Source organism: Coloeus monedula (genome assembly GCF_965178545.1).
Source record: "Coloeus monedula genome assembly, chromosome: 2".
Classification (NCBI taxonomy): domain Eukaryota; kingdom Metazoa; phylum Chordata; class Aves; order Passeriformes; family Corvidae; genus Coloeus; species Coloeus monedula.
Genome location: NC_138782.1, coordinates 28500758 through 29077473, shown reverse-complemented (window position 1 = coordinate 29077473; position 576716 = coordinate 28500758). Strand labels below are relative to the sequence as shown.

The following is a 576716-nucleotide window of genomic DNA, read 5'->3' as shown; positions in this document are numbered from 1 at the left end:
TCTCCATCTTCCTAAGACACCCATTAATCAGGGAACCTTCCTCTCCAGTCTGAGTGAAGGGTGGGTTTGCATTGTTCCAAAGCCGTGAGCCACAGGGTAGCCACTAAAAGAGAGTGAACCCTGAGGAGCTCAGGGTGAGCCACTTTTCTTAAGAGAATCACTCTGTCAGCAGTAATCGGCAGCAGCAAGAAAATGCAGGGGATACTTTGACCTAGGGGTTTCTCAGAGGAAATGAGATTTCCTTTTAAATCAGAGAATCATTTCCTCACATCAGAATCAGACAACCCTGGAGATGATCCTGTGCTTCAAGTACCTCTTTCCCTTTGATACAAAGCTAGCCCATGCCATTTCCTAACACTGTTAGAGGCTGCCTCATTCCTTAACAGAGGCTTTCCACAGGGAAACCGGCATCTGCCATAGAACCATGTTCTCATGGTGCTCAAATACGGTCAGGAGAGGCAGAGATGAGCTGTTCCCTTTTGGGACAGAGTATGCATGACAACCAAAAGCCACTTCTGCCTGCTGCCAGGCAGCCTCCCCTTTGTGCAGATCCCTTCTTCTGAGCTTGGGCACACTCATGACAGCCATGGCTTGGACAGAATCAGAACCATGACTTCCTTTAAATCACAGCCAGGAAATAATGGACTTGGACGTAATGATGAGGGCAATTCCATGGGAGGAAGGAGATGACTCAGGTCCTCTTCCCTCATATGACTGCAGCACACCTCTCCTAACCACTTGCTGTCCTTTCTGCTGAAGCAACGCTGCAGCAAACCATGCAAGACTGATCTGGAGAAGGACAGAAATCAGGATCCATAACTGAAGTCTACCAGTTCAGATACACATCAAGGCCTTGGTTCTGGTCTCTGGCCTGGCCATTTCTACATGCTGTACAGTGGTTTGCCATGAGGAACATGGAAAACCATTTAAGCAGTGAGGAAGACTGGGTTTGGTTAACAAAACAGAAGTTCTTGTATTTTTGAATATTCTGTTACTTGGAACTAAACAACAACAGGACCAGAGTTTACACGTTCTTCGCTTACATTTTCTGACACAATGTTCTCCATGCCTATTTCTTCACCATAGTAAGTTACAGGAGTACCAGGGAGGGTTAAGAGCAGCATGTTCATGACATTGACGTACTCCTTCCCAATCCGAGTTGAAATCCGCGCAGCGTTAGGGCTTCCAACCTGACGAAAACATTCTGTTAAACACGTTACAAGATTTCATGTCTATGTGAAATTAACTAATTTAACAAAGGTAGTAAATATTTTGGGGGTTTTCTTTCCCTTCCAGGGCTGTGAGGTCCATTATGTTTACCTTGGTGCCACTACAAACTTCTGTCACAAAAAATTTAATACACAGAAGTCCTGCCAGCAGCACATGAGGCAGAAGTAAGGAAGAGATGACAAATAACAACTCTCCCTGCTTACAGGTCCCTGCTATTTTTTCTGCTGTGTGAGGACCGCTCTGCTTGCTTTGAAAAAATCCCTTGGACATTCCAAACATGCTTCCTAGGAAAAAGGAGCAATGTTTTATGTTAACTGCCCTCCACTGCCTTCTCTGCCCTGGCCCTGGATCGGTTCAACAATCTATTGCAGTGAGTCAGTTTATGGTCAAAGATAATTATCCCAATTCCATTCTCACTGGTGTTTCAGCCATTGGAGACACTGAGGGAGAGGCATGATCATAAATTCCCTTCTGTCATCCTTGCATGGGGAGTGGTACTATTACTGATGGGCAGGAGAGCCGGACAGTGCCAAGGACTCCAACTACAGCAGCTGGAAGTTTTCACAAGGACAGGGACTGTAGCTCAGCCACAAGCTCAGGATGCTGCTGATCCCACTGAAATCAGCATTTGTATGGTTTCTGTCACCTACAGGAACAAGCTCTTCCTATGAGAGTTGGTCTAGAACTCTTACTGCCCAGTTTGGCCATTTTCCTGCAGGCATGTTTTTCATCCACAAGTCGACAGCTTCAAAAATGCTGTTGCCCGATAGATTTTTCATGTTAATTAGGTTGAAATTGAGGGGAAAATCTGCTTCTTGGATAAAAGTCATTCCATAATACATCATTGTTGCTTCAATGTCTTCCTTTTCATCATCATCAGTACTCATAAATCTACAAAGTAGTACACAAATAGCTTTTTTGGCTTATTTTTCATTACACAGAACAGAATAAAGCTAGAAATGGTTGGACACAGAGCATTAAGAATTACGTTAATTTCCCCCTCCCCATCAGAAAAAGATTAATATAGAGAAACAATATTTTGGAAAGTACACAAGGAATCAAGGAGAAATACTTCTTGGAAATTGGTGGAGAAAAATCTACAAGAGTCAACACAAGGCTAAAGTATCTGACTGAGGTCATATCTTTCTGAATCCACAGCCACACAATCCATTCCAGCAATTTCCATGCTTTCCTTCACAGAAAAGGACCTGGGGGTCCCCCAAGTTGACCATGAGCCATCCATGTGCCCTTGCAGGTGGCTCATGGCATCCTGGGCTGCGTTAGGAGGAGTGCTGCCAGAAGTGAGGGAGGTAATCCTTCCCCTTTTCCCTGCCACTAAGGCCATTAGGGACTGAAACATCTCTCCCAGGAGGAAAGGCTGAGAGGTGGGGATGCTCAGCCGGGGGAAGGGGAGCCTCAGGGGGATCTCATCCATGTATGTAAATACATGAAGGGAGGGTGCAAAGGTGGCAGAGCCAGGCTCTTTTCAGTGGTGCCCAGTGCCAGGGCCAGAGGCAATGGGTACAAACTGAAACACAGGAAATGTGTTTCCCTATGAACATCAGAAAACTTTTCCACTGTGAGGGCGACTGAGCCCTGGCACTGGTTTCCCAGAGAGGTTGTAGAGTCTCCACTACTGGAAATGTTCCAAAGCCATCTGGACAAATTCCTGGGCAATTGGCTTCAGGTGGCCCTAATGAGCAGGGGGTTTGGACCAGAGAACTTCAGGAGGTCCCTTCCAAATTCCACCATTCTGTGATTCTAACACTCTCTGTGTGTCTCACTTGAACTACACTATTTAAACTATACAATAAATCAGGTACGGAGCTGATGAATTGCAACATCTCTGTGTTAGAAAGGTTCCCTTTTCTGCTCAGCTTTGTAGAGTCCATAGATGGAGCAGACCTAACAGGGCCATCTCCTTTCCTTTCTGCACACACTGGGGAAGAGACAATACAGCCTATGCACTGCTATCTGCATTGGAGGATTTGCATTTCTACGGCATATTATGCTATTAAAAAAACATTTATTTTTTTATTGCTAGCAAGAGGGTGAGGAATATTAGAGAAAAACTGGCCAGCTGTGCTGGTTACCTGTATCTGCCAGGCTCTGTACTGAACTGATTCATGGTGTGACGGAAGCCACGGATGATGTCATGCAAACCAACTTGCGTGGTCGTGTAGTCATGGTAGAGCTGGGAATAGGCTGTGATACTCTCCTTAAAGCAGGGTATAGTATTTCACATTAGTTGACCAATATTTTAGGTTCCAGAATTCTCCAAATTCTTCCCATCCTTTCCTGAGAGTGCACCAGCCCACAAATTTTTACGGACATGAGTTCAGCATGCTAACACTAACAGCACAGAGCTGAACTGCACTCAAGGAACTCTAGAGTAGCAGAGGACTGGTAATTTTGGATCCCATCCTTCAGCAGGGAAAGCCCACCCACAGCACTAGCCAACAGAGCCCATCTGGAGCAGTGAGCACAGCAGGTGCTGTGGCCTCACAGAAGGCTGGAAAGATGGACAATACCTTGGTAAGGTAGCCCAACACCACCACCATGTTGGAGCTGACCAGCTGTCTGTGATCACCAGCTCCACAGAACAATGTCTTAGTGCTAGCACTATCTGGGAATGTCACCAAGTTTGTTATCAGAGCAAAAGCAAATAGCATAAACAACGGTGAACATGCCTTGGTCACCTCTCACTGTGACAAGCTACCTATACCAGTGGTTTTTAGTTTTGTTCCAGTTCTTACTGGGGCTTCTTTCTGGTGAGTGCTCTCTCTGCAGAGTGCTCAAGACCCACCTGCCTTCCAAGGGACGTGGCTGACCTGATTTTCCTACAGCCACAATTAAGCCCCAAAAGAGTCAAACCAGACACTCTTTTCTCTGTAGGAAATGCAGGAAAGAAAGCAAAGACAGAACATATACATTACTCCATTCTGAGACTTGTTCACTGGAGGCTCATCTCGGAGATGTGTTGCTTCTAAGAGAAATTTAACAGCGCCCAAACTAAATCCATCAACTCCTTTGCCGAGCCAAAATTTTATAATATCCTAGACAAAGGTAAAAATTGAAAAGTCCGAGTGAGCCCACCCCATTTAAAATAGTATACCCTTAAAAAGAAAACTAAACTTGTAAGGAGGTGTTAATACATAACAATTAATTTTTTAATTTGTACTTCAAATTTTTCTAGAAGCTAAAGTGAATCACATTGATCTAAGGTCAAATTAATAGTTAAATAAAGTATGTCTTATTATTTCACTCAGTACAAAAAAGAAACAGACTGGTCTGTAACTTCTCCCATAATTCAGAAGACCAAAGCCAGGGCATGACTCGCTAAAAGCAGTTTCTAATCTCATTCATCAACACAGTTGGGCTCATGCTAAGTGCTGTTGTTGATAAACACTTGTCATGGCTGCACACAATTAGAACACATTGATTCAAATATACAGGAATATGTTGTTCTGCACAAACCTTGTGCCACCAATTTTCTTTTACACAATAGAGCTCTTGAAACATTTGTTCTCTCTTATTTGACTGGTGTAATTTTTTTAGCTTTATTTTCCGACTTACTTGTTGATTTGCAGGAACACGAAAAATTATTATCCAACAATTACAAATGCTATTTATTTGAAATTTCATTATCAAATTCCAACATTCGTCACTATCAGTAAAATTATCTCCTACCTCAGTAACTATCATATTACTACAGTTTTAATTGCCCTAGTTTTAACAAAAACCTCCAAAGTTCAGTCCCTCGAGTGGTTTCAGCAAATGTCCTTTTAGATGTGATACTCGTCTTCATCTGAGGAAAAAAACATTTTTTATATATTTTTAAAGATGTCTATTGAATTGCCTTTTTTTAAATGTATGAAGAACACTTGTCTGAACAGGCTGGAGTAGAATTAGTCCACACTCAAGCTGTACAGAGTTTTGTTTGGCAAATAAAGACTCAGCCTCACTGAGCTGCACTTTCTGGTAGCACCACTGTGAAAGCATCAGCTCTCAATACAGTGCCTGTCCAATACTGAACCTACCCAAAAATGTTCATGCTTATACCTGTGCTCAGCACAAAGGCAACCCTGGGTATCAGCACTGCAAACATCAAGCACTGACGTGGTTCTCACTGGCACCAACCTACGTCTATGCACATGTGAAAGCCACAACATGCTGGTGGCTGAGTTTGGCTGTTCTTGGGTGCCCAAAGACTTGAGCTTCTCTGCAAAAGTCCATTTGCTTCCTGCTCAGTCCTCCCAACCTTCTGGAACAGGATTTTGAATTAAAATACTAGACAAAGATTATTCTTTAACATGATGTTCATACACATTTACCAAAGGTTGGTGTTACCAAGCCAAACTTCCAGCTTTTATGTATTCTTCTTTTTTTTTTTTTTTTTTTTTTTGCATAGGAAATGTAGGAAATGCAGCATCTCTTTGCTATTGGAGTTTCAATAATCCAAGTACCATTTTGAAAAATTAATTAGGACTAATAAAAAGCATGTGCCATGCTATGAGAAAAAAAAAGTGCAAATGGCAAGATGTGGAATTAAGGGAAGTATCAAGACACAGAGAGGTTTCTGGCGGAGTTCTTCAAGGACCAGTCTCAAAAGCAGTCTCATTTCATATTTGAGTTAAAAAGTATGGCCAGAAGTGTTTTCTTTCTTCGAGCTCATGTAGTACCCACTTGGGGAGGGGAGAGGCCCCACGGAGACCATCCCAGGAGGACTGGGCAGCTGTGAAGACCAGCGCCAAAGAAATGCACCACAATTCAACAGTACAAAGTAGCAAATGCTTAAGGAGTGACTTAAACACTTGAAGTAGCTGTGCTACCTGCTGAGGGATAACTTAAAGGAAGGGGGGAAAAGAAGCAGCAGTTGTCAGGCTCCCCGTGTTCAGGCCCACATCCCTATATCTTAATGAATTCCACATTTTCTGCTGGGACACCACCACCACCACTCTCACTGTGAAAACACTCATTTTTCACCTGGAAAGTCGTCAGACATGCAGACAGATTGAAACTCACTATCTCCCCTTTATCTACAATCCCAGGCATTCCTTGTAATTCGAATCTGCATTGCCTCTGCTTTCCTGGAAATGCAAACACCTCTCTGCTAAAACAAGGTGCCATCCCCCCATTTGCTGGGCTAATTAACAGCGCTCTGTATCAACAGAGATAAAAACTTCTCTGCACTTGGGTAAGTCAGTCTGCACAGGCTTCAGTGCAAGAGCTGCTTTGCTGTTGGCTCAGCAGCAGTGGGTTTCATACTTCATACTCACCTGGATTTCTTGTTGGACAGCAAGGTTGCGAAAATTTAGGTCAGGCTGTTCCTTCCCAAACTGATGGAAATAACATTGCTTTCTCACGTCGTCAAACTGCCAGCTGGAATTCCCAAAGACACTCACCTGCTCATCCAAGGGAGGGAGATAATCAGAACTACTAATTTAACAAACATTTCCTCCTGTGCAGACATTAAAATGTGGGGCACTACAAGCATAAAATAAAGCACAAAGTGCCTAATCAATGGACTACATTTTGAGCAGATTTTGGTACTTATAATTTCTTTTTCCCACTAGTTGCTCTCCCTTTAGTTGTGCTTTGCCACATGTATTTCTTGTTCAGCATTGTAGGTTTTAAAGGTTTTTTATTAAGTTAACTTTCATTGGGAATTATCTGGAATAGAGGGGAAAACATGGGTGGGAGCATTTATTTTGGAATTGCTTCTCCTAAAGCTTATTAAAAATAGCTTTAGTTAACTTAGAGCTTTCTGCAATCCAATATTATCCCTTTGAAATGCAAACAACAGTCAACATCTTAAAAATGTTAAACTTTATCACCATCTCTGTAATAAAAATTTCCAAAAGCTAAGATAGCTCTTAAGACTCTAAAGAGAAATTACACTAACTCATACAAAGTATTAATTCCACCTTGAGTTTTTAGAATATACAAGTTCCTAATCATGCTCCCACCAGTTCAAATCTAAAATAAACCTATTTGAAACAGGCAACACATCTTCTGGCCTGATCACTTTACAGGAAAAAGGAAAAAAGCCAAGATCACATTGCTTTGTTTCCTTCCCCACCGTGATTTCAGAGGAGCTGACACACAGTTTGTAGAGCAAAATACCCATACACAGACGGGGGCACGTGTGAACAACTCGTGCACAGCCTTTTTTTGTGTGTGTTTGTTTCATGAATGAAGAAGGTGAAGGTGAAGAAACAAAATTAATTTTTAAAATTCCACTTGAAGTAGGAACTTTTCCCCTGACCCCCCAACCTCATTTAAATCTTAATCTGCACTAGCTCACGTAGTAACATCAGTTTGTACCTCTCACCAGGCATTTAAAACCCCATGTACACTGGGACAATCATGTTACAGCTGCTTTTGCTCTGTGGCATCCAGCTCGGGATGTGCATGTGTCCCTTCCCATGTTTACCCAGTTGTTGGGAGGAATGACTGAGCCAGCAGCCTGCGTGCAGTCCTGCCAGATGTAGTAGTCTGTGTACTTCCCAGTCCGATTGCGGCTCAGCTGAAACCACCGGTGTTTGTCACTTGTGTGGTTTGGTATTAAATCCATTATCACCTTTAGCCCTTAAAAATAAAATCAAAAACATAAAAAATCCAACCAACCAACAAAACCCCACATTAATAAAACCCCAAACTACAACATTACATTTAGCCTTTTAAAACAACGTTAATAATTTTTCTGAATGCAGTATCAGAGGTATTTGGCCATCTTCCATGCCAGAGGTCTGGTGAAGGAGAGAGGCAAAAAACAAACAAACAAAAAAAAAAACCCAAAAAATACCAGACTACCAAAACAGTTAGACTAACTGGAGTTTGCAAGTAGCTGGAACACAGCTTGGGAGGGAAAGAAGGGTGAAGAGAAAAATCAGAACAGATTTCTGCTGTTATGAGCCACTTCCACTAACTCTGACTTCAACATCTGTCTCACACCTCACAGGTGGGAAAGGTACTTCACCAGTCTAGCATCAGTGAACACACATTCTTCATCACCCTTCCTGAAGACCAGACATTTTACTGGAACCTCAAACATTTCAGGCTGGCAAATCATTTTCCACTCAGCTCAACAGCTGTAAGGAGAAACACCTGAGCAAACATTTGGTCTGAGGCATGAACGCACCAAAGCAAGGGTGCAAGGGCAGGAAGGAAGCGTGTGTTCCCTCGTGTTCAGTCAGACAGAACTGCACCTCTGCTTGATCCCAGCCTTTCAATGCCCGTAAGACATGCCTGAGGGAGCATGGAGAGGTGCCAGCCCACCACCCACAAACATCCTCCTTGCAGAGGACATGCAGCTGCCCTGTGCTGCTGCTGTAGCTCCCTGTGCCCTCTGTCCTGCTCCCAGCATTGCCCCAGAGCTGAAGGGCAGGAAACAGCAACCACGGAGCTCACGGAGCTGTGGAGCTGCCTTGTACCCTTTGCTGCCACCTCCATCTGCTCCTGCTCAATGCCACCATGGGGGGATTGCCAGGTGCACAAACTCAAGTCTCACATTACAACCTTGCACTAGAAGGTCCCTCTTTTGAATAGAGTTACTTTGCTTGGAGATGCAGCTTACCTCTCTCATGTATGGCTGCAATCAGATTCTCAAAATCTCTCATTGATCCAAAAATGGGATCAATGTCATAGAAGTCTTCAGCTCCATATCCAAGATCTTTTAAAGGGGACTTAAAGAAAGAGGTGATCCAGACGGTTTTTATATTCAAATATGTAATATGGTCCAGTTTTTCTTGGATACCTATTTAAAAAGAAAAGGACATCATCTGTTCAGAAAAGACAAAAGATTTTTGTTTAATTGAGTTGGCCATGGGCTCTCAAAGATGGCACACAGGTTCCTTTATCCTCCTGACATGTTACCACTGGTGTGCAACTACAGAAACAGTTTCTGCCCTTCACTTCCCAGTACTGTACAGTGTGGCTATCACTTCTTGTTTAGAAATGCATCGTCCATTTTGGTGTTGTGCCTTCTCTTTCTGCAGGGCAGTCTCAGCTCAGCTACTGGTAAGAGGCATTGCCTCCTTGCTACTGGGTGCCCCATCTCCACACATTCTTATGAGCTGATAACACCTAGACCATGAAGAAAACAAGAAGTAACACATTTTTCTCCCCTCTTTGTCAGTTTTAGTTTTCCTTAGGAAAAGCAGCCAATCAAACATGACCAAGTGCTCCTGACTGACCTCAGTTTCGTGGAGGTATCTGACTCCAATGGCAGCTGTGCTGCTGCTTGCTCTCAGCACCATTTCCAACCTCCCTTCTAACTCCAGGCTCAGACTTAACTTGAGCAAGCAACTCCTGGATTTATTCACGACAATGTGAGTTGCCATTAACGTTGTCAGACAACTTTTCTTACTTCTCTCCATTAGGGTGGCTTTGTCTATTGGACTGTACTCTCTTATTGGCTTTGCTTTTTATATACACTTGTACACAGACAACTGTTACACAGCTCTGCACACAGCAAGAATGAAAACTGACCCACCTTTCAGATCCCCATTCCCATCCATGTTGCTGTCCTTGAAGGAACGAGGATAGATCTGATAAATAGGACTAGCCTGCCACCAGTCAAGGCACCTTGGAGAGAGAGCGATGATCGCAATGGTAGCACACACAAGCGCAATGGAACCAGCAATTATGAGCCAGAAGAGGATCTCCCTGGTGACTCTGTAGCAGGCTTGGCTGGAGAACTGCAGCAAGACTTCCTTTGGCATCCCAGCATAAGGCTTCAATAGTGTCTCCTCCACAGCCACAGGGTCCACATCAACACTGCACGGTTTTGGCATTTCTTCTTCACTACTGGTGTCCGTCTCCTTGTCCTCAAAAGCCTCATTTTGAACAAATCCATTGTTCTCCACACCTCCCTTCTCACTCAGCTCCATAGGTAAACTCCTAGCTTCCACCTCAACTGTTTTACTTGACAGGTCTTGTCCTGGAGACTCTGGCCACAGCACCTCTGTTCAGTGAAATGAGAAGCAGTGCAATTAGCTACCTGGGTTGATAATCAATCCTGACCAACTGCTCAAAGTTCAAAAAATGGACAAAAAGGGCAAAGTGCTCCCGATTTTCCGCACATTCGGCATCTTCAGCAAGATAACAAAATGCTGCAAGAAAGGACAGTCCTCCCAGGAAGTAAAGCCTACTGTTGGTACCAGCTGAGCACAGTTATGTTTACTCTTGCTCTCTCCAGTACACCACCCTTCTCATCCCTTTGACAGCAGGGGGAAATTCAGGTTTTACCACTATCAGATCTAGTAAATATGCAGCTTTCCAGACTGGTCATAGTCTCCCCTGCCTGAAGGAGTCTGAATATGGGTAATTTAAATACGGACAGCAGGAGAATGAAGTGTTGGCAACCACTGGCCCAAACACAACAACACAAAGTAAGGAGAAAAGATTCAAAGGCTGAAGGTGCGTCCTTTTGGCAGTGTAAGTAACCCGCCCCAGCCCACCCCCACCTCCTAAGCACTAACAACTGCTACAGTACATACCGATCCCGCGACTCACACCGGGGTACATGCGGAGGATTGCTACGCCCAGAGCCAGCCCCGGGGCAGGACAGGATAGGTCTGCACAGGCACAAGCAAGACTCAAGAGAAAAACCCACTGCCCACTACTAAAATCCATCCCCCCATTAGAAGAAAAAAAAAAAAGAAAAAAGAAAAAAAATATTTAAAGGAACCTTTCCCTTCTCCCTCTTCCCCTCTTTGTACTACTCTAATCAGGAAGAACATTGCCCAAAGTCTACACAAACATGCACATCTGTGTGCCTCAAGCCCCAAGTGCCTGAAGGCAGTGAGCCCGAATCCACCAAGACATCTCCTCCCAGCATACTGAAGGATAAAGAAAGCAATACAGATTTGCCCTATCACTTGTAAAAGTTAACTCCTACCTGTGACCACAGGGTCAGGGTCCTAGGGAAACTCATGGACAGCTGCAGTGGAGACAAGGTTGGGCTGTAACTCAAAAGAAGTGTTTATTATGTTTGCCTCAAGCTATGAAAGAAGTTGATAAACTATGGATTGTAAAAAGTCCAGCATGCAATATTCAAATTACGCAAAAATGTGTTACTTCTTCAATAGCTGAGCTAAGAACAGGTAATTGATGATGACAGATTTAATCTTTTTCTTCCTCTTCCTAACAGCAGTGCCTGGCATGGACCTCAGCTCTGTGGTGTCAGGCAGCTGCGGGAGCATCTGAGATAACAGCAGTGGTGTCAGTACCTGTAATTCAGTATTACAAGGAAACCCAGAAGGGGGAAATTATTTGACAATTTCACTCCCATTTAATGACTCTACAGTCTTAACATCATCATATCAGTAAGCTGTAAAAGTTTCTAGGCAGGTACTGTACACTCAGGGCGTACACTTGTATTCAGCACAATGCCAGTGACTCCACCCCATTTCAGTTGTTTCATTTCAATGATTTAACTTTCAATTAAAGTAGAAAATGTGTAAATAGAGGATTTTTTTTTAGACTGCATCAAATACACCTCAAGACCTGGTACTCCCCAGCTCGCTTTTTCCCCCCAAACTCAGAGGTTTAAAAGTGCCCTGCACATACAAAAGCTCCCTCAATCACCCAAGCACAGCAAAGCAAGTCAGAAGCAAGAGCAAGCGATGGCCAAAACACGGCCATCTGCCACAGATGCATGGGTCACACAAGCCAGGGAGACTCAGGACAGTCAGGTGCAGGATATTACACCCACCAATACTGCTGGAATCAAAGATGGGAAACTAGTTCCAAGTGAGTATTTCAGCTCCCTCCCATCTCTTTTCTTTAAGCCAGTAAACTTTCTGATGATTATTGCCTGCATGGACAAACTTGCTTGATCTAAGGACATAGGCAGCTTACCCTTGGCACACATACTTGTACAAGTGATAAAGGCCAATTTAGTATCTCACTAGTCAGAAGCTGCTGCTCCTCTCTATGCGTGGTTGGGAAACCATTCCTTTCCCCTTATTGGAGCATCTTGCAGGAGCAGCCTGCTCTGTGAATCCCGCTGTGTGAAAGCTGTGCCTTCAAAAGAGCCCCTCGTGTCCTAATGTAATCCCCAAGTAACATTAAAGGCTTATTTATACCTTAAGTAGGGCAGATCGTGTCTTAATTGCCAAGCATCTGGCTGAAAAGAGGAGGATTATAGTGCTTTGGTAGATAAATGCAGCACGCAGGAGGCGCAGGCCATGGATAGATGAATCCAGATGAATCCATGTGTGCCATCTCCGCTGGCTGCAGGGCATGCAAAGCTCAGCGACACACTCACTGGGAGGTTAAAACAGAACATAAGCCATGCTGGAAACTACCAAGTGGCGGTGCTGGTGAACACACAGAGTTTGTAGGGTCGGACTGAGCGGGCTCACAGCCACACTGCAGTCGTGTTTCACATCAGCTCCGCGTTGCTCCATGAGAAGAGCTGAAGCGCAAGCAGGTACCAGCGGAATACAGGTACACTTAGGGTAGACACCTAAATCCTAAAAATTCCTCTAGAAAGCCTGGAGGAAATACACAAGCCAAGGAGCTTAAAATAGGTCTGGATGATCAACTACCACAGAGCCAGGAGAACAAGCCCAAGAATCTGGTATTGTCTCCTGTATGATTTTCCTCACAGACTAAAAATAAAACCACACAGGTATTTTGTTGTTATTACAGACCTATTTTCTTTCCTCTTCTCATCCTGAGGAGTTGCTTGCCTTAATATTATTTGATAAAGGAATAACGTAAACTTCATCTTAGAGAGGCAGATCACCAACAATTCCCACTGAGCTTTAACTTTTTCCTTTTAAAATATACTTTATGTATGCAGGCATTATGCATCTGGCTTGCTCTCAAGCAATTCTGAAATGGTTCCCTCCTGAGCTATTTTACAGTTTAGCAGGAGTAACTAGCCAGTGCAACTGTGTTAGCAGAATCCACTGAAAGGCATTAAGTAGTAAAGAAAACACTTCATATTCTGTGCCAGTTACTCTGTTTACCTCAGGGTTAGGTAGGGAAACAAAACCAATCTGTATGTGGGCAGTAATAGCTGCTATCTCCACACAGATTGCCATGGTTATTTCTGTAAGATGGAGGGGTTAATTTTCACAAGTATTTCTTATATATAATTATTTAGATGCACTGACTGACTAAGTCATCTACTGTTCGATGCTCTACAAATGCCAAGTAGCTTGCCAGTTCCTCAATACCACACATATTAGGCTGAAAATCATGCAGAGGGGTGATTATGCACCCTAGTGTGCTAAGTGTAGGAAGACGTTTATTGTTAAAAAGTTCTTTTGCTTTATGCTTTTTCACTAAAAGGTTTGCTGCCACTGGGACTGGTCTGACATAATGCACTTTAAATATAACCTCATTATTTACAGAATCAGGGCCAGGTTTACAGGTATGTAACGAAGGCAGACACAACGGTTGTCAGCTTTACCTCAGCGGCTCCCACAAGACTGATGGATAATCTGACCTTTAAAACTACCTTTCACTCAGCACTAAGAAAATCCTCCCTTGACCTGGAGGGCAGCTGTCAAGAGAGAGAAGGTCTAAGGGAACAAGTTTCTGACACAGTATCTTTTACCATGAGCATGTCTGAAGTTTCTGCCATCAGCCTGAAGTCCTGGGGGTGGCAAAATGTAATTGCAGAGGACACTGTGACAGCGTTTGGTGGGGGTGGTGTTACTTTTTTAATGCTCTTAGTCCACTAATGGACTATGTGATTAAAGGTTAATGTCATTATAAATGCTGTAATTAGCTACTGCTTGGCTCACGTGACATTTCAGGGGTAGGTTTCAGGGGAAGGAGGCACCCGGCCCCTGCCCCCCGTTGCTGATCAGCAAGGCTGGCTTCTCCCTCTATTTTTAATAAAACAATTATCCACCAATTCCTGCTGCTATCATAGCTGCAAGAACAAGAGCACGCAGTGCTGACTCCTTCCGGATGCTTCCCCCCCCCGGAGGGTCAAACACTACACACAATCCACAGAAAAACAAACTCCAGGTTTCTTGCCTCTCCAGGAGGAAGCTCACTCACATTTAACTGTGCTCTTTTCAATTTACACTCTTCCCTTTATGGCATTCATCAATCCCATTTCTCTCCTAGAGGATGACAACTTCCAAGGGATTTTCTTTTCCAGCATGCTGCTCAAAACGTTTCCCAGCAAGAGACTCAGACTCTGATCTTACTCTTGTACAAGTTGGAGAGGTTCAGCATAGTAGCAAATCGTAGCAGACTGTTGAAGTTTGGATGGCTATAAACTCAAGAGTGACCTTGTGTTACTGAAACATCCCTGAAGTGGGAGATCTGCAATAGAGACAGCGCAGCCAGGCAGCCCAACAGGAAGCCAAGGAGAAGCTCAAAAAAAGAAAATGGCATGGCACTACATCAGCATCACATCCAACCTTGGGGCTACCCAAAAAGACAGCACCCCACAAGTGACATCTGCCTTTGCCAAGGCTTCTCTCTGACAACAATTTACATTCACTGAATAGGAATCTAAGGAGCAAGCTTTGTTCTGTTGAGCACAAAGCATTTCCTCTTGTGGAAGGATGAAGGATTTATAGGAAGGGGCTGTCAGGCAACAGCTGTCACTGCATGAGCACACCTATTGCCATACTATACAAGTTGTACAGCGTTTCACAGTGCCTCAGCTTCCCCACCTGCAGGAATTACACACACAGTATCACAGATATATATGGTACTCCATATGCATTTACTCCTTTTCCCTGTCTCTCAGTGCATCAAAATAGGCCTTCCTGCAAATAATTTGCTTTTTCGCATGTATCAAATTAGTGGCAGGTGTGCTCCTGTGAAATAGTTTCCTGCTGGAAGAGCTCAGTTCATGTCAAAAATCTCCAGTCTGCACAGAAAGCTTCACTCTCTAGTACTGAATTGCACCCCAAGGCTTTACAGTGGCTGCTTCTGACCAGCAGTTCATGGATTCCACATCAGACTGTACAGTCCAGCAGTAATGTGTGTAAAAATCAGTGGGAGCACTGGAAGCAAAACCAAAGAACTGAAAGCAGACATTTTGTAAAAAAAGCCCCAAATCAACAAAAATCCTATTCTTCAATTCAGGACCTAGCATGCTGTACAGCAACAGCTGGCACATACAAAGGGAAGGGGCTCTCTGACCAGCACAAAGTAGACCTCTGCATCAAGAAAACATTCCACAACTACAAGAAGTATTTTCCAGATATACAAACACCATTCAATGTGGACACACGTAGCAGAACTTCACCTTAATTTCATGTTCACCTGAAGGTACAACAACTGAAACTGAAGACAATCCTTACATCCTGTAAGTTAGAAGAACTGCTAAAACTCTAAATACTACTCTCAACACTGCCTAAACAAGTTTTGTTTTGAAGAGCTGTCTGGCATTCAAGGATCCTGCCATGTGGATGAAAGCACCGCTTGGAGAAAGGTGAAGAAAGCATCACCTGCAGCCAATACCAGCCTTTCCATTTTGAACTTTGTTGAATCCATAGAAGTGTGTGGGCTCTTCAGTGCCAGATCTCACACTGTGTATCTTCATAAAATAGTTCTGGCACCTCGCTTGTTTATACTAGTGAACCAGAGAGAAACCACCCCACATTCTGCAAGGACTCACATAGTGCATTGAAAGGCCCCTCTCCATTCCCTCCACTCAAGTAGAGAAGCACTTCAGTATCCCACATACCCATTCCCTGCTCCAAGGATAATTAAAGCACATTTCTGCTCTTCATGCCATACATATATATAAGGCAGTCTCTCAGAGCTCTCATGCTGCTAGCTCTGCTATGCTCTCTGGGAGCCTGTTGAACCACGTACAGGGGGGGCAGTGCAAACTGGTTTTATTCTGAGTGGGTGTCTGTCCTGTTTGCATTTCAAAGACAGATGTTTCAACTATTTGAATACTAAAGGCTGAGCTGGAAGACAGGTGTACAACATCTTCAAGTCAGTGATAACACAAATACCCATTTGGTAAATTTTTTTCTCTAATGCAGTTCAAAGCATAGGGGCTACTAAGATCATATGACAAGTCACATCTTAAAGATGTAAGTTTGTTGGCTTCTGTTGGTTTTTTAAATTTAGTTCACAGAAACAGCACTTGAAATATGGTAACAGCATGTAAAGAAGTTGCTGCAATTACTCATACGCTTGGACCTCTGGGGTTTTTTAATAAATTGAGTGTGAAGTTAAATGCAACAACTATAATCTCTGAAGCAGCAGCATGGAACTTCCTACATGTTTTTTTAAGTAAGGAAAAGTAGGAATGAAGAAATGAATGTAAAATATATTTCACCATTTTAAAATTTCACAGCCAGCATAATGTAAAAAGTACTAAGAGCAGAGACTGAGAAGTCCTTGTAAAGCACCATACTTCCAAACACCTTGACACTGCTTGTGTTAGCAGAGTTATTTACAAAAACTATCTCCTTCCAAAGTAAATGCAGATTTTTTGGAGCTGGAAAAAGTATTTTGGTTTCATTTCATACATTCTCTGCTCCCAAAGGTGAAATATTTATTTAAAACACACTAGGAAAACACATCTGCTTTACATACCCAGGCCAAAATCCTTATTGTATCATTAAACTCAGATGCATTTATGAAGATAACTATTGGATAAAGGATTTTAAAAAAAACCCTCACATTATCCAGTTTCCCCTAATAACAACAAATTAAATACTGTAAATTTAAGATTAAGCAGACATCCATCATTTTGCATCTGAGTAACGTGCTAAAGAAAATAAAAACAATATTCACAGAATTCATTTAATGGGAATGGTGTCAAGAAGCTTCCTTACAAAAACAATGGGAAATATCTCTTTATTAATGCAATTTAAATACGCATTTTACTTCAAAGTTAAAGCGCAGTTACTTCAAATTTTCCAACTAACTTCTAAATGTAGGATATTTACTAATCTACATGCTCACCCCCCAAAGAAGTAGCTAAAATACATCAGTAGAGAATGGTGCATTTTCACCAGAGCTTCTCTTTTCACACATTTTTAAAAAAGACAATTCTGGGGTTTTTTGAGAAAATATAACAGTCTTGAAAGGAATATAACACACACAAACATTTCTGGGTTCTCTTTTTAAGTCCTGGACACTAGCTTCCAAGAGTAGTGTTTTATCTCACATGACAGAATTTTCCTTCTATGAATTTCTGTCCAGTTTCTCTCACTTAAGCTTTGCAGCTCTTTTAAAATGATAAAGGCAGAACACGTTTGGTCATTTTCTGACAGAACCTTGCATATAAGTTCTCTGAACAATATTTGCTCGAAAATATCCCATCTCTACCCAACGTATTCCAAAAGCCACCTGAAAAAAGCCAGAAAAAATCAGTATTTCGATATTTAAAGATCAGATGAACTTCCAACATCGCCATCAGGGATCTCATAAATTTGATTCCAGCTTTTTAAAGGTCAAGGGCAGGGTCCTTACAACACTAAACACTATTGCACCATAGTCTCAACTTCCCTACAACTCACTTAGATTCCAAAAGTTTGAGAAAGCAGACCAGGGTCACAGTTATTTCTAAAGTAGACTTGACATAACAGGAAAAATTATTTCCAACAAGACTGTTTGAATTAGTTGCCACAAGTCTTTAGAATGTGTATTCATTCCTACTATAGCGTTTTTTATCCTTTACTGGGAAGGACAACTGCTTTCAGAGAAGGATTACCCAACTGATGGAGAACATCCATTTTTTTCTCCTATCAGCCCACCCCACGACCTAAACCCTTATCAGTCTCTGTTAGGTTTAAAAGCAGGTGCTGATGCAATCATTAGTTGATGTTAATTCAGTCACTAATCACAGTATCAGCACAGCAAGGACTTTTTCTCTGAAAAATCCCAGTCAAGCTGCACATAGACAAATAAGGACAGCCAAGGATAGAAGCAGAAGGATCTCAATAATCTCAGTCAGTCTTTAAATCCAGGCATCACAGAAAACGAGAGGTCTAAGATTTCTGAAGGAAATGTAAAGTCTTTGGGCAAATGTGACCTTTCAGATGTACAAAGAGCTAAGCACAGCAGCACTGGTGAAGTGACAGTGTGAATGATAGAAACGAGAGATAAGCACAAACAGGGAGCTGAACACAAACAGGAGGCACAGTCATGCTAAAATGCAAAAGTTGCTCATGTTTTGATCAACAGGGAAGCAGCCAGTACAAGCACGAGACAGTACAAACCAAGCAGAGCTAAGTCAGGTCTGTACAGCAACAGCCTGAATGAACACAAGCAGGACTAGTTCAGATTGGCACACAGAGAAAACAGGTTACAAAGACATTTATGGAGCCTCAGCTGCATAAATTGCATACTTACCTGGATTAGACTGCATAAATTCATGGACTTTGGGTACTTTCTTGTAGTTTTGTCAAATTGCCTTCATTCTGGGAGCATCTCATGCAGCTGCTTACCTGCACCAGCACAGCTACTTCCAACTTCAGTTTAGAGCTAAAAAAGAACTATAAAGAGCCAAAAGCAACAAGCCTTCAGACAACCCTTAAATCCAAAATTTGCTTTTTAGCCAACAAACAGCAAGTTAGCTGATATTAAAAACTGCTTAGCATTCTGGCCTTTTTTTTTTGCCCCAGTATAGACCTGTACCTAATGATAGGCAGCATTGCTTTTTGCTTCATCTTCCAGAGGTAAAAGTTGCCTACTGCTTGGTTCAGTGCTGTAACTAATCTCGAGTTCCTATTGCTTCTGATTTCCACTCAAAGTGCCAAAGAAAAAGGACTGGTTTTCTGGGGCTAATTTTGCTTTTTAAGATTTAAGCCAGTGATTGTGGCTGACAGTGTACAAAAGCTCAGAGATGAAGTGGCTGACTGAACTCCACTTTATACATGATACCAAGAAACTACCTAGCCACTAATAGCTAGCCTCAGATGTGCTAAAAGAATCAACAACTTAACAGTTTGTTTGGCTTTGTGATTTTGGGGCTTTTTTTGTTGTTGCTTTTGTGTTTTGGTTTGGGTTTTTTTTAAACCACTCAAATAGCAACATCAGCATCAGATTCACATTTAAGGCCATGAAAAATATGGATATTTTGGCCAAGTCTTGCAAAGGTTTGCATGCAATAACCATATGAAGATCCAGCCTATTAAGAGGAGACGATCCTAGCACTTAACCCCTAATATGAGACTTCTGAGGTCAGAATGACATCACTTATATTTGCATCTACTTCGTTACTCCCTATTCCATTTAACATGTTAATGAGGAGCAGTTAAAACAGATTTTTACTTTGCTCAGACACCAGACTTGAGAACTTACATGGACTACTTTGCCTCTGTTACAGAAGAAGTCATAAGAATGAAATCAAGCTGAATTTGACACAACAGAAAGACCCAAGGTGGAAGAGATAATGTCCCATTCTTAATGTTCTACATAAGTATCTTTACGTTAGTTACCAGGTGGCAACATAATTAAGACAATGCAATTTTAAAACGTTGGCAAGTTATGGCAAATACAGGAACAAATTTTGTCATTCATTCAGATTTCTCACACTAAGAATACAAAGTCAACAAGCAAAGTTTTTCCCAGGCTGCTGAAATCTATACAGTATTTTGACTAAACTAAAACCATGACTAGAATTCATAACCAAGTGGATGCATGAATGTCAAGTAGTGCTAATTTAGAGGAAAAAAGCTGTCTTGAATTACATTTTGATGTAGCTGTGATCCTTCTCTTTGAAAAACCTCTGTGTAAACTTCACTTCAATACCAAGAAGCATAAACCCTTTTACTTGAGGGAGACTAGCCACTTAATGTAAAAAATCTACCCAAAAAAGTGTTCATAGGACTGGAGCCTATGGAGTACCAGCAGTCTCAACAGTGGAACAAGGCATTAAAATTGTAGCTCATGAGGAAGGCATGCAGGGGTTATGCTGTACAAGCAAATCCAACAAAAAAGTTCAAAGAAGTTACAGATTTTTAAACTCAAAAATCTTCAGGTTGTTTGTGAAGATGTCCATTCTACAGTAACACTAACTATTCAGGCAGGTTATTATCCTGCAGTATCAACATCACGGAGGATTCTGGTCTCCTTTCCCACTCAGCTAAACAACTACAATATTAAGTTGGAGAAAAAGATCTGTAAAAGTTAAAAAAAGAGATTTGCAAAAGTTCTAACATGAAAGCATTAACATCAGAGAAATTTCTATTCAAAACTCTGTGCAACAGTGAAATTTCATAAGGCTAAGCTCAGATCTTTAAGAAACTCCAAGAAATTAGTAGATCAAAAAGTCAAGTTTAATCTGAATTTTTAGTCTATAAATGAATGCCCTCCCATAGCTGGACTAGGACTCCAGCTGCACTTGGGATGGATTTGCCCTAGGAGCACTAAATGTTGTTTGCCCTTTCCTGTCTCTCACAGAGAAGCCCACTTGGAGACTTGTGCCTTTCTGAGATGAAGGGGCACATCTGCTACAGAACAAACAGAAATCCATCAACTAAGAGACCTCATAGATCCTGCTGGGTTATCTTTTTATATGGAACACTTGCATCTTAGTAAGTTCTTCTCAAGAAAATAGAGAGCATGTCACACTGTTTTAGCAATCCTTTATTGAAGATAACAAGTTGGTTATGTTCACTGTATTGTATGAAACATCACAATATCATACTGGGAAGGTACTATCAGTACAGGGTTGGACCAGAGCGGACAGTCTGAACAATAAACCATTTTGCATTCTTCATTCCCTGTCTTTTAACAACCCCAAAAAAACCAGTAAAGGGACAAATACCTGTTAACATCATCATTTAAAACACTTTAACTTACAAGGCTAAAATCTAATGAATAAATAAAATATACTGTGGCAATAATCCTCTCTAGACCAAAAAAAAAAAAAAAAATCAGATACACAGTGAATCAAAATGACTGGAAAAGCTGGCCTTCGGCATCAGTATGAAAGAGCGTGTGGTTTGTACAGACTCACCATGGGGATAAAGTTACAGAAAAATACCATGAATTTAATTTCACACAAAACCAGTTGATGACTGTCATTAGCTTAAAACTACACACAAGGGCAATTACATCCTCGCTGAAACACAGTTTAAACAAATAGGAAAATGTTTACAAGGCATCCACAGCATGTAAATCATGTACAGATGGATACATTCATTGTTTCCCCTCCCCAATAGCTTTTATTTTAGATAAATACTTTACTCTTCCCCATTTTCAGCATTTACTGGACTCATTACATGCACAACTCAAAGAAGTCAGAAAAAAGGTCAAGGTTATTGCAAAAATAGAATTAAACTAAGAATCTTCAAGTACCTTACATGACAGCCACTCTGTACCATGCCCATTGCTTATAAAATGAAAGGTCATTGAACCCATGAAAATATCTCTAATATTTTCTTAATTTAAAATAGATAATTTTAAGTGTATTTATAGTAATCTCAAAGTGATAATTTGAACTTTGAAAATAATGCAAACAATTAAAAATTATACCCATATTACACAAGACTTCTGTCTGTATCTTAAGCTGAAAAAAATCAAAAACCTATAGAAAACCACATATAGAACAAAAAAATAATCACAATTTACATTATAATAAAGGCAAATTTTCAGCATTTTTTAAAAAACCTGCAGCTGTGAGAGATGTCAAAGCAAGTCACTACTAACTATAAATTCACCAGTTTGGTTTTTTAAAAAGATCTTCTCTAGCAAGAGTTGAAGGGTGTGTTGTACACATGCGTAAAATTCTTACTGGTTTTAGATGCCTAGAATCTTCATATATTATTGCCAAATACACTTATCTTCAAGCAAGCAGTAGGCAACGTATCACAATTTGGACACCGCAGGGAAACCTAACGGTCTGGTAATACAGGTAAAACTGGAAAATTAAAAAAGAAAATAAAATACACATCTGATAGCGTACTGCCCAATTGAAATTACTTCCAAGCCACAGAGCTGCAAAGCCTTCCAACTCGGTAAAGTGAAATAAGAAACGTCTCAAACAATTACTTGTACTCTCTCTCATGCTTGTGTGTTGCATGTTTCATTTAGCCACAGTGTATCTTCAGAGTACACCTACAATCCCGTGCACCTCAGGTACATACACCGATCTGCTGAGAGAATATTCCTTCCTTCCTTCCTTCTTTTTTAGGGCCAAGTTCATGACAGATGTAATCAGTATGCCTGAGGCTGGTAAAAATACTGTAGTACAGGCAATGCTAAGAGTGGCAATATCAGAAAACACAAAAATGAACAAATGATGCAAAATTCTAATATCTTTCTGCCCATTTCACAAAATGTTGGAAATCCACCAGAAATTTTCCCTTGTATTGAAGAAATCAGATTTTAAAGTTTTTTTCCCCCTTTCAGAATGAAAAGCATTTTAGTAGATTTGTAAGGCTACCACGGATCTTCTAGATCTCCAGCACCCTACAGGAAAAGAAGAGGAGAAATATTACTACTCACCAATACAAATGAAAACATTTTGTTGTACTTTGGAATTCAGAGGCATAATTAAGAAGAATGCTAGCATAAGACAGAAAACATTTTCCTTGTTTTCCATACCTGCCCACTTCCACACACAAATAGTAGTTGCTGTTTGTCAATGTCATGATGGAATTTACTTTTATAAAACATGAATCCAGTAAAGCTATTATAGCAGAATGACTTAAAACCAAGATTTACCTAAAATTGTACTAAATCACAACTACCAATACATGCTACATCTGTGGACTACAAAACAAAAATAAAAGCTCTACAAAATACTACGGAACTCAGCTTTTCAGGTATTCGGGGTCCACAAGAAATTCCTGCAGGCTCATTTTCATTAAGGCAGTGAAATTCATACCCGTTTTGAACAATTCTATTTTTGTGCAAGTGTTATATGCTATGAATTGACAACTGACACAAGAATTCCAGATTTCCCTTATTAGCAGATGAGCTACCAGGACTGCAAAGTTCCAGTATTATCACCGACCTACCCAAAAAACCCCACATATGTGTATGTGTTGTACCCCAAGAGACATGGAAAAGATGTAGCAGAAGGCAAACTTTAAAAGAATAGTTTATTCATTTATATGGCTGATGTTTAGCTTGAACCTGAGAAATGTTGCCCAAATACAGGATTACGATGAATGCTCCAAACCCCAAATCACTCAAAGCTTTGTAGAAACTAATGATCACCATGAGTTCACATCAGAAGCTATGAAAAGTTTCAAGTCATGTCAAAATGGTAACGCTTCAAAGAAAGTTTATTACTTGCTTAAAAGAGTCAATATGCGTACAGATATTATTCCACAGCATATTCTTTATTTTCATTTGATCACAAATTATTATAACTTGACACTAGGTACTATATTGAAGTACATTTTCATTTCTGGATATATGCTATGCTACAGCCTGGGAAGTAATAATACCATTGTCTAGAAGATCAGTATTTATAATGAACAGTGGATACAATCTAAACTGAAGAAAAGAAAAAAAATCAAACATTTCATAAGTGACAACCTAAAATTAACAGCTTTTGTAATTTAGCTGTAATAGAAACTATACACAAACAAAACACAAGCATGCAGTACACGACGCTGGGGAAAAAAAACCTGAAGAATTTGTATAATTCACAAAAAATACAACTAAGATGTAAATTACTTTACACTGAGTAAACAGTAAACATACACCATCAAAACTATTATTTAATAAATGCTCTAAAAAGAAAAAGTTTTATAATGTCTTTTTGCATAATCATGTTAGATCCTGTTGTTGGTGACACAGGATTTTAAAAAAAGAAAATCAGAATCTCGAATGGAAGTTAAATCTTGCTACACAACATAAGATGCAATTACTGTACTATCCCACAGTAGCTGAACTTCGAAGGAAGTCAGAGCTCTGTAGGAACAATCTGTACAAATAACTGAAGTAAAGCCAAAGAGTCTTCTAGGCTAGCAGTGGCACAGGCTGCGATCTAAGCAAGGAAGGCCCGGCGGGTGAAGCGCAGCGCTAGCTCGCTGTGGAGTGTCAGGCCTGCTGCTCGCCGCTCTGGTCGCTGCCCGCGCCCCGGCGCGCTGCCGCTGCCGCTGCGGGGCCGGCGCGGGGCTGCGGCGCCTCGGCGGCCGCGCTGTCGTCGGGCGGGCCCCGCGCCTGCAGCTGCGCCAGGCGGTACCCGGCCAGCATCTCCTCCAGCAGGTGGCGGTAGTTCCCCCTATGATTAATCCGCATCTGCCTCAGCGCCTCCACCAACCTCCCCTGCGTTCCGCCTTCCTCGGCCGCGCCAGGCTCCTTCGGTTGAGATTCAACACCCCAAAAAAATCAGTAGTTAAACTAAAACATTCTCTAACCACATTAAAAAAAAAAAAAAATCAAACCGAAAAAACATTTTCTTTTTCAAACTGAGAAAACATCAGCTTTGCTCTATTTGAATGTAAAACACCCTATTAGCAACATACAACTTGGAACAATATATTTCATGTTCATCCTTTTAAACAACATAGTTTAAGAAATGGTAATTATTAAACCAGCATTTTTAATAATTTCAATTCATTTTGAGCAAGTCATCAAAGTACCTTCTCCCCATTAATTCCACCTTTCTTTCAAATATCTTTGATAAATAGATTATACCCCCCTCAACTTTGATTATTTGTCAGCGGAAATTTTTGAACATTTAAGCTTCTTTAGCCACAGATCAATATATTTAATTGTGAATTTCTGCACAGTCAGTAGCAGCACAGTTCTGTTAAAAACTCAGAGAACAGATAACTCTACTGATAGCAGTTTAGTCGAAGCATCACATCAAAATAAATGCTCAGTGTTTCAGTAAGCACTCTTGATTTTTGTATGCATGATGCTGCCAGAAAAGAAGCAAGCAGCTACCCATGAGCACAAGGAATGCTGGTATTTGAATGACATAAGACACCTTTGGGCAGACTGTGTATTGCCTAGAAAAATTAGCAGGTAGAACAGTTATTTAATGTCAAACCTAAGAACCTACAGCACAAAATCTAAGTATCAAGTGCTGGTTAAGGAATGGAAGTCTCCTCAGCAAATGAACTGCTTGGTTACAAGCCTTCAGTTGAAAAAAAATGTGTTTTTTGGTGATAGACATGCACATCTGCTACAGTGCTTTGACACTGATACTAGGTATTTTCACTTCCAAGTGCTAAAGCAGTACTGCTGCTTTAAGGGAACAGTACATTGATAAATTGCTATATATTAATAATTTAAAATCTAGACAAATGAAACTGTATCTCTGTAAGCTGGCTGATTTTGCAAGACATTAGAGGCGCAATCCAGACTGCCTTGTTTTCATGATGACCTCATTTTATTGTCATGTAGTCCAAAAGCTGCCTAATTACAAGTACTGCTGCCGCTCATTTTACAAGCTTAACAGCAGTATCGAGAAAATATCTTGGGATCAGTTAAGATTTTGCATGCTCTATGTAATGTTGCTGGAATAAAAGCCCCGAGACTGATTAGCACAGTCCAAGCTAAAATGGGGGACAATTTTACCACAAAAATGAGTATTACTGCATATAATGGCATCCCTCTTAAGTTTAATTTGTTCAGGAAGTAAGAGACATTTTCACAGTGGTTTGCTGGTCTTAGTTTGAGATGTTTTGACTCACATGTACTAGCATTTTCATATTCAAATATGAAAATATTCAAGAGAATATTCAAGAATTCAATACTTTCTTCTCTTCAAGAGCCCAGTGAGAAAAAGCAATATAAAGGAGGTAGTTCTAATGCTTGAAATGGAATTGGTTTAATGCCTTACGAGCACAATGTCAGTGAAAACCCAGGCCATCAAGAAGAGGCTACAGATGCATCCTGTTTCTTGGTTTGACAAAGAAAAACAACTGAGTTATGTATATACCTAGCTAATATTAAACATGGCAGCATAGCTGGAGACTTCCTTCCAGTTTTTTAAAATTCGGAGAACGTTTAAATTCTGTATTTCGTCTACTCCATCAGTTAGGCTGTGAGGTTGACATTAGCACACATACACCCTGAAGTTTCCACATTTCAAAATACTGAGATCTTAAAAAATTCCTTTGGCAGACTGAAGTGAATGATTTTGCTCCATGCAACACTGAAGAGTAAAAGCAATAAGCAATGTAATAGCAGCCCTGAGACTCCTAAGCAATTCAAATGCTGGTAGGAGTTGAATTAGCAGTGCTGTTAGTGTTTGGTATTCAAGCTCACATCCTGCTTTGCGTTGCACCCTATTTTACAGCAGGCTATTTTGTGCTTCCCTTGTGTCCCTCAGTGCTACCAGACAAGAAACCCCACAGACAGTAGGACCGAAACTGCCTCTTTTATATATTATGCATGATACAGACAGAGATTTCTCTCTAATGATGTGTGGTTAGAACAGGTCCCTGAAAACTATGGTTATTGTGCAAGGTAGCATTTGTCTTCCCTCACATTTCAATTCGACTTAAGTGCTACTGACCATAAAAACAAGAATAAATTTGTGCTAGCCATATTGAACATGAGTATTCACAATTTTTACGCAAGTTTTGTGCTATTAAATTACGTGCATGAAAAGGGTTGCTATGTATTAAAGACTGGATTTATGATGTTTTGAGAATGGTGTAAAGAGTTGCGTCCATTTAATTTTTTAAATTATGTGTAGCAGCCCCTAACGACACATGATTTGGTTCAGCCAAATGCCAGAGTGTTTTATTAGTAAAAACAAAGAGAAACATGATTGCTTTCAAATAAGATGCTCAAAGGCAGCTTTAAGCAAATGCCACTGGAACTATTAACACAGCCACTGTCATTTTAACATTGTTCCTTGTGTTTAGGTGTATATATACATATAGTGAAGTAGTTTAATTGGGTAGTAGTCTGCTAGTCTTAGGAACACATCAAAAAACTAAAATGGTCAGAGAAGTAGAGTCACAGAAAAAGAGCAATACTTTAACATAGTAAGTAGAACAACTCTTCAGTGGTACTGTAACATCACAGTGCTAACAATTATTTAGCTATGAATACATTCTTTTAAATTCCCTTTAAAGATCTGAAAACATCAGACCCCAATACATAACAGATTCCTGTACTCTCACTCGTATTTGTAAAGGCACAAGCCACCACATTTACAGCAGAAGTCTCTGCTCAAACACTGGTAAAGTTCTTCGTTGTGACCCCAGTGCAGGGCTCTCTCCAGCCCTGGATTTATAAAATACTCATAAATCTGCTGAGATTCCTAGTGGAAAAAACTTAAGACTGCTATACCTCAAGCCAGACAAGTGATCTCTGAATACTGCTGTAGTAAGGATTCTTTCATTTCTCAGACTCTTGCTCTGCATGACATCTCATATTTAGGCTCTATGTTAATGTTTCTCAGAAAATGCACATGTGAAGGACAAAAATCTACTATCACTAGTTTGGATAACCAAAAAAAAAAAAAAAAAACTAAGTGCAACACTACCTGAAATGTTTACAGTGTTGAGTAAAACAAAGCTAGCCTAGAAAGAGATACAACCAAGTTTTTAATTCATATACTTTCTAAGAACTAACTTGCAAACCTATTATGATCCAGTTCACAGGAACTCAGGGTAACTACTTTAAAACTGTTAGATGCTAAAAAGCATAGTCTTTAGAAGGAAGTCATATTCTCAATTGCAAAAGTTAATCTGATTGTTTGGGTTGTTGTTTTTGTGGTTTAGAGGGTTTTTTTTACTCATTCGTATTAATATTTTAGTAACTAATTATGTTATTATTTTGCCAAGATAAAAACTGCTCTAGCTTTATATACAACCATAAGATGGAAGATGACTGCCACAGGCAGATTTCCAGTCAGTAATGGAAATATTCTGTACAACACCCACTCTCAGCAGACACATATGCACTGTTAATTGCACACAGGGAAGGACGCTTGAGTGCAAGTCAAGTGCACCTTTGTGCTCTGCAGACTCAGCATCCATGTGTCTAGCTCAATTTTTCATATGAACATCTGCTTTTGCCTCATACTAGTTTAAACAGGGGCATCATTAGCTAGATTTCAATCTCACTTGGCAATGTCATCATTGGGATATACTGTATGTTTCTTTCCTACCTTTGCTTCCTGTTTAAATGTGAGATGTGTAGCAACATTATCACTTTGTGTACACATTCTGAAGAGTCTGATGTTGGGAAACTGAACAGCTTCCTTCCCTTTTAACCTCTCTGGACACTTCAGTATCCAGTTCAGAAGGCTACAAGATCACCACATACACACCTGAAACTGAGTAAGACCAGCAAGGAAGTCATGTTTTCATCACCTCAGAGACAAGGCCCACTAGGATTCATCCACTTCAAGGACAGCAAGGTAACTTGCTGGGAAAATGCAAACAGGAATTGTATCCTTCACCAAGGGCGAGCACATCCTCTCAAACTACTCTGGGCCAGTATCACTTAGGGTGAAAAGAATAAAGGTGCTGACTGGCAAATGACATCCTGTCACAAGATCAAACTAGAATTTAGTCCACTCTATTAAAAACACATCATTTTTGAGATTTGCACTTCTATATCAACATAAGAAAAATTTAGTAAGCAGACTGCAGTCTACTGTTCACATCTCTTTTTAATAAACCAAATTAAAAGCCAAACCAACTACTCAAGGATTTTGACGGCAAGAAAGGTCAAAGGTGTTAATGGTATATTATTTTATGAACAAAATGCACATTTAGGTTAGCTACCTCATTTTATTAAATTAAAATGGATAATGCATAAACATTTCCTGAAAGAAGCCAATAGACAAAAGGATGCTTTACTGCGTATTAGGACTTTCAGCAAATGTGCAGGGCTATTGAGAAGTAAATCTAGACTTAGAATATGTGCATCATAAATGCAACTATGGCATACAACATTTCTAAAAATTAGCCATTAGACAAACTTTTAGGTTTTTTTCTTAAAATACCAATTAATTTGTAAAACCGATGCTGTTTTAATTTCTATTTAATTCTTAAATAAGCCACATATACCAGTAACTTTTCCCCAAAAAGTAGGGAAAGTTCTGGCTAAATACAAAAAGTAGTAGCAGGCTGATAGAGGTGCAGATTTTCCTGAAGGACTAAAGAAGCTGGAAAGAGGAAAATTTTATGTATCTTGGTTTGGGGCACTGTTGCACAATTTCTTGAACGTGAAATGGAAAAAGCATATCCTATCACTTTCATCTAGAAAAAGGAACAAATCCTAAAAAATTAAGAAGTTAGATATTTCTTCCCTATTTGTATTCTTAACAGAATAGTGGCCCCTTCCACCCACACCAGCTTTCCAATTGAAGATAAAACATCAAATATAGGCAGTTAAGAGAAGAGGACAATAGAAAAGACACAGTAATAATTGTAGTGAGACTGCATATTTACTATCTCAAGGTGCACAATTGGTACTTTCAAGGTATTTCAAGTGCAACACCATTCACTGTAATAACTACCTGACTGAGGGCCTTGTAGCATCTCGGAAGAAAAATATATTACAAAGGATTTATCGAATAAGAATGGTACTTCCACAAAACAGTTCACATAAACTGTACAGGAAATGATGTGCACAAGCACTGATGGTTTTTATGAGTTCTTCAGTTTTTCACAGTTTTTAAACAAATTTAACCACAATTGAGAGAAGCACCAGTTATTGGTTACACTAATATTAAGAGCCACCTAATAATCAGGCTTAGAGGTACAATAAACCGTATTTCAATGTACTATTTAAAATTCAATTTCATAGGAAATGGGAAGAGGAATGTAAGCTATTTTAGAAACCATAACTGAAGTAATCTAAAATCACTTTACACTTTTCCTTAGACCAGTAGAGATGGGATATGAAAAGACAGTGCAAATGCTATGAAAATAGTCAGTATTAGTCTTGTCTTTTATATCAAGTGTACGAAGGCCTCCTTACAGAAGGCAACAGGAAGTGTGTTTGCCCCCTCTTGTACTACACTTCTGGACAGTAGAATAACAGCTAGTTAAGTAACAAATTTTCTGACTATTAATTTTTTACAATAATAAACTGTAATTTAGAAAAACCCTGCACTGTTGCCTCACAGGTTTGACTGAGAAAGTGGTAGTCATTTGGATGTTTAAAAAGTCTTTCAGAATTGGGTGTCAGTTTCGTGTCTTTCTGAGGATGAACTTCTATATCAAATACATCCAAAGCAAGGTAAAAATTAGCAGTATGTTACAGTATATACAATGTATTTCTAATACTTTATTCCTAGTGATGAACACTTTTGTTTAATGTGTGACACAACTCTGACATTCACATTAGCAAAGAGGTGTAGCAATCAAAATGGGAACTTACCCCCTCATTGTCTCTGTGTGGATTCAGCCTAGTATACACAGCTTCGATAATATTACGCCTAAAAAGAGAAGTTAAAAAAAAAAATCAAGCACAACAAAGGATTTCAAAACATTGAGAAAAGTGTGATCAGAGTAGGCATTTCAAAGTGTTTAAGGTATTTTTCTTTTAATTTGCCTTTTAAAAAGATGAAACCCACCCTGTCTTTAGTCACTTTCAGTAAGATATTTGGGGGTCTAGCAATCTGGTTAAGGATTTGTAAAAACTGAGCAAAGTAAAGCAATTTTCTTACCTTACCGTCTCCATGGTCCACCTCTTTTTAGAGCTGCATAGTCAGATTTTGTCAAAAGTAACATTTAAATCTATATTTTGCTTGTTATAAAGAATTCTTCAAGTTTGCTGGTTTTCTTGCCTTATTTCTGGATGTGGAACTTGAAGACAGTTCCATTTTTCCCTATTTTTATTACATATACACAGGTTACAACTTGCCTACAAAATTTTGAAGTGTGGTGTGCAGAGTATACAACCCCTGAGATGTGTTTTCTATTGTCTATTCACACTGTAGAAATTAAAACACAAAAGCCACTAGGTAGACTTTTTTTATGGCAGTGCCATTTAAGGCCACGCTTCCACAGGCAGGCAAAATAGGCACGAACAAGTTCACAAATTAAAACCCATCATATAAACAGACTTCTGATTCAAAAAAGGTTATGTACTCACATCTTCAAATCAAAGTTAAAACTGGGAAACATTCAGACAGCTATAATAAATATGATCAAAGTTACTGGCAGCTTCAACAGAAAAGAACTCCTACATGGACTAAGACTCCTTAAGTCTGGAAGTGACCAAGATCTCTAAAAATTATGTCAGAATGAGGGACACCAACTGCTGAGTCTTCTAAAGAGCACAAAGGCATCAGCTGAAGACAGCTGCAAATGTCTCCAATAAACAGTCATGGTTCTCAATGCAACAGAACTTTCTGCCCCAGAATACTGAGGATGCTACAAGTTTGATGAGGCTCCTTCTGTTCATATTTAAGAAATCTGGAAAGGCTGTGTATCTGAAGTAGTATAGGATCCACTGGCATTGATGGAATACCTTCCTAGACAAAAGAAACTGAATCTTTTTGCCGATGATACACGAAGGGGTTCTCTCCATTTAGTTCCACACTTAGTGATAGAACAATGGCACAGTTCTGACTAAATGTCTGTACTACATAAAGCAAAGGCACTTGCAATATAACAGAAAATGCCTAAACAGTCCAAGCAAGACAGCCACAGAAGCAAGAGGTAGCCACTACAGTGGGTTTAAATAGACATGAAAGTCAGGTCCTTAGGAATTATCCAGTCTTCCTTTTTCACTTTTCTTTCTTTCTTTCAACAGTGTACTTCTCTGTGGTTTTCTTTGATGGGAAAACTCAGGAGCAAGATCTCGAGTGGAACTACTAAAGGCCCAAGTACCAGGGTAGCTCAGGACTTTTGTTTACTGCAGCAACAAACAACTGATTTTGAGGCAGCAATTGAAATCACAAGGGGATTGGAGTCAAGCCAGAAAAGAGTCTTTGGAGAGTAAGATTTTAAAGGATAAAGCAGCATCATCAACTGCCCACAGCAGAGCTGACACCTGTACATCTCCTGTCTCAAAGAATGGGCCAGCAGGGGCTTCTACACAAGTGAGAAGCTTGAAGGAAGGAAGTATGCAGTGCCAAAGTAAGTGGAGCTACTTCAGGGGCTCCTAAGGTTCACAAACACACTCTAGTCACAGTAACATTGTATTGCATTTCTCCAGCTCAGACATACTAAAAATTTGGAGCAACTTTAACTGGTGCTAAAACCATGGATGTCAGCCACAGACAAGATCTTTCCACAGCCCCTTTGAGGCAGGTCTTGGGAGTTCAAACACAAGGACAAAGTGTAACTTCTTCATGACCTGGTAACATCCCAGGATAATGACCTCAAGAAAAAGAATATTCTCTTGTTAGGACAAAAGTTTCAAGTTACACAGTACATGGGTTTGGGTTGTGCAGTAGTACTTTTTCTAAGACTTCCATTAATTTCCTGCAAGTAAAACAAACTTACTTATGTCACTGCCTTTGTCCCAAGTTTGGAGACCAAGAACAAGTTACTTAATACCGTATAATATTCTCTCGAAAGAAACTGCAGGCACACCCCTGAAGTCAAGGGACTTTAAAAGTCAAGATGAAGAGAAAGGCACCAAAATGCAAATTCTGAAACAAGTCCATGAAAAATGTAACCTGAATCACAACAAATTTAAATAGAATTTATATGTCAAGGGTCCAGAATAGTGCAGCAGTACATGATGCAGTTACTAATGAGCAAAACAACAAAACACAGCAGTTGGGAGGCAACAAGAACAGGCACACCAAAACTTCTCTGAATGCCTGGAATGCACACAAGTGGAAAAGAAGGCCCAGAATATACAGATACTTCCAAGGCTAGAAAGATATAATCATGGCAAACAGTGCTCATTAACAAGTACATGCAATGAAAATAGATGTACAGACACACCCCAATGCTCAGACGACAGGACTTCATATTTTGTAAAATACAAATATTCAGAAACAACATGCTTTATGCCAGGGAACAATAATGAGTACTGCTGTCTGGGGAATTCCAGATTAACAATTGTTTATGCAATTCTAAATTCTTTTCATTAAAATCCTTAAGTTAGGTTGCTAGAACATCACCACTGGGTTCACCAGAAAACCAATGTAATTTCTGAAGGTTTATTCCCGTTAAGTTTTAAGATGCATACTCTAGTTCAATATTCTTGTTTATCTACCATTCAGTTTCAGACTAAACAAATAAAAACAATTTTCTTATGACAATGTTTTCTGAGCAAGTAACTACTGTCCCGAACTTATAACAGACATTAAGTGGTTGGGAAAACATGACATGAGGAAAAGTGATTTCCTGGCATTTTGATATTCATGTTGTTTGACAGCTCTTTGTAAGTGTAAAGCAGTAAAAAGTCAAGAATACATATATTTTAATTTTCTGAAATGGCCATATGGAAATAATAAATTAGTATGTTATGTACCAGAATATAATTAATGTATTTCCTCTTTACCATTCTGGAATGGGGACAGCGACACAAATGTTTATATACTGCAAAAGGTAAACGAGCTTCAAATACAAAAACTTGATTTGATTATAGCTATTACAGTAGAAAACTTTAGAACATTAAAATGAAAGAGTTTCAGTGAATTTAACAGTTCAAGAAATTCCAGTACTGTACTCACTTGCCAGCTAAACCACCTCCTGGTGGTAAATTAGGGATATTCTCTGCAGTTAAAATACGAATAACATGAGCAAGATCAGGCATTCCTTCTTCACCCGATTTTTCCATAATTTCTAATTTAAAAACAGAAGAAGTCCTGAGTTAATACCACCCATTGGCTAAGACACTGAAATATAAGATACTATCACTTTTTAACAGAAGCATTATGAAAAAGTTACATGTAAACAGGACAACATTCTTTACATTTTAGGTTAGCAGCCTTTGCATGGTGGAACAGAGCTTAAATTCATGGTCTGTCTTTCCAGTATGAGTCAAGCCTTACTCTTTAATAGAAAATCAGAAGCAGACTGTGAACTGAGTGAAATACCCCAGAGATAGCAGCCTGTTCTCTCTGAAAAAGACAGCAGCTGGCAGTCTGTTTCAGTCAGCTTCCTGTTGCAGTGCAACACATTACATGCCATAAAGCCAGTGCTTCCCCGGGATTCTGTCACGCTTCGCTGTGAGTAACACCTTGTATCCTCAAAGGCCTGAATCTCCAGTGCATAAACACTCTGACCATCATGCAAGCAGGAGGATATATAATGGATAGATAATATTAGCACTCAAGTGGCCAAAAGAGAATACGGGACTGATGAGAAATAATTAAATATACTTATTTTAATAATAATTAAAAATACGGTATTCCATTTTCAAAGCTGACATATAACACAAGTCAAGCCCAGCACTACTAAGTTCTTCTACCTTGGAAAAGAACTGCCTAAACTCAAGTAAATCTTCACATGCTCTCTTTCACCAGAGTTGCTGTTAAGATGCACATGTAGTATCTGTGTATACACTCACACAGGTGTAATGCTACCAGCTTCCACTCATCAGTCTCTACTCATCAACCACTACCACGGCATAAAAAGGCTTGAGAGGAGTTTTTTTCTGAAAATCAACTAAATTAAGGAGCAGAGTGCCATTTCTGTAGATAATGTTCCAGATAAAAACACCTTTGAGCAACAAACCAGAAGAATTAAGAATAAATCCTCTCAAGTACCATGCTAAAAAACTTCAGTCATTCTGTACCTTGGCTACTATCCAAAGATAGATAAACAAATACTTTAATTTTCCTACAATTGATTATATTCTGGATAAGTGACTTGGAGCCTGCATTTACGAGTTTCTTAAGTTAGTAGAAAGCATACCACCGGTACTTTAAACCCCTCATCCCAAGTTTCCTGGTATTTAAACCTTTCTTGCTGTCTATCACTTACGTAGGAAGCAAGTGATATTCAGGCTTCTCTTAGGACTACCAAGATCAACAAAGTGCTTGGCAAGGTACTCGCTCACTTTGCATGAGGCAGATCAGTAGTAATGCCCCCATGAAGCAATCACTTGTAGAATAATTATAGTACCTTGTAACAAATAAGGCACTGTTATGCTTCTAAGTCTCAATTTTAAGCCAGCAATATACAATCTTTGCAAAGATTAAGATAGGTGCTCTACTACTAGAAGTGATTAAAGACTGTTCCATGAAACTTGATGTGTATGATCATCCATCCATCCATCAAGGATGGATCATGGCTAGCAAAGGAAATGACAGCTGAGTAAGTATGCCTTAATCTTAGGATTTTGATCACTTCTTCCACACATACATAAATTAGCTACAACTCCTCTTATACATTGCATCCTTTTGTACAGTTCTACTTAGTTAGAAGTAATCATACTGCTACAATATAATTTTGCTGATATATTTGACAGGAAATGTATCTTATGAATATACACTTTTTATACCAAGAGCGCATCTGGTTCTATACATAAGAAAAGTAGACAAATAGCAAGAATTAATAAGAAGAAAGACTACAAAAGCAAGCAATTTCCAAATATTAATTGCAAGCATAAGGGTTTTATATCTTCTTAAAAAGGAATGAAAGCAATTACAGCTAAAGATTGCTCTATGTTTCTTGGTACTAGAAATATTTATGTTACACTGTATAATAACTTCCCAGGGAGTGCTGAACTGAACCATAAGCATCTTCTCTTCATTTCTAGAAGGTGGCAAAACAAGAATTCTGGCTGAACTAATCATTATCTTATTCTTTTTCTGGTATTAGAGTGAATAATTTCATCTAGAACCTGTTTCCTCTCTTTAAAAAAAAACAAAGCTTCCTAATAGAAAATCGAGAATAAAGCAAGTGAGCAAGCATGACCTGTTTCCATTACACATCAGTTGGCAGATAGACACTGTGGATGTGCTTGACAAAGGCCACCAGAGAAAGAAACCAAATATTTTCAGGAACAAGATTTATGGGCACTTACAAAGTTCTCACCTTCATCTCTATGATGTTAAGAATAACCGCTACAGTTAACTTTGCATTGCTAACATAACTCAGACACTTAAAGAATAATTCCTGATATTATTATATATGTATATTCATGGCAGTCCACTACAAGGTCTAGTACTTTACTCCTAAAACACTTTTCACTAACAGCCTAACACTTAACTCACCGATAGGCATTTTGAAAATTCAGGTAACATTTTACTTCAGTTTTATATAATGCAAGTCCTCACCCAGACAGCATTACAAGTTCTCCATGTTCCAGCGCCTCCTTTGATGCCCAGCTATCCATTATGACAAATCAGTTTTATATACAGTATATATTCCACATATGTAAAATGTATCATCCAACTCAGTGGATTAACCAGTAAGACTGTTTAAGCCTACACAGATCATGTGCCCCTATTTATGATTTGTAGGGTGTTTTTTGGGTTTTATGGGGTTCTGTGGTTTGTCTGTTATTAACTGCAATTCTGATACACCCTTTCAAATAAACTGAAACATCAGAGAACTGAATTGACTTCTGTGCCTAGTTTTCTCTTTGTGGGACCAAACTTTGGGTCTCTGAAAGGCAGAGAGCAGAAAGTAGTGTTTGCAAGGAGCAGTAAGAAAAGAGTGACCTAGCATAACCTCACTACTGTCCAAAACACCTGTAGAAGGTGCCCATGGCAGTGGTGTTGGAACTAGATGATCTTTAAGGTCCCCTCCAACCCAAACCATTCTGATGGCTCTATGATTGTACTTTGGAGATGGACCAATTAAATGACTCAAACCAGAAGCAGGGCTGTGCTCAGAGTCAGAAATGACTCAAGCACAAGCTTAACTTCATTAAGTATTTCATATACTCTACAAGTGGCAGCTTTGGAATGCAGTTACCCACATTCTGTCAACCTCAAAACCCAAACTAGCTAAAGAGCATCGGTATATAGTTCTTCCACTAGAAATCCCTGTGAACTATGACTTGCTGAGTTTGCTTTTTAATAAATCTGTTAAAAAAAATAATAATAAAATCTCTCTATTAAGACAGTAATTCTCTTTTAAGAACTCTGGAAAGATCTTATGGAACTACTAACTCAACACATTATACAAATACACAAAATCTCAGCATTCCACTTAGGAATGTATGATAGAGTAAAAATGTTACACCTGCAAATGTAAAAACTTCTTTTCTTTTTTTTTTTAATTTTTTTTTTTTTTTACTTTTTTTAAATCAAACAAAATCATGCCTTAAACACTGCATTTCTCCCTGAGCCAGAGCTTAAAATGCCCAAGTATAGCAGTGGAAAAAAACCCTGTTGCCTAAAAGGCTTGATGGGTTAGTACAGTCAGCTTGAAATTTAAGGTCCAGAAGAGAAGAGAAACAGAACAGCATATATTCACTAAGAACAAACACCAGTGATCACACTAAAATTGCTTCAGGAAGTCTCAAAGGATTTCGTACTAAGTTCTAATGTTGCCCTGATTTATATTAGTCACTTAATGAAAGAGGAGAGTATCCAAGAGAACTCATAGTTTACATTCTTGACATGTATCTTTGCAGCTTGGTAGTTCACAGACAAGCTTATTTTTTTCAGAATGTTTTTACGACAGGTATAAATGAAATTGTTACTGGCTATTAGCCAACTGCATATAACTTGTGAGCTGTTAACCCATTAACAATTTTTTTAAAATGTTGTTCTTGTTAACTTAATTGTGTTCAAACACCATTATTTGCTTTTGGAAAGGAACAGTCATCCTCTAGAAAGGTATTTTAAACAAATCCATACTATCAATGTCACAGCATATCTATCAGGCTTTACGTTTTTAGAAATAAAGACAGTCTAAACCTTTCAGGCACAACTCTTTTAGGCACTGTTTTCTATACTAAGTCAAAAGATGAATGCAAAACTGATTAAGACAGCTGTCTTCTTCTAACCAAAAAGAAACTCCCACCTTCCAAAACTTTTCCCAACTCCAACATTTCAGATGATACTTTTGCCCCCATGGGGTTTTTTTGTTTTTAAATCAAAAGTATTCCTGCTTCCTACTTAAACCTTTAAATCAGATACTGTTTTTAAAAATTCCAACATATTTCTAAACAATTTTCCTCATGCTGCTTAGTGGTTTGAAACATTTTGCTAAGGCTTTTACCATTTCTGAACTAATAATAGTCAAGGGACATGTGTAAGGTATATTGCAGTTCCACAACTACTTCTTTCTATTAATTAAGGAGACTGTGTCAAAATTAAAATTTCACAGAATTTATGAATGCAAGGATTTGTTAAAAATCAGATAAATATTTCAAGTTCTTCTGAGGTCTGTTTAATTTTCTTTCTCCATGTCTTGTCAGAATTACCTCAAATATGCTAACTGTCATTTCTTGCTAAATACTTGCCATTTACAGGCCTTGAACTCTGCCTGATTAGCAGAACACAGGGAACTCAGGCAGGGGAAAAAAAAAATCAAGAGCTGAAGAAACAGAAGTTCAAGCTTTGGAGCAATTAATTTCTCTGAAGTACTTAAGCTAAACAATCATTTTAAGTTACATTTGGAATGACTCCACAACAGTTTAGACTCCAAACTCTTAACTTTTTTTTTGGTATGTTTATTATTTAGTTACCTGTGATAACAGAGCTAAAATTAATCAGTTAACAGATTAGTTAATCCAGTCACTCTGATCACAAGTTGACAGCTTTTCTATTAATCCTAACATTCACTTATAAAAGCAATAAAATCTGCTGCAGTTCTACGTATTTTTCACCTATTTGCTAACAGAGAGAAGCCACCAAGAAGCTGGGAATACTAACCTGTAACCACTGTGCACACCTGACTGCTGCCAGTGAAGGCAACTGCTCCTGGCTCTCTCCCAGAGCCTATTAACAGCTCATGTACGCTACTCTGACACAGAAGATAACAGGTATTTATCTTAACTAGTGTCATCTAGGAAGCCTGGGATGTAAGCCAAATTCCAAGAAACAGGCCTAGAGTTAGTATTTGAAGTGACCACTAGCACTCTCTAACCTCACCAGAAATTACAAACATACAACCCATTTCAATTTAGATCCATTTAAACACAAGGAAAAGACACCACACACAACAGCTGCGTGCTCAGAGATAACTCGTACCCGAAAAACCATCATACATACAGATTAAAATTCAGGTGGCTACATCAACTACTTACTGGGACATGGACACAAAAACCCAATACAGCTTTTACTTTCTGTCAAAAACTTGCACAGAAAAAGAGAAGAAATAGTACAGATATCACTTCTAGTATTTCATAAGCAGGACATTAGCAAGATCACAATTTACTGATCTGATATAACACTCTGCAAGGTCAGTAGTTGCATTTTAACCTATGAAGACAGCAGTAAAAATTTAAAGCTCACATGAAGAAAATGTTTGCAGAATACCAGGATAAACTAAGCACATGGCCTAAAACATTCTTCCTGACATACAACAGTTCAGAGTTATAACCAGGCCTGAATTTAACCCAACATAAAGTGGCATAATCTCTTTCATGGCTTTTGTTTTCATGCTCAAGGTAATTATGACACTACTGTGTTCATTATCACAATCCAACTGTGATTTGTTCACTGTCTAGTGAACTACATGGATTTCTTACCTTCAACCCGTGATTCCAAGTACTTATCCAACTCGGCATCTTTTTTCACTGCCTCATCTGAGACCTTAGGAGCATTTGAAAAACAAACTAATACAATACTCATGTTATCACGACTCCCCTATGTGACAAAAAAAGAAGAAAAGTTAGTATCTTTAGTCTTATTCTTCATTTTTCTACTCTAATCACATCTGTACTTTTTCCAAATACAGTACTACAGATAAACCTGGGACAAAAAGAAACCCTGAAAAACCCCTGTATTTATATCAGTAAGAACCCCTAAGTGCCCCAACTACACTGCTCACTGGAGTAATTCCACTAATTTTGACTGTATATACTCTTAGTATTGAAGTTTAAATAATTGATGGACTAATCTACATGCCAACCATTTAAAAACAGTATCAATAAAACAGGTCAGAAATTAGACAGCTGTGTAATGTTACCTTAAGCCAAATTGTAAAACAACTCCTGTTGCAAAATGACATGCAGAACACTCTCCAATACTATTAGAATAACTTAGCTCAAGCAACTAATTTGTTTTAGTTGCAGGGCATTCATGTAAGCCATTACACACATTACAAGTCTGTTTATCAGAATGCACCTGTGTCACAAAGCACCTTGAAGCAAGTATAAAACATAAATGCTTCGTATGGCCAAGCTGACCTTACAGACTATCATGTGCTCAGAAATACCACCCAATGGCTTTTTTAGATACTAATTTTAATGGCAGTTCTTTACTAGCATACTCTGATAACCACTTTCTTGCTCATGTTTCATTTTCAAAATTATAGTTCACAGCCAAATTCAAAAACACAATTCTGAGTCTCTTACAAGGGGATACAGCAGAACCATAATTTAAACTACTGGTTTGAAAATGAAATCAACTTTACTTTTTGTGTAGAGTATTAAGTGCCATTAGTCACTGCATATTGTTGCTGTGTAAACCCAAGCTACTGGACAGTTCTAATCATCTATCACAACAAATCCTTCTCCTAAAGCAATTAAGAATTTGACATTAGAATGAATTCCTTCAGAAATACTACTTAGGAGTTAGCCTACATTCCCTTTTGTACCAAGCATATGATGACATCACTTAGTATTATGTGGTACAATTCACAGCCTGAAGACATAAGACAACATTCCAGTACTGTTACAGGGATCCAGGATCTGACTTTGGAAAACAAACACGCGGTCAGCGCTCAGTTTTCCTGGAAGTATCTCAGAGTGATCATCCTTTAACAAGGCTGGTTGAGCTCTTGGTCAGAAAAGCCATGGCATTTAAACCAATCATATACTGTATGGTACATGGAATGTATTCCATTGTATGGAATACAACCCTGTTTCTGGAAAAACACACAACTTACCCTTTAGAGTTACAATTGTGAATTTTAGTATTTTCCTCAAAATGGCATGTTTAGTCTGTGGCCTAACAAAGGAACTCTGTTTGTACTAGCAGGAGTTGCACTTTTCAGGGAATGTTGGAACTAGAATACCTATTTAACATATGTAGACCAATCAGTAGTTGCTCCAAACAAACTACATTTGAGGAGTGGAAGCAAGCTCAGATGCAACGGTAGTGTTACCCCATCTAAGCTACAATGAGCTGAGGACACCACTTCAGATGACAGACAAACAACACCTTTGTGGTTGATGGAGGAGATGGTGCCAACACTGGTTTTACACAAAGGATACAAACGCTACCCAACTTCAAGGAACAAAAAAATCCACAGAGTCCCTGGCTCAAAATACAATTTTGTAAAAAGTTTAGAGCTGGAACCACATGCAAGCATTACTTGGGGAAAAAAACCCCAGCGTTTATTTTTGCAATTGCTATTACCATTCCAAACATATAGGTTGAGGCTGTATATTCTTCAGCAAGGATATACAGTCAAATGGGTACAGAACTTTAAGGAAAAGAAGCTGAAGATAAGGAACAGTAGGCCAGGAACAACTGTTAACACTGTACCCATCTAACCAGAAGATAATTTTAGAACAGCTGTTTAGAGAAAACAGTTACATACCTTATGTAAACAAGTGTCCACTACCCAATTGCACACTGTTTCCAGGTCATCTGATACTTCAAGTCTAGACTTTACAAATTCACAGAGCTCTTCATTGCTCATTACATCCCAGATTCCATCACAAGCCAGGATGATAAACTCGTCTTCTTCTGCCCTTAAAATTTCACACACCTCAGGCTCTGGAGAAACAAGTTGTTCTGTAGGGCCTTTACCATCCACACATTTGTAGTCATAGTCCCCCAGAGCTCGAGAAACTGCCAATGAACCATTAACACGCTGAATCATTACACTGCCTCCTGCATTCTGGATTCGCTCTTTCTCCCTTGGGTTGCAAGGTTTGTGATCCTGTGTTGAAAAACAGACTTGTCCATTCCTATAGAGAACAGCACGCGAATCACCACAGTTGATAAAGTACACATGCTCAGGTGAAATCATAACTCCCACTGCTGTTGAGCCACTTCTGTCCATGCCATTTCTGAGGTCTGAGAAATTGCGCATATACTCATCAATTTTCAAAAAGCCAGTTCTGATTCCACTCTTGACATTTTCCACCGAAGGTTCAAGAGCAGATCCAGGTTTTTCTGTCGCCCTAAAGTCTTCATTGTTAGTGATGTGTTCTAATAAGTGAGTGGAGCAGTAATTTGCAACACGAGATCCCGCGTGACCATCATAGACTGCAAAAAAGGACCAGTCCTCTAAGCCATGGGGAATACCTACAACAGCTGTGTGAGCATCTTCCATTTCCACTCTCCATCCCTGCATACTGCTGAGGCCGTAACGCAAGCCATTCCCTGCACCATGAGCATTATGTTTTTCAGTTTTTGGTTTATCCAAAAATGCACCCATGTTTATGCAATATTCAATCTGGAAAACAGAGAAAAGAAGTCTTATTTATAAAGCCACCGTTCCATACAAGCTTTGTTGTCCGCTTCCTGTGTTTCTTCTTTATAAAACAAGTGATAAAGCATGCACACATGCAAAAGTCAACAACTATATTGGAGGAAAAAATAATTAATACATAACACAAATGAAGTGTGAATTTACAAATCTCTGTTTGCATTTTTAGTGGTTTTTTGGTGGGGTGCTGTCTTTTTTGAAGAGCTACTTCATAAAAATTAAATGATCTCCATATGAAGGCGGAGTAGATCACATACCTTTGCAGCCCTGCTGATTTTGTCATCCTCTGCAGAGACTAATTTGTGATGGAAAAACAACAACTATATCACTCCTACTCTCTTTCCAGTCTTACTGTGGCATGGAGAAAATCAATTCATGTTCATAAATAAAAATGGACTGGTCTCGCTAGCTTTGCATGTACCATGCTACTTCTGTATTCTTGTAAGGCATGGCAAAATTGTGACCACAGGGGAATACACACCATCTGCCAAAGGAACCAAGGCAGTAATTCCCAATTAAATACAAGAAAACCTCTCACAGGAATCTCTTAACAAATTGTACTTAGTCCTTCATAAACCAACATTTCAATATTTACTGTGGAATCACAGAATGGTTTGGACTGGAAAAAACTTTAAAGATCATCTGCTTCCAACCCCCCTTGCCATGGGCAAGGACACCTTCCACTAGACCAGACTGCACAAAGGCCCATCCAACCTGGCCTGGAACACTTCCAGGGATGGGGCATCCACGGCCTCTCTGGGCAACCTGTTCCAGTGCCTCACCTCACAGTAAAGAATTTCTTTCTTATCTCTAATCCAAACCTACCCTCTTACAGTTTGAAGCCATTACCCTTGTCCTATCACTACACTGGGCCAATAGTCCCTCTCTAGCCCTCTTGTATGCTAACTTGTATGCCTCTATAAGATCTCCCCAGGCTTCTCAACCTCAACTGTCAGCCATCCCTAGAAGACTTTCATGTGCTTACCTGGCATTTTAAGTTCAAAGATCTTGATGTTAAAATTTATTCAATTACAAGAGATATGAGCTAAGGGAAGTAAATAGTCCACAGAAAGCTAGAAGTTCTTCAGTACTTGGAGACCATCTCCAGAGAGCAAGCTCACAGGTAAAATGTGAATAATCTACACTGAAGCTTTAGAGGACTTCTGAATTCCTCTCCTGTACTAGACTCAGGTGTCTTACATAGACCTGAAAAGCTACCTTGCCCTTTACAAAGTCAGCAGAGAACGCATTCTTTAATCCACAAACCTCAGAAACTCAGTCCATGCTAGAAGTCATCACCCTATGAAATCCTTGAATTACAGCAAATTTCATCCAAAAAGAACTGGCAAGAATTTTGCCATGACTGATCCCAAGCAGTCACTAGTCTCTGATACAGTAGTACCTACCAAGTCTACAGAGTCATGATAATCTAGTTCTAGTTTAAGAACTTGTTACCAGGCCAGGAAGAGGTTAATTAATCCTTACTTCTGCCATTTCCCTCATCTAAACACACATGAGGGATACACAGGACTACACACAGATAAACCAAACTTCACACTGCCTTCTCTGCTACAATGATCTCCATGCAGTGTTGAGGATCCCCAGTATTATAGAGGCCCCAACAGCTTGCTCAGCAGGTTTTTGCAACACTGTAAATGGGTGGGAAGGACACACAATGTGTATCCATCACTGAGATACGTAATCAAAACTTTTCCCAACCCTTTCTCTCGAAACATCTGATTTTGCTTTGAAAACAAACAAAATTAATTAATTAATTAATCTGTGTCAGAGGGTATCACAAAAGCCAAGCAAGGCAGTGCAACATACCACCACAAACCGGAGTTCTCAGCGACCAATGTTCTCAGTTAAGAGCTGAACAAGTTCCACATAGTTTAATAGTGCAACTAACATCAGTAAAGGAGACTTGTGAAAGGATTCTAACAGCTTATGATCACTTATTCACAAATTACACACAATATAAAACTATTTAAAAGCACACAAAACAGTAAACAGCTTTCTTACCAGTAAAACTGTTGTACAGGACTGAAATGCTGCCAAAGTAACAGATATCCTCCAATACTTCAGACCTTCTATGAGATTCCTTTAAGTATGTCCCTACATGCTTAAAATCACAGATGTGGAAGAAATCATGTGACTGAGTGAGGAAAGAGATCAAAACCTATGTAACTGCAAAGGCCTGCGAGCTCAGTGTTGTGTTTATGTATGTAACACGTTTATATATGTAAAATAAAACACACTTCAAAAAAAACACACCAAATGCATGTGTCACACCTTAGTTTTACCTACTTCATAAGTAGCTTCACTTTTTTACAACTCGGGACCAGAAAAAAAAGAAAATCACACTATTCGAGATTATATTCTTAATATTCTAAATATCCCATTTAATACTGCAAATAAAGGATGTAGAGATTGACTTGCAGTCAGTAAGTCTAGGAATCAACTTGCATCCTTTGCCTCTTCAGCTTTCATCACACATCTCCAGGAAGAACACAGCTCTACCTTCTCTATCCCTCCCATGACAGTGTTGGAAGACAGCTTGGCCTTTTCTCCTCCACACTGGAGAAACTCGTATCTCACCTCTCCTCACACACCACATGCTCCAGCCCCTCAGTAACAGAATGGTTCTCTGCTCGGCTTGCTCCTCCATGTCTGTGCCTTTCCTGTACTGGGAGGTGAGCCAGTCCACACTGTATTCCAGATGCAGCCTCATGAGTTCCAAACAGAGGAAAACCATCACTTGTCCCTAGATGCTGGACACACCTTTTCCAACATGTGCAAAACTTTCCTCACTACAGACACACTGCTCTCAAATGTTCAACTCATTTGCCCTGGTTCTCCACCAGGACCCGTTCCATGGTTCTTCTTGGCAAAGGTCATTCCTAGACCATCATCACCTGGGCTGTATAGAGGGACAAGGTTACTTTACTCCAGGTACGTGACTTGATTATACCTCCTGAGGTTACCATCAGACCTTGGTAGGTCCAGCCTACCAAGATCTGTCTACGGTTAAGGCCTACCCTCGAGCTAACTGACCATGCCCTCATATCACGTATTTTAAGCATGAACACCCATCCACTGCTCAAGATTTTAATGAACACTTCATCATACTTCCTATTAGTCAAACCATCTCAACATTTCTTGAGGGCGTTAAGGCATTAAGACCCAAACATGCTTTGTAGAGCAAGATTTAATCTCAAGATAAAACACAGTCAGCAGAGGAGCAGATGAAGCACCCACCTGCAAACCAGTAATTCAGTTATGGCTTGTATCAGCATAAACTCAAAAATTCAGTACATCCTTCAGTCTTGAGATTTACTTTCCAAAGATCCCATTTTTGTATGAAATTTAATTGCATAACAGATTGGTTTGAGAAAACATATTAATTTCCTTGTGGTGAAAACATTTACCCCACGTAAAATTATTAGTTGAAACTTTGAAAATCAGGTAGACCATGTCTACTGTAATTCCCAAAATTTTCTTGGAAATGGAGAAGGCTGTAGTTCTTGTCCATGCTCCACAGACTATTCTTTAGGACACTATATATTACTCAGATCAAAAATGAAACCCTAGGATTCTCTTCTCCTGGTAGTCTTTCCAACTCCTGGAAGAATAAAACAATAGTAATCAAATTTTAAAAAAAAAATCTATTGCCTTGCAAGGACCAGTAATCACCAAGGCTCAAAGGCATTTGGAATGCCTTTACAGAGAAGAAATTACTTTATAGGAAAAAATTACTGGTCTTTGTCCCTCTCTGGCAACGGAGAAGCTGAATCTGAGCAGGACACTGCTAAAGCACAGGCTCCAGCCACCTCTCCAGGGCACACTGTTCATCTCTAGCCTTACATAATTACCTGAGTCATTTCCAAGAGAGTTTAGGGCAACAAGTCTCTAACAAAAGCTGACATTCCTTTCCCAGAGCAAAAATCTAACCCAAGCCTTACTTCTCTGAAGTTCCAACCTAAATTTTTCTCTAATGCTTTCTACCTGAGTCAATTCCTACATGAGGTACTTATCTCATATACAGGCAATATAGGCAACAATTCAGGCTCAGGAAACCAAAGACATCTAGCCTTTTGAGGTATAGAGGCATGAAAGCAAAAGTCATGTCCTCTGACATGCAAGAAAAATTCGTGATCAATATCCTTTCTGCCCCAGCTACACAGTGAAGACTCTTTGGTATTAGATCAGCCACACAGTAAAGTGCTTTGAAATCAGGTCCGTGCACAAGCTTGCGTCTGCATTTAAAAGACAAACAACCACACCTGCTGATTTTCTCCAAAGATCTACTTAAAAACTGACACATGGTTCTTGCTCAGGTATAGACATTAATGATTTTCTACTACATCATAAAGGGGAAATAGGCAGCTACTTTAAAGGAAAAGCATGCTCCTTTCTATTTCTATTTCTATTTAACAGGCAGAAATATTTTACTTGATGGCTGTCATAAAGGCCAGAGCTGTCCTGACTTGAGCTGGGATAGAGCTAATTGTCTTCCTAGTAGCTGGTATAGAGCTGTGGTTTTGATACAGTAAGAGAATAATGTTGTTAACACACTGAGGTTTTTAGTTGTTGCTAAGTACTGTTAGCTATACTAAGTCAAGGACTTGACAGCTCTCATACCCTGCCAGCGAGAAGGTAGGAGGGGCACAAGTGAGGGACACAGCCAGGACAGCTGGCCCAGACTGGCCAAAGGGATATTCCATACTATATGACATCATGCTTAATATATAAACAGTGAGGAAAGCCAGCCAGGGCTACTGCTTGGGAACTGGCTGGGCATTGGTCGGTGCGTGATGAGCACCCACATCGTTCCTCACTTGTTTTGTATATTTTAATTCTTTTATTATTACAATTTTCTTTCTCTTCTGTCCCATTAAACTGTCTTTAACACAACACATGAGTTTTCTCACTTTTATTCTTCTGACTGTCTCTTCCATCTGACTGGGTCAGGGTAGTGAGTGAGCAGCAGTGCGGTACATAGTTGCTGGATGGGGCTGAACCATGACAGTCATTTTTGGTGCCCAACACAGGGCATAATGGGTTAAGATAATGACGAATCTGACTAGAACGTATCAGAAGAAATTTGTTATAAGTACTCATATTAGTTTAGTCACTGGTCACCATGGTGATGCATTTGCTCTCAAGGTTGGTGTCACTGTTCCTGAAGCTGCGTTATATAATACTTCACTTGTATATTTTGCCCCCCGTGCTGTTTGTCACCCATAGGACCTGAGCTAAGGTTATGTTGCTGCACTCTGTAACACTGGCTTACAATATGACAGAATTGCCGGTCATGAAACTGATCTAGTATTTGTACTCAGCACTGCTGACATCTCCATACTTTGGGAGCCATCTATAGGAAACTACTAATAATTACAACTTTTACCTCTTCTCCTCAGAGACCTAATCCATGGGGGAGACTGGTACCTCCCTTCATCTTCCCTTTCTCCTCCAGGCTAATTAAAACAGCACTTGGGAATTTTTAATATCCTTGGGATGTTCAAACCAGCATTCCTATTGCTATGTCTTCTGAATGTGTTCGAGGTCTTGTTTAAGGAACTACAACTATTTCAGAATGTTACCCAGGGATTTGCCCTGAGGCTGGACAGTGGCAGGGCATATGGGATACTACGGGCAAGTGCCTAGAACAGTGGGCACCTCCAGTGCTTTGGAACTTCAGCCCTGAGAACAAGTGCAAAATCTGGAAAGACTAGTTAAATATTTGGAAAAACTATGTTACCACCCTGACAATTCCAGAGAGACAAAACCCACATCAACGTGCTGCGGCCTGGCCCAGGCCTACTGAGCCATGTTCAATACTATACAGTGCCCTTGAGGGCAAAAAAGGCCTCTGTATGCAATGGTAAAATGATGGCACAGGGGCTACTACAACCCCAGTGACAAGCACTGTGGTTGAACCAAAGCACCAACCTGTGCTTGTAATCAGCCCGTGCTATACAAAAGGAGAGAGATATACGGAGGTGAGCTCATTTAGTGAGGGACAAAGCAGCAGGGCTATCATGAGAAGAAGTGGGGGGAGAGGCAGAAAGCATAAAAGACATAGTTAACCATCTGATCCCTATCCCTGAGTGAGCTGCAACATATGCAAAAAGATTTCAGCCACCATCCAGGCAAGGGCATCACCTGGCTGCTCCAATGCTGGAGCAACAGGGGCAGTACCCTGGAATTAGAGGGCAGAGAAAGTAAGCAGCTGGGATTCCACTCTACAGAAGAGGGCATTAACAAAACAACTGGAAAAGGGGCACAAGCCCTCAGCCTCTGGAAGTGACTCCTGTCAGGTATAAAGGAAAGATATTCCTTCCAGGAAGATGCTATGCCACCCAGGCAAGTGGACCATCATGGATAGAGGCATCCAGTATCTGAGGTGATTAGCCATGCTGGAGGAGATTTATGATGATTTGGACAACGAGCAGCTATCCAAAGACCCAGACAAAGCCAAGTGTACATGACCCATGTGGTGGAAGACTACGGGATGCACCACTGTTACACACCAACTCATTGGCAGTAATGACCTGGAAAGACGGAGAGGGACAAATGGTGGACAAATTGATCAACTCCAATAATATAAACAAAATGCCTCTTCCTCACTACAGGCCTGTATCTTGGCTGTGGATAAGGAAGGCAGATGCACCCTATTCCCCACCTGTATGGACCAGGGTCCCAACTACTGGGAGAGTAAGCATTAACAGCACAGGTCACCCGGTGGTTTTACCTGTGTGACCACAGAGAGAACATAAGGAAGTGGGATGGAAAAATCTACCTTGACCCTAGAGGCGTAAGTAGGAAAATTGCAAGGAAAAACAATCAAAAGAAGGGATTATTGCAGGACATTGCTGCTCCAGACTATAGTGGGCAGTTCCCCAGACAGAGTAGAGGGGCTGCTCTTACTCCTGATCTTCAAGGGGCTTCTGATTCACGTTTATAAGAAGTGAATCATGAATACTACAGCAAGGACTAGAGGGGCCCTGCCTCCAGGCAGGTGGAGGAAAGAAACAACTGGATTAATGGACTGTGTGGATTGGATGACCTTGCAGAGCAGACCCACAGGAGTCGAAGGCTCTAGCAAACACTGCTGCACGGGGGCAGGCACCATCTGTGTTTCTGGAGTGACAGGGTAATCCCAACAGCTAACTCTGATGGAGGCCAAAGAGCCTGACTGGGACTAAGTGGCAAAAGCACTCCATTGTGACTGGCCCTGAGACTCCAGTGCATCCTTTGACTAGACTGTCTCAGGAGGGTGTACTTCAAGGACCCAAAAGGTACTGCTGGGCTTTTGGTATAGCTGTCTTGGAGACAGTAGAAATTAAACAGCTGTCTACCTTGCCCCATCTCCTGGAAGGCACTTCTGGTGTGGGGCTGCTGAGGATCAAAGAACAACAGGTGCCATCACAACAGTGCACCTACAGCATTACCACACCAACCAAAACATCCACAAGTTGATTTATCAAATGGAGAGCCAAGGAGGGATCAGAAGAATTCACTCACTCTCCTACAGACCCATATGGCCAGTGCAGACTAACAGGAGACTGTCATGGCCTGAATGAAGCCACGCCACCTCCAAGACCAGCTGTGCCAGACCTGCTGGAACTTCAATACAAACTGGAGTCAGAGGCAGCCAAGCAGTATGCCACAACTGATACTGCTAATGGAGTTTTCTCAAGCCACTGGCAATAGAGTGCAGGCCCATCCAGTACACCTGGAACTGACTATTCCAGGGGTGGAAACACAGACCTACTATTAGCCACGGACTGATCTAAACAGTACTGAAACAAGGCAAAGCTCTAGAACACCTAATACATTCATAACAATATTGTCTGAGGCAATACAGCAACAGAAGATTTTGGGAGAGGGAAAAAATAGTTCAAATCCTTCTGAAAACTGGTTTTGCCACAAAATAAAGGAAGGTCAAAGGACCTGAACAGGAGATCCAGAGATCATCCACAGGATTGCATTTGCTCAGGGATCTGGGTGCACTTGGTGGGTAATGCAAAAGAATGGGGGAGTCTGATGCGTACCTCAAGGGGATTTGATTCTGGGTAAGAACAGTGAATGATTTGAACTGTATTATGTTATTTGCTATAAAATATTGTGGGTCATCACTGCTACAGTTGTCAAATACTATATCAAGGGTATTGTAATAGAATTACCCAGATTAATGAAGAATGAATTTTGATGATAGAACCAGACAAGCACAGCAGTGGTGGAACTAGTGCTGGCTTCAGCATAAAACAATCCAACACTACACACATTCTCTCCTGCCCTGAAGGACTACTATGACAGATGAAGCCCAAAGTCACGGACTAAAACTCAACAAACATTTTGGAGGGATGGCCCGTATACTATGGGAATGATATCTCTGTGTACATATCAAAATACAGGAAAGGTCATAGTGATTACTTGGGATGTACCGTAAAGTGCGGGACCTGGGTAGGATGCAAATGGTATAGACTAAGGGGTGGATATAGTCCTGCTTTCAGGTGGGTTAGAATTTATTAGTTTTCTTCCTAAAAGCTGGTATAGAGTTGTGGGCTGCATACAGTATGAGAAAAATGTTGATAGCAACAACTAAAAATGTCAGCGTGCTATGTAGTGTTTATACTAAGTCAAGGACTTTTCTGCTTCTTGTATCCTGCCGATGGAGAAGGCTGGAGTGACACAAGAAGCTGGGAGGAGACACAGCCATAACAGCTGGCCCAAACTGGCCAAAGAGATACTCCAAAATATATGACACCATGTTCAATGTATAAACTGGAGAGAAAGCTGGCCAGGGGCTACTGCTCACACTGGTTGGCAAGTGGTGAGCAATTACATTGTGCATCACTTGTTTTGCATATTTTAATTCTTTTTTTTCCTTCCCTATCCCATTAAAAAGTCTGTGTCTCAACCCATGAATTTTCTCATTTTTATGGTTCTCTTTCCCATCCCTTTGGGGAGGGAGAAGGTGGAATGAGCAAGCAGCTGTGCGGTGCTTAGTTGCTGGCTAGGGTTAAACCATGACAGCAACCAGCACATAATTAGATTACAAAGGTCTAAAAGCCATAATCAAAATTTTTGTAGATACTATAAAATAATTTTCACATCACATGTCAGCTCCATAAAAAACATCAGAACTAAACTAATACCACCTTGATGGCCAATAGTCCCAAAGGCAATAATGTATCTTTTCATAATGTGAGAATGGTCCAACATAAATCTTTTGGGCTTAGGTCATAAAAGCGTACTGTAAAATGTCTCTTCCTCAGAAGGATTCACTCAACAGGCTAGTCATTTCTAATAAGTCAGTGCTGTGGAAAAGAAACAGTGCCAGAGTTTCCTGTTACAAAGCACACGTGCTCCAGCTATAAAAAAAGAATGACATTTCAAAAGAAAAAATGCTGCACTAGATATTAAAGATGTAAATGACAGATAAATAATCAAAGTATCTATGACAAGCAATTTCAAAACTTACGGTAAGTGCAGGAAGAAATAACTTCTCCGGTTTAAGCAAAAAAAAATAGAACTTTAGACATGGTAGAAAGCTCCTCTGTCTCCATCTTGCAGTGTCTCTCTAGTATGTGTTATGTGCACATACAGACTTTATGCAATACATGTGTCTACACACACTGCAGATAGTTTTGATTTTTGATCCCAGAAAACTTGGTCTTACTTCTAACTTACTGACCTTAAAAATACTGGCACTACATGAATTTACATTAAGCCAGTAGCTATTGAAGCTTGGCTGTAACAGCTACTCTAAATATGTAGCCACAAATACTGGCAGAGTCAAACAAATGACTGAACCTAAGAATAAGATCTGAATATTTTACTTTCACTGAAAAATGAACTACATAGAAGAAGAGTTATTACCATTCCTATGGTTTATTTGTTTGGAGGATTTTGGTTTGTTTTAAGGTAATCTGTGGCCGTGGGTGTTGCCTTTAGGAAGGATGTTAGCTGACCAACAATACTGACAGAAAGAAATTAAGTATCAACATAAAACTTCAATGTAGAGCCTCCTACCAAAAACTTTTCCTGCCAGGATGTTGTGAAAGAAGCCAAATAGGCTTCTAAACCAGGAATTTCAAAAAATTTTGCAAGTCATCCCCATTACCAGGTAGCATACATGCCTAGGAGCTACAGCTATAATTTTTAAATTAACTTCAGCATCTCTATTGTTACAACAGTTAGGGGGAAAAAACCCAATAACAAAGATAAGCAAAACACACCTTTCCCCCACTGCACTACTTTTAAACCAGCAAGTTACAAAGGAGATGAAGATTTGAGAACGAACTTCAGCTATTTTGAATTGGTCTAGAGGCACAAAACAATCACAGGCGTAATTTAATGCTGTAGATTCACATCTATTTTCAATGTCAGTAGCCCTACCTGAAAACATTACAGCTTCTGCTCTGCCTCAGCTACTCACCACTACATTGTGCCAGCAATTTCTTTTCTTTCAGAACTGCTGGCTGAGATGTTTTTGCCCTTACTCTTTGAACTGTTTCACTGAAGAAGTGCAAAGTTAGCTTTAGTATTTCGAAACTTTGTGACTTTGACTGCAGTGGGTTTGGAAGCCAGCAGCTTAGACACCAGATCCAAGGGGGCTGTAACCTTCAACAGAAAAGACAAAAAAATACAAAGGAGCACCAGGAGCTAGGTTAAGGGCTATAACCTTTCTAGCTATGTTGTTAACACCAGAAAAACAAGCTTGTGATCCTTTCAGAGATTAATTTTATAGTCTGCTTTCTCGCACCTTACTAAAACATGGATGATGCTACTTAACTACAGATCTTCCAGCTCAGCTTATGTGGCAACCATCTGTCTCCCATGGACAAATTGCATACTTTATGCTGCGGCCTCTTATTTTTCTGGAATGCAGCTCAATAGGTACAAAGTTAGAGACCACACCTCAGACATTCAAGATGAACTTCACAAAAACCTTGAAAGTGGACTCCGAATCTAGCTTTCTAATCACAGCACTCACTACAAAGTCATCAGTGCCCAGGTTGATGTATTTTTTAGCCACAGAACTTTTAGCAGGCAGTTTCCTTCTTATTTAAGTCACAAAAGTCAATTTCACATAATTTCTGCGGCCAAATGAAAACTTAAAAAAAATCCAGTGCTTTTCTTAGCTACACAGAACCCTGTGCTTGCCTGTGTGACTTCTGATTATCAGCAGCCCTTAGCTCGGATTAGCACTGCTGCTAGGGACTTAACTGAAGGAGTATGCAGTGTCATTCTCAGTAAGAAAGAGACTACTGTAGTCAATGTCATCTTTAATGTCACACATTTTAGGTTTTCAGGTAACATATTCAGCTGTTCTTTACCAAGGCTTCCTCCAAACACTACAAAGACTGGGAAATTCAATCCTGTTTGTTACCTGCAAACAGTTTATCAGAGTTACAGAGTAACTACACAAAAAATAATACATAACATAGGCAAATACCCAGGCTGGTTCACCAAATACAACACTGGGCCCAGACAATGCAAAGCACATTATTGCTGCCAGCACCTGCCCAGGCTGAAAAGAATGAAAGCTAAAGTCTTTAAAAGTAAATATAGCTCTGCCTAAGTCACCATTCATGCTCTTGTACCATTTTCTAGGAGTAGAAATTTGGTGCAGTGGCATTTCAGTGAAATGGGCCTAGCTGGTCAATTCAGGTATTACCTGTCCAGGCATATTATCCTTGACGTTACATTTTGTCCTTAACTCAAGCCCTGCAACTCAGCGTGCCTTTATTACATCACCTGGAAGCCTGCACTGTCCTGCTGCCTATCCCTATTGACCATGCTATGACAAAATTTATATCCTATGATATTTTCTGAAATTCCTTGTCCGTATCTGCTCGTGTTTCCTGTAGCCGATAAGCACGTTCTCATTTCTTTACTGGGCTGTTCAAAACAGATGCACATGTGGCACTTGGATACGACAAAGCATTAACTTAGCATAAAAGTGATCCTTCGCAAATAAAGTTTATAATTATTTCTATGTAGAACTGCTGATTTGGTTTTCTAAATTCACTAAAACACCAAGTATTTTGAGTTAAATTTAGTTTGCTCCTTTTCAATCATCAATCTAACAAACAGCAGCCAGGTTTTTACTACAGAAATAGCACCTCAGATTTTGAAGAAAAAGAACCGAAGTTTATCCACTACACTACTGGTATAAAACTGAAGAATTTTACTCATTAGCATGACACATTATGTCACTAGGAGTGAGTTCTCCCTGGCTCTAAATTTAGGCATTTAAGACAACTTTTCTTACCTTTTCCAAAGTCTGTTTACAAAAAGCTTCAGACATGCTTTTGTGAGAATAGGGCAGCAATGAATCACCTATTCATATCATCAATGACTTGTTCTTAAACAGGTCTGAAACACCAGAATAAGTGTTCTGCAGCAGGTCTGCAAAACCACAGTAAACCAATAAACCTTTATTTACATAATTGAGGGGTGATTTCTTGATTCACACAAAAATCTGAGGAAGCCAGACACAAGGGTTGGGCTGGATGAGTGCTAAAGGCCCACTCAAATTAAATGTGACTTGCACAATGTAAGAAGGGTTGTGCCTTTTTACAACATGTTACATCACTGCAAAATAAGCACAGACATTAAATCAACACAACACTAACAAAAAACCTCAAAACAAACCACATTTGAACCCTTCTTTTATTTTAACAGCAGAATAACTAACACCACCTCTTTGGCACAAACCTGTCACTGGCTTACAACCTATGCATTATTAACTTCAGAGTAAGACAGATAGGACTGCTTCAGACCAACACTCCGGACTCCTGCCTGTCACTACAGAAATGTGGCAAGCAACTCTTCCTGTCAAAGACACCAAAATGTGAAATCAAGACTGAAAAAACTTAACTTGATCATAGTTCTGAAAACAGACACATGCAATAAAGCTATTTCAAAGACAGTCTTCAAAACACATAGGCCCGGTTTAAAAACAGAACTAAACCTTTCAGAAACAGACAACCCAAAACATGCAATCTCTATGACAGGTATTTGTGGTGATGTGGGTTTTTTTTCCATTACTGCGGTCTTATAGCATTGTAATTATCCTTTTTTAAAAAAGGATTCAAAGAACGTTGACTCTTAGTTCCCTATACACGAGTTCAGAAGAAGGTGACAGAGTGTGACAAGAGTTCTCCATTGTCATCAGATAAAGTTAATGACAGAAAACCAGCAGCCAAAACATTTTCACTGACCTGGAAAAAAAGACATCAACCTTTATCCTTGAAAAGGTGATTCAAAAGCTGAAGCTACAGGGAACCTTGTACAGGAAATTTAGAGATTTTCTGTAACTGATTAAAACAGGTAATTTAAGTAGTACTGTTGCTGTTAGTGCATTTAAGGAAATACAGACCTTGTAGGGAAAAAAGCCACAGGCAGACAGTAAACTGATCTCAATCACAGTGGGCAAAACACTTAATGACTTTTACTGACACTGTACAATGTGAGAACAAACTTCTCCAAAATTTGGCTCAGCAGACATTTTAGGTGGTGAAAAATTACATTTCCCTGCCCCTCATTTATTAGCAGTGCTTTGTATTGCAACAGAAAGAACCTATACTTGAAATTATATTTCCTCCCTGTTAAAAAAATAACAGTAAGCAAAATTCAAATACATTTAAAGAACAAAAACATCATTTTATCCAACCTGTTCAGAAACTTCCATTAAATCCACAGTCAATTACAAATTAAAGACACAGTCAAAGTAAAAGCAATGACATATTCCCACAAATTTCGAAGTGGCAGAATTCGTTCTTACCTGTAATTTTAACCTTGTCAAGGTTCTTGTTCAGTGCTGAAGAATTAGTTTACATTCCTGCTGCCAAGAAGCACGTAACAGAATGACTTGCAAAATCTTGAGATAACAGTACAGGACACAACATCTGCTTTATTTTGGTATTTCCTAGAAAGAAACAAAGGAAGTAGTTAGCTACTCCAGATGGTATACAACAGATTTGTACATGAATTCTTTCATGAATACAACTTTTTCCTAAATAGAAGCGTTTGAACTAAAGCTGTGCCTGGACGTGCAAAGACCTTTCAGTAAACACTCTAAACATCATGTTCAAGATTTATGATAACAAAGAATCAGATTAATATTTTTCTCTGTTTCCCTCACCAACACTGACAAGCACTTAAAAAGTCATCAGCCTATTACCTGCCACTCAAGTCCCTAAATTAGTAACAGAAGGAATAGCTTTTGCATGCCTGCTAGCATCACTGTGCTGTCTTAATTTTATTCACCTACTCAGATGACAGAGTACACTCCTTGAGTGTTTGACAAGACTTAAACCCACCATGTGCAACATGTGTAATTTGTGAGCTCTTTATTCAGCTTCCTTAGATGTAAGAATGCACAAGAGTTTAAAACAAAAGCAATAAGCTTCAATTGCAAAAGTATTTCAGATCCTCTGAAATAGGAATCATTACATTTCTTTAAAAATAGTTCCTATAAAATTAACCAGAAATTCAGCTTAAAATGTAGAAGTAGCAAATAACTAACAATTCAGATATGTGGATCAACAACAGCATCTACCCATTGTTTTGAACAGCATACAAATGCCCCAAATCCTTCATGGATCAGGGTCTACATATTCAATCTTATAAACCACTGTATCTTACAGAAGTTGTCTTAAGAGTACACTGGTAGAAGGAACTACTGAAGGAAAAACTCTGGATAACAGCCAGCTTTGTCTGGGGCAGGAGAGAAGTACAAGCCTTATTGTGACACTGAAAATTTTAAACTGATAAAAGCACTCTGATGAGCTGAGTGAGAGGAGACCTACCTTGACTTTAAGCCCACTGATGGAAGAATGGAGCTACAACATTTCATTATGGCTTGCCTCTTCCAGACACTCAACAGTGCTTTTCAACTACTAAAAAGTGTCATAAGCACAAAATTGCTCAAAAGGACTACTTTGCCACCTTTTGAAGAATTGCAGGAGTTCAGTAAGTTTTATGCCTGTAGCTCTACACTGCTGCAAGCCCTGTATTTTCCCCAGCATCCTCTCTTCTTATGCACCACAACAGGATGGATTGTTCAAGGAACCAAACTAATCCAGAAAAAGTCAATTATTTCCTGTCACTTGAGGTCTCCAAAACAGCTTAGGAAATGCCAGATCAGCCAAGTGTCAACGACAAAAATGCAGAACTGAGAAATGCTGCCAATTCATATTTGTTTCAAGTATTGTGTAACTACACCTTAAGCAGCATCCACTAAATCATTAATGAACTCTGAAAAAGTATTCTAAAACATTGTATTGGACTACAAGGCAAAGCTCTCCCCAAAAGGTAACAAAGTTTCCGTAGAAAAGTTGTTTCCACGTCAAGGAACTTCAGGCAATAAAATGAAACACACCCAGGGCAGATTCACAGAGTTCTGTGAAACAGCTTAACTGCCTCTTCTAAAACACACGGGGTTTTAGGGCACAGACACAGAACACGTGGCTAGGACACAGCTCCCTCCACGCACTGTCTCCCACCTTCAGACGACCCCGCCCAGCTAGGAGGGGTACAAGGTGTTTGCACCTGGAAGCGCTCAGGAGCCTCAGTGCTTCTGATGTTAATCCAGAGGCCTTTAAAAGCGGCAAACTCACAAAAGCAGCCCTTGGAAGATGAGCATTATGCTTTTCAAGGCAAGAACCTTGAGACCTCCCAGATTCTACAGAGGATGTGAGAACACTCCTTAGACAGGGATGACTTTTAGCCAGAAGGTTGCTTACAGTAGGGCAGATTCAAAAACAGGTATTTTGGGCTAAGAGCATTTACCTCAGAATATCATTGTATTTACACAAATTCTATGTACACTTCTGAGAAGTGAGGAAAGCAGTATTCAGTGTCTCAAAACACAAAAGCACCCTAAGATAGAGACTCCACCACTGAACATGGCATGAAGAAGGGACACTACTTCTACTTAATCTGCACAGTAGCAACCCTTACCTCTCCAAATCAGCCGCATGGGTTTTTTTCCCCTCAGTATGAAAAGACATTTAGATTCATTACAGAGCTTTGGGGTAACAAACCATTATATCTGGCTCCTAATAATTTGAGTGCCAGAAATGCTCACAACACACAAATGTAAACATCTTGTCCAGATTGCTCATCATAAATTACATCACAAGAATAAAGCTGAATGTGTCCTACTAAAGGCTTAACAAAGTTACAAGATGTATTAAGCATTTTATTTGGCCTGCTTAAGTCTTTGTGTTATGTATAATATTTTAGTAGGACTAAGTTAGTTCAGTAAACTGTTTTGCTACTAAGTCACCAGCACCATACAGTAGGATAGTTTTTAACTGAGAAAAACTTAAATATTCCTGGGCTAATAAAACATTTTAATTTAACCCTGTTTACAGTACTTTCTTCAGAAGGTAAGACCAAAAGCCATCATAAGTAATTCACTGCTAAAGAACTAAACTCAATATCCCAAAAGAAGCACATTAAAAAAGACACAGTCCAGAGAGATTTGAAGAACCCCATCTTGTTATATTACGGAGTGCAGGCATCAAATGCTGGTTTTCCTGATGATCAAATACACACTTAATAATGCTAGTAGCAAAGCACTAATGATCCTCAGGCTGAATCCTAATGTTCAAAACAAACAAAACCACTACAACACCCAGTTCTTTGCAAGTTTCCAGACTCTGGTCAGAGAAGTACCAGAAAAACAATGCGTTTATTCTGCCTCACAACCAGCTAGACCTGAACACTGACCTTTCATGGATAACCAAATCATTGCTGCTTTAAAACAAGCAAACAAACAAACCAACTCACTGACTGAACATCAACAGAAAGCACTATAATCTGATGTGCCCTGATCCACCCTATGACAGCACAATACCACCACCGCCAATATTGTCCCCCAGAACTGTAAACTGGGTCACACACACACACACAAAGATTTTGCAGAAGTAAAAGACAGAAGAAGGGAGAAAGAAAAGAGCAGCAGTGTATGCCAAAGGTTAGCTAGTAAACTGCAACCTACCAAGTGCATGTTTCCAACATAGAGTAAACCTAAAATAACATCCCTTTCTTGAAAGAGGCATTCACTGGGCTACCTGACTTTTTGGGGAAGGTGAGAGCACATACCAGGGGAAGGCACATTCATGTAGTACCTATATAAATTATTGTACCAATATGACAAAGCCAAAACTAAACCAGGAGTTATTTTCTGCTTGCTTACTTGATACAACGTACAACTTCCACCCTAAAGAGAGAGTTGTTAATCCATTGTAATAAAAGGATAATGAATTCTCTCTACGTTTGCCAAGTGGTTCTTCATTCCATACAGAACTAAGACTGAACAATGTCTTGATTTGTGATTCTGTTGTGAACCAACCAACACTGAAAAAAGTCTTGATTTGTGGGTTTGTGGGTGTGGGGTTTTTTGACGATTTTTTTCCTCCCTTTTCAAACATGGAAGCTGCACTGAAACATTCACATTAAACAGTTAAAGTAAGGAGAACTAACTAAAGTTCAAAACTAAAAACTCTGTGAAGCAATTTATCCTTTTTGAAGCAGTTAATATAATATTATGGTTTTGAAAAAATCCGCAAAAGTATCCTTCCACTGTGTTTTAGAAGTAAAACCCAGAACTTCTTGAAAAGCTAAATGTCTTGAAATAAATTTACTTGGGGTCCCAAAGTTTAGTTCAGCAAGTTGAAGTTTGCAGTTCAAACTTCTACAGCCAGTTAGTAATATAAACTATTAAATGATGAATTCCCAACAGGAGTACACTGGTAGACCCGTATTTCACACTCACCTGAAAGCTTGATAATATCATGGGCTTAGCATTCTAATTAGGTCCATACTTCTAAACTTCACCTCACAAATAATCAACAGCATCAGAAAGCTGCTTTTTGATACATCTTACAAACGATATTCTAAACCTTCTTCCTGCAGACCTGTCTTTAATACATATTTGCACTTCTGTAATTCTGAAATTCTCTGTGACTCACTTTCAGGTTAGCTTTAGATCAGTAAATTCGCATTACGGCTGTGTGGATATCTTGGCAGCAATGGTAGCTTAAGTGATATTTGCTCTCAGCAGCCTGTTCTCGCTCCATGCCCTGTGGCTGAGTAGACACACAGAGAGCTACGCTGGTACAAGTGAATGCCTGAAGCAGAGACTCTGCATCTGGCTGATGAGGAAATCAAACTTTGTTGAATTATACAAGCAGAAGATGAAGGAACAAAAGCCAGCCTTACTGGAATTCAGAATGCACGTACACAATCTGCATTTCCCTACTGGGAGATCACTGGCAAGCACTTACTCCTCTGTTCCTCTGTAACAGATCACAGTAATGCTTAGCACAACTCAAGCAGAGAAATGTGGAATCATCTCCATCAGTTATGCTGGGCAGCTTTGCAAACAGACAGCTTTAGGAAGAGAGGAGGCTGAAGAGCACAGCCATCTAACACGCTTCAGCAAAAACACCCAAGTACAAAACACTTTCATTTTCAGCTATCTGACCTTTAGCTGAACTAAGGAGAAGGAAGTACCCTCAAGAGTTAAAATGTATTCCACTTATATGTTAGTTTTCTTTAAAAAAACCCCTCAACTGAAACAACAAAGCACTGCAAACAGAGGACTTTTACTCTGAACAAACATGTTTATTGGGGCTGCTAGGACTTTCTAGAGAAAAGCTTGCAACAGTTTCTAACTAGCTTTTATCTTACCTTACATAATTGCAGTAGAGTAAGTAAAGTTCTAGATAGACACTATGCCTTCCACAGCAGTCCAGGAGTCACAGATTGAGAAAGAGATGTGTTTGTATTCTATATGGGCTTGTGTTTTCCCTTGATGCAAAGAGCAGAGTCTACAATCATTCATCTTCCTGATGGGGATTCAAACTTCAGTTCAGACACACCGAAGTGATATGCATGGGAAACCTAAGATCATGTTTACTATTACTGCAGTGCCTATCATTTGAGCACATTGTTACAGTGTTTCCCCATGAGGCAAATTTAATATCACATTACTAGCTAGAATACCTGGGTAGCAATACCTAATGAGTCAGTTTGAAAATATCTGTCCATTTGTCATCTTTGTTAACATCTAGCTTTCAAACTGATGTTTTAAAAAAATACAACCACAATGGGTAGACTACTTAAAATTTGTAAATGCCCATCTGCACAAAACCAGCCTGAGCACCGGTCAGATGTTCAGAGATAGAATCCACCACACCTGTCACCTAATAATATTACAAGACATCTCTTCTGAAGTCCTCTGGGCCAAATCAGCATGTCCCTAAACCACACCTCACTTCACAGTCTCATTCACTCTACCTACTATAGCACTATTAAAGAGCATCTAGAGTCTGTCACTCCTTTCCCTAGAAGAGCAAGGTGTTAGCAAACTAGAGTAGTTTTCGAATTCAGAAGAAATCTTGACAATAAAAACTTTCTCTGTTGATTATGCAATAGAAAAGGCTTAGCCCTTCCTAGTTAAGCCTTTCAAAGATGGCAGCTTAAGCACAAAACCATAGAAAACTCCTACAGAATCACTTGTTAGCAAAATCAGAGTAATCAATATGGTTCAGATCAGTTAATTCAGTAGCAAGTACGTGCTTTTGGATAACAAAGAAACTCCATTGTTACAAACTTCATTACACTGTAGGATAGAGAGGTAAGAAACCTGACATAATTGTATAATTTCATTACTAAGATAGCAAAGGTGACTGAGCTACAAAATTTTAAGATGCTTTAACTGTAAGTTACAGTCAAAGTCTGATAGTTTTCAAAAGATTAATATCCTTCGGAGTGTCTCGTATGAAACAGTCACAAGAGGAAAGAACAGATTATCTGACTACCTTGACTAATTCCTCTCTGAACAGTATTCAGTGATTTTTAAGCCAGAGTCCTCAAAAATTAATATTTATCTGGGTAGAGAACCTCACCCTACCTCCTACTGGCTACCAATGCATTTAGAACAGATCAGCTTTTGCACCAAGTCTTGCTATCATTGAAGCCAATTAGGAATTTTTTATCCTCAACACCACATCTTAAATTTCTGCTGTTTCTGATGCAACAAAAAAGCTTAAACCTGGTTTATACATGTCTTTTTGGACAGATCCTGTATTTAAAACAAATATCCCACAAAGGATTCTCAAAGGCACAACAGCATCACATTTTGTCTATTAGGGGAATTAAGCCATTAAAATATATGCATGCCAACTAATCACATTTTTCCCTCTCTTACAAATGATACACACAACCCTACGTGTGACCATGAGTATATCCAAAATTTAGAAGGAATTTAAACTCCACAAAGTGGGGTGAAAAATAAGAAAAAAATATCAAAATAACAGTACTTCAGTTAGCACCAGGTACAAAAAATACAGCAAGAATTCACTAGTGCTGGTATGCTTGACAGTGACTGAAATCAAGCTGTATCAAATTTAGAAAGAATAGTAAGAATGGGTTTTTATTTCTTTATATATGATACCAGCAATCAGAGAAAGGATCTCCTCTCTCTAAGGTTCCTCCTCATCTTCTAACAGTAAGTCTTCAGGTATAAATGCACTAGAACTGAATCATCACAGCAGATTTAAAAAAAAAAAAAACTTGGCCACTGCTGATGTGCAGACAGTTACAGAAGGCATAAATTCTCTGCCACACTACTTAGACACTTGGATCTATTTGCGGCTTTTTTTAGCCATGTTACCACTTGCTAAATTTATATACATCAGGAGTTAAATTAAATGCAAAAAAGGTCATTCAACACCACAATAAAATCACCAGCATGTTCAAATTGGTAACATAACGAAACCAGCAGTACAAGCTGCCAAATATTAAAAGTTATGATGCTATAGGCATTTTAATGTTTACTGCAAAGCACACAGCTTGGAAAGAGAGAATTCAAGCATCTGTTATGTCAACTCACAGCCTACACACACAATCTTTCAAAAGAAGTAATTTAAGTAATACAGGAACTGAAGGCTCCAAATAGGAATTGTTACAATACATAGTTATTATTATATCTCCATTACAGTTTTAGAATATTTTTTCCCTTTGTCTCTTCCATGTTAAGATGCTGCTTCTAATTACTAGCAAAGTTACTTCAGTAACAGCACTGTATTACTACTAAGACAAACGGTACTTAGAAATGTAAAGGCAATTAAAATTTAACGGGGTCCATTTGTTTAGAAAGTAATTTCCTTATTGCTAACACACATTTATCACCTTCCTAAATCAACCTGATTTGATTAATTTCAAATAAGGCATATCTCCAAGTATTTTTAAGGCAGTTATAAACAAACACTGAAGAGAAGCAGCTGATCATACCCAATACATGACTATGTATTCTAACACTGTAACAGAATCAATATACCTGTAGTCACATGATATTCAATTGATAGTATGGTATGGAAAGTCATGTTTCAGATCAGAGATGACTTGTCAATACTAGTTCAGAAAACACACTACTCCCCCCCCTGCTCTTTTACAGGATGCTCTACTTTTCCATCAGGCTAGAGAAACTTTTTAAGAAGTCTAATTAAAAAAATTACTATCTCTAGGAACTGCAGAGTGAAGCAAATTTCCATTACCTTTTTTTCTGGCAGCAGCCTCCAGTATCATTGCCTGGACACATGGAATCTTTTTCAGGTGTCTGCATTGAGGCTATCTGAACTGCTTCACTTGTCATCTAAACAGAAGAGTACTTGGCAAGAAGCAGCCACGTGGCAATTTACAAGCTTAAAAACTCAAAGTTTTGTCCAATTCAGACTGCAACACATAATAAGTCTCTTGGATTCACTTTTAATAAATAGTTTAAACTCTCAATTTGCAATATATATTGCAATGCTGAAGTTTCAGGTCTCTCTACTGAGTAAACACTGTTTTAATTTTGCCACTATACAAGTATCACAATACATGTTGAACTATACCTGCAAAAATTCAAAGGGCAATTTTATCAGTAAGAATGCTAAAACTAACATACAAGAAAGAAGATCATGCCAGTTTTCAAGAAATCAATATTAGAGAAGGTGCTTAAGGACATTATAGGCAGTCAATGCAGTAATGATAGACTTGACAGCCAAAAGGATTTCGGGAAAGTTAGCATGTTAATAATTCAACATTCGCTTTATGCTACTCATCATATCAGACATCAGCTGCAGGCAAATTTGGATAACACAGATTAAGACAGCATCTCCAGCTCCACCAAAGGTTACTACTGCTCCTGTACACTGCTGGCTCCGAGACACACCCTTGCTGGACTGAATAGTGATGGGAACATCTTAGCACAAAGACACATTAAAAAAACACATTAACTGTAGCAAGGGGCAAACACCCTATTCTGCCAACCCATTTATGAGACAACTTGTCAAGACATTTAAAATTGTTTAAATAAACATTTAATTTTAAAATAAAAATTTAAAATAAAATTAAATTTTTAAATAAAAAATTTAAAATAATTTAAAAATTATTTCTATATTCCAAAGTTCACATTTATCACTTTATTACCACAAAGCTTAACCAGCATGTATTCTATACCAGTGTAACAAACCATCTAGATCAAACTAGGAAACCATAAAATAATCATGGCACACTAAGGAATACTCTTAAGTATTCAGGCATTTGCAGAATGACAACTGAAAGAATCAGATGAATTTAGTGGTTTAAAAGAAAAGCAGACAATTAGCTTGGGGATTACACAAATAATTCAGTAAAACCTACTACATAAAAAATAGACCCCCAGCCACAAAAACTCAGAAACAGGTATGTGAATAGAACACTGCTGATCTGAGCTTTCAAACGGATGCTGAATGCAGCACAATGAACACCGATTTCAGTGGGTTTCCACCCCCCCAAAAACTGAAGAGCTAGCATTAGGCAACCAGCTGCCTAATGCAGGGCTACTTATACATTAATCCCCAAAACATCTCCCACACTCTTCTGAGTGTCTCCAAGATCTCTTCTATGACTGGAGACCATGGCCGTGTACTCTCTTTTCTGTGCAAATACCATCTCTGTAAAGGGATAGCTATGTGCTTCTCCATTCTTCACAGAGTGGTTTGAGTTGGAAATGACCTTAAAGATCACCTAGTTCCAACCCACCTGCTGCAGGCAAGGACACCTCTTACTAGACCAGGTTGCTCAAAGCCCCATCTAACCTGGCCTTGGACACTGCAAGGGATAGGACATGCACAATTTCTCTCGGCAACTGACTCCAATGCCTCACCACCCTCACAGTAAGAATTTCTGCCTAATATCCAATCTAAACCTACCCTCTTGCAGTTTAAAGCCATTACCCTTTGTCCCATCATAGCACACCCTTGTCAAAAGTCCCTCTCCAGTTTTCTTGTAGGCCTCCTTTAGGCACTGGAAGGCTGCTGTAAGGTCTCCCCAGAGCCTTCACTTCCCCAGCCTGAACAACCTCAACTCTATCAGCTTTTCTGCATAGGAGAAGTGCTACAGCCCTCTAATCAGCTTCACGGCCCCACACATATGTGTGTGCGTGTGTGTGCGCATATATCCTCCGCTATTCCCTGGGAGTGGTGTGGGAATGACACAACAAACGTTATTAACATTTTGTTAAACTGTGCATGGAAGCTGAAGGCAACGGCATCTCTGCTGAACGATGCTAATGGCTCTTACCATCTGATCATGCTCTAACTTGCAGAAAGGTGACAACTGTGCAGGTGCTTGAAGCTATGGCTTTATTAAAAGAAATGCATCTACCATTTTCTCCAAAACGCAGCAAACTTGCCCTCTGAATTCCAATTATTTTCTGGTATTTTGAAAGTGACCAAAACATTACTAAAGAGTGTGTTCACTCTCTACATTCACAGAGAATTACAATAAGCTCAGTACAGGGACCACAAAGTAAACAACAAGAGTTACTAAGACACTGCCAATTTAATAAGACATTCCATATCATGCAACTTAGTGTATCAGTTTTATAATTAGCAACACCTATACTACCCAAAAGACAGCTCTGCAGTAAACATTAGCCACAAGTAGCAACCTACTTGACTATTTTAGTTAAGGAACACAGCCACAACTAGCTTATATACCTCTGATCATTAGTGCATTTCAACAGAAATATGCAGAAGGATTTAATATTTAATAAAGAGTCATAACATTCTGCAGGAATAGTATAATACACAAGCCAAGAACTCATAAACAGTACCATTTTGCCAAGTCTCAGTATTCATGCTTTGTGTCATCTGATCACGGACAATTTTGGAAGTCTTACCTTGAACGCAGTACAAAAGTAAAATTTCTTCCAGATCTTTGTCTTTCTGATAAAGATTCACTTTAGAGACTCTTCCTTGCATATTAGGGGTGAATAAAGCAGAAGAGCCTGTGAGTCTGAAAGCAGTAAGATGGAAGAATTGACCAACTTCTCTCCTAGTTCAACACAATACTCAATAAAATCTCTAATTCAACTGTTTAATAGTAACAGCTAAACTGAAATTAATAAACTCCATGAACCACTGGAAGAGGCCAAGTTAGTCAAGAAGTTCCTATTTGTCTATGGCAATGCAGCCAAACATCACATGACTGCTTCTCACTCGTTAAAGATGAAAGTATGAAGTGATCTAAGATACCAACCATTCCATGGCAACTACTTGTCAAAAAACTCCCACTTTCAATACGTACCACCTTTGCAGATGTCATGTAAGCACATCCATTTCCAAACCAGGGATACGTAAACCACATGGCAGAGAGACCCTGCATACATTCATGTGTACGTATTCATGTTTAAGTGCAGAGATAATGAGGAAGTCTGGCATACCAATGCAATTGTTTACAATAATATACCCACATCCTGGATGCAAAGGAAAAGAAAGACGAAAAGCTGAGATTCTAACTTACTTTAAAGCACAGAAACCCTGACAAGGTAGCCTGTTACTGGCTGCTCTAGATTTTTGAAAATATACAACCAGAAACACCCTAAGCTTTCTTGGTTACAAGAAAGAAACAAGGTTGCATCTCCTCAAACCTATGAGAAGGGCTACCACAGTTAAACCCACCACACCTTCATAGACCTTCAGAATATTATTTCTCCACCAAGAATCTGACTAAAGCATTATCTGTTCTGGAGACTGTCTACATGTAGCATCTAAGATGACAGTTCACTTCCCTCTTTGTCCAGGTTTGTGAAAATAAACTAATCTCAGAAAAACTGAGATTTAGTTTCATTATCCAGCATCTTGCTTACCCCTCCCTCCGTAGCAATTTCTAATGCTCTACAAATCACCTTGTTTTACCACAAGGTTCAGAATACCAAAGGCAAATAAGACAAGACATATTGATAACTACAATGTTCTAAAACATAATCTTTGACACTGAAAAAGAGTATTTTTCCGTTCTTAGATTAAATGTTTATTCAATGAACGTACCTTGCTTATTCCAAGCCTACTCAATAGGCAGATTCCAAGTAACTACTGCTTAATATCAAGAACAGTCAACAAGAGTAAGTCACTATATTAAAACTATTTTACTTAGTAGACAGTAGACCTTTGAGGAGCTCTGGTTGTAACTGCTGTCCAGACAGAGTATGAACCATTGGCCACCTACCCTTTAAAATAACTCCTCAACCAGTTTTGATTTGTCTTGTCATCCTCCCAACTGAGACTATAGATAGGAGTATGCTGTGGGACACCAAAACATCTTGCTACGGTCAAAATAAAAAAAAAAAATCACTGCTCTATCCTCAGCTGAAGACCTAGACAGAAGGCAGTCAGGTCAGTCAAGCACGACTGACCCCTGGTAAAGCTAGGCAGACTGAAAACAGTCACCTTTTTCAAAAATGTTTTCCTTGTTTTTCTACAGATTTATATAAACTATTTACTGATAGTGCCATCCAAATAAAGCAGCATTTAGTGTTTTTATTAAGTGAAACAGAAAGCTTTCTTTATTATATAACAGCAAGGATGCCTGAAACAGAGAACAGGAACCATTTCTATGCTTCAACAATTTGCAGAATTCAAATGTTCCAAAGCCTAAACACAAGAACTCTGTGCATAAAAAAAAAGCAGGTCTCAACATGTGAAACACAGCCATCAAACAACTGAGTTTCTGGGTAATTTTCAAGGTATCTGCCTACAAGACAGTCAATAGCAGAGGTTATAAAAGGGAAAACTTGGTCTTTGTTACTGTATCTAAAATTTATTAGAGAAACAGGTGGCTGAGAAAGAGAAGACAAAGAAGTGGAAAAGAACAGCAAATGACAAAGAAAACTCAAACATGTTTCACAATGGACATTATAAAGCATTTCTAGAATTCAGATTGCTTCCATCTTTTCAGACAGCTTGAATTTCTCCCCAACCATATTTCAAGAAACCTCCAAAACTGAGTGAATACGAAAACTCCTGGACACAGAATCAGCCAGTGCCTGACAAACAACTGCAAACTCTATTCTTTACTAGTGATGACATTACTCATGTTTCACCCAAAATAGTTCAGTCCCTTTGCAGTTCATCAAAACTTAGGCCAGAAACAGGCAGTGGGTAGGATACTCTAATGGCACATTAAGTGGTGACCAACACCACGTGGATGAGCTGAGGCAGTCCTCCTATCCCCTAAGGAAATTTGCAGATGTGACAAAATGCACAGAGAAACAGCTTGACTTGCTCAGAAACTTTCTGACAAACTCCTTATCGTGACCTTTGCTATGCAAAGTTTTGGTTTCTGTTGTATTCCCGTGTACCTACAGATATTCTTGTCAGCAAGCGCCGGTATTTAATTAAACTGGAATGACTACTATGAAGGGAGTCATATAAACATCTGTAGCAGGCTGTGCATTTGGAGAAAATCCAAAAGAGGGGATGGACCTTTTTAATTTAGTTATAATAGATGCTTTAATGTCAACACTCAGTTGCATGCTCTTTTACTTTAGGACTGAAACATGGCTGGTGACACTGCGAACACTGTCACAGCTATGTGACTTCTCTATGGTCTTCTCTTCATCAGCAGTAACATTCCAAGTATATACAGAACTTCCATTCACAAGATAGGTCATCAGATATCCAAACCACCAGTGTCAAGAACCAACATTAATAACTACACAAGAACCTCCTTTGAAACACCTCAGCATGCAGTCTTACAGTAAGTTAGGCTAAGCTGAACTGGTAACAGCTGTAAGCCCACCCCCCATCATGGGTAGCTTCTACCCCAACTTTGGCATCAGTAGTTGCTCTCATATCCTCATGCAGCAAGCTGATTCAAGAAGCTAAACTAAGAGAAAATTAAACTCAGCAATATGTACCCAACATACGCACATGACCCAACTCTTACCACAAGATGAGACAAAGCCAAGTTACCAGCATGAGAAGAGGAACCTGCATATGGTCAGAAGCAGAAAACTGCAAAAATACAACAGCACTAATATACTTAAGTAATTATACAAGAACCTCTTCCTTAATGAAAGTCAGGACTATGAGTGGGTTCCAGAAGCAAATGTCTGAGTGCATGCAGAGGCCTAGCAAAACCTCTCTTTTCTATACTGTATCAACACCGAAAGGCGGTGAAAAACCAAACTATTCTACGGACCTTTAACTAAAGAGAGGAATACCAGGTACCAACTAGGCAGCATGCAGCAGAAATCTGTTTGGGTAGAGGGGATGAACTCCTCATAATGAGAGACAAACCAAAGCTATATCATGTATGGTAAATGACTCAGCTTCCAAGAAGATGCTATACCCATTGTTTTTAAACAGCTGCAAAAAGTAACAGCAGTGCCTGGCTGACAAGGAAGCTGATGTAGTGCCCAGCACCCTCACCAAGGTAGCATAAGATTTAATGACTAGAAACCAATGCAGAGAAACTAAGCTTCAACTGAATTATACACTAGCTACATGAACTCTGCCATCTATGGAATTTTGAAGGCACTACCCTTTGACAGTTGAGCATAATAAGCTTTATTGCTATTTTCCCTCTTAATGTAAAAATTAATCTGGGTCACATCAGCTCACTCTTAACTTTCCTTCTCTGAACAAGGCAGTTCAGTCAAAGTACATCCTTTCAGTCATCCAAGGACTTTTCAGGAATCTTCGCTTCTTCAGCAACAGTGATCCAAGTCTATCAGTGCCATGACACCTTAAATCCATAATGCACTAAGTTTTCCACTATCTGCAGGACTTTTTACACAATTCAGGGTGAAAAAACCCAACAACTAGCACAGTTCAGGAAAAAGCACTATAGACTACATCTTCTCTCATTCCCCCCGTCCTTCTCAAGAGTGGATTCAACAGGAGAAAATGAGCCCGAATAAACCAAATACAAACAAAAATAAGGTCAAAAATGACGACTAACAGCAAGAAGCTCTTCCCCACGTCAGCCAGCAATGTCAGTGGTCAATTTTTACTTTTGGGGTTTTATTCATGCCAGTACCAAGAAGAGTCAAGATACCTCAGAAAGGCAAGCAGAGATAGTGGCAGGCGGCAGAACTTGGTAATAAAAGGCAGTGCAGTGTATGTACTGATAAAAATCTTTAACATGATGAACAGACGAATGAACAAAAAACAGATCCCCATGATGAGAGCAAGAAGGAATACTCCTTGATGAATACTGTGCTCTGCCTACTCAAGTATTCTCTGGATTAGCTAAAGTTTTCAGTTAATTTATGTAATAAGTTCTTTAGAAAGCATTGTAGTTTTCCTCCTTACTAAGAGCACCACTTTTCATGTCCTCTCCTGACTTAAACTTCAGCTTCTGTCTTGCAGTAACAGTATCAGACTTTGACTCAAGTAAAGGAGAGGATAAACACTAACTGGAAAAAAACCAACTTCTGACATTGGAACAAAACTAAGAACTTCCTTCTGTGCAGAAGAAAGTTTGCTCACAGGCCTAGTTTACCACTTCTTATTGTACTAGCAGTAGCTTAAGATGCCGACTACTAAAAAGAAGAGAAATAGCAGAAAAGGGTGATGGAGTTTTCAATACAGCATTCTAGGACCGTTACCTGGCTTTAGAAAGGCTTTAAGCACAAATCTGACAACTCATTACAGACCTAAGCTGCCACATGTGCTTTGTATGCAGGAGTTTGTTTTAATCAGTGCTTCAATAAACAAACAAGACCTTTGGAGGAAGGGACAATGGGGAGAGACCTATTAACAAGTTTTCCACATTAGCTTCCTATTCTTTGTGAAACCTGACAATATAATCAGGTTTCGAGTCCGGAGAAATCTTAAGACACTTTTCCAGAAAATCAGTTACTTCAGCTATGGCATTGCTACCCCAAGTTTTTGTTTATACAAAACACATCTGAATCTCCTAAGCCTGAACAAATCAAAACAGTGAAAAAAGATCACTTCCAGCAGTAACTGAACCCTACATTCCCTCAGTACAGATTCAGAAATACAGAAAACTTCAGACTGAAAATAGTCCGGTTGTTAAATACATCTGTGAATATATGGTATTTTTCAAGGAATTTTTTTTCCAAATATGAATTATTAAATACAATTGCAGAGTACCTTCCAGAGTGACATTTTTCTAACCATGTTAAATTCTGTTTCCTGTCATTGGCACTGCACACAAGCTAATTTCAAGAATTCTGAATTATACCAGAATTTTGTTTCTTCTCCTCTAACTCCAGAACTAAAGCACCATTTTCACCTCATGTTAAAAAATCATGAGAAACTGTTTCAACCGTTTGTAATCTTATCCACTTCCCTCCAAAAGTCAGATATGCTAAGTTGACAGCATTCCTTTCTTTCTTTAAATTAAGATAATACTGTAACAATAGTCAAAAGCACAAAATAAGCTGTTTTGGTTAACAACAGCTACTATATTGAGTTTATTAGAAGTTCTCTGGCCTACAATTACTTGTGTTTGGTGCATTCTAGTTAAGAAATTGAGATGTCATCCAATTGGATTTAATGTTACAAACTAGGTATAGATCTTCAACAGCTCTTAACTGCCATTACTTTCACACTCAAATACTATAAGAAGACATAATAGTACAGGCATGGCTTAGCATAAGAAACCAAAGGCCAAACAAAAGGAAAATAAAGTTATTGTTTACTATGATATAAAATTAAGATACAAAACACCATTGTCACTATAGCAGAGTCCTATCTTTTCCTTCCCCACCACACACAAGCCTAATTATTATTTCAATTTTAAAACACAGGAAAATGTCAAACTGTCAACTTCTACCACTTATGGAAAAACAGATGAGCTCTCAAGGCCTGCCTGCAGAGGAGACTGCACAGCTATTTGACTCTAGCAAACACTGTGAAACATCTCTTTCCAATGCAATCATCCACAAAAGTGGTATGCTTGTCTTTTCCTTGATCCCACAAATTACTTGTAAGAGACAGACACATTGAACTGCTTCCAGTTACTTTACACTGCAAGAGATGCACAGAATCTAAAAGAGGACTAGTCGGAAAACTCACACAAAGCAAACAATTCCTATTATTAATGCATTTTTTTAAATGACTGAATGCTTATGAACTAGAGGTTATCTTTTGAACAGCAGTTTGAATTGCGGTGCACTTACAGAGCATTTACAGAACAGGTTTCACACTATCCTCTTCCTCCCAGCTCTAGCTATTGTTTTCACAACATTGTTTTCATCTTGTTTATGTATAAAACCTCTATTATTTGAGGTATTGTGCACAACCTTCTACTTGTTTAGATAAGTACTCCGTAGAGTAACATAATCAGACACAACCTAGACTTACGGAGGAGTCCAATAAATTCATCCACCAGCGTAAGCAATCAGCAAAGAAAAGAGCAGGAAACACATTATCTCAGAGAAAAGGAAAAGTGAAACAAAAAAACCTCTTGCTGTAATGTGTCTCCTGGAAAAGTGATAAAGGCACAGAAAACATGACAGCCTAGTAAATGGATAAACACCCCACCTGAGGAGTCCATTTGATACAAGTATAGGCAGTAGTCCCACAATTACTGAATAACACTCATTGAGTGTAAATCCCACCTGTAATTAGACATTGTTAATAACCTCCTTAGAGGCGCCACTTCAGTTCTTACTGACAACACCCAAAGTGAGGCATTTGTGAGCCTTAACAGCCTGCACTGTGCACTGGGGCTCTCTTGAGCTAGATGGAGCTGCTTTACTTTCCAAGATGAAGGACTGAACACTACCTGAGGGAGTAAGTGGACTACCTCTGCTAAGACTGGATTCGAACTTTACAACAGCTGAAATAAAAAAGAACTTCGTGTTTCCTTTGAACATGCACACTAAAAAACACTTTTTAGTGAAAAGTCAGCTATGAACAATTTTATCAAATGTTCCACAGAGAACCAAGCTTAATCTCAGACACCAGAAGCCAGTGCCTGCAACTAGTACCGTATCTAAAGTGAGGTCCTGTGCACAAGCTGGTATGCAGAGCATCTTCTGACCAGGGTAAGATTTTCCTCTCGGGAACTACAACAAATAGTATGGACATTTTATTATTATACTAGGGAAAGAGAGCAGGAGAAGAAAGGACACAGAAAAAACCCAAAGTATGTGCTATATTCACCTTTCATACCTTACAGAAGCTCTCTGAAGGCAGTGCTTAGAGTTAAGACTCACTTCAAACAGAAGCAAAAGGAACAATTTCTTTAGCTTTATACGCGGAAGACAGAACTCTCAAAACAGCCCACGGTACCACATAGTTTCAGTACAGTACTTCTCATCTGAAAAGTTTCAAAGCACATTACAGTTTCAGCAGTTTTTCAAGGTCACAAGGGCAATCACAAACAGTGAGTTTGTGTCCCTGCCCCCTCCACTTGCTAATCCACCACCCTCTAAATCCAGTCTAGCCATACCCCAGAGATTTACACAATGTCAAAACCCTCATTCGCTTCTCTCCTAGAATCATGGTCCAAAACTACTGTATGTGGCACCATATATACATCTGCAATATACAAAGGCAACTTTACATCTGTCAATATTTAACAAGCATGTTGAATACTCTGAAGAATTTTATCTATCTCATAAAGAAGAGATTTTTAGCATCTCTTAAGAAGCTGCCATGAGGAACACAATTTCCTATTTCTAGACAAGTTGCCTGAAATGTTATGGGGGATATACTTTTAACTCTTCTGGAAGAAACTTTAAACAGTGGTAATTATTTTTTAAAAACAAACAAACACACAAACAGTAAAACAAAAATTATATCAGTGGAAAATAAAATAAAACCCCAGCAAGCCAAGCTATAGCATGTATTCTCTGTGTCCCCACAGTCTCACTGAAACACAACTCAAAAGTTTACACAAGGGTAAATATTTCACAAATAATCAGGTCCTATGAGTTTTGTGGAAATAAGCAGTCACATCAAAGACACACATCCAAACTAGTGCAGTAGAAGCTCAACTGTGTTACCAAAACCATCATCCCATACAGGATATCAGGACAGATAGCGCCCCAAACACATGAGAATACTTACAGAAGTCACAATACCACGTACCCAGAAAAATCCAACCACAAGGCATAAAGCCGCAGGAAGTCAGGCTTCGTAACTTGCTGCTCACACAGCTAGTTTCATTCTTGATTAACTGAAGTAAAACCATGAAAGAACTACTTTTCAGAATTTATTGTCGTTTTAACACTGTCATTTTCACACAAAATTTCAAAACTAGGGACAATAGTTTGCGAATAGATATTCAGTTACCAGTCAAGATAAACAAGCAATCCTTGGTCAGAGAGCAGCAGGACAATTTCTGCAGGCCTGGCAACACTTAGGAGGCAGCAGAGGATAGAACCCACTCCCCCTGCATAGCTCAGCACGCTCTGCAGTGCTCTAACGTGACTTTTAGAGATGCAGTGGGTACAGCTGCATTGGCACTTCGGTTTGAATTAAGACCACGCTTCTGAAGTAAATCTGTCACCCACTTCCTGTATTTTAGTTTACATCTCTCAGAAGTTTCTGAACATCTCCAAGATTAACCTACATCAAAACTCTGGGAAGGTTTGGAACATACTCAGTCCACAGAACCAGACAATTAGTCTAAAATAACCCCATGAAGTACACACACTGGGGACACTGAGTCTACCTAACTTACAGCTTCGCTCTACAACCTTCTTCAGTTGCAGCATACTGCTTGCTAACGTAAATACAATCAATGTGGCAGATATTGTCCATTCATTTATGAGAGCCTCAAGCAGTAGCAAGTAAACCCACAGACTTAAGTTGCCAACACGCACCTCAAAAGCCCTAGAAAGGAGGGCTGCGCAGGGTGTTCCTTTTTCTGGAGTAATGATAGCAGCAGTGTATCACCACTCATTCACTTTTGTCCCCACCTCTTTACAGGTTAGGAGTTTCAAAAGCTAGGGAGATACTTCTAGAAAAGTTTTCAGAATAAAATAAAAAAACCCCCACCCAATATACTTCATGCATCACCTACACTTACTGTTTTATAAAACTTTTCAAATAACATTGAAAACACAACTCAATCAATGGCTCCACTGGATGTGGTGATTGGAAAGGAAGAGTAGCATGTGCTCAATAATGCTTTTAATTACTTGCACATCAGCTTAACCAACAAAGCCACCCAGAACAGAGGGGTTTTTTTTTCCTGTATAAGCTGACCAACATAATATTCATTGTTTCACTTGAATCAAAACATCAGTTCTTTACAAATAGTTCCGTCATTGAGAAGTCCTCTCCCACTATCAATTTTTCTTTTTCTATAAAAAATTTTAAATAGAAGATCATGAGTTTCAAACATATACCTGCCTTTAGCAGGACCAACAAACTGGTGAAAACAGATCAAAGCAGTACTGCATTAATAACTTACAATAAAGTGCTACCTCCTCTGCTCAACAAATCATCATCATCTTACTTCATTACCTCCTCGATAAAAACAATTAACTCATATGCTAACAATGCAGAGCCATGTTTGCTCTACATTCAGTAAAGGTCAAGTTCCTATACTGGGGTGCAGACACAAAAGTAGGATTATTGAAGATGACATTTTCTGTTAACACACTAATCCCATGAAAACAGCAAAGAACAAATGACACTTTCCTTTGTGATCTAACTGGAAGTTTCTGGTTATCGACATGTCATTACCATACTCACTAAAGAGCCATCTTAAACTCTCCAGTAGCCCAGTCTGAAACATCCTTAAGCAACGTTTTTCTGATCTGTTTCATGTTAACTCCTGTGAAAATAAACTTAAGCACCTAGTTGTACTATTTGTTTAAAAGAAAACTCAATGAAAAAAGTTATTTCCCATCAAAGATGAAGAGAACCTATGCCAGGAGATAGTAATGTAGTGACATCATTAAATGACACACTGAAGTAATGTTAATGAGAAACTAATGGTGCACAGGGAAAAAAAGAGCTATGAATAACATTTTTCATAGCTGAACAAAAATACCTGGGCTGAGTTATTTCCTTCAAAATTATAAGCAAGGCTGCTGTCTGCTGAGATATGGAGTTTTCCCGTCTGTCATCATTCTCTACATTAAAAGATCTTCGTGCTTTCTCTCCCAACACAGGGTTTTCCAAGAGCCAGAAGACTAATTTAACCTACACTTATTGGCAACCCTTATGTTTCAACATGCCAATGATGTCTCAAGAAACTGAGATGAGCTGAACTGCTCATCTCAAGAAACTAGAGATGAGCTACCCCAGCTCAGTAATTTCTTACCATCTCATGAAGATTTTCAGACCAGTTTACTTCTGGAGTGACACTCTTTAATTCTTCAGAATTTTTATTTGACTTTTTCACAAGATACAAATATAAATCTGTACTAGGCTTAAGCAAATTACAATCAGTTTGAATGAAGTTTCCCATACTAGACATCCGTCTAAGGCTGAAAGAAATCATCCAAACAGCTAAGGTGTTTGTAAAGCTGTCTGTCAAGTAAAAACAGTACTGATAATCTTTTTGGAAACTCAGCATCCTTGTTCTGACATTAGGGATCATCTTTCAATTTCTCCTTTCTGGGCTTCTCTAGTCAGATGTCATCTTATTTGGGTGGCTTTTTTTTTTTTTTTTTTTTAATGAGAAGCTGCAATTACTGGTCCAGATTTTGACATTGAAGTCCCTGAACATTTTATGTATACCTGATATGCTGTAGGTCGGGGATAAACCAGACTCCTCTAAGTTGCATAAAACTTTCATGCTGCATTCACACTGCTAGCAGACAGTGAGAAGGAAGAAGTCACAATTCACACCCCGTACAGCTGTAAGCCAAATCTTGAAGATCATCAAGCATAAACTGAAGCACAGAATTAGCAAAGTAATACATAGGGAAGGAACCGAGACAGCAAAAATTTTGATTTCAACAGTTTTCCAAAGAAATCCCCACTGCTCTCCTCCAATTTACTGAGAAAACCAATATTCAGACTGAATCACTTGAATTGCTAAAAGGCCCAAGATCTGAAGAATGCTTTTTTTTCACAGGGAAGTAAAGTGCAGCACTGAATTCAGTGAGATCAGTGGACAAGTGACAAGAACTAAAAAAACAAAAACCAAACAACATAGAGCATATTTGATTAAGGTAGTGGGCAGAAAGAATCAATACTAGGGAAAAAAAACCCAACTATAGACGCAAAGATATGCATGGCCTGTTACAGTAATCACTCTCCACAATCCAAACATGGAGTTAGGGATTGGATTCTTTCACCAAGGCCTTCCCATTCTCTTGGAAGGGACTGTGCTTGTAAAAACCAATGGTTAGCTATTTATCTTCCAGTGCTGACTGGAAAAGAACAGCCATTTCCCACTTCCTAAACTACAGCAGTAGACCTATATGGCAGATTTAAGCATTCCTGCTGGACTGATGATGCAAGGCACTACCAAACGATACATTTTGATTTTTAGTGGTTTTTTGAAAAGAAACCCAAAAAAAACAAGACCAAACCAAACAACAGAAACCACATTGACAAGCCAAGCCCATCCCTGCCCCACTGAACACTATGGCAGTACTCAGCAAGGTGTGCTGCAGTTTGCTCCATCTAAGAAGGACATTCAACACTCACTGAACATTGTTCTATGCACATCCCCATCCCTTGCTGCAGTCTAAATAAGCCCTGCTCCAAAGACTAATACAAATACTTCATATACACAGATTTTTACATCCACTACCGAGAGTAGATTTTAGTGCCTTTCCCTTTTGTAATATGGAGGCAACACGTTCATGTAAGAAATGCTCACTACTCTCCACCGGACCCCTGAGAGCAGTAGTTTTTGACAGTACGCACGTGAAATGATTGTTCAACACACAGATTTCACAAGCTTTAATTTTAATTGTGATAGGCTTTTATTTCTTGAGACAAGTTTACTAAGACAGAATTAGTGATTATCACTAGAAAAGTTTAAAGAGCAAAGCACACCAGAGACAAGAAGGGAACCGAATTGTTCAGGGTAACTACAAGACTACTAATTTCCTTCTCTTGTTCCTTACCTGACTAACTGATCGCCTCATGGCTACCACTATGAAAGAAAAAAGGGTTCTCAGCACCCTCTATGCAGCCCTCTCCACACTACATTAATTACATCTCCCTCATCCCAATGTTGTGTGCCTTAATTAAATCACTAGCCTGTGTAACAGCCTCCTCTAAATATGTGCAGAACAACAGATGAGGGGCTACGCAAATAAATAGAACAAACTATCCCAAACTTACAGAACATGGGATACGCACATGTAATTACTGCTCATTTCCAACTGATCCAAGCAAGTTTCCACTCTAAACCGATCATCTCTTCACAAATCACTGACCCTCAAATGTTGAAGCACTAACCCTCTCTCAAACACAAATATATGTCCGGTATAGAAGGTTTCATATCCTCTGGATACGTGCACTCAGTTAAGCGTTAAGGTATAGAAAATGCACATAATAAATACATATAATACTGGAGCCCCTGAGCCCACACACACAGGAGCTTGTCTACACCACATTAAGTGCTTTTTGTTAGCTGCTGCCCTGTCAACACCACTACAAGCGCTAGTTTCAGCGAAAGTTTACCCTTAAAGTTAATGGTCAATTTATCTAGTGAAACAAACATAACAAAATAAACAAACAAAAAAAAAGCACTTTACCAGAAACCCCTTGACTGTCCTATAACCTCCTTTAATCCAGCAATATTCATAACAGTAATAAAATGCCTCATCTTTATTCACTTTTTTCATTTTCATTAGGTGCCATAACTATAAAATACTTCTCTCCAAACTATGAGCAGCAAAGAATCCCCACAGCCTCCAACCTGTACAGGACCCTGAAGCCAGTTCATCATCCCTCCCCCATGCCATTTCAACTTTTCATAGCCTCAGCCAAAAACGCCTGCCTCCTCTCTCTATACACAGACTAACTAACTCAGCAATACGAAAACTCCAGTTTCCCTTTTGCACAAATACCATTCCCCTGATACACACGTGTATACATAGCCTAACATAATCTTCACCCTGTATACAAATTCATCTTTCCCCCCATTTTCAACCATACCCAAATATCCACCCAAGCCCCCTCACTTTCTTATAGTCCACAGTCATCCTTGACATTTACCTACAAGAAGACAGCATTTGATGACCTAATACACAGAAATTTAAGACTGCCTGATACTTGTCAAAAACATATATAACTACAGTTCTACAGCTCCCCAGGATATGCACAGACTTTTCTCCAAACAGCATCATGATCCCAACACATGGCATTTGCTACATGTTTTCCCATTTGTATTCCATAGACCAAACAACAAATATCCAGCCTTTCTATCTCATTACAGGTGAAACACCAACTCACAGTTCCTCTCAAGTTCCCAGGACACAGACCACATTGCTTGCTGCTCTAGCCCATCTCCACACACCAGACAGAGAGCTCACTGAGCTGGTGACAGCCGAGCATCTCTCTCAGCTCCCAGTGTGAGCAGCAGACAAACCAAAGCACAGCAGTAGGAACACGCATGACTTGCTGTCCACATACCAGCTCATATTACACACGAAGGTCTCGCACATTAAGTCTAACCACAGTGGCCACCAAACAAAACAAGTTCAGAACCTTGTAGCAACCTGTTACCACTGTGCCTGTAACTTGTACACAGGCTTCCCTACCACCCAAAGCTTCCCTCCTCCACAGCCTTTAGATGCCTGCCAACTTCCCACGTTACTTCTCACAACACAGAGAAGCCTGTTTACCTATCACTCCTAAATTCACAGGCCTTCCTATACCACTACTCCCAAATACATGTGGTTTCACCCACTACCTGCATCCCCACGGTATAAACACATCCCTCAACCTACCGCAGCACACAAAACAAGACAGGTACTGATTTTTCTAGCTGCCTCCAACTCATCAAAATGACTCCCTTCTTCCGAGGGAGATAGTATTGTAAATTATGGTAAAAGTACATCCATTGGGTTCCCAGAGCCAGCAAGCTCCAAACTACGAGCAAGAACTACCTTCAACACTTTTCTCCTGAAGACTCCCAGGCACTGCCCATCTGCCTGTGACTTCATTCCCTGCTCGTCACAAGCACCCAGGCCTCACGGCAGCTTCTCTTCCCGACACCGGGGCCATGCCCGCCGCCCGTCACCTTCCACCACCCCCACAGCCCGTCTGTAACACGGGCCCCGGCCCGACGCTCCCCAGAGCCAGGCCAATGCACGTGCGCGGGCCCGGCCCGCCGGCCGTCCCCCGGCCCGGCTCCAGCCGCAGCCGCCGGCACACGCCGGACACCTCCGGGTGTGCCGGACACCTCCAGCGCATTCCCCGGTGCCACCCACGCGGGGCCCTACCTGCCGGCTCCCCAGCCCCACGGCCGTGTGGGGCCTGGGCCGTGTCAGCGCGGCCCCGGCCCTCTCTTCTCCCACGGCGGGAGGAAGGCGGCGGCCGGGCCTCGCGGCGCCCGCTCGCTCCCCGGGGGCGCACCCACCGCACGCCGGGTTCGCCGCGCCCCCGGCGCCGCAGCCCCAGTCCCGGCCCCGGCCCGCCCGCTCAGCCCCTTCCCCCGCTCTGCCCCGGCCGCTCTCTCTACCTGTGTGCCCCGCGTGCCCCGGCGCCCGGCGGCGCTGCGGGGTCCGGCGCGGGTGCGGGCGGTGCTGGCTCGGGCTCAGGCGCGCGCCGCCCCGCGCTGGCCGCCGCCGGCCGCCGCCGCCGCCCGGTCGCGCACTCGGAGCGCAGCCAGCAGCGCGGACATGTTGGAGCCGCCGTCCCCCCGCCCGCGTCACCGCGCTCGGGAGGGGCGGGCGGGGCCAGGCTCACCCCGGCCCACCCTCTCCCGCCGGCCATTGGCTGTGGGCCCGTCGGCACTGCCCTTCCTCACTGTCACTGGCCGATCCGTTCGCCGCTCACGCGCAGGCCCCGCCTAAAGGCTTTCCTCTGATTGGGCCTCCCCCCTCTGCTTTGGTAACTATTGGCTGCGGCTCTCGTCAATCAAGGCTACAGCGCACGGACTCCGTCTTTCTCCGCACTTTTTTTTTTCCGGCCTCGCAGCCTCGGGCAGGACTGACGGAAGCGGCTGTCAGCGAGCGCCCTCGCCCCTCCCAGCCTCCCTCCCGCCGCCACATCCCCTCCCTCCCGGCGGCACGGTTTGCCTGCAGGCCATTGGCTCCCGGCGCCGCCACTCCCGCAGCCTCGCTCGCCCCGGCCTCCGCTTCGCCAAGGGGGCGTGAATCGACCCGCGGGTGCCTTCTTCTGATTGGTTGTTGCCCCTGCCAATCAAGCGCGGCCGGCGGGGCAGCAGAGCGCGGCCGGGCCCGCGCGCCGAGCCGCTCCGCACGGCGATTGGTCGCGGGGCGGGCGAGAGGCGCGCGACCTCCCCCGTGCCCCACGGGGGGTAGTGGGGAGTACCCGTATGTGCGCGCGATTACATCACCGCCAGCCAATCAGGCCGCGAGGGGGCCGGTGTCCCGCCCGCGGGGGGCGGAGCCTCGCGACCCCGGCGGGAGCTGTTGCGCTTCGCACGCGCCGGGAGGCAGGAGGCAGGAAGCGGGAAGCGGGCGGCGGGAGCTGGGGTTACCGCTGTCGTCGGTTCGATGTGCTGCGGCTGCTGGTGTTACCGCACCAAAGAGCGAGGCTGGAGGTGTCTCGGTCCTCTGCGTTCCCGTGTGCCCGCGGGGCTCGAGCGCCGTGTCCTGGCTCAGGGAACGGAGGGGCTGCGGCCCCGCTCGGGTGCCCGATGGAGGTGTCTTGGGGCCGCCCTTGGTACCCCACCGGCCCTGCTGACACCGAGGCTGCCGGAAGAGTAGAATCACTGAGTCAACAGAATCGATTAGGTTGGAAAAGACGCCTGAGTTTATCGAGTCCAACCCGTGACCGAGCACCACCGCGTAACTAGACTATGGCACTGAGTGCCACATCCAGGCTTTCCTTAAGTACTTCCAAGTACAGTGACTTCACCACCTTCCTGGGCAGCCCGTTCCAATGTGTAATCTCCCTTCTGTGAAGAAATTCTTCCTGATGCCCAGCCTAAACTTTCCCTGGCACAGCTTAGGGTTATTTCCTCTCGTCCTGTCACTACTTGCCTGGGAGAAGAGGCCAAGCCCCACAGCTTGTAGAGGGTGATAAGGTCCTTTCCGTGCTTGTAGAGGGTGATAAGGTCACCCCAAAATCTCCTCTTGGCCCTGAGTCACGGCAGGTGGGAAGTGCAGGAATGGGCAGCTGCTCCCACCGCCGGCCACTCCGGCTACAGCGACAGCCTCGCCGCGGGAGGCCGTAATGAACACCCTGTGTGGGCTTGCCTGCCCTTCAGCTTCTTTCGTACCCCAAACCAAAACTGTTTATTCAGGAAAGAACATGAAAATCTGTCTGAGCCCACGTAATCCTGTGTTATTCCCACCTTTCTCACTCAATGGCTGGCTGAAGCCAGCTGCGGTTCACTTCGCAGGAGAGGGACCTGCTCCTGCCCCTACAGCTCTGTATGGCGGTTCAGATGCTGCAGTCATACCCTATAAACTTTCCTTGAAAGCTGGAAGAGATATCCTTGCCTTACACTCCCAAGTACCCAAACTTTAATGTGCTGTCTGTAGAAATGGTATACCAATTCCCACACCATGGTCCGCTGATGCCCTTGTGCCTTTCCTTACTCTGAGGTGTTTCCTCTGCACACACTGGATACATCAGCATGAATGAACACCCGTTACATGTAGGACTTGGAATCACGGCTATACAGTTTGTATAGCATTTTTTATTTATTCATCTGTTCATTTTCTGGAGTGTTTTCAAAAGGAACTGACCCTGAAAAAGAGTTGAAATTCTCTCCCAGTCTTCCACATAGGCACATGATGGGATTATTTTTCCAGGGCCTCCGGAGTTACACCCACAGTACAGAAAATACTGTGCAGCTTTTACCTTTAAGGTCATCGGCACCACCTCACATCAGAAAATCCTTGCACAGAGCTCTGAGGGCGCTTTTTTGCCCAGGTGACTGATGCAGCTGCAGCTCTAAGAGCTGAAGCTTTACTTTCTGTGGTTTCAAATGCATCCACACCACACCGAGAAGATGGGATAGTTCACTCCTGTGTGACAGTGCTGCTTCCCACAGCTCCCTACCAGCTGATAGAGCTGAATGAGAATGAAACCTAGATTGCCTCAGCACAGGCACTCGTGAGCCAGTTCAGAAAGAGCCAGAATGCTGAGACTGCGGTTACCCTTCTGTCATAGAAAACTTGTTCACAGATAAGCTAATTTGAGTGCCCAGGCCCAGCTGCCAATCAACCTAGTTAACTTTGCAGTGTCCACATGATCTGGGACTCAAGATACTTTTATATAGCTAGGGATCTTTTTTTTTTTTTCCTCAGGCTTATATCTCATAGTCATTTAAATATAATTCATGTATTATTAAAGCAATGACAAATCTGGCTAAAAATTGCTGTATCTTTGGGTTGATGAATGCAAAATTTATTTAGCCTAGATATTTCTTGGATTTTTGAAGCTGTTTTTATTTCAAGAGATTCACCAGGAATTTTTTGAGAGCTTGACACTCTTTAATGGTATACCCTGCACGGATTTCAGCAGGTATGGAACTGGGCTGTAATTTTATCAGGTCCCTGTTTGCACCCCCTACTTTGCTTCTTGGCCACCTGCCAGGGAGATACCCTAGGTAGCAATAGGTAATTTTGCTCAGTATGAACATTGTATACTCAGCTACTACTGACTCTTCCATCTAATTTACTGTAGCAGCCACTCTTCCCCCAGTGACAACTAAAACAAAAATGTACAGAAATACCGCAAGAAATAGCAAATTGGTCTTTCAGTTGTCATTCAAGCCTTCTGACCCTGCCTTTCTCCTTACTTCTCGGTTTTACAGGGGTTCTGATCCCCTTCATTTTACCTTTAGCTCTAACTGCATATATAATTTTATAACAAATTTAGGAAAAATAAAATAATTCCTTTCCATACAATCTCACTAGCTGTACAACCTTTACAGAATGGACTTCCCAAAATAATAAATATTACCCTACATTTTCTCTAAAGTAATAAGTGATATCCCCTACTGCTTTTCAAACATGACCTGCTTAAATGTTAGAGATTAACTGAAAACCTACACTGTGCACGAGTCCGTAACCCAGTGTAAACAGCACATTCCTAATCAGCAGAAAATGTGCATATCTGGCTGGTTTCTGTGGGCTAAAACTCAATACTGGCATTGCTCAAGATTGTGTGGCAAGAAGCAAGCAGCAGTGACAGGCAGCAGGGGTGGGCGGTGAAGTAACAAGTAGGTGAAATAATGGTTTGTATGTGGCAATGTGGAGTTAATGGCTAATCCAGGGATTTTGTGCCATTTCATGGCTGGCCCCAGTTAAGCTTCGTTTAAAATTACCAAGGCAGGATATTTGTGGGAATACATGTGTGTTGGATCGACGATGATGTGTGCATGCCTGAAAGAGTCAGCATTTTTTAATACATGCAATGCCCATTTTATTCTTAGTGGTGATGAAAATAACTATGAACTACAGAAATTATAATAAATGGGAAATAGATAGTATGGGATAAAGGTAATTTGCAAACAGCTTTGATGGTGCACTAAAGAGGAATGAAGGTGAGTTCTCATGCACAGTTTTTAAAATTCCCGATTTTTACTGTTCTATTGTTGCTGGTGAGGAGATTCATCCTTTTAGCAGTACCTGTCAGCAAATCTCAATAATTAAATTTGTTTAAAGTTCAAATTAATGAGCTTTAAACCAGGTCCTGCCAAAAAACAAGTACCTTTGGGAAGCTACTTGATCTGACAGTGTATTCATGTAATTTTCTCAACTTTTACCTCTGTTTTTAAAAAGTTAGCTCTTAGTCTGAAGCATGCGTACATCTAGTATTTTAACTGGCCTTCATACTGGTTTGACAAATGGTGACTGTTCTGGTTTCACAAGAAGGCATTCTCAGACACTGACAATATTCATGGTACATGGATACTTTTTTATCTGCAAAGCAAACAAACTCTTTCATTTTCAGCTGAGTAACTTCCCATGGAAACTAATTCACTAAACAACAGTAGTTAGTTCTTCACCACTTCCCTGCATACCCCTTCTAGATTACACCATCTGTGAAGAAAGGAAGGAAATCACCACAGATAATAAGGTCATCTTCACATTAAGAAATGAACGGAGAAAATTTTGAAAGATTCATGTACTATTTCACCTTGGTTTTGCTCAACAAGAGGAAGATTAAATATTACTACAGCAATGGGGAATAGGAAGAATGTAGGATGGGTAGCAAAGAAAACAGGACAGATACAAAGGCAAAAAAGTAATGTTACCGTGTCAAAATGAAATAACTGAAAAGTGTATATACTATTTCCAGCATTTTGGGAAAAAGGAGGAATTTTAGAAAACAGTTCAGAACACCCTCCTTGTACTAAAAGAAAACTCAGTTCCTAACCAGAACACGTGGATTAGGAGGACTTTGTGGCTGAGCAAACACAGAATTAAAAATAAATGTGTGTAGTAATATTCTATGTTAAAGAAGCAGTGTTCTGGAAATAAAAGGCAAGTAAAAAAACAACTCAAAATTTAGTTCCAATACATTTTTGGAAAAGATGGTTGCAAATTTTACTGAGAGAAGAAGGCCCTGAGATCATTACAGACCCTAAGTGGAAGGTTTGGAGGTAGTTAGAAAACTGCATATTGTTAAAGAGATTGTACTGCTTGGTTCAAAAAATAGTGAGATTTCAAATTCTCCTTTAATAATTTGGGAAATACATGCTACTCACAGTTGGAGCCAGACATTCTGGACTGTGGTAGTAAATTAAATCCTCCTCCAAACTGTCACCAAGCCTGTAAAAAGTAACACTTTTGGATGGTTCAGGAATATGCCTTCCAAGGCCTGATGGTAAATAATAACCCTGGAGCAGGTGATCACAACTTGTGTGATGAAACGTAGGGGTGAAAGAAAATAGAACATTGACAACTTCAGAAAGGGAAACTGTGATAAGTGAAGGGATCTGGCAACAAAATCATCTTGTATAATGAAAACTTGAACTTGGAAGAAGCCTTAGGTACCTTGAAACCAAATGATGGGATCCTGTATCTCACAGAAGACAAAATGGTTTCGGGGTAGAGACTTCAAGCCATAAGTGGAAAAGGAGTGGCATCAAGCGAGGGGTAAGAATTATAAGCACAGAGCATGAAACAGAAAAAAAAAGTCTGGTTCAGGAAGGATCTCAAACATCAATAAGTGTGAGAATGAAGGCAGAATTTATGTGGAAAATCAGGTTGATTTATGGTATATGGCATCTGAAAAAACAGCAAGACGTTATCCAGCTGTGACATTATATTGTAAGAAGGAAGTGATGTTGCTTTCCGTTAAGGAAGAAGTGGGGTTTAGAAACAGTCTACATCTGATTCTAAAACTACATGTATATTTCTGCCTCAATTTTCAGTAAAGATGGTGATCTCAAAGACAGGGTTAGAGGGCAGGATGGCTAATAGCTAGGAGGGAAAGGAAATTGCTAGTATTACATATAAGATGAAAGTAAAACACAGTCTACAGCTTCTGAGCAGAAAGAACAGACAATGCCCATTCCAGAAGTCAGAAAATCATGTCAAATGAAATCACTTGTCTGGAAGCAACCTTTTTAAAGTAAGTATATCAGGAAATGAGAAAGTGTAATGTTTGTTTACTGAAGGTGGGCCTTACCAGATTAACCTAAGATCTTCCTTTGATAATATCATTCAAATTCTAGATAAAGGAGGAGATGACAGGAATTAACAGAACAGTACCAGAGATTAATGGAGGTGATGGATTATCCACAGAGGATAAAGCAAAATCTAATGATCAGAAATGAGGTGTCTGGGTAAAGGTTGTTCGCTTTTCTTCCTACCATCACAACCCCCCCCCCACTCCCCCAATGCCCAGGATAAATATTTGGCTTAAACCTATTAGATATTTTCCTTAATGACACTGATACAAGAAAGTGGTGGGGAATAAATTTGTAAATGAACCAGTGCTTAGGGGAACTAACAGTAAGGAAAACTCGGAAACCACATACATTTAAACTGATGGAGAAATAGAAATGCAGCTAACCTTGAGAGTATAAAAGCAAGACCTTATTATCAGAAATTTCCTCTAGCTGCTGGGAGCTCATCACTTCAAAAAGATGACAAAGAAGGACAGAATATTGTAGTTTATCACAGCATGATATGAAATGTCATTCAGCTTCAGCATTAGAATGACAAATGCAGTCTTAAGCGTGCTGGGCAACAGGTTAAGTGCCTTCACACAGGCACTTAATTGGCAGTGTGGAAGTACTTATTCGGAGATGCACACAGGCAGCCATGAGCTGGCTTTGAGATGTAACAAACTGAAGGGGTTGATGTGCCATGATTATATCTGTTGCCTTCATTTCAGCTTTGTTCATGTTGTTAAATTGGGTAGGGACAGACAGCCACAAGCTGTCAAGCCAGTTTGTAATTAAGCCATGACTTTGCATGGCTTAATAAGTTACTACGCCACAGACAAGCTGTAATAGCTGCCTGTGTGTGTGTGCTCCCAGCTCACCCAGCTGCCGGAGGAAAACATGTTCATTTAAGCTATGATAGGCTGCCCTAGCATCCTTGCTGATAAGGAACAATTTGCCTGGGTAACCCAGTAACTTGTGAGCATGTGCTCACACTTTTCCTCTCTGCCACTGGGAAGCTCAGAACTCAGTACAGTATTGTAGGTACCACAGGACACAGATCAGAAGTGTTAGTTTCGTTAACTTCTTGCTGAGATGTCTCCTGTTCCAGTCTAAAATATTGCTAAACATTTTGCTTTGATGTTAGAGTATCACTTTTTGCTTAGACTACTCTCGTCCACCATCCCTAATGTGTCTTCATCTTTATTACTGCCCTGGTTTGTTCTTCACTCACTATCCAGACTTTAGATTGTCTTTTCTACCTTTGACTGAAGTATTTTAAGAGACCTTAGTGTGTTGTAAGATAGTCCAAAAGCTTATGCATGTCAACTGTAAAATATTTATGTTCTTACCATCTTTTAAGCTTATTTTATTGAAGAATCAAGTTTGCCTAACAAGCTTGCTCCATAAAATAGATGACTTCTGGTAACAATATCCTCTCAATTTTCAAACATCTTTCAAATGCTACATAGACACAATGTTTTATAGCTGAGACCATTTGAATGAAAATTTAAAAGTAGGCATGAGAGAAAAAATAAAAATAAGCCTGAAGAGTTTATCATTGAAATTTGCAGCTATTAACTGAGATCTCTTACTGTCAATGCAATTCTATTGCTACTTTTTGCTGCCCACTTATACTTCTTTCCTAACCATAGTCTCTAATAGTAATCTAATGATAAGTTAACAGCTTCCTATTTAATCTTTGTAGTATTTTCTTAATTCATTTGGAATTATTATTACTGTTAATTCACTATTTTACCCTTCCTTGCCGTAATTATGAGAAGTAATTACCTGGGAGAGTGGCAAAAGTTGCTTCATAAAATCACTGACATTTTAAAAATACCTTCCCACATAAAATCAGTGGCACTTTAAAAATACCTTCCCACATTTCCATTCACTGTCATCTCTCTTTATCCCCATTGCTGAGGAAGAGTAACAGCTTGAGAACCCCTGTGAGAGCAGGGGCTTGTAGCACACACTGTTCTCATGGGTAAGTGAAGCTGCTTGGAATGGGGCAACACATCAGGCAGAAGCAATCTGATCTATGTGAGTGGTCTGTATTATTCAAGGATGTTTCTGGTGAGGGTATTCTGTTAAGATCAGAGGAGCTGTTAAACTGGAATAGATGTGACTCACCATCCTTCTGAGGGGAAAAACACCAGCAACCAAAGTGTGCAGTGTGAAGGGGAGCCCTAATATACATGTGAAACTTTAACAATGAACAAAGCAGGTCCTGAGAAGCCTTTTTTTTTTTTTTTTTTAAGACTAAGGGGGGAAAAATGTCTTCTGACAGAAACTTCATGCACGTCCAGTAGGTCACTGAACCCTTTCCTAAAGAGCTGAACTGCAGCAGGGGCTGTTGAGTAATTTGTACATTCATGCAACTGATGAATACCAGTTTAAGTAGAAAGGAGTAGTGGCAAGAAATCAAACTACAAAAATTAAGCTCATGGCAAGGGAAGGGCCTTTTTCTCTTAAATCTCATCATGTCTAAGCAGTGCTGTTGGTATCCATGCCAGGGATACCAACCCCAGAAGTGGCCCAGCAGGCCAGAGCTGCAGATGGGACTGTTGTGAACTTGCTACTGGAAACACTTGGTGGTGACTCAGTCAAAGAGTTGCCAACAGCCAACCCTTCCAGTAAGATTGACAGGCTGCACACCAATTTGGGAGGTAAAGATAATGAGCATGATTGACTGGAAGGATAACACTGACTCCAAATAGAGCCCCTCATGCAAGAAAAAAGAGTTAATTATTCTTTTTCTGTATTTTTGTAGGGTAGTGTGATGGGTGCTGTCCCTGACCATCAAAGCTGCCCGTGTCAGACTGTCACATTACAGCTATTTCAGTTTTAAGCTCTGAGCAAAGAGCTTTGCCTTCTGCATGCAAAATCCAGGTACATTCCCTATGTTGTCTTGCAGTATCCACAGTTCAAAAATTGACACTTTTAATTTTAAAACATATAAGCATATAATGAATCTTCACAAAGAAAAGCAAAACAATGTAGGCCAAGTTCCATGTTGTTGCTTATTAATGGGTTTTTTTTTTCAATTAATGGTGATTGGAGGTTTTTTCCAACTATATACCAACAAAACAACTGTTTTGAGATTTTAAAAGTATTGTCAAATCCTTTGTCTAGTTATTAAATCCCTTCTAAAAAAGAAAATGTGTGTATTTCTTGCTAGCATATCTGCATGAAGATAATTCATGACAAGTATAATAATTTATACAAGCTATTCTGGATTCTAGAAATTATATTAGTGTCTGGACAGGAAAAAAACCCAACACTCAGATGCATTCTCACCATGGTGACCTACGAAAGAACTGTCACAACAGAAGCTGCTGTTGCCACTACAATTTCCAGAGCTCCTGCTGTTCCTGTTGCTTCCGAAGAGAAAATCCACTGCCCTTCACTGCATTTAAAGCTCACTAAGATCAGATTGCAGCTTAAAGATAATGCTTACACTTTACTGTACATCAGTATCAAAGAGAAAATGAGATGATCAAAATATGCCAACCATAATAACAGTGTCAACATGAAGTGTGCTGTATATTTCCTTTGAGGTACTGAGCTCTCCAACTCCCTCCTGTTACAGCAAAGACAAACCAGCATCATGATCACAGCCTTTGGGGTCAGCTCTGCTCAAGCTGAGCAGAGGGCCACCAGCCTTGGTAGGAATACAAGCCAGGTAAGAAGGAGAGGACTGATTCCCCTCAAAGGAAAAATAAAATGTCGTGGTGTTTTTGAAACACAAAAATAAATCAGTAGTCACAGTTATCTGAGAGAAAATATAAAATAAGAACAACCTTGTTATCTCTCTGCATAATGAATGTTACAAACTCTGTTTCCACACTCCACCAAAGGACTGTCAGTTAAAATATGCATGTTGGGAACATCTTTTTTGCCAACTACAGAACTACTAAGTCAGCAAAATGTGTGAAGCCCACCTTTTTGACAGGCTAACTATCACCCGACTCAATAAGTGTATTTCAAATTATTAGACAATATTTTCTAATTTCAAAGATAATAGAAAGCTAGTGACAAGGGGACATTGGATTTTAAATGTGAATGTTCCACTTTGCAGAAATGAGCAGTTTCATGAATTTCATACTCTGCACTACAAAAATTTAAAAAAACAAAAAAGCCTTGATGATAGGACTTGACATTTTAAAAGCAGTATTTCTGAAAGTGAAAGGGCCCCCAGAAAACCTCTGATTAGCCCACTCATGATCAAGAAACTCTGGACTAAATAACTCTGCAACTGCCGGGATATCTATAATTAACAATGGCTAAGGGAATTAGAGTTAGAAATTACTGTGATAGTTCTGATATGATAAAGTAGGGAAGTAAGAGGAATGAAATTATTTGAGAAAATGCTTCAGACTCTAAACTGAGCATCATTATTAGTGGCATCTCATGTCTGAACCTTATGAATAAAGCAATCCATTATTCACAAGCTGTGAGGTTAGGGTCTGAGGCACAGCTGATAGTTTTATTATATGTAATTCATGAGATCTTAAAAAGGCATGAAAAAAAGAAGTTACACTGTCTGGGAAATGGAGACCCAAATCAAGTTATAATTCAACTGACTTTCTAAGCAGGAAGGTAAATCTAAGTTTGGAAATCAGTGTGTCAAAGGATATCAGAGATTATTCCATTTGAGGCAAGAGAAAACAAGATTTCATTTGCATACACCTAAACAGCTCTGATTGGTCAAAACCATACCATACCATACCATACATTAGAATTGCCTCTAAATTGGAGGAAGGAAGGGAAGGGAGATGGTCCAAAGAAATGTTTTGAGGTTTAGCCTCTCTTGCAGTTGGGAAGTCCCTCATGCTTTGGGCGGAGGCAGGCAAAAACCCAGCTGAGAAATAGATCCTGAAGTGTCATTGTACTGGCTCCTTGATTCCTGGAGGCAAGCTGTGAGTGACTGCCAGAACAATTTATGTTTTGAAATTGGATATTCTTGTTTCTATGCTTTTTGTTTGTGTGTTTGTTTCCATGTTTTAATCCTTTGCTTTACTAGGATAATTTTTTTCCCCTTTTTTAGCTTTACTTTTTTATAACAGTGATTTCAAGTAACAGAGGCAAGCAAAAGGAATGTTATTTCTAAAGAAGCATCATGTCCAAATAAATGACTTGGCACACAAACCTTTAGGATACCCATAACCTTGGAGAAATTTGAAAAATCAAGGCATTTCTTAACAAATAGCAAGAGTCAGCGTTACACTATGGGAGAAGTCTTTCCAGTGGAGTGTTTATTGAACACATGAGATTGCACAGTTGCAGGTGCCCAACTGAGATTAAATCTTTTGGAGGTTACACAGTGCTTTAGCTCTGCTGTGGATGCAACAAATCACAGGGAAGGAGGGGCGAGGCAGAAGAACAGGTGGAACTCCAAGACAGTCAAGTGAGAATGCCACAGGGAACTGCAGAGTGTATGATTGTCAGGAGAACTTAAGTGAGTATCTTACATCTCTAAAAAGATTCAAGAAATGTAAATATTACAGTCCATTTCAAAAGGGTGTAAGAACAGCAAAATTCTGAAAGCTGGAAAAGAAAGAATAACAATATAATAACTGGAGACCACTACTGCACAAAACTGACATGGTAATAAGGTCAATTTTTTCATAAAGTGTTCGAAATAAAAATAATTAAGAGAGGTTCCACAGCTGAAGCGCAATAAGCATAGAGGTAAGTACATAGTGGACACTGCCAAACACACTGCTGGCACTGACATATCACAGTATGGTACTTAAAATTGGATGCTAGCAATGAATAAGCTACAGAGGTACAGAAAACCTCAGTGCCAGTTTATTCAGCTAGAGAGGGACCTTTGGATGCAGGCTTTGCAATCATGTGTGTTTACCTAAGATAGGCCAGTATTAGCTTACACACCATAAACTGCTTTTTTGCATTGCTAGAGGGGGCTTGGGAATTTTCACTCCTTGGAAAAAGTGTTGCTTTCTTTCAATTGCCAGCACATCACTTTCACATTGTCATTATATTTTTTGCAAATCAGGAGTAGAAGAAAGGAAGATACAGTGTTTGCAGAGACATCAAATAGAGCTGGGGCATCCAGTGGCTATGACCTCTAGGTTTATTTATTTAGTCTGAGGCTCTCTGGAATAGGCTGTAGGCAAGATGACTTGCTCTGGTACTAGCAATAGCCTATTTCTTACACCATTCTTTCTAGAGGCCCTTTCCCTCTCAGCAATAAAAGACAGGAAGGACCAGAGCCCCTTGAGAAAGAGGGATTTTAGAAATGAGCTACTGTCAGAACAATTAATCCAATAATCACTCTTTTCTCCTCACAGGTCTGTAGCACTGCTTGGAAAGCAGAAGACCAACAGTGAGCTGTCTGAATTACTTGGTGATACTAATCTACTTTCATCTGCTGTATTTCTTGGGCACTCATCTCTTCAGTGTGGGAAACTTGCTGCAAGCAACCTGTTGGATATATTCAGTAATTATGGCACTTTCAGGAAATTGCTGTGTCCTGCAGGAAAGGATGGAGTACAGTATATGGGCCTCTCCTTTCTTTAGAGAAAATTGTAGCACGTCAAAAGTGGGCAGCTCTGCTACAGAGCATCACTCTCACAGGAGTTCAGCAGAGCAGAGTCCTTTGTGCTTGTTTGATAGAAATCATAGATGGTCTCAGACCAAATGAGGCTGTGAGTGGCAGTGCAACAGCGAGAGAAGGAACCTTAATGAGCAGAACATGTGGGGACTCAGGGAGAAACACATATTTCAACTTCTATTCAAACCTTGTCATACAGCTGTGTGGTTCTCCTTGTATCATGCTCCATTACATACAGAATCTTAATGATCACTGAGGGTTGAAGTAACAAAAAGAAGTAGTTATATTCTGTTTTCAAACACATTTAACTCCAAGGACAAACCCAATAACTTCTGAATTCTAGAGACAGAATTACAAGAAAGCCCTGTGTGAACAATGATGTGGGCAGGAAGGTGTGACTAAAGACTTAAAGTCTGGTGGTTTTGTTCTCGAAAAGCAAAACAAAGGACTGTATACTCAAAGTACAAGGAAGTCAACGAAGCAGAAACCACTGGGGATGAAGTGTCCACTCATCCAGCACTTCCAGATTTAGAGGACAGGGCAATTTAGTAAATCCCAGAGATGAGAAGACAGAATCATGGACGAATTCTTGCAGATTAGGAATCATGCCTGACTGACTGCAGGAGCAAGAGAAGTAAAACACACAGCCCCAAAACACTGTCAAAGCTGACATACTTTTGAGAAGTGACATAAAATCCCACAGAAAGAGGGAAGGGTATGTGGCTTGGGGGCATCAACTGTTCTTTCAGAATATTGGAAAGGTGGAGAAAAGTCTAGAGACCTCAATCAGCTTACTGAAGAATTTGATCTCTTTTTTTGCGGGGGGAAAGATACATACATCTCATTTTCTGTTGTTTGAACATTCATTAGTCATTTGTCAGAAGAGTTTAAAAAGCAAATCATGCAGAAGCAGCCCAAGCAAAATATTTTTTTCTCTCCCTTAGCCTGTGTGGTGGGTAAAGAATCCTGGAGTCAGGATGAGACTATAGTAAATCCTGATTTAACAAAACATATGAGTCTTCATCAAAGAGTACAAGATTGAAGAGAAGCTTTTATTTGGTTCTAAGAGAGAATCTCAGTAGGGCAGTTTTCTCCTCAGTCACTACAGCTCATACTGTAACAACAGGAATTACTATTCAGGCTGCTATACCATACCAGATTTTTGACCAGAACTTGGAGAAAGACAAATAATTGGACTGATCATGTTTCCATTAAAATTTTCCACATAATTTCTATTTATTTCAGAAAAAGTAAAATCACTCTGAAGATATCTGCATTTAAAGAATTGCTTTCACATCTAGTTTTATACCATTTAATACTTTTGACTGCAGTGGGGAAATATATGGTTTTAAGTCTTAAAAATAAAAACAGAATCAGTTCAATTTGTCTTTTTTTTATTCATTATTCATTGCCTTAGCCTAGGGACTTACCATAGTTGAGGCCCACAAGCACTGCTGCTAAAGCCATAGCAGAGAGGCAGTGATTATGTATTAGGCCCTTGGGTCCATGGCATCAGTAGATTATCAATGCTTCTACCTCCAGTGCTTTCAGACAGACCTTCATCTTTGGAAAGCACAGTTGCACTTATCCACATTATTTTCAAAATTGATTTCAAAGGATTCTGCAAAACATAATCTGAACACACATTTAATAAGACATAAAAACAAATTAAGGCAACTACTGAAGAAGCGTATCTGTCTCTGTAGTTAAAGCCTACTAAATTAAATTTTAAAGAATTCACTCAGACTGGAAATCATATCACTGTGTGTGGGCACAGAAGAAGGCTCAGTAAATTCTGGCTCGGTGGATGAGTCAGCATGAGTCATCAGCAGACATACCATCCTATGGTTATATGAATCCACAAGGTACATTTAGAAACATGTCACAGTAACAAAATAATGCCATCCTCCTGCTTTTTGTCTAGATGACAACAATGACAGCCCTGACTTTCCTAAAATATTGTAGGAGTTCTCAGCTCAACATGTGGGGTTAGAAAAAAAATCCCTCTGTTTTGCTATTTTCATTAAGCAAAGCTAACACAAATATGATAAGCTAGTAGGAAAGCCTCAGGTTGTAAATAAAATCATTTAGGTAGTTGCATTACACTGACAAACAACCAAGCAACATCTGCTTATCAGTGGATTTCTCATTACTTGATTGAAACATGAGGAGGTTTTTTCACTCTTCCAATTTTAATTGTTTCCATCACTCAAAATTTCAAGTGGGTAATAAGATGCTATGACAAATGAAGTTATGTAGCTGACATCACCATCTGTGTAATAAGGAAAATCATGTCAATTTTGTTCCAAAGGAGTTTTTAATTGTGGCACCTTACTGAAAGACTCTGAATGCAAACCAGATGAGCATTTGTAATGCTGAAACTATCGCTGTTTTCTTCCCTTCTACTTTTCTTAATTTCCAGGGAAAAGTTAAATTGTATACTCTGTATTTCATTTTCCTCTGAAACAGATTTCATTTTCTTCCAGCCTGTCATTTTGTATAGGATATATAATTACCCAAAATACCCCAACTTGTACAGCAATACAGGAAAAGCACATTTCACTCCTTGTCGTATTAATTTTTGGAGCTTTAATATATAGATTTTCATTAATTTTGCAAAAGATTAGGGAAATTTCACCAGTCATACGTCTGCACCTAGGATGTAGTGAATGGACTAGAATTGCTCATGGGCATATCTATACACAGCTATTTGGCTGCCTGACCACCTCACGGCCCAGTCTGGAAATCCAATCCACTGCCACAATTAGTCATCCACTTGGATCCCACTTATTGCAGTGATGCCACACAGATGCAGCCAGATTCACATCAGCTAATCTAGTTACAAAACAGAGACTGGTTCTATCAGATATGTTAAAATCTGTGTAAATAGAAATGGCTTAACCTCTTAGTTTAGGCTGCAGACTCTTGTTTCCCGCTCTCCCAACAGCATGGTAAATGCATTCTGAATTTGTTCTTTCATTATTCTTAAGTGAAGGATGTTTCCTGGATTTATTCCTGTTATGTTTTGGTTCACTAACTAACTCCTTTCCAGGGTTATAGTCATCTCTGTATCATGTACTTAGTATTTCAGGCAATTAGTGCTGCTCTTCATTTGCTATTGCTATGTCCTTGTAGGCCCAGTAAAACTTGGGTTTTTTTTAATTCTGTGAATTATGTATTAACTCCTATACACTGCACAAAGAAGGGTTCCCTTGGCAGTGCTGCTGACTCTGCCTGTTTTTATAAGGCTTTAGCCATAGCTGGAACTTTTCTACTGGCTTGGGCCATACTGAATGGAGGAGTGAACATGAGTGCCATTAGAACAGGCAACCTTTAGGCCCACCTTGCAAAATGTCATACATGAAATCCCTAATTGTGCTTGGTCTTTGCATATTAAGTGCTTTAATTAATTAATTCTGAATTAAATATTTTAAATGTTAAAATTAACCCATCAGCCCAGGTACAAAAATCAAGTTCCATTATCAGTGTTTTCAATTGTTCAAAGTAGTTTATTAAGAGAGTTGCACCCTTCCCAGTTAAAAATTCCCCAGTTAAAAATCCCCAACTTATGCTCCCTTTTCAAACTTCAAACCACCTGTACACCATAAGTTATCTTTCCTGCGTTTACTGTATACTTTTACAAGTGTTTTAAGATGTGTTAGATGTATTTTAATATTTTTTTTAGGTGTTTTTACTTGCACTTTGGTCCAAGGATTAACTCCAAAACCCCAGTTCTAATAGCCAGCAGCTATTTTTAGCCCCATCGCCGTTACCCTGCAGGCAAGCTCGGTGGCAGCCTGAATTTCAATGAAGGCATTTTGGCACCCTTATCTCAACTGATACCACCCCTCTGACAACGACGAGCTATTGGTGGACGGAGATGATCTGTCAAAGGGAAAGCACCAATCACTTTAAACTGAAGGGGCGGGCTGTGGGTGGGCTGTGGGCGGAGCAAAGGCACTATAAAACAACGAGACGGGTCTCAGAAAGTTGAGGGAAGGGAAGGGCGGAAAGGAGCGGAAAGGAGCGGAAAGGAGCGGAAAGGAGCGGAAAGGAGCGGAAAGGAGCGGAAAGGAGCGGAAAGGAGCGGAAAGGAGCGGAAAGGAGCGGAAAGGAGCGGAGGGACGGTGGGTGGCTTGTCCCCTGCAGGTTAGCTGTGGTGGACGTCAGTGCTGGGCATTAAAAGCCTTACTCCTATTAAGGAGCCTTTAGTAACTTTTTTTACTTTTGGACCAGCCAAAAGCCAGCTCAGCACTGCAAGTCCTTTTTCTCTACCTGAGGTCCAGTGCTGTCTCAGCCAGAAGATCTCAGATCCCTGCGCTCCTGGGGCATACCATCTATTGAGCCATAGGATCCCAAATTTTTATATTTTTCTAATTTCTGTAATTTTTCAATTTTTCTGTTTTCAATAAATTATTTTAATTTTTTATTTAACTAAGAGTTGTCTCATTTCTCACACGAAAGAATGCAGGCCCCTTGAAGATTTTGCAAGGAGCTCTGAGGGCAGAGTGGTTTTTGAGTGTCAAAGACACTGTAAGGCTGGACTTGGCCTTCCAGGCTTTAAGTACACTCACAAGGACAAACTCAAAGTCACATTTACCAAACATCAGTGCTGTTTACTCACGGGGCAGGCAGGGTTGCCAAATACCCACACACAGCCCAGAGATTTCAGCACTTAACCCAGGCTGTAAATGAGATCATTTAGTAACATATCTGTTAATAATGTCTAGCATGTTGCAAAAAAGCACACAAAGAAAATCAGAAATATTTTTCTTCAAGCATGGTCACTCAAAAATACTATTCAGCAATAGCTTTACTACACACATTTTACTCAAAATCAAATTGTGCAAGACATTCCTGCTTTTTAACTGTAAACAGGGGAGAGTGGAAAACATTTTCTCCCATAAAACTCATTATTGTACACATATATATATGTGTAGTGCATATATATGTATATGCAATATACCCTTATGCACATGCATATACTTATCTTTTTAGAATATATTCTCAGCATGTACTCTTTCCACAGAGAATCAATATTCAATATGCTTCATATATTTTAATCTGTATTTTATACAAAAATGTAAAGTAGTGTCTATTTTAGTAAACTCATTATCAAATGTTGCTGGAAGCAACACTCAGTCTTCTGATAGATTGCTCTTTCTTCAGTTTTCCTTACAGTTAAAGTGGGTTGATGAACACTAGATTAAATTATCAAAAACGAGGCAAAATCCTCATTTCCTTATGCTTTCTATCAGCTGTTGAAATTAACATTTTCTGTACTTTCAGGGGAATTTATTTCCAAACTTGCTATGAGTAGGAGAAATCCACTTTGGTAACCATACAACAGGTTCAGAACAAAGGATTTTTCAAAGATTATTTAATACTTGACTGCAGCAGATGACATAACAAACAATAGTTCTTGAGTCACCTTTGAAAAAGGATCTCTCTGCCAGCACAGGCCACCACAACCTAGAGGAGGTACATGGAATTTCTTTTTCTTTCACCACAAGCTCTTCCAGGAGAAACATCAAAACTTGAGTTCAGACTCTCACCAAAAAAAATTCCAGTCCGACCTCCAGAGATAGAGACCTTGTGAGTGAGTAATCCAGTGGGGAGGCCTACAAGAGGGAAAACCACAGGTTTATTTATCTCCTTTCTGCCCTTAAACACTTTCTAGTGCATTTAAGAGCAAATCCCTGATGCACATGGAAGAGCCACTGTCCCAGCTCAGCATCTCACCTGCCTGGGCAGCGGAAACTCCCAAGTGCTCTGGCAGTCTCTGCTCACTCCCATTTAGGCTACCCGGAAGGCTGGGATGGCTTCCTGTCCTGGTTTTTGGTATATCTTGGGGTAAGGGCTGCTCCTCACTTCAGCTCCATAGCCATTGAATGTACCTGACCTGAAAAAGCATCTCAGTACCTCAGTCCCCTCAGGACCACACACAGGACTCTGAACAGGGAAATTCCAGCTGCCGTGACTGAGTAGCAGGATGACAGTGGAAGTGTTCAAGAGGGCCTACTCCAAAGGGTTGGGATGCTTTTTCTTAAAATTCTTTATAGCCTGTGTAATGTTTTTCATACTAAGTAACTCATGAATGCGCTTCTGATGTCACTCTCTGTCTAAATAGACAGTGGATTAATTCAGCTAAGGAAATACATGGTTGTTGTGTATCCTTGTATTCTGTTTTCTTGCTGGAAAGGGACTAGCAGAGGCTTTCCCTATTCTAGCAACAGGCAGATTTCCTAAAATGAAACTGCTGAGTAATCTTGGTCATTTTCCAGTATATGCTGCTTCATTTATTATAGTTTAGGGCATCTTTTTCATGGCTGTAGCATTTAGGTAATCATTAGCTAAGAGCTGCTGATAGCATCAAACAGTGAGCTGTGCCATGCAGACCTACTGCTACCTTTGATAAATTGGGTGTCAAGATCAGGCATAAATGCTGATATTCCAAATAAAAAAGAAAGAAAGACAGAATGAACGGAAGAAGAAAAGAAAGGAAAGAAGCAAGTAAGCTCCAGAGAAAATGACCAAAGTTTTTCATTAATTAATTTGTTACGTATAATGACTTTTAACAAACACAGAAATATGTTAAATTATTTATCATTCTTTATTATCTTTCTTTATTCTTTATTCTTTCTCTTATCTATCATTTAAGTATTCTTTAATTTTCCCACTTTGTTGATTAAAAAAAAATAAAATATCTAAAAATAAAACTGAAGTATGACAGAATCAAATTATGTTTGTTCATTGACAGTGACCCACATAGTCTGGCAATGCTTAATGCTACTTCAAGTTTTTTGCACAAATATATTGAGAATCTGACTATCTTATAGCTCTCTAAATAATTTGTTGACTATATGCATATTTATGTAATATTTATTTCTATTCATATATTATGTATTTATGTAATTGTGATTAAAATAAGTACCACTGATTTGAATTAAAACCAGTCAATGCTACTTGACTTCATTTGTATGTATAACTTTCCCCCTTAAACCTATGGAAATAGCTACTGCTTAGCTCAGGCTACTGCATCTACAGGCACAGAGTGTGGAGGGCTGGAGTTGTCAGGGCACCGGAGATTTGGACATGAGACAGAAGTGCGTGGGAGATGATGAGGCCTGCAGGTCTGCAAGTCAAAAATAGCCAAATAAATGCCAGTTGTTTCATTTTCTCTTTCTGCAATATATAGACTGACTGTGGGCAGTGCTACTATCTGAAAGAAATGTTTGCAAGTGGCTGAGCTAGCTTTTATTGGGCAGGAAAGTGGGAGGCAGTGAGGAGGCAGCAGTAGAAATTGTGGATTTTCCATGCTTTGGAAAAAAATCACATCAAATGTGTGTGTAAAAGCTGCTGGGTGACACAGTGCATAGTGCTGAGGCAATATTGTTCACATTTCTGAACTGACTGATGAGCAGATTTGACATCTAGCAATGCCAGTCATGGAACATGGTGAGCAATTTTGGAGCAAAAAAAAAATCCAGTAGGAGCAGGGGAAGAGGGAATACTGGCTACTCAGCATGGTCAGGTTAAGGCTCTGGCTCAGTCAAAGGCATATCTCTGTTCTTCTCCCACTGAGAGTCTGATAGGGAATTGCTCTATCGTGTAAGCACCATCCTTTCCTTACTTGCACCTTACTAATGGTGCAAGCCAGCTAATGAAGGAGCAGCGTGTGCTGCAGTTTTTGCTTGGAAAGTGCAAGGGCGTGGGAAACAGTGGGAGGATATCTGTGGGGTTTGTGGCAATGGTCAGATTGGCACAATGAGGTGCACAGGGTGGCAGAACTGCTTGCAGGACTGTCCTGCACTGCACTGCTGGAGCTGAGCAACCCTGAGCCTTCCCCTGAATATGGCAATGCAAAGGATCTCCCACTGAGAGTTTGAAAGCCAGGAGAGGGTGGGCAGCCATGGAGCAGAGCTGGGGACAAGGACTCTAAAGGAATTGCTGCCAGAAGACAGTGCAGTGGAAACCAATGCATGTGAAACTGCTTAATTATACAGTGCTTAATTATATATATTATATCTAAATGTAGAGAACAATGAGTAGGAGTAGCCCATATGAGTTGGTTGCCAGCAAAGTAAAAAATTCCCTAGGTACTGCAGTTGGGTAAGAGAATTTCATCTTAGATGTTTGTTTCTTCTTTTCTTTTTTTGGAAACCTGAAAAGCCTCTCTGGTAAATTTGCATAGCCGTCAAGTTGCTGAGGGTAATGCTACTAACTATGCTGCTGAGAGAAGTCCTCCCAAAAGACTAAAACCTGTGGGCTTTATTTCTTTTCACATTACTGATTCATCGCTTGCTCTCCTCCCTCAAGACTTAGAGTACGTCACGACCTGACTGGAGGAGCTGCCTGTCATACTTTCAGTTAATCAATGACCTACTTTATTATTGCAGTTAAAGTATGGGCTTCAAGAGAGACTTTCTGCATCCAGTGAAGATCTGATCAATAACGGACATGAACATGGCAGGGAGCAGGATTGTGGAAGAGTGAATAATTTTTATCAAATGTCGTTTCATGGCACATCCCCTTGGTAGTCCTGTCTATTTTAGTACAACAGGATGTCATCATTCTGGTTATTCTTTCAAATACAGATGTAGAGATTGTGGAACAATACTGAACACTGAACTAGGAGACTTTCATACAAATACTAGCACATCAGAAGGAAACACAACAAATTTTATTCTCATTCCATGACATTTAATTGTGTGCATCTTCTTTGAGATAATGGCAAGGACAAAGCAACTCAGCTGGCTTCAGAAACCTAAGAGGAAGAGTGTGTTGAAAAAAAAAATTTTCTACTGGACTAACAAAGGGTAACCCTGTCATGAAACTGTTTTGTAAGACTGTGACCACTTTTGGGAACAGACCTGTTCATTTGTGTCTTCTATATCACAAACATGTAACTTCATTACAGAAGTTACCACCTGTTACTTTTTAAGCACCTCTGCAAACTGCCAAGAATAGAAGAGAAATTAATTGGGTACTGCTTCGTCTCATGTATCACCAAGGGGATTATTATTATGTATCTATTACTTATACTGGGCATAACTAATATATATATATACACATATATGTATATATATATATATATATATATATATATATATATATGATGGCTAGATAGTGTAGCGGGTTCAGTTTGTAACCGGGCAGAAACACCAATTTATTGTAGTGGTTTGGTCCAAAATACTCATTAGTGTTTACCTTCTGTGAGATAAGAACTAGGAGTAAAACAAAGCAGGCATCAAATTTGAAAGAATATAAAGAAGTTTATTAACAGACCTAAAAGAAGAAGAAGAAAAAAAATCATACCACACCTTCAGAACTCTTCTCCTCCCTCCCCCCACCTTTCTCCCTTCTCCCACTGACAATGTGAAAAGACAACCCTTGAGATGTTCAGTCTGTTTACCACTTCCATAATAACCTTGTTCAGTCCATTTAGGAAGAGGAGTCTCTCTTGCCCATGCTATGAAAACATTATCACAACGAGACAGCCGCCCGGGCTGGTTCTCTGCTCGCATGTGAGTCCCCTCCCATGACTTGCAGCTTTTCCCACAACTGCTTTTGAAGGTCCACTCTTGAATTACTGGGGTACAATTTTAAGGTTGAGCCATTCAGAAACAAAAGTTCTCTGCACCCATCTCTGGGTGCAGATGCCCTCCTCCTTCCCTGGGAGCAAAGAGGCGCTCCTCCTTCCCTGGGAACAAAGGGTCCTTCTCATCTTCATCTCTAGGACTATCTCTGTGTGACCTTGAACAGGCTGCAAACTGCTTTGAAAAAGTTTTGCTCAGTTTTTCCTTCCTCCTCTCAGGCTCAGTTTAAAGGCACAGAAAGGCACAAGAATTAATTTCTGGGCATAGGGCAGCGATGTGGGATACACATCATAAAGTCACCCCAAGACAGACACACAGATAGATAGATAGAGTTATGCTTCTGAAGCCTTATTTAGCCAGTAGACTCAGTGGAGTCTCACCAAAGACCAAAACCACCCGTGGACAGGCACAGCTGAAGACTGATTTGACAGAGTCTCTGTTGCCACTTTGTTGTCAGGACAAGAGTTGAAAAGGTGTTGAGTTTGAAATCTGGGCTAAGTTTGGATGTTTCATAACTGAATAATACCCTAGGTCTCGATTCATCTCACCTGGATGTAGGCAAATGTTTGAGTTGATCAGAAGGGTAAGCAGTAACCCTCAAGTCTGCATAGGGTTAGTCACCAGTGACTGAGTCAGTGCACCTAAGAAGATGCACTTCCTAAAGTCTTTCTCCTGACACCCATATTTAGGCAGGGTAACATGCAGTCCTGTCACAGGTGACAGAAAAATGCAGGTAATAGCTGTAAAACAGAGCATCAAAAGTTTTGTATACTACGACAAATGCCAATACCTTAGGCTGAGATCCTAAGCAAGCATCTCAGTTTCAAGCTCTTGCCAACAATGGGACATTTTCCAAAATAATATTTCACAAAGAAGGTGTTGGTATATAAGAAGGGTATGGTTTTAAAATGCCACATTAAGCTAAGTGATAACAAGAAAACATAGGAGTACAGTAGTGGAGTGGTTAGAATGGGTTGCTAGTATGTTACAAGGATGACTGAGATTGTTCCAAAAGAGTGTCTCCTCTCAAAACTGTAAGCATGCAGTTGGGCTGAAGAGTTAAAAGCAGATAAATTAGATGTTAGCCACGTGGCTCTCTGGTGTGACAGAAGTTGATACATTTTAACTGTTGTAGCTCAAAGGATTCCAAAGATTAGACAGGGCAAGAATGCTGATTATAATTAAATTTATAAGACTATGCAGAAAGAAAGCCTATTTATTTAGTTGCAAACTGGATAATTAGATAAGAAAATTAGTAGCCATGGGTCCTGTAACACCATCATTTTGAGAATAACCCCACTGTAAGAGCTGATCTAAACTGAAAAACACAAGGAGCTGCTGAAAAGAACATAACAGTTTTAAGAAGTAAAATTACAGTGAAATGACCACATTCCAGGGAAATTAGAATCTGCTCCCAAACTCTCTTTGTTCAGACTCTAATAAGCTAAATCTCCCTGATTTTTCCTGGACATTTAAGATAGTTGAACTTCTACATTGCAAGCCCCTCTTCTGTCACTGCTGCACAGAGCAGAAGTACTGATGACCTGCTTCATTCACCCTGCGTGTGGAAAGTCTTGCAGGAATACACAGTTCCTTCCAAAGAAGCAAGCTTACTAGTTGGTTCCTTAGTTAAGTGCAACCTAGTGGGCCTTTTTGCCACTATTTTTGCCCATCTTCAAAAAACTCCCCTGTTCTGTGAATGAGGTATCTTGCACTGAAGTCATGCAGTCAACAAAATGTGATGTCCTGTTTCCTGTTCCTATTCCCTATCTCAGTGTGACACAGACCCTGCAACCCCCAAGCACCTCTGAAGCCTTTCAGTCTGATGTTGGTGTCCCTGAGTCTCAGCCTTCTCCCTCTTCTTGCTCTTTAAATGATTCTCACCTCTACAAGCGAAAGAAGGACTGAAAATTCCTGTATTAGCAACCAAACCTTCAAGTTTCTAACAGCTCCTAAAGTGCTGAACATCCTGAGCACTCACTGGAAATTGAAGCCCCTCTGCATTTCTACAGCCAGCACCAGTGAGCACCACAGGGAACTGAGATCCATGCCTCACTGTACCCATGGGGAACAGGGAGGAATGGAACTGCCTTCCGCACTGCTGGTGGCTGGTGAAGGCATTGCTGAGCTTCCTCAGACCCAAATTGCTTTCCCTGTACCAAAAGCCTCCATGACCAGCTCAGAACAGGGATTGTGCAGCAATGAGGAAAACATTCTGTCAGAGTGAGGAGGATGACGTGCTTCTGGGACTGCTGTTCACATGCTCAGGGTGTCTCACAGCACTTGCCGGTGCTTTTCTGGACCACAGCATCCAGAATCCCACACCAGAGATGTGGCCATAACTGACCTAGTTTAAGCTGAAAACCCGTCAAAATTTTAGGGAAGACACCACCTTTTCTTGGTGCTTGTGTCAGATTCTGCATGAGCCAAGAGCTGAATCTCCACCCTGAGGATTTGCCTCCATTTTCCATGGTAGTGATGTTAATCCAAATGGTTACTTTGATTCGCACAAAGCTGCCGAGTTACTCTGTTGTAATGTTAAGCAAAAAGATCCACTGGAAATGCACCAATAAAAATTACAATAAAGGACAATTAGGTTCTTTTTTTCTCTTATTCACACAAAGAACATTTAAAAAGGTGAATTGCTGACTGAGGCACCACTCCAGCTGGGATGAGGGTAATTTGGGGTTGGTAGCTGTAATAGCTTCTAAGTGAAATTCATTTGCTGCCAGTAGTGCAGCTCTGACTGATTTTCATCTGCACTTTTATTAAAGCAATTACAAAACAGTGTAGTCTGGTATGTGAAAGTGTCCAAAGCTGGGACAGGAATTAAGAATGTAGTAAGGCAAGGTGCCTAGCATTCAGATAAACTGTCCCAGGATTAGAAATGTTAAGGGCTTGTCTCACAGATAACTGGCTGGGTGTAACAGTGGGCACAGTGGCCTGCCACAGAGCCTACCCTGCACTTGAGTCACTTCAGAGCCTGGGAGCCAGCTCTACCTCATGCCCAGGTCTTCCCAGCACTGCCAACACTTTTACAGAAGTGCCAGAAGTAGGACTGCTGCAGCTATTTCCCAGTGATGTATCTTACCAAAAAGAGTAAGGTTGAGATAAGGGAAATCTTTTGCTGTTGGCAGGATTTAGTGATTCAAGACTAGACCTAACATTTGAGCTGAGACTCCCAGTGTCTCAGAAAGGCTGAAAAATCTGATTACAGCTGAGATGAAATGGGGAAAGATTTCAAAACGCCTTGCAGTTGTGAGGAATGTTTTGTTGATCAGAAAGATCTATTTCAGACATCCACAATTCCATAGAGGATAGTAACTTATAAGGAGGAAGAATAAGTCAGAAGGAAGGCCTAAATGAATTGTTACTTAGGAAGTTTCTGTTGTGAGTAAACATTTCTGGAGAGATCTTTGCTTCTAATAAACTGAAGACCTCAGAATATCCTTCCACTATTTCATAAAAAATACATTCACTTATTCATAGCATCACAGAAGCATACAACAGTTTGGGTTCGAAGGGACCTTAAAGATCACCTTTTTCTAATCCCCCTGCCATGGGTAGGGACACATATTAGACCAGGCTGCTCAAGGTCCCATCCAACCTTAAACACTTCCAGGAATGGGGCATCCACAGCTTCTCTATGCAGGGTGTTCCAGTGCCTTACCATCCTCACAGTAAACAATTTCTTCCAAATATCAAATCTCAACCTTGCCTCTGTCAGTTTAGAGCCATTGTCTCTTGTCCTATCACTACCTGCCCATGTAAAAAGGCCCTCTTCACATCTCTTGTAGCCCCCTTTAGGTACTGGAAGGTGCTATAATGTCTTCCTGGAGCCTTCTCTTCTCCAGGCTGAACAGTTCCAGCTCTCTCAGCCTGTCTTCATAGGAGAGGTGCTGCAGTACTGAGAAATTTTGCTGTGCTCTGGAGTACTTATTTGTGCAAGCATCCTACTTGCACTATGCAAAGTTTTTTACTAAACACATTGGTTTTTGCAGAACATTTAAAATACTTGAATGTCAGTGAGTCAGAAACTAAGACCATTTGGTGTTAGTTACATCCTATGTTCTTTCTCCACATATTTTAGTCATATAATATACATGTAAAAGAATAAAAGCAACAGGCATTGCTTTCCTTAAGACAAGTAAGTCTTCTTTCCAGCAGCTCTCAATCTGGCTCTGCAGCTTTGGCTGTCTGCCAGAAGTTAGTGCCGGTATCTTGTAGGCTAATGTAACTCTTGAATCACTCGACTATATTTAGATGCTTGTCTCAGAATTGCCTCCAAACATTTAAATAGACCTCACAAAGATGCTTTTGAGGTTTTGTCGGGTTTTGTTTTCTAAATCAGGCACACACTTTTAATTTGGCTTTTTTAATTTCTTCAGCAAAATTAAATTAATATTCACAGTTACTCATTCAAAATATTAATTCTAAAGAATGCTTTTCTAGCATGGTGTGTGTTCAGCAACGTAGATGTTTGAGGAGCAACATGCAGAGCCATTGGTTCTGGCAGCCCCCAGCAGAAACACACACAGCAAAAGCTGTGCAACTCAGCATTATACAACCCCAAACACAATGGCCATGGAGGTATTGTCTCTTCAGGGCATGTGTCCGGAGCTACTCATCAGGAAAGTGACTTCAAGCCAGAGGGAAATCAAAGGCACACATCTGTGTTATCTTCTCTCTATCCTTCCCTCCCTGATAGTGCAGGTGTGGGAAGTGGGAACGGTCCAGCAAAGCATGTTTGCAGTCAAGTCTCACCACCCTTTTCAGTGACCCCACACTTGGTGTTTGAGCTGCCTTTCTGAGTAGTTGATGATATAGTTGTGTTACAATGAGATATAACTGTGGGCACGTCAGCAGCCATGATGAGTGGATCCCTGACAGAACTGTGCCAATTCACTTTTAGGTGGCAGTCAGGTCCAGTGGCACATGTGACACGCAGAGACTGAAGCTTGATTCGCACAACCCACTCACTGTTGGGAAACTGTAGGCTCACAGAAGGTCCCAAAGACTCGCATGAAACACCATGGAAAGGATATGACTCCAAGGTATTTCTGATCCTCTGGGAAAGAAATCCCATTTTCTGAGCTGAACCCCACACAAGTAATTTTCCTTTAAAGGATATTCAAAGAAAGCTGTCAGGCAGAGGCTAAGTTCACCGATGTTTTGGAGTTCATTATACACTGTACATACTGGTATCTGACTGTCAGTGTAGAGAAACTCCCCTGCTGCAGAGCGTCAGAAACTGAAAGCAAAGGCTATAACTGGTGTGTTTGAGAAACACCACAGAGAAGAATTGGGTAAGCAACCAGTTGAACAAGATTTATGAGAATATATATGAATGCTTCAGTTGTAAACAGCTAAGACAAACAACCCCACAGTTTAATTAGTGACAAGGATGTGCAGTCCTTGCTGCCATACTGAGGCAAACGATGTTTGTGTGAGAAGTAGAAAGTCTGGAGTGAGCTGGAGACTGTGTTGACCTCCTCACACTCCATACATCACTTGGGGTGGTAACAGCTGACTCCACTCAAGACAAAATATGTTTTGTCTTCTTACAATGGATGGTTAATATTCACTAACTGTGGCAGCTAAGTTTGGTTTATTCTATATAATTAACAAGTTTGTTCCAGAAATACATACTGTAGCATCCTTTAAATTTTTCTCTGAAGCATCTGATATTGGCCAGGATCAGATCCTAGATTATTTTGGACCAGCTTGGAAATTCTTCCTTGTTTTATTAAACAAAGTCATAACATTTGCCTTGCATATGGCAAATAGCCACATTTGAAGCTTAGAAAACAGTATGCTAGCAGCATTTACTCCAAAAGAATCTGAACAAGCTGGAACATATAATTCTACATACACATACAGATGTGTATGCACATAAATATATAACTACGTCTATAAATATATATATATCTCAGTATGTACATAAATATATATCTACAGGAAGCATTGTCTGAAATAGTGCACGAGATTCCTAAGGAAAAACATAGCAATTGACTGATGCTGAATTCCTCCCATAGCAGCAGAAGGAAGGGGAATTTTGACAAACTCCTACAGAAACAGGGTTCCCATTGGTAGCTCCCATGCACAGCATCTCCCCTGCGTCAGGTCTCAGCTGAGAGTGCACAGCACTCCAGAGAGCATCACTCCTAAGTAAGTGCCTTGGAGTTGAGAAGGACTGAATTTGCACCAGAAGACTGAAGTGTTCATTCATAGCCAAAAGACACAGAAAGTCTGCAATGAAAGGCATCCAGTGGAAGATGCAGTGAGAGAAGCAAGGAATTGTTGAGTCCAAAAGGATAAAACTAAGCCTGGAGTTGTCTGAGAAACTGATCTCTCAAATCTGCTGATGTCCATCAGTGCAGCGCCTGGGCCTTCTGGGTACTGACAAGGTCTCAGTGACATGGTATGTTTGGGGAAAGGGAGGTGAAATGGGTTGATCAGGATAAAGCACTGGGTTTGACAGTGACCAGAGCATTCAGGCACCTTGTGTGAAAACAGAGAGAACTTCAAAGACAATCACAGTCATTGGCTGTCTCTGTTTAACTCTATTAATTCTTTAATTATATAATTCACTATCTTCCTCCTTTCGGGAAAAGAAGGCATTTAGCTACAGGTGAATGTGAACTTGCACCTAATTTTGAAGATATATTTTACTGAAAAGTGTTCATTTCAGTTTGGATGTGAATTTTACATCTGATCACTTTAGCATTTAACAATACTTATCTGGAAGAAAGTCCTTTACAGTTGGGAATGTTCCCATGCATCTGAATTTAACGCCAAAGCTGACATGAACCCATAGTCTATGTATACACCATGTAATTACACTTCCAGAGAGATGTAGACTTTCATTTCCCCATGTGGCCTGTGGCCCAGACTACAGCAAAATGTTTTCCACATGCCAGAACTGAATTGTCAGCTTTAACAGTAATTTCACCACCAAAATCATCACACTGGCCAATGTCATTCGTGGTTACTTTCTACCATGACATTCTCTCTCAGATTGAAGTTTATTACCTCTAGCTTTGTCGACAAAGCAAAAAAGCCCCACTCTTAGGTAATACTGCAGGCTGAATGCTTGCTGAAGCAGTCATTTTTTGTTCTTCCTGTAAAGTCCATCTCTTTCAGTACCATAAATATCCTTTGCATGGTTTGAGATTATCTGTATCAGCTGAAGTCACTATTGAAATTAGCCTTTATTCAGTCAGTGTCAGGGGGCATCCAATTCTAATTTTAATACCCTTTGTCTTTATGCCACAGAGACAGCCAAAAGAGTCCAAAGAATGACCTAAAAATCCTTTTTTCAGAGGTGAGAAGGATTCCTGCTGAGCAGGAACTGGAGGGACAACTGTACGGTGTTGTTTGGTGACCTTTCACAAAGTCAGCAGTAGAAGGCATAGAATTGCATTGCTGGTGATTGGACACAGGCATATTACACTAATTAAGCTGCATTGCTGGCAGCAGCCCAAAGTTAAGAGGGCATAAAGTTGGAATTCACACAAAGCAAGGTAGAAATGAGACAAAAAATCCTTTATGATATATTTACCCTTTAAGAACAATTGCAATTAACCAAAGATGAGAGCAAGAGACTAGAGATATTCTTTTTAATTATTTATTCTTTCAAATTTTAGTAAATTTTCTCACAGGTTTGTTTGTTTGTTTTTTTTTTTTCCTACTGAACTTCATTCTCCACTGCTCATAAGCCAGAAAACAATGTTTTCACAGACCTTTCTTAGTATCTGCTTCCAGGTAGTGGCTGGGCCTGTGAGCTGTTATTCCCCTGTGCACTGCCATTTGCTGTCCTTTCCTTGAAGATTAGTCAAAACACCTGCCCTAGCAGTTTGAATCACCCGACTTTGGAAGATACTGCTGTGTATACAGCATCAAGTACACCATTTGGAGAGCACATTGAGCATGAACAACTCACTATCTCACTTGCAGAATATGATGCACAGGCCAGTTATTCTTGGTGAAGAGATCTCACAATTTTTCTTTTCAATGGCAGAGTGTTTTAAGGGAAGATTGAAAGAGATGAATGGTCCTTATAATCTGCAAAGTAGCAGCCTGTTCTCAGGAGAAGTGTGATATGAAAAGAAGTGCAAGTCACAAGTGGGAGAAGATGACAAAAGAAGTAGGCAGCAGAAAATGCATGGAACAGATCAGGACTGACTCATACAGCTTTCAAGTCTGTGTATTTCTTTGGAGGACTACTAGAAATCTACTTGCCTCACGGACAATTGCTACACACAGCCTTCCTTTTTGGTTTTCTGCCATTCTGTAGGCATAAACCTCCTTCCTCATACACAAGCCCTATAGAACAAGCTGGGAATGTGAGGGGAAGGAAAATGGTATTTTGTTACTTCCCTAATCTGCAGGAAATTGGAATAACCACTCCATCTTTGTACTTCTCTATCCTTGCAGTCAAGATATCCATATCGATATCAGTGTTCTCCTCACCCTTACAATATTTCTTTGCTACTGAGAATGAAGTCCCCAGAGCACCCAGAGCTGGCTGGAACCATGTACAAGAAGCAGGGAATGATAATCTCTGCATTTTATAGCCTTCCAGGGACAACTTCTCATCAACCATATGCTGGAAAACCAGACAATTCAGATGCCTCTAAGATATCACATGGAGAGAGCGTGGGTAGAGTTCAGGACTTAGGTAGCCAAAACCAAAAAGAGCTTTCAGGAGAGCACTTAGACTAAACTTTTTACAGCCTGGAAACTTTGACATCTGCAGAATGCAATGCCTAGTTATTCAGCCTCTGTTTACATCTCCTTCAGATCTAGCCATCTGCTACACTTCAGCTGTTGTGTTTTGATGCCAACCTCCCTGTAAGCAGGCTTGCAATGATTAGATTCCATCTAGTAGTGGAGCTGCTTCTCTGAGAAAGCCTAGCTTAGTAGTGCCTTTCTTACTTCTGCTTGGACATGAGAATATTGCTTTCTCATCGGAATCAAACTGACATATCATACATCTACTAGTTGCCCACATCCATTCTTGCAAGTCCATTCATTCACCAGAAATTCCTACCATGTTACTTCACGTTGCACTGCTGCAGAGTATGAAAGTCAAGGCATTCCATACATGACTGGATATGACAGATTTAGCAGTTAGAAGTTTACTTTCTTGCACCTTTCACTGGCATCTATTATATTCTAAGCAAAGGGAACTGTTCAATATATTGTGTGTGTCATTTTTAGAGGCTGAGTTGGCTGAGATGCAAAGATTTACTTAGACCTTTTTTTTTTCCTCTGCTTTTTTACTTTTTTCCCCTCTGCTTTTTTACTTTTTGTTATCCTTAAACCTGGGAATAATTTTAAGTAATATTTACCAAATGTATGGATAGTAGAGGAACCATTCAGTAAGCTATTAAATCATAGTCATGCAATGAAGTCTGAGGAGTGGGAAGAGAAAGTGTAGAAAACCTGAAAGAAATGGAGACAAGTAAAATAGGTACAGATCAGTGGGAGTGAAAATTTTGCCATTCTAATATAGTAATGATGCCTTCAGAAAGTAATTTTTTAAGATGAGGTTCTGAGTTTCTTTTTGCATACCTAGAAAGTGTTATTCTTTCACACAGTCAGTAACATTCTGCAGTTCTTTCCCTGTTTGCCAAAGCAAAAGGGACAGCAGGTATTGGAAGACTGGAAGTGTGTTAGGCTTTAATTTCACATTTTATCCCCCTTCCTCCCCTACCCTTCATCCCTTGTTTCATACTTTTTCCAACCATTACACTTTGTAGGAGGTGCTGTGCCTTCTAAGAACAGCATTTAGGACACTGTAAGCACACCAGTAACATAAGTAATCAATATAATTCTACTACTGAGCAGCAAAGTATATCCGGCAGCTCATCCCTAGTAGATGTAGAATCTTAATTCTGAAAGCATTTCCACAAAGTTGTCTTACATAAATCAGTCAGAAGGTCCATGTTGTGAAGTGCAGCACATGTATATGGGCTTTTGGGATTAAGGCCCAGTAAGCAATGGAAATTTTTCACAGAAGGAGGAAGACAAAAGGATTTATTCAGGCAATTTCCTTTACAAAAAACCCCCAGGAATTATAATGTATATTTTTAACATTGTGATTGGAGTCTGGGCTTTTGTTACAAAGCAAGTGCAGTTCAATATGCATTTCTTCCTCCATCTTCCAAAAGCTGGTTATGTGTACCAATCAATCAAACTTTCCATTAAACATACAATGGATAATACCGACTTGTTCACAAATAACTTCATCAGGTTCTGAAAATATCATTTTCTATTATGTGGAGAGTGAAACCCATGGTATTAATTTGGGGATTTGTAGTAATGTTCAGTGATTCTCAGTGAGTACAGAACTTTAACCCACCAGCATCCTGGGTGGCAATCCCTTCCCATGGATTCCCTCAGGGATCATTGTTCAAGGCAGAGGTCCCACATGCTGTCTTGTATTACGTCCTTCAACTGTTCTGTCACAGCTCATGCTAAGTTATTATTTTACAGCATGACACCATTTGCAGAAATATCCAGGGTTGTCTAAGGAACATTTATTTAAATTGGCCTTTTCTGCTCAGGGTATGCTAGGCAAAATTGGCCCTTGTTTATGTGCAGTGAAGAGTTTTGGCCATCTCTTGCTGCAACATCACATGCAGACATGAAGCTCCTTTCACAGTAATTTGAGGTCTCTGCAATTGCACCTACGGGAAGGCAACATTTTTGAAGGAGAGGTAATATATCTTATCAAATCAAGCAGACCAGGTTTTGGTCCCACAGGGTCTGATCCCAGTCTCACATGGATAGAATAAATTTTGTGCTAAGCATGGACTAAGCTATGTCAGTGCCACATAACAGGGAGGGCACACACTAATCTGTAGATTTCTTGCAGATTGCTACAGCTTAAAAAAAAAATCTAATAATCTTTTTAAGCATAAAAATCTAGATTTCATCTACATGGAGGAGACATTTACGAGTTACAAAACACAAGGTATTTTGAACTGAGTATGTGTTTATGATGCTACCCATCTTTCACAGCGTAGAACCTTTTTCTTAGTTCTGTGTTACTCAGGTTGTTTCACATTATTCATAGGTACATAGATGAGGTTTAGCTATGATGAATCAATTACTCAAGGCAGAGCACAGTTTTGGCATAGCATAGCAAGGTTCTTTGGTCCTGCAATGAGGATAATTTCATTTAATCTCCTACAACACTTGAATGAAGTATAACCAGATTCTTTCCTGTGGTTTATAAAGTGATTGCTAATGCTAATAGTATTATCTCAGTTTCTTCCTACAGTTCATTGATATTCTCAGTTTCTTTCTATGGTTCATTGATACATATCAGTGAAGTGTTCCTTGATGTCTCCTCCCAAACCATGAAGAAATTCTCTGGAGAACTCCCTACAGAAAAATATTTCTATACAACATTATCAAGAAAAGCTGTCCTCTCAGAGAGAAGGATTTTGAGGACAACTGTGGAAAGCCAGATGAGGAAACACCAAGAAAGGCATCTGTTTTCTGTGAACTGCCTCTGCTGATTGTAGTCCAGAATTTGTTTGCAAGGAAGTTTCCAGTCTGGAAGTTTATGTGCATATGCAAGGGTCAGGACAGCATGGTGAAGGTTTGGGGTGTATTTCTTGCAAAGTTTATGATTAGAGGAGAAGCAATGACATTGGTCCATGCCTTTCACCTCTAGATGCTGTATGACCTCTGACTTCTACACTTTCAAGAGACTCTAGTAGGGTGATGGAAAGGCAAGTTTTCCTCCTTAAGGGTGGAGATAGATAGCTGTGTGCAGACTCCCTCTATTTCTAACTTCTGGAAAAAGAAATCCTTCCCAATTTCACTCTTACTTTGTACCAACCTTCTCAATTCACGTGTTAAGGCAAAGATCCAGAGCCTCCACCAACAGGAAAAGAGGCCTGTAAATTTCATGTACACAAACTTGTGTAGCAGATTTCAGAGTGGTCCATGGTTTCTAAGGCAGATCAAAAAGTGTAATTCTGGCTATTTTTTAACAAGTATTTCCTGACTACAAGTCGATTGACAGAGCATGCAAAAAATACTGCCTTGAAATATCTGTGCTTAGACATAAAGAAGGCATTTTGCCAAAATGAAAATGAAAATCATTGGCCAAATCAGCATAGTGTGATCTTAGCTTTAAAATGACCCCGATGCTGTATAAACAAGATTACATAAGGGTTCAGAGGTGTGTGAAGCAGTTCAGTAGTGCCATCTTGAGGGAAGCTCCTCGATGTTATGTATAATTCCAGATCACAGATCATCAGCATTTGCCTGTGTTTTATTAGTTGGAAATAAGTCAATGAACCACCCCAGAAGGATGAGGTACAGTAGATTCAGGCATGCATTAAAACATGCCCTTATCAGCAGAAGAGAAGTCAAAGCCAGAACTAATGCATTTCTATTGCTGCAGAAAATTATAGTCTGGGAAATAGAATTGTAATGTTTTCCACTTTTAGCTGTTTATTGCAAAGTAATAATAAAACAAAACAAAAACAAAAAACCCCACTTGGTAATATGAATAAAGCCCTGCAAAACTCTAGCACTAATTTAGACCATAAATACCTCTGTGTCAGAAGGGAACTAGTGCAAGCAAAGAGTTGATGCCAGAGTCTCACAGCATTCTGTTTATTTTTTTTAATTTTTATTTTCATGTGAGATGCAGATCACAATCTGTTTATTCTAGTCTGACTTTCAGTAGAATTATAACCATACATCGGAAATCAGATTGATTAATTTATGAAGTGGCAAATGGTCAGAATTATAAAAGAGGATGCTTACAATTACGATCTGCTTTGTTTTCCATCCATTCCTATCTTCCCTATCACATTGGTCTGGAAGTGCCATGCACCATCTGGTAGCATAAAATCAGTAAATGTCAAAAGTGGTTTTCACTTTTCATATCTGTCAGATGGTGACAAGTAGGGCAGTTTAGAGATTATGCAGATCTTTCTTTTGCTTTTACTTGTGAGGGCTCTGTTCTTATCCATAAACATTTTTGCATTTCCTGACCAGAGTCAGAAATGGCAGCAAATGATGCAAATTCTCCCCCCCCCAGTCCTATTTCCTTCTTTTAGCGAGAGCAGATTTCCACCACAAAAATCACCTTAGATTCTGATGACTTGTTACTTGACATGCACAAGGATCAGAGATGATGTATGATTTATTGATTATCTATGAAAGGATGGACAGCTGTGAAGTGTGATGCTCCTGTAAATATCACCATCACTCCAGTGTGAATGCATGCAGTGTGTGATCTTACAGCCACACACAATTCCTCTGGGACCTCCGGGTGGAATTAAACACAGAAATTCAAGTCACCTCTTCACAAGACCCAAGCACATTCATTTATTGCTGAGTATTGCAGGTATTCGATGACTTTAGGAAGCTCTGACAAGTCCAAGACTGTTGTTGGAAGATGCAGGAAGGCAGAGGGAAAGAAGACAAGCTTCCCTTCAAGGAAAATTAAAAGGAGAAGTGAACGTCCCCTTGAACGTAAGTGTAGATGACTTCAGAGCAATCTGATTTCCTGGTATACTAGTGTGATACTCATTTCACAAAAGAGGCTCTTTCAATAAAGAATAACAACTGTGGTAAATGTCATCATATTGTTCTGATAAGACACCATGGTGTGACTTTTTGGTATCTTGTAATTCTTCAGAGTTGGCAGAGTACTCAGTCCCTGTATGATACCAAATGCAATGATGCTCTATCCACATTCTCATGTTAAGCATGTAAAATACTGACGTTGAATAGCATGGCCAGCCAGACCAGAGCAGTGATTGTCCCTCTGTACTCGGCACTGGTGAGGCCACACCTCGAATCCTGTGTTCAGTTTTGGGCCTCCCCAGTACATGGAGGTGCTGGAGCAATACCAGAGAAGGGTCTGGAGCACAAGTCCTGTGAAGAGTGGCTGAAGAAACTGGAGTTGTTTAGCCTGGAGAAAAGGAAGCTCAGGGGCGACCTCGTCACTCTCTCCTAAAAGGAGGTTGTGGGAGCCATCCTCTTCTGCCAGGCAATCAGTGAAGGACAAGGGGACACAGTCTTAAGCTGTGCCAGAGGAGGATAGGTTGGACATCAGGAGGAATTTTTTCATGGAAAGGGTCATTAAGCATTGTAATGGACTGCCCAAGGCGGGCAGTGGTGGAGTCACCATCCCTGGAGGTGCTCAAGAAATGACTGGACATGGTACTTAGTGCTATGGTCTAGTTGACATGGTGGTGATTGGTCAAAGGTTGGATTCAGTGATCTTAGAGGTCTTTTCCAATTGAAATGATTCTGTGATTCTGCAAGCAAACTGTTAATCAGCTGAAAAATAACAAAGACAGAGAAAACAATTTTTCATAAATCTCCTTGATTCAATTCCTGAAAAAGTGCTGAAGAAGAATACATTTGCTTGAAAGATATGCAGAAAATATGTATTTTTGCTTAAATGGGAACTATAGATTGACTTTGCAGGCCCAGGGTATCAGTACATGCCTTCCTTCTTTATTTTTTTCTTTTGCTTCTTTCTCATGTCTTTCATCCTTTGTGCTCTTCACCCTGAGTCAGATTCTTAGGAATGAAATCAAATTGGTAGCCTCTGAACTACAGCCAATTACGAAGGTGAGGGCCTGTCTTCTGGCTTCATTGTCTTTTATACCTAATTGTTAGTCATTCTAGTGTCTGAAGTTAAATTTTCAAATCAATATTACTATAACAGTGTGAAACGGAAATTTAATGGAAGAAATAAAAATGCTAGTGCTTATTAGAAATAAGTAAATTATTCATTGAGAAATATTTTCCCTATTTTCTGAATTTATTAATAAATCTAACTTTCCTCACTGTGAAAAGGACAGTGAAAAATACCTTGGTATGTGATGATTGCATAGATGTATCCAATCATTATGGAATAAATAGGTAATAACATTTTTGCTAGGTTTGAAGTAATGCTTGACTCTTTTTTTTTTTTTTCCTGTGGAATTAAAAATCATTTCCATCAATACAGGATGCAGACAAACAATTACTCAAGTTATGATGTAATGTTACTTTTTCACCTGGTCCTCATCATAACTAAAAACTCTACCTAATCCTGCCCTGGTGAAGAAGGTTTAAGTATATACATACTCACATACACATGAAAGGAGGAAACTTAAGGGAAGGCTGTCTTGAAAATATGTGAAAATTTACATTTTTTACTTAACCTTTCCATACAAATTACCACCAAAAAAAAAAAAAAAAAAAAGCTTGGACGGTGGAGATTGCACTGAATGCAACAAAAATTCTTTTAAGAAAAATACACAGAAAAAAGAAGGAGCTTTTCTTCCCTTAAGTGTTTTTATGGGTATTCCTCACCACACTTCCCATTATATGCTATCCAAACAGACTGCTACAGCATTGATACCTACAAAGTATTTATGTCATCTTAGTTTTCTTTAGAATTTTCTTTCTGTTCTGCTTCCAAATAACTGATTTTCCATTTGGCAGTTTCATTTAACTGTATTTCTTAACCTCACCATCCAAGTTAGTAAATGAAATGATTTTTCCAAAGTATAGAACACAAAGTCCCAGTTGCTGGGAGTTCCCTTGATGCTTCTCTTGCCATTTATTTTTAATTTTAAATGTTTACCCTCAAAGGAATGGGGTGAAGGATGAACGTGCCAATGTGTTTCCCTGACCTACAGTCCAACATCTCTGCCTGAAAACTGAGAACCATCTGCTTCACCGTGTTAGTTGCTTGTATTAGAGCACTGTTTCCCAAAAGCAAATTCTGTTCACAGGTTTACTGTTTCAAGCACAGGAATTGTATTACTGCATCAGTAAAACAGCTGAACAAAAATTAAGCTTGCACTGTATTCCTGGGAAAATTGTTCTGCAGTAGTGAGTAAATGTAGGAAAAACTTTTCTTGATGGATCTATCCTACTGAATGTGAAGGTTTGCACTCTTCTACAGGTTTTCTGTAGAACTTGAGGCATGGCCCATGAGAAGAACAAATTCCAGCCTTCTTTCAAATTTTATTTTAACTAGCAGGACTCTCCAAGTCCCCGAAAAAACCCCAACCCGCAACAGATTATCATTTCACCTTACTCATATATTTATGATATATATATGTGGTGGTGATAGTTATTTTGTTCTTGTTTAAGTATGACTTTCTCTTTCAGTGAAGAAGCTATTTCCCCTAGAAAGGATCCTATTCCAGCAAATTTACTGTGCCAGTATGGTGCTTTGCAGCCATTCAGAAAAGTTGCTGAACAATGGGAGAAGGAAGGGAGAAAACTTATAAGCAATAAAATACTGAGAGTGTATTTTAAAAGTACAGTATGATAAAAAACTCAGTTTTTCTTAGTGAAATACAAAGATTTTTAATAATTCAGAAAAATCCCTAGAATTTTGTTTATATCTGACTATATCTGCAACACTTAAAATTCAAGATTTCTTTTACCAAATAGCAAGATACAAACAGGCACTGTGGTTCACTGCAGGGAACGGTCTATATGGCTGTACATAATTCTGAACAACAAAATTACACACATGTTTAAATGAAGACTTAATTAGACATAATGTTTTAACTGTCTCCATGAAATACTGTATTTGATTTGCGATTGCATTTTAACATCAGTTATTTCTGACTCTACGTACATTAAAGCCTTATTCATTCATGACTGGTTGCAAACAATAATCTGATAAACATCAGCTTTAACCCCTTGCATGACAGCCTAAGAAAATAAGACCCCGATCTTGACTAAGGTCTTAGTAAGCTATAATAAGACAAAATGATACAAGTTTGTCCTATAATTTCTGTCAGAGGTCATCAATCTGTATTCAACAAAACCATTATTGATATTTGATGCCAATGAGTTCCTAGTTCACAGGCTGAAAAAACCGTATGACACATTAAGCCCATTCTTTTTCTTACGTGAGACCCATAATTAATAGGACAAAATCATTCTCCACAGATAATTAATTCTCATATAATTCCCCAGGGTGACTGACATTTCATGTAAATACTTCTTTGGATAGGAGGATGCAAAGAAAAAGGGCTTAACTGCCAAACACAGGGAGCTGCAACAACACACGTTCCTCTATTGTGTCCTCCCCCAGTCCCTTTGCAAATGGCTGGAGAAAGAGTCTGTAATTTGAAAGAGGAAAGGGATTGACAATGCTGAAAGAACCAGAAGGACCAAAAGCCAAGATTATTGCAGTTTTGAAAGCATATCACAAAGTGTAACATCTGTGTAACCCTCCTGTGGTGATAACATCTCAACACAGTCTTTTGGTGTTATTAAGCAAGATGGCTGAGCCAACCCTATATACAGTACAGCAGTGCTACCAAAGTGTGCAATCCTGTTCCCTCTTTCTCTTCTTTGGAGGAAGCTACTTACTGAGCTGACTCAGAACTCCATCCACCAAAACCATAAAATTTTCAAAACCCACCTAAAACCCATAACAATCAGTTAAAACAGCCTACTACAGGAGCAAAGGAGCACCAAAGTTTGCCACAGACATGGCCAGTGTGAGGAGAAGGGGACAAGGGTTTCCCCTACTGCCAGCCATGGCCTGTCCACAGAGCTCACCTCCTCCAGACCTGTCCAGCAGAGTCTAACACCCACAGACAACCTCATTTCTCAGCAAAAGAGAAAGAAAAGGAGGGCAGGGAGGACAAAAAGCACTCACATGCTTTCTTGTCCCATCTATCTTCAGAAGCAGATGGCAGCACTTTGCACATCCTCACAGAGCAGGCAGCTGTGTAATTAGGCAGCTGCTTTTTCCACACAACAGCTTGAAGTTGGAGTACTAAAAGCTTCAGGAACATACCCTGTGAGGAAGTTTGTATTGAAACTCTCTTGCAGTGGGAGAGAAATATACTTTGCCTTGTCTCCTACTCATCTGAGGACAGACACCTTGCAGGTGCAGATTAATTTAACTACAGGACCAGCAATGAAGCCAGCACATAAAAGCAGGGGATCCAAACCTGTTTTAGCCTGTTCTGGCAGAACAATGCTGGTGACATCACGCAGTTTGTGTGCCTGTACGTCTATCTGTATTTCTTAGTAGTTTTTTAATCACTTCCAATGACATGTGGACAAGGGGCAGAGGTCTCAGGGATCTTAAGTTCCTCTGGCTAGCAGGAAGAGACAGTGTGGCTGTTAACTAAAGGAAGGGCTGGAGAGAACTAATTTTCTGGGTGAGGCCATATGAAAGCTCAACCTCAACATACAAGTGTAAAATCAAGGATTTATTGGTTCTACTGACCCCACAGAACCATAATGAGTATAAGACTTGATAGAGGCTGACTATATAAGGCTAACTGCAATACAAGTCAGCTTTTCAGCTCTATAGACCAAGCAGTTTAGTTGCTTGCTTAAAGGAAAACAGGACAGCAAAGTAAAAAATTATATTTTGCATCTTTGCAGACATGTTCTTTCTTGGTCAAAAGATATATGAATAAAATGCCTCACAGATAAAATACAAAGGCTTTCTCTCAATTGTGTTTTTATAGAGACCCCAGGATTCATGCAAAATTATAGCAAAATCCATGTGTAAATCACAGCTTTTGTGGTAATGCTACCTCCTACTTAACATGAGGATTTTTGGGAAAAAAGAATGCTGGATTTAGCACCATGCTAGTCAATATAGAGCTATGCAATTATATTGAGTTTTACAGTAAATTTTACTTGCTGCCTCTTGGAAGCTATATAAAAATTGATGTGAAGGCATGGGAATAAAAATATAAAAATACAACATATCTGTTAGGTCACCAAATCCATCTATGTGCCAGACCAAAACAGTTCTCTGTGACAAATTCACCCAGCTGAGTTTAGCAGTCTTAGGCAATTGGACAACTAGCACTTTCCCTTAGATTATAATTTTTTCAGACCGTATGTTGTGTGCTCCATTTCATTAATTCAACCATATTTTTTCCTCTTCCTTTTAAATAAAGATTGCAGCACTCACATGTCAAGCTGAAGAAGACATTATTCTAACAGTAACATCTAACATCTGTTTTTGGCAGGCACTATGGGCAGTTGGCAGCAGCTCTGCGGTTCCCTCCTTATGTAAATGATCGTGTGCTGGTGGCTGTCTAAGATAACACTGCTGGAAGACAAAGGAAGAAAAAGTCCCTTTTCCTTTTACTTGATGCTCACTGTTAGCTAGAACATAAGGAGTTTTGCATGTTGAGCAGACAGCCTCATTTTCACTGTATGTGGGCCAGATCTGGCTTCAGGGGAACTGAAGAGAGCCCTGTGCAAGCAGGAATATTCACTAAAATATTTATCAAAGGGAAATGATTTTTAGCATTTTATTTATGCACAGAATTATTTACTGTAAAAAAGGAATGCTAGAGAACACTGCCTGACACAGAAGCAGTGAAGAAATTATGATGTGCACCCTCCAGACCACAAAGCAGATGTAAAAACCTTTCCAAGACTGGAATACATTCGTAAAATGTAGGTTCATTTGATGGAAGTGATTGTTCAGACCTTTTGAATATGCTTGTAAAAGACAGCAAATACAGAGTCCCACTTACTGGGAAAATCTGGCCTTTGCTGGGCATCACATAGGAAGTAGATTATGTGTAAGTCTTCCTCTCATTCTATGCATTGACTGTTTGATGTATGCAATAAACCCCAGATAACTGGGGAAATTCTCTTTGGTGTTGTATAAGAACACAAACCAGAGGGTCCTTTCACCTTATCTGTATAGATCACTGACATGCAGTTTGTGAAATCTCTGCATTTTTACCTCTTGCAGAGATATAGTTTCTGAAGATACCACTTCTCTGAGGTGTTTTGGAGATTCTCACAATGCCTCTGCTCCCAGACTTTGTGACAGAACTGCCCAGCCTTAATTCAGCTGAAATACTAATGGTGGATGCGGTGAGAGCATGAGCAGACCTATGGGATTATCATGCTTGCACAGTGAAGTTGTCAGTGAGGTTTTCAGCTCCGAAAAGCAGCTGTTGGCCTGAGAGCAGTTTCATATTAATTAGCCCAAGGTGTTCTGAGATGAAACTTCCATGCTCCTGCCTTGCCCCGTGTCTTGCTGCATCCTACCACCTTGTATTTTTGTGCCTGTACTGGTGTTTTTTAAACTGTGGCAGGTAGCTTACATGGCCAAACACTGATTCTACAAGAAACATGGGCCCTTAAGTCAGAGAAAAGCTCTGTGCTATCATACTGCCATTTTAGCAGCTCATACTTGTCTCAGAGCTGCATTGTGCCATACTGATGCTCCTCACAAGTACTGAGAAATACACTTTGCAGTTTCAGACTCTGGCTAGATACCTCTGACTAGTTCTGCACTGTCAGCTACCGGTGTTTTTCCCAGCTCTCAGCATACAGCTTTACCATCACAAAAAGACCTCAAAGCTGTTAGAACTGTGGCTATGGGTAGCTATGTTTAAGTGCTGTCATGCACTTCAGCCAATCATTTCAAACAAAATCAAATAACCCCAGTGTTGGGCATCTGAGTGACATAAACATCAGTATGAGAAGTCAGTTGTGATGTTGTATGGCAGTAAGAGGCCCAAAAGAAAGAGAAAACCATTGAATTTGAAGTAGTGGATGAAGATCAGTTTAGATTTGAGCCTTCCTATGATGCTTGTCTTGGTAAAAAGCATATCAAGACATATCACAATTTGGCAAAGTTCATGCTTCACCATGTTCATACATGGAAATTGTTAGAAAGATAAATTTGATGTAGCTTTAGAGTTGAGGTCTGGGTACTGTTTTGGCTCGATTCTAATCTTCAGGTTGGTTTTCAACCCCAAGTATTCTACACAGCAGGAAACTGAGTTTCTTTGGTTAAGTGGTCAAATTTAAGAGATACAGCTGCTGAATATACTCTGTTCCCTTAACCTCACTGGTATAATAAGAATGCCCAGTGACTTGCAGAACTGTGCTTCAACCTCCTACAACAATTAGTTTGCCTCATTAGTAAAATGCTGCTAATTTCTCCATTTTCTTCAGGGGACATTAGGAAGCTGCTGCTCTGTGTGCATTGGAGAAGCCTAGACATTTCACTGGCAACTTCCTCCTTGTGTTTACATCAATCTTTCTATCTAAATGCCATCTTAAACTGTGAAGAACAATGGTGGGGACATGCTGTGCATACTGCTGTGAGAAAAGAGAAAAGAATGAGCAGAAGGACAGTAGGAATCTGAATGGTGTGTGAAAACGAGAATATGACTAAGTGACTTACCATTCAAATTGACTTTCCCCAAATGTCTGTAAACAATTCCAGGCAGTAGGGATGGTTAACATTACAAAAGCTCGAACCACGGATTTGTCCGGATTTGTGAATACTGTCTTTCCCAAGAAGTAGCCTCAGATACCTAAAAAACATATGCATGAGTTTAGTAACAAAGACTTCAGGTTGGATCACTTCACCTTTATAAAATCATTTGTATTCTAGATTTTAGGTGTCCCTGACCTAGTGATTTTATTCTCAGGGAGGAAGTAACTTCTGCATACTTGCAAAACTATGCCTACAAATTTGTCTGAAGACTGCTCTTTGCAGTAACTGAAATGACAGTACTGAAATAATTTTATATATTTTATTGCATTTGACTTTTATACAGAATGTAAAACAATAACACTCACAAGTATGCCTCACAAGAAAATAAAAATTGTGCTTGGAAGAGTCACCATGAAAATGATCTCTTGCTCTCCAAGCTAATTCATATCCTCTGAAAGCACAAAACCCAACAACTTTAGATTTTTTAGTAAAGAGGTAAATTCCAGGTTTCACTAAAAATTATAACCCAAACATTTGTGGCCTTTATATTCAATTTAACAGGTCCAGAAGATCTATGAGATTCTTACCAGAAGTAGTATAAAATCCATTAAATCTGTAATTTCTACTTATTTATAATTTTAAAACTATTAATTCTTTCTTCTGTGGAATTTTGTGCTTCTTCAGAAATCCAATTCTCCATTCATTATTTCAGCAGAGAAATTCCCACCAGCTCTAATTCACATCCAGAAATCACAAACCAGTTCTGAGTCTCTAAAATAGGAAGCCTTCTGAGTAATTTGGCATTAAATGTATTTGCATTTCTATCTTGAACTGGAATACGAGAGAAGAAAGCCTTGGGGACATTTGATCTGTCCTAGCTTGTTCCAAGCAAAGAGAAGATCTATATGAGCCTTCAGCTTGCATATAAAAGAGTCTGTAGAAATTAAAGATGTTTAGAAAACATGCTAGTTTTCTGAGAAACTGTAATACAGAGGCTCTGAGCATTGACCAGATATCAGTATTTGGTAACAATCTAAAACAATTCCTTTGATATTAATCGAGATTCTATTTATTACACTACGAAGTAACATCAGAACTTGGCCTAATTTCTGAAGTTACTTCCAGTACTCATTACAGAGGGAAAAATCGGTCATTAGAGTTCTGTTAAATGAGTTCAATATCATTACATCACAACCTTAATAGCATGTGTCTCAATAATTTTCAAGATTAGTGAAAAATACGGGCACAAAAACTAAACCTGAGCTTTCTTATGTAACTCTTCTATTGCCATTTTTTCTATTGTTGTAAGGAGCTTCTTTTCCTTGGTGCACTACAAAAGAAACCTCTTTAGACAGCTTTCTGCTGACTTCTTCTTTTATCCGTAAATGCTTTCAGTCACTAGTTCACATATCTGGTTTTTTTCTGCAAGCAAAATAGTCTTCTATAGCCTCAATGAACCTGACAGTGAAAAGCACTAAAGCTGGACTACACGGGGTCGTATCACAGCTTACTGGGAAACGTGGGGCCACCAAAAGGAGATAACAGTAGACAGTGCAGGGGGCCAGGGTAGCTCCTGGTTCAGTCCTGCCTCAAGGTAGCATCTCATGAGTACCCACTTTCCATTTCAGTAATCCATCTTTGTATAATATACTTATTGTTTATGGCCTCAAGTAAGGCAGGCAGCCCTCATCCCATTACTATTTTAGCTCCAGGGTGAGGCTTATTTTTCTTATCTACAAAGAGGATATTAAGAAGTGGAATACATACACATAGTTCTCCTTAGGTTTATTGTGTTCAGCCTACTACCCTGTCAATCATGCCATTTTTGTTTTGTTATCACTTTTCTTAGTTTAGTGCCATAACCTCAGGCTCTGATCTCATCAGATCTCACAAACTAAATAGGGTCAGGCCAGGTCAGTTCAGACAGGAAACTTCCAAGAAAACTCAAATGTTTGCAGGAAGGAGTACTTTTCCATTCATGCTGTATTTTTCAGTCTCAGTCAGTACCTGACATCACTGAACCAACACTGGTGATTTATCTTCAGTGTTGACAGACTTCATGTCTGAAGTGAAACTCAGCTTGAGTGCACTCTAAAACAACAACAATTACTTCAGTGGGATCTTCCATTTTTCAGCTGCCCTACAAGTATATGGTTGCCTTCACTGCCTGTCTGCAGATCTTTCTGCCAAAACTGTATTTTTCCCTTCATGGATAAGGGTCACTGAGAGCTCCTAGCTCAGACTTCCTTCTTCTCTAGGTCTACCACAATAATGCCACAGGATCAGGTTCCAATTATCGATGACTGCCTCCCTCACAGGAGATTGGCATTTCACTGTGTTTACTATACACACCCTTATTACAGTAGCATACTTTGTTTCTCATTTTATGCCATTAACTTCTGTTACTCTGTGTTCTGTTGCTCTGAACAGCTAAAAGCTTTCTGTCCATTTCTACTTTGGGTAGATTTATGTGGGAAATAAAATAATTTCGACATAAGTAGTTGTTAAATTAAATTAGGACCCTTCTGAATGGAAGTAAATTACTTTAGCTATTAGTTTAACTATAGATCTTCTTATTGTTAGTAGTTGTTTAACCAGCTTCATGTTTTATTAGATAAGGGCATTGTCCAACACAATCTACGGTCAGTAAAGTCACCACAAGATAAGAACATATAAAGTGATGTCATCTGTCTTTATGTCACTCATTGTCTTTCTGTACCATTCTGTATATTAATCTCTGCATTTTGTGATCCTGGTTATGACCTTTCCACCTCATCATCACTAATGAGTTTGTCTTATTATCATGTAAGATTTTAGTTATTTTCCCCCAAATGAGAAGTGTAAGTCAGGAACAGTAAGTCAAACTCATGACTTGTTACGGAAACTTGTGCTACTCAATGTGTTGCCTGTAATGTAGTGGACAAGTCAGTTGGCCTTTACTTAAAACTTAAAGCCATTGTTGATATTTTGGAAAACATATACCAGCTTTATTCACAAAAGGTATTACTGTCTTCTACATGGAGTCATGGCAATATTGAATAAAATATATTTAAATATATTTAAATAAGAGTCATAGAACCTGTGCTTCTGATACCATGACCTTACACCAGTTACAGACATTATTCTCAGCCTGTATTTTCAGAGGATAAATAGATGCATGAGAAGTTTATTTTTATTGTTGAAATGTTGTTTTCACTATAGTTATAGGCCAGGAAGTAACATGATCTCATAACCAGGATGGTAAAATGAGAATTGGGTTATTTGGGTAATATGATCATGATTTTGCCACAGTTGTCACTGTCATCTTGAACAAATCATCATTTAAGACTGTGACTTCCCTGTTTTAGAGCTTCAATTACTCACAAATGGGTAGTCATAAAGTTGGGGAAACAAACAGACTCAGGGGCACATCAGCGTCAGCCAACATCTTCACAACCTTTCTTTGGTTACATTTAGACCATCACAAGAAAAGTTAGGTAGTGGCATCATCTGCCCACAGCTTTTATGTCACTCGGTGCCCCATCTAGAAAATGAGGCTAAATATACTAGACAAATACACACTGGAAAATTCTTTGCATACAACATACAGCGTGTTATACCTTAAATAAACAATTCTGTGTAAAGACATTATACATTCCTCACAGATAGATGTGATGTGTTCATGTGCTTATTAGCATCTTGTTCTTTGGAACACATCACTGACTAAAAGTAAGAGAGTGGAGCCAAATACAGAGCAAAGTGCTTCTGAAGTAGGCCTGAATTTGGATCACAGGGGTTAAACAATTTGCCATGGATTGCAAATAATTTTTAGGAAAAAAGCCGGACTGCATCAATTTCTTTTAAAGTTTATTCTTTGTTTGATTTAGATTCTTTCTCTTGAGTAAGCAGTACAACCATGATATTAAAATGTTACATAAATATAGAAATCTATGGAGTTATAAACAATGAATTATGAACCTATAATTTGAAAACAAAGGGGGGAAATGGACAAAGTACAAAAAGCTTTGTAAAATTTTTGCATTGACACTATGCACCATGTGCCTTAAAGAAGCTGCCTGTGATTTGTTTTTATATTTCACATTTTCTCAGTATATAAATCCCGCTAGAGAGCTTATTGCTTGTTTACATCAAACTTTCGACCCAGTAATGAAACTTCACACAGTGCCACAAACAGAAATAGTATTGAAAGGCGTGAAAAGAATGGGTCCATTGGGATTTCTATTTATTTTAAACAGTTCTCTATGTCAACATCCATCTAAAGTTACCAGTTTTTATCCATTAATAACCACTGACTGTTAAAATGTGTCACAGATGCTGTTGGCTTCTGCACTACAAACATGCTGCCTTCTTTGTCAAGAACCACTTTTAGATAAGGGCATGTGGCAGATTACTGTTTCTACTGTTCCTTCCTCGCCATTATGAATCTCAGCATGTTGTCCTCATGCTTTACAGAATTTCACAAGATCCTCTATGTGATGCAAAATTTTCACTTTACATGGACTAAAGTACCCCACGACAATTCCCAAGGGACAAACCCTCATCAACTGACAACACTTAAATGTGAGATACAGACTGGAGAAAACGAATACAGCTCCCATCTTATTTTCACAGCTGGACTCTTATGAATTTTTGACCCCAGTGTGTTAGACATTAACAGGACTGATTTTTGATTCAGCATTTAAGCTTCACTTCGACTTTTTATTCCCACTGCCAGATGATTACTATCTCTGATCCCACTATGAAAGTTTACCAGTCACAAATCCCTATAATGTGTAACCTTTATACTGCCTTGATTTACGTTAATCTGATCTACCAACAAATGGACACATCTGTTTCATTCTGACAAAGTTGATTTATGTTGACATGTTGACTTTTGTACTTTCCAATGCTGCAGTCCCTTTATTAGGTTTTTGGCATTGTGTCATCTAGACAGGGCTGGCTTTCCTGCATTTTTTAATCCAGCTGGGAGATATTTCAGTGCTTCTAAAAATTAGGATGCTGAACTACTAAAATCAATGCATTTGTTACTCATGTAAAAGAAGGTTCTTTTTCACATCCTAAGATTTCTATGCTTTGATTTCCTTCTCACTTTGGTTGATGTAAACCATTAATAATGCAGCTAAAATTATTTAAATTACAGAGGTGGAAAAGCAGAAATTTAGATGTAATTGATGCCTAATTATTTTAAAACATTTAGAGCAAACCTTGGTACCAAGAGGTACCAGAGTGCAAAAAATATTTCTGCCCTCTGATCAATGCCTGCATTTGCCAGGTCAGGACTCCCATCTTCTGACAGAAAGCCATGCTTTGTGCCCTGTTTCCAGCCCTACAGCAAAAAGAAACATCTGAACCCAGGATCTCACAGGGGAGATAATACTCCGATAATAATCCCAGCTGAGTAGAGAAGATCCATGACAGAAGAGCAGAGGTCTTACTTGGATACCAGCTATGCAGCATCAGGACTGTGTCCAGACCACCTACAGTGGAAAAGGGTAAGGCAGAAATACCATAGAGATGCATGTATTTTCACAGAAAACTAAGGTAAAGAACAGCTAAAAATACTTCAGTGAGACAAGGACTTCAGGAAAGTTTCTATTCCCAGTAGCTAAGTGAAATGCTTTTTCCACAGCTCAGTGATGGAGAGAAGTACAGAGAAACTCAGGTGCCTGCACACTGTGCTGATGGCATCAAAAGCAGTATTTTCATTCTTAAGAACTTCTAAGAACTATACATGGAAAAGGCAGTATATGTTTTTCAGGTATAACCAAAACAGATTTTGAAGGAGATTTTGTAATACCACAGAAAGCTCTGTCTCAAGAGATCACAGAATCATAGAATTGTTTGTGGTGGAAAAGACCTTGAAGATCATCAAGTCCAACCATTAACCCAGCACTGCTAAGTCCATCACTAAACCATGTCCCTAAGCACCACATCTACACATATTTTAAATACATCCAGGGATGGTGATGCCACTGCTTCCCAGGGCAGTGCTTGACAACCCTTTCCATGAAGAAATTTTTCCTAATATCCAATCTAAACCTCCCCTGGCACAACTTGAGACCATTTCCTCTCATCCCCCCACCTGGCTACACCCTCCTTTCAGGTAGTTGAAGAGAGCGATAAGGTCTCCCCTGAGCCTCCTTTTCTCCAGACTAAACACCCCCAGCTCCCTCAGCTGCTCCTCGTAAGATGTATCCCAGACCCTCCACCTGCTCTCTTTCAGAAAAGTGTGCCCTTTTCTGAATGCTCTCCAGCACCTCAATGTCTCCAGCACCCCAGCCTGAAGTGTTGCATGGGATTGTGATACAAGGGCAGGACCCGGCACTGAGCCTTGTTGGACCTCTTACCATTGTCCTCAGCCCATCTATCCACCCTGTCCAGGGCCCTCCAGCTGATCAACACTCCCAGCCAACTTGGTGTTGTCTCCAAACTGACTGAGGGGGCACTTGATTACCTCGCCCAGGTTGTTGATGAAAATATTAAACAGGACCTACCCCTATTCCGAGCCCTGGGGAACTTACCAGCTGCCAACCAGATATAACTCCATTCACCACCACTCTCTGGGTCTGGCCATCCAGCCAGTTTTTCACCCAGCAAAGAGTGCACTTGTCCAAGCCATGAGCAGCCAGTTTCTCCAGGTGAGTGCTCTGAGGAATGGTGTCCAAGGCTTTGCTGATGTCTAGACAGACAACGCCCACAGCCTTTTCCTCATCCACTAAGCAGGTCACCTTGCCATAGAAGATCAAGTTGGTCGGGCAGGACCTGCCTTTCATAAATCCATGTTGGCTGAGTCTGATCCCCTGGTTGTCCTGCACATGCTGTGTGATGGCACTCAGGATGATCTGATCCATGACCTTCCCCAGCACTGAGGTCAGACTGACAAACCTGTAGTTCCCTGGCTCCGCCTTCTGACCCTTCTTGTAAGTGTCATACTGGCTAAATTCCAGTCAACTGTAACCTCCTTGGTCAGCTGGGACTGCTGGGAAATTATGGAGAGTGGCTTGGTGAGCACTTCCACCAGTTCCCTCAGTACCCTTGGGTGGATCGGCCGCACAGATTTGTGCGTGTCTAAGTGGTACAGCAGGTCCCTGACCATTTTGCCTTGGAATATAGGGGCTTCTTTCTTCCATCATTGGAAGAAACTTCCATCACTGTTTTCCAGCTCAGGGGGCTGGGTGCATGGAAAACAGCTGGTCTTACTATTAAAGACTAAGGCAGAGAAGGCAGTAAGTACCTCAGTCTTTTCCTCATCCTTTGTGGCAATGTTTTACCCCACCTCTAATAAAGGATGGAAATTCTCCTTAGCCCTCCTCCTGTTGACAAGGTATTTACAGAAATGTTTTTTATTGTCTTTCATAGTAGTAGTCAAATTAAGTTCTAGCTGGGCTTTTGCCATCACCAAGGCCAATGCAATTACACCAGAGATAGAGCTCCAAGGCCTCACCTGATGTATGGGCATCCAGCCCACAGGATCAGATTAGAGGTAGTCAAAGAAACTTCCCCAAGTCTCACTTTGTGTGAACATTGGATCCTTAGATTCATCCACTTCTCTCTTTAATCCCAATCCCATTATGTCCCACACAGGCAGAGGTAGCTCCTGACACAGGCAGAGACTAAGTGTATCACTTTGCCTTAGGGACACTGAAAATGTGGATTTTTGATTCAGTGATCAAATCAAGAATTATAATAAAATAAAGTAAAAGTTTGACTTGGACCAGATTGACATGAAGCAATTTATTTTTAGGTTATGCAACCACTTTTAATCTGCCAGCATAAGAATAATAGATGATGGAGATGGAACAGAGGAGAAAAACGGTGAAAATAGTTTTGCATCCACCTTCTCCTTTTTTTCTTAGGAATTACTAAAAAACTCTACTATTTGCACTCCAGTTTCTCCTATTTTCTTTCCATATTCAGTGATTTTAAAAGTTTTCTTTCAAAATCTGCAGAAAGAAGCATCTTGGGGAAGAACACACGACAGAGGATTCAAAACTCCTCTACTAGGGTTGCCCAGCTGTGCCCTGTAACTTCACCGACATTTCTTACTAAAACTATGGAAAAGAAACCAAAGCGGGAAAGCGCTGGGGTGACGAAAGGACACGCTCAAGTGGCTCTGATCCTGAGGCCAAGCGTGCCATCTAGTGTTGGATAGTGTTTGTCAAAGGGAAAGTGTCTGCTCATCTCCACGAGGTTCTCAATACCCATAATGTATCTTCCATCACTTACTGGACAGGCTACTGATATTAAATGTAAGGCTCAACAATAATAATAACAAATTGTCACCCCTGTGACATTTGGGAAGTACATATGAATAATTTGTGAGCACCTTTTATTTGAAAGCTGCTGATCAGTATTGGATGAGCCCATCCAAAAAGTAATGAGTCTTCTGGTGAAACAGGGCTGCACAACATTACAATAAAATACCTTGAATATACTGTGGCCATTTCGATGATCACTTATTTCAGGAAACTGCGGGAACTGATAGCACAGTGTGATGTAAAACAGATTGTAACAACATACTTTTCCTGAAACTCCAGTTAGGAGGACAGTGACCCAATTACCACCCTCATACAATAGAAAAAGGGGTAAAGAAAGTTGAAGATATGCAGGCTGCCATTTTTTGTTCTTTTGGCTTTTGTCAGCTACTCCATATTCAGTTATGAGGTATGAGCAGCAAGACAGATAGCAACAGTCAAATCCACAGCACCACTGTCATTCCAGCCGTTCTCTTAGCACAAATATTCTGCTACCACCAAGGAGCACAGACTTCCAACATATGTTACCATAGAGTTCTCCTAAACAATTGCTAAAACCTATCATGACACAAAAAAGACAAGTCTGAACACCCGAAATTTGGTGCATTCCCATAAATACCAAAGTGTAAATTCTTTGGGGTAAAGTGTCATGGTTTCTTCAGCTGTTCCATTTTGGGCCAGTCAAACAGAAATGCCAAAAACATTGGGGGTGAGCAGGATTGGAGGCAAGAAGTTGTATTTCAGTCAGAGAGATGCAGAAAAGACTGCCTGTTAAAGTCTATGGAAACATGTATTTTAAGCATCTCCCATCTTATTGATATATTGCTAGAATTAAGGCTGATGTGAATGCAGGCACTACAGAGGTGGGCAGAGTATGGGAGGAAAAGGAGGGTAATTCAGAGATAGAGTCACATTTCCCCTGTTTGTTTAGTGTAATAAACCAGCACTGCTATTAACAGCTATTAACTGCAAAGTGGCTTTATCACACACCTTTATCTTGTGTACCTTAAACTGATGCCAAAAAAGTCACTTGCCCTCCTGTGGTGCTGTGCTCCCACCACTTTCCTCACGTTGAGTCCAGTGATTCTGTAGCATCAGATTTTGCCAGGTCAGTGAGTTGATCCAACTGAAAACTAACTGGGGGTGGAAAAAGTTTTCTATCAAAAAATACCAAAAATTATATCCTGCAGTAGATACTGGGGCAGAAATAGCAGCCTGATCCTTCAAGGAAAATCAGCCCTTTTAGCAGCAGCCTAGAGTTCAACTGGCTTAAGAACAAATGAAACCATGCCCAAGACAGTAGTACTACAGACTGAATCGATACTAAAATTATAATTACTTATAGTACAGAGTGATATTTTTAAAAGTTTGAACTGCATCCTTTGAAGAAAAAAAGTTTTCTTCTTTACATCAAAATGTTTTTCTTCTCAGCAGTTTTTTATTTCATTATGTGCCTAAAGGTTTCCTTGATTGTAAAAATTCACAGAAAATTGTAAAGACGAGCAATTAGCAGATTTCTTCAGTGAAAGCCAATAGATGTTTTCTTCAGTTCACTGTTGGTCATAAATCATCAGTCAAGAGTCTGAAGCTGAAAGCAAGCAGAAACACTGGGAGATACTGAGTTTGTAGTCATCTTTTTTGATTTAAAGAAAACATGACTCTATACAGCTAGGAGAGCATGCAGACTAGCAATAGCCCTAATTCTTCTTCAGGAGTAGGCTGGAAGCCTAAATCACTCACTGAGTAGGCTGAAGTTCCCATGTATCCTTCTCCCAGCAGTGATCCAGTTTGGAGTTACTAATTGTGGGGAGTCTGTATGCCAAGGTCAAGTAGCTAATGCACAGCAATTTGCAATGTTCCTCCCAGCAACAATTTTTGAAGCATGTTACAGCAGGACAACTCTTGAGAGCTGCACATCTCCTGTAAGAAGCACTGTTTCAGACTTTGATGTGCAGCAAAGATATAGGAGAAATATCATTTCCTTTCTCAATTTCAGCACCAGCGATCACAGTAGTAATTCAAAGAGCAAACTGAGGACTCATTTGCACTGAATATTAATGGAGGTGTAATAGATTAAAAAACTGGCAGGAGTAGTTTTCAGAACAATGCATCTGTCAGGCACAATCTTTGAAACAAATCCAAGTCTAACAGAGCAGCTTCTTTCCCTTTCTTGAAAAAGGGATTCAATATGATCAGCTACATCTTCTCAAAAGAAAACATTTGGACTCTTTGCTTTTACAGACTTTGATCCAACGTCAGAATGGCACTGATTTCAGCAGAGGCAAGATCTTAAATAAGGTTGGGGCATTTAACTGTCTTTGAAGCTAGGTGTTCATTTTTGTCACAGGACCTACCTGACAGCCTGCAGACGAAAGCCTCTTTTTGTGCCAGAAATAGAATAAATGCACCATTTCAGAAAACTGCTCACACAGCCCTGCCAGCTTGCCTTGACATTTTGGTGCAGGAATCACCTTGAGTTTCACAGAGGAGCTATTTCCCAGGTAGTTTGTCTCATTATCTCTGCCTAAAAGGCTAGCACAGGTGCTTAAATTATAGTGGTGGTAGGGAACTGCTACAGATCCAAGTGTCTGCTGGACAGAAAACAGGCAAGTGAGCCATTTGTTAAATATCACTGGTCACCACTGGTTTATAACCAGATCCTGCACAGGTCAAACACCACTGAAGTAAATGGAGTTCTGCAAGCAAAACACTTGACCTGAGGACTGATTTCATCAGTGAGTATAAAGTAGCCTGGTATTGGTAGTCATTCAATTTACCTGCAAAAACCAGCTTTTAACCCAAAGAAACTATAGAACTAAACCTGCCTACAACTTCAATTTTCACATGAACGTACATTTCAAAAGCTACAATGATAGAATGTGCAATTTTCATAATAAAATAGTGAAAATTAAATGGCCACTTTTATGCATGGATCCTTTAAGAGAACCCTTCTAGCAAAACAAGACACCTTTTCCTGTCAATATCCTGAAGTACCCTTTCTCCCTCCTGTTATATTTTGGTGAAAGAATACTTCGTGTCATCTCCATTACTTTCATGCTTAATGGCATTGCAATGAAAGAAATGACACCTTATAGAATTAGGACCCAGACTAGCATCCCTTGGAGGCTGAGTTTCAGATCATTATTTCTGCTGACACTGTGCAGCTGTTGCAAAGGGGTTTTTTTTCTAGGAGCAACTTCGGGTGTTTTGTTTTACTTTTTTTTTCCTTTTTTTCTCCACAGAAATCTTTAGCGGGAAGAGGAAGGCACGGCTTGTTGGATCAGTGATGTAACACCAGCTGACAGGTGGGTTTCAGGGAACTCTCTGGGGCCATGGCCTCTTTAGTGGTTTTACCACTCTAAACTCAATTACAGCGGAGTTTCACGCTCCACAGCAAACTCCAGTCCTTTTTTGATAAAAACTCTACAAAGTAAATAAGTCATGATGATGATACGGGTCTACCATTTAATATTCATTGAAGTACATATGTTTGAAAATTGGAAGCAGAGTTTAATCCATTTTCATATTTATATCAACATGCAGCTTTAAAAAGGATATCTTTCCTTTTCTCAGAGAATCTTAACAATTTCTGGTCTGACAAGATAAATAAAGATGAAAAAAACTCACTTTGAATATAAGGAGAAGACCCAAGGAGATTTAAAATGCAAATCTTAAAATATATATCCTAGGTCTACTCACTTTCAAGGGGGAGCACACCTCCCTTCTACGTGACTTTCGGTTTGATTGAAATTATAAAAAATACTTTCAAGGATCTATAATTCTTGATGATGTATGCATAATTTGATCACAATCTATTTAAAACTTATTTTACAGTGTACAGTGTTGATAGTATATCAGCTAGTACATTTTATAAAGGGACTTTTACATTTATGATAAATTTCTTCCCTCGTTTAGGTATATTAGCTTGATATAACTATTCTGTCTTTGACATAATTCAGTCACAGCAATCATCAGAATTTGGTCATGCATAGCTATGACAGTCAAATCAAAGCACACAGAGTAGTCTCTATGAGAACCACATATAAAATGGCAAAATAAACAATAAATTGCTCTTAAATAACTAAAAAAAAAAATCTAATTTGCAAAACCTCACCTCATATAGCACTAAGTTTAATCATTATTTTGTAACATCAGAGAGGTTTTCCTGCCCACATTTACAAGTCTTCAGGAGAAATGAAAAGAAAGATGTAACAAATTTTCCTTTGTCTTGGTGTTTTATTTTAGATGACTGAACAATAAATGGAGCTGGTGAAAAAAGAGTTAACCTAATGATGTCGTCTTTTATTTGACTGAATGTTTAAGCATGGTGCTACGGCTGATGGCACCTTGTTTAATAATGCAGTACAGAGCTTCCTAAGGGGACAGGGCTTGATCTGAAAACTGAATATGGTGCACTCTAAATTCTCTTCCCTGAGGAAGGCTGACTAACTGATAAGTGCCATGAGCTAGCACGGGGACTGATTCTGTCAAATCAAGCTCAAATGGAAGGCACAATGTAGACTCTTCTCAAGTCTTAGTGAAGTAATTTGAGCAGACATTTGTGACATTAGACAGTGCATCAACTATGGAATGCTGTAAAAGTTCACTGTCTTACTACAAGGTGGTCTTTAGATGACAGGATAAAGAAATCAGTGCAAATTTGTTAATGTAACAACTTGGAAAAGCATGCTAAAAATGTCACTCTATTGGGATATGTGATAAAATGTATAGGGAAGTGACTGCTAGTTGGGTTTCCTTGTGAATCCTTCATTAGAACTTATGTAAAAGGCATAAAAATAGGGAAAGACAATAAGTACAAAATTTGTATTAGGTTCTATCAGCTAAATTTCTATTCTTCCTGAGCTAAAAATTTCCAATTGACAACTGAGGCAAGAAAATCAATTGTTCAGCTGTTTTTTTCTCACTTTGAGATTATATAGTCATTCAACTCAAACTTCCCATACTGAAGTCCTTGAACATCTTTTCTAAATGGGAACTGGAGAACAACAGAGTCTTTAAAGACTGGAGTCTTTAAAGTCAGGAAGAAAACTGTACAGGTTGAGAAGGAGATAAAACCTGTTAATCAGACATAAATAATATGCTGGCAAACAAAGAATAACTTTGAGCAAATCAGCAAGAAAGACTGGAAACTAATGGAAATTCCTTAATAAATAGAATGGAAAATAGCAGACAAAAAGATTTTTTTTCAGTAGTAATTCATGGTTGTCTAAGCTTGTTCTTTTCTTCAAGTAAATAATGGTTCCTAGTTATAAGAAATGAGTAAAATGTCCACCAGATTTCCAGTGAAAAATGTGATAAATTGCTATCTGTGAAAATTGAAGATGAAATTAATAAAGGAAAATCTGGTGCGTAACAAACTGATCTAAGAGGATATAACAGCTAATAATGTTGAAAATAAGCACTACACGTCTGAGAGATTTATTAGTGGGTATATTCCAGGATAATTTTAAAGCCAAACTATTTCAAAAGCTCTGTGACCTTTACAGAAAAATGTCAGTGTGCTGATGGGATGAGCTGACACTCCTCGGCTAAGAGGTAGAGCAGTACACAGAGAGGCAGTGTTTCTCAGAGAAAGACCTGATGACTGGAATAATAAACCTGTGAATAAATGGTTTATCATATGACACAAGATGGTGCATTTGGAGACTAATAACAAAATCTATGTTGCAAGGTGGGAATCCATCAGCTGGGTAAGGAGCAAGATTCTAGTGTAATGAGTGATGACAGAAGGAGTTGCAGACGGCAATCTGCTGATAGCACGAGAAAGGCAAATGATACCAAACCGGTACCACATGAGACTTTTCTGTTGAAGACCTACTTATGTCAATGTACAACACAGCTGGAAAGACCCTTTAGGTGACATGTTACTAAGAAGCTTTCACGTCACTTAGTCCAGGAAAGAATTCCTCAAACTGGAATGATTTTGCAAGAAGACACTCTCTGATGCGATGAGAAGAGAGTGAAGTGCTGTGGCTGATTAGAGATAAAATTTTCTCTTAAGAAATACAAGAAATAAGAACAGACAGACTGTCGACATGAGGGCCAAGGAGATGCTGCAGGAAGCTCCTGTGGAGCTTCTGGAAAGCAGCTTCTCATCCAATCAGTGAAAGCATAAAGGCTGCTCCTCAGACTATGACTCTTGACAAGGTCAGAAAAAGAGTTATGTGATGTGGTACATGTTTGGTGTGAAGACCTAGAGCGTCCTCTGCTTACGTTATCTTGGGCTGCATGGAGGTCTCTGTTTTTATCACTGGTATGCTCAAAAGTACAATTTAGGCCAGTGTCTGAGAAGTGTCCTCAGCCCAAAGTGCTATACAAGTAAATACATTAATAACCTTGTATTAGTGGACCATGGGGAGAATTTTCAAAGGCCTGTAGAACTTTACAACTAGTGATGTTAATGGCACTAAATTTTAAAAAAATTGAAAGAGGGATCCTCAGTCACCTTGTTCTTCAGAGATTAAGTAAAGATCCAAGCATACTTCCAGTGCAGGTGACACTGACACAATAAGCAACAAACTCATATTCAAGCTTTAAATCACGTAATTCTACATCTCTGGTACACAAAAATGTCTGGTTTTCACAGGACCTTAATGACTTCCATAGAATCACATCACCAGGTAGTATGAATAGATCTTATTACAGGGCTCCAACTCTGCTGCTCACCTTTTACTTTAATGCGTTCTTCTTCTTAGACCAACAACCCAGTGGAAATGAGTCCTGTCCAGCCAGAATGGAGGATACTCACCAATATCTTACTTAGAAAGATAAGGGGAAAAAATGTGGAGGCTGACAGGCCTACTGATTCACAGACCTCAACGATGCCCTGGAGGAAAGGCTCTGAGCCTATTACCTGTTACTCACGGAGACCAAAGAAGCCTCTCCTGGGATGCCTTGTTTAATTGTGTTGATGTACCCCAGTTTTGTTTCCCTGATTGGCCCACTGGCCTCCCTGCCCCTTTTCCACCTTATATGTCCCCGATCTGGAAAGTTCTCCCTTTCCCACTCTCCCCTTGGCCCCTGTCCATTTGCCACTCCTTCAGACCTTCCCTATTGGCTCCCCTGCCCTAATCCTGCCTGTGTTCCACCACTGAACCCTCAGATCATTGGTTTCTGATGTTCTCCCCGCTCCATATATAACCCTGGACCCTTCCCTGATTTCTTGTCTTTGTCCCTGGACCCCTTAGCATGGCTGGAATAAATACCTCCTGTGGAACCCCATATGAGGACCCTTCCTGCTCTCTTTGTCATTGGCTTGTTCCTGACAGCTATCCAGTGTGTGTGGACTGCGTGCGTGTGTGTGGAGTGGTCTTTCTGAGTGGCTTCCCCTGGGGGATGCTTTTGGAAGGTCGCAACACCTGCCACCCAGCACTGCTGTTGCAACAAAAAAACCCACAAGGAGTTTTCTGGTTAAGTAGGAAAAAGTAAGAAAATTTTGATACTCTTCAATCAGAGGAATACAGGTGAAAAAAGACTTTTTGATTTTTCAGGAACTGAGGTGGTCTCTCTGTGAAGCAAATATGAATCAGCTGTTATTCTATATCTTGAAGTTCTGAAGCAGGATTCACTAGAACTGATATCACTGTTTCATGTGGGTAATGTCTGTTCTGCAAGCCCCAACAGCATTACGGCATGGTCTCAGTAAGAAAACAATAAAACAGTCCTTAGAGATCTAATATTTAAGCTAGCATTTAAGATTTCCTACCCTAAAAAGCTGACAGAGCAACTAATTACATTGACACAGAGCTACAGTTAGGAACACTGATAGAGATAAGATTCAAATAAATCAGAACTGGTACACAGTCCTCTGCTTTGTATTTTCTTTAACTCATTTGCTTACTTAATTCTGTTAATTCCTTGAGACACAGTATATCAAGCTAATGCTCAACTCAAAAGTAAATGCTCAACTTCAGGTCGAGCATTCTGACTTATATCTGCAGTAAGTCCTGCAAAATGAACAGTAAGCTCACCCTGTTTCCTGTGTCAGGATTTCCAAGATAATTATATTTGGAAGTACCTAAGTGGCATTTGATATTAGCTAGGGTCCCATTTTGGAGTTTGATATGTGATCATTCTACTGCCAAGTAATTTATTTAACTTAGGCAGAAAAAAATAACGGAGTATCTGAAAAAAGGATTAACCATATAACCATATTACAAACTATGAAAAAACACTTAGATGATTAAATAAGCATACTATGCACAAGAATGACGTTTGTAAAGAACAGTTTCTCAAGTTTGAAGTAATTCATAAATAACTTATACATGTAATTTTCCTTTGTTATTTTTTGCAAAGGAGGGTGTCCCATGAAGCACAAGCAGAATTCTAAAGATGCAAGTCTATAAACACAAAGTGATGAAACTTGAATTTTTCTAAAATAAGGACATAAGGCAGGGTTCCTTTTACAAACAAGGTGTAAGTTTTCCACTGGTATGTAACTATGCCACAGATACTTTCACTAAGAGTTGCTTTCAGTCCTGACTGGTTTTGATACCCATTCTTATACCTTCATGTCAGATCTTTTGGTACATAGAATTGCAGCAGCTTTGTGGTACTGTCAGTAAACTCCATCAAGACTTTCTTCCATAGCTGATCAAAGCAGAAGCCAAAAAAATCAAGACAGTTAGTAACATTAAGTTATAAATATACCAATCCTGTTTAAAGTGAAAGGAACTTTACATTATTGTAAAGACCCAGCAGTTTTGATTAGCTCATATTTGTGGAGTATAGATCAAATACTAGATGCACCTATGGGCTACTGTCATAATGGAGTCCAGTGTGTGGTGCTAATTGCGCGTTATTCATTAAGACTGCAAGATCTTTTAACATCTCATGCAATGTCTCTTCCTTGGCTTTTTATGACTTTACCTATTGCACGAGCAAAACTGAATATCAGTATCAGCAGCAATGAGAGAATTTTTCTACACCTTTCTGTTTGTAATATCACATTGGAGGTATAAGAATATTGACATTTTGAAATATTTCTCTGCCCATTTAAGATAAATATTTTTAAATGCATGTCTAAAAAATCTGGGATGGATTTATTATCAAAACATAAAGTGTTCGTAATTTATTTTAGTAAGCCATCTAAAAGTCATGTTCACCTACAATTGTACATTATTACAAGTTGTAAGGGTCACAGTATTTAATGCACTACATTATGCAAAAGATCTGACACTGTTCACAACAGCCCTTTCTTTCCAGAAAATCTGATTTTCTTTACAATCATGAACATTCTTCTAGACTACCGCACATTTTCCAAGGACAAATAGTGCAGAAGGGATGACAGCATCACAAAACTTTTTGCTCACAGTTTCACCAATTTGATAATGTATTGTTTGACAATGTAGTGTCATTTTCTTTCACTGAGAGAGAATGGAAGCATCCCAAAAGTAATTTCAGTGGCTACCCTTGAGGCATTTGCTTTAATATCTCTATGCCTCCGTTTTCCTATTTTAAGAAATGTTCATAATATTCATTCACACCAGCAGGGTGTTGTAAAGCTAAATTTATTATTGTTTGTTAGATGCTTTTAGATCATCCAACTGGAAGAATGATAGATATGCAAAACAGGACCTGTTGTAGCTATTATTCTCGTTGTAATGCTAGGTTTAGTTTAGCAAGCTGCAGCCTTCCCGGAGAGCTCAGCGGAGCTGCTTAGGGCAGTGCGACCATTGTCGCCCTCCCGCAGTCCATTTGGGACGGCTCCGCGGTTTTGCTCCAGCAGCTATCAGCCTTACAACACAGTGATGGCAAAGGAGGCAAGAAGGGTCTCCCCATGAGGGCTTCAGAGGACTTTTATGAGTTACATCTTTTCCCGGCGACCCTCAGAGGCAGAGAGACCTTGTGATGTGGCCACAGGAGGCTTTTGTTAGATCGCAGGGGCGGTACATGGGCGGAGTTGGGGAACCAATAGGGAGGACCCGAGGGAGTGGCCAGGGCTAGGAGCAAGTGAAAGCGGCGGGTGGGCGGGGGGAAATAGGGGATCAGAAAAGCAGTGGGTAAACAGATGACCACATATTCTCAGACAATTTCTGTTGAATTTATATAAAAGGAATACTGATTATTCTCAGACAATTATTCTCAGTGTATGTTGAATTTGTATAAAATGGAATACTATTTTTTGAACAATATAAATAAAACTTGTCCATTAATCATCACTTTTTTTTTTTTTTTGCAAATAACCAATACTAAATTACATTGAAAATACATCAGACCACTCAGCTTCTGCTAAGACGCACTGAGCATCTATGCCATACAGACATGTATTTCATGAACACAGGCCCTGTGCCAGTTTGAGACAAATTTGGAGGAAAATACCTTCCTATAGAAGGCAGGTTACAACCACCTGTCCCCCACCAGGTTCAGGAAAAAAGAATTTCTTCTGAAGAAAGTGAAGGAAAAAAACCCTATTTATTTAACAAACACACGGGAAAAGAATAATAATACTAAATAATAAAATCTCTTGCTGGGAAGATCTTAAGAGTCCCATCTGTGGTATCTCTCTCTCTCACTCCTCTTTGGAGCTGGAGTTTGGCGTAGGCCCCTCTCTAGGCCAACGGTGTAGGGTCTCCTGGTGTGTTCTGGTATTGTTGAACAGTCCAGAAGAGAAAATGAAGAAACCAAAGTCCCAGGAAAAAAGGTTATTTACCTCTCCATCTCTCTCTGGAGAAAACTGAGCCAAAAGCTGGCTGAAAAGCAGCAAGAGGGTGCTTCCTCCGCTCTCCAGCAGCCGCAGCAGCTATCTCTGTGTCCTTGAACACAAAACTACTTTGAAAAGTTCCCTCGGTTTTTTTCTCTCCCTGCTCTTGGGCTCAGTTTAAAGGCACAGAGAGGCACAGAAATAATTTCTGGGCATAGGGGATACACATCATAAGGTCACCCCAAAACAGGCCCCCAGTCATCCTTGCCTCTTCTTGTCAGTAAAACATGTACAAAGCTTCCTAAGTGTGTGTTTGCTTCTGATGTGCTACTTTCAAGTAAGGAGAAATACAAGACACTGCTTGCTGCTTTTTAATTCTGGTACCTATCTGTGAATCCTGTCAAATTCACACTTTTAAAGGAGCATTTCAACATAGTTTTCAGAGAATGAGCATAACTTGCTCATTCCCATCATATCCAAACCAAATAAACACAGGTAAGATGTGCTCTGGTATACAGGACTGGAAGTCAAACCAAATCTGTGCTTAGCAGTGCTATCCATTAACTTTTCAACTTTAGTCGCAAAACTCTGAATTTTCATTCCCATGACAATTTACTGCTGCAATTCTCATATGACAATTTAACCTCCTTCCATGCAAAAAAAGAGTCCATCCCTCTCCTCAGATGTTGACATTGAAATTACTGTGAATTAGCTAGCACCTGAGTTCTGCTTTTTAATGCTTGAACCATCCATCCTTACCACTTCACTTCTGCACAGAATGGCTACAATTTGATCAAACTTGAAATTTTATATTGAAGTTTTCAGTTCCTTGTAGGCCAGTGTGTAAGTGGGTCAGACCAACAGACAACATAAAATATTACCAACATTCAGAGTAATATATGAGTTTCTGTAAGGTCTTATCTGGACCAGAGCTAATTGCTACTGTAACACACGAGCCCAAGGAAATGGCCAGAATGAATATACGCACTCCCAATATTATGAATAAAAGTTATTAATCAAAGGAAAGTGTGTTACTCAGGACCAGAATAAGGAATAGTGACATTTTCAAGAAATCTGAGTTTAGAAAAATCTGAATGGCCTTATATTTATCAATAAATGTAATAAGTAATGTAAAAATAAACTGGTGAACTGAAGAGATATTTTTTTACTGATACACCATCATCTCACTACCTGCATCTCTGAAGACCTGGATCAGCTTTGTCCAAACCACAACTCTTTTGGGACTCTTCATATATTTCATAAGCCAAAAATTCCACTCTATAGAGCACCAAATCCGCTGGGATGTAACAATTATAATGTGATCCAGGATTATCCCTTCCGTTCAAGCTCTCACACTAAGCCTTCACCCAGCTGGGTACAAGATGGCAAACACATGTGGGTGAGCACACATGCACAGATGTCTCTTCCCGCTCTTTTCTAACCAACCTGTGCTCTGTGCATGTGGCAGGAATGGGCAGGAGCCCAGCCATGCCAGAGAGACCCTCTCTGCTTGCAGATGAGAGAATAATCCCCAGCAGAGTTCTTCATTTAAACAAGGGAGAAATGAATAATGAATCAGAAGAAAACTAAGAGAGAAACTCTCTCTTTGTCCCCAGTCCTTTTTTATGTTTACATGGTGGGGACAGGCCATGTGGGATGTGCAACCTTGAGATCTGACCCCAGGCAGTATTGGCTTGGCAGCACACTACATTTTCCCCAAGACAAATGAAATGCCTAAAAATGTCAAGGCTTGCCAAAACATTTATGTTTTTAGCTTCGCTCAGTTGTCTTCACATTCAGACCTCTTTTCTTCTTCTGCCCTATCCCTCTGATTAGATTACATTCCTCTTAGTTGTGGGAGCTGGGATTATGCCTGAGCTGGGAACTGGAGGGAATACAGTGAAGCAGTCTAAAAGGGAAGGGGGAATATTTCTGACATTCCTCCCAGTGAAAGCAAGCAGCAATTGACCAAACACGCTGTACATCCACACGCAGCACTTACACACTGGGTGAAAGGGTCAGCCCTTGATCTCTGTGTTGCCTTATTGCATTTCCCGCAAGACATTACCTTTGTTGACAGACTGGACCCTTCTCATCCACGAGGACTGTCATCTGGTCCCTCAGGCTATGCTCTTGACTACTTCAATTGATCCTTTAGTTTGCCTTTATTTCTGGATGCCATTGTTATCACTGTGGCTGGGATTTTATATGTGCAACTGAGTATTATTGTTATTCTGAATCATAGCACCTCAATTTAAAAAATATAAGTAATTTAAAAAAAAGAGGATGTCCAAATTCCTCTAGCTTTTCTTTTGATTGTGTTTAATGTTTCTAAACATTAGCATCCCTCTTTCTCTTCATTACCCCCAAGTTAAACAGCTCTGAAAGACTTTCAACCTCACTGCCAACTACTGCAAAAGGAATAAATCAGGTAGCAACTGGTTTCAGCCAAAGTCTACAATGATTCTTACTGGCATTGCAAAGCTTACTTGAATTCACAAGGGGCTTAAAAAGCACTGAGATGGCAGAGATTGTTGTGGCAGAAGCGACTGGAAAATGTCCCGAGATTGAAACACAGACATATTAACATCACCCTTGTGGACGCTAATGACTTGCACTTTAAAATGCCAGAGGCTCATACTGCCAGCTAAAACAAAGAAAAAACCACATTTTTAGTCTCCAAAGACTTTAGATCTTTCCAAACTCTGAGGGCAAATTCAGCCATAATGTATTTTTGCAGTAGAGCAGGGCAGCTCATGCATGCCACTGGGGGAATCATTGCCTGGAGTTGCTGTAGGCAGTGTAGTCAGTATAGCTAAATAAAACAGCAGCTGAAAACCTCTGAGAGGTTAAACCAGTAATGAAGCATTCTATAATGCAATGCAATCAAACCTAAACAGTCTGAAGGCATATCTTGCTGACACTCACAGCCCTTGCCTTTCTCACTGAAATGTATTTAAGGAAACGACCACCAAACACAAGGATTTCTACAAGAGCTTTACAGTTTAAATTGACACGTAATTAAAAAAAAAAAAAAAAAATCTTTTGATGAAACAGCAATGTCCTACTTAGACACTTCTACATGAGGAGTTCCTTGAAGAGCTTACTAGTAATGGCACATTGGAAACTTTCTGAAACTGTAAATGTTTAAAGAGCTCTACTCAAAGAAATGGAAAGGTAACAGCAAAGGAAGAAAAACAGATGCTGACAATAAGAAGAAGACTAGGAAAAGGCTTAGAAGCAAACATTTGGAATAAAAAGTAAAAAACCAAACCAGCTTGAGTGGGAAAATATCTGTAGGATACGAAAAATACAGAAGCCAAATTCATGTCTGTAGAAATTTAATGATGATCCAAGCCCAAGAAACTTTAAATGGACTGGGAAAAGGTTTATTTAATTATTTTTGATACTCTTTAATATGTAAAAGAAAAGAATTCCAAGTTTTATTTGCTTACATTAAAAATGTGAGCCACATGCACTTTCTTCTTCACAGATTCCATGGATGACTAAACAACAAGCAGGGTAAGATTTTTGTGCTATATGGATTGCATTTAACCTGAATAACTGAGAAAGTAATTTATACTTTGTCTAACTGAAAATACATCTTCTGCTTAAGGGTAAAAAATTCAAAGTAATGTTACATTGCTTCCTTGGTGACCTACTGCTACCTCCAAAAATTAAACAAAACATCTCCTTTTAAAATTTTTATTAAAACCAGAAGAATTAAAGTAAAAGGCTTTATTTTATTTTCAAATTACATTTAAAATAACTGTTATACTAGAATGAACCTGAAAAGAGAATGCTTTGTTAAAGTTGAGGGAAGAAGAATTGTATAAGAGGTGAAAATGAAAAAAGATACAGAAGAAAAACTTTGTATGGTCATCCATGTATCAAATATTTATGGCAGACTTTGGTGTTGGTAAAGAAAATATGTTTGCTCAATGAACTTCTGCACCCCACAACTGTTTAGGCACATCTCTCTCCTCACATACCCCTCAGTAAAGATATGCCTTAAGTACATTTAGGCCAATGGCTGGCTTGTCAACTGAATTCTTAAAAAGATAAATGTGAAATTGTGAAGTTTACAGGCAAAAATTAAAAAACCCAGACAAAAGCAATTAAATTCCTCCCAAAAATGAGGAAATAAAAGCAACACATACACACAACTGAAAACCAGAAGAAAATAGTCAAATTCTGAAGGCTAAGATTGCGAAAAAATGTAAGAAATGAACTTGCCAACACCCTCTGTGTAAGAGATACCCACCTTTCTTCTTTTGATCTATCTCGTGAATAGGCCAGACTCTTCCTATTGGAGTCCTAATGCATTCCGATTAATTTACTGTGCATCTTCTAAATTCAGATTTTGATGTAAAAGTGTTGAAAGTGGCTTTATAGTGGTTAAGATTCCATTTGTTCTTGTAAAAATCTTTTCTAAAGTTTGAGCTTGAATTTTGTCATGTACAAATAACCTTTACTGAAAACTCTGGGAAGATAAATCAGATAATGAGAGTTAAATGTAAATGAACCTACATGAAAGTGAGTGTGTTTAAGCTAAAAATAAGCAAATTATAGAAGATTCAAACAACCTGGTCAGAAAAAATATGCAGTAGTACTGAACTGGAGCAAGTGAAGAAATTTAAACTAATATAATTGTTATTAAGCTTATCCATTAGTCCTTGCACATCCTAAAATGCTCTTGATGAAGTCCTTACATTGAAGTTCCACAAGAACTAGAAACACAACTTTGGGACTATACAGATTTCTCTGTATGTTTATCTTTTTTTTGGGGAAGGCAGAATGTAGATTTAAAGCATTGTATATATCAATGACTAAACCTTTGTGAACCCTAACTTATTCTGTATTAGGCATGTTTTCACTCCAGTTTAATTTTTATATACTTCAAAAATTCTTCCGCTACAATAAAAGTTTAAACTTGTTGATCTGTGGAAGAGAACGCTCTAGGGAGACCCTATAAAAGCCTACCAGTTCCTACAGGGGGCCTACAAGAGAGCTGAAGAGGGAATTTCAAGAAGTGCATGTAGTGACAAGATAAGAGGCTTTAAACCGACAGAGAGTAGGTTTAGATTAGACATTAGGAAGAAATTCTTGACTGTCGGGCACTGGAAAAAGTTGCCCAGAGAAGTTGTGGATGCCCCATCCTTGGAAGTGTTCAAGGCCAGGTTGGACAGGGCTTTGAACAACTTGGTCTAGTGGATGGAGAGTTGGATCTTGATGGTTTTTGAGGTCCCTTCTAACACAAACTATTCTATGATTTGTGTGGTTGTGCATTGGAAAGGGCCAGGGAGGTGATCTGGGTTAAAACTAATTCAGACTGATACATCCATGTGGTTCATCGAGAGACTCTATGAACACTTGCTGCCAGCACATAAGGATGGTGTGGGTGAGGACTGAGAGGCAAAATACAGGTTGAAGGAAATATTTTTAGTATATCCTTCTTGCTGCTTATCTCAGAGTGCTTCTCAGCTCCTGGTGACAGACTGATTTCCCCACAGACATCAGACTGTGTTCACACAACAGCCTCACACTTTGACACATAATCCACTGCTTCAAAGAGAGCAACTACTTTGCACTGTATAAAGATCAGGTTAAGCTTATTTACTTGAAAAATCAAAATTCTTTCAAACTTTTGTATATTTTCCTAGTGCTGCCCTGACCCACACTGAAGACATTCACAGGCAATGAATGATGCATCTCCAGGGAGTTTCCCTTTCCAATAAAGTCCTCCTGAGCACTGACCACTTGTTCTAGCACATCTGAACTGACATGTGCTGAAATAACTTGGTTATTGTTCATCTGTACCAGCTGACAACTTGATCCAAATAATTTTGTGTAAGTGAACCATTTCCATCCCTTACTGCTCCATGACTTTTCTCACTAATTCAAATAGTGAATTTTCGTTTAGGTTTTAAGTAAAATACTAAGCTAAGAACTATCTCCATACAACTTCACTAGATTATAACTTATTTTGCTAACTATTCCTAGCAAATACCATTTGTGTGTTAGTAGTTAACCCATTTTGAATTTACCATTGTTGAAGAGCAGTAATTTTTTAATTGATGTCACTAAGTCAAATGCTTTCTGAAAGTGTGCCAGCACAGCTGTCACCTGTATCAACCAGACTTGTAGTCCTTCAGAACAGTAACAATCTCATTTGACAAGACCTAATTTTTATGAAATCATGTTGGTTAACCTAATTTAAATGCTGAGTTGCATTCTCAGCATTTAAATCTCTGTTGAAGTCCATTATCAGTTGACCTGTTACTTTCTTGAGGCTCTGTGCCTAAATAGCTGTCTTATACTACATTTCCCAAATCCTATGTCTCGCCTGCTACAGCAGTAGCAGATCATACTCCTGATTCTCTGGAATTTCTCAGATTTTCATTTAAAATCAACACCTTGGTACAGACAGATTTGTTGAGAATCTCTTGGGATGACCTGTTCCAACCTACTTACATAAAAATCATAGACAATGGTTTGGGTTGGAAGGGACCTTAAAGACCACCTGCTTCCAATCCTCCCGCTGTGGATAGAGACATCTTCCACTAGACCAGGTTTCTTAGGGCCTCATCCAACCCAGCCTTGAACACATTCAAGGATGGGGCATCCACCTCATCTCTGGGCAACCTGTTTTAGTGCCTTACTACCCTCACAGTAAAGAATTTCTCCCTAACATCTATTTCTTCCTTGCTTTTTGTTTGCAAATATTGACTACAGAGTACCTGCATAACAACAGGGAATCATATCAGGTATGGGGGCACCAAGAAATTCTGAATATCTGAAGATTATACAGTGCCTAAGCTTCAAACAGGACTCAAGACAACACAGTGTGATTTTCACTGATGCTGCAAGCCTAGCACAGCGCATGTTGGAGAGACATCTGGTCTCCTGGATGGAAGAGAAGTTTTCCAGGCATGAGATGTAGCCAGAAGCTCCTTTGCATAAAGCAGAAGAGAAGGAAGAATCCTTCAATCTCAGTTTGTCCTGCAAGTTTCTAAACCTAACCATGCCATTTAAGAACTGGGGTGTTTCAGTGTGTTGGGTTTTCTCCCTTGCTAACATTTATTCAGCTTAAATATGACAAATACATGGGAAGAAACTCTCACTGTGAAAGATGCAATATGCTCTTCCTTCTGAAAATAAGCAGCTCTTACTGGTACTTTCCAAAGAACAGCAACAATCAAGAAACAAAATGAATGGGGGCAAAGCTGTTCTTTAAATTTCATTTTAAGCCAATATTCAGTGTATAAAATCAGACTTAGTGGAGCACGAAATTCTTGTCCGAGTCACTGATTTAGGAAAATAATCAGAAAGTGTTTTATGGCTTCATCAGAACATATATTTTCCAATAATAAGCAGAGGATTTTGTGGAGTGAATCCACATTTGAAATATTTCTTTCTGCACTGCTAAAAATACCATCTCTTTTGCATGTTTTTGATTAATGCCTTTAAAACATGAGTTTACAGAAATACACAAATACCTTTATGCCGCAAAGGCATATATTTAAAATAAGTAATTATACAAATTAGGTAAAACTAAAACTGTTTTTTTATCGGAGATCTGTTTAAAATGTAAATAATTTCTTCTTCCTTCACAGAGATCATTTGTACTGCACCTTGGATAGCCCAATATATTCAAGTGCTATTTTATCTTAATTTATCCTGACAGTATCTGCCCCAAGGGAAATATTTGAACTTTCCAGCTTTCACACGTTGCAGCAATGGGAAAACATCAGACACACAACACATGCTGCTGAAACAGGTTACTCCCTTCACTCTCTTCAGTTAAAGGATACCCATTCCGGTCATCCTCACTAAAGTTTATAAAAAAATTTAAAAAGTTTGATAGTTTGCAGTATTTAATGATACATGTTTATTTTGAGCCATATAAAAGCTAATTAGTTGGAAAAATATAAAGTACTCACAAACCACAACAGAATTGAAGCTGTTTGTTTAGCAAATTTGGAATTAACTCTTGAATGTGACTTTCATTAATTGAAATTTTATTTCAGTTGAGCTGACATTTTGTCCCCAGCCCACTGGGTGCATACAAATGTCTAGCTAGAAAGATGCTCCCCTACAAATGTGCACTTCTTGAGGGAAAATCCCACCATATTTTGTTTTTATGATACAACATGAAAAAAGTATAAAACCCATTCAAGGGCCTAAAGCAACATGGAAAAGACCACCACTTATAGTGTTTATGATAAGTATATCTGTTTGGATTTTAAATTTTTTAAACTCTGGAGTTCAGAAGGAAACACTCAGGAAAAAAAAATGAAAGCCAGAGAAACAAAATAAATTTTCTACACAACTGACACTTGAGTTCAAAGTTTTGTTTTGTAAGATGGTCAGTATTTGCACTGAAAAAAAAAGGTAAAAAATAATTTTTTCTACCCTGCATTCTCAATTGGAAATATTGTTCCTCAGTTAGAGCACAGCCATACAAAATTTGATTTGGCATTTGACTTAACCAGCAGGGATGATGGAAAAATTAGCAAGAAAATAAAAGATCTCTCAAAGCACATCAGCTGCCAAAAAAATTAAAACTTTTTCCAGCAGTGACTGATCTGTTTTAAGAGACTCTTGGTCTCTGCCCTCCAAAATGCTTGTTTACACCTCTCTGGATATTTCTTGGTCACTCAGGGTTGTGGACCTACAAGGGAAGAGAAATAAACAGATAAATGGAAGTTTTCAACACAGTGAAAGCTAATCTGATTATTGTTCATAAAGAGAACAATCCAAGTACCATTTTAGACAGCCACCTCATATCTGAAGGACCTGAATGAAACTAAACTGTTACTCAGGTAAATGAGCCACACAAATATGCAGCATGCTGTATCTGTCCCTGGTGTGTGTGCCAGTGAGGCAACATGTGTGAGGGACACACATACTTTATGTGACTTAACATTTCTTTTAATGTTAGTGGATCAGGTTTTTCAGAGTGTAAGTGGCCTTTGAATTAACCCTTCTACATCCTGGATGATTAACTGCCCAGTTCCTAAACTATATTCAGTAACCGTAAAGATAAATCAGAACAATTGTGAGAAAACCTCAAATACTTAAAACTAAAGCAGATGTCTAGAGTTTAGATGCTCTTTGCTTCATCTGTCTTTTATTAATTATTAATTTTTTTCTTTATTTGGGATAGGAGGAGATTTGATAGAGACTCAGCCAGTGTGCCCAGCAATATAAAAACAGCATCAGAATTCTTATATAAAGTAAAACCTGAAAGCTTAATAATGTTTTATTATAATTTCCCAGTCCAGCTAGTAATCTGTATAATCTCCAAATCATTCCACTTCTGCTTCCAACCAAAAGTTAAACTATGCATCAAAATCTGAAAATATTGTATTACATACTGGAGCTACAGGCAGCTGAAATTCAGTTTTACCATTCCTGAAACTTGTTTTACTGTTTCCTCCAACTATTTCCTCTGCAATACTCATAGCAGCCAAACCCTGGGACACGATATTCTTTGTAGTACAGCATACCCCCAGTTAAACATGTAAAACAAAGGCAACAGCAGAAGAAATACAGTGTGTGACACTTATGTGTGTGTATATATATGTGTGTGTATATATATATATATATTCTTACTTTGTTATTATTTAAATGCAGAAGATTTAAGATACTGAAGGGCTAGTAATTGGTTACAGATTCATGACTGGTTTGCAGTTTTCAGTAACAGTAGGATATGCAAATCTCTGAGCTGTGTGATTCACTACAGCTCGAAGAATATACCTTCTGACAAAAGCAGCTACCTCAACTTCTCACTTTATGCAGCTTATAGACAAATTTCAGATGTGACCCAGTTATGTCACAACCATTTTCAAACTGTGATCCTCTGAAAAGTAACTATATAAAAAAAGCACCTTCTTACTCATCAGATCTACTCCCTGTAGATAGTCAGGATAAGATCTGCTGACTTGGTTACAAAAATAAAGGCACTACTACTTATTAAAATTTCTACTAACCTTGCAAAACTAATATAGCTGAGGAGCCAAGGGAGATAAATTCTTTTGCATTTTCAGTGGAAATAATTATTTTACAGTGCAGTACAGCTCTAAAAGAGCTCATCAAAGATTTTGAGTTGGATCAAACGAGGAAAGGCATACTTTTGCCTGCAGAAACATTCTAACAGATATATACAATAAGACATAAATTTAGCATTTTGTTAGGGATTAGGTCACCATTGCCCATTGGAAAGGAATTGTTTTACATGAAAACCAAGCATTCTTTATATAGAAATCAGGAGAACTCTAAAGAAGCAATTTTCCTTTCAAATTGTCTATTATGCATCTTTCTCCACTTCTCAGGTTTGCCTCCTTGCTTGTAATTTCAATAAGACACTTGGATATTATTCTACAAATCCTAAGACATGGCTTTGATTTTTACTTGTTACTGCTTGTTCCTGTTCCAGTTCCTTGGTTTGATTTTCTCAGACTGCCAGACTCCGAGCACAGCAAACCAATATGCCAAACCAGTATGCCATACCACCAAAGCTGTGCAGTCAGATCTCCATAAAATCTGAGATTGGCGGAAACTTAAGCAAACTTACAGCAGGGATAGAGGAACTTACTTTGTTTGGGGGAAGAGTGGAAACAATGGACACTTGAAAGATAAACAGGCCCCAAAAGCATCTGAGCAGCAAAGTGTAAGCTGAAAAGCCCAGGAGAAAAACAAAGGATCTTCTCACTATCTTCCTGAAAGTGAGCTGTGCTTACTTTCATCTTGTTTCTGCATGTGAACAGCAATCCCTTTTTGTAGTGGTCTAAACCCAGCTGCCAACTAAGCACCATATTTTTGGCAGCTTGCTTTACCCCCAGCAGGATGGGGGAAGAGAATTGGAAGGGTAAATGTGAGCAAACTCATGGGCTGAGAACAATCATGGGAACTCATGGGGTTTCATTGTAATGAAAAGTAACACAGAGAAATAAAACCCAAGAAAGGCAAGCGATGCAAATTAAAGCAATTTCTCACCACCACCCAACCAGTCAGTGGTCCTGCAGCCAACCTTCCCCATAGTTTTAGTGCTGAGCATGATGCCATATGGTGTGGGATGTCCCTTTGGTCAATAGGGTTCAGCTGTCCTGGCTCTGTCCCTTCCCCAGCTCCTTGTGCAACCCCAACCTCCTTGCTGCTTGGGCACTGTGAGGAGCAGAGGCGGCCTTGACTGTAAGAGCTGCTCATCAATGCTGAATGCATCCCTGTATTATTAGCATTGTTTCCTGAACAAATCCAAAACACAGTCCCATACTAGTCAAAATTAACTGTCCCAGCCAAAACCAACACACTTTTCCATTCAGCAACCTTACCAATTACTCAGTTACTCCCATCTCGGATTTCTTCCTCCTTTCTCTCAAACTATTCTGTGTCACATTGCTCCACTTTTCTTCTAAACATGTATGCTTGTACCATCTCTAGCTCACTTCTGTAGCTCTTTAGTATCTCACATCATTTTCATCCTCTCAAAATAAAACCTGACTAGTGCAAAAAGCTTGGTGACTTCAATCTTATTTGCAACTAGAGATTTTTCATGGAGCACCTGCTTTGCTATATATACATTACAAGACCTGAAAGACGCTGAAGTAATAAAAGCTGGAGGCAATTTGGGAACCTGAAAAATGTCCCAAACAAGGAAATCACATTATTGCTAACATTAATCAACTCAAGCTCTAAAAACCACACATTTGTTTTAAAAACACCACTCTTTTTACATTTTTTCTCTAAATTTATCAGACATTCACAGTTTATGCTTTGAATTTACTTTTCCTTTTTTGGCAAATGAAGCTGAAATACGCATTTTCACAAGATCTGAGAATTATTAGGAATTCAACTGGAAAAAGTGAGAGTTTGAAATAACAACTGTGTGAGTACTTTAAGCTGCTCCCACTTTGTCCTAGAGCAAAATGGAAATGAGATATTAAAAGCATACAAAAACCTCAGCAAGCATGAATTTCGGCTTAGATTTTCTTTGCTGTCACAAGAGTATCTGTGTACTATCTAAATATAGAGCTATCTACATCTATATATAAATATATCAACTATCACAGAGAACCACATTCATCCTTTGATCTTGAGCTGGCTTGAGAGTCATGTCTTCCAGAGGTGCATGCCTGAGACTAGGCAAGAGGCTTAAGCCAACACTTTCAGTCAGGTTTAGTGAACAAGCCATAGGGAAAGGTCATGTTCCCTCAAGGTACATTAAGGACGCATATATACCAGAACCTCTTAAATAACACATTGTCTGAAATCTAAGATTATCCTTAGTCAGCCATCAAAAATAAAGCCAATATTGATACTAACATTACATATATGTACGTATCTCACCACCTTCTCAATTCCATGGCCTACCTTCCCTCAGAGTCTCAGGTAAAGGCTGCAAATTATCCTCTCCGTGCAAACCTTCCTGATTCTCGAGAGGAATGCAGCCACAAAATGAGTGCTGGGAACTGTGTTCCACTATGCTCCCTCTCCCCGTTGTGTAACATGGATCGTGCCCCATCTTGAATTAGGACCTTGGTGGGGAATGGATGTTTTACTGCACTAGTAACATCTGCACAGAGCTGCCTCTAGATGAGGCCATTTTAATCTAGGGAATGGGATACAACAAGAAAAAGTATCAAGAGGTTAGGAGCACAACATCTTCCTTACATACCACAAGATGTTTTGTCCTCACCTTAAAACCTCCTGCCTTGAAACATCTAGAGAGGAGCCCCACCTTTCCCGTAGGGACTTGATGGCCCCACTGGATAGCTCATGTACCAGTAGAGGACACATCTGAGACCCCTGAAGGACCCCAGAAATTCACTCACATCCCAATGCACAGCCTATGTCTGACTTTTTTAATGGTCAACCTCTCATAAACCTTCTATATGAGAGAAGTTAAACAGACACAATACCTGCTACCATCTACCCTCTGACGCACAGCAGCCACATCCACACTGCCTAAAGGCAATAGTTCTAGGCCAACACTGATTCTCTTCTACATGTCCTCTTATGTTTCCTTCACTTTGACACAACTTGGATCATTCACTCCAAAAGTTTTACACTGAGATTCTGGCGATGCATTTATAGCGTAATTTTAACTTTGGATTTTCCAAGTTTCCAAAGCCAACTGTGGTATTGAATCAGGGGGGATGGGGAAGCAGAGGTTAAATGATTTGCTAAGAAGTTGTTTGTTAGAAGCAATGGATACAGCTTGCTCAACACTTATTGTGCCTACCAGAGCAGGATGAGAAGATATGAGACTATTGATAAAGGGAAGGAATCTTGACCAAAGATCCTGTTTTCAACCTAAAACTAACTCAAACCAGTCTTGGAAGTTTGGACTTGGGCCAGGGACATAAAGAGCACGTGCAGGGAAGCAAGGTGATAAGTTCAGCATGAGGAAGACCCTTTACTTCATCTGAGGAAGACTTATTTCACCCTGGAGACCCCCGGTGGTGAACCCTCGACTACCAAGCAACACTGCGCAAGCACAACGCGGATGTAAATGACTTTTGGGCTCATTGTAATTCGAGGCGAGGCTAAGCGGGGCTGGGTAATGAATATGCGTAGGTGTATTGGGAAACTCAATGGATATGGAACTTGTAACCCAATAAATACCAAGCTGAATGCAGCTGTGGGCACGCATGACTTTGGAGGCGCTATCCCCCATGCGTCCCAGCGCTGGAATAAACATACCGACTTTACTCCTTATTCCAGGAGTGGAGTCTTTTCCACGTATCAGTATAAGCTAGTTTTTTTGGATGTTTTGTACGTACAGGGTTTTATTTGAATGACAGGACAGTCAATGAGGAAAACTCTAATTACCACATGTTATTATAACTCTTGTTTTGGAAATTTCTATGACACATTTCAACTAAATTTTAAAAGTTAATCATCAGTGTTTATGGTAAATTCTCAATGGAATTAGCAGAAACCTTAAGAGAACTTACAAGTTCCAGCAGAGGTAGTATGCAGATGACTGAAGGAATTTGGCCAGAATCCTTGCTTTTAAATCCTCCCACTCTCCAGCATAGCATCGCCATCTCCAAACCTACTGGCAAGTCCCAAGCTGATTAATGTTAATTCCTCAAACTATGCCAGGCAATTGCCTGGCATAGGCTGAAACTATTGTAGAGAATAGGAATTCAATACCAGAGACATAGTTCCAGAGCTCAAGAATATAACCTGGCATTGATTAATTATTATCCCCAGGTGTAATTATCTTAATGATGGGAATAAACTCCCTGAGCAAAGTGAATCAGGCAAAGACTTTTAGAGTATGTGGTCTATGGTACGTGTCTGTGGGGAAAATCTGCTTCTCAGCTACTGCTAGTGACACAGTCCTTTCTCTAGATTCTTGCATTAAAAGGCTAATATTTTTTCTCCACAAATAACATCTCTAATACACAAGTCATCTTCTTCATCCAAAGAACTAAAACTCTCACCTAGACTCCATAAACATTATGTCTCAATTTACTCATTAGTTTTTCTCTTTTTCAGATCTTGAAAAATGTGATCTAGACCCTCTCATCCAGAGAACTTCAGGACATATAATTTCCTAAGTCTACTGTTTCAGCTGTATCACATTTTGAATTAATTTCCCAGGAGCTCTTTTCCTTTTCTCATCAAGCAAATAGTTATCTTTACCTGTGAAGCAGAATCATGTCTACGACTTCTCAGTCAGCACTGAAAAGACAGGACTTCTCTGAGCAGCCCTTAGTTTCAGATCCAGTTATCCACCAACTGGATCATCAAAGAATTTGCTTTTTCTTTGTCCTTTGGAGTAATTCCTGGTCAGCATCTGTCCCAGCGATCTTCTAAAACACTTCTTAAACTGTTCTTTACTGATTCAGCAGCAGTGAAGTCTCAGTAATGAGAACTTACTGTTTATTATGCTACCCAATGTCACCTCATTTTTTTCTTTTTATCTTCCAGTCTGTTGGGGTTTAGGGTTTTTCCTTTTGTTTCTTCCTTTTAGGGAATTTACTCCCATAGATTGTTAAGAGACAATAACGACTGATACTTAAGAAAGACAAAAGAAGTTGCCACGGGAAGATTGTGGCTGGCTACTCTCTTAGCTGAGGGGGTTTCCCTTGGAGGGGCAGAGATACCACGGATTTGGGCTGGGAGGAAAGGGGCTGGATGCAGCTTCTAGCGCTCTTGCTCTCTTGGCATTTGGAGGGGAAACAGGTTGTGATTGCTGTGGGGAGATTTCGCCACCACTGCTGGGTTCTGCCTCTTGCTGCCTTCTTCTACCGTGAGTGAAGCTCTGCTTGTGGTAGCGGCCGTTGCACTGGAACCTTATTAACACCCTACCTCACTAAAAAAGGACCCTTTCACCATCTGCTTGGGTGCCTCAGGGGAAACCCCGGGATCCCCGAGCCCCTTCCCCCTCCAAGGGAGCCTCTCCTGGCTGTGTTTGGGAGCTGGGCTGCCGCTGCCTAGCCCCGCTGTTTCTCTGCCATGGCTCTGGATTTTTTGCTACACTGTAGGCACGCACCCCCTGCCTGCCGGGACACCCTGCAGCTCTTGCCACAGCTGCCGGGTTTCTGCTACCTCTTGCTTGCTACCCGGGGTGAGCCTGCCCTGCTGTTCCGGCCGCTGCTCCGAGGTTCCGGCTGCAGCCCTGTTTTGCCATCCAGCCCGCCTGCCATTACCGCGTGAGGGAGACACGCCAGAACTCGCGCCACAGCGCCCCCTGCAGGCGCGGGGAGCCATCGCACCTGCCCTGCGCGGCCGGGAGCCACCAGCGCCCCCTGCCGGCTGCGAGCGGAGCTGCACCCGAGGGGAAAGTGCTCAAAGGGCGGTACGAGACTTCATTGGGTGCTCTGGTTTGGTTTTGTTTGTTGTTGTTTCCGTTGTTGTTGTTCATTTGCCTTGTTATACTTACCCATACTAGTAAAGAACTGTTACTCCTTTTCCCATATCTTTGCCTGAAAGCCCCTTAATTTCAAAATTATAATAATTCAGAGGAAAGGGGGTCATATTCTACATTCCAGGAGAGGTTCCCGCCTTCCTTAGCAGACACCTGTCTTTCAAACTTAGACACAGTCCTTCGCTGTATCATTTCTGGTCTTTATTGTAAACAATGTCGATATTTTTATATTGTGGCACTAAAGTGAGCTCTCAGGGGCTCTACTCCATCATCAAGGTTGGTGGGCACATACCTAACCCAGCCTAATAGTGAGCATTACATTTGTACTTGCGTAAAGAAACATTGCTCTTCCTCATTAAGACTCAGGAAAATCCACAAACGCCAGAGGTTTATGTCCAAAGAGGAGACAGAGGAGTCCTGCAACTTTATTCGAATAAAGGGAGAGAGTCCACCAGGGCACACGCCCACAGCATTTTCTCTCTCGAGGTTTTGGAGGGCTTAGCCTCCTTTTATCCTAAGCTCCCGGCCACACGTTGCCCTCTTCTTTTCCCCACTGACCGAGGTACTAGGAAGGTACAGCCTTCCCGAACCGCCTACCACAAATTTCCCCCTTGAACCTGCTATATTACCCCAAAATTCAGGGCTTGTTGGCTTCAACGGCTTGTGCAGACCCCTGTCTGTTTCAGGAGCCAAGCTGTCTGGGCTCTGCAACAAACCCGCTGCCCAAAGTTAATAGAAACATTAACACCCATTTCAAAGATTTTAACACCCATACCTTCACCCATCAAATTGTTTGTAAAGACATTAGCTTTCCTCCCAAGACTGAACTCTGTATTCCGTGAAACGCTGTTAACAGTGATACAGCAGAAGACATGAGAAGAGTAGCATTGCAAATATTGTCTTACAAGCTGCATCTCATTCCTCAGTGAGCAGTGTTGAACATCCAGGACTCCGATAAATAACAAAAATGAGTGTACATGACTTTAAAAACTGAGTCTTTCGCATCTTAATGGTCAGACAAGCCTTTCCAAGTGAAGTGTAATTGGAAATGGCTGGTCGAAGTCGATTTGATGGAAAACAATCTGCCCCTTAGAGTAATTATTTGCAAGTTAGAGCAAAAATAATGATATGGTTTTTGCATGAAAATATAAATTTAATTTCTAAATGCCTTAGTTAATGGTTTATGTCATAGCAACCAGGTTAACTTGGATGCTAAAACGAAGCATCAGTTCAGGTGGCATCTTAGTAATTATATGCAAGCGAGCTCAGGCAGAGATTTACTACTAATACTCGGTTTAATAAAGTTCTTCCCTCTGCCCGTCACTCCCAGGCGATGGCAAGATTTCGGCAGAAAGACTGATAGCGACCAGCAGCTTTCCCAGGCCAGCTCCCTACGGCTTCCCCGGCGTACACGCCAGCCAGAGGCGAGGGCAAGACGCGGTTTATTCCCATTAATCGGATGCAGCCGGCTGAGGGACTTTTTTTTTTTTTTTTTTTTACTTTTGGCGCGCGTGCGCGCCTCCCGCCACGCTTTCGGCGGGGTCTGGAACACCTCAGGGGCAACGAGGAAGCGGCGGCCGCCGCCGGGCTGCAGGGAAGCAGTACTTGGGTGGGCATAGCGGGAGAGCCAGGCGGGCAGGGCCAGCACGTCCCACGGAACAGCACGGAAGAGCTCCGGGGAATACCCGCAGGGGAAGCCACCGCTTCCCACCGCTTCCTCCCGCCCGCCCGCCTTCCGCCGGGGCCGCTCCCGGTTGGCTGCCGGGCAGCCCAACCCGGGCCTGCGTGGAACGGCCCATCGGCGGCGCGGGGTGGGAATTAGCAGCGCGCTGGCGCCTGAGCGGGCTCGTTTCGAAACCGGGTTCAGCGCTTCCCCCCTGCGGGGAATGGTTCGCCCCCGTCACATGGGGCCGGCGGCGGCGCAGCGCCGGCGCGCGGCTCACGTGCTGAGGGCGGTCATGGCCGCGCTGCTGAGCTCCGCCGGGCGCCTCCGGGCGCTGCGCCCGCGCCTCCCGCCGCTGCTCCCGCCGCTCCTCCGCCCCCCCGCCGCTCCCGCCCCACCGCCCGGCCCCGCCAGGTGAGATCCCGCGCTGCCGCGCTGCCTGGTAGGGTTGGCGGGGCCGGCTGAGGCGGCGCTCCGCACGCCCAAGGGCACTGCCGAGCGTGCCGCCGGGCCCTGCGGTGCTGCCCGCCGGGGCTGGCCCAGGGGCTCCGAGGTGGAGCTCACCCTAGGCCGGCCTGGCGGCCTCGCCGCATGTGCGCGGCCTCGGGGTGAGCGTAGGGTGAAGGCCGCGCGGGAACCCCGCTGCCCTCAGGCTGGGCGTCCTGGGCTGCCCGCGCCTTCCGGCGCGCTGGGCTCAGACCAGACCAGAGCCCTGACTTCTGGAGGACATGGCTGTGGGGGGACACGCCGTGTGGAGGGAGCGTCGAGGAGGAGGGGGAGACCAGGGGAGATAAGCAGTGATGGAATGGAGTTACTTTTCTCGGAGGCATTCAAGAAACGACTGGACGGGGGACTTGGAGTTCTGGCTGTAGCTGACAAGGTGGTGATCGGTCACAGATCGGACTCGATGATCTTGGAGGTCTTTTGCAACCTAAATGAGTCCGTGATTCTGTGACTGACTCTGAGTACCTGCACAGTTGGAATCTGGGCTTTCTCTTCGTGCCCTCATACTCTGCTGTGTGTCTTGTCAAGAGGGACGTCTTGATTTCTTTGCTAGAGTACTCTCTTCCTTCCATCATGCAGGTAGGGTGGAACACTCACCCTGTCCTACCCACCTGTGTGCATCCTGGTTGTGGTTTTGACCACAGTTACGTGTGGTTGGTGCCCTGCAGGAAGCTTAGAGACACAAACCTTCATTAACACAACTCTAGACACATACAGATTCATGAGCTGATCTAAGGGCTTAGTGCTACCCAAGGGAGAAGGTTGTTCAGTCTCTTGTCTCGTGTTATATCTCTGATGCTCTCTCTAAGTCAATGTAGCTTAATTTCTGGTAGAAAACGGGAACAGTTTTCTGCCATTCTAAATAGATAACTATGGTCAGCAGAGGACTTGGTGAGTTCCAGAGTTTGTTCAGAAGAAGGGATGGGAAAAGACAAGGATCAAAAATGGAGAACTCCTAGCGGGAAGTCTCATTGTCAAAATAAGGACATTGTTGCTAATTTCCCTACCTTAATTGTATATTAGTCTTACTTTGGGGCTGTTTTATTGGTAGCCTGGCCAAAATCTTACCTAAAAAAGATATGTAGTTTTCTGTGGGCTTTAATAATTGAAGATGCCATCAAATGCTAAAGTCAGTGTGAAGGATGGAGTAAACCAGCTCAGGAAGAGCTAGGAACCAGGAATATCTGATTTATGGTTGGTAACAGAACCACACGTTTATTTAGCTGCAAATTAAGAATAAACCTTTCTTATTTCTAGCAACTAATTTTTGTTTTACTCAGCTGGAAGCCTAATTCCCTAAATTAATTTGTTGCGAAAAATAATATTCACCAAAATTCATGTGTGACTTGGTGAAGGATTAACTGGTTTTTTGCCCTTAGAACTCCATTTCTAGAAAGAACTTTAGAAGTGCTTTATGTGATGATATTTTGATTCTTACAGCTGGGGTTTGGTTTTTTGGCTGTTTCCCTCCCAATACTTTTTTCTTACACCAAATTATACTTAATTTCAGGTATAAATCGGGTGATATGTGGGATAGTTCAGTGATAATGCTGTAAACTCTTTTGAAGCTTTTTGTACGTTCTTCCTGTCCAGTAATTTCGTTCCTAAGATAAGTTTTCACTTAAAATCTCTGTGTCACACTACTGTATGTATTCAGGCATCCTAGTGCACAAGTGATGATCTAGAGCTGAAGTGTAAAGCAAACGTAATACTTAGAAACTGAAATTTCATGTATTAAGCATATGATCTAATTTAATTTTTTTACCTTAAGTAACTATTTACTGATTATTTTTTTTTTTTTTACTTAAGCCTTAATTTCTGGAACTGGACCTCCTTTGAAGAACTAGACTGGCATATGGACAACATTTGGGCTTGCTATACTTGCTGTTCAGGTCTCAAGATTATTTTGAGAATGAAATGCAGTCTACTTGGGATAGTAGGGGAAGACACACCCAGTTTCAAGATTAAATAAATAAATAGGAATTATCTGGTATTTTGCAAGAAAACTGTAAATAACTGTATGTTTACATGTGCTTGGTATAGTCACTTTAGCACGGAACATGATAAAATCAGTTCAGAGGCAAGTCTGTGACTATCATTACAATAATGGTTACAGAAAAGTTGCAAATGTGAGAGATGTGAAAGAGCAAGCTTCACATTCAAGCCAAGGTTTTATCAAAGCATCATTATTGCTTTGATTTTTAATCTAAACTTCTTCGAAAAATGAGTTAGGACAGTAAATGCATATACTAATGGTTGAGAAGCATTTCATGACAAGTCAGATTTAAGACACATTTACTCTTTCACTTGGCCACCTCTGAAATGTGGAAATGTTCAGCTACATGTTGTCACTCTCCTGCCATGCAATTTTATTAAACTATGGTAGAGCAGTACAACAAACTTGAGATCTACAACAGCAAACTTCAGCAGTGTGCTAACTTACGTGGTACGAATTATTTACTGGGACTTTGCTCACAGAAGCTTCACTAAGGGAAAAAATGCCTGAATTTGCTGTTAGTATCTGACTGTCAAGAATGCTGTAAAAAACGTCTCCATTGACAAGTGTTTAAAGTAGATTTTTGAGTTAACATCAGGTTACTTTGGGGGGGCCTTTATTCTACATACTGTAGGTGATGATGTTATGGTTTGATGTTACAGCTTTCTGCTGTGGGAAAGTTAGTGCTTAGACAAAGCGTATTGGCTCCATTCTTCCCACACTGTCCACCCTGTTGCTGGCCACCTTGTCTTGCTCTAAATCAGGGAAGGAGAACAGTTAGGCTCCTAAAGCATAGATCATGGGAGTTTAGCTGAGGAGGAAAATCAAGGAGAATCAATACAATAACAAAAAGAAACCAAGCCAGCAAACCCACTCCAGTGTTGGCTCCTTTCTGTACAGCCCACAGGTCCTGCCAGGATCCTGCTCCTTCATGAGCTTGTCTCTATGTTGTCAAAACTGTATTCAGCATAAATCCAAAAGACAGCCCCATACTTGCTACTTTGAAGAAAATTAACCCAGGCATGGAAGATGCTATGCCCTTATTACAACTTGTGCTTGTAAGGACTCTTGCCTTTTGATCCTTTGTGATGTGTTTCAAGTATGTTGGTAAGATGGGAGAGTGAATATCCTTTTAAAAAAGGTTTCAGATTGCTGGAGGGATGGGTTTGCTTAAGTCATAAGTTAAAAACCCAAATGATTCATGGCATGGTGAATGGTGTATTTTAATTTTGGGGGGTTTTTTTTGTTTTGTTTTTTTTTTTTTTTTTTAGATTAGCTGCAACCAAGTTCTTTTTGGCTGTTCACGATCATACTCAGCAGTCCATTACCAGTGGACAAAAATGTAAGACTGAATGCTTAATAAAAGCATAGTAGTGAATGCTTAATTACATTAGCAAAATGATAGAAGGAAGGGTCTTCAAATGGAGAGGAGACATACAGTAGACTTGCTTTTCATAATACTCTGTTGTAATAAAGTTGCACAAGCGTCACTGCTGTTATAGTTGTTTTATGTGTTTTACTGTTGGATATAAAATGCCAAGATACTTCCCAAGAAAGCATAATCATAGAGGTGTTAAGGTTGGAAAAGATCTCTAAGATTATTGAGTCCAACTGTTAACTGACACTCCCATCTTCACCACTAAACCATGTCCCCAAAGCCACATCTACCTGTCCTTTGAACGCTTCCAGGGAGGGTGACCACCACTTCCCTGGGCAGCCTGTTCCAATGTTTGACACCTTCTTCAGTGAAGAGTTTTTTCCTAAGATCCTAAGTGTAGTACAAAGGAAAGGTTTTCTGTTTTGCTTCTTGTGAATCACTTAGGCAAGTTTTCTAGATATTCTCCCAAGAAACATGAGCTTTCTCAGTCTACATGAAAAAACATTAATTTTTCTCTGTTGTAAGATCCTGCTATATCTCCTTAAGCAACTGTACAGTGGCCTGAACACTGTGGCCTTTTCGTATAGCTAGCTGATCATGGCTAACAGTAAAAATACTGTTCTAACAGTTGTGTGAATTGTGCTGGGATCTCAGGTGCTACATTTAGTCTTATGTTTACTAAATTTAGTGTTAGATCTGGAGTGCTTTTATGTACACTAATGAATTCTAACTCACTTAAGTTTGCCATTATTCTACTTCAACATGGCTTTATTTTGAGAACTATTTAATGCAGTTTTTGCGTATTTAGTTAGAAAGAACAAAATATTCAGTACTTTTTGTAGAAAAAGCACAGCAGCTACCTTATTGCAGCTCTGATAAAGGGAGGCAAATATCCATATTTATAATTAAACGTGGTTATCTTCATATACTTATGCAAATAAATAATATATGAATAAATATATAGATGAATATATAAATAGAATTATTTTTTGAATATTTGGAATTGGTCAAGTGTTACAGAAAGTAAACTTTCTGCTGCTGCAAGGGAAAACATGAGCATCACCTACTTTTTGAGTTTTGGGAAAGATGGAACTTTATTTACTCAAGCTGGTGTGTAAGATATGTTCCTATAGGAAATTAAAGGTACTGCCTTTAGTCTGCTCTAGCAATGTGGAAGACATAAGTATGTGGGTACAGCACTGGGATTCTCACTGAAACCCTTGTAAACAGAAGAATTTTACTAATTCACTTTGTATAAATTTCTCCATGCACACTTCATCTCTGCATAAGATTTTCTGTGAGTTTATCTTCAGCTACTTTCCCAATGCTGTAAGTTAAACTGGAGGTGCAGTTACCACTTGTTTTGGCATTACAAATGCACAGTTAACCTTTCCTGTGTGGGCGAGGTCTGCCGTTGTGGAGACAAAGCTGAAAATCGTGTAAAGGCTCCAGTATCTGAAGGCTACTTCTAATCTTGTGATTGTGGGAGTTGGAGAGAAATCACTTCACAGGGCTCAATATATCCTTTTCAGCTTCTCCCAGTTCTGAAGCATAGTAGAGAGAAACTACACATTTTGGGGAAGAACCAGATTGCTCATTCAAACAGATAAGAAATTTATTGTGCAGCTTTATGTGCTTACAGATAAAGTGTTTCACATAGAGAAAATCTTAAAATGCTATCTGAAGGTAATTGATGAAAGTAAGTACTTGGCATTCATTTCAGCTCTTGGGGAAGTATGTGTTTTGTTGTGTAGCATAGCATTTAAGTCTGAAAAAAGTTAATTAAAATAATTGAGAAAATATGATTACATCATAAAACTATGTAATCTAACATCTTGAACTGAGGCAGGATCAGAAGTATCAAGGTCATGCATGACAGATTTTTTTTTTTTCCCCCCCTGTTCCTAATCTTACTTTATGAGCTTCCAAATGAGAAAGCTTGACTGAAGTATCCTGTTCAAGTATTTCATTACAATTAATATTAGAGCCATTAGTATTGGTTGTGTGATGCCTGATGGATTTGGTTCAGTTGCTTCTCTGGTTGGAGAGTGGGATGGGATAGATGCGTCCTTTGAGTGTTTTATACTTGTTTTTTTCTTGAATAAACACACCATGACAAAGAGATCATTATCTGTATTTTAGCTATGTTCCTTTTTTCGGGACTTGAGAATTTGAAGTTTTTTTGCTGTGTGACATTTCATGCTTAGCAAGCAGTGCCTCATTTTCAGTACTTTGTCGGCTGCACTTTGTGGTCTAGCCAGCTGTACCCCATCTTAAGTTTCTGTATTTGTGTTTTGTCCAAAACATACAACTTGTGGTCTGTATTGAAGCTATTATTGCACATGGATTGTTTCCTAGTTGGGTCAGGACATAGCTTCACTTAGACTCTCCCACAATATTCCCAGTTCCTCAATAAACCGCATTTTAATTTTGTATATATATTTAAAATTTTTGTTTACGCAACTGCTGCACCCGTATTTTCTAGCTAGAAGTACATTGTATCTCCTTGTTTTGCTTATGAGGTTGTCAGGTAAAGTGGTGCCAAAAGCTTGTACATCAGTCTGTATTTTTTTTACTATGCTTCTGTTTTTCCCATAACTTCTATGAGTTTTTCAAAGTAATTCCAAAGGACTGGAGTTTGAGTAAGATCCATTAATTTGTCTTTAATATATCTTAATGTTTTCAGAAATGATTTGAGTCATTCTTCTGTATTCTCACCTACACCCCCATCTCCTTGTTAAAATTAGTAGTGATAGTTAAAATTTACAGAGGATGGTTGCAATTAACATTTCTTAAAAGCCAAATAAGCTGTAATTTTTTCCCTATGAAAGGTAATTTCTAAAATCATATTTATTAAATTTATCAAATTTATTAAATTTAGAAACCTTTCTTGTTGCCTTTTTAGGGGACTTCCTGACTGAAATGGTTAATGTGGCCTTCTTGATTTTTATCCTTGCTTTTTTTCTATTCTCCTTAATTGTGTGTTGTTTTTCAACTTCTGAAATTTAAAGATTTCCTGATGCATGGATAACTGCCTCATTTTGTCAGCTTCTTTTTGTGTTTCATAGAGAGGTTGTGCCATTAGTATAAACTTTCACCATGTCTACTGTGTTCTCCTGTCCTTTGCCTGGTTGCCTGAAATCAAACCTAATGCTGCGTCCCTTAATTTTTTAAGTTTGTATCTTTTTTGAAAGCTGACTTTCTGGTCTGCTCAGTCTTTCATCTTACAGAATAGTGAACTCCTGGGTTTTTTTTGGTCTTTCTGGGTTTTTTAAAGTTTTGAGTTCGATTTGTTGCGATACATACCAGATTCAAGACAGTAGATGCTGCAGCTTCACTCAGCTTTTGAAGCCACAGTTACTCTTTAAAAATTCTTATTTATGGGATTGGCTTAACATTACACAGCACTGTAAACAGTGCTGAGAGTGTAATTGATTCAAATGCTGAAGGCCTACATATACTGAGGTACACCTGAGTCTTACACTAAACATATTTCAGATTGATGATGATCGTTCAGGCGGATGCCAGTGAAAGTTTGAGTTCCTCAGGTTGTTTTATAATCTCATACAGTTTTCACCTGTCTGTCTCAAACTGAAACAGACTCCCATATTGCCATTCCTTAAAATGTCTTTAATCAGTATAAATTAACAGAAGCACCAGTACCAACAATATTTGGCAATATTGTGGGGGATGTAAATAGAAATGCCCAATTCTGCTCAGCTTTCAGAAGGTGAATTTACTGTATATAAGTCTGTGGTGTTCTACAGTGTGCAACTGTGGCAATTGATATGCTGTAATATGCTAATCTTAATGTTATAAATAGCATCATGCTAAATGCTAAGCAGGAGAGTTAAGTAGCAAATGAAACTTTAGAGTCTTCTCATGCTGTTAACCATCTTATGTTGAGCATGCACATACTGGTTTTATCTTTACACTTCATCTGATGGAGCTGGGCAAGTACTTTAAAATATTTGTGACTTCTGACATGTGGAGAATCTTACAAGGATGGCTTTCTTAAAACAGTGCAGGACCTAAGAACTGTTAGATACCAATTTGTTTATAGTTAGAAGTGTTCTGTATGTCATAAAATAATAATTTGAATTATTTGAAAAATACTATAAAACATTAGCATGTTTTTATAGGGAAATTAATTTCAATTTTAATCTGAAGCACAAGAGTTTTGTCGACTTGCGCTTTGATTGTTAATGGAAATCAAAATATAAATTTCTGTGTTACAAAGACAGCCCTGTGTTGCCGCAGCTTCCAGTGCATTTTTGTAACCTTTCTGGAAGTATTCTGAAAAGCTTTCAAGTAGCTCTTTTAATGGGTATATAAGAGTGGATGATACCATTTTCTTTTTTTATTTCTATCTTTAATAAAAAAATAACTTGCAATCACTACAATTTCATTCTTGTAGCTATCAACTGGCTAGCTCGAAGCTGAGTATTGCTGTTTGTGTTATTAAGGAGTTATTTAAGTTCTAGGCATCTCACTTGTTTATTAAATCCTGGAAGAGTTAAAATTTATTATCTGACTGTTATTCTTACCTTGTGCTACTGGATTTTATGCGAATTAGTCTAATGACTTCTGTTTTCCAAAAGTACCCTGTTTCTGGTTATAGGAGGCAATAGAAGGAGAAGAGGAAAAGGAGGGAAAGATCAGGGAAAATGACACCCTTGGGAATACTTTTAGTAAGAGGTGGCATTACTAGTAGCAACAAAAAAGTTTGATGTTAAGCTGACAAGCTGCTTACCCTGAAAAGTAGTGTTTCAGAGCTCTTTTTCTTTTTTTTTCTTGTTTTATTTCTAATTTCTCTGATTTTGGGTACCTTTTCTTTCTCAATTTCTTTTTTATTCTGGTTAATTTTGGTGGGTTGTGGACACTGTGAGCTGTTTCCACTCTAACCTGATGGAACAGTAACTTTACTTTTTTGTAGAAGTGGGTGAATTGGCATTGTGCTAGGTTAGTGAGTGAAATAAACTCACAGATCTGAGTAGAATGAGAGCTAGCCCAAAGGGATCAGTGGGAACTTGTATCTAGCAGGAAGTAGAACGGAGGCTGAAAGAGGGGATCTGTCCTTTTTTGTCAGTCTTTCTTCCCTTCAATTCTTTCTTCCTTATCCTTTCCCTAGTGAAATACCATGCAGATTATTTGCTGGGTTCTGGAATATTCTTCAGGAGTAAACTTTAAGAGATAGGGCAATGTAAAAACTGTGTTCTTGAAAAAGGTAATGCCAAATCATAGTGATGTTCTTCATTATTAAAGGATTTTTTAAAAATACTTTAAAAAAATCAAATATAATCTATTAAACTGCTGTCATGGCTCCATTAGGAAAGAGATTCTGCTTCAGGCTACTTCTAGAATTTATGGCCTGCTGAGTTACCAAATCAAGATTTCAAACAGCAAGGAAAAAGTTGGTCTTTGAGCTACTTTCTGCTCACAAGAGGCAACCACATGGTAAACCACTGGTCTGTTTTTTGTACCCCAGTGATGATTTCTCTGCCATTTAGCAGCTTGCTGCCAGTGCTTCTGAAACACACAATTGCCAGGAGCAAGCTTTTCTCCTCCACTGGACTTCCTCTCCTCGAGCCTTAAACTACCACTGTTTGGTGAGAAACCAGCCAGCAGATAGACCTGTGAAAAAGCTTCAGGGGCAGGAAATTGTTTTGTCAAGAATGTCAGCACTCTTGGCTTTTAGGCTGCTATTTCACAAAATGTGGAGCCATTACTGTATAGGACTCCTGGAGCACCTCTAACAGCAGGGAGTACAAACTAGGGGTTTTGGGTTTTTTTTAAACTAGTCTAGAAAGCTTACAAAAATTTAGCTGAAGAGCTGTCTGAAGAGCCAGAGATGAGGGAGGGCAATTTCAGAAGTTGCTACATCTTGGTTTTGCCACCCAGCAAGTATTACTTTTTTTTGTATAGGATTCTGGAGGAGGATAGTCTGGTTTATTTTATGCAGTTGTAATCACAGCTGAGAACAGACTTGCTAAAATGCTTGTGTGTAATGATAATTTCACCTGCACAGGCTGTTCATAACCTTGCTGTGGCACACATACAGTTTTCTTGTTCTTTGGTAGATCAACTTATTCTTCTTAAAAAAAAAAATAAGGCAAGCCTTTTTTTTATTGCTTTGTTGGAAATAAGAACACTTTCTCATTATGCTTCTTGTATTTTTTTTTTGAGAAAATAAATATTTAAACAAATTTGCTGTTGATGTTTGGTTTACATGGCAGAATGGACGGATGCTTCGTGTTGGTTATTGTAAATCCTGCAAAATGTGGAGTGATCCTATCCTGTTGGTGTTTAAGCTGTTGTTTATCACACTGGCCTCTGCATTAGTTCTTGTGCATTTTAATTGACAAGGAAGGTATGATTTGCTCTCTTGATTTGCTGTGTTCTGGAAGATCTATCTGTGACTGTTCTTGAGATTTTTCAAAACCTTATGAGAGCTTTAGTGAGTAGCTGTAATGGGACAACAGACTTTTATGGCACTTGGATGACTTAATTTTTATTTTTGTGGGAATAGTATTTGAACCATTTAATTCATCAGGTGAAAGTAACTGTAAATCTCAGAGAAACGTATCACTGTGAGAAAATGTATGACTGACTTCTCAAGTAGAAAGACACTGAAACGAATCACTTATATTTGTTTATTTTAAAATGGAATGGTTTTGAGACTATTCATCAGCAAGAAGTGCTTTATCTTTTTGACATTAGGTGACTAGTCTAGATCCAAAATGATTCACAGAATTGTAATCTTTATTTTTCTGTTTGTTTCTGTTCAAGCAGAAGCATTTTGAACCAAATAAGGTTCCTTACGCTTGCACCTCAAGAGGAAGGAAGTGTTAAAGAAGAACCAGTTTCAGAAGTTCGAACCAGAACGACCTGGCAGTTTGACTGGGCATTAAATAAAGTGGATAACTCTGTCAGAAAAACTGGCCGCATCCCTAAAGCTCTTCTACTAAAAATCTTCCAGGAAATAAGCAAAACAGGTAAGTTGCTTCCAATTAAAACAAAATAAAGCTTAATTTCAGGCTGGTATATAACCAAGGAAAGGAATTTATCAAGCCAAAGAAGTGAATTGAGTATTCTGATCTGTATTTTGTCTTTGAGTGTTGTTTGATCTGCTGTATATGTTGATGGCTAGGCTTTAAATGCTTTAGAGATATTATTTTGCTTTGAATGCTCATGTTAGCTTTTTCAAGGTTTATTTTTTTTTCTTTAAGAATTTATAAGTCTCATGAAAGTGTACTTTTAAGGTATGTTTTAGTGCCTTGTTTACTGTGGATTTTTAATCTGGTAATGCACTTTCCTCATAGAACTGTGTCGTGCTCTCTGAGCAGGGATCATACCTGTCTCCTTTGCACTGTATATTTTTAAAGTGTCTGTAATGAACCATTCTGCCCTTAGGATGTTATTTGTTTTAAAATGGAACTACAACAGGGAAATGTGGAGGTGATCCACAAGTTTCCACGTTCCCAGGTAGCTGTGGTTATTCATGACTAGAAAGCTTTATTTTTTTGAATAAAATAAAACCACATAGCTGAGGCATTGTCCATTCTGACAGATTCAATACCTCTTTGGCTGAAATATGTAGACTACATTTTTGCAAAGCAGCTGCCACAATTGATGAGGTTTGGTACAAGTTAGAATGAGTCAGTGGAGATACTTAAAGAATATACTTGCTAAGTACTACTGCCAATATTTATCAATGACAGCATGTATTGTTTTGCTTAAGTTTTAAACTTTGCTGTGTATTGCTCTGGACTGTAATGGCTTGTCTAGCTGGCATCGTGCTTTTAAAAGTTTTGCATTTTATTGTTTAAAGGCTAAGCCTTCAATTCATGCTCTTTCTGTTGAACTTAGTTTTTTCTTTTTTGCTTGGGATAGCCTTTCTGATTCTGACTGCTTTGTCTTTTTTTAGATGTAAACCTCTAATTCACAAATGTGGGTTGGCAAGAATTTTGTGTCTCTGAACCTCTCTGCAAGTAGTTCTTCATGAACCTTGACTAGTTCCACAGTTTTTAAGTCATATTAACAAAAATGTTAATTACTTACAGGGTTTTCCTTTGGCTTTGTAATTGTATTTAGAAATAAAAGCATAGAACCTCACAAATGATTTAACTAAGGTGCTGTTAGAGTAAATGGCAAATATTACCATATGAAACTTTAGTCCTTGTTTATTAATTAATAAAGAAACGAATTTAGCAAAAGTGTGGGAGCTTAGTGTTGATTTCTGCCTGTTTGTATTGTTTTTCCATTTCTAATTACAACACAAAAAAACCCTGATAAAGGTGTTTGCAGTAGATCTTGTTGTGCATCTCTCCATGCTCAGACTGCCAAAAGTTTTTGATTTTCTTTTCGCTTTCAAGGTATTAAGTTACTAGTAGTTGCAGCACTGGCATTCTGAAACTGAAGATGTGTTGGCATTTTCATTGCATGAAGTAATTGTGTGCAGGGATTTAAAAGCTGGTCAGTTATGAACTGATGGTCATATTTGACAGTATGTTATTTCTAAAAAAACTCATTTTTATTTGAAATTGCTGGGTTTGCATCTAAACATGGGATAGAATAAAAATTGTCTTCAGCTGATTGGGTCATGTGTGGTAGATTCTGCAGTTCTGCCTTTCCCTCAGGAATAGTAGTGAAGTGCAAGAAAGAGATGAGTTTATAGTTAACTTTTTTGACAATCTGTGACTAGTACAGAAGTAAGAAAAGGCAGATAATATTACCGTTTCCTTCACTATTCTCTAGATGTAAATTTTCTCATTTGTTATGTATTAAACATAGGCATAAACTGGAAGTGGAAGTTTAGATGTGGAAATGTTTCTGACTAGCAGTTCTGGAATTGTATTGAATTGGTATGAAGTATTTTGACATTTTAGAAACTTACCGGAAAGTTACGTCCGTGTTAGGATGAAATGATCTCAGGATCTTGAGCTGGAAAGTTGAAAGCATTAGATAGTCTTAAGTTTAGGAATTGTGTGTTGTACTTTAAAAAATTTCTGCTCAGCTAAGCTCATTATTGTGCTAAATGGCATGTTTTGTCATGAATCTTCTTAGGATAGCGCACAGTAATGCCATTGTTTAATCATTTGGGTATCCTGTTCATGAGAAATCTTCAGTCTTGGAGAAAATTCTATATTCTATAGAAAATGTTTAAATATTTCAGTAGGTCAGTCTCAAATCTTCTTTCTAATATCAAATGCATAATTACTTATGAAGAAATTTGTGTTTTTGTTCCACTTGCAGGGTGTCCAGGGAGTAACCAGACCTTGCTTTTGTTACAAAGTTGCGGTGCTGTCTTACCAGAGGTATTGTCACCTGAAAGAACAGAACTGGCCCATATGATATGGGACAAGATGAAAGAACTTGGTACGTTGGGTCTGTTAGCCCTTCTTGCGAGAACAGCTCTGTGCTTTAGTTACTCTCTTTGTAATGAAAGAGACTGTATTTTAATAGTGTTTAAATGTTAGCTTATAACAGGTTGTGCTTATTACCGAATGAAGAGTAGATTTTATTATTCAGGTGAGAGACCTGTTTCTAATTCTGGGGGTTATAGTGACATCTAGGGGTGTTAATCTAAAATTCTAAAATCTAAAGATTTTTTTTTAAAAGATGCTTAAATTGGACTTTTGCTTGTTTTTCATTATTGAATTTACTTTTCTGTTAGATGTTCCCTTTATATCTGGTGGGCCGAGTATTCCTAGTGGTACCAACTATTTTATCAGATGATATTTTTATTGTGAGTGAGTCATTTATCTATAGATAATGCATAGGTGAATTGCTGAATCTGTAAAATAAATACAGCTGTAGAGATTGCTTGCACATGAGCATTGCTGTTACTGTGCTCGTTATGTTGTAGCCTTTTATAAACACGTGAGCTGTTAAGTAAATGTCTGATACTTCAAAGGTGAATAAAATGAAGCAGCCTCCTAAGTTCATACAGAGTAAAATTGACATGAAATTAATTACCTGAGAAAGCTATGAAGCAATGTTGAATTTAGAGACTCTACATTCACTGACTATGGCTGAAATATTTCCTTAGGTGCTGTGTATGATACAAGCCATTACAATGCTTTACTTAAAGTCTACATTCAGAATGAGCACAAATTTTCTCCGACAGAATTCTTGGCCAGGATGGAGGAAGCAAATGTGCAGCCCAATCGAGTAGGTACCCTTTTACAGGATCTTCATTCGTAATAGTAGTCTCCATTTATTGAATGGAAATAGTTAACTTCCCCTTTTTGTTTTCTGTAGGTTACATACCAAAGATTGATTGCTGCTTATTGCAATGAGGGTGACATTGAAGGAGCAAGGTATTCTTTTGCATTTATGTTTAAAGGGATTTCCACAAAATCTGTTTCTCATATTCCCTACCACTAGTGTTAAAACTGATTTCTGTGTAATTCATAGAAATTGAGCAGAGCAAAGAAGGGTTTTATATATTTTAACCAAGCAATGCAGAGCAATTTCCTGGATACTGCTGAAACCTACACAAACAAAATAAAAATAAGTGATAGAACAGTGTGTTGAAATCAAGTTGTATTCACATTGTTCAGAAAATAACTTGTTTTGTCATTTCTAGAGGCATCATGAAAAACTGTGAGGTTAGGAAGGCTTACTGTTTTTGTAAGAAAATGGCTACTGGGAAAGGCATTTGAGAATAAAGTGGGCTAAGGAGCAAATAGTAATAATTCTGTTTGTTGTCATTACACAGGGCTTGCCGGGTATCTCTTCAACAATTTTAGCAAGGTTAAGTTGTAACAATGTGATTGAGGGGCATGAGAAATAAGTAAAAGGAAGATAAAAATTTAAAACAAACCAGCCCCACCCTAGTGTCTGCATATTCCAAAGTGGCAAATACAAATTGTCTTATATTTTGCAGTAAGATTCTTGGATTTATGAAGAGCAAAGATCTCCCCATCACTGAGGCAGTATTCAGTAGCCTTGTGAAAGGACATGCAAGATCAGGGTAATGTTTCATACCTTTTATTCCTTTTGTTTACTCTTAGCTTTACTAAAATATAAAGTGATACTGTACAGAAAAAATTACATGCTGCAAAAGAGTGTGATGGTTTTGAATAATAATATGTAGAAGACTGTCTCTACATTTATGAAGCAAAAAAGCTATTTAACAAAGGAAGTAGATTTTTTTCTTGTGTCTGAAAATCTTGTATTTCAAGATAAATTACTGTACTTTTGTAGTATTTGAGAAGGAATTTGCTGCACTTAGTTCTGAACTTTATTATCTGTTAAAGTTGAAAGAGTATTTTAAGTAATACAATTATTAAAAAGATTTGCACTTTCACCTTTCAGTATTTGCTTAGTTAAAATAAGTTCCTCTAAGCTTGTGCAGTCCTTGTTTCTAATTCTAATTAATTTAATGAGGAAATGTGGAAGTCGCAATAAACATCATTATGATAAAATCTACTGAGGGTCTTCCTTTGAATTCTTTTAGAGATATGAAGAGTGCCGAAAACATCCTTTCAGTGATGAGGAGGGCTGGTGTTGAACCAGGTGCAGACACCTATTTATCACTGCTGAATGTGTATGCTGAAAAGGGTGATGCTGATAGCATCAAGAAGGTATTGCAAATTTGAATTTAAATACAACTTGTTAGATCTTTTGTTCAGTATAACTTTGGAATGCTTTCTGTCCATGCAGGAGGAATAAGAAGAATTTTATAATTGGTTTCCTCCCACTTTGAAGTAATTAACAATTTTTTTTTTTTTTTTTTTTTTTTTTTTTTTTGCAATTGAATAGCTGGTTAACTGGAAGCAATGTCATAACTTCTGAAAAATACTTGTCTTTTGATAGTGGCATTTCACTCTGGGAAGATAGATTTGTCATTGAGTGATTTAATAATTCAGGGGTTTTTTTAAACAGTGCATGTGAGATATCTATGTATTTATTTATGAAAATAAAAAGTAAACCTCGATTATTCTGTTGCCATTGAGCCATCCTTTGGCCATTGAAGCCACAGGATCTTTCCAGTGAAGATGAATTTTCTTTTTTGAGAGTTCATACCAACAAATTAGATATTTGTAAGAGAGGCTTCCTTGGAGCCCTTTCTGTAGCTGATTTTTTTTCAAGTATTCTCTCTTACTTTTTTTTTAAATTAAAGAAATACTCATAAAGTAATGAGAAAAGATCAAACAAATTTTCTTAAATTGTATCAGGAGTTTAATCAGATGTAGAAGACCAAATCAAGGAAGAGGGTATTGGAAACATAATTTTCTTCTGTGACTTAAACAGTCATCAACCAGTATTCTTCCAAACAGTTACAAAATGTTTGATCAGTCATTCTTCTCTTCAGAAAGTAATTTCTTTTGAAAGTCATCTCACAATGAGAAAACCTCTGGTGTTTTCATATATGGTGTTTAGATATGAGAAAGAAACTAAATGTTATATCTGTTTTAGCTGTCCCTTTTTCTTTTTACAGTCTGAACGTGTTTGAGTCCCTCTCACTACTTCTTGCATATTCTTTCTCTCTACCATGTTCCATTGTCTAAACCTGTGGGTTTTAAAAAAGAAAAAAGCCCAGCCTTTTGTGTTTGTTTTGAATTAAAAAAGTATTCTGTTTCGAGTCACTTTGGAGTTGATTGAAGTTAAATTTGTTTTGGTTTTACAGGTGCTAGAACAGGTTGAGAAGACTGAAGGGTACCTTATGGATAGGATTTTGATACAGGTGATTTTTAGCCTTGCCAAGGCTGGGTATCCACAGCACATTGAGGATATTAAGGGACGCATAAGATTTGAAAGGGAATTAATTCCAGGTATGTCCTTGGTTCCTGCAGCAGGGTGGAGAGAGAACATTTTTTGTTTGTTTTGTTTTGGGGGTTTTTTTGTTGGGGTTTTTTTTTGTTTTGTTTTGTTTTTCCTTCTTTTTCCAAAAATAGGTAATTTTGTAGTTTTCCCTTGAATACTGAGGGAAAGGAATAGTTTAATAGTTTTGCCAATAATTTGTGGATTCATATGTGTGTTTGTGTGTTTTAGATTGTGTTTTATAAAATCTAAATATGAAACAGCTTTAATAATTTGCATACAAAAATTGATCATTAATAAAAAAAATAATTCTAAAATTCATTAAGCTTTTATAAGAAAGCAGCATGTGTGGAGTCCTTTCTTTAAACACCACTGCTAAGATTCCTGTTGTGAGAGCTCTTCGTGACTGCCATAAAAAAGGGATACTAAATACTGAATATAGTTTTTTATTACGTACCTGTAAAGTCACTTCTGGATGTTTAATCTGACTGATAACTGTTAATTATCCTTCATCCATTTTTTCTTTCATGATGTGTCTAGAAATGAGTTTCTCTTTTTTTTATCCTTCTGTCATGCTGCAGTGGTGATACTTCTGTAATTTTTGGCCTAGTCTTCGTACAGGAAAAGTGAATTTCATTGCTAAATAGAAATAATCCGGGAAAAGGTAGTCTCAAATTTGTGCTGTTAATCTTGTTGTAAAGTATCTTAATGGTACTTGTAAAACACTTACTTTCCTAGCTTTCACTAATTTTAGTAGCTTAAGGTGAAAAAGTTGGGTGCACTTTATTAATACTGTTGTTCTCTGTTTTTCAATTGCTAGATGTAATGAACTTGTGTTTGACTCTGATAACTCATGGCTTGGAAGATATCAGCTTCAGTATTTTGAAGTCTTTAAGTCATTTATCACGTGATGATTTGGACCAAGGTAGCTTCTTCTTGCAACACTGTGTAAATAGAGATCTGGTAAGCAGAACAGCAATACTTTTTTTCTTAATCTAATAGTAACAGTATATTTATTTAATTTAATGCAACTGTGAAGATTGAAAATGGTGAGTTGTTGCACAGTCCTTCAAGAGCAAAGGATGAATTTTATTTTTTTGTATCAGCTTGCATAGTAAATTGAAATTCACAAAGGAATCCTGTTTGGCTTGTGTAATATCCATTTTCTAAACATCAGAAGAATCTGACGTTCTTAACAATTTGAGAGATTGATAAATACATTAAATTAATTTTTGGAATTGCTTGCAGCCTCTGAACAAGCTGAAGCAGTACTGTAACGAGTTAAAAGAAGCAAAGATGCACTCGTCACCGTTACAATTTATCTTGCGTTGCGCTTTGGAGGCCAACAGATCAGGTACTCTGCTTATTTAGTTATTTTGCCTGTGCTCATTTAGAGTACTTGGTCACTGTTTAATTGTTTTGTGAATGTTTTCAGCCTTGGCCATTGATGTGATGAAGATGATGAAGGAGGAAGGCTTGCCAGTCAGACCTCACTATTGCTGGCCGCTGCTAGTTGCATACCAGAAAGAGAATAATCTTAAAGGTGAGTTGTCTGATAAATGCTCCTGTAGCATTATTGCAAACCTAGTACACAAATCTTACTGCTATGAGATTCATCAGAGATGAAACAAAGCCCTAGCTATGTCTGTCCTCATTTCAAGCAATTTTTCCTTCAGAAAGACTTTTTCAAAACATCCTTTCTTACTTGATTGTGATACAGTTTTACAAATGTCAAGTCTCCCTTGACATAGGAAGATGTGAGTGTTTAGTTATCTTTTGAACTCTTCACATTCTTTCTGCCTTCCATGTTCTTTATGCTGTTCATTACAGTTTACTCTTGAAGAAACTGAAATCCAAGTGAAGAATTTAAAAGTAAGGTTATGTTATTATAGCTCTCTTGGACTGCAAACCCAGTCCTTTTTTCAAGCCAGCTTCTTATTATTTGCCTGATGAACCAAACATGAGTTTTGTTACAATCATAAAAACTGCAGGAGAACTTACATTGCTGAATGTGTGAGTCTGACCTGACAGCATACTGATTGAAGGACAAAAATGCTCAATCTTTGGGATTCTTAAGTAGGTTTAAGCATTTAGCATACTTTCCCCTGTTACACATGGGGATGTCTACAGGATATGAATAAGAAGTGAACAAATATTAAATTTTAGAGTACAGTATCTAATTCTTTGGTTTGCGTTATTGGTAATTCAGAAAGAATGGTATTGTAAAAAGATGCTTTTAACAGAAGTACTTCCCCCTTGGGGAAACAAAAAACTGTCTTTTTCATCTTATCTCACAGTATAATGTGCTTTAGAATGAGATGCAGAGTTGTTAGTGTGACACTGGGTGACAAACAAAATGCACAAACAAAAAAAAAGTGCTTTTAGCAGACTCTTCATATCGCAATTTTATCTTAAATATACAGTCACATTCCAGTTCGGAAGAAATGCTGAAACAAGTATTCCCTAATTGTTTCTGGCTATAAAAATGTCTCAAGTCTTTTTCAAAAAGCCTTTGTGAAAACAATATTCAGTTTTTATTAACTCCTTAGGCTCTGTTCCTGCTAGACTACTGCCCAAGTTTATCTTCTCCTAGGTCTTCAAATCCTTGAAAGTTCTATGATATTTTAAAAGTCTGGCAGTGTTGTTTTAGCTGGGTCCTTTGTGACTTACTTGAAGCACAGTGTTGCCAAAAATAAGTAAATTGAAATCAGTGTCATGCTTCTCGGTGTGGATGCTGCCTACTGAAAAAAGCTGCTTTCTTTTACTCCATGGAAAATTTCACCTCACTAACACAATTCTAAGAGACGTTGGAATTATTTTTATATTTAGACTTGGCTCCCAAAACTGAACCTGTATTTGAGTGTCAAGAGAAAGTGAGGTGTTCATACTTCTTTTGGTCTTTGTCAAGATCAGAGGTGGCCCTAATTTGGACTCCCTACTGTAGAAATCAGCTGTGCTTTGGCTAGTACTTGCTGTTGGAAGTCATGTAAGTGAAGTGAGAAGAAAACTGATAAAGGATCCTTCCATTCTAGCATTTGTAGCCATTTTCCATAGAGCCTTTGTTTTTCTGTCTGCAGAGGCATTGCATACATGTACTTCTGTATGGCTGTAAGATAATGCTGTGAGTTTGCAAACTCATTTTTGTAGCCTGTCCAAGTTTGTATTGTCAAGTGGAAGCACTGTGTGCTTCCACTACGACTCTGTACATCCCTACACAAGTCAGTGATTTTGCAATTCCTAAAATACATTAGGTAAGAAGATACCTGATCAGTTGCTTCTACAGTGAAGGATCAGTGTAACTATTCTTGCTGAATAGAACAAGTTGTCTTCGTGTAAGCTTGCATCCAGTTTTTTCCAAGTTAATAATAAAAAAAAGAATAAATTAGTTCTGCTATCTAAAAATACAACCAATACACTTGAAGAAAGGTAAATAGGGGGAAAAAGCCTCATCCACCCTGGAATTGTTTCATAGAAATAGTAGAGCAAAGAGTAAGGCTGCAGCGAGAACCTAAGGGTGACAGCAGGTAGTAAATGAACAGAGTGGTGCTTTCTAGGAGTAAAAAAATAATGTGAACAGAAGTATAGACACAGTACCACATATCATACCAAAAATAAGGTAATAAATTTCTCAATAAAGTAGTAATGCCCAGCCTAATGTGTGTGATTTTGTGTCTTGGTATAGGCAGGGCTGGAAAAGGAAAAGAACTTTGAGGAAAAAACTATTAAAAATATGATAGCATGTAGATTGGACTAAATAATCAGAACAAACAGAATAAAAGCAACAACCTATCTCGAACTGCAGTGGGCAAGTGTCTGAATCAGTACATACGGTGTGACCCAAACAATTATAGCAGTGTTTAATTACATATTTTTCTAATGTTTATTACAGCAAAATCTGACACTGGATATCAAAGAAAATTCTGTAATTTCTGTTTTATGGAATTGTGTTTGAAAGAAAGGTAGCAGTGAAGTGGTGGCTAGGAGACATGAAACTAAACAAGGCTATTTTAAAATACACCTTAACCACTCTGAAATGGCAAACAATTCTTTTCAGTCGTTTTACACAGGCAAGTAATTTCAGGTGGGGCATTGCCTTTATGTGCATCCATTATATAAGTTGATAAATACTTACTTCCTTAGTAATTATTAGGCTTTTAGGAATGAAAAGTACTTGCAGGGTTTAAAAGATCAATATGCAGTGGATCTGAAACTGTTACTGGCACTGAGTCATTTTGTATCAGGTTATGCACTAAAATCAGGAGGGCTTAGTGTAAATAAGCAGAAATGTCTGACTTACGCTTGCTCCTGAATATTTTATAGCTCCCCTTTGCCTTTGAATGATCAAATTATTTTTAAAAACACTTCTTACAAGTGTGTATTTTGCTTTTGGGATCTACAGTTGTTAAACTGTTGTATAACTATTGTTATATACAAACCCCATGGTTAGTGAATGGTAATTCAGTTTTTTTTTTGGAAAATACGAGTCTGGGTCCAGAGGGGAGTAAGAGTGGTGATTTCACAAAGTTACTGCTTGAAATCCTGTTTTACAAACAGACTTTTCTGGAAAAGAACATTCTGAGTGGATCTGAAATTACCAGCACAGCAAAAATAAGTTAAATACTATGCTTTCCTGAATGTGGCCTTACTTTTTGAGCTGCAGTTTTGTTTTTTTGTTTCCTCAGAAAACTGCTTAAAGCCAAATTTTACTTCCCTTGCACATGTAGAACTGTACATAACTGCCTTAGAAATTCCTCCTGTTCTCATGGGACTGCTGAAGGGAGAAGGCATGACCTAACTGTGAGAACCTCAGGAAATGAATGGTAGACTGAAATGCAAGCTTCATTTTTCAGTTTTTGAAAAGCTGCTCTACCACATAAATATTATGACCGCCTTGTAGTTCATCTCTTCTGTATTTGTTCTTCAGTATACTAATTTGAGGTTGGAATCTGTTCTGTTGGAGTGTTTGAGTGCTGTTTCCAGTATTGACAAAAAGAAGCTGTTTCACTTTGTTTCCTATTTCTGTCTTCTTTCCACTGAATTATTGGATTTTGTATACTCAGCTCCTGTGTACTTACATATGTCAGCCCAAGATCTCAAAAAGCCTGTTCTTGATCAAGCAGGGAGATGGCCAAAAGACTTTACTGGGGGTTTTAGTCATGCCCAGTCTTCTGGATCAGTGGTCTCCAAAGTGAGGTGTGCAAGGCAATCCATTGGGTTATGAGTGGGCTGTTTAGCAAATAAATATTTTATCCTTTTTGGCTTTCTATTTTTGTGTGTGTTTGATAATGCCCACAACTCAGTAGAGTTCTATACATGTGTAAAATTTCTAAATCAATATACACGTATGTTTGGTGGGGGGGTGTTCTCAAAAAGGTTTGTGAGACCAGGTTCTACATGAACATGACTGCACTTTCATGTCTCTTTTAGCCTGTTTTTTGGTTGGGAGAGAGAGAAGAGGTTAGTGCATTTTCCAGTATGAAAAGCAAAGAATTTATAAAAGTCCACCTACATAATGCTCAAATCCTTTTAATTGAAATGGAAATGTTTCATTGCTTAGTATTGTGGAAGTTGTTTATTTGACTATAAAGTAGTTCTACTCTTGGTGAGGTAGAAAATGTATGCAAAACTGTAGGATTCTGTGTTGGTTTCATGAATCTTCTGTCCCCCCAAAAACTGTACATCAGCCATCTTAAAAAAAAAAAAGCTGCCACACATATCTTCATTTTAAGTTCTTTGGCTATGCAATTTCTTTGGTGCAGTGTGGTTGTGGTATCTGCATCTTGCTGTTGTGCTGGTGTTCTGTTTCTCACACCTGCCTTTTCCTGCTCAGGAAGTGTGCCCTGATCTGTCTGCTAGGGAGTGGGGATGCTTAACAAGCCTGTTTTCTGCACTCTTCTGGCTACAAGTTTGAGCTCAGACCTCCTGAGTGCACCACACCTTATTCACTGTGGGATCTAGTTCTTGGTCTTCAAACTACTTGTTAGAGTTACTTTTGAAATTATTTCAGCATAGGAGGACTTAATGTAATTTAATTTCTAGGATGTTGAAAAGAGGAAATAGAAACTAGCTGTCAACATGTGAAAGGTATGAAGAAAGATTTAGTGTAATTAATTCTTTATTCATATTTTTGCAGATTCTGGTCCAAAATCAGTGTTTTGTTTAAGGCAAACTCGAACAGATGATGCGACTTTAATCTAGTGTGACTTGCCTGCATGTATTTTCAAGTGCTCAAAGGGAATTCACATTTGATTATTTGCACCATAGTGCACTGCATAAAATATTCATGGAAGTGTCACTTTTCCATAGGTGGCACTCCAGGGCAAAGACAGGGACTTTGGACATTTTTAAAGTAATAAGTATGAAATGCAAGTTGAAAAAAACATATGCTGTTTGGTACTGGTGTCCTGCAGCAACTGACAAATCATTTTTAGACCAGCAAAAAATGATTATACCTGTATTGGTTTTGACAGGGGTTCAGAGTTTGGTAGCTAAGGTTACTGCAAGAAGTTCTGCAAATCAGAAGAGTGTGAGCAGTTAAAAAGAATGACATAGCCTCTTAAACTACACTCTAGTTGCTGGACTATTAATGTTTGGTATCCGGTGTCTTCAAATGGGAATCTACAGAAGTGATACACAGTCTAGTTGCGTGAAATGGTGTGAACGCAGTAAAAGTTACAAGGTAACTTCACTGGGCTTGGGAGACTCCAGCCTTTTTCTGAATTTCCTATTTGAAGCTGATGTGCTCTAGAGTAATCAACCACTTAAATTACAAGCATGGTACTGGTTTTAAACAAATCCAGAAGACAAATCCTGAACGCTAATGCTAATCAGGGTTGGATACTGGGAACAAAACTAAGAATGTATCATGTATTGAATAATGTGTTTGTATCTTGAGTATGATTATATACATTACATCGAGTTTCAGATTTGTTTTTTATGCACAATATTATGGGCATTTTGATACATAGCTCTATAAGGCGTTCTGCAAACATGACTAACTCATATATTTGCTGTGTTAGAAAATTACTTTGTATAATAGCAATTTCCAAACTGAACTTTCATGGTTTTTATAGTACAGCACAAACCAGGAAGTTTTGTAAATCTATTTTAAGTTTCACAGTTAAGAATTCTGTTAACACCTAAAATAGAAATGCAGGATTTTTCATGGCAATTTCAAGGAGGGAAATTGAGGACACAATTCCTTTTTTTGGAAAGCAGTGTTTATTTTTAAATGTTGATTCTCAAGTTTTTCATTTTTCTGAATGCTTAGCCTTATTAATTTTGCCTTGATAGGTATCTTCGAGGTTCTCAAAATGATGCACAAATTGGGGGTGGACCTTGATGCAGAAACATATACAGACTATGTTTTTAAAAACTTTGCTGATACTGAAACTGCCCATGCCCAGCTGAAGGTGAGTTTACACGTAAAATTTTTAAAAATTACTATTACATGGCTTCTTTTATTATGTTCTCTGTGAAGGCTTTAGATCCCAGTAGTGCTCCAAACATGAACCTGGTATGATGAAGCCTTTTCAGAATATTTAGAATACTTTTCAAACAGTTGTTGCACTGATGGTTTGTTTATCATGTCTTTTTCCTGCTGCTTTTCTTTTTCTTCTTCAGAGCTAACCAAAATATTTTGCTCCAGACCTAGTAGCTTTCTGTTTTCTGAAGTGGAAAAGTAAATTAATGAATAATGCCCTTTTTTTTTACTGGGGATTGGAAGTACTACAATTGTTTCTGGTGAATATTTTTTTTGCTTGCTAAAGAATTGAGAATTGGAGACCAAATTTAACTGTCCCAGTCTTTCTGCCTTTTGTAACTTTGTCTCTTGCAGTTGATTTCAACACAAAAAATTTTTGATCAGTAGCAACTCATTTGGCTGCCATATAGACTTCTGTAGAGCACTTTCTATGTTCTCAGCAGCTACAAGCTACCTTTGGGAAGGAAGTGTTTAAAAAGATGAAGTTTCAGAAGGTCTTCTCTGTGTGAAGTGCCATGATTGATTGCTGATTGCTTTTTCTCTAGGAAAATGGCTGCCTGTTTGAAAGTGCTGGGCTCTACATAGCAGAACTGAGAAGTGAAGCACTGCGGGGGAGGCTGGACAACGTTCTTTCTATAAGTGAGTATTTTTCATGTTGCATGTTACTACATACTTGGTGGTAGTGTTGATTGGCTGTAGCTTAAGAGATTTACTTGTATTCTAATGTGAGGTTTCAAGATATGTGGGGAGCTTGAGCAAAGTGCTTATCATGTGAGGTCTTCTATGCTGACTTGGCAGATTGAAACTACCAATTCTGAACCATAAATCACAGTTTAATTCTTCTTTGGTATTGAACCTGGCCATAAGATTTACATATTTGCAAATAACAGCTTTACTGTGATTGTGACAGGAATGTGACACTCTTTGTACCTTAGAGAGCTTAAGCAAAGAGTTTGTTTTTCACAAGGCCTGTGAGGTGGTTGTTTGCAGCATCAGTGACTACAGAATGTGAGGAACGATACAGCTCTGAAGTACTACAGAGTTACTAATGAAAGAACCAACTTTAAGGAACTGGTGGGCACTGACATTAACCTGAGGGTGTTCTGCTGATCTCTTGGTCATGGAAGTCGTGTATAAATGTGATTCGTTAATTAGGCATTGAATTGTAGCATGTTTAAGAGTTTTCTCCAAAGACTGTTCTGATTATCAGTGCTTGCAAAAATTAATTTACATCATTGACTAAATGTATGGGATGGGATAATTTGCTTGGTTAAATAGGAATATGTGAGTCTCTTCAAAATTTTTTATTTAAAAAAATAAATAGTTTTTATTTTCCTAGTATGCTGAGATGTTAATAAAACACCTAAACTTGATACAGAAAGATCTCTTTGTAAACAACAGTTTTATGTGTCCAAAGCTATGGAGAAGCTTAAGCAGTTGTTTGCTGCAGTTGTCATTAACTGTTTTATTTAACAAATACAGAAATAAGTAGTGTATATACCATAACTCTGGGAAGCTGTTGCGTTGCATATGAGGAAATTGAGTAGTTACTAATCAGTGATTTGATTTTGGTATTGGAGAGTTACCCATTAGTGAATCTTCAAGATTCACCTTGTATTTTCCCACTATTTTGTTTAGTTTTATTACCAAAAAAAAAAAGCATAAACCCAATCATTGACCCTAAAAAAATGAAGTACCTAAAATAACTTTGAAATTTTTTTCAAAGGAGAACTGTTTATTAAGAGCAATGACATTTCTGCTGGAATGTGAAATAGTTGGTTTTTTGGTTTTTTTTCCCCTCCATGAAAATGTAGGCCCCTCCACTCATTCTGGTTAACTGAAATAGGCTGGTTTTAATCTGTTGTAAGACCCAAATACATGTATGCTTGGTATATGGTAAATGTGTATGATATCAAAAGTATGACACAAGCACAGGTAGTAGGTTGAGTTCTGTCTTACTGCCATGAAATTAGTATCACATATTATATTATTTAGCCATTGTTTGTGAGTTGAATTTAAATCTTGTAATGGTATTTCTGTTTACAAAGACTAGGGTTAATAATTCATGGAGACATATCAAATTTCTTTGAACTTGAGCTTTAAAGGAAGCTACTCCGTAAATAGTTTACCAAGCTGAAATGAATGCTAGTAAATCTAATTAGCACCTGTGTGATGATAAGGCATGGATATTAAACAGCTGATTTTTTTTTTTTTTTTTTGACTTGTCTCCTTTTGCAGTATTACAAAGAGGGAAAAATAGATGCAGTATGGAAAATAGTTTGAGATTGTCTCATCAGTGTAGTCAGAGGAGGCAAAGGTTGGTTATTAATGCTGGCTGCTATCTAGGTGTATTGATTCAGCTTCTCATGCCTTATAATGTATAGATTTCTGCTACTGACAAGATGAAAACTCCAAAGCATCAGCTGAGGAATCTGGGCACATAAGGCAGCGTACATGAGAGCCGCTTTTTCCCTTTATCATGCCGTTCCATTCCACTTCATTGTCAGCCCCTTGATTTTCTCAGACTTGTTTGTTGCTAAGGAAACCAGGTTGCCGATTGTCAGCAGCAGCTGAGCATACTAAGATGCTTTTCTGCTTGTCTTCTTATGAGCAAAAAGTTTAATATACTGCTGGAGGAGAATCTGTATTGAGGGTGTCTTGAAACCAACTTTACCTGAGATTTTCAAACAAAAAGAAATGTTCCAGCATTTAAAACTGGAGTTAGACTAAGGAAGTGCTTTTAGCATGTTCTTGCCTTTGACTTCCTGGGTTCCTTTAGAGCTGCTGTTTTTATTTTGGTTATCTTCTACCATATTGCAGCCCTTGCTGAAAGGGCCCTGTGCAGTCAGGTTTTTACAGCAGTTAATTCCATTGTGATGCTGAAGTGAGATGATGATAACTTCATACAGGACATAAATGCACCCACTACTGTATCTTTTTCTTTGCTGGTCTACTGTGCTGGAATGAGAGACAGCAATTCTCCAGGAAGAAGGTAGAATGATACGGAATATTTAGCCAAGAAATTCTGTAAAGATTAGGACATAAGCATAACTGTAAATGATCTCTCAGGGACATCTGATTTTAAGTGATTTTGCAGTTTTCCTTTGTGTTGAAATATTATTGTAAATAATAATATTAAAAAACATGTAGAACTGCATATTTGTCTCCCTCCCCCCCCCCCCCCCCCCCCTTTAGATTTAATTTAATTCAGTGGGTAGCACTTTAGATGGAACTACTTTTTCTTTCTTTTCAGGAATTTACACTAGCAGAAGCAAACACCTAAGAAAGTGTTGTGCCATTGATTTTTTGCTTGGATTTTTAAAATTTTATTTTTATTATTATTTCAAAAAAAAAGGGGCAAAATTTTAAAACCTATTTTAAGGCAGGCATTCAGTCTAAAACAATTAGCAAACCATTTGCCTTCAGTGGATCTATTTTGGTTCCAGTACTAATATCTCAGCTTTTCGTGATTAGGATTGTTTGAGGTTTGTTTTGCTTTTTGGAATTAGTCTTGTACTTTCTTACAGACAAAGATGCTTTATGCAATTAATAATTTGTATAAAAAGCTAATGTATTAACTCTTGCCATTAAAGGCAATGTAGAAGGAAAACTTCTCTCTCTCTGAATATTTGATTGCTTTTGAAATGGATCAGATTTAGATAAAACCAGGACCATTTCAAATACTTTGATATTTTAAATTTTGATTTATAAGTGTTTGTCAGCATTTAGAAAACTATCAAAATAGCTTTTCTAATGCTGGTCTGTTTACATGATCTACTTAGTTGTTGCAGTTCAGGGGTTTTTTTGACAATGACTATTGAGAAACATTGCTTTCATTTACAGTGTCTTCAGCAAACACACCTGCTATTGATTGTCGTCTGTTTAGAAACAGCCTCATTTTGGGTTTTAAAAGGTAAGGTTGTTATATGAATACCTTTTTTTTCCTCTGTACCAAATGTTCCTCTCTTTCTTGTCTTGTTGAGCAGGAGTTTGTACAGTTTTTTGCCCCCTGCTCTGTGTTTTAGAAGTAGCATTCCAAGTCAGTTAGGGGATACTGTAGTTCCTGCTTTTCTCATTTTCCTTGCCTCTGCTATTCGCTTGAAGCATTATATATAGTAGATTAAAAAAAATTTCAGTATTCTTTGGTCTATGGTATTTACCAGTATATAAACTTAGGGTAGTAAACATTTGGGGAATTTATCTTTATTCACTTTTTTTTATCAACAGCTATGCTAATGTAAAATTTCACTGAAGATTATTACTATTAACCTGTAAAGTAATAGGGTGCTTGATGAAGACGAAATACCAGTAGGAGCCGGGCATATTTTGCTACATCTGCTATCTTTCTGTGCCCTCTGGGTTAATATGGCTCCTGAACATTCACATGTAACACCTAGTTCTGAGCTACATTGCCAGGGCTTTGTATTCACAGCCATATGGTTCCGTTCTGCAAGGCAGGTTCCTTGTGAACTTGCAAGGCTGTCTCAAGCTTATGCAAGTATATGTGAATTAGCTAGCAGTTCTATCATGCACTGCTTGCCCCAGTCAAACATTTAGCACTGGGAATGATAGGTTTTGTTTTCAGCATGCCTCCACCACAGGGAACAAGAGAAGTCACTTAATATTGCCACTTAATATTAATATACACTCAGGACCAGGGTTTGAAGGCTGATTTTGTAATTTCCTGGAGTTTTGTAATGAGTGTGAGTTCGAACTGTGTTTGGGTTGGCTATTAGTAAAACCTAACAGGTAAATATGACCAAAATAATTCCCTAGTAAATTGCATGTTCTGTCTATCTGGCTGGTCCTGTTGTATCATGGGAAAAGGAGGAGAAAAAGAAAGCCAGTGTTGAAATTGGTTAGCTAGGCCCTGGCTGGCCTTGGCATCCAAGGGATAAGTGAAATACTGTTTTAGATCCAGTAAGAGTATATTGCTATTCCTTTGAATAGTCAGTCCCAGAATTATCTGTTTCATATGTATTAATTAAAGTAAGAGATTTTCTAAACACGTTTTCTCTCTTTAAGTATCGATAAATGTCCAGTTGAAGTAGGACTTTCACTGGAAAGCAAACCTTGCCAATGTTTACCACCCACAACAAATGCTAGCCTGAAATATCCCTGCTACTGGCAAACTGTGCAGGTGTGCAGAATGTGATTTAAAGTATCTTTAAAATGTCATCATCTTGCTAGCAAACTAGTTGCTAAAAATCATAGTCTCCTCAAGTGAAACAGTTACTCCCCTCTTAGTGAGAACAGTTCCTACTGTTATTGGACATCTGGGCTAAAAACTCAGAATTCTGATGGAAATTAAGGTTAGAGGTCTTTTGGTGTGATTTTTTGGGGGGGTGAGGTGGTGTTTTTTTTCCTCTTTTTATTGCAGCTGTCCTTGCCACATTTAAGTGTGGCATAAGTTTTGTTTATCTGTTTATATTACTCTTTTGTTTGCTTTTCTTGCTACCTGGTTTCAGACACTGTGTACAAGGTTGCCTGTGCTCAGATTTTACCCTTACATTATTTCTGAAAGCATGCCCACTCATGTTTCCTTTTCTGTTTTAAACTTAATGGCTAGAACAGCCTGAGCATGAAACATGAGGATATGATAGGAGAGAAGAAAGACTATTTGTAGATTTTGTAAAGACCACAGCAAAATTTTATGGCAAAATGCAGGTCTTGAGTGTTCAAATGAACAAAGTTCAGGATTGGAGTACAAAAGTACAAGATAGGGATGCCAGGGATGCATGAACAATGTCTGTGGCAGACTAGTTTATGGATTTCTGTTGAAACTGCTCTTCTCTAGTAACTGCTTCAAAGTATTCCCATTCTATTTGCCTGATGTGCCATTACTATTTCAGAGTCAAGTACTTTAGGAAATTGATGCATTTGATATCTGCAGTTCATTGTCATCCTGTCAGTGGTGGAGTGAGTTCACCCAACAAAGCTTAACTAACCTCACAGATGGCATTTTCTTTTTCCTCTGTGTGGACCTGCATTTGACTCATTCTCAAATACAAGTGGCAGTTGCACAGAAAGAAAAAATGTTTCATAGGCTTGAACCTCCTAAATAAAATCCGAAACTTCTGTGAATGCTTTCAAGTTTTTGTGCGTCTGTTCACACTGACATCTTATTTTCCTCTAATGAGAATTACAGGAAGATAAAATAATATCATAAGTTTTTGTTCTCTTACCCTTGCCTATGTTAATGCTGTTTTATAGTTGTTGGAAAGTTACAGTTCTTGAAAAGTTATAGCTTCTAACGAGAATTTTGAAGTTCTATGAATTACAGGAAGACATCAGGTTTTTAATACTTGAGACAACTGGTTTACATTAAGATGTCAGGGGTTTTATACTTTAGTGAACTGGTTGATGTGATTTTTGGATGTAACCTCATGATGTACAGAGAAGTGTTCTTCCCCAAGTTCTGTTCCAATCTATGAGGGAAGAAATTCTATGTTTTGTTTTCTACTTTTTAAAATATTACGTGTTTTTCTCACTGCAGTGAACATTATACTTAAGAGATTTGATTCATTTCTTTTTTTATAATTAGTATAAATACATCAATAGCTGCCCATAGTTATCTTGGTGAATTAAAAGTCTAATGCACAGGAGACTTAGATTTTTTTTCTAGTAAATTCCATGTCATAAGTATTTTCTATGTAAAGTGCAGCTTATTTGAAGGAAGCTTATTTTCTTGAAATGCTAAATAGAGAAATATAAAACAAAAAAATACAATTAGGATATGTTAAAAAATTGAACTAAGACCAAAACTAAAACACTTTCTAGTTCGTAAGTGATCTATTTGGAATGTTGCATTATTTTAAGTTTTTTAGCAGAAATTATGACCATATAGTGTCCTAAAAATTCCTAAACTTACTTTGTACAAAATTAATTTAAACAGTATGTAGCAATTATTGTATTTTAATTTTATCTAAATAAGATCCTCAGTGTTAATGTTCTGTGTTGTTTTAAAGAAAGCTACAAGAGTAAAATAATTTTATTGCTTTTAATTTGTTATCCTTTGCTGCCCTCTTCAGCTCAGATGATGTACATCTATGGAGCAAGGTAAGTGGAGATAAAACTGTAAATAAAATCAAGATTCTCTAGGCATTGCATGTTTATAGTGCATTATTGTAAATCTGAATTCTGAGACTGAAAATTGTAGACCTGATTAATTTGAGCAAGAGTTCTGTCAGTGGCAGACTGTACCAAGTGTGTTGAATTGAGTTTTCAAATTGGACAGTTAAGTGAAATTGTGAAAAATCAAGTGTGTTACCATGTCATGTAGCTTATGCTACTGCAGTTTCTAGATCAATGCAATTACAGCTGAAGATGGCTGTAGCTTCTGGAACAAAGTCTGCCAGGGTTGTGCCATCTGACATCAATTCACTTTCCTGCCCTCCCTAAACTTTCTTCCTATCCTCACGTGAGTGCTAATAAAATAGTAAGGCAGACTTAGTTTTCCAAAGCTCCTGTTATATGACTTGAAGCATCGAAGTCAAAGCCAGATAAAAGAAATTAACTGGATGAAATCAAAGGGAAATTAGTGATCATGTTGCCGACCCTACGTTAGGGCTACAGTAGAAAGACACGGCAATATAACTTGGTCAGTAGATTTTGCACAGCATTAGAATAGAGGAGATGTTGGCAGATGCTGCTTTGGATGTGGTTTCAGGATTTGGGAAGGGATGCATTGTGCTTTTTGTTGTTATTCTTCAGTACTGTAACTGCTGAGTAATAAAAGTACATTTTAGGTTTTGCAAAGAAATCTTGGAATGAAATGGAAATTGGGATTTGGAAAGTTACTGATCACTGATTTGCATAAAATCAGTACAGGATTTTTTGCATTTTACTACCTTTTACTGTTATGTGATGATTCTCGTGAGAGGATGTTTTTGTCTACTGCCTCTATCCTTCCTTTTTTGCATAAAAAAAAAAGGAGAGCAGGGAAAGAAAAAAGGGGATCTCTTATTGGTCCCATTATGAAAATAATTTTGAAGGACAGTTAGAGAGCTGAAGTGATTGTAGTCTGTGAAGTTAATACGTAGAGTTAATTCTGCTCTTCATCACAATGGAAGAAAAATAAATTTTGTTGTCTTCACTAAATTTAAGAGTCAGTACATGCATTGAACTTCTAAAATAAGAAATGCTAACTTGGGAAGTAAATAGACACGAATAACATTACACATGTTTTGGGACAATTCATCCCTTTTAGTATTCTGATATTTGATTCAAAAGAACTGTTGTGACTTCCTTGGATTTTATTGCAGTGTGTATTGATTTGTCATAGGAAGATGAGGGGAAAAGGGCAGAAAAATGCTGTAGTTTTACTGTGAACAGTGTTCATGGTGTTGGCAGAATGAAAAAATAATAGATAAGATATTCAGTTGCACATTTGGTATTTTCTGGCTTTACTTACCCATTTTCATCAACAATTGAAGGTGAGGATTCCTTTTCTTTTGTCATTACTTAAAACACAGCACTTTGGCAGTGAGACTGCATCTCCTTCTGACTTCTTTGAGATTGCATTCTAGAATCATGGGAGATAAAACAAAAATTCTTGAAACACAATTTCAGTTTTTAACTGAAGATTTAAATCTTAAAAATTATTTAATTTCCTTAAGAACAGTGAAATGATTTTTAAAGTGATGTCGTTTAGCTTAAAGTATTTGTAGGTAAGGTGTGGGGGCTTTTGGGTAAATGCTTCTTTTCTTTCAAAAGAAGTAAAAAATATATATTTCTTTGGTTTGCATGATGGATAAAATGAGTGCTAAATGTAGTTGAATGCAATTAATTTTTATGAAAGCATATTTTGTCATTCAAAATTGCACTTATTTACAACAGCTTATTTACAACTAGCTGTACTAGTTACCTTAATTCTAGCAGAGCATAATAAATGATGTTCCTTTATTTTGTTTTGGTAGCTGCTTCTTTAAAATATAAATAAAAAGAAGCTTTATAGGCCAATTTCAGCCTTTTGGTAAATTGGAACATAATTGTAGCACCTTCAGGAGTGCCACTGGTTAATACTTGCTTTAAGCAGTGTCTTAGGATAGCTAACTTCCTGTAGAATGATGTATAAACAGAATACTAGAGTGTTCTGTGTCTTAATGCTATACCTCAGAAAGCATTTCTGTTTGCAATATTTTTTTCAAGAAAACCCTATTATTTACCAAAAAACCCCTTTGTGTTTCTTAGGGAATGACTATGATGTGGTAAAGAATAATACTTTAACAGAGAGATGCTTTATTATTTTGAGAATTCAATTTCAGATACTATTTGTCCTTGCTTGCTTCTTTTGGCTGCAATGTACGATTATTCTGTCTTACCAGATAACAGAACTGTTGTACAAGGATGAACGTTATTGCCTGACGCCTCCAGGACCAACTGGTAGAGTTTCAATTTCTATGATTGTAACTTATCCACAAATCCGTTCTTCTGTGTAATGATGGGTTTGAGGGATTACAACAGTAAACACTGATTGCTTCTTTTTGAAAGTGAAATTTGAAAACATGTTGGGTAAAATCCTGATTCAAATAATCAGAGCATATTCTGTGAGATCCACAAGATTTTTTTTTAGTTATAAGAAAATCTTGCTGATAATGATTTACTTTTCTAAATTTATAGATCAAAATGGAGATTTAGAAGGAATACAGTATCAGTGCTTAAATACTTTAAAAAAAAAAAGAGGCAGTCTTTCAACCTACTTTTACCTTTAGTAGCTCTTCTGATTTTGTAAGGTAACATATCACAGATTTTCTACCTTGAAATAAGTATACTTTTATGTTCAGTGTGGTTTTTTTAAATAGAGGTTTGTTTTTTCCCCCCTCCTTTTGGAGCCAGAGGGACAAGGAGGTATGGGGACAGTTAATCTTTGGGAAGACAATACTTGATGCTCTTCCTGTTCTTGGAAGGGCTACAGGACCCCATATATTTTTGCACTGCATAGATAAGAAACTTAGCACTATTTGCTAAAATCTGTTCATCTTGACTTTGATTGGCTAATAGGCAGTTTCTTCAGTGTTAGTTGCTCTAATGGTTAAAATATTTTTGTATGCTGTTATATTAATATTACAATACTTAATGTAGCTTGGTAATGGAATATAAGGGGTAAAATGTACAGAATAAATATGCAAAGTGTTAGAAATCTGTTTTTTCTTTGGAGCAATGACAAAATATTTGTGGCAACTATTTGGGGTAGCAGGCAGGAAAGGGGGGGAAGGCCTTGGGCAGTACCACTTCTGTCACACAGTAGTGGAAAAAAATAGATTGAAGTAAGATTCTGTACTGAAAAGCTGTCACTAGGTCTGAAAATAATTAATATTCCTTTCACTCACCAGTTAGATATGTGCTCCCAAACCACATAATCTCTATGCCTCAGTGATCATTGTTGCCATTTCAGAGCCTCTCATCAGGGTGACATCTCACACCAAAATGATTTCTTATAAATTAATCTTGATAACATGACAGTCTCGGTAATTTTAGTGGAATGCTTTCTCTTGTTTTTTTCCACAGAAGCTGTTGGCTATTTTCTTTATCACTTGATTGACAGCATGAGTGACTCAGAGGTACAGGCCAAGGAGGAGCGTTTGAGACAATACTTCCATCAGCTGAAGAAGATGGTACCATTTCATTTTTTGCTACATAATGCCTGTCCTGCCTGACATGTATCTATTAGGTTTGAAATTGCTGCTTTTAAGTACAACCAGACCACTTCTCAATGACATGCAAGAGCTGGAGACTTGAATTACGTCTGAGATAATTTCTGTTAGACAAATTTCAGTTTGGTTGTGTTTCAAAACTCATATAATTTTTTTTCCCCACCTCTTGGTACAGAATATAGTTATCCCTGCAACCCACTACAGCGGCATTTGCAGACTGCTGGACTCCTCTCAAGTTCCTGAATTAATTAAGGTCTGTGGTTCTATAGCAATTACTTTGAATCTAAAAAATCTCTGAATATATTCTCCTCTGCAAAATAAATTTTCGCATCAATATCTTCATGCAGTGATTATATGTAAGCCTTTTAACCTTTCTGTGATTTTTCGCTGTTGAAGCTGGTTTCATTTCTAATGTGAAAGGGATACATTTAATAAGTGCCGTTTCAAGTCAATGTAATAATGCTGCAGAACACAGCTTTTTTTACCATTGCTATTATATAATTACCTTAAACCTTTTTAGTTATGATATGCTTACTTAGAGATTGAACTTTGGGGGGGATTAGTGATATTTTTGTCTTACTGAATTTCAGGATGCAAGGTTACTGTGTCATAAAAAATCCCTGCCTACCGCCAACATTCCAGAAGTAAGTAAATTCACAGATAGCTATGCTTGTTCTTACTGTAATAATACTGTTTGGATATGGGGTTTAGATGAAGTGTAATCACTAGCTTTCAGATCAGGGAAGTATATTAACGTTATTTAAATCTACCATTTTAAGTTCAGAGGTTACTTTCCAGAGTAGGAGTAAAGGCTATCCAGATTTTCACATAGACCTGATACTTGACCTTGGAGTTGGCTGAGGTTTCATGCCTCAGTTTCCCTGTCTGGTAAATAATTTTTTCAAAGTTCTAGTTAGTTAACAGTAGTGGTTTGAGGCTTAATCCATGCTTGTAAATTACAGTGATCCACTTGAGTGGCAGGAACCATATAAATCCATACTGCTTCTAATGGTTGAGTGTCAAGTCTTTACATTTTTGATCTGAGCAAAGTGGAGATGGAAAAAGAAACACGCTTCTATTCCCTACTTCCCTAAATACAAAGAACTGAGTGTGAGAGCAATAGGAATGTTGACCTTTGTAGGTATGCGACTTAATGTTGGAGGGTTTTTTTTTACTGTATTCTGGCTCAAGTCTTCAATTAGTATGTACTATTTAAACAGATAAAAGCACCTTAAATGATTAAAAAATTTCTTCGAGTATGAAAGAAGAGGATTATTTTGTCTGTCTTTTATTAAAGTGATCCGACAAGTTGTTCAGGGAAGGGTGTTTTTGCAATTGACATTCTTTCTGTTACCTCCATTTAGAGTGCTAAATCTGACGTGTCTGCTTTGGAGAAGAAACTAGAAATGCGAAAAGCTGAAAACCAGCCTATTACAGATGTCTTGAAACAACTCATACATGCTCTTTGTGAAGAAGAGGTATCTTAAGCAATGCAGAGATAATTGGAAACACATAGCTATATTTTTAAAGGGACATAAATGACTGTGTTATGGAAAGACATAGTTAAGCAAAGACAAGTGCAGTGCTTCAGGTTTCATGGTTTGATGCTTATAAATCAAACATAAGTGCAAAAAGCAATTAAATCAAAAGGTTAACTAATTTCAGCAACACCTTGAATGGCATGTTTTGGGGTTGCTGAAGTTTGTTTACAATAATCTGCAAAGTGAATGATAGTAACAGCTGTGATAGGTTTATCATACATGCCAAATGTCCTTTCAAGCCATGGCTCCGGTCTCTTATATCTAGATTGTCAAGCAACTGATACATGCACTAGTCATTTGCAATTCAAATATTACTAGGTTGTTAATGCAGGGATTGAAATTCCATTTTCCTGCAGGAGGAAAGCTCTTCTGAGATAAAGGGTCTCTTGCCTTCATTCGGCAGGCGTCCAGCTGTAGTTTACATTCATTTAGTGTGTGTCTGTAATTTGTGGGGTATCACCACACTTTTGTTCAGTTTCTTGTTCAGTATGATCCTGCCTATAAAGCTGTATATATAGGAACAGTAACAGTTGTGCAGATGATAGCACAATATTCTCTGTTGCTACGAACACAATTTTGAAAGAGTTGTGTATCTCAGCCGTGTATCTCTACAGTTTTGCATATGAAATAAGCCTAGATGCAAACACCATTGCAAGTTCAAAGTGGTCAAATGGATGAATAAGAATTTATAGAAAAATAAGCTTTCTATGGAATTATTAAGTAGTTTCTTATTCTTTAGAAAGTAGTTTTGTTATGTGCTTGGCAGTGTACCAGGTGAAAATGGTTATGAATTCCAAATAAGTAAGAACTGGTTTAGAGTATGGGTTAATAACATTCATGGTCTCTGGATTAAAAAAAAAACCAACAAGTCTCTTACATTAAAAAATGCAAGAAAATTAAATGCAAAGCAAGAACATTTATTTCAAAGTCTATTCTCAAATTAATGTAAAAGGTGTTCTACAAAAATAATGTTTGCAGAACAGCTTTCACTCTTAAAATTTGCTAAAGCATTACAGCACTGTTTTCGTATGTGTTCCTACACTACTAAAAGCACTAAAGCAGTCATGTAACTGTACACTGAATGTATAAGATTCAAAATGTCAGATTGACTTTACCTCTAGTTCACATCTTTGCTTTGTTCCTTTTTTAGAATATGCAAAAAGCCCTTGAAGTGAAAGCCAAATACGAACCGGACATGGTTGTCGGTGGCTATGCAGCCTTAATAAATTTGTGCTGTCGACATGATAATGTAGACGAGGCAATGAACCTGAAAGAAAAAGTGTAAGTACACCGGCACTGAAACATGTCACAGAGATTTATGCTGATACACAGACCTTGTTGAATTAAGTAGGTTGAGTATTAACCCCCTCATCCATTTTTAATTAGTTTTCCCCAACAATGTATGTGCATTTAAAACAGTCATGGGTGTGGTTTTTGGAAACAAAAAATTTGCTTTGTGTAATTGAACATTAGAAGCAGTTACTTCGTGTGGTCAGTAATTTTTTTTTTTTTAATTTCGAAAAAGGCAGATTGCTACATAAGATGTGTTTTATTTTTATTTTAAACATACATACTGTCTAAATTGAAGCTTGCCTTAATTTGCAGTTAAAAATAGGTACCTGTATTGTGTGTTAGAAAGCACCTAGAATGGGTTCAGTATGCAGGACACCTATATTGTTTTTAGAATAGCAGTGTTTGAGTAGTGTTATTTTAAGACTGTCAACAAGCATTTTACTTTAAATTTTTATATTCAGTTCTTTGTACCTTGGCTGTAAAAGTTAGCTCCCAGCTAAAACATGCTATGCATGACTTAGCCTGGAGCAAATTCCTACAGATGATCCTTGTATTTACCCCTTTCATTTTTCTCTTGAGAGGCTCCTTTTGGTCTGATGCTGTAGTGAATCAAGAGCAAGCTATATGTGACTTTCAGGTTCTCTCTCTCACAAAATCCTTGCTCAGGTTATACAGTAGGTTGGTGGGCAGGTGCTCGTTACACCCTGCTAGTGTTTGAAATTAGGTGAAGTGACTGAGCTGTCAATGTCAAGAACTTTGCCACCCTACAAATAATGGTTGTGTCTTGGCTTTGGCTGCACTTCCGTTCTCACACAGTCCCCAGAGGGAGCTTGCAGGAAGTGAAATTCAGTCTTCTGCCGGAGTTTCACGGCAGTAACACATTTTTACTGAGCTGCCTCAAGGTAGCCTCATATTGCAAAGAAGTGTGTATTTGGATTGTTATAAAAAAAGGCAGCAGTGGAGGAATTAACTTTTAGTACTTCCAGAGAAAAGAAGCAATACATAGCAGAAACTTCAAAACAATAGATTTTAACTAAGGTGAATAGTTTCAGTCTCTCTATCAAAAAAAATGTAGCCCTGTTCCAGTCATCTGCACTTTTTTCTTCCCAGGCTTCTGAAAAATACCCTATTTTATGCAATAACTACCAAATTATTAATTAAACCATCTGACTCTTTCTCAAAAACATAACCTTTGGCTTTGGAGGGTGGGAAGGTGCGTGGATAATATTTTTAAATCATGTTCTAATGGTGCGTCTTTTAAATTCTAACAGATTTTTCCTTTAAGACTTACTATCATTTTTAGCTCTTAGGGCTGTTGCTGTTACGTACTTTTAAAAATAAATATCTTTAAGCTGAAGCTATAAAATGTGAGCCTCTGTTGATAAAATTCTTAATGCTTTAATTTCTAGCTTCCCTAAGAATTCACCTGTTGCTCTTGACAGCGGAAAGTACGTAGCGCTGGTAGAAGTCTTAGAAAAGCATGGTAGACTAGAAGGTAATCCATTTGCTTTCGTTGTGTGTTTCTGCTATATAATAAAGGTATCTTGCCTCAAGAATAAAAATGTGAGTTGATATTAATGGTATATCATGTCCTGAAAAGTGCTTGAACATTTTGCATACAAATTTGCATGTGAATTCAACCAGAGATGCTTGGACAGTGCAGGCCATTAGTTTTAATGGATTGGCAAGCTTGTCATTTACATTTGCACAGCTCAGTGCTTTTTGCATTTCTGCAGCTAGTTTTTATTAGCATTGCTGTTTGGATTGAGTTTGAAGATCATGACTTATGGCACAAATTGCGTATGTGCCTAGACTAATGGCTTTGTTTTTGCTTAAGAAGGTCTGAAGGCTGAACATAAAACCTATAAACATAACCTCCTCATAAGAGCCAAGTACTGCAAAAAAATAATTTAACTTTCCATAAAGTATATATTTTTCTGGTACTATTCTTTTTTGTGTTTCCTATTGAATTTTATATTCAGTCTGTAAACTGCCTGGAAATTTTGGCTTTTTTAATGAGTGTTCTCCCAACTGCCTATTTCGTATTTCTAGATGTTTGCATTAAGCTGTTAGCTCTTTCATTTTTGTAATTTAGTCTAATGTAATTCTGTGATTTACATGATTTGGTTGATCTTTAAAAAGTCATTATGTCATTAGCTTTAGAAGGTGATTCTGAATATTGAGTTCTCTGATTTTGTAGAGTAACAACTACACTAACACAATAAAACATGGCTCAAACCATGTAATGGTTTTATTTAAAACACTGTAAAATAAAACAAAAAAGCTAATAGAGTTTTTTTTCATGTAAGATCTGCCTTTGAAATTTGTCTTGGCCTCTTATTAAGCGTACTGTTAGAAAAATAGTAAACAAAGCTGATTTGTCCAAATCATAAAAAATCAGATCATGTCTACCTCTACATTAAGCAGTTTGAAAATATGAGTTTGCTTTTAAGAGCATAAATGTCCCTCAGAAAACAAAATAATTCATAAATATAGCCAAATGTAAAGTGGTCAAAACATTCTGGCTATGCAATAATTAAGAACATTCTAAAAATGCACTTATTCCGTATACAAAAATGTTTGTTTCTGCCTTACTAATGAAGCTTAATGAACCTAATGTTTTAACATGCAGTCTGTTAGAAAGCTTTCATTGGCTCTCCTTGGCTAATTAGTATCGACACAGCAAACAGGCCCTATCGGTATCAGACCATTAGTCTGGCTGTATATACAGTGTAAACATATCTTTATTATCTGGCCTCGTGACAAGCCATCTGCTGAAGAAACAATGGAGTGATTTAGCAGATGTTAGCATTGAACGATAAAAGCATCCATTTAGTAGAATCTTGCAGCTATAGGGCAGACTGTGCAGGGTTATGTGGTGCAGAGTGGGCACACAGTTTCTATCTATAATTTGTAGTCAAAGTTGCAGCAAAATGATAAAACCATGCTATTGTGGATTTATAATTGTAGTCTCGTTTAGAAATGCAAGTAGTAATTAACTTGAAATCGGCATTATACACCAGAATTTACATTCCTGCTGGGTTTGAAATGCTGTTTTAATAGCAGTTTGTTTTCCCTACATGAAATTACCTAAGGGTCTTTTGTGTTGTTTCATTGTAGATGCTATTAACATTCTAACAGAGATGAAAGAGAAGGATGTTCCTATCTCAGGCAGAACAGTTGCATCTTTTCTCCGCATTCTTAATGCCGCTGCCATGCGAGGTGATGTTGAAACAGTGAGTCGATTACATGAGACCATTGCGAACCTGGGCTTGGTGCAAACTGCTGCCCTTCATTCCCCTCTGATTACAGTTCACCTTGAAAAGTAAGCTATGCTTGGGCTTCAGATGAAACAAGTTATGATATTTATTTGTGTTCTGTGACCTGTGTACGCAATTCACAGCTGCACGTACATACGTGTCTGGAAGTGCTCACGCACGTGCAATACTGAAGTGATCTTGGAGCAGTAATGAACAAATATGTTTTCTTAATTTAGCTAAGTCTCTTTTCATCAGCTAGACATCGTGTCATTGATCTCTGGGAACAACAGCTGTGTTTTATGGGCACATCAGAGATGAAGTGGCTATATGTTGGAATATGCTTATGAATTAGTTTGTTCTAAAGTCTGTTTGACAAAATAGCTATTCAGAGTGTGATAGGTACAATCTCAGCCTTTGTGGTGAAGTGGAACGTGTTTTCACATCAAAACAGCATTATTTTGCTGTTTCCAGAATATGTCAGGTGAGTTGCAGGGCGGTTGTTGAACACTGAAGTATTCTTAATTCACGTAATCCAAATAATTAGATATCATTGCCAGTAGGCTGCTGTGTTGCGGAATTTAAAATTCAAAGAAAATACTATCTGATCTGTTATGTTTGAGGGGTTTTGCCTATATATACTTTTTATGCCATGTATTAAAGAACAGGAATTTCATACAGGCATTCTGGTGGGAAGCATCTTCAATTCCATGTGTCATATTCCTTTCCATAAGTTTTTATTATGAGGTGTAGTATATTTGAATTAATATACGTATGAACTATATAACAATTTCTTAATAAAATTGAGGCAAGAATCCCTTTTCCTTTACCATATGTGCAATCCTTTTATTAGTCTTTTGTGTGTCACTTCTGTAGTTCCTGGTTTTTCAACTCTTGCAGCTAGAGTTATGAATCAATTTCTTGAGATTTGGTTCATGTCAACAAAATGTTATTGGCAGAAATATAATACCTATGAAAAAAGTGAATTTTTCATAGTATCGTGTAAGTCAGCAATGTAGGGGTTTTTAGTTCTTGTAGTTATTCTGGGTATGCAAGGTCAGTATAACATTTTCTGTATTGAAAATTCTTGAAAAAGAGGTAACTCTTTGTAGATGTATGTAGATTCTCTTTTAAAAACTGTTTTAGTGAAGTGGTCAATGGTTAAGAATATAGTGTACATCTTCTCCGTCAGTAACTCTGCCTTGGTTGCATCACAAGCCAGGCAGATGTTTAAAAAAGTAATTTAACTGCAATCATATGTAACTAATGTGTCGGAAAAAATATCTGATCTGCTTTGCAGTGTGCATAAGAGCAGCTGCATTTTACATAATTGCTTTATGCACATCGACATGCAAGTTGTACCTGGTGCTGCTTGGGCTCTTTTCACTTGAAGTGTAGTGTATGATGATGTAGATAAAGGTGTGATCATGTGTAGATGAAAAGGGGGATAGTAATGAGTGTTACTTCAATTTGATTCCACATTCTTCTGCGTTAATGTTTTTAGTAGAACTTTCTGAAAAAGTTTCATTAATAAAGGGACTTTTGATGAGACTAGATTCATGAAGGAGAAAATAGTTCCAGACTGGAATTGTATGGCTAGAAATCATTGGTACACACCTGTATAGCTGCTAATATATTTCATATCTATAAATAAAATGCAAAGTAAGCTAATTTCCACGGGATTTTTTTTTATCACCTTATGGGTGGAGAGACTGCATTTTCTCTGATAGTAGACAAAATTCGGAAGGTGTTTTCTGCATAATTTGCTTGGGAGGAATAACTGCATTTTCACTGGGGTGTTTTTTTGTTTGTTTGTTGTTTTGGCAGGGGGGAGGTGGTGTGGTTTGGGGATTGTTTGTTTTTCTTAGATATGCAAAGGGTTTTTTGAAAGTTATGAGTGACTGAAATAAGTGTTAGTCATTTCTTTCAGTAGTAGTGCTGCTTATTTGCCATCCTACAGCTCAGGTATCATGCTGAAATGTTGTCATTTAGCTGCAGGTCATCAGCATGCCTCTGAAATTAGTTCTGGGGTATTTTTAAATGTTCCACAGCAGTGCTTGTGCTAGTGTTTTGTGTTCTTAATTTATTTCAAACTTTTTAATTGCCTGTAAAGGAATCTGTGGTTTGCTTTTGAAGATTTCAACAATTGTAGGTATAAAATGTTTTCATCTACCCCTTTCTTCCAGTCCTGAGTATTCTTAAGTTCTTGTTAAAGAACTAGTAGTAGTTCTAGTGCAAGTTAAAAGTGACAACTTTCAGCAGAGCATGGGAAAGAAAAAAACATTGATGATGGACAACATAACTTTACAAAAGCTGACATTCTAGTAGAATGGACATTTTGCCTTTAATATTTTGGGAAATAATTAAAGTAACTAGAGAGAGAACTCATACTTACTTTGGGGATTTTCTGACACTGGGTAAGGGGAGCTACCCCCCTGCATTGAATTGTCTGATTTTTATTTATAACCTTGAATAGTTTCTCAAGATGGGAAAAATCACATTAAAAATTGAGACAGTCCACATGATCTTGGCCTGTCATTTAGTGTGATAAACCTTCCTTGGATTGCGTGACAAAAATCTGCAAGGATATAAAGAACTTGTTTTCTTAAAGTACGTCTTACTTCTGAACTGTTTTTTCCAGCTGCTAATAATTAGAAAAACTTGTGTTACCTACACCGTGTAAAAGTTCTTAAAATTTTAAGGACTGTAGTTTTGGCTTAAGTTAACCTCATCTTTGAGAAAAGAAAGAAAAAAAACATCTTCAGGTTTGAAATTTACTAATTCCTGTTATAAGAAGTGCTCCTAAGCGGAGGGAAGAAAATTTGCAGGTAAACTATGAGAGCATTGTGTTACAGACCACATGAGTAAAATATTTTGTAGTTTTAAGTCAGGGAACACAAGCAATTACTATCTGTATCTTAAATGATAAAAAGGTTATAGTTGGATTGTTTTTCTTTAAAAATGGTTTGTGTATTTTAATACAGCATTGTCCAGCAAAGCATTATGTGCTCATTTGTCATTAATCTCGTATAAACCCATTTGGATGAGTTTTGTATGTAGTAGATAGAGCATGAATGCAGTGCCTTGACAATTTTCCTTCTGTTGTTTTCATGGAGTTAAAATCACCTGTGATTTTTTGGAGATAATTCTGTAGCACTTACAAGTTATTTGACTTGTATATGCACTTCTGAAAATAGGCATCTTTGTAAATTAAGTGGTATTTTTAGTGGGGGACACATCTTTAGTGGGGAGAGGTTTTTTTTTTCTATTTTTTAGTGGCTTTATTTCAAATATTGTATTAAAACTCTTCACATGTTGCAATGAAATTAGGGATGTTTGGCTCTCTTACTCCATTATTGCAATTAGGAATTTAGCATCATCAGTGCCAAAGGACAAAAGTGTCTCATTTGCCCTATGGGGACAGGACAGTGATAAGATGATTTTTCGTCAAGGATCATTGGGTCGTAATTAAGTTACATTCATGGCTATTGCTTTTTGAAGGATGATTGGTAAATGACAGGCTTCATGTGCTTGCTATGGACAGTGTTCACTAGGGTTTTTTCTCCCTCTGTCAGAAAATCCTGTTGAGTCTGATAATGTAAATGTGGCATTTTATTCTGAACAAAAGAGCAGGGAAATGAGCTATCTTGTCTAATCATTCAGTTGTTTAACACCGACTTCCAGTTTAGACTCAATTGGCTGGAAAGCACTTGACATGTGAAGTTAGTGCTGTTCCGAACGCATGTTTGAGTAAATTTTAAAGTAAGTGACAGCTAAATTGTACCTAGGGAAATTACAAAGCCTTCAACACAGTTAATTTTTTGGGGAGGATTAGTTGTAATTGCAACACCAGTCTCCTTGAAGATTCCTTAGTACAGCAAATGAACAGAAACACATTTAGCTCTTTCAAGAGCCCGTTCTCTTTTAACAGAATAATTTTTGTAAAGCTGATTGTACCTTGCTGAATTGACTTCCCTCTACACTAACATCTGCTTCAGATTTGTAGAGAGGGATTTGTTTTACCAGGCTACCCTCCACCCCCACCCCAGAGAGTCCCTTTTTTCTTTCTACCTCTCTAGTGATTTCAGGTTTGAGAGCTTTTCAATCAGTAAACCCCTTAGGTAAATTGCCACTTCACTAAAGCTTTATGCATAATGTTGCAGCACTTCAGTCCAATTAAAATCAATATTTGGAGTCTTATTTTTATCAGGCAGACTCTCTGGTTGTGAAAGTTGTTTATTACAAGTAAAAGGGTTAGATGTAGTGCTACATTCTTAAAGCAGGAGGGGAGTGGCTTGTTGAAAGTGAGGAGAGCTGAAGTATCCCTGCATGGTAGAGCCAGTCCTGCTACAGAGTGGGTCCTGCAAACCTTCACACAGCTGAGTAATTTTGGCTCTTCAGATGGCTTTGTGTGATTAAAATTGCCCACACAAATATTTTGGAAGATTGTACCCGTAATACCTTGGACTTCATAGCCATTCTAAACAGGAACCAAAAGAATCAAAAAACTTGGTGTCTTAACCTGAACATAACTAGCTGGAAAATGATGCCAAAGGAGGACTCTTCTGGGACTGCATAAGGGCCAAGCAGAATGTACTCATGGCTGAGGCTCCTTCTGTCATTCAAAAATAATAGTAATCTTCTTTTCTAAAAGAGCAAGTTTCAGTATTTCGGAAAAATACCCCTAATCTTTAAGTGGAACAGGTATTAGTCCTGAACAGATAATATTTGTGAGTGACTTAAATATTTGTGACAGACTTATTTGTGAGTAGTATCTGGCCAGCTCAAAATGAAGCATGGATCATCTATGTTCACATTTTAAGTACTGTGTATTCCAAGCTGATGCTGGAAATCTGATTTTTCCAACATGGCTATGAGTATATGGGCTTTTTTTTCCTTTCTGACTTGAACCGTATTAATTAAATAGTAATTTTAGACAAGGCTTTTAACGTTGTAGTAAGTATCCTTTGGGAGGATAAAAGGGTGTTTGACATGCATAACTTCTCACGGAAAGACTCTCAAGTACATTGAAATGTACAGCTGTTTGTTAGTTTAAAATCATTATGTCTAAAGAGCATTTTCTTAAAATGTAGAAATTCTTTTTTTTGCAGCTCTTTTTATGATAGTTAAGCACTACAAGAAACACATTAAAATGTTACCTCTACCTGAAATTTGAAGCCTACAGCCAGTTCCTTATTTTCATTTTCTAAAAGGACTGTAAAAACTGCTTACAAAAGTAGCTGCTGGTACTTACTTGCAATTAACTGCAGTTTGTGACAGTTAAAAAATACTGCAGGTTGTTAAATCATACAAGCTCAAGTACAAGTATAACCCTGATCATTTTTTCTTTGCAGTAATGGTACCAACAATTTCTATATGAAATCTGAACTTCTCTGTGTTTTATTGTTTTATATTTGTCTTTGCCAGATTTAGCATTTAAACGTTTTATAAACCCCATTCTCTAGTAAACTGTGGATGACTGGTTGGTTGACTGAATGCAACTGAACAAATAGATCTGATTTCAATAGATTCAAAACAGTTTTAACAGTAAGTCAGTGTGTAAGATACAGAACTCCTTAAATGCAGACTTATGCAGCCCCTTTGAGCAGTAAGTCCTAGTAACAAGTACAGTATTTCCATTTATTTTTGTCCCAGGTCTTTGCTGACATTTTTTCTCTGCGTGTGCAGTATTAATGCCTTCAGAAGTATACATGTAGGCGCTAGAAAACTGTTAATGTTACTGCTTGAATGACATTCCAGTTATTCATTCATTTATTGATAGCTTTGACCTAAAAACAGTCACTTTAATCCTTCAGGAATACAGCCGAGACAATACCATTGCTGTTTGAGCATCAGTCTGAAAAGCTAGATTTATCACTGAAAACTTTAATTTGAATGTATAAATGTTGTTGTGCCTCCTTAGAAATTGAGTAGTTTTCTGTAAAACTGGGGTTTTTTTTAGATGTTAACTGAACTTGCATCTAAAGCAGGAGAAAAATACTGATTATATAAATCTTTATATCTGACTATGGTAACTACCATAGTATTTCGCTTTTATGACAGTAATCTAGCCTGCAACATCTACTTGCAGTTTTGAAATTAACCTGTAATTTAGTCTTCACCCCAAATGACAAAAATTCAAATGACTCCATGGGGTGCCAGAAGATGCACTGTAAACAGGGCTCAGTAAGGGGGATAAGGTAGAAATCCATCATCTTAGGTTCTTTTTAAGAATGCCAGCGTTACTGAATAAAATTATTTCTTCTTCTGCATTTTACTCTTAAAATTTTTAAAAATATTGGCCTAGATAATGATAGTAGTTTAGATAGTTCGCTCTTCGAAAAAGCAAAATTTGTGCTGCACAAGAAATACAATGTGAGGAGAGGACATCTGAATTGGGCTTGTTTTAACAGTAATATCTTGATTTGTTAAGGTTTTGTTCATCAATAATAAGGTTGCTTCAGGAATGTTAAAACATTATTTCAAGTCAGCCTTCCAGCTACTGTTGTTAAGTGATTTTTGTTTTTAAATTTTTTTTCCTTTGGTAACTTACATCACCCTTATCAAATAAGGTTCTTGAAATCTAAAATGCAGTCTTGTTGACTGCTTGGGTACTTACTACATTTTGTGTGTGTGGTCTTGGTTTGTTTCAGTTTAAATCTTACCTGTCAAAGAATAACGTATTGTTTTACCAGTGTTTCTGTGGTTGTCCTTGGTTGTTTTCAGTGTTTTTGCTTTGTTTTGTTTGGTTTTGTTTCAAGATTGGGTTGTAATCCTTCGAAAAAAAAGGTCTGCAGCAGATGATGAGGTACTGTTAGTTGCACAGTATGAAAGGTTGTTTTATATTTGTTGTTACTGTGATTGTTTTTATGACTTTTCAGTTTTGCATTTTAATCATGTATACTTCTAAAGGTGTTAGTAATGTATACATAGGGGGAAATTCAGCACAGGATTGGGGTACCAAAAATGGAAATATTCTGCATGGTATTTGGACTTGCTGCTCAAAGGCTCCTGACTAAATGCATTTAATGCAGTCTTGCACGCTTGCTTACTACTATATGGATATACACTAGTGCCATGTCTCTGTGACATGGATAGGCCAGCATAAAACACATTTTGGTACCTTACTATATGGTTGAATTAACTGCAAAAATTGTACTTTTTATAGGAGAAGATATCTGTTGGATTCTGATTTTTATATAGAATGGAATAATGCTGGCCATGGACATCAACAGATGATTTATAGGCAGTCTGTTAAGGTGTAAAACCAATATAAAGCAGTCTAGAGAGCTGTGGTTATCAGAGTTAACTCTGGCAATCTATACTGAAACAAAAATATTGTGGAATAATTGTGAAGAACTTAAAAATTGGAAATGTGTAAACATAGACATAGAGGTAATAGAGTGTACATGGTGTTACTTATAAATGAGAAAAATAAAGCTGTTAAACACTTCAGTGAATTTTCCATGGAATTTGAGTTCTGTCAAGATAGGACACAGCATAACTTAAGAATATTGTTCAAAAATTAAGTGCATCTAATTCTGTGGAACACTCACACCTTTGGCTAATTTGTAGTGAACAGTGGTCATGCAATCAAAAATAATACAGTTGAGGGGGGAATAAACACTTGAATTATAGAGTGCTAAATGAATTTTCTGTGAAATTTTCAAGATAAAAGTGGTTTCAGCATGCATTTCTCCTGCTCAGAATGTTTTTATTCTTGTTTTGTTTCATTCCACAAGGGATGACATGCCTGCAGCTCTGGAAGCTTTAATCAGCTGTTACAAGAAGTATGGTAAAATTCTTCAACTTCATAACATCTACTGTAAACTGGTAGAAAAAGGAGATGCTGATCTTCTGCAAAAGGGTTAGTTGCATGTAGTCAAATGGTGTCTGCTAATATGAAGTGTTTTCTGGGGGTTTTTCTTCCAGGATTTGTATACAGTTTCTTCAACTGAAAGGAAAAAATTGTTTGTCTTTAAATGTGTAACTTTAAAGCACTAATACAATGCCTGCATTCTTCAGATAGAAAACTTGATTGTAATTTTAAACATAGAACAGCTCTGTTTGTATAATAGATTATTGAGCTCTTGAAGATGAGTGCTAATACTTGCTCTAGCTATGTATGTTGCTACTCAGAAACAAATTAATAGTAACACATCACAGTAATAAAACATCTGTTTTTCAAATAGCTGTGCAGTTCAGAAATCATATACCCTCACTATCTATGAGCAGAGCATGCAAATATAGTCTATTTTGTTGAATGTAGTTCAAAATGTAGTGCAGATAAACAGAAAAACATTTTAAATATGCTCAACCACAAAGCTACAACAAATTGTGTCATGTTGTAATCATTCTGTTTGTTTCAAAATTTATCCCCCTGTAGCTTATCTTTTGTGAGGCTTGGAAAATATTAGTATTAGGAATGTCTGACATAAATACTGAAATACTTCAATATATTGAGTAAATTAATGAGGTTTATTCTGTCTTTAGTTTCAGATTTTATAAGCAGAGAATATGGTGACATGATGGCTCTTTATGATCTCTTCTTCGCCTTCTTGCAAACCGGAAAATACAAAGAGGCCAGGAAGGTCATCGAGGTGGGATTTTAACTATAGTACTCTAATTTTGCAGTTATTTAGACTCTTAATTAGAAACATTTAAAGTTTTTAACCTTTAATTAGACTTGTTCTGATTCATGTTAATAGAATGCAATCCCAGTAATAAAAAACCCTCGGCCAGCTTTATTTTGTATAATTACCGTTCAGAAGAGAGGCAGTCGTCTTGAACATTGAAATTGTTTCCTCACTTTTTCAAATTTGCTCTTATATATCAAAATGATATTTGCATATTAAATATTGGATTGTGGAACAATTAAATTAAACTGGCATTCCTGGGTGTAAAGTTGCTAATCCTCTTTCCAAAGGAATTCTTTGTTCTTAAAAGCACTGGAATTTAATTTGCTGCAGACCATGCTCAGATTTATTTGTAATGCTTGTCTACAAGTTAATCAGCCAAACAAGCGCTGTCTGCTACTGTTTGGCATTTAATTTAGCATTTCTTCTCTCTCTCCCTTTTTCAGGATAGTAAGCAGCTTATAGGAAGTGGTAGGTGACAAACTTGGTCTATTTAGGATTAGTATATTTTATCTAGACTTGATTGAAATTGTGCTTACTGAAATTGATAAGTCAAAGGGGCAGCTGCAGAGTCTGCCCAGATTGTGATTATTTTTTTCTTCTTAACAGTGTTGTATATTTTTAAAATGCTGCATAAGTTTTCCAGTTAATATATGGGAGGAGGCATCTTGCAGAAAAAGTAATAGTCTGTCCTCAGTGGTTTTGTGTTAGGCACATACACAACTCTAACCTAATTTTGGGGTTTTTTTTCATTCCTAGGACAAAGAATGCTTTTTCTCCTAGTTCCCCTCAGAGTATTTGAAATACCAGCTATCCTGCTTGAATTGTCTAATGGAATTCTTTCATTTAAAAAGCCTTAACTGAAGATCTGCTTGTTTGTCTGTGGTGGAACAATACTGTCCTGCTGTGGGGTGTGTGGATATTGCTAAGCACAGTGTTGAAGCATTGATATTTTTGTTCTGAGAGGGTGTTTTGGAGCTCAAATTTTATAATACAGAAGAATAGAAATATCAGTATCTGACAGCAGATGACACTGAGGAGTTGAGTTCTTTTTACAAGTGGTTAAAGCGTATAGGAGGTAAAAGGATGAAATCTGAGGTTTCGAAGTAAAATTAAAGCTAAATGAGCAAAACTGTTACTTCGTGTGATTTAACAGCTCTTTCTTTGATATTGGCATTTAATTACTCAAATTTCTATTGGTGTCTGGAGATCAGTAATGGTGAATAGGATAGTAAGCAAGTTATCAAATTGTTGTGGCTTTAAGCTTTTGTTAAAGCTTAAAACATTTTCTTAAAACATGCCAGATTATCTCTGCAGGTATTCAGTATTTGGTGATTGATCATAAGTTACTACTAACTGCAGATGTTTAGGCATAACTCTGACCACCAAATATCTGGAGATTAAATGGAAGTCTTCCTGCCTTTTATGCTAGTTAAAGTATTTTTACCTAACTTCTATGAAGTATGAATTAGAGCTTTGTTTATGCTGTTGAGGAAGAGATGGTTTGAATTCCAGGGTTTTTAGTGGTATAGGAATTTAGCTATGAATAATATTGCATGTATTTTACTAGTGGAAAAGGTGTCACAAAATCAGTTACTATATGGTGTGTACTGTTTTAAGTATGCTTTTGTTATGTCACAAAATGTTAAGTATTTTCAAAGAAATTGTTTCTAAAAGGGGAGGACAGAAATCTCAAATTGATATTCTGCTGAAGAAGAAAATTGTTTGTGTTGTTTTAAAACATAAGCAAGTTCCTATTTGCTTTTTTTGTTTGTTGGGAAGTCAAAGCCTTAATCAGTGTAATGTAGAAGATGGAGTATGAGGTGTATGTGTATTCTTTCTCTAGTCCAGTGGGTTTTGTGACTAAATTACTCCTCTTGATGGTCATCTCAGATTACTTTTCTATTTTCTTGGCTTGTGAAATAATATTCGGTGAAGGAGATCACTTGGTGCCACTTTCTCTTTTAGATGCTGTTGCCTGTACCTTTAAGTGTGTACATTAATCAAGTAGTGCTGGTTAGGATGGTAAATTAATTTTAGTGATATTGTTTGTTTTGAAAGCATCTATGGAATTAATAAAGAGTATCTAAAAGGATAGTAATGAAGCCGGAAAAAAAATCCTTGGGAGCTAAGGAAATGAAGACTGTGCAGGATATGGTTGCTTAAATGGGATTTTTACTCATTGGACACCACTGCCCCTCTGCTTGCTCTTGCTGTTTTTAGAAATTAGAGGTACACTAGATGCTTATATGAAACTTAGTGACAAGTGCTGCTTTGAAAAACTTGGAACTTAAGGCCCCAGGAATGAAAAAATAGCTCTTCAATCTCAAATCTTTGATAAAATGAGGGCAGGTGACAATACTGGGAAAGGTCAAAGGATAAGATTTGAGAGAGATTATAAAAATCAGGTCAGACTTGTGTATGATACATTATCTGGCCTCAAGTGTATTGTGAATGCATATATATGCAAGATCATGCTGTAACAAGAAAGCTGAAAGCTCTGGGCCTCATCTGCTTGGTAGAAGAAGAGCAAGACTAATCTGAGAATGAGACTGTGAGAGACAAGGAAAGCGAAATAGAAAGGAGATGAGGCAAAGAATTTGTCTGACCAATGCTAGAACAGCTAGACTGAAGCATGTGGTAGTTTGGTAGTGTGAGCCTCTTCTGAGGCGATGCTGACTGGAAGAAAAGCTGTGATATTGAGAAGACTGGCAGGGGAAATGCAGTTTCTGAGGCATCATGGGGTATTTCTGTGAAAAGTTAACAGTTTGCAGTGTTGCTGGACTGCCTTGTTAAGCATTTCAAAGTTTTGTCCTCATAGACAATAGCTACAAATAAGGTAGCCTTGGCTGCTCTGTAAAGTCTGTTTTATTCTAGCTGTACCTGGATATTCCCGAGCCCCCAAACCTGTGCTGGTAGATGCTGTTTTGCTTTACACTGAAAATAAGTTCTACCAATGGCTGCTGTAGTACATCAAGACATGATGTAGTCTTCTTAATTGCACCTCAACTGATAAGCTAGCTTTTACCTTGAGTCCTTCAAAGATGATCATGTCAGAACAAAGTTGGCACATCTTTCTTCTTGCCCCTTACCACAAGGTCACATACTAGCATGCTTTCCCTTGGATTGGCACAGCATGACTTCTATGTCATCAAATCTAGCTCTGGCTACTTAGGATTTTTTCCCTTACTTAGAAAGGCAGCTTAATTGCCTTTTGTCCTTGAATTTTGTTTTTCATAAAGAAAAAAGGAAGAAAATGAGGTCAGTATGTTTTGCCTTTAACTAAACTAAACTACATTAAAACTAATGTAGGCTAAAAGAAAGGGATGTGAGTTTTCAATAAATAGGATTAGGGAAAATGTACCTTTTGGAAAAATACTTTCTTTACCTGTCTTATGAAACGTTTCCTTATTTCAAAAATAGTTAATCAGATCTCCTCCTGGGGAGAGGTCTTACATAATTATGTGTTGCTTTAAGTAGTAGATCAGAGAATCGAAAGAATTGTTTGGCCTTACATTCTTCTAAGTCTGGTATTTTAATGGTAAAAGAGTTTTTTAGAGCCTAGTCCCCCAGATCTCGCAGCTTCTTACCTGTTGCCTGTACTGGACGGTTAAAAATCCCTTTTGTTTACTCAGTTGTTGATTGCTGCTTTATTAAGCACGTGCTTAAGATCTGTACTAATGTGAAGGTCATCCAGAAGAGGAGGAGTGAAAAAGGGAATGTTACACCACCTTGGAGGAATTTATTTATTCCCCCTTTCACCTGTTACTCTGTTCTCATGCTGCATGGAGGTTTACAGATTTCACTGCTTACAGTAGTTAAAATATAGTTGATGTCTGCCATTTTTGTTGGATTTAATTTTTTGGTCATTCCTGAATCTTTCACCAAGATCTCATATAACTTGAAGCTGTTTTACATTCATGATGGTTGAATATTTCTAGACTCACCGTTTGTCCTTCATTTATACATGCTGAATGCAGCTATTAAAATATGCACTGAATCAGTGTGTAATGAAGCCCATGTCCACTCTTGGCTTTTTCTGAAAAGGTTTGTATCTCGTTCAGTACTGTAACAGTCCTGCAGCAGAGGGTCAAGCAAAGCCCATCTGTAAGTCTGCTTAGTCTAAGTCTGAACCATGTTTTCATGAAGCAGAAATGAACACTTCATTCCTGTGGCTGAATAGGCAAGGTATTAAATGGATGTTAAATCCATTTCTGCACTGTATCAATAAAATCATTGCACCTTAAATGAAGTTTTATTGTAAAGCAGAACCCTTATCTAAATAAACCAAAACAAGCACCATGTTCAGAAAGGTATCAGGTCACTGGCACTTCTAATTGGGAGCTTATGGACTCCTCTGATAGGAAGCTGGAGTTGGTAGCAGTGTTCCACTGTCTTCGTGTTGTTTGACAGATACTTCTCAAAATCCTAGATCAAATCACATCAGCTTTTAAAATAACAGCTGTTAATTTGCTCTTTCAGTGGAAGAGTAAAAGCTTTTATTGCTGCTCAGGTTTTCTTTTTGCTGGAAATGAAGGCAAAGAGGATTGGAGTACAAAGAAAGATCTCAGAACTGGATGGCAGAATTTTTTGGTAGAAGTTCAACCTGTATGGTTTGTTTCCACTAGAGGAGCCTTCTTTGAAAATAGCCATGGATAGTGCATGCCTTCAGAATTCTTTAAGCAGATTTTAATCAAGTGTGATGCTGTCTTTACCTACTCTCATACTAAATATGTTGTTTATATTTAATAATTAAATTTACCATATCCCACATATCTCAAGACGTTAGTGTGAAGAATTCAGGGACAAATGGTTGGTGAAACAGTTTAATGTGAATAAGTGCAAGAAAAGGCATTTGCTGCTGAAATCTGGGACCTGACAAAAGAACTGGTTTGGGTGAGTTTAGTGTACAGGAATATATCTATCAACAGATGTCAAGTTAATTTAGGAGGTAGATAGATTTAAGCAAAGAATTGTGACATCCACTGTCAGCAGAGCTCAAGATACCGGTTGCCATTGGATTTAATCTACCATAAAAACAATGAGAATATTTCTACATGATATTGAGAGATTACAACCTTCTTTCATCCAGATTGCTTTTTTAAAGAGTCTGCATCATAAAATTGAGTCCTGCTGATTTTATGCTGGAGATAAACTACCAGGAGAAGATGCTTTCTTGATTTGTGACAGCAGGATTGGGGGAGCAGGGGGGTGGGGGTGCAGAGGTTATGTGTAATTTAGTGATGGTTATATCTAGTGTCTGAATTTTTTTACAAAGACTTATTTTTGGTCATGTCGAGAAAAGAGTGGAGGTGATTAAAGCAAAATTAAAATGTTTGTGAACAAAATTGTATTAGATAATGGTGGTCTGAGATTTAGGAATAGTTTGTAGGGGGTGTAATAGCTTTTATTAGAGTAACTGTATACAACTGAGAGGGAGGGGAAAGACTGAAGAGCTTTTAAGCATGCAAGCCCTATAATTACAAGAAAATATTAATTTTTAAAATTATTGAATCCTATTAGTCCAATAAAATCATGACTTCTCCTTCTGAAACTGGACTGATACAGTTAGTTATTAGTGAACTTGGATTTTCTTTCCATGCATGAATGTTTGTGGTTTAATTTAAAAAGGGTTGCTTACTAGTTCAGTGCACGTTATTTAGAAGTTCTTTAGTATTCCTTTCTTAAAGGGAAGGGATATGTTTCAAGTAAGTAAGTTTGGTAAAGGAGATGACTACTGAAAAAATTCCTTCCCGAAAGGAAGAGGGTAATGTGTTCAGAATGTGGGATTATGGCAAGAGCTGTGCCTCTTTTCTTAGCTCCAGGGACTTTGTGTTAGAAGGAAGAGGTTTATAATGGTTTTTTTTTTTCATTCATCATACACTGTAATACCACATTACAAGGCCAGAAGCAAAGTTTTGCTCTGTTTTTAAGCCTAGGATATCCTTGAGAACTTTATTTTAAGCAGGGGTTTTGTGTATTTTTTATGTCACCTTTTCTTCCAATGTGATTATTGTCGTGAATGTCTACTGATTTTTTTTTTTAAATAATATTTCTCTGCATAATTTATCTTGGAAGTCTGAAATCTATCTGAAAATGTAGATTATTCCAATAGTGATTTAATGTACATCAGTTACAGTTGTCTTGAGTAATGATAAAGTTGTAAAACTCTATCCTATTTTTATTTTGGTATTTTTGGAAAATAATCAAGTTGCCTTACATTTTTCTCAATGTTTACCTCACATAAAGCAGCATATATTCCTCTTCCAAGTGAAGTAAATAAAATCATGAGTATTTACTCAACAGATACTTGTGTTGGTAAAGTCAGTGAACTGTGAAACTGACAGAAGCTTTGAAGCAAATGCATACTTAGGAAGAAAAAAAGCCACAAACCAACAGTACAGACTTTCCCAGTGGAGACTGTAAGCTTTGTATTTTCTTATTGTGAACTACTGCTGCTTTTTACATAAAAATGGACCTAGTAGAAGTCAAGTGGTTGCTTCCTTGTGTTACTGTAGGATAGGCAGGAAGGAGAGCATGAGCTTGAATTCTAATCGATCCCAGGAGAAGAGTTAGTGAGGATAGATGTGTAGGCATGTATCCCTTTCATTAAATATCTGGTACTGCAACTAAAATATTAAATACACTATATCTGGGTAGGTTTTGAAGGCATGACTTGCAGTGGAGCAACTCCTAAGTTTCAGTATTCCAGTACTGCATTCGAATACTTGCCTTCGTTATCAAACATGGAAAGTAAACATATTGAAAGTACAGATATAATTGTGTTCAAGCTTACATACAGTTACCCCTTGCCCAGAAAGGTGATCAAGAGTTCACATATTTTAGATTAATTTCTTTTTAAAGAAATCAGTATTATGGGGGTTGTATTTTGTTTAGTTGGATTTATTTCTGGGCAAAATTGCTTATAAAAAAGGAAAGGAATTACTCATTTTTTTGAGAGTTTGCAAGGTTTTTTTTTTGTTTAGCAAGAGTAAAGGGTATCTTTCTGTGCTATCACCAAAGAAAACATTTTTGAAATAAGTGAGAACTAAGCTTCTTTCAAAGCAGAAAACGAACTTGTAGAAAAAGTATTGCTTCCCCTGCTAGCCATAAACAGCCATAGCTGTAATGTCATCCTGGTAGTACAATGACTTAAAGAAAAGTTGAGCTAGGAGAGCACTAATATATTTTATTAGACAGTTGATATGATTGCAACAGGAAAGATGCTTTTTGATGCACAGATTATTTTTAGATCACTCAGTCTCTAAAACTGGATCTTTTGTGAGCTTCTGGACTATTGCATAAAAGTTCAGAGCCAGTAATCAAAATAGTTTTCTTTTTTCTGTGTATTTGACAATGATACTTCGCTTAGACTTCGCTGTAAAGACTATAGTGGGATAAATGCAGCAAATACAGCAAAGTGGTGTACTTACATACATATGAACTCAAAATGTAAGATTATTTTTGAAAATAATGTAAATGTGTTAATTTTTTATTTTTAAAAAACTAATGCATTGTTATTTGGAAGTAAAGGCATGTTTAGCAAGAGGGAAAAAACCGTAATAGTAGTGTAAAATAATTTTAACCATCTCATCTAACAACTAGACTAATATGGCTACATAAAGTACAGAAATTTTGTATCTGTATGTTCTTCTAACTTTTTGATTAGGAAGTGCACCTACTGCTTAGTAGAAGTGAGGACTTCTGCCACAAGTTTTAACCTAGGGGGAGATTCAAGCAAAACATCCAGTTGTTGTAAACAACTTTGTTCAAATAACCTGCCATGCAAAAATATCCCAGGCTTCATTAAAGCTGTATTGAATTTGTGAGATTTTCATAGACATTTTTGTGGAATCAGGGAAAAATCTGTCTTTAAATTAAGAACCTCCCATCAAGTGTTCTGTTTTCCTTGACACTTATGTTGGAGAGAGCTGTTAGGAATGACATACATCAGTTCTTATAGCTGTCTACTCAAGGCTGTCTGCTTGGAGAAGTAACGCATTTTCCTGAAAGACATTGCTTTGGCATCTAAATCTCAGTAACTGGTTCTGGTACTGGTAGCATAAGTCTGTTATTGCTGCTGATGTAACTCTTCGTGAAATGTTCTTTTTCCTTTAGCAGCGTTAGCTGTCTCTTACTATTACTGACTTTTTCAGCTGCAAGGAGAGGAATGCAGGGATCTACCCTTCCAAAGAATACCACTGGGAAGTGCAACGTGGATGGCTTTTATAAAGTTTGGCTATTTCTTCCCAAGACATTTGAATTGGTGATTAGAGTAGAACTGTTTCCCTAAGAGAAGACTGAACTTTGCAAAGAAAATACAGATATTTTGAAGAAAACAAAGCACATAAGGTGGTTGGGGTTAACTTGAATAGTTACAATTGATGTGTTACTCACAGTGAGGTTATATCATGAAAGGCTAGAGTAAGTTGACTGGTATATGAAAGCATTATTTTGCCGAACAGTGCACAGTAGTCATTTGTGAAAGTGCAGTTTTGGAAGGTTAAAACAGAAGCTCTCCATCTCACATCACATACATGCACAATGAAAAATGCTGCTGCTGGCTTTTAAACAGTTATGCAACCTAAGCCAGCAAAAGTGGCACTGTTTTGGGACAGTTCTCAACTCTTAGTTTGCTGAAAGTCATCTTTTTGAACAGGACATAGGGCTTCTGGCCTGTATGTTCTCTTTTGTGGTTTTCTCTGTAAGTTTTGTGTTTAAAGTTTGGTTTAGGCAAGCGGAGAGAAGTAAATAAATATTTTCATATGTCTTCTGTAAATTATTTAACTTTTTTGTTAGAAAAGTTTTTTGACAGTGAAAAACCAGTATGGCCCTATTGGCTGTAGCAGTTACAGAATACTAATGTAAACAGAATTTGAATATTTCTATCATTATTTAAAAATCTGGAAAAACATCTAATAGATTCCTCTCTGACAGGTCAGTATTTTTCCAGACAGTCTGTTTTCTTTCAGCTGTAATAGGTAGAAATTAGCTCAAATAAAAATGTTAGTACAGAAAATCTGCTGATTGGACCCCTTCAATCACCTGTCTGAAGTGACTGGTTCTCAGAAGGAGGAGAACAAATCAAATGCTTTCAGTGTGTTAGGACTGTTGCATTTACATGATTTTTGAGTGCTGCTTGACAAGAGTTCTTCCAAAGATGCAGCATATATTTTCCTTTCTGGTTAGTGTTCCTTTCTGTGTGGGAAGGTGTAGAATCAATGAGTAAATTGGTGTGGGTGTAAGTGTAGAATAAGTGTACTTGTCATAGCATCACAGAATGTGCTGAGTTGGAAGGGGCCCATCCAGATCATAGAGTCCAACTCCCGGCCCTGTGCAGGACACCCCAAGAATCACACCACGTGTAAGTTTTGATTAAAACTTTGATTTCTATAGGAGATACAATGAAGTAGCTGAATTCTGCTTAGCCTAGGGAAGAAGCAGGGAATTATTTTATATACTACTCATTAAATCAGTATTAAATTGAGAAAATGAAGACAAATCAATTGTACATTGTCTTTTAATAGAAAATCCAGAGGTTTCAAATGAAGCTAGCAGAAGTTAGGCTGAAAACAATCAAAAAGTTGGTAGTATTATGGTTGTTCTCTGCAGAACATGGTGGAGGCAACCCATTGCCAAAAGATCTTCTGAATGACAAATCTTACAGGGTTTCAGGGGCAATGAGAAAAGCTCATGGAAGAGAAATCACTTACTAGAACCAGTGCGATCCACTGAGCCTCAGGTAGTTGGAGAGTGAAAGACGATTAAGAAGAAATTATTGCTGTGTTTTGTGACATTTTATATTCCATAGGTACTGTTAGGGAGAGGATAACAAGGTTTGATTTGGTACAGTGCAACTGGTTTATATTTCAGAAAGATGTAAAAGCCAGAAATCCTCCATGGTTGGTTTATATGCTAGATGAATTGCTTGAGACTCTCAAATAAAAAAAACCCAACAAAACAAAGAAACCAGTAAGAATCAGTGTAGATTTTTATTTTTTTTAGTCCATTGAAACAAGCAAGATCAAAATTGTAAATGGGAATTTGGAAGAGTAATTAGAGTAACAGTTTTTTACTTAATTTCCCTTTATTCCGTGTATTTTTTTGTTCTTTATTTTAGTCTGCTGTATTGTAGAAACACTGTTTACTGCTAAATGCAATGTTTAAAATTCCCTAAGATTGTAAGGGATAAGCTACAAATATGGACTATCAGGCAAGCCCTGGAGATTTAGTTAATCTGACCTAGATGTTCTTTTGATGATTGAGACCTGCAGTATGTGAAAACACTTCTCAATTTCAAAATGAAACACAAGGATATCTGTTGTATAACTCAGCTGTCCTTGTAGTGACAGACACATCAATCATTTCTGAACAGGAAAGGATTTACTATAAAAAGTTTGTAGCTTTCGAGCTGCCGAGTTCATTGGCATTCGGATCAGCAGTGATATTGGAAGTTGTAAGTGAATTCAGCATTTGAATTTTACCATGTCCTAAAGAGGATTAGCTACAAATGCAGGCAACATACTTTTTTCTCTTTCATTTTCAAGAGCCTGTTGTGTATCAAGAGCCTGTTGTGTAAGATGTTAATTCTTGACTTAGCTTTCAGCATATTTTATGTGAAACTGCTTGGTAGCTCTTAAAAACGCACTGAACAGGTACCTATAAATATAAGTAAGTGTGGGGAGGGGGAAAAAAAATGACAAGCAACTAATTGGAAAAAAAAGCACGCACCTGGACAGCTGTTTATATATACTGCTTTTGAATACTTGAGAAGTCACTATTTTTCTGTAACCTCCTGGGCTGAGGCTGTTTTAACAGTACACCTAAACATAACAGAGATGCTCCATGTTGAGAAACTGTGGTGTTAGCATCCTGGTTTTTGCAAAACCTTACATTGACTTCATAGAATGGTTTAGGTGATTGGTAGGATTATATGGCCTAACATTTACTCTGCAGAACACTGTTTCCTATATATTTAGCAAAATTTAAGAGTTTTCACTGAAATTTTGCATGCTGTTTTTCTGGTGTATGCTGAATTATTTCAGAAAGATGCAAGGGTAATAATTTTGCACTTGGAGAATGTGGAAAAAGGAAATTACCTGTGTTTTTAAAAGAGAGAAGGAAAATTCACATTTCCAATAGTAATTGCTTTCACTGTTTTGCAACTGAAACTTAATATTTCTCACAGCATTTTGTTCAAACTGCCTCTTTTGTGCATATTGGCATTCAAATTTTTAAAGTTGCACTTCACATTTAAACAGTAGAGTTTTCTTAAAATATTAAAAGCTAAAGGCCTTCAAGACTCAAAACACATGTTTCTCTGTAGGGGTGAACAGGCATTTCTTTGGAGTTACTTTGAGCTGTATTAATGTGAATCTGGACACGTGAAAGAAAAAGCAGAGTCCACTCTGTGTTTGTGCTAAAACAAGATAGAACAAAGGAAGTAAATCCAAGTATCTGTGGGAGGGAAGGCCAAGAGGTAGAAATAATGGATGCTTTGCTCACATTTTGCTGTAAACTTTTTTAGATACGTTGGACACGGGTAGTAGAACATGTGACATGTCTCTTTAAAATTTTTGAGAAAATTTAAGAATTTAAGTTGAGGAACTGCTTTTCTGATTATGGCATATGGTGCTGGGAAGGCACAATGTGGTTTTCTACACCAGATAGAGTTTCAAGGATTTGAAACATTTTCTTTGAGCATGTGTATAATATATCTGCAGTCTGCTTGAAACAACAAAGGAGTGAATAAGCTAAGGTTCCCAACCTGGGAAAGTAACAGAAAGAACTGTGGCATGCTGACAAATTACACATCAGTTCCTCTGTGTACAAACACATAAGGGTAAGCCTTAAGTGTCTTAGCTTTAAGAATAAATCTTGAGCCTTCTGTTCTGGGATAGGAATTGCCTTACAGTTACTATACCTGGTATCAGTACAGTATATTGGCATCACCACATGGTCATGGTGCAGTTCAGAAGCATGGTTTTCTAGCTGCTGAGTTGCAGTGGTGTTGAATACAAATACTTCATTGTGAAGACGGTTTGGAAATAATTCTTTACCATGAGTAATACAAGGGATTAGTATAGGTAACAGCAATAATACCCTATTAATGTGGTGATAGAAGTTATTTAACATTTCAGTTCATCTGAAGTGTGTTTTAAATCAACTCTCAGCAGTGTTCAACCAAAAAGGAGAATGTGGTGAATAAGATGACTGCAATTTTTATGTCTTGTAAAGGCAACCTAACATGATTATTTGTGAGCTTGTAGTTTTATTTAGATTTCAAGAAACAAACAAAAGCTATGAACTTTCATTATGAATACCTGTATTATGTTCCTGTAGAATGTTCTATGTGCAGTAATGTATTTCTTCTTGTGGAAATATTTTACAGACTCCTGGCTTGAGAGCACACTCTGGAAGATTGCAGTGGTTTGCAAAAAGGTGTATATTAAATAAACAGGTATGTGACTCGTATGATGTGTTCTATGGAACTGTCATTTTATTCCAAGAAAAATTGTTTTGAAGTATTTTCTTGCTTGATTTTTATGTTTGTGAAAGGACAGGTGACAGGCTGATGAGGTGAACTTAATGCTGGTGTATACTTAAACAGAAATATTATTTTAGCTGAATGCACACAGCATGTATGTGCACATATATAGAAACATAATTGTTTGGCTGAAGTATAACTGTGTTCTTCCTTTTTTTTGAAGTTGGAAGCTTTGGAGCAGTTGGTAGAATTAACTCAAAATCTATTTGAATGTGATAGAGATGAGATGTACTACCACCTGCTTCAACTGTATGGTAAGTGAGCTTAAGATCTTTCTCATGTTTGTAATCCGTTTTCCTTTGTGGTTGGAGATGGGACATAACCCTGAAGATAAGGCATATCTTGATACACAGTCTGGGTACCATTTCTGAGGCATCTTGTGAGGGAGGAGAAGTCAGGTTTGGGGTTTTTTTCATCTGCAGAACTGAACACAGTATAGTGTGTGTGTGTGTATGTAATATAGTATAGACTTACATAGTACAAGCTTTCCAATCCTTGATATTGTCTGGTGTTATGATTTGAAAAACTCTGTTTTGGCTTTCAGTATGCTTAGAGAAGAAAACCTGCTCATCTTTTATCTTCATAACTGATAAAAATGTGGAATTTCCTGTAATTGGATCTGGTTCTGAAAGGTGCATATATTTTTTAAATTCACCTATTTTTCACCAGCCACAACCTAACTCTTGCATCATTTATAGGCATGAAACATTTCAAACTGAAAGTTCATTTTTATGCTACAGACTTAGTGTAGGATGTATCTATGTGGTTTTCCTTCCTCTTTTCTGTGTTTTTCAGTCTATGTTGGTTTTCTTATTCAGTGTATTATACTGTATTATAAAGGATTACAATTTTGGAGATCTATTTTAAAGTACTAAAAAAAATATATTGTGTTAAGATTGGATATGGGGCACTATTGGATGTGGAGCACTGAACAGTAAATTGGGCCATAAAGCATTACAGGAATTCCTGTGTACTTCGGTAATGGATGTACATACAGCTATATATTATTGAGCCATTACAGCAGTTTGATATATCTGGAAAACTTGCTTTTGAGCTTAAAGTAATTTTAGGCTGTTCTCCAAGTACATCTTCAGTTGGGTAGGACTACTGATGCAGGCCTCTTCCCCACTGCACTTAGGTGCAGCAGGAGAGGACATGAGGACTTGCACAAAAAAATTACCAGAGACCCCAGGAGAACTTGCTGCTTTTCATTTCCTGAAGCCTTGGAAAGCTTCAAACAAAACCCTAGCGTTACCTAATTCTGGCTTTACACAGACTGGTTCACCATCAAAAATCAAGTAGGCCTGAAAATCAATCTTGTCTCAACAGGGAGAGAACCTTCCTTTTCTCCACTCACCCTGTTCACATCTGGCAGTGACTAAGTCTGTCAGAGTGCCTGCTAGGAAGAGAATCTAAGAAGATACAATTCATCAAATTCTGTCATGCAAAATCTTCAGTCTTCTTTCAGAAGACAGAACCAATTCCATCTATTCAAAGAAGTGGAAAATATTTGTGGGTTTCTGTCACCATGAAAGACAAAAGCTATGCATAATCCTGCTTTCAACCATTTTAGATTACCTATCAAAGCTGCCCCATGCACAAGTACAGTAGGACTGTCATTGTGTACCAAAGCCATAACTTCAGAGCTGTTTTAGGCATATAAAAAAAAGAACCTACCATCTAGTCCAAGCAGTAATAAAAATGTTGAAAGCAAGGCATTTGGGTTTCTAGAATCGCAGAATAATTTATACTGGAGAAAACCTCAGGAGTTTAAGCCCAGGTTGTTTCCTGATGGTAGGATAGCTCCAAAGTCAGATCACATTGTGGCCTTGTTTAGTAGAGGTTTGGGTGCCTCCAGCAGTGGAGATCAAAGAGCCTTCCTGAACAACCTGTCCCAGGATTTGATCATTATCAGATACTCCATTGCTGCAACTTTAAAATGTCACCTTTTGCCCTTTGCTGTGCACTTGTGAGGAGAGACTGACCCTTGAAGAGTCAGCGGAGAATTTACAAGATTTGCATGTATAGTAGGAAAACTAAACCTGATTGGAATAAAATGCCAAGGTAATTTATTGAGAAGGATGTTTCTGCTTTAGAGAGCTCATTTTTACCAGAGTGTAAATCAGTAGTGTCTTAGAGTCAGAAATGCTTCACAACTTGTGCCTGCAAAGGTAGAAAATGTAATGGCAGCAGGAAACCCCTGCTGTAGGTAGTTAAATGGTAGTTAACTGTTTTTTTTCTCATGAAGTCCAGCTTTCTATTTATTTGCAGTTCTGTACAGTGATGCAGATATACATTTCAATTAACAATCAAGAATAATAGATGAGCTGAGATGATCACTTCTGCAGTACTTTTGAGCTGATTTCTCATTTATCTGAAAATTCTTATAATCCTTGGGGTTTTTTTCTGGCATCCTCTATGTATTAAAACTTTTCAAACTGATGATCATATGAAGCAGAAGTACATGATTAATTGATGAATTATTTTCCAAACACACGATTCTGAATAACTTTAGATATGGATGTATATTCTAAATGTGCTTTTCATCTGAAGATTTTAATCTTGTTTCAGACAGCAAAAAGGTCTGGGGAAAGGCTGAAGCTATCTGGACTAAAATTCAAGAAGAAAATATTGTTCCTCGTGAGAAAACACTAATTTTACTTGCTGATATATTTGAGAAAAATGGTCAGACTGTTCCATTTGAGGTACCTAAGGTAAGTGGAGTTTAACTTTACTAGCTAACAACACTTACAAATATATTTCTTCTTACTAAAAATCATTAACACATAGCATTACAGTAATTTAAATGTTTGTTTCTTTCAAAGGTTAGGCCTGAAGATAGCAGAAATGCTGCTATTGTGAAAGAAATGAAAATACAGATGCTTTGCAAGAAAAATAAAGCACAAGGTAAACTGAAATCCAGTGTGGGTTTTTCCCCCTTTCACATTAATTTTAAGGTTTCAATTAACTGCGGAGCTCTTCTGTGCAAACTTCCCAGTCTCTGCTAAAAACAGAATGAATTTATGCATGGATGTTTGCCTTTGTATACAGAAGAGCAGAGTGTTGAAATGTGTGCAGTTCCTTTGATTTAGTCCTTGTTTAGTCATTGGGAATCCATTCCTATCCATCTCATCCCAAAGCAGGGTGACTTAAGAAATAGCTTTACTGGACCTTGCAAAATGGGGAAGGAATCACAGAATACCAGAACATCTCATGTTGGAAGGGACCACAGTGGGTCATCTGGTCCAGCCTTTTTGCTGAGGCAGTTTCATCCTTGAGCACATGGAACAGGACCCTTGCGTATCTCCAGTGATGAGACTCCACAGTCTCTCTGGACAGTCTGTTACAGTGTTCAGTCACCTGCACAGTACAGAAGTTCTTCCTCATGCTTAGGTGGAATTTCCTGTGCATCACTTTCTGCCCACTGCCTCTTGTCCTATTGCTCTGCATCACCGAGAAGAGCCTTGGTCCAAATTAGTTCATTTCTAGTATTTGCCAAGGTGCAGAGCATTTGAATATTCTGGGAATCCTTGTTTTCTTCATTTATACTATAATAAATAACTAGGTACATCACTTGAAAGCAGTATAGAAAATTGAATTCAAAAGGTTTAAAAATTAATTTTGCTGAATGAGGAAGATTTATAAATGCAAGACACCTAGTAATTTTCTTCTCTAAATGTAATCAGTGTATTTTACAGGTTGGACACAGATTTTTAAGCTCTGAGTTTTTGAAAGAAGAATGTATCAGTCATTCACACATTTTACTTACATTGTTAGTGAAATTACCATCTAGAGTTATTCAGTCTAAATATTCAGTCTATTTAGATCAGGAGTCTAAAGTTGGGTCTGGACATTCTGCATACTGGCAGTGCAATATCATGTTATGTATATGAAGTTAAAAATTGTGTATTACGGCAGACATGTTTTCAGGAAATTCTTCATGCTGGTAACTTTTGGGTCTTGTAAGAAAATGAGAAATGCAGAAATATTTTCATTGAAAATTGGATGAAATCAAGGGAATGCAGTTTATGACATTTCCACACAAGTGTCCTGTGCCTTTGGTATCATAAATGATAAAGTGGAGAGCAGGAGGAAACCAAATATGCCTTAGACTTGGAAGGGAAACTAGTTTAAAGCAAAAATATAAAATGTAACTTCTGTGATGACTTTGGGTATTGAACTTATCAGTAAATCACTTCTGCATATTCTTTTATTTAAAGGGTAGTATTTGAGAGAAGGTGTTCTAGAGTTACTGGGAATGAAGGGGAAAAAAAGATTATGTTGGAAAACAGTTCCTGTCTTCCTGGGAATCTGTTCTCTTGGACTGAAGAAAAACTCTAAAACCACTAAGTTGCTGCTTTTTTTTATATAACAGTATCATGTAATTTTGGTGTGAATGTGACAGGGCAGCATTTTGATGGGAAAAAGATTAACTCAATCTAGTTATGTAACTGTTCAATGAACTTACCAAGTCTGACACGTTTTGATAACCTATTCTCCAAAGTGCTTGATTTATGCAAAGTCATATTTTCATTTTTGTCTTGATTCTTCAGTGTGAGAACTTGACTCTAGGGGATCATGTAACACATATCCCAAACAGTCACAATTGCTGAAACAGATTTGACTGTCTTGAGAACTGAGACTTACTTGGCAAGTTGTCACTTTTCTAACGAATCTTTCTACTTGAAATAGCTGTGGTATAACACAGTATGATCTTGAAACCAAGAAATTTCTCTTTTGAATGCTAATATATTTTAATAATTTTAGATGCCATCTGAAGAAGTACTAAGCTGATAATACCTGATCAGGCATATGTCTCAATTCAGGATTGATCTAGGTATACTTCAAACATGCTACTTGCAGAAATGCAAAATGAAGTTAAGAAAATAACCTGAACAGGATAAGCTTTCCCAGGTTAGGAGTGACATGCACAACAAAACTGATACAACAATTTTTAATTCTTCATTGAACTAGTCATTACAAAAAACCAAAACAAAACAAAAAAAAAAACAACAAAAAACCCCACATTTCCTTGTAGAAGGAGATCTTACATTTTATGGGCTGTGATAATTAATGGTAACATATGCTTGGCATCCTGGCCACTAATGGCAAGGTCCATTTCTGTATCCAACTGATGAAAGCAATATTTAAACACAGGGTGAAATTGTAGTTCAGTCTGAAGACAGCAGAGCTTTTGTAGGAGTCTCTAAACATAAGGAGTTTTTGCCCTTAAAAAAAAAGATTTCAAGCAGGCATTTACAAGCAGAAAGACCAAACCTATCACCAGTCAGCTGCATTTCTGTAAATCAGTAGCTGTATTTGTAGCAGATGATACCAGTCAGAGGTGTATTGTTCTTGTTGAATGTTGTTGCTAGTCTACTGGTACCTCAGATTTCAGAACAGTGGAAGGAGAAATGTCTTGCCCCTGAATTTAAACTTGAACACTATGAATGCTGGTTATCAGCATCTGAGCAGGCAAGAGAGTTCAGCACATTGCTGCAGGCCAAACTAACTTCAGACCTCTAAGTAAAAGTGGTGGAGGATTTCAGAACCTTTCTTGCGTAATCCTATTGTTTCATTGCTCTTTTGGTTGACGATGCAATCACTCTTGTAATGTCAGACTCTCATGTCAGACTCTTGTACACATGGAACTCAAATGCACAGAAGTGAATTTAATTTTTACTAAGATGCTGTTATCCTTTATCTCTGTTCATATATGTATATTTAACATAGATTCAAGCAATAAGTAGATTATGAATGGCCATGGTAATTCTAATTATTAACTTGGTTTAGGAGTTTGTGTGATGTAAATAATTAATTTTATGCTTAGCCATTTCTGTGCCTACATTTCAGGAGGTTTTTGTGTATACTTTTTTGGCTGAAGAAGTTTAAGATGCAAACTGAAAGGCATACCAACAGTTTTCATTAAAATTCCACAACACACTGTACGAAGTGCAATTAGTGTGATGCTTCTTATGACATTAAGATTCAAATGAGTTGTCTTCATCTTTATTTTCGAAGTATAAGAAAAAAGCTTTAATGCATAGCTGTGAAATTTGTGGTGATAGTCCAACTATTTCTGATCAGTTTTAAAGGTTATTGTGGCTGTGATTTGAACTAGCAAAGGGATTATTTCATGAGTCATTAAAAGAAATGTGCAATCACAGTTTAGATATAAAAGATCATTTGTGGTTCTTAACACAGCTTTCTAGCATATGTTACAGTGTGGATGGCAGTTCTAGCTGCATGTTTATAGCTGCATAATCTTGTTTCAGAAAAATAAATGACTGAAAAGTGTGCTTATCATTTTTTCCCCCTTTTTGGTAACATCTTTTCATACACTGACAGTTATTGTGAATGCATGAAATAAAACTGTTAATCAGTCAAACAAATGCAGTGTAGTTTACTTGCTAAATATCTGTATATTTGTAAATTGTATGTTTTGTATAAATCTTGTCGTAGCCAAATAATTTGATCTCCCCATATTGGAATCGCCTCCTATATTATTTGTTAAATGGTGTTGTGATCATGCACCAGACACTGTAACTGCATACCCCAGAATTAGGTGTTGCTTTAAAAATCCTGAGTCTTCCCCTTCTAACCAGCTATGTTGGTATTGAAGCAACAGCCAGGTATAAAGGAGGAGCAGTAGCAAACTTTTTCTCCTGTGGAAATGTGTGTTGATCACTGTACACGGGAAGTTTTGAACAAGCTGTGATCCACGGCTTTGAGCTTAAAAATGTAAGCAAAGGATAAATAGATTTAAGATGGACCTTTTTCAAAGAATAGGTGATTTCTTTCTGTGATCAACATTCTTGCAATATGACATTTCCTTTTGGCTTTCTTACTCTTTTTTAGAGGCCTACAATATTTTCAGGAGAATGCAAGAGAAGGATGAGTCTCATTATCATTGCTGTGACGTCCTTATAAAAGCACTGTTAGCACAGAATTGTCTTGATGAAGCCCTTGATGTGAAACACATGTAAGGCTTTTCTTTGTTTGGGGGATTTTTATTGGCTCAGAGAGAGTGGTTAAATAATTTCTGGATCATTTTCAGGTGAGTCCTTATCTTCTAATGGGAAAACAGGTCATGACTAGTGATTAGGAGCTGTGGTAAGAAACACACCAGCATTTCATAGGGCGATATGGCACATTTTTAAAAAGGTACTAGAGTGACAGTGTGTGTTGCTAATAACTCATTTCAAATAACAGTCTGAACAAATGTACTTGGCATCAGAGCTGAAAGTCTACCCTTCTGGCAGTCTGCCTTTTCCTCTTTAGAGCAATATCCAAACAGACAGGATTCCTTCACTTAGCTGCCCTTGAGCCTTCCCCTGAATGCTTGTCCCTGCTGCTGTCTTACCCTGCCCACACTCCCTGGCAGCTGGCTGCCTGCCAAATGCAAAATGGTATGTTTGGTTGTGATGCCAGTGGCTAGGAGATGACCATAAACCTTAGATCCAACTCTTACACTTCTGAAATAAATCCAACCTGCTGTCACATATTACTAGAAGGAAAGGAATTGAATTAACCTTTAGTGTGTTGTATGGTACGACACTTGCTTTAATTACTGCCTGTAACACATGTTCTGGTCAGGTTATAGGCTTTAAAGTGTTTTAAAGCTTTGGAGAATCAGTGGAGAGTTAAGGAAAACAAGAATTTAAGTTTAAGGATTTTAAATCTTTCAGTTTCTTCAACTAAAACAAGACCAGTGGTTGTCATCAAGTGTGCTCACTGAATGAATTTTAAAGTGGCTGTAAGTAAATTACCTAATGCATAGAGTACTCTGAAAAAAGCTAATAATTTTTAGTACCAATTTAGTTTCTGATGTCCAGGAACAGTCTAGTGTAAGATGATACTGATTATTTTAATGTTTTCTTTAAAAGTGTTTAGACTGGAGAAATGTCTTGCATTGAAAAAGTGTTTGAGTTCTGCATTCAGAAGAACAAATAGTGCTTTTTCAAATAGCTCTCAGCAACTGGGCTTTATAACAAGTAATGTTTGTGCTTGCAGGATATATAGCTTATATCAAGGGAAAACTAAATCAGTTTATCAAATCGATCTCCCTGTAATGCAAGTAACTGATAAATCTTTGCAAATGAAAGATGTTTTAGGGAGTACAAAGAACACTGATAAAATTTAGGTAGTTTGTTTCACAGAAGATACTCAATTATCTAAAGATGTATTGAAAGGTTCTTCGGGGAAGAAGCTTGAAACATGACTGCTTCCTGACTCTACAGCTCAAACACAGTTGTAAGGAAGATGCACAAAGTAGTGCATATTACCAGCAGTAATTTGCAGATTAGAAGAGAAGAAAAAAGGTGGTGGCTTGTTCCTAGTATTTCAGGGATTCAGAATTGTCACTTTAGGTAAGTGTTGTAGTATGTAAATTCAAAATTCAGGAAGAAAAATGATTTGAAAAACTGAAAAGGTCGGAGGTGCGTTAAGCCTCTGAAGTTTGAGATATTTACAAGTCAATTAATAGGATTTTATAAGAGGTTTTCTTCTTGGTTACTGGTTAACTTCTTGGTTACAACCATGACCATAACTCCTGTGCTTTTCACAACTCTCCTACTCCATCTCGTAGCATAGAAATGCCAGATAGTTACACTGAGAAGCTTCTAACAGCTCACTGTTGCATCAAGACAGAAAAGACTTCATATTTGTTGTGTTCATGGCGTATCTGTGTGTCTTTTTTTCTAGTAACAAAATGATGCTTATATTAAGCATTTTTAAAAGCCTGTAAGTTCTAAGGAATTCACTGAAATAGAGAAAGCGATAGTGTGTGTTCCTATGATTGAGGAGTAGCAAATCTGTGTTTCACACACGTTTCTGGATGCTTCACAACTTTTCCAGCCTCGTGCTAAAAAGAGATTACTCCTACAAAGCCTTAACATGTGTGATGGCCTGAAAGTTGTGCAGCTCCTAATATTTTCATTTAGATACGTATTACTTTTTACTGTTTAAAGCCAAATTTGAAAGGTAAATGATATGTAGAGAGTCTTACTGTGCACATAGGCAACAAAAAGCCTACTTTTTTTAAAATTTAGAAATGCCCAATAACTTCAAAACGTCCCCTGTTACCAGAACTGAGAAACTTCCATGAGAAAGTGATGTGGGAGGAGTAAATAGCACTCCTACACTGCATTTGAAAAAAACTAACACCAGACAACCCAGAAGATCACTGATCTGTTGGTCAACCTAAGTGTAGTTGCTTTCACATTCTAGGACTGTTTTGAGGAATACTTAGTGCATTTAGTCCAAGAAGTTTTAAATAGAAATTTAGGAGTATTGGAATGATGGATTAGTTCTGTAATAGTAGCTAACGTCTATTTAATCACACTAAAGATTGGAAGATTGGAGAAAGTAAATCCTTTGTTAAATGTAATTTACAGTCTCATGCATGAATTGTTGACTTAAGGGCTTTGACAGATGGGACAAAGGGAAAAAAAAAAGGCGGAACTGAGCAGTGGGTGCTTAGGCAGGGATTAAGGGGATTGGTTGGGAGAGTAAGAAAATCCCGAGTCCAGTGACTGCATTTGTGAGCCTGGGAGGCTGAAAGTGACTGAGAGGATAGTCATATTGTGTGCAATGTGAAGGATTTTCTTGGGATTGAGGAGAACAATTTAGCAATGACCCTGCTTACCTCCCAATCCGCTCAGCCCCTAAGTTCAAGTAGGTAGGCTGCTCAGTTGTTTGCCACAAGATGATCAGTGAGGTTTATCTTGATTGCTGATATGGTAAATGGCATTGCCCCCCTTTGCTCTGTAGAGATTTTGTAATCTAGAAATGAACATTTGTAAAGTTATCCTTATATATTAAAAACGGGGCTTGGCTACATGTCATTTAGGAGCAGGAACATTTTGTAGTATAAGACCAATGTGATTGCTGGTTAGTCTCTCTTGACAATTTCCAGAGTGTTAGAAAAGCTTTAGCAGGGTTAACTAAAGACTGTCTTTGCTGTACATACATGAAGTTTTGTATTACAGAAGATAAGGAGTTGATAAGTGAAATAAAATTTTAATGTGGCTAAGGCAGCAAATGTAGGATGTTCACTTTAAAACCTGTATACATCTAGATGACAGAAATTTGAAAATTAATCAACCAAATGATATGGTGTTAGTTCATAATATGCTTTAGTTTATGTTTAAAATATACAGTGCTGAAAATAAATGTTTCATTTTTATTGCTGAAAGAATAGTTTTATATTTTATAATTATGGTGACTATTGAAAAAAGAAGAAAAAGTATCCAGCTTAGGATACAACAGAACAATGCAGGGCATGCAGTTATTTTAGTCATCTAATATGTCAGCATTCAAGAATCTGAACCGATTGTTTAAAAAAAATCTTGTACTTTGTTTCTTTTGTTGCTCACTTCCAACTTTGTCATCTGTCAGAATGCAAAAAAAATTATCCTTCTATAACCATTGACAGGATAACACAAAAGCTGTCTCCAGGTCGATATTTTGCAGCAATATTTTTAACATACGAACAGTAGTTTTTATAATTTCACCTTGGTGCTCAACCATTTATTATCGTATCAGAAGCATGTCAGTAATTCCTTTCTAAATGTCTGCTTCTTTTAGTGCTGAGACCCACATCAAGGGCTTCACACTGAACAGTGCTGCCAGCAGCCTCCTCATCATATCGCAAGTTAGGCGGGATTATTTGAAAGGTATGTCACAATGCTTGACCTTTACGTCACATTAATGCCTCTGCAGATTTTTCTTGTAACGCCCTTCGAATACTTGGATAAAGGAGTCCATTTAGCAAATTACCTGCTTATCAAGAGCCTTTTGTGGTAGCTGAGAGACGTAAATTACTGTACATGCATTTATAATACAGCTTGAATATGAATGTACTTGTCATTTGACCACTTAGTCCAGTTTCCATTCCATTTAACACAAGATGGGTTTTCTTAAGATGAATCACAGCTCTTCAGACATGCAAAATTTGTGCTCCAGAACGAGAGAAAGTACAGGCTTTCAAGTGCGTTAAAATTCACAGCACAAGTCATTTTGCTTTGGAAATTAACATACTTTAGAGCATCTGAAACAATTCCCAGCAGTTGTTTCTTGCATATTGTGTTGGTTGTGTGAGATACCAGATGAGTTAAATTGACTGTTAAATGTGCATGATTGTGAACTAAATGATTATAATATTGATTTAAAAACTTAATCGAATACTTTTTAATAGTTCTCAATACCAATGGTGACAAAATACTCTGGTTGGTTTTCTTTTTAATGTAATGATGATAGTGAAAAAAATGGTGGCTGAAGAGTACATAAGATGCCCAACAAGACGGGGCATGAAGTTTACAGTTGTTTCATTTTAGTTCTCAGCATTGGTTGCTTTGCAGCCTAGAGGTCAGTTCCACAGTGTTACATCTAACTTACTTAGTTGTGTTGAAGAACTCTTGTGCAAGAGGAAAACTCTACATGCAGGTAGTTTTACATGCAGGGCAGTATCTTTTATCCCCATGCAAGTCTAAGTACAATGTTGATACATATTTTTGTCAGTATGTTTAAGCTCTAAAGCAACTATGTACAAATTAAATGGATTATTTAAGTTGGGTTTACAAGGCCTACCAGAAAACCCACTTTTGATCGTGCCATCATTACATTTTATTTCATTCCATTATGCATAGCTGTACTAATAACCCATACCCATGTAACATCAGCTACATTAAAATACTCGAGATGAGCATTTAGACACATTTTCTCACTTGTACTCCTTCTTTCCTGTGGCTGATAAACTTGCCTTCTTTCCAATGCCTTCCTCATTCAGTCTCTAGTTTAACATCACTGCCAGGTGTCATCCACTCAAGTGTTTGTGGTGAATGCCATTGCTCCTTTTGCTATTGGCAGATCTTTCTTAGCAGCTTTCAAGGCCTTCACCTGACTTTCCTGTCTGCTTTTATTCTAATAAATCTCTGTTTTCTTCTCCAATATGTCACGAAGTTTTACCAGCTCTTCCTGAACACTGCACACCAAAATTCTTCCCTGCTTTTGAACATGAGTGATGTTTCTATATTCTGCCAGTCTGTTGCACAAACTATATGGGGTTTTAGCTAGCATACTAAATTCTCTGCTACATCAACCCTCTTCCTTGCTGTACTCTAAAAATCTTCTTTTTGCACGATGCAGAGTTTCTCAAGAAGTCTGTGGAATTACATTACTTTGCAAAGTGATATTTTCTTTTATCTTGCACGTTGAAGAAGCTTTACTCTGACAATCTTACTGAATAGTCACACTTGATCCTTGTTTCTGTTTTAATTTGAAAGATACTACTTGTCTTTGTCTAAGTGAAGCCTTGAAAATGCAAACTACTAAATATTTCAGCCATAGTGGTCATTTTCTAAGGCTCGTAGATGACCCAAAACATTTTTGGGCATGGTGCTTTTGTAGTCTTTTGCTGGTGAGCACCATTTGACCTACATCCTGTGATGGCTTTCACTTGTGTGAAACCTGCTTGCTTTACCACTTACATACCTCATTTAGTTCATCAACGTTCTTTATTGTGTAATGTGGTATAGTTAAAAGGTTTTATGGAGGCCCCTAAGTATAGTCCTAAGAGCTCTGATATCTTCTAGCAAGAACTTCATAAAACCCAGGCTACTTTCAAGAGTAGGTTTCATGGTAGGAAATTTGCAGAATTTATAGGAAAGCATTGTGAAAGACAAATGGTTGGTTTTCACGAGCATATAGTTACCTGCAGAGTTATCCACTATGCTATGAGTGCCCAATTTCTTGCAGTAGTGCTGCACATATGCAGCTTTTCAATCTTTCTCTGTCCTCCTTCTTGAGAAGGCTGATTGTGCTGCATGTTAGAGGGAGGTCCACAACTATAGTGAGGAGGGAATTTGAACTTGGCATCTGTTCTGAGATTGCTTTTTAAATGTTGTGAATCTTACCCCCCATATAGTGCTCCTTTTTTTCCCTAAAAAGAAGAATGTGGGACAGAAGGAAAAGTTCCTGTGAAGGAAGGCTAGGCTTACAGGATGTTTTTTCTTCCTGTCATGTAAAGGGTAATACTTGGTTTCTGCAGTACCTGTATATTGAATTGGAATGGCAGTGCTGTGGAGTTCATGTGGGTGTATGTTATTCTAGAAGTGTTATCCCTTGGTATTATAATTATCATCTGTGATTAATCCTGCCTATGCTGGTAAGGAGTAAGAGATTTTTACCAGAGGGGCACATCTTTCTGTGTGTGTTTGCTCATGGATAATGTAAATTGACAAGAATTCTGCTTGGAGAAACGAGGGTGACTTCATGTGCTGTGGGTTTGGGAAATTTGTGGCAGATGGACAGGAGATTGACCTTGACTGTTTTCAACATATGTAATTGTGATAATCTTAGGAGTTTTTGAGGTAAGTGTTGAGTTCTCAGTTTTTGTTCTTGTAAGGAGACTTGTGTCCCATACTTCTATTTAAAAATTAAATTTTGGGAAACAAAGTCTTGGTGTGCACTTAAAAAGAGAAATCTCAGTATTATACTTCAGCAGTTTCAATAATAAACTACATTTTTAAACTGTATTTATTCTTAAATATACAACTTTTTTTGTTTTTAGTAAAGGAAATTGATTGCAGTTTGGAGAAAAAAAGAGTCAGGACTTTAAAGTCATAAGAGAGGATATTTATGACACAGCTGCTTTCCGTGAGCTGGTTACAAAAAAATTATTTCAATGTTGAAAGTAGCTTAATACTTCTTACTAGGAGATATTGCAGCCTTTCAACCTAAATTATTGTTGAAAGTTTTTATTTGTGTATATGTATTCAAGTTAGAATTCACTGTAGTTATTGCAGGGCTTAAAGAATTTTTTTTCTGTATATATTTTTAAAAGGGTAAGATTAATGATGCCAGCAGCATGGTTGCTTTCTGAACTAAAGTCTGATTTCTGTTTCCCTTATTTCTTTACCATTGTTAGATGCCTTGGCTGTTTTAAAAGGAATGCTTGACAGTGGCGTGTTGCCCACTAGACCAGCAGTTACTGCTCTCATTCAGGCCCTGGCAGAAAAAGGAGATATAAAGAACCTCCAAGTACTTGAAAACATCCTGGGAGATGTCACAAAATCAATTGGTTTATCTGACTCACTAATGCCTAATGCTATTGCATTGGCTCATACTAAAAGGTAAGTATTTCTAGGACTGTGTATTCAATTCTTTTCTGCAGAGTAGTGGGAAATCTCTTGCATTATCCATTTCATTCTGTTTCCATTTTTTACAGTGTCCCAGATGTTAAAATTGTAGTTGAGTATGGTGTGTGATTCTGTTCTGGTATTGTCTCCCAAACACATTTGGGGTTGAAAATAATTTAGCGAAATACACGGATAATAAGTGTGAAGCATTTGGAGGAATAGAAGGTCTTCTTTGGTGCTGTAATTTAGCTTTGAAACCTTTGTTCTAATGTGCATATAAAGTGTTTCCTTGGTGTTACATCAACAGCTCTATGAAATCTGAAGGTAAAATGGAATTACTTAATTGAACTTAGCACCCAGAGGTTGTGTGTGTGATAGTTTGGAAACAAAAATCTACTACCTGTTCCAGTAGTTGAAATGACAAAATATTCTTGAAATATTACTTTCTTTACCTTCAAAATGTGAAAGCCAGATGTGTATCTGTGGAGTGGGGTCTTTCCGTGGGGTTTTTTTTGTAAGAATTATAAAAGCTTGGCTGATGCTTTAGGCCACAGTTTAGTTATCATAATTATCCCCACACTTTCAAGTTGCCTTTGATTCAACTGTTTAATTCAGTATTGTGCTCTTGCCTTGCATTTCTGGTTTAGTTGATAACGTTGGTACTGTGCTAGTTTATCCTTTGTGTAAAACTGCATGGGGAAGCACTTGGAGGAGAAAGGGCATTGTCAGCTTCTCAAATCTACTTTGCAGGAACCAATCCTCAGGAATCCTACATATTCTGTTATTTTATTTCAAACTAGTTTTGTCAGGTGGACCTCCTGTGCCTGACTTGGCAGGAAAGCTGTAGACCTTTGTAGTGCATAACAGATTCCTGATTGCCTCAGGCATGCCAGGCCACAGGAAGCAGATCTGAACAGTCCTTGGCACAACAGTTCTAGTGCATGGACTTGTACGTAAATGAAACGCTTCAGATGGGAGGGACACTTCATTATTTGTCCTATAAGCTGCTTATTTTCCTGTATTTCCGTGTCATGAAAGTGTTGCAGGCTGTGTTCTTAAGATGGAGATTGATGACAGGAATAAATATAGAAATTGTTGTATGCAGGTAGAGCGTCAACTTTTCTTTTCCCATACCAAAACGAACTTGATGTATGAAAAGACTTAGCAGTGGAAATAATATGCAGCCTATATATTCTCAAATACCTTGCAATCTGTACCTTGACAACTCTGAAAAACAGATTCTTGCAGATATTTTCAGTACAGGTTCATCTATTGGCAGATCTATGTTAGTGATACAGTTTTCAAAGCATTTTTCGTAGCGTTCACATGTGCTGTATTTCTGCTTCACCTAAAAGCATTCGTTGTGCTCAATTTTCTTTTTCAATTAAAGTAGTTTTTAGACTGGACTGGTAAGATATGTTGTCGTTGAACCTTTTAGAATGCTGGAAGTAGAGTTTACACTTTGGTGAATACTTCCTACATTATTATATTAGCATTTGCTATATTTAAGCCTTAAGATTAAAAGCATTTAGATGTAATGACCAAATGACATTTAATATTGTCTTTTGCATCCAAAAAGACAGGCCTGGTAAAAATCAGGTAAATAATTAATTGCACTGCATAAAAATACTTAAATTGCGTGCATTAATTATTCAGATACCCTCTGTTAATGTTTAGATTTTGCCTTCTAGATTTGCAGGACACATTTTCCTAAAGCAGCAAGCTGAACTCTTCTTTCTTAATCAGGAAAAAAGTGTGTCTAAAATACCTAAACTTTGTACAGGTCAAAGGCCATTAAAAATTATTTTTTAACTGATTTATTCATTCAGTCATAAATTGTTACACTTTTACAATATCGGAACAAAGTAAATCTTTTTTGTCAATATTTTTTCATCCACTATTCCTGGTAAATACAAGCTTGATGTAGAAAACAAAAACTTTAATGTATTGCTTCTTTGGTTTAGAAATCTTGATTTCAGAAACTGAGCCAGTTCAATCTCTTTTCCTAGCAATGACCTTGATGCTGCTGTGAAATACCTTGAGCCTCTCCTTATCTCTGGTGCACAGAATCCTGATCAAACTGTCAGAAATATTTCCTATTTGTTAAGAAAGGTGTCTGAGGAAGGATTAGAACCAGCTTTGGAAAAATGTAAGTTAATTGCAATGATATTTAAATATTCTGACTCAACAGAGGTGTTATGAAAGAGCTATTAGACGTAAAATCTGCTCAGTCAGCATAAATCATGTCTGTGAAGTTTACAAAAGTGGCTTTTCAACCCCAGATTTTCCTTATGTACCCATCATTTTGCAGTTGGTGCAATGGCAGAACAACTGGCCAGTCAGTTTGGAATTTACAGACCTGTCACAGATCTTTTCCTTCAGTATATCACTGCAGACAGAGTGGATGATGCCAGATCATTGATACAGGTAATGACACAACAAGAGGTACAGAAATGCTCAGAGCTCTTCAAAAGTTACCTGAGAAATTGTCAAAAAGACGTGTGGTGCTGGGATGCATCTGAATTACAGTGTGAGTAGCAGTGCACAGTTTAGATTAACCCATGAGCTTGTGCTCTAGTACTGAGAGTAGTAGTGCGTGCCAGTGTCAGGGGGGTTTTTTATATTCCAGTAACCCAAAGGAAATAAAGGAAGTATTTGTATATTGCAAATATTTTTCTCTTAAGTTCTCTGCTGGATGTCAGTTGTTTCTTGCAAACCATTTCCTTGCAACTTCTCACCTAACTTCCTAAGTGCTATAAACATAGTATCTTAGAGCTGTACAGTTTGTAAAGCAGAAACAGGCAGTGATTGCTTGTCATGGACTTCACTTGGTTGCAATAATGTTGTATATATTGTCCTCAAGGTTTCTTAAGAATTGAATTTACTTTCTATTCATATGAGTGTCACAGACTTACTAAAACCCAAACATTGGTCTCTGGGTCACAGTCTCAGCTGAGTTAGGAATTGAGACAGCTGCATTGGTGCCATTTGTGCAGAGCTAAAGGAAAGCCAAACAAGAGGTTGGATGAGCTGTGGGTGCTGGGAACAGGATCTATCAGGAGGCTCATCCAAGCAGGTGACAGTCCAGCAGTCAGGCTGATGTGTGCATAGGCTCCTGCCTCAAATCAAGGCCTCTTACCATCTCCTGATAGTACATGCTACTCATTTACCAGTTCCTAAGTATTTTAAACTGTTAAAGAAAAAGCTCTGCTTCAGCCACTGGATATTTTATGATATTCCAAGACAATACCAACGAAGGTGTTCAGTTCTTTCACTACAGCGTGAGGTGTGTTATCTGTAATTCCCTTTGTGTAGTGCTTTGCCTAACTGGTCATCTGAATATTAAAGGAAAAGGAGACTACAATTTTGCCATAAAACCCTCTTGCTGTATAGCTTGGAATATCAAAATGCAAAAAAATTCTCGAGTTATTTTACTCTTCCTGATTTGGTGATTGCTCTTCAATTAAAATGGGATGAGTAAATGAAAATTGGGTACGGTTTTTTGCTTTTGTGAAAGTAAGGGTTTTTTCATTTTTAAGTAGAATCATAGTGTTCTTAAAATTTTCCAAAACATGGAATAATGTCCGTTTATATATTACTGAAACTTGTTACAACAGCATCCAACAATTAGAATTAAATTCATGGCTCTATAGCGTACTTGAAATAACATTGTATACCCTGTGTCTTAAGGGACAATTTAAAAATACCTCATTATAAGTGGATATTTACAGGTAAGCTGGAGTTGGAACTTCCGTGTATATGAAAAAATTTGGGGGTTTTATGGCTCAGGACAAACTTTGAGCTGTGTTGAACATTTGTGACTGCTATGTGGATTAAGTATTCCACTAATCGCTAACTAGAGGACAGGAATAATCACTCCCCATTGTTATTTTTTGGGAAGTAAACAACAATCCAAATTAACTCTTTTGCCTATAATCTGAAATATTAGTATATACATGGAGACTCCTTGCTTTCAGAAATGCCTCTAAGAGTCTATTTAAAAGTTTATGAAACAGCAACAGTATGTTTTGTACTGTCTGGAGGGAGAATGCTTTTGCTGATGAGAGTCAGAAATGATTTGATAACTTCAGCATGAAAGGGAGCTGTGGATAGCATATCTCCAACTAGACTCTTTCCTCTCAGAGCACTTACAGCAGGTGAGAATGGGTAGAGTTGGTAATAAAATATTTCAAGTTTCTCTCATCAGTGTTTTGCCCCTATTTAGCACCACAGAGCCACTTTTTGTCTGTTTGCCTGAAGGAATGAACCTTCACACCTTCTCACCTGGACCTTAAAGAAGCTTGTAAACCATGTTACTTACACAGAATACTCATCATGGCATAACCCAAAATTTCTTTTTTGCATATGTCTACAATACTAATAGATTGTAGGAAATTCATGGTATGTGTTTTCATATGCACAATATTCTCTTTTTCCTGTGCATTTTGGTAGTGATATCCTGCAGCTGATTAAAAAACCATACTGCATTGTTAAGAGTTTTAAGACTGACATCTTTGAGGAACCTACACTAAATATTGTCTTGTATATTTTATTTTCTCCTCTTTCCTAAAGTAAGACAAATTTTTGATTTTTATCTGGTCTGTCTCAAACTTTCCTAAGTTCAACTTCTCTCTCTCAAACCCTGTCTATTGCAGTTAAAGCCTTTTATAAAATAGAGAGATTGAAATCAGTCCTTTGTATGCATAAGTGTAGGTAATTATACTTTAAAGAGAACTTGCTTTGTACATTTTAATTTTTATAAAGAAACGAGCAGTTATCTCCCTGACACCTTATTAAATGTATAATTAACCTTATGATCCCTAGCTCACTTGTGAATGCTTGGCAGTATAATTGGAGAGGAATAGTGTTTCTCTTTTCCATTCTTTTGCAGTCCTAAACCTCGTTTTTGTGGTATATTGAAGTATTAGTTTAATTCTTTCCCCTATTGTTTTAAACAAACTTTATACCTACCATTTTAAAAATGTTTATCAAAGAAGTGCATGAAATAAACTTGGTTTGTGGTTGTTTCTTTGGTTTTCTTATCAAACTAATAGTCAATTATTTACCTTGTAAATAGGTAATATATTAGTATGTTGTTTTAAGCATCTGTAATTGGAAATGTTCACCTTAGTCATTTTGTTTGTCAGTAACCTGCTCATGTCTGCTACATTAATGATTTCTTTGTCTTCAGAGGTGGGATGCAATAGTTCAGGAGAAGAGAACTTTGGGGCGTTTTATGGCTAGAGCAGCATCTAAACCTGGACAGGTATAATATTTTTTTTCATGTATACAATTCTATATGTAGCAAAGTACTATTCCATCAACCTCTGTTAACGTGCTTTGAACTTCACAGTTGACAGCTTTACTGGGTTTCTTGGGGAGGGGGGAGGTTAATTTCCAGAGCTGGTTGTATTTAAAGAACAGTTTACATTATGGAGCATGATGGAAAGGAGGGTGTACTTAATATTTTTCTATTGTTTCAGTTATTTCCTGTGCTTTTGATGTTACACTGTATATCCTGCAAACACTATGCTTAAAAGGTTTTACTGCATGATCCAGTTCAGTATCACAGTCCTTGTTTTATTGGCTACATTGTACGAATACAAATGCAAGTTAAAACCTCAGCCTCTCTCTGATGATAAAATGCCTCTGTGTTTACATTAAAGGACACTTTTCATATTACTTGTTGTGGTGGTTTGGACATGTATCTAGTTGGAGCATCTGTTTATGTTCCTGGCTTTGTGCTCGTTCCCTGTAATTTGAAATGCTCTCATTTATGTGCTTGCTCTCTACTCTTATCCTTCCCTCCTCATATAGCCCCCTCAAAGTAAGCAAAAAAACCCCACAACAAATAAAACATAAATCCAAAGACCAACAAAAACCCCCCTACCCCTAACAAAAAAGCCTTAGCACACACTAAAAAACTCAAACACCCGCTGCCCCCAACCCTCAAACCCAACACTGAACAACAACAACCAAAAAGACCCTGAAATACACACCCAAGCAAAACCACAGGGATTCTCCTCTCATAGAGGAGCAGCATCAGGAGACATCTAGCACACAAACTATAGTAAATACTTTTCAAATGAGGCAAATGAACATGATGTTTTGTGGAAATTGCCATTAAATGCTAATAGATTTAAAGTTCTTTTGCTGAAGTGATGATGATAAATACGACGTGATAAACACTATTCTATTGTTTGGTGTGTATAAGAAGGAACTAAAAACGTTGAAGTTTCCCAGCTCATCAAGCTGAAATTTTACTAACACATCGAAGTTGGTAGTGTGTGATAAAGGTGTTATTATTAATTTCTATGAACGGTTTTTAATTTAAAACCTGAGAATTTTTGAAACTGGAATCAGAGGCTGAGGGAAGGAGGTTCCAAACTTAAGCACATTAGTTAGTAATCTGACTCCTTTTAAGCATTGATCATAGCTACCATTGACCTCTAGGTCATTGAAGGATGCTAAGTGTTTTGCAGTTTTCCTAAATTGGTTGAAATCCTGCCATATTCTCATTACTACGTTAATTACCTACCTGAAAAAAAAAGACACACTAGTGTTTAGGATTCTTGAGTATGGATTTTAGACCTTTATTACATTAATTGCATTTTGTGATTCATTTCTTTTACAATTTCATATCTGCATACAAAATTTTGGGAAGGAAATTATTGTATCTACTTTTAGTCACATAGTCCATTCCTTGTTACCAGTACAGTTAATTTCATTTAAAAATGTGCAATCACTGTTCTAACTTTGGCAGCTTTATTTTATTCTTTAAGATTTCAAGTTAATGCTCTTTTTGTCTGTGCATTGAATTTCACAGGCAAAGAGGATCGAGACACTTCTAGAACTGATTCCTGAGCGTCTCGATCTGGTGGTGGCGTACCGGTACCTCTTGAGATGTTACGGTGAGTGACTCTCCTTGGGATGGTGTTTTAGTAAGAACTCTGGAGACATTCAGAAAGGTCATGCAAGCCCTTGCTTGCTTTACAGTTCGAGTCATAAAGAGGTGCAGGGGTTATCTGAGGTTTTTCTCATTTCAGTCTGTTGGGTCTGTATGCTGTCCTAGCTGTTAGGGTGGAAGAGCAACGAGCTGACACGAGCCCTGAATCCTTTACTTAGAACCTAAAGTAGGTGTTTCATGGAATAAGAAAAAATCCATCTTAAGCCATGGGGAAAAATACTGTAGGAATGAATGGCTTTTAAAATGAATCCAGCTTTTTTCCCCCAAAACATGTAGTAATATTGGTTCCATGTGTGTGTTTGTGTGTGTGTTTGAAAATCGTGATTAGTTCTGTCAGTAATACAAAAGGATCTTAGTCTTATTAGTGTAAATTCTTTATGCATCTTGTAATTCAGCCAAAGTTAATATTTAGATGCCTTCATTTGAATTTACATTGAAGTACTCATCAGCTCTCCTTATAGTTGAGGTCAGAGGTGAGCACCTCTAAAAAATCAAGTTGTTTGTTTAATTATGTTTATTTGCAAGATTTACTCTTGACAAACCAGGATGTACAGCTCCTATGGCAACACTCAGTTGGAAGCTTGCACCGCTGTGCTGTAGAGTACTTTGCCTTGTGTACTCTGATGCTGTGCTCCAGTCTTATTACAGGGAGTAAATACTTTTCACACATGTGTTACAAGCAAAAAAGTACAAGGACAGAAGCCCTTGTGCTCCAGTCTATCACAGAGGGGATAAATAGGAATAATTAGGTAAAACACTTCAAACACAAATCCATGGTATGGTGGTAAATGAATACAAACCTACTTTTTAAAATCAAGTTGTAGAAGTCCCATGATGTGTTATCTAACTTAGAAAATTTGCTTGCTTAGTAACATTCCAAAGAGCAATCACTACCAAAATCGTTTAGCCCTGTAACAGATAGCTTCAGGTTCACAGCAGGGTAAGTTTTCTAACATGTTTTTACAAAACAAAAAGTTGCCCTTCTGTCAGCAGCATTGTACTTGATGCTTTATGCTGTCGTTAGTCCTGTGCTGCTTTGACCACTACCAGTAAATTTTTACTAGTAAAAATTCTGTAAGTGAGCTTAGTAAGTTGTTCGCTATCCTTCCTAACTACATCATAGTATAGCAGTTTCATAAAGAGATTGCAGAGAATCAGTCACTTGCCCTACTATACCTAAAGCAGTGGTTAGAGTGTATTGAACATATGAAGCCACACTGTGTATGAGCAGATGCTTGCTGTACTCTCTCTTCAGGCAGAGGTGTACCTGGCTCCTAGCAGGTTCTAGAGGAAACATTCAGTAGCAGCATGAAGAGTTTTAAAAGCTGTTCCCAGGTTTTTCTGTGCAATCATCTCACCTGCATGAGACATTGATCATTTGACTGTTAAATATTGCAAAATATTTCGCACAACTGAAAATGAGAAGGCTGTGCATAGATTGTGCTCTAGCCATGAGGGGTAGAAATAAGATCTCTTAAATCAAAGATTTTTTTTTTTTTTTTTAAAGTAAGTAAGCTTTCAAATATAATTTCTTATTTTGGACCAAATCCAACCTTGTAGTAGCATAATTTTTGAGAGAACAAATGATTCTCCTTTCAGGCCATTGTTGTTTTTAATTAGTTAGAAAAGTCTCTGAAACACGGCAGAGTATTGTTATTACCACAATTGGTTATGCTTTCTAATTATTAAAATAAATGGGCAAATAAAATTATAATTGTCCATGTTTAGCAAAGATACAGTAGAACATAGGTCCCAGCTGAAAGACGTTTGATCATCTGTCACGCATCCATGATGGAACAAATAAAAGGACCTTTGCTCCTTTACCTTGTCCTGAGATGTGATGCATAATCCTTTGCTGTATACCTTTTAGAAAAAAGAAATATGTAAAATCACAATTGTGTGGTCCATTAAATGCAATCTAAGTATTAGCTCTTTTTGTTGGTGTTTCCCATACAATAAACCTATTTTAAAGTTGTAGAAAGTTAATGATTTCTATGCTTTCATTAAGCTGTCATTTCATGCAGTTTTTGCAGTAGCCTCCCACATTCAAAAAGGAGCTCAGCCACTTGCCAGATGTGAGTGGGAAGCTTTTTCTCACGAGAAAGGGACACAGGCTATCCATTTCTGCACAATGCTTTTTTTGTTCTTTATGAGCCATTGTTTTTATAGCTCCTATGGTTGTGAAGATGTTTCCAAATGTCAACAAGTAAAACCTGAGACAGCTCCCATACTGCAGGTGTTTGTGTTCTCCCGAGCAACAGAATGAATTTAACTGGATGTGATGGCTTCCTTGATGTTCACAAGATGCTAGGGACTGTTGTGCTGCTTCTAGGACCCCGGGGACAGCAGTGAAACTGTCAGGGGTCGCTTCAGTTTCATCCCAGTGCTTCTCAAGCAAAAGTCTGAGCAGCAGAGAAGTCGATGGTTAAGCATGAGTGAAAACAGGTGAAAAGAGAAACAAGTAACCACTGAGATCTTTTGGGTTTTATTTTTTCCCTCAGAATTGGATGGGGATGTTGCTTCTGTAAAGGCTACGTATGAGAAAACAAAAGCGAAGAATATAGAGCTGCACGAGATCTCTTTGAAATCTTTAGCAACTTTTCTGAAGAAAGTAGGAGAGCCTGTCCCTTTCACTGAACCCCCTGTGAGTATTTCCTAATTAAGAAATAGATCTGCAGAGTTGTGTATGTTCAATGTTAATAAAACAAATTGCATGAATAATGACATAGGGACCAGGTCTCTGCAGAGACTCCTCAAAGGAGGTAATTTATGAAGTCTTGGTGTTGTGGGAGCTATGGTAATCTTGCATTGGATTTGACTTGAGGAAGTAAAACCTCTTGGGGCTTACAATATTTCAACTACCTCATTCTTATCAGGCACTCATCTACGGGTGTACCTTTATCAAATCTCCTTGGGGCATTTATCAGAGCAATGGGACTTGAAAAGGCTTACAGAATGTGTGCTTCAGTAACAATTAATGGCTTCTAGTTTTCATTAATTAGTGTTTTGTGTCTAGTGTAAGTTGCTGCACTAGTAGGATGGAATTTTAGAACTGTAGGAATTCATTTTCTACTGCAGGTTTCTTTCCAGCTGCCCTGCCAACATAGGTATGCAACTGTGCAAATACATGTTACTTGAGGGTGACAAGCAGCATGATATTAAATTTGTCAAGACTGCAAATAGTTTTGCATCATTCCTTTGACTAATAATCTACTAGTACCATTTTTGCAAAGTAAAATTTGAAGACGTTGTATTTTCCATTCTCTAAGCAAACTTTTTATTGCTATTTTCTCACCACTTTTTGTATTCTGAAAAAAATGTTCTCATATAATTCTGTAACGACTGGCTGTAGGCTGTTTCTCTATATTGCTTCATGATAAATGTGATTTTCTTTCCTAATTTTGTAAAGAATCAGAGAAAATCTTGGCGCAAAATACTTGGTTTAGCCTTTCAATGGCTATGGTGGGTTTTTTCTACATCTTTGACATAATTTATAATCTGAATTTTTATTTGGACTGTAAATTTTAAACCTAGAATGTCTGTTTCTTATATGTAGCTAGGGAAAAAAAGTGTTTTTTCCAAGTCACTGGGATGATTCATTTTCTGATTTCCCTGTTCAATTTTTCTCTAATGCAGCTTGGTCTTTAAAAGCGTTTCAATTTTTTTGACACAATTGCAGATTGAAGTTAAAAAGTATTTTCATTTTAAAAATGAAATTGATTATATTATTGCATTTAGTAATAGAAGCTTCATTATGCATTTTTGGCAAGGTTTTCCTTTTCCTTTTATTCACTCTCTCTGGTATTTTTCCTAATTATACAGACTTCAATACAGATCTAGTTTTGCATGACAGAGAATAATAGATTTTGTCAGGACATAAGACTTTGTTCAGAATTAGTAACTTTTCAGTTGAAACACGGTTGAACTTGTTTATTCCGCTCTGTTTATAGGAGACATTCAAGTTCTATGTGGAAAAATGGAAGAACAGAAAATCGGAAGCATCATGAACAGACAGTTTTATGACTTAGTTGTTTATGAAATTGTTTAAATACTGATTCAATAAAAACTTTAAAAAGCATGTTATGTGTAATTTTTAATTTAAATCTGTGATTAACATCACTTTCCGTAACTGCAGTTGATAGAAACATTCATTAATAGAAATGCTGTTAAAATTGTTAATGAAATATCAAGATGCAGCCTTCTGAGATATTTCTGTTTTGATGTATGATCTGCTATAAACTCAACTGTTTCTTTGCCCCTGTTGATTTGCCAGATGTATGTATATCAAGAAAGTTGCTGGAACTGTAACTGAAGGAGTCTGTCTTATTCCTTGTTCTTTGCCTGGTCACTGTACTTTGGGGTGAAGTATAAGGGTGAAGAATGTAATCTTCAGGATTCAGCTGTATCTACGCAGAAAATAAACATATTTTTTAAGTTTTCTGTTAATTGTACTTTCTTGTGTTAAGCAGCTTGGTAGGGTGTTGCGTATTACACGTAAAGACAAAATACTTTCACCTTTTTACACTAGCCTTGTGTGTTGTAGTTGGATAGCATCTTCATTCTCATAACTGTTAGTCCAGTTGATTTTACAGACACAAGAACTGCATATCCATGGAAACAGGCCCTTTAAACAAAGCAGTGCCTATTCTTTGCAGGGGTAGCAATTTTTACTTACTGGGAGACTAGTGGACATGCTTTATTTGAAGGAATGTGGGAGTACAGCTACTCTGATACGATATTTTAGAGCCCAGAGTTGTGTGATCATGAAAATAAGACACGTCTAAGTTACAAAGATTAAATAATAGGTAGAAAAGACACCCATTCTCTCTATGCATAATGATGGAAACTCACAAATCTGCACATTGGTTTTGCAAATGGAATATGTTGCCTACTGAGTACTTCAGACAGGTTTTAACAAAATGAAAGATTGTTTCTGTGCATTTCATAGCTTTGTTTATTAATCTCTATGTTTTCAGCCATATCTTAACGTTATCTTTCTTAGGTTTTCCCGCATAGGCAAACTGTGGTAATTTAAAATTCATGTGTGCACACAAGGTTTTGGCAAAATTTTGCAAGACTTGTATGGTAATCTGAATGTGTCAAAGAAAGAAATCGGGACCTAATTTTTTTTTTAAGTGAAACTTCCAATTTAATTAATTATTATATTAAAAAATACACAGAAAAATCCTGCTGTACTTTAAACATGAGGCTTCACTAATCAGGAGGGGGGAGAATGGTCAATTCTGTTTTCCAGGCAAGCTGGATGAATGCAAGCAGTCTGCTTCCTCAGTGGTGTGGTTTTGCAGTGACCTTCATCACTCCACAAGCGTAGACTCGACAACATACGGCAGCTACATGGCTCGAACCATCTTGCACCCTTTGTTCCTGGCTTGTCAAGATAAGGCATTAACATTTGAAATCTCATTCATAGCCTAATGGTTGTGTGTGCCCTATCTGAAAGCATGCATAGGCAGGACTCAGTTTATTTCATTTCACAAATGGAGATTGTTCTTTTTTCTAAAGCTGCAGCTACATTACATGTGTTTCAGTGTAATAACAGCACAATTGAAGACTGTGTCAACTAGTTGGCAACCCTTTCTCTGGTGCCACAGGTCTTGTTTTTAGAGGTCATCTCGTGAATCTCTCTCCATTTCACAGCAGTAGCCGTGTTCCTGTAAGCAGAGTCACAGCTGAGCCTAACTGGAGGAAATGGGCATGGATGCTGCTGGAGCTGAGCTAGCACATGGATTAAGGAAGAGAATATTACTTGAAGCAAACACCAGGTCATCACAGAGGAAGTTAACAGCAGATCTCTTCATCTTAACTCCCTTTTTGACAAGGAGGTGAATGAGGCTGTGGATCAGGTACTGCACTCATCAGTTGTTATACCAAGGGGTCATGTTTGCTGGCTGCTGCCCTCTGAGGCAGGAGAGCTGGCTGCTGCCCTCCAGATGCAGGGCTGTGTGTTGCTGGTGCCCACGGTGGGGTCTGACCATGCAGTATTGGTGCAAGTTAACATCTGTGCATTTTTCTTCTAGCTGGTTTGACTTGAACTCTGCCAGAAGCATGCTCTGTAATTTAATTTTTGCAGTTACGGAGGTAAAAAGTACATTTGATAGCCTGTGACTGAAGAGTATAAATTAAATTGTTTTCAGCTCCAAAATTGCCTTTTGAGTGACCTCATGGAAAGTTATGGGCTGAGCAAACCAGCTGCAGAGCTGATTAAATGTCAGTGAGGCGCTGCAGGAACATGAGACCAAACAGAACCAGGGTTTCATGGCCGCAGTGACAGGGAAACGGGCAAAAGGACATGCTGACCATTTGGGATCCCGTTGGAATAGCCTGGACTCATGGAGCCCAACCCACCTCTGTGGCAGAGATGGGAAGGAGCAGATTATTTAAAGGATGGGCTGCTGTTCATAATACTTTTTATTTCCTGTTCCAGTAAATGTTTCATGTGCAGTTAGGGGATGATTACACAGAGAAGTGCAGTCTCTCCTGTCTTTAAAATGTGGGCTAGTGAGGGATTTGTGCCACTCTGGGACACAATCATCTCAGTCTGAAACCAGGTTATACCGGGAAGGTTTTGCAGATTCGGCATTTGTGCCGACGCTTCAAGAGCACGCTTGAAATGATAATATTTCTTGTGCATCGTTGTGCTGAGACTCAGCCATTTCAAGCATGAAGAAAAGTGCAGTTTAGAAGGTTGGCATTTCTTCACCAAAGAAGTAGGCAGTTTCATTATTTCTTCATCTTCAAAGAGAGAAACCTGTAAGATGACAAAATGCAGAATGGCAGCCTTGCGAACTTGTCATGGTGATTTACTGGTCCTGAGAGCAAACACACTCTGTCACACTGACCACCGCATGCACCCCTTTAAAGCAGGATAGAATTATTTGCCACTGGCTAGTGGATAACTGGGATTGTGCAAGATCCAGACCAGGTGTGGTGTCTGTGAGATGGACCTTTCCAGAGGCCTCCGTGGGAAGCAGAGAGCCTGCTGACATGCCATGACCTGACATGTTACTGTAAAAAAGCAAATTGTGGGAGTGTGTATGTGTTTGCATAATTGTGTGTCTTGATTGGGGTTGAGAGGACTGGGAAAAGCTTGCTGCTTGAATTGAGATGACTTAATCTCACTTCTGTGCCCTGCACCGCATTATGGGCTTGCCTCTTCCCCCACTCTCCTTGAGGCAGGGGCAGGAGGAGGGGACTTTTTGGGCTTTCGAGATCAACACGGGAAAAGTTTCCTCGTTAACTACCAATGGAGTCATTCTGCAGCATGATAATTACATGCTATAGTTTTATCCTTATCTACTAAAACAGTTCGTTCAACTCACTGTCTCCTGAGACCCTTTTTTATGGCAAGAATTGCAGCTTGGTAGGTTAGCAGCTGTCTTCTGACTTTCTTAATACGTACCCACTGTTGAGAATGGAGTAGCTGAACGGATTGTGACTCTGGCAGTGAGAGTCAGAGGGTTTTTATAGATCAAATGCCTGAGTCAGCAGGATTCCAGCTGCCGTTTACATGACCAGGGAGGATCACGAATGCACATATTGATAGAGAAATAGACTGGTAGTGTGTTCACCAGGGTGCTACTGTATTTAGTGCTTTTCTTGAACATGTGATGTTTCTGGACTTCCCAGGAACACAGCAGAGGAGAAAATGACAGACGTGATGGATGTGACCAGGAGGTTTTGCTGTTCAATGTGAGAAATCTGTCAGCATCTAGAAGGAATGTCCAGTTTCCTGCACCAGTTTATTTTTACTGTAAAGGTGAAAAAAGTAAGCATGTAAGAAAAAGCTGAGACTGTCATTCAATTTAGCCCTTTATTTTTTAGCAAATATTTCTCTTCATTTCTTAAAACTATTCTCACAATTTCTGTGTAAAGTAACTGCCAAAAAGTATTTCCTTTCCAGAATGGCTGCAGCCTCTGGTGGTTTGCCAGTGCTTCTGTGAATCAATAATCAGAGGAAATCCAATATCCTTCTAACTGAGACTGTAATTCAGTCTGAGGGCATCTTCCTGAATGTGCAGATCCTCAGCTACAAGAGCAGAGTGCTGGGTTTCCCATTAGATATGGAAATAAGAGTAGATATGGAAGTTTGAGGTTCAAGTTTTCTCTACTGTTTCCTGTAATTAAGAAAATGAGATAATAGAAACTGTCTTGTGCAGTGTCTGCTATAGACGGGGGTTCCACATTGATCTACTTATAGATAAAACTATTAATGCAAGGTTCCTCTCTGATACTCTTAAACCTTTATATTGTAATTGGCTAATGCTTCCCAATTTGTCATGTGATTACTCTTGAACACTGATAAAGCACTGGTATCTATGGAATTGCTATTGTCTGCAGTGATTGCTACAAACCTCTTTGTTTCTCACAGTTGCTTCCCTCAGCTCTAAGTGACAATGAACTCAGGGCTTAGAAAGCAGTGAACCCCAGTGTCTGGCAGTGATGAGTCTTGACAACCAGCAGCAAATTGAATTCTTGGCTTGGCAAGTAGTTGGTATCTGCTGTTCTTCATGTACTCCATGAGACCAGGGCAAATCTGAAAAGTGAGTTTTGGGAAGGGTTGTAGATAGTTGGAGATGAGTCTTGAGGGCAGGAGTGGAGGGTGGAGTTCCTAGATGGAAAGCATTGGAGGGAAAGCAGGGGAGTGTGGACAAGACAGGGTTGTTCTAGCCAACCTCCTTCAAGGCTGTCGAAGGCTGTGAAAGGCTGCTTTGTTTGGTGCTGGATTTCTATTCATGGGAGATGGGCTGGGAGGAGTGGTTGTCAAAACACAGGATCACTGCAGAGGAACTCTGAAGGGATGGGAAGTACAGGGAAATCGGGAAGGATGACAGTTGTGGGTCTCAATAGACAAAACCAGCAGCTTCAGTGTGATGCCTTAGGCCTGGGATTTAGGAGGGATTGGGATTGGAAGTGAATGACCATGAGAGGAAGGAGCAGCCTGCAGCTTGTTGGCTGCCATGGTTGATGACACCACCATGGACCTTTGCCTTTCTCATGGCTCCCGCTGACTCCTCTTCAACTGCTTCTCCTTGAGGTTTGCTGGAGAACGCTGTGGCAGCAGCAGGGACTGCTAGGGTGTGTTGGCTGCTGAGCCCAAGAGGAAGAGGCCATGAAGGACTGATCAGAGCTTAGAGCTTCTGAGTCAAGCCTGGCCCTCATGCCTTTCCCCCACAGGGAGTCGGGATGGCACTGGTCCTGTAATCACAGCTGGGTGACTGAAGGAAGAGGAGCATCATCACAGGCCAGAAATACCAAAGGAAGTTTGTCCCAGCAGCAGCCTCTTCAACCTCTCCTCAAATTCAAAAGCAGCTGTAATAGCAAGTGTGGTGTTAGTATAATTGGGGGTGGTTCTGAAGAGAAGTCTGGATACAGGACCATGTGTAGCACTGGGGCCATCACCGTTTCTTTGTGTGTTCTGATACTGCAATTGCAGCCTGAGGTGAGGTTGTAACTGAAGCAACTGTATCCAGTTGCTGAGCCTGCTACTGAGCCATAATCTGACAAATTTTCTTTCTAAACCAAAAATAAATCATGCAAATGTCCTTGTTACTTGCAGAGCTCCCTGGGATTTCCCTCCCATTACTGTAGTTAGTAGCTAGAAGGGTCTGTGTGTGGGGTTAGTTAACTGTAAAGCCCGATCATCAAGCAATTGTCCATTTCTAGGGCCCTCAGAACCCTTTGTAAGTAAAATTACACTGTAAAAATTAGAAATATGATAGCGCATACTCACTGGAAAATCCATTAGAAGCAATATATCTTTGCTTAAACAAGGTTTTTGCTTTTATTCATTATATTATTGACACAGCCTGTATTTCAAACATTAATGTTCAGCAAGAGAGAGTGCTGGTTATATCATGTGCTGCACCTAGTTAACAGTTCAGCATTACAGGGAGGAGAAAAAAAACCCTGATCAAGTGTGTGATAGCTGAAAATAAATATGTATATAATGTGAAATTATTTTGAATCCTTTAGTTTTCCATCTTTTTTTATATATATGGATTTAGTGACAGCCATATTTTTCATCCCCTATAGTACATATAAAATACTGTGCTCCAGTTGTGTTTATGCCAAGGAATACAATTTCTGCATTTGAGTGTCTTTCTCACTGTCATCAATAACATTATAAATTTGTCTAAATTCAGCAAGTAAAAACAAGGTTGGAAACTATGTTTTATACCACTAGCTGCAGGGGGCATAAAATTACGGTAATTTGTGGCTTTACTATTGTCAGTCATGTTCAAGAGTTTTTTCCAGTGGAAATTTATCATGCGCCTGTCACTGAACATACTACAGAGCTGCAAGGCGGTTTTCTAATATAGAGGCACTGAGCAATTCCCTGTGAAGTACAAAAAGCTAAAAATACTCATTCACCTTTCTTTTGTCTTGCTTTTAGAAGGAACAAACCTGGAGCAAATGTGTGGAAAGCGTTCAGCAGTGCTGAGCTCTGCTGTAACCAGACAAGCGCACCTTTCTTGGTAACAATAACACTTGGCCAAAATGGTTTTTTATATGATTTTTTGTAGGAGTTTTGGGGGGAAGTGGGGAAGCAGGTACAGCTTGTGGTGTGAGTGGCCAGAAGTGCTGTGTGCAGAATCGCTGCGGGACTGGTGGGACGGTGCCAGCTTTCCAACTGTGCCCACCGGCCTGAAATCCTGCTGTGGCTCTGGGGGGGGATGGCAGCTCATGCTCCTATTGCTACGAACTACAAGCCAAAAAGTTGATTAAATGATTCTATCAAGGGGATGCTAAAAGAGCAAAGACGTTGTTGGTGTTCTGCCTTGCTCAGCTGAGATCAGAGTCTCTTGGGCTGATGGCCACCACAGGTTCGACCTCCGACTTTCCCACCTGGAAATCCAGTGGCTGCCTTGTGTAGCATAACATCCTGTACCTGGTGGCAGTTAATAAGGGCACTACATGTCTTGTTCTTCAAAGTTTTCATTTTGTGTAGCACATTTTTCTGCTGCCTCATTTGGAGCTCCTGTTTTTTTGGCTTAATGCCTTTCCACAGTCAGATGAAGCACTACCACAAAGCGATTGGCTATTTTTAACTGAGTCATAGAAGATTTGGGTGTTTGTTGAAAAGTGATTATTAAGATAATACTCAGTTCTTTTAGGGCAATCTTCACAGCATTGAATCGTGAGAAGGATGATGTTTACTTGTGTCAGAGAGGAGCTGCTGGTGGAGGCAGTGCTGCTACATTATTTGGTTTTCTTCCTTCTGATTTTCTCAGTGAAACCTTAAGGTTTCCTATTTTAAAACATTTTTTGTTGTTTTCTAAACACTTCCCCCATCCCCCAGTAAGTGAAAGTGAGCAAAGGTACTGTCTTGAAGACTGATGATGTTACCTGTGACCTGGTATGGTTGTATGTTATTGCAAGGCACTAGGAGTTTATTGAAAAACACATTTTTTGTGCATTTTGGTTTTGACTACTTGTGAATGTTCATAGATTTTCAATTCCTCTGCATTTCCTTGAAAACTCAGGCTAATTTGCTTGTGTAAAAAATACAAACTATTTTTGAGGCAAATGGCATTGTTTGTTTACTCACCATGTAGTTCTGGCCTGTACTTTACCATTTAGGCCTCTAAACCCACTTGTTCAACATGAAAAACTATTGCGGGGCAGAAACAGTGCTGAGATGCAGTAGGAAACAGCAAAATCTGATCAGATGCTTAAAGAGGAGCAAAACATCCAAATGTGTTTTTAATGGGAGATGCTGGTTCTGGAGCCATGGTGTGAATGTTGAGGGTTTGAAGTTGGAGGATTTTTAGCACTGGAAGCATTATAAGTATCTAATTGTGGCCATGAAAGCAAAATAATGCCAACAAAATTTGCGATTCAAAATAACCTTTAAGTTTGATTTAATGACAAAATAAATGTCAACAAACAGTCTTATAATTAATTATACGAATTGGCAACAGCACTTCTATAAATTATGGATCTGAACTGCTTTTTAAATATTCTCTACAAAAAAAAGAAGAGTGATCATAGGCATTAGTTATGTGTGTACATACATATATATGTAATCCATTCATGCAAATACGTCTACATGTTAATATGAACACACACACATGTATATGGTGCTTTCTAAAGCTCAGCAGTTCTGAAAAGGGTTAAGCAGTTTTAAAATTACCTCAACCCACTGCTTAAACATTGTTGCCTTAATTAATAGCTGCTAACACATGAAGGGCTTGTCTTGGCTCTCAGAGTATATAAAAAAAAAAGCAGCATGTCACAGAGCTCTGTGTACACTGTTTCTTGTCTACTGCCATTAAAATTAATCACTGCCCCTATAACCTGAAAGGTTTGTTACTTCTGGTGCAAGTGGACACACCAACACCTGCAATTTCTTACCCAAAGAATCTCTAGTGTATTGTCTGTGATTTTTTTTTTAAAGGAATTTAATGTTTTGGTTTTTGTTCTTGTTTTGTTTTTATTAAAAGGATGGCTGTTGGTACTTGTCACTTACCTAGCATTTCTGAAGGGAATGAATGAATGAATGAATGAATGAATATGAAATGAATATGAAATGAAACTTTTGGCAACTACTTACTAATTTAGATTAGCCATAGTGAAAGCTAGTCCATCCCCAAGGAGAAGTTAAAAATATTATGGAGGACTAACACTACCCATGAGCCAATATGCAAGGCAGTGTTTTTATAATCCATTTTCCAGTGCTAAAAGACTTTGTCCTTTTGCTGTAGTGGAGAGACTGCAAAAACTTGGAGTGGAAATTGGGAAGAACTTCCCACCTCTTGCTGTATAAAATACTAAACTAATAAAGACAATTTTTAAATCTGTTTCTTAACACATCAGTATCCATGTAACCAACAACTTTCATGGTTCTAAATTTGGTGAATTTTCCTTACAAATGTTGTTGTTGCTTGTATTTGATAATCCCATTCCCAAACTGGACGTGCCTGCACAGTGCAGCCCCACAGCCTGTTGCCCCATTGTTGGGTTGTGTTGGGTTGTTCAAATACTTGGACCAAACAACCTGGAAACCCTGTGACCAATTAAATGTGGTGCCAGTCCAAAAGCAGTTTTTGCACTGACTTGGTTGCCTGCAGGATCAGGGACCAGGACTTACAGCTGAGGAGATCCCTTCTAAAGCTGGTCAGGGGGAACATAGGGAGAGCAAGGACAGCAGCTGATGAATCCTTGGGATGGTGGCACTGTCGGACTGGCAGGCAGTGCTGTGCCAGAGTGGCACATCAGCCTTACCACATTGCTGAAGTCCATAACATTGTGCTGGCCCTGTGGAGTGGGCAGCACAGTGAGTTTTGGGCAGCGTCTTCCTTGTGTTGTTTAGTCTCGGTATTGAGATTGTCGTGGACTACAGCAACTCTGGTTATACTGATACAGGGAGTGCAGGCAGGAGGGCACAGTGCTGCTGGTACAGGGATACAGTCTAAGGAAAAGGAATAGCTACTCTCAAACTTGGAAAGCAAAGCTGTGCTGAAATTCAGTTATGACTTCTAGCCTTCATTGGAGCTCATGGGAAGACTTCTATTGCCCCAGCAGCCATTTGCTTTTGCAGCAGCAGCTCCACTATGGAAGTGTGAGCAGAGGCCAAGGCATGCAGCATGACCTTCACTGGCTGAGGGGGGCTTCATTAATAACTTGCATTATTTGCAACTGCCAGCAGTGCGAGTGGGGCAGGTTGTGTGTCATCCACCCACTCTTCCCTGAGCTCTTCTCTGTACACAGCCCCACGGATGCTATTGTTAGGCATGAACGCTAATTGCTGGTATTTCAAGGCTCCTACCTTCTTATTGCTAAAGCCTGTAACAATAATCACAGCCTATATTCCCCATCTCTCGGCATCAAGGAAACAAGATATGATCATAGGCAGTGTGCTAATGTAATTGTAGTATATAGAATATGAGCTTTCTCTATGTAAACAGAGGCCTGGCCACATCCTATGATAGCTCTTCCCGCACTCCGCACGCGGGTGTTCCTCAGCTCACCGCTCAAGTCCCCATTATGGATACATCCACCCTTGTCATAACACCACCTCTGAAACACTCACACCGTTTGGTCCTGCTGCATAATGGTAAGAGGGTGGAATATTAAATTGAAAAAGGCTGTTTAAGTAATGTCAGCAGCCTGACTAATTTCACAAAAGGAAGGAAATTCAAAGTTAAGGCTATGGTGTATTCTTATCTAGATGCCTGAAGATTTCTGTGCATGACAATATGCCCCTAAAATTCAGAGCTGTCCCTTATGTCTTTAATTTCTCCATTGTGTCGCTCCTTTTTTTTTATTAAACATCAAAGTGAATTCACAACAGAGAGTCAGCCTAGAATTTAATCCTCTAAATACCTTGAAAATAGAGGTTTAGACTAGAAGTACCAATATATACCCTTAAAACTTCAGTGTAATATAAAAGAGATTCTAATCACAACAGATCATTACAAAGAAGAGTAAACCACTTTAAAAAAAATTAAGTGTCTTAAATATAATAAAAAGGAATAATTAAGAATCAAACAGGAAGCTGCTATTCTGACAATTTAATGATGCTGAATTGGACTGAAAGAATTGGCTTTGCCACTAAAAGGCAGTGAAAATCTGATAATTTCAAAATGGCACTAAGATCAGATCAAGTGGGTTTTTTTGAAATCAAAGGCAGCAGAACCAGAAAGAAATGGTAGAATTCACCTTAGAAGAACCTTGGAGTGTTTTGGATTCCTACTGCTGCCTGGGGCTGAAGAACTTATTTTATGAGGCCTGCTTAACATCTTTAGACCAGGGTCTTCCTGGGAATTTATTACCACATGGAACCTGTGGAAAATAATGTGACAGTCGTAATTGCCAAATAGAATAACAAAACATGGTTGTTCTTTCATTCCTATTTCTTAAACCAAGAACAACCAAACCTCAGGATTTACATAACAGTATCTGGGAGCTGATTACACTAGGAGTTTTCCACTGTGTGCAACATGCAAATGAAAGTCAAGTAGACAATTTGCTTTGAGTTTCTGTATATAAGGATAGGCATCTCAACGTTTAAAACCAAGCAAGCTCATCTTACAAAATGCTCACAGCAACTGCACACATAATTTGTACATGCACTTACCACGACTCTGTGAATCATGGCCATTTATTTACTGATACTCATTTTCTGAGCATAACTAGGTGCACTATGACAAGCATTAATAGGTTGCATTGTTAGATTTTTAGTTCCTCAGGGGCAGGTTGGTGTCTTCTACCTGAGAACCTTAGGAAGCAAACTTGGCAAATTGCTATAATTTGTATTGCAATGGAGAAAGATGTCATTAATAGCAATCAGTTGCTATATTGTAAAAATAAATCCGAGAAGGTGAGACAATTTTATTTGTTACAAGATATCATCTCTACAGTGAGCAAATACCTGTTTTGGGCATCATCAGCATATTACTGGAACACAAGGGCAAAGCTTTAAAACACAGAAGTAAAGCTATAAAACACATAAGAAATTAGAACACAGAGTGGTTAACAATTGTGTTTTCCATCCTTGCATGTTCTGAAGCACTTGTGAAATCTTCTGTGTTGCTTTCCTCTGCGCTGTTCTTAACGTGTTAAATGTCATACATGCCACAGAAAGTAGTGGTTTGATCCTGCTCTCTTTTAGCCCTCTGAATTAAGTACGTGATCATTGTATGTTCAAACATTATGGACTAAAACATCAGCTATTATTAGAGTGCGATGGGTCCTTTTATACCGGTGGCCCATAGCTCAGACTGTTTCCAGATGTGCAGAACTTTTAAGCGGCTTGTCACTCATGAGACCCGTAGGTGAAGCAAACAAAAACCCCAAAGCCCACCCCGACCCCAATCCCAGGCTGCAGCTCCGGTCCGTGGCAGGCTCCCGCCCGCATCCCGACTCCTGGGGTTCTGCTGCCATCCTGTGGCTGCCGGGCTGCCGGCGCCCCCCGCTCCTGCCTCCTGCGCTGCTCCTGGGCGTTTGCGGGGCACCCACCGGGATCCTTCTTCCCCTGCCTTCCTGCAAGGGAGGCCGTCACCTGTTGCCTCCGCTGCTCTTACCAGTCTTGAGTTGATTTCTGCTTGATAAAGCGCAGGGATAAATAGTATAAAAGCAGGAAGCTGCAAATGATGCCAGTGAGAACGAGGTAGCTCACGTAGAGAGGGTGAGAGTCCAGGTCCAGAGACTGAGTGATCTATAATGACCAATAACACAGAATTAGGAAAAGACACAAAATTTTCATGCTGGATCTGTGAACTGTGTTTTATGTGTGAGCTTCCCTGGCCCTTGCTGCCTTTCCCATTTTCCAGCTTAGGTGTAGCTTCCAGGGTGGTTTGACAGAGGGTTGCAGCTACTCTATTCCTATTTCAGAAGAACACATTTCAGCTTCTAAACGATTTCAGCAGGTGCATAGTTGGGGCTGGTGTAGAAAAGACTTGCCCTTTATTATTTTGGATTTTTCTCTTCAACTAAAAGAAAGGCATAGAAGGAGTGACTGCTGTAAGGCCATCTTTAGGAACAAATTTACAACCAAGTGTAATGCAACTTCATGTGTTGATTTTGCAATTGCCAAATTTGTGGCCTACACCATCTATTGTATGACAGGCATATAAATAGCATTCCAATTGCTTATCAAATGTGCGCAGCAATTTTTATTACTGACTTACAAGCTTCCCTGGTATTTGAAAAGTAGTGTTTCCAACAGTCATTTCATATGTGGTGTCAGTGAACTGAATTTGCATCATTCCTTGAAAATTCCATCTGAGGAAAGAGATTTTTGAAACCCAGAAAGGAACTGAAAAAGAAAATGAGGAAAATTGATGCACACACAAAACTTGAGACCTCGAATACTTGCTGTGCTGCTGCCAAATACAACAGGTTTGTCTCACTACTTGACAGCCAGAGGCTGTAAACATGTAACAATTTATTATTGGACAAAATGGCAGATATACTTTACATAGTTACGTGGAGACGGGAACTGAGGAGTTAGCTAATATCCATATCCATCAAACTCCCCCTGTCAACCAAGTCTTCCTGGAGCTCCATCTTCATCTTTTGAATACAATTCTTTTTACTGAAGAATTTAGCAACCACATAAGAATCAAGCCTTTTGCAAGTGCTTTTTTTGACCAAACTTCTTGTTGCCTCATTTTCAGGTGGAGAAACTGATGTAAAATGAATGACCTGACTGCACTGTCACCATCCAAGAAGATAATTACAAAGCTAAGAATAAAGCTGAGTTCTCCTGCACGTGACACACTGTCACTGATGAAAGCCATTGATGTTTCATTTTGGAGAAAAGGTGGCAGCTTTGTCTTACCTGTCCAGAGGCTGTCCAGGCTTATCACAAAACCACCACTCAGGTAGAATGATGTGAAGAGGACGTTGCCAAAGAAGGCCGAGAGCTGTAACGTCGGCAGCAGAGCTGCCACCCAAAGTGCCATGGCACGGGCACTGTACACAGCCAGCCACACTGACAGGAAGTTCAGCAGGAAATGTTCCAGCTCAGGAACAAGGTTTGCCAGCCAGTAGATGGGAACCCCATAAATGATAACAAAACCACAGTGTTCTGGGAGCTCCCCCAAAATCTGTTTGGGAAGATGAAAAATAATATACAAAAAGAGAGAAAAAGGTGAATGATAATTACAAAAATACATGAAATGTGCCTTAATGTACTTATGGACTATTTATAAAAGCTATAGGAAATACTCCCTTAGAATGCAGTCATCTCCCTGTTAGGGGTTGTCAGTGACATGCAAAAGCAACCCACAACAGAAACAAATCCTTGCTAGTTTCTTCTCCAATTGTGACTATGTCCATAGCTAATTGTTAAATGGAGAGTATTCTTGTTACAGATTAGATGTCTTGTTTTGTTACAGGTTTGGGAGCTTCTAAAAATGTAAGATGCTTTTGGTGAGAACTGGTGTGCTTGGTAACAGTAATACTGTTACTGACTCATGGCAATTGAATGTTTTGTCCCAATTTGGTTGAAAGTAGTGTGAGACCAAATTTGAGACAAATTTGGCTGTTGGTCCCTTCCCCACCTTGTCCCAAAGGCAGTCCAATTAGCAACTTGATTAGTTGTAAAACAAAAGCATGACTGGGGTTTTCTCATCTAAGGAGTATATGGAAAGTATTAGTTCCTCCAAACAGGGTTGCTACTATCCTCTAATACTAAGGTTGTAACAAATTACATCGATTTCTCTGTGAATAATGTGCAATCTTTGTGACACAATGCAAAGAGTATTTTTCTCTGGCAACCACTAATAAGCATTTAAAACCTTGTGCAGAAATGGAAACCTAAATTACAGATGCCATGGCAGGCAGAACTCATCTAACATCACAAAGAAGGGATTATTCAAAACCCTTGTGAAAAAGCGAATGCAGTTTTTAAAAAGTTCTAAATTTAATTCTAGAAACTGTGGCTCTTTGTGCATGTAACACAATTTTTAGCTCAGACCAATAAAGGCCCAACCGACTACTGGAAATATCACAGCATTTTGTCATTTCTGTTTTACCTTTGCTTTAGCATTTGATACGAATGTTTTGTTTTACAGATCAAGATATGTAAGCAAACTTTCAGAGATGCTTCAGTGAATTAAATATGCAGGTATGTAAAACCACCTAAACCCAGAAATCTGAGTCTGAGATTTCTCATATTTTGGCCAAAGAACCCAGTGAAAAGTTGTTCTTTGGCTTTTCTGGTGTGGGATCTCAGCCATGACTTATGGCAAAGATCTAAAGTAGTGTGAGGCTTAATCTATTAATACTAAGGAAGCAAGACTGATAGCCTTAGCTGGCACACACAAAAGAACAAAGTCTGATATGAATGTGATTATTTATACAACAAGGCTTTGGTTTGCTTGTGTTTTTTAATGTTCAAGACAGCTGTTTGTATTTCCTGGCAACAAAACCAAATTACCTTAGCAAAGAAGTATGGGCTAACAGAGTACATTCCACCTTCCAAGTCATGATAAAGCATTGCCCTTTCTGAATGACCTGCAGGGTAGGAACAAACACAATGGGTTGTATTATTAAGTTTAATATTTTTCATAGATTCAAGAATTTTTTGATTCCTTATAGCATTTACAAGAAGACTGACACTTACATTTGGCAATAACATCCAAAATTATCGTGAATGGGATTAGGGCACCTATCATGTACAGCAGTGCTGTTGTGTCACGAATAGAGAGTCCGTTTTTTTCATGGCCATAGTACAAAAATCCAATTAATAATGACATAAAAAGGGCTCCAAATCCATGGATTAATAATGTTGAAAGATCTCTGAAGTCATTGGAGACTTGACGACTAGGAAAACAGCAATATTGACCGTGAGATATTATACTTACTAATGCCACTTATATTCAGATACATAGCCCCAAACAGTGTTAAAAATCAATCCTTGGAACTTGCTGGCTTTGGCTAGGAGAGGGGTTGGGCTCCCTGTTTCTGTAAAGGATTTTACCTCATCAAACCTATGAAGCACCTATAGCCACAGAGTATTTCAGGTCTAAATTGCTGATAGGCTGAAGGAAGACAATTGGTGTGGGACATTCTGTGCTTCTTTCTGATGATTTGAAATATAAATGGGCATGATACATAACTGTTTATGCTGAAGATAAGTTTACCTTAATAATATAGTGAACTGCTTTAAGGCTCCTGGTAACTGATCACTTGAATGGTGAGGCATATTGATAGCCTCTTCTGAATTTAAATGGGCCCTGCCCAGAAGAAAAAGAGAGAAAAAAATAAATTAGCACAAGGTGTAGCTATTATTCCAGATCTTCTGTACGACACTTTTTTCTTTACCTCTGCTTGCTGACTGTGGTCTCAGCATTGTCTCCTTTAGTAGCTTTCCATAAGAAATCATCAAAATGTTTGACTTTTTCTAGGAACAAGTTGGCAAGAACATTTGCTCTTTTTCGGCTTTCCATCTCCTTTTCTGCAGTCTGTTTATCGATACTGGTTAAGTCAACTGCAAGACATTACTTGATGTGAGTCCATGTGCTATAGAAGAAATAACTTTATGATGTGTTCAGAAATCAGGGATTTCATTGGGAGCAGACAGTACAACCTGTGTACATGCATTAACTCACAACAGTTCAAACTTTATCAGTTATTTTAGGTAATTAGAGATGAACAGATTGTTAATGTGTATGCTTCTTACCTAGTCACTCAATGAATCACTGAGAGATTACAAAATTGCTTATTATAATATTATAAACTACTATTTCAGATTTTTCTAAATTTCATAGTGCCTTGAGAGCAGTGCTGAGAAAAAATAGGCATGTAGGCATGTAGGCATTTACAGTGTTTTATGTGACTTTGACGTAAATCATGTTTTTCTTCATCTGCAAAATTATAGTTATTGTCTTACTTGTATCTTACAGAGGTGCCATAAACTTTACCTGATACTGAGAAAGTCTAAAAGGGATATTATCTAAGGACAACATAGTCATACCAATAATAATTGGCTTAGCTATTTTGTTTTTTAATCTAAACTTACAATAGTATTTTCCCATGCTGACCTTCAGTGTAGGTTGACAATATCTGATGTTTTACAGATGCTTTCTGAGAGAACTATCACTGGCTGATCATGTCTGTTCAGCCACTCTTAGGAGGAGTCCATCAGAAATTCCTTGCAATCTGCCCGATGTCTTCCCTTCTGCCCTGGTCTCCTGTTTCTCTGTCAGACATACAGCTAGCACTTGTGTGTTTCCATCAGGTGCTCCCTCTTGCTGTGGATCCTCTGCCATCCTGTCCTATTTCCACATTCCTGCTGCCCCTATTTCCTTTCTTTTCCTGTAGGTACTGACTGTGCATACCATTCAATGATCTTCCACCTGCCTCTCTGCCCTCCCCACCTCCATGTCGCAGGGGTTTGTCTCTGTAACCAAGGGCTGTAGCTACAGGTTTTCCCAGGACTGCCTCTCATTCTCCATTCCCATACAGGGCTGCTGCAAGCCTTCCCTAAGGCTGTGCTTGACTGAGGACTGCTCTGAACCTTGATGGTGACAAAGGTCTTTTTGTGGGGCTTGACACCAAGGTTAACTTCTGTTTATCCCTGCACAGCTGGCACTGCCTGCCACACAGGCACAGCTGAAGAGGTTACTCCAGAGCATTATGGTTGTCTGATGCCTGGCCAACTTGAGTGCAAAGACCTAAGGGCTGGAATTGAGCCAGCCTCTGTTAAGAGATTTCTGCCATCAGATTAACAGGGGCAGATTCCCCTTCCACGTTGCAAAAACCAGAAGATGAATGGATATGAAACCACGTAAACTTTCTTGGAGGAGTAAAAAGATTGCTGATTTGGATAAGCTTTTTCTCCTTTCCAGTGTGCTCCGTAGGGCAGCACTCCTCTTTCCTATTACTTGTTCCAGGTTTGTCTGTGACTAGGGAAACTAGCCTCTACATTTTCTTAACTGAGAAATCAGAGAACTGTCTACAGAAAGCAGTTGTTCAGTTTACCTGTGTCTTTCCCACAGAAGTTTCAACCAGATAAGACATGGGGATAATTATGCTAAATATGTGGACCAGTTACTGGATCTGGCAGGCTTAGAAGGAGCATTTTTTAAAATTAACTTTGTCTCTACATCTTGTTTTTGCTGCATTTCCTGTACTGACAAATAAGGATCCTATTAAAAACTGAACTTGCTGCAATATTGATTTGAGTTAGTCCTAAGGAATCCCTAAGACAGTTATGGTTAATAAAAATCAGTGTTAGCTAGACACTTATGAAAGCAAATGGTTTTATGACATTTTTTATGACAGTACTTGATACTGACCATAGAAATCCGCAGGATTGCTGTACCTTGGGCAGGGATAGCCTAGTTCTGTGAAATACTGGACCATGTCCTTAGCTGTTCCACAGTAGGCAGTGAGTCCAGAAGTCATCAGAAGAACCAGATCAAACAGCTGGAAGATATCTGACCGGGGCTGATGAAGTGAAAGAAGAACCAATCTGTTTCCTCTGGCCAGTCTGGATAATGTTATCACAAGGTTATGTGCAGTAAAACTGTCCAGTCCAGATGTGGGCTCATCAAGTATGAGTATTCCTGCCAAAGACAGTAAGTTTAGCTGTGGAAAGCAGCATGTTTGGTTTGGAAAGTATATTCTACGTGAAATGGTGCCAGTGCATGAAATTTCACTCATTATTTTTAAAGAAAATGTAATTTTTTTTTTACTTCAGCACATCTATTCCGGAGCATCACTTCTTACTAAAGCAAAAAACTTCTGTTTTCCCCATAACTACAAAAATATAACTTTATACAAGCAAAAAGTTTTCAAATCCATTTCCTAGTGAAAAAAATGATGCGAAATCTTGTTCAACAAGAGGCTCAGTCAAGGTTAGCAGTGCTTTTGATATATATAAGATCAGAGAGGGGATTCCATCCTGCAAAATCAGCTGTGGATGTAGCCTCATGTTTTGCTTCTACTGAAGATAGTGGAAGTTTCTAGTTTACCTGCAACATGAACCAGCCATGTCAGTGAATTGCACAAGACTGCAATGACTGACTATACAGTCAAGAAAAACACCTTTACTGTTAATACTGGACATGTAAATGGGGGCTGGGTCAGAGAAAAGGAAAACAATCTCCAGGTTAAAATAGGTCAGCAGCCTTCCAAAGTAACTTGCGGCATGTGGTCAGATAAAATCCAAACTCTTATACTGATATGCACAAATAAGAGCAACTTCAGGCAACCTTGAGTTATCTTTGTGGTGGTGGTTTTTAGAGAGTGGTGGGTGAAGGCTCCTGTGGAGCTCTGCCTTCGTCTGCCTCCACTTTTCCATTGGCAAAGGTGACTGAAGCAAAAGTGTGTCAACTGCTGAAACACTCTGTTTACAGAATTATTCCTGTAATAATTAGAGTATTATCTGTGATCAGCACTGATTTCAATAGAAGCAAATGGACCAGCAGCCAGTCACTGACTGCTGTGGAGAGGCAGCCTCTGGCAGAGCGTGGTACAAGGCCTGTTAAGTGTCCCGAGTATGAACTCCTGAAGCTGCCCCAGGGGCAACTGAGTGTGTGGCTCTTCCCCGAAAGCTTCCATCTTCATGCAGTGCCCTGTTATGCCCGAGTGGTGTGTGGTGGGCCCCAGGAAGGTGTGGGTTCTGCTCACCCGGATTCCAGAGCAGCTGCACGCCGATGCTCACCCTGCGCCTCTCTCCCCCGGAGACGCCCCGCAGGTACTCGTTCCCCACCCTGGTGTTGGCGCACTGCCGCAGGCGGAGCTCTGCTATCACATCTTCCACCTGCGGGGATCCAAGGGTGACAGGCGTCAAGCAAGAGTTCATTTGCACATCTGTGCAGACATAAAACTGAAAATAGGATTAATTTGGTTAAAATTCATCTGGATATTTCAGTGCTAGAGACACTTGAAAACAAATCTTGATTTTAGAGATAACATTAAAAAAGACTCAGCAATCAAAAATTTAGTTAGTCTTTCAGCCTCTGTAATGCTTTCTCTAGATTGTCATTTTTTTTGAGCTTTGGAACAATTGCTGGTTTCTATCTTGAAAGATGAAAAAGGTTTATAATTCATAATCTACATAAAAAAATGCCAGATTAGCTGTTCTGACTCCAAACACAGAGGATCTCTTGGATAATTCCTGTCAGACACATTTTTGACAACTTTATTTTTTTCCAACAGCTTAATTACCCTTTTTTTCCTTTGTGAGTCTGAAAAAAACTTTGGAAGGCGCAGTTTGGCAACGAACAATAGTGTTTCTCTGACAGTCAGGTGGGGGAGCAGCCGGTCATCCTGCCGCACGTGTGCGATGCATTTCCTAACGAGCTGGGGAGTGCTGGGTTTGTTGTTGATCGTGATTTGGCCAGACTTGATTTTGCCTCCATGATCCCGGCAGGTTATCACGTCAAGCAAGGATGTCTTTCCACCAGCTAGAAAAATAACAATTGAAAATTAATTTCCAAGGGATGGTTTTGAAAAGCGATCTTGTCACAGACAGAGAAGTTAAGGAAAAAAATATTCTTCACCAACCCATTCTGAAGTTTTCCCAAAGTCAAAGAGACAGGATCATCTTCAAAGAAAATAGTGACTATAAGCTCCTGTTCAGGAAATCTCTCTCCTCTGGAATGGAGTCTGTGGTTTCAACCCTTGTCATTGCTCAGCAGAATTGGGTAGTTGGGCATTGAGGATGGCTTCATGAACACAAGAAGTGTCTCTTATCTCTTTGGTAAACTCTTTCAATTTTGAAACAGAGGTGAAAGGTGGTGTCCTGCCCTGGCTGAAGGGCTGACACTCAAATGTTCAGCAAGAGCTTTCTTTGTTGGAGGGATTTGTGAATTCAGAAACAGCAGCTGGATCAGCTGAATGACTTAGGCATTGAATGATTATACAGACAATAAGAACCCTAATCATGATTGAAATAAAAATTATTATGACTTAAATAAGACAAAAAGTCATTTAAATAATTAAGAAAAGCTGGCTCATACCCAGAGGTAAGAAAAGTAAAACAATGAAAACAAAACCTGATTTGGAGTTAAACAGCAAATGAATTTCTCCTTTTTGTTGTATGATTCTGTATGTAAACACACAGAACTCTCTTATGATTAGATGTCATTTATTTCTAGTCTCCCTGTTGAAAGATTAACTCCAGACTTGCTTCTTAATACATACATCTTAAAAAAGAAACCCATCCATCTGTAAACCACGTATTGCTCTGTTTAAGAGTGACATATTGATTGCCATTGACAATGTGAAACCCATCAACAGTTTAATCCATTTTACTAAGGCATTTGATGAAATAGATGATAAACAGCTTTTGAAAATAGTTTGACTAGTTTGCTGAAAGGGGTTTGTGCTTAGTGTATGTTACCTTACAAAGATGCTATATCTATAACTCAGTATGTTATTTCATCACAAAGGTTTTCCTTTTATTATCAGGAGAATTTCTAAAGTACAGCTTCACTTACATTACGGATATGTGCTAAGGAAAAATTCCCATGGCAATAGGGAAGAAAACACTTTTTTTAGAAATAAAGTTAAAACTTCTTTGGCAAATATGCCTTGCCTTTGAGAGAGAGAGAGCATCTTCACTGAATCACTGAGCCAACCTGATGTGAGATTCTAGTGGAGACAGAGCATGCAGGTTTTTACCTCCCAAGTATGGTACTTTCTACTTCAGTTTAACAAATCCTATTTCTACTTCTTGTCCCCCTTGACCAGGCCCACCAGAAAATGGAAGAAAGAAGACAAACCCTGGTGTAATAAAGCAGTAACCCCAGACAGAAGAGGAACTATCTTCTTCTCTGTAAGTTTCTATTAATTAATGCAAATGCAATATTTTATCCTATTAGAATTGTTTCAGTCCAAAAGGAATTCCTGCTTATGGCTATGCAAGTTGGCACTGATCTTTCTTATGGGGTCTGGCCTCATTTGTTTGCTGTCTAAGTATGGTCTGCAGTTGGCCTGTTTTGAATCTGAGCCATGAAACTGATTCATGTCTAGCAGATCTAGGGCTGCAAAGCCACACTCGTAACAATACCCCACTACACCTCAGGAAACAAACAGCAAATGTGTACAGGCCATAACAAAATCAGGTTTGAAAATAATTTACTTTTTTCCCCGCCTAGTATCTTTCTTTGTTTCCTCATTCATCCTGTCACTTAAAGAATGTATTTTAGTTACAGAGCCAATAGTTTTTGTCCCAACTAGATTGTGACTGCAGAGTGCTGCTCTTGATTGTGTACATTTTATCTGAGAGCTGGTCATATAATGAAATGTGGTTGCTTTTACCAGTGCTTCCTATGATTGCTAGCATCTGACCACTTCGAACTTTTAGATTCAGATTTTGGATTATTGACACGTGGGAACGGGGATCCGATTTCCATGTCCACGGCATTTTCATCTGAGCGAGGTTCTCATACCAGGGAATCTGGGATGCTGTGTTAACCTAACAAAGAAAGAAAAAAGTCCTTTCGATTCAAGCAGTAAATTATTTAGCAACAAATACATTAAAAGTTACAAAGTTACAAGCAAAGTGTATATTAAAATATTATTGTTCATCTTCAGAAATGCATAGAAGGAAGTTATTTTGCAGCCACCTATGGTTTTCATGACTTGCTTCTTGTTCTGTTAATCACTAAAGCTACCTCTGTCCTTTGTTACTTTGGTAATTTATTGCTATTGTAAATTTTAAATGTTTCAAGCTTTAAATATAATTTGAAATTCCGTGTAACTGAAAATTGTGAAATCTTACTCAGATGCCATGGTGAGAAGGAGATGAAAAATTTCACTGGTTCCTTGCAATCCTCCTTGTTAGTCGTCATCTCTTTATCCCCTTCCACATACTCATTCTTGCCAGCAAGGGCTGCCTTCCTCCCCAGCTGAACAGAAAGTCCCTCAGCTCTAGCCCTCAGAGGAATAATTTTGCTCAAGACTGAAACAAACCAGAGCCTGGAAACAGATCTCTCTTCCTGTCTTATCCCTTAACTTTACTGGATGTATTTACAATACAGGGATTAGTCTGCTGTCAATATTGCAGCCAAGAGTGTGATTCTGCTCACAAACCGACTGTGCAACAGTTGTGTTAACTTTTTCAACTTTATCTATCTTTTTATATATGGGTATAGAAACAGGCATTGCTGGATATGCTTCCTGCTGAAGGGAGGTGTATAAATGACAATTTTTACCTGGTAGTTGAGTTCCTTGACCTCCAGAACATTTGATTTTCCACTGTATGTGAAATACAGACTGTTATCTTCTTCAGAGTGAAAAATAGTATCCTGGGTCTTGGTCTGAAAAAGTTGTTTAGGTGGATTGCAACAGTTAATTACAATAACTAAAGTGCTGCTAAAGTCCAAGTTTGGAAAAGATGAAGCGCAAAGGGAAATACATTTATGGGATGTAACAGTATTATTGATGAGTTACTGTAGTGCAAAAGTCTGAAGGGTTGAAATGAGTTATCAGTTATCTGTTAATCAGTGGGAAACGTACTTTGTTCTAGTGACATGTGTGATGGTCAAACATGCTGTGTTGTGCTTTTCTAGTTGCTTTCAGTTTAAAAGGGAAAACTTTCAAAATGGAGGTAAATGTCATGCCACTACAAAGATATTGGACTCTTTTTTTTTTTGAGGAAAAAAGATGTACTACTTCAGCAGTATTAGTCTACTGAATCAAAATGGTGCATATTGTAATTGATGAATTATGGCAGCTACAAATTAAGGTTCACTGGATTATGTCCATTATTGAATTCCACACGGACTCCTCAACTTGGAGGCTTTATGAACAAATAGTTGTGCAGCCACTAGTGCAGTCTCTTTCTCCTCTTCAGTTAAAATAACAAGAGTCTACTTGGCTTGGTTAACCTCTTGCATACAGCTGCAATCACAAAGTCCTTGCTGAGGCAGCTTTCTGGCTTTGGGTTTAGCTCTGTGTGCATGCCTGCAGCTTTTCTTCCAGCCAGCCATATCTCTCCCACAACCCTGTGCTTTTCCTACTTGTCAGACTCATATGCTAGCCAAAGCAAACGTACCTGTTCCCTTTGTACCAGACCCTAGCCATGCCTGTGGTATCTTTGGCAGGGGATGACCATGATCCTTGTGTGCACCTCCTGCCCTCTCAACAAACAAGGCTGATTAATTTTTTCAGTCTAGATATACAGCAGAAAGCAATATCACACCAAGCAGCCTGAAGAGCCACAGGAAAGCCCTCCAAACTACCCCTGCTGCCAAAGCACTCTGTGCCCTTCCTTATGCTGAACCTGATTTTTAAAAACAGGTGCTCCTCAGCAAATGTGGGGATCCAATCTGAAGGCATATCCTGGGAAAGCCAGTCCAGGCCATGCTCAGGGGCTTTCTCCTCCATCCACACCCTTGCAGATCCTCTCTCAGGATCCACCATCGTACCACCTGAGCACGGCTTGCATGGCACCAGCCTCATGCCCAGAGTGGTCTGCTGGGGGTGTGGATGCTTTCTGCTCCCCGTTTCAGAGCGGGAGGAGCTCAGGGCTCACTGTGACAGCCCGGAGGGCAGGATGGCTGCCTGCCTCTCCCAGCTCCCGGCCAACGCTGTAGCTGCGGGACAGCTGAACCCCTCGGGTCCCCTCCCCACTCCACGCAGCTCTCACCCCCAGCCAAGCCCTCGCACATCACCTGGCTCCAGCTGGCGTCGTCCAGAGAGACATTTTCAGTGGTTTCCTTCATGGTGGTGGAAGGTCTTGCTCCCTGCAGTGGTTTGACTATCTTCTCTATGAAAGCTGTGGAAATCCTTCTCCTCTTGGTTTGGAACGCAGTCCTTTCCAGGCACCCTCACCGCAGCACCATTTCTCCTGGCGAGCTGCGTCTCTGCAGCTGGCATGACCTCGTGGACAGGGAAATACTCCCCTCCTCTGGGACAGTGATAGCTCAGGCTAAAGGTACATCAGATAGCGGCTTCAGCTAATCACCGATCAGTTGTTCTCCGGAAAAAGAAAGAACAGGGAGCCCCTCTGTTTTCTTTGAGGTGGCAAGCGCCGGGGGCAGCGACCTGCTCTGATCGGGGACAGCGGGAGCTGCCCCTGCGCGGTGCCGGGGAAGGCATGGTGGCGGTGGCAGTGGTGGTGGCAGTGGCAGTGGCAGGCACGCGGCCAGCAGCGTGAGGGACGCAGGGGAGCTGCGGAGCCCCAGCACCCGAGGATGTCGGGCAGAGTGTCTCCCACCCTGGAGAAGAGCAGCAGCATCGGGCACACAGGCGAGGGGAAGGCTGTGGGGCAGGCCCCCGACAGCATCAGCGTCCAGGGTGTCTCCTACACCATCAGGTAGGGCTGGGAGGGCGGTGTGGAGGATCCCTGCTCCGACGGCAGGGGCTGCGGGAGCGGGCTGGCACCGCGGGCTGTGGGTTCGGCTGCAGCCCAGCAGGGCGGGAGCGATGGTGCCAGGCCCCCTCATGGCGCCGGGCCCTGCGCCTCAGGGCAGAGCCCTCCGGAGGCTCCCCAGATCTCCTTCCCACGTCTCTAAAGGACGTGCTTTAGAGGAGATTTCCGAACATTGTGCCCTTTCCCACTGCCTTTCTTACTGGTGCCAGAGGGATAACACGAGGCTCTTAAGGAAAGGAACAGGTGGATTAATGGCTGGCAAACATCATCAGCAAATCCGCAGTTCACGTTTGGCCTTTGGTGTAGCCCGAAAGCCTCTTAGCAATCATTCTGAAAAATGTGCTCAGACCTGGTTTTATCTTATAGAAAATGCCAAAGTTAAAGCCTGAGGAGGGGAAAGGCTAAGGGGGAAAAAACTTTTATTTTTATTTTTCCATATTTTAAAATCCTTGCAGCTCCCATCCCACATAAAAGTAGCTATAAACCATTCACTTCCTTTGTGCAAAATTTTTACGTATTCTCTCTCTATTTTTTTTATTGATGTTTGTTTCCCAAGAGAGCACGTTGGCCCATGGTGGAACTTTTCTTTATATTGTAAAAAATGGACCCGGCAAATACTTAAGGATGTTTCATTTCACATAGAGAGTGGCCAGATCATGGGGATTTTAGGAAATTCTGGTAAGTTGTTCCAGTACTTAAACAGAAATAAGATCAGAGTTAATACTGGTGACTTCCACCGTGACATGAATGTGACTGAGGTCTGTGTTTTAAATAATGAAATTATGGCTGATTTTAGCTTCTGCTTTGTAAAAGTGGTGCGTGGTTTTCAGAGTTGAGTCTTCTGTCATCTAACTAACAATTATAACTTCAATAACAGACATGGTTACTTCAAAACTCAAATGTTTCACTGCAATGTGTGAATTTGTATTAATTAAATGCTAATTTGCATTCTAATTTTCCCATTTACTTTCCCTTAATTAGCTACATTTTCAGGGCCTATTATTTTAAAGTTATTGAGAAAAAACCCCAACTTTCTGCTTTTCATATGTGTCCATCCAAGTCAGGCTACCTCTCTTGGAATCGTAAAATTCATCTTGTTACATGATTAATTTCCTCTGTTTGAAAGGATCTGGGAAAACAACACTTCTGGATGCAATATCAGGAAGACTGGGACATAAAGACAGCTTCTGTGGTGAAGTGTATGTGAATGGCCGTCAGCTGAAGAGGGAACAGTTCAGAGATTGCTTCTCTTACGTGCCACAGGTTGATTTTTGTATTTATTTTTTTGTGCTTCCTTTTGTGTAAAAAAAGTTGCTAGTGTAATGGAGTAGTGCAATGTGAATGTGAGTTTACTAGTGAGTTTGGGACAAATCAGTTAATAAGCTGTATGAATGAATTAAGCTTGCATGAACAGGAACAAAGTTTTAATTACTACAGGACTAACTGCTTCTTCCTCTTCACTTGTTTTCCAGAGTGACACTTTGTTAAGCTTTCTCACCGTACAGGAGTCTTTGACCTACACAGCTTTACTAACTCTTACGAAATGCTCCAACAACTCCATCAAAAAGAAGGTCTGTATTTTACAGTCTTCCACCAGAAAGGCAGACAAGATGTCATGTAATGTTTTCACCAGCAGCACTTTCCATCCATGGCTGCTTTTTATGTTTATGAGGTTTTGCAAGGGGGGAGAGATCCTCCTGGTGAGGAGTAGGACACAAGTTCTCTGGTGATCCCACCTCTTCAAGGGGTTTGTGCTGGTGCCTTAGGGCATCACCATTATGCTGGGACAAAACCCTTCCACCTGAAGCTGAAGCAGTTACTGCTGCAGGAGATGCTGCTCTTGGTATTGAGGTCAGTTCCCCTAACTCAGAGGGGAAAGACAGTTCTCTGGGGTATTTAGGGCCATGTGTGCTGGCAAGTCTCATGGACAGCAGAACTGATTTTGACACCACTCTGTCTCCTGTAGGATATCTCTCACTAACCACAACAGCTCAAGAAAGCGCTGGTCTAATAGGCCCTCTACAAGCTACTTTCTTGATAAAATAGGTGTGTTTCAGATTTATTTAAAGGGCTCTTTTTGAATTCTGTTGAAAGTAAAATTGGATATTCCTGGCCAGAGGATCTTGCTTTCTCTCTTCACCAATCTTCCACTCAGTACTTTGTAGTTTCCCAGAATTGATGTGCCCTCCTGCTCCCCAGTTTTGGAAGCCAGAGCAGCACATTATGCTTCATACCTTAACTTCTAGTCCCACCTCTGAACTCTTCATCTCTAAATGTCAAGTGAAACTAAAATTTACTCATGTCAGAATACATGAAAATGAAATTTAAAAAATAATATATTAGAAATAATCAAATAGAAATTAGGCCAGATACCTTCCCACTAGAATAGATGCAAGCAGGGTATTTATAAAGCTATAACATAAAATTATGGGGGTTTTTCCCCTGTTTTTTACCGTTGCACACAGGCTGGGTTGGACTGTGTTTAGTCTTTTGTAATTGTCATTATTTTTCAGGTAGATGCAGTTATGGCTGAGCTGAGTCTCAGCCACATTGCTGACAAAATAATTGGAAGCCGTAACATCGTAGGAATTTCTGGGGGTGAGAGGCGTCGCGTATCAGTTGCAGCCCAGCTTTTACAAGATCCCAGTAAGTACCATTGCATGGATTTCCAAAATAAAACAAGGCTGTGTCACTTTGTGCTCCTTCCACAGACCTCCGTAAACCTCTTAAAAATACAAAAGCATCTGCATTCTTTAATTCAGCAGAAGCCAGTCTGGTGATGACAGAAAAAAATAAGCAGTAATTGAGGTCTGCCATTGATCTGTTAGTTGATCTTGGAAGGCAGACAGTTTAAAAATCTTAGGGACTGAACATAGGTTTAAACTTGGATTTATCCATTTTAACCCTTTCTGGGTTCAGTCTTCCCAAATATTGGTTGTGGCCCATTAATTTATCATTTTTGAGTACGTTAGAGCCATACATGTGCAAGCACTGAGCCTTGTAGTGGAGTAGCTGCCATTGAGCTATGTATGTGTGAATGCCTTGTATGTTCCAGAGCCAAAAAAATTCCAATGAAAGGAAATCAAAGCTGAGTAGCTATAGAAGGATTATCCATGGGAAAAAATTTGTCACTTTTGAGAGAGTTTCTTAAAGGTGGCAGAATCTCATGGAGTGAATGTACAGCACATATTTATTGGATGCTGGAGTCCTTGTAGCCATGTGGATGTGCTACAACTGCTTATTAGGCAGGAAGGAGCTTAAATAGCACAGTGAGGTACATCACTGCTGCTGGTGACTCCTGGGGTGTGGTTACTGCTCAGAATGTCACTAAACTCTATAGTAAACACAGAAGTAATTACGTAGATAAAATTATGGTGAAAAGTCTCTTCCCCTTGCACCCTGATAAAGGTTGGACTGCCCTCTTCTGTGCTATGTCTCATCTATAAAAAATTAATGGATTTGATTATAAGTTTTTCCTTTTCATGTGCAATAAAATAATGAAGAAAATGCAGTAACTTCTTCTGCTTCAATCTTCAATCAATTTTAACAATTCTTGGTTTGTTCATGACAAATTCTCTGTGTATATATAAATTTAATTCAGAATATATAACTTCTTGCTAATTTTGTCACTTACATTTACAGTTATGTACATGCTGAAATTTATCATTATTATTCTTAGAAGCAGATGTATGCATCAAATCTATTTTGGTAATTTTCAGATTTCACCTGAATTTAGAAAAAGAGGTATTCTGCTCTGCAGTATTTTTTAATGTCCTTGTTCCTAGTCCTTGAAATTGAACCACTGAAGCTATCTAAAACTGAAAGATCATGTCATGGCAATATCTGTGCATACTCTGCTTTACGTGTGGAACTTCATCTGTAAAATAATTTCTTATTATTTGCCAAATTAGCTTTAAAGGCAGAGGCTATGCCATTTGCTCCTCATTTACCTGAATCTTAAAGCTATTCCTTGTCATTTGGCAGAGGTCATGCTACTTGATGAGCCAACGACAGGGCTGGACTGCCTGACTGCAAACCAGCTTGTCTTGCTTCTCTCAGAGCTTGCACACAGAGACAGGATTGTGATTCTTACAATTCACCAGCCTCGCTCAGAACTTTTCAGGGTATGTGATGCCTACTCACTATTGGCTTTTCTACCAGACCTTTTAGTACCTAGGTTCTTTTCAGTATGGAAGTACAAGATCCAGTATAGCTTCCTCTTTGCCTTCCCTTTGCATAATTAGAGGCTTCTCTTGAACTTTGCAGCTCTGGCCTTGTGCCAGTCACAGGGCACTTTGGGACACACATTGCCCTGTGAAAATAGTATGGACTCTGACTGTGTGCCTAACCCTTGTGTTATGCAACTACCCAAACCAAAACCACTGGGAGAAGCCATGACAAGGCATGTGGATATACCTTGGTCATGTGGTGGGGCAGTCCTGCCTTGCAGGGTTTGTGCTGGGAAGAGCATTTCTCCCCTTCACATTACTGTTTCTCACTTTGCTCTTCTGACACATCCATCACCTGCCACACAAATGCAAAACTCCTCTTCCCTGGCTGGCTGAATGGAATGCAAATGATTGTGGAGCCAGAGGGGAGCAACAGTGCTTTTCTGGACCGAAAGCAGCCCTGGTGTCTTGAGAACATGGACTGATCATAGCTGGTGGGAACTTTGCCCTGGCAGGTGTTCACCTGAAGAGCAGTGCTGTTAAAGTCCTTAAGCACTTCAGGATAATCTTGCCAACAATTTGGGGGTTTTACAGACTGGGGCTATTAAGCACCGAAGGAGGTCAGTCAGTAAGTGAAGGTGCATTAAAGTGAAGTCAGAAGGCCACATTTCTTTGTATGAATTACCTCTGTATGCTGCTGTCATTGACAGTTTTGAGAACCACTAGAGCTTAAAGATGTGTCATTTTGCATAACCACCAAAAAGAGGAGGGAAAGAAAGGACAAACTTCCTTTGAGAGAAATATAGTAAGGAAGTTTGAATATGTCAAAACTATTTTTCCCATCAGAGCATTTCTATTACCAAGACAGTAGCTGTACTCAAGAATTAATGTACTCCTGATCTGATCTCTGTGGTGACCAGTGACAGGATCTGAGGGAATGGCCTGAAGTGTGACAGGAGAGGTTTAGGCTGGATATTAGAAAAAGATGGTTCACACAGAGGGTGGCTGGGAACAGGCTCCCAGGGAAGTGGCCACAACACCAAGTCTGACAGAGTTCAAGAAGCTTTTGGACAATGCTCTCAGGCACATGGTGTGATTCTTGGGGTGTCTTATGCAGGGCCAGGCGTTGGGCTCCATGATCCTGATGGATTCCTTCCAAGTCAGCATGTTCTGTGATTCTTAATACATAACTGATAATATATTAATTTTCCCCCAACAGTTATTTGATAAAATAGCCATCATGAGCTTTGGAGAAATGGTTTTCTGTGGGAACCCTATGGAAATGATCACATTTTTTAGTGACTGTGGCTATTCTTGTCCTGAACAATCAAATCCTTTTGACTTCTTTGGTAAGTTTGTCCAAGTTATTTTGGTAAAACAATTTGTTTTCTTCCCCAAGTTGAAGTTTTTATAGAGATGGAAATGTGTTTGAATTCTGCTCCAACTTTTTAGTTATTTTCAGCTCAGAGAGAGGGCTGGCCCCATGTTACTCCCAATGACTCCATAAAATAGCCATATTTGCAGTAAAGGAGTAAACTACCAATAAAAAAAGAATCTCAACTTCATGAAACCTGTGGGTTCCTGATGGCATTTCCTTATGGCTGTGCACTGGATGTGGAAAATTAATTTGATTCCAAAATTGTGGAAAATCCCATGCTCTTATGGACTCTGTGATGCCGAGCAACTGAAAAGAGTTGTTTCCTGGAAGGAAGGGTGTAGAACCAGTGTGGGATGAGGCATCAGTTTCTAGGAATTCTGAGTCTGAGGTTTCTGAAAGTTTGGGGAGTTGCTAATACCAGAGTGAACTACTGGAACAGAATGGGTGCTTCTGGAGATGATGATAGCAAGCTGTTGGCATAAGCTGGAGAGTGCTGTTTTACCAATTCAGGATGGAAAAATAGGGTAAGCAAGAGACCTTGGAAATGAGGCTTGGTTTTGCTGCAGGACATCCATGTCCCTGATCCATACAGGCACAGGTTTGAAGAGAATGTGGATGTGTTTGTATGTGTGCATACATGTGTACAGATATGCAGACATGTATATAACTCTGTTTAAATCCAACATGTAGGTAAATTTCTGGCAGTACTAGCTGAGCACTAACCAGGGGATTTGACCAATCCAAAAATCTGCATTCAGAGCAGGCAGTGTTTTCCTATTGTCTAGATGGCATTCTAAACTCAGTGAGAAGAGAGGATGGTTGTTGACATGAAGCTGGAATGGGATAAAGCTGAAAATACTGGTATGACAGTGAGGATAATTTTGTCTTCATGAATTTGAATAGTCTTGAAAAGCATAGATGATTTGAGATTTAGACCCACTTTTAAAAAAGCTTGGTAAAGAGAGTACTGCATTCTTCAAATGTCAACTTTTGAATGTGACAAGAAAGGGAAAAAACACAGTTTAGAGCAAAGAATCATCAGAATATTTAGTCTTTTGAAAATTGGTAGTTTATATTTTTTTGTGTGATTTGATGTGAATGAAGGGACAGATTCTGATACCATTTACACCAGCAGCAGAGGAAAATAGATCCTGTGTATTGAGTGTGGATGTATTGTTGAAATGTCACATGTTTATGAAAAGTACTAATGCATGGTAGGCATTAGCTACTTGGTCTAGTTAGTAGTCAGTGTTACAGTTCTTTTAAAGAACACCCAGTTGCCATTTATTTCCTGTGTGACTTCCAGCAAGTCACACTGGCCAAGTTTGAAAAAGTGTTTCTGCATTTCAGATGTTCATATTTGTAAAAGCGAAGGCTTCGTTTTGGATATGTTTACCATTAAAGACAATTCTCCTGAATTCCAGCTTTTAGAACACCGCGGAACTATTCATAAGCTTAATTCAGGTTTTGAGGACAAGTTCAGAATCTTGGGCGAGGCCTCCTTTTCTTTTGGTGAATTTGTATTTTGAAGTTGAACAGAACATTGCAAAACTGAAATCTAAGGATGAGAGAAACCTTAGGAATAAATAACTGATGAAGACATCTTACCAGATGTAGAAGAGTAATATAAAATTGTGTAAGAACAAATGTTCTTGAGAAGAACAATCCAGTTTTCAAAACCTTGGCTAATTCACTGCTGTTGGAGAAGAGGGAAATTTCTAAGGTGTTTTAGCACTATTACTGCATCTGTATGAGTTGTAAAAATAGAACACAAAAATTTCCCATCTGCCAACAGAAGAATTGCTGCTGCCAGGAGTATGTTTAGGTGGACTTATTAGAAAGGAACATTAACTCTGTGAAGTATTTACATTTCTTAAGTTCCATGGCAGTCAGTATTATTACCTTCAGCTTGGGCTGAGCCTGCTAGGGAAATTTGGCCAGCTAAACATTGTTGAACTACACATTAAAAGAGAAGTATGTCTGTGAAGGAGGTAGGTGAAACCCAGTGCAACAGTGCATTAACAGCTCAAGTAGAGAAGAGCGGTGTCTCTGCAGTGTGAGTTCACACTAACCAAAAAATAAAGCTCTGTAGTTATGGAGGAGCGGGCAGAGGACAAGGGGGAGCCATGGAGCCATGTCTGAGCATTTTCCTGAAAACCTGAGAAATATGTGATCAGATAAGTCATCTCTTCATCTTCATAAACATTCATCCTCTAGTGCTTTGTCTTGCTCTTCACAGCTCTGTGCTGTGAGAATGCTAAAGGTCTGACTAGCACAGTGCTCAGGCCTCGCATTTCCAGATCAAGGACCTGAACTGCAGGGTCCTACAGCGGTCACAAAGCACAGATTTCCTGTGGCTGTACAGTTCATTCGTGCTGCATCTAACAGAAGGGAGGAGTAAAAGAAACCTTGAATACTTTCAATGGATCTTACCATCATTGCACATTTTAGAATGGAGACAAGAAGATAGTTGCAAGGGGAAAAAAAGATATGAAGGGAAAATGATGTGTATATAGAGTAAAAACTTTGTCATTTTACAGTGGATCTGACATCTGTGGACACCCGAAGCAAGGAACGTGAACTTGAAACCTACAGTAGGGTTCAGGAAATTGTATCAGCCTACAGAAACTCGGGGATCTTTAGCAAAGTACTGGCAGCTATTGAAAAAACAAAGTGTATGAAGGAGCTGCCACCAATACCATTCAAAAACAAAGACTTACCCAGTGGCTTTTACCAAATATTGATTCTTTTACGGTAAGACTTCTTTTCCCCCTTTTCTAAAGCAATTATTTTTTTCTTCTCCACTAATCTTTCAGGTTTCCCCTCCATGTACAGATGGACTTCCTTGATTATTTTGATCTCCCACTGTACTTGTCCCTGTCTTTTTTAATATATTAGCTCTTTGTGGACACTGTCTAAAATTTGTTCAAAGCTAAATACTCTACCAACATGTGGTCAGTTGTAGCTAACAGGTTTTTTGTTGCTGCTTTGTTTCATTATCAGGAGAACAACAAGAAACTTCTCCAGAGATAAGATAGGCGTCATCATGCGTCTCCTTCAGAATCTGTTATTTGGCTTGTTTATAGCCTTTTTCCTTCTTCGACTGAGGAATGACGTGGCCCAGGGAGCCGTGCAGGACCGTGTGGGGCTTGTCTACCAGTGCGTGAGTGCCACCCCCTACACAGGGATGCTCAATGCTGTGGCCCTGTGTGAGTTCCTGTCCTGTCTTAAGTGCAGCAGCAGCTATTGCTACCACTCTGTCTTAAATGAGAAAAAGCGTTTTTTCGAAGATAGTAATTTAAAGGATCCTCACACTTCTCAGTAAGGTCAGAGTTGATACAGAAGCAAAAAATTCAGTGGAATTCAAGGGAATATGCCCTGATCCCTGCCTTTCTTTTTTACAGCTGGCCTGTCTATGAAGGCTTTATTCTAAACTGTGCAAAAGATTTGCCTGTGTCTATCATTTTATAGGCAAGACAAAGTCTAGGTCTAGTTAACATCCTAAGTGAGCTCAAAACCAAACTATGGAAAGGATGGAAATACAAAACAGCTTTGACAGCAATTAAGCATAATTGGATTTATGAGTATACATGTGATGTTTTTTCTTTTTAAGGGTTTTTCTCTTACAGGTGCCATACTGAAAGCAACAGTAGTTTCTATCTAAAACAGCCCTAAAAACTGTTTTGCTCATGTAGGGAACATACACTGCTGTTATCAGCTTGAAATCAGAGCACCTCAATGAATTAGCCAGTGACAGAGGTTTTCTCAGGTCTTTAATTTGTATACGCCAAAAGAGAAGGCTGTCCTGCCTGCTGCTAAGTTAGGCCTCTTTCATTAAGCTTACCAATGTTTGCAATCTGCAGGGAGCATGCTTTGCATTTGTAGTGGGGGAAAAAGCAATCAGAGTGGTTTAGGCAGAAAGTTTTTGATATATTCTCAAAGTTGTCTCTGTGCTTCATGTCATTTCTGCTAGCAACAAGTCTTGATCTCTCTAATGGTAATTTAATTTATTTCTTATATATTTGATTCAGTCCCACCTCTACGTGCTATCAGTGACCAAGAAAGTAAAGATGGCTTGTATAAGAAATGGCAAATGCTTGTAGCCTATGTAGTACATTTCCTGCCTTTCAGTGTCCTCAGCGTGGCCATTTTCAGCACCTTTATATACTGGTAAGCATTTGGACCATCTTTTGGATTGTCATTTTCATTTTGTTTACCAATGTCAGTTACCATGTCAGCAAAAGGCCTCCTGGCATGACTTCCTGCTGTTGTCTCTCAAGATGGTAACACAGAAAGCCTAAGAAAAGATGATACAAATTTAGCCTTTTTCTTTCAAGCAGAGCTGAGAACACTTTCAGAGTAAGTAAATTACCAGTTCTCTAGGTAACTTAGGAAGTTTTAATGGACTTGGGGCAGTTACCATTCTTGTGCCACACTGAAAGCAGGAAGTGGCATTTTACATTGCATTTAGAAAAACACAAAATATAAAAAAAACCCCCAGAACTGAGCAAGTCACTTGTAGGTATGTGAGAGTAACAAAACCTTTATTTTCTGGGACATTGCAGTTTAGCTACAGCATATGGAAGTGATGAGATCTGGATCCCTCTCTCATACCCTCCAGAGAAAGGCACAAATTTCTGTCCTTCAGTCTTTTTCTTTTCTAATTATGAGAGATGTCTAGTGCACCAATAGTTTTCCTAGGACAGTTGCAATCAGTTGGCAGTCTGTAGTAAAATGTGTACAAGTGATGAGCAGGCTTGGTTTGTGTCCTGGATGCATGTTCTCTGAAGAGCTGTTCAAAAATGGTAAGTGGGATAGACCCTGGTAAAAAGTGCAGGAGGCATTCTGCTGTAGCTGTGCATGTTAGTGCTCTTACTTTCCAGTCAAATGGATGGAAAATGGATAAAGTAGAACTACACAAATTGCTTGGACTACTGAATCAGAATTTCAGCACAGGGACTTTTTTAATAGCATTTTACTCCCATCTAGAAAAACTTAGGCAGGAAAAAAAGATGACTATTCTCTTCTTCCTTCTGGTCTATAGTAGGCAATGAGGGGCAGTGCTCAGCATGTACTTAATTCTTTCCATTTGGAACCTCAATAACTTTCAGCCCCTAAAAAATGAAAAAAGAAGATCCCTGCTCTTCCAGGTGTAAGGACTTGCATGCATGGCCAGGTTTTTTTGTAGTTTGGTGTTGATATGAAAAGTAGCCACCTTTGCCTCCTTAGCTACCTGGGCTTTTATTTCTGCAAGCTGTCAGTGCTGCCTGCTTGAGGCAGGGCTCCCTGAAAAGTCTTTTTTTCACAGACAGACAGAAATTACTCTTCCTCCCACCAAGTGCTGTGCTCACCTTCAGTTTGTGACTGCTGCCGAGAAGGCAGCCGTTTGGAAAGCAGCTTTCCAGGCTCAATGACATGCTCACTTCTTAGCAAGCAGGAAATCCATGTGGGCAGAGACTTTGCCCATATGTGCTTTGGTTGGCTCAAACACAATCAACAATAAACAGTGTGGCTTCAGTTAATGGATAATATTTACAGATATTATCTTTCCAATATTGCGGTTGTTTGGAAGCCATCGGTGATGTGTCAAAAGTGATTTCACAATGCTCTTAGATCTCTTAGGGCAAGCAGTTGCTGGATGAAATTTTGACAGTTGTATCTGTGCAGGACTGAACTTTCCTGGATGGACTAACTTTTTGAGAGGCTTTGACAGCCTCTGGCAAGTGTTCTTACAAGCCATTGCTCACAGAGTTTGTGTTTGTGGGGTCAGACAGTTGGGTCAGGCAGACCCAAACTCTTACCTGGTCAGACACAAGGCAGGTCTGGCCAAGATCAAAGAGAGCCTCTTTTGCAATCAAGTAAATGTTCTGTCTGTGCAGATTTTCCTAGCTAAAGATACCTCTGGGAAACGTTCTGACACTTCACATTATGCTGTAATATTCTCTCTTTGAGCTGGGTTTTTTTCTTTTTTTAGGTTTTCTTCTGGTCTATTCCTACCCCAGATTTACTGGTCTGTGTCTCCCTACCTCTGTGTAAAGTATTAGAGTGGCTCAGAGAAGGTGATAGGTTTCTGCTAGGACTTTGGAAAGCTGTTTTTTCTGCACCAATCAGTACTTAAAGGTTGTTAAATGCCTTCTAGCTCGCTGAGTGTTTAATACTGGAAGAGTCAATGTGCATCCATTTATTTATAAATTATTCTGGTGTTACCAAAAATGCTACAGAAAACCCTGTGAGAGAATTGATACTTCTATTTTAAGACCATATTTGAATATGGTGGATTAAAAAAAACCACATAGGGTCTTACACTGAGCAACAAAAAAAAGAAAATTAAATGTTGAATTGCTGCTTGTCAGCTAAGCTAAGCATGCAGTCTGCACCTAGTGTGAGGCAATTTTGGTATGAGGTATTTTGGAAAAAGAGTAATGTGTCACGATGTAATAAAAGGTTTTGTCATCTGTCACATACACTATAAGGCTGAATTTAGTTTGTCAAGCAATTGCTGGCTTTTCTTAAGTTTTTAATCTTTAGTACAGGTTGAGAGGACTCTTTCCCTTGGGTTAGCTAGGGGAAAACTGGGAACAGCATGTTGCATTGAAGAATGTAGGAGTATGGAGGAAATTGCATTGGTATGAATTACATGGGTGGTGAATTCAATTAGTTTTTAGTTTGAGTATATCCACACCTATGTTTGCTTGCACAGTATCAGAAGTGCAAAATCCCATCTGTTAATTACCTGCATAAAGATGTTCTTTAAATATGTGGCTTACATGAATAACTCCCACTGCAAAGACTCTACAAGAAGCAGCATGTTAGTTTAAGGAATTGAAAAGCCAAGCTGATTGTCTTGAACCAGCCTGGGTTTCTACAACAATTACATCTTTGCATAACCCTCTTCAGTCTAGATGGAGAAAACCTCATACATCTGCAGTTATATCACGATAGTAAGTGTATGTCCTTTGTGATAAGATTCCAAACAATATACTAAGGATTAAGGCATAAACTCTCCACTTAATCAGCTGTAACTGCAAAAAACCCATATAGAAACAAAAGTAAAAGCCACTTTCCAAGTTTAATAGCCCAAACAATGTTTTTTAAATGTTCTTTTGCTCATCTTTGTACAGGACTACAGGGTTGTATCCTGATGCTTCCAGATTTGGAATTTTCTTTGTTGTTGTCCTAGCATCTCACATGATTGGTGAACTACTAACACTTGTTATACTTGGCGTGGTTCAAGACCCAAATATAGTCCAGAGTGGCGTGGTGCTACTGAATTCAGCTGGTGTGATAGTGGGAACGGGACTAGTAAGGTAGGAAAAAAATCTTTGTTACAGTGTTGCTGTTAAAATGATCCAACTGTGGAAGAGTTTTCTAGAACAGTTGGTATTGCAGAAGTCCAGTAGAGCACAGGTAGCAATGGAAAGCAAGTGCAGCTGTGCTCCTTCAGAGGCAGAACTACCTAATCTTGTTGGACCTTGTACTAAACACACAAAACAGACACTTAATACCTTTAGATATCAACACAGATATTGAAGATTTCCCCCAGTTTTTGCAAATACATTAAAGATAAAACTAAACAATTCATATCTATCAGGTCATCTGAGTTCTTTTACTGGTGCTGACATTATGATGTGAAATGCTGTCCTCATTAAAGGGGCCTACCAAAAACCCCTGTTTTTTAGTACAGGTTTTAGTAACTGCTGGAACCTACCAGACAGTAAACACAGGTGTAATGCTGGTTTAAAAAAGTAGTTGCTCTCAACTATCTTATTGGTATTATTATCCAGTTTAGCCAGTAAACTTTTCAGTCACTTTTTCTACCCATGCAGACTGACCTATATAAAAATTAAAAAGTAGTGTAGTAAATATGCAGGAAAATTGTGATCCACTTGCTCTGTTACTATGCAAATAAATGGTTTTGCATTTTAATTGTGTGAAGTTTCAACAGTTTTCCTCTTGTATTTGTCAATACTGAAATTACTGGGTTTTTTGAGGAACATACCAGAATAAATGTGTAATTGTTAAATAACATTCTGAAGACGTTGAGCAAGTAGGATATGCTTACCTGAGGCCCTCCCAATGATAATGAAGTAAGCCTAACAATAGATGGTGTTGTCCTCAAGAAAACCATATGAATCTTCACAAAGTTGATGGTGCTTTGTCTCTTTAAAGTAGATCTCAGCTCATACTTACAAAGTAAAGCTAGGTTCATGTCTAATTATTTGGTCCCTGCCTAATTTCAAGAAGATGTGTGTTTATAGTGACATTTACTCCTGCTACCATAGTCTAATGCCTTAATGATAACTTAAAAGCATTAGAGTGGTCTCTAACCATATTTTACAGCAGAGACATTGCTAATTAATATTATGAATCTTTTTGATTAATCTTCATAAGCAATGAAGGACATTAAAAATAGCATTGAGACTTGGGTTGCTGGGGTTTTTTCCTGTTGAATTTTTTTGTTGTTTAATTGTAAATCTTGAAGTATTTTGGATGCTGAAATTGCCCAGTCTTGTTGAATGTTTCTTCTCATTATTTTTGCTTCATTTTTGCTTTATTATTATTGCTGCAATGAATTTGATTTTGAAGATGGAGTGAGGGGTGGTGGTTTCTTACTTTGGAAGCAACACATTTTGGCAAGTAAGGTTTATACTGGGTGTTGTCATTTCCAGTTTATCACTGCCATGTGAACAGCAAACAACCGTAGAATTCTTTGTGACTGTCCATAAACAAGTCCGGGCTGAATGTTATGACACTGTACCAAAGTCAGGGACAGCCTCCAGTGTCTCATCACTTAGCCCTAAAAATGGACTTTGTTTGAAAACCCTACAGGTAGAGACAAGAACTGTTTCTGTCACAGGTTAGATACAATGAGAGCTTGTTTTAATTTGGGGGCTCTTAGTATTTAGGAAAAACCAGCTTAACTTCTCTGTTTCTTTAAGGACCCTTGAAGAAATGCCAACACCTTTTAAACTGCTCAGTTTTCTTACCTTTCAAAGATACAGCAGTGAAGTCCTTGTAGTCAATGAATTTTATGGCTTAAACTTCACATGTGGTAAGTGTTCTTAAAAAAAAGTCAATTATACGTAATTTTAATGAGATATTGATACTTATTTTCCTTCTATGTACATGTATCCTGATGAAATAAAGATAACTTTTGAGTTGCTAAAAAGAACTTACTAATTAGTAAAGACTATAATGCCACATCAGCAAGCTAGAGCAGAATTTAAATCTTTTGTTCCAACCATTTCTCATTCTTTTAGTTCTTCATCTTTCTCTTTTTCACCTCTTCTCTTATCCCCCCTTTGGAGGCATTTTGGAAGCTAAGTTTATAACAGGCTGGAAATTTTTTTTTGAGCATTGCTACACAAATTGCACAATCTAAGATCAAACATCAGTGCAGGGAGTATTGAGAGGTAACAAACAGCTCCAATACTATACAATAACAAACTCCTCCAATACTAGAGAGGCTTCAGTTCAAACATGTTTCCGTGGTATGTATTGAGCAGCTTGGGTCTGTCAGGTTGTGCTTTGCTGGTTGTGAGCAAGATAAGCAGCAAAACAAGAGAATCAATCAGGTTGGCAGGGTTAGTAGCTAATATGCATTAGTAGGGCAAAATTTACAGCTTTGGTCCTACCTTAAGATATTTAGGGTTTTGTAGCCAGGTGTCTGTGCTCCTCTCCAAGGCTCCATATTTTTTATCCATTAGTCTCTCCTGTACCTCTATTACAAGATCAACAACTGTTAGAAAATTAATCCATGCATTTATTAGTACCAATAAACACCCCATTTTTAATGTGCCCTTCAGACAGTCACCATTTCTTGCATTTTGGAACCCTCAACACATATGAACACTCTTTAAGTTTAGCACATGGGGCAACTTGCTTCTTGAGGCCCTCCAGATAATATGTCTGAAAAGCCATAAATCTTTGTTTGGCATGGACAAAAGAGAGAGCTCCTAGTGACCCTTTATTCTTCCCCTCAAAAAGTATGTCATGGATTAACTGCAGAAACATAGGGCTTGTCCAGCTTTATTCCAAAGTGATGAGAAATACTGCTGTGGGTATGGTTCTTCATGGAAATAATGTCAGGGAGAGGTGAGGTGTATTCAATGCATGAGCTACAGACTGCAGTCTGAATGTTAATTTTAGTCATTTACCTACTAAAGAAATTGTTTGTTTCTCTTGACAGGTGGAGCCAGCAGTTCCACTGCAAATAATGCTGCATGCATTTTCTCCCAAGGCATCCAGTTCATTGAACAAAACTATCCCGGGGCATTGTCCCGGTTCACAATCGATCTCCTTGTACTCTATGCTTTTATACCAGTACTTGCCATTATTGCAATTCTAAGCTTCAAATTAAGAGAGAGAATTATTGACAGGCAATGAAAAAGTAGCAATTCCAACAATGCCGAATACTACACTTGTAATTTTATTATGCTCAAAGGCTTATATCGTTGGACTTTAGATAGAATTTAAGTGATGACATTAAATTAAGTGATGACATATAAAAATACATTCATCTTCTCATGTTTGTTTTCATCTTGGAAACCAGTGTTCTCCTAAGAGTGTGAATGAGTCCTGATATTGGTATTCCCCACTCCTCTCCTCTGACTGATCTCCAGATCAGCCATAATCAGCAGTATTTCATGTTTTAAAGGGCTTTCTGAATATAATTTAGTCAGCTGTTGCTGACAATTACTAACAACGTAGCAATGGTGCTCTAATTTTTCTCCGCTATTTTGTTTTTTACCCACTGCTGATAAGCAGAGGAGTACAACTGCTAGTAAATCCCATTTCTAGAATTCTATTTTCAGTCTTATGCCTTGTTTTGCTATCATTTTAGGAATTTGTAGAAAGGAAACAAACCAAATAAGTGTAAAGAGAGAATCAAGACATCACTCCACTTTAATCTTGCATACACTATACAACTGATGAACAGGATCTTGAAGCAGTATCAAAGTTACCCAGCTTGTTTTTGCCTTGTAAATGATGCTAAATCAGTGAAGACAGTTAAGTTATTTATATCATTTCCTTCTTTTCATTGTCAAGTTCTAATCTTGTTTTGGAAGCAGTTTATGAATTACAAGGGGAAAAAAATGTTTGTTTAATAAAGTTTTGGTTTTATTTAATAAAATGTCAATTTAACTAGGGAAGAAGTATGAAAGTTGTTTGTCAGAAGCAAGGCCATTTTCATCTTTGGAAATTATTCTCCTGGGCCTCTCAAAATTGAAAACATAATGGACATAGAACTCCTGAATATTGTATCTTATTTTCATGTTCAGTGAAGAAATTAGTTTTTGCAGAGAGATAGATTTCTCCAAGGAGGTAAGTATATTTGTATCTTAAAATTCTGTAATTATACAACTAGTTTTATATGATAGTTTTGGGATGAGGCACTTCATAACAAAGAACTTTACATCCAATCCTCAAGGTAATACAGTATTTCCACTTAAGTGTGAGGCCAAGAATTTTTCTAATATCTTTATGTAAAATACTCTGAGATACAAATATTGTATTGGAAAAACACCTGGTGAATAAATACATTAAAAATAACAAATACATTTAAATAGCTGGGAAGATACCACATTAGTTTGTCTCTCCCATTTTTATGTGCATGTAGGGTTGATTGGTTTGCCAAGTGACTGTTCAGACATTCACTCTCTGACAAGTCTGAGCTCTCAGGAGACACCTCTGGCTTTAATCTGGATTGTCTGGTGTGTTCTCAGAACACTCAGTGCATCTCACACTACTGAGGTGTGAAAGGACAAAAACCCAAACCTAGCTGAGGCTAGGATTTCACAAGCTTAGGCGGAATGAATCAGTAATACTTGCAGCACTAACCAAGTATCTGTCAAATTAATTAGATTGACTTCCTAGCATTTGAATATATGACAGAAACATCCATCTTCCAAACTCTATGTGACATTATACATGGCAAGAAATAACTCCTGTATTAAACTGTATGATTCCGAGACAGGCAGAAAGCACACTTCTGAATTCAGGTCAAAGATGGTTTCAACCCCACTTTATTTTGCCAGTTTTAGTTTTATTTATTTATTCAAATATATCAAGCAATTATGCAAGTATTTCTTCAGCTTTGGTTTTGAACTACAAAAAGATGCCTAGCACACTACATAGTTTTATATTCTGGGTGTAAAAAACCTTTTTTATATTTAAATACATGCTCAGGGTTAGAAGTATTCAAACATAAACCCAATAATGTGTTATAAAATAGGTAGGACTGACTAATGCCAGTCTTCATATACAAACTCATCTGAGAGCAATGTAGAATTCCTTTCTCCTCACTTTTTAAAACTCTTTGCCAGTGCCAAGATATTGTCAGTGCAAGTGCAAATTTGGACTGAGTGAATAAACAGTTCCTTTTATGAAAATTAACAACAGGGATGCTGAATAAATATTAACTTTGTAGTTTGATATTATATATTTTCAACTGCATCAAATGAGATTCCTAATGTAATGTAAAAATGATAAAAACAATTTAGTCAATGTGTTAAACTGAAGACAGAGCAGTTCATGAATCGGAATCAAAATCCATTTCTTTCCAGGATTTAGAGGCATTTCTTTTGTATTGTTCAAGTTCCTAAAAAAGAAACATAAATACATATTAAGCTAATCTTCTCATTACTAAAAGTTACAAGAAACTTCAGATATTTATTTGGTGAATGTATGTATGTACCAACACTTTTCACTATAGAAAAAATGTATTATATTTTTATATTTAACAGACTTGTCCTAAAAGTGCTGTGAATTTTGCCACTTTGCTCTCACGTAGGGAGCTACATTTTGCTGTACTTCAGATCAGTAGAGTGCTAGCAAGGTAGACAAATGAGCTCATCTCAGTTAAATGTGCTACTGGGAACACTGAAGCCTACAATAGAAGGTTCTAGCACCATTACAAACAACAGTTTGCTCTGCTGAATTTCATGTAGTGGTGTGTACTGTCAGGAGTGATTTCTGAAGATTTTTTTCAGGAAAAAATAAGAATTTATGAAGCATTACAATTGCTTTTTGTTTATTTCAGAGTAAAGCTTCCAGCAAATTTACAGGAAGATGATGCTCTAATGAGGCACTGTTAGACCAACCATGTACTGCTTGCAAGACAGAAAAAACCTCACCATGTCTTAGATCAGGAAAGAGGTGGACATAAACCAGTGCTTAGTATAAATGTAGCAAAGACCTTCAAAAGTGGACAGGTACTTTACAACTGTTACTTTGATTTTAATAGAGTGGACTTCAGAGAGTAAGGAAGGTTTTGCTGTAGGCATGCAAGTACCAGAACTGACAAAAATAACAAAATTCACACCTGGTGAATTTAACATAAGTATTAACTATCAATCCAGAGCACAGAGGGGAGAAGAAGAAAATAAAGGGTAAAACAACCAAGCAATCATTATTTTAAGACTGTTTGGAAATAATAAATGGAATTTTCTCTCGGGAAGTAACTTCAGCAGCTTTGTCAGAGGTGCAGAGTTTTCAGTAAGCACCTGAGCTGTATGAGCAGTGAGAAGATTTTTAGTTAGTGCACATTCTTCCTGATGCTTGTAGGAGTCTACTGTTAGAGTTAAGTAACTCCATAGGTGACTGACACAGAACCTACTATGTCTAGGCTAAATCCAGGAAGTTGCATTATTAGCTACAACTACAGTACTACTGAACTGTTCTATCTCTAAGTTGGTCTTTAGTCAGTATTTTCACTCCCTCATTATTAATATAAATTAATTATGATCTTGGAACATACTGAACTGTTGGAAACTTGCCAACAGTTAGGAAGAGAAAGAATACTGTGGTATTTTAAGGAGCACATGTAACCTGCTTTATGCAAAGTAATTTCTTAGATAGCCAGGTTTTACATGTAATGACAATACTGTCTGGGGGTCATGTCTACAGGTGTTGGCTAAATAATCAGCCTTGCAGATTTATCATCTGACTAAACTCTTTCAAGAAAGAGGCAGATAATTTAGCAGAATTAATTTTGCTCTAAGTTTAGCTACCCTAGGAGGCAACTCAGTGTAAAGGCAATTCAAAACAATACAAGAATGCAAACTGTCAAACCACAGCATATATGAAAGCTGTATAGCTACTCCACTACATACAGAAGTACAGAACAAAATTATAAGTATTTATTTTGGAGGTGTATCTAGGTAAGGCTAACATTTAAACAATGAGAAATCAAAGAAAAAGAAAATTTGATTAAATGGGAGAATATTTGGGAAAAAATAATAGTTTAACAAATCTCAGTGATTCAGGAAGAAGAATGCTGTCAGGAAAGTACACTTACCTAGATTATATGCAAAATAGAAAGTAAAATACATCCCCGTAAGTCAAAAATGCAATGCAAAATTCTTTCAAACACTACTTAAAGATCACTCCAGAGACTTTCTTGAAAAAGAGCCCCTTCCTGCTCATTAAGTTCTATACTGCAAACATGAGCAGAATTCTAGAATGGACTAATGATACAGTCAGCTAACAGATCATCTCTCCAAAGTGAAAGAAGATCGTTCAAAAGAATATATCTCGAAGTCCACCAAAATCTTCATGCTAGCATTATGCTACACTTGTTTTGTGGGTGCACGTGTAGGGGGAAAAGATCAGATATACAAAGAAAAAATAATTGCAGTTTAAATGTGCTTTCCATGTGTTCTGAGTGCTTTAAATGTAATTAGTGCTAGCAACTTATCACAGATGTCTCAACACTGGCATAAAGTGGGTTTAAATTATTTTTTTAAACCTTAATGCTTCTGTACTTCTGTGTTTCTGTAAATTCTTCATCTGTCAAATGGGGAAGATCACACCTAATCTCATAAAGGGATTGGGAAGAAAGGCTTAACTAATGTTTGTGAGGCACTCAGATAAGATAACATTACCACGCACTCTCTGAGAAAAAAAAAATTAATACTTTTGTGTTCATTGAAGTGTCTGAATGGCAGGTTGAAAAATAAGGTACATAAAGAATAAGGATGATGAAAAGAAATACTGAACAATTGAATTGAGACATTGGCAAAATAGTATATGATCATGTAATTAAAGACAATACTATAATGTCTACAAACAAGAAGGAAAAATTAAGATTGTAGGAAAAGCCTTAATTGTTGCATTTTCTCTGTTCTGAGTGACTGATAGGACTTCAGCTTTCCTTTTCATGCAGTTTCTTACTGGAAGTGCCCTCAATCTGGAACATGGTGAGAGCAACCAAGTACTGAAACACTAATTAAAAATCTTAAGCACACAAACTTTAGTAGAAAATGTAATAACAGTGCTCTTATAATGCTCTTTAATTTGGTTTAAAAATGAAAATTTTTTTACCCATTTGGACATGCTTTCATGTGAAAACAAGAAAGCTTAGTCTTGGCAGCTGAGTAAATATCCTCAGTAACTTTTTCTCCACATTATGAAGACCAGCACATCTCCTTCTCTGGAGAAAATGAAAGGTGGTAGTGCTCTGTTCCCAGGTTAAGGTAGGTGCCTACTATACTTCTCTGCCCAGTAACACTGGGGTGACCAAGGGGCTTCATGGCACAGTATGAAATCTTCTGTTTTGTGGAATGAGCCTGGAATGGTCTCCCAAGTTCAGCAATATGTTCATGTCAGCAAAGTATGCTGAAAAAATATGGCTGTCATTCTGTTATCAAACACAGTCCCCATGTCAGCTGATACCTGACATGGAGGTGACATTTGATGGTGGGTGACATGGTTGATCAGGTCACTGCAATTTTAGGGTGTCCTGGTTTGAGACAAATTCGGAGGAACATCTGAAATGAACATCCTCTGATAGAAGGCAGGTTACAGCCACCCCCCCCTCACAGGTTCAGAAAGCATTTTCCTCGGAGGAAAGTGAGGAAAGAAAAGTTATTTAGTAAGTAAAGTGCATGCAGGCACGGAAAAAAGAATAATGCTAAATAATGAAACCTCTTGCTGTGGAGAGAACCTGGGTAGATTTCAGAATCCTTTGTGGGAGGGGCTCTCTCCTCTCCAGAGCTGGGGTTTGGCGTGGGCCCCTCCGGGCCATGGTGTAGGGCCGCCCAGTGATGTTCTGGTGTTGCTGAAGAGTCCAGAAGAGAAAAAGAGGATGCCAAAGTCCCAGGCCTCCGTACTTTAGCTAGTGAACAAGAAACCAGCTAAAAAGCAAAAGGAATGTAACTCTCTTCCCTGCTACAGAAGTGGAGCAGCTGGGCAGAAGAAGCCAGTGAGCTCATCTGTGTTTTGAACACAGTGCCAAAAGAATTCCACTGGCTTTCCCTCCTCTCCCTTAGCTAGCTTTAAAGGCACAGAACTCATGTCTGGCATAGGGCAGATGATAGGGAATACAGTTATACAGTCACCCCAAGACACAGGGGAAATGCAACTGTTCTTCCCTGTGAGATGTAGAATCTTCTTGTGTTTATGACTTCTTAAAGTCTTAACAGTTACATCCCTGTCCGTTAAGATCTGCTTCCATGACTTCTTGTTAGCTGACACCAAATGGCACCAGGCATCTACTTTTTTAACTTTACTTCATGGCATGAGGCTTTAGCTAAAACTGGCACCAATCCCTGAAGTAATTGCTCTGTGTATCTAGGATCACTCAGTGTGAACTTCGGCACTGTGTGACTTCTGAAGTACCTGAGTAGGAGGCTCTCCAGGTCTTTGAGCTCAAGGTTAACTTTATCTGTTGCATCAATAAATGAAGCTGCACTCAAATGTCCAGATCAAAAAGTCCAAGCACATATTTTGAGTATTGGCAGTGAAGGCATAAGAGAAGACAAAGAAAAACCCTCAAAAAGACACCTCAGAGTACTTACACCTGTGGCAGAGAGCATTTCTAAAGGAAAGAGAACAGACATTCCCATGTGCCAGGCTCTCACTGCCACAAACAGTTAGAAAGAACTAAGGAACAAGACTTTCATGCTCCCCATAGGTGCTCACAGATGCCGGTGGTATATGTGTAGCTCTAATCAGCAATATTATTCTAAAAGATCTCACTCTTGTTCAAGTTATGTGTGTACCAAAAACCAAATTAAGGTGACCCGAAAGCATCAAAAGCCAAAAAACTAACAGGGAATGGACAGAGGATGACAACTTTGCCATGTGGTTTATATATGAATAATCAACCAAAACCTAGACTTTAAGGCCTAACAAGTATGCAAAATGAGTATTTTTTTTTAATCTTGAAAGCCCTGCAAAACCCACAAAATTCCAGTAATTCCTGGAGAAAATCTGCTAGTTAAGAATTACATTAGAAATGTGAATTTCAGTAGGGTCCCTAGTGCTGTATTCTCCACTACAGAGAATAAAAAAACAGTAAACAATTCCAACAGCACCATTTGATATAAACCTGTACCATGTATGTCTGTGGGGCAAGAACTAGGAAAATATTTCTGGAAAGACATAGTTGAGAAAGATGTGATCCATTTTGGAGAAAGGCACAGTGAGGAAAAGACAGCCTCTGAGAGCTTTCCAGAGCAAAAACATTTAGAAAGAGAGTGGTACATCTCATAGTTAACTCTGAAAATATGAAGCAGGCAAAATAATCTGGCTCAAAAGAAAACAGTTATGGCAGAATGCTGATGACCTGGACTCTAAAGTTCTACAGCCAAGAAGCATCTCAGATAAATGCTGGCTGACAGTACCCAAGAGTCAGCCAGGGACTTTCTTGAGTTTTATTTTTTTTTTAATGTTTTCTTATTTTATACTCAATAATTCAATCTTTTGCTCTGCTAAAATGCAGGCAAATCCTTCAACCAAAACTACGAAGTTGGAAATGATTTATTTAAACTTTGTATTGCCACAGTTATATATAAATCTATTACAGCATAATCAAGCAGTCCTGACCAAGACTGAGTCAGTCAGGTATTGCTGGTTCTTCTGTCAGATGCAGTGACAGGGGCTGTGTTTTGCTTCCCTTGCTTGTTTTGTGCTTATTTTTCTTTTAAAGCTTATCTTTCAGATAAACAAGCGAACAGGCCATCACCTGGAGTCCAAAGTAACATTAATTAACCGAAAGTAACCGAGAAAAATGATAACATGAAAACATTCACTGTCATCATGTGAAACTTTGAATTTCGCATTATGTCCCATGATTTCATTAGCAACATGTTGCATACTGACCATCTTAATATACTGGTTCTCCTACACAAGAGATACCACGAGACTCTATAAAGAATGTCAGACTTATTTAAAGTGTTGCTTTAAAAATAAGATTTTTGTGCCACTTTCCATTGAACTGGAAAACAGAAAGACACTTCAAGAAACACTGCAATGAGAGAGTTCTTTTCTTTTAGATGTATATTTCTGTCTTGGTGCTTTAGGAAATAACTGCAGATAACAAAAGTAATTTTCCCTTTAATGCTCAAATTACTTGTAGTAGTCCAACAAAAAGAAGCTGTGCTGGTTTGCAATGCCCTTGAACAGATAAGATTCTAAAAGCCTTTCTCTTTTGTATAAAAACAGATAATGAATAATTTCCTGTATGATTTCATCAGTGCATACCAGTATCTTCTTTTGCAACACATTACCATCTAAAAATAACAAACCTAGTGCACTATATAGTTATTTTGAGATATGTAGCTATACCGAGTATGTTTGTTTTATAAATTCCAAAAGCAGCATGCTTTATAAATTTTAATGATTTCTAAGACTGCTCTTGATGTGACAGAAATTCAGAACTGATATCTACATAAATAGGATATTACAGGTAATGTGCAAGTTCAAAGGCTGCAGGGGATTTTTGAAATTGCTTTATTCTTTGGATGAATCTTAGATTGAATGTAACAGACCCATACACATATGATACTGATGAAGAGTGTTACACACTGATAGCTGTAAGGCAATGTTTTAACCTTCATCTAATTTGGCACAGAATTATTCTATAAAATTAATTCCCCACTAATCCAGAGAAAGGCAGAAACACTTCAAAATTAATAAGAAAAAATAAAAGATCCTTTCCCCACTAAAGGTCTTTCCTGGAATTCAGGGGTTAAGCCACATATCACTGTGTGTAACAATTCCATTCATTCTGTTTAAGATAAAATGTACATAGCCTCCAAATTCAAGTTAGAAATGTTATCATCTCAGTATCTTTCTAGTTAAATAAGTTTTGAAGGAGAAAGACACAAGTAAACAGTCCCCACCCCAGACCTTCATATTGCTTCCAACACTTTCTGTTAGTCAACACTCAAATGAGAGTACACAGTGAAGAAATGAGGAAATTACTGTCAAGAAAGCTTCAAAGTTTTCCTTCAAGATTATTTTAGTGAGGCAATTCTAGAAAACAGAGGGAAAATTTGAATTATTAATTTCTAAAGAGACTCAGAGCCAAAACTTTGAGATCTGACAATGGTCTACTGGCTTAGTATCTAATGATGGAAAAAAACCTCAGCTACTAAACTGGAATCTAAAGCTGAAGTTATTTAAGGGCAAAAAGAGGAGGTATGAGTATATGCTATTAGTTCAGCAGTGTTGGGGGTTCTGGAATACCTGACTGTGAACAGCAGTTGGAGAATTACCACACACCTGGTTTTTCTGAGCTCTCATGACATCAACTTCATACTCGGTGTATTGAATATCCTGTGCAGGGTCCTTGGTATCTTGTAAATCACAGACACTCTAAAAGGAAAAAAGACAAAACCCCAAAAGATAGAATTTATCTTCTTTTAATAAGAAAAGGCCACACTAGAGAAGTGGAAGTATTTGCTTTTAATACAAATATATTAAAAGCTTGTATTTATGGAACAACTTTGTGCTACAGGACACAGATTAGCTGTTCTATCAGTAAAATGAAGATAAAGTAATAGTGCAGCTAGATTCAAGAGGGCAGAAAATATTCATATTTGGTAGTTGGTTGAGCCTCAAAATGAAAATAGCCTTTCTGGTCCATGACATTTGGGCACAGTTGAGGTTGCCCTTGCAATACTCGTGACTAGAACTCAGTTCTGGTTATCAGAAGCATTATTTCAATAGCTGAGAAATTGATTACTATCTTTGCCAAATACCTGATTTTTCATTTCCTAACCTCGAGCGAACTGTAACTTGAATTCCAAAGAAGCAAATACACTAATAGTAAGAAAAACTATCAAATAAGGAGGGCTTCTAAAAACATTGTCCTGCACTTTTGTCCTTATTCACATCAAATGGAAAGTAGCAAGAAGGCAATAATGCCAGTGATGGAATAAAATAAAACAGAATTCTGCTTCTTAGATGAGGCAACAGAGAAAGAAATTTACAATGCATAAAAATGGCTTCAAAGTTTAAAGTCTTTTTTGGAACCAAAACAGAAGACTGTGAATCTATGTGGCAAATGTTCAAATCTTTAATTAGACTGATACACTGATGAACACCTTGAAAGGTGAGGTGTAATTCATTTCTCCAGCTGTTTCAGGGGGAGTTCAGGAATTACTTGGAGGGGTGGGTGCAGGAGGAAATATTTGTTTATTGTGTTTTTAAAGGCTATGAGGTAAACTAACATGAAAAATAACACTTCTGTATAGTTTCTGAGAAGTTTAGTCTTTATCATGTTGGGGCATATTATATTGAGAACAGCATCTTTCATAATTTCTAAATGTAGGAAGGTGACTGAAGATGTAGAAGCACCACTACATAAAAATCTGTATCTTTTAAAAATGTATTAAAGAGAACTGCTAAGTGAGACTGAAATTCCAGTCAGTAGACTTGAAAGACAAAAATGAGTAGGGATATTGCTGCTATCCTGTGAGAAAAGCAGCTGTATGCATGGCAGGTACATCCCTACCTTGGGAGGAAATGTTTTCTCAAATACTTTTTTCCATAGTTCCAAAGGCGTGGTGGCATGCATCTTTCCAAGATCACTGTCAGAGGCAGGTGGTGGTCCTGAGGATCACAGCCCACATAAGATAAGTGTGTTGTCATAACAACATAAATCACAGAATAATTTTGCATAATGATCCATCTAATTTAGTATTTTACCTTCTACACTGAAAAGCTGCAACAAGTTTGAAAAACACATTGCTATCCTACCATGAAATGGGCTCCGAGCTTTTGTATATTTTATTTTCTTTCAGATTTAAGCTTATTGGTACTTTACTATTTTACATAGTCCAGAGACTTCATTGAACTACCTAACAAATCACAATAAATACTGAGTCATGATTTTAAAATCTATAAGCCATTTCCTTCAATAATCCGTTAAAACTGATACTGATGTGCTGTAATTCATTTATTTGCTTAAAGTGTTTCTCAAAACAATTAAGCAACAAACACAATGAACAGGAAATGTTCTAACCTATTTGGCTCATGGAATCCAGGCCTGCTGGAATAAAGAGAGGTTTGCTGGGATCCACTGATACAGACTTGCTAAGTAGAAAAAAAGAAAATATATCAAGTGAGCATTTAGCAATCAACAAAAAATGACTATTCTAGCCAAGACTAGAGTCTTACTGGGGTTTGCATATAAAGATATGTAAATAAAAAAGTACTCCATTCCAGTGGTAACCATATTTTAATTCATCAGTTTGAAGATCAAAACCAAGGAGTTACCATTGTCCTTAGAAGAGAGAGGCAGCTGAGTCACAGGAGTCCAAATCCATGAACAAAAATCTTTCAGAGATCATATTTAAGAAAAGTTTTTATTATTAAAATACTTTTTATTAAGTAATTTTAGGCTCTGGGCAAGACATTTAATAGTTGAACAATAACGTTACCTTTTATCGTAGCCGAATGCCAAGTGATTAATAAGAGCACGGGCTTTCAGCAGGAGAGCCTCAGATTTACTGGTAAACTAAATGAATCAGAAAACAAGATATACATTATGAACTTCCACCATAGATATATTACATTTTGCCACCTACAAAGATGCAAGAGTCTTGCTAATTCCTGTTCTCAACAGATTTGGTATATATGTTCACTGAATCTATTAGAATAAAATGTCACATTCCCTTTCAAAAACATGAATGTATTTGTTACTGAATATAAAGCTCAAGAAAGATTAAATTAAAAAGTAGCATAAATAAAGATTAAAGAATAAATTTTAAAATACTGATTGAAAACTTTTGAAATATGCACATTACCAGACACAAATCTTTTGCCCAAGACTAATGAGTTAAGATTTTAAATTACATTAAACATTATCCAGAATACCATGAACATTTAGAAAGGTAAGGAATAACTATGTAATTGTCATAAAAGCGGCTTCAAAGTGGCAGAATGGTACAGATTTGTCAGAAAGCAGTTCTCAAAATATATTCTCAAACTACATGCTTCTTCCTGTCTAAAGGCTTCTGTATCCTAACAGATTCATGTCTTTGAGAAAAGTCAGATCCCTGCTGTGGGAAATTAAGTTTCTCCCACTCATTTCAATGACAATCAGCATTCAGCAGCCAAAGAGTTTTATACTCTAGTTTTAATTTTTAATTACAATAATGCTTAAACACTTTAAAAACCCCAACCAAGACAGTTGTATTCTCAGTTAACAAAAGACAAATTCATGTGTCAGAGTGAAAAAGGTTTACATGGATGCAAAAGGTTGTGCTGGGATTTTAAGGATTTAAAGTAAACATAAGTTGTTATGATAATCACTAAGCTACTATTAAAGATTATTCATTACATAAATGATGGTTGATACAATTGAACCCATATTCTGATGCACAGTGAGCCCAAGAGGGAGCATTTTTGGATTGTGAATCTCAGCATGCATTTTTGTCTACTCAAGAGGATGATCTGACAGACTAAAACAGATAATTCATTGTCCTCATGTTGGCATCTTTCTACCCACTTCTGTAAGGAAGCTCCTGTCCTTCAACACCCTAGGTGTAGTAATCTGGTACACATAACCTACTGTGAAAATGAGCTCTTGTTTTTAAATCTACCAAAGCTGGGTCACTTGATGTGTTAAGTTCATGCTTCTACCAAAAGGGCCAGTTCTCTAATTCAATCTAAGGCAATCACTTTTGCCCATTCTCCTTTCTTGTACCAAAAAAAAATTTGCCCAAGATGCAGTAAACTCAATGCAGTAAACTAAGCTGGCTAACAGGTAACTATTTTAATTTGGTTTTTGTTGATACTGGGAACTGTGTAGTTTGTTCACAAGGCATGTCCATCCATCCCCTGCCAGTACTGTGACTTGTTCAACAGACAGCCTCATGAAGAAAGCTACTGTAAACCAATGAAATCCTATTTCCTCTAGGAGTTTTACATTACTATTTTTAAAAATATTGTTTTGTAACAGAAATAGTCTTCATCTTCTCTATCCTTAAGTAGAAAGTGAATATACACACCACTAATGATGCTCCGTAATAATGTGAAACGAATCGAAGTGTCTTGCTTATTATTTTCCTCATTTCAGAGTCAAACTCCTGAAAAAGTTGATATTTGAACATAGATGTAAGAAACAAAACCCAAAATATTACAGTTAGAACTTTTTTTATCTATAAACTGCAATGCACTTAAGCTACAATATATAAGGCTTTCAGCTGTCAGCCTAATTATATCTTAAGACACAATCAGTAACAGCCTACTCTGAAAAGAAATGTCACAATTTCTCTTTGTTTCTTTTTTACAGAGGGAGCCCAATTCAGGCAATATGTTAGTCCAGGAAGTTTTTTAATTGAGAACACACATTTAATTTTCAATTTATTAATCTGATTTTGTTTTAAATTTTTAGAAGTAGAAAATCTGCCTTACTAGAAGAATAAGGATTTTTTCTTTTTGTGAAAATATTTAAACCTTTGGGCATATGCTGTCTAAGTTCTAATACCTGCAAGATTTGAAAGGTGCATCAAAATACCTTTTCATCCCTATTTCTTTAATCTAAGATCATACAGATGGCCTTCCCTGGATAAAATGGATAAAAACTTGGTCCCAGTGAAGTCTGAATGAGTCAATCCATAGATGCCCAAAGGAATCAGGTTGGCATTTTGTCCTGATTATATGAGAGTCACTTAAGGAGGTCATGGCTCAGCATAAAGCTTCAGTATGAGAGAAGGCAAGTCTCTTATTAATAAAGAATTAAGTCACTCAAAGAGTCAGCCAGGTATCAGGGCACTGTGTAGCCATCCAGAGAAGCATGACTGCTAAAAATCAAATATGCTGTCCTAGTTTCTCATGATGAAGTGCTGTGAGTATGTTCGGTTTTATGTCCTGGGAGAGAATCCAGCAGTACTGTATTTCTTTCCTCCCTTCTGTAAAATATGCAATTACTCACTTGTCTTTAGAAACTTGGGAAGTACTTTAAAAGAAGTTCCAGACTGAAATGAGAGTTTATTGTTTGTGCTGCCACCGAAGACTCTGCTCAGCTGACTTGAGATACACCCCTCTCGCACTGCCATAAACTTACAGCTGCTGTCACAAGGGACACATGGAGCTGGATTTCTCTCGTTATAAAAGGAAATCATCAACATGGTCTTTTCTTGCTTCCCTTTTTGGTCTGCAGCAACTTGTGTCTCAAGATTTTCTAAGTACATCTCAAAAATCATCAGTTTGGGGGTGTTTTGTGAAGGAATGACAGTATGCCTTCCTTAATGCTGTTGAATGGAAAGTTGTTGGGTTTTTTTGTGGTAGAAGGCTGGCTGTCCAGACTTTAGTTCAAAAGATTGCTATTATGCTGTGAAATTTTAGTATATAGAATATTTACTGGGAGTATTTTAATTATAAAAAATGTACTTAAGTATTACTTACATGAAAAATATCGTATTTGCTTCCAATTATCACCAAGGGTATTGGAAAAGGGTCAACTAATGCATAGTCCTGTTAAAAAGATGTAGGACAGGTTAAGAACTCTAAACAAACTGTAGAAGATTGCAACTGTTAAAGCAACTGAAAGGGGTTAAAATTAATTCACAGAAGACAAGGTTTTCCAAACCTTAAGGTACATGAACCAACTTTAATGCAATATCCATATTCTAGCATTTTCCCATTTTCTTCCTAAACGGTCAGGAAATAATCCCTCTGAGCAGTCAGAACACTTACTGGCATAAAGGGCTCTTACACTATATATTCCAACATTAGATGGAAAAGGAAGAGAGGAAAAACCTTATGTATTCACAGAACACCTCCCAGACTAGATTAGTAGAACTGGCTTTTTGACACATTCACCTTCCTTGGATAAAATCTAAAAGAATACAGACAGAATCTCAAGAAAAATGAGTGGAATGATTTGCTTGTGTCACAAATTTGTCCTCCCCACATCATGTTTTCCCAACACTTAAACAATATTTATTTGTGTATTTCAAGTGTTTGATATCAGAACAAAGAGGAAACAGCATCCAACAAACTTGAAAATGTGAATCAGTATCAATGAAGGAAAACAGGTCTGAGAGTGTAGATTTTACTGCTGAATAGCTAACCTGGGATAAAAGTTTTAATAAGTAAATTACAAGAATCCTCAAGGGATCTGGAAGGTTTTCCTGTAGTCCATATGAAACAAGATAATCCCCTCATGTGTTCAGGCAATTATTTATTCAAGCTGCTTTGGCTGCAGCAGTGGAAGAGAGATGTGTTGTAGCAGAGGTTGGTCCAACTGCTCCCTCCTAACCCCAATTATTTCACAGACAGCTTAAATGACAGAATGTTGACACAAGTGGCACATACTGAAAATCCTCTACTTGGAGAGGAGAAATAATGGCTACGCTCATACACTGTCAAAGCAGAAGCTTTGAGCAAAACTACTGCAACTTAAATGTGAGTATATAGAGTATAAAACTGAAGAAAATAGTTTTCATTTCATAACTAAGAGGAAAATTTGGGATAACATCAGAAACCTTAAAACTAGCATATTGAACCCTATTCATGTTTTGACTGTGGAGTTTATTTTTGGCTATGGAGTACTTTAGATGCATCCAGCCTTTTTAAACAAGGTCTGCAACTGATATACTTTATCATCATAGCAAATAATTCTTTAGCCAGGACAATGACATTTATCTAATCCTTAAAAATATAAGTATTTAATTGATTGCTGTTTAGGATAAAAAAAAGTTTAACCATTAAAAGGCACATAAAAATCTCCATAAACTGTCATTTAATTTGACTATAAAAGATGGTATTTTCTTCTACAAAATTGACACAATTTTTCTTTGAACAATGATGAAAGAAGAGAACCAAGCAGTAATATAGTATTTTATTTGCATTATTGATGTGTTTGATAACAGAAGCTAAACAGAAATTTTAGTTCAGAAGGTATAATTGTGTTTCCTACAGGGCAAGAATAACAAGCCTTATTAACAATTAATAGCATTATTATTTTTCTTTATTGCAATAAGCTTGCATTTTTCTGATATGTAAGCCCCTATATGTAAACTTGACACTGTGGTCATAATTTATTGCCAGGTGTGCATGTAGGTGTTTTCTTTTTGTGAATTATCTTCTCTAAAAGTAAAAATCAAAATAATAATCCCAATATCAAACCCCATACTGTGAATCTATGGAGTGCTGCATATGTTGCTTTCTCATATATTTTGAGTTACTTTTAAATTTCTGAGCTCTACAAGCATTTGCTGTATTGAAGTATTTTATAGAAGTTACAGTAACTAGATTTACATGCCAGGTCTTTGAATTGTTGAATACTTATTTATGCATTATATACACACAACATTTGCAGAGGTTTAATGCACAATGACTTTTCATTTCTATTGCGCATAATCTGGTTTAGCTTTTCCAGAGATTTAGTTAGCAATTATGTTTAAAGGACTGATGTTAACATTTCTGAAACTTTATAATTTAATTAGTTGTCAGATTATCAAAAGGCATTGAGTTTGTGATAGACATTTAAATAAATGCAAAGTATATAGTCATGTTGATGGCTGTTATAACTATATTCTTTGCTTAAATTTGTACCTTCAGCTAGTCTCTTGCTAGATGACTTTTGTACATTCTAGTTTTCATCTTCATTTTAAAAAGATGAGGGGGAAAAAAAGCAAACTGCTACTCTAAAACTATTTCTTTTGATTGGTGTAACATGCCATAACAATCACATTAGATATCTAACAAAAAGATGTAAGAAACCTTCTTTCCTTGTTTCTGCTCTTATTGAATTTTTATTAAATTGCTATAATTTTCCAGTGAACAGGTTCATCTACATCAAATGGATTTTCAGTCATGCATAAAAATCTAAAAGAGTTGTTTATGATTTTCAAAAGCATTATCTTTAACTGTATAAAGGCCTGTGACATCTGGAGAAAATATTAGAAATAACTTACGGGGTGATCCCTCTGCAGATCATTCCACATCCTCTGTTTAATTGCAGCAGCTACTTCAGGGTTTGCCTTTTCTAGTTTGGTTAAAATTTTGTTCACGTGGTTCCTGGTGACCTGCAGAAGGCTCTCCATAGTAGTCCAGAGTTCATGAGGTTTGGAGAGATCCAATACCAGAACTACAGCAAACGACCTATTAAATAAGCATTATCTGGGCACGTATTTAGCGCATGAGGCAATCAGCATTTTCATACAAAACCACACCTGTAGTGCAAATGTGAACATGTAACTGCTAAGACAGAATTAAATGTGCCAGCAAAGCAAGATGGCTTTTAGGGATATTCTGCACTCTGAAGAAACCTTTCCCTTGTCTCTTGTTCAGAACTATTATTTTGGCAACTTTCCATCAGGCATTGTTTTTGGGGCCTGTCTTCAAAACAGTAAAATATGCAAATATCCTCAGCCCATGTAGCTCTTTCTTCCTGTATGACTGAGGATTTCTGCTGTCATGTATCCCTGCCATCTCATAAGTCTACAACCCCAGACCAAGCAATGTTAGCCAAAGGCTAGGATCTTTCCAACTATTACCTGTATTGGAAAGTTCCCTACTATCATTGTTCTTTTCTAATATGAAATGAAAAAAAACTGGTTAAGGACAATAATCTGTGTCATGGGTTGTGACAGTTTGTTGGAACCTCAAATGGGTGCATGAGAAAAGTCTTCTGAAAGATAAATGGAAGATAAAAGAGTACTCATGACATCCTTAGCTACTACCAGACTTTTAAAGGTGGATTGTTGATGAGAAATGTTTTACATCTCTTTCTTGGTCCTCTTTCTAAAAGCCTGCCTCTTGAAACACCAACTGCATTAAAGTGCAGCTGTAAAGATCATTGCAAATGCAGTAATCTGAATGGATGCCATCATTCTATCACATTCCAGCCTGACTTGAAAAAGAGGATTCCGGACCAGAGTGGTATTACAAAAGCTACGAAGAAACAAAGTGTTCAATTTCATTTTAAAATGCTGTGGGGAAAAAAATCTGGTGAAAAGTCTCCTGATAAATCTAGATATAGTTTATGGAACTTTGAAATAAGCAAATTGCTTGACTACAGTGATGAGAAAACCAACAAAAATATAAGTTGAAATGGTAGAATTTTTACTAGCATGTTACAGTATTGCCTTGTGAACAGAAGTGAATTGTTCTTACAGAACATTGCTATCCCAGCAAAGACTCTTAAGATTGTCCACATCAGAAAATCCCTTATCAGTAAAAAAAGAAGAAAAGACTGATGGAGGTCGAGCTCACTTAATTTAATTTTCAGTCAAGGGCTGAAAAATTACACTTAATTTTTTCTCTCCCAAGCTCTTCTAGAAACAGAGCTTCACATGCCATTAAGTGTTTTATTTTTATTCCTTCTGTCTTTGTCTCTCAGCAAATAATGGCATTATCTCAGTAGTCAAAACAGTAGCGAGTGTACCTGATAAAAATGATGTCCCCTCCTTTTTCTTCCCCACAGACGTTAAAGCTCAATACCAATGAAATAGAGCAATATATCATAATACAAAACTTATATTTTGATCCTTTTCTCCCCTTTCAGTTCCTATCCTCCCTAACAAAAAAAAAAAAAACCATAAAAAAGCACCCCCTCTCACCTTGTCATTTCTTCATGCAACTTTTCATGCATTTCTTCTTCCTATGCTATCCATTACTTTAATGGATTTTTCTCACTACATTCTCTTAATTTTATCTAAATTCCTGTTTCCTTCTGTTTTCAAATAATTTCAATAGCTTTAGTCCCTCTTGGAAACATCATCTCTTTGTTGGGAAATGACCTTGTTATTAAAAGGTCATTTCCCCAAAATCCAGATATTTTTTTTGGTCACAATTTTTGGCCTTGTTTTTCACCCTAAAATACCTGTCACAGAAAGAGTACCTATGTTTGCACACAGGAGTAGGAAGCAAGATTTTATTTTTCATATGTCCCCAAGTCTGTTTTTTTGCTCTTTCACTGAGCATAAAGATACTATGACTTCTCTTTTTCTGTGTTTCTTGTTCTATCTAAGGCCAACTGACTTCCTCCACATTACTGCTTTGTTTTGTTGAGATTAGTTAGAACTTGTTTATTTAGGAGAGAAGCATGAAAAGGAAGGCCAAAGCAAAGCATTATGGTATTACGATGATTTTTAGCAAAACCCCATAAATTTTCTACCTTACACTTTGAAAGAGTTTTTCACAAAAAAAAAAACCAAAAAAACAACAACAACAAAACCAAACCAAACCAAACCAAAACAAAAAAATTTAAAAAAAAAAATTCTAGAAGGAAAGCTCAAATTAACTCTGGAATTGTAATATTTACACTTACCTTATGTTGTGGCTTGTGATTGGTATTCGAATGAGTTCCACTAATGAGGTTCCACCACCTAGTTCCCAAAAATGAGCTACATCTTTAGGCTGCAAAAGAGTTTCTTTATGTTATTTTTATGTGTGTGTGTATATATAAAGATATGGTAAATGATACTTTATACTCACTGTATTGTGTCTCCTTGCCCTCCTTCCAAAAGTATATTCCAAGGCTAATGTTGGCTTTGGAGACTCTTCCCTAAAGGAAAAGTAACTTAATTTTGTCAAGATCCTCTAAAGAAAGGAACTTAATTCTACAGTTACTAAATGATACCTATCAGTCAGTTTGGAATTTGGCTTAGAGACAGCAGTACAGAGAGGACACTTTTAGACAGGAGGTGTCAGGTACTGAAGACAGGAGAAGCAGCAGCACCAGCCCAAAGAAATGGGTCATTTCAGCTGACACTGGAGAAGGACTGAAAGGGTCACTTGACAGGTTATAATGAAGGGAAGGAAGTTCATCCCTAAGTGATCAACCACTCACAGAACACACCTGCATACATATATTATGAATTATCACACAATGTGACTGTTTACGTCAAATTCCAATCTACAGCTGAAAACTGCTTTTAAATATTTAACACATACCTCTCAAGGCACCTCAGTATGATAGTGGTCTTTCCCTGGAAATTAAAAACAAAGAGGAACTCTACTATACTGTTTTTAAAGCATAAAGTTGTATCACTAAGTCAAATTTATTTAACATTCCAATAATAGAGTACCAGAAAACTGCAAATGCATGTAACTGTTTGTAGCCTTATAGTGGAAACTTAAGTCCAATTTTCAATCAAAATCAAGTTACACTACCATTGTTATAAGTATAAACCAATAGACATGACAAATACAGTAACAGGAGCACTGTACTTAAAATTAGACATTAGTGATCAATTAGACCAACTCTTTTAAACTATTAAACAGTTTTAAATTATTAATAACACATTTATGTAACATGTGGTTTCCACTGGAATTAATTATTACTGTTGAGATGGAAACAAAGATTGCTTAAAATACAAATAACCACACAGAAAAAGATGTCTTTACTTTGTTAAAGTGCAGCCACTGAGTACCATGCCACACTGAAGGGGCTAGCACTTCTTCACTTCTGTCCTTTCCTATCTCAAAAATCAGTGAATTTCTGGTAAATCTGGAAAGTCATTTTCTCTGGAAAAGGTATTTTGTAAATTTCTGATTAAGAGATCGCACTAACACCGATCCTTCTAAAATAAGAATTGTATTATTGAAAAATATGAGTCATTTTGTCAAAAAGGCAGATATTTCCTTATTAACTTTACAAATAAATGCTAACAGAAGAAAAATATGTGACCAAGTTATGGGATAAGGAGTTAAAACAACCATAGGCATCTCAAAAAATGAGTGTGCACTCCGTGATAAGGTATGTTCAAATGGGTCTGACATAATACAGACACAATTCACTGCAGCACGTCAAGGCCTCTATCTACAACAAAGCTGCTATCAGAGCACTTAAACTGGATTCCTACCAGTTAAACCTTTACAAGGGGAAATAATTAAAAGAGAGTAGCATGATTTCTGGCAGTTACTCTAAAAAAAAAAGAAGCCAAACCTCAAAAAATTAGCACATCATTGAAACCTTAACCATAATTTGAATTTGCACTCTGGAATGTCAACTCTGTAAAATGAGACCATGAGATATGATGTCTTTAAAATTATGTGAACCTTAACATCTGAAAATATGAGATATTTTCCCTGACACAAATTATGTTTGAAAAGTGCAGAATTGTTCAGTATTTAGATTACCCCATTTTTGTTGCCCATAAATAGTATTGATTTTTCCCAAACTTCCCCTGGCTTGACATCATCATCATTATCAGGGTTTTCTCTCTTCTTCACTTCGGCTATAGCAAGATCCCATAAAGTATCACTAGTTGGAAGAAAACAAAGTAAGAAGAGAATAATTAGAGAAAACACACACTTTAGACTATAATTCCTGAAAATATCTAAATTATTGTTATTGTGGTGTAGATTATTATTATTTCACATCACCTGCTCTCTGCTTGTCAAAGTACTTCTAACCAGCTCAAGTGACATTGCTCAGGTAACCCCAGCAGCCATTTGCGGCACACACTGAGCACGTCCCAGATGTGCAGCGGGAGGCTTTGCTTGGAGTACATTTAATCACAGAATCAATTAGGTGGGAAAAGACCCTTGAGATCATCGAGTCCAACCTGTGACCGAACGCCAAGTCCAGGCTTTCCTTAAACACCTCCGGGGACGGTCACTGCACCACCTCCCCGGGCAGCCCACTGCACTACTAAGACACCTTTACAAGGTTTCCCGGCGCGTCAGGCTTTCCGCAGGAGCCTGCGGGAGGCCGGCAGCCTCTGGAGCGGGCAGCTCCCAGCCGCCGGCAGGGGAGGAGCCGGGCACGGCTCGGTGGGCTCGGGAGGGCTCCGGACTGCGCTCTGTGTCCCGGGAAGCTGCTGCTCGGGGCATCGAGGGCTCTCCGTGCTCAGGTTCACTCGTGGTCACCTGCAGACCCCGTTTATGTGGCGTCTCTTACAGAAGCACCGGCAAAGGACCAGGCGTGCCCCACCTGCCCTCGGCCCCACTCTCTTCAGGGGCAGAGGCCGTAATGGCCCGTTTTAAGCCCTCCCTCCCTCCCTCCCTCTTCCAGGCTGCCCTCCCCGGCCGCAGGCCCCTTCCCCCCAGGGCAGCGGGAGCGATCCCCCATCACCAGCCCGGGCAGGGCCCCCGGTACCTGGCCTTGGGCATCGCGGCGCGACGCGGGCCCGGCTGCCCGTGGCCATGGGAACGGCGCGGGGCACGCCGGGACCTGTAGTTCCGCGGTTGGGAGGGGCGGGCGGCCCCGGCCACAGCCCGGCCCCGGCCCCGGCCCCGCGCTCGGCCCAGCCCGCCCCGCCGCCGCCCGCAGAGGAAGGGCTCGTGTGGAAGTTGCACGGAGGGCCCCGCCCCGCCTCCTGCTCGTAGGCTCCGCGGCTGCCTCTGTTTTCAGGGATCCCCCGCCTTGGTACCCGTGCAAGTGTGAGGGCCCTCGGGGGACCTCGACTGTAGCTCCTCTTGTGAAGGGACAAAATACTCCAGCTGTGGAGGAAGCCAGGGATAAGTAAACAACACCACCGGGAGTCTTACTTGACCTCGGCCTTAAGCACTGGCTCGTGGTCCCTCAGTGAGCTTTGTTACCAGCGGAGGGAGTGAAACGAGGCCTGAGTAGTTCACACTCCCTGGGAACTGCTGTGTAACACAGAGTAAGTGTAGTTATTTTACAAAAATTACTGTGTAATTATTTTAGTCCAGCAGAGGGCAACGAGGGTGATTGAAGGACTGGAGCATCTCTCTTAGGAGGAAAGGCTGAGGGAGCTGGGCCTGTTCAGCCTCTAGAAGAGAGAGCTGAGGGGCCCTCATCAATGTCTGTCAGTATCTGAAGGGAAGTGTCAGAGGACGGATCCGGGCTCTGCTCAGTGGTGCTGAGCAAAAGGACAAGAGACAATGGGCAGAAACTGATGCACAGAAGTTTCACCTGAACGTGAGGAAGAACTTCTTCACTGTGCAGGTGACCAAGCACTAGAACAGGTTGCCCAGAGAGGTTGTGGAGTCTCCCTCTCTGGAGGTATTCAGGAACCATCTGGACACAATCCTGTGCCATGTGCTCTGAGATGACCCTGCTTGAGCAGGGAGGGTGGACCAGAATACCCACTGTGGTGCCTTCCAACCTGACCCATTCTGGGATTCTGTGACTTTGGAGTTACAGGGGCATACAAATAAGACACTAACACACGGAGGCTCGATTATTTCAAGATTATCAAAAATCAAGTCCAAAAATGCTGGGCTTGGATTAGAATGTAGGATTTAAAGGGTGCAGTAAAACAGCAGGATGACCCTGAGTATGAAAGGGGTATAGGATGTAGGTGAACCTAACAAGTCTAAAGTGTCCTACATCAGGGAAGTGACCCAGAATCCAGGACAGCAATTACAGCTATCTTCTGTAGCTGGGGAGCTGCTTTGCATCTTGAGAGAGTGGAGACAGAAAAACCTAACTGAAATCATTCAGTTACCTGTTTGATCAAAGCCAGGAAAGCAGCCTCATTCATAATGATTAACTCAGATTTAATTTTAACTGTTCCTTTTTCCTTACCCAAAGAAGGCTGATGTATCCTTCCACTGACCTTCAGTAATGTTCATTCTTTAAATAAGATCTTCTTTTCTAAATTTAGGTTGCATAATCACTCAGTTTCTGTTTCAGAAGCCTTTATATGGCTATTTTTGTCTGGTTTTAATTACTTCCAGGTTTTTACATGCATATTCTAAAGAATTTGCTAACCTCCCATGGAAACCATGGTCTTGCTAATTAAAATCCAGAAAGAAACTTAATTATTTAGTGTTGTACAGTGCAGGTCATGGTGATGTCTGCCTAACTGCATTTCTTTCATCAGTTTCAGTTCAACAGAACACTTCTGATTTTGGTATATATATGAAGCCAGTGCTGATCTGTAACCAGCAGCTAGAGGTAGTAAAACCCCTGGACAAAGCTGCTCTTGTTCTGCCAAAGAGAGCAAAACTATGGTAGGAAAAGCTCCTGGCACTATGACCTATGCAGGTATTAGTGCAAAAGCAGGAGTATAAAAAGGAAAGTATTTTTGCAGTGACTTACTCGCTGTCAGAGGTGGCAAATCTGGAAGATGCTGCAGTACAGATCTGAGCTGGGAAGCACAGCAAAATGGTGTACAGTTAGTAAATGTACTGAAGCCTAATCTGGAATTTAAATTGGAGTTTTTATATTTCAACTTTCTTAGTTTCTTTTGCCCTAATAAACTGTAAAAAAAACCCCAAAAACAACACGTACGCAAAACTTTTTTTCCCCTAATTCATTATTGCTAAGTTACTAATCACCTTAGTTAAAATTAAACTAATGGGTTGCACCAAGCTATATGGACTATTAAAGTTCTACCTAAAGCTTTAAGTGGTGCATTCCTTCAGGCAAGAATGATTTTCTTCCTTCAGGAACAATTAAAACCTATGAAAACTGTGGTAGTCTGACAAGGAACTCCAACACCAAATACCTACCAGCCTTCAATTATAGGGAAATACATGCTTTTATTTTAAATTTAAACAAAACTTAATTATAAAATAATAAAAAACATTAATTTTATGGATTGTATTAAAACCTTAAAGCTTTATCATTTGCCAGGTGTGCTACAAATCGGTCTTGCTTGTTCTAGAAATCAGCTGTTCTCTTACTAATACTGCTGCTCAAAAATTGACAAGGCAAAGTGAAGTTCAAGTAATATATTAATTTACATTGCATTCCAAGTACTCTTTTCAAATCAGTGTCATTGTTTATACAGGCATTTACCAGTGATTTTTCAGTCATTGTCAAGTTCAGATTCATTGATCATTTACATGGATTGTTGATTCTGACCACTAGCTCAAAGCAAGCATGAAAGGTATTCTGAAGTTCATGGTAGAAGGTGAAGTCTCCTTGCATGGGCTAACATATTAATCCCATCCTACCAATATTTTTACAACCTAGGTTCTGCAAGCTTTGAGCATGGGAAGTTTTCCAGCAACAGTCCCAGAAGTTGCTGCTCATTTGACAGCTCCCACAGTATCATCACTGCTGAGGTGAGAAAGGTCAGGTTCCTACCTGGGCTTTAGTCATGGATTAGGTAGCACTGTGTGAATTTCTTTGGTGGATGACTTGAGACTGAAATGTGGATCACTCATGAGGCTTGGGCTGGGTGGGGAAGGCAGAACAGATTACCTGCTTAGACTGTGAATTTTTCACCTTTGCTGCCTTGCATTGTGTGGTATTCTTTAAGTAGCTCTGGAGCTTGATTACCATGGAGCAAGGCCCTGAGATATGCAGAGCTGTGCTTGGAAGAGTGCTTGCATGTGAAAGAGACTCCACTTGTGACCCTGCTACCTTGAAGGGAAGTGTCTGCTGAGGTTACTGTCACTACAGAAACCTCACTCTTGCTAATCAAACCGGAAAGCATTAACACAGTGTTGTCACAGTAACTCAGAGTGCATTTATTTCATAAAAATTAACACAGCATTTCTGGTCATGTGACTGTATGGGATTAATGGTGACCTACAATGACCAGCTAGCAGTAGTAAGTTTGGAAAGTCATGCCAAAAAAAGGGAACTAATGCATGGATTGCTTCTGATTACAATGATGTAGGGACATACTGCAGCCACAAGAGCTCAACACTGAAAAGCAAAGCAATGTCTGGAGTTTCCTACCCAAAGGCAAGCAGGAAGGTCATATTCTGCTTGATAGATTACACAATGCTTTATAGAACAACTGTTTGTAATGTTGCTAATGAAAGTTGTTTCCAAATCTCCAAATCGGCACATCAGCTGATTGTATTGTTTATCATGTCTCAAAATTCAACAAAGATTTAAAAAACTACATGAACAAGCTCACTAGCAAAATGCTCCACTTTTTTTGCCTCCTAATAAGAGAAGCTGATCTGCCACATTCACTTGAAACTGGACAATTAGGAAAGACTACTAGCTGGAGCATTCCGGGTTGTCATAATTTCATGATTACAAGAAGACTTTTGTGTTTGTAAATGGAAGTTTTTAATCATATTTGAGAAGCTTTAGACTATGACCTAACTGATGCAGTAACATGTTTGAATTTGTAAACACCCTTCCCCCCTCATCTGATAGTTAAGTATTCTGCTGATTGCAAAGGGCTGTTAATTCCTAAATGAATTTCACCATGGTGTCTGTATCTCTTGCCAAGGGGTGCAACTCAAGAAGTAATGCCGTTGGTCTCTTGTAGCTCCCAAGATGCTTCCCTGGATGATGACAGGAGACTGGCTGCCTAGGAGGAGGTAAAACCTCCTGCTGCTGGCCCTGCCTCATGGAAAGAGAAGGGTCTGGTGCCCCAACCACCACCAAAGGGTGGAAGTTACCAGGAAGCTCTTTCCACCTTGCAAAAGTGAAAGCATCTGGATATAGTATGTGTGTTGTTTGGTTGTAATTTTCAATAGAAAGTGTTGGCCCGTGCTACCATTCACCAAGTGGTGCTTGAGTCCTGTGAACTGCAGTAGCTGTGGCAGGACTTTGAGAGCTTTCTAAAGGAATCTGTTTATCAAGTCAGCTTGCCTGTTTGCCTTTCCACTTTTTAAGAGCATGTTCTCTTCATGGCCTGTATCTCCCTTCCAGTCTATTTTAATTCTTTAGGAGGATACTCCCTACTTTTAATAGGGGGCAAACAGCTGGAAATTCCTTTTCTCTCAATACAAGCATTTGAAATATTTAAAGAACATAAACCAGAGATTTTCCATTGAGGAATTACTTCAGTTTTAAGTAATAATGAAAACAAAAACCAATGAGGGCTGGCTGTAAGGGATTAATGATCCATGATCATTAGCATGAGCTGAAGTGGAAACTGAAATGTCCATAAATCAGTGATTTATGTTTGAGTACCTTCTTTATGGCTGGACCTAAATTATCTATTGGAGTATGGTGCTGATCCATTTCAGAGCCTGCAGAAGTGGTTTATTTGCAAAAAGAGGGGACTGGAAGAAAAACAAAGGATGTAATTTCTATATATTTGACCTATGTAGCACTGAGGCTTGCAGCTGAAAAAGGCAACTGGAAAGTGCTCCTAGGTCCAGTAGTGCAGATGCAGTATCATGTCTTCAGTGTGTAAGAACATTATATTAGTATTATAATAAGAAATGTATAGATACAAATGAAAAACAAGAAGTAAATACTATTCTGACTCAATGTATATACATCATACATATTGCACACGGATTTTAGGTCTCCAAGTTTACTCACAACATTTCAATCAATGGTTTTCTGTGTTATTCTTGTGTTTTGAATTGTGAGTCATTCTTGCCATCTGTATTATATTATTATTCTGGACTAAAGGAGAAATTAGTTACAGGGTGTTGTTTAACGAAACTATACTAAATACAGTGCCTATCCAATTTGTATTTTTTCAAAAGGCTGGAGCAGAGAGGGTTTATTTAGAAATTTACCAGACCAAGGCTGAAGATTTGCCAAGTAAAGCAGCTGTATAACAAAGGCTAGAGTGTATCATGAGAATACTCTTTAAATTTGTAGTAGTTACATGATGTCCTTATGTGCTTGGTTTTTTTCAAAGGAGAAACAATTATACACAATTTGTTCCTTTTAGTCCCATGACACTTGTATTGCAAATAGGGATGGTGCTGGAAGTGAAAAGTATTTTGTGTTTGACTACTTTTCTAAACAAAAATTCCTTTTCAAAATGAAAGTTATACAACTGGTCTAATTTTGAAAAATAGAGATGATGAGTTGAAGACAGTTTGGTCCCTGAGTATATACCTAGAAAACTATAAAAATCTGTACAGTTGTTTCCAATGACACCTTTCTTCATCTTTATAAACAGATGTATTTTTTCTGAGCTGTAGGCACAAGCAACCCCCAGTAAACCATAACCCTTGAACTGACTCATCATCTTTCCAGTTCAGGCCAGAGCTTTAATTAAAGAGCTACTCCTGTTATATGCCACTGAAGCAAATGTAAACCTGTCCACCTTTCTTTTGTTTATGGAGCTGCTGATGCTCTACATCTTGTACGTCAGAAGATTTTCAATCCATGTAGAAAACCTGTAGCAAGGACGCATTATCATGAGACATAATCCTTTCATAACAAAGTGGGACATTTAGTTGGTCTGGTGGTTGCAAGAAGTGGCTGGCTCCCCATTTCCTTGAGTTTCTGTCCACTTTGAGGTGCCAGTAATGCTGGAGCAGAGAGATGATGAGCAGCTCCTTTCAGCTGATGAAAGTTGTTAATGTAGCTGGCAATCAGTAGAGTGATCTCAAGAATCTATAACAGGAACATACAAAACTCTTTGAAAAATACAGTGATGTGTTTTGACTGCTGAAAAAATAGCTAACTTTTTAGCAAGTGACAATCACCATCAACTGGATAAGTACTTGTACTTTAACAAATTAATGATGGGGGGAGAGGAGATAACTAATAAAGCTCTTTTTATTGCTCCTTGCAAATAATGTAATGTTATTCCCATCAGTATATATCAAAGATACTATGTCTTCCACAGTCTTAAATGATTCAGAGATGACTTCTTTAACTTTGAGAGATTTTGAAGTCCAGAATATGATGCTCTGAGAAGTTCTGCCAGAAAGTATCTAGTGCTCAGAGAACTCAAGGTGTAGGGTAGATGAAGGGAATAAAGACTTCTGTGAGGTTTTTATCATGTTTTCTCTTTGCGACCCATACAAGCCTTGCTGAGACATTGAACAGGTTGCCCAGAGAAGCTGTGAATGCCCCATCATTGGAAGTGTTCAAGGCCAGCTTGGATGAAGTTTTGAGCAACCTCATCTAGTGGAAGGTGTCCCTGTCCAGGGCAGGGGGGTCAAAGCTAGGTGATCTTTAAGGTCCTTTCCAACCCGAACCCTTCTGTGATTCTGTAAGGGAACAATCTAATGGAAACTTCAACACATGTATTTTACTGTGCTTGTGTGTATGAAGAATCATGTTTTGACTCATATGTGCAATTTTGTATTGTTTCTTAAATTGTTCTGACAAACAGCAAAACCTCTGTTTCTTAAAAGAAATAATCAGTCTTACCAGTGAACGAGAAAACCTAGATTTAAAAAGAATTTTTTATAAACCAAAGGGAAAAATATCCTAAGATTTTTAAGAAGTGACTGATCTTTCAGTTCTTGTGTTCTACAGTTTCCCTGTAGATCCCAAATGTACTTAGAAAAAATTATCTCTGGTGCTGATTAGGCAAACAGACTAAGTTTTAGGTACTGCATGTAATTTCTGTCCCTAACAGCCTTCTTTGTCCTTCTAAGAAAAATTTGGAATGTAATATAGACAGCGACATGAAAAGAACAGAAACACATCAGTACTGTCACAGTTAGCTCTAACATTAGTAATTATTTGCTCTCTAAAATCATCTGGCAAAAGTCAGTAATCTGGCAGGCTGGGATTAAAGAAGGTGTTTCATCTGTCAATCTGTTAGTGATTACCCACTAGAGATAGCACAAAAGCAGATGGTGGGAAACTGTTTCAGGAAATATACCAACCTTTGGTTTTGTCATGGCAAAAAGGTGTTTTTCAGTTGATTTGTCCTTTGTCTGAGCATTATTAACAACCAGCATAAAATCATCTTGATAGCCTCCGAAAGTCATCAGGCTCTTATATGTGTATGTAACTGTTAATCGCTGAAAAAAGGAAAATCCCAGAACAAAACACAAAGCTATTAAGCAGGACAATGCAAGAAAACCAGATTATGACAAATTCTTCTTTTAAAAATATAATTACACGTGTATTTTTCAATGGAGGTAGTGTCTTATGAAACTTGAAATTAACCGTGAATTTTGGGATAGCTTCATTTAGACCTTCATGATGAGGAACTTTCACTGTAGATGATAACTCTTCTAAGTGTGATCTCTGTTTCTATTCCAAACTAATTAGATGAAAGATGTAAGATTTCAACTCAAGCGTGTAATTCCATTTACCCAAATCTTGACTAACTTTGAGAGAAGTTAATCTTACTAATTCCATTTGAAATTGAAGCAGTGTCTAAATAAATTAAATGTCAGGGTATGAGACATCTGAAGGAATTTAACTCCAGGTATTCTTTTTGTGCAGTGTTGTGTTTTGCAAACACGCAAATTAAATTCTGTTCTCTTTTTTTTCACATCTCTGATGAAACGTAAATGCTCTTCAAGGCTCCTCAGCTTTCCATCCCTCAGTTCTTACTGTTCAGTGTTTAACACCACAATAGTGGCCTTCAAGTTAAGATCAGCATTTAATTATTGTTACACCTCCTATTAATTTGCTGCAGATGTTTGCATTTAAAATTCATCATCAGACAACATTTGTACAATAACTTAGTGCCCTTCCTTAGTAAACCTCTTTTTGCCCTAGCTTTGAAATAGTATTATTTCTACCCCTTGCAACATAATTTCTGATACCCGTGGATCCTTCCTACAGAAAATCCCAATGTTCCCTGGAAACTGAGCATTCCTTGAATGTAAAGTAAGGCCTGCCAGTACTTAACCTGGCAATGCCCTACAGAAATGCTGTAGCTCCAGGAGAGCTCTCTGCAGTCTGATGCAAGCACATTTTGCTTGTTCCCTGAGAGCTGCTGTTTGCTCTCCTCATGCTTTGTTTTATTATTTCTTTGACTGCAAAGAAATGTAATGAAAAGGCCCATATCAGCACAATTATAAAGCTGAGATTTTAATTTTCTGATATTCAATATTAGCACTTGCTAATAGCAGCATGCCATTCTTTTTCTTTGCAGGATATAAATGAAAGCAGGGATCTTCTCAGGCACTGCTTTTTACACTGATTATGAGTCGTTTTCTGTGAAAACTTGTATTGCAAATCAAGAAAAATCTGAGCCTAAAATGACATAATTAAATAACACTGGGTTATATTACCTACTATTAAACAAAAATAATACAATGAAAATAACAATCTTTTAAAGTAACTGCTCTTTACAGAGTGTATGTATTATGAATAATACTGGAAAATTAAGTCTCCAGGAAAAGAAAATTAATGTTATTGTAATAACATTACAATAACTATGGATTTCCTGACATCTGAATGATTAAAACATTAACATTTCATTAAATGATATAAAAACTGTATCTGATAAACAAAAATAAATTCAGTGCGAAGAAGTCATTACTTACTTCTATTATTAGTGCTACTGTAACGATGATAACATTAAAGCATTTTAAAAGGAATGAATTTTTGCTTTAAGAGAAGGACAAGATAACTTAGCATGGAAGGCTAATGCCCTCTTTTAGGTAGTATGGTGGTGAATCTCCCCATATAATTAGTACCAAAATATATCTTGACCAAACTTAAAACAGCAATTTCACTTACCATGGAGCTGTAATCCAAGATGCTTATGCCATCTTCATGGACAGCAAACCATATGAAGGACCTCTCAACTGAGGCTGTTTCTAGAGGCTATGAAGAGAAATGTTTTTTAGTTACTACTTGAAAATGAGAAAATATGTGAATAATTATTAATTCTCAGCTATTATAGACCTCTCTCCATCCACAGTTCTCACTTCAGTTCTCTCTCAGTGTAAATTTCAGTAAAGGAATTGAAATACCTGCCCAAAGCCATATAGGTGGCCAGTGGCAGAACGATGAACTAAACCTAATACACTTGAAACCTACCCTGATGCTTAGTCTAATAAAATATATAGTCTCATTAATAAAATAGTCAGGTGTCTTGAAGTTTGTCTACTAGCTCATATATCTAAATACACAAAGAACAGAGGGCTGACAAGCGATTTTATATATAGATATATATATATATGTATGTATACACACACACTCAGGGATTACTTAATAAAACTGAAGGCATGAGGTGACAGTTCTGCTTAACAGAGCTGTTATTTGAATCAAAGGAATTAAGATACCAGTGGTTAAGAGAAATTGAGAGAGGCCAGCACAGAAGGGAGTGCTCTAAATACCATTAACCACATTAGTGCTTCTGCAAGGTTCATTTAATGTTACCTTTTCAATGTTCTAGTAGTTATCAGGTAAAAGAGCCTAAACCTAAAAGGCTATCTCAAACTAAGATATAAGGAAATGGAAATATAGATTAATAATGTAAAACAAGCAGTAAGTGTATTGGAAGGTTACTATTATGATACACTTAGTACTATGGCTATTATATTTCACAAGTGTATGACTTTAAAAAGTTAATAATTTGACAGGAGATTCAATCAGCTCATGTATTACACAGTTATTTTCAACAAAAAAGTAGTACTATTTGCAAATTTCTATTTAAACCCCCCATCCCCCCAGTCAAACTAATTAAAATGTCTTACTTTTGCTGCAAACAGTTTAGCCCCAAAGAAAGGCCATTTCCTGGCCACGGTGAGATAAATGCGCACGCAGTCTGCGGCACTGTGCCCACGGAGAGCCATCCATCTCGTCGACAGTCGCTGGCAAAGCTGTCTGTTGAAATGAAGGATGGAATTTACTTATTGAAGGGAATTCCAATGTTTGCCCACAGCAAGTTTAATGAGCAACAGTTTAATGAGAATGCATTTCTTAAAACGATAATTTCAGTTAATACAATGACTAGCATTGATACAGTATTAAATAAATCCAAAATCACATTGAGTATTTTAATGCACATAAAAATGATGAAGTATCTTCTGATTTCCACAACGTTATGATTAAATATTGCTGTAGCAGTTACAGCATAAAGGCAGAAAGTCTGGGGCAGCTTTTAACGTGTCTCTACAGAGAATCGATCTACCTTTATCAGTACTCAACAGCTATGTCAGTTGTCATTCCAAAAATCCATGCAGCTTAGCACGTATCGTTACCTGTGGCTGGTAGGAGGTGTGGAAGACATGGCTTAGCACTATTCCCTTTTAGTGTGTCTGGGCACTGCTACCCAAAAGGCTGCTCCTGATGCTCAATGTGTTCACATTGGGGCTTTTTTTCTGGTTCCTTTTGTGAGTTTGTGGCTCCTTGGTGAGCTGGTTCAATACTAGGGAAAAATTAATCCTCAAAAAAACGCCAGTCCGGAATACCTTTCTAGGACACTGAACTGCAGGCATGACTTACCCAGCAGCCATAAGGTTATTAGATGTAGCCCAAGAAAAGGGAGGGCTAACGTGTATTAAAGGGAGATCCATCACTTGCAGCTTTGGTCTTACTGTTTATGAAGTCAAACTGCACCCTAAGCAAAAAAAAATACAGGCAACAGGGCAGGCATAGAGTGATTCTTCCCCTGCCACAGATCTCCAGCTCTGACAGCTGGTAGTGTAGGGACTACTTAAACGTTTCAACAGATGTTTCACTTTTCCTCCATGAGTTAATCTAATCTGAGACCTTCTATGATTTGTTCTTTGAAATTAATTGCATAAGTTTGAATGCCCCATTGTCTTCTGAGTATGTAATAATGTTACTATGTGTATATAATAATAGCTTTGAATTTTCTCAGCCCTGTACTGAAGGACATTTCTGTGATGTTTGCTGGACTTCAAAACTGCTGTATCATTGACTTTGGATAATATGTTACACTGGTCTGCTCGTTTTCATGTCAGTAGGTGTTGCTTTAAATGCCTGGCAGGTTATTAATTTTAAATTAAGTGGTACCTTATTAGTAAGTCCACTAAGTTACACATTGCAAATTTGATTTGCTGCCAGAGATTGCACACTAGAATAACAAACAGACCATGTCCTCACGTCCTGTACTTCAGTAACTCTTTAGTCTGTGCACAGACCTAGTTTAGATTTGCTGAATAAGAAAAATAAGAATTTCAAAATCACTGGGTTTTGTAACACTATGTCGTAACTGCTACAGCTTTTGCTGGAATGGGTCATTAATGATGGTCCTTTGTTTAGATTAGAAACATGCAGAGGAAATGGGTTCTTTGGATTAGTGAGAAAATGAGTTTCAAACACAGGTTTAGGCAAATACAGCACAACAGTATGTTGTTCCCAATGACAATTTAAAACTTGTTTCACTCCTAGATCTTTAGTGAAGACGAATCAAAAAGCCCATCTCACCTTAACTGTTCCTCTGAACAACCCTGCTTGTATCTCTTAGGGTAGAATCTCTCCAAGACTTGCTTTAGTGTTTGGTTGGACTTGGATTGGGAAGTGACTTGCCCTGCTGGAGTTGAGAAAGGCCGTTCAAAATCTCCAATCTCTACCTAAGGGGAAGTCCATGAAGAAGGTTTTTGTTACTCCAGAGTAATTTTCTAGCTCGGTATTATGGACTGTCTTTTATGTCTTACCAAGTATAAATGAAACCAAATTTGTCAATTAATGTGTACTTTTCACTGATAAAAAAGTCACACAAGTGATTTTCTCTTTCTTATTTTCAACCATGGAAAAAAGTTAAATATCAAACATAACTTGTACAAACATAATATTACTTCTGCTCTTAGATTGCTAAATCTCCAGCTGACACAGTCAGTTTACATTTATTAAATAACAACATCAAATAACGTTCTCAGAACCCTTCATTTGAGCTTTTAATTTTTTAAAAATAAAGCAGATCTTATCAAGACCATGTTTAGTAAAGGAGTCTTAGACTTTCACTGAACAGCTGTTACTTTGGAGAATTAACTTGCAGAAATCGTGGAAGGAATAGTGAAAGAAGAAATGGTACATGATTTCATGATCTTTAATGCAAGAGGGCCTGGCTGTGTAAGAGGGAAAGCACATTTAGCCATACTGATGCCAGCAGCAGCGTATGCTGTAAAGCATTTCCACTCCAGTCCAGAGCTGCCTTACACAAGGATTCCAGCCCAGTCTGTTTCCTGCACACTGATATGTAAAAGGTGGAGGTCAATTGAGTGTCAAGCAATCCTGGATTAGTTTGTTTAAGATTTTCTCCTGAAAAACTGCTGTGTGAGTCATTCATGCATAAAGATTACCTGAGCTAAAAGGGCTGTCAATTCCATTGCTAATTCTTTGTTTACAGGGAAAAGTCCATTGACTATTTGATCATTTGTCTGATACACTAGCAGCAGCTTCTCTCTGTCTGTCTCCCCATGAACTTGAACTGAAAAATAAAGCCTACAGAAAAGACAGAAAGTTATTAAATAAAGAAGATAGGGAAATGCATTAGCCCTGAGGATTAGCAGTATCTCCTCTGAATGTGACATGTTTATTTCAGTGTCAAAACACATTAGCAGAGCAACACTTGTACTTGAACCAGTGAGTAAATATTTAATGTCAGTCTTCTGACTTCAGTGGGGTTTTTTTGCAGCCCTGCTCACCTCTTAAGAATGGAAAAAAAAAGTAACTATATTAAAAAAAAAATCCTCCGGTTATATGTCCATTTACTATTTTTGTTGCAAGCTTCAAGTCAGCCAGTGTTTCTCAGATGAAGAAACTGCAGAAACTAAAAAACTAATTGTGGGACAAGGCAGAGATATTATACTTGCTAAACAAACCTGTTTTTGTAAGTAAGGCGGACAGTCCTTGTGCCTTCACATTTCCCAGGGTGTTGTTCTTTGGAGGCTTGCTCCCATTTTGAGATAATGTCACAGACCTAGAAGGAAAGCAATACAAAACTGATTTGGCATGTCTTCCTATGTGAAAACACCTCTGAACAGAGGTCAACTTATTTTGATATCCTCTACCTACCATCTATTAGAAACATACAGAGCTTGAATTTTTAAACTCACTGAAGTATAACTTTACTTGCATTTCTTAGTCAAAGTGTTTAATTATTAACATTTTTGGTTTTTGTTTGTCCTGCAACACATGCACTACCTCTGGAAATGAGCCGTAACATGGAAAGGCCAGGTACTTGATTTAGCAGCTGCCAGTGAATGTGTAATAATACAGAGTAAGTTGTTATATAATTAATCAAATGCCTTTGATCTCTGCCTTCTCCTTCTGCTGCATGCCCAAGTTTTTCAGGTCCTTTCTAGTAACTGCTATAAAGTTGGCATGAAGTTTGTTATAAAATGCACCAAAAGAGGTTCACAACAAGCTGTATAGGTGGGCAGATGGGGAGGAGGTGGAACAGAGATCCTATGACCCCAGCTGGGCTTCATGTCACCATTCCTTCATAAAAGAGCTTTCCTGGAAGAAGTAATATGAGTAGTTGCTAAAGCTACAGTTACCTAGAAAATAAGTACATCTTTTATAAATTGTGCTCTCCATATGGTAATTTTTCTGCTTGTGGTGACACTGCTTGTTTATCACTAAGGCCAGGTTGTACTATACCTTGTAACTCAAAAGTGCAGCTGTGAACATTGGTCAAAGGGTGCAAAAAGCTACTTGGTAGAAGTACAAAAAATTAATTATTCATTAGTTGCTAAAGGATTTGAAAAATATCTAATATTTTACTAAAGCACAGATTATATTGCATTTTGTCACTCTTTACTGCAAAGAATTTAATTCTAGCAATAGAGGGAGCTAAAATTCAGAATTCAGAACAAAGGCAAGGCAAAAACTGGAATTTCTTAAACTGAACCCTGAACCCTTAAATCGTTCTGTATTTAGAGAAGGAACCATTTTTTTTTTTAATTTCCTAGGATATCCATGCCAGAATCAATGACTTCTTGGACCTCACATGGCCATCTTCTGGAGCTATATCAAAAATGTTGACTGAAATCTCTAAATCCACATTTGACTCTAATTGCTTTTTAGTTTCAAAGAACTGTAACAGCTTACTTTTTCTTTTTCAACCCAGCTGTTACTTTTCTGAATAATATGCGTCTCTTGGAGAAAGCTTTTAACTACAGTTCACTGAATGAATTTCAGCAATTGAAAAAGTGATTTTTTAAAAAAAATCTTTCCTTTCACATTAAGAAAAAAAGACAGTTTTCAGCCTGAAAAATGTTTTCCTTCACATTGTCTGAAGAGAGCTCTGTCAAGTGAAAATACTTTGGTTTTTAATATGCAGAGCTCATTAAAGACTTCTGTTTACCTTGATGTTTCCTTGAAGACAGTGCTCTATATCCTTGCCAGAGGGATCATCAGAAAACAGTGCAAATCCTGACTGAGCTGGTTTCCTCATCCCTGTATCTTGGTTCAGGGTGTTCAGAAATTCCTCTACTGTGGTAGAAGCATCAAACCCAACAACCTAAAAAAGCAGCCAAAATGTATTTTGCTATCAACTCATACCCGTTCCTCCCTTAAACTTAAGATTTTGAAATGTAATACCTCTAGGATAACGGTGGGACTACAAGACCCATTCCATCCATTACTGTAATTGGAAATTAAAAATTGCCATAAAGATCCTGGAAAAGATTTCCACATGGGAAGTCAGTTTAGTGGAATCAGTTTCCTTGCACTTGCTACACTTGGAATTCTATTACAGAATTTATAGGACAGATAGCAGTCTAGTATCTGAGCTTTTTGTGACAAATACCACTTGAAAAGTGAAGATTATAGTTTCCTGCACCTTCCAATATAGTGGAGAAGCAAATGAGATCAATTAATCATTTTTTATCATGTGCAGCTTCAGAGGGATATCAGATGGCAGATCTACATTGGCAGATCCAAAATATTTTATGAATGTTGCTTTCTCACTGTTACATAGGTCAGTAATTTGTATAATCTTCTAAATTTTACTTCTCCAAGTCTGAACTTCTGTCTGCTGCCACTGGCATTGAAGCATTTTCCCGTGAGATGGCAAATGGCTTCTTTACAAATACCAGTGGCTGATGTTCACTTAAATCTGTATTGAGGGTTTTTTTGTGTATTTGACATGTTGAAAATGTTTTGGTAAAAAAAAAATGTCTTGAAAATGGATCTTGAACTTCTGTTTGGTACTTTTCAGTGGCTGGCATTGAAATAAAAATCTGATTAATCTAGCTCAGAGATTAATACAAGAGTTTTTAGTACCACTATAATTGCTTATTTGCTGATCCCATTAAAATAATTTATGTATTTAATTACAATTTTCTTAGCCCCAGGATAGAACCATAGAATTTTGGGCAGTAAATAACTAATGAGCAGTTACTCATTTTCTTCTCCAAACTTCAATTTTCAAACCCTTTAGGATGATTTAAAGGATGTTAGGTTTTTTTCTGTTTTACTGGGCAAGCAGTAAGCAATTAAGAAACTTAGATGTGAAAAAATGCAGAGTTTTTCTGTGCCCTGAAATGAAAAACTTATTTGATATAGCTTTGATTTCATATAAAAAGTTGCTTTCTGTCTAGGAATACTATGAATTGTTAAAAGTCTTTTCAGCCATCTCTCACAGCTGGAAACACAAACCAGGATGTGAAGCAGCATGCTTAGAAGCCCATGGAATGTTTCCTACAGGCTTTGACTAATGACATCCCAAAAGAATTAAGAACGGAGTCGTGTTTGTTCTGTAACAAATATGGTTCTCCTTCGGGACTGATAATAGGAGTTACAGCTGTGCTTCCAGACCTTCAGTGAGATATTTAACTTCCAAGATGTCTGATGAAAGGAAGTGGAATTTAATGCTTTTCCTTTTCCTTCAGTCTAATTCATTCATCTGGTGGTTAGGTTAAATAAGAAAGAGAGTTTGGGCATTTTTCACTCTTGAGAGGTTTTACTTTTTTCTTTCTCTTAAAGATTTTCCCCCAAACCTTTCTCTTAGTTGATCAAATCAGATCACAAGTACTTTGTGCCTGCCATTGCTGGCACTCGCACAGGATGAAACTTGAGCCATGTTTACCTTTACCATTCTCTCTCTGATGTACTGCTTCATGTATGTGCTGACAGCAGGGGATTGTGAGAACTCAGATTTTGTGGCCTGCTTGACATTACCTGATATATACCATTCATGAAGTGAACTGGAATACTGAAGGGCAGTGAATGGTGGTAGGGATTTCTCAGAAGAGTGGAAAGGATTTCCATTCTGGAAGGTCTGGCTTCTCGGTCTCCATTCTGCTGGGTACGTTCTACACAGCGCTGGCAATATATTGCATATTTCCCAAATTCAGTCCTGTGGCAAAAAGAGAAAGAAGGCACTTCCTGGGGACTGATCGAAAGGGTAGTAAACTGTGAGTGAATACTTCTAGAGAGGCCAGATGGGAGGAGCACTCAGATTTCACTCTCTGAGATTTCCAACAAATTTTTTTGCACGTGGAATTAGGAAGATAATTAGTCTACTGAGACCAGCAGAACTGTGCCAAAGATGAACATGGCTCAGGGTGTGTTGTGTAACTGCCATATTTTGGTTTTCACAGTTTTGCAACATACACTCACAGTATGCACTGCAAAATATTTTTTTTTTAAAAATTACAACTTTCCCAAGTGATGCACAGCAGTAACATGTACTACATTGTAGTAGCAATTCTACTCGAATTAATTAAAAAAATATATGTCAAAAGATCTGATATATTACAGGAAAGACTGAAAACAAGGTACTTCAGAAAGACCAGCTGACTGGCTGGGTAATAATATTCAGGCACACCTGGAATCTGCATTCTTCTTTAGGTGAAGTTTAAGAAGCCAAAGGAATGGGTGCTGGGGCAGAAAGAGTCCAACGCAGAGGGCCAAGAGCTGCAAGCCCTGAACAAAAGGAATACATTCACTGTTTTAAACATCCTACAACATAAAACTTCTTGCTGTGGCTGCTGGCCAGCAGTGCAGCTTACTGTGCCAAGTTGAGACTGCTGAAATATGAATGAAACAAACAAAACACAGAGAAAAAGCTGAGTAAATAAGCACAGCACCTCATTGAAAGGCCCCAGTGCTCTCTGTCTATTTACCTGTGTACAGCAAGTTTCTTTTGGGGCTGGAAGTGGGAAAGCAGCTCAGTTTGTATAAAAAGCAGTTAATACAAAGGAAAAAAAAATTAAGGCTGCAAGGCCAAGCACTGTGAAATGAGGAGCCTGTTCAATTTTAATTCATATTTGGATACCAGTGAATAGCTGGCAGTGGAAAAAGGGAAGAATTTTAAGTATGTATTTATAATATAGCATGCAGGGTACATGCAGAACAGCATGGCACACAAGAGGTGACATCTGTCAGAAGTCCTGAGCCTTATCTGAGATTCCATTACATGGCACCACAGTTTTTCTTCACACTCATGCTACTGAGCCATCTGCCATGTGGTTTAGCCCACCAAGCTTCCTGAGGCAGCACCTCTCTTAGGAAAGAAGCAGTAAAAAAGAACTAGGTTTCATACATTCTTACTTGACACTTGATTTGAAGACAGCCCATTTTATGTCCACCTTTTACAAACAGCATGGGCAGAGATATACTCTACCACCAGGTACACATACTTTGTTGGAGGATAGCATCAACTGTTTCAGGAAGACACAGCAGCAGTTAACTGGATCTTAACTAAGCAGATGGTACAGAAGAGAAGAGCCTCTTTACCATCCTAAACATTCTTTGCAGTTCCTTCATTGCTGCTGAAATTGATACCATTAAAATAAATACTGGGTTACCTGTATTGGTCCTGCCTGGTTTTGTGGATGTCGACGTCTGGTCTGTTTAATAAGTTGGCAACAGATCTCATTTTGAAGTTCAGGATGTGTGAGGCAGATCTGCAAAGCACTTTGGGCCAAAGATACATGGTAATCAATGGCAGGAGAGTCAACTGCAGCATTTATAAACAACTGGCAGGTCTAGATATAAAATAATAAGCAAGTGAGTTTATATACAACAAATATTTAAGATGTTCAGTATATCAAAGGTGTACTTTAATTGAAATAACAATTAGTAAGTTTACCAGTTTAGGAAAACCATTTTGCTGGTTCTGCAAAATGGGGTGAAAAGGGGCCAGAATGGATGAAAAGCTATACAGAGAGACGAGATAAAACACCTCCTACAAGCCATGCTTTTCACTCTGTACCTAATGGAACTGTAACAGGAGTTGGAACAATTGTGGTGGTAGGCAGGTTTAAGGACAGGCTGAACACAGCTCACCCCTCTACAGGACTTGGAAAATCAAAGTCTACAGCTCTCAGTGCCAGACAATGTAAAATGCTTCTGTAAGTAGTGAGCACAACACGGCAGCATATACACAGAAAAAAAATCCATAACTCAGAGACATGGATTTGCATCTTGGCTTTCCAGGGTATTTTTACTGTGGGTTAAGTATGACCTTGCCTATACCCAGTACTGTCTCAGGAAATCCAGATGTTACGCATTTGTTGTGCTGTGTTAGAAGAAAGCATATGTATCACTTGTTGCATTACCTATGTACAACAGTTGAATTTTTAAGGAATATAAGCAAAAACACAAGAACTAGATGGAAGCCCAATCTATTTCTAGTCTATTTTTATCAGCAATGGAATAACTGAATCATGACTTGATCTGTTTCTAAATAAATTCCCTACCTGACTTCTAAGCTGATTTATACAAAGTTTCAATAAAGGTCATACAAGTAATCTTTTATTTATTTACTTCAGGCAAGTGTCTGTGATTTGAATTAGGTCTGAAAAGTGATTTCCAAGTAGATGTAAATTTGTTTTTATCAAAGAAGTACATTTCCTTGTAAATTTTCATGCTGCAAGATTGCAGAAAATAAGATGGATGTACTTCTTTGAAGTGCTTCAAACATTCCAGAGAAACAAGCTGGAAAGTTTGCCTCTAAGTGGCCGTGACTGAACATACAGTGCTTGTCTTGAATTCCTCTCTAGATCTGAACCACAACATCAAAATTCTCCAGATAGCTGATGCTTCAGGGAATTTGTTCTTTAGACTTGTGCAAGTTTTGTAGAGAAAGATAATTTATCCAAGCTCCATGCCTTCCAACCTGTAATTTATTTCATAATGTACAGACAAAGAAACAGCAAAATTTTATTTTTGCCTCTGAAATAGACTTTATAGCCTGGAAGAAGGTTAATGGCATTGCAGCATACTCCCTCTCATAGGCATCAACTACCTATCTGGCCCTCAACTGGGAAAGCTGTGAGGCAGACAGAATTTCTCAAGAAACTAGCTGTGGCTCAGTGGTTATGAACCAGTATGTGTCTCCCAATCATAAAGCATTTTTACTATACTGGGACATATATACATATATATATATATATATATATATATATATATATATATATGTATTTTTAAAGATCTGGGAGAATCTTTAAAAGTGAACTCAAAAAACTCTTGTGAAATACTTTTAGTAATTTTGCTATGGAATATTTTCTCCATTTACTGAATAATTGGTCTTTTAAGAATAGCTACTTCATATGAAAATATTTTCTTTTTATTAAAAAGAGCAGTTTGAAATAATCCATGACTTCCTTAAACTTAAAATTTACTTTCTTTGTCTTCTGATTTTTAAAATATCTCCCAGATGATTTAAATGTATCTACAACAAAACTTTTGCCTACTGTTTTTTTCCTGAATGTAATTGAAAAAATAGTATTTCAGATACAGTTTTCTGAATGCAGAGATCTATCTATGCTGTTAGATTTTTTGGAGCTATGAACTTCAACGTAAAGTTATTATCACTCAGGAGGGCCATGGATTTTTCTACTAACTTGCACTTCATCACTAACTTGTCAAATAAGAAGGAACAACAAAAGTTGAAGCCTAAACGGCTCCCTCACATCTCAAGGTCATCTTTACACTGGAAGTGATAGTCTTTGGTGACGTAATATGAGCACATTTTGCTGCTGTCCATTAGTTACCACTACTAAAGATAAATACAAACTTATATTTTCTTTTTTCTTATCTGTTGAATATCTCTAGTAAGCCAACTAATAGCCATTCTTTAGCTAAGAGTTACAATAGTCAGTTAATAAAAAAGGCATCTGCTATGGTTTTACCTTAAATAATTTAATTGCTTCAGTTTGCAAGGCTTCTGATGGCAGTGTTGTAAGAGGGGAAGTAATTCCTTCTTTGCTGTGGCAAAGAGTAGGATGTCTCCAAATCTGAGAAGCTAAACAGATAAAATATATACATTTTGCAATTTATTCAGTTCATGAGTACATTTCGTAAATAAGCATCGGAAGATGAGTATGTGAAGTGAGAATAAACTTACTGGCATCACCTTCCACATTTAATAATTTGCCAAGAAGTTGTTCAAACTCAGATCCAACATTTACATTGGTACTTCCAGCTGCAACTGTCAGATGATAAAGCCACGTGTCCTAAAGCAGAAAAACATAGCAGCTCACTCGTTCCATGCTGGAAGGAGCTGCTTCATCAGGATTTTGCTCTCAACTTGAAACCCCACCATGCACTCCTTTTGAAGCCCAAAGGAGTTTGCCTTTGGTTGAATTAACACGTATTCATGGTCTCTAGGTTACAAATATTAAGCAAGAAAGATTGGACAAGGCTCTCTTCAAAAGTTTTTACCCTCAGAAATCATGTCTGATTATCAGGACATTCTTCCTTTCCTCTTCCAAAAGCTTACATAAGTAGTTTTTTATCTCTGCCAGATCCTGCTAACCTGGGGATAAGGCCAGAAAGCAAAATGAGGTCTACAAGATTACTTGAGAACAATGAAGCAACAATAATAAAAATGGTTTTAACCCCACCTCTCATTGCTCCTTTACTACAGTAGGGCAAGTCTTTGCTATGTTAATCTTGTCAGTGAAATGGATACCAGTGCCCCGTAACCTCTGAGGAAGGTCAGCTACAGCTCTGTCTACAAGTTAGGGTATGTGAGCAAAATTCTCATTACAGCATGTAAGATATTCTGCACCATCTACTTACGTAGGCAAGCCTGCACATTTTTGTCTGTTTTAACAAGGATTACCTACGCTAGCACTGATTTGCAGACAAACTGATTGATGGTAATAAAGCAGGACCTTCTCCTTATTATATCAAAATACAAGCCAGGTGACTTGTAGTCCTCCTTGTCCTCCTGAAGAAATATTCGTATCACAGCATCATACTCATAGATATGTTACTGAAACTCAATAACAATATCCATTTATTACCTTCTCATGTTTAGATCCTATAAGAAGGTAAGTGGGTCCTTGGTCTTTGGGGTGGATAACAACAGTGTAATGGGTTGATAATAAACTGCGTCCACTGGCTTCATAATCTTCATCAGAATCACAGGATCTATCAACTTCTTCAACCTTTGCCTCAAAAAGCTTGATTTGACCAAGAGGAAACTAGAAGGAAACATCAAAAGTGGTGAGAGGGGTAATGTTTGTTTCAGTGCACACTGATTTTATACTACATACTATTATATTTATTATTATACACAATTTTTACTTATTCTGCAAATAGAAATTAAAGCATGAACTGCCATCCATACCCATTTGTATTTATTCATTTTCAGTCCTGCCAAGGAATGTCAGATAAGCCAGATGTTGCAGAGAGCAAAAGGAGAATGATATGTGCCAAAGTCTGAAAATGAGATTTTCAAAAATGCTTTTCCAGGTCTACCTCTATACATAGCTAATGCAATAAATGTATGTTAGGGTGAGACAAGTCATTCTTCAGAGTTCCCAAACCTGGCTCCAATCAAAAATTTCCTGCGTCAAGCACAGAACTTTAATTATGATCTTGTTATTTTAGAGGACAGTAATGTATTGTTGATATATCTGATTTGTTCGTACTCTAAACTCAAAAAGTTAATTTTTTGTATGATTGACCTAGGTGGTTTCTTTCTCCAGTCTGAGAGATGACAGAGCTTCAGTGTTGAGATGTTTATGTAGTTAGCACCATTTATCAGGAAATATTTTATCTAAAAAAGCCATTCAGGAGGAAATTTTCACAGAAGTAATTATTTCATAGCCATTATCAACAGGAAGCCACAACAAACATAAATACCGAAATCTCTTCTCAACTGGGTGACAGGACTGACAGAGGCTGACTGGCTACTCTACACAAAGCTCCCTCCTTTCCCAACAGTGCCACTGGTGAGGATTAAAGAATGAGGTGGTGATTCATATTTTCTGTAGTGCTTCTGAGGCATTCAACTTTTAGAGTAAGATAAGATTCTGAGAATCAAAAGATGTCATTTCACATATAAGTAGTCAAATTTGATTTATTCACCCAAGTTTAACTAAAACACAGTTGGCTGACTTTTAAATTTAAATTCCATTTTGAAAGGATGTCAATTAAATGGACTCTATTATTGTATTAACCACTGCAGATTGTGTAATTTATTTCTGCGCAGACACCATCAGCTACAGAAAACATGATTTTAATTAGCGTATTGTTGAACATTAGAAATAAAGTAGCTTTGGAAAACTTTTCATACATATTCTGCTTACAAAAGCAAAATTCTCATTCTGTTACAAGTTAGCAAATTAATTTGAGTTTTACTTTAAAAGGGCAGCTAAACTTCTTCCAAATGTGAGGAAAATATTCACAAGAATCCAGCAAAATTCTTAACTAAAGAGCATGCTAAAATACCAAAATCTTCAGTGGTAAAATTGGGTAAATTCAGATATGTTAAAGATAGAGATTTTTCCCCAGGAGAAATTGTACATTAATTTTAATGTCTCTGTAGGATGAGCTAGAGATGAATACTCTACTCAGTTGATTCCCAAACCCCATTTTATATTGTTTTTAGGAGCAATAAAAATAAAATGTTTTGATGGATGGTTACTGCTATCTTATTCATATAGTTCTAGAAATGGGGTTTAGTTGATGTTTAAAACTGCTATAAAAGGAAAGGACAACAAAGGGAATAACTGTCTCTATACAAAAGCTATGAGTTACTGGCTCCAGTGTGATTATCTTCTTAAAACAGAAGTACAAATATGAGAATTTCTGTTGATTTTTTTTATAATGGATCAGTGGACTGTTCCAAAATCTTATTTCTGACCTGCCTCCATTAAGAAGATGTTCCTCAATGACAAAATACAATGCCTTGGGAGCAAAGGGACAGGTGAAAATCATGTCTAGGAAGTGTCCTAGCTCTTGCAGCACTGTACAGGTACAGTGACATACCAAAGAACAGGATTTGGAAGTCAACTGAGGGAGAGAAAGAACATTTAAATTCTTCAAACTTGGAGTCACTGCCCACTGCAAGAGACATTAGAAAGGGTCTGCTTCCAGAACTATATGACAGCTGGGTCTTTTCTGATGCCTGTCAGAAAGGGACACCTGAACTCTCAGCAAATCGGTGTTTCCCTTCAGCTAGGGATAAGATGCACAATATGTCCTGTAGAAAGAGACCAATGGGTGTGGTCTGGATTGCTGGCTATTAGATAGAATCTTCCAAGTTGACAATCTGTGTATAATACCAAGGCCAACTGTACCTTAATAGAGCTGTAGGTTACTGTTTAAAGTCTACATGCACTGAAGAAACAAGTAAGGGACCTACCTTGTCTTCTTGATTACGGAAGTAATACAGAATTTTTCCAACTAGGGTACACCAAACCCTTTTGGAATATCCATGTTTCACCTGTAATTACAGAACATTAGGAACAATGACAGCCAGAGAAATACAGACTATTTTCACCATCTCTGAACTTTGGTGATATTGGGAATGCATGCCTCGGTTCAAATTCCTATCCCCATTACTAGACATAAAATTAAAACTGTGTAATTCTATTAAGGGCATAAGAATCTCATCTAAGGGCTCATCTAAAGCACAGTAAGGCCAGTGTTAACCTAAACAGTGTTGGAATAAAGCAGACTGGGGGAAGAAGTGTTTTCCTACCTTTGTAAGTAATCCTTTCATGGTTGGCTTGATTTCGGACTGTATGAAGAGTGGGCTGGCAGCCTGTATTTTAAGAACATTCTGCAGTACTTTGATCCATTCCTCCAAGATGTTGGGGGAATCAGCAGTCAGGTAGTATGTTCGTTTCTCTGTGGTCAGCTGTGTAGTAACAAAGAATCTTTAGCATCAAGAACTTGACACATTCGACCTCACAGTGTGGGATTTGTAACATACACCACCCAATGTAGCTTCACAACTTCAGGGAGTTTATTTTCTCCAAAGTACTTTTTTCTTAATGAAACATTCCATGACCAGGCAGAGAAGATAGACCCTTTCTAAGTCTTTATCTGAAAAGTTCCAGGATGGCAAGTTGAGAAAACTCAATTCTCCTTTCAGACAAATGAATTCTGTCAACCCCAGTGGCTGACCCCAAGACTGCTCTCTTTATTTCTATCTCATATGTGACGATCTAACCTTCGTGGCAATACAAACAAGACTCCATGTAGGCCTTTTTATATTTTCTGTCACTGAAACAATTCTTTGGTTTCAAATGAAAGGCAATGATTATTTAATTCCAAGTCCACACTTGGACTTCCAGTGCAACAGGGACTGGAACAAAGGGTTGGCTTTGGGGATGGAGGGAATGCTGAAACTTTCAGCAATAGAAGAGAAAAGCAGGCACCTGAATTGTTTGTTTTCCATCACCTCTTTCAATGTGGCTGGATGCATTTAGCTCAATTTGATCTTGAGGCTTTCGAATGACATCACTCTGTAGGGAAAGAACGGGAGAAGAATATTTTAAATCTACCAACAAATAGCAATAAATTATTATAGGACTAATTTAAACATTAATCTTGATAAATACTTTCTAGTTAGACATTATGTACCTTGTAAACCTCTTGAGGAAGTGAGTACTGAATCACTCTAACAGCTCAGAAACCAGCAGTGCATTTTTTTTCCTTCTAGCAGCCTTAGATTCTCAGTAAACAATCAAATATAAAACAGCAGGTAAGTTACATGTACTTACTGGAGATTTGTAGTACAGCAATTCACCTCCTTTAAGCACAAACCACCGTCGTTTCCAGGTCTTTACTTTACCACCCATTTTTAACAGATATCCAGATTTTTCCAAAGGTTCCTGGTTGTTTAGAAGTTAGATAAAAAGTGGTTAGATACACATATATACATAGATACATAGATACACATACCTCTGCCCCTCAGAAATATATATAAATGCACACAGAGAGAGATATTAATGACTTAAAAGCATGCTAAATAATAATTACAGTATTTGATGAGACTTTTAATCCAAGGACAAAGATTTACAAGCATCAATTAAGACAAATGTCATGCACATGGGATAACTAATGAATATCCCTACTTACTGTTATAGTACATGAAGGAGAGTAAGTGCCCCGAACTATACAAAAGAATGAAGAATATGATGATTTCTGATTTTACTTTCTAGTTGTTTATATTAAACAAGGAACAGAATGAATAAAGAATAAATACATATTTTTTCCCAACTCCAGATCCTAACCTGGAGACCAGATATAAAGCACTAATTCTGGGCTCCTCACAGACAAACTTCTAGTCTGTACATCTGCAGAATAGAGTTCACAGTTTTGCTCTGTGAAGAAAGCTTAAAATAATCTTCATCAGCAGGTAGTCAATCCACTTGTATGTTACGACACTAACTACTAACACAAGCCATTAAAAAGCTCCTGGAGACTGACCAATACCTTGTAATGGTTTGGTTTCTTTGACCTGTCTTCACATGTTACTCTACTTTATATTTCTTTGATGTTTTCCCTGTATGAAGAAAGTGTAGAAACTTATTACTGCACATAGATTTCTACTGATGACTTCAGCTCTTCTTGGAATGCCCTTCTATGTATCCAAATATTCAAATAATAATTTTAAACTGATTTTAGTATTTCATGTGCAATCTGATACCAGATCTGGTTCCAAGAAAGGAAGTCTCAAGGACTTTGAATTGTATTCTGGAGTGGTCAACCTATTTTTCTTTCATTATATAGAAAGCTTAGAATTATCTTCCACTTTCCTTCACTAATTATAATCTTACATGGCTAATGTTGGTATATTTTGCTGTTTGTACTCATAAGGCAGTCTGTGAGTCAGCAAGACTGAATGAAAAGATTTGGTAGCAGTCTTTGAACATAAATATACACACAGCACCTCAGGTGCACTTCTTCACGGAACTTCAGTACTCACATTTTTTCCATTATCACTAGATGAGGACGAGGTTTTAGGAACTTTCTGCTCTGGCTCTGAATAGTCTGTATCTACTGAATATGCATCTGGGGGAATAGCATAGTCACTTTCAGAGGTCACAGAAGACAGAGAAGCACCTGTGGTAAAAGAAAGAGAGTTCTTTACATATGTATTTTTGTTATATTAGAAACAACTGAGATCAGAATAGCCATGCAGTAAGAACATCTGAATAGAATCTCCAGGCAGACATTCCATCAGGAACCAAGGATTTTTTAAAATATCAGCTCACTGAACTACTAGCACAGTGCAAGTTCTCATTTTATTCATAATTACACAGTTAAAGTCCCTTGTAAACGGAACAACAAAAAAAAGTCTTATGTGTATTATCACCTTCTGTTACATTACCACAGCTTTTTTAAGGAGAGAGTTAGTGCCATAAATCATACTCATTGTCTAGAAAAAGCCCCCAGGATCTTTAATTAAACTAAGCAACCTTCCCCCTGCACTTTCTCTCACTCACTGTAGCATCTGGATTTCTCATGCAACTGCTTGCATACTAAGAAGTCATACTCAGCATCTGCTTTGTGTTGAAGCTGTAGGTGACTGTGTTTTGCAATTAGTATGAATTTGTATACTGAGGTTTTCTAAAAGTTTGAATTTCATATTTCAGGGGGTTTTAGGAGTTTATTAGCTTTAATACTGAAAAAAAATGCACCCTGCTTTCAATTCGAGTCAATCAGTAATAAAATCTCAAACTCCTCCCTCTTTCATTATAGAAATATTTTCATGCACGTAAATGTGTCCTTTTGTAAGGACTAGTGTTCAACTCTGCAAGGTTATACTCTCCAAAACTGAAATGAAAAGGCCTTTTTTCCTTTGTTTCAATAATTTCCCAACTCATTTGTCAATTTTATTCTTTAAAAAGGCTTTTCTCATTTATTGCTTTGGTAAGCCACCAAGGCTTTCAGAGTGGGTTCTTCTCTTCTCATGGTGGGTCTTTAATAACAAATTTGCAGCGAGCTAATCATGCTTCTGGTGAAATGTGTGACTGCCTAGATTTTTAAACAATGTGTTCTCAACAAAGACATGTACATATGTGTTTTGTGGTTAAGAAAGGTTTCCACACACAAAACAGTGCAAGGACTATTTTATGGGAAGAAAGCACAAGCAAAAGGAATGGTTCCATTTTACAGATCCAGATAGAAATTGCAGGTGAAACCAGCTTTTAAATTACCCAGTTTAGCTTTCCTGTTGTGTAAGCACATAACATGAGATGTGTCTGAAGCCATGGCACTGGTTTTTGCTCAGCAGGATGGAGCTGCTGGGAAGCAGGATCTATGGGGCCCTTTTCACACTAATGTGGCAAAACTACATCACTGGAAACTCCAGTTGTGGCTGCCACTGGAAAATGCCAAGTGGGACCAGTGGCTCTGTCAGCTTGCTCCAGAGTCACTGAGCAGAGCTCCTGCTAACTGGGATTTTTACATGCATAATAGAGACATAATGTTATTTTGCATTTCTAAAGCAAAATATAGTGAAGGATCTTAACACTTGGCCTCACTGGGATCTTGGTCTCTCTTGGTTTACCCAGTGAAGCAATACTTGCAGTTATGTAACACTGATAATGTCATCTAATAAGGAAACACTGTATCTCTCAATACTATGAAACACATTATTTCCATTTTGCAGATGGAAAACACACAATCACCTAGAACTGTGAGATTTCTCTTCCACAAAACACAGGACATTACTGGATGCAAGTGTTTTAACTAAATCTTTGCACAGGACCTTGAGACAATCACTGTAAAAATGAAAGAAGTCTTTTATTGCATAAGGTGACAGAACCAAATAATTTATTGAGGGAACATTTCCACTTGCTTTCTGATCACATGAAATTGTTTTACAAACTTCAATATATGTGTGGGGTTTTTCTGACGGCAGTTTTTTTTTCTACTGTTAAAAGTCACAGGAAGTCCTTGGCATGACAGAGTATAGATAGAATGGTGCTTCTTGCTTTAAATGTACAACTCACTTTCCCCCCATGACAACAGCCAGCTACAAGGTTAATGCCTTAAAAAGATATCTATAATAACAGCAATAAAAAGAAAGCCATCTATAACAGCCCTTTCTCCTGCTTGAGTAACAGATCTAGGTTTTGAGAGCCTAGATTTTAGATGGCCACACTGTTTAAGAAGAAATCAATTCCCAAGAAGATCATGTAAACTGCCTAGTTTACCAAACATCCCAGAAGTTACTTGTTCTTACGGTTTTTGCCTACCTCGTTTCATAGCCCGAGGACTCCCTGGACCACTTCTGCTTCGAGAATCAGACTCGGAAGTCCTTGAGCTGGAGCGAGAGCTGTCTTCTTCCTCAGATCCCGATGACTCATCTAGAAATGGGCTGTTGCTTATTTGAGTTGCCTTCTGCAGAAATGAACACAACATTCTTTGGTACCTTGCATAAAGGGTATCAGTCATTTCCTTCATACTGTGGCAGGGCTCTGCTGGCTTCATAATACTCAAAGCTGTTCTTGCCTGGGTTGTGAGTTTTGGCACACAAATGTTAACATAAAACCGAATTCCCTCTGCCCTCTGTGTACTCAACCACACCCATACTTTAAAACAGAAACCTGAGGTAGCTCAAGGCATGGGTCTTTCCAAATCACAAAAGGCTGCCAGAAAACAAACAATGCTGTAATTACTGAGTGCTGGCTGTGTGACTAGAAACAGCTCTGGCACTGACACAAAGACATTTCTACACAGACACACACTTTTAATTATGACATTGAACACCATGTGGTTCTGTTAGTAATTAACAAGCCTTTGGAAAAAATCACCAAGGGAACCTAAGAAGAATTGACCTAGGCTAGTAGCATTTTTCAAGCAGTATTTTTTTATTCCCCAGCTATTTGATATATCTGTTACTTCTGGGGGTCTGTGATCTCTATACATCAACTTACAACATATTTGGCATGGTAGTATCAAATGTGAAACAGCAAGTTCCTGGATGGGAAGCCTAATGATATTTTAAAATTTTCTTTAAACAGTAGAACAGTAAAACAGTAAAACAGTTACCCCTTTCAAAGTGGTGTAGACAGGAGTGGTCATGTTCTTATATATCAGAGATGTATATAATCCAGATATGGAGCATGAAGTTAGTGAAACAGCACCTAAAAAAGCAACGTATTTTATAAATTACCTTCCTAATTCACCCCTCAATTAAAAAATTCAAATTTAATATTTTTTTTGTGTTGTATAATTGCTATAAAAAGCAAACTAACTCCTGAACAGTTTTGGATGTGAGATTTATAGCTTTTTGAAATTTACAATGCTTTTAAAAAGCATAAATAAAATTGCAGTCATTAACTTGCTAACCCTTTTAAAATGGGTACCTGGTATAGAATCTTCAAAGTAGTGAATTGCAAAGTAAACTGGAGTGAACAAAGTACAAATTCAGCAGAAAGTCAAGATGTAAGGTATCAGAAGACAATGGAAAGATAACCAGTGATCTAGGATTTAAATAGCTGATAACTAAATGTTTATAAAAATATTTTCAAGGTCCTTGCTCACAAATCACCATAGGAAGAGAACTTTCATTGATGGGACAATGAACAACTAAACCACTTACTTTTATTAAGAGATTCCATGGTGAAAGCTTCAGACATCCTTAAACCAGATTTGGCTACAGCATAAATTCTGCTTTCCTATACAAGCAGAATGGATTTGATGGTAGATAATTAAAACACAACAATTACTTTTGTTCTGTTTAGCTTCCTAGTCTTTGTGTTAGTGCAACTATGTGATAAAATGGTTCATAAAATGACATTATCAATAGCAGCTGAAAAATGCATCCTTCTTTTCTATGCCATACACATCATAGCCATAGTCTTTTCTAACATTTTTTATACAATGCGTGCCCTGTAAGTAACTTATTCTTAAAAATACTATTATCAGGTGCCAAAAAAAAGCTATAGCAAGAATGTTTTTTAATGGAAGATTGTGTGTGAAGAACGGAGAAATGCCATTGGAAGACAACTTTTCAACCATTTTGTGTTAAAAGGCTACAATAAGAAAATGTATAATGCGAAAAGTTCACTAAAATACATACACAGAGAAGCTGTTACATCAATGTATTATTCATCTCTGAAAAATAATAAATAAATAAATAGATAGAGATTTAATAAATTAATTAATAAATCTCTGATACAGAAACCACAGAATCAGTGAGTCTTGCCTCAGTTAATTTTGGATTTTGTGTAAGACATATTAATATCTATTTTAACATCCTGACTGATAGCTTTAAAATTTTACTTGGAAATGTGATCAATTACTTGTGTAATTTGTAGTTGTCTGCTCTCGACTTAATTGTCTAGATTGTGAGTGGTACAGTGCTTACAGCAAGGGCATTGACACCAGCATTCTTGGGCTGTGTTAGTGTTCAGCTAAATAAATACATGCAGTCACAAGTACTACATCCTTGGATACACTCAAAAGGATATACATAACTTAGATGAGACATGAAAAAAAGCTGGGTTTATCTATAAAATAGAGACCATGTTTTTCAATGGCAGGAATACTGTGCTTAAAATAAAACTTGGTTCTGAGTTTGTAGTCTTAGTTACAATTAAGCTAATGCCCTGTCTTGTCATTAAACAGAGAATAATTAAAATAGAGGCAACAAAAATCATAGAAGAGAGTGATGAAAATAAAGTTTTGCCAGTAGGGAAAATATCTATTACCATGCTTACCCAGGAAGGAAATCGATGTAATGGAGGCGTTGGAGGTTTGTTGCTAGCACCCTTTTTTGTCGTATCACAGAGTTCCTGGGCTTCAGCATTTTGTGCTTCAGTGCAGTCATAGGTAAACGCTCCTTCATCACAGCCAATCTCCATTTTCTCTAAAATACCAGTATCTTCTCCATCCACCAGATCTATGTCTGTTTCCTGAGGTCTCCATGGACGGATCATGCTTATGGCATTCCTGTTCCTACCAAACATTCTGTCAGAACTCAGCTGGGGCTGGCTTAGGTGTTTCTTTGCTAATGCCGAATTTAGACTAAAGACATTAGGAGTCCGTAACCTTGGATGTGGCAAATTGGAGGGAAAATCTGATGGAGTTGTGCATTGAGAACCTGCAGAAGTTGCTAGAATTGGATGTTTGGGCATCAGAGCAGGGGTTAAAATGGGACTTGGGGTATTTGCCTCACTGGATGAGGATGAATAATCTAGCCTCTGTGACTGAAATTTCTTATTCAGTTCATCCGAAGAACTATCTTGGTCTTTCTTTTTCCTTGTGAAGTCAGAGTGGCACTTTCCACCTGGATTGCTCAGTCCTTTTCTTTGGGACCCTTGCTGCCATGAGTATAGCTTCTTTTGCTGAGTCCTCTTAACATCAAAACTCTCTTCTTCAAATAGAGAACTACTGTCATCAGATGCTGTCAAATACATTTCACTTCCCACTCTACTGTACCTTGCATTCTCTTCGGATGTGTGGCTTGAAAGAGTCGATGCACACCTGGATTTCAGTCCTTTATTGTCTCCTCCATCCTCATCTGAGCTCCAGTCACTCCCAGTAGTGCATGAGTTCTTTGACATGTCACTGTCTATGTCTTTGGATGAGTAGCTTATTCTCACATTTTTGTTCTGCTCTGAACCAGAGGAACTTTGTTGCAATGACTTCTGACCTTTATTTGTCTCGTGTACAGGACCAGCAAAGGTAGTTTCCAGGATATCCTTCTCTAGAGGAGAAATATAATGAACATGAGAAAATTACTTTAGCAAACTTGACTGATAAATGGTTTTGTCATCATGCCTGTAAATAGTAAGTAGGTAATAATTTCAAATGAGTGAGTTTTTTAATATTGTAAGTAATAAACATTAAGAAAAAGATTATAAATTTTTTAATGTGACTGAATGCAAATTATGTTCACCAAAAAACTGTAATAAACATTACTCAAAGTTCTAGCTGATCTAAAAATGGCAATAAATATAAAGATGAGCAGACTGGAGCCATATTTTAAAGTAAGTCGTGTATGTGTGAAAACAAACAAACAAAACTAACAAAAAGCCAAATACTTAAGAGGGCATACAAATTTAGTTGCTTTACTAAATCTAAGGAAAATTAAAGTTTAATAAAAGCTTGTCAGAAAGTATTTTCATTAACAAATCAACTATTCTGAGCATTTCTACAGTGTTTATACACAGAAATTTATTCTGGAAGCTATTATTGTATTCCCAATGGTGAATGCTTAAGATGTACAAGAGAGACTAACAGAAAGTACTTCAGGAAAGACATTGTGTCAAAAATAGCTTTGTTTCTGCTCTTCACTTTTACCTGGTTTTGCAAGAGAGAGCTATAGCTTGCAACATGTTAGTGAGGCCTGCATGCTTCCAAATTAAATCAGATGCAAGAACTGGGGTTTTTCTACATTGACACTTGGAAAAGTCTATGTTAAATAGCTGTATGAAGTTAAAGTGGATTGAATATGACAGATTTTAATTTCACCCATATTAAAGTAACGAAGTCCCCAAAATTATCTGTTTTGATCTAGGCAAGCCGAAGGTTCTATTTCTTATCATTTCCCTTGAAAAGATCACTCTCACTTCAATTCCCTCATCTATAAATATGGAAGTAATAATACATAGCCACTTGCATAATGAACTTGCTGTAATATAAATACACAAAATATTCATAGGATCTCTTTCAATTTCTGATTTTCAAAAGACCTCAGCTAACCATTTTGGGTACCATGATTAACTGTGGAGAAAATACTGAGGTCATAAGGGATTTGAGTACAAGGGATTCAAACGAAGGACCAGAGCAACAACAAACGTCACAACCATATCTTTCCTTCACAGCCAAAGCACCCAGGAGCCTCTGCAAGCTGTCCAATAATGCATTAGTGGTATTACAGAGACTGTAGTGCTCAACAGGATTTCTTCCTAGTAATAGAAGAGTAGCAGAGCAGAGGGAGACAGTACTGGGATGTACTTTGAAAACAGCTGGTTTGGATGCACTGACAGGGTTGTTGATTTTAGTTTTCTGCTTGTGTCAGAATAAAACAGCAGTATTGGTGACAAGGTACCTGGCATCATTTTGCCTTCAGAGTAGTCTGACTCTTTAGATGAAGCCTTGCTTATTTCTTCAAGCTTAGGAGATGGTTGTGGACTTCTTGCTCTATTTGAAAAGCATCCAAAAGTCAAACTGCTTAGTCGCTGACACTCTCCAGGCTTTTGTGTTGAAGTAACAGATTTCTTGCCAGTAGCTTCTGAAGAACAGTAATTCAGAAATCTTGTGTTAGTGAGATACAACAAGCTATACTACTCTTCTCTTTACTCTGCCATGAAAAGTTGTTTTTTTAAATGTAACTAAAATTTAGAAAAAAATGATAATTAAAAATTTATTATAGGGATAAAAACCTACCTGATACCTCCCCATATCAAGAGAAACCCAGAGCAACATTTCTAGTTCTTAAAATTTGACTTTTTTTTAACAATAGAAAGAAAAAAATCTTGTAACAATTTCACAGTAGTAACATATAAAACATGTTCTTAATGAAAACCCAGTAAAAATGCCTGATTTTATTCTGCTATGACTGCAATTAAACCGATGGGCTGTTCTAGGATATGTAATATGGGAAAGACTGTAGAATAATAGTATTAAAATATGTGAAGGCCTTCCCTTCAGATAAAAATATTAAGAGAATCTGTAACAGGTGCTTCAGCAAATACAGAAGAGTAAGTTACCAGGTTTAGAAGGTCTATATGGAGGAGGACTTCAAGAGAAAGTGAAAGCAGAAATTAATGAACTGCCTGGAACATGAAATCTGTCCATCCCTGTTCATAAAAATCCCTATGCTAGATCCGGGAACAAAAGGCCCTCACCCATAACTGTAAAATTGCTTAACAGTACCAAGTGTTCATAATCTATAGCCTGTCACCAGCATGGACACTGCAAATAGTAATAAATTTCTTAATATTTTGGGGCGTATAAGTAACTGTGTATTGGAAACTATATGGTCTCAAAAAGCCTTTAAATAGATCTCTCAGAAGAGAATAACTAGAAGTGTATGGAATTGCTACTTACCAAAAGATAGCAAAGAAGCAAAACAATCCAGTTTCCTCATTAACAGAAAGGTGCATCTTAGTTTAAAAACTTCATATTGCATATGCATTTTTAAATGTTTGTATTTTCATATATTACGCATACAATGTGTGTACACACACACACTTCTCTATGCACATTTCTGAATACCTGTGTATTTACATGTATATGTGAGATATCAAGAAATGAAGGCTAGGTAGCAAATTAACACAATTTGCAGGTGATAGTGAATTGTCAGATCAACCAAGCATGGAGAGGACGATGGGAACCTTCAGACAGACTTAAGAAAGTTTGTGAACAGGCAACATGGTGGTGAATAAAATTCAACTTTGATTAATGTGAAATTATGCTTCTTGGAGGGGATAGTCCTCTTTTCTTTATTTACACTTTATGATTTTTAAATTTACTATATCCATTTGGAGAGTGATACTCTGGTCTGAATTAAGATTTTGGATCACTGTAGTCAAAGGCAGTAACTAAAAAGATCTGATTGGAATTCTGACTCCCAGCTGACCATTTGCTAGAAAAAGCAAATGCAGGTTGACATTCATGTATTTCTTAACAGTGCTGGGACCACCTATGCTATACAGAAGTGAAAGCAAAGATCTGTCATAAATCCAGTAAAATCTTTTTACTTGCAGAACCTCTTAAGTAACAGCGATGCCCGTTCACCCCACAAAAACCAGTTGTGCCTTGTCTGCATGTCTTTTCAGTATAAAACCAAGTGATTCCTTCCTAAAACCTTCGTGTACAGTCACTCTGATGTCAGTTCATACTCTCTGAAATCTTTGTGATTTCACAGAATATCTTCATTCATGTAGATGCACACATTAATAGGGAATAGAAAGAAATATACCATTAGAGAGAAGCTTTCAGAAGATTTGTACATTTACCTTGCAGTTTAGATTGTACTGTTTTCATCTCTTTCGTTTGCTTTTGGTTGATCAAGCGAAGGTTCTGATTTTCCACCTCTAACTAAAAGCATATAAATGTAATCTCATCCATTGGTGAAACAAATCTTGAAGTCATTACATAAATGTGAAATGTGAATTTCTGCTTATCTAAGGATAGAGCTACTTCAAATAGTAAGCTCCTCTCTGCTACTTCTCTGAATACCAGTCTAGGCATCTCTTTATTCTGAGCTACTAAATTTCCCGCAATGATTATTTGCTCAATTCTGCCAAAATCATTCCCCCAACCAAGCAAATCCATGACTGCTTTAAAAATCCTTAATAAATAAAGAGAAAAATAGAACTGCACTGGCATTTTTAATAAAAGCAGAGGGCTAGAATTACAAACTTCTGTGCCACCTTGCAAAACCAAGAGCAAGCAGAGGAACCAGAGGGAATGATGGTTGTAATGCCTCCTTGCCATCCCACAGCAAAAGTTAAAACAAAAATAGGTGTCAGCAAACTTTATACAAAGCAAAAGTCTTTCTACAGGAAATAAAAAACCAGCAACCCATTGCTGTAGCCCACCACTGGGAGGTAAAAGATGCTGGTCCAAACTCCTGCTCCAGATTAGGCAAACAGATTTGAATCTGGATATCCCTTGTCACACAGAAGGGAGCCAGCAATTCCACTTCCCACTGAGTGACACTTAGTCACATCTGTGAAACTAGCTTGAGATTTTCCATAAAGAGTAAGTAAATAGTTTGAGTCATACTTGATTTTGTCCAAACTTTTTCATGGTAACTTTAGCCAAATTTAATGGCACTTTTATTAAATAATTTCAAAATAATTTACTTTAGCCCTCACAGACTAAAAATATATATTTTATGTAAGTACCTTCTAGTTTCTTACTTCAAAAACAATAATTTAATTGTTTTTCAACTCGAGTATAACTTTCAGTTAACTACAAGAGAGTAAGATTTTAACTTTTACAGGCAACTTTAAATTCTACGCCCAGGGAGGAGAAAGCACAGCTGCACCCCAAAGCTGGCAGCCTTAGGCAGGGCAAAGACATGGTTATCTTACCACAGCAGGGGAAAAAAGGGAGACAACTGGTCTCTTGAAACTAGAGCTGGTGTCCCTGAAACTACTCATGACTAAGAGTAGTGTGGGCATTGTGAAATAAAAAATGATCAAGGCCTTTTTTCTGCCAGGCCCCAGCAGGCTTGGTCGGCTTTCTGGGGATTATTCACACTTTAGGCATCTGCTTGAATAAGCTCAGCTTGCGAGCTCTCTCAAGAAGGGGAGAAGTTGACCTTCCAGAGAGCAGTTCTGGGCCCTTTCTCCAGAAGGAGGATCCAGATCATACTGGCTGACCAAACCCGACGTCAGAATTTAAATGACATGGACACTCTGCTCTCTGTGCCCTTTTTTTCAAAATGGGAAGCATTTTTTTCACTATGGCACGCAGGCTTTTAACAGCCAAAAGGTCTGTTATCCCAAAGGATATCCAGTCACACCATTATATTTTCTGTGTAAGTATTGTAGCAAGAGTTATACCTCATGAAGCTTGACTGTCACCCATTCTTTTATTTTAGCTGCTTTTTCTTCTATGATTTTTGCTTCTTGCAGTCTTATTTGCTTCTGGAAAAAATTGACATAAGCATATTTGTCACTGAGTAATATAATCTACCCGAATAGTATCTTCAGACACAATTCCTAAGATTGCTTGAAGTAATTCAGGCTCCTGGGTAATACATAGTGATTTTTAAAAAATGAGGAATAGGGCCTTCACAGAGGCTGCTATTCCTCTTTCCTCTAGGAAAAATGACAGCTCTTCAGGGGAGACAGTATCATCTTTTCCCTCTTGAAAGTCAGATGTTCTTCCAATGGAAGCCAGAGCATAATTTGGAAAGGAATAAACATTATTCAAATTATGTACTTCCAGTGGGAACTTCTTTAATCAAACAACAGAAATAATGCTAAACTTTTCTGGTCCTCTATTGATCTAAATTTTGATTTACCCTTTGTATAATTAAGAAGGGAATTGATGTTTCTCTTCTGTAACACCATTATTTCTAACCTGTTCTTCAAGTTGTTGCTCCAATTTTTGTATTATATCATTTTTATCTTGTATCAGGATCTCCAGATCTTGACATCTCTTATACAACCTGGTTTCTGATTCACTTGTTTGAACATTTGCTGCTTTTAATTTCTCTTCCATGATCTGCACCTATTTGGAAAGTCAAATATAGAAGTTTAAGAAACATAATACTCCAAGTCAAAAGTAGTAATTTAATCACAAAATAGACTTTTCCACACTTAAGATTCAAGATAACCCTGCACAGTTTTGAAGCCTATTTAAGAAGAAACCCAACAGTTCATGATGTCTCCCTAGCACTTAATACCAACAGGCAAAACACTGAAAGATCTTACACAGATTTTGTTAGTATCTGTGAGAGACTTCTGGTTTTGTAACACACAAGCTTTTAGAAACACCAGTATGGGAAGAATGCAATTTATCTACAAGGAGCTGTAAACAATGTTTTAATAAATAAACAATTGCACACTGTAAAAAAGCCCAGCAAATTATCAGTAGCATTCTAAAAAACTGGTTAAAAGCACTTGGTTTGTAGTCAGGAATGTTTTCTAACTCCAAATTAGTACGTGAACATTTTTAGTCTTATAATTTTCAGTTTCTGTCTGTCTCGCAGTAAGATATGAGGAATGTTTCAGGAATAGCAGAGGTATGTTCATGAAATGTCTACAGTAGCTAAATCTGCCATTTGGAATCAAAAGGCAACTTTGGTTAAATATTTAGCCACTATCTCATTCTACAAATGATGTAACTTCTACAAGAGGAACAAACAACCCAGAACAGTTCTATTTCGAGACCGTATTGGGTAGCCTCATTTTATTTTCTTACAGATCTTCTAGAACAGGCCATTGTTTCCTCTCCCTTTTGCTTCCACATGCATCATGTATCAAAGACTCATGGTGCATCAATGAAGAAACTCATTACATGTATCTATTTTTGACTTGTGATGTTCGCTTTGACTTTATTGAACTTAACTGAGTAGTAAGCAAAGAAAGGTATCAGAACTCTCAGTTAAGATAAATCAACAGATGTTAAACCTTCTTCTCCAATTTTAGAAGTACTTAAAAATAAAGCAATTTTTTGAATTTCATTTCATTAAAGTACCATACATACACAGCTAGTGGAGATACTTTTCTAAGTGTTTATACCTGCTGAAACGCTCTCTCTGCTTGACGATCAGCATCTATAACTTGTTTCTCAAGCTGCTGCATCTGTAGATGTAACAAAACATACAGTTAAATGGCCATGCCTTCTGCCTCTCATCAGAAAAACTCATTTTCAGGGTCTGTTTTGAAAAACGAAAGGACATGTGGTGGCTGGGAGCATAAAAATAAGAGGATAAACAGTGTGTCAGACTGGGAAAAGAATTCACTATCATGACTGTATTAAAACATTGTAAAAACTCTTCAGCAGAAAAAATATATACACCTTTTCTTCATAGTTAATTCTCTGGCTTCCATATGACACACTGCTTTTTCTCCCCTGCTACCAAGAGTAGAAATTCCTTTGACAATAGTCCTGAAACTTTCCTCATGTCCCTCCAAAAGAGGCAAGAGTAGAGGGTACTTGGCTGCTACTCCTTCTGAAGTTGACAAATTTAGCATTTTGGACAGATATGCCACAAGGACTGTCCCAGACTTCTCCACATGCTGCAGGATGTGGCAGAAGAGACATGGTGGCCTCAGATGCTCCACAGCAGCAGTGGGTGAAGACAAGAGACCAGTTTTCATGGCGAAGTGCAGGTCACTTCTGAGGGGGGGCAGATTTCTTATTTTATATTGAAGCTTAATGAATCACAGGCTCAATCTTTGCCCAGGGCCTTGGAAAACCCCTGCATTTTACAGGATTTATTTTGAAGTCTTTCCCAACAATACAGAACAGAAGGGGCCAGAAAGAGATACTTTGTTTACACTTTGTTACATTTTGTTAAGAGCCCTAGTCTTAACTAATCAGTAGTCTGATTTTGCTGAGTTTTTTTAAGAAGTAAACCCTGGTTTGAAGTAACACTTGAAGTTCATAAGGTATTCCATGACTTAAGGACTTAGTGGTTCTTAGGAAATATCTAGATAGGACCTCAGTTCACCTGAAGGGAATGAAACATCAAATAATTAATATTGCCATACTCAGTATTCAGCTTGAAAATTGTTCTTAGAAAAGCATATGATGCAAATAATGCAAATGAAACCCATTTATTCCTTCTCCAGTTTACTGCATGGTTTTAAAATAACCAGTTTCATCCTGTCCTGTTTGTACTCAATTTCTGGTATGTTTCATTTTCTTTTTCACTCTCCATCTCTTTTTTTTCTCTTCCTAATTATGCTGCCAATCACGTGAAACTTTTAACACCATATCCATACAAGGACAGAGTCATCATTTTCTATCAATCAGTAACTGAAAATGGAGACTATGAGACTTATGTTTCACTAACAAAAAAAAAAAAGCTGTAACTCATCTTCTAGTCCTTTCTCATACAATACAAAACCCCAAAGTCTGCATCATAATAATACCACAACACACCACTGATACAAGAGCAACAAACATTTCACAATCCACATGGTTATGGTCAGGTCCCCAGTGAGTTGTTTTGCAAGAACACTTTTAAGGATTTGATCTTCCCAGTCATTCATTTGCCAGATGGACAGGGAGATAAGCCTTCTTTGTTCCTTTCTGGTCACATGAATTTAATTTCATATTTAAATGACCTCATGTTAAGATTTTAACTTCGAGTTTAACTTTTGGAATTTTGACTTCTAAGGTTACTTTCCATCTGTCTTTTTGGTTTTACATTCAAACAGAAGTTTGGTTTGCAAGACTCACTTTAAAACAGTTTTTCAGACATTTATTTTTTAGTGAGTTGGGATTCGGAAATTGAGGTTATTTCTGAATATATGGTCAGCTAACATTCAGCTGTAGTAAAAGCACTGTGCTAAACATAATGGGAGTGCAGGTACTAATAATGAACTAATACTCTGTAATGTTCTGTCTCTATTAATTTTATGAGAGAAAACTATTAATATTATGACAGAAAACTTTAGATATTTTTATTGTGAAATTTACTGATAAGTAGCAAGTTGTTCATCCACTTTCACAGGCAATTTGCAAATGCATGGCAGCAACTGGCAATTTATTTATGTCCCATAAATTCAGGTAATTTCATCTGTAAGGTAGTATCAGAAACCTGACAGATTTAGTAAATGGAATTAAAGCCTGAAAATGTTGCTTGCCAAGTTCACCCAGCTGCCACGGCAGCTCAACCAGCTCCAACCTGGCTTAAACCTGCAAACAGCTGGTCTCTGCAGCAGCATCTCATGATCACTGAGCCACTGTACGAGCATTAGGCAGTAGAGCTGCTCTTCTACACAACACTTTGAGTCCTGGATCATCCAGTGCACTAAAGGTCCACGTTTCTTCCACAGCTGTGCACTGACCCTGCACAGTGCACCTCTTTCTGGGATATACACACTGTTGCCCAGGACCAGGAACGTAGTAATATGTTCATGTAGACTACTGGGACAAAGAATATGATTTGAATAAAGCTGTTGCTAAGATTAACACAAAGCCAGGAGCCAAAGAAGCTGAGAGAATAACTACCAAGCAAAAGATCATTCAGAGATTATAAAGGGAAGAACAAAGTTTAGTTTTGCCTCTTCAATAGTTAAGTACTTCAGGGTGTGCTAAGAAGCTTTGTGTGGTCTCACAGTATGGATATGTCAATCAGCTTCCTGGCAACAACTAAATGTGAGATTTTAGTTGCAAAATTTTTAAAGGGTCTTCAGTTTCTTTTAGAAGACTCCTGTTAAAAAAAAGCAATCTATATTATTCAGCAAGGATGAAATATCATGGTTACCAAACATGAGCACTTCCATTAAAATTAAATTTGCCAGCGTTTCAATAATTTGATGCTACATAATAATTACTGAGTCCTGATTTTTCCTTTATTTAGAGTTTATATAGGTTTGTTTTGCAGGATCTCCTGTAACAATAATGAAACTTAAAACAATGTTTTTGCCATTTGCCTAAATAATCTTTAAACAATCCACCAAATGGTTTTGCCTGAAAAATTAGATTTACATCTATACTCTGACTGCTTTGCTTCTTTATAAGCCTGTGAACTTAAACAGAAGAAACGACTGCCTTAGAATACTCTGAGGGCTATCAAACTTGTTGGGCAAAAGATTGGAACTATTTATAAGGGAAGAATTTCTCTTCACAAACAAAACCTAACCTTAAACCTTCTTCTTAAGTAGTGAAAAGTTTCTCAACAACGATCACACCATTACTGGGAGAAGGTGGAAATACGGGACTGGTTGAATGGTGTAATCAAATCATGCTTTGAACTCATCAAGAATGAAATGCAGTGCTAGATTTTTTTTACCCAGTGACTGTGAAAGCCATTTCAGACCATGGATTGATAGCTTAAGATCCTCAAATAAAATTTTTTTTAAAATCCTTAACCTGAGGATGGATGTGGCAGGTAATGTCAGCCATATCCATGCTTAGGGGCAAACATCAGATGCAGAAGAACTCTACCTATGGCAGCATCCTGAATATTGATGACCAACTCTGACTTTATAAAGAACATGATTTGAAAAAAAGGAAAGTCTGTTGAACCAGACCTCTGTCCCACCAACTTTTCTGTATACACCTCAGCAAATTGCCAGCATCACTGGATCAACATGGGATGTATTTGCTGTTAGGTGAGACATGGCTCGAATGAACTACAGTCCGGAAAGGATCAACTGACATAAAGTTGGCTTCCCAGGAGAAACATGGAGAGCCATCATGTTTTTGATAACATTTGGCATGTGAAACATATTTAAGCTTAATTTTCTATCATGTCCTAAATGAGGTAACTTGAAATAATGCCCCAGTTCAACAAATCTCTTGTAAGGAATATTCTTGTCACCCACATTGGATTGGTGCAAATTCAGTATGAATTCAGAGATGTATGGTCATAATCTATACTGGTTTTGATTTTACAGTCTTAAATATAAATATTTTGGCTCATGAACAAAAAATACATACATATTGACTGAACAACACAGGTACAGAAGAACAGATGCTACTTTAACCTGCGCTTTCTCCTTCTGTCTTTAAGTGAAAAATCCTCTTACAATTTCCAGAAAATGGATCAGTGTATGCTGTGTCAATTACTGAATTATAGAAAACCGTTTCTATTGTTAGAAACAGATTTGGTTTTAAACCTAGTAAGGAAATAACCACTCTACATCTGAGACTCATCAAATTGAGCTATTTTTGTTCAAACAATGAACAGAGAAATGCCACATGTGAATAAATAGTGAATGCTTTGAAGAAACATGGCAGCAATAAAAACAGAGGTGTACTGCCTTGGAGGTCTGGGCACTGAAGTACAACACACAGTCACTGGGAATTCTATACAATACAAAGGCAAATCATAAAGTGATTCCTTTTCAAAGGTCACCTGGAAGTTTCTTGGCTGCATTCAGAAATGTTGAACATACATATTTTTGTGCAAGTAAAGAACTTTTCATTTGAGTAAAGCACATATTACATGAAATCACCAAAGGGTATAAACTCAAAAGTCATCACTCACAAATTTAAAAAATATGCCTTTTGTATGTATGTAAGTGTATATACACGTTCATTTCTATGCAGAGAGATCATTATTCCTGTAGTGTGTACTAGAGAGAAATCACAGAACTAAAATGATAACTTTCCTGTTATTTGAAATAGCTATTTAATAATTTTAAAGGAAACATTTTATTTTAAAAATGAAAATTGTTGTAATTAGTTCCTTTTGAAATCTGAAAAATGTTTGTTATGTATAGGAAAAAACCCCTATTTTTTATCCAAGCCAATTTTCAACATAACAATTTATCCCATTCATATTTGAGATTTGCATTACAATCAGTGCATCATACAGTGTCTCCTAGTTTTTAATATTATAAACAACATGCTTGTATCACACAGACTTTTTGGAAATCTTTTTGAAATAAATATAGGAAAAAATACAACCATGAATGAACAAAAAGAAAAAGCATCACTTCTCTGGATGCCTTTCAAAGCATGTTGATAATAGGTCAAAGTTTTCAAAAAGGAAAAATGAGTTAAAACCTAATGTTTCTGCACAGTTTGTCTGCTGATGAAATGCAGGACTTCCAGTCATTTGAGAATGGTATGTTTAGAGTCTGTTGTTTCCCTTGCATTTCAATTTTTCTAATCTTCATCATCTGAAAAAAAAAGCCCTAACCATCTGTGGTTGAAAAATAATGTTCCCCATAAAAAAATAGTAAATCTGTCCATTTTTAGATACGGTGAACTGCCAGTCCTCACACCACACAGGACTTACCAAAACCAGAGACATGGGTATGTGGTTGCTTCTATAAATAAAGAAATAGGAGAAGCAACTGAGGGATAAACACACCTACAACTGTCTTTCTGAGGTGCCAGTAGATATAAACAGGTGATGAATAATCATTGGCTGGCATTTAGAAGACACTCATTTTTCACATTGAGTAAAAAGGATTTTAGAACTGCCTTCTAATAGAAGCTATGAAGACAAAAGATCTGGTTGGTGTTTTTTTATGTGATACTTGGTAAGTTTATAAATGGTTTGAAGAATATGCCTGCCAGCTATTCCACAGCACTACATCTGACCAAGATTTCCCCTTTTGATTCTCTATTCCTGTATTTAGACCCAAATATTTCAACAAATCTCTGCATTTCCAGAAGAAAAGTTAGTACTGCTTAAAAGCAAGTAATCTGCTTCTTGATGGCTTTGATGACCATCAGTTTTCATGTTTTACAATACACTGTGCCCAATCATATAAAGCCTTGCACACATTTGTTAGTTAAAAGCAATGGTAAAACTGTTCTAGAAGTGTGACTTACTCTTTTCACAGAGGTCTCTCTTCTGGTAGTTTAGCTTAGGAATATACAGGAATATTCCTCCTAGTTCTTTAACTCATTTATTATAAAGCTGACTAGGTATGTTCCATCCATACTTTTTAACATTATTCCTTCTGCCTTGACATTTCTCTTCTATGTGTTATGTATTGTCCATATGGACAGTACTAAATCTTTATAAACTACAACAAAATATGACCTGACTAATTAAGCCATATAGACAGAACACCTAAGGAAAAGAGATGTAAAATAAATATACTAACATTTCATAGGAAAAATAAAGATAATTTGTAAAGAAGGAATGAGCACATGCCTTGGGGAAGAAATATTTTGTTCTTTATTGGTCGATTTTTTTATCCCAAAGGGAGTACAATAATTAGAGAGACTTATCTTTAATAGAACAGCTTTGCATCTAACTTATTAGTAGAAATCCCTTTTGTTATATAATCTAGGAAATTATACTTCAGAGCCACCTGTACTTATAAAATTAAATATGCCTTCAGTGAAAAATGGATATTTTGGCACAATAACTTTTCCCTAGAACAAGATAAAACCTATAAAAATATGACTCAATTTTTCAGTCCTTGAAATGAAGATTTGCTTTCTGAAGCTAATCTTTTTGTCACAGATCTCCCCAAAAGGGCTAATGATAAAGGCTAAGTCTCAATGGGGCTCAAATGTTCCTTAGGCTAATTATAGACCAAGTATATATTGTATATGAAATTTTATTGGTTTTTATTATTTCCTACATGAAAAAAAAGATCTTCAGATAAAGAATTGGTCACCTGGCTTAAATTCAGAAAGCTACAGCCTCGTATTTCCCTCAAATCCCACTTGAATGCTCACCTAGGTTATGACTACTGCAACACAGCTTAGTGCTCACAACCTGGCAGTTTGCAAGCTGCCACCTTCCAGAGCTCTCCCATGGTTTTTCTTCTCCCATTTTCTTCATTTTTAATAACAATTAACAAGTAAAAGGCTACAATTCTCATGAACAAAGCACTGTCAACCATTCCTCTGCAAATTTGCCATCTAACCAATTCCTTTTTATTTTGTCTTTCTCTGTCACACAAATGTATGAAGCATAAGAACAATTTCATTCTTTGATGTCAAAGTTACATCTCTGTGCACACACACACAGACACATATCCACTTCTCCTGCTTCTCCTGCAGATGACCAGCACTTCTACAATCTGCATGTGTAGAATCACAATCCTGTTCACTTCTAACTACTCTCCTAAGTAGGCAAAAGGCACTTCTCAATTGCACACCTCTCTTTCTTCTCCTTTTTAGCAATTCAGCTCATTCATACAAACTGTGCTTAGTACAAAAGCCTTTCCTTGAAACAAAATGAAACCTCCAAAAATTACCAGTCTCTATTTGCTCAGTTTCCAAAATGAAAAACCAGGCTCAAAATTTCTATTGCTCTCCTTGATGAGACCAGTTTTACTGCTGAGTTATTTTACTTCTTTCAAGTTCTTTTCAATACTTAAACATGCTTTTAAGAATTATTTAGCTCAAAAGGTTTTCTAGTTGTCATTAAATGAGTGAAAAGTACATATGAAAAAACAATCTTTCACATCTCAGTTGAGTTCATTGTAGTAAAATTAATGATTTCTTTGGGAAACTATGTAACTTAAAGATATAAAACTGAGAAGCCCAGAGGGTGAACCATTCCAGAACTGGTAGTCTAGGACAGCTGCCAGCAAACATACAGATTTAAAAAAGTTAAATTCCACAGTGGGATCTGAGGAGGCAGTGTAGTGAAGGACAATTGAGCAGCATGTAATACTGGCTCAGTAACCATGCTTTTCCCAATGTCAGTCACAGAACTTCCCTAAGCCTGGTAGAACACTAGGAAATTCCCTCTTTCTGGCAGTCATCTTTTCCAACTCAGATCTTGTCTTGATAGTTAAACTGCAGAGACACAATCAAATACAAATTAGGTAGATGACCACTCTTAGCACAGACATTCTCATAGCATTCAAAATCTTGAAAGGAGTGAAGATATTTTTCAGCAAGAGAGAAGGTACCAAAGCACTTTGGCAGGCAAGTAAAAAGAAGTCTCACATGGTGCTTAACATGAAAAAGACAAACATCTATCGAGAACTGGTTGTTCATCTGCTTTGTTTGGTACTGATCACTGTACTGCAATTGTGGAAATTCTGCTGCCTCTTGTCTCCCTGAATTGTGGCTTCTTATTAGAGCCACAACATGAGCATCCACCTGAAACAGGATGTGCCACTGCCTGAGAGGTGATGGCTTAAGAAACAAAGGTACCACTCACTGCCAACAGTTTAAAAAAAGAAAACTGAAGTTATTAATGACATTAAAGGGTACAGGACACTTTGGAAACACATGGCAATGGAGCAAGAGATGCCAGAAATATATGTAGGGTAGCATATTGCACTTTAAAGACAAGACAACAGGTATTTAAAGCGTGGAAGTATTGTCCCAAGCAATGAAAATTAAATGAGCAAAAAGAGTTCTCACCATGAAAAATGGAGAAAAAACATCTTGTAGCTCCTGTAAGTGAAATGCTAAACAAGTATTAGATTGGCTAAGGATCTGCACAGGTGTCTACCCACTATCACAGCTTCCACAACTTCCATCAACTTCCCCATCTCAGGTGAGCTGGAATAGAAGTGAATACCACCAGAGACGAGATATGAATCCTCTGGCCTCACAGCAAAGGCTGTGCTCTTCATGCCATTACCCAGCCAGGCCTCTACAAGAACAGCTAATTTATTGCTTCCTGAGTTCTCTTTTTTTTTTTTCCATTTTCAGCCTCCTTAGAAAGAATGTATTTTTAAGATACTCAAAAACAACAAAACAAAAAAAACCCCACCGTTTTAACAAGGCATAGCATAAACTTAATAATAGACAAGGGATAAAAATGAAACTTTAAGAAACATGTGTAGATATTAAAAAGGTGTAAACAAACCTACAACTCTATTCATATAAACTTTTATTCTCCTAAACTCTCCTTGGTTTCTCCTGTTTGTACCTTCCTAATTGCAACTGAATTATTTTCCGGGATGAGAAGTTTTTTAAGAGCAATTAAAGACTGAAAAATAACCATCTGAATAATTTTGGTTCAATGGTATTCTGCTCCCCTTTACCCTTCATAGTCCTTTGATTGCAAATGGAAATACTCATTGTGCTTTTTTATGATTTTTATGTTGGCAGTCACTGCATAAGTCCAATGTCTTACTGACTTTTCCTCCAAAAACATTAAACATGAAATTGCCAAGCCAGAGATAACAAAACAGATTGCATCTGCTTCATTTTCCAATGTCAAATGATATACCATAAACAGGACTGTGAAATACAGTGGGTATTTATAATACCTGGATTTAGCTGTTGGTTTGTAAGACCAGGTCCAAAATGTGTTATGCTTTGGAATATACTGAAAAATAGTATTTGGCCTAAAAGTTGGTTATCATTCAATTTTCATAACCTGTACAGAAAGTATAAATAATACTGCATTTGTGATGTACACACTCATTGCCAGCTGAGCATGAATACAGACAATATCCAAGTGGAAGGTTAAAACAATGTACATATGAAAAGAATTCTCTCTCATAATCATTTATTTTTGTTGAAAATCACTTAAAGCGTAACACAATGACCCTCAGCACTGCAGGAAACAAACTTGGAGACATTCATAGGAAGGCTGAGTATTACTGGACGGCCCATAATGCAACATTTGGGTCAGTGCCATATTCAGTCCTAATGGGGTCTGACAAAAAAGAGATCCAGTGGAGGCTGCCCAAGTGGGAATTTAACACAGCTATGTAGTTCTCCTACTAAAATGACTCTTTAGTGGTATGAAGAACATCAACTTTATACCTTACATTGAATGCGTATTCTAGGTGAAAAATGCACTTACTGTGAAAAGAACGAAGGTCACCAACTTTTCCTATTACTTGAAATGCCAGCTGGAAGCTAAACTTGCAGTACAAACATGTAATCTTTTACTCAGCAAAGGGGTTTTTTTGTAAACTCTTCACATACGTAAGACTCAAGCTGCATTAAAATACAGGCTTCTGCTTAAAGCTCAGTTTCACAGCCATCCTAAATTTGGCGTACCAGGATACTTTCTAACATCATTCCTTAAATTCCTGTAAAGACCTCTCCCACTTACAGCAGCAGCTTCTGCTTAAAACTCCAACAAGGTCTCTTTCTTTGCACGTTAGATTTATAAATACAGACTCTTTACTTGGCAAAATGAAAAAATATTAAAAACAAATAAACAACAGGGAATGGATTAAATTTTCTGAAAACACTGTATATTCCCTTGCTTCTCTCTCTTCTTCTCCTCAAGTTCAGTAAAAAAATTAAGCTCTGGTAGCTGTACTGCTGCAACACATTTACAATGCAAATTCCTCAACTGAGTTTCAAGGATGAGTACTTCCTAAACTTACAGGACACAGTAATTAGTTTGTTTTTCTGAATTAGAACACATCTGTGAGAATAATATACTCATGACTTTTCATGTTAATTGTTCATTTATTTGCAGGGGTGCTATTAAATAAAATAACTTTGCTATTAAATACAATAACTTTGTATTTGATTTCTAGTGTACAAGAAAAGTGCTTCAATTAATCCAGCCTGAATACATTTACGGACTCACACACATATTGGCATTTTGTGGTCATACACAAATATTGGCAATGGATAGATTCAAGACATCCCTTATGTAAATCTGGTTTTAGACAAAGCTATACAACAAGTATAAAACCCATTGGCAGTTTCTGGTAAGTCATGCACACAGGGTAATAGGATATAAACGCCTTCCCCTGATACACTGTCTTGAAGAGATACCTCTCAAACAGAGGCAGAGGAGGAAGGCTGGAGAATTACCACCAATCCATTTCTCTTACCTTCCTGTACAGACTCCCTGTTTTTGTCACAGTATCATTCTTACTCTGTTTCCTACAACAATTACATAGTATAATATCCACAGGGTTTTACGTCTGTCACACCACAGTGCTGTGATTTTGTGGCTGTTTTGAAGTGGAAGTGTCTGCTGCTACTGTTCAGTGTTTCAGTACACATTTCATAGTATAGAGATGATTGCAAACAAAACTATAAATAAAGGCCTGTGCTAATCAAAGTAAGAGTGAGAATTATTCTGAGCTTTGCCAATTTGTTTCATTCTATAACAAGTAACAAATCTAGAAAGTACCTATAAAGACTGACATGGGCTACATTATTCTTTTGTCGTTAGTATCACTACCGGCCAACTGGGTCTTCATTATTCACTTTACTATTTCCTAAATATATTTTTGAATAACAATTCCATGCAGTTCAACTTCAAACTAGTGTGAGTGTATCTTTCCTTTAACCAATACTGAGAACTGTCTGTATAATTTCAAAAATTAAAACATGTGAAAAAAATAACTACTGGGTTATTAGCCAACAGCACCAACTCAGAAATACATACAAAGACTTTAGTGCCCATTTTGAATATGATTCCTTTTGAATTGTGCAAGACTGCTTAATTTGCAGATGAATATGATCAAATTTTATTAAGCTGTGACCAGACTTTGATACATGTCCCAACTGAATTCCAGTTTATGAATGAAAGATTCATATTAAAAAGTCAAAGTGGCACAGTAAGGAGAAGGATCATTTTTCATGAAGTCTTCTAATGCACTGCTCTGGAGAGTATTATGTCAAATTATCCCAATGGAATACTTGTTGGACCTGTGGTCTTCAACAGAAAATGTTTCTCCCATGTGTAACTTCTGTAAAGACTTTGCCTTTTCTAAAATTTCTGAGAAAGATAAGGCAAATGAAAACAAGAGAGCAGTAACATGGAAAGTTCTTAAGTTTTTTTATCTGTTTCACAGTCATATTTCTCACAGATGAGAGTAATTTGCCTTTGAATATTTTCTTTCAGGCACAGCACTGAAGATTTGTGATTTCATCCCTCTTATTCTGCTTGTTTTTATGTTTTTTATGTTGATATTTGAAATTATATGATTATGCATACATTTCTATTAATTTTAGAGGATATTTCTAGTTCAGTTAAGAGCCTGGAAATGCAAACTGTAAATGAACAAAGTGAAAAGCCAAATAGAAAGCATTCAAATTTATAAAATCTTTTTAAAATTCAGATAGTTTTGTGAAGTGCTGTTCATGAATCTTAACTTTTAGGTTGCCAAAACTACAGTCAGCAGCAGCCATGTAAAACTCGGTAGTTATGGCTGCTGGAAGGTTGCCTGGAAAGCCATGTCCAGAGTTTAGCCACATTCCATCCCGAAATGCAGTGATCCAGACAGGGTAAAGAGAGAACAGATATTTCTGATCTAACAGCTCTGACTGTGTAAGCATCCAGTGATCTGCTGAGTGCTACAGTAGCCAGGATTGTACTCTTGGATGGATGTTCTCCTCCAAGACTGACGATAATAACTTGCTCTTCTCTGAGCCTTGCTAACTACAATGAAAGACACAGGTAGTTTTCCTTTTTTAACTTTTTTTTTCTTAATTCTTAAATGAAATGTCAAAACTTTTGCACAGCTCGTTGTTCTTCCCAACCTTCATATTCTGCAATACCACTTCAATGAGAGTTTGCCAAACAGAAAAATTGCAGCATTAGGAAACAATTAAGTGCTTTCAACTACACTGCTTTCTAACTGCAATATTTTTAGTTATGCCAAAGTAGAACTATTTGGAGTACTAACTGTAAAAATACAATTTCAGTGGAATTTGGTATTATTTTAAAAGTTTTTTATTATTATTTTATATTGCTGTAAATTTTCATGCCTACTTAATGAAAATATGTATAATACAGAAAATACTAAATTTCTTTATTCCATTTTTTTTCCATCTCAAATTGAAGTTTCATGCCTCCATAGAACAGATAAGGCCATGAATAGATGAAATGAATAGTAATAAATTGCCAAATTTTATTCAGTCAAGAACTGGATGACATAATTGAACCAACTATTGATCTGCAAGTCTGATGTCTGTAGCAAGCAAATTAGTAGAAAATGTAACAGCAAAATTAGGGTGCACATGGATAAATATTATAGGTAAAGAAAGAGTTAAAGTGGCCCTTAAAAAGAGGGATGTTTGATTACAAAGCTGGTGAAGTTTTGAGCAGATCACCAAGGCTGAAATTAGGGAGGGTCTGGTTATTATAATTATTTGGATTTTGCAAAGTGTTTCAAGGAAATAAAGAGCCGTGGGGTAAGAGGGAATGTCCCTCCATGAATTAAAAAAAGGGTTTAATAAAAATAGTGCATTATCAGTTACTTCCTACAGTGACCAGCAGCTATCAGGGGAGATCTGCAGAGTTCTGTTGAGGGCTCATTGCTATTCAAGGGAGACATTTGGTAATGGACACTGGGCAGTGAAGTGACAAAGTTTTCGGTATTTTGTTATTCAGGGGAAGAGAAGCTTTCTGACAAGCAAGATTTACAAGCAGGTCCTTACAAGACTTAGTGCATAGTCAATAAAATAATAGAAAACACATAACATAGAAAACTAAAGGACTTTGATTAAGATCCTGGAATTAAAATAGGTATCTCCATGAAAACATACTCAATTGTTAATTTTAATTCAGCTGTCGAATAAAACAATGTTAAGCATTATTAGGAAAGGACCGGAACACATCTGGAACTTTGTACATCATCCAGGGTTCTTTGTAAATACAAAGATATCTGTTTCTTCCTGCTTTTATACTATTTAGCTCTTGCCCCCACTAAAACATAGTAAAATGGGCATGATTCATAGAGGACTAATATGGAGATTAAATGTATTTATGGCTTCAAAGGGAGAATGGATAAATCCACAAAAGAGAAGCATTAACTTACATGTAAAAAGTAGAAGTATTTTCACTTACCATACTATCAGTTTATCTGAATTTTACTTTTCTTTCGGGGGGAGCAATTGATGGAAAATTTAGCTCATAGAAGAGTTACTACAATGAAACATTTCAATTAGAAATTTGCTGAAGTGAGTCTTAATGATGACATAGTTCCAATAACTCTCTAAGATGTTTTGTCTCTTGTACTCTTTTAATTGCCTTGTTCTGTCGAAATGTTACCAGGTAAATAAAATGGTGGAGGTTTTATATTTCAAATATGGGCTCAATTATAACTGACTGTTGGGATACACATGTCTGAATATGCCAAGTGAAATGTTTTTCTTTTGGAAAATAAAGTAAAAATTTAAACAATATTTTTCAAATTAAATGGTACAGTAATTTTCAACTTTCTGGGTCCAGAGACTCAGATGATGAGCCATAGTTGGAGATGTGTTCTCATAGGAAAATGAAGTCTGGTAAATGATATGATTCATTAAAGAACACTGGAGAAAATAATACTTTTGGATTTTCTCTGTGATGATTTCTGTGTCTTAAATCACATCTCAAATACATAATAAATGTGTTAAATATTTACCTCAGTGTTGTAAAAGTGATTACTGGATACATATTTTTCTCTGCAGGAGAGTTGTGTGGTCTCACTTGAAAACGAACATTTTTTCTGGCAATTCTGATGTGTAAAATTCTTTCACAGCATTAAAACATATATGTTTTCCATATATTTTGTTGTAAAATGCTATTTTTCCCCTTCTGAAAAAATCTCAGTACTTGTAATCCCAAACCATAACATGGGATTGGCCCCCATAATAAAATAAAATAATTTATACATCATTAAAATTCATCTCATGAGACCTACCTTTTCTGCTAACAGCTCTCTGATCTTGCTTGCCTGGAGACGAAATTTCATTAACTGTGACTCCAAAGTTAAACATCTTTCCTTCCAGTTTACAGTACCTTCTGGTTCTGAAAGTTCAGCCATATTTATGCTGGAAAAAGAAAGGGAAAATGTCAAATTCAGTCTTTACTTAATGTCTGACTTTAATATACATACTAACCTATTTTATATAAATCTCAAGAATGCTCCCAAATTTTATCAGTTTCATAAAACTTAGTAAAAGTACACTAGTTTACAAAGGCCCTTATCATAACTATCAAATTCTGAAATCTGTGTTGATAATATTTAGGTTTATTGTATTTTAATTTCTTCAATTATCCTGTGGCTGCAATTATTTTTCCTTGATAGGCAGAGACATCTCTCATATTCTAATCTTCAGTTACTGCATATATCCTTTCTTACTCAGGAGAGTCTCGTAGGGAACTGAGCTTTTGCTTAGCAAAGGCCTTACATAGGTGTAACTGCCTGTGAGTTAGTAGCACATTTGGTTTTATGCAAGTTTAATGTTTGGCAGACCACTCTTTTAAAAGTCTTTTAACATTCTTCTGCTTAATCAAAGTTCCTTCAAAACTCAATATCCTTAATGAGATGGAAGGGGGAGTTTCTGATTCCAAATGTAAAGGTGGGTGAGCAAATGGTCCCTAATGGATTCCCCCCTCCCCCCCCCAAAAAAAACAATCCTTTTGCATTAGCTGTTGCAGATCTCAGGACATCCTGGTTCAGGCATCTTTCAGTCTCAAATATGTGCTTTTATCCACATTTAACTGCTCATGCCTTCTGGAAACTAATCTCAGTGCTCTTCTGGACAAGCATTGCTGGAAAAATTATTCAGGATGAGAGCTTGCTCATCATGGTTTGAGTCTGAGAAGCCAAAGAAAATCATCTGTGTGTAAGCAGAAGGACTGGGCTCTGTTGTATTCCAAGTATTTGTAGGCAGTTTAACAAAGAGTAACTGGATGGCTGAATGTAACCATTCAGTCCAAGAAGTTCCCTTGCTAAGTAAAGGCCTGGCCTTTACAGGATTCTGGACACTTAGGTTTGGCTTTGAAAATAAAGCCTGAATAGCTCCTAAGTATCCAATTCATCTCAGAAATAACAAACATGTAAAAAGCACTATTCAGTGGAAGCCTGCTGGCAGATTACAACAAAGAAAAACTACAAGTCTGAAGATTATATTGCATGTTTGTCACCTGAACAGTGGGACACTGATGAGGAACAGCAAGCAGCCACTATTTTCAGTGTGATGAAGGAGGCTGATACAGGAAGATTATGGATAATACAGATCTCGACACTGCAAGTCCTGACACAGTTAGGATGGATGAGTAAGTGACACCACTGAGAATCCCCCTCCCATGACTATCCCAGGCCTCCAGAAGCCTAGCTTCAAGCACTTCCCTTCCTCCCTGCATCGGAACAGGCAGCCCCCCTTGAAACCCCTCAGCTGGAGGTGAAAGACCTATGAATTTATCTTCTCCACTGTTTTTGACAACGGGAAGAAAAAAGGAAAAGCACCACAAAACAGATCAAGTAATGAGCAGGATTCAAAAAAGTCCTTCACTTTTCTTTGCTACAGTAATATTTGCTATTTCTCTTCTAAATTTCCCTTGTCTCACATAACTCTCAAGTTCATGATAACTAAACAGGTGAAAAACTCTTGCTCAAAACCTTCTTTCTTCTCATACGCTAAATTCCTTGTTTCTTTCATTCCATACCTCAACTTAGAAGGAAAACTAGGAAAGAAAAACTGAGGTTTGTAGGTTTTCACCACAATCACTTTTTTGCTTTTTCTTCCTTTTGGTCCTGCAGGCTAGACTTCAAGCTGCTAAGCCAGAGCTTACAACTATCCTTACTCAGGAATCTCCCACTCAGGAATCCCCATGGAATCGCTAGGACTTTAGTATATTATTAAAATAGTTTCCTAAGCCAATCCTACAACACCCACATTCTAAACACAAGCATTTCAACTGCAGTCCTCCTAGGTGACCGAGACATCTCTGGTGTCTTTTGCCATTCTCCCCCATCTTCTAAGCTTAGCAGAAAATTCCCTGGACTGTCAGGGAAGCAAGCTGCTCACTGCTGTCCTGTCCCTAATCCATGCTCCTCTCTGTTTATCCAGAATCCCCCTGTTCAAGGGGGGTAGGTGGCACTTCCAAGCAGCAACTTCTCCTACTTTAGAGGGAAAAAGTAGTTTCAGCTGCAGATTTATGAGGATTCTGCTCTCTTAAGTAATGAGGAGTGGCAACATACCATTAGACTATTTAGGATATTTTAGGTTTTTCCTTTTTAACTAATTGCAGCTACATGAAACAAAAATGGACGAGGCCAACATCTGGTTAACAGTGGGATTATTTCAGTGTTTGTGGCAGTGAAAACACAAACAGGTCAAGTAATGAAAGAATTTTTGCTTTTTGGTAGGGCGCAATATTACAGGGTGGAGTTAAAAATGTTTGTCTTTCAACAGACAAAACATTTGAGTAGCTGGATTTCTGGCAGTGAACAGTGTGTCCAGCCAAGGAGTTTCTCAATGTCCAAACTCATTAATATTCCACTACATAAACATTATGGATAAAAAGATTGAAAATAACTCTTTTTATTGTGAGTTGTTTGCTAGAGATTGTAATAATTTACTTCGTATCTTCCAACAAGCCAGTGGGTTCTGGAAATATTTACAGGCACATAATACACTGTTTACAATTGCAGAGTGAATGATCTTACTTAGAATCAATGACTTCCTGTTTCTTGTCTGATTCCCCAAGGGAGGATAAAAATGAGTTCATCTTCTCTTGGCTTAATAGAGTACTCTGAATCAGCACTCAAACCTACACAGAGTCCGCCCCTTCTTCCTGCTCCAGTTCCCACCGCAAAGCCCTCCGTTTCCCCTGAGTCTTAAAAAATTAAATCTTTTGAAAAGTAAACTTAAAAAGCACACATTAAAGCCTTAAGTTCTAATTATGTCATCAAAAATTAATTGAGACAAGTTTGACAAGTCTGGAAAGATTAAATTCGTCTTTTTCATTTTTTAAGTTTATAAACCTCTTTCTAGGCTTCAATAAGTCAGAATGTCACATTCTCCCCAAAGGGATTGATATAATTTCCTTTTCTTTGCCGTCTGCTTGGAAATTATCAAAATACATTTCAGAGGGGAGGGAACAATGTTCTAATTTTTGAAGTATGTTAAAAAATTTACATATTCCTTATCACACTGTCAGTGTTTTTCTCTGTTTTTAACAAAATGCAGTGTTTAACTAAATGTTTCATATTCTGTCCGTATGTTCTGGATGTCCTTTCTCTGCTGGAGAAAGCTTGGTAAGTTCTTCTGTTTCAATAGGCGTGGGTTTGTGCAGTACATAGTGGATTCCCTTCACCATCCTAAAATGTTTACTGGCTTAAATGCATTTGGACCATACCTCTTGAATTTCAAGTCCCTTTCTTCCATCTTTTCACCCAAACTCGGCACTTACAAATATTTTTGCTGCCATAAAGATTGGACTGGAGAAGGAAAATGATGAGACACAAAGTGGACCTGTTTAGGAATCAAGGAAGTCATTCTCAGGTTTGTTGCTGGCCAAGGCCCTTACTCACCTCCGAACACTGGTAACTTTATTTTCCATTTGACTCATTTTGCATAATTCTGTGCTCTGACAAACTGGTGCCTGAGCTATTTAAAACTTCCATCAAAATCTGATTTACAAATGCATTTTCTGCTGCTTCCTAGGTATTGATGAGGTTGTTCCCATGAAGTGACACAGTCAGTCAGCGCTCACCCACTCCAGCCCTGGGTGCAGACCCCCACAATCCCCCAATTTCAGGGGCCAGGCTGTCCCCTCCCAGCTCATTAATCCTGCTCGGTTTCCCAGTGTCAGATACGTGCAGCAAACAAGATTACAGCACGCAACATCATTTTACGTCCTTTTCCTGATGACAGTAATTTTTAAGTCGCAGTGTGATACAACACTACGTACCAATTTAATTTCTCGAAATTCTGAAAGCTGGCCGTGTAGGTACCTCAACAGTATCGTAATTTTGCACGTTTGTCTGGGAGTTGTGTTCTTCTCGCTCTTCTGTTTTTGGGAGGACGGCAGGGATGCGGCAGCGGCACTGCCAACGGAACGAGAGGAGCCTTACGGGACCTTACCGGACCTCAGGCACGCCAGTCCCCAGTCGCGGGGACACCGCCTGGGGACAGCCCGGGGTCCTGCCGTGACCCGACACCCCGCGGTGACCTGACACAGCATCACCCTCCGCCACCCGCCGCCCGCCGGTGTCACCCGGGGGGCACAGCTCCGGCTGTCCCGCCGCGCCCCCGCCGCCGGGAGCGACACCCGCCGGGAAGGGCCGGGGGCGGCCCGGGCGCGGCCCCGCTCGCGAAGGGAGGGAAGGGGGCAAGGAAAGCGAGGTCAAACCTGGCCGGCCGTGGCTCGCCGCGCCGGGCGCCGTCCGGGCTGTGGGCGCTGCCCGCGCCCCTCGGCGCCCGCCCCACCATCCCCGCGGCGAGCGGCGCGGCCGCCTGAGCGACGGCCGAGGCGGCCACTGAGCAGCGGGGCCGCCCCCGGCGGGGCGCCCGGGCGGGGCTTGCGCGGCTCTGCGGCCCCGGCCGGCGGCGGGAGGAGCGGCCCTTCCCGGGGGCCCTTCCCGGGCTGGCTGTGCCGGCGGAGTGCGCTCCCGGGGCCGGCGCCTCTCCCGCCTGCTCCGGCCCCGACGGCGTCCAGGGGAGGGGGCGCCCCGACGGGGGGCGATGGAACCCGGCTGCAGGGCTTCGAGGGCAAGGCTGGCGGAGGGGTCGCAGGAAGAGACGGCCTGCCTACACTCCTTTCCCATCGCAGTTTTTAAAGTTCCTTTGTGAATTAGGACTTTTTCCTCTTAGTTTCGGAGACGATGTTAGGAAGAAGCATCCGCTTACTCTGCAGTTGCTCGGCTCCAACACTGGAGCTTACTGTAATTTGAATTACACGTCTTGTGAAAGGTCATTTGTCAAGTACAAACCGGAGGGTTGGAACCGTGCGGTCCCCGGGGCAATGCTGGGGATATTACGGGCTAAATGGGTCTCGCTGAGCTGCCCTGTCCGATAGGTAACAACGCACTTTGTATTTGAGTTCCAGCAGGGATAAAGCAGCAGGTGCATGTGCTGCTGAGTCGTGCAGGCAGGAGGCTCTTGGTCCCCTCCGGCTGAAAAGAGCTGAGAGTACATCTCAGGTAACCAGCCGCCTCTGTGTCTTCTAAAAGACTGACTGAAGTATTACAAAGTATTTGCAAGAAGTAATTAGTGTGTTGTCTGGCACGTAGAGCAATCTTCCTCATACACATGTTGATTTGGACTGAGATTTAGGGATTGTATTTTGTTTGGATTATGATTTATAGAGGCAAAATGTTTCACAGACTCTTCTGGTGCATAAACAAACCACACTGCACCATTCCTCTGGTGGTTATTTATAATGTAGGTGTGCAGAGTAGACTACTTCTTCACATTCATCTGTGAGTCATTTAAAGCGCAGTTTTTTCTTTTGAAAAAAAAATTTTAAAGGTTTTAGAAGCTCAAATATTCCCCATCTGGTTATACACACAATTTCATTTTTTCCTATTCAGTTCAGTACAGGCTCCAATTTTCCACCCGCTTGCAGTGACCTTAGAGTATCCAAACAACTTCACTGAAACTGTTTCATTTGCTGGTACTTTCCTAAGTGTTTTATGTATGTTTTTAACACTGGTCGCTGAAAAGAGTGTTAAAAACATGATCGGTTTTATAGCAATTGTTTTCCACCCGATACCTCCTGTTTGGAGTGTTCAAGCTACATTAAAAACCCGTAAGTTGAAAAAAAGCCTTTGTTTGGATTACCAGATTTAGCCAAAAGAATCAAAATCATCGCTTGATTCCTAACGAGAGCTAGACAAAATGATCTAGCATTGGCGTTTAATGAAAACTTTGTCCATATCGTTTCCTTGGATAGTGACACGCTCGCTCTCTCTGGATACTCGCAAGTGTGCGAAAAGCCATTGAATTCAGAGGGACAGAGCTGGGGGAGGCTGCGGGAATGACGTGCTTGGACCGCAAGAGGGAGAGCAAAGCCTGCTCGGTCATTGAGCGTTTCTTTCAGTTTGTTTAGTGGATTGACATTTTCACTGCCCTCTAAGTAATAAAAATGCTCTACAGTCATGGAGCTCTCGACACTGATACATAAAGAAGCTTGGAAAAATATTCTGGAAGAAAGAATGGGGATATTCAGGATTTTCTCTCAACTGCCCTTAGCTGTGAAGTATGTAGAGGTGGCTAGAATGTGTGTTCCATTACTGAAGGAAATAGAATTACAAGTAGAACAGCTGGGGATGCATAGAAAAAAATACAAAAATACAAAATACAACTTTGTTTTGTAAATAGAAAGCAAGGGGGAAAGCCATAAATCTTCAGGCAAAGACACAGAAAACTATTGTACATGTCAGCACAGACTCAGGAAGAGAGTTCTTCCTCCTTGCTGTTGTTGCTGATGGAAGTTACATGCAAGCACTAATAAATCTGCAAATATTCCTGACAGGATGTGCAGAAAATGCAAAACGGATACACTGTACATTGTAGAAGCAAACTGCAAGAGTGGGTATTTGCACTTTGGAGTGATCATTTGCTAGCTAGCTCCCTGCAGAAGTGAACCAAAGTCAGAACATTATGAACTATTTCTCTCTACAATGTGAATTCTAAATATTAGCCTCCATGTGGGCTGAAGATGTTCCAGATTTTTTACTGTCTGTAATTGACTTAATACAAGAAAGTAAGTTCTAAGTTCCTGGTTGTCTTGTTAAACAGTAACCTCATTTGTTAAAAAGTATCATGAACATTGTATTGCAAAATGTCTACTCTGGAGTGTGGAAGCTAATATAAAAAATTCCACCAGCTTCATTCCAGAGATGATTGAGTTGTCATCAAATCTGCAACTAGAATGTAAAATTTTGGGTTGATGAGACTTTCCTGCGTATGTAGAACGTCATTCTGATGTGCTGGATAAGGACCTTACCCCATCATGACAAAAGGAGCTTTTTCTGGTCCTTTCTCACATAGATAAATATTGCAACCATTTAAGTTTAGGTATTTCAGATTGGTATGTGTGTCTACAGTTGGAGATATATGCCAGGAAACATCTCTGATTCTAAAATCATAGATCCTACAGTGTCTTCTGTAAGTTTGTTTTTGTGTGGATTCTTTGAAAGGATGACATATATATTTATTTGAGACTTTCAATAGAGAAAAAAGTTCCCATTTTTTAGTTGCAATTACAAAACTGTGATAGAAATAAATACATCATTTTCAGGTGATGTTCAAATTAAAATATATCTTGATCTTTCTTGACAGAAAACTTTTATGGTATTATTTAAGTGGAGGAGAAGAAGGGAAAAAGATCATTCATTACTGTTCAATTATTATTATAATGAGATGACTTAAAGTGTTGCTGTTTCAAGGCTATGACTTGTCTTTCCATTTTAGAAAAATGGCGTTTATCTAAATAACATCTAGTATTTGTGCTTTGGTTCCTTTGAAAGGAAGAATCTGGAATTACTTCAATTACTAATAAAGGCTTTTTCTACTTAGGAAAACTCCAGTTTATGAGAAGGTCCATGGCTTCCCTTTTAACAGCTCAACCTCTTTTTAATTATCTGGCGCCACAGAGTGGTAAAATTCTATATTGCTCTAAATAATCAATTCCTGAGAGTTTTCAAATGATGATATAATCATCTCCATCTGAAAGACACATAAAATATAAAACATTCTACTTACTGGCACAGGCATAGCTCAAGAGGACTAAAATGTACAGCTTAAACATTAAAGTTTCCAACAGTGTGGGTTAAATTATTTCCTTTGAGGACAATTTTCACTGGTGGATGTTGATTTGTCAAAACTATAAAGTCTATGAGCATAAACCCAGTGCTTAGGAAAAAAAAACTTCTGATGAATTGCAGAAATATGTTGAGACATCCCAGTAAAAATGGCTGTACCTGGTCAGCCAGTCTGGTATCCAGTCACTTGACTGTTGTCCTCAGACAGTGCTCAGGGAAGCGTCATTACCCCAGAATACTGTCCCAGTCACTAGAGGTTCATGGATGTTGTGAGCCAGAAATTTTATGGTTTGAAAATTTTCTTACTGTTTTTTTTTTCTCTCGTGATTTAGTCCAGTTACTTTTGAAGAAACATAATTTTCAAGATCCAAAATGTCCTAAGATGATGACCTCTGTAGTTTAAATAATTCATTTTAGTTTTGGATGTGCCACCTGCTTGTTTCACTTGATGCCCCTAAAGTTTTGCAGAGACAAAGAAAAATGTTAGAAATTTCTGTCATATTCCATTTTCTCTTTCAGAGTGAAGTTACCAATTCATTTTAATGGTTTCACAGATGCCCCTCTCTACCTTTGGCCATCCTTCATAACCTACCTCACACCTCTGGCAGTCCTACCACATTCTGCACAGTGTTTGAGGTGTAGGTCTATTTATGCAGCAACATAGCAATGCTTGGTTTTTATTCTCTCCCTAGCAATTTCTAATGCTATGTGGCTTTTTTGGTCTCTGGCAGGATCTGTGGCACACAGCAGAGCACAGCACAGCCACAGCATCAATAATTCAAGGATCTGTTTCTCCTCACCAGCAGATGAGGAATTATGAAAACAGAGTGACTTTATCTTTTCAAGGTAGTTAAGCCTCATAACCCCTGCCTGGTGAGTGGTGGTGTGTGAGCTACTTCTGAGTAAGGTATTTTGAGTACTTGGTGCTCTTAGAGAACAGAGCAACTGACATGTGTGGGTGTTGCATCTTATAATTTAATTTCTTTAGATGCCTCTTTGCTTTCATTGCACTACAAAATGTGGATTCTTCAGGTGTTACCTGACAGCTCCCTGGCACTGATGTTTCCCCTAACTGGAAAAACCTGGGGAGAGTAAAGCTCTTTTGGAAATGAAAAAGTTACTGGAAATGGTGTTACAGAAAATGAGCTGGAATACATAGAGCTGGAACTGTGGAAATGTTTCTTGAAATTGGCCAGTCTGTAGAAAGAGGATCACACTGAATTTAAAATATGTAGGTATTGAACTGGTCTGAGGGAGCTGGAGACTTTGCTTGCACTGAGTGAGAATGAGGATAATTGTCTTATTTGTCTGGAAGGTTAAATCACTTAAGAGCATTCAGTGTCCCTTTAAACTGAAGATAATCCAGCATTTAGAGTAGGTCACTGGGACAGGTAATGCCAAATAACTGTGTCAGTTTCCTAGAAATGGCTGAACGCAAACCAGGGAAAATTCAGTGAACCAACAGCAAAAAACTCAAATTACTTTCTTTATATGTTTGTATGTGGTTAAACCTTTTCTAAATTCCTTTGGCCATTACCATGTCAGAAGTCAGAAGGTGCTGTGAACCATCAGTGCTAAAGAGGGATCCAGAAGTTTGTTGTAAGTCCTGAGCAGACCCTAATGGCTTCTGGCTGCTTTAGATTGTTAAGAAAATCACTGTTGGGTGAAAGTCAATTGGCAAGGAATGTGTTTTGTTACATTTTCCACTTTTTCCTTTCCACTGTTGCTCTTAAATACTTATGGAAGCATGACTGCTATGTTGAGCTGTATTGAGCTGCCCTTTTACAGTAGTCACTTTTGCAATAAGCATTTTCACAATGAGTGCAAGATTCCTCCTCTGCTAGATACAACTCACAGACTTGGGAAAGGCTGTCCCCATTTGATAATCTATCACTTGCAAATTATGTACTTATTACATACATTATATTCACGTGGGACCTGGGAGGATTGTGAAAGGTACAGAACATATATGTTGAAACCTTAAAAACAATCTGCTCTGGCTAAAAATCATAGAATTATAGAATGGTTTGGTTTGAAAGGGACCTTAAAGATCATCTCCTTCCACCCCCTCTGCTGTGGGCAAGGACAACTTCCACTAGACCAGGCTGCTCAGAGCCCCATCCAACCTCTCCTTGAACATTTCCAGGGATGAGGCATCCACAGCTTCTCTGGGCAACCTGTTACAGTGCGTTTCCACCCTCACAGGGAAGAATTTCTTCCTAACATCTAATCTAAACCTATTCTCTTTTAGTTTGAATCCATTCCCCCTTGTCCTGTCACTACAAACTCTTGTAAATACTCTCCCTCCATCTTTCTTGTAGGCTCCCTTCAGATACTTGAAAATTTACTAATGTATAAATGCTTACATTAGAAAAAAAAAAAAAGCTGGGTTTGATTCACAATTTTACAATTTTAGAAAATGTGAAAGTGGTGGCAAATTAGGGACTGCTGGAAAGGATCAAGAGATATGGTTATGAGGAAAAAAATGGAGCACACTTTTCAAATTAATTTTATTGGATTTTTGTGAGGTGTTTAGTCAAGCCTCTTTCTGCTCCTTAGAAAAAGGGTTTGTGACTAGAGTAGCTTGATTTGCATTGGATGCAAATTAGCATTTGTTTCCTCTGGCTCTGAAATGTAGGTGGCCCTGGAGGGAGGCCGACCAGTCACTGTGTGCAGCAAGGGCGCCTGACAGATTAGGCTCCGAAAGACACAGCATCCATTTGAATCTGCTGAGGACATTCAGGAACTGAGGAGAGAGAGCAACTACTCGGTGAGAAACACAAACTAAGGCCATCATGGGATGCATCAAAGTTACCCCCAATTTTTTCCAAAGTTGAGAGTACATTTAAAATAAAGAAAGATAGCTGTGCTTTACAAAAGCCAGTGACTCTGGAGTGAGTCCAGAGAAGGGCAATGACACTAGTAAAGGGTCTGGAGCACACGTCCTATGAGGAGCAGCTGAGGGAGACAAGGTTGTTTACCCAGGAGGAAAGGGAGACTTGGGTGACATTTTCACTCTATACAACTGCCTGAAAGGAGGCTGTAGCCAGGGGGGGACTGGCCCCTGCTCCCAGGCAAATAAAGACAGGACAAAAGGACGCACAGCCTTAAGCTTTACCGGGGAGGTTTAGATTGGACATTAGGAAAAATTTATTCACAGAAAAGGAGATTAGACACATTGGGATGGGCTGCCCGGGGAGGTGGTGGACTCGCCATCCCTGGAGGTGTTTTAAGGAAAGACCGGACGTGGCACTCGGTGCTCTGGTCTATTTACATGGTGGCGTTCGGTCACAGGTTGGATGCGATGATCTCAGAGGGCTTTTCCAGGCTAACTGATTCTGTGCTTCAGTGACTGGCGTTGGTTCATCTTTTAGTTAAGACAAGTGTCTGCCAAGGAAACGCGGCAGTCGCTGCGGCCCCGACGTTCAGCAGGACGGGGAACAGCAGCGCTCCGAGTGCCGGGGCGGTTCCGGCGTCAGGCGCCTCTGCAGGGCCGGGCCGGGCCTGGGGCGGGGAGCGCCGCGGTTGGCGGCGGCCGGCACGTGGTGGGGCGGGGCGCGGGCACCGGGAAAGGACGCGGCGCCGTGGGTGAGGGTCCGCTCGGGTGGGGAGCGAGCCATGGATGTTGCTTCGGTGCTTTCCTTGCTCGTTGCTGTGGTGCTCTGCTTGCAGCCGCTTCACCAGGCGGGTGCTCTGGGCCCGCGCTGCCGCCGGGGCGGGGGAGGCCGCGGGTGGGTGCCGAAGGCGGCGTGGCCCGGCCCTGCCCGGGGTCCGGCCGAGCGCTCGGTGCCGCTGTGGGCGCGGGGTTGTTGGGGCAGGGAGGGCGCGGAGCACTCGCGGGCAGCGGGGCCCGGCGGCCGCCGCCCCTGAGGCACGGGCGGGCCGGCGCTCGTCTGCTCGTGACCGCCCGGAGGCGCTGAGGGCGGCCGCGTTGGGTGCTGCAGCTGGGACGGGATAAGGGATCTGGAGAGCTTACCAGAGTTTATGAATACGGGGAGAGCAGGCGCAGACAAGGTGCGCCCAGGCTCTCTTCCGTGGCGCCCGGTGTTAGGATAGGGGGCCATGGGTGCAGACTGAAACATGGGAGGGTCTTGAGACCATCAGAAGCACCAGATGGGGAGTGAAAGTGCCCGAGCACTGACTGGCACAGGTGCTCCAGAGGGGCTGTGGAGTCTCCATGCTTGGAAATATTCAGAAGATATCTGGATATGGGTAGCTGGTTCCAGGTGGCCTAGCTTTAGCAGGAGATTGGTCCAGATGACCTCCGAAGGCCCCTTCGACTTCAGGCGTTCCATGATAATGAGCTTTAAAGTCAGTGAAACTGTAGTGCGTATTAAATCACCACTGCCGTTCGAAAAAGAACTTGCTATTTGTATAACAGCAAAGCCGTTTGATTTGCTGCACAGTTCTTACCTGACCTTAATACAAGTTGAATGAGTTTAGAACAGTAAAACTGAGCAAGGGAAGTTTTGTGGCATTAATTCCATGCTTTTGTATGATGTTTCCAAACGGTGATGAGACAGGTTGTCATTCATACAGCAATTCCTCTCTTCTGTTACTTCCATTTTGCATCACGAATTTTGGATGAACTGCTGGAAATAGTTGAAGTTCATAAGGTTAAAGAGAGCTATTTCCTTGAAAAAAATTGCACAGATAATGCAACAAACATTTCAAGACAGTAGGACAGTGAAAAGACCATTATTGTAGGAAGTGTTTGTAATTATGTTTATAAAACCATGTGACCTGTTTGTTTTGGTTTGTTTTTTTAAGCAGGCATTTCTTAATCAGCTAAAATGGTTTTGAAGAAGAAGAAGGAAATTCAGGTGGATGCATTCTTTCTTGATCATCATCAGCTTGAAAAACTTCAGAGTATGTAGGGGTTTTTTTCTGAACTAATGTGTGATTTCTCTTGCCTTTGACTAGCTGCTGAAATTGATCTGGTTTTTTGCTTGTTATGTTTTATTTCTAGTGGTTTTGCTTTGTGAGTTTTATGTGTGTTTGCTCTGCTGTGATTTGTTTTTATTTTATAGTAACAATGACTTCTTACCTCGGCAGAGTTAAAAAAAACCTTTAGAGCATTGTGGCTTTGGTTTGAAAACTCTTTACTTTGTTTATCTTTGGTCTGAAGGTAGTAGAAGGTCCTACTTGTGATTCTACTGGCAGGCCTGTAATTCAGTGATATCTGATGTTTTAGCCTTAATATGTGGGATAACACTGAATTTCCAAGAATCACAGAATGATTGAGGTTGGAAGGGTTCTCTGGAGGTCATTTTCTCAGGCTTTGTGTTTTCTGTAGTTAGCTTGTTTTAAAGCTACTGTTCAAATGGTGTTTTCTTTTGTGAGGAATTTTTTTTGATTGTTTGATGAGAGAAACTTCCAGTGATATTTATTGTAAAAAAACCCAAACCAAATAATACAAGATTTGTATGCTAAAGTTACTTAGAGGTAGCACTGGTGAGGTCCCACCTGGAGTGCTGCATCCAGTTCTTGGCTCCCCTGTACAGGAGTAATATGGACATGTTGGACAGACTCCACCTAAGGGCTAAGATGGTGAAGGGCCTGGAGCATCCCTCCTATGAGGAAAGGCTGAGAGAGCTGGGTCTCCTTGGCCTGGTGAAGAGAAGGCTCAGGGGCTCTTAGCAGTGTGTAAAAAATACCTGAAGGGAGGACATAAGGGAGGCAGAGCCAGTGTTTTTTCTGTGCTGAGCAGTGATAGGACAGGAAGGCATGGGCACAAACTGAAACACAAAAGATTCCCTCTAAACATCTTTTTTAATGTGAAAGGAAACACTTTTTTAATGTGAGGGTGACTGAGGACTGGCACAGCTTTCATAGGGAAGGCAGGGAGTCTCCAGCCTTGGACGTACTCAGAAGCCACCTGGCCATGATCCTGGGCAGCCAGCTCCAGGTGACCCTACTTGAACAGTGGGGTTGGACCAGATGGTCCCTTCCAACTCAGCCATGCTGTGATTTTTTGAAAGTGGTCTTCATACTGCAGATGAGGCCTGCTGTTGTGTTCCAGTGAAGCTGATTTTTTTCATTTGTTAGGAAAAAAAAGTTGTGTTAAGGTGTTGTAAGGTGATTTAAGGGTTTGTGGCACTAATGGGTTTACTCTAACTGGAAAAACCCCTAAGGATTTAGCAGTCATTTCTTCTTATTGTAAATCATGTATTATTTATAGTGCTTATTGTAATTACTTTGTAAAAAGATCCTCTTCTTCCAAATGTAGGGTTTTCAAAGACTGAAGAGCAAAATCTGGCATCTCTGCTTCTGCGCTGTGCACAGCTGAGAAATGGCATCCAGCAGATCCAGTGTATTAAACAGGTAAGGTTTCACTGTTGTTAGTGTGGTTTTTGGTAACTGACAGTGTGTCCTGCGCACTGTTAATGGCAAATACAGCTCTAAAATAAACTTTCAATGCTTTGTACGTTCCTGGAAGCACAGGAAAAGCAGTTGTTACTGCTGCACATGCATCAGGTAGAAATGTAGTCATAGTACTTAAATTAGCAAGAGCCACAGTTACTGAAAATGGTGGAAGGCAAGTGATACCAAGTTTTCTATTTTGTATGTATGTTTTTTGATTTTAGAGGTGTTCTTGAAACATTTAAAACTTGAAACTCAAGGAGAAATGGTGGAGAACAGTTTTTCAGCATATGCTTGGATTAGATGGAAATGTGCCATCGTTGAAGATGGTATATCCAGAGGTTTTTGTTCATCATGTGTTCTTTTGATTATAGATTATGCCATTGGTGAAGCAGATGGATCAGAGCTCTGCAGGTGATCCCATGGTTAAAGCTTGTTTGGACGTTTTGGGAGAGACGTATTTTTCACTAAGTGGGAAGAATCCTTTGAAGAAAGTATTAGCAAGGTAAAAAATTGAACAGTAAGCCTTTATTTTTTTCTAAATGCTTTCCTTACCTGCAAGTCAGTAATTTGTCATTCACTACAAACTGCTGTAACTTAATTCTAAAAATTTGCAGTACTAATATGCGACTATGTACTGTTTTTCTTTCTTGCTTAGTTAAAGTCTTAACCATAAATAATATATCATCAGATCAGTATCTTCCATGTGAAGCATTATTTTGATCTCTTTCGTTATTGGAAAGACAACATACTGTGTAACTAGCAGTTTGAACTTTAAAATCCAGTGTTAGAATAGAAATTTAAAATAAAAAATTTCAGCTTTGTCAGGAGAAGATAGTTCAGAGGAACCCTATCTAAACTGTGGTTTCTTGTGCCTATTTTTATTGCAATAAATTTTTTCTGTTGCACAATTACTGCTGTATTTCTTTAGTGAATTTATTATAGCCTTAGCATTTTTTAAGATCTGGTGCTTAGCTGCCTTCCTTTCGTTGTCTGAAAGCATTCAATGTCGTCTGGACATGCAGGGCTTCCATCCTGTATTTGGTTGTGGCCACCCCAAAGCTGTGCTCCCCTTTGACAGGTTTTCTGGCTGCAAACTGAGAACCTGCATGTTAATTTTAAAACAGATGATGTTTTCATCCCATTCATGTGGGAAGAAACATCCATCTGTGTATTGGAGTTTTAGCTGACATGGATTTTGTGCAGTGGACGTTCAACACCTCAGTAAAAGCAAACTAACTGTGCTGTTTCTTCCTGTTGCAGTTCACTGAATGGTCTTCCTGGACATTTGATGGTGTCAGCTGTGCAAAGCTTTGTGTGCTGCCTTCGGGAAGAGCTGAAAACCACAGATGTGTATTTGTACAGAAAAGTACTGGACAACCTTGCTTCCTGTATGGAGGACTTCAGCTTAGGTACAGTGGCACTGAGTGTCTTCTGGTTAAACTTGCTCAGCCCTGGTTTGCACCTCGGTGCCACACCTGATAGTAATGTTTGCAGTTACAGGAAATAGATAGTGCTGGCAAGTATTCAGTACTTAAAATGTATTTTCTTTCCTCTAGGTAGAGCCTGTATTAAGAACCTGTTTGAAGAAGGTAAAGTCACATTTATAGTAAATAAGCTCCACTGCACGTTTTTGGGGGAGGGGGGTGTGTGAAGAAGTGATTTGAAGTAGGCATGAATATCAATCAGGTCTGATTTCTTCCTGGTTAATTTTCAGTACACTAGTATCCTCATGTGGTACTTTTTTGTGAAAGACAAGACTGTGATTTATACCTTTAATTTCCAGGGGTCAGTTTTGCTTTATTGGGCAACCCCCGATATAAATCTTGAGTACCAGTCAGTGATTCTGAGTACCAGGGAGAATGAATCTATCACAGGATTGGGCCAAGTGGGTTGGAAACTTGTTGTGTACCGGGTTTTTGCAAAACAACTTGAGATTTTGTTCTAGCATTGCTTGTTTTTGTCTGTACTGAAATACCAGTTTAATTTGTTGGTGGAATGGAAGAGTCACCACTGTATGGGTAACTATTCATTGCAGCTGGGTATGATATGTATGTGTGATTGCTTTGCTAGAAATTTTCTGTTCCATTTCTCTTGTAAGTAAATTCATACCATGATTATTTTCACTAGTTCTTCAGTTTCTGCAGAAGTTGCTGCTTGACATACAGGAAGAAAACAGGCAAGTAAATTCAATAGAAGCTCTGTTTTATCTGGTTTTATTTCACTCTTGCAAGATAATTTGGTTTGGTTTAAAATATCACTTTGATAGCTATACATTGATGAAAGATGGGAATATCATTTTACAGTGATGCAGATTTTAAACAAAAACTGATCAGTTTCTTTTGTGGCAATATGATAATATAAGAGAGGTAAGACACTGATACTGTTAGAGCTACTACTTCTAAGGGCGGCCTTTGAGTTGGAGTTTTGCTATCTGAATTTTGACTAAACAGTGTAATTAATAGATGTAAAATTCAGGTGGAGTAAAACTCCTTCATGTTCCATGAGTGTTTAGTTCACTATTGATATACCTGCCATTTTCCAGCATCTCATAAAGTGAGGCTTCTTCACTGTGGTCTCTTATTGTGTACCCAGAGGAGAAGGGTACTTAATGAAGTGTTTTGTACACTGAAAGTTTAGATATTTTCTGTCTTCTTGTTAAAGTCAGATCATAGAAATATGCTTTGTACATGGAGGAACTACTTAAAAAAAATTTAAAAAGAGGAAAAAAAGAAGAAAAATTAGAAAAGAGCAGCACTGTGTTCTGTTGGCCTTTTTGGAAAGTTTTTGGAAAAGTTCAGCTCTGCTCAGGCAGAATCATATGATTGAAAGTTTGTCACAGGAACCTGCAGAAAATGTAGCAGAATTTGTCATTTTTGTTTGTTTACTTCATTTGAACAGACTACCCTTGAGTCTGCTCCTTGTTTTCTTGTATTTACATATCTGATCAACTCAAGCAGTAAGTTAGTTTTTACCATTAATTCTATCTAAAGTTGGCAGAATATGGTTTTCTGGGGATGGTGAAGAATGGTTTTAATTTCCTTTTTGTGTGCTTGCTTGTCTTCCCTCCCCCTTCCCCCCCACCCCCAGAAAGAATCATGGAAATCGCATTGTTCAGACTCAGCTGATGCATGATTTACTGATAGCCATTAAAGTTTCAATGATGCTTATACAGAAATTGCAAGAAAATATCCAGGGGAGCCTTTGGAAACACAATGAATCTTTTGTTTGGCAAAGTATGTGTAGTTTACTGAAAAGTTCCACAAACTTCCTAATGGATGGTAAGTTTAGTAACATTCAAGCCCTAATATTTTTAACTTTCTGTCTTTGTAGTGAACAACCTCTATGTATAAAAACTTAGTTTAGCTTGCATGGAAATTGAACTATTGAGATTAGTGGGAGTGGGAGCAGTAGTTGTTTTTTTGGTGAGCCATGATTTGTGGATTGCAGTTTTAGAGTGTACAGTTTTAGAGTGTACAGTTTAACTTGTCACACTACAAAAACCGAGGTTAATGCTGTTATTAATAATTCAGAAACTAACAGAAATGCTTTTGAGAGTCACCAAATGTCTGTGCCTACCAGAAATACCTACACCTCTATGAAATATGCTGTCAGAACTATTTATGGGCGCACCATAACTAATAGTGGTTTCTTCTCATACAGACATTTTTGTACAGAAGAATTTAACACACGTCAGTAGGCTCTGCCACAGCCCTCCTTGCCTTGGTGGGCAGTCCTGTGTTTTCTTCTGTTAAAGGTTTTAGCAGTTTCTTATTACACTGGAGGATAAAGTTGTTAATATTTGCTATGTAGGTGGACACTACAGATTTGTGATTATACAACTAAAAGTAGTTTAGCAAAATCCAATACCATCTTTTATAATTTTGATATATAGTTCTAGCACACAGTGTTTCCTGCATTCTAATGTAAAATATTTTTGCTGTGTAGCAACGCTCCTGCAGACTGTTCAGACTACCTCAGGACTGGCTGTTATTCTGTTTATCAGAGCTATGTATGAACCAGTTGAGGAATTACCTTCACTGGTAAGTGCATTTCTTGGCTGAAGACTGCAATGTCTTGGTGCTGTCACTGTTGTCTGGAGGTTTTGCTGATACCGATGCCAAGGCTTGCCAGCCTCTCTATCAGTCCTTAGCTGGAGTATAATCCTTTCTTCTCTCTTTGCTATATGATGTCATAAGGCTTGGATTTTGAATTTTAGAAACTACTATTTGCAAGAAATCTCTTCAAATCTTCTAAGATAAGCACAAAATAGCTCTTCTGCTGTTCTGAAATGCTGTAATGGGTGTGCTTTTGGTGTTCCAGATCAGTGACTTGCTCCTTGGGAGAATGGAGCGCTCAGCTGTGCCAGCGTGGTTTGTGAGGAACTGTGGGGTTCTGTGCACAGCAGAACTCCCGGACTCGGTCCTGCTCTTCCTTTGCCATGGAGCACTGGCTATGCTGGATTGGAAGAATGGCAGCATGGGTGAAAATGGAGAGAAACTATTATTAGATATTGCATCAGTCTTATTGTCTTTGAGTTCAGAGTAAGTTTGTGTTTTGTGTTGTTTTGTGTTTGGGAGGAGAGGTTTATCTTTTTAATTCTATTTTTGCATGACCCCTGTGGTCTTGGTGGAATATCTCTGATGTTTCACTGTAATGATACTAGGTTTTGCCACAGATCATGCAATCTTTTTAATATGTTCATAAAAACTCTGTAAATTCGAAAAATATAATGATGTTGCATAAGTTTCAATTTTTTCTTGCATGCTAAAATTTTGTTTTCTAACATGAATGGGATAAATTTATCAATTCCCTTATGGTAAGGTATGTCAGTATCAGTTCCTATGTAGAGAGATAAGCTTCAGTTTCAGGACTTCCTTCTCCTTCTGAAAGTTCCGAAGAAAGCGAAGTGGGCCAGTGACTGGAATACTTGAAGTAAGATGAGTTTCAGGTTTTTTTCTGGTGGCAAGCATTGGCTGCTTGCATCTTAACAGCCCACCAGCACTACTGGATTGGAGATTAAAACATGTGTTCAGTTCAACCTTTGATTGTGCCTTGGAGGTCAGTTTTGTGGTTTTGTTTTTGTACATAGGATACTCAGTTCTGATGGTTTTATATGGCAAGGAAAAGTTTTCCTTACGTTTTCAAGACGCATGCAACAACATAAAGCTGCTTAAATGTTAGCAGGTGCATAGTAATTTTTATTTTTTTGTTGTATTTTTGTGGGGCTTGCATGATTTCTTTTCCCCTTTGTTAGGGGGTTTAGCTGCAACCACTTCATAGCACATCTGGTAACTCAGCAGTTCTGTGTTCATTCCTTTTCCTCCATGAATGGCTTGTGTCTCCTAACCTGTTTTCATGTAAGGTAAATGAATGTGATGAATAGTTATTCTGAAATACAAAATTTGTTTTTGTAAAAATTGATTAATGAAAATAATGAACTTTTTTGTGTTTGTTCTTTTTAAAAGGTTAAAAGAATCCAGTGTGGCAACATCTTTGTCTAGAATCCTTGCTATTTGGACTAATTCAGCACTGGCTGCCCTTGTTTCAGGCTCTCCAGATCTAAAAATCAAACTTAATGGGAACTCTGATATAACTGGGAAGCTGCTGGAATACATTTATACACACTGGGATCACCCTCTGGATGCTATTAGACACCAAACCAAATTGATTTTTAAGAATCTTCTTTGGATACACCAAACCACCATTGCTGGATCCAATGGAAAATCAGACCCATTCTTTGCAAGGCTGATAAAGCATTTACTAAGCTTGGATTGGCATGTAAAAGGGAAATATGCTTCTCTTGGCTGTCTGGTGGAATGTGTGGGCACTGAAAATATATTGCAGTTGGACAGGACAATTCCAGTACAAATCCTGGATGTGATGAATGATCAGTCTCTCGCACCTTATGCTAGTGATCTTCTGGAAACCATGTTTACAAATCACAAGGCCCATTTTACTTTAAGTTTTCAGGAAGGCACCTGGATTGACCAGTGGCACGACCTCTGGGTTTCTCCTCTTCTGGTAATACTGTGTGAAGGGAACCATGACCAAACTACTTATATAATAGATTATTATTTACCAAAATTGCTCAAATGTAACCCTGACAGTCTGAGCTACATGATTAGAATTCTTCAGGCCTCTGCAGATGCTAATCTGGGTAAGAAAATAAACTTTCTATTTGTAATTATGATCGGATTAAAAAAAAAAAAAGCCATGTGATTTCTGGTCTGTTGCTATTGTTAGAATTAATTTGGGAGAAAAATTCCAGATGGTTGTTATTGCTATTAGTATTTTAAGGTGAAAGTAATAATAATCATAAGTGTGTCTTCATGCCATGAGCAAAATAATTAGTATTCCTTCTGTGAGTGCCTTATGGTTCTCTTTACATTTCTGTATTTTTTACTACTATTTTTTATTTCTTACACAGGTGTGTCCAGTAACAGATTGTTTTTCTTGTAAATACGTGGATACGAGAGTTATGATTTGCCTGTAGTTTTGAAGTAGTTTAGTGTGACTCTAATGGCTTGTGAGACCTCATAAGGTCTTTTTTTCATATGACATGTTTGAGATGAAGCTTTTTGAGAACCAGGTGACTTAGAACTAGTTTAATCTATAGCAGCACTGTCTCTTAGGATTTATGGAGTAGAAATAAAAGGAGGGGGAGGGTGGGTCATGTGGTGAAAGTATTGGGAGTTTCTGACAAGCTTTGCAAATAGTACATTACTTGTGTTAATCAAACTAATTATTACTGGTTTTCATTTTCTTCAGGCTCTTGCAGTACTAGAGGAGCTCTTGGAGCATTAATGGCATGCTTGAGAACTGCAAGGGCTCATGGACACCTGGAACTTTCAAATATCTTGAGCAGTGGTCTTGTATCCACTGAGTGTATAAAACAGGGTCTAGTTCATCAGCACAACCAGGTAAAGGGACAGCCTTTTATGTGTCCTTTGAATTAGAACAATTTGATCCTGATTACTGTGTTAGCATTTTATTAAAACAAAGGTGTCATCATAGGTGTCAGTAAATCCTTTGTGGTTAACTTTTAAATATCTTTCAGGTTTGCATTGATGCTTTAGGTTTACTGTGTGAAACCCATCGTACTACAGAAATTGTGTCTCTGGAAGAAATGCAACTAATTCAGTTTTTTATGATGTACAACCTGAACAGCCAATCTCCTTCTGTAAGGCAACAGATCGTTTCTCTGCTGAGAAAGGTAACTTCAAGCTATGAGCAATGTCTAATGTGCCTCTTAAGTTAGTTACAACACCCTTTAAGAAAAAAAAAAAAAGAGTATGTTATGAAGTAGCTCATTGGAAAGAGAAGAAGCTCTGAGACCAGGACTATGCTGTGTGTATTACCCAGCTCAATGGTGTTAAATCATCACAGGCAAGGATGGCTTAAACAAAGAATTCAGTGGCAGAGGCACAGTAATGTGGCCATGGGTGGTGGGTGTTGCTTGACCTGTCAGCACCTGCACACTTTGCCAGTAGCAAAGCAATGCGCCCTCGAGTCAGCAATGAACCTTGTGCTGCCTTTGCTGGGGCCTAAGGTTGTGCTTACACAGACTTGTCACACCTCAAGCAAATTCAGTCACTTGGTCACCCTCAGAAACCCAACGTGGAAAACAAAGTAGAGGAATATTAAGTGAACAGCTTGACATGTGGCTGTGCCATTACAGCCTGGGGGGAATGAGTGTCCGTGTGGTGGAAGTTGCCAAGGTCACATGTAGCTCATGGTAGAAGCACGGGGATAAAATGAGGAAACCATGTTGGTATAAAGAATATCTTGGAAGATGTTTATGGCAAAAGAAGGTAGTGTGGAAGGAGAAAATTACTAATTTGAGATGGGGGAAAAATGAGGGAGTCAGTTTGACAAAAACAAAAGAGAAATCCCAGCTCTTCCCTTTCTTACTTGGTGCAGACTGAGGAACATGAGATGGAAAAATCGTGCTGGTTGGGAGTGTGATAAGAAAGGAAATATTACTTGTGGGTGGTCAAAGGGCTGGAGGAAGCACTTTTGAAGTGAGTCTAACTCTTTAAGAGACACTGAGGCTGTAGAAATGATCTGCACTTTTTAACATTTTTTATTTTTAAATTTTTTATCTGAGTTTTATTTACAGATGAACACAGTTCCACAGAAAATGAGTTGGAGGAGAAGGCTAGGCATGAATTTAAGGAGGGAGATGGAAGAAGGTGTTGGAGGTGTAGAGGGAGGAGAGAAAAAATTGGTCACGAGAGATGGGAAGGAAAACCTTGGGTTTGGAGTGGAGAGGGAAGGATCTGTTCTGTGTTAGGCTGTATGCAAACTTCCTAAAAATTATAAACAGTGTGATTTGGAAAATAAGCTGAAAATCTGCCTTTCCCTTAATTTGCTGTCAATGATTCTTGTCTCATGTATGTTTTGCTTTGTTTTAAAAGTTATTTTGCAGGATACAAGAAAGTTCTCAAGTGCTTTATAAATTGGAGCAAAATAAAACCAAGCAAGAGTTAGCTGAGAACTCAACTCAAATGCCTCCTTTGAGGATTTTGCAGCAATATAAAGTAAGTAGACTGCTAGAGATGCAGGTGATAGAGGTGGGAGAGTGTTTCTGAGAGTTCATTGTTCCTGAACTGGGCGAGTTAGGCTGTGTGTGTGTGTTAGGCAATAGTGCAGTGCAGAAGGAAAAAACCTGTGAAGCCAAACTTTGCTGAGGAGCTTGTCCACTGTGGTGCACTTGTGCTGTGAATTTTGACTAACTACACTGTTGTTGATGAACTGAATGCCCACTGGTATTTGGAGGGTGTCTTTAAGGTCAATGTTGTTGAAAACCAATAAAGGTTATTTTCTGAGGGATTGCTCTATGACGTGCATTGAAACAGCAGTAAGTGAGGAATGGCTGGAGATGTTTTGATGACTCTCAATCGAAAAAAAAAAAAAAAAATTGGATAAATGTCCTGTCATCTCTTGGCCATTTAGCAGCAAACTTTAAATGATGCATGTTACTTGGACTTGAAGTAGAGATCAGTTGAGCTTCAGTCTTTTTCTAGGTCTCTAGAATAATCAGTGAGTGAGAGAATGAATGACATGAGCTTTAGCATGAAGACATCTTTTGTATCTGTCCTTTTTATCCTTTTTTTTAAGGCTCACATTGTCAGTTTCTTTGCACCAATTCCTTGAGTTCTGCTTTTCTCGGTCAGCTGGTTTTCAAGATTTGAAACAATGGCCATCTTTTTGTGGGGATGGGGAAGGGAAATTGTTATGTTTAGAAACCCAAATGATTGTCCACCCTTCACTGTACTCTAAGAAGCAAGAAACTGTCTGTACTATGAATGTTGGCCTCCTGTTTTTCCAAAATTAATTGTAAGGTCATAATTTTTGGGGTAAAACAGAGTGTCCTGAATTCAGTTACTTAGGCTTTTGTTTGTAGGGCAGCAAGTAAACTGTCTTAATTTTTTTTGTGTTCCCCCTCCCTCCCCCCCAGGATTTCATGTCATCTCTGTGTACCAGACTTTTTGGGGTATTGTTTCCTGGTTCATCACACCCAACCAGGTTTTCTGCACTGAGTATTTTGGAATCAATAGCAGAAATATTTTCTGCTCCAAAAGGTGAGAAGCCTAATTTATAGACTTTTATGGACTGTAGGAATGGGAGGTGTTGAGTTGAAGAAATATCTTTTATGCCAACTACTCAGTTTCTGTCAAAGGGTATTCTTAGTCCTTAATTTCTATGGCATTTCCTGGGTTGCTTTTGTTTTACCTCAAGGGAGGATAGGAGGTTTTATTGGAAAAAGGAATATTGCAGTAAATGCAAATAATTATGGCCTGTTGCATTTCTTCTATAAATTTGGATTTTATTGAATAGTCTGTTTTTTAGCAAGGTTTATTTTTGTTATTATGAGAAACTACTGGACAAATTTCAATGTATTTGATAACTTTACGCCTTTTTCCTATACAAAGATCTTGATAGTTTGAAATGCTGAATTCACAAAAACTCTTGATTAAAAAATATTGCATATCCTTATCATATTATGCTAAATAAAAAAAAAAGTTTTATTGCCAGTTAATGATGTGCTGCTGTTATTTTAAATTTTCTTCATTATTTTATAGCAACCTTAATTCAAGAAGTATTTATAAGTGCCTTGGAGTATTGATGATCTTGCTAAATCTTGTCTCTGGATCATATGGCCAACATAAAAATATGTTTTCAGTCCTAGATTGTAGCATTTTTCTTTAAAGAAATGAATTGTCTAAGATTAAAGTTGATTTTGAGAGGGAATAAAAAATTGCCACCTTGCTAAATCATTTCTCAAAACCACATGATAAATGATGAACACATTAATGTTATTATTATGAGTATGTAGCATATTGTTTCTGCTTTTTTTAAAAATAGAAAGTTACCCTGAATTGTTATAATAGCAGTTGAGGATTTTATAAATTAAACATAACTTCTATAAAGGCAATTCAGCTTTTGTGTTCTGTGCTGTAGTGTGGTGCAGTTGTTTATATCCTAAAATTTTTCTCTTCTTTACAGCATTAGGTCCAGTCACCAGAATTCACAACTCATTTACATCTAAATTAAAACCAAAAGAAATTGTAATGGCTTACGTTTTCAGGGATTATTCCTATATAGAATAACTCAAAACACCAAGCACCAAAATGCACTGAAGCTTTTGACCTCTTTTTTGAAAGGAATTATTTTCTAATATTACATACTTACAGGAAAAGAATTTTTAACCAAAACTAAATAAAAATTATTTTCAGTGCTGAATTTAATGGGAGTAAATGAGATTCTGTTTTTGGCAATAAGTTATTTTCTGTATTACTAAGTAATTTTTTGGATAAGGAGTCATAACAGTATTTTAATTCATAACAGTAAACATGGTATTTGAAGCCCTATTAAGAGAAATAATATTAAATAATAATTTAGCTGAAATTTTAATGCTTCTTTTACTATAGCAAAGCAGAATGTGAAGACAGTGATTTTTCTGGAAAGAGTTACAGCAAAACTTACCTAAGGCATTAATTTCTTTGAGCAGGCCAGGCACAAGTTTTTCACTTGGATCAGGAGATGGATTCTGCTCGTGTCCAAACTTTGATCCAGTGTTTTGCCAGTACTTTTGAGGAAGTAAAAATTCTGGCATTTAGGCTTTTGATGAAGCTGCGTGATGTTGCATTGAATTTACAGGTATGAACTTGAAGAGTTTAAAGGGAGTAACTTTGTGGAAGATGAATGTTCTGTAGTATACCAGGTGCTTGGGTTAGGTACAGAGCATGATTCCTAAACCTTAGAAGCCGGTCCAAGTTGCCTGCAGTAGAGTTAATCACTAGCACCTTCTGTGTATTTTTATGCAGCTTCTGCCCTTACCTAAGGAGGCTTGTTGCACTAGTGGGTGAAGGGGTTTGGGAATTTTGTTGGATATGATGATGAGCTATCAGAGAAATAGTTAATGCAAGCTCTTTGCTTAGCTGTGACTTCCCTGTGGAAATGATTGAGGCATTTTGACTTGGTTATGCTTGGACTTTTAAAAATGTCAGCTCCCTGTTTCCTTTTATTTCTGATTGATCTCAGATTTCATTATCTGATTGGTTTTTTTTATTTCTCACAAATTTTGCCCTTTGACTTGATACTGATTTGTCTGTAGTAACTTCAGGAGAAATTATTTTTAATTTAATTAGTACAGGTGAACAAATACTGCTTCCAACTAAACTTTGCTTCTCTTTAATGTCCATTGGAAGATAAAACACAGTATTTTGAAAAAGAAAAATTTTCCTGTGAAGTGCAGCGTGATTGAATACTGCTTTATAAATGGCTGTCTCCATCCTCAATGTCTATGTAATTGTATCCTTGCTAAAAACATGCACATGCATGTTTTGAGTGTAAGGCTGTCAGTGCACAAAATAAGTGTTCCTTAAGAAATACGTACCAGCAGACTTAATGAAAAGCAGGTTCTCAGGTTCCTGGGTGGTAAGAAGTTTAGTTAAATCAGTCTGGAAGCTCAATAAAATGAACAATATTACTGCTTTGGTTTTTTTTTCAGGATTCTGAAAATTTAGATCTCCTCTTCCAAGCAGCAATGGATCTCAGCACAAGTACCAAGCCATATGATTGTGTCACCGCTTCGTATTTGTTGAACTTTTTAGTGTATCATGAAGGACTGCAGAACAGTTGTTTGGGAAAATGGCGTGAACATAACCCCCAGATGGATGAAAACACATCAGTGAGTACAGTGGAGAAGAACACTTTGGCAGGTAAGATTTGGGGGGAAAAGTTTTTTTTATATTTGTTGAAAGTTTGCTGCTTTTCCATAAGGCTTTTGGTAGGAGGTTTAGTAAGATATGTTTATTTCTAACAGGATTTTAAGTATATTTGTTTTGGTGTTAAGAAGCCAGGTTCTTTAGTAAGATCTTAATCTAGTCCTGTTTGTGTTGAAGGTGTTGAATATTCTAAAAGATGGCTTCTGTTATTATTTTGACCAGTGACATTTGAAAGTGCTATGGAGGCCCAAGTAGTGAGCCTGGTGAAGCTGAGTGCACCAAGTGCAGGGGAGGATGCTCTGCTTCCCCTAAGAGCTCACTCACGCAGGGGGAAGGCAGCTGTAGGCGGTCTGCGTGTGTTTCAGTACTTGATGTTTGCAGTGCTGCCCCTTGGAGCTCTGTTCTCTTGGACCCGTTTTTCTGGGTGATTTGCAGTCCTGTGAGTACACATTCACAGGAATGAGGCTTTGCTCACATGTGGAATATTTTTGTTTGGTTTAGTGCCCCTGGATGAAAGATGACAGGGCTCTGGATCTGGTGGGTGTGGCAAATTCATTAATCAAGCTTCCTCTAACTTTCGTTGTTTTCAGTAAAACTAAAATACTTAAATTCGTTATTTGTAAAAAACCACTTTATATAATTTGTAGTAAACGTGCTGTTTTTAGTATACTTTTTTGTGCCGTTTTTGGTTTCTCTGCAGATTCCTGTTCTTTATATGCAGTGAAATAATGATTTTGAGACATGGCTGTGGTTGCCATAAGTGAAGGAAACGTGGATAACCTCATGGCTCATTGCTCTGGGGTATCTGCTGCTGTTGGTGATCCATGGTTCCTTGTTAGGGTCTGTAATTTGTTCTGATTCTGGCACTGAGATGTCACAAGTATAAATAGGATTAAAATAGGCATGTGTATCCTTGAAAATTGGTCAGGTTTTTTAGTGGAAAACATAAGGTTCAAATATTTAATCATGAACTTTGGATCTTTAATATTCTGCTGTACTCATCATTGTATTAATGTGGCTGGAAGGGTGAAGTCTGACTTGCAGTAGGTGGTAGGTAACTCCTTGTGTCTTCATCATGAGCTGTGGGATTGTCTCTGAGCAAACCCGGATCTGGGCTGTGCTTTTCACAGCTGCCGTTTGATTCAGAGAGACAGATTAAATTGACTATAACAAATATTGCTGGAGTTTAGGTAACTGAAAATCAGGGGTAACATACATTTCAATGACAAAAGAGGGAAAAGTATAATAAAGGAAATTGCTGTGCATATTCCACTGAATTGTTGTGTAAACAGGTTTTATTCCTGTTTCTTAAAGCAGATTTTTTTCTTAGAAAATACAATATATGAATGTACAATGCAAATCTGTGCTTTAAAATGTTTTAGTTATCAAGCTCTTGTTGGTGAATGTTGAAGAAGAAATACTCCAAGCCAAGAAGTGTCTGCTTCAGGCAGCAGCATCATTCCCCATGCATGGGAGAGTCCACTGTATAACTGGGGCTTTGAAGCAATTACCCTTCAAGTAAGTAAAAATACTAAATAGGAAGTTGTAACTCCATATTTAAGTGCAGTGGGAGAGCTATTCAGGAGAACAGAAAAGCATGCAGTATTATTTATAAGGAAATCCAGTACCTGTGGCCTTTAGAACTTTCTGGCTGCTGCAGTGTTTGGTACTTCCTTTGTATGTGTTAAACTCAGCCTTAAGACTTTTCAGTCTCTACACTATTTATAGTTTTCATAAATATTGTTGCAGAAGTGTTTGTAATTTTGGTTCTTTCTTTTAAATACAAAATTATTTTTATTCCATGTTGTGATATGTTTTGGTTGTGATTTTGATTTTTTTTTTTTTTTTTTTCCCCATAAGTAACTTGACGCTGGTGTCTGAATGGAAGGAAGTGGTGACCAGGCTCATTCTGATGTCATACAGCCTCTCTGCTGTAGTATCACCAGTAGTACAGAGCTCTTCACCAGAGGGTCTTATTCCAATGGACAGTGATCCAGGTAAAAAACCAAACAGAATCCCAAAAGAGTTTTTTTAAAATCTGGTGCTCCTGAAGATCTCTGTCTTGCAATCATTCAGAACTAGGCTGAGCACCCCTCCCTTTCAGCTTTTCATTTTACATCATAATCTTAAGTCACTCTTTTAATTTCTGATAAAGTTGTCTTAACTTCTTCACTAAAAAGCCCACAAACATTTGTGGATTGTGTTGTTGCATCTCTTTCAAAACAGGGGACTGTAAATTCTGGTTTTCTTCCTTAATCTTTCTAATCACCATAGAACCTTGTTGTGGGTTGGTTTTTTTTTTTTTGTTTTGTTTAAATGCTAATAGCTTTCTTTTGTACTGATACATCCCAAATGAATTACGTCAGTATAAAGAACTGGAAGTAGAAGACAAAACTATCTTAAATCTCCCTTTTGTTTAATGTGCAGAAAGTGCAGGTCGTCTGCAGATGATTCTGCATGAGATACAACCACAGGACACGAATGATTACTTTATGCAAGCAAAAATTTTGAAAGAACACTGCAAAGAAGAATCTGAAAAGCTGGACCAGAGGCCAACAAAAAGTATTTGCACAGAAATGAGAGGTAAATCCAAGGCTATATTAGTAATTAAATCAAAAGTTTTTTTATAGATGAGGCATTTTATATGGATGATCAGCTGGAAATTACTAGCTTATATAATGTTTCAGTTCTTACCCATCAGAAGCTAGTTATCCATGGACCTGGTTTTAAAGACTGCAGTCTTAATTCGTTGTGCTTCTGGAAGATTGTGGCTAATCTCTCTTAAAACACAGGTGAAAATTAGTTGTTTTGATATTGGCCTAGACTCTGTAGCTGCGCTGGCCAGACAATCTTGAGCACCTTTTCTATCAAGCAGTGCTTCTAATTAATTTCTTGTTGAAAAGTTACTGTGATTTTCCTCTCTAGTGTATGTGAGGCTAGTGGAGAATATGTTCATGCAATAACTCCTGTTGCATGAAATTACAAAAACAGAAGCTTCAGTTTGAAAGATTCCAGTGGTACAATGTTAGGTAGTATTTGTCTGTTTTAATGAATAGCAGCCATGAAATTGAACCTTATAACGTTGAAGAAATTGTAAACCTTGGGACCTTTAATGTAGTCCAGAATGAATTTATAGAATATCCGTACATTTAAGAATTTAATAGTTTATGCAGGCTTTTGAACTTCCCCGGTTGCCCTTTCCTGTGTTTAAAATAGTTTGGCGGGGCCGTATGTTTTGTTTCATGAGGGGAAGGGGTAAACGCGTGCAAGTGCCGCAGTGGCCACCAGGTGGCGGCGGCGCGTCACGAACGCGGTGCCCTGGCCGGCCCTTTTTTTTCCTTCTGCGCGGCGCCCACGGAGCGTACGGGGAGCGATGGATCGGGGAATGCCTGCCTCCAACGCTGGAGATGTTTCGATAGTTCAGTGGGCAAGTAAATAGCAGTGGTGACCGAAAGACCTCTACACTTTCACACAGCACTTCCCTGGTAGAACGTTTATACTACTGGCTTTTCCAAGGGCAAGAAAGTACAGCAACTGTTGCGCAAGGAAAGCAATTAGGGTCAACAAGACTGAATTATCTTTTGGGTAGGCAAGCTTAGAAATTTTTTCATAGTTATCTGTGTTTTGTTGGACAGTCAGGCTAAGCGAGGTTTAAATTACACATCTGCATCTGAGAACCCTGAGTTACGCTATTGCATTTGTTTTTTTATTTTTAAGGCAAAGACAGGCAAGCGTGTGATGTCACGGCTCAAATGGTTCTTGTGTGTTGCTGGAGAAGCATGAAGGAAGTATCTCTGCTCTTAGGGACACTGTGTAAGCTTTTGCCTTCACAGACTACATCTGAACCTTCAGATGCGTTGATTACTGTAGAGCAGGTAGGGAAGTAATTTTTATTATAAAACCTGCAAATTCCTCTTGGCTGGTGGTGCGGCGAAGGCAGTTTTCCAAAAACCTTTTTCTTAAATCTGTGTTCTATTTGGGAAAAGTTGTGGGTTTAAAATTTTTTTTTAATTGTCATGGTCTTAGGGTTTTCTTTGTTTATAATACCTGATTAGCAGTCTTGTTGTGATCAAATGGTATTCAGAAAGTGTAAGTACAGTAGAAACAGATAAGAGAAGAAATTATTATACATAACTAACAAACTCATTCATTCTAGTTGTATTGGATTATTTGAGGTCTATGCTGTATTTAGGGATACCAGTGCCTGCCTGCCACCCTCCCCTTTGTCTCTCTCTCTCTCAGGATATATTAATCACTAATAGAACTGCTAAAAAACTTCTAAACTGACATCATGTTCAGAGTTTTCTTTTGTGTCATTTTGTACTCTACATATTGGGATTCTGCTTAAAGCTCTTCCTTAATTAAACTTCATTGTCAGTAGTTCTGAAAGTCAAACATGCTGACTAGTCTTAGTCTTGTCCTCCTCCTATCTGTTATTATGAATAATTTGTATGTAATGTGACTGTGTCTTTTTCCTCCAATTTCTTTTAATTTAAGAAATCAGAAATATTAATATGCCATCTGTCTCTTGCAGAATGTTGAGTTCAGTGTTTACAAGAAATTAGATTACCGTGGGCATTTATTTGGGAAATATTTTGTGTTTATTAAATTTCTGTTTTTAATTGATGACCTTTTCATTTCCATATGTTTCAAGAAAACCAGTCTGCATAGAAGGCTGAAATATGAAAGACCAACTACTTTTTAACCTCTTTTTGTTTCCAACAGAAAACACTTAATTAGTTTTTCTTAGGCGTTAGAACTTTATATTTTAAAATAAAAAATAGTGTTATGTACTCCAGATCTTATTTCTTGTCTGATGTTGTGGTGCCATGGGAATAGTGTTGGTGTCTTTATTCTTGCATTGTCTCCAGTCCTCGTGTTTTCATCTGGTTAACAGCTGTGCTTGTATTGTTGCAGGGGTCTGGAGGGCAGATGAGAGAACAGATATGCATTTCTACCATTATGTTCCTTATCTGCACCAAGTCAAAGAGGAATTGGTATTTTAGAATGAGTCAAACTGCAGCATGTGTGTTTTTGGAAAGCAGACATTGATAGGTGCTCTTTCAGAAATAATACATTATTAAGGAAGGAGTTGGACTTGGATGGTCCTTGTGGGTCCCTTCCAGCTCAGGATTTTCTGTGATTCTATGAAGATACCTTCTTTGTTTATAGATGCCTCTTCAGCTTGTTTATGCTTCAGATGCCTTCCTGTAAAACAGAATGCCTACATTCTAGTTGGAAGAAGGCTAATTCTTGAGAAGTCAGTTTGAAATCCTGATTTTCCTCAGGCTTGCAAGCACATACACAAAGAAATACAGTTTGGCTAAGTGCCTAATAAATACTATAGGAAAAGTGTGGGCATTTTCTCTATACTTTTTGTAACTTTAGGTCATAATTTGTATAAAAAAATAAAAGGGAATTTCATCAGAAATGACTACATATGTCAATGTCATAACTGCTGGGACTTCAGACTTATTAAACACTTTTCAGTGTTGACAAATAGAAAACTGGATTTTGTTATCTTATGCATGTAGAACTTTTCTTTCAAGTTCCCCATTCTTTTTCTTCGTTTTACAAGTATTGAAAGAGATTTAAGAATACAGAGAAGGAAAAATTTGAGAGAAACCTTGGTCGTGTTGCCTTGAGCCAGGGCTAAGTAATTGTTGAGAAAAATCTGGGAGCACCTCTTGGCCAGTCTGTCTCATCCTGTTGCAAACCTTCTTCCTGTTGTACCTTGCTCCACATCTAGGTCAGTTACTGTATTGAATTGTGCCTTATGGGATCGATGTTGTCGTAATTTATTCACCCAAAAGATTACAGTGAGTGCTGAATTTGCTCACAGTCTTCTGATTGCTTGTACCTGCTTTTTTAATGGAGCATGCAGGTGGACAGACAGTGTCTTACAGTGCTGGTATGCATTAGGAAATGGCACAACAGAACTGCCTCATGGTAGGCAGTGTAGTGCTGGGGGCTACCCTTTGTAGCACTGGTGCTGCCTATTGTGCTGTCTACCTATGGGGGAGAGGCTGGCAGGGAGGCAGCTTGTGCATGATGCTTTATTGTTGTTGCTAGGAAGTTGGGACAGTATCACATTTGCACTCTCCTTGTCTTTTGAGTAGGAAATTGGGTTTACATGGCAGTTGATGGTCCGGTGTGCACTGGCTGTGACATCTTCAGCTCCTTGGTGTGCAGATGTGTGTATAGAGGAGTCTTCAAAACCTCAGCTGTTTTACAGTGGTGGCCTTGCCTTCAGAAATAGAAATAGACATAGGAAGTGCAGAGTATAGCTGGAGGAATCTCTCTCTATTCAAATGCATATTCTACTTCTCATTTTCCATCTGATCCTAAAAGTCCAGAGATGGCAGGCTCAGAGTTCTGCCTGTTAAGAAAACTAACAGAAATAGTATCACGTAACCACCAGGTGATAGACAAAATGCCATCTAATGAAGATTTTGTGTTGCTTTTGTCATATGATCTGCAAACCATGAATGCTCCAAGTCTGGGGGAACATTAAGCTCTTCCTCAAACTCCTGTTTATCTCACCTGGGAAGTTTTAAGACTGTTTTGAGAGTTAAGCTTGCCAGAGCTGTGTGCCAAAGTGTAAAGAAACAGGCAGCAGAAGTAAAGACTTAATTGTCCAATTGCCTGTATTAATCTTCTGGAAGGTGTTGTAGACAATTTCTATCTTGAGTCCCAGATTCCTGCCCTCAGCAGCAAGTGTTGCCCTGTAACTTGTTGGTTGTTGAATTAGTAAGACTCACCTGTTACATTCTAAATTTCTGACAAAGAGCTGAGTTATGGCAGTGCTTCTTCCAACCTGTGAGTTCACTTTGATGCAAGCTTCTAGTCAGCTTGACTGTTGCAGAAAGCTCAGAAGTATAAATAGTAAAGTTGAAAGTTACATGACCAAAAAAAACCCCCTCATATGAATTTTTCTAAAAACATAAGCATGGTGCTGGGACAGGCTGGCAAATTGATTTGCATGTGTATGGTTTTCTTGGTTTGGTTTTGTTTACACACCTGGAGAACTGCTCTGTCTGTGGGTCAGTTCCTTGTGAATAAGGGGCACTTACTCCTCCTGTTTGGACTAGAAGGCTGAAATGAAACCCTGTGGCTACATAAGCTACCTTAAAATCGTCTCAGAAATAACTTTTTTAGCTCAAGTATCTCCAGTTATTGTGTGTTTCGCATTAAGTGAGTTTTAGCTGCAGGAAATAATACGTAGACTCTCTCAGATTTTGTTTTTTTATTAAATTATTGCAAGCTCATTGCCTGGGTGATGCAAATTACTTAACAGGAGGTTGAAAAACCATATAGGTAGATACGACATTAACTTCCCATACAACTTAATTACTTGTCAGACTATTAAAGTACTAGAGCAATTGTATAAGTAACAGAACAAGCTGAATTTTATAAGAAGCTTGATGTGATTTTATGCATGTTTTTATATAAAAGCTTTAAAGAAACTTTTACAGGAGAACTTTTAAGAAAGACCCCTGAAGAAAATTTTGCATAATGGCATTAAGTACGTGCTATGCATTTTAAACAAATTAAATGGGAAGTTTGATTTAGACCTTGAAAGTTGATGAGAATTAAAAGAAAAAAAATCAACAAACAAGACAGCCTATGCTCCGTGGAATGAGATTGTGTGGATCTGTAAGCTTCCAAACAGATTTAAAAGCTTGTTATTGTAATAGAGCTGTAGAGTGTTACTCTAAGCGGAAGTTTAGTTATCATATTTATGTTTTAATGCTTTTAAAAATAGCTTTCATTACTACATCTTCTTCATTTTAAAATTGTTTCCAATGGTCAACAGCAATTATGCAGAATTCTGGAACGTTAAAAAATTGTATTTATCTAGGTATTACCTAGTCTAATGTAGATTTGTCTCCCTTTGGTACAATTTTTGGAGTTTGAATTTAATATCTTAAATATTTTTAGGGGTTTTTTTTATGCTGTTAATACTTTATTTGGTATTTTCTTTGGGATTTTAGGCAAGCATGTAGGCAAACAAGAAGGTTTCTGAATTTGTTTCCCCTAAAAATCAGAGCTGTCTCTTTCTTTTATTAAAATCTGAGTATGTCCATCATGGACAAATACCCAATTTTATGTCCTTTATATTTTTGCCCTTTTTTAAAGAATACAGAACTACCCCTTTAACCTAAAAGACTGAGTATAATATTTGTTATCATTAAAGTAAATGGTTGTTTATTATAGGACTTCTAGTTGCTTTTTGCTTGTTCCAGTGACCTTTGCAACAAGGGGGAGGATTGCTGCTTTTAACCGCAGAATATTTTGCGTATATAAATAATGTGTGTATAATTTCAAATGGCTTAATAGCTTTTTTTTTCTTTTTTAGGTCAAAAATATTGGTGATTACTTTAAACATCATCTGCTGCAATCAAGGCACAGGGGTGCATTTGAATTGGCATATGCTGGCTTTGTGCAACTTACAGAAATGCTTTCCAGGTAGAAGATGGGCAACTTGCTGTGTTTTTAATAGAATAGTTTTACCAAACTTTGGCATTGATCCTGAAACTGACTGTGCAGGCAGATCCTTGCTTTCATGTGGATTTTATTTAAGTTTGGTGCAGGCATGATTATGGGACTTACATGATGTCTGTGACTTGGAGTGCAATACTTAGAGATGGTGCTTAGGCATTGAAAAATGATACAGGCATATAATGCTTGCTTCATTTTTCTTTGTTTCTGGCATGTTAGTTTCCTGAACAGCTCTTAAAAACTCTTGGGAAAAGTAGGAGTGTCAGGTTCCTCCATTTCACTCCCCTTTTCTGGTGCTTTATGAAAATGTATGCCAGACTTTTTGCTTTAGCCAGGGCATTTTCTTGGAAACTTCTATTACCTGTCACTGAGTTGGCTATTGTGACATTTGGAAGACTACCTGACAGTGCATCACAAGGTGTGATACGCACCCTGGTTTATTTCTTTCCCCTTGTAACTTCATAATTTCCTAGAGGAACTAAATGGACAGAATTGTCCTGAGGTCTGGGCAGGATCATTGGAATTTCCATTACATGCTTAGCTACTGATTTCAAGTGCTGCTTATGTTTCTTTGTGGTATACAGTGTTTATATTGCATCCACATTTTAATAAGACAAATTAAAATTTCTACTGACTAGGTAGAGTTGGTGGGGGTTTCTTTGGTTTTGTTTTTTTTTTTTTTTTTTTAAATATGTGGTTTTTTGAAAGACCAGTCAAATTTTCAATTTGAAGCATCTGTATTTTCACATCAATGCCAGGTTAAATAACCAGTGTTCCCCTTCCGCCCCACATCAGCCAGTTGGAGGTGCAGATCTTTTTCTTCTTTATTTCGTACTGGAAACAGTTTTGATGGTTTTAGTACAGGCTGGCTGGCTGATCAGGTTCACTGTGTGTCCCCTCAGACAATTTTCCCAACAGAATTGAGGGTTGGTCTCTGCTACAGGATGCTGGGTGAGGCTGCTGCATCTGTGTACCAGCACTGCTGCAGAAATGGGTGTTTGACACATGGTAGTGTTCGTTCTGTGTGCCAGTGGGATGTTAAACTGCATGCCATGATTCTGTTGGGCATCTGTCTCTACAAGGTACATTATTTTCTTTCAGATTATAGCAATCTGAGGGATTTCACATTGGCCTGAGAAGTTCATTAGAGCAAGGTTGTGTGAATGCTCACACTTGGCTGTTTACTCTAAAAGGAAAAAAAGAAGCTTACTGCTTATCTTTTTACCTGTCCATATATTTTATGTACAGTTGTTTAGATATTGTGGTGTTCTTCTATACTACGAAAACTTGGTTCAGGAAGTTCTAAGGTGATGTAAGTTTTCTCCCATCAAATTGAAGAGAGAGTGTGACCCTCCAAATAATACAGTTAAAAAAAAAAAAAAAAAGGAAACAACCAACAAACAGACCTCTTACTACCATGAGTCTTTTTGAGAGGAGAAAGGAGGACAAAATCCAAGCAGGTACAGCCCCACTGGTCTAATCTCAGTCAATATGCGGGACTGTCATGTAGCAAAGGCAAAGTAAAAAGCAGGAAATAATGGAAAACGTATATATAAGACATGCAGTCAGTTTATAGCACACGAGCTGTTTTTCTTTGATTTTCAGTTCTTAAGTTTCTTTCAAAAGCTGAGGCAAATAGAGTAGAGCAAATCTACACAGACTTTGGAAAAGCTGCTGATGTGTTTGTTGCCTCTCCTGCTTTCTGCCGTTGTATTTAATGGAGCGCAATCCACTTAACAGCAGCCTTACGTTGGGTTGAAAAATGAAGAGCCAAGCCCAAGAGAACTCTGCTTTCCTGAAAATTACTCAAACATTAAGTGATATGTATGTATCATCCAGAACAAAACCTCTCCAAAATTAAGGAAGCTTCCTCTTCTGAAATAGCAGTTGTTCGTTACAATTTTTTGGTCAGCCATACTGCCTAGCATTTTTAAAGTTAAGATTATTTCAAGTAGAGCAAGTATTCCTTTGGGAAAAAAGATATACAAGAACTGTGGAAGTACATCCGTTTCAATGAAAGACAGTATTTTCCAGAAACTACAGGTCTCAAGGCTTATATTTGTATTTAAAACAAAGGAGAAAGGAGACTGATACCAGAACAGGAAATGACTCTTTGATTTGGTGCTCCTGGGATATGAGGAGTATTTTGAGACTCTGCTCCAAAAGGGGTGAATTAAGTCTCGGTGAGTGCAGCTGCCTTGTGGGTCTGTTGGTTGTCATGGAGTCTTTCCATGTCCCTGCTGCAGCTGGGGGGCTCCATTCTGCAAGTGAATCTCCACTGGCTCTCTTACAGCTGAGAGGCTCATGGACAGTCCTGAAGCACGTGTGTCAGAATCTGTATTAATTTACTGCTGTGTCCACAAATGCCCGAGGAGAAAGCTTTTGTCTGGGGCAGCTTATAGTAATGTACACCTTAACGTGATACCTCGTTGAACAGGATTGAACTCAAGATATGCAAAAGCACCCTTGACACTTGAATTTGTTCTTTCTGTAAAACACGCTGAAAAATCTAAGGTTGTGCCGAATTCTTTTCCCAGGCATTTGTGAATGACACTAGTTGAACATGGTACTTCACTTATTTTAGCCAAGCATTCTTGAAAGCCTTGTTCTGCAGTGTCTTTTATCTGAGCTCACTTTGAGCTGTACAACCCTTAAACACCAAGACTTTTTAAACCCTTTTTAAACCTTTTTTTTTATAAAGCCTTAGAAGTCTTTTTAAAAACCAAGAGCAGACTTCTTTCTAGTCAGAACGATGGTTTTCAGACCTGTTTGAGTTAGTGGTGAAAGAAAAATATTTCCTCTGCAGAGATTTCTTACAAACCTGATGAAATTGATCTGTCTTGAAATTTGGATGTAAATTGCTGAGTTGGCTTTCAGTATGCAGGTTACCATTCTTCTGTTTCCCTGTTGACATTCCTTCTGGGAGTGTAGTGCTCCCTTTGTCATGCCTGCTTAATGTTGCCTGCAGCTGCACCTCCAGAAAACCATACAGTTACATAACAAGCAACATTCATATCAGTGAAATAAGCAATGTGTTTTTAAAAAGAGTATTTCCTGTCAAAGGCCTGGAGAAATTAAAAATGCTCATTTGGTCTGATAACATGGTGATTAAGAAAAGTCAGAAATCTGTTTTGAACTTGAATCTCCCATAATCCTTACTACTCAAGCAATTTCTCTGTCCCAAATGACGTTTTGCCTGCTTTGCTTTTATTTAGTGATCTCTTTACTGAGACATCAGGTAGAACATAAAGATTTTTGGAAATCTCAAATGGTGTTGCATAGCTATGGTGGTAGTGCTTTGCTTCACTAAGGTTGCAGAATGCAAGGGTAAGGTTTGGAAAGGGTAACGTCATACAGAGCAATGTGTTTACTTAAGAATAATTTATTTTGAACACTTCTAAACATTTGAATTGGATCTTAAACTTGGTGAACACTGTTTTATGGGATGCAGCAAGTTAGGACCATGACAGTTTTCTGGAAATCTAATGATAAAGAAAAATCATGCTTTGATTTTACACATGTTTAATCTGTTAGTATTAGTGAAAATTACTCATCTGTACCTAGTCAGTGTCTGATCTTCTGTAATATTTCTTTTGGGGAGCTGAGAGTAGACTGCTCCTAATCGTTTGCAGTAAACTCTGCTTCCGTCTCATTCTGTTGCTCTGAAGTGACTGTAACTCTGCTTTCCCAGCCTGCTGTGATCTGCCAGGAAGACTTTTAAAATGATTAGATCACTAGTGGACCTTCTAGTGAAACTTACTAAAATTGTAAATAACTTTTCAGCAAAAGTGTAATCACAGATGAAGGAAAGAGTGTCTAAGGGAGAGAAAGAAACTGGGGGAGAAGAACCGTTCTTGTGTATTGAGGTGTTTGTAGAGTTAGGAAATACATGAGATAAGGAAGTAAAAGATACAGTGGTAGGGCACTGCTCAGGTTGAAGATGTGTTAATTTTTAACAGTGTTTGTGTTTTCCCTCCGATTTCTTTTCCTGCTTGGTGTGAGAGAGAGAGATGGGTAATGATACTGTCTTTCTGAGATTTTGAGGCCACCTAAGGTTCTCTCTGCTCTGCTTTACTGATAGAGAAACCTCAAACCCTTCTCAGTGCACGTATATAATCTGGAAAACTTTGCTTCATGTAGAGCAGATGTTATGAAAAGGAGGATGCAAGTGGAAGGACTTCGTAGTTTCAGAAGAGTTGTTCTTAAATGTAGACTTATAACTTAAATAGTAATGGGTTTTTGAGGCTAGATTCTTGTCTCTTTGACAAGTGCCAGGGGGCAATATTATGTCTAACATAAAAAATGGGAATCACTGTTTATGTGAAAAAGAATGATACTGAAGGCCTGTTGAGAGAGAAAAAATGGTGAAAGAAACCCCCTTTTTCCCTAGATAGGAGCTGCTCACAGTGATTGGAAACACTGAATTCTGGATATACACATATAGAAAAATGCTTCTGGTCATGTGACGTTTATGCCACAAAGCACTTGCATCCAGGAAGGCCAAATTCAAGACCAACCCATCATTAACACACCATTTATTTTGGATAGGAGAAGGTACAGATATATGGCTTAGGGAGAGGACTTTAACTTTGGATTGCCAGGCTTTTGTATTCCTTGATACTGACCACAGAAAGGGTTTAGGGTATGTATGAAATTGTTTTAACTGACAGATGGACAGACAGAAAGCTGTAGATACACTTAATGTTCTGCATCATAAGTAATTTGTGTATCAATTTACTGTGTTATATTTTCATTATCAGCAGTATTTGTTTGAGGTGGTAGAAATAATTACTTTTTCATTCTGGAAAATGACATTTGAGCTTGAGGCTTTAATTTTTTTTATTGTAAAGCTTTGTTATTCTTAAAACTTAGGGCCACCTGCTTCTTGTGACAATATTCTTCTTGCCAGACCACAAGGAGACAGAGCTGCCAAGTGGAAGGGAGTAGTCATCTCCATTGCAAAGTCAATAGTCTCTAATGTTTCTAACTCCAGAGCAGTAACTCTTTCACCTTCTAATAAATAAAAGTACATTGGTGGGTGACTGAACAAGGTAGAATTACTTGTGGCAAGATCAAAGGAATATGGCTTTAAGGGAGTCTGAAGTTTGACTTCAGTATGCTTCTCGTCTTTCTACTAGGACTGAAAGGAGAAAAACCCCTCAGTTTACTTAAGAATAAAATATTCGGTGGGCTACATAGCAACTTCTAAATATTTCCCTAATGCTTTACTTTGTGCTCCTCTGCCCCCCAGCAGATGAGAGTATTTCTTGTGGGGTGTTTGTGTTAACAGTAAGATAACATACTGAAGAGAGATGAGCACTGTTCTCTGCATGACTGAATGAAGACATTTAAATTCTGCTTAGCTCGGGTGGTAAGACAAGGTGCAGCCATGATCAGAAGGAGCAGCTTTTGCAGAATGTGTTGATGTGGACGAAGAGAACTGCAAAGTAGCGTCTTAACTGCTGAGACTCATGTAGGAGATCCGTGAGAAGTTTTGTGTAGCCTCAATCCTAGACTTGTATCCTCATTGTGTACCCAAAAGTGAGCAAAGGAATGGATCCTGAAAGTAAGCATGGAGAAGCCAATTATCAGCAAAAGAAGGAGAGCAGTCAAAGAAAAGAGAACTCACTGTGAGTTTCCAGGTTAATCTGATTGCTTCTGTCATAGGCTTGGGGCAGGAAGTGCCTTTCTTTAATGCCATGGTGTAAGGTGACGTATTGCTTGTGAAGCCCTGTTCCTCTTGAGCTCTGCACTGGTGGTTTGCATTCTGACTGCCCTTTTGAAGAGGTGCTGCCCTTAAAAAGGGGGGAGAATGCCTGGCAGCAGTGTAAGAAATGTGGTGGAAATCATGCAGGAGTTACTGGACAGTAAGAAGTGTCCTGTGTCTTCTGCTGACCTGTCTGGCTCTTCCTGTGACCTCGGTTTTCTGCATTACCAGCTTTCTGTTTATTTTGTTAAAGAAGGAAAGGAGGGTTTCACTACAGATTAAAGCCTCATTTATTGTTCATGATCAGGTTTTTAGCCTATGTAAATTCTTGCTTTAATAAGAGGAGGATGAAGAAGAGAATAGATGCAGACCTTCCATTAGATTTTGGTATTCACATCAGTACCTGCTGCCTTTTACCTTTTATTTTAAATTCTTTATTTTAGTCACCCAGGTAGAAAACTTGATTGTAGTCTTACCGTAAGGTCTCACTACTTAAGCAAGAATTTAATTATGGTTCATATTTTTAGGTAAGGCAAGTCCTGCATGGTTGAGATAATTGCAATCGTATTGCCCACAGTGATGAATTATTTCTTCTACTCTGACTCACGTGTCAAACCAGTGTGACAGGTTTTAATAACAATGTCCTGTTAATAGAAATTTCTGTAACAATGAATGGACTTTTTGGAACATTGACATAAGATTAATGGGCTGGTGTTACACACTGAATGTGGTACATTTCACTGAACTGAACTGCGCCAGTAATTGAAACAGACTTGGGTTTTCCCTTGTCCTTGGAAGTCCTTTGCTTTCAGGCAATGCTGAGTTTTATAACTGCAGAGGAGGAGTATTTGATGATAGGAGAGCAATTTAGGTGTTTTATGAAAAGTTTGACTTAGTATTTTGAAAAGAGCAGCATGTTATATTTTTCATTCCTTCCATTGCTCTGAGGTTTGCAGGGTTATTTACATAATGTGTACTTACTTTGAGGGGCTTCAGTTTTGGTTTGTATGGTTATAAACACGATTATTAGTTAGTATAAGGGTCACGCATCAGCTACTATGTGGCAACAAAGATAGGAATTTGTGAAGTGTCACTTCCTACGCAGTGGCTGATGTGCATATGTCTTTGTTTTTTTTCTCCAGAACATGGTAGCAATTTTTGGCAGAAGAGAATTGTTGCAGCATGGAAGCACAGAATCTTGTTTTCTATTCAGTTAAATATATTTTGATAGTGGCACTTAATAAGTAGGGTTAATATAATTTGTACCAACACCGGAAAAATGTACAATTTATTTTAAAATTCATCTTGTTTCATAATAAAAATCTGTGTATGTGCTTGGAGATGTTAACATACAGTAAGAAATAGTTCTTAAGGTTGCTAAATGCTTTCTTTGACTTTGTCCTTGTTTTATTCACTTGTTTCATGTTTCTTATGTACTTGTTTGATGTAGATGTAACAGTGAGAGTCTGCACAAGATGCCAGAGCAGTGGCTAAGCTATGTGTTAGAAGAAATCAAATCTTGTGATCCTTCTTCCACACTGTGTGCAACCAGACGGAGTGCAGGAATTCCATTCTACATACAGGTACCAACTCATGTTACTGCCTCTGACTTAAATGTGTTCTTCAGAAAGACCATTAGAAAAAAGAAAATGACATTTTTCCCACTTCAACCCCTTTTGATCAAACAGTTGTTTTTTTTCCTTTTTATTATACACACTTTGTTTGCCTTTATGCAACCAAGAAGCTGTTTGTAATTAAATGATATTTGGCACCTCAGTTCTGTTGACTCTTGAGATTTTTGGCTTGTGGTAGATTTCAATGGCATTTCTAAAGACTGTGTTTAGGCTTTGTGTTACAACTGTAATAATTCTGGCACATTCATAAATTAATTCAGAGATTAAGTAAGGCTTTGTTAGCCGTGTAACTATGTGCTACTTCAGTGCAAAGCAAAAGGATGGTAAAATATGAACAGACCTTCACAGAATTGTGAAATGGTGGCCTAGAAAATCTTGCAAAGAACTTGGGAAGGCCTTTCAAAAGCAATAACGCACAAGTAATAGTGTCACATTAACAGGTGTTGACTGGCAGTCTCAAGTGCAATGAAGGAGTAGATTACTGAAGACTTCTATCTGTGAATGTGGGGCCATGCTCCCACATTCTTCCCGCTTCTTCTGTTGCCATCAGCTCCATAAATCCCAGCCTCTGACTTCTGCCAAGTTCAGAACTGGTGGTTGCATCGCAGTGTTTTGTCTCTGCTTGAAGTGTCACTTCTTGCTGAATGCCCCATATTAGTATGCAGCAGCTCATCTACATCCTTGTGGGGTCAGTCACTGCAGAGTTGGTTTTGCAGATTACACTTCACCTATTTTCATTCCTTTGTTCCTCAAAGCAACCATATTTGCTTTCCCCTAGATTAACCTCCATGATTTTGATTTTCACCCAGTTTTCTAAGACAGGAGTCCAAGATTAACAATACGATTTGTAACTTTCTTCACTCTCTGAAGTACAGTCTCAAGCACGTTCCAAGAATCTGAGGGACTGCTGGGAGCAAGCTCTCTCTGCCAGAATAATTAATCTTGCTTGTTTTCTACTCCGAGTTTGCCCTGAGAAAGTTGAGGCAGCCGGCTTCTGTCTGACCTCTTATGTCACAGCCTGCTCCTGGCTTTGCTAGATGTGTGTGTGCAAGGCAGCAGAGATCAGAAGTAGGGCATTGGTTTTGGAGACATTTTTCCTGTTCAGTTTCAGCAGTTAAATCTCTTTCTCACTTGTATCTGTAAGTTATCTACTTACAGATAGGAATTTGGTCATTTCATGTTTTCTGGTTTCCCCATTCACACCACACAGTTTGAATCTGGTGGACATTCCCTAGTTTTAATCTTGACAATGTGGAAATAACCAAGCATGTTCAAATCAGTTTTTATGTGAAAAGTTACGTTACTGTAAGGACTAGGAGCATCCATTGGTATCCCACTGCAGAAAATGTGTGTAGTCTGTAGTTGGCCTACTGATTCCTTAGGGCAAAGCTTGCACTGTTCCACAGCTCTGTGGATAAACAGATCAGAGAGTTCTTTTTTGACAGCTCTGGAAGCATACGAAGTTAGTCTAGTCAATTAATGGGAAGGTTTTAAATTAACATTGGGATTAGTCTGAAATAAACTATTGTCAAATTGTAATTTTATAGTAAAGAGATGTGTTAGTGTTCTTTGGCAGTAGTTTTGAATGTGCCCGTAGACTCAGTAAAATGAATTAAACCTTCAATGACATGTTGCATTCAGATAATAAAAAAAATAAAAATAAGTTGTAATGTGTATCCTAACAGCAAAAAAAGTTATTTTATTAATGCATAAAATCAAGGCACATTGTGGTCTCTTTGCTATTGGTCTCTAACACATCCTGTGTTGTGTTCCTGTTTAGCTAAAACACGTCTATTTTCATGAGAATATGTAATTTTTTAAGGTTATAACCATTCCATGACCTCTTTAAAATCGGAATGGTATTACTGAATAGTGCAAAGGTACAGCTCCAGTTAGTGGGTGGGAAAATATGAGCTTCAGCTTTAACATTATGAAATTTTAGTCTTCAGTTCATTCTCCACTTGGTATACTTCATGAACACCTTTTTTCCCCCCCTGCCCTCTTTGTTTCTCCTATCATTAAAGGTACTGATAAACTGACAGAAACTACTCCTGGCTTTCTGCCTAAACGCTGTATTTCATTTGGCTTGCAGTTGATCCATTTGGTTCTTACTGATGCTGAGCAGACTATAGGCCCCAAAGCACAAATGGATAATAATCTTTTATTGCTAATAAATGATTTATGATTATCCATTTGTACTAACTTGGACAAATTCAGCAAGAGCTACTAGACAGAGAGAAAGACTCTTCTAAATTCAGTCCTGAATTTTAGAGAACTGAATTAAGAGCATTTTCATCTCAGCTGGATGTCCTATCCACTGAAATACTATTTGGAGATAGATGAATCTCTTCTCTTTTTTAAAAAATGTGCTGCTTGTTTTTCCTGTGTTGCAAAGCAGAATTTATTATTTGGCCAGCCCTTATCATCTTATATATGGGTTATTAACCTAAAAAGAAGTCCATGGTAGGAAATGTAAGTATGTATAGTACAGCATTTTTGCTGTCATAAATGTTACTATTTTTATACTTAGAAGCTTTGAACAAAGCTAAGAGTTGAAACTGAAACTTTTTTGCAAATTTTTCCTTAGTCTTTCTATATGGTCAGAAGCTAGGCTGTGGTATGGTAAATACAGGAATATGGCACAGAACTGGTAGTACAGAAAAATGGCTAGAAACACCTGATTTTTAATTTTTTTTTCTCCTTTCTGTAGGCTTTGTTGGCATCAGAACCAAAGAAGAGCAAAACAGATTTGCTGAAAATGACAATGAAAGAGTTGATATCTCTGGCTGCACCTTTGAATGAATCATTAAGTGTAATTCCACAGGTAAAATTCAGCTCTCATCAGAATGCAAATGTCAAAAGTGTATTTTGCACTATTTCAAACAGTTAAGGAAAGTGTATGTTTCTAATAAGGAAATTCTGTTATTATTTATAGCTAGATTTTAAAATGTGTTTGCATGGGCAAGGTTACAAAGTTACTGTAAAACATAATGAAAAATGGATTGGGTGTAATTCCATAGGTTTTTTCCTAGTACAGCAAATGAAATCATAGATAAGCAATTTACTGCCTCTAGTGTATTTCTAAACAGATAGATAAGTAACTTCCCTTTTACAAGTTTGTAAGTGAACAAGAAAGTTTTGCTTACATTTTAAAAGAAATAAATGAGTTATTTATGCATGAGTTACAGTAAAACATGCCATGAAAACTGAGTTAGTCATACTTAGTAATTTCTAAAACTTAAATACATACATTTGGACTATTAAAAAAACTAAAGGCAGGATCTGTATTCAAAATGTTGTTATCATGTCCTTTCTGTCTGTTTGTAAATGCAAGCCATAATTTGTTCACAATACATAGAAGTCTGTTCTAATGACTCTGCCAGATCTTCTGCTGGTATAAATTTATGTAGCCTTGTCAAAGTCTGTGGAGCTACATGTATTACCACCTTCCCTTACAGAGGGCAGAGAAATATCAGAAAATGCTCCACATGGTAAAGCTAGCCTGGCTGTCAGTATTAGCTTAATATTGCCCTCCTGTGAGTTGTAGTTTTTTTCTCACAGTATTTACAGCATGTCAAGAATGTTGGAAAAGATGATTCTGAACTTCAAAAGTTATTTTTACAGCCATGATAAACTAAGGAAAAAAGAATGTTGGCCTTCACTTGCAACTAGTAATTATAGTTGTTGGAGGAATATAATTTTAAACTGTAACTGTTTTTGACAGTGTTTACTGCAGCACCATTTTAATGCATTTTTAAGCAGCGGTATTTCTTGCATTTAACATGGAAATAAAGTGCTGTAAATGTGTATATAGATTGTTTTTGCTCTGCATGTTCACTGCTGTAATTAGATAAACTAAATTTAAGATATTTACTAATGAGTTTATGTTTTTCATATATTTCTTCTCCCAACACAGGTTCATGCTTTAAATATCCTCCGGGCACTGTACAGGGATACGCGGTTAGGTGAAAACATCGTGCCTTATGTTGCAGATGGAATAAAAGCATCAATTCTAGGGTTTATGTCACCTGTCTGGGCAGTAAGTTAATTCTTGATTTTTGCTTCTCTAATTTAACAGGATATAGAGTGGTGCTGTTCAGTGAAGCTTTGGTCGTGTTTATAAATGGCAGTACCACAATTTCTGGAATATAATACTTTAAGGTACAGTAAAAATTAATGTAGAGCTGCAAAAAAAAAAAATTTTTGGTTGTGGCTTTTTTCTTAATTTTTCTTAATTTGAAGTGCTGATATTCATAGAAAGTAGGTACGAAGATGGCCTGATAGGTAAAAGTCTCTCTGGCTGTTAAATTTGGAGTCAGTGCACTTAGCTAATAAGGAGTGCATTTGCATTCATTCTGACTGTTACTTTGCTCTTGAGGGGAAGATTCTATATAGCATATTCAGGTAGAACACTTCATGATCTGCTATGCATAAGGGTGAATGCTTTGAACTCCTGGAAATCTGGATGTATTCCTTATATTAAAGATAGACATCTGTAAAGAACCTGAACTTTCCAGTAGTACCATCTTGATTGGAAAGATGCTCTGAATTAGTAGTTTCCATGTGCAGGCCTGCAGTATGCTTTTCACTTAGCTGTTCTACTTTTTGACTGTACATTAATGGCTCTATTAAAAAAAATTTTGTACATTTCAAAGGGATTTTTAAAGCATAGTTCTTATTTCTTCCTTTAGGTACGAAATTCATCTACGCTTCTTTTTAGTGCTCTGATTACGAGAATTTTTGGAGTTAAAAGAGGGAAAGATGAAAATTCCAAAAAAAATAGGTAAGCTTCACTTTGTATCAGTTTTAAGTTTGTGAAACATGACCTTACCCAACAGCAATTGGAAAATGTTCCTTGCTTTAGGGATATATTTTAATCATGATGTTACAAGAACATCTAACCAAGGAGTGAGTGGTAGGGCCAAAAATACCTGCTGTTCAATACAGAGTTAATTTGGACTCGTGTGCAGTTTCACAGGAGTGGAATGTTGCTGAGAGGTTTTGCTACCAGTGGCTCTTCCAAAAGCCCAGTGTCTCTCATGGTCACAAAATAGACCTATTGCTCTTGAGAGCAAAGAGAAAGGGGGTAAAAGAGAAGTGGGACAGTGGTTACACGTATGTTTACTTCCTTCTAGAGCAGGTCTGGAGGTAATTTCACCCCTGTGTTTGAGATGTTCCCCTTCAGTCTTACACTGTAGAACACTGTCGTCTCTTTTCTTCCAAACTCCCAAAATTGCAGCTTGCAGAGCCATTTCTCTTCCAAGAAGAGAAATGCCATTGGATTCTGTAGTCCTGCTTCAAATCCCTTACTATTTCACTTTATGTAACACCAGTCCTCTTCTGACTCTTAAAATTCCCCAGTCCTGAGCATTCTGGTTTCTTTGCACCCTCTAGTTAGTGCACAAGGACCCCCATGTTTTCTTTGGCCTGCAGCCCCTTGCTTTAGCTTTTTCAGCAAATGAAGCATGTCCATGCCCTGTGCTCCTTAACTGAGGTTTCTGCTCTAGGAGGAATGTGAAAATAACCCTGTATGTAGAATAAACTCATTAAAAAATATACCTGGGTAAGCTCGTGGAGCCATGGAGTGGTCACAGTATGGCTATTATGGTAACCATTGCAGAAATTCCTAATGGATTTTCACATCACAGGCAAGGCATGCAGTTTCTGAAAGAAGGCAGTTGTTACAATTTACCTTCAAAAATTCCAGTCTTTTTATAGTGGTTCCTTACTGTTGATCCATGTAACTAATAAAATTTTCATGCATATTTTGAAAAACTAAATGTCCTGGGAGGATACTGCTCTGTCATCTTTTAGATATTACATGGGTGCCATTTTAGCTGTGTGAAAGAATTGATTTCAGGTGTCACTTGGAAAACTTAGTTACTGTGCATATATGAACATGAGGAAGAAATACAGGTGGGAAACTAGAGGGACATTTCCCTTAGAAAATAACTTCCCACAAAAATTTGCAGTGTTAGGTGCTCTAATGCATGGAATTATTCCTGTTTTGTCATAAACCCAAGTCACTTCTAAATTAACTCCTGTATCCCTCCTGAAGCCCAAGCAGAGTAATAAAAAGTATTTTTCATTTCTTGCCTTCCTACTTTGGTTTTAGAGCAGCATTTAAAGTTGTCTTTTTTTTTCTTTAATTTTTATATTGAGAACTTACTGAAAGAGATAGACACCCTGCTCTTTTAAACTTGTATCCTTGGGAAAGACTTGGCACTAACTTCTCCAGTGGGGAGGCAAACTGACTTCTCAAATGCATGCAGTGTGATAATCTGTGGAATCTGAGACTTCTGTTTGTGAAGCTTCAGAAGGTAATGGATTTGAGCATCTGTTGGAGATGGGAGATGCCAGAATGAAGGAAAGGGATCTTTAATGTAGCTGAATTAAATTTATTAATGATAGTGTTAATTTCTCTGCATTCATTTTGACCGAAAGATGTTAGAGCTGGGCTGGCTTTCTTTTCTTCATCTGTTCATCAGATTTGCATTAAACATTGCGTGTAGTCACTTCTACTGTTTTCCATGTGTGCTTGTCAAAACGTGACACGGGGATTGGGAAGACACTTCTTAAGAAAGGTCAGTGAGATACAGGAGGTGTGAAAACAGGCAGAGATTTGATTTGTAGCTCCTGTCTCTGCAGGAGAACCCCACAGGTGGGTACAAGGTGGGTTGTGTTTGGGAAGAGAGGTTTGTGTTTGTGTGGTTTGGCACCACGAGGTGTCACCGTTGCTGCACAGCTCCCACATCCTCGGGTGCAGCTGCGCTTTGGTGCTTCTCTTTGGGAGCTTTAAACTCAAGGAGTGTTTTGTTGGAACAGAATTCATATATTAAAACAAAGTAATTTTTTCCCAGTTCTAAATCTGGCAGCTTCCAAAGCACTGGCATTTTAGCAACTTGGATCTCTAGGAGCTTTGTGAAAGTCACCTGGGTTTGAGCTGCTTGTTCTGTTGCCTTGAGGATGTTCTTGTTTGCATTAAGGGACAGTCTGTCCACAGACCAAGTCTCCCATTAGGACGCTGCTTAGGTTTCCAGTTTACCTGATTTTAGATTAGGAGGTTGAATCAGTCACTTTTGTGTCAGCACGGCGTTAGGTTATCACTGGGCTATTCTGGGCATCTCTAAAAATGGATGGACTTTCTGACTGGTTTCTCAAGAAGAGTTCCTATGACTCTGAAAGAATTGGGGTGCTGGAGAGTTTGTGTAGTCTTTAAGAAGGAAGCTTTGGAACATGAAGTAATGGTTCATCTTTTTAATTTTAGCATGGACAAAAAAAAGATGAGTTGGAAAATCAATATGTGAAGAGTAACAACTGTGAGTCTTGCAAGCAGAAGAGAGAGGAGTTGCGTGAAGACTGTCTACATGGTCCATGCAATTACGCATGTTGTGCTTTCTCTTCTAGTGAAAATAAAGTTAGAACTCTTCTCTGGCTTTTGTCTTTCTGAGAAAGACTGTATCAAAACTTCTAATGCTGCCACAAATGTGTGTGTTAGTGTCTGTATATAGATCTATGTGTGTGTATTTGGCTAAATGATGTTCTGAATTTCAGAGAATTTACGTTTGAAAAATGGCCCAGTTAACACTTACTTATAGAAGGTTTAGTTTAGGTTTTATATACTTGATTTGGGAATACAATTTTCTTAAATGCTATGGTAATTTAAATTCTACAAGACTTGGAATGGAATTCTAGCCACATAAATTCAGAGTCCAGAGGAAGGCGGGAAAGAAGTCTTTGCACTGTACCCATTGATACTTGGTTACAGAAAGTGTGTTCTGTGTAGATACATCATGGTGTGCTTTAGAGGAAATGCCCCCCCCCTTCTTCGAGCCCTTCACAGCATAGGTGTTTATGTTGGTGCAGTCAGTCACTTCATACTTGCTGTGTCTGCATCCTGACTTGCCTGGCTAAGGTGGGATCAGCTGTGAGCTGTTCCCCAGCCCCACTGCTGTTCAGCACTTGAACTGTGCTCTGGGATCTGCCCTCCACCCAGGCAGGGACTCAGGAGAGGGTCCCAGCTTCCAGGCACATCATCCCACTGGCTGCTCTGGCGTCATAGAATGACGTCAGTTGGAAGGGATCTGAAAGAACATCTCGTTCCAATGCCCCTGCCATGGAAGGGGACACCTTGCATTAGACCAGATGGCTCAAAGCCCTGTCCAACCTGGCCTTGAACACTTCCAGGGACAGGGCATCCATAAATTCTCTGGGCAGCCTGTTCCAGTGCTTCACGGTAAAGAATTTCTTCCTATTATCTGATCTAATCCTGCTCTCTGTCAATTGAAAGACATTCTCTCTTGGCCTATCCCTACATGCCCTTACAAAAAGTTCCTCTACAGCTCTCCTGGAGGCACCACCCTGAGGGTCCTGTTGAAGACCTGAGCACTGGGCTTGGTTTAATGCAAATTGATTGAATAGGACTTTGGACAGCAATGAGTTCTGTAGGCCAATGAGTTTTTTCTCTCCTTTTTTGGTTAAATAGCTACTTCTTTTTTTCTTGTGCAGTCAATTTGCAATGTAGATTTGTTCATTCCATGCACTTTTCAAGAAGCCCGGGTTGTAGTGTGTGCTTCATAGTTCTGTTTCTTTCATGGTCACTTCTTTTTCGTCTTAGCTAGAGTTTGCAAATCATCTAAAGTAGAGTTTTGCTGTACTTGATTGTAGGTTCCAATGTCACATAAAAAATGAGGATGTCTTGAGGTGAACGTATATATATTATGATAGCTAATGCAGACTTGAAAATCAAAATGAAAATGAGAGTAACTTACGTGTACAGTTAACTGAAATTAATTTTGAAATGTAATTAAATTTCTCGTCATAGAGGAATTATCTTCTGTTCAGAGGAGTTATAGTAAAAATAGTGGTACTTCAATCTAAATTCTTACACAGACACATATATGTGTGTCTGTATATACACTGCATATGTGCATATTTACTGTAGTGGAGTGCAGTAGTCTGTAGACATCCAGTGCTACACACACATACATGTATATATGTCAGATACCATTTTGGTCTGTAGTACAATGCTAATTAAAGCTGTTACTGCTTGTTAATGAACAAGATACTTGTCATCAGACATTTGATGAGACTCTTCTTATCAAATTCCTGGTATTTCAGGCTTTTTTTTTTCTTTCTTTTATCACCCCCCCCCCTCCCCCCCAAAGGATAAGCATGATCAGGAATTGCCTTTGAGGCAATTTGCCATTTGACTTAGAACAAGCTTCAGTCTTTAGGGTAATAAAGGATCATCCTGGTTAATCTGAAATTTTTTGATTGTGTTGTGGAGTCCTGAGAAAGAGTGACCAATGGCCTCAGGTAGAATCTGGGATTCACAGAAAGAGTGGGAACTGGGGAGAATTTCTTCTGTGTCTCACCTTGATGGAGGAGTTTTCAAGAAGGGAAATCTTCAACTCCTTGATTAAAAAACAGGGTTTTAAGCAAGGCTGAAATGGTATAGTGCAGCCTCATGATTTTTACATTTCATAACTGGTGTATATATGTATGTATTTGCATCTTGGGAGGAGGGAAGCTCCTATGTATTTATAGTGTAGTGATGGGATAATGTATATGCAGAACAATACTTAGCTGTCAACATAGATTTTCATGCTGCTTGGAATTTGAGTATGAGTGCTGCCATGTTTTCAGTGTTGGTTTAGAGCTATTTGAAAAGAAAAAGAACTTTTATTGCTATCTACATAATACCTTGTCTTTATTTTCATTTATAGCTGTCAGTAGATGTTGACTTCAGACTCTGGAAAAGGGGAACTTATCTTTTTAATTACAATAAGATGACAACTCTGTAGATGTTAACAGGTTATGAAGATGCTCTGCTGGCTGTGAGGCAGTCAACATGCATGACGGCTCTCTGCTTTCCTTGTTTTTATTGCAAGTTGAGTGTTCAGCACTTCTCAGTTAAGTGGTTGCTTGCACACTTGAAGGTCACTGAGTAAAATCAAATTACTTCTAAAAACACTTATATTGGTTTATTTTTTCTCCTAAATTGTATGCTTTTTCTTTGACATTAAAGTTTTTAAGACCATAATCACTTTTAACACTGTGAAAAGTTAGAGGAAAACACTAGAAAGTGAATGTTCTAATGCAAACTTCTCTTTTCATAACATTATCCCTAAATTAAATGAGTCTGATATTATCTTCCTTTTCTCTAAGCTGCTATTGGGATGTAGCTTAAAATACATAGACTACATTGGAAGTACATGATTCTTGTTAAATATTCCGCTCCTGGCAGGCTAACACTTCCAGTATTTCCAACTTAGCAGCTGAAAAGTCTGTCTGACATCAGTCATGTTTTGTCAGTGTTAACAGCAAGCTTATTAGACATTTTCAGCAGATCATCACTTCCAGGATGGGTCTGTGTTGCCCACAGAGGAGTGGCCAGTCCTATTTTGGGATAAGCCGAAATAAACATTGGTGGTACTGATGTAGTCAGGCTGTAGTGGCACATCAGTGTCATAAAACGGGGTAGCCCTTAGGTGAGTTTCCTGGAGGGGATGCTCACAGTTACTCCGGCCCGTAAACACTCAGTGCCGCCTTGGGGATGCACCAGTGGCAGAATTCCCATGTGCCAGCTGAGGTGCAGCTCCCTGTGAGAGGATGGGAACCACCACGGCCATGGCTCCAGGAATGCTGAGCCTCTTATGCCTGCTCCAGCAGGGATATGCGTGTACAGCTTGATTCACGAAGCTGGCCTCACTGAGCCCTGTGCCTCTTGGACTGCATGCTGTGGAAGCGTTGGGATTGCTTTATCTTGGAGCTTGTGAGTGATTCCCTAGTGGATTTTCTCTGGCAGCTTTGGCCTGTTACAGCTCTTCTGTTGAAATACTCTGTCAGTGACAGTGAGGTTTCATGAGGTGACCGAGCCATTTCAGTGCCTCTGGTGCTTTTCCTCTGGCTCCTTCTGTGTCACCTTTTGCAGACTGTTCCCTCCATGCCACTTCAGTTGTTCCGGTGAATGGTTTCAAAGTAGTTATCAAGGATTTGTTGCAGTACATTGCCTTGTGAGGGGGTTGTTTTTGTTAAGGAAAAAAATCTATTCCCCTTCTGTGTGCCAAAAATAGGCCACATTTATTTTGTTCAACTTTTTTGTTTTTAATACGCTGGCTCTCTTTTTTATTGACTTTGACAGATTTAGAAGAATTAATCTTAGAACTGTCTCAAGAAAACATGCAAAAGTTCAGGATGACTCAGATAACCATTATGGCTTTTGCTGATTAATAGTTCAATAACAATATGCTTGTTTAAACATTATTTTGAACAGGCTCCCTAAATGCCTTTATAACAAGAATAATGATGATAAGGTGCTATTAACTTGTAAGTTGAAGGTAAAATTTATGAAAGTTTTGTGCAGAAACAGAAAGAAATTGAAAACAAGCTCCTAAACAAATGTTTCCCTCTGTGTTACTGCTTCAGTTACTCTTGTTTGTTTTATAGGTCTAAACTAAAACTCTAAAATCCCCTGTAGCAGAAAATATGGATTGTTCTTCTTGAGGCTGAGGATGCTCTTGGTCTTTATGGTATCTGCTGGTTTTAGGAACAGTGTGTGTTTTTCATAAAATGCCTAAAATCTACAGAACCATTTTTACTTCAAAATTTTATCTTGTCTATACAGAGTCAGAAAAGAAATAACCCACATAAATCCCAATCACATTTCTGGGGTCTAAAACACACTTAAATCACTGGTGTGCAAACTTGTATCTCTGGTCTCCTGAACAGGGAGTATCTTCATAACATCCTGTCTTAAGTCAGCACCAGAAAATAGAAAGATGAACTTGGTAAAGTGATCTGAATGAAAGTTTACCCAAAATGAAACATCCTAAAAATATATATGCTGGCCCAAGGTAACTCCAGTTCATTTGTTTGAAATAAATTAGGGGCAGAATGTTAATGTTTGTTTCTACCAAGTGGGTAAAATGCATTCCATGAAACAAAAACTAATACAACTAGCCACACAAGTAGGTAATTTAGTTTCTGCTGTAGTGTTAAAAGTTTTCGTTAGCATGAATAGAGGTAATTATTCTATTTTGATCCATGCATAATGTACCTATCCCTTATTCATTACCTTCACTATACGAAATAAAAAGCTGCTACTCTTCACAATATTCCCAGAGAGAAAGTGTGGATTATTGAAGTTGAAATTTACAATGCTAAATTCGTAGCAAGAGATTAAAGATAATAGTGTTATAAGCAGTGGGTGAACAGAATTCTTGGAGACTTTCTAGATATATATGCACATCTCAATTTCAGTTACACTTACGTGCATACATTTCTATGTACATACACACATATGCACAGTTCAGTGTCCTAAAAAAAGTTTGTTAAAAGTAATTATTTATAATTACTTTAAACTCAGTTTTAGACATAGTTTTATGTACATGTATGTACATAAAGGTACATTTGTCTGTGTATATCAAAGTTGAGTGGTGATTAGTGTGTTGATGTAGGCGCCAGGTTGTATCTGTGATGTTGGGTTTAAGTGGTGTTCCCCTGGTTTTATTCTGAGCCCATTGTATGCATGCTTCTCTATCTAGTATTGCAGCAAAAGTGCTCTTCACAAGTTATTTTATTGAACTGTGTGTTGCATAATTACTCCTCTTAAGTCACACTTTTCCTGATGTATTTGTTCCATGCAGGTGCTCTTTTCCATACCTGATCACACAGAGTGTAATAAATAGCAAAACAAGAGGTATAAATAAACTTGTGCTTAAGAGATCAAAGCAAACCAGACCATGCAGTCTTTTGGAAATCTTGGCTAGCTCTCTTGTAAATAAAAGTGCTTCTAAAGCAGAAGGTATTTAACTACTGTATTTATACAGGTTTTGATTGGCAGTTCAGTTATTAACCTCATAAAAACACAGCAATGTAAACTAGTAAGAATGTTTATTCTAGCACTTCTATCTGAAGGAAAATGGAAACCAAGATATAGTGGCATATTCTTAGTTCCTTTTAAGTATTTGTTTTAGGTCTGTGTAGCATAAAGGAATGTTTTTTCATGTCAGTGAACTTAAGCTATTTTGCTTACTGTTCTGGGATTTAAGTATTTTCTAATTACTAACAAAACAAATGTTAGATTTATTGAAGGTACAGAGTTACCATATCTTTTATTAAAAGTTCAAACCGCACATCTATAATGATTCTTCTTTCCCCTTCATACTGTTTTCCTTTTCATGCAGGGTAAAAATGAAATCTGAATTGGTTTTTGTAACTGATTTGATGGGGTTACAGAAAAGTTGTGCCTTTTTGTCATGGAAGAGGTGTCCTGTATCATGTTAGGGGTAGAAAAACAAGTATGCAATAATCTTCCGTATCTTTGCTCTTGGGCTTATTAGCCAATGCATTACACCAGGGTTTTGTACAGTTGTTTTTTCCGGGCTTCATTGTGGCCTCCCACAAAATTACATGGCTGTTTTGCCTTCTATGGCAGCACTAAAATTCTCTTATGCATGTGAAATGTTTTATTGAGAGCAGTTTGTCATGAGTCCTGAGACAGTATGTGATTTCATGAATTTAACTCTTATGTATATTCTTTAAAACAAAATTATCTGAGGCAAATTAAAATTTGTATATGATCTCTGTTTCTTAGGGAACTTGCCTGTTGCTATTGTCTCTGTCTCTTAGTAATAATAGTGTTGGTTCTCTGGTGGTCATCCAGAGGGACAGATAATCAAGAGCTTTCATAAATATATACTACTTCTGAAATAAAATTTTAAATGGTTACTTTTATTTCTACATCAAGCTAGTATTTTAAACGCTAGCGTACAATTTGGCAAAAATAATAGTTTGTGCTGAATTAAAGACTGAGTTACTAACTTAATAAAAACCGTTAAATCTCAAGAATTTTGTTCTGAGCAGGATTTATTGTTTACTGTACTTGCAGTGGCTTGTGATGGGCAGCAAATGCAGGAAGATGAGAAAAATACTGATCTTTTAAGAAGGCAGTGTTAAAACCAGGGTGGCAGAGTGGGAACTAGCCAAGTGGAACCGTACAAACTGTAAAGGGATCTTTGTCCCGTTTCCTTGATTCCCATTGAAAGTATGACTTCATCAGGTCAGCAGTGTTCTTCAGATGAGTTAAAACTTCCAAAGATTCAAGGGCATTTCATAACTATTCTGAGTAACATGTTGCAGTGCTTCATTCCCCTTGCCCACTTTAAAATTCCAAGCTATGATTTGTGACTGCTGGTCCTTTCTGTTCTCTGCAGCTACTGCAAGGAGATTATTAGTTTTCTAGTCTTCGATTCCTTCAAGTGGTTGTAGGCTGCTGTTAGATCTGCCCTGGAACTCCTCTTTGTCAGACAGAACAAACCTGGCTCCTTCAGCTTCTTCTTACAGGGTATGTGCTATAGGCCGTGTCCCTCTGGGCAGCAGCTGTTTGCTGGACCCTCTCTTGTGTGTTCTAATCTCTTCTGATCTTGGCAACCCGGAATGCGATGGAGGATTCCATGTGCTGCCTCACTGATCTGCTGCTGCATTTGTCCTAATGAATGCAGTCCCACATGTGGTTTGCCCTGTTTGCAGTGAGGATGTGCCCTTGGCTCACACTGAGCTTGGCATCCACTGTAACCCATATATTTTTTCTCTTGGGGCTGTTGGTTTCTGAGCCAGTTGGTTTTCAGTCTGTGCTGATGCTCAGGATTATTCATCCCAGCTGCAAAATCTGTAGTTTTATGAATCGTTCTCCTTGCTACCAGTTTTCAATGATTTAAAATGTGACGTATTTGCTTTTGTAGTTGCATAATATTACGCTGTTTTGCTGTGTTCTAAAATACAAGATAAAAAGTATCCTTTGATTAAAATACAGTAAATTCTTCGAGTTTTGCTTCCTCTGTAGTTAGGACATTTTCTGTTTTCTGTACCTTTATTGCTGTTACTCATCCTGTCACGGCATGCAGATGTGATTGTCATATAATGTAGTCCTATTAAAGGACCAAAAAACAAATGTAATTCTTAAAGCGTGTCTGAATTAGCTTTGGTCTTTACCATAACCTCAGCATAAATCAATCTGACATACATTTTTTTCTTGGTGTTTTTTGTGTAGTTGAAAAAAAAAAAGTTTCCCATTTATTTTGAGTTATGCTTTTGAAATCTATCTTTGTTAGCAGGGAAATATGCTTCTTATAATTTGAGTCAGCTTCTAACTGTTTAATAAGTGATAAGGGTCAGGGAAAGAACATGAATGTTAAAATAGGCAGCTAAAACCTAGTCTAGTCAGGTTAGCCTACTTTAGTTGCATTGTGGGATTTTTTCATAATTCAGTGGCATCAGAAGAAGCAAATATGTAAAATGTATGTTGTCTGTATAAATCTGTCATTTTGAATGACAGTTCTGCCAAAGTCTGTCCTGGTTTTCAAGTTCTTTCAGCAGCAGTTGTCCGTGCAGTGCCAGGAGTTAAGTTGGGTTCTGTTTCTGCATTGCTGCTCTTTAACGTAAGAGATCATCTGAGATGTGGCTAATGATTCCAACATAAGGATTGGTATAACACGAGTAGATTTTACAGGAGACAAATATATTTCTGTAGTTTCATTAAAACAGTATTCTTGTCCTTACCTCTCTAAGTGTGTCTTGTCTATATTTTTTTTCACATTGCAGTTCTATTTTTCTTTTAAATATAGTGTTATTTTTCCCTGTGAAATATCTGACCGTGCATTTGTCAGTTGACATGAGATGTTAGCAATGTTTATATTTCAAAAAGAACACCAGGAACCTTTGCTGCCCTCAGAAAGTTGTCTCCAAATCTCACCTATGTTATACTCAAGTATGAACGTATTTGCTGCAAATGTTATTTAACATGTCAGTGACTAAAAACAGCCTACAAGGTTATAGAGCTTTGTTCTTCTGAAAAATAAATGAAAGCAGGTAATCTCTGACACATGTCACAGTAAAATGATATGTATGCCCTAGTGTCACAGCAGAATTTTAATCTCCTGGAGTGTTCTCTTAAGTGTACAGCACAGTTTTAAAAAGAACACTGCAACATCCATGGTTTTATTCTGAAAAGTATTTTTTAAATGCAGTTAAATAATGCACCCACTTGTTATGTATAAAGGTGGAAGATTTCATTAGAAAGACATTAGTTATGTAAACATAGATGTTAACCCTTGGGTTGTGTCGCATCAAGTTGCTACTGAGACAAACACAATGTGCAATTGCTGGAGATGTCACAGTTTTCATCAGCATTTATGAATTGGTTCTAGAAGTTTGATGGTTATTGATACCTCCACAAGGAAAGTGCATGAAGTGAAAACTTTAAAGTACATATTTTTTGGCTTAATTTAAGCCATTCCAGTGATAAAATGAAAAGCCAAAGAACTGGTGGTAAATGAATGGAAGAACTGCTGACACTCAGGAGTGTAATAAGGGCTTCTGGGTTAGGTTATTTTGGAAAAAAGTAAAACTGATTTTTGCATATTTTCTGAAGAAGCATTATCAGCACTCTAAACTGTGTATTATGCTTAAACCAGACTTTTCCTTGAAGTTTTATCGATTTGCAGTCTGCTTTGAGTTTCCTTTTCTTTTTTTTTTTAAATTTTTACTCCTATCACTAGTTGGTTTTTTGTAACTTAGCTGTGATTCAGTTGTTTCCCACATGCTTATTGCCAGCTATTAAATTCTGTCCTTCCTATGATCACATGCACTCAAAGTAATTTCTTGCCAATTGATATGACCTCTATATTCTGTGAAAGATTTTTCTTTCCCTCTGCTTTTGCCTGTTCCAGAATCTATTTAAGAGGGAGGGTTTGACTCAAGGGCACACAGAGGAGTCTGTTAGGAGTGTGGGGTGTTAGGAGTGGTGGGTGTCACTTGATTCTGTATGGCATGGTACAGAAGATACCTCTGTATCACTGTTTCTTGTTAATGGAGCATCTTTTCAGGTGGGGAAAACTGAATGAAAATGGCAAAGAAACTCTTGTATGTCTCTCTACATAAACATTCTTTGCTAGTCTTTCTTCTGAGTGCTAAAACATGACTGCTGTGTCTAGCCATCAAAATGAAACCTTTTGTGAATGGGCTGTACTCTGTCATCTGGCTTTTTTGCAGAATTGCTTGCATGAAAAAACATTAACGTTGTTAAACTGGAAACTCTCTGAGACGTAAATATTGCGTCTTCCTGTCTAAGTACTGCGGTATTCTGCATGCAGTTCTTCAAATCATTTTTACAAGTGAACTTAGTAGGATATGAGTGCTTCCTTTAGTTTCTCTCTCAGCCTTTCTACATCAGGCATCATTTTAATTATGTACTTGAATGATGTTTTACATCAGGGAGAGGGATTTTATTGTAAGCATCATCAGCCCATTGATGAAATGAAACTTTTCTGTTTCATTACTTGCTCTCTCAGTAAATAACCTTCCACCAGTTCATTGTTCGGGTCTCAGTAATCCCGTTTGAAATTCTGGATTGTGAAATTGTGCTTCTTTGAGTTACTAACAGAAAAAAGAAAATACTATTACAGAGTCTGTGGTTGAACATACTGTCAAAGATGATCTCTGAAGCAATATAAAATAGTTTCAGCTGGACATGGGGTAAAATACTAGTATCTTAAGGCTCTTCTCAGTTAATTCTCTTAAAAACACATTTTGGGGGGAGTAGATGTAAAATCTTACGATGTGCAGAATGTTTGGTTTAAGAATTTAATTATGGTAGTTCTGTTGCCAAAAATCTGTGTCTGAACTATATCAGTGACTAATGGGAAGGTAGTTATCTGTATTTTTAAATTTAAACCTATTGTTCCCTGTCAGATCTGTTGTAGAAGAAGAAGAAGTTTGTTTCATGAAGACCGTTGACAGTGTCTTTTGGATTGTTTTAGCCCACATTTCCTTGATATGTTCTTTTACAGATATGTCAGGGACTTATCTTCTTTTAAAGATGGGGTAGCTTATTATTTATGAAGTCTAACTCACATTTGTGTGTATATGTACATGCATGAATCTGTTTATTTCACTAGCATGCATGGGACATGTCTCAAAGTGCTAGTATTGGTTTTTCAAAGGAGTATGGTTTTTGATGAAATTCATATAAAATATTTGGCTTAGTGTCATGAACAGTTTTGAAAAGCAGAACCATTATACTTTTTTGTTGTTCCAGGCTCAGTTACAGTACACAAATAATTGCGTGTACATGTTTCCAGGAGCAAAAAGCATGGTCAGCATTAAAAATGAAATAACTAATTCCTCTGTTTTATACTGTCTAGCTGTTGTGCTTCCTGCTTATTCCCAGCTGCACGTCTCCCTGTCTTGACATCTCCAAGTTGTGGATTCACATTTGGATCAATACTCTGTATTTGGAGCACCCCTTTTAATTTTGCAGCACTTCTGCTGTTGTGTCGTGTTTCTTGTTTCCCCTCTGAACTGGAGGCCCTTTAACAGTCTGCTCAGACAGTTGTGTCTCCTTTTTTCTGAAAGTGCCTGTGGACATCTTTTCTGCAGATACTGCCTATCAGTGGTTTTGATTAGGCTGCCTTCTCCCCTTAAGTAAGCTCTGGAGCAGTAAACCACGTGGGAGGTTATGAAGGTTATGTAAGTTACCCACTTCAGTAGTTTTCATTTTCTTTTCCTGTCAAAAAGATTTATGAAACCATGCTAATTGCAAAGAATTTTGAGGCTTTGTAAGGATATTCAGTTCCATTATTTAATATTGATTCAAATGTGGCTGCTGAATTTTTAATACTTTAAAAATGGACCTCTTAAAAGTACTTGTGTGGTGCTACTTGTATGTAGTAGTCTCTTAAATCTCTAAGCAATGGCCATCCATTCCATAGGAAACTTGACCCCAGTTCTGTTTTTGCTTGTTGCACTCTGTAGCACAAGAGGTGGAGATGTCACAGCATTTTTGGATAGAATTTTTTCTTTTTAAATTCTGAGTTCTTAATGTTTTACATAGGAAAATTCAGTAGGATGGGATGTTTTACTTGATAGATCCTATGTTTTGTGCTGTCTCTGGCTTTGCATCTTCAGTTTGCTGCATATTATATGTGCAAAAAAATTGAAGTTGCTTTGAGGACACTGTTAGAAGAAATTGCATGGGTATCTTCTGCCTGAATAACCAGTTATTATCAGTATTGATGTCTTTAAACTTTCTTCATAAGTGCTTCAATTTATATTAATTCACAGCTTTAGTGCTTCCATGTAGTGTTTTAAGCTGAAATCTTTTTTGTAGCTATAACAGCTACTGCAGATTCCTTGCTTTTAGTTCTAGCAATTCACTATGTTGTATATATATTCACAGAATTTTTCTTACGTGCCTAGAGAAAGTTTCCTGTCCCTCTTAGAACATTTGTTTCCACCCAACGATCTGGTTTTGCTGTGTTTATTCTGTGGCCTGTGGCTAAGGCATGTTATGTTAGCTGAGTGCTGGAAGGAGCTGTGCTGATGCTTGCCATGTGCTCGTTGACTTGTGCGTGATTTTTTTTTTTGTCTGCTTATTTTTACGCACATCCAGTCTTGCCATCTCATGGTGTTGTTTTTCCAAACCTGGATCTGTCTGCTTATTGGAAGCTTTGCATTGGAGTCATGCTAACATGGAACATTTATCTTGGTTGATCTTGTGGCAAGCAAACTCTGCAGTTGGCTTTGTTTTTCTAAATGATGGCCTTTCGTTTATTTATTTTTAAAGGAAGTCTTTTTTATCTGCATACCATATATGTCTAATTAGAGCTTCCCCACGGTAACATTCAAGTGATTCTTGCTTAGATGATGCTGAATGGTTTCCTATACACCCTTTATCTGATCAAAAGGTTATAAAAAAAATACAGAAGATTCCTACTTGCCTCTTTTTAGCTTGCATTGCTGCTGTTGCAGCTTTAACTGTGCTGCCTTATTAGTTCTGGCTAGGGATGAGTTCATGAGGTGTTTGTACGTGTCTCTGTTTGAACATGGTTGCTCCATCTACACAAGCAGAAACGTGGCCTGCAGTGTCAGCACTGCCATGTGCTGGAAGCAGTGCTGTGTAAAGAGGGCTAATGGAAGCTCAGAATCTTCAGCCACTGCATTTTACAAATCTTCTGTGAGTTTTTATTCTGAGGTGCTTTTTAGTCTCAGCAAACTGAGCATCTGTTAGTACATGTCTACTAAGTATATTCTATTAGCTATTTAGTACATGAGCCATGCTAAAACAAATGTTGTCTTCTCTTTTTCCACCATAATATTGTTAAAATAGTGTCAGAATTTAAGCTGTTGTATCTTTTCTTTTTAGTAGGATTGAGGGGCGAAGAGTCCTTTTCCCCAGAAAGGAGTTCATTATGTGTGCATGGTTCTTCTGCCTCTCCAGCCCCACTGTAGCCTCAGAAATCCAACAAATAAACTGATATTTTGAGTGCAACTAATTATTGCAGAATGCTAATTGTAACTCTTCTTCATTTCTGCAGAATGACAGGAAGGGAGTTTTTCTCTCGATTTCCAAGCCTTTATCCTTTCCTTCTCAAGCAGTTAGAAGTTGTAACCAATTCTTTGAACAGGTAAGATGATGTCTGAGAAAACTTTGAAATACAAAGTGAAGTGAAAAGGTTAAACTGTGTTGTGTCAAATACACACCCTAGTGCCGTTGTATACATCAGTGCTTCTTGAAATGATAACAGTTCTAATGTTTTTGCTAAGGCTTTTTTCTTTTAACTTCTGCACATTGCATTAAGTCAGATGGAACTACTGTTGAGTAATTAAGAGTTGCTGTGTTCTTAGGATCAGATGTTAAGGAACTTTTATTTTTCAGGGAAACAGAACCCGGGTGTTTAAGTGTCTCACGTTTAACAATGATGCTTCCTAGCATTTTTAAGTGATGTGGGGTCATAGGCCTCATGTAACTCCACATGAACACTTCCTAGCCTGTGACACACTGACTCTGGGGAAGGTCCTTGATCTTGTTTTAAAGACTCCACAAATGGTGGCTGAGAGCTACAATTTGATCCCTGCAGATGATGCCATATGGGATGACGCTGTTACCTCCAGGTTCATGAACTTTTAAAGTAAACCAGTGCTGGCTTTGTTTTTTCTTCAAATGCTATGATATAAACTGTGGAAATTGAGCAGCTGATTTATGGGTGAGGTTCAGCTGACTGTTTAATGGGCCTAAGGTGAATACTCAGAAACAGGAGTTTCACCAGTCATTGCATGTTTTGCAGTCTCTGCTCTGAAAAAAAGAGGTTGTGTATATTCTGCACAGCAGTCTACTCTACCTGATGTTATAAAAGGTGACAGTATTGTCACTGGCAAATTTTGGGAAGTTTTTCTATTGAAAAAGATTGGAAACTGCTGTCTGAAATGTTGGCCTTGAATGCTTTTTCAGTGTGGATTAAGACTTGTCTCTTATTATTAGCTACTAAATAAATCAAAAAACATTGATTTTAACTTGGTTTTCTGGTTGTTTTTACCATATGAATAGTAGACCCTTGGTGTCAATGACAAGAACTATTCTTTAGTAAAATGTGTTATTTACTAAACACACATTTCCTTTCAAACTGATAAAAATATTTCTTTTAAACCACTTTTTTAAACTCAGCTCTCTCTTTCCCAGTTCATAGAGAAACATCTGTGCAGGTTTTTAGTATTATTTAAAAATGAAGGCAGCTCACTGTGTTTGGGAATAAAGGAGGCTTGGAATAATGTGGGAAAGTAAAGACAATACAGCCGTGAGTGCCTTCATTAGAGGGATCCCCTGCAGAAGAACTGGATGCCATATTTGATCCCAGCAGGGTTTGCACTCCCATGTAATGATCAGCCTAGGATAACTCCTTGAACCAGAGATGCAGAAGGCTGTTTTGTGGGGAAGAGGCTCAAGACTAGCATGAAGGAGGACGCTTTTTTCACCAAATGCTTCTTACACCTTCTTATTCAGTGAAGCTGAAGAGTTGAAAATCCATCCAAGCCTGTTCCTTTTGCTTTTAATCCTGGGAAGACTGTATCCATCTCCAATGGATGGCTCTCACTCAGCACTCAGCACAGCACCATTTGTCCCCTTTATTATAAGGTAAGGTAATTTTGTGGTGGTTTTTTATGTGATGGGAGTTCTTTTTTGAATCTTTGGAATATTTTTAATAAAATGCCTTTTTAAGCTTCTCTTCAGTTTTAATTCTTAAAGGAAAAACTGGTATTTATTGGTTGGAATTTCCTATATTATTAATACTTGTCTTGGAGAATTAGGAGGAGTATCCACTTATGCAAACCATTATATGACTTGTTTGTAAATCTTCATCTGTAAATGCTGTATGGCTTCACTGCTGCCACCTAAAGGGTAGATGAAAACTGATGAGCTTGAGAGATTTTAGCAATGCCAGATTTGCTATATGAGCTTCTGATGGGTTTGTTCAGTCCTCCAGAATGACTGTAACACATCAGTGTAATGACTAACATAAAGATTCGTAGATGTATGTATGTATCTCTCTCCATATCTGTCCATGAATATAGGTAGCTAGCTAAAGATATGGATCTGTCCTTCATCTAATATGTTTCTGAGACAACTTTTCAAATATTTATACAGTGTAACTTTCATTTGTATGGTGGTTACAAGAAGGTATTCAGTAGATATTTTGCTACTCTCTATGCCTCCGGTTTGGGAGCCTCATAAAGAAATCAGGGCTGTGGTGGGTGAGGAGAAATGTATTTGAGAAAAGTCTTGCTATCTGTGTGAAAGCTTCAGTGCAGTAGGGTGAGAAACTTCTGTGCTTAGTCTTGCTCCTCTAGTAGTGAAACAAGACAAAGTTATTGTTATCCTAAGGTCTTCCAATTTTTATTTTATCCTACTGTTTATGTTAGAAAATAGCATCTCTATCTGCTTATTTTTCACAGCAGATACAATGTATGTCTTGCCTTTTATGATGGTTTTGAATTTTTAAGAATAAATACTAATTATTGTTTTTTCTGAAAGGGAAAAACCTGTAGTGGGACTTCTTAAATGCACTGTATTTAACAATTAAATATGTTTGGCCTTCTGCCATACCTGAATCTTAAATTCTTTTGGGTAAATGTTTAAAACTATTTGTTACATCATTAATCTGCTCTGTTTCGATGCCTTTATCAATGCACTGCAGAATGCTTGTTTTTTTTACATATAGTGTTTCATTTTGGTTATCACTAATAGATGAACTTTTTATAAGCTTTTGGTTGCAGCCTTTCAGTTTTGTCCTTGTTTCTATTATGATCACTACTTTTTGCAAGGTACATACACCAGCAAAATAACTTTTCACACTTAGTTAGCTTATTATCTTGAGGTTACTTAAATTCATTCAGAAGATGTGGGGAGAGAACCCCAATAAAATCTTTCAAGAACCTGGAAGATTTAAGAGACCTGTACTGTTGGACCTACTTTTCCTTTAAATGTGTTCCTAAAGTAGAATGATGCAGCAGATAAAGATGATGTTTTCTGCATTTCCTTTCCATTGATTTTGGCAGTAAATGCTGTGGGTGCAGGTATAAAACTAGCATAAAATTACTACATATTTATGACAAAAAAGTGTGTATGTGGGTGTAAAGAGATGCATTTTCTGTCTGGTTACTTAACAAAGTATTAGAATTTTTATGGTTGCCAGGGGACAATACCAAGGATTCTGCAGGGGTAAATGTATTTATAATATACCTCAGTGTGTTGTTACTGGCTGTACTTCTGTCTACAGTTCTTACATCCTTGTTCTTTGAATGCCATGCCTATTTTCTGTTCATTCTGACTGCATTTGTCGGAATATACAGGGATAATTTATCTTGGTAAAACAAATACGTTGCTATTTTCCCTTCTATTTCCTTTCCTATTTTTCATTCTACAATAACAAATTAACAAAAATAAAATTGTTTCCTCTTCATTTGGTTGTTCTTTAGGAGGTGGTAATGAAGGTTGTTGTGAAGTAACCACTTTGAGAGGATCAAAGAGAAGGTCTGGTGCCAAAGGCCCTGTGCACCAAGTCATTAAATTGTATATATAAACTGTTTCTTTGAATTGCTCAGTCAGTGTTGCATTCTATAGCATCTGCATACAAGTATAATCACGTGGTAGTTCAGTGCAGTTAGAACATGTAATTGCCCTGCCATACTTTTTACCATGAGGTTTTTGTTTGACATGGGTACCAGTTTCCAGGAAGGATACAGCCATGCAGGCAGCAAAGAGGAAGGGTGAATGTGACCCACGACTGGTCTTGCAGGGCTGAGCCCGCAGTGAAGTGGTGTTTGTTTGTTGCACTGAGAAGATGAACAGGGTATTGTGTTTGCAAGCGGATGAGCAGTTCTGTGTACAAAACTGGGCTGAGCAGAAAGAATCCAAGTTGGGCTTTTGAAGAGCGTCACTTAAGCTCGAGTGGAATTTTCCATCTAGTGGGAGTAGAGCTGTGGTTGCTCTGACCGTGCTGAGATGAATTGCACAATATGAGCAGGATTAAATGCTGCAAGGACAAATCTCAATCTCTGAGCACACAGTTGTTACTCCTTGTTGAACTAGGACATTTGATTACCTATCTGCAGTTCTATTAAGCTATTTTTCCCCCTTCAGATGTTTTATTTGGAACACTTTGATTCACGACTTATTACCTCACTCTCTATTTTTTTTAAAGAGCTAGGTAGGTCTGTTTTAATGGTTACTTTCTAAGATGAAAGAATGTACAGCATGTTTTTGATTAACAAGGGAGCTAATCAGGAGGTAATGTTTTAAGTATGAAACAAAAACATAACCTCCCTTTTGCCTCCCTCTCCCTTTTTCAAAGACCTGTAATCTCTTCAGAATGATCTAGAATTGAGTTACCTTATGTCTTTTTGTACCATGGCATTGACAGAATGTTTGTTTAGTGTTAAATGTTCTGGGCTGAATGCTCTGAAGGAGTAAAATGGGTATTGCTTTATTAACTTGGATGCTTTTTCACTACTTGGAGTCTAGCTCTATTTAAGAGTGTGACTTCTTAATATTTTAGAAAGTTTTTTTAAAAATTAAAATGTCAAACAATATAAGGTTTTAAAACCTTGTTGGATGTATGTGCCTTGGCTTCCCCTTGACAGAACTTAATTCTTCATGAAATTTCCCTTTTAAAACTTCAGCAAATAGGCAGATTTCGAAGCAGTGCTGCTTCTAGGTATATTATGTTGCAAGAAATGTGAACATCTTTCCATGAAATTAACGCAGTTGTGAAAGAGGCACTGTTTTCTTGGGCAGAATTTTGTAACTTGCATCTTCCTGCAAAATGGAAGAGCCAAATTCTGAAGTCCTGTGGTGCTGTTTCCAGTCAGGGACCCAGGGTAGGTGGCAGTGGGAAGCACTTTACAGCTGTCCTCTTTGCCCTTCTACCCTTCTCCATCCCCCAACCTGGACTGAGTGGGTTTTGGTTTTGCACTCAAGAGCTTGTTACTAATATACAAGGATAATCAGTGTGACTGTTGGTTAATGATGGACACTTAAGATGCAAGGAAAACAAAACCGTGTGTGATGAGAAAAAATGTTCTGTGGGATGGAGCATTGTCATTTTTTAATTAAAAAATTTTAGAAAACTGTAAGCCATTCCTAACAGAGTGTTCAGAGAAGGAGAGAGAAAATTCTTATCATCTATGATTTTTGGAAATAGTGAGATTGATCTGGGTTTATTTTAACTTCCTAGCAAGCAGAGCAGCTGACCTGAGGCTCTCTGTGAGTTTCAGTTGTGTCTAACCATTTCATAAACACGAGACAGCTCACTTCTTAAGGAAAAAGACTCGGATGTAGTAGTATTAATACTGCAGAACATTGTGTGAATTTAAATTTTCACCAATCAGTGATGTTACTCGCATGTAGGTTGCTCATTTGAAAAAGTTGTTCTTTGTTGACTTGTGCCTGTAAGTTTGATTGCTCTGTATTGTGTTTAATTATGCTAACTTATATCCAGTCTGTTCTGGTGGCTGGTTCTGTTCCACTGTAGCCCTATGACAGTCTGTGTGGGCTTCATGGGAATGGGTCTAGGGTAGGATGGATAATAAAGAAACAAAATTCAAATGTAGATTCGAAAGTGTCTGTAAGACTTATCTCAAAGTCTTAAATTTTAGATTTAATAAACAGCACAAGAGACGGCCAAGTGCTGAAGTTCTAGTAACAAGATACCCTCATTTTGTTTGAGAAGAGCTTGGAGGAAATAATTAGTGTATATATATATTTTTATAAGCTAAAATTGCTGTTTATATAAGCTGTTTAAATACAGATTAGCTGGTGTTTGTTTTGTTTCACACATGTGCAGTTATATGTGTGGGTTTAGTATATCATCCTGTACCAGCCTTGAAAGCAGCCATCTGATTTTCTGTAAGCTGAGCACTGGTATCTTCTGGTAAGTGGCCAAACAAGGTAGCTGACTGGTTGTGCTAAATGTTTCCTCTACCTTTCTCCTCTTTTCCCTGGGTTTTAGTGTGACGTGGCAGCACTAGGAGAATTAATATTAAAACCTCCCTGGTTTCAACTGTCATTTCTGTACGACTGGGAATCTTATCAGGGGTCTGATAAGGAAAGAGCTTTTGTGGGAATGCCTTTTCATATTAGATTAAAAGAACTACATGTGTTTGTTGCAGCCTTGTTGTATTAAAATAGATGCTTTGGATTACAGTTGTTTATGAAAACATCTCCCTGTGTTCCCTTATCAACTGCACATCTTCAGTCTTTGGTCTCTGGTTTTTTAATTTGCTTTGGGTTTTTTTTAGTTACTAATATTTGTTCAGTATAACTGCTCAGCGTTACAACTGTCTGCAAATGTTGCATTATTTGGAATCCCCGTGAGATTGGGAGCAGGCTCTGACTCATTGGAATGCCCAGTGTCCTTGCTGGGGAAGCTCATGGGGCTGAGCAGTCATTGTGAGATGAAGACAGATATCCTTTTTATTATGGGCAAGGTTCCCGAAACATGGGCTGGCATAGACATTTGGAAAAAAGGAGCAATGTGCACCCTTAAAGCATACACTGTTTTTTAGATTTTTCTTGTAGTAAATCTCTTGCTTAATATCTGAAGTGGAAATTTTGCATAGCTGGGGGAGAAGGAGAAGGACAGGGATGCATTTCCCCACTGAGCTTATCTCTAATGAATTGGGACTGTCTTGGAATTCTTCCATTTCTATTTAGATTCCTTTCTGTGCAATCCTGATTGCATAGTGATTGATACTGATCTGTAAAAATATTTATGGTTTGCTATAAATATTTATTAATAAGAAGGGTTTCAGTCTTTTTCTTCCTTTTAGCATTTTTAAATAACAAATTGTAAACAGGCTGTAATTTTTTCCAGTTTGATTAAGTTCAAATTGTAGTGCTAGAGAAGAATGAGAAGTGTTTGATTGGCAGTAGGCTGCTCAAGACCGTCCGATCTACTAAAACTCTTTATTCATCTTGTACATTCTTTACTGTATTCCTGTCTTTTCTCTGAAACTGTGGACAGATGTGTGGTATCCAAGTGGTGCTGATGGGAAATACCACAACCCTTAGGTATTCGTAATTAATTTCTTATTCCAGTGTTCACTGTGTTCATCAATCATTGGCAGATTATTGTCTGAAGCAGTTTAGGAAATATTCACAAACTTCAGGGAGCTTTCAGATTCATGGCAAATAAAGGGTGACATCTGGCAGAGAGGCATTCATGAGCACTGAGAGTACCTGTCTTTTTCCAGTGCTGCAAAATCCTGAAGAGGACTAGTGGCTGGGATCCTGGGTTAAAATTTGATGTATGTTGAACTTGATGTATACTTGCTTGAAACATCATGGAGTAAAAAACATGATGGGGTGCTGAACTGTCAATATATGATTGGTGAAGTAATTTTATTGTTCATTTATGTACTTAAAATTAACCAGTGAGTACTCTGCTGGTCAAGATAAGTATCCAAAAGACATTTAGCTTATTCTGGAAAAGTATTTGCAGGAAGGAATATGAAAATGGAGAGAAATAATACATTAACTATCCAGAGGATGATAAGGGAAACCAAGTATAATGATACTTTAAAAAGCCAATATTCTTTAAAAAGAACAGTCTGAGTTTGGGAAGAGTCAGTAACTGGGAAGGCTTTTTAGCAATGAGCTAGATACTTCTGGTGGTATGGCTGGAAGGGAATCATCTTTGAGAACCCAGATCCTTTGGATGTTTTCATGGGTCTGAGGATAAGTTTTTAAAATTGCTCATGTTGCAGTTTTGCTTACAATCATCTGAAGCTTTGAAAATCATCACAAGGCACTGAGAATTGATTTTTTCATTCAACTTCCCTTTCATAGAGTTCAGAATAATGATAGAGTTGCTAAGACAGAAAGTAGTCTTTGTTTTGTTTTTTTCCCAGCTCTGGATAGTAAGTGGTGTGTTTTTCTTTCTGTTATTCTGCAGTAGTGAAACATCATGGTAACTGTTCCCAAATTAACAAAGTAGAAATAGATTGTGAATGAAATTGTCTTTTACATGATCTTGAGATAAGAGCAGGGATTTTTTTTTTTTTCCGTCTAGAGTGCTCTGAACTGAAATGGAGGCTCTACCCTCATATAACTTCAGTAGTTACATAAGCCTAGAGTCTACCTACCTGGACATACTCTTTGAGATTTCTTGATGAGAATTCAAGAACAGATGCCATTTAAATTGTGTCAGCATGTCCTATAGGAAATCTCCATTTGACAAGAACATATTTCTGTTTCTCTGAAGTTTACACACTGTATTAGTAATAGTTTTCATAGACTCAGATGTTAGCGATCCTAGGTGTTCTGGCTTGCTAAAACACAACAATTCAAGTTTCTGATGTTGATTCAGCTTGGTATCAGTTGGCCACTTGTTTACATTAACCTGGGCCTTGGTGACAAGAAGAGAGAAATGTCTATAATTTTTCCTTAGAAAGCCCTGGGAAACATATGGAGAAACAGCTCCTGGCAGAGCTTGTGGACAGCTTTCTCAAATAAAAGCCTGTGTGCTTTGCCTACATACTTTCTGCAGTATTTATGGCTACTCTGGTTCATTAAGTGCTTGTGTGGAAACTACTGCCCTTACAAAAACATGGGGTTTTATCTTAATTGCCCAAGTTGGAAGAATAAAATACTTAACACAATGTATAAAGAGGCTAGAAGTTTGGGCAACCATTAACATCACTTTAAAGGAAATAGATAAGAGTTGAGCGGTTTAGTACTACATAAATAACCTGAAATTAAATTTGGCTTGTTTCTGTCCATGGTTTTGCTCAAACATGTCCTGAGCTACATTTATGTGTTGATTGTAGATCTAAAACCTCCAGCAAACTGTTGGTACCTCTGTAATATTTTCCTATTTTACAGGTAAATATTGAGGAGCTATATCAAAACTCAAGTTTTTCTGTTTTTTTTTTTTTATTTTAATCTTAGATTAAAGAACAAAAAATTATTCTCAGCCCAATTATAATACAGGTTTCCACAGAGAAATAAGTTTTTAAATTAAATGCTTTGGATAGTTTTATTGCTAAGGAACACAGAAAAATAAAATGGAAAATTGTTGTGTTTCCTTAAAAGCACAAACCAAGCAAATCAAAAAATGAACAAAAGAAACTGTAGCAAATTATTTTTGATATTCCAGGAAGCCTTACTCTCTCAGTAATGCATAGGCACTGTCCTGCTGATTCATCCACAGTATGTAAGTCCAAGTTAATTGTGTGGAAGCATGAGTGTATTTTTTTGTTTAATTCTATTTTTGGATCTCACTTAGCTTGGAAACCTGTCACACTGCATTTGTAGTTGCTAAAGGTATTTCTTTAGGAGATAATTTGAAGGGGAAAAATTTACTAGTATTATAATCTTGAGGAATGCATACAATGCTCTTGAATCTTGATATCCAAACTCTTGTAATAGGAACTGAATCTGTTGCTAAATACTTTTCCCTCTGATCTTTGACCACCATCCGTGTTTTTCCTACTCTCATTTCTTGGTTTTAATTCTTGCTTTGGAACTGATGACATAACTTGAACTGTATGGCTGCATCCTGGAGGAAAGACGAAATCTCCTTCTCATACTACTTACTGTGTCTCTATAGAATCAGACAGAAGACTTACCACAATTTTTTTTACAGTGCATTTGTTAGGACCTTGTGGTATAACTAGCTCCAGGATTTAAAGAGTACCATCTATGTGATTTTTATTTATCTATATTTTTCAATCATTTTCATCTTCTAAAAGCCCTGGTGGCTGTTAAAATGCTCTAACCTGCAGGCAGAGGTGGTTGGTTTGAATTGCAAGGCCTTTTCCTGCCTCATGCTGCACTCTTCCCCCAAGCTCCTTGTGATGGTGGTAGGATACTTGGATTGACTTAGAAGCTCAGAGCCCCTTCTGCAGAACCTTCACTGTATCACTAATAAGAAATGACATTGTTAATAATGCACAGATCACTGTGACAACAGCCAGTAAAACCTGGAAATAGACATTTCTCTCCTTGCTAGTCCTTCTAACTACTGTAGGAATTATTTAATATAATGAACATATTTTCAGCAACAAGTGTAATTTTTCAAATTAATTCTGCTAATTTGTTTCTGTGACCTTTATATAAAAGGTAGTCCTTATTTGTGTTGTTAGTATGGGTAATAAGAAGTCTGTTGAAGGGGGAGAAATAAAGGGTGGAAAATGAGCGCATAGGAAACACCTGCAGGTTTGTTTTTTCTTTTCTTTTTTTTTTTTTCCCAGAAGAAGTTTAAGATATTATTATTTACAGCTAGTGTTCTGTTGTTTGTAGCCAGAGTAATAAATTAGATACTTTGATGTGTGCAGAGGAGTATGGAATCTTTGTGCCTTATGCGAGTTGGTGATAAATCATGTCAGTTAGGAGGGCGGTTCAGGATCTAAGTGTTGAAGCTGGAACGGAGCAGTGGAAATGGATTGAATTGAATCTACGGTTACACAGAGCGAAACCTTTTCAGATTTATTGACTTTTTGTTCTTGATCGTGGACTGTTTCAAGTAAACATGTTTACATCCAATACCTCATGCACCTAGATAAACAGTACTGAGTTCAAGGTGAAATACTACAGTTGTTAATAGCCCTCAGGATTGAATAGGAGTGTATCACATGAGGATTTTGCAAGTTTCATTCTTGTTGCTGCCTTGAAGAATAATAAAATCAGGTTGGCATAATGTATGTTTTTACATACGATAACATTTTAGATAATTCCTAGATTTTAAAGTCTACTTATATCTGCCTGCATGTAAAGGTAGTGTCACATACTGAAAACACTTCCCCCCCTCCCCCAAGCACCTTTCAAATCAAAGGAGATGGAACAATTTTAAGTGCAGGTTTGTACGCACATCTATGCTGTCCTAATGGATACAAGATTCCACTGGTTGTATTTCCTACAGAGATGATGAGCCTGCAGCAGATTTGAGTTGTGCTGTTGCCAGGTGAAGCTCAGAGTCTGGATGGTGAAGTACCACATTTGGAGGTCCTTTTCTGCTAGTGTCCCACCAAGGCAACTGCTATCACATAAATGAAACTCATCTCAGGGATGGCAGTGTGGTAAACTACTGCAGGAGGAGTAACCTGAGTAGTTCCACAGCCTTAAAATGCTTCTTTCTTCAGTTGCTGGGTTTTGCTGCAGATACAAAACTGAGTTACTGTAATTGCCATAATTGTGCAATAATATTTCTTGATGCAGTTTGTGAGATTGCTTCCCATAATGGTTGCTAAACTCTAGATAAAACAAATTTTTAACAATACAGGTAGTAGACTCAGTGCTAAAGTGTATGGTTTGGAGCTTGGTATAACAATGAGCAAAAAATTGCAAAATCGGGTTAGAATGACATTTTTCTGTTGCTCAGTTGTTTTATTTGCATTCAGTCTTTCTATCCCTTTTTGAGAATCGATCCTGTTTAGTTTTATTTACAGGTGAGAGGTTTTATGTAAGTGGGATCCAGTAAAAATCAAAACTCTGATCTAGGGTGCTGTTAGAGGATGGAAAAACTAGTATATGTTTTGACATTCTCCTGGCAAACTTCTTGCATGATTCAGGAATGAGGCCAAGTGCCTTCAAAACATGAGAGATGTACACCTAAGTGCCTTCAGGGTATGCAGAAGTTCAGGGATAGGTCACTAGTGGTGACTTGGCATGACATCTGACATATGTATGTGAAAGAAGGAGTATTTTTTAAGTATTACCAAGTGCTGTTTCTTGCGGGGCGGTGGGGATTGGAAAGAACTGTTTTTCTTTGAGTGTTAGATTTAAAAATAAGTATTTTAAATAAATGAGAAAAAACAGTAGGAATGTTAACCCATCTCAGATTTGGGAAGCTGTTTGTTGATGTGAAATACCTTTCATGTGTTCCCATACATGTCCCTATAATGCAGATACTGTATTGTTCTTAAACTTTTGTGGTGCTTTTGTTCCTTAGTGCTGATTTCACAGGCGTGCTGTTCTCAGGATTCCCGCTAAGGTGTCAGTCCCTGTGAGCACCCTGCACCCTGTGTGGCAGCCTGGAGTGTGAGAAGTGTGCATGAATGTACAGCAGGTGTGTAGGACAGTGGCAGGCTGCTGGCTGGGTTGCCCTTTGGGCAGGCAGGGTCTGTGGGATTGCTTTTGCCTCAGGCACAGAAAGTTGCAGAGCTGGGTCCACGGAGTCCTGGGGGAGTTCTCCATGACGGGGCCCTTGTGTGATTGCTCTGCGGGAGGACTTCAGGCAGCTGAGAAAATGTTGCCTGTAACGTGAAACTATTTTCTTCTTTCTATACATAGAGCAGTCACTTCTATTTTCATAATAAATTTGATAAAATAATAGAGCGGAACAAAATTTGGCGTGTAAAATACTGTATCTCCATATACGTAGGTGCATGTGTTATAAATCTTTGGTGTTTTTACAAGACAAAAAAGTTAAAGTCAGGTTATTTAAAAATATATAGTAATTCATTGCATTGTGTTTGAGGAGAAAGCCCCCTCTTGAAGCATGTAGTGTTGGAAAGTACCCTTGCACAAGGCAGAGGAAACCCTGGCATTTTACCCATTTTCCACTCCTGTGAAGACATGTCAGATTCCTTGGTATCTGTAAAAGTCATAAACAAAATTAAGAAAACATGGTTCAGCAGAGCTGAAAGAATGGTTGCAGACAATTACTTCTTAGGTTTCAGTTTACTATGAAGTAGAATTAAAACGTTTTTGTTTAAAAAAAAAAAAAAGTTTTTTTTTTTTTGGAGCTGACTTTCTTCTCACACCTTGTCAATACAGGATTAAAGCTTTTCCTATGGCAGAGTCTCTAACTGTGACTGTTCTGCTCTAGCATCCTGTAGTGAAGGATGGCCAGTCTGTGAAAAGGAAATGTAAAGATGGTCTTTGTAAAAATCATGATGGAACATACAACCTTATTTGCAAGGGTGAAAATTCCCACAAAAACCTGTTGTTTAGGGGGTAGTATAGCTCTCTCAGAAGGAGACCTGTGTCTTCCAGGCATGCCAAGGCATAACATATCTATTTCAGTTAGGACTATTTAGTTTCTTAGTGTTCAAAACCCTGTTAGCTGGATTGGTGGTTCAAGATGCAAACGGTCTTCTGTATTTCTTTGATGTGAAATAAAGTAATATAAATAAATTAATTTAAATAATTATTTATTACAAGTAAAGTAAAATAAACTACTACTTTGAATATTGATTTAAATTTGCTACAGATACTTGAAAATCTGGAATACCTTTTAATTTCATTTAACTTTTAAATATGTAGGCATGACACTGCAGGGTTTTTTGGTTTGTTTTTCAGCAGAGGTCAAAATCATTTTGGCAGGGGATAATCTCATCTACATGTGATGTTGTAAGATAAAAATACATAGGAAGCAACTCAGGAAAAGGATGAGTATTGGAGTAGGGAAGGCCGTCTCTCTTGGGTCATCACAATCATCTGGGAGGTATCAGAGCATACCTTCAGCTGTACTGTATTTTTCATCACGTAAGACATTTGGCCTTTTTTGTCTAAACCCTGTAGTAGCTTTCTCAGTTTTCTGGGTGGCTGAATTGTTACCTGCATTGCCAAAATTCACACCTGCAAGAATTACTGGCTTTGAAAGACTTAGGCTAACCTGCTTAGCTGATTAAGGACTCTTACTCACGTCAATTCAGTATACATGCTACCATATAACTGGTTAATGTGTTACTGTAGCTGAATAGCTCATTCTGTATGTATTTTCATAAATCTACAGCCTGTCAAAACCTTAATTGCACTAAAAGGTGAAAGATTCTTTTTGGCATTTACCATATGTGGAGTCCTGCATCTTACTTTTTATTCAAAATTAACTGCTGTTTTTCTTTTAGATACTAATTATAAACAGTGGAAAGTTATTTTCCAATGTCTTTTACTTCCTGCCTTTAAATATGTTCTAGAAACCAGTGGGAGTTTTGGCCCAAAATTCAGTGGACACCATGTTGTGTTCTCATGGAAACATCTGATTAACAACATGGAGGTAACAATTTAAGTCAAATTCATAATACATTTGAATATGATTAGTAAGTAACATAAACATCAAGAAAGATATTTACAGGACTATATACTTACCTGTCTCATGGCATAATTGCATTTTTTCCTCTTTTTTTCTTTTTTCTTTATCTAAACACCAGAACTTTTGAATTAAAACAAATCCTCTGGCATAGCTCTAGTATGACTTACCTTTCTGGGCAAATAGTCTTTCACTACTGAGAAGACTGTATATTAGATTTGCGAGAAATATGTTACAGTTTTCATTGCATTATGCTTTGTTTCGTTTTAGGCACCCCAGTGATTGGAGCTGGATGAGAAATAACAGGTCTTTCTCCTTTCTGCAGGTGTGGGCACTCCCCCGTGTACCGCTGCCGTGAGATGTCGGGCCGGGCCCTCGTTCCCTTCGTTATGGCCAATGAAGTTCCACACACAGTGCTGGCCCTGCTGCAGGGGCTCCCAGACCCTGCCACTCATTGCATGCGACAGAACACTGTTCATGGAACCCTGCTGCAAGTAAGCTTGGGAGGCTTGTTTTACAGCAACTTTTTTGTTTTCGTTTTGTGGGGGTTTTGTTGGGTTTTTTGTTTGGTGGTTTTTTGTTTTTTTTTTTTTTTTTTTTTTTTTTACTGTAGGGTTTTTAAAAAAATTTTTGGTCATGCTTGACAGTCAGATAACATGCCATGAGTTGTGCTCAACATTCACACGTTGTCAAAACATACATGAAGACTGCTTTCGAGTTGATTATGTCAGATGATAAATGTGGAATGCATGTTTCAGCTGTCATTTGAAGGCAGTAAGCTGTAAGTAGTAACATTTGCATTTCAATATAATGTTTCATCTCCAGAGATTAAAGTGCTTTAAGAGCAAATATCCTTATCTGAATGTATTTACGGAGAGATCTCTGTGACTTGCCCAAAATGACTGAACAAATCCAAGACAAAGCTGAACTTCATGCACCAGTAGCATTGTATATATATCTTCAGATTCACTACTTACCCACATAATTATTTATTACTTCATTTGCTTTTCCTGCTACACCAACAGCTTCCTGTCAGTGTGCTGTACAAGTTGTGGTAAACTTTATATGTTGGCTTCTGGAAACATGCTGGAGTACAGCTCACTTATCAGAAGTTTCTTCATTCTCCGTGTATCATTCCTCTGGTTTATGGCAGTCAGTTCACTGTGTTTCATTTTTAAGCTATCATAGTAATAAGTTACTGATTTTTATTGCTTGTTTTTCACAAGCAACCTTCCAACAAAGCCATATTGTACATGATCAGCTCTGTTGGTCTGTCTTAGTTGGCAAACTTTCTAGGTACATGTTCCCACTGTAAGCTGTGTGCTGGGGTGTGTGTGGTTGTTTTGATTTGGGTTTTAATTGTGTTTTTTCCAGCATATTATTTCCCATTAAAATCAAGACTTTCAGGAAATCTAGGAAATGAGTGAAGTCCCTCTAGAGCTATTAATGTCAGCTTTACCTGTAAAGGGTTTCACAGCTCCTGAAGTGTTAGAAAAAGAGGGTTATTCCAACAGCGAGAACGAAATGCTTTCTTAATCCAAAATGATTATAACTCTAGTCATGAGGGTATGGACTGGAAATACTGTATAGAGCTATTGCCTTCTTTTCAGTTGCCTGGAAAAAAAAAATCATGGAGGGTGAATATAAAAGAGCCCAAAGGATGATCTAGTTTTTAATCCAGTATTGTTAACACGATGTTATGCAGAGGTGTAGGGAGTTTTCCATATCTGTGAGGTGGAAGTTATTCCCAGGGCTTTAACCTGATATTTAATCAGTTTTGAGCAACTATTAGGAGCTACTACTGCAATTTGTACTGCACAAGGAGAGACCAGTGCAGTCAGAGAATGATATTCTTCCAAAAAATGTCAGTTGTACCATAACAGTTCAGTGGTTTGGTTTCTCACATTTGTCTTGGGCTTTGCCGTTATTGCTTATGAATCAAGGATGCTCAAAATCTTTATTTAATGCTTAATTTAATTTAGTGTATGGCTGACATGTATGGCAACTATCTGTTGCTAGTTTAAAATAACAAAGCATTCAGAAGAAATACTGTAGGGTGGTAAAGATGTGCAAAAAATGGAGGCAAGGTAGTGGTGTTTGATGTAGCTCTGAAATACCAGTGCCGGGTAGTTCAACGTGTATAAGCAGTACAAAGAGGAACGTGTTGTGACTTTTTAGGGGCTGCTGGATGCCTTGTTTCAGTTTTCTTTTTATCAGTGTTAATTGGGACTTGCAAATCTGCTGGTAAGGCTCATTGAACTGTAGAGAATTATATTATGGGGACTGTTTGTTAAAGCGCTTTCTCAGAAGGCTTACTTGAAGAGAGATGGTGATCTGGAAGTGTTCAAAACTGTTTGCACTGCTTTTCCATGACACAGTGGAGGATTTATCACCCTTCTTGATACAAAACCAAAACAAAAATCCCTACTAAAAAGAGCAAGTTTGTACAAAACTCAATAAAATATACATTTTTCCAGTAATACAAGGCCAATATCTTACGAAAATGGAATTCAGTAATTTCATTTGTTCAGTCACATGAGAAGCTCATTGCCCGACTTTATTTCAGTGTTCATATACTGTCAAGTTCTAAAAAGGAAGGCTGGAATTATTCAGAATTAGGTGGCAGTGCCAGATGTAGTGAATCTTGAAGGTATATTTCAGCTATGTTTCAGAGTTATGTAATCACTTCATCTGTTGCAAGCCAAGTGTTAATTTATAGAAAGATCATTCAAAAAGAGTTCAGCATGAAGTGCTTGTCCAGACATGGCTTGGTTTTCAAAATGCTGAGCTTGCCAAAAAGTGTTTTTTTGACCATGGATGCAAAGATATGTTTAACTTCAGACCTCTGCATTATGTGAAAATGTCTTTTTCTCCACAGTGTTTTAACTGTGGCTCAATTTACATAGGAACGTGAATGTTCATGAGGATAAAATAATGTTATGCTTTACAGGGTTTACAGAATAATTCTTTTCAAGAATTATCTAAGAGGGATGCTGCTGTTCTGTAACAGTTGGAGAGCTGATGATTATTCTTCAAGAAGCAGTTCTGCATCATGAACAAATGCATTGACTTGAATAAGACAATGAAAAATCTTTTCTATGCCTAAGGTTTTCTTTATGAGTACAGATTCTGCTTTGCTCCATAATCCAAACTGGCATGGGCTGGAGGAAGGAAATCAAGTTTCTAATTCACAAGAAAATGCAGAAATTTTGTACTAGCTTTCTTGAATAATGAAACGTTTCTGGCTTGTTTTAAGATCTACACTTTTTAGCTGATCAGCTGAAAGGAAGAGCTCATTTGGAGCTTTATGTAGGGACTTCTGGAAGAGCATCAGAATTTGACTAGGGCAGCCTTTATGTTTGTGAATTTTTCTGATTTTTGCAGTTGCTGAGGAACTTACAAATATTTGGGAAGATTGTAAGGTTTCCTTATCAGAGGATCAAATGTTCTTTTGACTTTCTCTCTCTTTGCGACTGGAATTTCTGCAGTATCTATTCTGTCTTTCCTGAAAAATTGAGAAATTCAGAATGAACCAGGCAAGGCTGCCTTTTACCTTCACATCCTCAATCAGGCATTCCTTGGTTGTGATGGAGTTCCAGCAGAGCTCCTCTTCTTGTTGTTTGCTCTGCTGCTTTTACTGGGGAGTTGTTGTCGGTGCTCTCTAGGAGGCCTCTGGGTTGCTTACACAGTGCTGTGTTGGTCACCCAGCAGCTGCCAGGGTGGTTGAAGCCCCGCATGAGGACCAGGGCCTGGAGACACAAGGCTGTTTCCAGCTGTCTGTAGAAGCCCTTGTCCACTTGTTCTGCCTGGTTTGGCAGCTTATAGCAGACACCCCCTGAGTGTCACCCACACTTCAGTCCTCACCCATAAGCTCCCATGGCTCATCGTCCATCTCCAGGCAAAGCTCTGTGCGTTATGGTCGTTCTTTCACAGAGAGGTCAACCCCCATCTTCTCATCTTCCCTACCTGTCCTTCCTAAAGAACCTGTATCCCTCCATTGCATTACCCCAAACATGTCAGCTATTGTATCATCTCCATGATCCCAGCAATATCACAGACTGCATCTGCACACAGGCCTTTTAATTCCTCTAATTCCTTAAAGTCTTCCTTTGAATGCTTTGAAGTGAAGAAAAATTACAGGGACCCTATCATGATTTGTCCAGAAAACAAGGCAGCACCTTTAATTCATCTGGTTGTGGGTTATTTATGATGATTAAAAAACCCTCCCAAATGCATAAACTTTCAAATTGGTTTGCCAAGGAAAGCAGATGTTAGACTTCAGCTTTTGTTTTTATCTTGTGAGAATCAGTTAACATGATTGATGCTGGATTTCAAAGCCTGTGTGATGTTCATGGATTGAGAATCCGGTTGTTTTTAGTACAGTGGAATAGCAATAGTATGACTGGAGCTTTCAGTCACAGTTCTGCACTCATTAGTTTCCAGAAAACTTTTTCACATTTGTATACTGGAAAAATCTGTACTCTAATGAGTGTGTGTATACCCTCACATGCTGTTCGTATCAAGAACAATCCATTGGGCAGCTGCCATTAATCATGAGCAGACATAATTACTGTTAAGGGTTTATTTGTTTTCAAAAGTAATGAATCTGCACATCAATTGACTCATTATCTTGTGTTTTATCAGTTTGATCTTCTTCATATTCACTTTGGCAAGCCTACAGTTACATATTTTCAGAACACAAGGGATTAGGTCAATGAAAGTTATTAAAAGAGACATTGTGTTTTCATTAACTTGTCTGTGCCGTGTTCTGAAACATTGAAGGTGCTGCCTTGCTTTCTAGAGGTCTTGTGTGGATTCATAACTACATGCTGACAGTGTCTAGCTTGAGATTGGGATACAAACCGGTACAAAAAATGTTGCTTCTCTTATTTGGCCATTCTATTTGAAGAGCTTTTTGCATTCCCTCTGGCATTTTTTGAGCACAGATTAGGAGGAAGGAGGATTCAGTGTCTTCTACCTTATCATTTGCTGCTTATATATGGAGGGGACTACATGAGTTTAAGTATGCCTCCACTTGTTGCCTCCGCCAGGAGATGGATTGTACAGTCCAAGATAAAGGTTTTCATAGAAGTTCCCAGCTGCACATATCATTAAAGAACAATTTCTGTCTGGAATCTGCTTTGTTCATGATGAGTATTTACATTTTGGGTGGTACTTCATAGAAGGAATCAACCAACTTCATAGAATAAAATAAAAAAAAAATCCTCTGCTGGTCTGTCATGTTCTTGCAGGTGGATCCTTCCTCTTGTGACTGGTTTTGGTTTCTGCTATAACTCAAAAGCCACAGAAATTCTGCTTGCTCTACTGTGGTCCTTAGAAAAATTTCTTTCTATCCCCCATCTTCTCATGTGAGGCCTGGCTGGTAGCTGCTCTTCTTCTCACTGCTGTCTTCCCACTTATTACTGTTACTTTGTCACTCCTACTGATTTATCCTGAGATTTGTTCCCTGAGCATATGCCAGTGTTTTGCATTGCAAGAGAAAAACTGTATTTCTTCTCTCTGGGTATCTGTTCTTAAAGGCATACAAAATACAACTGACAGATGAAACGGACAATTTGTTATGCTTTGGTGCAGGGTTAAAAGTTCATGAAGATAAAAATGGAAATTCACTTATTTAATGTTGTTTTGAGTGTCATCAATCAGCAGTCATTTGCTCTTCACAAAGTTTTATGCTTAATATTCAAACTTTCTCCAAATTGAATTTTCATCCACAAAATTCTGTAGTTTCAGTTAGCTAAATGGGTGTTAGAGCAGTGGGCTGGTTCAAAGAAGTGTGTTTGTGTGGGGGGGGTTGGTTTTTCCTTGTTTGTTTGTTTTTTGTGATCACTAATTCAGACAGTTCTGTTTGGCATATGAATGCAAAGTCTCATGCAAGGAATGTTGTTTTGAGATTTTGAACATTTTTGTTTAGTTTTTGAAACAAGCAGCACTGTTGCGTCTGAAATCTAAAGAACAGGTTGAGTCACATTGACTCAGTTGCATGTGACAGAAATGAGACTTCTGGGAGATATTTGGCTTTATCACTCTGTACATTAGTTAACATTAATTTTAAAGATTAAGCTTCCTACTGACTTCAGTGGGACAAGAAGTTGGCAGTTACTTTTCAGGGAATGGCATCATCTTATAGAATTAGACCCATCTTTCTGAAAATACTTTAAAATGAAAGAATCTAGAGCCTTTGTATTAAAAAATAATAATAATACGATTAAAACACCTGCATGGTTGCATAATGGGTTTTTCTGTACAGGACTTTTATCAGAGCATCATAGAATTGTTTGGGTTGGAATGGACCTTAAAGATCATCTGGTTCCAATGCCCCTGCCATGGGCAGGGACACCTTCTCCAACATGAGGTTGCTCAGAGCCCCATCTAGCCTTGCCTTGAATACTATGAAAGTCATATACTATTTCTTTTTTTTATTTCTGGAGTTTATTGAATCCATTGAGGTTTGCACAGTGGTAGAACTTTTAAGTTCTCTGTATCAACTGTTTGGATATACTGATTTTTTAAATCTTAATGGAGAGCTGGAAGGAGTGATTTAAAGATGAAATACTTGATTTAAAGGATGGTTGGAGACTTCATTAGAGTGGTAAGAAAATCAGGACAAGAACATAACCTCAAAACAGCCATACTGGGTCATGTAAAGATTTGTCTGTCAGGGTGCTCCCTCCAGCAAGGACTGATGGCACAAGCCTAGGAAAAAGAGTGAGACAAAGCAGCTGGAGAAACATCTGCATGTGCTGTCTTAGCTTCCAGCACTTTTGAGCCAGAGATGTATGGATGTGACTTTGTGGAAGATAAAAATCAAGTACATGGTTTTACTAATGAAAAGCAGCAATTCATGATGAAAACATCAATATGTTGGGTAGTTTAATTATCTGGCAGAGTTGTATTAAGACAGGTTGTTGTTGATAAAAGTAATGAAAGCAGAGGCTGCCTAATGAATGCCGATGCCTCTTTCCTTCCTTCAAGAGGAGGAGGATTTTGGCTGAAATTACTCCAACGGAAGGTCAGGCTTTAGGTATTTCAGATTGCAATCACTCTCGTGTTTTATGAGTTTAATACTTGAATACTTAGTCAGAACTAAAGGCAGTTTAAATAATTTGAAAATAAAGCAGGGAAGAACGATGCACGAAGGAGAACTCACAAGCAGTCACTGGACCTTCCTTTTATTGGACTGAATAGGTAATAAAACCCCACAGACTCCAATGACTAGGGTCACTAGAATATGAGGAAACAAGTCAAATACATTCTGAAGGTCATTCTTGGATGCTGGTCCTTGTTGCTGGGTAAAAGAGAGGTGTACTATTCATTAGTTTCACCTGAAAATCCTTAGTGTGAATTAGCAGCAGTGCTGTCAGTGACCATATTTTTTTCTTGTTTTGAAGCCAGAGGATCTCTAGAGTCTGAGAGAATGAATGGGGAAGTAATGTATTGTTTACTTGGCTTTATTCAGTAGCCTAGAAACATTGACTATGGTGAATTGCATTTTATTTGTCTTGGCAGTAAAGTTTGAAGTGTAGCAGTTCAGTGTTGGCTTATAAAAACTCAATATAGTAAACAAACCTTACTTTATCTACTGATCAAAGAAATAAACCTGCTAAAATTAAATGTTTTCCTGTGAAACTTCCTTTCAGCTGTTTCTTTTCTAACCTCAGTTTTTAGTGTTTAAGATAAGCCTTGCTTTTAAGATTAGTACAAACATTAAAGAAATACTGATGTCAAGCTGGAAACATTCACTTATATGTAGCTGGCAATAGCAGAACAGTTGTCTCATGTCTTTATGCTGTGAAATTATATTGACTGTTACATAAGGGTGCACTGATACAAGGAGGCAGTAAGCATTTGAGAAGGAGATTTATATCTATGAATGCAACAGAAATGCAGCTGAGTTCCAGGAATGGGAGGAGGCAGTCTCTGAAAGAGAGTCATTGATGAGTTTTGCCAGAGGTTTTCTTTCAGCTGTTTTTTTAATTAAAAAAAAAAGCCAAGAAAAAGGCACGTAATACGGCTGATTGACTGGGTAGGCCTACAAGTTGTACACTGCTTTGAAGTTGCTCTAACTGTAATTAGTAATGCTCTCAAATATTGTCTCTGACTTCCTAAGATATGTCACCGCTTTTCAAAAGGACACAGATGTACACAGCTCTTACAACTCTATTAAGTCTTTTCAGTTTCTGCGTCATTGAGTTCCTTCCTACAGCAACTAAGATATGCAAAGATGCTGTTTGTGTAAACCTTGTGAGGTCTCATCTTCCTAGGAAAAAAACCCCATGGTTTAGTACAGAATGAGCAACATTCATCAGTTAGTGAAAACAAGGCACTGCTGTATTTAACTGAGAGGTAACTAATAATCACAGAATCACACAGAATCACCAGGTTGGAAGACACCTCCAAGATCATCGAGTCCAACCAATGCCCTAACACCACCTCAACTAAACCATGGCACTGAGTGCCGTGTCCAGTCTTTCTTTAAACACATCCAGGGATGGTGACTCCACCACCTCTCCAGGCAGACAATTCCAGTATTTAACCACTCGTTCCATAAAAAACTTTTTCCTAACATCCAACCTATATTTCCCCTGGCACAGCTTGAGACTGTGTCCTCTTGTTCTGTCAGTTGCTGCCTGGCAAAAGAGACCAACCCCCACCTGACTACAACCACCTTGCACATAGCTGTAGAGAGTGATAAGGTCACCTCTGAGTCTCCTTTTCTCCAGGCCAAACGACCCCAGCTCCCGCAGTCGTTCCTCACAGGGCTTGTGTTCCAAGCCCCTCACCAGCCTTGTCACCCTCCTCTGGAGGCGCTCAAGCATCTCAATGTCCTTCCTGAGCTGAGGGGCCCAGAACTGGACACAATACTCAAGGTACCAGTGCCGAGTACAGGGGAAGAATGACCTCCCTTGTCCTGCTGGCCACACCATTCCTGATACAGGCCAGGATGCCGTTGGCCTTCTTGGCCGCCAGGGCACACTGCTGGCTTGTGGTCAGTCGGCTGTTTACCAGTACCCCCAGGTCCCTTTGTGCCTGGGCACTTTCCAGCCACAGCGGCCCCAGCCTGTAACGGGTCATTTCTCTGGGTTGTGCCAGGGAGGGCGTGCCAGTTGGACAGATGTACAGAGCATCCCTCTGTACAGGGAGAGGGGTGACTGGATGGATGCACTGCCTCCCTCTCTCCCATCCCCTAAATTTTGACACTTGTTACTCTGGTTATGGTAAGCAGTTGCTTTGCAAATGTTTCGGCCTTCCTGTTCCAGTGCATGTAGTTGCACTCCTTTATGAATAAAAGCTCCTGCAACCCTGCTAGCAGAGATTTTGGCTGCCTGTGTGTGGCCATTTGAGGTACCCTGCCTGATGTTCAATTACAGCCATAGAGCATCGCTAGTGTTCATCTGGCATCTCTAGTTGTGTTCGAAGCTAATTGTGCAGTGACTGAAAACACTGTCTATGAATGTGCTTATATAAAACAACTCTGATTAGGTGTTAACAAAGAGAAATCCTCTGTATAGGTACAGTTTTCACAGTGGATACATTATTTTGTCCTTAAATGATGGAGATGTGAGTAACAAATAATTGTCAGCACAGTGTTTTACTTTTCATTACTTAAGTCTTCCTGAAGAGAGTCGAACTATTCTAGGTACTGGCTGAGTAACTTGATTTAGACCTCCCAGAACAACAGTTGAACTGTTGTGAAGTCTGAGTTTTTAAGTGTTCAATTCTGTGCATGTTTCTTGCACCTGTTTTGTATTATGAATCTGTAAGTATCCCTCATAATTAGTTAGGAAAGCAATCCTATCACTCTGTCACAGGCAGAGGATGTTTTTACAGTTGGGAAGGGAAAAGTTGAAACTTGCAAAGCTTACCGAAGATATAATATCCTCCTAGGTGGTGCAGTGGATTACTTTAGTACTCCATGGAGTTCATTTTTCATCTCCAAAAACATGTTTTCCATCCCACCCGCATAGGATTTTTTTTCCCTTCCTTTTGATCTAGGAACCATGTCCTTAAAAAACTTTCAGAGCCAAAAGAAAGACAATCCTGAATACACTTTTTGGATATACTTTTAAAAATACTCATCCATGATAAGTTCTGGCTGCTTGAGGACGTACAAAAAACACTTCTGTGCAGTGAGGCCTTTTTACCATGTTCTGTGTTTCAGAAGTTCAGTCTGTAGTGAGAAATAAGGAAAGGTGCCTTCTATGGTCTTTGTAAGATCTCTCAGCCTGTTTACAAAAGAGAAAAATATCCTCCATGAAAGGAAGAGAAAGCTGGGCTTTCAAAAGAATGCTGGGTGGGAGAACTGAATGAAGAGGGATGAGTGGTTGTAAATGGGTAACTACTCAGTAAAGACTTATCAACGTTGAAGGCCAGGATGCAAGAATCTCCAATAGTGGAAGAAAAAAAGTTGAAAGGAAGAGAGGAGGAAAAACTTGGAAATCTAAGAATATGAGACAAAATAACCCCAAACAAGAATAAGACACTTTTCCAGTGTGTGAAAATTGGTATCAAGGGTGTTAATGCATCAGATTAGGATTTTTTTGAATTAACTTAGTGTACTTTTTTTGTCTTAATCAATTTAATGCATGTTAGTTGCTTTGATTTCTTTAAATATTTGTATGTCACAGGCATTTCTTGCTGTAGTGTTTCTTACTACTGTTTTTTCTTGGCTTTACTCATTTAAGTATTTTAGAATATCAGCATTTTTGATGTAGTTACTGTTGTGCTAAAATTTTCTAGGAACATTTTTTCACATGGCTGTTTGACTTAAAGTGTGGTGTTTTTACTGAGGTTCTAAATGACTGAATCTGAACTAAAACATACTCCATAAATGTGTTCCTCTGCTTTTGTTCCTCCAATGCTGTTTGTGCATAGGCCAGAAAAGAATGGTAAACGGATATCCAGGCTTAGGAAGGGTTCTACTGGAATTTGACAGACATAAAGAAACTACATGGACAGAAAGTTTATGTGGGTACACAGTTAACACGGAGAAGCTGTGTTATGGTTGTATCTGGTGGTGGAGAGTTTATTTGCAGGAGCAGAAGTGGTGCCTTGCTGTAAGGGTCTGTCTGTTTTGCTTTTAGGTCAGGGGCAATGTGGGAAGCAAAGCTCTGAACAAACTGAAGCACAGTTTGTTTTCCACTGTCTAGTACATCATGCTCCCAGTTCTGGGGCATTGCTCCTAAAACTCTCAACTAAAAGCCAGTGACACTAAACTGGGAGGAGCTGTCAGCTCCCTTGAGGGCAGAGGCCCTGCAGAGAGACCTCAACAAATAAGGGCTGGGCAGCCACCAACTCTGTGAAGTTTAACAATGACAAGTGCCCAATTCTCCACTTGGGACAGGGCAGCCCTGGTTGTGTGTGTAGATTGGGGAATGAGAAGCTGGAGAACAGCTCCATGGAAAGGGACCCGGGGGGTCCTGGTTGAGAGTAAGCTGAACATGAGTCCGCAGTGCCCCAGCAGCCAGGAGGGCCACGTGTCTCCTGGGGGGCATCAGGCACAGCATTGCCAGCCGGGCAAGGGAAGGAATTGTCCAGCTCTGCTCTGCACTGGGGCAGCCTCACCTTGAATATTGTGTGCAGTTCTGGGTGACACAGTATAAGAACGATACAGAACTATTAGGAAGTGTCCAAAGGAGGTCCATGAGGGATGATGAAGGGCCTTGAGGGGAAGCCATATGAGGAGTGTCTGAGGTCACTTGGTCTGTTCAGCCTGGAGAAGAGGTGATTGAGGGGAGACCTCATTGCAGTTACAGCTTCCTTGTGAGGGGAAGAGAAGGGGCAGACACTGATGTCTTTACTCTTGTGACCAGTGACAGGAAGAGGTTTAGGCTGGATATCGGGAAAAACAACAGAGGGTGGTTGGCCACTGGAACACACTCCCCAGGGAACTGGTCACAGCAGCAGCCTGACAGAGTTCAGGAAGTGTTTGGGCAATACTCTCAAGCACACAGTGTGACTCGTGGAGATGGTCCTGTGCAGGGCCAGAAGTGATGATAATGTGGATTCTGAGTTGGGTGATGAAAAATATGGCTTCCAGTGGAGCTGCAGGCAGCTCTTGGACTTGAAGTACCCTGCAGAGCCTCCCTCAGGTGTTGGAAACAGCCTAGGTGTGGTCTAATAGCATGGGGAGATGCTGAGAGGGTGAGGGATGCTTCCAAATTTATCACCTGTCAAGATCCCTTCTTTTCTCTACTTCACAAAAGGTGCCGGTTGTCTTTGGATCATCATCCTTGATGTTTGGGAGTGTGGAAACCTCCCCCACAGCTTTAAGCAAGCAAAGAATTAATAAGGCTTCTGAAGGAATGATAAGCAGCAGGTGCTTCTATTCTGCCCTCCCTAATTCCTTTTCAGGCTTGTGCCTCTGTTATCTCTACCCTGTTTCCCCTGGCATCCTCACTATCCACTCCCTCCCACCAGCTCTTGTTTCAGGTGTTTGCTCCTTTATAGCTCTGTTCTGGACCTCATCCTCTCTTACAGAATAGCTGCTATTTTGTTGCTTATTGCACTGGAGTAATTACCATGCTGTCAGAAATGCAGGCCAAGTGTATCTGTGTATTGATTTTACTCAGAAGTGTAAACTTCAGATTCAGTACATCTTCACATCTGCAGTGAATATCTCAATTGCTGTTTGGCAGGTAACCTCTGCAGATTGTAGTTGTTCATTCTGGCCTGGTTTTATTGTGAAAAATAAGCAGTAGTTACTAATTTTTTTGTCAAGTATACACTAGTATTTTCAAAGCTGCAGAAAGGTCTTTGTGACAGAAGTGTGTATTGGGAAAGCTTTAAACCTTAAAAATCCGATTTGCCCTTTGTTGGTGCAAATGCATCAACAGTATTAAACCTGTCTTTTTACTATGAGAAATCATTTATGAATTCAACACTTAAACATTTGACATAAATGGAAGATATGGAGCATTTATAGTTCATACCGAGTTTGACTTGGGTGTGGTTGACTTTTCTTAGCACCTTTTCTTCCTTTCAGCAGTCCAAATGCATGCATTTGTATAGCTTTATAATTTAAAATTTATATTCTTAAAAAAAAATTAAGGTAGGAAAAGCCAACTTCTCTTGGTCCCCACAAAACACTTCTGTAGCAAACAAAATGCCTGTTATGTGCTCATCTCCCATTTGTAAAGTGCAAGAAGTCTTTTACTTCCAATTTTGTCTTTTTTCTTCGGTGAAACAGACACTGCTGGGAAATAGAACAGGAAATGTAAAAAGCACAATGTTCACTTTTTTCAAAGGAAATATAGACAGAGCCGTGCTTGAGTGCATGCTTGATTTTTGTACCTATTGAATTATTTTGTGCCATAAGAAATAACCAGGTAGAGCCTTGGAATGAAGTAACTCTTGAACCCAGTCCAACTCAAGACAAGGACAAAGGTTAAATCGTATTGTCAGTATGTTGTGTGAAACATGCTATGTGCTTAATACTTTTTAGGTTTTTATGTTAATAAGAAAGTAAGTAATATCAACATGAAAATGCATGTGCTATGGTGATACTGCTGTTTTCCCATCTGGTGAATACTACCCACTTCCAAAAAAAGCCTTGGGAAGCTGTAGAGATGGACATAGTAACACTCTGAAAAACTTTACATATACATCCTGTTGCCAGATTTTTTTTAGACTTTATTTCCTGATGTAACATCTAATAAAAAACTATAAGCTGTGTGTGTATCCTGTGTTGCAGCATAAAACTGCAGCCTATAGAAAGTCCTGATGCATTTCAAAAGGAAGGGACTTGGTGTCATCACCTTTGGGTACCACTTTCTTATGGGAGCCTTGTTGAGCACGTAGGATTTCAAACCTCTGTGGTGGTACTAATATTAAAAGTGACCATAAATAGAATGAAATTCATCAAGGGCTTCCAGCAATAGAAACACCTTTGTTTAATTTGCTGTTTTGAGACAATAATTTATATTTCTGAATTACCATATTGTAAGCTATTATTTTAAAATTAATCAAAATAAAGTAAGTTTGTAGCTATTAAAAACTGAGGAGGGAATACTGTTCTGACTGGAGTTATTTCTCTTGGATTATTGTACAATAATTAGAAACATTTAAAAATTATACTGCAGCATCAAGCATCTTCAGTTGACGGAAGGGAAAAAAAGCTTATGAAAACCAAAATGTACATTTTGTGTTAAACAAGTTTTGAAATATACACAATATGGCCTCCTGGTACTCAGTGAGCCCTGATGAGGAAAAAAGTGCCATCTTTGAAACATCACCCTGCCTTTAGCAATAAAAGGAGAATATTGTTTTCCCTAAAAAAATAGGAACTGTTGGTAAAAGTGGTAGAGACACACTGTTAAAGAAGGAAGTATAACTACAAAGTATTGTTGCTCTTAGAGTTGTTTCATTTTCATAATTTTTCGTTTTTCTGAAAAGCCCTATTGTGCTTCTAGAGAAGAAAAAAAAATTGTTCAAGTTAATGTCTTTCAGACAGATACATTGAATATATAACATTGTCATTTAAATCAAATTTGACATAAGAGCTAATAGTTCTAATGACATTTAAAGCTATTTTCAGTCTTGTATAACGTGGTACTTTGTGAACAGTTAAACAAGAAGTTAATTTCCTGTAAAGTTGAATTTGTGAAGTTCTTTGATCACATGGTCCAAATAAATGATCTAATCCTAAATATTTCCTAAGTCAAGTTGCAAATGTTCTCAAACTTACCATGTCCAGCTCTCAAATTATTACAGCAGTAACTTCTTGGGTTTTTTTCTCTCAAAGTGCAGTAGCCTATCAGATTTCCTCAGAAAGGGAGATGTTTTTAACCACCATGGCCTTTAACACTTCTTCCATCAACTCTCTGACTAGTTGAGTCTTGCTCATGTTTTTCTATCAGCCTTTTCCTTTCAGAGGAATTAATGTTCCATCCGAGTGTTATCTTTTAATTCAGTTTTATATCAGGGGTATTTATAAAGATTGAATAGGGCAACAGGAAGAAAGGCTTAGAAGTTGGCAGTCGTACATTTTTTCATTCAGTCAGTACAGGAATGAGGCTTGTAATGGGGTTATCTACGTAAAGAATCCCTGGGGTTTTACACAGACAATTTTGTTGAATAGAATTACAGCACCATGATTAGCCACAAAAATCCTCTAAACAGTTGCAGTGTTGTGATTATAAGAAGCATAAAGCACTTCAGAGGTGTCCCTGGACGCCATTCAGTTTTGGTGCTGTGAGCAGGAGGTGTTGTCACAGACCTGAATTAGACAAACTTGATTTGGGTCTTTTTTCTTTAATTAGCCTGTTTTCCTGTGAATAAAATGGGTTATTTTGGGTGACGAGTACAATATTTTCACGGTTTGTACAGTAACTAAAACAGAGGTGCTGAATTTCAGGAATTCTTTCATTTCTTTCATGGTTTATAATACAAAACCTTCATATTCAGTATTGCTGCTGTATGGTGCACAATGCTGTCTGTAGGGCATCTCTTCACAGGTTTATGTAGTGAACACTGTAATGTCACCAGTAAGTATTTTATTTTTACCTTTTAACTTGTTTAACAAAAACCTTTTACTCTCTTGTTATCTGTAACTAGAAGAGAACTCATCCTCCTTAACATCAAGTAAAGAAATTTATAAATAGGTGGACTCCCTTTTTGCAGCTGGTTGCTAATTTTTAATGTATTGTAAGGCCGACAAGACTGATCAAGTGCACAGAAAACATGTAACGGTGTTTGGAGAGGGAAAGAGGGAACTTGGTTTCAAATAAAGTTATTTTGTTTTTCCAAGTGCAGTTAAACCATGGAATTGTGTGGAATTTTAGTAGACTTCTAAACTATCTCTGTGGATTCCCTAACTTCTGACATGTTCTTCCTAGTTCATTTTGTTGTCTTTTTTTGCCAAATTGAAACATTTTTAACGCTTGAGTTGATTTGAAGCAGTCATACTTCATACTGTTGTATGTGCTTTATTGTGGTTCTAGTTCTGTAGTAAATTTTACAGCTAAAAAATGAGAAGGTATGCAGCTTTATGGGATGATTCTTCAATATAAACCATCGATCCCCAGCATAATCTATTGATAACTAGTGGATACTTTGTGGTCAGGATTTAGGAAAGGGTATGGAACAGACACCTCTAGGACTCTAAAAGGTTGCAACACTCTGATAACGGAGATGCACACAAGATCTGTGTGATGAGGAGCCATTCAGTGTGTGGCACCTTTTAGCTGCTTTGTATCAGAGACTATGAACAAAGTACTGGAAGCATGAGTGAGGGTAGTGGTGCCTTCCACTTGTCTCTGTTCTGCCAAACTGAGACTGTGAAGTGACTTGAAACCACAAGCTCTCCCTGGATTCTGGTTTCGCTTATCTAAAGGTAGTAAAATGAAGTGTTTAATCTGTTAACTAAAGAAACTGTTGATTTTAGTGGGTGATGTTGCAATTGCAGCCGCTGGTAAAATACAAAAGTGACAGGACTGTGGAGTGGTGGGTGGAGGTGAACACAACCAGGATCAGATTGCTGCTGATTGCAAAGTGATAATACAGTGAAGAACCCATTGAGATACTCTTACCACTTTTGTTTGGTGCTTATTTGAATGAAAAAGGGTATGAAGTATCCTGATAGTCCCTTCCATCACTGATGCAGGGTGGTTTTCAGCTGCTTTGAGCAAATCTGGCATTTAGTGAGATAGGTGCCTAGTTGTTCTCACTGGCAGTTTTGAGGACTTAATGCTAGAAGAATTTGTGTTGGCTTGTGCTCTGCAAACAGCTTGTGTACAGCAGTCCACATGCAGCTGATCATCACTAGTCCTCTGGCTGCCGGGTGTTGCAGCTGCCACAGATCAGCTCGTGGTCCTCCTGGAGCCGTTTCAGCAAAAACAAAGAAGATTTAAATATTTGGATATTACTTAAATTTATGTATTTCAATTTGATGTGACTGAAGGGAATGGGGAGCTTGCTTTCATTAGAAACCTGGGTAGGATGTTTGAAATTGTTAAACTTCAGTAGGATGTGGTGTTGAAAAAGTGGTGGGCATGGTAACGTCTGCCATTGGCACCAGTCTGTTCAGAAGGCAGCAACCTCTGTGCAGTTCAATATCCAAAGCTGAGCAGAGGGTTAAGCAGCTTTAAAAAACTATTCTTAGAGACAGTGAGACAGCTGTACTCCTCTGGGATAATGAAATCAAAGGCAAGCACGTGCAAATGTTGGAGAAGGTGGTCTTGAGTAAGGGAAAGTGTTGGAAGAACTTGCTTTTCAAAAAAATCTTTTCTACCATAAAAACTTTTGCTGTTGACATTCCCTTATGTCAAAAACATATCAATTGCATGCAAGTGGAAGAGAGAAGGGAGAAAAATAACAATAAAGAACAGATCTTTCTGACCAGCTTCTAATTCCTCTGAAGAGCCCCAGGAAATTTCATCTTTTTACTCTGGACATTGTCTGTTACTGGTGAATTCACAAAGGCGGTGTTCATCTGCTGTGGTGCTGCTGATTGTAAATCAAAGTGCATGATCTTACTAGAGCTCAGAAAATGTTTGATAGCTTTGAGTTTGGCACTTGCTGCGATAGCGTAGGATGCTTGTTTGTCTGGGGAAAAAATCCACAAGGCGATGAAGCATTGTCACTAATTAAAATCAGAAGGAATAGTTGAGCCATTTGGGGGAGATGTAATCAGCTGACTAGTGAGATTAAACTTTGGGAACAAAAGGCAAATACATTGCAGGTAGAATTCCAAATGTTCAAAGCAGAGATGCAAAATTCATTAATGTTACTCTCTGGTTATGCAGTTAGCCCGTTCCTTGCCCTTAAGTTTACCTTGGCTGGGGCACTTGCAGTTAAATGGCACTGTGGAAATTACTGGAAAACATTAACATTAACTTGTTATTGTAAGCTGACATCATGCTGAACCTGATGGGAAGTGAAAATTTATAAATAGCTTGTCCATATGTGTGAGGCAAAAATCTGCTGATCTTCAGCAGTAGCGTGATTCATGTATTTGTTGTAGTTTAAACTTCATCGTGAGTTTTCTATGTTTCTATGAACTTCATAGTTTCGAAAGCTTTGAAGATCAGTGGTCCAACGCTGACAGAGCTCTGAGGAAATACTGTTGATATTTTCTGTGCAGTTTTGGTGGTACAATCTACATCATACTGACACTTCGGTATTCTTCCCTCTGTGTTTTCTGGAGAGCCAAGTGCTTCCTAAAAGAATACTTAAAGCATAATTTTGTCATTTCTTTCTCCCCATGTAAATTCTCATGCACATGCCTACTATCTATGAACTGGAACTTAGAGGATCTGAATTGTCTGCCTCTGAGATGCACCCTTCGTATATTTAAAATAAATCACCTAATCTCTGTTTTCTTGCCTGCAAGACTTTATTCTATAATCTTTTATAATATGGGAGAGGGGGGGCATACTGAGAAACAGTATGTGATTGCATAAGTAAAAACTTTATTTCTACATCATTCATGGAAAATAAGAGGTGTTGTGTATTTCAGGGAGCCAGTCCTCTTTCCTCTCAGATGATCTTCCTTGCTGGAAAGTGGCTGTATCCACATAACACCTGTGCTGAACAGTGCTGCCATGTAGTAGTACAATGAGACTGAAAACACAGGAGGGCTGTTTGGTTGAGGATTGTCTTTTCCTTCTTATATTACAGCTAAGTGGGATCCTTTCACACAAATTTCTAGATGTTACTGTAATAAAAGAAGAAAAATTAAAATGAAGAGTTTGCATTAAATGCACCTTCCTTTCTCCTGTTGTCCTATGTACTGCCCTGGTAAAGCTGAACTCGTTATTAATGTTTACACTTGGAATTCAATTTGAATATCTGCAAGTTAAGCCCACCCATCAGTTATGCTGTCTAGACATAAAGTTACTTTTATTCCATGTTTCAGTTGTATGTTCGCTTTTATAGGGATAATTTTGACAGAGGAAAATTCTTGTGAGTTCTGCTTGCATTCAGCTGTGTTGCTTTATGTCAGAGGAGTTTGGCATTTGAGTTCTGGGTCTGGGCACCAACATGAATGGTGTTTGATGTATCTGCATAGCTGCAGGCCCCAGTGTCCCCCTTGTTACCTGCATCTAACTGTGTGAGAATTTTCTTTAAGGGAGGGACGTTTTCCCTTTTGTTTACACTCAGAGAGGTGGAAGAGCAATCAATCTTACATAAGTTCAGTAGGCTTTGTAATGTTGGCTTACAGCTCAAACAAAAGAGTGCAGTTGTTAATATTGAGTTCCTCAGTGCAGATGGAGCCATAAGCAGTGACAAAATGCTCGTAAATAAGCAGCAATGGAAGGGAAGTTGATCCTCATGCACAGAGACATGTACAGTCACAGGTTATGACTCACAATGTACTAATGGGGAAAAGCTTTCAGAAGTTGTAATACAACCTTGAAAGACATCACCTCTTTTTTTTTTTTTTTATTACCATGTTTATAGCTAGCTGCACTGGGACTTTTCATGTGTCAAGTTATTCCTCAGACTTTAAAAATACTTAATATTTTTCTTTTGTTTGAGAGAGACTTGTATGTATATTTTCTCTTCTGGTAGTTTAAAATCATTAGTTGAGAGAAGTAAATAGTTCTCTGTAGCTACAAGTTTTACTTTATTTTGTAATGTGAATTTGGGAACTAAAAGAACCAAATTGATATAGCTTAGTTCTAATTATTTTCTCAGCTTGTGTGTTAATGCAGACATTCCCGAGGCAGAAGATCACCTCTGCTGAAACCAGCAGAGCTGCGGGGTCAAGTGGCAGTGTACTTCTGAGCACTCTTGATAAACATGTTCGTACTACATCTCTTACCGTGTCAGCTTCTTTGTGTCAGTGGGGTAGCTGACAATATTCCTCCTAACTGTAAATATCCCTCAGTAAACAAGAATGTGTGCCTTGGTCTTTTATTTGCATTTGTTTCTTTCATGTGGACATGTGCAGGAGAGCTGTTATGAAGACATAGCCTGGGAAAAAATAATTTCAAGTTGTTTCACTGCCACCCCCAAAAAAAAGGAAGAGGAAAAAGAAAGCTGGGGTATGTGTGTGTGTAGCTTTATATCCTTTGAGGTAGCTGGATTAAGCCAGTGAGGGATGGGTTTTTAGGATAGCAGAGTATAGACTTGGAAGAAGAGACTTCATTGTATCCTTCCCGCTGTTTGTTCTGATCAGAAATACAGGCTGAGGACAATTCTCAACTGCTCCCAGCAGTCTGGTATGTTCATTTCTCTAGACTTTAAGGTTTTGGTTACATGCTGTGGGAATATAATAGGGATGTTTGCAGAGAGTGGAAATGCCACCAGCTCCACAGTAGCCTCTTTCATCTCTGCTCAGGCAGGCTGGTTAGGAGGATGTGTGTGAGACCCACCCAGATTTGCCTTCTCTTTCTTTGACTCGTCAGGCAGATTTGCCTTTTCTTAGCAGTGTCTGCTTACTGGGGATTTCTGTTTGCTCATCAGCCAGTCCTTCTGTTGGGTTGCTCTGCCCAGCACATGTACCTTTAGCTGAATGACAGCTTAAAAAGTATCTTAAATCCTAATGATAAAAAAGTCCTGATAATGGTAAAGTCAGACGTCATATTGGGTTTCTGTGTGAATAAGCAAACCGTGTACTTCTAAGAGAAAATTCAGCTGGGTCTTCCAAGTAAAATGAACCTGATGTTTCCTGGCAGCAAACTTCTCATTGTTTTGTTTTCTCCTAATGAAAATTTTGAGTCACATACACAAATTTAAGCTGCAATTCAAGTTTCATGTTGACTAAAACAGGAAGAAAAACCTGGAGAAAAACCTAATAAAAATTGTATTGCAAGAACTTTGATCTGTGAAATTTCACATTTTTTGGGCTTGTCTTAGGTAAAAATTGGTTTATCTTAAATGTGATGAACACATTTTTAATTTAATGGATGTTTTTTCATATATGTCTGTCACTGAGAAGAAAGCAACTTTGCTATTTTCAGCATCTTCTAACTTTCATCAGTTATGGCACATTCATAATTTTCAGATTATTAAGTAGCTGTGTTATTCTTGCTGAGTTGTACGGAGTTAACTGGTATTGTATTTTTATTCATTAATTTAGATGTTTTCAAGCCTTTTTTTACTTCTTAATCAAAACATGCTTGCCTTCATTTTAATCAAAACAACTTTTAATTAATGTGTAAACCCAGCTTCATGAATTTTGGTGGATATATTTGGAAGAAGGATTCAAGTGCCGTAATTTTTCATGAATAATAAAGCAAAACTGGGTAATTAGATGATGAAATGTGCTGACAGAACAAAGCTAAAATTCTGGAAAAATTGAATTGCGAGCCAGCTGTTGCTTTAAAGAAAGAAAAAAAATTTATAGTTTTCATAAAATTATTTGCAGACAGAAATAGTTGAACTTCAGACTGAGTTTATTAGTTCATACAAAAACAAATTTAAGGAAGCAATATTCATATGCAATCATATAATGTATCTCTGGCAGAAATAGTAATCTGATCTGTTAGTTGTGGAACTACTATTATGTAATGAAAGACTTATAAGAAAGGAAATTGTAGGAGCAAAGGGGGTGATGCCTGTAATAATTTTGTATGTATAAATGATCTAGGACTGTGAGAAGAATGATGGCTTTTCAAACACATCTGTTTGTGGGTGACAAGAGAATTGATAAACACTTGGAATTCCTCTTCAGTATATTGCCATTTAAATGGGGAAATAAATTCAGAATATTTACTCTCTCCCACAAACACTGGATAGAAACTTCTCTCATAATTAAATACCTCAGGTGAAGAAAATCCTTGATGACTGTAATAGCACTGATCTACCCACAGAGTTGCTAAACCTCAGTGTGGCAGAGTCTGGGTCATGAGGATGCAGGGCACAGGGTGCCACCAGCAGTGCCCAGTGCAGCACCTTTGTGTCCCCTGGTTCTGGACTCATTTTAAACTCTGCAATATGCATGGTGGCTTTTGTCTGGGAGATGAGCATGGACTGCAGGCACCGTGTTCATGCCATACTCCCTGGTGATAAAGCATTGTATTTCTTTTCCACAAATACAAATTTTTAACAGAGCAGGGTGGTAAGCAGATAGTTACAAACGCCCCTATCTATTTTTGTGTGGATATCTTATTGGAAAACTGGGGATGGTAGCTGAAGTTTTTAGTCCCATTGTAATTATCACACTGGCACTTGTCTTCTTTAAGAAAAAAAGGGGATTTTAAGGACTTGTTTTTCCCTGGAGCTAATTATTGTAACTTTGAACTTTTTATCATACTAATAAAAATGCCTTCACCTGTCACAGCAGCTTGCCAGTTTTTATCTACATAGTTGTAGTAAAAAAAAATTGGAACTTAATTTCAGAATACAGAGATAACTTGGCAGTTGTTTTTATCGTAGAAGAAGAATAAAGTTTTATCTGCCTTTAAATGAGAGAAGAAAGGAAAAACTGCGTTTGAGGTTTTTTTCATTAGCATGTTAATACTCAGGCAAAAGCTTTTGATGGAACAGTTCTGAAAACCCATGTTTAGCTTAGTAAATCTTCTTACTGCTGCCATTTTGCAAGTGCCCTTTTTTTTTGCCTTCCCATGTTACTTCAACCTTCATAGCTTGGTGAGTGGCATATTTTGGAAAGCTCAGTATTTACACAGTGTTTTCTTTCAGCTGCTGAAACATCTGTATTCTTTGTATTTTTTTAGGGAGTTAAAGGATCTGTGTTGAGGATGTAAAGTTTCAGGTGATGTCAGTTTGGTTTCTTGGTTTGTATTTTCTTTTCCCCCCAGTAAGCACTGAAATGAACACTGGGAGCATTGTTGCAGTCTTGCACTTAGGAATGTGAATATTTGTATTGTATACTTCATTTCATCCAAACATAGCTGAGGGCATGCATGAAAAAGTTTTTATTGCTTTGGGTCATCTTAAGGGGAGGAAAGCTTAATGTTGCTACTTCACCGAGAAGTGTGCAACCGTATAACCTCCTGTTTTTGGAAAATCTCACTGTTTGAAAAAGGCACTTGGTGCAGCAACATGCTGAAGGCTGTGCTTTCTTTCAAATGCAAGCATGTGCTCAACTACACCAGGTATCCACCTAATCACTGTTTTATGTTGGAAATTAAAAGTTTGTTATGAACTTCAGAAACCTTAGTTTCTCCCATAAAATTACTGCTAATGCTACAAAATGTTGATTTTAATTTGTTCTGTGTCATGCTAGATCAACTTTGTGGCTATTGAAAGGTTGTGCTATATTTGCAGTGTCTCTATATGTATGCAGGAGAACTCTTGGCATCAAAAAAAGTTTGCACTAGGTAAGTTTTGTGTTTGATAGTTTTCCTCCGTCACTACGTTCCTTCATTATTTTAATTGTGTCCCAGCAATTCAAGCTGATATAAGAGCTGCTAAAGATAATGATCTGCTGCATATCATATCAAAGTTAGTGTGGGGGAAAAAATGTCTCTTCCTGCTTCTCATGATTTATATTTTTGACTTAGCTGATGTCTAACCATTTAAGTATTTGGGGTTTTTTTTTTAAAAAAAAGCAATATGCATTTTTTTTCACTTAATCATCTAAAATGAACACTTGGAAAGTAGCAGATGTTATGTTTTAAGGCCTTCTTGGGTACAAAGAAAACACTCAACTTTCTCATGTCATGACAGAGCAACACAGAAGTCTCAGTGTTGCATCTGAAAGCACGCTGTTGGCTGGGGGATGGATGTGAACAGGACAGAAGGATGTGTGTCCTGATAGACCAGCAGGGAACCAAGCCGGCTGTTTCTTTTTTTCCCGTCCCTCCCCCACCCTTCTCTGCTTTTTCCCCTTTCCTTGAGGCTTCTACAGCTGAAAAACCAGGGTGAAACATTGACAACTCCAAGGAAGGTACTGGAAGTTGGGAGTGGCTGAAGAGCAGAACATGGCTTTATTGGCATGCTGAGTCCTTGGGTTTTGTTCATTAGGATTGTACTAGTTTGAAAACAAACCAGTGGGAGGTACCAAGTCAGAATAACAATAGGGAAATGAAAAAAATAAAGGCAGAAAACACTGGGTTAAACTGACAGAGTCAGGATACAGCCTGACACCCTGTTAGGGTGGTGGTAGCAGTCCAATAAAATGGTGGCTGCAGTCCTCTTGAAGTGATGGTGGTTCTGTTGAAGCAGTGATGCCATAGAAGGGTCCGGTCTTCCTCAGAAGGTCCAGTGGTGGCTGTGTAGCTCCTGTCCTCTGGGAATCCAGTGGAAAGGGTGTCTGTGGTGTTTGGAATCTGATTATATTCAGGATGGAATGCTTGGTTCCTCCCTCTGGGTGGAGCATCTCACAATGGGATGATGAGTCATGAGGCCAAGTGTTGATGCGCTCATTAACAGCAAGATAGTCTGGGGGGAGGAGGCAAGGAAACACTGCCCCCCTGGTTTCAACAGCTCATGAGGATGGTAATAGAATACACTGCAACCCAGGACAAGGATATAGTGTCACACCTGGGCTGGCTTGGCGGGGTTTGTTTGTTTTTTTTCTGTGTTACTTTGCACTGAATAGTTGGTACATGGCAGGTGGTTTTACCTGCAGCATCTTAGGACATGCTGGCTCAGAGTTAGAACCTTGTGGGCTGAGTAGTCTCAGAATGATCCATCACTGGACACTTGCCCATCATCACGTATCAAAATATCTGGACTTCCCATGGCTTGCACTGTTTTAACAACCCTTGCCCAGGCTGATAGACTGTCTCTGCTGTTCTGTTGGTGGAGCAGCTGGATAGGCTGTTCAGGAGCCAGGATAATAATCCAACAGGGGAGGAAAAGGTTTCTGGGCATCCATGAACTCACCGTCTTTAATGCAGCATTCCGCAGAACTACAGACAGTACCTTTTCTCAGTGAAGTGTTGTATCTATTAAAAAGAATCACTGTCAGCCAGTAAGTCTTCATAAACCTTCCTCCACAGATAGTGCAAATCTTTGGTAAAACTAACTTTAAAAAAGAAAAAAAAAATCATTAATATATTGCCTTCATGTAATAAAAAACCAATGCCACATACACAAGGAACACCATGACCTCACTGCATTTATGCGTGAGGAATTTAGCAGAGGCTTTTAAATCATGTAGTATTTTGGACTTGAGGAGAGCCATGCGCTGGAAAGCCTGTCTATTTTATTATTTATATCAAACAGTCTCATAAAACTTGCTACCTGCTCATGCAAACATTGCCCGGCTTGTAGTCTTAGATCATGGAAGCCACATGGAAGCCAAAGAATGACATGTCACAGGTGATGTAAGTGAAGAACTACCAAGGCTAATCTATACATTACTTGTTTGGTTACCTCTGGTTTTAGTTTATGTAAAGTAAGGCTTTGTATACAACGTGCTGATTTTAATTACAATTTCCAATTTAGCTAAGGCATTCTAAAATCTCGTGCTGAAAAAAGAATTTCTTTGGGGAAAGGTTTCTAGGTGTCTAAAATTTGGTGAGGGTGCCTGAATAGCTGATAGAGGGCTTGCAGTGAAATACCAAGAAAATCAGGATTTTGTTTATATCAAAAAAAAGTCAGAACAGGCTAAATCATAGTTGAGCATTTTCTCTGATGGATGCCAGCACTTTGCACGAGTGCATAAAACTCTTACGTGAGTTGCACCTTCTAATTCTGCTTCTTAAATATGGCTCGTGTCCTGTGATTTTTACCATCTGAATAGTATTGAAAGAATGTGGTTCATATAGAGAATTAACTCCAGAGGAGTTTTGGTTGCACTTTCAGTACTGAATTTCCTACCTGGACAAATTTAAATCCACCAAATCGACCTCTGTAGTATACACAGTTCTTTCTCTTTCAAGACCTTTAGCTTGAACTAGCGGACTACTTAAGTTTCCTCTGCCTCTACACAGAAGGCACTTTGAGAGTTGTTTTCAAAGAGATTAAATTAATTTAAGCTTCTAGGGAAAAATATGATAGCTCCTTCATAACTGTGAAACAGATTTTATATTATTGCTTAGAGGTAAATCCATTGTCATTCCTGGAAATGAACATAAGCACAGACGAATAAAATTGGAAAGGTTAAGGCACCAAATGGTTTTCAATTAGCAGAGGATATAAAAAGCAGTAAGAGCTTCTGCATAAATATTATTTTCCATTTTTGTTCTTTTTCTTCTGTCGTGTGTATGACTTAACAGGGGTTAAGGACAAGCCACAAAAAATATAGAGTAACTATTAGTAGTGGCAGCTTAGTACATTGGTTTTCATGAAGGTTAATTTGAGTAGGTACTTACGTAAACCATTTTAATAAGCAAACACTTGCACAGGCAAGAGCAGACTAAAGGAGAGGACTCAAGGTAGAGATGTCTGGTGACACTTTGAAATGTTTGCAAGCTTGTGCTTCTGCAAAGCATTTTGTAGAAAAAGGTCAAGGTTCAAAAAGATCTTGGAAAGGCCATCTTAGAAAAATGCTATCAACAAAATGATGTTCAGTTCAGAGGACTTAGGAAGATGTAAAAAAAGACAAAAAGACAAGCTACTTCTCCAGGATGTGTCTTGCCTACAGAGCACCTGCTAACAAAGGGAGATGGGAGTTTATTTCATTGTTCCTGTCAAAGGGCCCCGGTGGGATCTCTGTGTTTAATAAGTGCCTCACTAGGAAAAAATCTGGACTGACTGAACAGTGTTCAGAGAACAGTTGTTTGCTGTAGGGGCAGGGATGGGAGCAGACAAGAACACCTTCCCTCAAGAGCTTGGATTTTGAGGGTGAAAGACTAGAGGAGGTTGCATACAAGTGTTCCAGAATCTGATTTCTTGGCTGCTTTCAGGATTAGGACAGTCAGGCATTTGTTTCATCCAAGAATGTTTAGACCCTGCCTCAGTGTTTGTATGGATTAGACAGTCTCTTGACATCTCTTCTGTTTCTGTGCTTATTTGAAACAACTGCAGCTGTTTTTCCACTTGAATGATTTTACAAAAAACTAAAACAGATGAAATTGTGTCAAGTTAATGCTATGTGGCAGTGCTTGTATTTCCAAAACAAGCAAACAAACAAAAAATTATAACCCCTGGAGCAAGTGACAGCTGGAATGTAGAAAATCAAGATCTGAGATCTAAAAATCTGGATACAAAGGTTTTTCTTTTCCCAAAGTGAAGTGAAGGCCCAGCTTGATCCATTAGTCATTAAATTGTCACTTTGCAAGTAGGAAGTGCTAATACTCTCACATGTCAGGACTGTTTCCATATAAAATGCTCACAATATGTATTTTCAGAAATGGTCTGGTAATACATCTTTAAGCTTCCGAAATTCTGCACATGGTCAGTTTCAGTAAATAATGGGGGATGTACTTTTTCAATTTGCATAGAAGCCCTTTCTGTAAATGTAACTTATCTATGTAAGTGAACAGCCTTTCAAATTTTGAGGCTGTAAGGCAAAGTGCCTTATGCTGAGCAAGATCTTCTCCATTAGGCTTCACTACTGCACCATGCATTTCCATGTGTTTCTGTTTAGAAATTAGCTTACCTAGGTGATTGCTGTTCTCTTATGTGTGAATGGGGAAAGTTAAACCCAGGTGGGATGATAGGTGTGGTGTCACTTGTGTCGAGTGTGTGTCACATGCAGGATGGGTACTACAAGGGGCTGGTTTTGCAGAGTCCCTCTCCACTGTACAGTTGGTATCAACTTTCTTACACTACCCAGTATTTTTATTTCATGCTTAGATGATGATACTTTTTTTTTAACAAATGTTTTTCTTAATACTTTTCTATATATTCAGTGCTACATGAAAAAACCTGTTTTCAAATAGCAAAGGAGGGTCTCTGAGAACCTACATTTTTTGTTCTGTTAACTGCCTGAGCAGAAAGCTACAGATCTTGCTTTCTATTCTGGTACCTTGAATTCTTCCCTTCATCATAGCTTGGACATGTCTATTAGGCTTTTACATGAATTCTGGAGGAGAAAGTGCAGAACTCCAGTACCAGGAGCTCAGTCTGCTCAGTCCTTTGAAAGGGAAGGTGTGAGCATCTCCCTGCTCTGTGAAACCCAACTGCCCATGGTGTTTGACTGGGGCCTGGAATGAAGATTCTCAGGAGCTGGAATAAAGATACTTTTCTGTCAGCACTTCAGTGTGTTTACAGATGGTAATTCCCTTTCCTGTCTCCTTGGTTTGTACAGTGCAAGCAGCCCCGCTCCATCAGTGTGCCAAGCTGCCAGTCTGCTCCCCAGGCAGTTGTGCTGGCACTGGGGGAGCAAATGGCACAGCAAGAAAGTTGAAAGTTGAGGGATGCTTGAGTTGGGAAAGGCCAGAGGAGTGGTGTTCATCCAGCTGCCTTCTGTTCACTTCATGGAGGTTAACATCTTCTAGCATTTTCTGTTGTTTTGTTCTTGTGCAAAAAATGGGTTTTAAAGATAAGGCAACTTAAGGATTTAAGGATTCTATCTGCTACAAGGCCAAGTGAATACATGTTTTTCCTTGAGTAATAGTTGTTCATTTTGCAGGTGACTGTTTCATCTTACAGTTATTTGGAGGAAAAGCAGTGGCTAGAAACTCTTAGTTTCAATTTTTTTTTTTTTTTAAATTTAGGTGTTTCACCTGCTGCAGTCGTACCTAGAATCAAACCAGTTTGCTAGTTTGGACTTCCAGCAGGGACTGGGCGACATCATTACCTGTATGGGAACCAAGCTGTGGCTGGCTAAAAGGTAAGATAAAACACAAAATACCTCATTTATAAACTCAATTTACTAATGTATGGAAGACTTCGTTGATTTTTAAAATTATTATTATTTTAACGAAGTGGACAGATTTATTTGTCTTGATGTATGTACAAGTTATACACCTTACTAGCTTGCTGATTTTTAATCAAGATTTTTTTTTTTTTCCAAAAGCGAGGATGAAAAAGCATTGTAGTCCAGTCATTGAAGAAAAAAATAACTGTGAATGAACATTGCTACAGAAACAGACATTTTGAGGATAACTGTTGCTTCTTGGCTAAGAAAAATATGCCACGTATATGAGGTTTTTACGTTACTGTTTTTCTGACTTTGACCTTTACAGAAAATTAGTAGGGAAACATCATAGCAATTGTTTAAACTAAGAGTGTTTAGCTGCCCACAAACAATCCAAGATAGATTTGGAAATATTTTTCGTAAGTTCATCTTCAGGTGACCTACATACAACTAACTTGCTCTTTCTTTCTTTTTTTCTTCCTTTCTTTTCTTTCTCTCTTTCTCTGTTTCTCTCTCTTCCTCTTTCCGTCTTTCTTCCCCTCTTTCCTTCTCTACTTTATCTCAGTAATTGCTTTTGGGAATTCCAACCCATGGGAATTCCCACTCAGAACTTTAAAGGGATCAGTTGTGGACAAAGAGCACAGATCCCTGCATAGATAGATAACTGGGAATATCCCATATTTTGCACTGTGGAGTGAGGTCAGCAGTGCAGCTGGTGTGGATCTCTGATAAAACCTGAGTAATTTTCTGATTGTCAAAACCAAAACCCTTAGAGGTTTGGAGAAAGGGGGTGTCTAGTGGGTGGGAGAAATCTATCAGTGTTAACTGAGTTGGGGTAATGAAGATAGATTTGATCTTTGGGAATTACAGAAGTGTCTCCTCAAGAGTGAGAGTGATGATATGGCAGATAAAACTTGGTGCAAATAATTGGAAAATAGTGCTCATGAACAAAGTCTGGACTTTACCTGGGGAAAGAGTGGTTGACTGAGCAGATTTTTTGTTTGAAAAAATTACTCTTGTTCTTTGTAATGCCCAGGAGGGGAGGGGGAAAATATCATAAAAAGAATGGAAGAAAAACACAGAAAACACATCTATATTAGTGTTTTAATCTGTATTGTATATTTAAATACTGTGTAAACCTCAAAGAAGATACAGTAGGAATCAGAAGCAGTGTAAAGACTGACAACAAGTATAGAACAGTTTCTACTTGGGGACTGATTAAATAGACTGAGATTTTTTTTTAATCATGGAAAAGGGGCAACTGAGGGATGTGAAATATGAGTCACATAGAAAGGGACAGGAAATTAGCATCCTATCCAAGGTGGCAGATGCAAAAGAAACAAACTAATGAAGTTTTTAATGTAATTTTAATTTGGCTTTGGATCTCTGTGATATAAGATAGTCTTGGTTTTAAGCCTGTCTGAATTTTTAAACAACGATTTAATGGAGTCGTGGAAGGGAAGTCCAGTGAGGTTACTGAGTATGTAGACATCACAATTGGCTCAAGAAGTTCTTCAGCAGCCTTGAGGGTTGAGACAGAGGTTTTGGCAAGTGTCACCATTGTTGTGCTTCCATTTCTTGTGCATCTGCTCTCTGCTCCAACTGGAGACATCATGGTGGATTTGGTGGACCTTTTGACTTGAATCAGTATAAGCATTTTTAAGTGTTTACATGAGAATGTTAATTTGCATAACTAAATTAAATTCACTGATACTGTTATAAAAACCCAAACACTAGAGACCAAATCCGGTAGAAAGATGCTCATGCTACGTAATTCAAATGTCTTTCTCTTGCAGCAAATACGTAAGGTTTGGGCTCTGTTCATTACAGATTTTAAATAAATTCTGTATTTGAACTATTTTTTCAGAACTGCCCTTTTTAATACATCAGTCACATTAGTGCTGATTGGTAGGGTTTTTAGTGAGGTTTTTTTGATTATTATCATCTCTGGAAAGGAAAACTTTTCAGGCCCTCTCTAAGAAATTATTGTGCACAGTAAGGTATTTTCCTGAAGAAAAGTATTTTCTCTTTCAGTTGCCTGTAAAAAGTAGGCTGTATGTGCTGATATTAACTCCTTGTCAGCAGCACATTTTCATTTTGTCAGTTTGTTGTAGCCTCCTTCTCACAGTCTTGCATTCTCCATAATGCAGTCAATGCTATACATAGTGTTCTAGAATGTCTTTTCTCCCCAGATAGCAAAATTTTATGTTATGAGCATGCAGCCTTGCAATACTAACTTAAAGCATTGGGTTTTTAAATGACAGAAAATATTTTTGCAAATTTCTGAGGTACCTTACTGTTCTTGCACACTTTGAGCTAAGGTGTGTTTCCTGCCTGCCTTCCTGCCTTCCTGCCTTCCATCCATCCATCCATCCTGCCCTCCATAACTCTCTTAACTTTCTGCTTGAGATAAATGTATTCAGTTAAAAAAAAGCAAAGGAATAAACCTCCAAGAAGCAACCCAAACAAACAAAGGTATTGAAATGAATGGTGTTTTCTGATGGTTTTAGTGTCCCACATTAGTGTCCCACATTCACTGTGCAGCTTTACTGTTGGTAGTTGAGTGGGTGAAGGTGAACAACTGCTCACTGTGGTGAACAGTGAGGTTTGAGAGTCTTGTTCTTGGTTTTCCATTTTCTCATTTTAAAGGGGTTTCAGAAGGTTGCTTGGCAATGGAGTTGTGAAACTCAGTAAGTCCATGTGTGTGGGTTTCTGGATGTTGGGAGAGCCTATTAGGAAACCAGCACTTCATTCTTGCCCTGTTGTAGACTGCTAGGCATGCATCTGCTGCTGTCAGAGAGGGTGATGGCTGGCTGGACCCTCAGTCATGTACAGTCATTCTTACCTTCTTTCTGTTCAGGCAAAGAGAGTGAGCACCACAGAGAAAAGTTAATGAATCCCCATCTGGTTTTTCTGCCTTTTTCAAAAGGAGATAATTTACCATGTCACCAATACTGCAGGGCTGTGTCTGTTTGAAAAGAGAGTATAGGAGGCACTCACTATTAATCTTAAATGGGTTAAAAAGAAGTTAAAATAGCAGGAAAACGGTTTGTGAATCTGGGGAGTTATTTCCAAACATCAATTTTCAATCACATTTCTGTGCTAGTTCTGTAAAGCTCTTGCTGGTGTTCTTTCAACTATGTACTTCCTTTGTACTATGGGACAAACTGCCCTGAGAATCTTGAATTACAAAACTTTGGATTGCATATGTAACTCTTAAAAATGAGGCTAGGTTGTCATGTGTGTGTATTTGGAGGAAAGATTATCATTCTTCAGTGGTTTCCTGAACTGGGTGGGGGTTTTTTGTTTGGGTTTTGGTTTTAGGGTTTTCTTTGCCTTTTCAGGGCCAGAATATAATTTTCTTTCATCAGAGTTTATTGGTGTAGAATAGCTCAAGATTCTATTGCGCATTCCATGTAATATAGTAACCTCCTTTTCCTTCTCCGTGCTACGGCCCGATTTTCCTTTAGAGAATAAAATAATGGGTCACATTCCCCAAATTGAATTTCATAAAGCATTCACTTTTTCAACTGGTATTTTTTATCTGTTGTGAAGGCAGACTTCTCATACTGATGGGGCATGGTTGCTTTTTTTCTTGGCTTTTTTTTACATCTTCAAAAGATTAACTTTTTTATGTATTCAGAATGAGTATTTTCATTTTTGATGTTTTGGTGAATGAGACCTGCTGTCCATCCACTTCTCAAGGTAATGGTTGAATCTTTTCATTCAATTAGTAAGTTTATTCTTCTCTTGGTGTTTCTTATTTTGTTTTGGAATATACCTGTTTTTTAGTCTAAAGTGTTTCTGTAATGTTACTGCTTTCCTTCACCTTCACACCAGTGTTAGTTTATTGCATTTTTTGCAAATGTGGGAAATGCAGGGTGTTTGAGAAGAACAGAAATCTAAAAAAATTATAAAATCTGCTTGGTTGGAGAACTCAGGTGATGGAATGAAGTGATGTGAATTAATCTGATGAATGCTTTAAAATAAGATGAATTTATCAAGCTAAATATTTGAAAGCGTTCAAAGCTCTGTCATATGAATAAAAAAACCAAAAAAGGTAGTTTTCAGCTCAACTGCATACCAGGGAGTTATAAGACTAACTCTAGATGCCTTCTGCTTCACAAATTCAGAAAGCTAGAACAGCCTTTGGATTTGGTAATGTGTTGTACAGAAGTCCCAGAAATATCTCTCTTGTTTAATTTGTAGCCTTTGGCATGGCAAAGTATTGGTATTGGAAAATTTGTGAAATCATGTCATTGCACGGCTTTTCTGTAGGATGCTGCTTTTCAGCGCTTTGAGTTGGATTTTTTTTTTTTTTCCACCTTCCCACTTACTGGAGACCACAGGAGGGGGAAAAGACTTTGAGGTTCTGCCAGAAGTCAAATAACATACTCTGCTAACCTCTAGCCATGTGCCGTTTCTTGGCTGAGGGCTTGTCTGCGCTGGGAGAGTTTACTTCTAAGAAGGCTGCTTTCTTGAAACTTCTTGTGTGGAACAACCTTATGTAAAACCAGTTGGCTTTGCCTTTTGCAAGAGTGGCTGGTTCGTCTGGAATGGGCCACCTGCAGTGCGTTTATAACCCAAATAACCCGTGCTCTGCAGTGCTGCTGCTTACAGCTCTCTGCTTCATGGTTGGCACTGCTAAAAATACAAATAGGTCCTGCACAGGATTCAACCTCACACAACAAATCCATGCAAAAACTATTTCAGGCACAGGCTCAAAACGAGGTTCACTGTTTGCTGAGATATGTGCTGCTTAGTTTTCCCTGGCTGACTCTTCGATGATCCAGGTATGACTGCTTTGAATGAGGAAAATCTCATCACTATTTTATAGCCCTACAGAGTGTGGTAACTTGACAAGTTTTGATGACCGTGGCACCCCATCAAGCCTGTAGTATCACTTTTCCCCCTCCGCTTTTGGCAGCACTATGTGAGTGACAGTAAGCAGATGAGCAGTCTTAGGTCCTTCCTAGAAGGAGCTTCATGCAAGGTGCATTTAGGCCATCTGTGCAGAAAGCAAGAATGTGGCCTCCTTGTGGTTTCAGGACTTAATGGCTCAGACTGTAACCTAAATATGCCTTTCTTCTTGTTGCCTCTTGGGAGAGACAGCAGTAACTTCTAGTGAGCAGACTGTTACAGACAAAACAGTGGCACATGCAGGCATACCTAGACAGAGGTGCAACGTGCCCATGGCTCTCTGCAGCTTTGCAAGCAGCCTCTGTGTAATTTTTGAAGTGGTCCTTATTTGGGAATTGGAAGTGGTTTTTTCTACAGCAAGAAGGGAAGAAGTGAGGGGAATGTAAGGTTGTCCTCCTTGGCAGAGAAGTCCTTCTCTTATTTTACTACTCTTGCCTCCTCTTCTTCCACTGCATCAAGACGAACCTTCTTGTCCTTCCAAGGCCATGTCTGCATTTGGCATCTTCCCGTTTCCTAACTTTTCCACTTTTTCATTTCTGTCTTTATAACCTACACATTGAGAAGTGCAGTTAATTATCTTTGTTGGTTAGTGGTTCATTAGCGTTGTACAGCCAAGTTCAAAAGTTGAAAATAGTTTTAATGATTGAGCCTATCTCTGTGGAAATTTATTTACCAGGTTTCAAATTGAAAACTTAACTTTGTGTCAGCTAGAATTCATATGTGTACTCTTGCACACACAAAACATGAACGGAAATTTTTGTTGTCCTGTCCAGTTGAAAACGGAGTGTACCAGTATGAACAGCTCACAGCATCACAGAATAAGCTGAGCTGGAAGGGACCCATGAGGATCATTGAGTCTGACTCCTGGCCCGGCACAGGACATCTCCAAGAGTCATACCGTGTGCCTGAGAGCATTGTCCAAACACTTCTTGAACTCTTGTCAGGCTTGGTGCTGACTCACCAGTAATTTATTAATCTGCACATTCTAGCCCATGGGCCTTGTTTAGCCTCGTTTGTCTTTGCTTTTGAGAACAGTCATAGCACATCATTGTTCATAAATGTATTCCTAGATGCATTAATTTAAATCTTACATACTTTTGGCAGGTTAATTTAGGTTTCTGTACTGCTCCAAGTCCCCTCTTTCACCAGTTTTGATAACAGTATCATTAGCACGGCTACAAACTGTTTGTTTAGGCACTTGGTGATTGCTGGTTTTGGAACACCCACTTTGGGTATCAGTAGAGATGTTTGAACTTCAGGCTGAAGTTTAAGATGTACTTTGCATAAGATAAAATAGTCTTTGACTCTGGTTCATAGGTGTACTCCGAACTTAAATACGAACATTCCGAGAATATTAAGACTTGGATAAGGTTGTTTGAGGTGTTCTCTCCACCAGTGCAACATTTGGAGTAGGCACAAACCATGTACAATTACAGATTTTGGACATAAATCCTCGCTTATATCTGAAAATGCTTTTCAATAAATAAACATAAGAGTTTTCATAGCTTTTTCTTCATAAGTAAGCCCCCTGATGTTAATTGTGTAAAATTCATTAAATTTGCCCATGGGATTAGTTTGACCTCTGAAGATTTTTAGGATTTGCTCAGGAATCACATGAGGTTCTCATTAAGAGAACACAAAAGAGAACAGCCAGGATTATTTTATCAATCAGGTATGCTAAAAACAACACCAACAAAACACAGCCTTTCAGTATCATTCACCAAGGACAGCTGGAGCACAAATTAATTTTTCTTAATAGCTGAAACTCAGGATGTTCTTAGTGGTATCACAATGAAAAAATAATTTGTGTAGCTTCTTTTTCAAGCAATAAATTCTCTGCCTTTACCATGGAAACTAATAACAACATAATAGCCTGGCTTTGAGAGTGGTGGAAAAACTTAAATCACCAGACTAGCAACTCCCTTGAGAGACAGTGCCTGTTATAATGCTGGATGAGCTGTCCCTGTAGAATGGGCAAGTGAGGGGGCTGTGCACATGGTAATTACTTGGAGAAGATCTCAACAGCACCAAGTAGGCAAGCAGCTGCACTGTTACTAATGTTTGGATTTCTATTTCTATGCAGGTGTTCCTGTGCTTCCAGGAACTCAGCAAGGTTTACTTGGTAGTGCAGGCTTCATCATTATTTTTTTAAATGCTGTCCATTAAATATAGGTCTGTTGGCCATGATGTTCATTGATGGGCTGGTTTTGTGTTACATGGTTAAAAATGCTATGGACAAAGCTTAATAATTAAATCCATTATTAATGTCCCCTTAAGAAGACAAGAGGAAGGCCATGCATGTTGATTCAGTGCTACAGATGTGGGCTCTGAGAGAAAATAGATTAAAATATGAATACTGCCCTCTAAACAAATACACCCCCAAAAACCTCAGTCTTTAGAATACTGCCGAATTGGAAAGCTAATAACCAAAACAACAGGAGAAGATTTAATCTTTTAATCAGCCACTCGCTGTATGTGTAGGAGTGATTTCCATAAGCTTTGTCGCCTCCATAAATGACAACTGATCATTTACCAGATCATGCTGCAGGTAAAATGTGGTCAGTGCAAAGCCAGCTTGGCCTGGTTCATCAGCAACCCTCCAAGGATAGAGCTCCCCATGGACAGCCCTCTAAGGATCATGTAGAGTTGACTGTATAAAGACTTACCCATCACAGATGATGCACTTGTGGAAGATATTTTAGCTGACACAATGGCAGGTCACATATCAGAAGAATCTGGCCACCCGAAGTAGGAGTACTTTTGGAGATTTGCCATTCTTCAGCAAGGAGTATGCTGGGAGTTGATAGAGACAAAAAGATACGCTGTAAACCCAGAATTTAATTGCCAGTGCGCTAGCCTCAAAAACTGAGATTATGGAAGACAAAGGCAGAATAGGAAGCTCATAATAAGAAGTTGCACAGATCCTGTCCCCAAGTATCAGGTGGCATTATGACATGTTGGACTGAATCAAAATTCTTTCCTGTGTTTATGTAGCGCTAAAGATGGAATTCTAGTCTTAAATGTCCATAAAATTTTGACTTATCAGAAATGTTCGTAAAGTTCAGAAATGCAAGAATTTGTGCAATAGCATTAACTGGAATATGATGTTCAGGGAATAAATTCTATCGATGTGTTGGAATCAAAACCGGCACATAGTACTGGTGGCTGGAAAGTAGGAAAATTTGGGGTTTAAATTTTATTTATAAAATTATTAATATAAACTTATTTATATAAATAATATATATTTTACATCTATTATATAAATATATTTATATGAATTTATATAAATTTATTTATATAAATAGCATATATTTTATACATATTGTATAAATATATATTTATATAAGTATAAAATTATTTATATAAAATTTATAAAATGATTTATTTTCTGCCAACTAAAATATGAATTTCTTTGACAATAACGTGTTATTTACACAGAAGAATGGGGCAGTGTTTAGTAATCACAGGTTTTCCTTTAATACAGGACTTTTTCTGAAATGATTTTGGTAAGTTTAATCATAGGAAAAGGTCTCCTTTCCAGGAATTTTAGTCCTTTTCAGCCTTTCCAAAGGCTCTGGAAGCATACAGTATTACAGCAGGAGTGACTTTTTCATTGACGACCAGAGGGGGAGTAGGCAGTTCATTTAATTAATTGATCACTTTGAAAATTGAAATGAAAACAGTCATGCAAGTCATTAAGATGGATCTCTTCTCCTTCACGAGGAGGAATTGACCTTTGAAGGGGTTGCCATTGTAGTCTTGCCAGCTCTGGTGTCTTTACCCCGATGCTTAAGAGTGTGTCATGACGTTTTTGGACAAAATATGAAGATTTGTAGGTGACTTTGTAAGTTGTATAATTTTGACTAGAGTTCAACACCAACTTGATTCGTTATCCAAATATTGTAATCAGTTTTTAAAGTTTGTAGCTGGGATTAGCCAATCTGAGTTGCTAAGAGTCACTTAAACTCTGTATTAAAAAAAATGATGTCTGACACCCTGTGTAATTGGTGTTTTTCTGTGACAAGACCCGTAATGTACATGTTACATTATTAGGAGGAAATACTATTTTGTTAATTATTTATTAAAATTATACTCCCATTTGAGAAATAAGATCAGTATTTAAAAAGATTCATAAAGCAGCACTGGGTGAAAGATTTGCAGTCTTTCAGACTTTTCTAAAAGCTTGGAGACTGCCAAATACAGAGCTTTTAGGAGACCTCTTACAAAAGGCTTTAAAAAATCCCTGAGATAGCTGACTACACTAACATACCTGTAGCTAACCTCATCCAAAAGAGAGATATTATGGATTTTTATTTAAGAGACATTAATTGTTAGCTTGCATTTGAAATTTCTTAGTGCTCATTGAGAGTTTGAGGAAATATACTTTGATTTTTATGTTGTTAAATATTTAGTAAATATTGTAAGTTGCTGTATATTAAATAGTGCTTGTTCTGTTAGTAGTTTTCCAACATCTGTTTCCTAATGAGGAAAAATATGAGCAAAATAAACTACCTCTTTGGAAAACACTGAATTTCTAGAATCACCAAAAGCTAATGTAATAAACATTAACACGAACTGCTTCGATTTCATAATCCCTAGTTTGTATCTGTCTTATTTATGTAACAAATGCAGTAAATTAATGTTACAGTTGTTGTTGCTCATCTTGAAGTGAGGTGGAAAAAGAGGAGTGATCCAGGAGAAAATAGCTGTCAGCTTTTTAAGTCATCTGACTGAGTGTCACTGAAAATTGGGGGTTTGAGAAGATAATGAGAATCTGCAGAAACTGTGCATCAAAATTCTTTGGTACTTGCTATAAAGAAAGGGGTGCTGGCATCCTGACTTCAATACAGAAATCTGGATAGTTATAAATGGTGCCTTTTAGTAAGTAGAAATGCTGTTTAAGGGCCTCTGCAAACCTTAGTTGTTAGAGAATCAAGAGATTGTCTTTTTCCCAGTGTTCTGACAGAATTGAGGCCAAATGTGTGAGCTTTCCATGTTCTTTGCTCCTTGTTGTTTCTCTTGGAAGAGAAGGTAATTTGCTCTGTAGTTCGTTAATGTTGATCTTGTTTAAATTAAACAGTAGTACAAGAGAAACCTAATTTTAAAAGTTAAGCCATGTGTTCCTGATAGAGTTGAAGCCATGTGTGTGAGCCAAGTACACAGGAGGTCTGTGACCACATATTGCTGATTTTTTCAATAAATGCCAGTTTGGTTTGCATTAGATCTGCCATCCAAAATAAGCAAACCAATGACTACCTCAAATTCAGCATGACTTAACTACAAAAGGTGAATCAAACATTTAAAAGATAATATTTATAGAGCTCCAAGCTGTGGGAGTCTAGGATTGATTTCAGTTGCATAGACCTAAGCTGCAATCGGTGATACTTAGAGGAGGTAAAGGCAGAGCAGAAATCAAAGGGGTCCTAGTGCTACTGTAGGTAGCCAAAGCCAGCTGGAGCAAACCCCAGTGTTGCCCATGGAGCTTCTGAACCTGCCTTCTGAGTCTGATTTACATCTCCAGAGAGGGAGTATCTCCTAAAGGGTATGCTTCCTCGTTCACCTACCAGGCAGTTCCTTGTTGAAAACAAATAGCTCTTTGTTACTCTGGTCATATAATATTCTATAAGTGCTTAACCTAGGCCTCTTCAAAGGCATATGAACAGCAGCCTGTGAATTTTAACAGACTCTCCATTAACCTTTTTCTTTGAAAAAAAGTCCCTGGACTCTTAACGGCTAACAAAAGGTTTCCTCCGGCAAGCGCCTTGAACTCTTTTTTAATTTTATATTCACATGCCAGAATTGACAATGCAATTACAAAGAAGTCTGTCTGTTCTATGCCCAATTACTTGTTCAGCATTAATGAAAAGAAACTGTCTAGGTTTGGAAGACTTTTATTTTCAGGATCTCATCCAGAAATCTGTTATGAAGTGTCGTCAATAGTATGCACACTGGCACCTGTGTTTTCAGATTTCCTACTGTTCGGCCAGGCCTACCTAAAATAGTAAGGAAAGAAAGACACTTACTTCTATCATACTGAAGATACTGTTAGACTAGAGCTTTGGGCAATTAGGAAAAAAAAAAAGTGTAAACCCTTTAACTTTTTTGACTTTTGTTCTTTCAATGATCTTGAATATTCTGTGGAGTTCTGTGGTCATAGAATCATAGAATCGCCTGGGTTGGAAGGGACCTTAAAGATCACCTAGTTCCAGCTCCTCTCCTGTGAGCTTGGGACATCTTCAGCTAGACCAGATTCTTCAGAGCCCTATCCAGGCTGGCCTTGAACACTTCCACGGATGGGGCATCCACCAGTCCTCTGGACAACGTGTTCCAGTGCCTCATCACACTCACAGCAAAGAATTTCTTCTTAATATCTCATCTAAACCTGCTCTTGTTCAGTTTGAATCCATTCCCCCTTGTCCTGTCACTACAGGCTCTTGTGAAAAGTCTCTCTCTTTCTTGCAGGCTCCTTTCAGGTCCTGGAAGGCTGCAGTTAGGTCACCCTGAAGCCTTCTCTTTTTGAGGCTGAACAATCCCAATTCTCTTAGCCTGTCCTCATAGGATGATGTGGTAGGGACACAGCAGCTCCTCCCATCATCTTTTCCTTCTCCTTGATTAAATTAGAAATATGTTTTTTCTGCACCTTGTTCTTACTAAGTAGTAATCCTTTCTGTTCCTGCCTGTTGTAGGAGTCTTCTTGTCTTGTGCCTGGCAGGTCCAGCCTGTGACAGTGCTTGACACATGTTACTCAGGGCAGACAGCCTTTGACCTCTCTTTGGTCAGGTGTGTTGAAATATTCTGCAATATTAGCTGTTTGTGAAAGGTAACTCAGCAGTTGCCAGTGACCTGATTTTTATTTCCACCTGGACAGTCAAGCTCCAAGTGAGACCATTATGAAGGAGTACTAGAAAGTGTGGAGCAAGCTCCTGAATGCAGTAAGATTCCTGGAGCAGGCTGGTTATAAGCTCTCTTTCCAAACACAAACAAAAAGTAACAAGTTGAACTTCTGAAAATTATGGCTTAAGGCATCTGGGCACAGTATGTGGGGTGGCCATTGGGTCTTTGGTGCCAGCTCTTTGACTTCTAGATGTTACACTAAGATACTGGCTGGCATAGACAAAGCATTGCTTTAATCAGGTGTAGATCTGTGCCCTGGCATCACCAGCCTGCACAGATGTGTAACAGTATGAATATTATTTTGATAGCCATTTTATATTTCTGTGTGGATATACCCTTAGATATGAGAGTTCTAACCATCTCTACTCGATTCAGAGTCATGTGCAGTTTATCATCTGGAGTGAGCATGTGATGTATTTGTTTCCATTAATATCCAGGTTGGAAGGGAAATGAAATAATTTTTGGGTTTCGGACAGAAAAAAACGAATGCTGTTCCAGATGTCTGGAGCTCCCACCTTTGCTACTGCTGTGACTTTCTTGTTTGGAGACAGATTTCCTCAAACCTTCTTTATGAAAACACCACTTTACTGGGTATCAGTGTTAAAAAAGAAACATCTTGTACTATTCCCACTCTTGTTGCTGAAGTTCTGCATGAACAGTCATGTTAAATACTGTGCAGTGCATCATTTGAAACGTTCAGCATGTGATTTTTGGCTGTCAGGTCTGTTACGTAAATCACTGTTTGATTGTCTTCAAGATTGAGCTTTCTGCTACAGTCTGAACAACATTGAAATTTCTTGGTTTTGGAAAACTGAATTTCCTGTTGTGTCCGTCTGGCACATATGGATGAGAATTCACTAGCATCACCAGAGCAACTGAATCAGCCAAGGACAAATGCTTGGCATGTTTTATCCTAGAAAAGTCTCATTTCAAAATCAAAACATGCGTATGTACATACTTAAAATGAAGTGGTAAGTGCTTAAAAGCTGGACCAGAATAAAAAACATGCCAGTGTTGCTGTTGCCTCTTCTTCAGTAAAAGTTACATCAGCAATGTTTCGCCCAGGGCACAGTTTCTATGTTGGAAATTTTCTTTTCCATGGAAAACATGGAATAATAAGCAAGTTTTCCATTTTTTGAGGGAGCTGAAATGCAGTAGGCCCATTATATTCTTCATACTGACTGAAAACTGCTGTGGCTGCTTTCATCCATTTTTGGGAGATGTCTTGTGGTTTGTTTTTCTTCTGAGCCTTTGAGTGATCAATCCCTCTGTTTTCTCAGGGGTTGAGCTCTCAACTCCGTGAGTAATCCTTGGTGGTGCTTTCACACCCATTTGTGAAGAACAACTTAGGCAGCAACTGGATAACCAAGATACAGGAAAGATCTTTGCTTAACCAGGGTGGATAGAAATTAAGTGTGCCTAATACAGCTCTTCAAAAATAGGCCATATTAAAGTTGCTTTGGCTTCTTAAGGCATTGGTTCTTGTTGATGTGCATCTTCTCAGCAGGCAGCTCTTGAGCTTTTTAAGGCAAGTGGTAGCAGACAAGCATGAAGAAGTTTGGGGAGGTGTGAACCTAGACTACTTCACTAGTAAGAAAGTGTCCAAAAAGTCTCTTTCTATGCAAAAGAAGGAAAAAAACTCTTCTAAAGAGAGATCCTGGTAGCATATATTCTGCTCTGTGTTATATGGATGCCTAACATTGTAGACTGTAAAAGAAAGCATAAGTATTTTAGACTTATTGCAGAGTTTATTACTGAAGGTGAGAGCAATGTTTCTGGTTTAAGTTGTCCTTTTTAACAGGTTCATAGGCTAACTCTCCATAGGCAAATACAGCTGCCAAACTATGTAAGAACCTCAAACCTTTCATTTTTATGTCATGATCACATATCCTACTTGAAAAAGCTTTTTTTTCCTTGAATTTTAAAGATGTTTAGAGTTCACAATGTTTATTGGAACATTTTTAATTAACAATTTTTTGAAAGAGTTTCAAACGTCAAGATAAGCATACAAAGAGAGTGCCAGATAAAATAAAAATGAAATACTGAGCAGAATTAGTCATACTTCAAGCTTGTGCTGCTTGATTCTGAAAGTTTTTGTTTTAGGTCAAGTCCCATTGGGCTCTTCAGAATAATTTCTGTGTTTTGAACTAGATTTCCTGTTTGTTCACATTTGAAGTTATATTTTAAAAAATTTTTCATGGCTAAGTATGTTTCAGTGATAGTAATACAAAGAAAAATGAAGTTATTAACCTAATTTTGTTTTTCTAATTGGGGAGAAAATAGATGTTTGTCACTTGCAAATTGAAGAGGTAGAGCAGAAGGTAGCTTATTATCAATTTCCGTTATATACGCAAAATCCCAAATATTCTTGTTTGGAAAAAGAGATGTCTGATTTTAAAAACATGCACACTTCTGGTCTTCATCAGAACAGTGAGAGCTGTGGCCATTAAAAAGGTGTAGCAGGTGCCTTGCAAGGGAAGTTTCTCTTTTATGAGCTGTAACAGTAAGAACTGAGGACTTCTCTTTGCTGCTGCATTTCGTTACACACATTATCTATAAACAAAACAAAGACATTGTAGGTGCTACCACAAGCTGGTTCATCCAGTAATACCGAAATGTATCAACTGCCAGTGGAATGGCTGGAGGAGGAAGGTGTTGCCATTCTGCGAGGGAGACTGCCACACAGAATGGACCAGGAAGTGAAGCTTGGATAACTTGGTGTAATTATTTGATACATGCAGTCTAGTTTGACCAGTAGTTTATCTTCATTAATTAAAATAGACACGCCAAACTAGTTTGTTTGACTGCTGTTTCTGAGCATAAGGTTATAAGGATTTAATCTTTACAACTTTTTTTTTTTTTTTTTTTTTTTTTTTTTTTTTTTAGGCTAAATCCTTGTTTGGTGACCAGAGCTGCCTGTCTTGATATCCTTGTGATGTTGAGTACTCACCTAGAGAAGTTTCAAAAGCAAGGTAAGTCAAATGTGCTGTTCTATACATTGGATTTAATATCTGTATCTATTTCTGAGCTCTGTTAAATCTGGAGAAACAATAGTATATTACTTGTGCTCAAGGAATCTACTGCCTTCTGAAATCCTTCAGCTGCTTTGTAGAAGAAGGCCCTTTATTCTGCCTTCTTAAGAGCTAGTCCTAGGTTTTGTTGAGGAGAAGACTGAGGTACAGCTCCATGACAAGGCTTGAAGTTCCGATCTTGCAGTATTCCTGATCCTAGAATAGCTAACAACAAAAAAGATCTCTCCCATGTTCCAAAATGTTTTTTTGATCCAAAATCCAAATCCTGGACTGTTGCTACTTAAAACCTTTCCAGAAAGCCACAGAAATGTTCCTTTATGAAATAGTTTCAGGGAAAGTGTTTTCTCATGTTTAGAAGTTTTATAAGAGACAACTCTTGAGAGCTCCTTTCAGTTTCTTGTTTCATTTTGATTCTTTATCAATGGGAATTTTTTGAAGGACTAGTCAGAACTCTCGGTTTTAATGTTGTAGATTATGGTTTGGAACAGTACAAAATAAGCTGTAAACAATAAGAAAAACAAAGGTATGGAGGAAGGGACACCCTTTCACAGGTGGCAGTGGGTAGGCAGCTTTCAGTCAGCTGTAAGTAGCTTCCTTGTGGGCCTGTTTTGTTCCTTTCTTATGAACAAGTGAGTAATAAATTACCTTGTCAGTCCAGGAAGGCAATTAAAGAATAGTTTTGTAATTTCATTCAACACCGCATTTAAGTCGCTGGAACCGTTCTTTATTTCAGATAGTCATGTTGTGGGCACTGTTAATTTAAAAACCAATTCCTTTTGCTTTTTTTGCCTAGACCTTTAGTTGATGTAGCTGCATTCTAATTCTGAAATTGCTATTGGTATGATTTCTTGTGAAGGTGCAGTTCAAATAGTGATAGTTGTTAGGAAAACAAATTGGTGATGAGCATCACCTGAAATCAACTTCTTCAGACAGGTGATGGAGAACTAGCTCTTACAACAGAAGGACAGATGTACAGAGGGTATGTGTCAGGTGACTTCCATTATACCAGAGGAACAGGGATCGGGTTATTGGGAGCTCCAGGAGACAGGTCTGATCTTTCATGTCCTCAGGAGAGTCATTCCTCTCTCATGGATCTTAGGTGTCAAGATATGCTGTTCAGTAAAGGAAATTCCCAGCTGATGTTGCACTGTAGATCTCGTTCTGCCAGGTACTGCCCACTGTTTGTGACTAGGCAAGGGCCTCGTGCTTTATAGGAAGAAATGCACTGCCTTTTCTAAAGCAGTTTTAATGTAACATGTCTCTAGAGATAAGGTTTTTCCTGGCTCTTTGCTGGTTTTTTGGGGGGGTAAGCCGTATCTACCATCAACAGATTCTTATATTACAATATATATTTACTTATTTTTGTTATTACTACAAAATAAAGCTTTTGAAATCCTCATATGCCATTGACCTTAGTGATGATCCTTTGCAGTACATTAAAAAGTCTAGCTGTGTATCACAACTACAAAATAAGCAAAAATAACCCCCGAAGCCTCCTTCAGCCACTTCTGGGCTCATCACCCTTTTACTTTGAATACTTCTTTTTAAAAGATAGATCCTTTTGGGAATATTAATTATTACACTTTTTAAAATCATGAACCTCTGTTCAGCTCCTTTGTAGTGTGAATCATCCTGGTTTTTCTGTATTCTCTTCATAAGAAGTTTTTTTCATCTTCTGATTGTTCTTGTTACTCACCCTTCAGCTCTATTTCTGTATTTTCTTTTAGGAAGGAACAGCCAGTACTCCAGGGAAGGGCTCCTCGTTTTGCTTACTTAGTGGGCATTGCATTTCCTTTATCAGTCTCTTTCCTATTTCAGTTATCCTTGGGGTTTTTTTGTCTGTTCTGGTTTTTAAACAATTGCTGCACAATTGCAAAGGCTTTTATAGACCTCTCCACACCAGGAAAGTCCCCTCCTTTTTTTTTAATGCCCCTGACTTGTGAATAGCCCTTTGAGCCTGAGGGACTGCACCATGCTGTGGCTGGATTATTGACTGTAGTGAATTCATTTATTTTTCAAACCTCATGTGGACTGTACCAGACCTGAGTGCTGTAAGGTACAATTTCTGCAGAAGGAAAGCAATTATTTTTGCAGATTCTCTCTGCTTGGGGATAGTTCATTAGTATTGTTTTGCTTTAAAGTTTCATTCCTACATAGGTTTAAAATTACATACTTCAGGCAGTGTCTACAGAGAGTAAAAACTTAGGCTGAAAGTACTGTTTTGAAAACTTGAAGATACATTAGGGACAATTTTATGTATCTCAGGCAAGAAGCCCTTCTGAAAGGAAGGAGTAATGTGTTTATACTAAATAGAAACTGAGTGTCCCATGACACAGTAAGAGAAAGACTAAACTCGCCAGTTAAAACTGAATGTTTTGAGTCTTCCATTTAAATGTTTTTAAGATATGATTATTAACTGAAGCGTTATACTTTTCTGAGATTAAATATCTTGCTCATATATGTGTATCTCTGGTTATGAGCCAATTTTTCTCAGTTCTAATCTTGATTTGTAAAGTTGTTTGAATGAACAAAGGGTGAGGGACAAATCCAAATAAAACTGTTTCTTGATGTGTTTATCTAAGAGGCCCCAGGAAGTGCTGTATATGAGTTCCAGGCCACAGGCTGAAACTGATTTTCATCAACAGAAATGGGAATGCAATGTAAATGAGTCTGCAACTGGTTAAAATCAGACCACTTCTAATTGATTATGCCTGTCTAAAGAGGCTACAATTACAAAGAGGGTTTCAGAGTACAGCTCTGCCTAGGCCTTTCCTACATTATGATTATTTTCTGTAAGTGATTTGTTGTTTTCAATTAATAAAATCTGTCTCTTAAAGTGCAGGATAGCCCATGGAGAATTTACTTCACAAATTCAAAAAATGTCCACTTTAAAATGTCAGCTAAGGAAGGCAGGGAGTAATGGATACCAAAACCATCTTGTCCAGCTAAAAATGTACTGCTGGTTAAATGATGATTATTTATCTTAAACATAACAAAAAACCCAAAGCCCACAGTTATTCCGATTTGCTGGATTGGATTGAAGTGTTGCCTGATTTGTGTCATTGGGAAAAGACAGTTTTCTTTCCTTGAGGTGATAGGCAAAATCTAGAACTTTTTTCGCAGCTCCTGATGTGCCTGAGGGTTTTAAGATATGCAGAGACAATACATAATGCCAAGACTATAAAATAGTCTTAAAAATATTTTTATTCTGTTATCAATTCTGGTTGGAAGCAAGCCTTAGAGAAAAGTTAAAATGTAAAAATACTCTTTTTACCTTTATTGAGAGTAAAGAATGTTCTTACCAGGTGTAGGATTATTTGGTGAGCTGATGTCTACTGTCACTATTAATAGCGTCCAGGGAATTTGTTCTTGCAGACCTCTTTGATGTATTTTCTCCACATCAACTATTTTTATAGACCAGAAATCACAGATGCCCAGGGCCTTTTCATTCTAATGGGAGAGCAATGCAGTCCTCTTGCAGAGGCTATTCTGGCACTTGTACCCTGCTTCAAACATTACAGGAGGAATAAAAGAACATTTGTAGGCATATTGAGGTGGGAAGAATGGCCCCAAGTCCAGGTGAGAACATGTCCAGCCTTAGCTGTGTGTATAATTATTTGCAAATTCACAAATTCTGATCAGCAGGAGTTAGAAGCAGAGGTCTGTAGAGCTCCAGATCCAACCGTGTGTCTGAGGCTACACGCTCTTCTGTGCACTCAGAGATGGGCTTCGCAAGAGATGGAATTCAGGACTCTGCTGTGATACACAGTTTCAGTAAATAATACTCCTCTGTTGAATACGTGAACTTCGGAGAGGACCTGTGATACACATTCCTGCTTTCAAATCTTCTGGAAACTGGTGTTTGAAGCAAAACAACAAGACCAGAGTATTACTGTGATCTGCAGTGCTGGGAACGCAGGAGCCAGAGTGTTGAATTGCAGTGAAAGCTCAGATCTGGGATGCTGCATCTCTCTGTAACAGATGAAGAATGCCACAGGACAAAGTGGTCACATTTTCCTTCTTGCTCATGTCTTGAAACAGTTTTCTTGTACTATTTTGTCATTTCATGAAGGGAAAAACAGATGCAACTCTCTGTAACATACTTGACTAGTAGAAGTGCATTTTGGCCAGGGTTGTGTTCCAGAAAATGGCACTTGTTGATAGAGCCCTGTGAACATAAGTGAAATAGGATGTAGAACAGAAGAGGGAAAAGATGAAAGAAAATTTTGCTAAAGATAATCCTGCCAAGTTGTTGCTTTATCCTGTGTGCTGTCAGTCTGCTGGCTGGTTTGGCCTGTTGTCAAGCATAGTGTCTTCAAAATTCAAGTTTGGTGGGAAAGAGAAAACATTTAAACAGGATGTCAAATAGGATGAATCAGTGATTTAGGAAAAGATGCCACTTGTAGTCTAACCAAGTATTTTTTCCTTTCTACATTTGAGGTGGAAGAATTTATAAAAGTTCTTGAAATTAACCAAACTCCAGGATTTTTGTCAACTGTGGGAACAGTTACTTAGTATTTACATGCTTAATCCTATTCATAAAGAGATTGTTTTGATACCAAAATGGAGCAGCAGTATGCCACTCTCACTGATATTTTCTTCCCTTAAATTTTGCAAAAACATACTTCCATTTTCTTGTTGTCTTCCAAATACCTAAACCTTCTGTAGATGTAGCTTGGTTAAGATTCTTAAATTCTGCTAATGAACTAAAGAAATGGTTGCAAATAATACTGTGCACTGCATGTGTGTGTGTATGTGATCAGAAACATGAGCTATTATTTCAACTGTCTGCTGGTTTTGTCCTCAAATACAACAGAGTACTATTTTAAATAACATACAGTGCAAATACTATTTTCTTGGTTATATTTCTCCTTTTTAATTAGAAGTTATAAATACATTGATAGAAATAATATGGATTACCAGACTTCTGGATGCTTTGCGATGCTTTGCCATGAAAGCACAAATTGGTCTTTACATAGGACTCTCTTCAATGTTTGCCTGAATTACATGATTTGTAGGTCTTTCAAATAGCATTTGAAGGCTGTGGCCACTTTTTTCTGTATCATACTTCTTAATCTTTTCTTACTTTGGAAAGAAGCTAAATGGCAGCCAAGTTTTTCCTGCAGGCTAACTTGAAAACTGATGATTTTTGAATGGTAAAAATTTGACAGGGATAACTAGGTTGGTTATTTTAGCCATTCTTTAATTTTCTTTACCTAGATCTTTAAGAAGTGTGGCCAAAGAATTATTTGAATAAAACCACCGGCAGCTTGTTAACATGTGTTTTGGTTATTTGGTCTAATTAGCTTAAACTTAATTTCACTCTTGACAAGTTGAAGGCAGTTTTTACTTATTATGTCAGAAATTATATAAATTTTGCTGGTGTATTGACTGTGGTGCCAGGTAAATGTTTTTATCTTGACTTAAGGAAGGTAAAGGTTTAAAACATATTTGCAGGATCATCTAAATGCACTGTGCCTACTTACATTAAATTAGACAAGTCAAAAGGAAGTGGTTTTAGGTACTCGGTTCTAATTCACTGCAGACAGGAGAATGAAGAAGTTGAAGGTGGCATTGTTGGAGGTCCAAGACACAGGGAGTGACTGGGAGTTGCCTGGACAGTAAAATGCCAGAGGCAGAACAAGTGAGGGATGTTGAGGTGGTCCAAAGACAGAACAAAAGTTAGTGTGAGACAGAAGAACAAAACAAATGGACCAAGGCTGAAAAGAATAAATTTTTGGAGAAAGGAGATGGATGTGTGCAACACCAACACTGTCAAGGAAGCATTGGAAGCAGAACTTGTGACACAGATGGAGGAGGAGGAGGAAAGTAAGAGTGTTTTAGAATGATGGCAGAATCAGAGATCAGAGGAGGGTTGTGGAGGGTGGACATGATACTTCTGGAATGCCGTGTTGAACAGGGAATATGGAAAGATGTTGCATGAAATAAGTGACACTAGGGCAAAGTGGAACTGGTCATGTTTATTAATGTTAGCAGTTAAAAGTCTGTCCCCATGTGAAGACAGAGACTGCTTGTCCTTTCAAAATCAGGTTCTCTTTAGATTCCAACATGTACCACTGACTAACTTGCACTGTCTCCATGGGGTTTTGTGATTCTGTATGAATAAAAAATACTGGAAAACTCAGTGCTGAGCCAGAGAGAAGCTGTAAGAAAAAACAGCTGTCTCAGTGTCCAGATAAAATGTTTTTTCTTTTTCCCTTCTTTTTTTCTTTGAAAACTTTCCCCTGTGCTGTACAAAATGCAATGGGATGCTTGTGTCCTCAATAATAAATTACCTGTAGATTCTGTTAGTCAGTCATGTTTGTAGTTTCGAATTGTATTGAAAGTTATGATGATTAGTCTCTGATGTTGAAGAAGTTGCAGATGTCTTTAAAAGAAAACATCCTGCTTAAAATATGCCCTTTTTATGATCATCAGCAGTCACCTTAGTATGGCAGTGTAATGAAACAGACTTTTCTGTTCTCTTTGTGGTTTTTTTTTCCATTTAGCAGTGATCCACTTTTAATAAAAAGGAAAAATAAGAAAGAAAATACTTTTCCTTAGTATTTGTCTAGGAAAATCTCTTCTTGGCACTGATTACTTCTCAGCCTACTCCCTATTCGTATGATCTCTTCAGATGTCTGTGGATGGTAGTTTGAGAGTGCATGAGGATTTTAACCTCAGTTTATAAACAATTGCACTTTCTTGCAGGTCTTGGTGAATGATGATGAATATCTGTATTTTTGATGGTTGGACCCCCTTCCCATAACAATATACTGCAAGCACAGCAGCATTTTATTTCTGGTCTTGTCATTTTTGTCTGCCCTTGCAGAATGTCAGTAAGTTTTCTGATGCTGGTAGTAACTTCCCCCTTTTCCCCTGCTTTGTTCTGTTTTTCCTGGAGCCTCTAGTAGGAACATGGTAGTTTGGATGCTCGAGGGCCTGCATACAAGATTTAATCTCAATATTTATCTAGAAGTGTGCAAATACTTAAAGGTATGCTAATTACATGTACGGAAGGAAGCCCGCCCTGATGATCAGGAGAGTTGTCCACTTGGCACTAGCTAGATAATCCGTGTGAAATTACCAAATCCTACAGAAATGTATCAACCCTGCAAGGAGGTGAAGCAAGTTTAGATTTAAATACGGAAGGAATTTACATTCTCTCACTTTTGAACAGACTATGGTATCTCTGAGGTGAAAGATCAGCTGAACTGTCCATCAGCTGACGGTTTGTTACTCCCTGAGCAGGGACATTTTTCTGTCCTTGCTCTATGTTTCTGCTTACTCTGGGAACAGACTGAATAGGTCCTGCCTGCCACTGCAGGGAAGAGCAGGAGAGAGCCAGGGTGCAGGTTTGGGAGCTGCTGAATTTTGGGGTGGTTTGTGACTGGAGATTCATCCAGTCTGCTGATTCTATTCTGCCCCTCTTCCTTTCCTCTTTATTTTCAGGTGGTGAAAGACCGTTTTACTTCATATACCTGACTGAACATCAGTTGATCACAAATAGGATTAAAAAAGCAGCCCCTCAAACTGAGATGCTGTGGCATAGCTGATGTATGCATATATCAGTGTCGGGGACATAAAGGGATTGAGGATGTTTGTGTCGGGTGTTGAGGAGAACCAAGTGGTCATGTAAGATGTCTCCTGTACTAGAAGTAGGCTGAAATTCTTCCTGTTCCACAAATTAAGCAATCCTTGAGGGGGAAACAAAATTAATTCCACTTAATTCTTGGGGACTCTTTTGCATCTGTCAGCATCCTGGAAAAACTGCTGTTTGCTAGGACCCTTCTTTGGTGAGCCAAAATTTGTTCTCCCTTCTCACAGCAGCTGGTCATTCAAACTGTACAGTGATGTTTGTTTGTAAATAGAAGTATGTCGTTACTGTATCTTAACAACAGAGGCTGACATTTACTTTGGGAACCAGTGTGGTTTTCTGGTTTAGTTGCATATTTTGATGTAAGCCAAAGGAAAGAGTTTACTTAAAGCTAAGCAGACTAGAAAACATTTACATGAAAGCCTGGAAAGATTTCTTAGTGATGCAGTTGAAAGCAGGACTATTTCCACTGCACTGTAATAAGACTGGAGCATTCTTTCCTTTTGTACATATTTGTGTGAAAAAAAGAGTGTTGGAGAGCATGTGGAGCACAAGATGAATGCAGAAGGATTTGCTTTCTGGTGTGCTGAGGCTAAGCAAATATGCAGACAGTCTTATTTTGCTGACGGCCTTGCCATTGAGACGTCCAATTTTAAAGAGACTTTCTGTAAAATAGATGAGCCACAGTGTCCAGTCTTTCACAATTGCATGGGAAAAGAAGAAGTAATCCAGAAGGCTTCCAAAGCAGAAGTATTTGATATGTATGGAAAAAGAGGATCTGTTGCCAAAGACTCTTGTATCAGATTAGTCTCTGCAAACTGGTAGTTCTGGGAGTGAGTAGCTTTGCCATGTTTTTTGTATGAAAGTAGTTTTCCCCTTCAAAGATGAAGATATAAAGAGAAGTTGTGCTGGCCTTGCAAAATACAAATGAAAGTTTGCTGAGTTGGAAGGTCAGTGCATGGGCAGCTCCCAGAGTCCATGGAAGGGTCACCACTCTGTGTGATGTTGGGTTGCAGGCTCTGGTGAAGTTGGTAGCATTGACACTAACAAAATGAAAGACATCCTGCCCCCTTCCCCTATTTTTTTCCCTCTCTCTCTCTCTCTCTCTCTCTCTCTCTCCACCTAGTACTACTCTCCCTTTTCCTGCTCTGGAGCTTTGACCCTTCCATCCTGTCAGGTTTCCCATTACTGCTTGCATGTAGCTTACCTCAATGTGAAGCAACATGGACAGGAGATAAAAGCATTCCTCTTGCAATATACTTGCAAACACACCCTTGGTTTGAAGAGTTGAGCCAGTTGGCATGTGTGTTACTGAAAGGCAGCTGAGAGGGGGAGCAGGTAGGAACCTGAGAGGGTGCAGTGCTCCAAAGCTGAGGCTGTTTCTCTTCTTGAACTGAGGTGTTGGACCTTGAACCTTTTTTCTTTCAGCTGCCTGGGATTATTTCTGTTGTTAAACTTCTGTATGTGGAGTCAGGCTGTGTAATAACTGAGACGAAGGCCTAATCCCTCTCCAAGGCAACCAGACAGTTCAGAAATTAAGGAATTCTGGCAGTTGGATACTTGTTGTGTGACATGGGCATTATTGCTAGTTTATGCTGTGATGCCAGTGTGTAAAAGCAGTGTGTTTGGAGGGGGTTTAGAAATGTAGCAAATGAAATATACAAAATACACAATTTAGCATTGCTATAAGGCGGAAGTCAGCTGTGTCACATAGAGGATAATGCTGTGAGATGGTTCTGCAGTGATACTGGAGTTCCTTTGTGCAGCAAGTCCCTTCAGAAAAGAAACTGTAGCAAAAATCTGAATGACAGAGCTAATGGTTGGGCAATATGTTGGAAAATTTTTTACAAATACTGGATTTCTTTGAAGCGTGTCCAGAATTATTCAGAAATGGTTCTGCCTTATGTGCTAGACAGTGTACAACCATGTCAATTTTCTGTGTAAATGTCAGACAAATTAAGATGGCTTTGGAAGAATCTGAATATGAAAGGGCAGGATATTTAACTGTAAATAGAAGGCTTAGGGAAATGTCTTCATGGGCAACAAAATGAATCTATATTTGTGCTGTGGCTTCGTGTCAAATTCAGGAATTTAGTAGGACTATTTGGACACGCTTTTAGCAGTGCTCAGTGTTTAATTATAAACAGCAAAGGTACATGGCAATGAATTGTCTTCTTGAAGATACTGAAGAAATCTAAGTTTGTTTAATCTTTGTATTTACCTTCAGTGCATTTTTACATTTAAAAGACCCTAAACTTCCAACATGCCTTAGCACAGTGGCACTTTTGTTCTCTGTTCTTTGTGATTTTCCTCGACTTGCATTTGAATTTTGAGGGGTGCAGCATGTTCATTTTCTTGCAGTACAAGCTGTAGAGACACTGAACTGGGCAAAAATCCTTGGTTTCAATATTATAAAATGGTTCATTCCTGCTGATGTTGGAGAAGAAGGTTGAACTCAAGGCACATGGGTATTTCAGTCTACATGGGTGTGAGATAGGACCATTGATGATTTTTTTCTTTCTTTTTGTGTCTACATTGCCAACTCTGAGAAGGCCTGAAACCCTCTGGTATCACAGATGGCAGCGGCCTCTTGGTTGACTCCAGGAGGTGGCCAAGCACTGAAGAATGTTCTCAGGCTGTGCTGGGCCATGTGGACAAGGTTGCACCAGTGTAAATGGCTGAAATGCCACAGTTCCTGTGCTCATACATGAGAGGAGTTACAATGCAGCTCCTTTTTTTTCTTAGCTATGTTAACTGTTCAAAATGAATAAAAATAGGAAAAGCATCCTGGATTTTTTTATCAGTAAATTCTTTAAATTGATACACACAGGGCAGGTCTATTTATCTCAAAGGGGCATCTTCTTAATAGCAGGTTTTTTCTGACTAAAGTGATGAAGGCGTGAGATTTTCAGTGCTATCAGAATGGCCTTTGTCATCATTTCTCCTGATTTCAGTTGCAGCTGAGTAGTCTGACAGCACTTTGTCCAGCTTGGTCTCTGATTTTAGAGCTAACTATCTACATTTTTTCCACATATATTTAATAGTTTATTTGTGTTAATCACTTTCTACAATGGTAGAAATGGTAGGTTCGTACAATTTGCAATATTGTATTACCAGCTTGATTTAAAGAAATGCTTACCAAATAGATGTAGTTGGTAAAGATTGCAGGAAATCAAAGATGCAAGGTACTGTAGCATTTTTTAAGTTGATTGAAACTTTCAGCTCATGTGTTGAACAATTTTTGGTTCTCAGAAAACTTTGTGTCCTTGTTTCTTTCTGTTTAAATAAGAATACATGTGATACCTAGCAAAGCTTTTTTATAATTTGGAATCAATTTAAAATGAAGGAGAACCCTGGTTTTCATTTAATGCCTGAATTTACGCCGTGATACCTTTTGCATACCTGATATTTGTCAACTTCATGGTCTGGAGCAGATGGTAACATCTATTTGTCACTTTATTAAGTGTTACTCTCATTCCAGGAATGCAATTGCTTGACTTTTGGGAAGAGATGAACAGAGTAATTTCAGATTCTGAGTTGATGTCTGGTATTCCCTACTCATCTGCAGTACCAGGACTGATACAATATCTCCAGAGCATCACCAAACTTGTAATATCAGTGCTGTCAGTGACTGCAGGTGCTGACATCCAGAGCTGTGGTTCAGCTGCTGCAAAGAGGATGGCCAAGCCCTCACTGTCAGTAGCTCATCTCCTGCACTGCGAGTTCCATGAGGTGCGTCTGCTGGCATTGGAAGCAATACTGCTGTGGCTGAAACAAAGAAATTCCAAGCAGATTGCAGAAGGAAGAGGAGGTGTATTGTGTTTACTCATTGATTTGGAAGACACTTTTCTCTCAATGGCTCTGAAGGAAACCAATCCCCAGTGTTTTTGCAAGGTAAGAGGTGCTTTTTTATTGACATTTTGTATGTTTTCAGTAAATTATGTTTTTAATTTTTAGATTATATTTGTAATTTTCAAAAATATATTTCATATATATTTCATGTATATTTCATGTATTTCATATATGCATTATGCTTTTTAAATAATGGGTGAGTAATTGGGTTTTTTTTACACTGAACAGGAGCTGTGCAATAATTTTGTAACAGATGTTCTTGTGTAAAAGCAAGAACTTCCTCTCTCCTTTCTTAGAACTATCCAGAGGGAATTTTTGTGTTCTTGGAGTGGAGCTTAAGTCAGTGTTTTATTGATCTCAAATGTGCACATTCCTGTTGAGACTGTAAATTCTTTGTTTGTGAATTGTGTCTGCAGGTGCTGGAAATTCTTTATAATATGGATCTCAGAAATGTGCTTCCAAAGACCAAATGCTCTATAAAAATGAATCCAAATGAGCTCTTAACCTGGAGCTTAAACCTTGCAGATATCCCCAGCAGGTATGGTCTGTCATGGATGTTGAAATACTTATATTTTAAAAACTTTTAACACTGATCATTAATATATTGGTTTGGGACTGCCCTTTGATTTAAAAATCCATGTTTCAGAAAAGTGAGTGTGGCTTATTTGAGTAAAGAGGGTTCTTGAGAATTTTTCAGAGAAGTTAGGTGTGGATCTGAATTACTAAAAAGGCCCCCAGGTCATACTAGACCCTGTAAATGTCCAGTAATACAGTTCATGAAGCACAAAGTTACTCTGGCTGTCCAGTGAGAGCCAGTGAGCATAGTTCTTCCTGCATGGTAATTGGGAAACACCCAGTTTAATGTAGAATTAGCAATTAGTATTAATGATCCAACCATACACTCGTTTGCTGTGAATCTGCCATCCCTCCTATCCTGGTTTATGGGCAGATGGTTTGTAGAAAGAATGGCAGATCTCATTTAACTTGTTGGATTGTCAGAAATGGTTAATCCTAATCTGTAGGGTTTGCACTCCTTACACAGACTGTAAAGCCAGCAGAAAGCACTGAAAAGCTGGAGCCAGTTTGTAGTTCCTACTGAATTAGAAGCCGTGTCCATCTCTCCATAGTGGAGTGGACAAACAGGGTTACAGTGTCCATGCTCTAAGGGTATGACATCCTGTTTCTGATAGCTTTTTAAGCCATGTAAACATTGCAGTCCAGTGTTACCAATGTCAAGGGTAAAGAGTTTAGAATAGCATTTTATAGCTGTGCACATTTGCTGCTGATTTGCACTAAGTTGTTCAAATGATGGGGAGTGGTCATTTCTGGGATGAAGTAAGATAGTGGTGGTAAAATAACACTGGCTGGTGCTGTTAGAGGGAAATGGCTGAAGTAGCTGGCCTTACTGCTCAGGTGTTGTCATTCCCCATGGTGGGAACAGGCTTCAGAAGCCACGGTGCCAAGAGCCATGTCCTTAGATCCTGCTAGGCAGCAGGGAAGCTTGGAAGCTGGCAGTAGGCATATTCTGCACTAGAAGCATTTCTAGCAGCTGTAGAAAATATTCCTGCAGCTAAACACCAGCTTGAAGAGATGCTTTTGTTTACAATTTAAAATAATGTCTGGGTTATTTGACTTGGGTTCCATTTTCAAATGTGTTCTTCTATGAGAAGTATGTAAATAGAAAATAAACATGAGAGAAGTGAAAGTAAGGGCATGTTTCATTTGCATATCAGCAACATGTAGCTGTAGCTAACATCTGCATCTCTAATGTAAAAGCTCCAAGTGCTCAGCTTGAAAAATACCTGTTGGTGATAATCAGAAATAATTAAGAGCTGGCTGGTTTCTTGTAGAGATGAAATGATGGCAGAAATAGCTGTTTTTCTGATATGTCCTTTGTCTTGTTTTCTCAGCCCTGAAGGTCAAACCATAGCTCTCAAATTTGCCTCCAAATTGATTATCCACCTTTTGCAGACCCATCAGCAGGTAAGGGAAATGGAGCTGATTAACAGTTTTGTAATTCTTCAGGTTTTGGTGATTGAAGCAGTAGTGTGGCTTCTTTTAGATCCACTCCCCAAGCTTGTGTTTTCTTGTGTCCTTGCATCATTTTTGATATTATGTCTTCCTCTCTGAATACGCTGCCATGTTCTGAAATGAAACAGCTAGGAATATCACCTCAGTATATCCCTCTCAGAGTCATTTTAAATACATATGTAAATATTTCTGATGGAGTAATTTCAGCTTCTGAGCCCATCCAAAATGGTCACTGTAGTGTGGAAAGGGAAATGCCTGTGGTGTTTAATGCTTGTTCTGAATCCAGCCCATTTACTGAAGTGCAACTTTTTTGTGGTTTCTTGATTTTTGGAGAGCCCACAGGAGGGCATGTCGGGTGGGAAGGCACGAAGCTAGAGCCGTGGTTGGGTGCAGTTCCCAGCCGGCTCAGATTTCTTTTGATTTTAAATTGTCAGTCTGTGATACGTATGTGTAGGGCAGAGCAAAGGCAGCTTTAGTGCTGGACATTCTTAAAAGTCTTTTCAAAGACACAAAACCCACTTAGTGGATATTTTAAAACAAACAAAACTCTCATGATCCGTTTTAAAAGGAAGATTTTTTTTCCTTACATAGCTGTTGTTTTTCATAGAATGAGCAGCAGAATGGATTCATATTATATGCTAATAACCACATCTTATTATAAAAAATATAGAATCAGATTTGCACATAAGAATTGAGGAACATGAATTATGATGTTAAATCTTTTTGTTAAAGGAAAGGCACAGTGTGAGGACTTAAGTATAACATAACAGAGGAATTAATGTAAAATGCTGTAACAATCTTAACTAGAAATACTAAAACAGCTTTCTCTAATAAGCATATAAATCTTGGGAGATCTAAGATATATCTACAGAGAGCTTTTGGCTTTGGGAAAGACCAGGTACATCAGTTTTCCATCTAAATTCTTTCTTTGGGCTTGCATTCAGTATTTACATCTATGGAAAGGATTTTCTTTTCCATAAGGTAAAAGTTAAGTTCTGTCTTTCTAGATATTCCTTCTATGTGTCTGCTTGAAATTTGAGTCATTTTAATATCTTGAGAGATTTTTATGTTTTGTTTTCACCTGTTACAGAATCTGTAGGACACACTCTGGCTCTGTCCCTTTGTGCAGTGCAGGTACATGGCCCTGTACCAAGCAGAATGAGGCAGAGTATCGTGAGGTTTCATCGATTCCTCAGTTAATGAGGTGGATTGAGAACTGGCTGAATGGCACATCCCAGAGGGACATAAGCAGTGTCACAGGGTCTTGTTGATCTGTCACTAGTGGTGCCCTCAAGGTTCAATACTGGGCCCAGTATTGTTTAACTTATCCATCAATGACTCGGTGGAGGGCCAGACCCCTGCTCAGCAAGTTCACTGACAACACAAAGCTGGGAGCAGTGGCTGATACCCCAGAGGCTGTGCAGCCCTTCAGAAGGGCCTCAGCAGGCTGGAGAGATGGGCAGAGAGGAACTGTCTGAAATTCAGCAAAGGACCAGCATATTTGTCTTTGGCTTGCATGTTTAGAAGAACTGAGGACACAAAGATATACTTTGACTTGTGTGGTCATTGGTGAGTCTGGTGTGAAGAGACAGAGCAAGAGACTTGCCTGTGAATACTGCTCTGACTAGAAGAAAATCTCCTAACTTCTAAATGGTCATGTGGGATTCACAACTTTGAAAAAACCCAGCATTTACTAATGAGCAGTATCCCTTTGGCAGGCCATAGTTCACTGTGATGGTAAGAGGTAACACCAGCTTGTACAGCATACTTCTCATGTGTTCTGTGCCTTCAGATTTCAGAAGAAATGTTGAAAAAATGGGTTCAGCTGATAGTGTATTTTTGTGGAGATGAGCAAGAGACAGAGATGCTGCTAGCAGCTGCTGAAGTTCTTAAAAGTATAACATCATTCCTTTTGATCAGTGAGAAGCTCATCCTTGGTAAGTAGCTTGAACAGTAATTTTCTGGATCTTTTTTGATGAAATCCATTAATACATGATTTCATATGTGTTGTGTGTGTACACACAGTCAAAACAGAATTACGTCAAATGGGGTTATTTGAAAATTTTAACAGGATTTAATTACTAAGCATAGAGATTTATTTAAATTCTGGTAGAAAGGACACGTGCACAGCCTCTTGCAGTAGCTTGGCAGAAGGGGCACATGAGATGTTGTTATGTCTCCAGGTCACTCACTATACATTGCTGTACAGAATTATGGGCTTGCAGTTGTTCTCTGACTTGAATCTTTCTGTAATACTCTATTGGTGATGGGGGCATACTTTATACTGGGAGTGTAACAAAGCTGTGCTGGCTGGATGTTGAAATTAAGGGCTTCAGTCTAGAAATGAGAGTCATGTTCTACTATAAGAATGATTAATAATTGGATCACGTTATATCCCCCAGGTATAATGATTTTTTTTTAAAGTTAAGATTAGATTGTCTCTTTAGAAAACAAAGAAAAAGAGAACAGATATAACCTACGCAGCCTTATTCAGCAGTTTAGTGACTGAGAGGCACAGTCAACTGTTTAGACCAAAGTTTAAACTTTGGTTTGGAAACTCTGGTTTGTTCTGGAGAATAGATGGGGTTTTTCTTTTAGCCCCCCCCCGACTTCATTGAATAGATAATGGGGGATTTTGTGACTAAGGGGATTTTGTGACTAAAGAGCCAGGAAATATGCAAGAATAGGTAGTAATAGGTAATAAAAAAATTATTTTGCATCCTGAACAGGACAGACAGCTTTAGTTTTAACTCCATGATACTTTATTCCAGTGTAGTTATAGAAATGTTTTTGGTTTAAGTAGCTTAAGTTCATCCATGTGGACTGGATACAAATATGTTTTACACAAGAAGAACAGTATATTTCTTAACCTGTAGATAGTGGTTTTGTGAAAAATCAGCTGTTATTATGAGATGTGCCTTTTAAGAGGTACTGGTAACATTTAACAGAGCTAAATCTGTTATATGAGGTAGACATTGCACTATTAAGTGTTCATAGTATCAGCTCTGGAAATCTTGACCTCCACCATGTAGATAAAGCTCTTCATAGGACAGACATCATTACCATTTTATGTCAAATGAAGACAGGGGAGGTACTGGAGTGAAAAAGTCCCAAATGCTGTGCTTCTCATCTGTTGTTATTTGGATGTGGTCCATAGATGATGGACAACAGTTTCTTCTTTGATCTTGTCAAAACAGTTGCTGATTTCCATGCTTTCCAGTCAGGCAGATGTGGTCTGAAATAAAAAATAGCAGCAGTTTGTATCCTGTATAAAATCCTAACAAAACAAATGAAAACAGACAAGTAAAAATAAATGCTTCCCAAACAGCCCAGAAAATAGACCCCCAAGGTCTGTTTGGTGGGCAGACCATCCCAGTTAGCTCTTTGCTCTGAGAATTGATGCAGAGGAAAAAAGATGCAGAGCTGACCCTCCATAGTACCTAGAATTGTGAGTCTGGGGGTCTTTACGACTGTGAAACTGTCAGTACTGCAGTGTTCAGCAAATCAAGGGCATGGTCTGGTGGTTAGTTGTAGTGATATAAACCCAGAATAATTTCCTTAAAGGGCTTCTGTGCATGTAAACAGCTTTGACTTCTATGCCTTCTTCTGCATCAGCTTGCTTGACCACATACAGTAAAAAGTAGAAGTTAAAGGAAACTGTGGTTATGTGAAATGGAGTTGTAGTCATTCCCAGGAGCTTCCATTATTATGTTCATAAGAGGAAGAGGGTGAATGCCAGTCTGTATGTTCTGGTTGACCCCATCATCTTTCCATCAAGCTGCTTGAGGGTTCAGAAAAAGTCTTTCCATTTGCAGACTTCCACTGCTTCTGGAGATAGAGTAGGAACTTGTCTAGATGGGAAATCTGGCAATTGAATCTATAAGGGAATAATTATTCTTCCCTAGCTGTACCAGTATAACATTATTGAGTGTGTCATGCTAGGAAAAAAAGCCACTTCTTTCTGAAATAATTATACTTCATGCCATTGCCACATAGGGAAGTTACAGGTAATACAGGAATGCTTCTTCTGCCTGTGTAGTAAAGCCTTGAGCAATTTACTTTGGCCAAGCAGTAAAATACAGTTGTCTGGCTAGCCTTGTAATACAAATCTCCGATAGACCTGCTGAAAACATGGTGGAAGAAAACCAGCAATGAAACACAGCTCTTCTGTTGTCTGTAGTCACCAGAAAGTAGTATCTAACAGCTGGCTGCATCTAAAAGTGAATTTCTAGTAGATTCCTTTAATCAGGATGTTCAACAAGACCAGAAAAGTCAGCTGAAAAATACCCCAGCAAACCTAGGAGTACAGCCTTGTGACTTGAGCTAGTCATCTATGGTGTGGCATGAAATGGCAGGAGGCTTTGCAAGGGGAGTATGGCTTGTGAGGTGTGAATTGCCACTGGGGTGGTGTGTGCTGTCTGCCTGCTTGGCCATTACCAGCTGAGCACCTCCCTCTTGGCAGCTCTCTCTGGTTAGTGTTAGCTGTGTACATGTAATTACCTCATGGATTAAACTTGTTTCCAACAGGCAGTGGGTGTAAGGCTGGCAGGGCGTACTGGTGAGTGCTGGGTTCAGGTGGATGTGGGAGAAGGAGGTGATGGGTAGATCCCTGAGAGGTGAGGTCTTTTGCTGTTTCCAGCAGGGAATGGCATTTGTGTCCAGCACTACTGGCAGTGTCTGAAGAAAACTTGGTTTGGCAGCCTCTGCTCCAGGCAGATTGCAACAGCAAATTCATGATCAGAGTGCATTGGTCAATTTTTGATGTTGCCAAACAGGAATTCTGCACAGAATTTTTGATGTTGCCAAACAGGAATTCTACACTCCCAGAAACTATAGGAAATGGAGTGCATTCACAACTAAAGTTGAACCCCAATAGAGAGGCCCATTCTCTTATCTGTAGCCCACTGTTTAAACCAAGCTGAGTCTGCCACCTAGATAAGGTTCACACATGCTGAAAATACGTTGATCATATTGCCAGTCTTTTTCCCAGTGGTTTGCCAGTGACTTTCATGTGTTGTGTTTAGGTGTGGAAACAGAGCTCTCTAACTTCTTTGAATGCATATAAGAAACAGACTCTAAATTTTCTCCACAAATAAATATAGGACTATCTGATACCCTTGGTCTGTGGAAATGTGTGATTCTACTGCTGCAGAATGAAGATTTGGTAGTAAGGGATGCTGCTGCTGAAGTGATACAAGTGGCACTGTCTGAAAAAAAGAGCAATGAAGGAACAGGTATGTTAACTTTATTTTTAAATATTATTGAATGTTTGGGAGGCAAAAGTATTTCTTTCTCATCAAAAATTTCTTGCTAACTGTAAAGTGCTCCATCCATCTCCTACAAATACGTACCATAAAAGATAACAGCAAGTTTGACGCCCACCATGCTTTATTATTTTGCTTTTACTGTTCTTGGTATATAATTTGCATATGGTTACATGGAGATGTAAAAAAGACAACAGCAGTACTCAGCTTTATGGTTCGTGCTGTGATGAGTCAACATTCACATAATTTCACAGTTAGAAAGTTCTTTAATACCAGCTCAGGTCTAATATAATGCAGTGCAAGACATTCCTTGAATCCCACACTGTTATAAGAGCCTAATCACAGAGAGACAGGAATCTAGGAAACACTGTTCGACTCATTGATTCATTATTAGACTTTGAAATCCATTTAGATCCAGATCAACAAAGACAATTCTCAGCATAACCCACAATGTGCTTTTGAGGATGTGGGCCTTTTTGTCTGCTTGCCCTAGTTTACTCAACCCTATTAATTTAAAAATAGCCACAAAACTTGAGTAGGCTTAGCTAATTAATGTGCTTCACTTTGAGAGTCTTTGCTGACACATTCTTCCATGTGTTGTGAATAAATTAGAATTTACTACCATGTTCACCTCTCTCTGGTGATCCCTGGTCTGTGCTACTCAGTAATGCCCGTACCAACTTGTCTGCGCTCAGTTCAAATTAAGTCAGCCCCCTCCATGTGAACTTACTCTAGGCTGGAGATACAGCAGCTCTGTGGTTTAAAAAAAAATAAGCAAAGGCAGTAAAATTATGTTTTCTACTATTGTAGATAGAAGAAGGCAGGAATATGCTCATGTGGCAAGTGTGGTTTTGAGCTGGCACTGTTCAGGCACAGTGCTGTGGGGTAGAAGGTGGTAAAAGGAGGGATATGGTATGGACAGCTTTTGTCTTCCTGTTAAATCCCACAGCTCTGATTCCAGCACTGGCATCACAGCTCTGACAGTTTCTCTTGTCCCAGCTACAGCTCTCTTGAGTATTGAGGGGCTCTGTGTGCATGTGCCTCAGGTCCCCAGTGCTGGCCTTTGGGGGCATCCTCAAGTGTCTCAAGGTCGTACTTTCTTTGGGAATAATACAGTGCTGGGTTGTCTCTCTGAGTCCTTGTATCTTCTGCTTTCTCCCTTGTTCTATCCTGGTGCCAAGGGATATTTTCCTGTAATTGGATGAGGGCTCTGTCCTGCTAATTAATACTAAGGTCACATCAGTGCTTGCTCTTATAACTTATCTCTTTGTAAAGCTGAAGTGACCTTAATTGAGAAAATAAAATAAGAATTGTTTTTTATTTGCTATGTTCCTAATTAGGATGGGGACCCCACTCCCCAAACTTCTGTTAACCCCTTAGTTACACTTAGCTGTGCCTTCCTGTTTTATCACTTAAACTTTTTGCAATGAAATGTGTCTGTCTTCTGTGACTAAAAAAGAATGCTGCATTTGAAAAGAGATAATTCAGTTTCTTTTCATGTCCATTTTTCATCATTGTTCCTTCCTGTGATCTTTTTTCCCTGCTAAACTCCTTTCACTTTTTGTGTTTTGCTTTCTAGCTTTTGGGGGGAGTGGTTTTGCCCTTGTGGTTTTTATTTATAACCAGATTAAAATTACCTTAGCTTTGTACGTTGTTTGTTTACTTCCATTTACCCCCTTTCTTTTCATGTGCGTGTGAGAGTATGCAGTATGTGTGGGTCTGTGGTTTAGATATTTCATAGATCACCAGTGCTCTTTGTCCTGGGAATTTTTAAATTACACTCAAATATCTGCTTATTTTTTCTCAAGTTTTCATACCATGAAAGTCTGATTTTTCATCACAGCACTGACTTTAAAATAACTAAACCCATAGAGTGAAATTCATTAGAAGCTGTGAAACAGCTCTCTTTAAAATTCTCACTTTATAACAAATTACTGGATGTCCTAAATTAACTGACTTTTCATTTCCATTTATGATGATAAATTAGTATTGTGGCCCAGCAGTTTTATCATGAGATCGAAAAGATGACTTGACATCAGAAAGAGGAATGGATGTTTAGAAACCTGTTTTATACATTTTGTAATTGTTTCACTTTTATATCATTACCATTACTGCTCGCTAACACGAGAGAGTAAAGAGACTATTATAATTTCAGCTTCATTTGTTCATCAAAAGTGTTGTGTCCTAGTAGCCATTTATTTCCAGAAATACTGCACTGTAGGATTAGATTATGCTGTGTTTCACCTTTTACTGCTGTTAATTCACCATACAGAGAGCAGGAATGCTGCTCACAAAATTCAAGCACTGAGCTTGCCAGAAATTTTGGCACTAGCATCTTCATATCCACTCCTCACAAAATCCTCTTTTCTCACTGTGTACCCAGCATGTAAGGGAGGAGGAGGCTGTAGCTGCCTGCAGAAGAACTGCATTTATTGTGACTTAGGGAATCAGTGCCATCAGTGCTTCATTAAATTGAGATCCAGAAGAATCTATGACTATAGCCTGACAACTGCCCCTGCCCTTCCTGCGTGATACAGGTTGGCATCTTGTTTTCCCATGGAAGAATAGAGTAAGAAGGGTTATGTACTTGTCTGTTACATTTGGACCAAGGCTGAATTAGTATCTTGTTCAGCAGAGCAAGGTGAAGTTGGACTGGTGTTAACAATAACAAAGTTATTTGCATAGACTGTTCAGAGAGTTGTCGTAGCATGTTTTTCCTTTACATGTGTGTTGCTGAATAACAGCACAAATGTGTTGCAGTATGGAACTGTCAAATAATAGGTATTTTCATGTTATTTGTAGATGGTGAAACTGGAGGCAAATGATCCTGTATTACAGTGTGGTTTCACTTCCAGTAACAGCTCCTATCTTGTGTAATTCTTTGAAATGCTATGTGAGCTCCTGGAGGAGAATATGAACTTGGTTTCTTGTTGCTCCCTCTTGGCTTTTGGTGAGGGCAAACCCCCCAATCTCCTCAGGTAACTAATCCATGCAGCTTTGGATCACTCAGATTATGAAAGCAGTAAGCTTGTGGAGCCAGAAATGCGTGGTAACATGTGATACAAGAACCCTGTGAAAATTGCAGCCCCCGTTTTTGTTTGGAAGGAGAAAAGCTCAAAAGGCCAAATGCTGAGACACCGCAGGGCTCCTGTCCTCACTCTACCCTACTATTCGCCCCCCCCAAGAAAAAACCTACAAGCTCTACTATTTTCTTCTAGAAGGCAAGGACTTCTACTGTTACCAGTACAGTTCACTTTTTAGATTTATTTTATTCATACAGAGAAGCTTGTTTTAATTTTTTAGTACGTGCAAAAGCTCATGTTTAGGAGGGGAAGCTGCTGAAGTTAGCTGATGGCAGTCATTTTCTGAGCAGAGCAGGTCAAACAGAATCCTGTCTCACCAGAAAGGAGAAAAGCTTCTGTTTTCCTTGCTAAAAATACCAACTTAGCAGGTAGTTAAGGTTTTCCTAATAACTTGAACAATATAAACCCCATCTGTAACTCAAGGTATTGTGTGTACACTTTGTTGTTGTTTCCTCATGCATTGAGGTGTAAACCTCTGGGGGATTGTTTTATTCCTTTTAGTATGAGGGAGGGTACAGGAAGTATTGTGTTCAGTGTAAAGGTAGAATAGTTGCTTTGAAATCTAATTAAATTAGTGACCCATGGCTGTGTAAAGTCTAGACCTATTCACAGCAGCATTTTTTATACAAGAGGGTTACTCCTTACAAGAAAGATGATTTAAGTTCGGGAAACAAGAGTGCTTTTTCCCTACTGGTGATTGCTTTACTAAATATCCTGAAAATTCAAGTAACTGTGCTAGAACAAAAACTGTATTTATTGGTGAAATTTTCCTCTATGGCTTTTTTTTTAATCTAGAGAAGTATTATGTGAAGTAAGGTGATGAGTTTGTTAGTATTAGAGGAGTTTGAGTAAAACTGTTTTTCTGCCGTTATAGCCAAACCAATCAAATTCTATAAAATTCTGTATTAAAAAGTACCTTTAGTCAGCTTAACCTTTATGTTGGTAAATTACCAAATTAACTTTAAATGAGTTTAAGAGCATTTTTAGTGTCATCAGCGTTAGCACCAATTTAGCTGATTTTTAAAATTGAACTGAATTAAGCTTAGATGAGCAATTAGATTTGCAAACTTGAGGAAATTTTCTGAAAGTGCCTGAATGATTTAGCAGCCTAGATACTCTTCTGGAATATAATTGAGGACTTCAGGAACTTTCTGCTACTTTTATTGTGAAATAGCAGTTTTGTACAGAGATGAGCAAGTTACTTCCTGGGCTGAGCTGTGTGGCTGCAGCAGAGCTTGTGCAGCCCAGGGCAGGTAAATGGCCTTCTCTGAGCACCACCATCACTGGGTGCAGTGTGAGCATCTTTGAAAATCAGTCTAATATTGTTATTGCTATTTGTCTTAGGTTTTGAGTAATTCTGAGCATGATGCAGTTTGTTTTAATCCACTGGCTAAAATTTCAGGTATATTATCTCTGTTCCTTTGATTCCCATTTCACATGCTTAGGAAATAAGGAGTTTCCAAACAAAAGGCAATGCAAAGTTCTCTTTTCTTCTCTTGATGATTGTTCCCTTCCTGATAAATTCTACTTTTTATCTTCAGGAAAAATCATCAGTGAAAATGACAAATGTCCTGGTTGTTTTGATTCACCAGCAAGGGGAAAAAAAATGTTATTAGCTGGCTGGTTTAAAGAAGCCAGTTCCACCTTCTGAAGGGCATTCTGTTGGGAAGGGGATGGCATTATGGAGCAGACTGAGTTGAGGTTCTTGTGGAAGTCTTCATTGCTGGGTGTTTACCTGTGTTTTAGTGGCCCACACTATTTCAGATTTATCTTACTGTATCAGGCATGTAGGAGAATTTTAACAACTTTCATTTTGTTTATTGGCCAGAGAGTATAAATATGTGTAAAGGGAGCAGTTTAAATGTGCTTCTTCGGCTGGTGGTGAGGGAAGAAAAAATATCATTTAATTAGATGGAAGCACTAAAACATTTTCAAGGTGTCTCTGAATTCTCCTCTAGACTTAGACTTCAGACCTAACCATCTGACTGGGTAGGACCTTTCTTTTTGTGAACCATGCTGTCACCTTGGCATGGAGAAAAGCAAAGCTGCTTGTTGCTTGCACCTCAGTTTTCTTCTTCACACATCATTAGTGTAAAAATCAAGGTAAATTCAAACCAGACTTCTTCATGAACGTGGAGTAGGTGTGGCTGCCATGAATGTGTGTGGAAGAAGGCTTATGTGTGGGGTTTTTTTTGGCAGAGTGATGGTGTAAATATGCCTTAGCAGAGGTAGGGAAGGTTAAGGGACAGTCAGACTATCTGTATTAACATTTGAAAGAAACAAGGGGAGAAGGAATCCTGCTCAGATTTATATTTCTTGTTCCTATCCTCTAAAAATCTTTCTCGGTGAACCTCAAGCTGTGCAGAAGGTTTCATACATATGTGCCCTAAGAAGATCTAGTAAATCACTTGAGTAAGAGATAATGCAGCCTGTGTGATGTTAATGCAGCACAATGGTCTGGCAGTCATCATCAACACCACAGGTGATATCAGCAAATGATGGGTGACTGGCATGATCCCAAAACTTGTACCCAAAATGTCCTTTACAACTAGTCCATGAAGCATTTCAGGACAAGTGGCTCAGATTTCATCTACTCCAGTTGCTAGTGAAACAGCTATGAGTAACTGCTGGGCAAACCTGAAATGCTAAATGGACATTGGTAGTGTTTAAATGCTAAAAATACCATTGACATTGGTGGTGTTTAGCTGCACAGTAAAAGCATCCCACTTATTGCATGGGAAACACTAAAGAAAGGTATTTTACTTTATTCATTGCTTCATTTGCTTGTTGGCATTTAAAACTGTTTTCAAACTATTCATTAAAATAAGTGCCAAGTTTGTCCATAGCAAAAGGAGCTCTTCTTCCACATGTTTGTCATTGGGTAAATGCATGAAATAGATTTCTTAAAGCTTTAGTTCACGAGCATGTCAAGTTAACCCCCCTCTCCCCAGACCTGTTTACTTGCAAATGCTCAGTCTGTGCTGTGGGATTGGAGATGGAGAATACCTGGAGGTTAGAAGCTGTGCACCGCTGCCGTGTGCAGTATGCACGTTTTAAGTTGCTGTGTCTCTGTTGATGAAATCTAAAGGAGAGATGCCAGCAAACTGTTCAGAACTCTCCTTTTCATGTCACTAGTGTGGTTGTCCTCTTGCCAAACTAGGGGACAGATTCACCACCTCTTGCTCTGCTTCCGTGCTGGTGTAGCCTTCCAGTGAGGCAAGTGGGAGGACGGTGGTGAATACAACAGATGTCAGGTTACTCTGATCCTGGACAAAGATTAGTGCGTAGGGTTCTACTTTTCTCATGCACTGGGTGATTGCCCTGGTGTTCAGGTTAGGCTAATAGGCCTCTGAGGCTCCAGACAGCTCCTTCAGTTGTGGCTCTTAAAACCAGTTCTGGCAGCTGCCTGGCTTTGAGGAATAAGTGGTAATTGCCCAGACATAAACTAGGGAATTGCATGCATGCAGACTGGTTTAAGGATGCATTAACTGGCAAGATCTTAGGTGTAAGATTTCCTTTGCTTGATTTAAGTCAGACTTGTGCATTTTCTTCTCTATTCTGACGTTTGATTTTCCTCTGTTTAGAGGTTTGATGGAGGGGTTACAAAAAGCACAAAGTCAGAACCTGGCTGTGGAAGAGCTTACTGACTCTGCTGCCTGGAGCTCTTCCACTAGCCAGCCTGAGAGTGGAGTGGTTGGTAGTGCTGTGGGTGGGTGGCTACAGCTGCATACAGAAGACTGAACCACTTTCGTTCTAGACACATGACTTGCTGTGATGCAGCTGCTATGGTGTGGAAAGTTAAGAGCTTTCCACAAATGGATGAATTTCAGGTCTTTCCTAATGCCCTGGGTAGGTAAAAACAGCCTTTTGGAAAGACCATTTTAAATGCACTTATTGCCACCGATGATTTTCAAGCTGCCTTGAGAATTGCTTATAATTTTGGAATCTGTTGGTCAGAAAAATCTCCCAGACAGATCTTGTGATATGCCACGGGTGCTTGGGCACAGTCCAGAAAGTTCTCACAGTGTTGTCTGGGTTACTAATGGAAAACTGCTAATCATATTAGCCAAAATATGTTTATGTTCCATGTACTGGGGACAATTGGAAGGAAGGTTAATGAAATTTTTTTCTGGAATCAGCTCAAGGATTTCTTCCGCTTTGTGAGTATTCTTGATAACTGCATTCTGGTAACTAAATAAATGTGCAGCTCACTAAACAGAAATTCTAAGCCTTCTGTGAAAGAGGAGTCTTTTGAGCTGAATGTTAGCATTTAAATGGAAGGCATTTATCCAAATGGCCTTTAAGCTGTAGAAAGCAGAATAGACATAGACAAGACCCATCCAGGCAGAAAAGAGTATGAAAAAGATGCAGTACAGTCAAACGCAGAAAAAAAATCACAGCAAAGCGGAGCTGTTCCTGTTGCAGAATGATTTTCTAGAAATTTAAGTTTATTTTCAAAAAGTTGTATATGGAATCTGTGTGATACCCTGTTACAAGCAATACTTCTTGAGGTCTCAGAGGAGAGAGAGGTGTAAAGTAGTGGCAACAGTTTACGCGTTCTATTCCATCACGGTGTAGGACTTTGTATTCAGAGACACTGTAAGGTGATGACATCTCTTCAGTTCCATTAGATAAGGCCTGTTGAGGACAGGGGGAAGGTCACACAGCTGTGTGTGTATTCTGGGAATGCTCTGATGTGGGCCTGGCGCGGGAGGCGGCGGCTGCTGCCCAGAATGACCAGAACACTCTGCAGGGTGAAGTGCACTACATGTCACTGAAAAGTAGCATAAACCATGGAAGGGAACATCAGTGATAGACACCATTAAGCTGTCTGTAATTGTAGGATCATAAGTAGATAGGGTTCAAACAGAAAAGGGACAACATTCTTCTTAAAATGTTCAGTGTTGAACCTTCTGCTTAAGGTACCCTGACTCTGGCTGCATCATTTTATCCTTTCCAAGCTTTTAATGGTTGATACTTCCTTCATGGAGAAGGATTTATGTGGAGACACAAATGTGTAATGATGACCATTTAAATCTTGGCAAACTAAATAAGTGGCAAATACCTGTGCTATTTGGTGACTACCTGGTGACTATGATGACCTTATATTTAAGAAGTTTGTTCCAGAGAGCAAAATGACACGTGGTAGAGATTATGAAACACTTACTGTGGCTAGAAGCTGTAATTAGGGGTTTTTTTACATCTTCTTTAATTCTAAGAAGGTAACAATTACGTGTCAGTTGCAAGGATGAAAGAATTGAGGTCTAGGAGTGTAAATGAATTCATCTGGTCTTTTTGCTAGAATAAATGCAGGGCTGTTTCAGGAGCAGATTTGACCTGTAGCCTAGTTGTGTCGTATTTTTATTCTAATAGGTAAATTTTGTGTCTTTGTAATAGTATTTCTGTTATGTGTGGCATTCTACTTTTACATCCTTAAAGTATCTCCTGTTGTTATGAAAACTTCTGGAAGATTGGGAAATAATTAGGTCTTAAAATTGCATATGTAGGAAGATTGTTTCCAGGTTTAATGGTGACTCTTGAATAGTGGTGTTTAGCTCTTTTCATTAGATACAGAGGAAGAGTTGACTGAAAATATGGCTTAAATATTTTTGTTCAGAAAACTCTCTGGTGATTACTTTTGGGCTCAGGGACCCATCACTGCATTTGCTGACTGCCTTTTTTATTTTTTTCCTTCTGATGCCAGTGTAGAGTAAGGCTGTTTGTTAGCCACAGCTTACCTCCCAAACTTGGGAGTTTTTGCATGTGAGTAAAATATTAATGAAGAAGCGTTGACTTGAAGCCAAAGTGAATACACACCCTCCTGCAGATTTTTATGAAACTTCCTAAGCTTAGGAAGCCAGGTTGTCTGATAAAAGTGTAAAAGCCTTGTCCCTGTTAGCTCAACAAGTGTGTGCCCTTTTGATACAAGCAAAATAGCACCACTGTTGATTATCATCTGCTTTGAAAGCATTGCACTTTATTTCTAAGAGATAAATATGGTATTTTAGTTCAAAAAAAAATTGCTTTTTACTCCTGATTAATTATAGAAAAAGTAAGCATCAGTCTTAATTATCTTCATTGAAAAAGTAATTTTGCAAACCAGGCCAGTAAACTGTGCAAAATCAGCCTCTGCAGAAGTAAACAAAAACTGAAGGACTGATCATATTCTTCTGAATAGAGCTATTTTGTGCTTTCTCTAAACAAGCTGGAAGTGCAGAAGAGTCAGTGCTTTGGAGCAAATGTACTCTGCTCCACAAGAGCATGACAGAATGTCAGGGAAGGCCAGGGGAAAAGAAACTGTACTGTTCACCCTACATTGGCTAGTTTTTACAGCTAAGTCAGGAAGAATTGTGGGGGTTTGTTGGTTTGGTTTCTTGTTTGGTTTGTGTAGCTGGCATTCTGCATTGCTAATTTGTGGGCATGCTGAGAATCAAGAAAAATGTTAACCTCTTAAATCGTATCTAGACTTGTGAAGTATTATTTTAACAGATTTATTTAGAGACGTAATTGAAGTTCTGCATTTGCAAGACCCAGCCTGTAGTCTCTATGACATTTTGCTATTGTATTCAGCTCTTGTTACACCAAGGATCAAATGTTTTATTTAAATAAATTGACTCCAATTTTATTAGTTAAAAAAACTGAAATGAAACTTGCACTTAAAAGGTTGTAGCTTGTCCTTTATCTGTAAAAAGGAAGTCTGGGCACGAATTGTGTTATTTTGCTGACCAGTTGCTGCAGTTCTTTTATTAATACTGCTTCTTCTGTTTCACTGGTACTCTGAAAGGGTAAAGATGTCCCAAGAAGTTTCGTTTTGAAAAAACAATGGCTACCTGAGTAATTGATATAGGGGACAGGTACTATTAAAAAGTAATTTTTAAAGCTAGATTATGTTGAAAAGTAGCCGAGCAACAACAGAAAAGAAATCCTGTTGCTTCAAGAAGAATTGCTCATTGGTTAGGAGTTGAGAAAAGGGAATAAGGGAAGGAAGAACACTGGAGGAATTAAGGGGAGTTGCATACAAATTAAAATAATTTCATTTTATAAGGAGCTCACCTTCTCAGAGCATCCAGCTAGGGGGTTAGACATAGTTAGAAACTGGGATATGGAAGTTGGTGGTAGCTTTTTGATCCTTTGTTGCCTGGCATAGGTGAAAGCTGGAACAAATAGGGTGCTATTCTAACTGTGACTGTGCACAAAAAGGCTTTAGTTACCCACAGCCTGCGACCATCCTGCTCCTTCTCAGATTGCTTAAGATGCAGGAGTCCAGATGGATATGGACCAGCATCTCTGATATTTTTGGTATCTTGAATATGAACTTCCCACACAGTGCAGTTGAGTACTGCATGCTAGAAGTTCTGAAGGGAAGGACTTGGGAGAGCCCTGGGCAGGCAAATCCATACACACATGGAGTTCTTCATAACAGCTGAGCTGGAATGCCTGCTCATATCCCAGAGGTGTTTCAGTATGAATGAGGAGATGATCCATTCCTGCCTGCAAGCTGATTTTTATACACAGAATTTCATTTGTGTGTTTGTGGGTGGGAGTGAGGTAGAGGATATAAATACCTTTGCAAACTAACCTAAACCACCACCTTGTTTTCACGTAAGTCAGCACTGAGAATTTTTAATGACCAAGATAGTTCCTACCTGTGCTGGAGTCAAAGTGGCACCTTAGAATGAAAGTTGTTTTTATTATATTACTGATTTCCTGTGCCACAGCCTTCCCGCTGACTTGGTTACTTTAATTCCTGGTGTGTTGGAGGCGGGGTGGGGGGAAGCAGTTGTGGGACACAATGGGCTCTTACTTCAAAACCTGAGATGTGTAAAACTCAATGTCGCTTTTTTTTCTGTAATCAGTTCCAAATGAGCGCTTACAAGGGGAACTCGGAACTGGCTTGGTTGAACAAATTGATTTCTCATGCTTGAGAAAGTAAAGTTAAACATCCTTGGGAAGCCTAGAAATTTAAATTTTGACAACTAGACTTTTTATAAAAAGGGCTTTTGATTTATTAGATTTAGAGCAAGACTGTTGAAATCACCTTGAGGAGCAGAATTATTTATGGCAGCTGCTTGCAGTACCAGTGTAATGACACTTTGGCATGTTTTTAATTTTGTTCCTTCACATGCTCTGTGCTGTGTTAATGATCACCTTGTCATGCAGGCAGTGGAAAACAGTTTTATAAATAATTCCCACTGGTAAGATGAAAGTGTTAACAGAAATACTTTAGTGAAGGTCTTGATTAACTTACACACTTGGCTTGATCACAGTGAAGCTTAGACTTACAATATCTTGTTACCAGGGCTAATAAAACCCATTCATTTTTTCATGTACTGTGTTAATTACCCTTCTACTTTCCCTCATGGGCAGACAAGCAGAGACTGATGTCATGTTGGTGTTGAAGACTGAAGTTACACTTTTAGGCTTCTCCTTGCTGTACTTACAAGTTCCTACCCAAACACAACTAACCTTCCCTAATTCCAGAACCCGTATATTGTAATACTACAAACTAGACCTTCAAGACTATAGATTCGGTGCTCTGTTTAACCTGCTTGTACTATAAACAGCAGAAGAAAGATCTTTGAAGTATTTTTTTTTTCAATTTCCTCGTACTTACTGAAAGCTTGTTGTTTAATGTACATGCGTTAGGAAGCACAACTAAAATTTTGATTTCTAGAGTATCTTTCTTCTTTAATTCAAATTCCCCAAATGTAAATATTCCAGTAAATCAGCATTTTGCATTATAGTATATTAACATACCATATTCCATCACTGCCACCTCTGAGAAACATCAGGAAAACAGGCATGTGCCATGCTCTCTGAAGCTTATAGCAATAAGATCACATGAACTGTGTTAGTGAAGGGCCTTTTAGAAAAGATGTTCCCAAGATTGATTTCCATCCCCTAAAGCAACCTTGTTGGGGGTTGGACTAGATGATCTCCAGAGGTCCCTTCCAGCCGTAAGGATTCTGTGAAAGCAATGTGTGTTGGGTAAATCAATTTAATTAGGCAAGATCATACTCAGATGGGCAATAGTCTTTAAGGTTACATACCAAAATACAGATGATTTGATACTTTGGAGTCAGTGACTTCATGCTCCCCTAATACAAGGTTGGCAGAGACCTTGGAGTTCAAATACAACAGGTGTAGGGAGAGCTTAGGGATAAAAGGATCTCAGGGTGAAGTAGTACTTCTATATACACAAACTGAATTATTTTCTAGGCTGGTCTGTAGAACTCAACAGTGGTTTGATTTCAAATTCATAGAAGGAGTAGAGGCAGTACAGGCAGCCCTTGCTTGTTAACTGCCTTTTTTTGCAATGTATTTTGGTTTTTAGCATGATCATCTGCATGCCGCTGTGAAAGGCTGTCACAGGGTAGAGGTAAATTCTCCAAATTAGGGGATTTTACTTGATTCTCACAGTTAGTGATTAAGGCTCACCTAGAGCCATCCATGGCAAGGTGCAGTAGTATGTGGTCTTTCCTGAAGGAAACTCATTTGAAATATGCAGATGGAAAAATAAGATGTTAAAGACAGGAAGAGTCTTTATGTTAAAGACACATTACAGTCACAATGTGGACTGTAACTTCAAATGGCATTATTAAGTAAAAAAGAAAAAAAGTTCCTTGAGCAGTGAAGTGAAGGAAGCTTGGGTTTGGTGGGGTTTTTTCATGGATTTGTTTCTCAGATAAGTGAATTTTCTCATGTCTGATGACTAAAGTTTTATCCTTTCAAAAGGCATGACAGCAGTAGGGTCTCTTTTCTTTACCCAGCTGGCTATTGCATAGAAACAAGACCTAATGTTTCAGATTCCCTTATCCTTTTTTGTCAAACTGTATTGAAATTGGGTCACAAGTTGTGGTGGGAAACACATACACAAAAGTATGCCTCCTGATTTCCTTATTTTGTTTAAAAATGGGGGAAAAAATCCATTTGATGTTGTTTATTCTTTCAGATTGCCAGTCTGATTGAATGAAATACACTAGAGCTGTGACTCTTTTCTGTGCACTGAGTGCTCCCTTCCTCTCTACGTGCCCTCACATTTCATCCTCTGTGGTTCCTTCACCTTTTCAACAGATCTTGAATTGACCTCTGTAAACTTACAGCCTTCTGCTTTTCTGTCTCATTTGTCTCTTTGTAATTTGTTTTGTAAATTTAATTGTGTAAACTGAATATTTTTATAAGGAGGGTTGATGGGCTGTTGTTATTAGGGTTGCCCTGCACTCATTACAAAATCCTGGTTTTCAACTATTTGTGTTAATCTTTACTAGTTGGTTCTGAGATTTTTCTGTGCTGTATTTTTTTGTAAACTTTAATTATTTGGGGTTTGTTACTGTAGATGTGATTCTGCGTAGGAAATTAGGAGAAAATACTACATTTACACAGGCTATGAAAAAGATTGAAGGCCTTTTCTTTGAATGCTGTTACACATATATGCTTTGGATATGCAGGATATTTTTGGTAAAATATGTACAAATTTGACTGAGAAAACGGACTATAAAATGCTATACTTTTCATATAGATGAATATATTTATATATATATATATACACACGTATTCAGTAGAGACTGGAAGGAGCCTAAAAACTAACACCACCAAACATTTTTGTGTTCACTAAGCAGCTTAAATTTCTCTGCTCCTGAAATGCTTACCTGCATTCTGAGCAGGGCTACTGAGGATGCTCTATGCCAGGAACACTGCCTCAGGATTGTGCAGCCGTGGCTGTAGGTAGCTCTGGTCCAGACTGTGTTTAGATACTTGAAATGATGAAAGTATAGATTTCTTTTTCTTTTTGGCAGATTATACATACATGTTGCCATCTTCCTCCTCCAGCCTTTCCCCACACCAAGAATATTCAGAAGATTGCAAGGTCAGGTATCCAAATATTAGGAAATCCAACTTTAATTGAACCTTGTAATGCTGCATGTATGAAGAAGCATGGATTAGTTACACTATCACTGCCCGGGTTTTTTTACAGAAGTTCTTTTATAGTTCAGTGGACAGTGCAGATTTGCTCTGGTGGTGAATCAGGAACATAGAGTGTTCCAGATGATCATCTCCAACAGCACTACTACCTGAGCTGCAAGTTGAATGTGATAAAGAGAGTAAGACCAGGATCACAAGAAGGGACATGCCAAAGCTATTTAGTTTTGCCCTTGTGATTTGCATTCTGTTCCTGCCTCTCCCAGAGAGCTGTTTTGTGCAGGTAAGCAAGTCATTCCAAGCAGAGTTTGGAAAGGAGGTCACTATGCTGAACGCTTAGCTGGATACCTTGCAGGCATGATTTGCAGGAGTTCAGAGCACACACAGCTGAAGCCAGAGGGAAGTGCATTTTGAATATTAAAGCATTATGGGGTGCTGACTCCTCAGTGAAACAGGTCATAATGTCTCAGATCAGACATCTAAAACCAGTCAAGATTTTTTAGTCTTCACGACTGTCTGCTCTGCCTGCAGAATAGATAGTGCCATCCCTTCTTTACGTGCACATCGTTATAAGTGATTTATAAAGCACTCCATATCACCATGAATGAGAGCCTCAGGTTACTTAGCCATTCTGTCTTCCATGCCTGTTTAGAATATTTTGGAATATTTTGAATAAGAAAGGTTCAAAGCCATGTATTAAATGTGTAGAGAATAGAAAGATTTCTTCCCTGTGATGGGGAAGTCCCTGGTGTTGCATAGTTCATGTCTGCATTATTATGTGAGACACAAGTGTTTTCATTTTTGTGGTGTCTTGTGCAGGGAACACTTCCATTCAGCACACTGGGGAGAGTGCTCAGCACTATCTTACTTCCTTCTCAGTTGAAGAGGCACAAACCAGCTCCTCAAAGACCTTTGAAGGATATGGAAAAGACAAATGTAAAATCTGTATTAGACAAATATATTGGTATCTATGTTAGGTTTTCTGCTGAAGAACTCCGGTTACTGATTGAATACTATTTATCAGTCGAAGAGTCTGCGTATATATTTACACTTTATGCAAAACTAACTAGCTCCTACTCCTTCTGTAAATTTACTTGGAGGAGGGCCTCCAAGTAATTCATACAAACCCTGTTACGACTTAGTGATCCACCTGAGCATGCCAAGGCCTCTGGAATGCTGTGTCTGCTGAAGATGCAGATGAAGTTGCAGGGAGCCACCCCACTGATGTCTGGGATGGAGATACACTGTTCAAGGCTCTCGGAGCCTGCTAGAGGATGCCCTGATGACAGCTAGAAGTTTCCTAGCAAGTTTTGAGCCGGCTGTTACACATTTAGACTACAGTTGTATGGAAATGCCAGAGCCTGAGGTATTTCAGTAAGAGAGATAATAAGTAAGTCATGCAACTTTCAGAGAGGTGTAGACCTGCCCATGTAAATAGAAGTGTCCTGGCTCACTAAAGGTGCAAAATCCAGAAGCCACCTAGGTGGCAACAGCTGTGTGAAGCAAAAAGAGTGTGAACAACTTCCTGGGATCTCTTTAATGTGAACATCATCTTGGGAAGAAACATAGAGTCCCGGTTCTAGAAATGCCCCAATCACACTAGGGTGGTTAGGATCACTAGGCCTTTAATGTGAATCAAAACTTGTGGTAGTAGAGTGAAGAATATGTATGTGTAGTCTCATTTCAGAGTATTTTCTGAAAGGGGACAAAACCCGATTTGCTCTCAGGTGAAATCATTGGTGCATCATCTTGCCAATGAAAAGGGCCAATGGTTCTCTCATGGAGTGAAAATGCTCTTGAAAAAATCTTCAGAGATAGATATTTACCATTCAGGATTGAGACTTGGGGCTGTTTACTTGTTAGACACCTGCAGGAGAACTGTCCCTCAGTTCTCCTTAGAACTTACTGCCCATAAGTAACCTGTAATCACTGAGTTGTTGAATAGGATCAACAGCACCTGCCTGTCTGTACAACTGCAGCTCAACAGTCTGGCTGACTTTTTTTGTTGGAATGTCAGAAAACTCTCAACGGATCCCACTGTACTGCATTGAAAGCAATTTGCAAGTAGGCATTGGGAGGCATCTTGATCTTGACAGAAAAAAGGAAGAACATCCTCTTGGTCATTTGTACTTAGCACCTGCAGTGGGAATGTTTTGTGGTCCTGGTAGCTTCTCACATGACAGAGTGTTTGCAAACCTAAGTGTATTTTCATAGCATTGTGTATCTGTGTACATATATCAGCAAAAATATAAAAAATAATGTGAGCTGGTCTTTACACACATTTCATCCCTTAGATGACATCTGAATAAGAACAGACAGTGCTGACTGTGGACTGGAAGCTTTTCATGTAAGGATGGCTGGGGTTTTTTTTTTCTTCATCGTGCATTCATATAGTGAGTGATTTCTGTGGAGTTTTGCTCTTTAAGTGTATCTCTTACCTGGTGAGGAAATGACTTTAGAAAATTGGCCAGTAAAGAAGCTGAGACTGTATTATGAACATTTTTTACATAAATTACTATACAAAAGATTTATGGCACTTTCCATAAGAGCAATTTTATGGCCACTTCTTTTCAAATGTCACCCTTTTAAAACAAGTAATATGAAACAAAGATAAAAATGAAATAAAAACCATCCTAAAAGCAGTGTCATGCCCCCATAGTATTTCATAAAGGTATCAGAAGAGATGCAAAGACTGAGTTTGTGAGGTTTTTAAGTTACTTTTTTGCTATTCTGCTCAAAAATGAATTCATCCAGTAAGTCACACATACACTTGAATCAGATATGTTGTAGTCATTTAGCAAGTGTCTTCTCTACTCAGATGTGCTCAATAGCCACAGTTTACAGGAATGTGCAACTCTTGTCCCACCCTTATGCTGGAAGAAGGATGAGAAATACCAATGTAAACTAACATTTAGGAGGAAGTGTAGAACAAGATCAAAACATGTTGTAGCCTAAGAGGTCTTAAAAATCAGAACATTTTTCAGTAATCTGAAATTACTCTAAGTTCTAGTAAAGTGCAGAGTTTGCTTAGCAGTTGTCATCAGCTGAGTCAAGCTTGCATCTAGAATGAGGGTTATAGCACAAAAAAAGTTTAGTGTTGTGTCAGTACTCATGTAGAAATAAATAGCATTTTTATGCTTGTTTTTGTGTCTTGCAAAAAATTCACTGATACACTTAATAATTCACATGAATTGGCTTAATTAAAGAAGAAGGAAAGAGAACTTTTGCATTGAGACTTATATAATTGTCTTAGCAAGATTTACTGGTGTGTCTGGAACTTGTAAAAATCAGTGGCTTTTGCAGGGAGAACTTTACATTACTTCTTTTTGATGAATTACATTATATAGAAAATGTGAAAGTACTGTAATTTTTTACTTTGTATTCCCAAATTTATGTCAGCACCTTACAAGTTTTTGCCAGCCCACTTTTACAACATTAGATCATCACATGGATGAAGAACTGTTTGCTTTCTAGAATACAATGCCACTAATTAAAGTTGAAAGTGAATGGACTGAATTAGAATCAGCTCATCCATCAAAGACTGGCTACTGATTATTTACTGACAATGCTTCATTTAGCTCTATTAATTACTCAGTGGCACTGTTATGTAAAGGTCATGCTTGAAAAATAAGAAAGAATACATGAAAAATTACTGTATGTGCTCAGTGTTGGAGTCTGGAAGTGGTAAATGTTAAACAGAGTGCTCATGTGAATAATCTATTAAATGTGGTTTTTTTCTTATCAGCATTTTCATTGTGAGTTAGTAAACAGGAGAGCAGCTTATGGATCTCGACAGACTCCTTATGCAGGCTGTGATGGTCATGGCTGTGACTCCATAGCAATAAAGGAAAGTTTGGCTTTCTTGTACTGCTTTTAAAATAGATTTCTCTTTTTTCTTTTTTTTTAATATTCTGCCCAAATTATATGGGTTTACAGGTATTGCAGGGAGAAGAATTTTTTGTACTTTTTTGTACTCATTAGCTACTCTTACCTTATTCCTTTATCCCTTAAATAATAATCCTCTTACCATCATTCCCCAGATGTCACTCTAAAATTCCATCTATGATACAGAGGTAAATGTGTCTCCTGTGTTTTGTAACATACAGCTCATTCACATTCAGTAACCTTCATCAGTGCTAAGCAAAAACTTCTGTGTAGTTGGTACGTGCCTAACAAGAGACTTCAGTCATACATTTAATTCTAGTTATTGATACTAGTTTTGAGACTGTATTTACCTTCATTTTTTCCAATAAAGACATAATCTGAATTAAAAAAAGATATGTTCTCACTGGGAGTGTTTTAAAAATGAGCTGAATATTTTTACCTTATAAAAAGGAAAATCATGAGTTCTGTAGGTTTAGGCAGGGGATACTGTCTTTTTGCTGTTTAAATTAGAATTAGCCATTAGGCTTGGAGGGGGGGAGGTTCTGCAAAAGTGGTAATGTAAGTGATAAAGTCCAAACGCTCATTTCCTCTGACAGATCTGTGAGCTGTGGTTGTTTTGTAATAAAACTCTTTGTGTACAGGAGCATGGCTCACATGGGAAAATCTTATGTATACATATATATATATATATATATTTTTTTTTTTTTTTTAAAGAAGGAAAAATAGTGTAGTTACTGAGTTGAAAAATACTGTTTGGTTCACATTCCAAAAAAGGGCATGAAAAGATGATGAATATGTGTGTGCTCTTTTGCTTAAGAAGGGACTTTAGTTTTCTGTTCAGTCCTGAGCTGTAAGTTTCCATGCTAATCAGACATGTTATTAACTCAGATCTGTTTATAATCAAAGTCAAAGCTGAGAGCAGCATCACCGCTGCTCTACTCAGAGACTGCAACTATTAAGAAATTAGTTGTGATTAGTTTGTTTTGTAATGGTGTTGTGTTTTGACATCGTGTTGCGTGATGTCAGGAAGGGCCTCTTTTTAAAGTCATCCTGAAAAAGCACAGCTATAAAACAGACTCGGGCAGGAAAATGGAAAACATATGAAGCAGTTGTACGTCATCTAGGGAATAGAGGATAGAAATGAACTAATTGCCTTTGATTTTTTGAAACGCTATGAAAAGGAATCTGCTTATATATTAGATTTTACATAAATGGTCATTTTAAGAAGTGGAAAGTTTGATGTTTGTAACTTAAATTGACACAGTGCAATTGCAAGAGCCATCTGCCAACCATCCAGATGCAGTTACCATTTCTGCATTTTCTTTCTTTTTTTTTTGGTTGGTTGGTTTGTTTGTTGGGGGTTTTTTTGTTTTGTTTTGCTTCTCAGTTGTCCTCTTTTAATCCTAGTTCTCAGAAGGGTGATAGCACTCTAACATTATTGTAGAGACTGGATGGGTACGAACACCCCTTTACTTTCTATGTACTGTTACTGCTTTCATTCTGCCCAGTTGTTTTTCTGGTGGCAGGACACCTATGCATTGTCTTGCTGTGGAGTTGCACGATTCCTGTCTACGTCAAAGCAGAACATATTTCAACACAGGAAATGAAGTTTCTAACCTCACTTTATTTACCAGTTCTTTCTACTCTTTGGTTGGACCAATGGGATTTTTTTCCTTTTTAAATTAGAAGGTTTTTTAAGTTTTATGAAGTTGAGGCATACATAAACACAGTATTTTAAGTAAAAAATACATCTGCAGCACTGCCTCACTTGGCTCTCTTATATTTCATATGCTGAGAATAGAAAAAGCTTGATTATTACTGAACACCAAAAGGAAGAAAATCTTTAATACAACAAAGAAGTGATTAGGTAAAATTTTCCATTTGCAAATCTAATACTACAGGTATTAGCAACTGTGATGCTAAATCTGCCATCATTTGGATGTGAACGTGACATCTTGCTTGATAGTCATAATTTTTTACAGTGATGTACCAGAAAACGTGAGATAAATCCCCAGTTTTGTCAAGCAATCATTCAGTGATCATTGTTGCTTTAAATGTCCATGCTTGCCTCTGAAGTAAAAATACTGCTTCATTTACCAGGGTGTTATGAGGTACCGTATTGATAGTGATCTATTAATGTTTATACCTCAATGGGCAGCACTTTGTGCAAGAAAGTAAAAGATATTTTACCAGTTCAGATGGTAATGGTCTATCTAAAATACTTTTTGTAATTTCAGTTGGAGAACTTACCCTGTATGTTTGCCTTGAAAACATCCCTACTGTTGGTACCCTGTTCTTTGTGAGATTTTCTCTCAGGGCTGTTACACAAAGCTTCCTTGCAGATTCACTTCTCTTTCTGTTTGTTCTGAACACAGTATATGTTTACAAAAATTGCATTACTCTTCAATCTAGAATGAACTTCAGTTAACAATTTGCAGTATATGACCAATTTCAAAATGCTTTGTTAGGCAAGGAATATGTTCTGCTTTTCTCCTTTACCTATATTTTATCATGGTTGTCCTTAAAATCTCTGTATATGCTCTTAATACATCCTTTCAGTTCCCTGTAATATTACCGAGGCTTTAACAGAGAACAATTGTATAGTTGGAGGACACGTAATAGGCTACTAGAAGAAATATTTACATCTGGCATGATCAAAGCTTTTGGACTATATGAATGTGTATGTGGGAGGTCTAATTTTTATGTGGGCAGATTCACAAAGACTAAAACACTTCAGTACTTAGCCCCTTTCCCTTTATGAAAATTCAATTCCTCAAAATGAAAAAAGTATGTAGTACCTGATTCTTATCTTTATTTTTCATTTTTATGAGTAGTATTAACTATTCTGCTTGTAACTACTTGTTTTAAGTCATAGAGAAGTTTTTTGGTATTTCAACCCCTGTAGTGGCTTATTTAGTAAGATGCTTATCTTGCTCGTGATGTTTTTGCATGTTGGAACATACGCATGTTTTCAAATTTTAAAAACTCGTATTTTTAACACAGTTTTGATAGTCTGTAGAACTGCTGTGGAAGGAGCTCTGCTGTATTTTCAGTTTATAGCAATAGCTACATCTCCAGGTTTGGTTTTTGCTGGTTTAGTTCCTCTGGCAGTAATCAGCTGTGAGCCCCTGCCATTTGAATTTCTTTTTATTCAGTTACTTTAAATAGTTACATTATGAAAGGTTATTAACACTCAGTCATTTAAATAATCTCAGCATTTTGTTTGCAAGGCTCTGATGGGAACATTGGGGATGATAGCTGAGCTGGGCTAACAGCTTGCTGAACGGGGAGGTGTCTCTCTCCCTTTGGCTTCTTTCCTTCCTCCTGCTGTCCTGTGATCTTCCCTTCCCCGGCCCCCAGCTACACCAATTCTGACTGCAGGGTAACCAGCTCAGCTTGCCAGCCAAGCAGAAGAGCCCACACGCCAGAGCTGCGTGCCAAATGCCTATTGTGCTATTCTGAGCCTTAGTTTACCAGGTGATCAGCAGAGTACCTGAGCTGGCTCCCAGGTAAGCATCAGGGGCCTGGGGGGCTGTGGTGAAAGGGGAGCCACCTGCCCTTTCTGCCCCTGGTGAACTTGCGTCTTGCTCAGGGCACTCTCTGAAGTCATAGCATGAGTCACGAACACAGCGCTGTGTGTAATACGTGGCTTCTTGAAAAGCAGCCCTGCCTTTACAGGCAGATGATGATGTGAGGAGCACTTCTTGTAAACAGTGAAGACCATGCATTTCTTTTTAGAAGACACACATCTTTTGTGGGTGTTTTAAAAGATTCTGTGCATGCTTACAGCATCCATGGCGGTTACTTCTGGAGGTGGAGGTCATCAAAGCAATAGAACATTTTCCCCCTGTAAAAGTGTTTTTTACCTATTAAATCATGGGTACCATTGTAACTTTGCTTGCTGTTGCTCATTTGGATTACTTCAGCACTCCAAGCTTAGGACAGTTAATATACTTCTTTTGGATATATACTACATCTCTTTGTTGTCCTTACAGCACTGACAGTCCACAAATCTAATCCTGAACTATTCTAGCTTCAAATTTGTGTAAACTGGTATCAAAGTCAGTTAATGTCAGTGTTCTGTAAGTAACAGCAGCTGAGGAAGCATTTCAGAATCCATGGAGCCATTCCTGATACTCTGCAGGAGTAGGATGGAATGAGCCGGTAGAAGTGAAAATTGCTCGTCTGCCAGACTTTGATATGTTGTTGAGTCTCTTTGAACACCTGAAGTACCAAGATGCTGCTGTGATAGCTTCTCTAGCACAAAGCCCTTGCAAGGTAGGCAGGGTCTTACCCAGATTTTGGAACCCTGAGTTTTAGTATTATCCAAGTGATATGGCTTTGTTTTTCTCTGGTCTCAGCATCAGAACTGACACACGAGTTTGTTGATCAGTTAAATGGCATCTGCAGTTCACAGAAAGGTGGTCAGTGTGTTCAGGATCTTCATGCTTTTCCTGGGTGCTATACTTCCTTTGCATGTATCTCATGTATTTTTTTATCTTTTTTAGTTTGAAGAAAAAAAGTAACAAAAAAAGACCGACCTGCCATTTCCTTTGTTGCAACTTGTAGGATTCTCTACAAGACTGCTATACTCTGTGACCACAAAACTGCCTTTTCTTCTGTGTCATGCTGGTGAAAAACTACTAGCAAGCAAGTTTAGTCTAAGCAGCACCTCAGCATTACTTGTTTTGCTGCCTCTTGGTAGTTTTCAGCATGGTCACATAATACCACAATTAGAGGCCCCAGTCTATTTCTTGGTGCATTTCTCAGCAGTTCAGTGTTCTCATTCACAAAGAGAGCATCCCTGTATGTATTTATACTTAAGGAGACTAAATGTTAAAAAGACTGAAACTGGCAGTGCTATTTATAAGTGGTCCTCCAAAGCAGCAACTAACTCAGCAATGGGAAATACCATGTTTGGTTTTTAGCTCTCAGAACCACCTAATTTGCTAAATAGTCAAATACAAATAAAGTGACATAAGCAAGAGACCTTAATAAATAAATAATTAAATACTTCTTATCATAGGCATTCAGGAATCATCATAAAACTCAAGAAAGATCATCAGAATTCAAAAGAGCTGAGTTTTAAAATATTGCATTTTGTAAGCATTCACAACCAGGATGTTTGTTTCAGGCTCAGAACACCACACTCCATTTTAATCTCTGTTCTTTCAGCTCTGAGGATTGCCAGTATTTCTGAGGTCCCTATGGCACTTGAATGAAACTGTTTCCTACCTAAACCTAAGCAAACCAAAACAAAGAGGACAACCATTGTGTCCATTATTTAGAGTATCAGACTGGTACTAAATGGGGCACAGCAACAGAGAAAGCAAGGGGTTTTTTTAAAAAAAACCAAACAAGCAAACACACACCCCACGCCAAAGAAAAACAAATAAAAACCCCCAACAAATTCCTGGAATGGAATGTCAGCAAAAACAATACCTAAAAATCCCAATACCTAAATAAATGGGATGGAAATATTGCACTACACTACTTCTCAAGCACTCCCTCACAGAAAAAGCTCAGGGATGTCCTGATATAGTGATAATTCTTGCCATGAAGAAAACAGATTTGAACATTTGATTTTCCTGTCTAGCAGAGACAAACTGTGTATGTAACATTATTAGTGTCATGAAGAGATTGACTGCCTGCCTTCCTGTTGCTTGTTCAAGGAGATTTCCATTTACCCTCATCTAACTCCAAGATAAAGAAGGGACCATCTGGTCTTTCTCCTTCATTCCCTTCCTTATTATGGTCCTTTGTCCTCATGGTCTCAAATATTAATTCATCCTACCCAGTGTCCTTGGTACATTGCCTCATCTGTCAAGTGTCACATACTCATCTTTCCATCGCTCTGTTATGCCCTTAGATGTTTCCTGCATTTCCTTATTCCTTGGCACGTGTATTTGCCTAATCCTGGTGTTTTAATGTGAATTTCACTGCTGTGCCAACGTACCCCAGAAAACCTGCAGCTGGCCTGAGGCCTCAGGAGGGGTTACAGCACAGGGGCCCATGCCCTAGCTCTGAACGTGGGTTGTGAGGGACAAGTCTTGGTTGGCTGCTGTGCCTCCTACATGTAGATGATTGTTTCCTTTCATGAGAAATGCTTAAATACAGTGACACACAAAAAGTAAGGATTGCTTTCCATACCTGTATGGATTCTTACCAAATAATTCTGACTCTGCTGTGTTATATCCTCCCACATTGCAGCCTTCAAGAATGGCATGTCCTTATGGCACCACTACCTAGAAGACAGTGAATTCAGTGAACATTTTTCAGTTTGCTGGTGACTGTGGACAAGGTTTAATTTTGCCAAAATCCTTTTTACAGTAACAGGGATTTTAAAGGGGCTTGTCCACTAGCTCTCCTCCTTCAGTCCTCTTCTTGCTCCCCTTTTAAAAAGAAAAAAAAAATTGCGTTAAAGTTACAAGTGGAGAAACTCCTACCTGTGGACACACAGGACTTCTGGCATTTTTATATACTCTGTTATCAAAGGCAGCCCTAGGACCCAAAGAGTTAAATCATCATCTCCCCACATGAGAGCAGTGAGGAAGTTTAGGGAAGAAATATGGTGTGGATGATGACTTTGTGTACAGCTCTGGCATGATGCCAAAACCTGTATAAATATAGCTCTGTGATGGTGTCATAAACAGTGTCTGCCTCTCCCTACTCAAACATCTTTTCTAAGCCTGTCTTCGTGCCTGATCTCTCTTACATGTGTGTGTATATATGTATATCTTGTTATATATAAAGAGATTACACTCCAAATAATTACTTGTTTTATATCCCAGCCCTTTAAAACCATATCATGTGTTCTAGGTTTTGAGTTCCAGTGAAAATGTTACATCAGATCTAAGGCATAGCTGTTGTTTGGCAAAAACAGTAACCATGTAATAGTGACAGGACTGTCTGGAGATGTTTCTAACAGACATATCTCTGTATTTAAACCCAGATTAATAAATGTCACTACATGGGCAGGAGAAAAAAGAATTAAGCATCAGCATTTTCAGTTGCTTCATGTATTATTCTGGAATTGAGAGAAGGCCCGAAGTGGCACAGAAGTAAACATTAATTTCATTTATTCGCGGTGTAATTTATCATTCTACGTGTGTTTGTGTAAGTTCGGCATCTGTTTTCAAGAAATCATTTTTGTGCCGATTTTATTTGAAAATGTTTGCGGTCTTGCTCTATATTCTTACACATATTTTATCTCAACAGAGTTTGCATTTAGGATAGTGAATGCTCCAATGGCCTTGGATTTAGCATTTGGCATACTGTGTGAGCTGCTCCAGCGGTGGGGAGAGGTCCGTGCCGGTGTCCCGATCCTGCTGGAGTGGCTGCTGGGAGACAGCGACCTGCAAAGAGATGGGGAAACTCCTGCCCTGGTAATTTTAACAGGCAGTTGCTCTATAGCATGTTAGAAGCACTGTAGTTCTGCAGTCTTGCGGCAGGAAGAGAATGAAATGTCTCATCTGATGAAACGTGATGATTGCCACTGCAGTACTAACTGATTTACAGTCTTTTAAAAAAAATTCACATGGATATTATATAGAATGAAAAGAGTTTTATGTCTGTTTCCTGGTAATACCAGCATAAAATTAAAGAGATCAATAAGCAAACATTGAAATAAATCACAAGGCATTGTTGACTGAAACATTTTGAGGCTGAAATGTAATTATATGCAGTATTATTGCAGATGATGGCTTCCCTTGAATTTAAACTGCTGCTGGGGGTGCCAGGCACATTTGGGCATTCAAAACCAGTGTTCTCCCAATGCTGGCTTTCCCAGAGATGGAATTTAAATATTTGGTAACTTTATTCCATCATCCATGTGACTGGTTCTGTGCAATGAAAACAGCCTTGCTTACATCAGTCACTGATTTCAGAAGGATTATTTTTGTAAAGATGAGCTTTGCCATACTAGTTCTGTAAAACTTACTACTGTATAATACACGGTGTTCTTTTTGTCTTGAAAAGACTGTAAAAATCAAAATAATGCTGGAAGCTAAACTGGAAGGAGCAGGAGCAGCTACATCTTTGAGAAGTTGTTGACAATTAATATGAGCCATGAAATATATTATGAATCTTCTCTTAAGCCTGTGGTTTAGGTGTGCATTTCTGATGTTTCACTGACTGATACAGTTTTCCTTTTTTCATTTAATCCAGTCAAAAAGCTCCATGATATAGCAAATTACCATACTGCTTACAGAGGTCTTTGTGAAATACAAGACTGTTTCATAGGGGAAGGCAAGCACATGTTAAGGATTAGGGCTACTATTTACTTCCACTGTTTCCCAAGACTTGTGCCATAACTGCCTGATTTTTGAAGGTAAAATTTCTTTGGCAAAGTAGGAACCTTTTTTACTGTGTTTTCCCAAACCTTTAAAATAAGGCATATGAATTTTTACTTTTTTTTTTTTAATTATAAAAAGCTGTTCTATGACAGCCTCTATTGTCATTGTTTCTGTATATATCCTTTTTTATATCTTTTATGATTTCCTTATTGTTATCAAACCACAGGTCATTTTCTAATCACTGTTGGTTTTCTTTTTGTTAAGGAAGAAGATGATTCCCTGTTTGATAAAGGGGAAGTGAATTTTTGGGCAGAGAAGCTGACTCATGTTAGACAACTTAGTAAGCACCTTTTACATCTGATATCAGTGACTTGTCTCACCTTACCAGATCACGGGGAACTTACTCGACTATCAAGAATAGCACTGGACCAAGCCCAGCTCATTGAACACCTTCTTAGAGCTCTACCTCTGGCTCCAGAGTTTTCCAGAACTCCAGAATTCACAAGATTGGCTATTCAAAACGAGAGAATATCAGTCTGTCTTAAAATACTAAATCTGCTGAAGTCTGATGACACTTGCAGAAATGAAAATCTGGAAAAGTAGATTACTAAAAGTTCATCCTCAGGGAGCCGGACACATTACTGGATGGGCAGGGAGACTGAATGCCAGCAATGTTCAAGGAATCAGGGATTGCTGTGAGGAGTCTAGGAAACCTGCAGTACTTTGGTATTCAGGCTAGAACTACATTTTTTATATTGATTGTCCATTGATAATTTTTTTTTATGGGACATGCAGTGGGGGACTTTTCCTTTTAAATGCATTTGCTAATTTCATTCAGCTGAGCATTGTTTATTACAGCTACTGTAGGAAGTAAAGCAGCTAAACCTAATATTTTCCATTCATCCAGGTGCAGGCCACCTGTAGTTCTGTTACATTTTATCCCACATTTTTACCTCCTGTATCATAATACCAAGTTTATTTTTTTGTCTCCTTTCAAGATGTAGCATGTTAATTATTAAATTAATATGCTTTTTTTTATCTTTAAGTGTTTCTAATAGAAAAACAAATTGTGACTTCTTCGTTTATGGCAATTTTTAGAGTACATTTTAAATTTTACTGCATTTTCCTCTGGAGGAAGACAAGGATTTTCACTTTGGTAGTAACCTTGTTTTGAACATGAAAACAGCATTAGTTAGACTTCTGCATGCCTCTTTTTTCCTTTAAATCAAATAACTACTTTCATAAAATGGCTCTAAAATGAAGACTTGCTGTGTTCAAAATGAAGCAGCTGTTCCATTGCAATCGAAACAGTTTCATCTTTACTTCAAACACCTTGCTCTGCAGGCAGGCCTGGAAAGTGAGGTTCTGCTGAGGAGTGAGGCCCCTTGGAAGTGTACCAGAGGTGTTTTGTGCTGGCTTTTGGGAGATGCTCTCACCAGGTGGGGCAGCTCTAGGGACTATTCTGAGTGCTCCAGGGTCTTGCTCTGTCTAAAACACAAAAATGCTTATTGTGCTTTGAATGGGTTTTTTTTCTGCGAACTGGAATTGGGTTTAGATATGAAAATGAGACATCAAAAATAAATACTGATGTGAAAAGGTTGTGTTACCTTCTGTAGCCAAGGGATGCGACTGGATGTGTGGCTGTGGTGTGGCTGGGCCCGCCACAACACGGATGTGCGTCCCTGTACGCGGTTATTTCGGTGTCCTTGGAAGAAGAACATGTCCGATGAACGCCTAGTTGCTTTCAGCCTCTTCACCTGATGGTGTCTGAGCGCAGTTTAGCCCTAAATCTCGGTGATGCCCAGGTCATGCCTGAGCGCCTGGGCCCGCGGCCGGGCCCGCCGCAGCAGCCTGGCGTAGTGCGCCGCATGGCCGCCAGGTGGCGCCACAGCACCGCCGCGCACGGCCTGGCCCGCGCTCCCGCCAGGCCGGGATGGCATCGGCAGGGACGCGCTCGGGCTCCCGCCGTGCCGGCATCGGGATCGCCATGGACGCGCTCGGGCTCCCGCCGTGCCGGCATCGGGATCGCCATGGACGCGCTCGGGCTCCCGCCGTGCCGGCATCGGGATCGCCATGGACGCGCTCGGGCTCCCGCCGTGCCGCGCTCGGGCTCAGCCTGGGCAGGGTAAGGCTTGGGCTGGCGCCGCTCGCAGTGCTGGGTGCTGCGGTGCCCCATAGCCGATCGCTGCTCTCGTGAGTTTAAACAGACTCTGCTGTAAATAGAGCTAAGCTGCCGAGTTGGGTCTGGTGGACATCTGAACACTGTACAAAGCCACCACTTAAAAAAACCCAACAAACCGAATTTAGGAATAAAAGTTTAGTATTTGCTCTAAGTTTCCAGGATTCAGGGTTACTTATATAAGAAGTAATTTATGGTGAAACTTGAGACTTCAATAGGCGAAAGAAATGTTGGAATCTGAAATGATGTTTCACAGAATGCCCGCCATCGAACTTAATGAGCCATGCTGCGAGTTAGGCTAAAAATTAATTTGTTTGCATCTGGTTTGAGCTCCTGGGGAAAAAACAGCCCAGAATGTCTGGAAGCCACTCTTAAAAAATAGTCAAGACCTGTACAATTAATTAACAGCTGCTGATTTTGCCACATCTTTCCATCATTTTGAACTAGTATGGCAAGAACTTCTGTAGTAGGAGACAAAAAAAACTTCGTATGTATCAAAATCACTGTAAAGTGCTGAGACCTTGCTCATGTCAGTGGGTAGCATATGGCTATCTAGTAACATTGGCCTTTTTATTGGGTAGAATTTAAAATGCATGTGCATATATATTTGATACTGGCAAATTGATAAATGCAGACAGGTGACAGCATAGTAACAGACCCATAGTGACTGTAAAACTTGGTGAAGCCTTGAGGACTTGTTAATCAGTTACCAAACAGCTTGAAAACTCAGTCTTCCTTATTGTGGTTTTAAGATGCAACTGGAACCTCTGTCATCCCGCTTGAGTTTATAATAAGAGAGCAAATAAGAATTATATCAGTACACATATATTTCACCACACGGTGCTGATGATGGGTTACTGTGTAACTCAATGAAGAACCTTTAAACCCTGAGCAGCGATTGCAGGAGAGAGTTAGCAAAACCTGATGCCAGAGCACTTATCGGCCCTGTGTTTGATCAAAGTCAGTTTATCAAAGTATTCCTCCCAATGGCGTTGACATATTGATCCGTGCATGATTGTCACAGTAAACTGTTTCCTCGGTTGGCTGGCGGGCAGGATCAGCTCCGAGGTGATGTTTCCATCGCAGAGTTGTGTGGGAGGAGGAAGAGTTTGAACTCGGGTCAGTGCGGAGGCGACTCCGACCGGCCCCAGAGAAGGTTATGGGAAGCGATGCACGTAATGGCTGCAGCCCCGCGCTCCGGCGGCTCCCCGTGTGCGGGGCAGCGCCCGTCGCCGGGACGGGAGCTGTCGCCCCCCGTCAGGGCGGGAGGAGGGGAAAGAGCAGGAACGTGGGATGTGTCCCGGCACCGCTGGGCGGAGGAGCGGGCTGCCGGCGGGCCCGGCGGCCGCTAGGGGGCGCCACATCCCCGCCAGCCGCGCGGGCAGCGGGAGGGGCCGGAATGGGGAGCGGGGCCGGGAGCGGGGCCAGGAGCCTGCCCGGCCGAGTCCAGCAGCGCTCGCCGAGCGGGGGACGGGCCCCAGGGAACTGCCGGCACACGGGAGGGAGCGAGGTTTGGGCTTTCAGCCGCCCAGCTCCTCGTCTTTCCTGGATTTCGATCCCCGTTTCCGGGCTCGTCCGGCCGTGGGTGACGGCTCAGGGCAGTGGCGGGGTCCCGCCTGCGGCGCGGGGGGGCGCAGGAGCCAGCAAAGGGGCGCGTGAGCCGCTGGGCAGCGGGGGCCCTGGCGATACCCCCGTCCCCCACCCGAGGTTTCTTTCCTTTACAAATGTGTTTTCACAGCGCCGCGCTCCTGCTGACGTGGTCGGGTTTGCTCCCTTGGATTTCGCGGGCCTGCCATCCCGGCTCGGAGGCTAAAGAGGATCAAAAGCCTCTGCTGGCTTTAGCAGCCATAAAACTTTACACTTCTGTCCGTCTCTGTTCTCCTTCCCATTTGTCCCGGGGCCGAGCAAACGCGGGAGGGGACGGGGGTGCAGAAAAGCCGCCGCCACCGTTCCCACGTCGTGTTTGCGCGGCCTTATCGGCGCGGGGGGGGAGGAGGGGGGGGTGTTTTGCACGGGGGCTCCCGGCCCCCCTTGGCCAGCGGCGAGCTCCGTGCCGGGAGGGAGCCCCGCCGCAGGGACCGGCCGCTGCCTTCGCCCGCGGTCCGGCGGTGGGGGGCACCCTGCAGGGGGCACCTGGGGCGGCGGCCGGCCGACTCGACGGGTCACAGGACCTTGGCGGGGATGAAGATGGAAGGGGCCGAGCGTAGGAGGGAGACGTGGGAGGGGTGAGGGGCGCGGAAGGGAGACGCAGACGGGGTTAGGTGGGGGTCGTTTAGCAGCCAGGCCGGTGCGAGGTTAACGCCACCTCACCTCCACACCTGCCCACCAACCTCTCCCAAACTCCAGAAAGAAAAAAAGTAAGCACCAAACCGAGGTCCCCGAAAAGAAGGGAGAAGCGGCGGGGCGCGCAGCCTATGTCCGGCCCCGTCCTGCCAGCCGCACCGGGGCAGCGCAGTCCCGACCTTTGTTTCAAGCAATTACGTGGCAAAAGTTTATTTTCGGCGGGGCGGGGGAGAAGAAGCGTCCCCGGCGCTGCCGTGCCTCTCCCGCGGCCGCGCACATCCTCTGCTCGGCGGCAGCCGCCGCCCGCCCGGAGACGCGGCCGCCGTGCGCGGGCAGCTCCCGACCCGCTGGCGGGGGCCGTGGCAAGGCGGGGGCGTTGGGTCTTTGGTGCGCAGATAGGCGCTCCACAGGGGCCGAGCCCGTAGGGCGCCGTGAGCGCTGCCTCGGCTGGCTCCCTGCTCCCCCCGCCTCGTCCCGCCCGCCCTGCGGACGCACCCCGCTCCGGGATACCAGGGGCTCACTGCAGCAACAGGCACTCCCCACCAACCTGCCCCGCCGCCGCTGCCAGCGCCCTCTGTAAGCCTAGGGGCGGCCCGGTCGGCGGGCAGGAGTGGGGCGGGCCCGGCGGGCGGCGCGGGGCGGGCGGAGAGGGGCACCGCCCCCGCGACCGATCGGCGGCCGCGTTTATATGGGAGCGGCGCGGGGAGCCGCCGAGTTCCCGCAGTTCGTCCGCTGCTGTGCAGCCGCCGCCGTCGCCGCCTCGGCCCGGCACCCGCCGTCCCGCCCAGAAGGAGTCGGGACCGTTTCGGATCTCAAGCAAACGGCCCTCTCCTATCTAGTCGTGGCTTTTCCAAACCCTCCGAGGAGAGCGGGATCTTTCGGTCCTTCCTGTATATCCGACCATTACAGGATCTAGAAATGTCGACGACACTTTTATCTGCCTTCTACGACATTGACTTCTTGTGCAAGGTAGGGAAGAGCGCGTTTGCCCGGGCGGGACGCGGTCTGCCGCTGCCGCCGTGTTGCAGAGTGACGCTCCGGGCTGCCGGGGCAGCGCGTCGGGGCGGGAGGCCCGTGCCGGGCCGGGCTCTGCGGGCGGATCGCGGTCTGACAGCCGGCCGGGGACAGCGGCTGACGCAAGGCTGCGAGCCCCAGAATGCCGCCCTGTGGTCTCCCGGCGGCCGCGTTCGGGGCGGGCTGGTCCTGCAGCCGCGGGGGAGCCGGGCCGCCTTGCAGCCCTTGCCCGCGTGTTGCGCTGCCAGGAGGAACTTTTGAAAAAAGTTGCAGATGCAGCAGAGCCGGCGCGGGGGCTTCTCCCCGGCTCTGCCCTGCTCCGCCAGCGCTGGCGGCAGACCCGCTTTGCGGGGCGGTCGGGAGGCGGGACCCCCACCCCGACTCTCGCGGCTTGTCCGGCGGTGCTGCGTGGGGAGCCGTGGCCGTGGGCAGGCGGTCACCCGCAACACTCTTTCTCTCTCCCGCTGTCTCCCCCACCCCTTCCCCTCTCCCCGCCCCGGCAGACGGAGAAGTCCCTGACCAACCTCAGCAGCATGCTGGACAAGAAAGCCGTGGGGACCCCGGTGACCCCTCCCAGCTCCAGCTTCGCGCCGGGCTTCCTGCGGCGGCACTCGACCAGCAACCTGACGGCGCTGGCCGGCGGCTCCAAGTTCCCCAGCCCTACCGGCTCCAGCTCTTCTTCCACATCCTCCTCTTCATCGTCATCCTCCTCCTCCTCCTCGTTCGGCAATCTGAAGGAGACGGGCTCCGGCGGAGGCGGCGGCAGCAGCAGCCCCACGGCCTTGCTTAACAAGGAGAACAAGTTCCGGGACCGCTCCTTCAGCGAGAACGGCGAGCGTAGCCAGCACCTCATGCAGCAGCTTCAGCAGCAGCAGCAGGCGGCCGGCAAGGGGAGCGGCTCCGGCGGCGGCGGCGGGGCCCCCATCAACTCGACGCGCTACAAGACGGAGCTGTGCCGCCCCTTCGAGGAGAGCGGTGCCTGCAAGTACGGCGAGAAGTGCCAGTTCGCCCACGGCTTCCACGAGCTGCGCAGCCTCACCCGCCACCCCAAGTACAAGACCGAGCTCTGCCGCACCTTCCACACCATCGGCTTCTGCCCCTACGGCCCGCGCTGCCACTTCATCCACAACGCCGACGAGCGCCGCCCGGCGCCCGGCGGGGGCACAGCCGCCCCCCCGCCCGCCGCCGCGGCCGGGCCGCACCACCACCCGCACCACGCGCCCCCGCACCCCGCCGGCAGCACCGGCGACCTCCGCGCCTTCGCCCCCCGCGACCACCCGCTGGGCGGCGGCGGCTTCGGGCACCCGCGCGGCGGCGGCGGCGAGCGGCCCAAGCTGCACCACAGCCTGAGCTTCTCCGGCTTCTCCGCCCACCACCACCACCATCACCCCCCGCACCCCCACGGCACCGCCCCGCCGCCGCCGCCGCCCGGTGGCCGCCTGGACGCCGCCCTGCTGGAGAGCCCCGGCGGTTCGCGCACGCCGCCGCCGCCCGCCTCCGCCTCCTACTGCGAGGAGCTGCTCTCGCCGCCCTGCGCCAACAACGCTTTCGCCTTCTCGGGGCAGGAGCTGGGCAGCCTCATCGCCCCCCTCGCCCTGCACACCCAGAACTTCGCTGCTGCCGCCGCCGCGGCCGCCGCCGCCGCCGCCTATTACCGCTGCCAGCAGCAGCCGCCGCCGCCGCCCGGCGGGGCCTGCCCGCCGCCCCCCGCCTCGCCGCCCTTCAGCTTCCAGCCCCTCCGCCGCCTCTCCGAGTCGCCCGTCTTCGACGCGCCGCCCAGCCCGCCGGACTCGCTCTCCGACCGGGAGAGTTACCTGAGCGGCTCCCTCAGCTCCGGCTCGCTCAGCGGCTCCGAGTCGCCCAGCCTAGACTCGGGCCGCCGCCTGCCCATCTTCAGCCGTCTCTCCATCTCCGACGACTGAGGGAGGACGGGGCAGCGGCCGGGGGGCCCCGCGGCGGCCCTGCAAGTAAGTTACCGAGCGAAGAAAGCGAAACCTCTCCTTCCTCTCTATTTTTGGGTTGTTGTTTTTTTTTTTTTTTTAATATATCTATCTATCTATACACCGAGAGCTGAACAAAACGAGAAACAAAGCATTTTGCAAAAGGGCAAATGACACGAACTGAACAAACCTATTTTTATAGAGAGACCTTGGAAGAAGGGGATTTTTGTTTCGGGGGTTTTTTGTTGTTGTCGTTCTTTGGAGACAAGTTATGATACGCACCAGCAGCAGCCATTCCATCTGTGTTCGAAAAAAAAACAAACCAGCATTAGAAAAGACAGCACCAGAAAGCAACAAACAATCCGGGGAGTGCCGGCCTGCCAGCCCAGCTCCTCCAATCCTGCAGACACACAGAAAAAAAAGTTACAAACTAGTTTGTCTTTCAATCCAGTTCAAATAAAAACACAGAACATACTAAACCTATAAGCTTTTTTTTTTTAGGAAAAAAGAAAAAAGAAAAATCCAACATCCTGCCAAGAATATGCCTTGATAACAACCTTCTTTTTTTATATATATCTATATATTATTATTATAACAAATGCTAAAACCTTCATTCCAAAGTTTAATATTGGTTCCATTGCCACCACTTAGTGGATGTTTGGCTTAGAACAATTTTTTGTTGATGCTTTATTTGGAAGCACTCAACTGAGTTTAGTTTGTAATTGTTGGAGAATAACTGCTGATTTTTTTAAAATTTTTTTTTAGCTGTTTTGAGTTGATTGCATGAATGAGTCACTGCACACAACTCAATATGAAACTATTTAACTTATTTATTATCTTGTGAAAAGTATACATTGGTAATTTGTTCATACTGTATTTATCGGGTATGATGAAAAGCAATAGATATATATTCTTTTATTATGTTTAAATTATGATTTTCATTATTAATCGGCAAAATGTGGAGTGTGTTCTTTTCACAGTAATATATGCCTTTTTGTAACTTCACTTGGTTATTTTATTGTAAATGAGTAAAATTCTTAATTTAAGAGATTGTATGTAATATTTATTTCATTAATTTCTTTCTTTGTTTACGTAAATCTGAAAGATTGCATGGTTTCTTTATAGAAATCGGTCTCGATGCTGTGGAAGTAGTTTGCAGAATTTCTATGGGTTTTTTTAGAATGTAAATGGTTGTAGCCCGTCCGAGTTGAAATATGAGAGAAAAAAAAAAAAGAAAAAAAGAAAAGACTGACTGACTTAGCAATCAGACTTCAAAGTGGCAAATCTAATTCAGACTTGTTTAAAATAACCAAAAAGTATTTTTGTTGCCTAACTCCACGAATCACACTGTGATATAGCTCAAAATATGTAGCAATAATTGGGGGTCCCAGTATTATGTCTCACAGTGCCTTCTTTAGGGTCCATGCTTGCCTTAAATATCTCTCAACCAAATAAGTATTTTTCTTAATGCTTGAGATAATTTGAATGTAGGGATGGGTTTTAAGTACAGCAAAATTTCACCACTCTATTTTATAAGAACAGAGGCCATCTTTGGATCTGAAACTTTCTATAATACAGGAACATATCTTGTTTATTGAATTCCAAAACCTGTAATTTTTTTTTTCCTAATGTAGAAAGTTGGGAGTTTTCCAAAACTTTCCTGGACGGTGGATGAATGAGCAGTAGCTTAGTTTTGTTTGTACATAGGTACAGATTGAGCACTATGTACTCTTTTGGACTACTTTAACAGAAGTATGTTTTGAATGTAACTAAAGGATAAGTCAACTTGAGTTGTAATATATTTTTCGGGAGTCAGTTCACTACAAATTATGTGAGACTGTAAACTTTGTACTGTAAATGTTTTGTAGTTCTCCCAATAAAATTTTTTGGAAAAAAAAAAAAAAAAAGAAAAAAAAAAAAAGCCCAGTAACCCTTCCAAGTGCTGAAGCCCTGGCTGCCAGGCCAAGAGTATTTCTTGCTAAACACCACCACCCCCCCCCAATCACAGATATGTCTAGCTACAGATTAACCAGTTTGCACTGCCACTCCAGACCGCTCCTGCAGCCGTCGCTGGTCGGTGGCCAAAGTTAATAAACACTTCCAGAAGGTTCGGGAATGTCAGGGGTGTACTGTATCCTGCTTTTCTTTTCTTTTCTTTTCTTTTCTTTTCTTTTCTTTTCTTTTCTTTTCTTTTCTTTTCTTTTCTTTTCTTTTCTTTTCTTTTCTTTTCTTTTCTTTTCTTTTCTTTTCTTTTCTTTTTTCTTTTCTTTTCGAGGCTGGATAATCAAACCTCTGCTGCTTCGCTTCTACTGTAACAGCTGGAGTGGAAAAAATCTAGTACTGGCATTTATCAATCACATCGCTTATGGGGCTATGTGAATGTGCCATTAGCCTTCCTGGCTTGTTTGGGGTAAGGAGGAAATGGCAGTTTGGGTAATAAAAAGGCATAATTAAGGTTTACCCTTTGTCCCAAAAGCTTTGTTCCTCTTCACTCACAGGAATGCGGACTTCTGCCTCAATGCCCCCATCACCCAGCTGAGGGCATATCTGTGTTAATCGGGCTAGCATTAAATGTGCTAATCAGTTTTCAGGGCTTGAGTTTTAAACAAATTACCTTTTCGAGGGTGTATTTATATAACTAAATACTTGGCAGCCTGGGGACTGTGTGAGTATTAATACTGGAAGAATTTTAGCTAATATCTCCACAGTTTGGCACCCTGTTCCAATCAGTTCCCTAAACTTTTAAGTCACAATTTCTACCAACTTATTTCTGTTCTTTTGTCATACTAATAATAAATGTTGTTAACATTATGGCATCTCTGTGCTGCCTGGGCCGCCACAGCACTTTCTATAAATAGAAGGTAGAATGTAATACCGGTGCCATATGTTTGTGTAACAAACCTTAGGCTGACACTTAGTTTAAAATTAAAACAAACGTAAGCAATGTATGACAACACAGCCCAGCTACAGCAATCACCTTTTTTTAATGGATTCAGTCTGACATTTTGGCTCAGAATTGCTCCCTTTGATTTCCAGACTCATTTTTGATGAAACTTCTTTTTGTCACTGTCTGTACAGTGGCACCTGAGCTCTGATGGGTCCTTTCCCAGGCATCCCTGGTACAGATGCTTTGGCTGCAAGGAGCAGGCCCATGCCACTGTTCAGGAGGAACAGAGAGTAGCTGTTGGTTTGACCAGTGTCTAAGCTGACGTCTTAACTCACTTTTGGGATTTTGAAATTAATTTTCACACTAAAACTGCATTAATTAGGAGTGCATGCCTCATTTAATTTCAGATTTTCTTTCTTCTCTAGGTACAGTTTTTGCTTTTCTCCCTCTCCTACCCATTCCCCTGAGCCTGCCTTTTTCTTGCCGCAGTAGATAAGGACCTTATTTATTTCTGTATTTCCCTTATCTGGGACAGCTGTACTCGCATCAGTGCGGTACTTCCGTCTTCCCTGTGGTTTTCTGTTGGTTGAATGGGATCTTGGTGAGGGTGCTGGGCTTGGCTTTGTTGTCTCCTGGCTGGTAGAGGAGCTCTGGAAGCTTTACAACAGCTGCCCCACATGAATCACAATGGTGCTGGTGTCAGTGCGAGTGTTCTGTGCGTTAAAAAGTTGCTGCCAGGACAGGATGGGTGATGGCCCAGCGGTGTCTCCCAGCTGGCTGCTGGCGTGCCAGTCTGTGGGGACAGCTGGGCCTGAGCTGCTCTCTGCCCAAGCGACACTCTGAGGCCTCTGTGCTGCACCCTGTTCTGTTTGTATCTCCAAAGTGTGCTGCAACCTGGCCTGTTGCAGCATTCATGTTCCGCTGTTCAGAAATCCGGGAGTCCTTGAACTGGGAAGATAAAATGTCTGTTTCTTGTGCTGCACAATCAAGTGTTAACCTTTAAACTGGTGACTTAACGTTGTTGACTTAAGCAAATGTTCTCTTGCTTTCATTTCAAAATTCAGCAAAGCATGTAAAGCTGGTCAGGCCATTCAGAACCTTCTGCTACATTGCAATAAATCGATAAATACTGTGTAAAAAATAAACTGGTTTTTTTCAAGAGCTTTGTGTTAAGAAGGAACTCTAAGGTTTCTGCTTTTGCCATCAGAGTTGTGATACATCTCTTAATAGCTGGGGCACTTAAAAAGACTTTAAAGATCTGGAGAATGGGGATTTTACTAATTATTGGTTAGGACTGAGGCTTGCATGCTTGTTTCAGTTTACAGTCTGAAAGAAATTGTATCAAAGACTTAAATTGGTAGGAATGGATGTAATGGTATAGGTCTCAAAATAGGAATTGATTTAACATGGGTTGGTATGATCATTAGGGGATTTTCAAATGTATCGGATCAGTAGTTTTGATTTTTACTCCCTAATCCTCTCAGCTTCTTGGGGCCTTCTCATTTGTTTGGCTTTTCTCAGCTTGCCTGTGTCAGGTATAGTGGTGTGCTGTGACTCCTGCTCAGTGGAGGGATTGCATACCACCAAACACACTCGCAGCAGAGTGCCATGGAGCCGAGCTGATTTCACTGTACGCCCAGGTTTACCTTCATTTCAGGTGCGGAGCCTGGAGATGCAGCATGGTCCGTGTCACTCGTGGGCAAGGGCAGGTGGCCACAAGAGGAGCTGGTGACCGTGGGTGGAGCTGGTAGGCTGCTGGTTCCTCTCTGCTGTACTACTGAATGCAGAACACAGCAAAGCAGGGGTTAAATACACAGGTGGGGGATGAGCCCTTTTCCAGAACATCATTTCAATGTCCAGTGCAACTCTACATTACTTTGAAAAAGAAGTTACTGCCCTTCTTTCATTGACTGCCCCATCCCATCCTATCCCATCCCATCCCATCCCATCCCATCCCATCCCATCCCATCCCATCCCATCCCATCCATCAGTAGGTGTACAGCTGATTTTTTCAAAGAAAGGGTGCATTTGACAGCCTCATTTTTAAATAAGGCCTGAGATTGTAGTTATGTTTATGACCAAAATGTGCTTTTGCACATATTTTGCCACTATAGCATTAACGCTAAGGGACTTCCACTCTGTATTTTTAATAGTGTGGTCTGTCTCTTCTTGCTGACCTTGAGTGTGAGTATTATTTCTAGGAGTTTCAGGCAGTGGTGCTCTATCATTAAGAAGATAGGACATTTCATGTTTTGCCTGCTGACCCTACAGACCTTGGCAGCACATTAAGTCTGGAAACTGAAACTTAATTTTCTGACCTTTCAGCTTAAATTCAGATCCTCAGAGTTTTAAGGTGAAGATACTGGGCTTATCACTTTATTCCATCTGAAATACAGTTACCTTTTCCTTTTTGCTGGCTGTGCAGCTGGTTGGTGCCAGTCCAGAGCGGGGCAGGAATATCCTGAATGACCACAGCCAGGGACCTGTGAGTGCTCATCTGCTGCAGCACTAAGTGGAGGGTTGGGATGAAAGTTGCTTACTCAAGGTGATTTAGCAGCTTCTCCACTCTGTTCCTGGCCCTTTCTGACCCATTCCCTGAGCCAGCTCAGGCTGCTGATCTGGGAGAGCATCCTGGCACCTTGCTGGCACCACATGGCCCAGGGCAGGTGCTCTGTCCACTGCCACCTAGGGTCTCTTTGCCCCCAGCCAGCTCTGGTGCTTGCCACATTTGCCTGGGTATTGATGCATTTTATTAACCAGACAGAAAAAAAAATTGGTGTTTTCTCCTGGAGTAGAGTTGAAGTGGGTCAGTCAGGAGTCTGATGATTTTCAGAGCTCTGCAAGGGAGGAGGAGGAGGCGTGGGAGGAGGAAGAGCCCCCCATCCTGGAAAGAGGCAGGAGTGACAGGATGGAGGACAAGGCGTCTCCCCACCAATCTGCTAGGTTGACTTATCCCTCCTATGTAGGTTTTTTTCTGTTTGAAGAAATATTGTTTCCTCACATTTCTTTGGGAAATTCTTGGTGTGCCCATGCTAGAACTGCTTTTTTATATTGGTGATTATAAATCAGTCACGTGAACCTTGAGAATTTCTTGTGCCATTTGAACACATACCAACATTTAAGGGAAGGCTCATTTCAACACAGAGTTTAATTAATATGACTGTATTCCTGAATAGTTATGTTTACTGGAAGTCAAGTAATGATTGTGTGGCAAAGCACAGCATCCTCTGAGAAGTTCTGAATGTTAAAGGAAATGTTTGTTATCAGCTGGCATTTAATTTAGCAGGTTGTGTAAGTTTTGCAGCAGATGTACTAAACAACATAGGTTTATAGGTCTAAGTCCTCTATTAAAATTAATTTAATATTGGAGAGGAGGGTGGAGGAATGAGATTCCTCCCTTAAGGTCTAGAGAACCTTGTCTCTAAAAGAATTTTTTGTTTCAAAGCTTAGTCAAACAGATATGAGTTGTTTCATCTCTCCTTTCAAAGGGCTATAATGGATGTGTTAATGGGGGCATTTTTGGGGAGAACCCTGCAAAATTTGCATTCCTGAGGAAACGAGGGAAAATTACCCTGACAAGTCTCCTATTTGTTGCTGAAGAGGGATAGATGACATCTGCTGAGTAATTTCTATTCTGTACACCATCTGAGAAGGAAATACAGGGTAATTCAAACCCCCTTTTTTCTATCATGGTTAATAATATAAACAGGGAGCTGGGTATGCTGAAATCTAAATACTATGGTCCTATATCAATGGATCATTACCTTATCTTTTCTGAATGACGTTCACTTGAATACCTGGAATTGTAATAGCTACTCAAGATAAGAGATGGAAGGAAATTCAATAACAGTAAGAGACCTGGTAACTTATGAGATCTTGATTAGCCTTCAACTGCACCTAAATGTTGGGAAAGGATTCCCTGTACTGTATGCAGAGGGAGCTGAATAGCATTGTGAAAACCATTGCCTTATTGCAGAGGAGCACAAACAACTGGCTTTTGTCATTATTAAGGCTTTCTTATGTTCACATATATATGTGAACCTTCTGAGTCTTCCGTGGATGAACATTTTTCACCTTAATTTTTCATTGCTTTACAATTCCGGTTTTGCTGGTGGGGATAGCACATGGCTCTGGCCCCTGCAGTGATCTCAGAGCTCTGTCTGGGGCATACAGGTACAGTTCTGAATCTCCTAAATACCATCAAATCTGAAATTTGGCTTCCTCTTCTTGGTAGAGGCTGTACTCCAGCTGATGCCATAGGGTGGGGGTTTACTCTTCCCATGGCTGAGGGAGCGTGGGGAAGGAAGAAGAGGACTCTTGTCCTTCCAGCTGCCTGCCCTGGGAGTGTCTGTGAGCTAGTCTGATGCCTTGCTGCTGCCCAGCAGTGTGGTGGGAAGGGTGGGCATCTGCCAAAGGGAATGCCCAGATATCTCCTTCTTGGGCAGCAGAGCCCTGGGTCAGTTTGTACCTGTCCTACACCTGCACCTGGATGAGGGCAAATTGTGCCTTGTGTTGGATGCCACTTGGCTCTGTTGCAGAAGTGGAACAGCAGCACGGACAGGGAGAGTTCCAGCCAGAGTGCTGGTGCTGCTGCTGCTGTGTTAAGAGAGCTGAACAGCACAATATAAATCTGAAGAGATGAATTCAGAGTTAACAAATACTTTTTCTAAACGTCAGATTAGATGAGGAATACAGTGATTTGCCAATCCAAATGAGCACTAACTCTAAAAAGACAGGAATTTGTTTTCTGCTGGATTAGAGCTCTGATCTGGACTCATCCCATCACCTTATGGCTGTGGAACAAAAGCAGGGTCGAGGGCAGGAGTATGTGAGTTACGTGAGGCTCAGAACTCTGCTTTCACCATCAGGGCAACTTTATATTGACTTGAAATGCCTGTGAAACCACAACCTAAGTTATGTTCTGTGGGGTTGTTTCTTCACATGCACTTGAAATCCCAGGATTTATCAAATGATATCCACAGAACAGGGGGAGACAGAGCCTTGTGTAGTGAACTGTGTTGAGCTTTCCAGAGCTGAACCTCAACATTTTGCTTCAGTTTTGCTGTTCAGCGTTTGGGCCTGCGCAGATAGGGAGACTGGGGAAATGATGTCGAGGAAGGAGAAGCTCCGAAGCTTGGAAAAGCTGTCTCCCTGGGAAGTGGTACACAGCTTTGGTCAATGTGAACACTGAGTCATGACCTCTCCTGTTTACTCAAAATATCTCTTATGGTAACCTGTATCTTAAAATGAAATTCAAGATGGAATTTAGAATTCATAGTACAAAAGTTGTTAGTAAGAGTTTGCAAGAGTGTTGCAAAGCAAGTAATAAACATATCTTTTTAGGGGGTCTATCCCCATCTGCAAATACAAGGCAAGCTAAAATGTCAGGCTGTTATTTAAGGGTTGTCTCATTTGCAGTAGATGTTTTATGATGACTGTGAACAAAGCACAGTGAGTATTTCCAGTTACACAACTCTTTGACTTTCACAAATGAGCCGTCACAAAAAGTAGAAGGGACGGCTCGCCTGAAATCTCCAGCTCTATAGAAGAAGGTGACAGCAGCTCATTTAAAAGTTTGTCTCTGATTTCCCATCCCATAGTAGATATGAACACACAGTCAGGGACAACTGTGGATTGGGTTCTTATGATTGAAACAATTATGTCCCAAAAGTTCAGGATCTGGGGAGTTAGTAGGACTTGGTGGAAGAAATCCTTATTCTTAATGCAATTACAGAAATGCAGCCTGACTGGTGAGTACAACCTATTGTTGCAAGAATAATGGTGAGGGATTTGGAAAGGGATTTTTTCAAACCACTGGTAAATACCAGCTCTCAAAGAGGCAACTGGAATACCATAGACAATGGTATATATAATGACTGTACAATGGTATATAGGTGTATTAGGAGATACTAAAATTCTGATCTGGGGAGCAGTCCCTTGTAGTTTAATACAGAATAGATGCTGTTACGTTGGTAGGAACAAATAAAATGTGGTAATTAAGAAATGGTTTCACTGTTAATAGCTGTAAAGATGGGCAGTTTAGATGAAATTTACAGATTTATTTCTTAAAATTCATGTTACCAAAACCTTTCAGAACACAGAAACATCTCATGGAATTATAGAATCACAGGATAGTTTGGATTGAAAGGGACCTTAGAGATCATCTAGTTCTACCTCTCTGCCAGGAGCAGGGACAGCTTCCACTAGACCAGGTTGCTCAGAGCCCCATCCAACCTGGCCTTGAACACTACCAAAAGCACATTGTAACATGGAATGCTGTCACCTTTCAACTCTGAAAGCTCGTTGGAAAGAGCAGTTTTTAAAGCTGTGTGGAATTCAAGGAGATCAAGCAGATAGTGTTACCCAGATGGAAAAGCAAATATTAACTGCCTTGGAAAAGTTTTCTTGAAATTACAGGAAATGCACTTTCTGTAACTCCAGAACTAGTTGTAGAAATGGAAAAAGAGGGAGGGTGAAAATCAGCCAGTTAGGATTACAACAACATACAGGAAAATATGTCATAATTGTGCCAGCATTACAGAAGCAAAGGACAGCATCTTGTGAGTTAGAAACCACAGCGTGGTGCCTTGACTGCAGGGAGAAAAGTAAAAAAAAAAATTGTAAATACTGATGAATATTGTTGAATACTGTTGAATGCAACTTTGCCTTCCTCTCATACTGCAGCCTACATAAAAAAAAATCATTTAAACATTCAACATCCCACAGCTTCTTAGTATAGTTAGCTTTTATGATGCAAATAGTCCATCATTTTATGAAATGGACAATCCCAGGGATTAAGATGTTCCAACAGAACTCAATCTCATTGAATTAATTTGTTCTCAGTTCTCTTAATGAGCATGATTAAGTCCAGGTGGAAATACTTATGTTTCAAAGTGACTTGCAGAGACCCAGCTGTCCTGAGGAAGTTTGGGTGAGAGGAAGTTCAGCTTGTTCTGAAACCTGCCCTGTAACTGTCTGTGAGTCCCAGGAATTGTTGTGCCATGACTCAACAAAATGTGTAAGTATGTAATTTCTTAGAAATTCTTTTCTAGAGAATTTGTGAATTTTGAGGACTGGAAGTCTTGATTTTCCAAAGAATTCATTGTACTAATTGGGATGAGTGGGGGAATTTAGAAGAATGCTGGTGCCCTTGTTGTTGGAGCTCTCTTATCCTACCATCAGTGTTTCATAATGTCAGCTGTACATCTGGCTTCTTGAATTTGTATTCAAATTCTCGTGTGGAAGAATTTACAGTGACCAGAGCTGTGCTGTAGTGGTGAGTTTGAGTTTATGAGAAAGTTATCTCCTTCAGCCTGAAGCCCTCTTGTAAAGGGCTCTCTGCATTCACTCAGGATGAGAGGTATGCAGCTGGTATTTGGAGAGGGCCAAGAAAAGTAAGAGAAATCCTAATTTAGTTGGTAAATATCATGATACCTGATAAATATAATTGCTTCAGCGAAATGAGAGAAAACCTGCTTTCAAAGAGCTCTTTTAAGGGTGAACTTGGAGTTGTGTTGAAGCCCCAGGCATATTGCTGGCACTTCCCTGGGAGCACTGACAGGGTCTCAGACCCTGCCCTGAGAGAGTCCAAAACCTTTCAAGTTTAGCCTTTGGTGTCTGTGTTGTCCTCACTGTCTGCCTGCCCTCCCCCCCCAACTTGTTGACTTTTGAATAAATTTAATTTCTTGTGTGCCATGTATCTGGATGGGAGTGGCCTAAATGAGCTGTGGTGGTTTGGGATCTGGAAGATTCTGAAAATCCTGGAATAATTTGATCTTTGTGAGGTTTTGTTGTGTTGTTTGTTTTGTTGCGGTTTTGTTTTGTTTTTTAACCAAACTGAAACAAATAGGAAAAGCTGAGTAAAGTGTAAACTTGTAATGCAAAGCTCCTGTGTGACTCAGCTCTTCTTGCCTGTGGCTGCAGCCTGTGCTGTCCATCCTGGTTCACAATGCATGCACATTCTGTCTGTATGGAATGGGTGGTACTAGATCCTGCTCTGTTGGTAGAGCTCCCTACTTCTCCATGTTTGTTGGAGCTCCTATTTCTCTCTAGTGTCACTAGGCTATTTGGAGAATCTCCCTTTCTAAATAAGAGGTGGAGGGGAAGAGTAATGCCTAGTTAAAAGTAATACATTCTCCTGAGTGGGCAAACTCTTTCGCTGAATTCATGTTCCTCGCCCACCCCAGTTTTCAGTAGCATTCCAGTGACACACTACCTGTATTTAGAGGTTGCCAACTGTGGGAAAACACCAGCCCTACTAGCTGTTGGCCTGTTTCTGGCTCTGCTGGTGGTCACTCCAGAAGCTATAACTCCTTCTGGTGAGCCTGAGAAGAAATACCCCATTCTGCAGGGCTTGTGTCAAGCTGGTGGCCCCAAAGCAATATGGAGCCATGTGCATCATCCCCTCTCTCACCTGCAGTGGGTAGTACAGGCTCTAGCTGCTGCTCCTTGTGGCTTGCTGCCAGTCCAGCATGGTTTTCCTTCAACCAAAGGCACGGCCTGCCAGTCCCACACCCTAAAGGTGTCCTGTGCTGGCTGTTTTCCTTTATTCCCATGTGCCCGTTTGCTCTGTTCATTTCTATTATTGTTGTCTTGCCAACCCTGATTTGGGCAAAGTTATGGGAACAGTTCAATTGTATCTTCAACTGGATGTTCAGCAACTTCATTTGTCACTTCCAATCTGTCATTGAATACACTGAACTGTGACCTTCGTATTTCCAAAAAAGTGATCTCCAAAGAGCCTTGTAAATCCCTCTGCCTTCCAGCAAAATTGCTTTAACAATTTCTAGCTGCCTCATGGCTATAGTGCAGCCATAGGGTGGGATGCCTTGTACCTCTGTTGTGTATGTTCTGCTTCAGTTAAAAATTATCTTCTGATGTCTGAAGGACCAAGGCAGGAGCATTTTTTTTCCACTTTATTTGACCAAAGATATGCATAAGGGCAGTGACGCTTATTTGCTGTCTGTCTTTGCATGCACTGACTGAACTTTCCCAGGCTTAGATCTGGTTGCTGAAAAACAGTGTGCAGTTACTACAGTTCCTGGGGTTATTGGTCTGGCCTCCCATTTAAAATTTATCAGCTTCCTCAGCATGTTATTCTTAGCATTAACCTTACTTTTTGTCTTTTTACACATTCCCTCATGGAAAACGTGCAGCCTGACATTAGGTGCAGGAACAGCAGATTTTGGTAGTGGACAAGCTACACCCTGTACCAAGCTGTGCAAAGCTGTTTATTGATCTTGTGATTGTAGAAATGAAAGAGGTGCTTGTGTGTTAGCTGGGCTGGTGTGTGGTATGTGTGGCTGTATAGATTTACACATGCATATGTGTCTTATTTATTTATAGTTTCTGTATTTAAATATAGGTGCAGAGTTATTTAGTGTATATCAATAATATAGATGCTTTTAATAATATCAGCATGTGAATCCTGCTATCCTCTTGGCTTCAATATGGGCAAACACCTTGGTTGGTCATGATGTGCAAGATTCTCATAGAGGTAAAATTTCTTGTGTGGGGATAGATTGCCTGGCTGCTCATGGTGCTGTTTGATGGTACTCACACAAGTCAGTTAATTGTGGCTGTTTTGTGACCTGGGACATCAGCTCTGCTTCCTGAAAAGTTCGATCTAAAGTCATTGGGGTTTTTTTGTTTTTCTAACGGAGCATTTTACTTTTGCTGCCTGATGAACTCTTATCACCCTGTGTGCGTGGCTGATGAGTCATGTGCACGATGTATGACAGGTTTATGAATGTGACAGTTGTGACTGTGCCCTCCTTGGAGTCATCATCGAGATAAAAACAAGTGCTGGACACCTCTCACTATTCTGCTGGCAGAACTTCCAGCAGATGCTGAGGTACTGCTGAAGGTGAACTTGTATCATTTGTGAAGAAATAGAAAAGAGGTTCTGCAGTTCCAAAACAAACTTTCCATGACCGAAAGGAGTGTACTTGCCTTGTATATCCTGTGTTTTCATACAGAAGAGAAGGTATATTAATAATTTGGGAATCACCAGACATCTGTCTCTGCTCTGTAGCATTATATCCATTTATCCAAATGTTGTTTAGAGTGGAAGCTTTGCCATTCTTGAGGTAATTTATTTCTAGTCTAGTTCAATTTATGTATGCTGTGCCCCAAAATGATGAATTTCCTGATCTACTAATTACTTAACCTGGGGTGCTGGGTGTTGCATTGTGCAGTCCACTCAAGGAGTCACTTTTCTGTTTTGCTGTTCTGACTCAGGCTGGCAAAGTCTGAGTGGTTCAGTCCTGACTTTTTTCTTTCTTCCATCAGTGTGGAAAGCTGAAATCTATTCTGTACCTAGGAAGGCCTTTTTGAGAAGAAGGCTGCTTCATGTATTGCTTTATATTGGGACCCAGGGTTTGGGGTTTTCTGTTTTATTTGTTTTCTTATTAGATACCAGGTAGACTATATCCCTGTCATTTCACTGACCTCTATTGAAAGAAATTGAGTGACTGGCTGTAGGCTTAGATTTAGGTGTGTTTGTGTTTGGAGAAGCCGTGGTGGTTGGCGTGGTTAATATTCAATCACTCCTTTGTCATTATCAAGATGAGGTGACATTGTAGTGCCCCTTATGTGGCACTTTCTAGATGGATGCAATGTTAAAATATTCACCTAGCACTCTGAAGTGCTGAAGACATTACACTGCTTTGCCTCTTTCCCTCCCATTCCATCCACCCAAATTAACTCATCCCTCGCTCCTGAGGATGGTTAGTGTCTCTTGTATACATAACACTTGGTGGTTGTAATTGCTGAGTGGTTTGTCAATGATTATTTACTTGGTTATGGAGGGACTTACAGATGTTACTATTGATGCCAGTTCTAATAAGGGGTTATTCAGCTGGCATATGTTTTGGGAAAGTAGTCCTTAATTAGGATACTCAGATGTCAGAAACTAACTGGAGACCATCATGCCTACCTCCTCCTTGCAGCTCTTGGGAACTTACTATGAGAGGGAGCCCAATTTTCTGACTCAATCACATCTGCAGCCTCTGTGCCAGTTTGTTTCTTTTAATTGCTAAAACTTTTATTTTGCTGGAAGCTGATGACTGGAGTCTCTTTCCCTGGAGATACTGAAAAGCTGTCTGGACACATCCTCAATAATGTCCTCTGGGGACCTGCTTGGGGAGGGACTAGAGGACCTCCAGTGCTCCCTTCCAACCTTACCTGTTTTGTGAAACTGTTACTGCTTCCAGGGACAATTAGTGTATTCAGGGGACTTTGGGCTCTTGTAGATGTAAGCTGGGCCTTGGCATACACAGGTGCATCTCTCAGGAGAATTGCCCCAGGAGCTTCCTTTGGTCAGTAGCTGTGAGGGACATTGCCTGGGCTGCTGATGCTGGCTCTGTTGGAAGTGGGCATAGTTTTAAAAAGCAGTGGATGTGGTTTGATATGAGAGTGGGTAAACAATAACTCATGTTTTCATTTACTGCCTCAATATTTCTAATGCCAGTTCTGGTCAGAATCTGCACTTTCTTAGAGTTTATACTCTGTGCCTACTGAAGACCACTGTGGTGTTTAGTACCTAGCCTGACTCTAGGCTCCTAAATATTTATTTTTTTGGTCACCTTGCACAGACTTACCCTTCCTTGTGTTTATTTCCCTTCAGTATGGGCAGCCAAATGCATACATGCTTTGCAGAGCATTTTGGAAGCTACAGACCAAAGGAACACTTCTGCCATGGAAAATCACCCTTCTGTATTTGGTGTATTCACTTGTACAGCCCTTAAACATGTGCACCTCCAGCAGCAGCATCTTGCCCATGTGAATATTGTGAGCTGCATTTCCAGGTCAGAGTAGCTGCTGCTGCTGGGGACTGTGCCACAGCTCTGATGAGTCACAGGAAAAGGTGTGTAGGGTAGTTTTTGGAGAAAAAGCCTTATCTAGAGTTGTGATGACTGTGCTCCAATGACAAGAAAAATCCCTCTAGGCAGATTTTTAAATTTGGTTGTTTTTCACTCGACATTATGAACTTGGTCTGCATATGCACTTGCTAATGCAGAAAGAAAGCCCAGTCTACAAAGCCTTGGCAAGTGTCTTTAAAACTTCTGGGGTCTCTAGGGCAGGGATCAAGCTGTTTTGCACATTTGGGATGCAAAGCCATTTTGTTTGTGTCTGAAATGAAAGTGAGTTGTTGAGTTCTCTGCTTTTATTACCACTGTGCACTGTGACTGTAGATCTCGGCTTCCCAATGACCTTGTGTCCCAGAGACGAAGTCTTCGTAATGTTGATGATCTATTAATCTTAATATTTGTCCTCAAAATACATAAAAAGGAATTATGACCTTGGCATAAGAAGTGAAAATAAATAGGTAAGGGAAGCTATTATTTATTTTTTCAACATTTGCATTCTGTGTATGACTTCACAAAGTGTTTTTCTAACATGAATTCATCTTTTCTGCACTCTGGTACCCCACTGGTTTGTTCTTAAAATACTCCTTTCTGCACAGCCAGTTCAGTGCTTTGCAGACCACCCAGAACAATTGTATTCAAACTGTGAGCTGCATTCAGTGATTTGGCCTTTTTAAACTTTCAAATAATATTTTGTCTTCCTTGACTTTTTTTTAATTGGAGCTTATATTTTATATGTGAGATTTTGGTGGATTAAGAAAGGGAGTGGCTGTTCTCCTCCTATTTGCTAAACCCAAAGGGGCTGTTTAGCCTAATCTCATTTCAGCTCAGTGTTTGTCTGGCAGAGCTTACTTAGAGGGTCAAAGGGGTATAGATTGCACCTACACAAATAATAGAAGTATTTGCTCATGCTAAGAGATTGATCAGCACGTATCCACCAGTGGCTGGCTGTCCATGTTCTCTGCCTTGCTGGGCAGTTTCCATCTGTGGGTTGTTTCTGCAGCAAAACCCTTCCTTTGAGTTTCCCAAGAGTCTGTCCAGCTGTGGGGTCAAAGGAGTGTAAATTCAGTTTTAAATACTGGAGTAGGTTGCTGTGCCTGCATCTCTTGGAAGCAGAGTCAAGGTGCAGTAGGCAGGGAAATAGCAGCTGGACCAAGCCAAGCCTGGAGTGGGAACTTGCAATGCTGGAGACCCCCCATGTGCTCAGTAGTCACATATCCCTGGCCAGAGATGCAGGAACTCCTGGGACAGCTGGGGAAGATCTGCTAGGACAAATACCACACTTTCCATATCATTTTGGCAGCAGCTACCCAATGCAGTGGTACCAAATTTGTGTTCACCATCACATGGAAAAGAAGTAAAAAGCAAGCTAAATGAACCGGATCAGCCCTCAGGAAGTTAGGTGGTACAGAGCCCTGTGCCCAAGGGGACGCAGCAGAGAGTGTGTGGGAGGAGGCTGCTTAAGCTGAAAAAGAGATGTCAAACTACATGCAGTTCCTCATATAGCGATTTTTCTGTATTTTAGCATGAGTTATGTAATTGCTAAATTCCTAATTAGTCACTAGAGAGGCATTTCCAGCTCAGGAGAAGTATCTGTTTAGGAAATACGGAAATATGAAGGGTCTACATTGTTGGGGATAGGTGTGCTGTCAGCTGTCAGCACACCTATGTAGGTATATATTTTTTTAAATTTTACTGTCACTGGAGAGTTCTTCTGGCCTTTTGGAGCTGTATTCTGTATAATACTTCAGGATGGATAGAATGCTAAAGCCTACTTCACGTTTTCTGCCATCTTTTGCTCTCTTGACAATTCTTTAGTTATTTACTAAACTTGGAAGAGAAGTCACAATTCTTGCTTCCCATTAAGTCTATCTACATTCAGTGCTGCTCTTCTGTCAACCATAGGAACAATAAAAATGTTTTCAAAGGAGTAAATTGCACTGACAAAGCATCCTCAATTTACTTGGGAGTCAAGGCTTGGAAAGGGTTTGCTGCAGCAACCCCTGTCTGTTGTAAAGATGATTGGTAAAAGCAGCTTCACAAGTTATTGTGGAAATTCATGTTCTGTAGGATTTGTTAAGATGTTTATGCCAAATATATGGCACACCAGTGAGGAGCTGCTGACAGTGGACATGGGAAAATCGCCTTAGTAGTTGCCTATTGAACCATCTTGGATTTCCTCAGAGCAAGTTGGGAGGTTCAAGCAGAGGATGATGCTGAACCTATTTTCAGTGAAGGAGCTTTGGAGTGAGAGATAGGGACCAAGCTGGAAGCAGATTTGGGTTGCAAAGAGGGATGGAAAATCCCATTGTTGGTTGCTAGATAAAAGACCCTCAAGAGTTGAACTGGGGAAGTTGCTGGCCTTGGTTTCCACTGTATCGTAGTGGATGCGTTGCCGATGAGTGCACAGGTAACTAAAAATGAGACTGTTGGCGAGTGTGTTGGGGGGCTTGGGGTTGGTGCACGTTGGCAGTGCTGGAGCTCGAGTTGTCTTCTTGTCCCCATGTGTCCTTGGGAGCCTTTAGCTGCAAAAAGTCTTAAGTCAAAGGCATCCCTGAGTCAGCAGAGATGAGCTGAGCTGTTGGCTACAGTGCCCTGTCACACAACATGGAGCACAGCACTCCCCACAGACCACTTTGATGGCCCTCTGAGCTTCCCACTGCCTTTCCATCTTCCTTCCTGTCTTCTGTGCTGCAGGTCACAAGCTGCCATAGACCTGGCTCAAATACTGGGCCCCCCACTCAGGCCCAGTGCTGCTGGGAGCTGAGATGTGCCACGGGTGCTTCCACTGTCAGTGCCCCGTGCAGTGTGGTGCTCTGCTTCTCCTAGGCAGCTTCCTGAGCTTGGTTCCTGGAATGCAACAAGACTCCAAAACTGGTTGATGAAGAAACTTTCTCAGCAGAGCTCAGATGTCAGAAAAGCAGATTTCAGCTTGGTTGCTGTGTGCACTGAATGTCTCTCACTGTGGGGAAAATGAGAAGAAACTATTATTTTGAAATCTCTCATTGGGTGATGATTGATAAGAGCTGTTCATCACAGGGAAACTTATTCAGGAGTCAACAGGTGCCTCTTCTGCATTCTGTAGCCAGTCATGGAAAAAAATTAGCGAGAGCACAACAGGTTATTCCAATTTGACATGCAGTGCCTGGGAATAACAACTGACAAGTCCCAATTTGTGTCCAGCTGCTTAAAAACTACCACCCAGCTTGGTATTAGCCTTCTGCCCTCGGGAGGCTTGTCTTGTGAAAAGAGTTATTGATGGCTGATTTCAGCATTCCTCAGGGCTGTGCTCATGCTGAAGTATCTGCCCCAAGTCCTGATTTCAAAGTAAATGAACTCTGGTTATAAATAAGAAATATCATTCTTTAATATATTCCCTTTTTCTATATTTTTAATTCTTATATATATATATCAATATCTGCATCTCACCCCTTTTGAAGCTTTCTGTGTGAAAAGACTGGGAATTGAGTAGGGATGATGCTACAGTGTTTTCAATCCAGATACTTAATGGAGTGTAATACATGTTTCTGTGTCCTGAATAGTTACCCATTTAAATCTGATTAATTATATCCGTTTTGTACAACTTTCTTTGCACCCCAAGAGCATTGCAGAAGGAATTCCTCGCATTCTGAGGGTCCTTTTTGTGCATTTTAAAGGAAACCAAGGCTTTTGAATTGTTGCAGGGCTGGCAGTGGAGGTTGTGGTGTGGACTGCATGGTCCATGTGCAGGGTCCAGGCTGGCAGAAATGTTGCCTGAAAAAGTGCTGCCTGCTCAGTACAGGCCCCTGTCCTTGGGACCCTATAGGGGGGTCCAGGGCCAAGGCTGGATGGACCATCCTGGAGTTTTATTTATCCTTGTGGCATTTTATTTTCTGTGAGCTCACTGCCTGAGATCTTGGCATGTGCTGCCCAGCCAAACCCCAGATACTCTGTGGGGATGTGTTGCAGCTTCCTAAGTGCACATATTCAATGTCACTTATCTATTGTGGGGTAGGGACAGTCAAACCTAGCAGAGCTGGTTTACAGCTGCTGCCCCAGAAAGGCTGGGCCTTCTGCAGCTCTCAGGGCTTATCTGTCAACCCTGTGCAAATGTCCCCAAACGCATCAGGACAGTTCAAATGACACTAAATGCATACATTTTGGTGTTTTGTGTAGGTAATGTGTGATAAGTGTAACAGCCTGGTAAAAGACAGGAGCTAAAAGCCCCTGGTGATGACAAAATAAGTATGTGTTGTAAAAAATGGGGTATCAGCAGTCTTCTCTGTTTCTTTGCTAACTTGCACTTATTAACTCTGTATTAGCTTCCCTTCTGCTCTTCCTGTCGCTCCTCTTCTAATATCCCTGATGAATAAGTCTAGAAGTGAGGATCAGTGTGCACATTCTTCTCCTGGAAAGAGACTTCCTCTGAGCTATGTCTTTATTTTCTCTTCTGTCAGCTTGTGAGCCCTCCCAGCTCTCCAGGAGCAGGGACGTAGCATTTCCCTTCCCTCTCTGTGCAGGTTGTTTACATGAGTATCAGTGGATCATGACTCGAAGTGCTAATCTCTGTAACCCAGAAAAGAAAACACGGTATTGCCAGAGACATGCCTGGAGTCGCATCGTTATTAATCACCTGTAGCTATTGCTGTCTGAAAAGCAATTCTTGTGTAGTTATTAATGGCTGCTTTGTGTTGGACAGGGTATAAACACAAATGGGAGATAATCCTGTTTTGATGAGTTGCAATCTAAATAAACAAGGCACACAAAGCAAGGAAGAAAGCATAACTGTGAAATGCCTTACTGTGTAAAAACCCTTAATCTCTCTGTTTTTCAGCCCCACTTTTGTAAAATGGAGTAATGGTGTTATCTTCTAACAATTTAGATTGCAGCCCCTCCAGAACCACTAGGGATTAGCTTCTAATTGTTGTTTTTTGTTCTTTTGTGCTTCTACTGTGCTGAGCATGAGATGCCCTGATTCTGGTGAGGAGATGGGGGTACTGCTTCACAAAAAGTGTGTGTTGAGGGCGGTGGATATTTTCATCTCAAGGAAAATGATGAGATAATCAGAATGGCTTATGATCTGTGTGATGCTAAATGCTACCTCTTATTACTTCACTCACTCTACATATGCAGCTGTGTCCTGCTGCCTTGAACTGTCCTTATGCACAAAAAAAGTGAGAGGGAAGTTACGACTGCCATTTGTACCATAATAAAATTCAAGGCTTTTGTAGTGAAATACAAATTCCTGAGCTTGACTCTAAAGCTTTGGGAGAACTAAAAAAAAAAAAAAAAAAAAAAAAAAAAATCCTTTAGGAGTTATCTACGTTTGGTCGTTTCAGGTTGTTCTTGTTTGGGTTTTTTTAAGTGTATTAAAATCACTGATTTATAAAACTGACACTTTTGTCTGGTACATTCTAAAGGCCTTTCTATAGAAAAAAGTGACCTTACTGTTTTTTTTGGCAAAGATCAAAACCATGTATTTGCGTGAATCCATTGGAATTTTTTCACAAAATAAAGCCTAATCCTGTTCCTTTCCCTACCACAGCTGATTCTGAATTGAGATGTATATAGTGTACTTTTAAATGTTCTGCTGACTTGTAGGCACAAGTGGAACCTGTATATATATACAAAAATCTTTGGTAAGCTTCTTTTGCCAGTGTTTAAGAACTTAGAAACTCATAAATAATAAAATCACGTGGTAGCCTTGGCAGGATGGTGTTCAAACAACCCATACACTTGCGCTGTGAATTCAGTGTGTCATCAGTCACCAGGGAAAAAATGCCCTGATCCTGGATGGATGAGGGCTTGCAGGAGGGGAGGCTGGACTGCAGATGTAGAGGACAAGATGTGGAAGCAGTGCTAGCCCTAGAGAACCTCATGCTCCCTGAAACATTTTGGAGGGGATCTCTGTCTGTGGGATGGGGCTACTGGGAGCAAGGAGGAGGCTGTTCTCTTCCTTCCCTTGATCCCAGCAGCCACTCCTTTGCTCTGGGCCTTGTTTGGTGCCTCATCCCCTTGCTCTGTCTCCTCAGCATGCAGGATCTAGCGGAGGGGGACGAGTAGCTGAACAATGCAATATTCCCTCATGCAAATCTCCCTGGACTTGATGGGAATTTTGCTAGTGCCAGATTGGATCGCACTAATGGAAAAGACTGACTTGGGGGAAGGACTAGATCAATGCACTATTGTTCCTTATGCTATATTTAAAAGCATGCATTTCATGGAAATGTAAAAATTAAACTTCTACACCACATGTATCCATAGCTCCTGTGTATAATTGGAGCTATTCATCTCCTGCGCTGGCGTAAAGCAGCCGTTGTTCCAACGGGGCTGTGGCTTTCCTATCTCATCTTCAGCACGGGTGATGAGAGAATAATTGTGGTGGCAGCAGACAAAGGTACTTATTTTTGCAGAGATGACTGGCCAGGCTGGAAGTAAACTGAGCTTTGCTTATTCCTTCCCCACCTGGGTTCCTGGTCTGATTTGAGTTTTAATTTATTTGGTTGGTTTAAATTTGTAATAAAGATGTGGATTAATTTCACGTGCCTGGTGATCATTAAAGGACAGCTGCTCTTTGCCACTTCGCTTTAGCAGATAAATGTGTCTTTGTTATTTTTGTATTTGTTTTCCCCCATTGGTTTTGTATTTATCAGTTTTTCTAATTAAAAAAACAACAGATGAATGGATGCTATTTCTGAAAAGAAAAACCCCACTACCCCCAATACAGACAGTCAGTGTCATTTTGCTGACGGGATGCTTTGCTTTTAAGAAAATCTGGCATTTGAGTTTTCCTTGGCTTTTGAGAGGAGCCAAATGCATAATTCACTTGGCCTCTGTGCACTACTTTTGAATTCTGCTGTGGCTCCATTTGCAAGAGAATAGCAGGAAGGATGTACAGTGCCTACTTCTTTCTTGCGCCTGTGACACAGAGAGAAGGGGTGTTAGTTTGATTAACTATAGGCCACTGAAGAGACAGATGAAAAGTGGCAAAATGTAAATCAACTTTGTCCCAGCAACCTTCATTGTTTGCCATTGCTTGTGTATGCTTGCCCATGACACTGAAAGCACAATCTCTTGAAAACTGGTGTTGTGTGAGCTTTCCTCGGTGGACTCTGAGGGCATGCCTAGGATTTTGGAGATGTACATCAAGAAATCCCCCACAGGCTTGAGCACAGGATGAATGTGGTGGTTGTTTTTGAGGTGATACCGGTGGCACCACTTTAAGTGTTAAATGCTGGGACACCTGCAGTGAGTGCCTGTGCACACAGTTTTGCTGGAGCAGGTTTTGAAACCTGAGCTGCTGAATGTGATCTTACTGTGGCTTAGTGTTAAAAGCCTTGTTTTTCTTGCCTGAGACTCATTCCCCTGCAGCTCTAGAGCTCTAGCTAGTATAAACAGCTATCCCTGAATGCTATCTCTTGTATAACTTAAGGCTTGAGGGCTTTCCCCCCCCCCATTCCCAGGCTTACAAAGGACTCTCAAGGTGCATGGCAGAACCACCAGGATGAGGCAAACCCCATCCCTCTGTGCTCAGGCACATTAGTTGGGCCAAGGGTGTTGGAGGCAGCATCACCATGATACAAACTCTTGGGAAGGTGCTTGTAAAGAGGAAGAAATGGGTGAGATATTTACAGACGGAAGGGCCTCAGATTGCCAAGAGAGAAGGTAGAAAAATAGTTTCCTTCATGTCCTGCCAAGGGTGCCAAGAGTGAAGTGGCTCAGAGATCACTGACTAGGGAGCTGCATGAGGTGTGCTAAAAAAAGATGGGGCAGGTGAGAAATGTATAGAGTGTCTGCTGTACCTCTGCATCTCTTGACCTTCTTTGCAGTACAAATAAAAAAAAATAAAGCCAAACAAAAAGCGCTCCCAAAAACCTGCATAGGTCTTGTTTGTTTGTTTTCCCCTACCTATATTCACCCTGTAATATTACCCAGCTTAGTATACTTCTGTTTTTCTCTTCGATATGTTTTCCAAGTTCTTTGCAAGTATTAAATCTTATGAGCTGCCTGTTGGTCCAACAGCAAAGAAAATCAACTTCACTTTTCTCTGCATAGATTTGACTGTAAATACTTCCTTGCAGTATAGTGATGACAGGCAATGCAGTATCATGCTAATCAAATCACCTTAGATAGCCCTACAGGTAACTGTCTCTGGGAAATGTAGAACATTGCAGAATTCATGAGTGGCGAGGATATATTGGCAGAGATATCAAAGTCCCCAAATCTCACTGATACATGCTGAGGCAGTATCCTTAGCAAGGTCTGTATTTCTGAAAGCAGCCTTTAACTAGAAAGGTAAAAAAACCCCCATATATTTTAAACACCTGAAATGGGTAGCGAGCCAACTTCTGCCCAGATGTCTTAATTGTATCTTCTGGGTGCAGGAGCTGTGTGAGAGTCGAGCAGTGCAAAATGTTGCTGTGGCACAAAGGTAAATTTGGCTTCAGCTAGTTCACAGCCTACCTGACTCGACTGGTCTGCTCCCACTGACACCATTTGTGGTGTGAGGACTATTTGGTCTGAGTGTGCCTAAGCACAGACAGCAGACAAGTGGAGAACTTGGGATTTGTGCTGGTGAAAGCACACAGCCATCAGCTGCTGAGGGTGCAGCTGGTGTGACTTGAGTTCTGGCACTGCTTTCCTGTTGGACTGAGATACAAGTGGGGGCACTGCACAATTCAAAGCTCACAGCAAGTGCTGGTGGGGAGGTGCTGGCAGGGCCAGGGCCCCCAGCACCTCTGCAAACCCGCAGGGCTCTGTTCTGTGCCTGTGGCAGCAGCAGAGATGCAGCCCCCACCCCAAACACATCCCCAGTGCACAGACACACCTGGCACAGACTTACCTGGAAACCAGCTTGGGAAACTGATCCAAATTAAACCAGCTTAGCAAATATAGCCCAAATACTTTGCTTTTTCTGAGATTAGCTTCCCAATTCTGGTCTGTGCTGTGGCCTCCCTGGCTGTTTGTGCTGGTCTCAACATGGGGTGAGCAGCCGGACAGGGTCAGACTGTGCACTCCGGATCAGTATGGCCTTATACTGCCCTCAAGATACTCCTGAAACTAGACTTTAGATTTGCTAAAATGGGGTTTCCTGTTTTTTAGTGAAGTATTCACTTTTTTTGGTATTCAGGGAAGAGCACTAGTGGCCCTAGGCTAGCCAGCAGTGTTTATCACGGCATTAAGCCTACAGATTAATTAAACACCAATACGCCAATAGAGGGTAACATTGCCCAAAATCAATTAAAAAGTTACAAGCTAAACCACGTGGAATTACATTAAAAGAAATTGTTCCTTTTTTTTTTTTTTTTTGGTAATGTGGATCATTTCTTTTTGTTGGGTGCTGTGGTGTGAAGCACTGTCTCTGAGAGACAGTCATTCCACTGTCTAGAGGACCTTGAAAAACATATATATTTATATATATGCATCTATATACAAAGCCCTGATATACTAATAGTGGATTGCTTCCAGTTATCACCCAGCACTTGCCCCCTTCTTTCCCACTGTCTTTTTTGGCAGGAGGAAGCCAAACCCAAAAGACAGCAACAACAACAAAAAACCTGGGCAGTGAACCTAGAATGTGTTAGATCAATGCAGACACCATGAAAAATAACCAGGACATGCCTTTGTGGCTTTTGATGTAGCTATGGCTGTGGCTGAAACTAACAGATGCAAAAGCTAACTGCCAGATATCCAGCATGTGTGCCAATGCTGACAAACCTGCCAGATGCCTGGCAGCTGGTCTTGCCCCAACTCCAGTGGCTCTCTTGTATATAGATTGCCTTTTGAACAACAACAAAACGTTATTCTGAGGTATCTCATGAAAGCATCTTCCCATAAATGCAGTAATTATTTTTTTAAAGTCAGTACTCTAGTGAGTTCATGTTAGAAGGAGGAAGGTTGCTGAAGCCTTGATAATCTTTATCCAGTATATGTCAAGCATTTTGGGGTGTAATTCAGTTGCAGGAATTGGATGGTCTGCAATTTAGACTGTAAATGGTCATTCTGTCCCCTACAGCAAGAGTTGTTATATGTAAGCCAACTGGGCAGGTTGGAGAGAAAAAGCTATTTGGGCTTCTATAAACAAAGCTTTTGCTGTTCCAGGCTATGATGCTGAAAGGAAATCAATGTTTTTCCACTAAAAGTGGTTTTATCTGGCCAGAATAAACAGTTGTGACAGGATATGGGTGCTAAATTTATTAATAGTCTTCTCTAGCTTTGACATTCTGGGAAAAATTACCTGAGATAATTTGAAGTTAGCCAGAAAAAGTTCATTTTTTCCCTTTACTTCCTGTTTAGGCTTTAGTTAGATATATGGCAGTTCAAATAGCTGAGCTGGAATATAACTTTAAATAATAATAATTGTTTTAAAAAATGTATAAGTACTGTTGAATGTGATCAAAAAAGGATAAAAGTATTCTGTAAAGAGGAGCATATAACATGAACCTCCAAAGAACAGAATCTCCAGACTGTCCATTAACTTGATGCTGATATTTTTATGAACTTCATGCTGCAGCTTGTGCTTATAATTTTCAGGAATTACTGTTTGTTTCTGTCCAGATTGCAGGGCAGGCCACTTGACTTGCTGCTCTTATTGTGTGAGCTTCACTTCCAGGTTCTTTAAATTCAGATTTAATTTTGAACCACAACTGAATTAGTGAGGTTCTGATCTTCAAATGATGCTCCAAGATGGAGCATGAAGGATGGAATCACCACAGTTCCCATCTGCAAATGTTTTACTGGGCATTTGGCTCTTGGGGGGATGAGTGGTTTTTGCTTGTGTGTTAAGCCACAAACAACCCTCCAGAACCTGGCAGTTCCTTCTGTGGATTTATCATCAGCAGACTCACAACATGAGATCAGGCAGCTTTATTTGCAGCCTGGAGTATTTTATTACCTTTAATGTTTCTTATAATTTTTTTCCAAATACAGACACCAATGCTACAACTGAGTTCTTCCAGCCAAGCATCCAAGAGTAGCCTGATTTATGTCTAAATGTATGGGGGGAATCATTATAAAGGTCATAAATCTACAAACCTGTGTAGTTTTGGTGCAGCTCATGAGTAGGCACATCAGTTTTGTCCCAGCAGCAATGACATATGGTAATTTACAGAGAGAAATCAGCACATGAATAAACCTTTCCCTTTCCAGCTTTTTGTGAATTCTGTTCTGCTTAATCTGCTGCAAACCTCCTTCTTTCTTCTGCACTTGTTTTCAACCTTGCACTTGGCCCAAAAAAATGATACCACTGCTCCTAGTGTTTTAATAGCACCTCTGCTTACTTTAGGAGGATATGGTGAGGGATGCCTTGAACAATCAGTTATTATTTATTATTATATGAACCTCTTTTAGGTAAGGGTGACTGTAGCACTCTAGTTGCTCTGTGTTTGAAACATTCTATCAAACCCACCATTTACTCTTTAACCCAAGTTACCAAACATGCTGAAAATGAAAGGGCTCATTCAGGGCTGGGGTCCTGCCAAGCTGTGGCCATGTGTGTTTCCCAGGACTCTATTTACGAATGAGTTCCACCTTCCCAGACTTGTAAGAGTTTCAAGAATATGAAGTTTTCAGAAAGGATAAAAAGAATCATTTATTTTCTTGCCCTATAAAGAGCTGTTTAGCAAAATCTCTGTGAGGTGTTTTACATGTTGAATGACAACTGGAAAGGAGCTTATTTACCCCTAAAGTGCAGTATGTTGCAAAACTGGAAAATACTTAACTCTGCTGCCCTGGAGTCAAAGGCCTTTGCAAATCTGCTGACTTATTTGAGAAAAGGTACAGGGCAGGGTTTGGTCTTGAGTAGTCTAGTTCCTCATGCCTACCATGATTTATATGGTAATTATTTTAGCATAAAAGACTTTTGAAAACTTTATCTTTTGAACTACTAATCACATTCCTTTTTTGAATGCCTCTAAGTGAGGCACAGGAAAGGAGTTGAATAAGACTGAAGCTGGTATTTAAGTGATATGAAATAGTCTGTTACTTGTTCTCCTGTGCATAAGGGTGTACAGAGGTAATGAGCCTGTACCTTGATATGGGGTTTACTGGTAGATGATGAGGCAAGGCTGAGAAGATTACTAGGCCAATTACTGCTGGCATATGGCACTAATGGATGGACTCTGGATTTCCTCTCCTCTGATATTTCCAGTCTTGGGTTTGCTTAGCTTTATAGCTGTTTTAATGTGCTCCTTTCTATTGCAAAAGTCCAGGTAGGAGTCTTGGAGGTAGGCATTACCCCCAAATGGTGAGATGAAACCTCTCCAGGTGTCCCCACAGTGCCCTGTCTCCTCCTGCCTTCTCTCTTTTGCAATCCTGCTATCAGTTCAGGTAGAGCAGTGGGCACTGATCCTGCTGTGTCTTGCAGCAGGAACAGAAGTAATCTAGAAATTGCCCATGGAAACTTTTATCCTGCCTCCATGCTGATGCAGCATGGGGAATGGCAATCAAAGATCTCAGCATCTATCCACCTCCTGGTACTAGCAATTGCCTTTACTATTGCTTTCTCACAAAGGCACTGAGCGCTGGACATCTCTTCAGGCAGTTGTGGAAGGAGGACAATGAAAGGCAAAAGGCACTTAACAGCATGAGCTGCCTGTGTCCTTGGGGCAGATAAAGAACTGGTTTTGCTGCCTGACTTCACAAGAGGGTTCTTCTGAATTTTGGAAAATAAACAATGGAAAATGACAAATTGGATGTTCTAGTCTGCATATTGAAACCAGGGGTGAGGTTGTGAAGATTTAGGCAAGCAGCCAGGATGTGAAGAGTGAGACATGCTCTCCCAAGAAAAGGAGGAGCAGAGACAAGTGTGGGGAGTGGTAGTACTCACCTAGACATGCCATGCCAGCCCTCTGCATAAAATTAGGCACAAAAATTTGTGTATCTGAAGGAAGTGGAAAAACTGCTGGCTAAAAAAGGAATAGTCTTCTCCATCAGCTGCTTGAAAATTCCATTTACATGGACTTTGCCCCAGAGGAAGATTTCCAGGATAAATTGACTTATAGGTGAAGTTGTTTGGGAAGACCTTGCAGAAGGAACAATGTGAGGGATACATCTATTATAGCCTGTGGTGACATCCTGCTAGTGGCCACAGGGACACATAGGGTCTAAAGCACAGTTCTTATGCGGAGTAACTGAGGGAGCTGGGGTTGTTTAGCCTGGAGACAAGGACCTTCAGGAGAGACCTTATCACCCTTTACAACTGCCTGAAAGGAGGATGTGGAGAGGTGGGAATTGGTCTCTTCTCCTGAGTAGCAAGTGATAGGATGAGAGGAAATGACCTCGTGTTGAACCAGGGAAGGTTTAGTTGTGACATTCTGGAAAAATTCTTCAAGTTGCCGTACATTGAAACAGGCTGCCCAGGGAAGTGGTTGAGTCACCATCCCTGGAGGTATTTAAAATATGTTTGGATGTGGTGCTTAGGGACGTGGCTTAGTGATGGACTTGGCAGTGCTGAGTTAACTGTTGGACTCGATGATCTTAAAGGTCTTTTCCAACCTAAACAATTCTGAGATTCCATGATTCTCTATGTGGTTGTGATGCCTGGGCAAGTGAATGCTGGTGGAACCAGCCCAAAGGCTGTTGCACAGTTTTATTCGACAAGTATTGGCTCATTGCTGTCAACCTTGACAGAGACCTCCAGTGGGCTTGGATGCTGTGGGCATGGTAGCACATCAGTCTGCAAGGGAACAGAAGGCTGCTTTGATCTGTGGGGCAGTGAGGGGAGAGGGGGCCTGGGCATGAATTGATGTGGGGAGCACAGAGAGCCCCGTACGGTGACCCTGTCTCCCCAGGGAAACACGGCTCTTGCCCAAGCTGTCTGTCTTCACAGACACAATGCAGCAGCTCGTACTCCAACAGAGACACGTCCCCTGGAGGAAGCTATTTAACAGCAAATTGGCCTAGTAATTTTTAGAGATGACCTTGTGTTAATTACAAGTTGCTATATTAGTAAATGCCTTCTGAAGGCCAGCTGTTGTGTTGGCATTAACTCCCAGACTCAACTGCTTGTTTACTAAATCCCAGGGCAATTAAAACTTTTTTTTCTCCCTCTTATTGTTTTTTATTGAGCTTGGCACAGCCAGGTGATGAACACTTCCTTCTCCCTTTTCACTCTGTCTTCCTGCCTGGCTGCTGGAAAGGTGCTGTGTCTGACAGACTTTTCCTTGCCCAGTCTCAGGTGTTTGCTTGCCTTCCTGTGGGATGCTGGCACCTCCATTCTGGACCAGTGCTCCAAGAGGCGTTGTACAAAGTGAAAAAAGGCAGCTTAAGGGGCTTGGTTTTAGTGAGATCTTGGTCACCCTGAAGGTTTCTGGAAGTGGAAAATACTGTTTTGGAATGGCAGTAGTTATGTTGGGAATAGACCATGGTGGGAACAGGTCTCCCATGACATAGTGCAGGACTGGAGGGGAAGGGAAGACTTAGGCTTGGATTGGGAAGACTGCTGGCTGCAGCACTACCAGAGATGTGTCCAGGATCACAGAGCAGCCCAGAAAAGTGTCAAAAGGCCACTTAGGGTAGGCTGTCCCTGCAGCAGCTGGTGGCTCCTGTCCCTGTTGGAGACAGCATGTCCCCTTTGGTCTGCCAGCACAGAGCTGTTCCTTGCAAGCCCCTGCCTCTGCTCTAGGGAAAGTGGGTCTCAGTGCAGGTGGCAGCATCACGTCACCAACAGATGACACAGTTTTGGAACTGAGTAAACTTTTGGTACCAAGCTGTCATTCAGATTGCAATGCCTATTGGAGAGCAAAGAGGGGATGCACAGTGAGTGGGGCAGGGACTGGGAGTGGAACTGGGATGCTGCTTTTCCCCATTGATCTTGCAGTGCCCAGCTCTGCTTTGAGGTCTTCTGGCATCTCTGGATGCAGGTACTGCTGGGAAAGGCTGACTCCTGATTAGGAGTACCTATGTCACTAGTGCTTGGGTCACTGTCTGTGTGCAGCTCTTGAAATCAGTAATTCACATGGTGGTTTGCATAGAACAATGCAGGAAAGGGGTGCAGGATACTGCCAAAGGCTGTGTGGAGCAGCTGTCCTGGGCACAAGAAACCTTACTGAGATCTTTTCCAATTTCAGTATCAATAAGAAAGGTTTAGAAAATTGAAACAATAGGAAGGTCCCCATTCCCTGAAAATTAAATGTGGTTTGTTCATGTGTGCATTTCATATGGTAGTAAGATTGTAACTAAATCAGCCAAAGTATGCAAAAGAGTAAATTTATGCAGTTTTCCTCCACTGTAAGTCTCAAAGTGTGCAGAAAAGTGGAAGATAGGGCTTCTTATGCCTATTTCACAGACAAGGCATTTGCATTTTATGTGTCTAAAACAACTTCCTTTGTTTTCTTATCTATTAGTCTCATCCATCGGAAAGCAATTTGTATTAAAGGCTTTGAATGTGTCGGTGGAATAGATTTTTTTATCTGGGTACTGATTGTTTTTTAAATTTTCCCCCAAGGGTTCTCTGTTCCCTCCTGAGGGCTATAAGGGAATCTTGTACATCCTTCCTATCACAAGTGTCTCACCACCAGTGGAAGCTGCAGAGCACACATACATTTAGGCCGTATTTCTGACGCACATATTCTGAGTATGTGTCAGTACACAGCTGCATGCTGCAGCCTCCCCTTGCCCCAGGCTCAGCTCCCTGCTGCAGGGCTGCCTGCTGGGCTTCACATCCAGGGACATTGAGTGGGGATGGTGGTGGTGGCAAGTCCTGCTTTCATGTTCCCATCACAGGGCGGGCTTCCATGTGCGTGGGATGCAGCTGGAAGGCTCTGAGCATATGACCTTGCCTTCTTCCTCTCAATGGTCAGGCTGCTGTTTTCAGACAAATAATGAAGTGGGAGTGTTTTTAAAGCTTACTTGAGCAGGGACACCTTGATGTTGTGGCATGGACTGTGTACATAACAGTGCATTTGCATTTCAGCTGTGCCAGTCTGCAGCAGTGCCATGGGTGTGAGTATGTAGGAGGCATGGTGCTTACAAGGTCAGCCCCCATTCCTGCCTTGACTGTGAATGCTACTGGTTGCACAAGCGCATAGTCCTCTTTGCAGAAGGTGCTTTCCTTCCTGTGGGAGCATTACCTTCAATCAGGGGGCTGGGTTTAGGTTTCTTCTTTTTTTTCCCCTCAGTACAGCAGCAGTTTTCGTAAGTTGCATTTGCCTCTGTACCAGTACCTATCCAATCAAGGATATGCTTCTATGAGGTTTGTGACTTAATTAACTGTAGCTGGTTCACCAAAGTGTTTAAAAGCCATAAATCCACCAGCATTTGGGAAGTTCTGCTATAAACCTGACTTGAAGACTCTCGGGCCATGCTCCTGCTGCGTTCATCCATGAATGTTCATCTGTTCCGGCTGGATGTCACACTCATGGTGTTGGATGAGCGGAGTGGTGTTGTCTGGGGATGGTTTCTGGTTTCTGTCAAGGAAGAGGATTTTGTGGGCTTGATGAAAGGATGATGTGTGTATAGGAATTGGTGATAAACATATTGCTGTACACATTTAGGAGTTGTTTACTTCTGTGAGTTAGAAATGGTCAAAGTAAGCCAAACATGGACAGTGAGGTGGGGGAGTGTGACAGTGTCTCAAGAAGTGTGGCAAGTTAGGGTTAGTACTCCCCTATTTTGTATTTTAATTATGTTGAAGGGTGGAGCTTTGTACTGGAGCAAAAATCTATGGCTCTTAGTAAAGGCAGCTGAGTAAGATTGGAGGAGATGGTGTTTTACCAGTATGAGATTTTGCAGGCAGAATTGCAAGGGGGAGGGAGGTATCTCCAGAGTCTAAAATATGCACCTTCGCTGCCCTTTATGTCAGTCTGTTTGTGCAGAGTTATTATTAACTTTAAATAACGTGTAAAGGAGCAGATACAAATACTTTTTAGGTATGTTTGTGTTGGCTGGAGAGGTTATAGCTCCTGGCCAGCATCCACAGTGCTTTGGGGGGAAGGTGGGTTTAATTTTAAAAAAGTAAAAAATTTTTACTTCTAAGATCTCTGAAGAGAAGAAACTGCATCTTAAGTTAATAATGTAGAAATTACTCTCTGTAACTTAAATAAGACAATTTCTCTTAGATTATATATATATATGTACACAGATATGTTAAATAAAAACATATTAAATAAATAATATCAAAATATAATTTAAATTAAAACCTCACCCCCATTCTGGTCTTAGAGTTGGATAACTTGCTCAAAATTAATGAGGTTCCCTGACTTTTCAGGAACTCTGCTGGAAACTTGGAACCTTCATCTTCCCTACCATCCTTGCCTACCAGCTCCATAGTAAGCAGTCCAGGTATCAAAGGTGAGCTTTGGGCTCAGCCCAGGCACTGCAGAGGGAGCAAGTGCTGACTTAGTGTCTGAGCTGTCCTTGATAGGTTTCCAAATTAGACAAAATTGCAGCTTATGCATTAAAAAAAAAACAAAAAGGAGAAATCAACTCTGAGAGCATTTTCAAAGGGATTGTTTTTCTGTTCATCATTTTCCTATGGTAAATATTATCTAATCAGTGTGATGGCACTGAGAAGAAAGAATTAAAAAATGCCAGGGAGCTATGCTAAGGGGACTATTTCTATAACCTTTCTATATATGGAATATATATGCACGTGTAGTGGCACATTTCCTTTCTTAGGGAGTAGGCTGGCTACGTTTTGTAGTTGCTTCTGGCTGCCATTGCTTTCATAGCAAAATAATCTGCTTCTCACTAGAGGCCATTGCAGAAGTTTATGCTTTTGCTCAGAGCAGCTAAAATAATTCATGTCACCACTGTGGTATATCACCTTGTAAAAGTGCATGTCTGCAGGCCCAGAACAAGGTTTCTCCACTGCCCCAGGCAGGTACAGAATTTCTGCCTAGATAGGAAAGGGCACCACCAGTATTGCTGCTGGCAATCTGAACTGCTCCTCTGCCCTGGCTCGCTGCCCTCTAGGAGTGGTGTCACAAAGACAGAGTGTGGCCAAATTTAACTGCTCCCAGCAGTTTGAATAAAGATGCTGATCTGTGACCTGTGATGGTGGAAGGGGAACATTCTACCCTTTCTTCCCTCTCTGCAACCAAGCAGCTGTGTTGGGTGACAGGTGTAGGTAGCTGGAGGAAGTGAATCCTACCAGGGCAGGTACAGATGACTCTGAATTGGAATGGTGGAAGCTAGGTCTTGTTTCTTTGCTTCATTTCCACAACAGAGGTGATAAGCAGAGGGTGAGGTGAGTAGATGGGTGTTATACACCCCTAAATTAGGTGACTGGCCTGCCTGCTCTTTTTCTCTCCTGAGAGAAGCCCTGCAGCAGCGCTTTTGCTGTTTTAGATCTGTGCTACCTATTTTCTAGAACTGGCCATGCCAACACATAACTGGACAGAACTTTACCTCAGTAAGACTACTGTGCATCTCAGCCTCATGTCTGCCACTGGATTAGATGTGGCTGTGACAAGGGGCCATGATAGCCTGCTTGGAAAAGACGCTAATGTGGGGAAAGCCAAGAGAAGGATGAACTGTACTACTTGGGCAGATCCAATGTATGGACTGCAGTGCTGTGTCAGTGCTTAGTAAGCCTAGGACATTGTCAAAGCCCCTTACCTGGACATCAGTTGTTACTGTGAGTGTTCAGCAGTTTTGCAAAGTGCATCATAATGTCGGATTATTTGCCCAGGAAATCAGAATATGCTTTTAATGACCGTGCAGGATAGTTCAGTCTGGTTTCTGTGAAATTGGTGTGTTCTGTTTTCTTTAGTTGATTGAACCACCAAAGAAGAGGCAAAGGCAGGTTTATTTTCTTGACTTCAGAGTTTGGAGATGTCTAGTACTACTTAAGGAAAAGGCTATAAGGTTTATGATAAACTGAGGAAAGAGACTATTAATTTTTTGTCAATCACATTTTCAACACTAAGATGTAAGAGTTAAAGTTTTCTCTTGAAAACAGAAATATCAACTGAAGGCAGATACCTGGTATGGAGCACTTCTGCCTAAACAATAAGAATTTAGCAAAGTTGTTAATTGGTAGCATTTTATGATGCCAAGCCTGGAATGACCTTAATTATAGGCCATGATGTCTGTAAAGCGTGTGAACTGTTTGTGTGACTGGGTGACATGCAGACTCCCTTCATTCCTTTTTTATTCACCTCCCTGTGTATTTTAATACTAGTCTGTTCTTCCAAAAGGGTTCACCCCTAAGGCCACCTGAAGTCAGAATGATTTCATCTGGGGCTCTGCATAGGTACAGTAGCAAAACACTGATGTTTTAACAGCATTAATAGTTTGTTCACATTCAGTAGGAGGGACCCTTCCTCTGGTGTAATCCACATTCCACCACAACAGCATACTGGGACCTGTGCTGCTTCCTGGAAGACTCGTCCTACCTGGTATTCCTACAACATGCACTGCTGTGAGTCTCGAGGCTGTTCTGCACTGCTGAGCAAGCCCAGGTCAGAAGCTGCTGTATTTTATACTCTTGGTCATCACCCATGTGATGGGTAACCCTCTCCCTGTCCTTGTTACCTCTCAGCCACTGTAGGGCTCCTGGTGACATCATTGAAGATGTTTGCTTATATATAATGCTGTGTATCTCTGCACCATCATTAGGAGAGTCCTCTTTATTTTTTTTTACTCAGGAATGATTTGTTCAATTTGCATAGAAATTTAATTTTGTTTGGCAAAAAGTATTGTAGAAAGGGTTCAGAGTTGTAAGTGTATTGCAATCTCACATGATGTAAATGATTCAAGGGAGTTGTAAAACACAAGCAAACAATTTCTGCTGAGTGCTGGCTTGTGATTCACAAGTGTTTGTTGTGGTGCTATTACCAGGTTTAGGGTTAGGGTTGACTTCTGGCTGTAGTAGTTGGTATTGCTAATTTCATCCATTTGGAAAGCATGAAGCTGTGTTAAAAAACTTGGTAGTTTGACATGGGGGTGTCGTTGGCCTGTTTGCACCTTTGGAATTTTCTGGGGCTTATCTGGAAATCTTAAGTAGATTACTATGTAAATGTTGCCCATATCTTAAATGAAAACTGAGAGTATTAACAAAAATGCAAAAGCTGGGACTTGAATAGAGAAGTACCTTCAGCTTCAAGCCCTTTAAAAAAAGAAGGCAGCTGGCTGGTATATCAGGCTGGATACTGGTGTGTCTGGCTTTGGAGAAGGCCACTGAATACCAGAAAATCTGCCAGGTAACACCTATGCATGCAGACTTTAACAAAAGGTAGTTGAAGTTAATGTCATTTGAAAATTAAAGTTTACTTACTGATTTGAAAATGATTTTTAGGTAATTTAACCATTTAAGCCAAACTTTCTGCTGAACTTAGTAAAGAGTACTGTTTAGACTCCCTTTTGTTGCATATTTAAAATCTGTCAAATACAGAATAGGGTGCTGTTTCAAAGCTGGTATTGTTTCACATTTAGACAAAGTGACTTCAAATTGAAACCATGAGTGACTGAGCTGTGCTTAAAATTGTGTGGGTTTTTTTTTTTTTAGTTTGTCTTTTTAAATTTAGCACAGACTTCCATCTTTGTCACATAACACAGAAACCAGGGGCTGAACACCTAATACATGAAATTTCTTACTCTCTCCCTCTTCAAGCTGGAGTTCATGGGTGTTACAATGAGGAAAACTTGCAGTGATTCTGTGCAGGCTTTCGTGTTGGAGGAACTTAATTTTTACCTGATTTATATTAATCAGGTATTGTAAAAATAATTAATTTGGATTTCCCTTAAGCGATGTAGAGAAATTTAATTCCATTCTTAAATTTACACAGATCGAGACAGTGTTAAGAGACTGTAGAAGCCTATAAGTGGTGGTGAATGTCATTATGAGAAAGCAAGCTATACCTAAAGCCTTATTTCCAGTCACCCATTCTTAGGAGCCCAATTCATGTTTGCTAGTGGATGTAGCCAGAAATGACCAAACTGTTATCTGTCCCAATGGACTCCGTGTGTGTCCCTGAGACTGTTGTGTTTGTGCTACATTGGCTGGATGAGATGTGCCTCCCATCCCCAACAGTTTGTATTTGTGCGTTTTAACTTCTACTGCATTTTGGCAGTAGTTTGCAAGGTCATTTTTCCATTTCCTAAAACTGCTTGGGGAAAATTGGGAACAGAATTGAAATTAAAATATTCTGTGTCCCTTAAACAGTGAATAAGGACATGATTTGTAAACTGTTACCCTTTCAGTCAGCATGGAGGAAATCTAGTTTAGAGTAGGACTCTATGGACTACCATTTTATTCATCCTCATTTAAGAATTGTGCTCTCGAAGAGAGCCCTCCAAACCTCAATTCCCACCACTGCTTAATGTCTCTTCCAGATAAAATGTAGTCATGGTATTTTTGTCAAGATTTTTTTAAAATCTTATTTCCCACAGTCAAGGTAACAACAGGGGAAACTGAGCAGATGTTGTCAAGGAAAGCGGCATCAAAACAATTTGGGGAGTTTGGTTTTAATGACGATCTCATTGATACTGACAAAAGCAGAACTGGAGCATTAGCATAGTTCCTTGAAGAGTTCAGAAAATCACTGAAACTAAATGGCGTGACAAAGTATAAGTGACAATTAGGCTTTGCATCAAAAGTGCTTGCTGTTTGGTGGGTCAAATGACTGCCACGCTTCCTAATGCCATGTAAAATGTAACAGTGGTATATCTGTAACTCAGAGACCTTTGGCCAATTCACTGGTGACGTCTGAATCGTTTTTTCCTCCTGCTTCTCAGGCTGAATTTAGAATGTGGGACCCATTATATACAAAAGTCTTTATTTTAGAGATAATTGCCCTCTTGACGCTCATCAATAGTTTAGTGTCCAGTGGTGAACGCCTCAAGTGAACAGGCCTTTTTTTTGGCAAGTCTTAAAAAAAAAAAAAAAGAAACAAGTAGAAAAACCTCCTTGTGTCTTGGAACTTTATCTTTCATTATTTGTTTTAAAACTCACTTAGATTGTGTTCAGTTATAATTAACGGGTCTTCTTGACTTGTATCTGTAAATGTGATCACATTTCAGAAAATACACAGCTAGAAAGCCATGTGTGTTCTGGCATTTCATTTGTTATGTTTTTAGTAAGTTTTGGGGGTTTTTACAACCACTTTAGGAAAAAACCCTATGCGTAGGTCTCTTGTCTGTTTTTGTCTGATGTCCTTGGATAATAATAAAAGAAGCAGCAGTAGAGTTGTGTGAAAGGGATTGGCATCCTAGATCTATACAAAATTAAAACCAAATGAGACTTTCCTGCACCACCATTTTTTCAGATATGAAATTTGTCGCCAGGGCAGCTTCACTCATACGTCTGATGTTGTTAAGTATTTTTACTGCCACTGGTGTAGATGGACAGTTTGCAAGCAGCTGTAGCTGAAGACTGTACTTGAACCTAGCTTTCACCATCACAAATGTTGCCTTGTCTTGAGGCACCTTTTGCCAAGGTCACTTCAGTGTGATCTCTCCATTAGTTTTTGAGAGTGCAGAGCATTAATGAGCTTGGAGGTTGAGGGGTGGCTTTGCTGTGCCTTGCTCCTCATTGCTATTCTTTTAATTAGACATCATTGCTACACATTCACTGAGGAAAAATGATAATCATAGGCCACAGCTCTTGCTGTGTGTTTACATCACCTAATTTGTGGCTTGGAAAAGAAAAAAAGAACAAAACACTGGTGCAGAGATGGAGGGCCATTTCTGGAGGAAGGCCAGGTAAGACCTGGTCCCCCACCCTCCCTAGGGATGCATGTAGACAGCTCAGCAGGTTCACTATGGCCCGCCAGAAGAGAGCATCCCCTGGGAAAAGTCCACCCTGTACCCCTCTGCAGCAGGCAGCTGCTTCCTGTCCTTCTCCCCTGTGAGTTGTGCAGTCTTGGTGTTGGAAATGCAAGTGTGGAATGCTCCATGGACCACTGTGACTCAGCCTGTGGCAAGTAGAGGCCAGAAATGCTGCTGTTAGTGGGTATGACTTCATTTGTGTGTCAGAATTGGGCTTGAACTCCTGACATAGAATGCCCCTGGGAACCTACAAGAGCAGTGATAGTTTGGCCTGTGCTTTGCAGCTGGAGTCAGAGGAGTCCCAGGGCTGCCCAGTTTGCTGCCTTTTCTTGCTATCTAATGAGGGAAGCCTGAAAAAATTCACCTTTTGATTTAAAACCCTGACTTTGGAGAAGAAGTTGAAAATATTGAAAGCCCTAAATCTCTGCAACACAAGCAGGAGAAAATTACAGGGTTTTTTGTTGTTCTGTTTTTTTTTTTTGGTTGGTTGATTGGTTGGCTTTTTTTGGTTTATTTAAAGTCTTAAGAGTATTTTGGAGCCCTTCTCAAAAGAGCTGGCTAATGACTTTGAATGGTCAGCCTGTGCCCTTCTGAAAATACGTGTCTCTGAAGTCAGGCCTCAACTGACTTGGTGATTAGTTTCACAGTGTCAGATGGTGTAGAGCTATTGTTAAGCACAGAAAATCATCTATATGTCTTTCATCCCGTGTCTTTGCGCCTCTTGTATTGGCACACACAAAATCAGGTCCTTGATGAAGGGAGGTACCACCTGGGCTTTGCTGGAATTTTACATTCTTCATTGCTTTTTGGCTCTGATTTTGAACAACTTGTCTATACAGTAACAGTCTGAGGGGCGTTTGCTGACTCATCTTTGAAGCACAAACTCGGGCAGTACTTTGGTTTCAAGATGAATGTTTTACCGTGCCTATCCTTGCTCCATAGGCAGTCAAAGCTGAAATGTTTGTTGGCCTAAATAATTTATTTTATAAAGACTTTTTTCACTGGTAATCTAATGGAATTATTGTTTGCATAGGAGTGGAAGCATTCTCTGTTGTGCTTGATGCTGTGCTCTTTCTGTGGTATTCTCTGTGCTGAAGTAAAATGGCGTGTCTGCTTCTGCTAAAGAACAAAACATAGCTAGGTGGCCCATGCAGGACTATCCTCCCTGCCAAAACACAAAGGTTTTGTACAAATATGCCACCCTTTTTCCTTCCATCAGTAGCCAAACTCAGCTGTGCCGAAGAAAGGTCCTTTTTTTTAAATTTATTTTTTTCAATGCAACCCACACACCCACACCATGGAAGTTACAGTCATATTTTCCAGTAACCACAAAGCTGTGAGTGATGGCACGTGTGTTTTAAATAAAACTGGGAGGAGAACTGATGTAATGCTCTCTGGGTTATGTTTTTCTTTTTTTTTTTTTCTTTCTGTATTGCTCCCCCTCTTTTTCTTCTCCCCATCTGTCGGCTGCTATATGGGTTATTTTTTTTTGTTTAAGATTTTTTTTTTTCATTGCTGCACACCACAGTGAGGGACCTGTTGAAGAGGACAGCTGTGACACCTTGAGCTCAAGTATGGATGGATTTCTTTAAAGTCTTTAAAATTAGAGAGTGGTGCAATGTACCAGCTTGTGTAATCTTAAGAATTATTTTTTTCCTTTCTTCTCCAGAAGTGAATTAATTGTGATACTCTGATAGAGCATGTGAGAAATAAATGTCTTTTTTTCTAGTGGCATGCTGGACTGCAGCTGTCTGTTTCTTCAGTGAGATCACAAAATAGTTTCGGAAAAAACATGTATTTCAGTTTTAGTTTAATAAACTGCAGAGAGACTTGTTCTAGAATGACAAGTGAAACCTGTTATTCCTCTGCTACTTTTCCTACTGCTGCTTTCAATGGTTAAATTAGTTTAACTCCTGCTTATAATGGTCTGATTGGGAATATTTAGATTGTGTTTCTATAAATTTTCATGGCGAATCCTTTGGAAGGTCTCAAAAGTAGTGGTGTTGTGTGTGTGTGTTTAAGAGAATAATTCTAAGAAAATTTCTGTATTTAATGTTGAATTCAGCTTTGAAAAATAAGTTTAGCCACACAGCTTTGTGTGTGGGTACATGTCTCACTTGCAGACCTGCTCCTTCTTTACCAGTGCAGCGTTTCTGCTCTCCAGCCCCACTCAGGAGGCTTCAAGGGATGGGTCCTAGTCCCCTTTGAGAAGGTTGAATAATTGCTATTCCCTAAATAGGCATTCTGAGATGTATTATGCAGTTGTGTGACAAGGCACCATGTCAGCTGGTCTCTTTGAGTGCCCTTAGCAAGTGGGAAGTGTCTTCAGTAAACCCAGACGAGCTGAAGGGTTAAACCCATGCCATTTGGATGTCAAGGTTAAGC

General features: G+C 39.1%; 8 protein-coding genes across 13 annotated transcripts in view; 4 read left to right on the top strand and 4 right to left on the bottom strand.

Moving 5' to 3' along the window:
* SLC3A1 (solute carrier family 3 member 1) overlaps positions 1–10145 on the bottom strand; it is a gene marked incomplete at its 3' end in the record, with an annotated part of 12522 nt that extends 2377 nt beyond the window's left edge. The window contains exons 1-8 of the mRNA XM_082302432.1: positions 9728–10145; positions 8810–8989; positions 7667–7821; positions 6510–6635; positions 4167–4286; positions 3324–3448; positions 1923–2121; positions 1044–1190 (exon numbers count right to left, since the gene is read on the bottom strand). Of these exons, the coding sequence (XP_082158558.1) occupies positions 1044–1190; positions 1923–2121; positions 3324–3448; positions 4167–4286; positions 6510–6635; positions 7667–7821; positions 8810–8989; positions 9728–10124 (1449 nt within the window). The 5' untranslated portion in view covers positions 10125–10145. The remainder of the gene's footprint in view (positions 1–1043; positions 1191–1922; positions 2122–3323; positions 3449–4166; positions 4287–6509; positions 6636–7666; positions 7822–8809; positions 8990–9727) is intronic.
* A 10627-nt stretch (positions 10146–20772) lies between these two features.
* On the bottom strand, positions 20773–81612 carry PPM1B (protein phosphatase, Mg2+/Mn2+ dependent 1B). Of its 5 annotated transcripts, XM_082303377.1 has the most exons (10): positions 81480–81608; positions 66790–66905; positions 64139–64477; positions 56350–56493; positions 44571–44670; positions 41652–42515; positions 39634–39751; positions 33710–33821; positions 30451–30508; positions 23462–24447 (listed from the first exon to the last, which is right to left on the bottom strand). In XM_082303377.1, the coding sequence occupies exons 6-10, from the start codon at positions 42495–42497 to the stop codon at positions 24187–24189; spliced, it is 1395 nt and encodes a 464-aa protein (XP_082159503.1). In that variant the 5' UTR covers positions 42498–42515; positions 44571–44670; positions 56350–56493; positions 64139–64477; positions 66790–66905; positions 81480–81608; the 3' UTR covers positions 23462–24186. The 5 variants fall into 5 exon arrangements, with proteins under 5 accessions (XP_082159504.1, XP_082159503.1, XP_082159500.1 ...); XM_082303378.1 differs by lacking the exons at positions 23462–24447; positions 44571–44670 and adding an exon at positions 20773–22602 and having other exon boundaries at positions 81480–81606; XM_082303374.1 differs by lacking the exon at positions 44571–44670 and having other exon boundaries at positions 81480–81607.
* An 80049-nt stretch (positions 81613–161661) lies between these two features.
* On the top strand, positions 161662–249050 carry LRPPRC (leucine rich pentatricopeptide repeat containing; the record flags this gene model as incomplete). 2 transcript variants are annotated; one of them, XM_082277214.1, is made up of 38 exons in its annotated part: positions 161662–161852; positions 172109–172311; positions 174572–174694; positions 175368–175489; positions 175580–175638; positions 176208–176294; positions 176781–176907; positions 177954–178098; positions 178908–179050; positions 179336–179441; positions 179523–179630; positions 185381–185499; positions 186116–186209; positions 189414–189483; positions 192602–192629; positions 194897–194954; positions 196080–196186; positions 196401–196478; positions 196816–196869; positions 197590–197703; positions 198917–199047; positions 200469–200554; positions 202180–202384; positions 210059–210183; positions 210810–210916; positions 223344–223412; positions 223663–223753; positions 226071–226213; positions 226325–226406; positions 230358–230481; positions 234087–234175; positions 237427–237631; positions 239647–239786; positions 239949–240064; positions 242829–242903; positions 244464–244548; positions 247106–247248; positions 248555–249050. In XM_082277214.1, the coding sequence occupies 38 exons, from the start codon at positions 161662–161664 to the stop codon at positions 248609–248611; spliced, it is 4209 nt and encodes a 1402-aa protein (XP_082133340.1). In that variant the 3' UTR covers positions 248612–249050. The 2 variants fall into 2 exon arrangements, with proteins under 2 accessions (XP_082133340.1, XP_082133341.1); XM_082277215.1 differs by having other exon boundaries at positions 161710–161852; positions 172106–172311.
* An 11596-nt stretch (positions 249051–260646) lies between these two features.
* Positions 260647–311299, bottom strand: LOC309570087 (ATP-binding cassette sub-family G member 8-like; the record flags this gene model as incomplete). The annotated part of the gene is made up of 24 exons (XM_082276712.1): positions 311243–311299; positions 310282–310405; positions 309094–309128; positions 308635–308704; positions 308468–308556; positions 306111–306297; positions 303595–303663; positions 302196–302273; positions 300624–300700; positions 300206–300276; positions 299696–299793; positions 298462–298554; positions 271244–271348; positions 270348–270504; positions 268251–268489; positions 267711–267843; positions 266375–266644; positions 264399–264564; positions 264218–264310; positions 263698–263897; positions 263512–263588; positions 261910–262177; positions 261257–261384; positions 260647–260784 (listed from the first exon to the last, which is right to left on the bottom strand). The coding sequence occupies exons 1-24, from the start codon at positions 311254–311256 to the stop codon at positions 260647–260649; spliced, it is 2979 nt and encodes a 992-aa protein (XP_082132838.1). The 5' UTR covers positions 311257–311299.
* Positions 273227–289338, top strand: ABCG5 (ATP binding cassette subfamily G member 5; the record flags this gene model as incomplete). The annotated part of the gene is made up of 13 exons (XM_082302592.1): positions 273227–273348; positions 273962–274083; positions 274532–274668; positions 274878–274980; positions 275923–276051; positions 277390–277529; positions 278794–278923; positions 281493–281706; positions 281956–282161; positions 282984–283122; positions 286074–286259; positions 287892–288004; positions 289142–289338. The coding sequence occupies 13 exons, from the start codon at positions 273227–273229 to the stop codon at positions 289336–289338; spliced, it is 1938 nt and encodes a 645-aa protein (XP_082158718.1).
* Positions 311300–316085: 4786 nt separating the features above from the next.
* Positions 316086–368474, bottom strand: PLEKHH2 (pleckstrin homology, MyTH4 and FERM domain containing H2). Its single transcript, XM_082301884.1, has 30 exons — positions 368415–368474; positions 364414–364543; positions 349981–350043; positions 348818–348967; positions 348295–348378; positions 346738–346819; positions 344826–345008; positions 342490–343478; positions 341370–341445; positions 340817–340911; positions 340021–340165; positions 337743–337879; positions 336535–336645; positions 336190–336276; positions 335508–335666; positions 335169–335249; positions 332821–333000; positions 331917–332025; positions 331702–331814; positions 329374–329553; positions 328392–328489; positions 327743–327920; positions 325926–326081; positions 324439–324536; positions 323917–324058; positions 323042–323187; positions 321343–321472; positions 320381–320467; positions 318565–318702; positions 316086–317335 (listed from the first exon to the last, which is right to left on the bottom strand). Exons 2-30 carry the CDS (start codon positions 364534–364536, stop codon positions 317153–317155), a joined length of 4503 nt encoding a protein of 1500 aa, XP_082158010.1. The 5' UTR covers positions 364537–364543; positions 368415–368474; the 3' UTR covers positions 316086–317152.
* An 8589-nt stretch (positions 368475–377063) lies between these two features.
* THADA (THADA armadillo repeat containing) lies at positions 377064–530399 on the top strand (the record flags this gene model as incomplete). The annotated part of the gene is made up of 37 exons (XM_082302617.1): positions 377064–377139; positions 378500–378594; positions 379008–379138; positions 379897–380045; positions 380193–380225; positions 380764–380816; positions 381728–381914; positions 382582–382676; positions 382957–383177; positions 384102–384793; positions 385405–385556; positions 385694–385849; positions 387054–387176; positions 388097–388220; positions 389651–389799; positions 390653–390863; positions 392252–392387; positions 392730–392866; positions 393297–393452; positions 394587–394744; positions 399229–399338; positions 406529–406661; positions 409423–409536; positions 410629–410751; positions 411404–411495; positions 427091–427180; positions 428554–428685; positions 441405–441573; positions 469558–469673; positions 484401–484486; positions 495625–496037; positions 496412–496533; positions 497906–497978; positions 499819–499963; positions 503129–503260; positions 528397–528563; positions 529737–530399. The coding sequence occupies 37 exons, from the start codon at positions 377064–377066 to the stop codon at positions 530073–530075; spliced, it is 5790 nt and encodes a 1929-aa protein (XP_082158743.1). The 3' UTR covers positions 530076–530399.
* Positions 530400–534649: 4250 nt separating this feature from the next.
* ZFP36L2 (ZFP36 ring finger protein like 2) lies at positions 534650–540936 on the top strand. Its single transcript, XM_082302497.1, has 2 exons — positions 534650–534903; positions 535452–540936. Exons 1-2 carry the CDS (start codon positions 534853–534855, stop codon positions 536868–536870), a joined length of 1470 nt encoding a protein of 489 aa, XP_082158623.1. The 5' UTR covers positions 534650–534852; the 3' UTR covers positions 536871–540936.
* The last annotated feature ends 35780 nt before the right edge of the window (positions 540937–576716 follow it).

Bases quoted from the DNA above. Each gene is read 5' to 3' on its own strand.
- PLEKHH2 (XM_082301884.1), bottom strand. From the start codon at position 364,536: ATGGCTGAACTTTCAGAACCAGAAGGTACTGTAAACTGGAAGGAAAGA. The intron at 343,479-344,825 runs GTACCTTGTCAC...TTTCTCCTCTAG, and splicing joins TGAAGGCAAAATGATGCCAG to AGAAGGATATCCTGGAAACT. The intron at 333,001-335,168 runs GTAGGTCCCTTA...GTTTCCTTCTAG, and splicing joins TCCGTAATCAAGAAGACAAG to TTTCCTCTTGGTCAAATCAA.
- ZFP36L2 (XM_082302497.1), top strand. From the start codon at position 534,853: ATGTCGACGACACTTTTATCTGCCTTCTACGACATTGACTTCTTGTGC. The intron at 534,904-535,451 runs GTAGGGAAGAGC...CCGCCCCGGCAG, and splicing joins ACATTGACTTCTTGTGCAAG to ACGGAGAAGTCCCTGACCAA.
- PPM1B (XM_082303376.1), bottom strand. From the start codon at position 42,497: ATGGGTGCATTTTTGGATAAACCAAAAACTGAAAAACATAATGCTCAT. The intron at 33,822-39,633 runs GTAAGAAATCCA...TTTTTAAATTAG, and splicing joins CTTGGAATCACGGGTTGAAG to AAATTATGGAAAAATCGGGT. The intron at 30,509-33,709 runs GTGAGTACAGTA...TTCTCTTTTTAG, and splicing joins GGAGGTGGTTTAGCTGGCAA to GCGTAATATTATCGAAGCTG.